The sequence below is a fragment of the Poecilia reticulata genome, chromosome 17 (genome assembly GCF_904066995.2).
Source record: "Poecilia reticulata chromosome 17, P_reticulata-male-v2, whole genome shotgun sequence".
NCBI lineage: Eukaryota > Metazoa > Chordata > Actinopteri > Cyprinodontiformes > Poeciliidae > Poecilia > Poecilia reticulata.
Genome location: NC_088846.1, coordinates 20498930 through 20984469, shown reverse-complemented (window position 1 = coordinate 20984469; position 485540 = coordinate 20498930). Strand labels below are relative to the sequence as shown.

At 37.5% G+C, this 485540-nt stretch overlaps 16 protein-coding genes and 6 long non-coding RNA genes across 36 annotated transcripts; 8 read left to right on the top strand and 14 right to left on the bottom strand.

Moving 5' to 3' along the window:
- Positions 1–33773: 33773 nt before the first annotated feature.
- On the bottom strand, positions 33774–35285 carry LOC145548159 (uncharacterized). The gene is made up of 5 exons (XR_014084451.1): positions 34772–35285; positions 34604–34678; positions 34414–34451; positions 34208–34287; positions 33774–34119 (listed from the first exon to the last, which is right to left on the bottom strand). It is a non-coding gene; the product is annotated as an uncharacterized LOC145548159 (long non-coding RNA).
- Positions 35286–39325: 4040 nt separating this feature from the next.
- Positions 39326–40420, bottom strand: LOC145548111 (uncharacterized). The gene is made up of 5 exons (XR_014084405.1): positions 40263–40420; positions 40011–40088; positions 39868–39891; positions 39645–39684; positions 39326–39561 (listed from the first exon to the last, which is right to left on the bottom strand). It is a non-coding gene; the product is annotated as an uncharacterized LOC145548111 (long non-coding RNA).
- A 5476-nt stretch (positions 40421–45896) lies between these two features.
- LOC145548115 (uncharacterized) lies at positions 45897–46606 on the bottom strand. The gene is made up of 3 exons (XR_014084407.1): positions 46456–46606; positions 46274–46363; positions 45897–46123 (listed from the first exon to the last, which is right to left on the bottom strand). It is a non-coding gene; the product is annotated as an uncharacterized LOC145548115 (long non-coding RNA).
- Positions 46607–49957: 3351 nt separating this feature from the next.
- On the bottom strand, positions 49958–50662 carry LOC103479808 (uncharacterized). Its single transcript, XR_535993.3, has 3 exons — positions 50515–50662; positions 50335–50422; positions 49958–50184 (listed from the first exon to the last, which is right to left on the bottom strand). It is a non-coding gene; the product is annotated as an uncharacterized LOC103479808 (long non-coding RNA).
- Positions 50663–58569: 7907 nt separating this feature from the next.
- LOC103479809 (uncharacterized) lies at positions 58570–63450 on the bottom strand. The gene is made up of 3 exons (XR_014084254.1): positions 62643–63450; positions 62303–62409; positions 58570–60884 (listed from the first exon to the last, which is right to left on the bottom strand). It is a non-coding gene; the product is annotated as an uncharacterized LOC103479809 (long non-coding RNA).
- A 7779-nt stretch (positions 63451–71229) lies between these two features.
- LOC103479811 (uncharacterized) lies at positions 71230–83326 on the bottom strand. Its single transcript, XM_081598298.1, has 4 exons — positions 83232–83326; positions 82969–83060; positions 73629–81713; positions 71230–72859 (listed from the first exon to the last, which is right to left on the bottom strand). Exon 3 carries the CDS (start codon positions 81655–81657, stop codon positions 73633–73635), a length of 8025 nt encoding a protein of 2674 aa, XP_081454424.1. The 5' UTR covers positions 81658–81713; positions 82969–83060; positions 83232–83326; the 3' UTR covers positions 71230–72859; positions 73629–73632.
- An 8581-nt stretch (positions 83327–91907) lies between these two features.
- myripa (myosin VIIA and Rab interacting protein a) lies at positions 91908–115012 on the top strand. 3 transcript variants are annotated; one of them, XM_081597882.1, is made up of 17 exons: positions 91908–92167; positions 93111–93286; positions 97938–98159; positions 99030–99166; positions 103271–103351; positions 104302–104399; positions 105212–105292; positions 105490–105633; positions 106326–106461; positions 107059–107606; positions 108318–110147; positions 110631–110687; positions 111543–111722; positions 112464–112625; positions 112768–112866; positions 112949–113009; positions 113693–115012. In XM_081597882.1, exons 2-17 carry the CDS (start codon positions 93177–93179, stop codon positions 113704–113706), a joined length of 3960 nt encoding a protein of 1319 aa, XP_081454008.1. In that variant the 5' UTR covers positions 91908–92167; positions 93111–93176; the 3' UTR covers positions 113707–115012. The 3 variants fall into 3 exon arrangements, with proteins under 3 accessions (XP_081454008.1, XP_081454007.1, XP_081454009.1); XM_081597881.1 differs by having other exon boundaries at positions 113690–115012; XM_081597883.1 differs by lacking the exon at positions 110631–110687 and having other exon boundaries at positions 91909–92167; positions 113690–115012.
- Positions 115013–115023: 11 nt separating this feature from the next.
- Positions 115024–122974, bottom strand: plxdc2a (plexin domain containing 2a). The gene is made up of 13 exons (XM_081597884.1): positions 121750–122974; positions 119874–120037; positions 119222–119365; positions 118730–118799; positions 118262–118378; positions 118050–118165; positions 117872–117971; positions 117470–117565; positions 117308–117389; positions 116896–116956; positions 116571–116790; positions 116000–116157; positions 115024–115679 (listed from the first exon to the last, which is right to left on the bottom strand). Exons 1-13 carry the CDS (start codon positions 121832–121834, stop codon positions 115464–115466), a joined length of 1629 nt encoding a protein of 542 aa, XP_081454010.1. The 5' UTR covers positions 121835–122974; the 3' UTR covers positions 115024–115463.
- Positions 122975–123089: 115 nt separating this feature from the next.
- LOC103479814 (peptidyl-prolyl cis-trans isomerase FKBP1A-like) lies at positions 123090–125828 on the bottom strand. Its single transcript, XM_008434473.2, has 4 exons — positions 125681–125828; positions 125543–125590; positions 124920–125032; positions 123090–124286 (listed from the first exon to the last, which is right to left on the bottom strand). Exons 1-4 carry the CDS (start codon positions 125715–125717, stop codon positions 124161–124163), a joined length of 324 nt encoding a protein of 107 aa, XP_008432695.1. The 5' UTR covers positions 125718–125828; the 3' UTR covers positions 123090–124160.
- An 824-nt stretch (positions 125829–126652) lies between these two features.
- On the bottom strand, positions 126653–151006 carry LOC103479888 (MAM and LDL-receptor class A domain-containing protein 2). Of its 2 annotated transcripts, XM_008434572.3 has the most exons (49): positions 150736–151006; positions 150526–150625; positions 150245–150416; positions 149255–149468; positions 148529–148660; positions 148285–148409; positions 147870–148107; positions 146604–146866; positions 146039–146129; positions 145793–145933; positions 145053–145181; positions 144125–144258; positions 143843–144011; positions 143581–143700; positions 143004–143158; positions 142836–142931; positions 142540–142630; positions 142335–142454; positions 141610–141712; positions 141372–141522; positions 141050–141269; positions 140265–140388; positions 139714–139843; positions 139188–139263; positions 138946–139098; positions 138327–138452; positions 138009–138224; positions 137816–137932; positions 137465–137626; positions 137241–137332; positions 136912–137079; positions 136634–136807; positions 136449–136557; positions 134814–134936; positions 134585–134684; positions 134245–134404; positions 133555–133669; positions 133286–133429; positions 132662–132849; positions 132163–132328; positions 131202–131420; positions 130933–131111; positions 129267–129504; positions 128910–129069; positions 128713–128827; positions 127295–127412; positions 127078–127174; positions 126895–126970; positions 126653–126821 (listed from the first exon to the last, which is right to left on the bottom strand). In XM_008434572.3, the coding sequence occupies exons 1-49, from the start codon at positions 150788–150790 to the stop codon at positions 126729–126731; spliced, it is 6957 nt and encodes a 2318-aa protein (XP_008432794.2). In that variant the 5' UTR covers positions 150791–151006; the 3' UTR covers positions 126653–126728. The 2 variants fall into 2 exon arrangements, with proteins under 2 accessions (XP_008432794.2, XP_081454004.1); XM_081597878.1 differs by having other exon boundaries at positions 138009–138452.
- Positions 151007–151191: 185 nt separating this feature from the next.
- LOC103479816 (macrophage mannose receptor 1-like) lies at positions 151192–172893 on the top strand. 3 transcript variants are annotated; one of them, XM_008434476.3, is made up of 33 exons: positions 151192–151331; positions 155047–155157; positions 155641–155997; positions 156201–156371; positions 156934–157089; positions 158181–158291; positions 159642–159779; positions 159888–160064; positions 160735–160889; positions 161771–161890; positions 161994–162109; positions 162337–162485; positions 162588–162787; positions 162900–163015; positions 163153–163248; positions 165120–165192; positions 165307–165460; positions 165747–165785; positions 166163–166326; positions 166414–166475; positions 167220–167320; positions 167447–167589; positions 168277–168382; positions 168488–168615; positions 168976–169020; positions 169127–169229; positions 169329–169561; positions 169716–169881; positions 170558–170722; positions 170822–170938; positions 171145–171300; positions 171617–171646; positions 171764–172893. In XM_008434476.3, the coding sequence occupies exons 2-33, from the start codon at positions 155049–155051 to the stop codon at positions 172024–172026; spliced, it is 4419 nt and encodes a 1472-aa protein (XP_008432698.2). In that variant the 5' UTR covers positions 151192–151331; positions 155047–155048; the 3' UTR covers positions 172027–172893. The 3 variants fall into 3 exon arrangements, with proteins under 3 accessions (XP_008432698.2, XP_017165729.2, XP_081454006.1); XM_017310240.2 differs by lacking the exon at positions 163153–163248 and having other exon boundaries at positions 165123–165192; XM_081597880.1 differs by lacking the exons at positions 151192–151331; positions 163153–163248 and having other exon boundaries at positions 155010–155157.
- A 1589-nt stretch (positions 172894–174482) lies between these two features.
- Positions 174483–193253, top strand: LOC103479889 (macrophage mannose receptor 1-like). The gene is made up of 33 exons (XM_008434573.3): positions 174483–174639; positions 174824–175186; positions 175284–175451; positions 175839–175994; positions 176080–176202; positions 176490–176627; positions 176729–176908; positions 177139–177293; positions 177963–178076; positions 178328–178443; positions 179037–179185; positions 179264–179463; positions 179810–179925; positions 180404–180491; positions 180582–180735; positions 180870–180908; positions 181935–182098; positions 182963–183024; positions 183189–183289; positions 183807–183949; positions 184221–184326; positions 184636–184760; positions 184851–184901; positions 185328–185345; positions 185636–185659; positions 185752–185854; positions 186522–186751; positions 187727–187892; positions 188077–188280; positions 188370–188486; positions 189460–189612; positions 191566–191595; positions 191673–193253. The coding sequence occupies exons 1-33, from the start codon at positions 174576–174578 to the stop codon at positions 191936–191938; spliced, it is 4386 nt and encodes a 1461-aa protein (XP_008432795.2). The 5' UTR covers positions 174483–174575; the 3' UTR covers positions 191939–193253.
- A 1809-nt stretch (positions 193254–195062) lies between these two features.
- On the top strand, positions 195063–197874 carry LOC145547571 (macrophage mannose receptor 1-like; the record flags this gene model as incomplete). Its single annotated transcript, XM_081598238.1, has 4 exons — positions 195063–195360; positions 195410–195414; positions 196130–196245; positions 197203–197874. Coding segments are annotated over 4 exons (537 nt in total), but the record flags the coding sequence as incomplete, so codon positions are not given.
- Positions 197453–201616, top strand: LOC103479817 (macrophage mannose receptor 1-like). 3 transcript variants are annotated; one of them, XR_014084252.1, is made up of 7 exons: positions 197453–197629; positions 198145–198263; positions 198517–198589; positions 198680–198833; positions 198956–198994; positions 199600–200153; positions 200327–201616. XR_014084252.1 is itself a non-coding variant. In XM_081598294.1 (6 exons), exons 1-6 carry the CDS (start codon positions 197453–197455, stop codon positions 199860–199862), a joined length of 825 nt encoding a protein of 274 aa, XP_081454420.1. In that variant the 3' UTR covers positions 199863–201616. The 3 variants fall into 3 exon arrangements, 2 of the variants coding, with proteins under 2 accessions (XP_081454420.1, XP_081454421.1); XM_081598294.1 differs by having other exon boundaries at positions 199600–201616; XM_081598295.1 differs by having other exon boundaries at positions 198956–201616.
- Positions 200701–230105, bottom strand: cacnb2b (calcium channel, voltage-dependent, beta 2b). 4 transcript variants are annotated; one of them, XM_081598289.1, is made up of 14 exons: positions 229067–230105; positions 211231–211296; positions 210346–210468; positions 209949–210088; positions 209162–209223; positions 209040–209065; positions 208236–208316; positions 207428–207486; positions 207228–207337; positions 206022–206030; positions 204994–205145; positions 204772–204867; positions 204229–204399; positions 200701–203413 (listed from the first exon to the last, which is right to left on the bottom strand). In XM_081598289.1, the coding sequence occupies exons 1-14, from the start codon at positions 229112–229114 to the stop codon at positions 202724–202726; spliced, it is 1833 nt and encodes a 610-aa protein (XP_081454415.1). In that variant the 5' UTR covers positions 229115–230105; the 3' UTR covers positions 200701–202723. The 4 variants fall into 4 exon arrangements, with proteins under 4 accessions (XP_081454415.1, XP_081454417.1, XP_081454416.1 ...); XM_081598291.1 differs by lacking the exon at positions 229067–230105 and adding an exon at positions 220057–220893; XM_081598290.1 differs by lacking the exon at positions 206022–206030 and having other exon boundaries at positions 229067–230102.
- On the top strand, positions 214995–229060 carry LOC108167119 (uncharacterized). Of its 2 annotated transcripts, XR_001777527.2 has the most exons (4): positions 214995–215891; positions 216610–216700; positions 224063–224218; positions 225103–229060. It is a non-coding gene; the product is annotated as an uncharacterized LOC108167119 (long non-coding RNA). The 2 variants fall into 2 exon arrangements; XR_014084253.1 differs by having other exon boundaries at positions 214995–216700.
- Positions 230106–232113: 2008 nt separating the features above from the next.
- tmem236 (transmembrane protein 236) lies at positions 232114–238405 on the bottom strand. The gene is made up of 4 exons (XM_008434480.3): positions 237511–238405; positions 235816–235888; positions 234046–234169; positions 232114–233250 (listed from the first exon to the last, which is right to left on the bottom strand). Exons 1-4 carry the CDS (start codon positions 237765–237767, stop codon positions 232625–232627), a joined length of 1080 nt encoding a protein of 359 aa, XP_008432702.2. The 5' UTR covers positions 237768–238405; the 3' UTR covers positions 232114–232624.
- A 109-nt stretch (positions 238406–238514) lies between these two features.
- Positions 238515–280265, bottom strand: LOC103479819 (signal transducing adaptor molecule (SH3 domain and ITAM motif) 1). Its single transcript, XM_081598237.1, has 24 exons — positions 279770–280265; positions 276330–276380; positions 259162–259284; positions 256072–256158; positions 253776–254819; positions 252890–253450; positions 252620–252762; positions 252425–252531; positions 252198–252340; positions 251568–251645; positions 249129–249230; positions 247537–247621; positions 247108–247183; positions 246729–246824; positions 246466–246612; positions 246247–246337; positions 245877–246072; positions 245530–245624; positions 243749–243837; positions 243499–243586; positions 243337–243391; positions 242941–243094; positions 242642–242763; positions 238515–241651 (listed from the first exon to the last, which is right to left on the bottom strand). Exons 1-24 carry the CDS (start codon positions 279774–279776, stop codon positions 241447–241449), a joined length of 3945 nt encoding a protein of 1314 aa, XP_081454363.1. The 5' UTR covers positions 279777–280265; the 3' UTR covers positions 238515–241446.
- A 2436-nt stretch (positions 280266–282701) lies between these two features.
- On the top strand, positions 282702–481418 carry clul1 (clusterin-like 1 (retinal)). 3 transcript variants are annotated; one of them, XR_014084419.1, is made up of 10 exons: positions 282703–282817; positions 284846–284983; positions 285162–285310; positions 285422–285592; positions 286373–286811; positions 286899–287021; positions 287098–287312; positions 288442–288620; positions 288740–288869; positions 481407–481418. XR_014084419.1 is itself a non-coding variant. In XM_008434484.2 (9 exons), the coding sequence occupies exons 2-9, from the start codon at positions 284881–284883 to the stop codon at positions 288753–288755; spliced, it is 1395 nt and encodes a 464-aa protein (XP_008432706.2). In that variant the 5' UTR covers positions 282703–282817; positions 284846–284880; the 3' UTR covers positions 288756–289233. The 3 variants fall into 3 exon arrangements, 2 of the variants coding, with proteins under 2 accessions (XP_081454932.1, XP_008432706.2); XM_008434484.2 differs by lacking the exon at positions 481407–481418 and having other exon boundaries at positions 288740–289233; XM_081598806.1 differs by lacking the exons at positions 288740–288869; positions 481407–481418 and having other exon boundaries at positions 282702–282817; positions 288442–288624.
- Positions 288968–316077, bottom strand: yes1 (YES proto-oncogene 1, Src family tyrosine kinase). The gene is made up of 12 exons (XM_081598804.1): positions 315661–316077; positions 304536–304817; positions 302739–302838; positions 300539–300637; positions 299710–299813; positions 299258–299407; positions 297632–297787; positions 295869–296048; positions 294291–294367; positions 293955–294108; positions 292895–293026; positions 288968–291034 (listed from the first exon to the last, which is right to left on the bottom strand). Exons 2-12 carry the CDS (start codon positions 304807–304809, stop codon positions 290826–290828), a joined length of 1635 nt encoding a protein of 544 aa, XP_081454930.1. The 5' UTR covers positions 304810–304817; positions 315661–316077; the 3' UTR covers positions 288968–290825.
- Positions 320600–322445, bottom strand: LOC145547968 (uncharacterized). The gene is made up of 5 exons (XM_081598236.1): positions 322407–322445; positions 322158–322229; positions 321777–321848; positions 321395–321466; positions 320600–320704 (listed from the first exon to the last, which is right to left on the bottom strand). Exons 1-5 carry the CDS (start codon positions 322443–322445, stop codon positions 320600–320602), a joined length of 360 nt encoding a protein of 119 aa, XP_081454362.1.
- adcyap1b (adenylate cyclase activating polypeptide 1b) lies at positions 333229–337289 on the top strand. Of its 2 annotated transcripts, XM_081598380.1 has the most exons (5): positions 333229–333539; positions 333832–333936; positions 334792–334926; positions 335308–335412; positions 336038–337289. In XM_081598380.1, the coding sequence occupies exons 2-5, from the start codon at positions 333833–333835 to the stop codon at positions 336219–336221; spliced, it is 528 nt and encodes a 175-aa protein (XP_081454506.1). In that variant the 5' UTR covers positions 333229–333539; position 333832; the 3' UTR covers positions 336222–337289. The 2 variants fall into 2 exon arrangements, with proteins under 2 accessions (XP_081454506.1, XP_081454507.1); XM_081598381.1 differs by lacking the exon at positions 335308–335412 and having other exon boundaries at positions 333231–333539.
- Positions 481419–485540: the final 4122 nt, after the last annotated feature.

Below are 485540 nucleotides of genomic sequence, written 5' to 3'. Positions count from 1 at the left end.
TTCAAGCACACCAAGACATTTGCACTAGAATCCAGACCAAAGACACTTTGTAAGATGTCATGTCTTTGCAGTGATGAAGTGGATATGGGAATAACATAAACAGACTCTCAGAATCAAGCCAAGTCTGACAGCAAACAACCAAATGAACTCGGGCCGTAACAGCAGCTCATACCGAGCAGCGCCAGAAAAAGTGCTCAGGTTCATGTTATCGGTTTGCAGAAAAAGCAGATGAACTCAACAGGTAGTCTCTCTCAAGTAGAACCCCCTCAGCAGCAGTTAAGTGCTTTGTGCACCAAACCAGCTCCCTGTGCAACAGTTAACAAGCCAAAAGGATTTATTAGTGATCAGGCAGAAAGAGCTGTTATTGGATGCAAGACGGTAGCAAACACACGTAGACTTGGGCTGGTAATTTATAGTCCCTCTGGAGTTGGTCTTCACGGCCGAAGGCACGAAATGATATTAGATTCCTACAATCAGTGGAAGCATTTAAAATGTACCTGGACCAGCTTGTATTTTCTCCGGCCTGGAGAACAGTATCGGTTTCATTAGATTGTAATAAACGCGTGTTCAGACTGTTCTCATTTTAGGTATTGACTGGAACGTATAAACACGCAGCTGAGCTGTTGACTGAGCTGTACAGTGGATCTGTGTGGACAGATGCTGGTGGTGACAGAAAGAGATCCTGTCACGGAGGCACGTAGGCCTGACGTCCAATTAACCTCAGATTATCCAATCAGACTGACTTATATTATTCATCTATTTTCTCAAATAAACCAGAAATCTCTCCAGAGGGAGATCCACAATTACTACTGCCATTAACTTTAACGTGAATTGATTTTTTTTTCTTCTCATAACCATAATTGTTTAAATTGTTTATGCACCATCAGACAACTCAAAACTAAAGCTGGCGTTCAGGGAGGATACGGAGCAGGTTTACAAATCCTACAAGGAAGAAGCAGAAAAGAGACCATTTTCACATGCTAACAACAAAACTGACATACACTTAAGAATGTTTAGTCATTTATCGTAGATTGACACAGAATTAGAATTCTGAGATTAAAATAAAAATTCTTCTGTTTTTTTTCCAGTGACCATAATCTTCTTCTGTAAAATACAACAACTGAGAAATTATTTGTTTTTTTTATGACATTAGCAGAATATCAAAAGAAAGTTTTACACACATTTGTAATAGAAACGGCACTTCTGACTGTGGAGAAGTTCTCGGTCAACAAGATTGTGCACAAACATTTCTGAGCAGATGAGCCACAACGAGGCCTGTGGTTCACCAGGAAGCTGCATCCAGGCCCCTGACTCCACCAGCTCCCTCTACAGGTTACTCAGGTCAAATCAATCTCTGCTTTTAACCCTTGTGCGTGTGAGGACTGAAGCAAACGTAGAGGACTGAGGCAAATGGTACAAGTTTTACGTGTGTGGGGTCAGTTGGACCCCATTTGTAAACACAGGGGTTAAGCACAGGATGAATGATTTCTTCTCTCTCCATCTCCTGAATGTCTTGGTTTGCTTTGCATGTTGCATTTTCATTTCTAGCTCACTTTGATGCTGCTGAACAAAGATTTGTTTTCATTGTTTGCTTTTTGTTGTAACCTTTCCAGTTTTATCAGCTCTGCAAAATGATAGTTGTTTGTGTTTTATTCAGTCCAGCTGTTGCCGCTTCACCTCAGATAAGACTTTTGGTTTGAGTAGTTTAGAGTTCTACAGGGTGAGAAATAATAATTTAGCCTCCCACGTGCGATGGTTCAAAGCGGCCTAACTAACGCGTAGTCCTTCACAGTCTCCAGAAAATTCATCCGACATCTTTGGAAGCCCATTGACCCCCTGGTGCTTCAGGTCAAAATCATCTCTTGACCTAAATATTGGTCTTGTTATAATGGAAACTAGTAACTAAAAGCTGGGTTGGAATTTTGACCTCCTTGTTTTCCTGTGAACAGTAGCTGGATAGGAACTGGAACAGTTCGATGCAGTCAGATAGGCTCCTGTCAGGTCACTTTGTTCATTTCTACATGAACTATTCTACGAAACAAAATGCATATTTTATGGGCTAAATAGAAGCACTCTTATTTCCGGGAACATTTTGAACTTTGGAGATGTTTTTGGCTTTTGAATCCAGGCTTCTGTAAATATGAAAATGATGTTTAAGCCTCCTCCTACATGACAGGGCAGACAAGATGAGCGAAATAAAATCAAAATCTGTGGAGAATTATCCCTCTTTAATCACTGTGTGGGGCTGCATAGTTAAAAAAATCCTCTTAAAAATTAACAGCAGCCTTCACAAAATAAACTTATTGCTAAAATAAATACAGCAGCAGCATAATTCCACACTGATTTTAGTTTAATCCACCTTTTACTTTCGTCCTGTTTTTGCAGTAAGGATTACATGGTGCACTTGGTACCAAAAATACCTTATAAGGTCTGAAAAAACTGTGAGCTACATTTGAGACAGACTCCTTTGATGTATGAAAGAGTGATGTCATCACTTCACTGCTGATGTCATTGTTACCATAGGAACTGAACATTCTAATGGTGCATTCACACCAAACACATTTTGAGCGTCAGGCGAGTCTGGTTTACATTCATAGTCTATGTGAAGCGTCCAACGCCACGCTAGACGCTCGAAGAGCGCCATGATGGCCCTCGACGCGCCAACACATAGACTTTGAATGTAAACCAGATGCGCCTGACGGTCAAAACGCATTTGGTGTGAACAAACAGTGTCATATTAGGTCCATCATATTGGACCAAGGCCTGGTCCTAATATGATGGATTCATTGTTTTGGGTCAGGGATAAAGTTTAGAGGAAAAATGCCAATTAAATTTCAGTTAATATTAGGGTTAGGAATTGAGTGGGGTTAGGGAAAATGTAAGGGAAAATGTCTGGGTTAGGGCCGCAGCTATTAAAATGAAGGGAAATGAATGCAAAGTTCTAATACGGGTCACAATAGTTTTGACAAACCTGTATAGAATTTTGTTTTCTAAATCATTCTATAAATAACAATTATATAATGTTAGGTTGTTTTTCTGGGAATTGCATAGCTGCAGCATACCAGTAGACTAATGGGTTGAATGTGCTGAGACACATTAGAAACCAATCAGAACCAAAGGGTTTTTGGTTCTGGATTGGTTGTTTCTGGACAGAAGCAAAGACAGAGGAATTTTCACAGATTCTCTGTTTCATATTTTATTGTGAGACACTTTTAACAAATATTCATCCATCCACTTAAGTGTGTTAGACTTAAGTGTGTCTAAGTGTGTTAGACACACTTCAGTGTTAGTGTGTTAAGTCTAACACACTTATCCTTGCACACACTCAAATAAAGCTCAAATAAAGCTTTGAATTTTCATAAAAACCCAGTGTTGGCAAAACCTGGGTTTGCTAACACTCAGTTGCTAACGCCCACATGGGTCTGGGTCGGTGTAAAGGCCGAGCTGGGCATAGCTTGGACTTCATGCCAGCATGAAGTCCCCCCATGCAACCAGTGGAGGTTGGTCGCATGGATGTCTGTCTTTCCTCAGACCTCCCTGGCTGATTGGAGGTCCATCCGTTTTCGGACCTCCCTGGTTGATTGGAGGTCCATCTTTCCTCGGACCTCCCTGGTTGATTGGAGGTCCATCCGTTTTCGGACCTCCCTGGTTGATTGATGGTCCGTCTTTCCTCGGACCTCCCTGGTTGATTGGAGGTCCATCCGTTTTCGGACCTCCCTGGTTGATTGGAGGTCCATCTTTCCTCAGACCTCCCTGGTTGATTGGAGGTCCATCTTTCTTCAGACCTCCCTGGTTGATTGGAGGTCCATCTTTCTTCAGACCTCCCGGGTTGATTGATGGTCTGCCTTTCCTTGGTCTCTTCTGTTGGTAGGGAGCCTTCTCTTTGCAGGGGGACCTCTGGTTGGGTGGAAACTCTAAGATGGTTGTTTTCTAGAGCGAGCTTCAACTTCACCTTCAGGTCCGCAACCTGACCCTGCAGAGATTTCACCATTTCCTCCTGCTCTTTGAACTTGGAAGCTTGCTCAGAGTGACATTTGAGCTGCTCCTCATATTTAAGCCTCACTCTATATTCTTCGACCATTACTTCAACCAGACCTTTATTGTGGGAGGCATATTTTTCAGCCTCCCACTTGGAGCGCTCCAGCTGTCGAAGAATGCTCTTGTCAGTTGTAACATTGGAAGAACTAGCAGCCTGTTCACGTTCAGCTCGCAAGTGACGTTCTTCTTCCAACATTTTTTGCAGCTTTTGAATCTCCTCCTGCTGTGATGTCACTTCAGCCTGGTTTGCGATCCTTCGATCTCTTTCCTCGTGGAGTTCAAAGATCTTATTCTGCAGTTCTGTTTTAAGATCGTCTACCTGCTTTCTCAGATCTCTAACGTGCTGGCTTGTCTCTTCCACTAAGGGGGTCATCTTGACGTCAGCAGATGGAGTTGTTTCCTGCTTGACCTCCAATGACCTTGGATTATTCAAGTCGTCTGAAGGACTTGATTCCCCCTGGATATCTGTCGATTCATCTTCCAACTTAAAGGAAGATGAATCAACAGATTCAACAGAATCGCTGTCATCTTCTACAGGGAAAATGATCGCGTCATAGTCAACTTGGATATTGAGATCCATTATGTCGACCCATGAAAGCTCAGCTGGAATAGCCTCATGTTGACAAACAATCTGTTGTTGCTTCATATTTAAACGGTGGTAAAATCTCGCTTCTTTAAAAGGAGTGTAGTATCTGGAATCCAATAAACGTCGTACGTGCTCTGAAGAGGGATCTGCCTCGATTGAACTGTGGAACAGGTCAGAGAAAATGCTATCTGTGAGCTGCATTCAAGAGAAAGATTCCCTTATGACATCATAGAATGATGACATCAATGCTGATGCCATAGATGTCATTGGAACATTGGAACATTCTATTGTAGCCTGAAGTAAAAACATTTTGCTAGACAATGTTAAACCATTGAGAAGTTTTAATTTTTGTTATCAAACATTATGAAGCAAAAAAAATAAAATACAACTCAGAAATATACAGGGCCAACCTCGAGAATCAACTCAAATCCAGTTTCACGCAAATACAAGGATGCTGGCATGAATGTTTAGCTTTTGAACGGCACCTTTCTAGGTTGCTATCAAGCTAATTTTCTCTTAGCTACTTTTCTTGTCTCTTCCACCAAGAGACATGCAAACATGCCTTTATCTTGATTTTTTCTGTTCTTCCTCTTTTTCTCTCTCCCTAAAGAATAAGTTCTCTTTTGCGACATTGGTTTGCTTGTTTTTTTTCCACCGGTGTTTTTCTGAGGTTTGAAATGCATTGAACAGCAGCTCAAATCACAGGGTAACATTACTGACCGTGGCCACCAGGGGAACCCAAGAGCAATTTTTTTTTTCTTTTTGCCCATATCAAAATTGGTTTCTACATGACTAAATATATATTTAGTATTTGGAAGGAGTCTGTGAAAGGAGTGTGCTGCCCTATCATTACCCTATCATTATCAAATTTATAGGACTACTGATTGCTAAATGCATATTTATGGGCTAAATAGAAGCACTCTTATTTCCGGGAACATTTTGAACTTTGGAGATGTTTTTGGCTTTTGAATCCAGGCTTCTGTAAATATGAAAATGATGTTTAAGCCTCCTCCTACATGACAGGGCAGACAAGATGAGCGAAATAAAATCAAAATCTGTGGAGAATTATCCCTCTTTAATCACTGTGGGGGGCTGCATAGTTAAAAAAAATCCTCTTCAAATTTACAGCAGCCTTCACAAAATAAACTTATTGCTAAAATAAATACAGCAGCAGCATAATTCCACACTGATTTTAGTTTAATCCACCTTTTACTTTCGTCCTGTTTTTGCAGTAAGGATTAAATGGTGCACTTGGTACCAAAAATACCTTATAAGGTCTGAAAAAACTGTGAGCTACATTTGAGACAGACTCCTTTGATGTATGAAAGAGTGATGTCATCACTTCACTGCTGATGTCATTGTTACCATAGGAACTGAACATTCTAATGGTGCATTCACACCAAACACATTTTGAGCGTCAGGCGAGTCTGGTTTACATTCATAGTCTATGTGAAGCGTCCAACGCCACGCTAGACGCTCGAAGAGCGCCATGATGGCCCTCGACGCGCCAACACATAGACTTTGAATGTAAACCAGATGCGCCTGACGGTCAAAACGCATTTGGTGTGAACAAACAGTGTCATATTAGGTCCATCATATTGGACCAAGGCCCGGTCCTAATATGATGGATTCATTGTTTTGGGTCAGGGATAACGTTTAGAGGTAAGATGCCAATTAAATTTCAGTTAATATTAGGGTTAGGAATTGAGTGGGGTTAGGGAAAATGTTAGGGAAAATGTCTGGGTTAGGGCCGCAGCTATTAAAATGAAGGGAAATGAATGCAAAGTTCTAATACGGGTCACAATAGTTTTGACAAACCTGTATAGAATTTTGTTTTCTAAATCATTCTATAAATAACAATTATATAATGTTAGGTTGTTTTTGGGATTGCATAGCTGCAGCATACCAGTAGACTAATGGGTTGAATGTGCTGAGACACATTAGAAACCAATCAGAACCAAAGGGTTTTTGGTTCTGGATTGGTTGTTTCTGGACAGAAGCAAAGACAGAGGAATTTTCACAGATTCTCTGTTTCATATTTTATTGTGAGACACTTTTAACAAATATTCATCCATCCACTTAAGTGTGTTAGACTTAAGTGTGTCTAAGTGTGTTAGACACACTTCAGTGTTAGTGTGTTAAGTCTAACACACTTATCCTTGCACACAATCAAATAAAGCTCAAATAAAGCTTTGAATTTTCATAAAAACCCAGTGTTGGCAAAACCTGGGTTTGCTAACACTCAGTTGCTAACGCCCACCTGGGTCTGGGTCGGTGTAAAGGCCGAGCTGGGCATAGCTTGGACTTCATGCCAGCATGAAGTCCCCCATGCAACCAGTGGAGGTTGGTCGCATGGATGTCTGTCTTTCCTCAGACCTCCCTGGTGATTGGAGGTCCATCCGTTTTCGGACCTCCCTGGTTGATTGGAGGTCCATCCGTTTCCGGACCTCCCTGGTTGATTGGAGGTCCATCCGTTTTCGGACCTCCCTGGTTGATTGATGGTCCATCTTTCCTCGGACCTCCCTGGTTGATTGGAGGTCCATCTTTTCGGACCTCCCTGGTTGATTGGAGGTCCATCTTTCTCAGACCTCCCTGGTTGATTGAGGTCTCTTTCCTCGACCTCCCTGGTTGATTGGAGGTCCATCTTTCTTCAGACCTCCCGGGTTGATTGATGGTCTGCCTTTCCTTGGTCTCTTCTGTTGGTAGGGAGCCTTCTTTGCAGGGGACCTCTGGTTGGGTGGAAACTCTAAGATGGTTGTTTTCTAGAGCGAGCTTCAACTTCACCTTCAGGTCCGCAACCTGACCCTGCAGAGATTTCACCATTTCCTCCTGCTCTTTGAACTTGGAAGCTTGCTCAGAGTGACATTTGAGCTGCTCCTCATATTTAAGCCTCACTCTATATTCTTCGACCATTACTTCAACCAGACCTTTATTGTGGGAGGCATATTTTTCAGCCTCCCACTTGGAGCGCTCCAGCTGTCGAAGAATGCTCTTGTCAGTTGTAACATTGGAAGAACAAGCAGCCTGTTCACGTTCAGCTCGCAAGTGACGTTCTTCTTCCAACATTTTTTGCAGCTTTTGAATCTCCTCCTGCTGTGATGTCACTTCAGCCTGGTTTGCGATCCTTCGATCTCTTTCCTCGTGGAGTTCAAAGATCTTATTCTGCAGTTCTGTTTTAAGATCGTCTACCTGCTTTCTCAGATCTCTAACGTGCTGGCTTGCTCTTCCACTAAGGGGTGATCTGGAAGTCAGCAGATGGAGTTGTTTCCTGCTTGACCTCCAATGACCTATGATTCTTCAAGTCGTCTGAAGGACTTGATTCCCCCTGGATATCTGTCGATTCATCTTCCAACTTAAAGGAAGATGAATCAACAGATTCAACAGAATCGCTGTCATCTTCTACAGGGAAAATGATGGCGTCATAGTCAACTTGGATATTGAGATCCATTATGTCGACCCATGAAAGCTCAGATGGAATAGCTTCATGTTGACAAACAATCTGTTGTTGCTTCATATTTAAACGGTGGTAAAATCTCGCTTCTTTAAAAGGAGTGTAGTATCTGTAATCCGATAAACGTCGTACGTGCTCTGAAGAGGGATCTGCCGCGATTGAACTGTGGAACAGGTCAGAGAAAATGCTATCTGTGAGCTGCATTCAAGAGAAAGATTCCCTTATGACATCATAGAATGATGACATCAATGCTGATGCCATAGATGCATTGGAACATTGGAACATTCTATTGTAGCCTGAAGTAAAAACATTTTGCTAGACAATGTTAAACCATTGAGAAGTTTTAATTTTTGTTATCAAACATTATGAAGCAAAAAAAATAAAAACAACTCAGAAATATACAGGGCCAACCTCGAGAATCAACTCAAATCCAGTTTCACGCAAATACAAGGATGCTGGCATAAATGTTTAGCTTTTGAACGGCACCTTTCTAGGTTGCTATCAAGCTAATTTTCTCTTAGCTACTTTTCTTGTCTCTTCCACCAAGAGACATGCAAACATGCCTTTATCTTGGTTTTTTCTGTTCTTCCTCTTTTCTCTCTCCCTAAAGAATAAGTTCTCTTTTGCGACATTGTTTGCTTGTTTTTCCACCGGTGTTTTTCTGAGGTTTGAAATGCATTGAACAGCAGCTCAAATCACAGGGCAACATTACTGACAGTGGCCACCAGGGGAACCCAAGAGCAATTTTTTTTTTCTTTTCGCCCATATCAAAATTGGATTCTACATGACTAAATATATAATTAGTATTTGGAAGGAGTCTGTGAATATGGAGAGCCATTTCAGCCAAAATTAAATAAATAAATAAATGGGTGAAATAAATAAAATGGAGGAGCAGGTGTGTGTAGTTTTCAACCCTAATTTCCTCCTGCCTCTTCTCAGTTACGTGGTGCATAGCTGAGGAAATCCTCAGGTTACAATTCAATAAAATCCAAACCATCTTTAAGTTTATAATAATATATATGTTCAATGGTCAATGTACACTTCATGCATTAGTTTATTTTTGTCTAGTTAGTTTTTAGAGCAAATATCACATATATAACTAAACACAACATGCAGAGTTGAACACTGTGTTTGTCAAGGAATGTAGTAATATAATATAAAATAATAATAAAATAATGATATAAAACCTGAAATAATTGAAAGAGGTGAAAAGTAAAATATAAATTAGAAGAAACTGAAATTAGTAAAAAAAAAAAAAGAAACAGATCTGAACAAAGCATAAGAAGTAGGAAAGAAAGCACAAAAAATGCTAGAAAGTGGAAGGAGCATAAAGAAATCAGAAACACAAGCAGAAATGAAATTGAGCAGGAGAAATCACATTAGCATAAATTAGCATAAATTTTTTCAAGAACACGACTTAATCAGTTGATAAATAGTTTTTTTCTCATTTCATATTGTTTCTGAACTCTTCATGCTTTGCTAGAGCAGCGACGCAAAAGGTTCGCAGAAGGTTTTGAATCGATCTCGACATTAGATCAGTGGTCCCCAACCTTTTTATTATCGCGGACCGGTCAAGACTTGGAAATGTTGCTGCGGCCCCGGGTGGGGGGAGGGGGCAGTGATATATATAATTACACAGTAATACTTTAGTATTTCATGTCAACTCAATATCTTTTAATACAAAAACACGGTAAACCATCGGTGGACCGCCTCGACGCCCCCACCACCAGGCTTAGCAAGTTTTCTGGCGGAAACCCTGGACCATGTGTTCTTTTAAAAATTAAACACGCAATGCACTCATTGCAAATAAAGCACAGTGGTTTTGAATTTGGATGTGATGTTAAAATAAATATCTGTCAGTCCAAATGGGGTTAAATCTACAGCCAATTTCACATCTCCAGGGTTTCCCCCAGAAAACTTGCTAAGCCCAGTGGTGGTGGGGGAGTAAAGACGGTCCACCGTGTTTTTGTATTAAAAGATGTTAAGTTGATAGGAAATGTAAAAGTATTACTGTGTAATTATATGTTACAGGAAAAAATCTCTAGTTAAATGCTATTTAAACCCAAAATTAGTCTAAAAACAACAAATTTCCACTTCTGTTTAATCCAAATTAAGTCAGCGGCTCCATCAGGCCCCCAAGAGCTTCAGGGGCCCCATAAATACTAGTATTTTAAAACAGACCACAGATACATAAATGTAACACTTGTTTATTGAGATTATCAATGCTGTCGAATTTGATTCAATTGTTTAGGCGTACATAAATTAAAAGATTTAAATTGTTTAACATTTAAGTGGAAAATTTTAAGGAGCTGGCAAGTTTACTTTGTAAAACTTCAAAGAAAATTCATAGTTTGTTTTGTTACCATAGCAACAATCGGATGCTGTGAGTTTAATCTTTGAATTTACAAATACAAATAACTTATTGCTTTTTAGGTTTGTCAATTAAACTACTCCCTTCTCCCACATTTCACTAAATCTAACACAGAAGATGTTAGAGGTGCTGATGATTTTAGCAGCTAGAGGGGCCCCTAAGTCAAATTCTGCTCAAGGCCTCAAACAGCCTTGGACCGGCCCTGTATGATGAGGCAATCTGCTGCATTACGCAGTGATTTACTCATCATGCAGGGCCGCAACAGGGAGATTTAATTCAATGCTGCTAATGTGGCTTTAATCAATCAATCAATCAATCAAATTTTATTTGTATAGCACATTTCAGCAGCAAGGCATTTCAAGGTTCTTTACATAATTAAAAAGCCAAATAAAAACAGCATGTGACATTGAATAAACAGTAAGAAAGAGAAAGAAAGGCTTTAGTAGCTCTTCCATTTTGTGTCTGTTTTTAAAAAGCGTCACAGAAACTATTTTGGTTGGTCGAGTTTATGGACGAGTTTCTCAGATCTCCGTGTGGTTATATAAACCTATCCTTTAGGAATAAATCTGCTCAGATAGTGAAATGCTAAGAGCAACAGAGACGCTTCTTTGCAGACCGACTTTTAATAAAAAAAGCGATTTATTTTTTTATTTTCCTAGAAACATAAACAAGCAACGCTTAGCCTGGCGGCGGGCCAGTAAAGCATGGCGGCCGCCAGGCTTATAATACACTGGGGAAACCCTGTGGTTTATTATTTACATTTAGCATAATTGGAACATTGTTTTTAAAACAATAAAAAAAGTTTTCTTTTTCTGTGCAGCAAAGGTAAGTGCACTATTTCTCCCTGCAGCTACTATTTTCTAACTGCAGGGAGAATATTTTTGCTTTACTCTCTTGTATCCTTTTCTTTCTTTTTTTTTTCCAGAAGTATATGGCAAGACAGTGCAGATCAAGTTTGACACCTCTTCGCAATTTCAATGATTTTAAACAGGATAAATTGTGCTTGATCTTTCATGTGGTGTACCTTTGAAACTTAAACATTTTCGATGTTGAAGAAGCTTAGATAACTTCAGGGACTCTTTCACTGCAGTGGTTGACAAGCATGCACCTGTTGAAAGCTATGAACATCACAAAAGATCTGGGGATCAATCCTTTCCACAGGAGGTCAATACAGGTGGAGGCCAAATCAGATCCTAAACAGATCTGTGAAGCTTTCAATAAGCATTTTAGATATAGGTCATCTGTTTAAAAGAACCAACAATGGCCACCTGCCCTAACAGACGAGCTTGATGCCAGCATAACACCAGGGCGTTGTTCAAGTTAAAAGAATTTACTTTTAACGAAGTTTGCACCGCCTTGCTAAATCTCGAAGATGGTGCCATTGATACAGACGGCCAATGGAAATGTTGCATCAGATTTTCCCTGTTGAAAGCGGTGTTCCTCAAGGCTCTGTTCTAGTCCATTTTGTTCAACATCTACATGGCAGACATCGCTTCATCCGTAACAGGCTGTAAATTTCACATGTTGCTGATGACACTGTTCTGTACTGCAGTGCTGGTGATGCTGAATCTGCCGTCACAACCCTTCAGCAACGCTTTGAGGATTTACAAAACGAGTTCAGGAAACACAAACTAGTTCTCAATGCAAAAAAAACAAGTACATGATTTCCATCAGACCGGGATGTTGATGATGGACTTGTCCTCTCCAGTTTGGACGGCACAAATATCGAAAGAGTCAAAATACAAATATCTGGCCTGTGGATTGACGAGGATCTGAGCTTCGTCGATCATGTGACAACTTTGGCCAGTGATTGACAGAAAGAATCGATTCTTTTCAAAGAAAAAAGTCACACCTTACCATGGAAAAGAAAAAAGACGTGGTTAGGAAAGAATTTTGTCCAAGTTTCATAAGGGTCACATTTGTACATGCATGCCTCACCGAAGCTCTCACACAGTTGGATGTTTATTATTCGCTTAACATTTATCCAAGGCATGGAGATGATGCTGATCATCATGCGCTGTATCGTGAAATGGGTCTGCTTTGTCCCTCCTGATGCGTGAAGAAACTGTTACTCTTTATTTACAAGCTCTGAAAGGTTTTTTACCCCATACATTCAATCAATGCTGTCGAAGATGAAGCCAGATCCGGTGATTGCATTTGTGCAGGAGCCAATGGCCTACTGAAGTGGAAACCAGATTTAGTTATTTGGACCAGAACCTGGAATAAAATGCAGGAAGAACAAACACTGATCCGAATCTGAAGTGGAAGCCAAGTCTTTAATTTTGTCCTATCGACTTCCACATGTTCTTGTTGTTGCCGAGACTTGAGGAACCTAAGTGGGGACTAGGTGTTATTTCTTAGACACTCATTTTTCTGGCCCAGATCAATACTAAGATGCATTGTTCATAATCATAGTTGACCTTCTAAACCGGAACGTGTCGCCGACGACGGCCAATTTGCAGTACCGTATTCCGCCACTTGGCGCTATCTGAAAATTCCAACGGTTCCCGAAGGGGAGACTTTCCACTTTTCAGCAATATGGGTTATTAGGAAATTTCACGCTGCAGAGAGTGAAATGAATCCAGGGGAACTCGTTTAATAGACGCTAATTACGGAAATAACTGCTGGATACGAAAGTTCCAGTTGTTATGGATAAAGGGTAAATATACTGCTAAAAAATAAAGGGAACAAAAACAACACAATAACTCCAAGTAAATCAAACTCGTGAAATCAAACTGTCCACTTAGGAAGCAACAGTGATTGACAACGGGGACCTCGCGGTCAACATATTGTGTGTTTAAGTGTTCCTTATGTTTGAGCAATATATCATCTCACAGGACATTTAAAGAACTACTTACAATTAAAATAAGGAAGAAATATATAGCAGACATTTTAAACTTTGGTTAAAGATGCTTGCAAACCCTCAACATGGATCACAGTTATTTTTTGTTATTTGTTTAAGAGCAGTATAAATGGTAATGTTGGAGCTATTTTCTTTATTCTTTCAATTTGAATTTATAGTTTACTAATTATATACTAATTTGTAGGTTAATGATTGTTGACTTCATTATAGTTTTATATTTATTTTAAGTAACACAGGACTAAAGTGGTGAGTCCAACTGCTGTGAGCGTAGGGCCTGGTGAAGGACCAGCAGGCTTTGGGTTTGGGGCTTATGGTTTATCAGAGCAAACAACAAATTTGATCAAGTGAGGAACCAGCAGCTGTGAAGAGGGAATAACCCCCTCAGTTGACATGTTGGATTTATGGATTGAAGGATTATCATCAAACAAAAGGTTTTGGACACGTCAGATTAAACGTCACCATTCACAAACTGTACGTGGCAATAAGAAAACGGTGAAGCTACTGAGTTTAAAGACATTAATTCACTGCAAAGACTGATGAGATGAGTTTGATGTGACAAATTGACGCATAATGGACAAGGCGTGTGCCGACACCCATCATGGAAATGTTGTCCACTGGGGGGGGAGCTGAGCACTGCCCCTTTTGCTCCTTTATTTATTATTATTTTCCCCTTTCATTTTATTATTATTATATTATTATTATATTAATATATATATTATATATTATTATATTATTCCTAAGCTTCTGACACATAATACATACTGAAATGTATTATTGATTTATTTATTTTATTGACCTTTTGCCCTGATGTACGGCGCAGTGGGTAAATGCCACGGGCTTCTGTTAGCACCTCTGGTTTTTTGCCACAGAATGGCTCCTGTGCCAGGCAGTACTATGCTAACAAATTTTCTCTGGTTGTCAGGACTATTAATGATCCTATATAATTATTCAGACGTCCTGAAACGCCCCAACAACAACAAAGATCAAGATGGATGTGTCAAACTTCACAATAACTTGAAGGAAGTTAATATCGTTGTTTTCACCATAACGCCTCATATCTCTGACAAAGGGCTATGTAAGTTAAGTGTTTGATTATCTGTGCAATCTACATACTACATATCTACTTTATAGAAAATCTATGTAAACATATAGATCTGATATGTGCCAACAGTCATCGAAGCTGAAAGTCTTCCGAATGTGCATCTAATTCGGAAAATAGCTAAAGGGCGATTACGCTTAATTTTACTATCTAGCTTATTAATGTGATACTTAAAAACTACAACAGCTAGACATTTCAAACCTAACAGATTTTGCACACACCAGAATAAATAAACATTTGTGAAACCTCTAATTGATTGTGAATTTGTAAAATGTCAATAAGATCCAGAAGCATTAGATCTGAATTAAATTGGCATTATTTGTTATTTAACTTCAGTTTTCTTTCTTTTTTGTCTTTATTACAGCTGGAGCTGGACAGCATTCGTTGATGGCTTCCTGAGGAGAGATCGGCTGAGCTAATGCTGTCTCAACTTTCTCCTGCTATTATCTTTTATTTATAGAAAGTATTTCTATCAGTTGCTTTTTTCATTTTGTATACAGTATTGCTCCATTTTTTTTTTTTTTTTACCTTAATGCCCTCGGTGAGGTGGAAATGTCATCCTCCTGATACTGATAAATGTCAGAACCACATGACGAGCTGGTTACATCAGATCAATCTGAATCTATTTCATTAAAACGACTTCCTGTAATTTAAGACTGTTGGGTTCTGGGTTTCTTGGGCGGCGCTGTCATTTTATTCCCCATCAGATGGAGTCCGAGAGGCGGCTGAGCGGTGGGCCCTCCTATGACGTATCCCACACTGGGGATCAATCATCTCGTTATCGGCAGCTAAGAGAGGCAGAAACGGTACTTAGACGTCAGAGTGTCAACCTTGATGGTACCTCTGAGCCCCTCAGAGTTGCTCTGAGTTATCCCTTGTGACTGTCTTTCCCCTGCTGTTAGAAAGTTACCTCATTGTATTTTGCTCTTTCAGGATTCCTAAATCTGGATCTGGTTCCAAGTTTTCTGCTCACTCTCCTCGCGACGTCACGGGAAATCACCCGTTGATGCCTGAGCCCAAGACTCGCCGTACCGTTGTTCGCCTGCCATCTGGACCGTCGTCCACGACTCACTGCCGCCTTCAAGTGTAAGCCGCCTGCCGTCCGTCCCCAACGCTGCTCACCGATCCTTGCACCGCCGCTCAGCCGCGCTGGTCAATCACCAAACCCCGACGGAGAAAGAATCCCAGAGGCTTAAGAACCCCAGGACCAACATTTCTTCTCCCACGGCATGCACACAGCTCAAGTAAGTTAGCAAACTACCGCAACAAATCACTAAATTCCGATAACCTTGAAACTCACCATCTTCTCATTGTCTCCTCAAGTGCCGTGTGCAGCCGTAATCCCAGGGCCGATCCACATCTGAATTCTTAAAATAAACTTTATATTATTGTCATTTGATCCGCTGTGCTTGCATGTGGGCGAAATTGGAAAGCCCACAATGCCGGTGTTGAATAACACCCAAAAGTGTCTATATGTCCAAGTCAGCTGGTGTTAAATTCAACAATACAAATGTCACATTAACATTACACGGTGTTAGTAAAATAATCAAAGTAACCCAGTGTAGTTGATCACAAAACATAATGTGGTGTAAAAAAAGTAAATAATTGACCCACAAGGTGTCAATATCAATCAAATCCAGTGGAAAATATTCAAAACAACACACTCGGTGATCGAAATCGGTGATCACGATTTCTTGTTGCCGATACCGATCACCTGCATCTCATTTCTCAGCCTGCCTGTGCAGCTGGTCTCCTCTTTCCTTCACTCTGCGCAAACGCACAGCAACAAATCCTAACGATGTGGAACTATAACGCACTGAGTGAATGGGAAGTTGCGTGTTGCGGCGGAAAATTGAAGCACGTCAAAATGCATCAACACAACAAATCTAATTTCTGCTTATGCTAATTTATGCTGACACATCCCACCAGGAGGAGGCCTCGGGAAGACCCAGGACACGCTGGAGGACTATGTCTCGCTGCCTGGGAACGCCTTGGGGTTCCCCGGAGGAGCAGGAAGAAGTGGCTGGGAGAGGGAAGTCTGGGCCTCCCTTTGAAGTTGCTGCCCCTGCAGCAGCTTCAGAAGACAACGTTAGCTTAGCATATTCATGAAATTAGCAAATCATGAAAAGGTTCTCTGACTGAGCAACTAACCTCATCATCTGAATCAACAAAGTAACTCTTAACACCTGCAAAAGATTCCTGAGGCTTTTAAAAACTCCCAGCTGGTTCATACTCAAAACCGTAATCACGTTTCAGACGCTGACCTGACTGCTGCCAGACGGCCATCATTGACACCCTCAAGCAAAGGGTGAGACACAGAAAGACATTTCTGAACGAATAGGCTGTTCCCAGAGTGCTGTACAAGGCACCTCAGTGGGAAGGAAAAAGTGTGGCAGAAAACGCTGCACAACGAGAGAGGACCGACCCTGAGGAAGATTGTGGAGAAGGACCGATTCCAGACCTCGTGGAAGCAGTGAACCGAGTCTGGAGTAGAAACATCCAGAGCCACCGTGCACAGGCGTGTGCAGGAAATGGCTACAGATGCCGTCAAGCCACTGTTGAAACCAGAAACAGCGGCAGAAGCGCCTGACCTGGGCTACAGAGATGCAGCACTGGACTGTTGCTCAGTGGTTCAAAGTACTTTTTTTCAGATGAAAGCAAATTTGCATGTCATTCAGAAATCAAGGTGCCAGAATCTGGAGGAACTGGGGAGAAGGAAATGCCAAAGCCAGAAGTCCAGTGTCAAGTAGCCACAGTCAGTGATTCTGGGAGCCATGTCAGCTGCTGGTGTGGTTGGTCCACTGTGTTTTCAAGGGCAGGTCAATGCAGCAGCTATCAGGAGGTTTTGGAGCACTTCATGCTTCCATTTGCTGAAAAGCTTTATGGAGATGAAGATTTCATTTTTCAACACAACCTGGCACCTGCTCACAGAGCCAAAACCTCTGGTTATTTAGAGCTCTCTGGGTTTTTTTCTGCCTCTGGAAGTCGCTGGTTTTCTTTAACTTGCCGCCATGAAGCAACCTGTCACTGCACATCCCTCCACTCTCATCCTTCATTGATGCTCTGAGCAGGAAAAACATTTGAAATTTCTCACCACACATCCTGCATGTTGAGAAGCTGCAGACCGAGATTTCAACCCCGGAAAGACAAACAGGAGTGAGTTGGTTACGATAAGATTAGTTCTCACGTCCATGTTTAAAACTGTAACAAATAATATATGGCATTTATTGCTGAGGTAACACAGAGTTTCAGCTCCCTTCAAACGTTTACTGTTTTAGAGACGTTTTAGGGCATTCACTGCAAAAACACAAAATCTACCAGTATTTTTGGTCTAGTTCTAGTGTAAATATCTTAGGACATTTAAAATAAGACAAATTTAGTTTAGAAGTAACTTTTCAGCAAGATATAAGGGCTTGCTTCAAGTCAATAATTCATTTATTAATTCAAAAGTACTAGTTCCACTTCAAACAAGATATTTTCCATGTTAAAAGTGAAATATTCTGCCCATGAAACTAGAACTTCTTCTCCATACCAATGAATTACTGAATTAAACTCCCATATCTTGCGAAAAGTTGCTTATATGCTAGTTTTTTTTTCTCATTTCAAGCACACCAAGACATTTGCACTAGAACCAGACCAAAGACACTTTGTAAGATGTCATGTCTTTGCAGATGAAGTGATAGGGAATAACATAAACAGACCTCAGAATCAAGCCAAGTCTGACAGCAAAAACCAAATGAACTCGGGCCGTAACAGCAGCTCATACGAGCAGAGAGAAAAAGCGCAAAATCAGGTCATGTTATCGGTTTGCAGAAAAAGCAGATGAACTCAACAGGTAGTCTTTCTCAAGTAGAACCCCCTCAGCAGCAGTTAAGTGCTTTGTGCACCAAACCAGCTCCCTGTGCAACAGTTAACAAGCCAAAAGGATTTATTAGTGATCAGGCAGAAAGAGCTGTTATTGGATGCAAGACGGTAGCAAACACAAGTAGACTTGGGCTGGTAATTTATAGTCCCTCTGGAGTTGGTCTTCACGGCCGAAGGCACGAAATGATATTAGATTCCTACAATCAGTGGAAGCATTAAAATGTACCTGGACCAGCTTGTATTTTCCGGCCTGGAGAACAGTATCGGTTTCATTAGATTGTAATAAACGCGTGTCAGACTTCTCATTTAGGTATTGACTGGAACGTATAAACACGCAGCTGAGCTGTTGACTGAGCTGTACATGGATCTGTGTGGACAGATGCTGGTGGTGACAGAAAGAGATCCTGTCACGGAGGCACGTAGGCCTGACGTCCAATAACCTCAGATTATCCAATCAGACTGACTTATATTATTCATCTATTTTCTCTAGACAAATAAACCAGAAATCTCTCCAGAGGAGATCCACAATTACTACTGCCATTAACTTTAACGTGAATTGATTTTTTTTCTTCTCAGAACCATAATTGTTAAATTGTTATGCACCATCAGACAACTCAAAACTAAAGCTGGCGTTCAGGAGATACGGAGCAGGTTACAAATCCTACAAGGAAGAAGCAGAAAAGAGACCATTTTCACATGTAACAACAAAACTGACATACACTTAAGAATTTAGTCATTTATCGTAGATTGACACAGAATAGAATTCTGAGATTAAATAAAATCCTTCTGTTTTTTGCCAGTGACCATAATCTTCTTCTGTAAAATACAACAACTGAGAAATTATTGTTTTTTATGACATTAGCAGAATATCAAAAGAAAGTTTTGCACACATTGTAATAGAAACTTCTGACTGTGGAGAAGTCTCGTCAACAAGATGTGCACAAACATTTCTGAGCAGATGAGCCACAACGAGCCTGTGGTTCACCAGAAGCTGCATCCAGCCCCCTGACTCCACCAGCTCCCTCTACAGGTACTCAGGTCAAATCAATCTCTGCTTTAACCCTGTGCGTGTGAGGACCAGTGGTGGAGAAAGTACTCAAAAAATTTACTTAAGTAAAAGTACAAATACACAGACAAAATGTACTTAAGTAAAAGTCAAAGTACCACATTAACATTTTACTTAAGTAAAAGTAAAAAAGTACTGGCTTTTAAAAATACTTAAGTATTAAAAGTAAAAGTACTTGCGAATGCATTGCCTAATCACTAATATCATTAAGTGTACCAATCGTATTTAATTTAATACATCAGTAATGTGCCATTTTAATGAACAATGCCACAGATAAGGCATGTTTTATTGAGTTTACTCTGTAACATAGTTTAGACTTACATAGTGATTCTATGCATCATAATTCAGGGAGGAAACATCTCGTCTCCTGTCCTAACATAACATGAACTTCACTTTTTTGCCACACATTATTTTGAAAGAAATCCAACTGGCAGAGGAGGACATGGAACCAAGGAGCATCGAGCAGAGTTTTAGTCTAGACCACTGAACCCAAGACCAAATCAAAACCAGCACCCCGTGCTACATGACAATAACATTAAGTGCACCTATCAAAATTGCTTCTCAAATTGATCTGAAAGATTCACTTCCCATAAAAACACCTAGATATTAAATACTTGGAGGTGAAATAAATTAACCAGTGACAATTCAAACTCTTCTTCATTCTGTTTGCTTTCATCTCTGTGCCACAATACACAGAGGTCTCCTGCCATCCCCAAAAACATAACACCCTGGCGGTTGACCATATTGCCAATGTCAGAAATAATAATTGTCTGCACCATAAACATAGCAATTAACAACACTCAACTATGAACACTGTCCACCGTGACTGTTCTCATCCTCCCTCCTGCTGCAACGTCTGCCACCATGACAGGTGACGAAAACAAAGAGCAATGAGCATGCTCTGCGTTCTTGTTTATTATTTGCCAATTAAATATAAAGATATTTAGTGAAATAAAATAGCTACTGCAGTGTACACAGAGCATTACAAGAACAAAGAACGGCTCTCAGTGAGGCTTCAGTACTATAGGACTAGTCAAGATCCGTCCAGAAGAATCGGATCATCCATGAATGCACTTTGGTCACAGCGTGTCCCATATATGCAACACCTCAGTCAACACCTCCACACAGTAATTCAGCGCATGAGTGCCAACTTTTTTCATCGAAGATGCAACACGTCTCAGTCATTACAGCTAGCTTTGCTAGCATCACGTCCCCGGATCTTACCTTTTTTTAAGATATCCTTCCAAGTGACGTTAAAATTGGACAAAGTCCGCCGTCTGTGAAAGCGAAGCGCTGCTGATTTTATTGTATGATTAATGCAGCGCTATTATATTACTGACGCTCAGAGGAAACCACTGCGCATGTCTTGGATCTCTGCGTGCCAGTAAAGGTGGAGCCGATGGGTGACAACAGACACTACGTCACGTTATTGCTGGGATTTTACGGCGCCACCTTAAATCCCTGAACTTCACATTTTAACGGAAAAAAAACACAACGCGACTTGGATGTAACGAGTAACGAGACACTTTGTAGAAATGTAGTGAAGTAGAAAGTACAGATACTTACTGTAAAATGTAGTGGAGTAAAAGTAGAAAGTATCCATTATTAAATCTACTTAAGTAAAGTACAGATACACGAAAATTGTACTTAAGTACAGTAACGAAGTACTTGTACTTCGTTACTTCCCACCACTGGTGAGGACTGAAACAAACGTAGAGGACTGAGACAAATGGTACAAGTTTTACGTGTGTGGGGTCAGTTGGACCCCATTTGTAAACACAGGGGTTAAGCACAGGATGAATGATTTCTTCTCTCTCCATCTCCTGAATGTCTTGGTTTGCTTTGCATGTTGCATTTTCATTTCTAGCTCACTTGATGCTGCTGAACAAAGATTGTTTTCATTGTTGCTTTTGTTGTAACCTTTCCAGTTTTATCAGCTCTGCAAAATGATAGTTGTTGTGTTTTATTCAGTCCAGCTGTTGCCGCTTCACCTCAGATAAGACTTTTGGTTTGAGTAGTTTAGAGTTCTACAGGGTGAGAAATAATAATTTAGCTCCCACGTGCGATGGTTCAAAGCGGCCTAACTAACGCGTAGTCCTTCACAGTCTCCAGAAAATTAATCCGACATCTTTGGAAGCCCATTGACCCCCTGGTGCTTCAGGTCAAAATCATCTCTTGACCTAAATATTGGTCTTGTTATAATGGAAACTAGTAACTAAAAGCTGGGTTGGAATTTGACCTCCTTGCTTTCCTGTGAACAGTAGCTGAATAGGAACTGGAACAGTTCGATGCAGTCAGATAGGCTCCTGTCAGGTCACTTTGTCATTTCTACATGAACTATTCTACGAAACAAAATGCATATTTTATGGGCTAAATAGAAGCACTCTTATTCCGGGAACATTTTGAACTTTGGAGATGTTTTGGCTTTGAATCCAGCTTCTGTAAATATGAAAATGATGTTAAGCCTCCTCCTACATGACAGGGCAGACAAGATGAGCGAAATAAAATCAAAATCTGTGGAGAATTATCCCTCTTAATCACTTGGGGGACTGCATAGTTTAAAAAAATCCTCTTCAAATTTACAGCAGCCTTCACAAAATAAACTTATTGCTAAAATAAATACAGCAGCAGCATAATTCCACACTGATTTTAGTTTAATCCACCTTTTACTTTCGTCCTGTTTTGCAGTAAGGATTAAATGGTGCACTTGGTACCAAAATACCTTATAAGGTCTGAAAAACTGTGAGATACATTTGAGACAGACTCCTTGATGTATGAAAGAGTGATGTCATCACTTCACTGCTGATGTCATTGTTACCATAGGAACTGAACATTCTAATGGTGCATTCACACCAAACACATTTGAGCGTCAGGCGAGTCTGTTTACATTCATAGTCTATGTGAAGCGTCCAACGCCATGCTAGACGCTCGAAGAGCGCCATGATGGCCCTCGACGCGCCAACACATAGACTTTGAATGTAAACCAGATGCGCCTGACGGTCAAAATGCATTTGGTGTGAACAAACAGTGTCATATTAGGTCCATCATATTGGACCAAGGCCTGGTCCTAATATGATGGATTCATTGTTTTGGGTCAGGGATAAAGTTTAGAGGAAAAATGCAAATTAAATTTCAGTTAATATTAGGGTTAGGAATGAGTGGGGTTAGGGAAAATGTTAGGGAAAATGTCTGGGTTAGGGCCGCAGCTATTAAAATGAAGGGAAATTAATGCAAAGTTCTAATACGGGTCACAATAGTTTTGACAAACCTGTATAGAATTTGTTTTCTAAATCATTCTATAAATAACAATTATATAATGTTAGGTTGTTTTTCTGGAATTGCATAGCTGCAGCATACCAGTAGACTAATGGGTTGAATGTGCTGAGACACATTAGAAACCAATCAGAACCAAAGGGTTTTGGTTCTGGATTGGTTGTTTCTGGACAGAAGCAAAGACAGAGGAATTTTCACAGATTCTCTGTTTCATATTTTATTGTGAGACACTTTTAACAAATATTCATCCATCCACTTAAGTGTGTTAGACTTAAGTGTGTCTAAGTGTGTTAGACACACTTCAGTGTTAGTGTGTTAAGTCTAACACACTTATCCTTGCACACACTCAAATAAAGCTCAAATAAAGCATTGAATTTTCATAAAAACCCATGTTGGCAAAACCTGGGTTTGCTAACACTCAGTTGCTAACGCCACATGGGTCTGGGTCGGTGTAAAGGCCGAGCTGGCATAGCTTGGACTTCATGCCAGCATGAAGTCCCCCCATGCAACCAGTGGAGGTTGGTCGCATGGATGTCTGTCTTTCCTCAGACCTCCCTGGCTGATTGGAGGTCCATCCGTTTTCGGACCTCCCTGGTTGATTGGAGGTCCATCTTTCCTCGGACCTCCCTGGTTGATTGGAGGTCCATCCGTTTTCGGACCTCCCTGGTTGATTGATGGTCCGTCTTTCCTCGGACCTCCCTGGTTGATTGGAGGTCCATCCGTTTTCGGACCTCCCTGGTTGATTGGAGGTCCATCTTTCCTCAGACCTCCCTGGTTGATTAGAGGTCCATCTTTCTTCAGACCTCCCTGGTTGATTGGAGGTCCATCTTTCTTCAGACCTCCCGGGTTGATTGATGGTCTGCCTTTCCTCGGACCTCCCTGGTTGATTGGAGGTCCATCTTTCTTCAGACCTCCCTGGTTGATTGATGGTCTGCCTTTCCTTGGTCTCTTCTGTTGGTAGGGAGCCTTCTCTTTGCAGGGGGACCTCTGGTTGGGTGGAAACTCTAAGATGGTTGTTTTCTAGAGCGAGCTTCAACTTCACCTTCAGGTCCGCAACCTGACCCTGCAGAGATTTCACCATTTCCTCCTGCTCTTTGAACTTGGAAGCTTGCTCAGAGTGACATTTGAGCTGCTCCTCATATTTAAGCCTCACTCTATATTCTTCGACCATTACTTCAACCAGACCTTTATTGTGGGAGGCATATTTTTCAGCCTCCCACTTGGAGCGCTCCAGCTGTCGAAGAATGCTCTTGTCAGTTGTAACATTGGAAGAACTAGCAGCCTGTTCACGTTCAGCTCGCAAGTGACGTTCTTCTTCCAACATTTTTGCAGCTTTTGAATCTCCTCCTGCTGTGATGTCACTTCAGCCTGGTTTGCGATCCTTCGATCTCTTTCCTCGTGGAGTTCAATATCTTACTCTGCAGTTCTATTTAAGATCGTCTACCTGCTTTCTCAGATCTCTAACGTGCTGGCTTGTCTCTTCCACTAAGGGGGTCATCTTGAAGTCAGCAGATGGAGTTGTTTCCTGCTTGACCTCCAATGACCTTGAATTCTTCAAGTCGCCTGAAGGACTTGATTCCCCCTGGATATCTGTCGATTCATCTTCCAACTTAAAGGAAGATGAATCAACAGATTCAACAGAATCGCTGTCATCTTCTACAGGGAAAATGATGCGTCATAGTCAACTTGGATATGAGATCCATTATGTCGACCATGAAAGCTCAGCTGGAAAGCCTCATGTTGACAAACAATCTGTTGTTGCTTCATATTAAACGGTGGTATATTCTCGCTTCTTAAAAGGAGTGTAGTATCTGGAATCCGATAAACGTCGTACGTGCTCTGAAGAGGATCTGCCGCGATTGAACTGTGGAACAGGTCAGAGAAAATGCTATCTGTGAGCTGCATTCAAGAGAAAGATTCCCTTATGAGATCATAGAATGATGACATCAATGCTGATGCCATAGATGTCATTGGAACATTGGAACATTCATTTTAGCCTGAAGTAAAAACATTTTGCTAGACAATGTTAAACCATTGAGAAGTTTTAATTTTGTTATCAACATTATGAAGAAAAAAAAATAAAAAATACAACTCAGAAATATACAGGGCCAACCTCGAGAATCAAGTCAAATCCAGTTTCACGCAAATACAAGGATGCTGGCATGAATGTTTAGCTTTTGAACGGCACCTTCTAGGTTGCTATCAAGCTAATTTCTCTTAGCTACTTTTCTTGTCTCTTCCACCAAGAGACATGCAAACATGCCTTATCTTGGATTTTCTGTTCTTCCTCTTTTCCTCTCCCTAAAGAATAAGTTCTCTTTTGCAACATTGGTTTGCTTGTTTTTTTCCACCGGTGTTTTCTGAGGTTGAAATGCATTGAACAGCAGCTCAAATCACAGGGTAACATTACTGACCGTGGCCACCAGGGAACCCAAGAGCAATTTTTTTTCTTTTTGTCCATATCAAAAATGGTTCTACATGACTAAATATATATTTAGTATTGGAAGGAGTCTGTGAAAGGAGTGTGCTGCCCTATCATTACCTATCATTATCAAATTTATAGGACTACTGATTGCTAAATGGAGGAGCAGGTGTGTGTAGTTTTCAACCCCTAATTTCCTCCTCGCCTCTTCTCAGTTACGTGGTGCATAGCTGAGGAAATCCTCAGGTTACAATTCAATAAAATCCAAACCATCTTTAAGTTTATAATAATATATATGTTCAATGGACAATGTACACTTCATGCATTAGTTTATTTTGTCTAGTTAGTTTTTAGAGCAAATATCACATATATAACTAAACACAACATGCAGAGTTGAACACTGTGTTTGTCAAGGAATGTAGTAATATAATATAAATAATAATAAAATAATGATATAAAACCTGAAATAATTGAAAGAGGAGAAAAGTAAAATATATAAATTAGAAGAAACTGAAATTAGTAAAAAAAAAAAAGAAAAAGAACAGAACAAAGCATAAGAAGAAGAAAGAAAGCACAAAAATGCTAGCAAGTGGAAGGAGCATAAAGAAATCAGAACACAAGCAGAAATGAAATTGAGCAGGAGAAATCACATTAAGCAAACAAATCCTACAAAGGTTAGCCTTTGTAGATTAGCATAAATAGCATAAATTTTTTCAAGAACACGACTTAATCAGTTGATAAATAGTTTTTTTCTCATTTCATATTGTTTCTGAACTCTTCATGCTTTGCTAGAGCAGCGACGCAAAAGGTTCGCAGAAGGTTTTGAATCGATCTCGACATTAGATCAGTGGTCCCCAACCTTTTTATTATCGCGGACCGGTCAAGACTTGGAAATGTTGCTGCGGCCCCGGGTGGGGGGAGGGGGCAGTGATATATATAATTACACAGTAATACTTTAGTATTTCATGTCAACTCAATATCTTTTAATACAAAAACACGGTAAACCATCGGTGGACCGCCTCGACGCCCCCACCACCAGGCTTAGCAAGTTTTCTGGCGGAAACCCTGGACCATGTGTTCTTTTAAAAATTAAACACGCAATGCACTCATTGCAAATAAAGCACAGTGGTTTTGAATTTGGATGTGATGTTAAAATAAATATCTGTCAGTCCAAATGGGGTTAAATCTACAGCCAATTTCACATCTCCAGGGTTTCCCCCAGAAAACTTGCTAAGCCCAGTGTGGTGGGGAGTAAAGACGGTCCACCGTGTTTTTGTATTAAAAGATGTTAAGTTGATAGGAAATGTAAAAGTATTACTGTGTAATTATATGTTACAGGAAAAAATCTCTAGTTAAATGCTATTTAAACCCAAAATTAGTCTAAAAACAACAAATTTCCACTTCTGTTTAATCCAAATTAAGTCAGCGGCTCCATCAGGCCCCCAAGAGCTTCAGGGGCCCCATAAATACTAGTATTTTAAAACAGACCACAGATACATAAATGTAACACTTGTTTATTGAGATTATCAATGCTGTCGAATTTGATTCAATTGTTTAGGCGTACATAAATTAAAAGATTTTAAATTGTTTAACATTTAAGTGCAAAACTTTAAGGAGCTGGCAAGTTTACTTTGTAAAGAAAATATGAGTAAATTTTCTTTACTCATATGTTTTAAGTTACAGCTCAAAACAACGTCGTATTTGCCATAAATTTGATTTCTTCTTGTTTTCAATGGAAAGTGTAAAAATGTTGACCAGATGTAAAATAAAATACTGTTTTCCTCCCATATGTCTGAACATAGATCTCCCAACACCTGATATATCTAGATCAGACTTTCTCAAACTGTGGTCCGCGGGCGCCCCCTACTGGTCCGCGAGGTACTGCATGTAAACGACAGTTTATTTGCCGTGACGTGAGCTCAAAGTGCGACGCTACAGCTAGCTTACCAAAGGATAAAAATAAAATAGGGATGGAAAGCTGGCTTAAAACCGATTGACTTAAAAAAAATTCCAGATACCGTTGAAAAGAAAACTCCAGAGGAAGTCATGTAGCTGCTGAGAATTGATCACTACCAACACTAGCGGAACAAGTCAGCGTCGGGCCGGGGGGCGGGGCCAATGACTGGGCCTCTCAGGTGTATCACCTGCGTGAGGGGCAAGGAAGCACACTGGCTAAACTGTGAGTCAAACAGTTACTGGGACTGACTGCTATATATTCCATTGATGGACAATAACTTTAACATTACTTTACCATTACATACACCTTTCTGAACAGGCGAGGGCACACTTTTTCCGTCAGACATTAAAGCGACTTGAAACCATTCCTCCCTCCCTGGCACCTCCAGACCCGGGCCCGTGACGGGGGGCAGCTGCCCCCCGAGTCTCCCCATAGCTCCGAGCCTGTATATATCCCTTCTCTCTTGATCTCTCTCTCATCCTCTGAGCTCGGTCCTCTACCAGAGGCCTGGGAGCTTCAGGGTTCTGCGCAGTATTTGGCTAACTTATTCTTACTTAAATTAGGTTTGTATGCTTTACTCAAGTCTCACAAAATTGTTTTATTCAACTCAAGTAATGTGAGTAATGTACATGTTTGGCATGAGAAAAGTAAAAGACTACGTTATTTTGAGTAAACTGGATTTGACTATTTTTGTTACTGGAGTGAATGCTTCAGCTCAGCGGTGCGCAGGAAAGTGTGGGAAGCTTCCAGAACGTTTGTGGACTTGAACATTGGAAGAAACAGAGCTTCTTTAAAGGCAAGTTATTCGTCAGTATGTTTTCAAGTGTCATGTATGCCTTTACTACTTGCATACATATGGTTACAGGTTGATTTTTCTTTAAAAAGATGACGCACAAAAGTCTTTGCAGGCTAATATGCTAATGTTAGTATGTTGCTCATGGGTCCAACATTAGCTAAAACCGCCACGCCTTTTACTTGAGAGCCTTTAATGTTTTTGTCCATTGTTGTGGAAAAAAACTATTACCAAGCACTGTTCAGGTAAAATCACTCAATCAGGTTTATTTATGAATTGTGCACAATACAGAGTAGGACAATCAATCATGAAGCAGTTCTGGATGGAAAGCTCTGCCAGGCAGAGACAACATGAGTCTTATATAAAAGGACATTTCTAAAATTTTTATAGTTAGAAGTGAAAAATCATCCCATACATTTTAAGACATTACATATTCATTCAGTTATTGAAACATTATTCTGTATGATGAAACAAAATCATATACGCCGGATATGAAAAACCCACTGGCATTCATCCATTCATTCCTTTATTGTTTCACCTCTGTTAAGTAGGAAAAGTTACCCTTCAACCTCTCCTTACCAGGGAGACGGTCATCTATATGTTTTGTCATCTTTCACAAAACTTAAAAAGGATAAATTTGAAATAATGTATTTGGAAGTAAAGTACAAGCGGGATACCAAACCGTTTTCTAAGTAATATTTCCAATTGTTTAAATGAGTAATTATTTTAATCCCAATTTCTTCTCTGCAAAATAAGAGCATGCATTTCAATCCTTAGACATCCCTAACACGATAATTATGAATAATTTCATTTTACGTTGATTATGTTAGTGAAAATGTAGGTTTTACACTAATTTTAAATCCTAAATGTGAATTTAAAGTTTAGGTGATATTAAGTCGTCCTCCTATGAAAATCTAATTAAAATTTAGTATAATCTCATCCGCTTTGATTTTAATATAACCCACGTTATAATAAACACGTAAAATTTTAATGTTGCCCCATGTGATTCTAATGCCGACACTTCAAATGAAAACAAAACAGTTTCAAAGTGATTTTCATCCTCTCTGATTCTAAATAAACCTAAGTTATAAACAACCAGGCAACATCTGATTTCATCGTCTTTGGTCAAAGTTAAACATATAAAAAAAACAAGTAATTTCTGAAGTTGATTTTCTCTTTTAAATGCATATTTAAGGATAACAGGACAGTGTAAATCTTCACTCTCCTCTTCGGTCACTCGCCAGTGGACCAGCAATAGTTCTTTGAGTGGAGAGCCTTTCAGAAACATCTAAACTAGCTGTTGATGGAGGTCTTTTCTGTCTTCTTGATCCTCCAGATCTTCTCGATCATTTTCATTGGCTGGTTTTGTAGGAGGGACATCATCTGGTCCATGGGAGGACAGGTTTGAGGAGTTGAGGTCAGAGGTCAGATGCACTGTGCGAGGCTCAGACAGAGGGAAAGAGAAAAAGCAAATAGAAAGCGATTAGGGTTTGTTTTGTCATTTTCCTTGTTGTTTTCTATACATATATATTTATATTTATGGATCTTATTTTAACCTTTTACGTGATCGTATAGTTTTACTTATTTATTATTCATCCAGTATTATGGCTCCTGTTTGTGGAACAGTTTGTCTGAGAAACCTGAGGGCTAATTGTTGGTACAGCTCTTAGAAATGCTTTTTGTATGAAAGGGTCCCTTATAAATAAAATTAATTAATTGATCCTTTTAAGAAATAAATTTTTTTTATTTATTTATTCAAACCCACAAAAGAAAAAATTAAACATATTAAGGCCTGTAATTTATCAACAAAAGATTTATGTTCAGCATTTTATTCCAAACAATTCACCCTGAGGAGGAGATTGTGTGCTGGAACCACTTAGACCCATTCTTCCTGAATTGGGTTGGATTTTCTCTTTAGCCTGCAAACGTCATCACAGAATCCAACAAATCAGCTTTGTGGTCGCTCTGCCTCTTAATTCTCTAAGAGGGGCCTTTATTTCTGATAAAAGTCTTTAGGATTCTCTAAAGGTTTGGTTCCCTCAATTTAGAAAACCAAAACTCAAGGAATCACCTGCCTTATTGACCTTTCTTGCGGCTCAAGTTTAGTCAGGGTGCTGGATTTGGGGTGGAACCCTCCATGCATGGTTAGTAGCTTCCAAGTCTTAACATCCGTGGTCTTTATCTCTTCCTTTGGCCAGCTAGTTATTCCTGCAGGGTCTCTGATTACTGGTATGGCGTAGCTGTTTATCGCACGGATCTTGTTCTTGCCATTGAGCTGGCTTCTCAGGACTTGCCTTATTTGTTGGAGGTATTTGGCTGTGGCTCCTTTCCTTGTGACCTGGTCAAGGTTCCCATTTGCTTGTGGTATTCACAGGTACTTGTAACTGTCCTCAATGTCTGCTATTGTTCCTTCTGGGAATAATTTTGGTTAATAAACAAACAAAATAATTTTAGGAAAAAGGCTGCTGTTAATGTGAGCAGTAGTTACATTAGCAATGTTTGTGATAATGTTTGTGCACTGCTTTCTGATTTTGACTTTTGCAAAAATAAAAATTAATTGTTTACTTCGTGGCACTTGGTTACCAGTAAACACACCCATCGCTTAGCAACAGGTTAGCAACAAACATTGTTATTGTTCAAAAACATAAGATTTCTTCTGCTGTTTTGAAATGCTACTTATTTTACACTAACAAGAATTGTTCAGTTGGTGAATTTTGCAGAAAAGTTTATTCTTTTTGTCATTAGTTCCACCCTGTTATGTTCCAGCCTGTTATGTTCATGAACCAAATAAGGTAGAAATTAGGGTGAAATAATAATTTTAAGTCAAATAAAAAAATTTCAGATGATGTAATAGAGTTGCAGAGTAGTCTGAGGTATTATCAGATGTCTTTGCCATTTGTCTGTTTTCATTTCACTAGTTACCCCCATTGACTCTTGTGAGGGACCATGAGTACCTGCCATGGGAAAATCCACAACAGGGACATGACCTATTTTTGCCAAATAGAGCCAGGACAAATGCTCTACCTATACTTTGACTTGAAAGAGCCAATCCTGCAACTAATAATGAAAATCATCATATTTTAGAATCAAAGACTTTGATTTTCCACCCTGTTATAGGACAATCCACCATGTTATGTTCCATTCCACACATGTTTTTATTAAATATTGTTACAGAAACATCAAGTACTGTGAATTTTTCTGTGCCATGTTGGGAGTGGAAAACCAATAAATGCAAATATTGATATACGTTTTTAAAATTACCAATATTTTCAATGCTGTCAGTAATAATGAGTAAAAAAAACCTGTTTTTTCTTTACAATACAGTCATGAATGATTCGTAACTTCATGATGTGTTACAATTTCAAGAATAAAACATTATATAGTAAAAGGGACACACTCTTTTTAAGAAAAAGTCATTATTTTTCAAAATTTAAATGTTTAACTATTTGTGGTCTATATGTATGTTCGTAACAGGGTAGAACACATTCAGAGACAATGGTGAAAAAAAACTCACATGTAATAATTAATTAATCCAATCCTGAGCTTGCCCATAATTAATTTCTTATTGTTAAACATGTCAGTGTTGTGACAAAATATTTAAAACTTAAAACATGAATACTTTTTTTATTCAAAAATCCCGAGGCCAAAATGTTGCAGCAAAAAAAGAATCACCCAGTTGCTGAATTTCGCAGAAAATTTAGTTTTTTTTGTTTGTTTTTAGTGGTAAATATATTGTAAAACATACATTCAACACAAAAGTAAAAATCTGATTTATACTTCATTGGAGTTCGTTACCAGTAGGAAACGCTAATCTTTTAACACCAAATTAATTATAGGTGTAGAGCAATAGGTGCCTTACATGCATTGCATGGAAGTATTGAAAAACCGTGTAAACATTGGTGTTTATGCTACTTTGTTTATTACAGGTTACTTCTGAAACTGCCTAATTTCACTCAATTTTATTTTGGGGTATCTGAGTAATAATGCTGTACTCAAATGCACCCCAGATTTTTAAATTAAAAAATAATTAAGTAAAATGATAAGATTATTTTGATTCCCCAATAAAATATCAGGCTGCAGTGATTTGATCTACCAATTAAACTATAATATGTAACCAATAGGTGAAACATGACAAACTATGGCTCAGTTCAAAGGGTGTAAATAACAGTATTTTGTTGACTACTCCATTACAGTGATGGAGAAAGACTTTATAACTGCAGATTACATCAATAGGCCGGACAAATCCAGGGTATTAGGGATCATCCTTACTCACTTACACTTGGTGGATAACTGAACCAACACACACACACACTCATATATATATATATATATATATATATATAAGCTTCTAATATGCTTCTGTGGTGACACTTGATTTATCAAGTGTCACCACACACATATATATATGTGTGTCATATATATGTGACACACATATATATATGACACACATATATATATGTGTGTCATATATATATATATATATATATATATATATATATATATATATATATATATATATATATATATATATATATATATATATATATATATATATATATATAATTTACAGATTATGTGTGTGTGTATAATCTGTAAATAACTCAAAATGCCCAAGTAGATCTGTTCATGGCTTTGTTGTGGGCAGGACATTTACCAAACAGCACCACTCTTGTCATTAGGATGAACAAAGTAAACAATACCTGAATTAAGAGACTAATATTTTCATTTCAGTTTGCATTATATATTAAGATGTGTTATCGTGGGACGATGTCAGGTTAGGTGGTCTGTGACTGTTAAATGGGTCAAGTGGCCCTTGCCCTGAAAGTTTGAGAAACATGCTCCGGATTTATGCACTCAGATACAAGTATTATAGTTACAAAGTACATATTTTTTATCATCACGATGTAAATAGAGTAGCAGAAGTCATTAATGATAAATCAAGTGTCACCACAGAAGCATATTAGAAGCTTCTTTGTGCAGGCAACAATGAAAACACTTAATCAGATGATGGCTCACATGGAGAGATGACTAAAGGGCAGAAGACAAAAACTGCATCATGATCTGTTTATCTGTGAGGTCTGTGACTAAACCTGTGAGGTTTGTGACTGCAGTGCAATCAACCAAGAACAAAAAATGGCATAAGTATTATGACGCAGAAGAGCATCAAGGCATGATGTCCTAATTGCTAATGTTTAAGCCTGTGATGGCTCACATGGAGAGTTGACTAAAAGACATCAGATAAAAACGGCACCAACATAAACCTTTTGTCTGTGAAGGTTTTGGTTTTGCTCTCCCTTTGAGCACAGGTCTGGCTAACACTCTGTTTATTTCTTCTTCTTCTTCTTTTTTTAAACACAAAACAATTACTTTCTGGTTTTGGTTCCATCTTACTCCCGCTTTACATTTCCCTGAATGCTGTCACTTGAAGCTTGATATTTGCTTGGAATCTATTTGTAGGTTTGAACATTCAGAGTGAGAGCAAATATTGATGAGTCGTCTTTTTTTCTGTTTTTTTATATTACTGATAATGCTAAGAACACAGAGGTTTTTATTGAAACTCTTAGTTGTTTTAACTGACCATTTAAAATGACACTTTACATGTTTAAAAAATTTTGTAACTGACAGATTGTATATTTACCTTCTAGCCATTACAATTTTAGATACCTAATTCCAGTTAATTGATTATTGGTATCTATCTTAATGTATTTTCATGAAAGCTTCTTTGTCGCATTCAGAAAAATAAATAAAAATAAATTAATTGTTTACATTTTGAGTTTAAATCAAACTTTTGCAGTAGTTACAATTATTAAGGTGTTTTAACCCTTCAAAAAAGGAAGATAAATAATTACGTTTCATAAATACAACTAGTGTGGTGTGAACAACCTTTATGAGGATTTGTAAAAATAAATACAATATTTTCAAGTGTGGCACATCTTTTTAAATTTAATACATATAGAAACATTAAGAAAATGAGGCTATATTGACACAAATTAGTTGAAATATAAGCTTTATTTGAGGTGCACAAAAGCTTAGACAAAACAGCTTATTCAAGAAGCAGAAGTCTTAACAGGAAGCTTTGAGATATTTATTCATGACTTCCTTCCTTTCCATAATGCAACACAGGAGCAGCTGTGATTTTTTTTGTTACAAAATGCTGTCTAAAATACATGTTTTAAATGCAGTTAATACATCTGACGGATTATGCAGAAAAGAAACTTGCAACATGTGCAAAAAATAATTCTTATAAATTTAGCAATTTTCAGAAAAGCTGAGAAATCTTCTCTGTCTGCCGGCTCTCCCTTTTCTTTCCATTTGACAAGCAGAAAGTGAGGGCAACTGCGAATAAGAGCAAATAGAATATTTCAATATATCAATCTACAAATGCATCATCCAGGTTTATTAGTCTTCATCGTGTTGATTTTACATTGGGTTTTATTCACGCCACTGATTCATCCGGTGTCCACTTGGCTTTAAGTTGTCATAATAGAACTGAAGGCACCAGTGCTGTAATAAAAAAACAGAAAAAAAATATTGACTAATTTTAAAACATATTTTATATATACAGTTTTTCCAGGTTCAGTTCAAATGAACTTAAAAACATTGGATGTTGGTCTCCAAAAGATTTATTACTTGTATGAAGGAGGTTTGGGTGTTGGAGCTTGAGCCTTCTGTAACACAAATAAAGAAAGAAGTTTACAGAACTGTAGAAGCTGACTGATTGCACAAAAAAAACATCATTAGATAAAATACACAAATAAATTTGTGTATCTCAGTTGCTCAGACACAATGCAAAACCATGAAGGATTAAGTTCGGCCTCACCCCACGTCTGCGTGAACATTTACTGTTACTCTGCAAACACGGGCTTCTTCCAGGAGGTTTAGCTTTTCTCGCCACCTGTAGAAATGCAGAATCAACATTTTTCAGCTTTGCATGGATTGAAAACAGAAAAATATTTTAAAAAGTGTTTTCCAAAGTGGGGCTTATTACCGGAGGGTCCTGCGGAGTCTCCGTTTCCATCTGCGTCTCCGTAGCTGTGATGAGCAGGAAAACCTGCAGGCACAACAGAGTCAACAGCAAACGTTTGTCCATAGTGGATGATCTGAGGAGTCTGACTCAGCTTCAAGACATGTAAGTCTTTATATCCTCTTCAGCTACAGATTTCATTTGCATTTTAAGTAAACCAGGAAACTATTAAGCTGGGTGTGGGCTCATAAAGAAATTTGTAGAATTTATTTTGACGTACCCTACATAACCCTAACATTTACTTTATGTATGTTTATCTTTGTCTCCTTCCTTTGCCTTCCCTCTTTAGTTATTTCCTGTCCAAAGCAACAAAAATAAACTACTGAATTATACAGGAATGTTGCTATTTGGACACATGCTGCTCTTTTATACAGATGCATTAATTTGTGTATCAGTAATTCAACAAAAAAGCTGAAAGTTATATATCAAGTATATTCATTAGATGCAGAGTGATATGCTTGAAGTGTTTGCTTGCCGTTCCCCTGCTGACCCAGGATACGTCATAAAAGGTCACTGAAAAAGAAGCAGACTATTCAAAGGGTGTTGCATTTGAGGAAATTAATGGAAAATTCATAGAAAGGACAAACTGTGTCAGAAAAAAGTTGACAGGGAAATTTGAGATGTTTGAGAAGCAAAGTTCATGGAAGACTTTGTTGGGAAAAATATGGAAATTAGTTTCTCAGAATCTGAAGGAAGAACGAAGATAAATAATTTTATTAAGTTTCCTTTGTTAATGATAATTAGGACAGAGATGCGAAATGTTGGTCAACTTTATTTTTTGCACTCATTCATGCAAGAGAGATGCAACCAAGTTCTCAATTTATAAAAAGCCAATATTTCATAATTGATAGTGTTTTTGTAAATAATTGGTGTAAATATAGATATTGGCAGGGGTGAAAGTAAGGGGGTACGGGAGGGTACTGCATACCCCTAAAAGATTTAGCGGGGGTACCTGCAAGAGAGGAGCGGCTGTAAAACATCAATGGGTTCACTGTGCAGCCGTGAGTTCACCTACTAATCAGCCGTGACTGATTAGTTTTTCAAGAACAATCTAAAACACGACTTAATCAGATAATAAATAACTTTTTTCCCATTTCATATTATTTCTGAACTCTTTGTGCTTTGCTAGAGCAGCAGGGCGATATGTTGATCGCGGAAGGTTTTGAGTCAATCTCGGCATTAGGAGACAAACTGAACGCCGCCAGGACGCTGAGACCAGCACGTCCTCCTCTGACTCGCTTGAAACGTTTGTAACTTTATTAAAGAACAACAACAACAAAGTCAACAAAACGTGTTCAAATGAATGACACAACAAAAATAATAATCTCAGTAATTATTGTTTCAACAAGATGTTGCGCAATTCTGTGCGTTTCGGTTCCATTACCAAAATAAATAGCAGAGCAGGAGTTTAAAATTAACTAATCAACCACCTCTTTGTTCATGAGATGTTTATTAATGATAGCAAAATAAGTATCAAGCTTACAAACCTAATACTGTAACGGACTAAATGTTATATTTTTAACGTAATCTGTGGTTGGTTTGTGGAGTGCAGGAGGTTGTCATGGCAACGGGTGTGCTTAAATGACGGAGAGAGATGGAGAGTAAAAAGGTTCGAGTGGTTTAGAGTTGATCACCTGTTCGGGTTGTTTTACCTTTGGTTACCTTTGACCTTGACAGCCGCTGTAGTTTCTGAACGTTCAATAAACGACAAACTTGGACTAATTACCTCGTTCCTTGTGACTATAAGTCATTTACAACAAACATCAAACACGGTATATATTTTTCATTAAGTATTTAATAAGCAAATGGCTTCTTCCGTGATAATTATGTGAAATTAAATTAATTATCTATTATAAAAAATAGTTTGGTGCGGTCAGCTCAGAGTCTGAGAGGCTTGTCCTCCATCAAACTATTGTTTTATTTTTTGCTTCTTATTTAGTGGAAATATTGATGTTGATTTTCTCTAAAATAATAACCATTATCAACCTTTATAGCTCCACTGTTGAAAATGAGGCTCTAACATTCACAAATGACATTGAAATAAAATCCAGTCCAACATCTGGTTTGAGGTGATTCCTCGGAACCTGTTGGAGGAAAAACATCCCAACTTCAGAAGATGAGCTTTAACCTAACAGAGCTCTGTGGTTCCTCCTAGCAGCATGAGAGTCAGGGTGAGGAGGCACCATGTTAGGAAGAGAAGTGGAAGCTGCAGGATCTTCAGAACAAACAGGTCATGATGCTGGGCTACTGATTATCCCTCTGTCTGGACAGAGGATCAATAGAACTAGTTTAAAAGATAAATAAATGGTTATATGCCAGACATGGAAAACTAGGATCACTCCATGCCATGATGTTCAGGATTTAGGTCTCATGGCATCTCAAGGTGTCAACATTGCAGCCATTAGGCTGAGAGAAATACAGCTTTATTTTGTAGCAATTCAAGAGCTACCAGCTTTTATTGCTTTGCAAAAAAACTTATCAGCACAGAAACTCCAAAGCACACAAAGAAGTAATATGTATGTATATCTATTTTTTGTCATAGTACCCCCAAGAATTTAAAACTACTTTCACCCCTGGATATTGGAGTGTGTAAAGTTTTTTCTCTCTCTTTGTGTTTGCTTTCAGTTTTTGTGACGCTTTCCAATCTGTTCCTCTTTTTGGACACAAGGTGGCAGTGTAGCTCAGGTCTGTAATCATTCGGTTTCCAACCTGAAAAACAATACAATACAACCAATAATCCTCATTATTGGTTGATAATGCAGGCTTTAGTAATAATTTGAACAAGAGAGTAGTATGTATAGACATTGTGATGACGTGCAACTGTCTGTGAAAAATATTTTGTGGGATAAGATGGCTGCAATTGAAGCATCCACAGCTGCAAGTTTCTCAGAGGTCATAATGCTTTTCAAAATAATAATAAAAAAAATGAACTGAAAGAAAAAGAAAGACAATTAGGCATAATCATTGGGTTCAAATGATACCTTAATCAGCTGGACTGATGGAGATGAATTAATCACTAATGTCTTACATTATTTAAGATGAAGCCATAGGTGGATTCATAAAAGTAAGCAGTAAACCTTCATTTAGATGTTGAATTGACTGGTAGAGTAACAGAGACAAAATGTTAATTGATATTAACCAGAATACATAAACTGGCAAATTAATCTTTGATAAACCAGTTGTGTGTAATTAAACATGAACACAGGAAGAACCTGCAAACTGAACAGGAAGAGCAGCACAGATCACCTGAATAACATTCAAGGTTTTAAACCGTCTTTGCTAACTATTTCCATATGGATACTGTAAAGTGAAGATTGACTAAAGAACTTAAAATTGCTTCTTTTTTTTACGCAGTATTTGGCCACAAGAGGGCAGTATTCAACTGGTTTATTTAGTTTGAGGTGATATTTTTCAGTTTTTTATTTCAATATCCCTCCCCCCTCCCTTCTATTTCTAAATGTTGCACAATTTTCTGAGCCCTGAGATGCAGACTTTTGTCCTAAGTTCCAAATTATAATTGCTAATTTTGCCTTTGGTTGCTTTTTCCTAGGTTCTAAATTTAAATAATAAAGCATTTCTTCAATATTGTTAAAAAATAACTAAGATATATTTTGTAAACCATTTCTGCTTTTGTCATATAAATCCAGATCGACTTGGGTACTTTTAATAGGGAAACCCAGATTATCTCGCCTTAGGGTGACGCCCTTCGAGTCACAATCAAGATCCTTCCACCCATGTCACACTTACATATTTATGCAATAAATTCAACTTTTCCAGCTAGTCTTGGTCTTTTGACACAATCAGTTCGGTGCCACCCAGCCCAAAACAAAAACATTTTGATCTGAATTTTCCAAATTGTAGACAAACCTTTACACATATAAAGGTTTCCAGAGTCAAGCCACATGGTCTGCCTGCAGTTTTTAAATCCTTTAATTACTAAAAAAAGCACAAAAATATATCTAGGTAGAGCATAAATAGAAAACATGTCCACTAATTTATGTATAATCCAAACCCAGTTCAGCTGCTGTCCTAATGTTGACAATAGATTTTCATTCAGTGGGCAGCAGAAACGTATTACCAAATGGTGCCATCTAAATCCTGCTTTTACTTTGCAAAGTTTCCTTCTTTGCATACCTGCATAAAGATGCAATTCTTAATTCAACTGTAAAAATATAATTGCAACAAAAAAATCGTAGTAGGGAGATTTTAAATCATATAATCCTAGAACCACTTCGGCTGAGAGGCTGTGATAAGCAGGAAATCAAGCAGAGCAAGAATTAAGTGTTTGTCCATGACTGAAGTTCTTGATACACAGATTTGTGAAGAATCTCTGAATGTGGAAGCCATGAATAACTGGAACACGGGAGGCAACAAAAAAATCTTCTTCCTCCTTACGTGAAAATAAGCACTTAATTCTAATTTGATGTGTTAACTTTCTAAATACACATAGAAGAAGAGTCTACAATAAAAAGCATCACACAAGGAAACATTTACAGTCATATTCAGTAAATGAGAAAATTATTGGAAATACTGTTTATTTCAGAAACTCAATTGAGAAAGTGAAACATGTTAATTACATTAATTACATACAAGCTAATGTTGAAATCCTTTATTTCTATTATTCTATTTCTGCTTACATTGAATTAAAACACAGCATTTAAGATAATTTGCTGATGAGAGGAAGATTTAAGTCGGACTTCATCACATTAATTTTCTGGACTGTGATCTTCTGTCCTTTGGGTTTCTTCTGTTCACTGAGACAGAAAAGAGTTTCTCGGTAAGATGAAGACAAAGATTTGGCCGTAGGAACATAATTTCAAAATCTAAAAATACTTACATTATTTTGTCACAGGTTATGAAAATTCGACTGTTTTGGGCTGTAATTTTGACAGAAACAATGAGAGGAAAATAGTTTAGTTTTGTGTTCTCCACAATGACAATGACATGAAATGTCCTTGCAGAGACCTAAACTGCTCCTTTCATCCTTTTTTTCTTTGCAGCACAAACATCGATTTCAGAAACTTTCATCCGTTCTATTGAATGATTTCACATCATTTTACCTTCATAGTTGCCAACTCAATCAACTGCAAAAGAAAGAAGTCAGAGTGTAAGAAAATATCTGTTTATATCAGTGTTCTTAATTAATAAAAACACAGCCTAGAGAATAGATTGACATGGATTCTTCTCTCTCCAAGCCACATACCGAACATCCTCCCCTAAACTGGGCGCACCAAGGTCTTTGACGTTTGGCTCTTTGTCTTCTCACATCCTTGATTGTTTCCTTTGTCAAAGGAGAAAAAAAAAGGGGGAAAAGGATGACACCAACAAGAGGAACAAAAACAAAAAAACAACTTTCTTCCCCACCAAGTTTTACTCTTACTGAGCGCTTCAACTTATGACACAGACAATCTCCACCATTAACACATCATTGCTGCAGCTGCTCCAATGTTCTTACCGCGTCCAAAGTCTGCCGCTTTTGTTCGTCACCGGTCACCAGAGCGGCTGCATCTGCAGAGCTGAAGGCAGAGATGAGCAGGAAAATCTGCAGACCGAGCAGGAGCAGCACCGATTTGTTCATGGTGAAGTGAAGAGTCTGATGAAGCCGAGGAACATTCAGGGCTTTTTATCCTCACTGGCAGCCGTAGCTCCACCCACTGTGGAGGGGGCGCCAAAACAAGTTGTTTATGGTGAAATTGTGTTTTTTTCCTCTCACTTTCTGATTATGGGTCAAAGCCATTCAGAATTTTATAAGTGGAGCTGTAATCATTACTACTTTTAGATGGAAATTAGATGGAAAGGTAGAGATTAAAAGTCGGCCTGTGAAGCTGAGCTAAAGCAGCTGCAGAGAGGCATAGCGCAGGGCATTAAAGACAAGACCTGGTTCAGGAGGGTATTCAGGTCAGGGTGTAGATTACCAGATTTAAGGAAACATTTTACGCTAATTTTCTGACAGACACTTCAGGAACTGGCTTTGCAGATCCAGCTACATTCATATTCAATAAATTAGAATATTAATGATGAATTCATGCATTTCAGTAACTCAGTTCACAAGTTAAACGCATTATATAGGTTAAATCCACACAAACTGATGTTTTAAAGCATTTGTTTCTGTTATTGATGATGATTTCATTCCTTCAACTGATAAAAAACATGACACTCAAAATCTGAATCTTACATCAGACCAACAAATAAACATCCTCAGTGCATAATACTGCTTTCTTATACCCACAGAAACAGATCAAAACAGGCAAGACAGCTGGGAAAGAACAAGCAACAAAAAGAAAGAATTACTGGGAGCGGTGAAGGAGGAGTGATTTTAGTTTAAATTTTGGCAGAGATGAAGTGACGGGGTGTGTTTCCATGAATTTGTGATTCTTGGTAAAATCCCAAGGCCAGGTACTGTTTTTTTCTTCTTCTTTTACTCAGACATGTTGAAGCAAAGACACAATTTTAGAAGAGTTTGCCAAGGTACGCTGTGGTGTTTCAACAAATAAACACCACAGCGTGTTTCAACACCACAGCAAAAACAAAAAAGAAAGAAAAAAGACACAGGCAAATTTAGTCCTTAGCTCTCAGTTTTATCAATAAATCCCACAGAACTTCTTTATTTAATGACAATTTTCAGTCAAACATCTTTTGCAGCATTTTGTTCAATGATGAACATTGTTGAGTCATTTTGTCACCAACTGGTAAATCCTGACTGGAAGGAGAGATACTGCTGTTCACAGTGCTGCACAAATACAACATTCACCAATCAGAAGAAAGTTATAATTTTTAATTACCTTTAGGAAAGTTTTAAAAATGAAAAAGAAGGAAACAACCCAATGCTTGCTTAAATTTTACCAGCCCTGACTCCAGCTGCTTCTTTCATTTAAACCTTCTTTCACAAATTAGCTAGAGGGTGTTCTTTACGTGACATTTTATCTTTGATTGTATTATTTCATGTGACCTTCCTTTTAACTTTGTAAGAGGGATATTTCAAATCCGAGAGACTCACAAAAAAGAGACACAATTAGAAAGTTTTGTTTGACATGAAAGAATAAAGATTTTGGCGCTCAGACGATGGTGGAGGCCAAAGACAGGATGGAGGCCTGAAGGAGCCGGAAGAACAAAGTGGAGAAAGGGTGGAGCTGAGTTGAAGCTCGGCTGGTGAGCAGATGGAGTCGTAGATGGAGGGTCTTATAAATGGAGGCCTGCTTGATGATTGGCGTTGATGAGGCGTGGACTGAATGTCAATAGGCTGCAGTTGAAGTTCATAAAGCAGTGAATGGATGATGCAGGTGAAGCTGAAGAAAACATTCCAGTTTGAATTAATACCCAGGTTTCAATTTATCTATGTCCATCATGCAACTCTTATTTGGGGGTTGAATTTGATATAAATCATTGATTAAATTACTCTAACTCCAAGTAACAGACTTGGTAGCAGAGACATGTGCAAGAAGGTTTTGTTTGAAAAAAACAAAACAAAAAAAAACCTAGAGTTTCTAGTTTCAGGTGAGAAGGTAACAGCTTCTCACCTAAAGCTGCTTCCTGGTAGGATTTTTAATTCTTAAACTCTGATATGAAAGCTCAAATTTTAAGTTATAGTCATTTTACCACCAAAATTCAAAGTTATTTATTTTCATATCAGATTAAATTGTGTTAGACATTCTGCTGCAGCCTCAGACTGGGATGACATATATTACTCATGTCGATACAGCACACACACAAAGTCAATAAAATCAGAGCTTGAGAAGAAATTCCATAATACATATTTTCTTTATTTCTGAAACATTCAGTGTGTACAAAGTAGAACTGAAGAATTTATTTGAGATGCATATTTTATTATTTTACTCTTTCAATCCTCTAAGAGTGATAGAAAATAAACTCTGTGTTTACTTTCTGTCACGACCTAAAGTGACACCCAAAGGCATAAAAGTAAATGTTGCTTTGATCTGAAATTTGGGGAGAGTCTCCTGTGGGTTTTTGTGCTTGGTCAGACAGATGCTTAGTTCTGGGAATGTGGGTTTAACAGCAAGCATCAGGGAGATGTACTACCAGAGGCAGACGGTGTGGAGTGAGAGTAATTAAAAATTTGGAGAAGATAAAGAGGCATTATAGATCCAGTGGTTGTTTAGTCCGTCTCCAGAAAGTAGAGCGCCTTCATGCTAGTCATCTGTTGGTCTGCTAAATTTGTCATGTTGCTCCCACCTCTCAAAATATGAAGAACTGAGTGAAATCTCATTTTTTTAAAATGATTTTGTGAAAAAAAATGTAATCAATGTGTTATGCATAACCAATATCTATCCTAAATTATTTCAAGGAAGCATAATGGGTCCCCTTCAATTGTTTTAATGTTTTTATGCATCATCCATATTTAAAAGTTTTATCCAGGTTAACAGGGTTAACAGAGCAAAACCAGTTACCAAAAGTCAAGGCCTAAAATGGTTCCAGTTTTCAGATGTGGAGTTTGAGTAATATGACAGATCCAAGATAAATTACTGGAGAAAATGAAGTCACAATTATTGTACCACAAAATTTAGAGCTGACAAAGATCAGATTGTGTTTCCTGGTTTTCTTGACATCACAAGTTGAAACAGGAGCTTGGCTGTTTTGCCTAGAGGGGCAAGACTGAGTGACAAAAATATTTCCAAGAAAAGAAAAATAGATTTCCAAGAATTTTCTCCTTGTGTAAGCCATATCTGTATCTCAGCATGTAAAAGTTAATAATGGTTGACTTGCACTCGGTGATACAAAAACCCTCTTTTGTGCAGAGACATGCAGATGTTTTTAAAGAACATACAGGTTCTTTAAAAAGGGGCTATGCTGATGAGTAGCTTAAGTTTCCAGTCAAACACTGAGATGGATGTAATAAAAACGTGAAAGATCTAACTAAAGATCTGATTTAACTGCCATAAAAATAACAAATGTAACTGAGTAAAACAAGTGTTTTTAATTATGATATTTTTTTATCAGCAATGGCACTTCATAATTGATGAAATTATGAAGTGAAATTTTGGACCAAATTAAGTAAAAAAAAAAAAAAAAACATTATTTATTACAACTTTCTTTGTAGCAACCGCTTGGAACAATACAGCCAGACGCAGGGAGCTCCAATCGGGTGAAGTTTAATCCCGTCTGTGCTTGGCAGGGCTGGACATGTTTAATCCAATAAAAACTCATTTCCAAAGCTTAGTCACTGTGAAATATAATCTTCATTGAGAGCCTTTTAAAACAATATAAAACCAAACAAATAAAATTAAACAAATCAGTTGTCACAAAAAGAAAATGTAGAGGCTAACCTATGCAGTTTTCCTTTTTTAATGAAGAGATTAAGCCATAAACAAATTACTTTTCTTATTACAAAACATATCTGCGCAAATTTATATGTTATTCTGCTTTCCAAATATTTTCAATATTTCCTTCTGGTTTTTTCAGTGGAAGTGCACCATGCTACAAAAAACAAAAAACAAAACAAAACAAAAAAAACATGAAGAAGAAATGTACCGCTCTTCGAAATAAAACCACAAATGAACACAAGGTGTCACTGTTGGACCAGCGAACAATCAGGAGCATTTCAATTATTTACATGCTTTACTTCTTCTGTAAAGGAAATGTCAAAATTGAAAGCTATTTTCTTCACAGCTGTCTTCTCTACTGCTATTGTTAAACTTCACCTGAAAAAAAATATCTTAATTTCAAGGAGGAAATGGTTGATGTGAAATTAAGGGATTAAACAAGGATGTTCTGCATCACTTCTAGATTATAGATTTGTCAAAGTAAAACATGTCTGATAAAGTTGTAACACCAGACAACAGCTTTGCCCACAGCAGAGGCATTCCCAATTACCCCACCCATCTCAGCTAACTGTCTGCTTCCATCTTTTGGATCTGATACCAAACACAGAAGCTACAAGCCACCACAAGAAAACTTAACCTAGAAATCTGGAAATTTCATACTCTTCTGATCATCTTTGAATACACAACTGTATAGCAAATAAAGAAGAAGAGCAAATGAATGAAGAGCAAATAAATAAAATGAAGAACAAATAAATCCAAAAATAACTTGGTAGCGTAGAGCAAACTATTCTGGAAAACCCAAACACACCAGCCTCCAGAACTGAGTCAGAACCAGCATTGTATGCAGTTGTCTGCAGGAATGGAGTTACTGCATTGATCACAGATCGCATGACAGAGGCTTCCTTCAGAAGTAATTTGGAGATCTAGAGCCATCTGGTGTTAAAAAACCATGTCACACATTCTGCACGTATAGGTGGAAAAGTTTAAAATTATTCCATTATGAGTGCAGCGGGATTATCAACAGACTTTTTGAGACCATCAGTTTTGCATTATGAGATAAGATGTATGGTGAATGTAAGGTTTTTAATCCTGAGAAAGACAACAGATCCCAACAGAGACATACGTACAGTCAACTCAATGTATCACAGCATCTTAATTTCTGATCACGCCCCTCTCTTAATACAGACCCACTTTAACCTTTATTCTCCGTCGTTTAATTGGATATTAATCGATTTTTCAATTCTGACAAATCATATCAGGACTATGTTTCTGATATGAAACAACACTCAAAGCAATTTAATCACCTTTATGAAGAGTAAAGTTGAGTTAAAGGTTAAGTTAATCCAATGTTTTTGTGCTGTTTGAGAACAAGTCATTTTTGAATAATTATAAACAGATGCTCAACTCAGTGCAAAATAAACTCTACGGGACTATCCTGACTATCTTTATTTTACCGCAGAGATTGAGAGATTGAACAATATTAGGGGAATAATTATATATATATATATATATATTCTTATTTTATTATTTAACCAGGTAAACCCCGTTGAGATCTAGATCTCATTTTCAAGAGGGACCTTGGCAGAAATCTGCAATACACAGCAACCTGGTTACAAAATAAAATTAATTAATACATGTGCACAAGTATAAAACAGTATAAAATAATTTAAAAACAGTGACACTGTTTAAAATAATCTTGTTGTGTGTATGTGTCTGTGACTTCTTGAGGGTGTACTCACCTGCTGGAGATGGGTACCTGCATTTAACCCCCTAAATATAATAAGCGCCCTTAACAAATAATCACCCAACAATCATTTAAAATGTGTTTTTAATATAATAAGCATGAGAAAAAACAGATTTATTTCCTTGAAGCATTTCATTAGGTTGCAAAGCAAAGATTTACTTGAGATATAGCAAATAAGGAAGTTGATAAGAAAAAAAATATTTTGGATTTTTGATGTTCACGTGTTGGCAAGTTGTTTCTGTCATCCATCATTTATTTTCTGGCTCTGGTTGGTTTTGGATTCTTTGTTGGTTCCTAAATTACAAAAGAAAGACAGTTAGATCAACAAAGGATCATCGACAAAGGTTCTGCCTCGCATTGAGGAGTACATTCAGAATTTAAAAGTTACTTTGATTTAGCTTTTTTAGTTTTTGTTGTTTTGTTGTTGATAGAAAAAAAGCTTACCACTCTGAAAGAATTACAGTCCCCAATCCTCCTTCCACAGCCTTTCCATCCTCGAAATTGAGTTCTCTTCATCCCTTTGCCTTCTTCCTTCTGTGACCAAATGGAAAAGAAACCAAAAACGTAAATAAAACTCACTGCACTTTATGTCTTAAGCACTTCAGTGAGGCTTCCTGTCATCTTACCAGATTGGCCAGCTGTTGATCATCTGTGAGGAGAGCAGCTTTCTCCGAAGACGTGAATGCTGTAGCGAGCAGAAAAACCTGCAGACACAACAGGCCCAAAAGTAGAAACTTCTCCATGGCTGAGAAACTGAAGGCTGTAAAGGTGTTTATATACACACTGGCAGCCAAACACTTGCATGTGAACAAAGAGGAAGTTTTGACAGAACCAGCCTTACTCAATCAAAAGGCGTCAGAGATTTGTCATCAATAAAACGTTTGTTACTTCTGAAGACATACAATATCTGATGTTTTTTGGTGAAACCATGCAGAATGCGGAAATAAGGAGGTTTGTGTCTGTCTATCATTACACTGATTACTGTCAAAACCGTGTTATGACCGATGACAAATTATAGTTCAAATATTACATTTGAAACAAAATTTTGCATTTCACATTTTTCATCAAGCTGCACTTTGGCTTTTAGTGCTTTTGCCCTTAGGAGGAAATTGATGAATGCCTGGTTATGTGACTCTGTGACTTCTTGAGGGTCTCACAGACATATGCAGGTGCATTTTTTAAATTGTTCAAAATCACACAGTATGTGATTGACTTAATGTGTGAATAAAAAATTAAATGGACAAACAGAAGACTTGGTAGGAGACCTAATGTATTCAAATGTAAAAGTTAAAAACAGAAATTCTACATTTGTTCATCACAGACTTTAATAATGAGAAAACCTTTTTTTTTATGGATAATCTATATGGTAAACCACTGCAGTCCTACCACAGTACCACGGTCATCCTGTTTCTAGATTTCCACTTTATTTGATCTGATTTGGCATCTGTTATTGCTCATTGTTGTTAGTTGAAGACAATGTTTTATATTTTAGTGTTCAGTGCCTCAATAATTAAGCAGGAAAGTGTTCCTTCAAAGTTTAGCACATTTTCATTTCATTGATATTTATATCTTGGAGATTTTTTATTATTGACAGTGGTCTGACGTATCAGATTCCTGGTTATCTTTTTTTGTTTTTCTACATTAATTTTGTTTTTAGAACTTTATTTTAGTGTTTGGTTTCAATGTTACTAAAAACATCATATATATTCAGACTCCCATTACGTTCCATGATCCTCTCAATCTCTGTTTTGCAAGTAAGTACGATTGTCAGTTATCAGAATTTATGCTAATATTCATTTTAATGCTAAAATTATTCATACATGTAAGCAGAATAACTTCTCCCAACTACCCAACTTCACAAACACTGCCTTATGATCACAGGCAACAATTTCAACTGGTATATTTTTCCCCAAATACAAAATCCTTTGTATGTCCCAGAGAAGCTTCCCGCTGACACCTTTAATTGATTTCAAACTAGTTCCATCAGAAAACCTGACTTTTAATTGACCATTATTTGCTTGTATCTTGGACAACTTATGGCCTTCTATGAAAACCGCCCATGGCAGCTCGCCACGGCGTTTTCAGGATGACCAGCGTTGTTGAAGGGAATAAAATTGCTGTAATTGCTGAGATGATTGTGAAAATGGTTGTCATGTAACTGAACTTGAATGTTTGTGCTGACATGGGCTGTGGGAAAGAGAGTCTCGGTATCTGACTGTCACAAAGGGGTGTAGAAATCTGAGAAATTTTCATTGAGAGCCTTTTAAACAATATAAAACCAAACAAATAAAATTAAACAAATCAGTTGTCACAAAAAGAAAATGTAGAGGCTAACCTATGCAGTTTTCCTTTTTTAATGAAGAGATTAAGCCATAAACAAATTACTTTTCTTATTACAAAACATATCTGCGCAAATGTATATGTTATTCTGCTTTCCAAATATTTTCAATATTTCCTTCTGGTTTTTTCAGTGGAAGTGCACCATGCTACAAAAAACAAAAACAAAACAAAACAAAAAAACATGAAGAAGAAATGTACCGCTCTTCGAAATAAAACCACAAATGAACACAAGATGTCACTGTTGGACCAGCGAACAATCAGGAGCATTTCAATTATTTACATGCTTTACTTCTTCTGTAAAGGAAATGTCAAAATTGAAAGCTATTTTCTTCACAGCTGTCTTCTCTACTGCTATTGTTAAACTTCACCTGAAAAAAAATATCTTAATTTCAAGGAGGAAATGGTTGATGTGAAATTAAGGGATTAAACAAGGATGTTCTGCATCACTTCTAGATTATAGATTTGTCAAAGTAAAACATGTCTGATAAAGTTGTAACACCAGACAACAGCTTTGCCCACAGCAGAGGCATTCCCAATTACCCCACCCATCTCAGCTAACTGTCTGCTTCCATCTTTTGGATCTGATACCAAACACAGAAGCTACAAGCCACCACAAGAAAACTTAACCTAGAAATCTGGAAATTTCATACTCTTCTGATCATCTTTGAATACACAACTGTATAGCAAATAAAGAAGAGCAAATGAATGAAGAGCAAATAAATAAAATGAAGAACAAATAAATCCAAAAATAACTTGGTAGCGTAGAGCAAACTATTCTGGAAAACCCAAACACACCAGCCTCCAGAACTGAGTCAGAACCAGCATTGTATGCAGTTGTCTGCAGGAATGGAGTTACTGCATTGATCACAGATCGCATGACGGAGGCTTCCTTCAGAAGTAATTTGGAGATCCATCTGGTGTTAAAAAACCATGTCACACATTCTGCACGTATAGGTGGAAAAGTTTAAAATTATTCCATTATGAGTGCAGCGGGATTATCAACAGACTTTTTGAGACCATCAGTTTGCATTATGAGATAAGATGTATGGTGAATGTAAGGTTTAATCCTGAGAAAGACAACAGATCCCAACAGAGACATACGTACAGTCAACTCAATGTATCACAGCATCTTAATTCTGATCACGCCCCTCTCTTAATACAGACCCACTTTAACCTTATTCTCCGTCGTTTAATTGGATATTAATCAATTTTTCAATTCTGACAAATCATATCAGGACTATGTTCTGATATGAAACAACACTCAAAGCAATTTAATCACCTTTATGAAGAGTAAAGTTGAGTTAAAGGTTAAGTTAATCCAATGTTTTTGTGCTGTTTGAAACAAGTCATTTTTGAATAATTATAAACAGATGCTCAACTCAGTGCAAAATAAACTCTACGGGACTATAGAGTTTATCTTTATTTTACCGCAGAGATTGAGAGATTGAACAAATTAGGGGAATAATTATATATATATATATATATATATATTCTTATTTTATTATTTAACCAGGTAAACCCCGTTGAGATCTAGATCTCATTTTCAAGAGGGACCTTGGCAGAAATCTGCAATACACAGCAACCTGGTTACAAAATAAAATTAATTAATACATGTGCACAAGTATAAAACAGTATAAAATAATTTAAAAACAGTGACACTGTTTAAAATAATCTTGTTGTGTGTATGTGTCTGTGACTTCTTGAGGGTGTACTCACCTGCTGGAGATGGGTACCTGCATTTAACCCCCTAAATATAATAAGCGCCCTTAACAAATAATCACCCAACAATCATTTAAAATGTGTTTTTAATATAATAAGCATGAGAAAAAACAGATTTATTTCCTTGAAGCATTTCATTAGGTTGCAAAGCAAAGATTTACTTGAGATATAGCAAATAAGGAAGTTGATAAGAAAAAAAATATTTTGGATTTTTGATGTTCACGTGTTGGCAAGTTGTTTCTGTCATCCATCATTTATTTTCTGGCTCTGGTTGGTTTTGGATTCTTTGTTGGTTCCTAAATTACAAAAGAAAGACAGTTAGATCCACAAAGGATCATCGACAAAGGTTCTGCCTCGCATTGAGGAGTACATTCAGAATTTAAAAGTTACTTTGATTTAGCTTTTTTAGTTTTTGTTGTTTTGTTGTTGATAGAAAAAAAGCTTACCACTCTGAAAGAATTACAGTCCCCAATCCTCCTTCCACAGCCTTCCATCCTCGAAATGAGTTCTCTTCATCCCTTTGCCTTCTTCCTTCTGTGACCAAATGGAAAAGAAACCAAAAACGTAAATAAAACTCACTGCACTTTATGTCTTAAGCACTTCAGTGAGGCTTCCTGTCATCTTACCAGATTGGCCAGCTGTTGATCATCTGTGAGGAGAGCAGCTTTCTCCGAAGACGTGAATGCTGTAGCGAGCAGAAAAACCTGCAGACACAACAGGCCCAAAAGTAGAAACTTCTCCATGGCTGAGAAACTGAAGGCTGTAAAGGTGTTTATATACACACTGGCAGCCAAACACTTGCATGTGAACAAAGAGGAAGTTTTGACAGAACCAGCCTTACTCAATCAAAAGGCGTCAGAGATTTGTCATCAATAAAACGTTTGTTACTTCTGAAGACATACAATATCTGATGTTTTTTGGTGAAACCATGCAGAATGCGGAAATAAGGAGGTTTGTGTCTGTCTATCATTACACTGATTACTGTCAAAACCGTGTTATGACCGATGACAAATTATAGTTCAAATATTACATTTGAAACAAAATTTTGCATTTCACATTTTTCATCAAGCTGCACTTTGGCTTTTAGTGCTTTTGCCCTTAGGAGGAAATTGATGAATGCCTGGTTATGTGACTCTGTGACTTCTTGAGGGTCTCACAGACATATGCAGGTGCATTTTTTAAATTGTTCAAAATCACACAGTATGTGATTGACTTAATGTGTGAATAAAAAATTAAATGGACAAACAGAAGACTTGGTAGGAGACCTAATGTATTCAAATGTAAAAGTTAAAAACAGAAATTCTACATTTGTTCATCACAGACTTTAATAATGAGAAAACCTTTTTTTTTATGGATAATCTATATGGTAAACCACTGCAGTCCTACCACAGTACCACGGTCATCCTGTTTCTAGATTTCCACTTTATTTGATCTGATTTGGCATCTGTTATGCTCATTGTTGTTAGTTGAAGACAATGTTTTATATTTTAGTGTTCAGTGCCTCAATAATTAAGCAGGAAAGTGTTCCTTCAAAGTTGAGCACATTTTCATTTCATTGATATTTATATCTTGGAGCTTTTTATTATTGACAGTGTTCTGACGTATCAGATTCCTGGTTATCTTTTTTTGTTTTTCTACATTAATTTTGTTTTTAGAACTTTATTTAGTGTTTGGTTTCAATGTTACTAAACACATCATATATATTCAGACTCCCATTACGTTCCATGATCCTCTCAATCTCTGTTTTGCAAGTAAGTACGATTGTCAGTTATCAGAATTTATGCTAATATTCATTTTAATGCTAAAATTATTCATACATGTAAGCAGAATAACTTCTCCCAACTACCCAACTTCACAAACACTGCCTTATGATCACAGGCAACAATTTCAACTGGTATATTTTTCCCCAAATACAAAATCCTTTGTATGTCCCAGAGAAGCTTCCCGCTGACACCTTTAATTGATTTCAAACTAGTTCCATCAGAAAACCTGACTTTGAATTGACCATTATTTGCTTGTATCTTGGACAACTTATGGCCTTCTATGAAAACCGCCCATGGCAGCTCGCCACGGCGTTTTCAGGATGACCAGTGTTGTTGAAGGGAATAAAATTGCTGTAATTGCTGAGATGATTGTGAAAATGGTTGTCATGTAACAGTGAACTTGAATGTTTGTGCTGACATGGGCTGTGGGAAAGAGAGTCTCGGTATCTGACTGTCACAAAGGGGTGTAGAAATCTGAGAAATTGCACCACCAACTTCCCAAAATGCAACAATAAGTGGGCAAAACAACATCTGTCTGTCTGTTGTCTGTCTGTCTAGAAATCAATTTTAGCAATCATTTTCTAGCACCACCAACTTCCCAAAATGCAACAATAAGTGGGCAAAACAACATCTGTCTGTCTGTTGTCTGTCTGTCTAGAAATCAATTTTAGCAATCATTTTCTACAGAAGTTGCATTAGTGTTGGTAAAATTCAATAGTGTGGACAAGATAGAAAAGCAAATGTTTGTTATTCTTATAATTCTGTTGTAGAAACTCTACTAATGTGACAACCCTTGTGGGAATCAATATGATGACATTAATTTCCAGCTTTTGCTTGTGACATTTCCACATTTTTCTACTTTGCATCACTACTTTGCATCACCAGATATTTTCAGACGACCAGTTACTGTTTTTCTTTTTTAAATGAAAAATATTGTTTTTCTCCTCATATTTGTTTTCCTTCTCACCTCATCAGATGTTCGGTGTTAAATCACAACATGTCTTTCAGTTTGATCACACCTGTCCATTCTGTGAGATGTTAAGGCGAGAGAGTATGAATACTGAATAACAGGAAGTCATTTTGAGGCACCAAAAACATTTTCTGTATACATCCTGTGTCCTCCAGGTCAAAATGACCCGTCTTCACTAAACCCCCAATATAAGCAGCTTAATTGAATTTTAAACACCAAATTTCATCTTGTATATTGTCATTCACCACAAAATGTGTGAATACTTGAGTTTTCCCTCTCCACTTGAATTTCTATAGCTTAAGAAAATAAAAAAATGTGCAAAAAGGAGTTTTGAATGCATTTTTATTCATCTCAGTGACTCATTTTCTTTTACTTTTCTCCAGTGAACAATTTAAGAGAATGTACAATACAAAAATATGAAAAATAACATAACCCATTCAATTAATTAGCACATGTAGGGCAGTATGCAAGTGCACAGCCTTTGCAGATATATTTCTTACACCTGCAGCACACAGTATGTGTTTTACAGTCCTTCTTTTGAGGGCAGAACTGACATCTCTTCCTCTTACTTGGCTTAGCTGGGGAAGTGGCTGTGGTAGATGGATCCTCAGGTTGATCAGGAGCTGCTGCACTCTGAATAGCTTTCACAACTGCTGCTGAGGCTTCTGTGCGGGGGACATGCTTCCTTCTTTCAATGAGTGGAGTTACAAGTGCCTTTCCTAGCTGCTCCAGGAACACCCTCCTCTTGTTGTGCTTACGAGACATCCAGGTTGGGTTGATGTCTCTCCAAATCACAAAGGCATTGTAGGAGGACACATCAATGATGTTGTGGAAGATGACCAGGGGCCAGCGGGCGGTCATTCTTCTGCAGCTATATGTTCCAATCACCTTGTCTAGGTTGTCCACACCTCCTTTGTTGCGGTTGTATTCCAGGATGATGATTGGCTTCCTGTCCTCACGATCACTAATGTCGCCGTCTTTGTGCAGTGTGCTCAGAAGAACTACATTCTTGTTTTTCTTTGGGAGGTAGGAAACTAGAGTGGTGGTGGGCGTGAAGGCAAACTTTGAGGAGAAGACCTCTCTCTCCTTTGACGCAAGCAGTGCAGGTGGGAGCTCAGGCTTGTTCTTTCGAACTGTACCAACCATGGTGATCTTCCTCTTCAGGAGCTGCTGTCCGAGTTCATAAGAGGTGAAGAAATTGTCACATGTCACATTGTGACCCCTCAGTCCCTCTGTCACATCAAGCACAACTCGCATCCCCTGGTTCTTCTCTGGGCATCCACTGGTTGACTTCCCAGTGTAGACTTGCATTTTCCAAGCATAGCTTGATTTGGCATCGCAAACCACCCATGACTTGATCCCATATTTTGCTGGCTTGGGCATATACTGCCGGAAAGGACAACGACCTTTGGACAAAAGACATTAGCATCAGTGATTAGTATCAGTGTCACAGAAAACAGTCAAAGAAATCAATAGTGAAAATCACTTTTATTACAAATATGAAAACAGATTACCTCTAAATGGAACCAGTTGCTCATCCACTGTTACATCAGGCCCTGGATTGTAGAGGTAGGGCAACCGCTCCACCCACTTGTCCCATACCTCTCTTATGGCTGCAAGTTTGTCTGTCACACGTCTTGCTGGTCTTGATTCACGGTCATCAAATCGTATCAGTCTTGAGTAGGTGTGAAAGAGTTTGAGTGGCATTGTGGCTCGGAAAATTGGCCTTCCACTCTCTGCATCCCATAGACTAGCTGCAGCCTCACCTCGGGACCTGTATACACCTCTTGATAACAGTAGGCTGCAGTCAATCTCACCACCTGATTTGCCTGTTTATTGTGCCCTGATTGATCTGAGACACAACTAAAACTTTGTTACATTTTGTGGTTTGTAAATAACTCTGTGACCTTGATTTCAACTCTATTTGCCTCACAGGTCATTTTGACCCGAAGACCATCTTTGAACCTTTTTTTGTACAGCTTACATGGAAATGTGAATAAAAACAACATTTAACTTTTTCTATTGTATGGGCCAATCTAGGAAAAGTCTTAAAATCTCAAGTTAAAAAAATAACATTTAGGGGATTTTTGGGGGGGTTTTAACACAATGGTGGGTCATTTTGACCCGAGGACAACAGGAGGGATTCAAGCCATTGATAAAATAATAACAGATACATGTTAAACATGCATTCATGACAGCATCTTAAAACTTGATTACTAAATTCAACAATTCATTTCTTGTGGAGTTGTATGTAAACAAACTGGTTACTGGTTAAATAAACCTGGAATTTAACTAACGTCACCCAACATATTACAAAACCAGGATTTAATAAAAAATAAAAATAAACTGTTACATGAGAAGGTAGTATTTTTCCATAACTGACTTAACATGTTTTGACAGAATCTGGTCTGAGTTTTGAGAATGATTTTCTCAAATAGATATTTTACTTTGCACACTTTGCATAAGGGTTGATGAATCAGTGTGAATCAGTGAAATTTGACTCCAAGACTAGACTCTTTACAAAATGCTTTTGGGAACAACAAAATTAAACCACCACCAACATGTAACCAAACAAACATCAGTATATTCAAGGAATTTTGTAGAATCAACCCAAAGTGCTACAAGTAAAATCTCATTAGTGAAGATTGTCTATTGTGAGATATTCAGAGACATTTTAATTGTTCGGGTCCAGCTGGTGGGTACTGTTACTTGTTTTCTTCTTTCGTTTACCATCTGTCTGAAATTTAAGTCGGACGTTTCACCACAGTGGTTTTGACACATTATTCTAACATTGGCAAAGAGTGGAAAATTTCTCTTGCTATTTAGTTTTATCTGCTGAAAAAACTGAATACCAGCCTCAAAACAAAATAGGGTGCATGTGCTTCAACAGTACCTCTGGACAGAAGAATGTGCTGTTTGTATTTATATATGGACCATATAAGTGTGTGTTATTGTCACAGTTTTCAAAAATCTTGAAACCTCAATCAACATGTTCCCACATGTAGGCAGAGTTCCTGTTTTTCACTCTCCCTCTCTGTTCCTGTGTGCTTCAGCAGTGCATTGACCAAAAGGCTTTTCATTAAAGGCGTCATGGGATGTGGGATACGGAAAACCATAAATGTCACATTTAAATGAATTAAAAAGTTTCAAATAAATATTCATACATGTGAGACTTTCAATAATAAATGTGATGATGGCAAAGCTTCCATCATAATAATAATTATACTTGATTAAATATGAAGATGGATCATTGGTATATTGATGCAGGGTAGGTAAGAAAATAAAATACTAACTGAGATAAGAAAACGGAATTATTGACAAGCACATAGTTTCTTTTTTGACTGCTGGGTGAACAGACAAAGCATTAGGATTAACTAAGCCTGGCTGTTAGCCTGGTCTGGAACAGGCTGAACAGGATAAATCATGGTAACTTTTGTGCTACTGTTTTTGTGAAACCAATTTAAGGCTTAATTCAGGCAAAAGGTCCAGAAGATTCCAGCTTTATACGTTATACTGGTTTTGTGAAACAAGCCTCTGCATGTTATCAAAGATTCAGCTCATATCCACCACTATCAAACCACAAACGTAACATCTGGCTACTGGTAAATCCAAGTAACATTCCAGGAAGAGTGTTAGAACAAGCTCCAGCTCTGAATCAAGACCTTTATCTCGTCCAGCCTGTTGAGGGACTTTTCGTTCTGTTCTGTATCTTTGTCCTTGTCAACAGGCTGTGGGACTCCTGCATTTTGGCTTTTTAACTTTTCTTTCTGGCAAAACACTAGCAAACACACAACCATTTTTCCCACATTATGTTTCCGTAGCATGAGACCCTATCTGACTCACAGATATGGCAGAATTATTTAATCTGCACATACCTATGCTGGCTGGTGCCTACCTCCGGTGGCTTATCGGTGAGAGGCGGGTTGTACCCTGCACATGGTGCCAGTATTATAAACATCAAAAAACGTTATTGTGGTACACTGATTATTTTAACAGCGCACATACAACTGATGGTCTCAAACCTTTTGCTAATAATCCCACAGCGCTCATAATGGAATAATTTTAAACTCTTCCATCTACTTCAACATGTAATAAACTTTTTTAACACCAGATGGCACTAGATGTCCTAATTACTTCTCAAGGAAGCATTTGTCACGTGATTTGTGACCAATGCTGTAACTCCATTAATGTATCCCACTACAAAAAGTCTCTGATTACTGATTTTAAAGCCCAGGATGAGAAAATATACACTGCCTCTGCTGATTCTGACTCAGTTCTGGAGGTTGGTGTGTTTGGACTGCCAGAATATTGTTCTACACTATCAACATTTTTGGTAGCGGTATTTTTGGATTTATTTACTCTTCATGGTAGCTTGTGTATTCAAAGATGATGAGAAGACTATGACATTTCCACATTTCTAGGTTAGGTTTTCTTGCTGTGGTTTGCAGCTTCTGTGTTTGGTCTCAGATCCAAAAGATGGAATCACGACAATTAGCTGTGATGGATGGAGTAACAGGGATGCCTCTGCTGTAGACAAAACTGTTTTGACACTAAAGTTGAAGAGCAGTAAAGTTGTAAAGTGGTGTTACAACTTTATCAGACTTTGTTTTACTTTGACAAATCTATAATCTACCACATAAGTGATGCAGAAAATTCTCGTTTAATCGATTAATTTCACGTCAACCATTTCCTAATTGAAATTAAGCCGTATTTTTTTCAGATGAAGTTTAACTATAGCAGTAAAGAAGACAGCTGTGAAGAAAATAGCTTTCAATTTTGACATTTCCTTTACAAAAGAGGTAAACAATGTAAATAATAGAAATGCTCCTGATTTGGTCCAACAGTGACACCTTGTGTTCATTTCTGGTTTTATTTTGAAGAGCAGTTTATTTCTTCTTCCGAAGAAAACGTAGTTCTTCGACACTAATTCGTGTTTTTTCTGTTATGGTGCACACTGAAAAATCCAGAAGGAAATGTTGAAAATAGCGCATTTGGAAAGCAGGAAAAAGGACAACTGCATATGCAGAAAGGTGAAAGATACCATGTATTCTTTTTGTGAACATTTACCTGTTCAATTTTATTTAAAAGAAACTTGTGATACATTGTTCAGTTTTACATTGTTTTAAAAGACTTTCAATGAACATTTGACTTATATATTTCACCGTGATTAAGCTTTGGAAATTATTTTAATTGGGTTAAACATGTCCAATCCCTGCAACCGACTGGCGACCTGTCCAGGATGGACCCCGCCTCTCGCCCGGAACGTTAGCTGGAGATAGGCACCAGCACCTCCCAACCCCAGTAGGGACAAGAGTGTAAGAAAATGGATGGATGTCCAATCCCACCAAACACAGACTAGATTAAACAGCAACCGTTTGGCTGCTGGCCCAGTCTTGTGCGAAAATCTGTTCCCCTTCGCACAAGACCGGCGGCCATGACTCCCTGGACTGGAAGCTGTTTGTTGTTTTTACCTTAAAGTGGCCAACTCCTTGTTATTTTTGTGTCATTTTGATACAGTAGGGGCTTCAGCACTTCAGATGGTCACGCGGGGTTTACGACGGAGACCTGCTGCTGCTGTGCAGAGCTGCGCAGGTGTGTGTTAGAATCATGGCAGCAAAACACAAAGAACTTTGTGGGTTTCCCCCCAAACTAACCGACTGAGTTGAGTATTGCTGTTGGATGCAGTTAATGTTAGGTAAAAGATTACTAGCTAATACAATACAGTACCTTAAGTTTGTTAACAAGTAGCCTGTAGGCTACTGATGTTATCTATGTTCAGAAGTGGGTAATACTTGTTACATTCGCCGTACCTTTTTTGGAAAAAGTGTACTTATACCAGTACCGGTAGTTTTACTGCATTATACCTTTTTTCTTTTACTTGAGTAATATTATGTCACTCTTTAACTGGGTTAAAAAAACTCAAGGAGGTAATATTATTCAAAAACAGCTGGAGAGAGTTAGCCAGTTTTAAGGATAAAACTTTTATTACACCACACACAGTCAGAAATTAACATTGAAAAGACAAAATCAGACTTGAGTACAAATTTCTTTACATCTTGTTTGTATAAGATGCAAATGACCTAGTTTATCTTTCCAAGATTCTTGTCATCAGTTTAAAGAAAAACATTAAACATCTTATCACTTAATTAACACCCCCATTTTAAAACATAAAAAAAGTGCAGAAAAATAGATTTTTAACAAAATATGTGAAATGCCCAACACAATTTAAAAATTTTGGCTTTATAAGCAATCTATGCGAGGTTCAAAGGTGACTTTATCACCCTAGGTAAGATACACAACTCTTCCAGAGACCTAAATGTGTAAATTATGGTCCACAAAGAATAACAAATATCAATCACCATACTCAGTTTATAGCTATTAAATGTATTAAATGTTTTCTTAAATTCAGTAAAAGCAAGCTTTAAAATTTCATAAAACAATGACAATAGAAATGAAAATATGTTTCCATTATAGTACCAAACTGAAATTAATCAGTAATTTAATGTTATTACCGTCACCATAAACAAAACACTCAACATATTCTGTGAACTGGTCAAAGAATAAATCTGAATATTTGAAGTAATGTTTAGACAAAAATGAAACAAAATGGATTACTAAGAGTTTTGAATCTTTAGCATATTAGACACGCAAAACAACCTGCCACCCAACTAGTTAATTTGACACCCCCAAAAAAAGATATAGCTACCCCAGATGACTAAAACCTTTACTAAAATATAATAAAACACAAAAAAACGGTACCTTTGTTTTTTCACAAAACCAACAATCCTACTTAGTACATGTATCTTTGTTTAGTTTTGCATGAAGAGTCTGAAAAAGCAGCTGTAAATATTTTGGTTTGTTTCAAATCTTCACTGCAGAATTTTTCTCAAGATGTTTTGCAGGACGTCAGTGGGACATATCAGACAATCATTTTTCTTTAGTTTTGACAGATCAAGATGATGGAATGCAGAGAGACATTTTCTCCTTAATGATAGATTCCTCTGCTTAACAGAGGATTTGAGTTTCAGTCGCATCCTGCAAATACAACAGCAGCAGACACAACTGCACCATGTGTTTGATTGTGGGCCAAAAGCCTTTTGCTTCAAAAACTGCTTTGCAGATCTGAAACGGGCAGTTTTGTGCATTTTCTATGCTGAATATGTCACTTTTTAAAGAATCATTCATGAATGTTGCTTCTTTAGGGGCGTTTTCTAAAAATTGCAAAACAGCAATGATCTTTTTATTTTCTGTCAATTGTAAACCCATCTAACTTCTCTGACATCTTTATGTGAGCCAGAGTTGCATCTAGACTGTTAATGTCTTTCTTTTGGAGAACTGTTTGAAAATCCTGATAGAAACTTTCACAATCAGTAAGGTCAAAAGCCTGTGAGAGAGCATCCTGAATCATCTGTCCATCCTGGTGATATCTCATAAATGTTTACCAATGACAGGATGTTAGCTGTAGAAACATCCTCTTGCCAGTTTAATGACAGTGCTTTGAGAACATTCAGGGCCTTAGTTGGGGTCCATTGCTCTCTCTGCTATGGACCTCAACTAAGGTTTCAGTGTAGATTATCTTGACATTGAAATATGTGAGTCTTGATAAGAGGAGTCTAAAACATTGCATTTCAACATTTGAAATTACAGCAGAGTTTCTGTCAGGAGCATCTTCAAGTGATGATGCAAGGACATTCAGAAACTGTGCAGGAAAAAAGTTGCACTAAATTGAGCTGTTGGCATCTGAAACCTCAATATTATATTTCAAAGTCAGAATTTCTAGAAACTCATCTTAGTCACTCTGAGAGTTGCTGTTGAACTGATGATCAATGTGCCTAATTAGAATATTTTGCTTTGTCTCACATTCTTCTGACAATTCATTTAGCTGTTTCTTATACTGCTTTTTAGCTTGTTGGTGGGATGCTTGGAGTTTATGAACCAACTTTTTTCTTTCCTCTTTCTCCTTTCATCTGCTCTCCTTCTCTCCTACTGTCTTCACAGCCTTATTTGAAGCAGCTTCTACACTCATAGTGATAGTTGGGGCCAACTGGTCTGTAGTATTCTCCGTTATTGAAGACGTGCACATATATCCCATTGACAGTCTCTTTTCTTAAGTCATCATTGGACGTACAGGGAGACAGTTCTTTGCCACACTTGCAGCACCTCAGGGTGTTGCCCATGTCCCTTTCCCTTGGTACCTCGTTTCCCATTTTAGAAAACTTTATAGAAGACTCAAGATAAAAATGCTATGCAGACTCAAGCTGTCCTACAAGGAAAGAAAAGAAAATCACATTTAAAAAAGGAAACAATGTTATTTCACATTTGATTAAATCAATAAATTTGGCTAAAATAAACAATGTTTTAGCCAAATAAAAAAAATTTTTCTTTGTTGTTGGAAAAACAACAAAGAAAACACAATATATGGCTGTGAACCCAGATATACGGTGCCTTCTCATACCCAATTCCATAGACTTATTTTCTCATGAGACTTTGACCTTTTATGACAAGGACCTTTGATTTTGTATGAATAGTGTTATTATTTATCCATTTAACTAAGTCTGAGATATTAAGGTAACTTAATATTTATTCTAAGATTGCTGGACAGCATTTGCAGACATGCATTTTCAGTGGCAGTTTTACACATATTCCGCATTTAGCTTTAAAATAAATTACAACAGAATCTTCTTACATCCTGTCTGAGGAAGATCACTGTTTAGACTTCAACCTGACCCGTTTTAAAAGGGACAAATTTGCACATCTATTCAGCTTCTACTTTCTACTTAACTCAACAAAGTAACCATCTTTGGACACTAAATAGTTTTCAAATTATTTTGTTTTGGTGATATGGATGTATGTGAGTTTATGTATAAATAAAATTTTTACTTTTACTCGAATTCTATTCCATTTTGAGAACTTTGGTGTTCAACAAGTTTCTGTGCAAACAGACAATCATATATATTGAAATGTGTTATTTTTGACATCGCGACAAACAGTCTTTTGAGTCCATTGTATGAAAGTGGGAAGTATTTGGGACAACCGCAAACCTACCACATGGTAATTTACCAAAACTGGCAGAGGGAAAAAAGAACAGCAGAGAATAAGAAGAAAATGTATTCAAACTATTTTCTCCCACATGAGTTTGGGATCTCTGCATCTCCTCCACAGTTAGTTAGGCAGTCTACCAGCCTGTCCTGCTTAGAGGGAAAATTCTTAAAATGTTGAGAAAAAGTCAAAGAAGGCTCCATTTCGTTCTTTTAAGAAAGGTGTGTCTTAAGGCTAGTCTCACTAAAATAAGTTTTTCCTTAGTGTCTTGATGCTGATATTAATGTAAATGTTGAAAAATATTATTATTAATAGTTAAATCATTTAAGAAAATGCAAGTTAGCAATGCTAACTTGCATTTTCTTAAATGATTTAAAGGTAGTATTGAAATTATTTGTCATTCATAATTTGCTGGTTTGCCAGGAAGAATATATCAAGCAAAAACAAGTTTCTCTACTATTGCACAAACTTTGCATTGTTTACAAATCATGACATAAACATAAAAAGTGTGTTTCTCACATCTGTCTGTACTGTGAATATGACAAACATAAAAAACCTCATCTAGCCAAACAAAGATGCAAGCAGCTTCTTATTTCTTTCACAGGAACCGTTTTTCAATTATTGCTAACAGGTTCATTTTACCTGCTTTCGTTCTGTAGTTTACAACATCAAATGCTGTAGTGGCCTCTTGGACTAATAGGGACTTCCAAACTGGTGCAGTTTAATCTGGTCTCTTCTTTTCATAGACACTGTGAAGAATGTTGCATAAAATGAAATGATATAGCATTGTTGGACATGTTTAATAAAATAATTTCCAAGGCTTAATCATTAAGTAATAGAAATAAATATCCTTGAGAGCCTTTTAAACCAAGTATACAACTAAATACTGTGTCCCCCTTATATAAAATAAAACATGTTATGGTTAAACAAATACAACAACAATGTTCTACTGCTTCTTAAATAAACAAGTAACATTTCTTACCACAAATCGCAATTGCGCAGAATTATTCCTAATTCTTCTTTTCAAGGCAGCTATTTTAAAGCTTTGCTTCTGGTTCCTTCAGGATCTTATGCTGTCTAATTGTGGTTGGTAAGAACAGGAGGTGCAATATATATATATAGCACAGCTAGAGGTGGAGACTCGAGTCACATGACTTGGACTCAGTCAGACTCGAGTCATTAATATTCATTAATATTCATTGAAAAAATGTTCAGATTTGGACTTGACTTTTGCACCAATAACTTGGGATTTGAATTGGACTTGAGCATGTTTACTTGAAAAGACTTAATATTTTATTCAAAGTTATTTGTCAAGTGGGCCCCATTAATTAATTTTACTCATTCCGTATTAACGGAATGAGTAAACAGACCATCCCTCTGTTTTTCAACACCAATAAAATTAAGAACATAAAAAAAAATGGGAAGAAAAAAACAAGACAGATAAAAAGTAGTTATAAGCGAATAATTTCCTTTGGGTGCATTGATTACGAAGTGTAACAGGTACCAGGTTTCTGGACCCGTCAGCAGCAGATGAAGCTGAAAATCAGCATGTAAATGATCACACGGGAGACGCAGTCTGCGTTACTCCAATTTCTCTCAGCTTATTTATTAAACAAACCAGCTCTTTTAACTGTGAATACAGCCCAATTTGTAGTTCAGTAACTTACTGTATATATAATCTATGTAGATTAATTCCATCATAAACATCTGCATTTGCTGTTCTTAAACCAGAAATAATCCCATCAACATCATATTTTTGTCACAATAGTGGCATAGGGGTGGTAACGCAACTAATTAATTACATTACTAAATCAGAATATCACAAAGTCTTTATTATTCATTCTTAATTCTGGCAGTACTGGAACAGTAAAGGAAAAATTCCCCCACAAAAGAACATACCTTTTCATTTTCTTAAGGAAGTAGAGCTAATTAAATCAGGTAAACAAGAACTGAAAGTGATTCCAGTTTTACTTGATGACCTACCTGTTGCAAAATTTTAATTCCTTGTGTCATTCCTGGACAGTCAGCTCAACTTTGCTGAAAACACTGACTATATCTTTAAGGACTGTTCTCAGAGACTCTACCTTTTAAGAAGACCTTTTGGTTACACAGCTTGAGGTTGTGTGCAACCTCTAGTTAGGTAGAGGTTGTTGAGTTAAAATGTTAAAACTTAACAATCTAACTTCAGTTTTAACTTATCTCAAGTTAAAGCAACATTTTAACTCAAGTTTGAACTTTTCATCTCCTCAGCTGGTTTGGTCACATGAGCTGCAGACTAACACTCAATCTTTTAAGAATACTTTGAATGTCAGGTATAACAACAGGTAAATAGCAGTGAAACCAAAAACAACTCTGTCTCAATTGTTTGCTGAGAGAACATGAAAGACGACAAGAAATATTTTAGCAGGGAGCATCCATCCTCCTTATTCATCAGTTTGAACCTTTGAGATTATGAATGTGTTACTGTGTTCCTCTGGCAACTAAGAACATCTATTAGAAGTCATTATTGACAGTGAAATAATTATTCTTAACCAAACTAAATAACATTTGCCTATAGCATGCCAAGTATTTTTGCTTCATTCACAAATTGTTGATAATGTGATTCTATGAATATGGTTTATCGTTTTAGAGTCAAAGGAAAGTTTCCACCTTGATAGATTAAATAATTTCATCTAATTTTTCCCATATAAAAGACTCTCAGAATAATATACGTGGCACAGTAAAAACAAAAATGTGAATTTTTGCTTGCATCTGTTTAACACCCCTGTAACAACCTGGGTTGTTATTCTTCTGTACCTAATTAATTTGTTTGCTATTGACTTTTGCTGAATTAAATTTCTTATGTATCCCTTCCAAATTGTATTTTTTTTATTATAGTTGATCATGTTGTTTTTCAGGTCTCATTATTTCCTTTGTTCCTCCTATAATTGGTGGATATATATAGACATTATTTATAATGTATAAAAGTATTGTGATTTAAGTAGCTCTACATCCTTAAGAAAATGAAAAAAAATTGTTTTGTAAGATAATTTATCTTTTATCTTTTACTGGCAAAAGATAAATAATCTTTTACATTTTGCCAGTATTGCCGAAATTAATAGTAAATAATAGAGACATTATGGTATTCTGATTTAGTAATGTAATTAGATTAGTCGTGTTACCAACCCCACGCCACTAGAGGCAGTAGTAGGCCCAAAAAGATGCGACTCAGAAGCAGATTGAGAAGTACACCTAAAGCTACAGAATTTGCTAAAAACTGTGAGCTGCGCTGAAGTAAATAAAAGAGAGAAGTTCAAATACATTCTGAGAGTGAAACTCGATCCTAAAGGTGAAAATATATCACAAGTTTAAAAAGAAAATAAAAACGGAAGGCCACGGATAATATAGGAAACAGCGCCCCCTTCACTTCCGGAGTGCAATGGACCCATCTCTAAATAAGGCAGAGGTTCCCAAACTGTGGGGCGCGCACCCTTGGGGGGGCGCCGTGCCATTGCAGGGGGTGTGTGGGAAGCTGTCTGGATGAAAAAAACAAAACATGAACGCTGTATGCGCTGAGTTTTTACCTTAGAATCGCCAACTCTCTGTTATTCCTATGTCAATTTGATACAGTAGAGGCTTCCACACTTCCCATATCTGTGTCCTCTGTCACTTTTACCAGCAGTTAAAACTGTTTCATCCGTTAACGTGGTAACCTGTTTTTCCAAGCCGCCTTTAAACACAACATGAGCGCTACAACATGAGCGCTGGGTATACACCTGTGTGGCAGTGAAGGAGACCTGCTGCTGTTGTGCAGAGCTACACAGGTGTGTTAGAATCATGGCAGCAAACCAGCAAAACGCAAAGAACTTTTCACAGTTTTTCCACCAAACTAACCGACTGAGTTCAGTAAAGCTGTTGGACGCAGGTAAAGTTAGCTAAAAGATGTCTAGCTAATATCAATACATCACCTTAAGCTTAACAAGTAGCCTGTAGGCCACTGATGTTGTCTATGTTCAGCTACGTACATTCATTTTGCCCACAAAAAAGTTGACATCCCCCCACCCCCACCGCGTCATTCAACCGGACAGCCATTTCTAATCCATAGGGGGGTCCAGAAAATGTTTGGAAATCACTGGGGGGGGGGCGCAGGAGGAAAAGTTTGGGAAACACTGAAATAAAGTATGAGACTGACAGTGGTCCGTCTCCGCCCTGTTTGCTGCAGTGAAGTCCTTCTTGGCGAGACAGCTAATCTATAAACTATTCTCCAAGAAATAAGAGAATCACGTCGAAAAAATAGGCTTCCGAGAGGTTAAAGAGGAAATGAAAGCTGCAGCTGAAGCGACAAAAGACATGGTGAATAGAGGCTTCCACATCACCGTCATCCAGCCATGTACGACGTGGGTAGACACGGTCAAGAGCATGATGTGGACCAAGTTGGGAAAAAATTATAAGGGTCACCCACGAAATGGAACATGGAAGGGATATAAGAAGAAACTGGATGAGTTTAGAAGAGAACAAGCACGACCATAGGAGCGGATGGACCAAACATATCCCGTTCTTCTCCCATGATGTTATTTGGAGTCGGGGACCGCACCTCCTAGAAAATCAAACGCTATAACCAGGTAAAGACACCAGAGGGCCATTCGCAACCGCACAGTTGCATTGGTTTCCCCTCAAAATCGCTCATAGTGGAAAGGGAGTCTTTAAATGGACGTGTGTTAGCTTGATTTACAAAGCTAAAATGTTTGGATTGTTCACAGTCGTTCTTTGTTTGAGTAGCTTAGGGATGACACTTATGCGATGGCGACTGGGACCTGCAGGCTGTCCACCTCTGCAGAAGTGAAAGTTAGAGTTGCTGAAACACTCCACCACCAGTGCTTTGTTATGAATGCTTACTCATTGTCTGAGGGCAGTGAGAATGAAGGAGAGGTCTGGAAGGATACCAGAGGAGGATGCCACTGATGACCAGCAACTGTGTTAGGACTGAACCGTGTGGGCTTTGGGAGACTGCCTGTGGTCTGAATATGAGGTTTGGTAATGGCCAAGGGGAATTCGCATAAACCTTGGACTTAAAAGAAATTTAAGGACCTAGAAGAGCTGGAGTCTTCATGAGTGAGGGACGTAGGTGCTGAGAGCCGAGCTTGCAAAAACCCCAGGACAAATGACCGATAAAAACAAGTTTGTTTTAATGGCACCGTGAAGGATCCTCCACTGAAGGTCACCAGTCCTTTTTTTATTGGAGGCTTGTATTAAGTCCTCCACTGAGGTTTTTGTCCTCAGAGTTTATCAATCCATCCACTGATGGGCCTTTTGTAGAGAGTTCTCTTGTTCAGGATTTTTGTAAAATTTTTGTAAAGTACTTTTGAACCCGCTTTGCATAAGTTCATCCCTGAGTCTGTACAAACTTATTTTTGATTGTGTTTTTAAATATTTTTTCACTTGCAATTTGAGGACTAAGTGCTGATTTATTATGCCTACTTATTTTTCACTCAAGGTTTTTGTTACACCTATTTTTGCTTTTGATTCTGTTTAAAGTTTTCATTCTGTTGTGTTCATTTCATTACCAAAGAAATACATAATTAAATAAATTGAGGAACTATGGTGGAGGACTTGGACAGGAGCTTTGAGCTTTCAGGTGTGACAACGTTGTACTGTGGATTCACTTTGAATGAGGAACTCTGTAGAGTTATTTTGGAAATATGTGCAAAACTATTTGCTAATTGACACGAGGAAATTAAACTTGACAGGTGTGTCATTTGTTTCTTAGACTTGTTTCTTACCGGTTCTCCGGGCGGAGGATGTATAACTGTACTGTTTAAAAGCTTCCTTGTACTTTCTAGTTTTACTATCAGTCTTAATGAGAATCTTTAAAATGCTATTATGGTCTTTTGAATAAACACAATGACAAAATGCATTTTGTTGTTCATGGTTGCTCTTGATTGACTCAGTGCCTTATCTTAAATAGGATTATTTATGTTCATAACAATGTTCACAAAAGGGAATTTGTCATGTCCTCAGCCTTTCAGCATACACAGTTTTCATTTTTATACAAATAAACCAATTCTCACACTCAGTCCCATAGACGTATTTTCTTGTGAGACTTTGATCTTTTATAACAAGGATCTTTTGTTCTGTATTGTTTTGTTACTCTAAAGACTTGGATATTAAGAAAACTTGATACGTATTCCAAGATTGCAGGACAGCATTTGCAGACTTGCTTTTTCAGTAGCAGTTTACACATATTTAGTGTCTGACTTTAAAACAATTACACATAATCTTCTCACATCCTGTCAGAGGAAGATCACTGTTTTAGACTTTAGGGACAAATTAACACTTTTATTCAGCAAAGTAACCATCTGTGGACACTAAATGGTTGTCAAATGATTTTGTTTTGGTAATATATATGGATGTGTGTGTGTTTATGTATACATTACATTTTTACATTTAATTGAATTCTATTCCATGTTGATAACTCTGGTGTTCAACAAGTTTCTGTACAAACAAAGTGCAATAATATATTATAACTGCTGTTTTTGACATTGTGACAAACAGCAGTCTTTCGAGTCCATCGTATGAAAGTGGAAAGAGTTTGGGGCAACTGCAAACCTACCACATGGTAATTTACCAAAACTGGCAGGGGGGAAATAAGAACAGCATAGAATAAGAAGAAAATGTACTCTGTTACTTGCATCTTTGCAAGGCAGAGTATATAGTCCTGCAAAATGCTAACTAACATTTTCTTAAATTATTTAAATGTAGAATTCAAATAATTATTTATACTCCGTTGGTTTGCCAGGAAGAATATATGAAGCAAAAAAAGTTAATGTTTCTCATTAGCTTCAGACTCCACCAACTGTTGGGCTTGCTCCACTTTCTCTACAAACAAAACCACAGCTCCACTCATTCGAGCTGCTGACTTAATTGACCCATGTCCGATCGCCTCACCTACAGCCAAACTTCCTCCACGTTGCACGGAGAACCAGCACCCACCTGGATGCCGTTCTTCCTTGTCGGCATGGAGAAAGCACCAGCCATCTGACGCCAGCCAGGCACGTCTGACGGGAAAAAACCCGAACCCAACAAAAAACCCTTAAAACATGACAAGCCAACACAAAATCACAACTAAACAAGTAACATAAACACCTAGTGAAAAACTAAGAAAAAAAGCCAAATATAAAAAATATTCAAACACTCTCTCACTCGCTCTTCTTCTGCTCTTCCACTCACCCTCCTCTCACACGAAGAAGACCAAGGAAAACACCAGGCAAGTCTGAGATACTGTTGTGGAAAAGTTTAGAGCCAGATTTGGATACAAAAAGATTTCCCAATCAGCAGTATTCATGTGTGTGCATTTGTTCTTTTAAGAAACTTATTTTTGTTTGTGTTTTAGGTATTTTTCACTTGCAGTTTGAAGATTAAGTGATGATTTATTTTGCCTACTTATGTTTTCCTCAAGGTTTTTGTTACACTCATTTTTGCTTTTGATTCTGTTTAAAGTTTTCCTTTCTGTTGTGTTTATTTCATTACCAAAGAAATAAATAATTAAATAAATTCAGGAAGTGGGGTGGAGGACTTGGACAGGAGCTTTGAGCTTTGAGGTGTGAGAACGTTGTACTGTGGATTCACTTTGAATGAGGAACTCTGTAGAGTTATTTTGGAAATATGTGCAAAACTATTTGCTAACTGAAATGAGGAAATTAAACTTGACAGATGTGTCATTTGTTTCTTAGACTTGTTTCTGTGAAACTTGTTTCTTAGACTTGTTTCTTACCTATTCTCCGGGCGGAGGATTTATAACTACTGTTTAAAAGCTTCCTTGTACTTTTTGGTTTCACTGTCAGCCATAGTGAGAATCTTTAAAATGCTATTATGGTCTTTTGATTAAACACAATGACAAAATGCATTTTGTTGTTCATGGTTCTTGATTGACTCAGTGCATCATCTTATATAAAGGATTATTTAGCTTAATAACAATGTTCACAAAAGGGAATTTGTCATGTCCTCAGCCTTTCAGCATACACAGTTTTCATTTTTATACAAATAAACCAATTCTCACACTCAGTCCCATAGATGTAATTTCTTGTGAGACTTTGATCTTTTATAACAAGGATCTTTGGTTCTCTATTGTTTTGTTACTCTATAAAGACTGGGATATTAAGAAAACTTAATACTTATTCCAAGATTGCAGGACAGCATTTGCAGACTCGTTTTTTCAGTAGCAGTTTTACACATATCCAGTGTTTGGCTTTAAAACAATTACACAGACTCTTCTGTCAGAGGAAGACCACTGTTTAGACTTCAGGGTGCCCTGTTGTAAACGAGACAAATTCATACATTTATTCAGGGAAGTAACCACCTTTGGAAACTAAATGGTTGTCAAATGATTTTATTTTGGTAATATGGATGTATGTGTGTTAATAAATTCAATTTTTACTTTTGATTGAATTCTATTCCATTTTGAGAACAAGTTTCAGTGCGATAAGACAATAAAGTGCAATCATATATTATTGAAATGTATTATCAAAAAAAAGTTGATGTTTCTGATTAGCTTCAGTTTGCTGTTTTACTTCGACAAATCTATAATCCACCATAGAAGTGATGCAGAGAATTCTTGTTAAATCCCATAATTTCACATCAACCATTACCTAATTTAAATTAAGGCATATTTTTTTCAGATGAAGTTTAACTATAGCAGTAGAGAAGACGGCTGTGAAGAAAATAACTTTCAATTTTGACATTTCCTTTACAAAAGAGGTAATTAACATAAATGAATACCAAATGATTGAAATGCTCCTGATTGTTCGCTGGTCCAACAGTGACACCTTGTGTTCATTTGTGGTTTTACTTCGAAGAGCGGTATATTTCTTCTTCGTGTTTATTTGTGGCATGGTGCACTTCCTGTTTTTACCAAGCACATTGAGAAGCAAGAGACACTGGAAATACCAGAAGAAAATCTTGAAAATAGCGCATTTGGAAAGAAGAATAAGGTATAAATTTGAACAGTTGTGCTTTGTAATAAGAATGGTAATTTATTTATATAAAAAGATACTTAATTTCGTTGCTTTATTTGTTTAAAAAGGACAACTACATATGCTGCATATGCATGGTTAAAGTATTCTTTTTGTGAACATTTACCCGTTTAATTTCAATTAAAATAAACTTGTGATACATTGTTCAATTTTATATATTATTTTAAAAGGCTTTCAATGAACATTTTATTTCACCGTGATTAAGCTTTTTCAACTTATTTTAATTGGGTTAAACATGTTCAATCCCAAGCAAAGATGAGATTAAACAGCAACCGTTTGGAGCAACTGCAAAGAAAGCTTTATTAAGGAAAGATTGTTGGTTTAATGTTGTCAAAAAGGCAGACATTTTAATTAATTATGAAGTAGCATTGCTAATAAAAAATATTGCCATTAAAAATGCTTGTTTTTACTCAGTTTGTTATTTTTGCTTTCAGTTAAATCAGATCATTAGTCAGGTCTTTAAATCAGGTTTTTTTATTAACTCCATCTCAGTCTTTAACTGGGTTATGAAAGAAACTCGTCAAGGAGGGATCACATTATTCAAAAACAGCTGGAGAGAGATTGCCAGTTTCAAGGATACAACCTTTATTATACCACACAAACCAGTCAGAAATTAACATTGAAAAGATAATATCAAACCTGAATACAAATTCCTTTTAGATCTTGTTTCTATCCACCAAGATGCAAACAACCTCCCTTGTTTTTCCAAGATTACTGTCATTAATTCAAGGAAAACATTGAACAGCTTTATCACTTGATTAGTACCACATTTTGAAAGACCGAAAAAAAAAATGCAGAAAGAAGAGGTTCACATGTGACTTTACTAGGTAAGATACACAACTCTTGGCTTCTTTCGTAGAGCCTTTAAAATCCTTTTATCAATGTTAATTATTTATTAAATGTGTAAATTATGGTCCACAAAGAATAATATCCGTAACTATTTTTTTGTTTATCCTAAATGTACTAAATGATTTCTTAAATTCAGTAAAAGCAAGTTTTAAAAATCTCATAATGAAACAATAATAGAAATGAAAATATATGTCCATTATAGTACCAGACTGAAATATAATCAGTGATTTAATGTTATTATACCATCATCATAAACAAAACACCCAAAACATTCTGTAAACTGGTCAAAAAATAAATCAGAATATTTGAAGCAGATGTTTAGATAAAAAAGAAAATAAATGGATATGCAATCTATTGTAAGGATACTGAAACTTTAGGATATTAGACATGCAAAATCCGCTGCCACCCATCTAGTTAATTTGACACCCCAAAAATAAGTAATAAACTTACCAATAGCCCCACATGACTAAAAACTTTACTAAAATGGAATAAAACACAAAAATGTTACACATGTTGCATAGCAATAACATATTGTATGTAGTCTCTAACATAACTTTTTCCCCCAGTAATTGTATATTTTTTATTAGAAAATATATAGAATCAAGCAAGAAATAAAAATTTTCACCATTTTCAAGATAATAATCAGTAATGGCTACTTGAATTTACCTACATTTTGTATCTGTTGTTTTAGTCAAGATTTACAACAAAGAATCTATTCATTCCTGTATTTTGAATGTGATTCTGTTTTGAACACCCCAAAACCAGAGTTTCAGCACATAAAACAAAACTATTAAAACACTTCAAGAAAGAATTACTTTATCTAAGCATCATGGCTTTTCTTTTTATTGTTGCCATTTTCACAATCAGATTTTGTTAAATTTCAATAGTTGCTAAAATTCAGTTGTATAAAGTCATAACAAAATAAAACAATAAAAGTGAGTAAAATCAAATACATTTTTACTTTTTACTCTATGGGAACAAATCTGTAGTAGGCAAAAAGGAAATTTCACAATTAACTTCAGAAAATGTCCAAAAGTAAATTATTTAGCTCGAGTAATATTACAGCCAAATTGTTTCGCTTGACTTAATCTAACATCCTAAGAAAGAAACTAAGAGAAACTTGATGAAAATCCAAAATATTTAAAAAACTATACTATTGTTTAAATCGAATAAAAGGGACATCTGCAACAGATTTGAATTAAAAATAACCCAAATTTGTGTGTAGAATTTGTTTGACAGTATAATATTGTCAATAATCGAAGTCTCTCTTTGATGACCAGGCAGATGGAAGTTATGTGTAGTTTCGATTCTTCTCGTTAACCAGCATCATCCAGAGTTTTCACTGTGCAGAAAAAAAATACACACTTAGGTCAGTAATGTGGCATATGAAATAAATTCCTATATAAACATTTAATTGTTCACCCAAATACATAATAACAACAATCATGTAATATTCTATCATGAAATGGTAGGTAACCAGATAAATAACACTAGTGAAATCACACTGTGCCACTTTGCTGAGGAGCTCTTTATTTCACATGGATATATTGGCTTACAATGCATATAATTGTTAATTAGTCTGAAAGGTATATTTCATAAAACTCAAAAGAAGCCTCTAGTTGTGTTTATTTGACATCCACTTTCACTTTAAGATGGAAATTTTAAGACTGTGGCCATCTCTCCCAGAATGAAGGTCTCGAGTTAAGAAAGATTAAATCCATTTTTTTTATGGTTATGCTCTTCCTTGTAGCTTTTGAAACAACACAACATTTACACATTTCCTCTGGTATGTTGTGTGCCTTCACATACTCTATGAAGCATTGTGGTTGATTCCAGGGCCAAAATTTAATGAGTTTCCTATAAGTTTATTTCAAATGGAGTTTCAGAAAATATCAGTGCAACATTGTAAAAGACTAAAGAGATTAACAGTAAATGTTTTACAATAAAGTTTGTTTCTTTTCCTCCCTCCAAACAAGAAAAAAAACAAATGAATTAATCAAAAATTTGATTAATTCAGAATTATAAATGTCTCTTACTCTAAATTTCTAGTTTACTCTTTTTTTGTGACCAAATGATTGAAAGAACATTAAAAAATATTTAAATATTCTTACCTCTTCATGACAGGACGCTGGACACCTGTTTCCTATGTGGATCATTTCTATCCTTGTAGCCCTGGGTCTTGATCCATTGTATGATTGTTGTTTGATGGTCATTTGTCATGACACCCTTGTCTTGAAGCACGCTGTACCATTTCTGCACCATCTGGGTGCTGTTTTCTTGAAAACTCTTCTCAAACATGGCAACCCGGGTTTTGCTCTTCTTGTTTTGAACATTCTTGGTGTCAGTCAGCTGGCATCTGAGCATTGCACTGAACGTCATCAGTTTAAAGGTTCCAACAACATCATCTTTGCTTATCATGGTAGCTAAGCATGATTTTAAAGCTTTTGGCTCTGGTGAAGATATATCATCAACTACATCTTTAAGGTTGCGATCAGTTGTCAGCTTCAGGCCTTCTTGTTTCTCCACACCAGAGGTTTTGCTGGTATCTGAGCCAGACAGATATTTTCTCGCTTGCAACATTGCCACAGCCAATTTGCTCTTCTGGTTCAGTTTGGTAGCTTCCACTATGGTACTGTTTGAAGGCTGCTGATTTGCATTGACGGTTTTTTCTACTGCTTGAATTGCTGGTTTTTTCAAGTATCCTTTGTATTGTTCAATCTTTCCAGTTATTTTCTGCAGCAGGGTTTTGTTTTCCTTTATAATTCTTTCTGGTCTACCGGCCTCTGCCATGTACCAGTCTCCTCCTCTGATTGTTTCGGTCAACTCTTTGCGCTTCATAAAAGGTTCCCATTGCCCTGGTTGTTTGAGGAGCATGTTGGCCTCCACAGATCTGAGGCGGTTTGCCTCAGAAGCAATCTCTGAATCACTGGCTTTTGGTTTCATGCCTCTTGCCATAGCATGGAACAGCGAACTCTTTTGTTTGCTGTCTATGCTCACTGCCTTATTGTCAATGAACACATCATAATGACCATCAGGGTTTTGGGTGCTCTTTGGTCTGTAGATCAAAGTCACTGTTTCACTGGCAGATTTGGTGCTTGGACTAACTTCCTGCATTTTGGTGAGTTTTCCTTGTTTGTTTTCTGAAAGAATAACCACTCTGGTACCAGTGGCTTCAGACAGGACTCTGATATCTAGAATAGTACCAGCAGCTTTGTTGTCCTTGATTTTTTCAGCATGTGATTTTGCGAGTCGACCAGCATTAGCTGAAAGTTTGGCATTTGGATTTACTGGCATATTTACTATGTAGTTGTTGAGTTGTCCAGCTTTAAGCTTTTCCTCTGTCCTCTCACTCTTTAAGCCAGATTTGACATGTCGTCTGATGGCTTCATGTGCTTCGTTCTGTGCACGAGAAACAAGGTGACTGAAAAACTTCTGGTTAAACACCTCTACTAAGGCATCAGCTAGTAAAGTGCTGAGGGTTTCGGCCAAGTCTTGCTTGAATAGTTTCAGCATGTCTGTTTCTGAGAAAGTTAGCTCATTTCGCTTCACTTTCAAAGGTTTTTCTTTGATAAAAGTATTTAGTTCTTTCTCAAAGTTTGAGAAAAACTTGCTGGAGAGGGTGAGTACTTCACCGATGGCATCTCCTGCAAGAATAACATGGTGGGTAACTTGAATACCTGTCAAAATGGCACGTGTTTTTCCTTTTGTGCCTTCTGTTGCGCTGTCAAGCACTTTGATGATTGATGAATTAAGCTTGTTCTGCCAACTAAGGTCTGCATATAATGGCTGCAGTGCAGAATCCCCCAACTGTTTGTAAATGGAAAGGAGATCTTTCTTTCTGTCTTTGTCTTCCAGGACCAGACGCAGTTGATCTTTATATAGAAGATCTAACAGTACAACATTATCCACTAAGGTAGCCAGGGGTTCTTTTTCCAGGTTGGTTTTCACATCTTTAACAATTCCCTTTGACACCTCATTTTTGATGCCTTTTAATATTTCGTCAAGTACTTTTTCTTCTGCTTTCTCAAGTCCATAGAACAATGTTTCCTCAGCAATCGTTTTTACTGTATGTTTTAAAGCATTTTTCATGTTTGTCTTTGTGACGGTGCTTAAACTCTGTTTTGCCTGTTTGGAGAGAAACTTTGGCAATGACTTCAGTTTTTTACCTATGGCTTTGAACGCAGCTTTGGCAGCCTTGAATCCCTTCGAAATTAGTTTTCCAACTCCAAATGATATGATAGAAACACCAATGGAAATGGCTTTTCCGATAGCCCATTCTTTCCAGCTGAACTCTCCTGTCACCATGGCTGTAATACCTTCTATGCAGTCAGATATTCCTTCTGTAATGAGACCCATTCCGATTTGAGCCAAGGTACCGACTGTAAATACAGTGAGCAGTGCTCCAGCAACAATCTGCAAAACTCCAAGCAAGAAAATCACCAGACCCTCCCAGCAGAAACGAGGCTTCTCCTCAACAGAAAATACATATTTTAGACCGCGTCTGTAGAGGTTATCAGCTTCTAACTGGAGAGCTTCATCGGCGTCTGACACCAAGGAGAAAACAGGGGATTTTTTGGCTATTGCATCTCTCCCCCTTTCTTTGATTTCATCAATCTTTTGGATGGCCTCAGTGATGTTTTTATCAAAGAACCTGTACATGCTGCACTTGGATGTTATCTGTTTTTCAAGGTTGGATGGTTCACCTTTGGCTGAGTCCACAGTGGCCATTTTAATGAACTGCAAACAGACAATGCATTCTTCACTCAGATACTTGAGGGACTCTTGCGCCTTTTGTAGATCTTCTTTGGCTTGAGTCAGATAGTCTCCCTTTGACAGTTTAATAGTGCAGTATGCGTGACTGTAAAAAGCGATGGCTGCCCAACTTTTATCTTGATTCATAGCTTTATCAAACAGCCTGGCACTATTTTCCCATTTTTTATCATCCAAAGAAATGTTTCCAAAATTAATGTAGTGATAAATGCTTGAACATGGAGAAGTTTGAGATGAAGACTGTTCTCTTGCTACAGACAAATCCTTCTTTAAACTTTGTTGAAGTTCACTTTTCTTCCGGTGCTCGATGTCTTCTGACTTAATTTGCAGCCAGATCCCCCAGAACTCATTCATGATGGCAACAATGACTTTTCTATCATCTCCATCTGTTTTCTTGTAAATATCGTGAAGAGTTTCACAGTACTCAGAAAACAGCTCCTCACGCAAATTCATCTCAGAAACGTCATTCATCATGGAACTTATTTTTTCTGCTGCAAGTCTGTCCCTCGTGCTCTTGGCTTCCTCAAGAGACGTTGCTGACCTGAAGTCATGCTGCAGGTGTTCAGTACATGCGATGATCTGAGCAGATCCAGGTTTCCCTTTGCGTGCTGTTCGACCAAAAGCCTGGAGTTCTACTCTGGTGTTTTCAGAGAGGAAGGAGAGGATAACAAATAATCCTCCATTATTGTTCACCTTTTTGGACACTTTAATGTCCGTGCCACGACCAGCAAGATTTGTGGCAACAATAACATCCCCAGGCTCCAGCTCCTTGTCTATTTTGCTCAAACTTTCTTTATCACTGCGACTGTAGAGGATGATTTCACCTTTAATGCTGCTTTTCAGTTCTTCATAGATCTCTTTGGCTTTGTTGATAGTTTCACAAATCACCAGGGCAGCTCTTCCCTCTCTGTATGAATTTGAGGAAATCTGAGACATTACAACTCCTTTTATTTCTGACTTCCACTCTTTAGAAGTTTTTTTCAGAGTTCCTTTAACCTCATATAGTTTCTTCCTGTTGAATGTTGGCATTCTGCATGCAGACAGGCTTGGATATAAATCCTGCAAAAACAGAATGTCCTTTTCAGTACCAAGTGTTCCTGTGGTCCCATATATTTTGCCATGGTACTTTTGGAAGAAGGCAATGTTAGAAATGTAGTTTGTCACTGCTGAAATTGTGCTCAGTTTGACTTGATGCTTAATCTCCACAAACTGTTGCAGACCATCACCCCATTTCTTATTCATTTCAATGATACCAGTGGATCTGAAGTCTACTGGACAGATATTCTCATTTTCAACGACATAGTCCCGTCCTTCCTTCAACTGCTTTGCCAGAAAGGCATTCTCCACCCACAAAGACATTTTGGTCTCAATGAGATTCCTCAAGAATCCAGGAATGCTGATTTTGTCTGTATTGTCTGTGCAGGGAGTGTACTGAATCTTGTCTGAGATTAACTCTGCAATGGGCTTGATGAGGACTTCTTCTGAGTCGTAGAGAGGACAACACAATCCTTCACCCAAGACAAGAAACTTTAGGTCTGGTATTTGATTTGTGTTGTAAGGACTGAGTTTTCTTGGACAAAGCAGTCCTTCATCATTTAATGTATAAACTGTAAAACCGTAGGGGACATACTCCTCCATTTCTTCAAAAAAATGTATCACTGCATCTTGACTCACAATTTTCAGCTTTTTAAGGATATCTTCGTTCTTGTCTCCCTTATGGATGTCCTCTGTAAATCCCTGTGGTACAGTGTTGGTTTCTTCTGCAATATGTAAAATGTCCAGCGGATCATTAATTTCACTTTCTTCTGTGTTTATTGAGTCAAAGATGGCCCGGAAGAATGAAGCAGGTGGACCTTGGACAAATGTCTGGTGTTCTGATGTCAGGAAGCCATACTGTTGGACGTGTCCCCAGATCATTGCTAGAATAGTATTCAGGTGCTCCATTGAGACCAGGGGGCTGGACAGATAGGTGAGCTGCACTCCTTGATCCAACAGCAGAGAATCCACTTCATCAATGATGATGCACTCATAGCTGCGATCAGGCCTCACATCTTTCATCTCAAATATCTGACGAAGATGATCTGCAGCGAAGGTTTCAATAGTTCCATAGATAATGTCTTTTTTGTAGCATTCCTTTCTACTGCTGTCATCAATTTTATTTGTGTTTGTGTCAACAGTAATGCCAAAGTACTTGTAGAAGTTTTCCCATTCTGCCGCATCTCTTTGACACAAAACCGAAGAACTGGACACCACATCTACTTTTTCACCCCTAAACACACGGAGTGCCGCAAACATTGCTATGACACAAGACTTTCCTTCCCCAGTTCCCATTTCCAGGAGTTTCCCAGTGTTGGACAAGGCCAAGAGGCACCAGCTTATCATCTGAGTGGCTCTGGGAAAATACTTCTTGTCAACATTAACAGCATTGCATAACACTGCCAAGACCTCCTGAAGATCAGCTATTTCTGTGCTGTGGCTGAGTTGTTTAGCCTTTTTTATGTCAATATGTTTTTTGATTTCTTCTTTTTCGATGAGTTCCATCACATGAGCAACTATCTTCTGTGATTTGTTCAGTGTTTCTTCATCAATGTCTTCCATCTGTCTTATCTCATCAATAAGGGAGCCAATGTTTTTTATTTCTTCATTTCCAAGGCTTTTCCCTAAATGCTGGATCAGATCTTCTGTTTTACATGACTCTAGTAAACTAATGGCAGCTTGTTTTTTCTCATCTGCCCACTTGGATGACACCCTATATGTTTCCATCAAATGTAAAATTTTCATGATTGAAATACATCCCTGACCATGATGGTGATTGATTAAAGCTCCAAGAAGGTTTAAGAGTTCCTGTGGTGACCAAAGATGTTTGTCTCCAAGATTTGAAACCATTTGAAAGACTTCAGTGGTTTCTTTACTTGAGGCTCTAATTTGCTCTGAAGATGCCAAAATGTTCTCAAAGCACCATGTTTCAGCAGTGGATGTCATACTTTTTCCACCTTCATTTTCACTGGTAACCACTTTGAGGAGATTCTCAAGAAATGTCAGACAGAACATGTCTTTAGGGAGAATTTCTTTTCCGCTAATCTTCTTAAGGATTTTTACAATTTTTGCTTCAGTACTTGGACTTTCTTTTAAATTTGACTGTAGAGCTTGAAAAATGGCCTTGATGAACCTCTCTCTGTCTTCCATGTTTTCTGATTGTATTCTTCCCATAAGGTTTTGCAGGGCGTTTGCGGAACAAGCAAGGGATTCACTATCCTTGAGCCTTGGCAGATCAGGAGTTTGTGATGCCAGAAGACATTCTTCTTCAATGATAAAGCCTCGTATGAGATGAGGAATCTGGGTCTCAATGACCTCTTTCCAGTACATGAAGTAGTCAGACAAAAAGTCTTGAAGTGTACCATAGATGACATCAACTTCATAGATTGTCATAAAAGATGTGTCAGTTTGTTTCCTGATATTTGTTCTGACAGATATTCCAAGGTTCTTGTAGAAATCAGACCATTCCTTAACTTGAGTTTCAGTGTCATTGTCAGAGTTTAGCATAATGTCCATTTTGTTCCCCATATAAAACTGTGCTGCAGCAAACAGGGCAATGACACATGGATCTTCAGAAGAAATCAGTTGTGGTATGTTTGTCTTCCCGGTTAGCACCAGCACACACCACTGCACCATGTGCTTCACTGTGGGCCACCAACTCTTTGCATCAAAAACTGCTTTGCAGAGCTGAGACAGACAGTTCTGTAAGTTCTTTGTATCAAAAGTTTCAAAATTTATAGGTCCCTTGGGAGCATTTTCTGAAAACTGGAAAACACCAGTGATTACTGCTTTTATCTCATTAATCCTGGAGTCATCCAACTTCTGTGACATTTTTATGTTTGCTAGAGCTGCGTCTAGACTGCTTTCATCCCTCTTTTTGAGAATCTTATGGAAATCCTGATAGAAACTTTCTGAATTAGCATTGTCAAGAGCCTGAATAAGAGAGTGTCCAGCATCATCCGTCCAGCTTGGTGATATGTCATAAACCTCGACCAACTTTAGGACTTTTGCTACTGAAACATCTTCAGTGCATTTTAATGAGAGTGCTTTGAGCAGATTCACTGCCTCCATTGGTGTCCATTGGTCTATTTCTACAAGTTCAAGGATCATCTCAGTTGATGCGGAGTGGCTCTCTTTACCATTCAGATTGACAAGAGTCGACATTAGAAGTTTCAGACATTGAATTTCCATTTTTAAGATAAATATAGAGGCTTTGCCAACTGTACCATGCATTGATGAAATAAGGATGCTCAGGAACTCAACAGGAAAAAGCTGCTCAATAGTGAGCTCTTCCTTGGCCCATTTCTTTGCTATAATGACTGCATCAGCATCAGATTTGTCCTGGTCACCGATGTAGTGCATCAGAGTAAGATACAAGGCTTGGGTCAACTCAAGACTCTCAGAAATGTTACATGCTGATTGGCTAAAGGACCCAACTAAGGACTGCACATGATTAGAGAGATTTTCTCGAGAAACCTCTTCTGGTATTTCCACAGACAGCGCACACAGCTCTGTGATGTATACCTGAGCGTGCTGCAGGGTGCTGCTGGATGGAGGATCATTTATCCATTCATCAAACAGGAGTGTGTCTAGAGCTGAGAGGATCTTACCCAGCAGATCAGCTTTTGGAGCAGTGAGAGTGAGATCAGAAGCTTCTATGTTACATTTCAGGGAGAGGATTTCTAGAAGCTCATCTTTTCCCCCATAAGACGTATAATCAGCTTCAAATTCATCCAACTGCCCAATCAGAACATTATGCTTGGACTGCTGCTCTTGTCTGCTTCTCTGTTGATTCTCATACTGCTCTTTGGCTCGTTCCTTTGATTCTGATATTCTTTGACTCAACTCCTCTTTCTTTCTCTCCTCTTCTTTTCTTTTTTGTTCTTCTTGTCTTCTTCTCTCCTCTTCTAACCTTTTTCTCTCTTCCTCAGTCTTTTTTTGCTCCTCTCTCCTCCTCTCCTCCTCTTGTCTCTTTCTCTCCTCTTCTCTCCTTCTCTCTTCCTCTTTCCTTTTCCGTTCCTCCTCCCTCCTACGTTCCTCCTCTCTTCTCCTCTCCTCCTCCCTCCTTCTCTCTTCCTCCCTTCTTCTTTTTTCTTCTTCTTCCCTCCTGCGTTCTGCATCTCTGATTGGTCTATAAAAGCAATCTGGACACTGGTATAGATTATTATAGCCAACTTGTCTGTAGTATTCCCCTCCATTGAACACGTGCACATGCTGCCCATGGATGACATCTTGTCTTAAATTATCGAAGGACCGACATGCAGGCAAGACTCTGTTGCACTTGTAGCACCTGAGCCTGTCACCCATGTTCGCTTCTGATGGTACGTTTCCCATTTTTAAAAGTTTATTTTCAACTTACGCAACAGTCAGCTTGTGCAACAGGTGTCTACCTGAAAGATGATAAGAAAAAAAAAACATCTGTTACATTACGAAGTTACATTTATTTGCTGGTTTTGTCCAAAAACTATTTGATATACTTTTTTTGTGTTCTAATGAACTTTTCTTAAACTAATTCATTAAAACTAATATGGGTTTTTACATTTTTTTGAAATTTATATTAAATTCCTTTGAATCTGAAATGAAATACATAATTTTGTCATAGACAGCTTTGAGCTATAAAAAACTACAGTTGTGTCAGTTCATACAACACCTGGTTTGTTATTGCTGGTCAAATTGGGTTCAGTGTTTTATTTTTTCAATAGAAAAAATATGTTTTCTTTCCGTGGCAGGAAGGAATAGTGCAGTTTGTGAGTCAGTGCAGAAGGTTTCTTCACATAATGAAGCAATACCAAATAAAAGAATGAATAATAGCATAAATTATTATGAGCTTAACTGTTTACATACCGAAAAAAAAAATATTTTCCATTATTACACAAGCTTCACACACACTTGGGCAAAATTGTTAGTACGACTCTGGTTATAGAAAAACCCAGAATAGATCAAGATTGGTCAAACTTTCACAAAATCATTCAAAAGTGATTTATATCAATATTTTATTGTTTTCACTTTCTGGTTGAATTCAAACTTTGAGGAGCTATCGCACTTATGTTTGTTTGGGTGTAAAATGACAGAGGAATATCCATAGCATTATTCTACTACATCAGTAACAAAATGTTGTGAAACTTTGATGCAGAGATAATAGTTTCTTTAAAGAAATGCTTTCACTTTGCTGGCTAATATTTAATAGAAAAAAAAAAAAGACGAAACACAAACAGTGTAACTTCTTCTTATTGTGAGCATGTATGAACATTTTATAGGATGTTGAAGATGCCTTTCTTACAGAGACAAACTGACGAGGCAAAATAAGTCATAAATGATTAGTAAATCAGGAGGTTACTGATTAGTAACAGAAAATATAAATGTAATATGTTCAAGTAAATATAAAAATGAAATTTTTACAGTGTTCTGTCAGTCACATGATCTGTGGTTTGTTGCCCTTTTTTGCAGATTGTAAGTCTTTTAGCATATGGTACTGTACCACCTCTAGAAAAAAATCAATCTTGAAATGTATGCATGGCAATAGAAAACATATATTCTATACACACTGGGGAAAAGCTCTGTGTGAATAACTGGTTTAAAAATGACTTGCATAGCACTTGGCTAGACCTAGAATAGGTTAGAAAGATGCAAAGTAAATGATTTTACCTGCAGATGAATTGGCTCAGAGCCCAGTAAGGGGATCCTCTGTTGTGAAAGTGCAGCTTGACAAAAGCGATGACAGAAGCCACTTCACAGCACTGAGATGAGAAAAGAGGTAAATCAGCAAAGGCAAACTTTTGGGTGTGTATTTTCAAACTTTTCTTATTGCATTTCAGACAATCTCACAACTTTGTTGATCTGGCAATGACAGTTTGACAACAACTTGCAGTCATGCATTAAATTAAAATGATTGAATCATTTTGTAATACCTTCGTCTGAAGTCTTTGAGCACAAAGCAAGTTAAGCTGAACTTGAACTGGAACTGGAACTCGAACACTCCCTCTTGTGAGGTGCATAGATCAGTTCGACGTCTGTATTTAAAGGGGAGCCAGGTCCAGCCACGCCTGTCAAGGCAGGAAAATGACTCATGTAATATCTTAAAAGTGACATATGTTTGCTCAATGCAAATACTAACATCTCGGAATAACTTTTACTGGATAGTAATCCCTGTTCTGGGTTAAAATGTTAACTTTCTCGGGACAGCCCTACCCAATTTAGAAAATTGTTGAAAAGCATAAAGAAAAAGTGCTTAATCGTTTTTTAGATCCGGACATGGACAGGTTTTAAAATTATTCTGACCAATTTTTCACCTTCAATTTTTAAGTTGAAAAATCTTTACTGAATGCACTGGTTTTTACATTGATCTATATTTAAATTGCATTCTTTACATTATATTTTCTGCATGACACGTTGATTTTACCCACCAGTACTTTTAAATCAATGGGCGAAAAAACATATTGATAACTTTTATTTATTTATCAAAACTTTAGTCAACAACCTGCATAAATTAGATTATTAAATGGGGGCAAATGAAAGGGAATAAAAGCTACGTTTCACAACTTTTTGGACTGTAGACACATTTACATTCAGGTTGAATTGGACATAAGGTCACCAGATCTGGGTATAAAGATAAAAGAAGATGACAAGTTCCGAATCAAATAGGATACACAATTCCTTATTTGGAAAATGGGATTTAGAGATTTTGTTAATAGCTGATCTATGACAGTTTGGATGTCATAAAAGCTGTAAAATTGACCTAGATAATGTTCAGAGAATTCAAATGTAAATTTAGCTATGTGTTGTTCCATTATTTGTGGAATCAACAGATGAGACTGATGTACATTTTGTACTGAAATGTTAGGGATGGCATACGGAAAAAACAACAACAAAATGCTGTCGTTAGAGAGGAAATACAATTTATGGAGTTGCTTTTTACAAAGATGCTTTTGGCATCACTTTCAGTTCAGCATGACCTGGCCCCCTCTCTTCCTTGCCAAAAAGGTCAAAAGGTCTTCTGAGTACCACCAAAAGCAGGCAGAATAGCTCTAGATTACTTGTAGCATTGTTTGGGCAGTAATGTGTCAAATTACTGGTACAGTGTGATATTCTTTATTTAAAATGTGCTGTTTTTATGCTTGATAAAGTCCTGTTCCATTCATTTTAATAACTAGTTCTAAATTCAGTTCAACTGGATTAAAATGAAATTATGCATGTTTTTGGGCAACCATTCTTTGCTGTTGCCTGAAAACAGTTTTATGGTGGCAGAATTTCCACAACTGTGCTCATTCACATATTTTAATATTTGTTTCATTAAAAAGCAAAATTACTCTGAAATTTTGATTGAGAATAGTTCATTTACACTTTGTTTACAAATTCCATCCATTTTCTTTACACCCTTGTCCATTGGTGGGGTTGGGAGGGTTGCTGGTGCCTATCTCCAGCTAGTGTTCTGGGCAAGAGGTGGGTTCACCCTGGACAGGTCGCCAGTCTGTTGCAGGGCAACACAGAGACAGACAGGACACACAACCATGCACACACACACTCACACCTAGGGACAATTAACCTGACAGTCATGTTTTTGGACTGTGGGAGGAAACCTGAGTACCTGGAGAAAACCCATGCATGCACAGGGAGAACATGCAAACTCCATGCAGAAAGACTGGGAATTGAACCCAGAACCTTCTTGCTGCAAGGCAACAGCTCTACCAGCTGTGCCACTGTGCAGCCCCGTTTACAAATTTGGTTGTGTTTATTTTTAGTTAATTTCTAAATGATAAGCAAAAGATGAGCGAATTCACCCACAACACTCCCCATATGTGAGTCTTTGCACACCTTTCAAGATCAACTGAGTATAATTAAGATAAGCTTAGGTTGTGCTTTTGTCATGAGATGTATAAATTGAACAGGTTCTCATGAAATTTTGTGTATTTTTCAATAAGAATTTGATCAATACAGGCCTATTTTAAACTGAGCAGCTGACCCTTTAAAGATTTTTGCATGTCCCTGCATAAAATCAAGTCCATGCACGAATGACTGCCAGTTGGCAATTTTACTAGCTGAAGACTTTACATAAGACAACATTTTCTCACATCTATTCAGGCTTTGTGGCGCCCAGTTATCCTCCTCCAGGCAAATATTAGTGCCCCCGTTTCAACACGTCTCAAGGGAAGAAAGACGGGAAACTTAATCTTCACCTTGTCATCTCCATGTTTTATAATAAACCCTCTGTGCCCTCAGCAATTCAGCTTGGTGTTTTTGGTTGCCTTATCTTTCTGTCCTGGAAACCCATCCTCCATGATTCTGTTTTTCTGGGTCTGGTTCAAATAAACACACATTGCCCTGACAGAGAGGATTGGCAAGCATGAATGTATTTTCCGAGAACATCAAATCCCCTTTCAGTCATATAGTCAAATTTGATGATAGCACCTCTTTAGATGTTGACTTTTATGACATCAAGTTTATCTTGATTCTATCATATTAAGCATCCAATCTAAAAACTAGAACCACGTTACACCAACTTGTCCTTGACTGTCTGCAGCTCCTTGATTTGATTTGCTAACCCTTGAAAGCAGCAGATAGTTTGCACGTTACATACCAAAACATAATCCTTATTTTAGACAATCTAAAGTTTTTAATGTTTCTACATCAAGCTTTAATTTAGAAGCATTCCTCTCGAGTAACAGCTAACATAAAAGCATAAAATGATCGTTACTTTACAATTTGAATCATAATATGTAAACCTTTTTTGACTTATGCTCGTGATTTTTGGCTGGTCGGTCTGTCTGACTACCTGAGATAAATGTAGTTAAAGGTGTTTTCCCTCTTATGGGATCAGTAAAACTACTTCTTACTGTGTGTTATAGAAACAGTTTAACAAATTACATGCATTGGCAGCAGGACCTGAATCACTGAGCTTTATTTACAATGTGTTAAGAACCAAATATTAATTCTGTGACTTTTTCTTACTGGTTTAATTTTCCCTGTTCATTTTTTAAATAACTGGAATAATAAATATGTGCAGGCAAAGTTCCTACACATTCTGGAAAATGATGGCATTCGAGAAGAGCCAGAAATACCTGCTAGAACCTTCAGCCCATTTAACAAAGTATTGTGATCCACAGTTTTATAGGTAGCACTGAGATAAGATAAACTAAAGCAATCTCAGTGTTGCTTTTGAAAGCCAAACTCAAAGGTGTCTGTAACTTACACAACCAGGATCAGGATGTCCTTGTTCACCCCCTGCCCTGGTGACTCTTTTATATTATCCAGTATTGTTTCTTCTTTCTTTGAATTATCTTTTTCCTCAATTGATGTGTTTTTCCATCCACCCTAATCAATTTTCACTCTCTTCCTGTGTGTTATTTTGTCTCAGTTATCCTGTTTCCATTTTCTTCTAATTTCTCTTACTTTCTACACTATGACTCACTTGGGGAAATGGAGCAGAAGTGAATATGAGACTTAGTAAAACAGATGCTTTACTAGATATCACAACATCTACTAAAGCATCTAGTTAATTATTGTTGATAATGTTCACACACTTTTGAGCAAAGTCTTTTTTTTTTGGTTAATTATTTATGAAAAGACGACAAGTAGACAAAATCTTTGGACAATTATTCATCTCTGTGTCGCCCAGTCTTGCCCCTCTAGACAAACATTCAAGACCCTGTTTCAACAAAATAAAAAGCTGGAAAACAAGGCACAAAAAATTGTGCCTTCTCATTCTCTAGTGGTTTATCTTGATTCTATCATATTAAGCATCCGATCTAAAAACTAGAACTTTACTGGAACTAGAACTTTACACCAACTTGGCCTCGACAGGCTCCTAGATTTGATTAGTTAACCCTTGAAAGCAGCATATAACTTTTGAATATGAAATTGTATTTACAAGGAAACAGCCTTTGTTTGATATATTCTAAGGTTTTTAATTTTTGGGGAAAAAAATGTTTCTAAGTTAAGCTTAAAATAAGAAATGTTGCTCTTTAGTAACACCTAGAATTCATTGACAAAATGATCATTGACAGCTTAAATCTTGTCACAATTCTTTTGGACTAATGCTTATGTCATTTTGGAAACATCTCGCTGACTGACTACTCTATCTGAGATAAATGCATTTCACCTATTTTTCATTTTATGGGATCAGTAAAACGTTTTTTTCTTTCTATGTGTTCTAGCAACTATTTGACAATTTTCATAAATCAGCAGCAGGATCTTTAGAATATTGCCAGTGAGTGATTTATTCACTCTGGTTTGATTTTCCCAATTCATTTTTTTAATTAGATTTTTGGGTAAAACATTCAGTTGATTATATTATTATTGATAAAGATCATGTGCTAATCTTATGTTTAACAGAAGTCGTTTTAATTCAAGCAATCTTAATGAAAATTATCTTGACATGTTAAAGTTTAAAACTTTCTCAGCATAGTCCCTTTTTAAATGTTGAACACCTGCACGTTTTTTAAAAATCTCTGCATGTCTTTGCACAAAAGAGGGTGCGTGCATCACTGACTGCAAGTCATCCATCATTAACTTTTACAGGCTGAGATACAGATAAGGTGTACACAAGAAGAAAATTCTTGGGAATCTATTTAGCTTTTTGTCACTCAGTCTTGCCCCTCTAGGCAAACAGCCAAGCCCCTGTTTCAACATGTGTGATGTCAAGAAAGCCAGGAAACACAATCTGATCTTTGTCAGCTCAAAATTTTGTGGTACAATAATTGTGACCTCACTTTCTCCAGTAATTTATCTTGGATCTGTCATATTAATCAAACTCCACATCTGAAAACTGGAACCACTTTAGGCCTTGACTTTTGGTAACTGGTTTTGCTCTGTTAACCCTGTTAACCTGGATAAAACTCTTAAATATGGATAATGCATAAAAACATTAAAATAATTATGCTTCCTTGAAACAATTTAGGATAGATTTATTGGTTATGCTTCACACATTGATTACATTTTTTTTCTTCACAAAATTATTCTTAAAAAATGAGATTTCACTCAGTTCTTCATATTTTGAGAGGTGGGAGCAACATGACAAATTTAGCAGACCAACAGATGACTAGCATGAAGGCGCTCTACTTTCTGGAGACGGACTAAACAACCACTGGATCTATAATGCCTCTTTATCTTCTCCAAATTTTTAATTACTATCACTCCACACCATCTGCCTCTGGTAGTACATCTCCCTGATGCTTGCTGTTAAACCCACTAAGCATCTGTCTGATCAAGCACAAAAACCGACAATAGACTCTCGCCAAATTTGAAATCAAAGCAATATTTACCTTTATACCTTTGGGTGTATGAGTTTAACCAGAGTGTTTACTTTATCACTTGAATAAAATATTAAAATATGCATCTTAAATAAATTATTCGGTGCTATTTCGCACCCACTAAATGTTTCAGAAAGAAAAATGTATGGAGTAATATATGTCATCCAAGGCTGAGGCTGCAGCAGAATGTCTAACACAATTTAATCTGATATGAAAATAAATAACTTTGAATTTTGGTGGTAAAATAACTATAACTTAAAATCTGAGGTTTTATATCAGAGTTTAAGAATTAAAAATCCTGCCAGGTAGCAGCTTCTGGTGAGAGGTGAACGGTAGAAGCCACAGTTTTTTTCAAACAAAACCTTCTTGCACATGTCTCTGCTACCAAGTCTGTTACTTGGAGTTAGAGTAATTTAATCAATGATTTATACCAAATTCAACCCCCAAATAAGAGTTGCATGACGGACATAGATAAATTGAAACCTGGATATTAATTCAAACTGGAAGATTTTCTTCAGCTTCACCTGCATCATCCATTCACTGCTTTATGAACTTCAACTGCAGCCTATTGACATTCAGTCCACGCCTCATCAACGCCAATCATCTAGCAGGCCTCCATTTATAAGACCCTCCATCTACGGCTCCATCTGCTCACCAGCCGAGCTTCAACTCACCTCCACCCTTTCTCCACTTAGTTCTTCCGGCTCCTTCAGGCCTCCTTCCTGTGTTTGGCCTCCACCATCAGGTCTGGGCCCAAAGAGGAAAACTTAGGAAAACAGTGAACAGCAGTATCTCTCCTTCCAGTCAGGATTTACCAGTTGGTGACAAAATGACTCAACAATGTTCATCATTGAACAAAATGCTGCAAAAGATGTTTGACTGAAAATTGCCATTAAATAAAGAAGTTCTGTGAGATTTATTGATAAAGCTGAGAGATAAGGACTAAATTTGCCTGTGTCTTTTTTCTTTCTTTTTTGTTTTTGCTGTGGTGTTGAAACACCACAGTGTACCTTGGTAAATTCTTCCACAATTGTATCTTTGCTTCAACATGTCTGAGTAAAAGAAGAAGAAGAAGTAAAGAGAATCTGGCCTTGAGGATTATATAACTCTGTCACCATCTCTGCCAAATTTTAAATTAAAGTCATTCCTTCTCTGCTCCCAGTGATTATCTTTCTTTTTATTGGTTATTCTTTCCCAGCTATCTTGTCTCTGTGGATTTGTTTCTGTTGATATGATTAAAAGAAAGCAGTGTGCATCCAGGATCGTTTAGTTTTCTAGTTTCCAGTTGGTTTTGTGGGATTCATAACCAACATCCTTAAGATGAGTGTTAATCATTGTCTTCTTTAGTTTAGATAAGGACAGTAATCGAGTTTCCTGTCTGGTGAATCAGACATGGACCAATATGTATGTTAATCATTGTCTTCTTTAGTTTAGATAAGGACAGCAATCTAGGTTCCTGTCTGGTGAAACTGAGATATTTATTGAGAATTTCTGCAAAACCCATCATCAGCAGTTAAATTTTAATGATTAACTGCTGTACTCATAAATTAATAGATTCATATTACCTCATTTTAAGTTGAAAGTGATAACAAACATGCTGACTTTAGATAGCTGTGAGTAAAGTTTATAATAAAATATATGTGTACTTGCAACCTTAGTGATCTTAATTTATCTTTTAAAATATTCCAAAGAAAAATAGAAACAAGGAACATTTTTGTAAATTATGATTTGAGATTCCTTCACATTTTTTTTATCTTTGTTACTTTGCAATGAAAAAAACAGTTCTTATATTTTTCAAATCAAAGCACACATCAAATTTCTTTAGGTTAATACAGCTTCTGGCAAGCAATAAACCACATATCATTTACCTTGATATTATGTAATAAACAGAAAGTTGATTTATAATACAGGCTGCACAGTGGTGCAGTTGGTAGAGCTGTTGCCTTGCAGCAAGAAGTTTCTGGGTTCAATTCCCAGTCTTTCTGCATGGAGTTTGCATGTTCTCCTTGTGCATGTGTGGGTTTTCTCCGGGTACTCCGGTTTCCTCCCACTGTCCAAAATCATGATTGTCAGGTTAATTGGCCTCTCCAAATTGCCCCTAGGTGTGAGTGAGTGTGTGTGTGCATGGTTGTTTGTCCTGTGTGTCTCTGTGTTGCCCTGCAACAGCCTGGTGACCTGTCCAGGGTGAACCCTGCCTCTCGCACAAAACGTTAGCTGGAGATGGGCACCAGCAGCCCTCCCGACCCCATTAAGGGACAAGGGTGCAAGAAAATGGATGGATGGATTTATAATACAAACTAAATACTCATGTTGTGGGAAGATCAAGTAATTGTGCTTCTTTTCTTGGGCGATGTCTTTACCCAACATTGCTTTATATCCTTGCAGATTTAATTGACAGAGAAGTTTTAGACCATGAAGCCTTTCATTCATCCGATTTTTATTTTTGGATTTCCCAATTTTATTGTACCAGTCTAAAGTTCTTTAATTCTCCACTAGATGTCCTCAGTTGTCCACCTGCTCCTTCTTTTTCTTTTTCTCATCTGCCGAATATTTTTAGGAAAGGAAACAAATATAATCTAATCTGACATACAAAAAACAGGGGAAAACCTAATTATCTTATAATCTTATCAAATATAACTATTGCTGTCAAAAACTCTAATTTTAAAGCCAGATTTACTGTGGCTTTGTTGTAGTACACCTTATGTAATGTGATTTTTTTGGACCTGCAGCTCTTCAACTGTCCACCAGATGTCCTCATCTAACCAACCTGCTCTTCTTTCACATCTGCTGCTTTTTGCAGGACATTTCCATTGAAGGAATTTATTCTAAGACCTGATCCTATATGACAAAAAACTAATGGAAAGAAGACGGAAACGGTATCAACTACTAATCTAATCAAACAGGTCTTTCGCTGACAAGAACGCTGTGATTTCAAAACCAGACTTTTCATTAAATAGGATCAAATATGCAGTTCTTCAATTGTCCACTAGATGTCTTTATTTCATCGCTCTGCATCCACATCCGCTGTTTTAAAGACATTTTTTTTTATTTTAATTAGCTGGTTTGGGCGAGTCTCACTTTTATCCTTGTCTTAAAATTATGTAAACATTAAAACAGAAAAGCCCAAGTTGATGTTTAAAATGCAATAGAGTGATAATAATAGTAAGAAAGAAAAAAAATATATACTCCAAAACTAACGTGTTCCTCACAGAAATGTCAATTTCTTACAAATTACTTGAAGAAGTATTTGTTCAGCTCTTCTCTTTTACGTGGTCCTCTATTTTCTCTTCTCACAAAGTGGCGTAGTAATGCCACATCAACACCCCCCTCTGCGGGCAGAGAAATACTGGAAGTAGAAACTAATCTGGATTTATCCAGATTTCCCTCTCGTAGAAAAACCGGTGGCTGCTGTAATCGGTCCCGCAGCATCTCACCGCCGACCCACACTTTGGTTCAACTATTTATTTAATACATACGAGCTAGTACTCATGACGGTCTTATTAAATGACCATTAATGTTTGGCGTTAACTCGCAGACCTGGATGACTGATCGCTTTCTTGTATCCTGTGCTGCCGTGAAGGGATTTGATAAAGAAACCGGTAAGTGTTTAGTAGATGAAAAAAAAAAAAAAAAAAAAAACTCTGATGCATGCTGCCTTCACAGTATTATCAAAAAGTGCTCAGGACTGACTAGTCTTAATTTGAACAAAATGTCTGAAAGGACTTCTGAGACAAAAAATAATATTTTCTCTACAAATTTCAGTATATTCAGTAGTAATCTAAAGAATAAGTAATTGATGTTTTTTTCTTTTCTTTTGTTAGCATGATTTCCAGCTTCAGTGTGACTTGGAGTGTCTCTGATTTTTGAGTTGCTTAAGGGATGTGACAGTTACAGCCCATATCTTGAATAGATCAACTTGTTGTGGTTCTCCAGATAAAAGTCATTGCAAATTTCCCCCAAACTCTTGAACAAGTTTTCCTACTTTCTCACATCTTGTCTTGTTGCTTCAGCAACAGTTTCTCTCACAACTCACATTTCCTTAAATATGCTGGACAAGTAGCTTCTTTACCTGTGATATTTTCTGGATTCATCATAAGATAGCTATAACATAAAATTACCTTTCTGTATAAAAAAACTTCTTCTGCAAGTCTTCTAGAATATATCTCCATCAACCTGATAAATTTAGAAATTGAACAGAGTTGTTACTCTGCTCAAAGTCCAGTCTCACCTCTTTGGGAGTATCTAACAGTTTTCCTTCCGAGATTATTTAGCTCTAGATGCTTTTCTGTCTCTTTTATTATTTTATTTCAAAAGCCTACAGGCTTAAAACACTCCTTTTACTTGCTTCTCTTTATTTTCTGTAAGCATTCGGTACAAATTTTAGGGAAGTAAATGTGTAGCTCCTCAGAACGTTTTCAGACGTAATTTAGTTGCTTACCACAGCTGGTTTATGGCATTTATAATGATGTGTTACAAAAACTTTCTCATATATTTGACTGCTTATTTATTTTGTGCTGCTGACTGAAATATTGTGTATATCAGATGAAAACAACTAGCTGGAAGGGTTGCTCGGAAAAAGTGAATCTTTAAAAGCAGCGGCTGCTGAAGATGGGTCGGAAACTGGATCTGACGGGCCTTACAGACAACGAGGCGGAGCACGTGCTGCATGTGGTGCAGAGAGATATGAGGCTGCGCAAGAAGGAGGAGGAACGACTCAGGTCAGTCCTCGCCTCACTATCGATTGTATCAGAAGGTGGAGTGGCAAGTTTATGTTTCTGCACTCCTTAGTAGGTTTTCGCTTTTGAACCATCCTGCGATCAATAAAGTTATTCATGGTATTTATGTGATGAGTTTCAGTCCAACGCAACAGATCATGTCAGTGTTATGTTAAACTTAAATATTCTCAGGGTTTTTTTTCTTACATTTTAATTAAATATTTTTAGTTTGTGGTCATGGAGAAAGAAGAGGCTCCTGTAAGTGGGGAGTTTATGCTGCATTCAGTTTGTCTTGAAAGTCAAAACTCGGATCTGGGCCAAAACATAATTTTGCATGGAAAAAACCATCAGCAACATCTAACCATCGTTCTGAGGTTTAATACCTCTAGATCTGCCAATCAGATATTAGCTTATATGGTATTATAATGACACTATTTGCAATATAAGCCAAAATAATTTATAATCTCCATTTTATGAGTTTAAATAGGACAGATTCATGTATTTTGGAGCAAGAAGGCATTTAAAAGTTTTACCACAGAACCTTTTGAGCACTGGCTTGCAGATAAATATTTTATTCCTGATCCTTGTCAATTTTTTATAGAGTTCTTACTGGTTTTTTAAGTGTGGACTTCAAAACGGACTTTGGACGTTCTAATTTTGGTGTTTAATTTGACTTTTTCAACTGAAAAGTATGTGAAAGAAAGTTCACATTCGTTCAAATACCAGTTGTTAATGTTGATTTGTGGTGTCATGAGTCTTTCATCAGCTTTTTCTTTATTACATAAACAACTCAAACATTTTCTTATATTCAGAGAAATGTTAAACTTGCAGCCACTGAATAAAGAGAAACATATTAAACATAAGTTTGAGCTGCAGATCAGTTTGCATTCAAAGGCTTTTAGACTTTGGTGGAGCTTTCCTTTCCTTTCCTTTGCTTTGTCTTTGCTCCATGCTGTGTTCTAAAAGCAGGGACAGGAAGTGAAAGACCTTCCTGTTGTATCCAGAGCCGTTTCCTCAAAGTAACATTTGAGACAAAATACTCACAAAATTCAGCTGTATTTTGTAGGAATTAAATGCCGTTTTTACCGTGGCGGAAAAAAGTTTGTTCTGTGAAACAAAGCACTTTACTTTGACAGTAATACAAACATTCTTGTTACTGTTACCTGCAGTTCATTTTGATAAGACAACATAATGTACATTGCCCAATTAAAAAAGATGGAAAAATGAGATAAGCCTAATGGTTGTTATTTCCGTCACATTTCAACAGCAAAAGGCCTTCAGTGGAAATTTTCCTTTATAGCATTAAAAAAATGATTGTTTGTTTTGGCTCAACAGAAAATATTTGGTCTTTATGCAACACGAACTCCAGTCTCACAACTTAGAAACAATTATACAAAAGATTTAGGTTTCATGCAACTGCAGCAAATGTTTAGCAAAGGCCTTCAGAGTCTGGGTGTTTTATACTGGTAGATTTTATTGCTGATTTTGTGAAGACATGCAGTAAATAAAGCTGTGCTCCTGGTTCTTGTAGATGTTTAACCTCTTCTGTGACGGGAGGTCCAGCACTTTTCAAAAGATTTGGTTCTTCTGGCTCTGCTCCCTTTGCAGTGGCGGTTCTTATAGGACCCAAATGATTCTTCATTGAGTTATCCTGAGACTTTTCTATTTTAGCCCATTTTTGTAGTAATAAATGAGTTTGCTTTTTCTAGCTTTCATAAAATAGCATTCGTAAAATTTCATTTTTATGTTCTTGTGCATTTTCTTTTTTTAAAAATGTTAATAATTTTGAATATCTGAACATAGGGTTTCAGATTTGTTGTTGACATTTCTGTAAAACACACAACACTCTTCTTTGGACTGCTTGGACTAGTTGTCTATGAAATATGTCAGATTTTGATTCCCGATCAAATCAAACTAATGTTAACTGACCTCTTAATGATACATATTATTTACAGAAGTCTCAAACCTGCATTTATTCTCGGACAGACAGTGGTTTCATTACAACCATTTGTTACGTTTTCCCAGTTATTTTTAACATGTTTATTCCAGACTTTTTGCATTGACTTCTTTTGACTGCATTGCATATATGTTATCTTTAAAAACCTCTATTTGCTCTGCTTGCAGCAGGATTTAGATACAGGCAACATGACTGCCACAGGCTGTTCTGAATCCCTTTATACAAATAATTATAATCCTTTCCATGGGTTCAGCTGACAGCTCTTAGTTTAATGTCTGCCATGTCTAACTCTTTGCTTAAATAGCTTTTTTACCATTATAACGCCATACTTGTACAGTTGTATATGACTTATATTTGAGATATTTTGTACCCAAAGACTCCACATGCTTAGACAAAGTCATTATTTGCTGAACTACTGGCAACAAAGTAGTTCAACAGCTAATCTTGTTGTTATTTAACAGCCGTGATCAGACATGCTGATCGTTGAGTTGCTGTTTTAAGAAATTGGCACAAGTTTATTTTATTGTGAAATGTGTTTGTTTGGAAATTATTTGGTTTGTAATTTTGTCACGTTTTTTTACTTTGTAAATTGTAAACAGGAGATCTATTCCTATTTTGCATTCTCACTGAGAAGTTGTGTAATCCTATAGCTTCCTCCTCAGAGTAAAGCTCATTGATAGAAAATAGGTAAACACAGATTTGATGCAACATTGTTTTTGAGTTTTGAGTTATGGAGTGAATACAGTTGCTCCACTCTGCCCCCTGCTGCTTATAAGCGGCAAAGCAGGGGCCTTTTTTCCTTACATTCCTAATATTCCTAACATTTAAAACCATAAAACTCTTGTCCTCAGTAAGCAAATCTATAACATTTTAAAACTCAGACTCACTTTTTCTCTATGTTCACTCATGAAAACAGATTTGATAAATGACTATTATGGATAGTATGTATAATGTCTCTTCTTTCCTACATCCTATACAGTTGATGTTAACGTGTGAAAACAGAGCTTTGCCGCATATTCCGTATATGATTTACCATTGGGATGAGTGACTGTTGCTGCTTTCTGTATTGCGATTTCCTTCATCGCTCCCCGTGCTTGTTGCTTCTCTGTCTCGCTGCAAACATCTCCGTCTTCCTTGCCTGAGTGTGCCTGAGAGCGTGATGTCTGAGGGTTATTTTTATCAAGTATTAGGCTTCAGTAATGGACAGGCTGCTGCGACCGTTCCTGTGAGAGCCAGGCGTCTGAGGAAACCATTAAAATTTTATAGTGTTATGGGGGGTTATAAGTTTATACTACAGGAATTTCTTTCCTTGATCATAAGAGGGTTGCATTGCTTTGTAATGATCCCTGATCATTACAGTAAATGTTGATAAGAATGATAAACACATAACAAAGAACAGAAAATCTCCATTGTAACCATCTTTGTTGCACTTTCACTGTTTCATCTGTTTCCTCTTACGCTCCAGAAAAACATTTATTTTAAAAACAACTTTAGAAGAAATACATTTTTCAAAAATCTTAAAGTTTAACGAGTTTAAATAAAAAAAAGCTAGCTATAATCGACTTGTTGTTTTTTTGTTCTCCCCTCATCTTGTCAGAGTTCATCAGTATTCAGCTGTAATCAACTGTATATGATTCAGTCATGGTCGGTGCTCCCGCTGTTCTAATTTCTTTGACACCCTTCCCTCTGGTGCGACTTGCACCAGTTTGTTGCTGTCTGCAATTATCTCTCATGCTCATCTTGTTAATTATTCCATGAGCTCAAAGTCTCGGTTGGGTACCTTTGCTGCTGTTTGAACATTTTTGTTTAAGATTCCTGCCTCTTTGCTGGAATAAATAACTGTCAAAATCATATACTGAATGCATATGTATTTTTCTTTCACATGTTGTAGTGCACATAGTTTATATACTAAAGTAAATAACATGTTAAATAATTTTAAAGTTAGCGATAGTTGAAGAGTTTCGTCTTTCATTTATTTCAGGGTATCAAAGAAAAGGGGGCTGAATATTTACATGACACACTTTCCATACTTTTATCGGTTAAAAAGAAGAAAAAAATGTGTGTCGATTCCCTTTTATTTCACAGCTCTGTGCTTCTTTTTGTTGTTTTATCCAATAAACACATGAAAGTATTTGTATTTAATACAACAACACTACTTAATTACAGAATATGTGGACATTAATAAAAACATTTTTTAAATATTCCCATTCTGCTGTTTATGTAATTGTGTTGTGAGAGTGAATGCTAAATGTTTGTAGTCTGCCATCTATGAGGCTTTTATACAGAAACAACATTTCATCTTAGCATACTCTTTAAAATTCACTCACAGCTTTTAAAAATATGAGTAGAGCTGGTGGAAAACTCAAATATGTATCCTTATTTTCTTTTTTGTTAGCATGTGACTCACACTAAAAGCTGACTTAATCGTCACTTATGTGAAAAGACAACTCGTACTGTTAAACAGAATAACAGACTGGCATTTATTTGGTCTGTTTCATTTCAGTTGTTCAAAAACCGAGGGTCAATTTGGGGTTAAGTGTATAATCACTCCATTAGCATCTTATCCACCGAAAGAAACTCATCCTGCACTCACACACGCAAACGTCTATGCACCCAACTGTACAGCTTTTTCTCTCTCTCTTTCTGCCTCCATCCATCCTCTCTCTCTACCTCTCCTCCATCCCCTCCTCCCCACAGTGAACTGAAGCAGGAGCTGGACGAGGAGGGCAGTCGCTGCCTCTTGTTGTCGCGGCAAGCTTGCTTCAACCAGCGCTGCTGCATCCGCTGCTGCTCCCCCTTCACCTTCCTGCTCAACCCCAAGCGGCAGTGCCGCGATTGCCGCTACAACGTCTGCAAGGCCTGCCGGGTCTACAGCAAGCGGGACAAAGCCTGGCTCTGCTCCGCCTGCCAAAAGAGCAGGTAAGGTCAGTGTGTGTGTGTGTTACATAAGGAGGTTGAATTAGATATGAGGTCCTGACAGCGATGTCAAAAGTCATCAGGGATGAGTTAAGTCTAAAATGAAGCATGTCAGCAACATTTCCAAAAGGGTTGCATGTGAAAACAAACTGAACGCAAACACAGGGGAAAGTTGTTACCTCATAATCACAAGAATCTACAGACTTTGCCCCTTTTTTTAAATATGGTAATGAAATGTTTAGCAAACAATGTCTGGTGATTGTTCTGTGATTGTTCTGGTAACCTATTGAGAGGCTACCAAAAGGACAGAGTAGCCATAAAATATACTCGGGTAAGAGTCGCACTCTGTCAGTATGTCTTTACTCAGATTTAAACGCAGTAGAAGTATTGGGTAAAAAGGATACTCAAGAATTGAGTAACTGTTTGATAATAACTTCTAATTTAATTTGCAAAAAAATTTGATCAAAAAGACAAGAACATAAAATTGGAAAGGTATTTTAAAGAATAAAACAAAAAAAAATCTGTAAAATGAAATAACATCACTACAAAATAAATTTAGGTAGAATAAACAAACAATTATTTTTGGTAAATCAACACTTTCAGTAAGTTATGCATATGTTACAACAATGCAAAGTATTTCCATTGACGAGATTAACTATTTACTGCATTATCACTTGATGTCCAAAAGGCTGATCAGATAGAGAAAAACATGAGAACAACGAAGCGTGTGTAGCTACATACTTCTCAAATCAAGATTTCTTCACTTTGTTTGCATATATGCGGATTGATTGTCCTTTTTTTGGATAAAAAGCCTGATAAAGAAAAGTATATGACCTGCAGCTGTTGAGCATTAAATTGTTGTTTGTCTTTAAGGTTGCTGAAGACGCAGTCACTCGAATGGTTCTACACAAATGTGAAGAAACGCTTTAAAAGGTTTGGCAGTGCGAAAGTGTTGAAGACCCTCTACAGGAAACACCTGGCCGAGCACAGCGCTCTTTCAGAGCTTACTGGTAAGTTTATTCACTGAATGGAAACCCATTCACATATTTTCTGCAGGTTCTAAACTATTTATAAGCTTTACTCTCAGGAGAAGGAGACCATGTATTGTCGTCTATGGGAGCTTACATTGCCTTTAATTTGCTTTATATACAGTTTAAAAAAAGTAGAAACTAGGATTAAAATATTTGCTTTCAGCTCGTTTAGCTCCTGCAGATCATTTTGCTTATAATCTGACTTAAAAATGGTCTGAATATAAGCATGAGTCCAAATTAAAGCACATTAACAATCACAGATGACACAAAATGGAATGAACTTTTTTCATATCCTCCAAATGTTACAAAATACAATTTCTGTTACAAGTTTCAGCTATATTTGGCTTTTACTGAATGTCAGTAATTTCATTTATTTAATTTCATCTCTAAATTTTTTTTTTACATTTCTCTGATTTATTTCTGATGCAGCGCCATCTACAGGCTGCTTGAAGAACTACAAGTCAAGTCTTGAGTTTTGTTTGCAGCTTGCAAACAAGAATTATGTACCAGTGGCATCAACCTCAATCCAAACCAGAAAGGAGGGTTCATTAAAAGCTAACTGGCTTAGATAATCACACTAACAAAAGAGTATAATAAGAAATAAAAATATGTGCGGTGGCTGCAACTTATCCAAAAATTATGTTAAAAATGTATTTTAAAAGATTTAACAAAATTGGACACATTTCAGTTTGATCTGCCCTATATTTCATTAACTAAATTAATGCTATTTCTAATAAACAAATACAATTATGTAGTGTTTAATTGCTACAGTTAGTGATCTGTGGGGTTTATTTCTTTACTGCAATATTTGCACCATACCACAGAGAAAGTAGTGCTCAGTAACTGGTGACAACATAGAGCAACAGGGACATTAACAAATGTTTCAAAAATAATGATGAGAGCGGAACTGAGCATTTTGTAAACTCAAAAATCTGATTTATTTTTCAGTCAGTGAATGCACCACTCTCAATCACCAGGTTACAGCAACAATTTCCATTGTTGACTTTGCGTGTGAGGGAAGAAGACGCAGTGTTTCAGTAACTAAGGTGTGTAAGATTAGGTTAAAGAAAGAAAACATTCTGACTTTGGAAATGTTGACAGTCTTTAAATACCAAATTTAGGTTAAGGATCTGGTGATTAGACGGTAATTACTGTTTTAGTAATCGTTATTCTCTTCTGATTTGTGCATCTCAGCAGAATGGAGTAACTTATTTGGGTTACAGATAAAATACAAATAAAATCTTGAAATGGACCTTAAAGAAATATCTAATTGTATTCAATTTAAACCAGGCTGAAAGTGATCAAATTTACGCAGCATATTTCAAACAATCAGGAACTGAATATTAGATGTTGAAAAGCTGAGTGAGTGAAGAGTCATGAAACATATTTCTTCATGAAAATGTAAAGGTCATTTAAATGTTATGTAGGAGCCGTTGGGAAAAAAAATAAAAGGAAATAAAAAATGTGACTTTCCAATTACTTCTTCTTTATTTGCTTCCAATGCATACAGATTTTTTTTCTTTTCCTCACCTTTTAATGCCATCTAAAAAAGCATTATCTTTTTACTTGCTGGGTGTTTTTGCCTACTTTGTCCCATCAGTGACGGTGATGAAAAGGGGCTTTGGTTTCTTATGTAATGAAACAAATTCAGAAAACCTCCGGGGAAATGTTTTCAGTCAAAGCCAGCCATGGCTGATTGAGGAGCTTCGCAGGAGGCAGCCATGCTGAAAAGAAATGTATTATACTGTACACTGTTTCCTCTAACAGCATCTGTTCCAGCATGTACATCTAGCCAGGGCCAAAGCCGTAGCACATCTCGGCTCCATTAGGCCCCCGGTCTCTGATCTGATTGTATTGGCAGAGGAATTTAGAGCATTATGTGTGTTTTTGTGGAGGAGAGGTCACTGGCAGCACATGATGCAGAGCTGTGGATCCTGTGGGAGGATGACCGATGTGGGCTGACATCACGCCACCCCTCCTCTGCCGTTTGCAGCTCATGCTCTGTAACACGCGGGGTCATGCATTTTCATTTGTTTATTACTGACCTGTGCTGAAAACAGTTTCCTCCCCTGTAAAATCCGAGCGGCATATTATGACTCAGAAAGACGTCGATCGCTGCTCCCGGTGCGTTGCATAAGAACAATCGGAGCCGGGTGAACGGCATCAGCAGTGGTCAAGTTGACATTCAGAAACTGAGCAATCCTGAGTCTTGTGTAACATCTGTAACAATGACATGCTTCTCCTGAAAACTAAACTCACTGAATCGGGGCTGCCTACAGACATCTCCCTCTGAAAGCTAAAGCGAAGCTGCCTCGCACATACAGCATGCACTGTAAGAAAATGCTACTTACATTTCTCTACATGTAGTACTACTTTATTGACATTTTATCAGTACTATGGATTTAATTTGACTTAAGTTAGACAGCATGTTCCCACAAAATAAAATCATGTATCATTTACATGTTTCAAAGGAAATGTAACTTTTAGGAAACTTTATATTTTTCAAAAACAATAGTCCAACGATAAGCTTTCCCAGTACACATACATTTAATTTATTAGAGAGATTATGTTACTGCAATAAAATATACATTTAGTTTAAGCCTTTATAATAAATCTTCACAATATATTTGGCTGGCATATTAAAAACAGAACCTGAAAAAAATTAGACCTTTGTTGCATAAACTGGTTTCGGGGTTGCAGTCACTTTCAGCTGCTGCTTTGCTCATAAATCTGCTCTATCTCTGTTTACTGGAATCAAATGAGGTCAGAATCTTTAAATTACACAACTTAATAAACAAAAACCTGCTTGCACAACTAAAATACAAACAAATCCTTCGTTTTACTTGATTCCACAGAAGAGAGATTATGAAGCAGGAACTGTGGCTAAGATCTTGTAATTTTCGTAAAACATTCAAACTTAACATTACTTTGTTGGATTTGGCATTTTAAAATGATTGGCAGGGACTCTGTCCGCCACACTGTACTTTCAGACAGGAGTCTGCAGCAGACAGCCCAATCTTCCTGTAATACCTCACACGAGGCCCGTCTAATGCACTTATGTCACCACAAACGGTTGCATTGTTGCAGGAATATTTGCATGACGTGAAAAAGAGCTCAGAAAAGGAAATACGAAACTGTGAATTAACTCTGCTATCAAATAATTCTCTACTACGCCCATTTACAGTTCAGTTCCAGAGGTTTTTCTTATTATATTTGTTGTTTTGTTTTTTAAAGTTTGTGTAAACATAAGAAACTTGCCTGTAATTTTAAAGTAAAACATTAAAGTAGAGAAGCCAAGGCACCTAAATGTTTTTTTTTTACCTCACTTTGTCACATTACAACTCCAAACATCATATTTTATTGAGATTGCATGTCATAGTGGTAATATAATTACATGTTTTAATTTTTTTTGTTGCTATTTTTCACTTTCTAACATGAACATTGATTGGCTTTTCGTTTGGGGTTTGTTTTTCCCAGCTTTATTGAAACATGAGACATGTTTACCCGTTTCTCTTTTCCAGCTGAATCAGATTGGGTGAACAGTAACCCAGAACATCAGTTTTCATGTCTTGCCAACAATTTTGGAACTGGTTTGTTCAGGGTGATGCATTTAGCTTCCAAACACACTGTGAGTTTGTGTGGATATGAGTTAAATTTTGGTCTCATCTGACCGAGGAGTGTTTTCCACAGGACTCCTTCTGACTTTGCTTCAATAGTGACTTTCTTCTTACATTAAAATTGTCCATAGCATAAAATCTCAAATAAAATACAATGGGGTTTGTGGTTGTTATGTGGCAAAATGTGAAAATGCAATGAACAAATCACACAGTCAGTGATAAAGAATGTAACCTGGGATACACACGTTCAGACACATGTGGACAAACATGTTATTATAACCGGTGATGTGTCATGCTATCTGAATGACATGAATGAAAACCAGGATTTATCCATTTTTATGTCCTTAATCCTTAATCTTATTTAAAGGTTTAGTGTGATGTGGTTTCAGGTTAAATCCCTGCCTGCAGTCCGTATGATGTCTGTCTTTTCACACACTTGACTGTCAGCATCTGTGTGTGTCTGCAGACGGCAGCGCCTGCGATGAGAGCATCTGCAATGAGGGCAGTGTCTGCGGGAGCGACTCAACTTTCTACAGGCAAACTGAAGGTGCCAAAATAATTTGATAAATCTCGACTCATGCTTGTTGGTAGCATAGGGCTGATTTTAGAAATAATTGGTTAAAGTTAGGCAGTTGATTTATTTTACAGAAAACGGCATGTTGGACAAGACAAAAGGCATTTCTATCATGTTTATCATGTTCTAATGAGAAAGAAGATGGACTTAAAAGTTTCTATTTGACTCGACGAGAAAGTCTCATGTATCAAGATTTTCTTTAATAGCAACAGAAAAATCAGAATGATGACATAGACTGATGTTTGATTAGCTTTCTTTCCACTTTCAGTTGTTCAATATGTTACAGTTGGTGTCAAAAATCAGAAGATTAGCTTTTATAGTTATCAGCAGTTTGTATAAATCAGTACAATCAGAATAACTAACTTTGTTAGTTAAGGTAGACTTCACCTTACACAGTAAGGAGTACAAGTTTGAACAATTACACATTTAATTAAGAAATGTTATATCAGCTGTTTAGTCTAACAGTATATAACCGAGTTATGTTTCTTTTGTTACGGCGTGGTTGTGGGGGTATTACTTAAGAGCTTCAAGTTTTGGAAAGGTTTTCTTTTTTATTACAGCAAAGAAATAACAGGAATGAAATGGTTCTGATGCTCTGTCTTAGAATCTGAGCAGCATCACAAACAGATGCGTTGCTCCGTATATTCTTCTGCTTTGTCCTCACTTTCCCCCACTCTGCCAGTTCACTGCACTAACAGAAGGAGTGCCTGCAAACATAAATGAAAGGTTGTTGTTGCCTCGATGGCCAGGCCTCTGTTTTCACAGCCGTAGGAATGAGGAAATGAATATGAAGTTGACATGCACTGGACACGCTTTACATATGTGTAACGGTTCTTCTATTTACTCTATTGAGGATATCAAAGCTGTTGACGGCTTTTGTTTCATTCATGTTTGAAGGATCACGCTTCTGTGTTTGTGTTCAGAGCACAGCCTGGCAGAGACGCTCAGTGTGGCCCTGCGGGTTGCAGAGGAGGCCATAGACGAAGCCATTTCTACGGCTGAGTTTGACACCTCGACTCAGGTTGTTCACATGTCCTCCTAAATTATCTGCTTTAGGATAGAATCTTAAAAACAGTCCTAAATATTTGATGTAAATACGTTAAATATTTTAGGACCATTTTTTACGACTTCTGTGTTTTCAAAAATATCACTGTGTAGCAATGCATGCACATTAGTGTCATCAGTGGTCTTTCCATTGTGTCATAATCTAATCTGACATTGTATCTGCTTGCTGTTGGAGTCGGTTTGGATCAGATTAACTGAAACAATCAGGATTTAGACTCTGCTACATGGCAGTCTGAAACTAAAGTACCAACAGTATGAGAATTTGTGCCAAAAGAGTTGCTTTTACTTAATTTTAGAAGACTACTCTTAACAAGGCATCCGAAATGACACAGTACCTTTCAAAAGTATCCATCCTCTGTAAAAGCTTTCAGATTTGATCAGAATTCAAACAAAAATTGTGACGTGTGTTTTTTTTTGGGATATTATGTGATAACAACAGTCAAAGAAAGTTTAGTGCAGTTTTTGAACTCATGTGTAAGACTAACCAGTCTACAACTCACTCTGGTCATTGTAGAATGTTTTGAAAATATTTCAATATTTAATCTTCTTATAAATACTTATTGTATTACATTGTTCAGACTATCTCTAGGTTTAATCGTTAAGTGCGTCTCTTGTTAAGCGCCCCTCATCTAATCTGTGCTGGAATCCCAAAGCTTCTGAGTTCAGCACAGAAAATATGTGCAGCGTATAAATTTGGGGAAGTAACCAGCTTGTTTTATGCTAATGTTGGGCTCTAAAGCTTTCTTTATGACGTCTGTGTTTTCTCAGGAGAGCCAGAATGAAGCACTTTATTTACGGGAACACAGAGGAGAGCTCGTCGAGGAACTGGCCCAAACCATTGTGCAAAAAGTAAAGGCAGCTTTATCACATCTACAAAAGTTTATTTATCCTCTGTCTCGTACGCTTATGAAAACTTAAATAAGAAGCAGTACAGAAAGGTTAAATTTTTACCCCATTAACAAGATGAAAATGCACAACTCGTTTGCTGTTCCGTCTGCCGTCAGAGCTGTTCGCTAACTGCTAATCTTGTTTTCGTTGTGTGTAAGATCATTAGCAGGAAAAATGCTTTGGCTGAGATGAGGGCAGAATATGCCCATGGCTGGGTTTCTGAACACAACACTGACCCTCATCATCGTCATTCTGCCTGCGATCAGCCCTCTGGATCTCTGACACAACAAGCAAATCTCTGGGTAAAGAACTTGTGTTGTGGAAATTAATCTAACACTATTTCTAAACCGGTTATTGTTAGTTATCTTAAGGGCCTGAAATGCAGGATGTGCATAGCAGTTATCGGTACCCTAAACAGATGCAAAAAATAATAAGGTTTTTATTATTTTCTAACTAACCCGAACTCTTTTCTCACTCTTTTCTAACTAACCAGATTAAAAAGACCCTTAAAAAAATAATAACCGTTAAACAGGTATAAACAGGTATTGAAAATAATTTTCATTAAGCTTTACTCTAAGTCGAGTATTTTTATTTGTTGCAAGGAGAAGAATCATCATAATTAACAGAAGTAAAGGATGGAGAGCATCTGTCTTTGTGTAAATAATACATACATTATGTGCTTTACTTAGTAAATTGAGTTACTGAAATAAACAATAATCTAATTTATTGAATATGATTTTAGTGTTTAAGTCACAAATATCAAAATGGACATATCTGGGTTTCTGATTATCCATATATTTTAGGTGGCTGGGTGTCGGTTTACTAACTAAAAGAAAAACAAAATGTATATTTTTCTACAATTAGCCCTTGTAGGATTGTTAACTCACACTGACCTCTGCTGGTGAAATAAGCTCCTCTAAATTAACAAGTTACAACAAAAGAGAAAGACAAATACACAGAATTGTGTTTTTCGGTGTCGTCGATCTCTTCTCAGAGATCACATTCAGCCTTCACACTGCTGGATAACAACCAACCAGCTCTGAAACCAGACGTCCCCAAGGCCTTGAAGAAAGACGGCGGTGCGTCGGCCATGACAGCATGGAAGAGTGTGGATCGCCTTGACAACTCAGGTAAGAGGCGACTTACACAAGCAAACAGCTTTGAAATGTGGCAACGGTTCTTCTATTTACTCTATTGAGGATATCAAACTTTTAAAAGATTAAAAATAATATCGTAATGTTTAATGTATATTCTTAAAGGGTCCATCCATCCATCCATCCATCCATCCATCCATCCATCCATCCATCTATCCATCCATCCATCCATCCATCCATCCATCCATCCATCCATCCATCCATCCATCCATCCATCCATCCATCCATCCATCCATCCATCCATCCATCCATCCATCCATCCATCCATCCATCCATCCATCCATCCATCCATCCTCAAACTTTTTACTCTGTAGATATATCAGTCATGAACTGTTAACTTTAACTATGCATTGTTTTGTAAAAACAAAAACATTATTTGCACCTAAAAATTTGCAAAGATTTCCCGACAGAAGAATATTTACATATTTAAAGCCTGAGATTGGCTGAAACATCTTCTTCTTGATTTGAGTCTGAATTAGTTTGGCATCTTGACATGAATAATGTGCAGGAACCCTGCTTGGTGGATGTGTCTCTATTTGTCTTGCTTGTCTGAATGGAAATGTATGTCTTCAGTGCTAAAGAGCCCGGATGGGAACTGGATCGCCCTGCAGACCACCCAGCTGTCCCGGCCTGGCCTCCTCGCTAAGAGGAAGAGTCTGGTCTACAGTGCCTTGGAGCGGGAGTCCGGAGTGATCTCTGCCTATGAAGGCCTGGGCTCTGACAGTGAAAGCAAATCAGAGCCAGGCAGCAGTCGGGGTGCTGCTCTGCAGGAGATCCACAAAAAGATGATGATCTGCGACTCCGCCCAGCTTGATTCTGGTGACAACATCGTGACTCCAACAGGCCACCAGGGGAACAAAGACGATCCGTTTTCAGACTCTGAGGGGAACTTGAAGCACAGTAAGCCTTTGATAGCCCTCCTAAAGCGGAAGATGCCTGCAGAGTTCAGGAAACCTTCATCCCGGAGAACCAGCATCATCGATGTAGACTTTAACCTTAAAGGAGCAGAGAGGGAGAAGGATGAGCTCAAGGTGTCCGACGAGCAGGAGGAGGGAAAAATCAGGAAATCACGGAAAAAGAGGAGGAGTAAAAAAGAGCCAGCAGCGTTTTCTCCACCATCGGTAAGAAGGAAAAGAGACTCAATGCTAACCAAATGAGACGACTAATCACTTAAGCTCACCACTTAATCTTAAGTGGTCATTCTGCAGAATGACCACTTAAGATTATTTAGTTTAACTTATCTCATCAAAAACAACAATAAAAAGTCACATATCTTGAGATTACACAAGAGATAAGAATTATTAAAATATGTTGGAGTGTTGTATTTTCTCTGTTAAATAAATGGGGAAACCACAATCTGCAGCGACAAACTTAAAAAGACTTAAAGGCAAGATCAGAACTTTCTAGGATCATGCATTCCTAGATCACACCTCCTTGTATTTACTGGAATTTAATGTCATCCACCAACACAAAGTATATGTGCTTTTACAAAAATAAAACAAAAAAAAAAACAGGAAATGTATGGCTTACATTTGTGTTAGTCCCCCTTTACTTTGATTCTCCTAAATAAAGTCCAGTGCAGCCAATCATCTTTTAATGTCATGCAATTATGAAAGGTTTGTTAGAGACCATTAGTGAACAAACAGCATCATGAGAACCAAGGAACACAGCAGACAGATCAGATAAAGTCATGGAGAAGCTTAAAGCACTTAGTCGGTTTCTCTACTTTGTGTTGATCTAACATTAAAATTCCAGTCAAATCTGTAGAAGTTTGTGGCTGTAACATAACAAAATCTACTGTTGTTAAACTTTTGAACTTTGCACATTTTCAGGATTTAAACAACAAGGAGCCATTTTATTCTCAACCCTCTGATGCTGTAACTCCCCACACCTCTGCAGCCACAACCCCTGAACCCTTTGACCCCAGCAGTGATGCCGTCAATCAGACAGTCGACGACTTCACTTCAAAACTGCATCCATGCCCAGGCACAGTCTATGAATTTTGCCCCCGAGAAGAAGAACGAGATGAAGAGAAATATGAAAATAATGATGGACAGCAGGGAGAAAGGAGACAAAGAAGTGGGTCTGAGACGGACGTTAACCTGGATGAAGGAGAAAGAACAGGTGAAGAGAAAGAAAGAGATGATGGGTTGCAACACAGATTACGTGGTCTTGTTTCCCAAGCCAGCCTTACGTACTTGTCCTCGTCTGAAGTTGAGTCAGACGGAGCGGGACAAAGCGAGGAGGAATGGGACATGGATGCAGACAAGGGGGATAAAGAGCAGATGCAGATAGAGAGACTAACCTACAGGCTCTGTCGGCTGGAAAAACAAGTCAGAGCAACTCAGTTCTCATCCACTGAGGACGAGCTGGACAGAATGGGCCTCGAAATGGAGCATGAGCTTGGAAAAGATGAAGAGCTGGCTGTTAGATTATGCAGATTAGCTGGCGAAGTCAACGCCAGCCAGTACTCATCCACCGAGGACGAGCTGGATAAGGCGGGAAGAGGAGAGGACGGCGAGGACGGGGCAGATGAGAAGGAGCTGTGGAGCGTGCAGCCAGAAAGAACTCGGCTGCGGGATTTGGCCAGTTTAGTCAGCGCCTCCCAGTTTTCATCTACCGAGGATGAGCTGGACAGACTGGGAGATAATGAAGGAAAACAGGAGCAGGAGGAAAACGGGGGCAGCAGGGACATGAGGGAGCTTTGGGAGGGAGAGGAATCAATTGGAGACATAGACATGGAGATGTTTAATATGACAGATGAATCTGAAGAAAGGGAGCAAGAGAGGGGTGAGAGAGGAAAGTGTCAGAGAAAGGTTGAAGATGACGCAACCGGCGTACAGAAAGACAAGCGAGGAGCAGAGGAAGGAACAGTGGGAATGAGGCAACTATATGACAAATACATGGAACTCTTTAAAGAGCCGGCTGAAAGGAAAGAGATCAATTTGAAAACAGAAATGAAGACGGAGATGCTGCAGGAAGCAAAAGCTGAGGAAGAGAAAGAGCCACCTTCAAAGGGCACAGATGAAAAGGTTGAACAAGAGTTTCTAAAAGGAAGCCAAGAGAGTGAGCGAAAGTTCGAAACAGACTCAAAGAGTGACGAAGACGAAGCAGAATTTGACAGAATAATCAGCAGCATGCTGATGATGACTCTGGAGGACATGCAGGGAGAAATGATGGACAAAGCCGGACAAACCGAACACAGAAAACCGGAGAGGGACGACATCGGGGGAGAGACCGGAGTGAGCGAGAGGAAGGATGCCACAGAGGAAACACACGAGAGGTCAGAGTCAGTGATAACAACACGTGTTAGTGAGGAAACGGACGAGGAGATATCTGATAAAAAACAGAAAGGAAACAGTACAGGTAGAGATGGAAATATTCATGAAGAAAACTGTAGGGATACGACGACCATCACAGAACTCCAAATAAGTGAAACCAAACTGATGAGTCCAAAGAGTAAAGAGAAAAGTGAGAACCAGGACGGACGAAGAAGGAACACAGCCGAGTCGGAAGCAGCAGAGATGCACAGAGATAACACAAACTGTGAGCAGAAAGACGGAGACGGACGAGTCGAGGAAGAGCAGAAAACTGAAAACATGGAGCAGTGCAGCTCCTGCACTCATCTAGGGGAGTTCCTCTCACCGGAGGAGATCCAGAGCGTGAGTACAAGAGCTGTTTCAAGCAGGCTTAACAAATAAAATAATACATTTTAGGATGCAGAATTTTTGGCAATTATCGTCTTTGTTCATAAAGGTTTTAATGTCAGATGCAGGCTCAGGATAAAATTAATTAATGAGTTGAATGTCTTGATTTTTTCTATTTTCCTTTATTGAGGAAAAATATTTCATTAACTTCCACTTGATATGTTTAATAAAATAGCTTTAATTTCCTTTGCAGCGTGCTGAATTGCGTCTCACCATCTAATCCATCCGATTTTGAACTGATGACTGAGTTACTCTTGCAGCTGTTCCTCTGCTTTGAAATAAGCCAAAAATTATTTTACAGTAATTTGAATGACGCTCAGCAGAGGTTTTATTTGCTCACTGATAACCTCACACTTTCTTTTCAATTCAGCTAACTTCTTTCTCTTCTTCCCTCTTTTTGTTCTGTCTTATCATCACTGTGCTTTATCTTAACTGTAGGATAGTGACATGGAGCTTTACAAAACTGTAGAGCTAATGTCATCTGTGCTGGAGCAGGTGAGAGTTGTTTGAATATAACTCAAACCCGTAGGATATTAAAATCTGAACGTATTATGAAACTAGAATATTCACTTTCCTCTCAAATATGTATTTCTTATTTTCAATGAAAACATTTTAGCTTGTTGTAACTTGAAGCTTTTTATTCCGCCTTGCCACCGTCTTGCACAAATCAAGGTTTATTTATTGTAATAGGTTCAAAATTTTAGTTTGTGTTTTTGTTGCAAATCAATACAGATTTGACCTTCTTACTACAGATTCATTTCCGACTCCCCGAAAACTAGCATGATGAATGCATTCGAGAGAAGTAATGTTGCACTAATCAGAATTAGCATTTTAATTACTTACAACTTTTGATGCAACTTTAATCTTTCAATGCCAATTTTGGACAATTGTAAACTGGCAGTTTACAATTGCCAGTTGTAAACTGGCTTCTTGCTGTGAGCATCCGCTGTATTATAAAGAGGGAAAGAGGGAAACTGACATTACACCATGCAGGAGAGAAATAATAAAAAAATGATGACTGAGTTATTAATATTTTATTCTGGCTATAGCCTTTTAATTCAGAAATTAGCCGTGATCTTTACTAAGATAGGGATATCTGAGAGAATTCACTATGAACGTGGACAAAGTATTGATATGTGCTATGATTAATAGAATACTGTTTTGATTTAGGTGGCATTCTACATCTCAGTGATTTCTTAGGCTTTTAGTTTTAACTATTAATTATTTGGTGCAACCCTGGAAAAAATGGAAAAAAAAAAATCTGTTGAGTATTTTATTCAGTTGTTAAATTCAGACCATTCCTCCTACATTTATGAGTTAAAATAACCTGTCTTGGTTTTGGTTCCCTAGCGATACTCTGCAGCATCTTTACGCAGCATCACCACAGAAGTGCTGAAGGTGCTGAATGCGACCGAGGAGCTGCTCCATGGAGTGGAGGGACAAGACAAAACCAGAGTCTCTACAATCTCACTGCCCCCAAACTCAGACCCCAAGAAGCTGGACCAACAGTTCTGGAAACTAGAGGAAAATGTAAAGTCCAGCTCATGGTTTTACCACATGTCATATTTTTATACTTCCCTCTTCTACAGCAGTCGGCAGCGTAATCTGGTAGTCACAAATATTGATTCAACTCACCAGTTTGAGCTAAAATGAATTATTGTGGTGAATCGGGAGCTTAAATATTTGTTTATTTAAGGCCAACAATAAAAATATAAATTGGGCAAAAATGTCAGATACTATCCACTAAAATAATAATTTAGGAGAAAATAAAATGATTTACCTGCTTTATCTTTCTTCATTACTAACCAAGTGAAAACTATGAAGTCAAACCTTCGAATGTTTTGGTAAATTAAAATATAATAATAATAATAATTACACTGAGTTGAAAGAAAAGTGATGCATCTAAAAATGATAATCACATTATAAATATGAGATTATTCAAAATATAGAACCTACTGTGAACATGTACAGTGAGGTTTTCATAGGATTCAAAAATAAAAATGTACCTCCCTGAGAGAAAAATACAGCAAAATAGTTTTTTTAATTTGTTGTACAGTTCTTTGAATTAAGTCTGAATGAAGCTCAAAACTGAAAAGTGATGTGTACTAAATATAAAATATGTGAACTAAATATAAAATATTTGTCTTTATCCATAATTACTTGAAGAACATTTTGTCAAATCAATGAAACAGTAAAGTTGTAAGGCGTTTGAGTAATTTTTAAAACATAAAAATCATAAGCTGGGATTTCTGTGGCCTGGTTCTGGTGCAGGTCTACGTGGCAGCTGGTTCTGTGTTCAGCCTGGAGGCAGAGCTGAGCGACCTGGAGGAGTGCGCCAGGGAAATCTGCAGCTCCACATCCGACCTGGAGCTGTCTTTCCTGGAGGAGCAGGTGGCAGCAGCCGCCGCCAAGGTTCAGCAGTCCGAGCTGCAGGTGAGCTTCACAAAAAGAAAGGGAGGAATGCTTGGCATGCATCCTACAGCCATGTAGATTCTGGGACATTTATGCAAATATACATTTTAAAGTGACTCAACGCATCTACATCAGCAAGTCATTTTTCTTGTTTATGATTTAGACATCCGACATTTCCGCGAGAATCGCTGCTCTGAAGAGTGCCGGCCTCAATGTGGACACCCAGAGTCGCTTCACGAAGACCAGGACGGCCACAGAAAAGGTTCTTCTTGTCTGGACACAGAACAGTGCAAATACCAGAGGCGGGCGCTAAAACAGTTTTATGCTCATGTACGTTGTTGCAGTCTGTTACTCTGGACTCTTCAAGACATCTGAGAAGAAGACTACCTGCTCCACCAGTGAAAGGTAACTTTGTATTTGCATTAATCTTAGTGAATTCATCACATTGTAATTTACATTATTTCAGTTCACTGATAATGTAGGTAGTCTTAACCAAAATGAATAATTAGGTGGTGAGCATTGAGTGAGAAATACCACTTAAACTTTTAGGATTACAGGAAAAATTCACTATTCACTAAATTTACTACAATAATGTGACATAATGTCTACGTTCAGACTCGTATGTTTTTAAGCTTCAGAGCATTGTTGGTGTGCAGAAACTACGGCAACAACTGTACAAACTCTGTGAGCTAAATAAAACCGTGGCTCGCTTTTGCAATTCGTAAATGTATTTTTTTTTAAAGTTTCGCAAGTGTTAAAATATGTCCAGTCTTTGTCATTCATCGATTTAATTTAACTTAACTTAACTGTAACACAAGTAAAATAGTAAAAAAAAAAAAAAAAATCATTTTAAATATTGTTTTGGTTCTGGATTTGGGTGTCATTAAAAATATCTGCACAAAATATAGAATGTAATCGAATCACTTTATTTTATTTGCAGGAAAAAACAGTGCTATGGTGTTTTTGGTACTTGTGCGTCATTTAAACATGAAGCCCAAGTTTTTGCTGTTTGACTGAAATTAGAGACAAACTGGTGTCTCATCGTTCCTCTGAATTCAGATGGTTTTGTCTCTTCCTCTTTTTAGAAGACAAGGAAGCCTAAAGCATCCGGTCTCTGCAGGACTTCTTTGACAGCAGTGCCTTCACCCCATCAGACAACAGACCAGTCTGACCAGCTGCCTTAAACTACGCACACTTCAAGCAATGTGGAACACTAATATGGACACATGTTCTGTCTTTACATCAAGCTTTGTACATTAAATTGTCTGACAATTTAAGATTTACACAGATGTAAATCAATGTATTGGTGATTTTGTTTGGAGCAGTGTGTGCACAAGCAGAAAGCAGCCATCGTTGCATAAAAGTCAGATGCATGAGCCCATAGCACAAGCTGATTAAACAATGACTAATGAAACTGGCCAATCAGAAGACAGATTGCTTTGTCAGCTATTAATTAGATGGCAGGAAAAGTGTTGGAGTGACCCAGGCTGTCTTCAGCTAATTGGAGCACAGAGTGCTGCCCCTCCCTTACCTGTTGCTGCACACTGATGTTTGTTTTTCCCATGTTCACAAAAAAATAACAGTTCTGCTGTGATTAAATATTTCCTGTCACAACAATCTTAGATATTTTGAGTGCAGAAAGTGAGTTCCGCCCATATTGTTTTTGTAAAAAAACCCACTATTTTTTAACAAAAGCTGGCTGTGAAATGATTTAAAATGAAAGAAATCACATTTTCAGAACGTCAATTTCCAAAACCACACAAAAAAAAGCCTTGAAAAATCGCACACGCGGTCAGTGCAACCCCGCCAGACTGCGCACAGAGTCTAAATGACTTCATCTATTAAGACAGAGACGGTTACACATTTTGGGCAAAAAATGATGGCCATCAGCAAAAATAGAGTAAATTATTGATGTTTATATTTCATACGTACACAGCAGATAAAATAATTGCAGGTCACCGATCAAATATTTTGAGAAATCTATATACACCAACCTATCTGATTAAAGGAAGAGCACAAAGACAATCAAGAAAATAAGTGCACGGATATGTAAAATATATTTGTTTCAGCACCATAAAAAGTTTATTTTAAATCTCACAGATATCCTTTTATGACGCTTAATATACATAATGTGAAATCAATAAAGGCTAACCGTAGAAGCAGCTTCTAAACAAAACTCTAATACTCAAGAAATAAACAATATGTAAATGGTTATAAATTACACAAACATAAAAGCAAGTGTAGTGTGTTATACAACCTGTAAAACTCTTACATTTTAAATTAAAACAATTATGTGTAATCTTTGAGTATTATTCCCCTGTTGTGTATGTTTTGTACAGCGTTGTAATCAGTAAATGTTTTCTGTCTTTTAAGCTCAAAATAGTAATAAAATTGAAAAGCTGCACCCACCTGCTTGCCGTCTGGGAATGCTGTACCCCGACGTAAACAGGGCTGGAAGGAACATTGCCCGTCAGAGGTGGGTGGGTGTCATGGGAAGGAATGCTGTCTGTGTTTTTGAGATCAGGAAGTGACACTCAAACATGACATTCCTCTCTGTGAAGTAGGTGTAAAAGGAAAATAAGGGGCATCTTTGAGGGAAAAGCTGTCAGCAGGATCCCCTCCTGCTCTCTGGACTGAAAGCGACAAAAGGATAAAACCAAGAGTTTCTTCCTTTTACATAAGACTCGTCAGCTCACAATGCCAATGCGCTGTTGAAATATCCTCACTGAGGTTTCGTGTTTTGTTTCTGCTCTTTGTTCCTAAAGTGAACTCATCCGTTATCCGTAAGACAAAACAGATGTTACGCAGAGAACCAGCTCTGCCCTGAAGCCTCAAAAAAAAAAAAACTTACAGCTTTGGTCAGGAGCTTTCTGAGGCAAGAAAGCATTCTCTTTGATCGGGAATTATAAACCCTTCTTTCTGCTCGCTCTCTCTTCTGTCTGAAATGACAAAAGATTGTTTGAGGTCGATGATGACAGAACCTTCTCTGTCGTGACCAGGAGTTTCCACTTCAGCGTAGGATGGCCGACCGGAGCCCCGTCTGAACTTCAGGATTGGCCAGTGGGTTGGACGTCTCTGTGGAGGATTTAAAATGATAGTAGACTGTTAAAAAAAAACTGATTTAGTTGGAGGTGATTTGATTCGTTATTTTTTAAAAAGCCTTTTTTTTGAAAGCATTAGAGGAAGTGATACCTAAAAACACTTTTGTTCAGCCTGATGTTGAACAAAAAGCATTATTAATAAAGTAATGTGGTCTGATGCTTGAGAACTAAACTAGAATATTCTCGACCTTATTAGAAGAAGTAAAAGACATTGCTGTCGAAATAAATTTTGTAATTTTTTTTTGAAGATTTTGGTGCTTAATGACAAAAACATTTTTGGGGAGCCACACTGACCTCCATGAAGAAAACACTGGCGTTGGAGGTGGGGTGGCTGTACATGTAGATCGATGTGAGAACAGCTGCCAGCAGTATTATCATCGCTATGACGACGCCTGCCAGGAGGCCTGCTGGCATCGCTTTCTCGCTCTCCTCTATCCTGTCAGCATTTCCATCTGTAGAGAAGACATTCAAATTGCTTATGAATTAAATGTGTTTTTTCTTTTTTTACAAAGTTTAATGTTATCACATAAAAATATCCTGTCAGGTACATCTAAAATTGTACCGTGTTATACAAATGTGGGAAGATGAAAAAAGTTCTGTGCAGGGCTTTCAATAAGACGTCTGAGATACGTCAAGAACGTAGCTGCAGCAACACCAAGTCAGCCGAAATATTCTGTGCTCTCTTTAAACAATTTAAATAAAAGCCATATTCACACCCTTTTGCCCATAGAGGTCAGTGTGCAGCTATCCCTGATGATAAAGGTGCAGAAAATTCCCATGTTTAGATGAAAACTGCAAAATGATTTAAACTGTTCAGTATTTTCAGAGATTTGGATGATATTTTCAAGAAATATTTGAAGTTTACCATTTGCAGATGTGTTGGCTGGTGGCTGTTCACTTGATTTGTCCCTGCTGCCAGATCTGCTGTGTGATAAAAGCTCATTGGTGGTGGATGTCTTGCTCGCGGGGGTGGGCGTCATGTTTAAGGTCCTCTGCTGCTTTGAAGCAGATGTAGAAGGAAACGACACGCGGCGTGATGTTCCAGTTTTGACGTTCGTCATCGGGAGACATCGTGGATCACGCCTCTTTAACAACACAGAGCCACTGCGATTAAACTGGGAAATAAATAATGCTAGGTCCGACTGAGATCAATTTTCTGTTACTAACTAAAAGGCAAAAATGTGAAGAACCTCCTCTATGCAGCCGAGGTCGACCCACTCCTGACGATTTCTGTCAAAGCCACTGGAGCATCTGAGGAAGGAAGCAGTGGCTCTGTTATGTGGCTGGAAACACAAAATGTCATTCACAGCAATATATTTTGTAGGATATTAAAGTTTACACTTTTTGGAGCCTGAATTAGAAGGTAGAGTGAGTCACAAGTCCAAAAAAAATGTTGGAAGTCCAGCAAATCTTTTTTTACTCTTCCTTTATGCGGGTGATTCTTGAACACGAAATATCATTCATGTTGTGAATTCCTTCAGCTAAATATGTCTCCAAGATCTACTAGTTGAAACATATGTTTTAAAAATTATATTAAAATATATCTGAAGGATGCATATTTTCCCTTTTGAATTTGCTTTAATTTTTTTTCTCCCAGGTTACCTCTGTAGGCGACTGCACCAGCTGCAGTCAAACCCAATCTGAGAGGTGACACATGGGCCGCAGCTGGAGAACTGCAGACAGGCTGAGAATAAAGATACAACAGAGACGTATAAAACGGAAGAAAAGCTTTAAACCAGAAAATACCACATGAATGTTACTTACTTGGGAGGGGGAGCAGTTCCACTGCAGTGGAGCTGCAGATTTTGGACTTTGGGATGTTTATTCTATGATACTCATAGATGGTTCTCCGACGTACATCTAAGGTGTGTTAAAAAAAACAAAAACAATATTTTTAATAAAACAACTATAGTAATAATGTCTTAAATAAACAATTAAAGGGAGTTAGTTCACTCCCTTTAATTGAACTAACTCCACAAAAGAATAAAAGGACAACAAAATTATAAAGTTTTCAGGCTAAATTATACAATAATTTTTGTCTCCTATATAAAAGTTATGTTAAGCATTAAAAGCCTTTTTTTTTGCAGTTTCAAATGTCAATATGAACAGATATTTGTAAGTTGCATTGGTTTGAGTTCCCTTTAAAGAAACAAATCACAGTCTTACTATGAATCTGTTTGATGTTATGAAGCACCACGAACGCATCCGACAAGCCCACTTTGACAGGATGGTTCTCAGAACTGATGTCATTGACGGCGATGGGAATCTAAATGCACAAGACTTTTGTAAATATACGTTCTTCATAGCAAAACGAAAGTAAAAACAAAATAGGAGAACACATCACCTCTTTGTAGGCAAAAACAATCCGTCCATCACTGTGCAAAGTGGCCTGGAAGGTGAAAGTTCCCAGACTGATGTCCCGGAGCTGGACTCGGTTCCACTGAACGACCAGCGCAGTTCCTGAAGAGTGGACATAAATACAGGGTGAGGCCAATGAGAACATTAAGTTCAATAATCCACTAATAACATTATGGTGAATGTCTAAATCTCATCTACCATTGTCATAATATAACACAGTGGAGTTTCTGCTGGGGTCAAAGTTGGCCATCAAGGGAGCAATGTACTGAGTGGCTGTGAGCATCTGATGGATTACAGCTCCAGTGTAAATGAAACCTGGAAGAAGAAGTTGCGAGAAATTCACTATAATCTACATTCAAGCCAAAAATGTATTTGGGTTTAATGTAGTTTTTTAAATGTACCGACATGTTTGTTCTGTTGATATTAACATTTTGGAAAAGCCAAGCCAGAGTCTTAACCTAAACCTGACAGAGAATCTATTAAAGAAGTAAAAAAAATTAGGGTGATGGTAGCCCTTCAATTTCAAGGACTTGGAACACCCTAACCAAATATAAATACTTAGATACTTCTGCAGATGTTGCTCTACTGCAACATGTTAAGCAACTTTAATAATAAAACATCATTTGAGATGCAGCATTTAAAAATGTCAATAATGACTTGACTCACCTCCAGTAGCAACTGTGATCTCTTTCAGTGGGTGACCATAAAAAGGAAAGATGAATGAAAGATTCACTCTCTGAAACGCAAAGTGTAAAATTATTGGTTACATTCTCATAGGACATGAAGAAACAAAGAGCAGAAACGCAGAACTCTCATTTTGGTTCAAAATCTGAACATTTATTTTAAAACAAATATCTACTGAGTACATCTTTATCTGTATCTGAAGTTGATATTTTGAGTTGGGAGTTAGTTGGATTTAAATAGTGTATTTAAATAGTGTATTTAAATAGTGTATTTAAATAGTGTGGTTGGGGAAAAAAATCAAATGTACAAGATATTCAGTGTTTGAAACAAGATTCCAAAATCCTATCAGACCGCCCTCTGCTGGTCGTTACAAAAAATACTCTGACTTCAATTTTTGGAAGTTGAAAACGTCCATTTCACATAAGTGTCTCATACTAAATATTAGAAGGTTATAAATATGTGATGATCTCATACCTCTGCTTGTCTGTGCGAGCTGGACAGAAACTGGAGGACTCTCCACTTTTCCCCGTCTGTCTGACCGACATCCGCCCAAAGGTTTTGGCTTAGCGCATCTCCGGAACCGTAGATTTTAGACGTATAGTAGACATGGTCAGCATCCTACAACATCATGCAGCTGAATGAATTTGTTTCGCCTCTCCTCCTCAGACAATCCTTTAATAGCGAATAGAAAATTCTATATTTTTATTCATTTAATCAATCTAATTAAGAGACAGACACCTAAAACACTAACATAAACAACACATATCAATACATGTCAGATTAGCAAATAAAACATTTTAGATTCTACTTTTAGGATTACCAAAATTACTTATGTTTGCTAAATAACATTGTAATATATTTTCTTTACTTACTTTAGATTCTGAAAAGTTCACAAACACTAAGATTACTTTAAGCCCATTCTGAACCCTCAGACAAGTGTTTTTTTCCACTGGCACATATGAACAAAAAAAAAAAAGTAATAATTTAAAGTGACTGGTAAACTTTTCTGTGAGTGCATTACAACTTTGCAAAAGCAAATTATAAAAATTAAGATGTGGTTCAAGAGTTTTATATACAGGTTTAAAAGGAACCATTTAAAAGGAATCCATCTGTAAAACAATCTTACAACAATCTGGGTGGAATTGTCCTCCTCCTCCTCCTCCTCCTCTGCCAGCAGTTGAGAAAGTGGCTTGTGTCGGTCGCTATAGCGCTTATCTGGAGCTAAAACAGGATCGCTAGGCGCTTGGTGTCTGCTCTGGAGATCGTGTGGGACTGCATGCAGTCGTCCCTCTGCGTGTGACAGAGAAGAGAGAAACATTCCTCAGAGATGTTGGTCCATATCTGCATAATGACACAATGCCGTTGCTTTGGATTTGATGGCGACATGATGCAAATATTATTTTCATTACATTCCAAAGATGCTCTGCGCAACTTTGATGTTTTTAGAGTGGAGTGAACTAGTTGTTATGTTCAAAATACCAGTCTGAGATGACTTGGAGCATGACGACACATTATTCTGCTGGGATTAGCCTTTAGCAAATGGATCTACTGAGCAAAGGGATAAACGTGGTCAGCTTGAATGCTCCAGTTTGACACTTGAACATTGCTCAAATCGCATAAAAAGAGACAAAAGCAAGCAAATACAATATCCCACACATTGTTGCACAGTCACCAGTCTGACTGAGACGTGACATACACATTGCAAGTCCAATCCCCTCCATCACGCTCTGGGACATAAACAGTTCCCCAGCAGGTGCCATGTGGTAAACATCCTTCACCGTTCCTCCCCACCAGTAACAAGCGTGCATCCCATCTTTTCTCTTCACAGTGGACAGTGAAGACATGCTTCACATTCTTCACACCAGCAGATCCAGTACCAGGCATGCGAGGCAAGTAAATGGTGGGTGTTGTGTCTATATATCTGTCACACTGTGGTCCAAGTTCTATAAGCACCCGTCTGCGTCCAAGTGTGGCCAGGGCAGTGCCGTCATGCCAAACGATCTGCATGAACAGCAGTGGGGATGTGGAGACGGAGTATTTGTACTGGAGGAAAAGCAAAATGAGTGCTGATGTGTTGACCTTTTTTTTTTGAGGCAACTCAAAAAAAAAAGGTAGGAGGCATTAGCACAACTTATGTAAACAGATTATTAAAGTTGATTCAAATTTGATGTACTTAACACTGTACATTTATTTTCCATTTCAACAAATAGAAAATAAGCATACAGGAAACTGACAAGTTTCTAAGATCCTCAACAACTGTACATTTCTGTAGGATATTTATTATGATTAAAATCGATAACTGATATAGGATCAAACACACTAAATATTTCAGTGAAGAATATTTGAAAATGTCCCTGCTCACAGAAAAATAATTCAGAATGTTAGGAACAATATAGTTAAATATAACTGACATAACAATTTTTTTTTTTTTTTTATTTACAAGTCCTAAAGAAACTGACATCAACCACTGACAGATGTCAAATAATGGGACCAAAATCCAAAAAGTTTATTATGGTGCCAAGAATTGTTATTATTAAGCTATAAAAAGCCCGTTGTGGATAGAGCTTCATATTTTCTGAAGATTTGAGACTTAGCTTTAGATCACAGCTGTGTTACATCTGTTGACAGTGTAACCACTGCAGTCATAAATGGATAGTTTCATAACAAGCAAACAGTCCCACAGGTAGAACGAAGTGCCATTATTGTTCAATACCATGAGAAAACAGCAAATTATAATAATATAATAAAAATACTATACGCAGAGGTGGAAAGAAAGCAACATCTTTTAATACGAGGCGGCGCGGATTATTTGATTTTGTGATTATTTTGACAGTAAATACTATGTTTATCCATAAAAGTTGAAATTAATTTTAAAAAGTTTTCTAAACCATAATAATTGACAGTGTGTTTTAAAGCAAACATTTTTTTTTGTTGTGAACATGATAAACAATGTTCACAACCAGAAAATTAAGTATTACTGAATATGTAAGCGTGAGACTTACCAAATGGCAATTCTTTGAAACGTGTTTGAATCTGTTGAACAAGGATCAGACTTGTGATTAGATGAATCGCGCTAATCCTCGCCATCCTTTCATTTAGATTCTGCCGCAATTGAAATCATAAATCCTCCAACTGTTATGCTATAAATGAGATATCTACATTTAAAAATTATCTACATAAAAAAAAAAAAGGTAAATACTTGATGAAAACACTGAGCGATGCTAATTAATTACCTCAACATTTTACAAGGGCATTTTGTCATTAAAAATAGCGCTAATTTTGAGCATTAGCTTGTCATCAGACCGAATGTGCGCCGGACTACTTTTTGATTATGTGATGCGGATGTCCAGACTCCAAAGCCGTGCAAACGTGGCGTTCAGGTGGTGTGGGAATTCTTAGAAAATGTTACTTTAGCTTTACTTCAATTTTTTGATCCCTCCAGAGTAATCGAGTTGCTGTTTCAAATATCATTCTTTAATTTTGCAAAAGGTGCTTCAAATTAGTTGTTCTGATGTATTTATTCAGAACCATTTTATTTCCATATATTTCTCAACACTGGTTCTCGTTTCAGGTACTCAGTTTTCATCCCAAACTGTTTTGTGGACAATTTGAGCAGATCTGGAGCAGCCATTTGGCATCCAAGTAGCCAGAGTTCTTATATTTATCATGACAATGATATACTTACTAACTGCTAACTAACTTCTTCAAACGATGGCTATTAAAACAAAATCTAAACTCCAAAATACCACAATACATACCCTCTCTCCTGTCCTCCCGAGGAGACGATTCTGCTGATAGACAAAAATGTTCAGAACAATTGAAGAAAAATTAACTATTGATGTCAAATACCACTTGCCTTCAACTACACTTTAATAAGCCATCAGGACTATTTAGGAGTACAATGGTAAAAATGTCTGGAATACAGTTGCAAAAACCTTTTCACTATATAATTTAATTAAAAAGTGAATCAAGATTTACAATCTAGTGTAATATATTTCAAGTATTCATTTGATGTAGCTCAGGAAACCCAAATTTTAGCTTTTCAAAAGTAAAAGAAACTGAGCCACAACCCCCTGTTCACACTAGCAGATAGTTGATCGTACAGCCAGGTTCTGCTGGAGGTTTCTTCCAGTTAAAGGGGAGTTTTTCCTCTCCACTGTCACTAAATGCATGCTCACTATGAGGGATAAGATGTAAAGTCAACGACGTGCTTGTCCAGGAGCGAATGCTGCAAGTCAATGACTCGATGGAATCTTCTGGGTATCCTTAGAAACCTTTTCAACTTTGAATAATTAAGCATTCTTCACTTTGGTTATTTGATTAAGTACATGACAAGGAAGCATTATACAGTTATCTGATTTTAATCAGACTTAATAGGTTACACTGAAAAGGAAAAGAGCATTGCAAAATAAAAAAAACAAAACAAAAAGAAAGTTTTTTCACTGTGGCTCAACACAAGGACACTTTGGGTCAAAACAGACTTGAGATGTGTAAAAACCCTCTGAATATTTGTTAAACCGGGGGAAAAAATGACACAAAAGGCAACCGCCTTGATCACAAGCTCTTAGTGAGAGTTAATCCTTATTGATTCATTGCTTTAATGTGCAAAATAAAGTCACAATCTACTGCAAAGGAAAAAGAAAGAAAACCACACTTCACTAAAGGTGTTAAGGTCAGTTTAACATCTTACTACTTTTTAAAGTACAGAAAAAAAAATCACATGTGGAAAAAAAACACTGCTTTAGTGAGAACATTGTATTTTGTGTCACTTGCATTTTCTCAACCATGTGCTTTTAGTTTATTTGATTTAATGTGAATGAATGAATTAAAAATAATATATAAATATTCAGGCTTCTGAAAACCAGTCAAATTCTGTTACATTTCTAGCACATTGATGAATAAATTTAAATAGGAGGAGCAGAATATATTTGTTAGGCTTTATGATCAAATATGAAATAATATTAAGCTGATAAAATCTCGTCTAAACTGTGCAAGTGCAACTTTCCCAGAGTGTGTTTTTAACAAGATACCCAAAAACAAATGCGAGCATGGTCCAAGTTATCAGTACTGCGCCATTTCCATTACTGTTATATTTACTTTGAAAAACAGGGAATGTCAATATCATTTGGCTTTAAGAAGAAGGAAAAAATAATAATAATGAAGCCAGATTGATCCAATGTTCACTTCAAGTTCATGGGCCTGAGAATTAGACTAGCACCAATGTAGCACAGTTGTCATTAGCATGGTGGTTATTGTGTGAGAATAGGCTTCTGATTCCATATTTCTAACAAAGCTTTATACAAGTACAATTCAGTTACCATTTCACCAAAGAACCATTTGTGAAAAATGTGGACAGAAAAGAAAAAAAAGTTCCCAAAAAACAATACTCTGGAATAGCTTTCAGTGTAAAAACTCAGCATTTCAGGAGCTCAACCTCAAAGATGAGGGTAGAGTTTGCAGGGATGATGGGTGGATAACCTCTGCTTCCATAAGCGTAATCCGGAGAGCAGGTCAGCTTGGCCAACTGGCCAACGCTCATCTGTGGAGGTAGTGGAGAGAGAGATGGTGTAAAATCTTTAGTAAAAATATCCCTCATATGTTAACCTAAATAATAAGTGAGTCGAAAAAATATTTGTTCGACCATTAAGTGCATCCTGGCTCTGACTCAAAGCTTACGTTTTCATTTTGATTTTTTTCCCCGACTTTTCAATAGGTCACAAAAACAGAGGTAAGATTACCATCTGGCTTGAAATATCAATTATATTAAAAATTAGGAGATAAAGTGATTTTGTGACACAAATATCTTCTTTGATAGCCAAAAATTTGTTTCCCCATACGCTAATAAAATCCAAGATGGAGATATTTCCTTTGACATCTTTACATTGGATTTTCAGCTGAATAGAGGCTTCATTTTTCACTAGAAATGGGTGAAAAATGAGTTTCATTACAGCAAAAAGCTCGACCATTGTTTAGGGAAACTTATTTATATAAAACATGAAAGCCTATTGAAACATCTCTCAACCTATTAATGTTGTGGTGTTTGCACAAGGTGTAATCATTACTCGCTGTTGAATTAAAAACAGAAAGACCACTAACATTCCAGGCTAATCAAGTTTTTGATACTCATTCTGATATACATCAATATCTTTTCAGCATTTCTATTTCTTCGTACCTGAGCTACACCTTCATCCCAGCCGCGGATAACTTCACCAGCTCCCAGCTTAAACGTGAAGGGCTCTCCTCGGTCCCTGGAGGAGTCAAATTTCTTCCCGTTTGTCAGCGTGCCTGTTAAAACAAAACAAAAAACTACAATATACTGTCTAATATTTATATAAGACCAAGCTAAAACGATAGAAAAATTCATTTCGACATTAACGACATCAACACGCCTGCATTAAACATGAAGGTGCTGTCAGTGAATGGTTAGCATACGTAGCACATGCAGAGGAAAAAATTAGATGATGCTCTTTCTAGGCTTCGTTTGAGTGCTCGAATTAATTACAATTGTGTAATTACCAGGAAGCTAGTTCTGAATGTCGGAGAATTTGCTAAATTTTATATAATTTTCAGACAAAGTGTCGGGCCATCCGCCCCCGTGTTTCCAGGCTATGCGCTAAGCTAAGCTAAGCTAAGCTAGCTGGACCTTTAACTTATTAGTCTCAGTTTATCTGCTTATACTCAGAGAATATTTCCGTTTGATGGTATGATTCCCACTTGATATGACTGTTTATCATATTCAAAGTGAATAGTCGTTTTTTTTTTCTTTTGACGAGCGAGAAACGAAACAAGGCTCACCAACGTAGTGCACGGCGACCGTGCTACCCTTCTTCGGAAAAGTCCTTCCTGCAAATAAAAGCCCACATTGTATTACGATGCGGCACCAACTGAAAATCACATGCTATCCTGAAAACAAATCGATATGAAAATATTTACCGTCTCCGGGTCTAATAGTCTCGACGTCAACTCCCATTGTTCTCTCGATGCAGCCTTTCCTTTTCCAGGAGAACGGTGTGTCCGTGTCTTCAATGAAGGGCGGAGTTTAACTTGTCATGTCACGTGGTTTACAGGCGCGCCTCGTGCGGCAATATTATCCCGTCAAAATGTAGTTTTTTGGCAACACTTTATTTGAAGGGGTGTGCATAAGAATGGCGTGACACCGTCATAAACATGACATAACACCTGTCATGAACATAAAGAAGTCTCTATGAATGTTTATGACTGCCGTCATGAAGTGTCATTCGGTAAATAATCACACTTTTAATGCAAAGTTGCTCTAAAAGTTGCATTAAAAGTCTATTAAAAGTGCCAACTTTGCATGATTTAGTAAATTATAATTTTATGCAAAGTTGGAATTTTAAATAGACTTTCAATGCAACTTGCCTATTGTGACTGAGACCATTGCCTTTTTTTTTTGCATCTGATCGTCCTCCAAGGATTTCTGTAATTTACCACAAGATGCAGCTCTTCTTCTGTCGTGTTAAACCAGAGTTGAGCACAACACAACACAACAGCTTAGAAGACTGTGCTGTGTATTACCCTGCAACAACGAGAAACTTGACTTCATTATATCTGATTGTTTAGTAGTTGCCATTTAGTTTATTTAGTGTTGGGGGAAAAAAACAAAAAACATACTAAAACATTATTATAAATAACATTTCAACACCCAGTTTTTTTTTTTTGCTTACACATTCAATAGTTGTTTTGACTAAAATAGGAGAAACAATTCTTTTGAATCTGTAGAGCAAAGATTCTTTAGCAATTAGAAAAAGACTAAAGCAGCTAACACATTCTCCACTTTGGGAAAAAAATTAGTCTCCAAAAGCTTTTAACAAGCACCAATTGCAGATACATAAGGAAGAATGCAATAACATTTTTTCAAACTGAAAAAAAAATAATCACACTGAATAAGAAAGTGGAACAAATTTAATACATTTATATTCTACTCTCAATGGAGTAATGGAGTCTTAAAGTAAAAGCCAGGCTAAGCGTCAGACGATGCCTCAGTAGTGTGTGCTGATGGATCATACAGTTTGTTGAAGAAGGAGAAGTCAGATGTATAATTAGGTTGTGTATCCTGAAAAGAAAAAGATAATATGGTATAATATAACATAAAATAAAGTTCGTAAAGTTCTGGGATCCTTACTTACATGCTGCGTGTGGTCGGACATGTCAAACATAGACATTTCTCTGGGAACCTCATTATTCGTTATTGTCAATGTGTTCCTGTCAAATATAGGTCCAAAATTAGGTCAATAACATGTTTGTGCATATTTTAGCATTATTATGTGTGTTATGCTCATTAGATGTCAAAATAAACAAAAAAAGCTTACATCGACTTCCATTTTCGGTTTAGCATGAGAAGGAATATAGAGATGATGGTTCCAGTCAGCAGCGTCAGACCAACTGCAAGGCCAGCGTACAGCGCATCTACAGAAACAGCAAAAGACGGAGATAAATATCTGACAAGTAAATTAACTGGTCATTTCTTTCCAGGAAGAACAACAATTGGTTCGCTTCTAATTAAGCATTGTAGGTAAAAATAGTTACTTGAATTATTTGAGGGAAAAACTGAAGGCTCAGGGTAGCAGATGCTCGGTTGGATGGTGATGTCATCAAGAGCCACGTCTCCGCCTATACCCTTTCCTCTTTCATACACAAACACAAACTGTGGGGAGTGAAAACAAATGCTCAAATAATTATCTGGTAGAAACTGTTACACATCTGATTGTCTCTTTGAGACCGAGAGGTCAACCATCACATCCAGGCTTCACAGGACCTGGCCGAGCTGGACAATAAAATGTGCGTCGTGTGACCTTCTTTTTTCACGTAGTTCATGGAGACTTTAGTTTCAAGACATGTATTGTTCCAACTCTTCTTAAATGGCAGTGGTTCCTGCTGTGGGATCCTTCAATGTTGCAAAGCTCTCACTTATAGCCCAGTCCTCGTTCAGCTGTCCCTCGCTTCAGCGCTCAGACAGGATTTTCAGCCTTTTGAATCTGCCTCATTATCCTTAACACATAATTTAAATTAAATTACAATATAAACGTCCAATATCTCGGCTTATCATAATTGTAAATTATGATAATTTAATGCAAAGTTGGCATTTTTAATGGACTTTCAATGCAACTTGCCTATTGTGACTGTGACTATTGCCTTTTTTTTTGCATCAGATAGTCCTCAAGGGATTTCTGTAATTTACCACAAGATGCCGCTCTTCTTCTGTTGTGTTAAACCAGACTTTAGCACAACACTGTGGTTGTGCTAAACCACAGTGTTGTCTGGTTGTTTTGGGCTCAACTCTGGTTGTTTTGGGCTTTTATCAGACCCAAAAAAGGAATGTTTGATCTGCGACATTCTGAATTAATGCTGATTTGAAAGAAAGAATTTCAGTCACAGTTCTAAACATGACCTTTTTCCATCTCCCTCAGTCTCTCATACATTGTTATTCTTTTATCCTACCCTCTAGATCAAATTTGAATACATATAAAATGAACAAATATGTTTTTTTGTGATGACATCATTTAGCAACTTATAACTTTTTGGACAATCTCCTTACTGATGGGTGAGAAACAGTGGTTTCATACTTACACACACAGCTCTCAATGAAGGCAACAGACCTACACATCACACATTTAAAGCAAAGTGTTTGTTCATGAAGCAAACACTTTGCTTCATGAACATTTTCTTTTTTAGTATTTTCTTTTTTAGTATTTGAGTTAAAACAAACCAAAAAAAAACCTACTGCCATAATCTTTGCAATATGCTTACAAACTGTGTTTATTTCAAGCTGTATAAAGTTAAAAAATATTGCACTAAATGAAATACATTAAAGCCCCAAATTGTTCATACTGCATGTTTATAATCTTCCAAAAGATGCGTGTAGGTGAAAGTTCTGCACTAAAACCTTACATTTCCTAACAGTTAATGCATTTATCAGAAAAAAAATAAAATAAAATGTTCATTACCCAGAACGCTTCTTCGTGTTTAATAGACACACTGTCCTGCAGCCACTGGTCTCCACTGTTTCCTGCCTTAGTCCACTTCAGATGTCCTTCCTCGTTGCCTCCATCATGCATTTTCCTATAAACCATGACGAGTTAAAATAAAACTAAACTAGGCCAGTTTATGCTAAATTTCTATTTGATATTGACTTTTCCCAGACCTGTCATTAATGTAGACATTGAGTGTCCCAATGTGGCTGCCATACATGTGGTACCAAAATGTAAGGCAGTGTCCCCTTGAGGACGGCTGGAACACATCACTGACAAGGTAGGACATGTCTCCCCACTCACCAACCGAGCTGTCCACATATATGTAGTGACCTGAGGAAAACATGCCAAGGTTTATAACATTTTCTATCACCGCCACATCAAATATGTACGATATAGATCAGACTAATTCCAAGGTTAGAAGTTCAAAGTAAAATCTGACCAAAGAAAGGCCAATTTAATGCACCTTTAATCCAGACTATGAGTAATTTTTGTATTTTCACACATTAAGATACATAGCATCAGATTACCATTAGAGGAGTTAGTTGTGTGATCAACAGTGGGTCCAGTGTTGGGGTTTGGGGAAGCTCCTGCTCCAAGGAGCCAGTCTCCCTGGTCGACTCTACCGCCCAGGTTGCTCCAGCTGCAGAAGGAGCTCTCAAAGTCACAGAAACCATGAGGAGGGCACTGCGCATCTGTGAGGTGAACGTCGTCAAAGGCCAAATCTCCCTCCAAGGTTGGGCCGGTCTTCACACCTTCCACCACAATCTAAGAGTACACAGCGAATTTCTATTTTCAGTGTAAATATTTCTTAAAATCAGATTTATTAATATTATTGCAAGAAAGGACATTTATCCAAGATTTTGGTAAAAAAGGGGTTTTCAGACTTAAAAACCAGTTGGCTTGTTAATTTTACAATATTGTACAACAATATGTACAATGTTGTACATATTGTTATGTACAATATAAACATCATATTGTACATAACTTTAAATCAATTGCAATTTTAAACAAATTGTACAAAGAACTTTTGAGAAATCAATCCATCAAAAATACGAGTGACATCTAAGATACTAATCCTGATGCCAGTTTGATATGATTAATGTCAGAGTGCAGAACTGAATTCAACCACCAATAACTGCACCAGCTGCATACATATTTAGCCTGCAAGCTGTATCTCATAGTTTCAACAGGCTCTGCATATCCAGTTGTTGATCTAACTTGTCTGGGGTTTTCACTCCTTAAGATATTCAAAGTGGAAGAGAGACTGTATCAGCTGCTGCAGCTTCCTGTCCACTTGCCCTATGTGTCATGACTAGACAGCTATGACACATTGCAGTGTCGGAACATTGTGTATAGAGTGCAAGTGAAATACTAATTGCTAAATTTTACCAGAAAATCAAAGTGTGGAGTTTATGCACCAGACAAAAATACATAGGTACACTCTTTCTATACAATTTGTTAGAATCACTTTGAAATACTTCACTAGCTGACTTATCAAGAAGCCATATCAAAACATAGAGTAAGTAGGCTTGGCTTAATCTTCAGGCTTCAGCTAGCTGTGCAGAACAACAACAGTGGGAGCCAGACATGAATGTGTAACTGTGAACATTGAAGTGTCACATTGTTATAACATTACAGGAGATTGTCCAAAAGTGCTAACCATATTAGCATATTCTAATCCAATATGAAGTGTTAGAGCTTCATATTGAAGCTGCACAGCAAAAACTACGGTTGGGACAAAATTTCTGTCAATGACAAGAAAAACAAAGCTATAAAGTCCTGAGATACATAGACGTATGCATATGCAGGACAAAACCCCACTAATGTTTATTATATAATGGTGATGAAAGTATGTGTGTTATTTTAATGCAATTTTAATTGCCTATGTTTTTAAACATAGGAGGTCAATTTTATCTTCATCATATTGCAGTTTTAGATATGGTGTCTGTATTGGTCAACTAATTTATGAAGGGAATCTGAGCTGTACTGGGATACAAAATATTTATAAGGCTTTCAGTAAAAAAGTCTTATTCTTCAGAAAAAGCAATCATGAAGAGTTGGAGCATAATGTAAAAAAAATATATATACAGCAAAGTATACGTATATAATCAAAACTTTTAATAGGTCTTTAGTAAAAGATCTAAGAAAGAACTGTAATGAAGTTCACTATGAAGCTGAATTTGAGTGACTCACTCTGTATGGCTGAATCCGTGGCAGGAGCTCAGCCTGAGCGAACCTCCACAGCTGGCCCTGGTCTCCTGTCTGTGAGAAAATCAGAACCTCCTTCCCATCCAGACTCTGCTGATAAACATTCAGTGTGCCCATTCCTTTGCCGTACATGTGGTACCACAGATGCAAACAAGATCCTTTACCTGAACACAGCAATAATGATACAGACAAAGACAAACAGTCCTCCAAATGTCCAATTCTGAATGTTTCCACAGTGTAATGTTGATTCTCACTTTCACTGTAAAGAGGCGAAGACATTAAAGCTTTTTGGCCAGCTTGGTCCTCCATAGAGGAAGGCAGGTAGTAATAGTGACCAGTGGGTGTGTTGGTGGTGTGGTCACTCTCTGGTCCTGTGTTGGGGTTGAGCGTGCTGCCCCACTTTCTGATCCAATCAAAGTCATCTGATGCTTCCTGCTGCCAGTTACAGTTGCCCTCCTCGAAGTCACACAAATCTAAAAAGCAATTTGATATCAAAGTTTTACTATTTTGTGTTTATAAAGCCACCCAAATATCATTTTCTGTTCTCGTGAATTTAAGGATAACAAGTTTTACTTAGGTTGTGCAATAACTGTACCATCAGATAAAATGGAGTTGCTGTAGTTTTAGTACATGGTCGTGCATATTTTATTAAAAAAAAGCCGCCTGTTGCTTTTCCCTTCACCCGTTTTTACCTTTGCAATTTTAGTAATTTTATACCTTACTATGTTAGAATTAAAAGTGGTCTGCTAAAACCTTTTCATACTTACCACGCATCAGTTCTAACCTATACCAGGGGGATAATATGCACACACTTTGTATCACAATTGAAATACATGTTCAATTATCTATTTAGTTTCAGGGAGGAAATAAAATATTTCCCATTTACATGATAAATACTATATCCACCTATCAGTGGAAAGTTATTTTAAGCCATTTTAGTTTAACCATGGACCTATAATTAATTAAAATGTCTACAGAGAAATAAACAGATATGCAATGTCAGTTTTAGATTTTGCACAAAACTGAAAATTAACCAATTTATTCAGGCTGATACCCACAACAGCCCACAACACTGCTTAAAATGGAAGAGGTGAGTAGTTTTGATACTGAGCTTAAAATGACAAATGTAAAATTTCTGCTGCAGTTTTGGATGATAAAAAGAAAAAAGAAAAAAAACTAGATATGCTCCATTATGGGAATTTTGTGCTTTATTACCAGAGTCAGGACAAGGTCCATGGATAAATGAAATGTCATCAATGGCTATGTCACCAGCCTCTCCCCCCACGGTGGCCTCCAGAATCACTTGGTGTACTCTTTGCAGGGTCACATGGCTCTGAACCAGCAACCACTCATCCCCTTGGCTTCCTGATTGTTGCCACACCTACAGGAAAGACAGGAGGCTGAGTCACTTAGCACAATGAGGATGTGGGGAGGTTTTTGCAACCCGGAGGTACGCACCAAAACTGAGCAGTTTGCACCCATTGTACTATACACAAATATCATTTTGCAATCATCATTTCACAACTGTGAGAAAGTTTTTTTTTTTTTACAGAGAGACAATTAAGAGGAAACAGCCTTAAGCATTGCTCAATCAGCTGCATGGTTGTTTTCCAACAGTGCAGCAGAGGGAAGCATGCAGACTGCAGAGATACAGAATCTGATTGATTGCATTTAAGATGAAGGACCAAAGCAATACAGTTATTTTGTGTTTTACCAGTATTTTGTTTGACAAGTCAGCTGATTTCAGAAGCATCTTCAATGAACCCACAGTAGCTCCAAACATGTGGTACCAAAATGTGAAACAGTATCCGTTTTCACCAGCAGGTGGCAGCAGTAGAGACTTTAACTGAGCTGTGTTTTCCTTCTCACTTGGATGAGAACTCTCAATGTACAGGTACTTCCCTGCAAGACAAATGCAAAAACTTAGTGACCTTTGGTCCCTTGCTAGAACATACAACGTTCCCTATCATGTAGTTTGCACTTATCTGAACTGAACGATTTTCACAATTGTAGAGACAACAGACGAAAAAGGGCAAATGAAAGAGACTAGGGAACATTTACTTAAAAATCTGCCACAATGGTTTAGTCATTCTGCCGTTCTTTCACTGTTGTTGAACTATCTCTGACTTAAATAAAACCAAATTATTAGCTTATTTAACTATTCTGTATGCTGCTAAAGTCAAACTTCTTTTTAAAAATGTTCACTTGTGGTCACACATGCTCTGTCTCGGCAAACCCTTATAACTGGCTGTTAGCAGATACATCCTAGCATAGCATATTTATGATTGACATAAGTTAAAACAAATCATGTTTTCAGACAGTTTGGAAGAATAATAACCAGTTCCAGTGGTGTGGTCTCCTGTAGGCCCAGTATTGGGGGTTTCAGTGGGACCTGAGCCACTGCTCCAGTCCAACTCATCTTCAGCTCCCTGGACCCAAACACATAATCCATCTTCAAAAGTACAGCCATAAGAAGACAGGGCTGAGGGGGCGGGGGAAAAGAAACGTATAAACAACGAAACTTCCTGAATCATGAGGGTCACAAAAGCCTCAAATTCTAAAATTAAACAGAACCAATTTGTTAGGAAATGTAATGGAATCAATCACCTGGTGGCTCATAGGTTGTTTCACAGTTAATAAAGGAGATGTCATCCACAGCAACAACATGGTCTTCAGGAGAGCTGATGGGTCCTGTTGTTTTGCTTATACTACTGAACCAAACCTGAGAATACAGACGGCAACACACATTTTTAAAATATCTATATAAGCTACAATTTTTCCATTTAGAAGTTTTATTTTCAGCCTTAGTTTATATAAGTTTTCAGGGGGCAGTGTTTTTAATTCATGGAAACTTCAGAAAACATTTGTCTACTCCTAAATAAGTGTGTCTTCCTCCATTCACTGCTAAAAACATAATAATAATGAAAGAATAACATAAAAACCAATGCTATATGTGGGGAACTAAAATAAAATGTGTTATCTGAATTTAGATTTAAGCTCTTTGAAACAAGAATTTCTCCCTGTTTAGAATGATCTTGTAGTACTAGTTTTGCATTGTGGTAACCAATAGCAACCTTACCTATGAAACATACAATACAGAAAACTTTATACTATGAGCTTCTTATATCTAAAAAATCCTGCATGCATTAAAGTTAAAATTTGACTGTTTTTTTTAGTCAGACCGTACATAATGCCCTGCCCATATGTCCATGTTTTTCTAACACTTTCTTGAAAACTGGAAAATAAAAAGTCCCAGATGAAATGGTAAAAGTGTTGATTTAGAACATGAGTATCCACCTTGTTGGTCTGCTGAAACAGGCCTATCGGCGTTTGCGCTAAGGTCCAGTGGGAGACAGTGTTGTGACTGCGTGACCACAGGATTGCTTCACCACCCTCAGCTTGCTGCATAAGCACTCTGAGTGACCCAGTACTCCCTGCACTGATGTGGAAGTGAAACCTGGGAATGTGGAAGAAGGAAGGAAGTGGAGAAGAATGTCGGATTAGGAGGCGGGTTGCATGGCAGAGAGAGACGGGTTAGGGAGTGTTAAGCAATTCATGCAACAGAATATTCAGCTGTAATTAGAACATCTAGATTTTGGACATTTTAGATGATGATTAGAGAGATTTTGTTACTTACAGTAGCTGACAGTAGGGGGATGAAGGTTTGAGTTGGGGGCTAAGGAGTTTGGCTTCTGTTTGTGTGGAACCCTGACTGAGATTTACTGTCATGTAGAAGCCTAAGAAAGAAAGAAGCCTAAATACACAACTCTGCTATTAACACTTGGAGATGGAGGAGTCTTATAACTGCAATTGAAATCCAAAATATGAATAAAATGTGCAATCTCATAACACATAAATAAGGTCACCAGTTTGTGTAGTGTGATCTTCAGGGGGTTCAGTGTTGCTACTGGCTTTCTGTCGCTGCCATTTAGCTGGTCCATCACTGGCATCACTCCACAGGCACTGATCATTCTCAAATGTACATGAGCCTGGAACAAGTACAGAAGTTAAGATGAATAACTAAATTATTAAACTTTTCAAAACTTCAAAACTAAGAGAGCACCTATTTGCATTTGATAAAAACAAAACAAAACAAAACAAAACAATATTTTCTAACATATTTCCCCACAATACACCATCTGTTTTTAATGCTTACATCCAAATTCAGCTGAAATAAATTTCTAGTTACAGTGCTTTGCAAAAATAAGCTTCATGTTTTCAAGTGTTACATCTATAAGCATCTGGGTATTTTATTGGAATATTATGTGACTCTGTATATCTCTGTTTACACAAAGTGGTGCACTATTAAAGCATTATTAAAATAGGTAAATGGTTTAATATTTTTTACATTCCCCTTTCACTTCAATCACAGATCCAATTCAAAGGATGTCTACACATTTCCACATCTGAAAGTAAAAAAAAAAAAATATTACTTTGCAAAATTGCTGAAGCTTGGTGGGATTGAATGGAGAGAGTTTGTTTCCAAGTCTAGATCATTCTAATGTATGAATATATTTTAATATAAACCATTCTACTGCAGCTCTGGTTGTATGTAGAGGGTTGTTGCTGAAAGGTGCATCTCCTCCACAGTCCTTTGTCTCTAGCAGCTGGTTTTCTTCCAATATAACTCCGTGTGCAGCTCCAGCTATATTCCCATGACATCTGGCCGGCATCCCGGCCGGTTCTGAAAAAACTCCTCCCCAAAACATAATTCTACTGCTGCCATGGTCTATGTAAGTTTATATTCAGAAAAACAAAACAATTGTTGCTATCGCCAATGTGAAAAATGTTATTTATTTGTTCAGAAGGCCGTCAAGTTATCCTAGCACTGAAAAGCAGGTGTGTCATGAGTTTAGAACTCTGTTTATTTCTATGCTTACTGTTTGTTTTACACTTTTCAATCGTATGTATTGGGATTTGGTTATCAGCCGTAATCTTTATAGGTTTGGTCCCTTTGTGCACTGTGTTTTATTTACTTCCTATTTTCCTTTTCATTAAGGTTAATATAAGTTTCCTTTTCAGTCTTTTGTTTTGAATTTTTCAGTCATTTTTGTGTTGCATCACAATTGTTTTACTTTCTGGATTCTCATTTCCTAAGTTGTCTCAGTGTTGTGGACTCTGCTTGGTTAGTCTCACCTGTTTCTACCAGTTTTCCTACTCCTCTCCCCTGAATATATATGTTTTTCTGCTTGCTCGGTTGTTGCAGGTTCCTGCTGGTGTCGGTTCCTCTGTCTTGTTTCTGTGTTTTTCTCCACATCTTGATTTTTGTCTTTGTTTTAGTAAGTTTCAGTTCACACGTTTATTTTCTTTCAACTCTGCCTACATTTAGGTCCTTGATTCTCTACACACATTGACAAGTTGCTCCCGTGAAGGCCTGTTGCCTCCATGTTTGCAATATTGCAGTTGTTGCAGCTTTTAAGTGAACTAATGATTATAAAAGCAACCAGGAGGAACAAATAGATGTAGAGACAGTATGGTTTAATTGTATCTTAAATGCTCACCACAGCCAGACTCATCCTCTCCTTCAGGGCAATCTGGATGATAATTACACTGTAACGTCACAGGAATACACACTTTTCCAGCAGAACGCCTGCAAAAAAACTCATTGTCCTGCAGGTACAAAGACCTTAATTAATATATTTTGCATTTTCAGAGTAACCTTTCAACTTACTAAGCTTTCACCGACCTGGCAGGGGTTCATAGGTGTGGTTGTTACTGGAGGTGTGTGTGGGGAAGAGGTAGACAATGTTTCAGGTAGTTTGCTGTTTTCAGGGTCAAAAATGCATTCCCTGGAGAAAGAGATGTCATCGAGGGCTACAAGCCCTCTTTCAGTGTCCCCAAGCTCATATCTAAAAACAATCTGAGGAGGAGACATTTTGTTTCGTTATTGATTCTTCTTCGTTATGACAGGCATTTGTAGTGCAGTCAGACTTTTAATACCATTTTGCATTAGCTCCCACAGACCTTGCTAATGACTGAGGAGGAGAAAGTGACCTTTGCCCTATGCCAACTGTAGCTGTGCGAAGATCCCCTGATCCACAGCGTTTTGTCATCAACACCAGACTTCAGGGTTCTGGACTTGGCTGTCAATTGAGCTGAATCATCACTCATGCTGAAGTAAAAGAATCTCACCTAAAAAGGTTCAAACAGTAACAAAATAAATGCAAATATTGCAACATAAAAAATATTGAGGACTTTGATCAGCCAGCAGGGAAAGTTAAGTCTTTACGTAGCAGAGATAAGTTTGCATTTTCCTTTATGTGGTCCAAGTAATCAATGAACAAGAGACTCACAGTGCAGTTAAAGCTTGGTAACAATGTCTTTGAAAGAATCTCAGGTATCTGGCCCCTTGCAGTCAGGTGACTCCCAGGTGTAATATAGTGACCTGTTCATAAATAATAAAACAAAACAAAACATTGGAATACAACTGAAACTTAAAATATTAGAAATTCTTCAGCTGAGACTGTAACTATTGATGATGAGAAGTGGTAAAAGCATCTCTGAGAGTTTATTGTACCTGTGGCCAAGTTGTGAGTGTGATCCCTGGGAGGACCATGCCTGGGCCAGCCTTCTTGTCCCGCCTTCCGTGTCCAGTCACCTTCTGGTGTGTCCACATCACTGTGCGCCCAAGAACACAGGCCTTGTTCAAAGTTGCAACGCTCCACCACACCTTGTTTTTCTGTATATATATAGAAAGTAGAGAAGGAGGTTGGGTTTGAGCGGCTTAAATTGTTAATATAAGCAACAACAGATGCATAAAATACTTTTTTATTGTAGATTTACAGATTTAAATATCGAGCTCTGGAGCGTTTTGACATTTGTGATTTGTGCGTCTTCACTGCTTTCAGCAGACGGTGTAGAAGCTCACCACAGTCGATCTCATCGGACCGGTCCCCGCAGTCATCGCTGAAGTCACACACATGGCTGGGGTCAATGCATACACTGTTGTTGCACATGAATGTATTCCCGGAACACGACTGGGGTTCTAACAAAGGAGATCCAAAACTTTGAAGTGAGTAGAAATTTGATTAAAATAAACTAAAAAAAAGCTGGTAGCCTACCAGCAGGAAGGGAGCAGTTGGTGAAGTCGATGTCATCTACAGCAACATGTCCTGGTTGGTTGAAGTTAGTGGAAGCTTCGAACAAGAGGGTAAAATCCTGGGGGACCCGGCCAATCACAACGTTGCTGTGCTGCCACAAGTCTCCATTATTTCCAGCTAGCCACCACAATGTGGTGATCCTGGGGCCTTCCTTTAAGAGCACCTTAAGCTCTGACTCTGGAACAGTTGCACACAAGCTTACACATGGGAGGAATCCAAAGACTTTATACAGTATTTCATAGATTTCTGCACCTGCAGACATGCAAGTATAAAACATACCCTCTCCATGCATGTTGAGGTAAAAGTGTAGTGTGCAAGTAGAGCTGGCCTCTTTCATGATGGGACTTTGCAGCGCAGCAGGACTCATTTCTCCTCCTCTATCAGCCTCCAGTCCCATGTACCAACCTGAAAGGATCACCCAACTCCTTTTTTTTATGTGAAAACTTATGCGGTGCACCAATTTAAACAATACAAACCAGGGCAGAACAAATATTGCAAGAAGAAATATTGATTTGTTGTAAACCAACAGATTTCAAAATATGAGGAGAAGAGGAGATTTAAATCTTAGAATTAACACTTAAAAAGCTAAAACTCTGCTTTGCAGATTTGGAAAAAACATCAAAGACGGGGCGATTTCCTGTTTAGCACAAGCACTTAAATGGCGCAATCCAAACCCAAGCAGGGATGAGGAAACTGTGGCTAACAGCACCCAGCATTCCTTGCATATGCAGCACAAAAGAGGAAGCGGAAAAAAAAGTCATATTCAGCTTCTTTGTTTCTTCTAACAAACCTAGCAAACCCCTCATTACGATGTTGGAATCAGGTTTTTATGTACTGTGGAGAACTGATTCCCATAATGGCAGTCAACATTGCTATCTTTGATTTTGAAGAACCTTACCCAGCTCATTTCCTAGTGTGTTGTCCACAGAGGGTCCACTGTCCAGTGTGCCGTTCCTTCCTCTTACCCACTGAAACGGTCCAACGCTGATGTCCTGCCAGTCACAGGTGCCATTTTCAAATGAACAGCCCACAAATCCTCTTGTTTCATTTTCTGTAAAGAAAAAAAGTTGCATTTACCACAAAGTGTGCTTATATTAGTAGAAGAAGAGGAAGACTGAAAATAAAAAAAAACATAAGTACCTGGGCAAAGACCCTCTGTGAGACTGATGTCATCAATGGCAATAAATCCCTTGTTGCTTTCTGCCTCAATCATAAGCTGTTGTTGAGAGGATGCAAACAGCTTAAACACTTCTTAGATGTAATGGATCTTCTCACATTTCTCTATTTACAAGAAAAACTACACATGATTTTCTTTTCCAGCAAGAAAAGAACATGAAACATGAGCCCAGAGCCATAATTCACTGGTTTAGATCAAAGTCCACATCTAGTTCCTAATCTGCTCTCCTTTGGTTTCTATCCAAGAACACACAAAAATAATCCCAAAATTGCAGAATACCAAATCATATTTTATTAGAAAAAGCCCCCACCCCTCTATTCCCTGCCTTCAGTTTCACATCTACACACCATTTTGACCTGATCTATCAAATAACATGCCAATACAATTCACTGAAATTTGTGGTTGTCACATGAATGTGAGTAACTCAATGAATATGAATACTTTTGCGAGGCATTGTAATTTCTAACTGTGGCGATTGTTTGGATTTACCTGAAAAGGTTGGGACATGAAAACTGACTGGGAGAATCGGGTCCAGCTGCTGCCACTGCTGTTGCTGTGAAACATTAGACTCTCCTCTGCTGGGTCTGAATGTGCAAACAACCTTAGGGTACCAGAATCACTGAGAGAAAAAAATAATAATTTTTTTTTACATTTCTGCAAAATGAAATGATTCGTTTTCCAAGATTCTCTGGCGTAATCGTTCACAGTGTTCTCATTCACTTTGCTGGAAAAGTAGCTACTTTCCTTGTTTCAGCTTGTAGGAAACCAAAGTCAAACTGTTAGATGAGATTCTTAAATCTTTTGGGCTGCTGTTAATGCGATAAAATTATTCTCTTGGTTAACTGATGAACTCTGATACACAACTTCTCTTAGTGTTGCACAAAGTAAAGCAGGTGATTCATGACTAAATGACTTTTGTTCGCACTTCCCGAGGAAGTTAGTGAGGAAACAACAGGATAATGTCCATCCTTGTACTTTACTGTCACTCAATCTAGGTTAAAAAGTCTTGATGTGATATTTTTTGGGTATTTTATGCTCACCTACTGCCCATATGGTACCAGAAGGTGAGACAAGATGGGGTGTCCTGCAGTTGGATCCATTCAGACACAACCTGTGCTACGCTGTGTTGGTCTTGGTGCAATGCTGAGCTCAGCAAAAACCAACCTGCAAGTAAACGGAAGATAAATGTAAAGTACAAAAAACTAAATGTCTGACAGCTGTAATAATTTATAAGTTAACAAGTACATTATGTAAATTGGCATAAGCTGTATTAATGGGGCAATATCAGAAAAAATTGTCTCAGTCAGTTTTTAATTCTTTTTTAAAGATTCTGACAAGCCATAGTTGCAACAGGATCAAAGTGAAGTTGAAAATATTACTTTATTTAGCTAATTCAGCACAAATTTAAGGCTAATTGGGATTTATTACAGAACGCAAAGGAGGCAAATCTCGTCTCAGTCACAAAAACAAAGTCAAACTGAAAAAGGCCCCGTGTCGGAGAGCAAGAGTGAGGCTTAACCACAATAACAGGATCTTGAAACAAATAAGAAACTGTTTCTCTTTTTAAAATGTAAAGAATTATTTTAGCAGCAGTAAGCACAAATTTTCTTTGCTAGAGCAAATTTGAGAGAAAATCCACCAAATTTAGCTTCTTTATATTTAAATAAATGTGTTTTTGTTTTACAGTTTTAAAAATGCATTTCTTCATAAAGTGAAAAAAAATAGCATGGTATGTTTCTATTTTCTGCTTTTAGCGACTAGTTAGCAATAATAAAATGCACCTTTCAGGAATAAATCATTTTACACACGGCAGCGTAAGGATTACCATCTGAGGATTGAGTGGTGTGGTCCATCGGTGGTCCATTCGAGCCTCCATGGGACATGACCCACTCATGTCCATCTTCTATGTGCACGTTGACCCATGTGCATTGTCCAGACTCAAAGTCACAGCTGGCAGGAGCAGAACAAGCTCCAGTCCTCACAGAGAAATCATCTATTTTTACTGCATCTTTGGTGCCAGGCACATGAACGGACTGAAATACCACCTGAAATGATCAGGTTTATTGGAAATTGATAAAAAATAAAAGAAATAAGGTCAAACCTGGTTACAAGCTTTAAACAATGTATTGTTATTAATGTTAATTTACATTGAAAGGTGCAGGTGAGGACATGGTGACCTCTGCCACTTCCCAGTTTTTGGATGTGAATCCAGAGCGACGCCAAAGGGCATCGCCAAGCTCCCCACTTCTCAGCACGTGAACGGAAAGATAGCTGGAGGTCTCTGCAGGCAACATGTACCTGAAATAACATGTACAATTATATCCAGACTGGAAGATAAATTAGACAGTTGTGTATAAATGAATGTGTTGGTAGCATTGGACCTACCAGAAGCGCACACACATCTCTATGTCTGAAGAGTACAGTGGGGAGAGCAGCTCAGCTGTCTCTGGCTGCTCAGAAACTGACGTCATCACAGACATGTAGAATCCTGCAAAATATACAACATGCTACTTTTTGCAGACATGGAATGTTTTCATCTTTTCACAATAATTTGTGCCCACTACTTTTCCCGTCCCTGCGCGGTGTACAAATAGTCTAAGTGTAGAATATTTAAGAATCAGTAAAAATACCAACTAAAGACATTAGGGACAATAACACTGGTTCATTGTAATATCTGATCAGTGTGTCTAAGCAACATAGTTTATGATGATGCTGTAGTTAGCAGCAACCACTGGTGTTTTGTTCTTTGTCCGAAACATTAAATCTGCTGTTGCCATGCACAATACACTCTGCAGCACGCAGCAAATGCTGTCATTTCACCTCTCTAAGGCAGACACATTTTTATTAGATTTGCATTTTTAAAAAGCTTCTTCACAATTATTTTTTTAAGCAGTTATTTTGTTTTAATCTCTATACACTTTATGATGATGTTTGCATTAGTTTTTTTCTCTCTTGCCATTTGGTCCCAGTTCCATCCTGAAAATTAAGTTTTCCTTTCAGAACAGGGTTTGATCAACGGTGAATTTTTACATCACAAGTGACATCAATAACAGTATAAGTGAATTCTTGCATCACTTTGTAGTTGCACTCTGACACAGTTCAGTACTGACCATTTTCAGTCCCATAAGTCTTATCCACATGATGCTTTTCTCCCCTTGTGCGATTCCAGTGACCCCTGTCACTAAGGCGATTCTCAAAACCACACCAGTCTGAATCAAATCCACATTCATCTGAAAACAGATTTAATTTTGAAATCCATTCAAAAAAATCAAACTATAAGAATTTGGCCTCATTTTAACTTAAATGTTTACATACTCTCATTACTGCAGCTTCCCGCTCTCACTGTAATGTCATCAATAGCGATGAATCCGTGACTATGGATGTTCCTCTTCCCACTGAACTTTATCTGTTAACAGGTTAATGAAATCAATGTGTAACATTTTGAAGCCTAACCATGTTCTGGATTCCATTTCTGTTTGTGAACTAATCAATTTAAAGATTTTTACATAACAGCATATGTTTAGAAAACAATGTTGGCTTCAAAATGTAAAGTGACAGCAGTGCTGCAACAGGTTTGAAAAAGATGAAAATATACTTTAGGAAGCAATTACCTGAAGCACGTCGGTCAAGCTTGCAGCTACTTGTGCTTTGATCCACTCTGGGTTTTGGGTTCCTTGACGAGTCCAGACCAACATTTCAGAGGAACTCTAACATGGAGTAAAAGTCTGTGAGAAGTGTATTTTATGCAAGGGTTGCATGAAGCCAATTTGGTTACATACGTTTTGAATCAGCAGATTCAGGGTGGATACTGATGGTCCCAGCATATAATACCAGAACTGAACACAGCTCTGTGGCCAAAGATGAGAGACAGAAACCGAGGTAACAGCTTTCTCACCATCCTTTAAACCAGATCCATTCACCAGTAAAAAGAAACCTTTGTAAAGACAGAAGACAAAAAAAATTTAATTTGGAAAAGCATGTTAGATTTCTCCATAGTTGTTTGCTTTAGACAGATTTTTTTGTGTACTGGAAAATACACAGAAACAGTTATGCTCATCTACAACAGTTATTTGGTGAGAGAGTAACACACGGGAAATGTTGCCTTGACATCACAGGACAAACAATTATGCAAAGGCACACACCCATAAAGCCAGCTCAGATGGAAAAATTGACCTAACATGCAAAAGTCTGGACTGTATAAACCCGGATGCTTGGAAGGAACACGCACACTCAGTGCAAAAATATCCCTGGCTAGGGTTTTTATCAAGGATATTCTTCTTCCAAAGCAACAGTGCTAACAACTGCTGCATCATTCAGCCAGGTGTGGTGATTTTTGTGATCGCCAAATAGCAATACCTTGACCACTGTCAACAGTGTGATCGTACTGAGGCCCATTCCACACGCCCTCCACTTGAAGTCCATTGCTAAGAGTCCAGTTTATATCATCAGTGTCCTCCTGGACCCAGTTACACAAACCTGTTTAACAAGAAGCACACACTGAATTAGACAAACTAAACTTCATGAAAATAATTAAAAAATCACAAATCTCATCAAAAGAACCCAAAAAGCAAAATGCAGATGTCTATGTGTTACTTGAACTTAAATGTTTGAGTTTGACCTTTTTCAAAGCTGCAGTCCATGTTAGAGGGTGGAGCACTGGTAGTTGTGGTGGGAGGGTTGGTTGTGGTGGGGATAAGATCTTCACAAGATTTGCCTCGGATGATATGGATGTCATCTAGTGCAAAACTTTCGCTGTTTCCAACTGGACGGCGGGCTTGTAAAATAATCTGCAGTCAAAAGCATAACTATCAGATTTTACAGCTTTAAAATAAACACAAGCACAAAAAGCACCAAAAAATAGAATAATGAAAATGTGATATAAATTTCAAAAATAATTAACCTTGTGAAGACTGGATGAATTGTAATTCACTCTGTCTTGAATCCATGTGGAATTCATGTAACCATTAGTACTAAATAGAGGATGCAGCAAACCAGCCTCACTTAAAAACACCGTTAGTGTAATGGCTGATGGTCCTGAAAGCACCAAAAATTATCAGTGAGAAAACAAAAGAATTTTAAAAACGATCATATTTGCAGCTGATCAAAAGAAATATTTGTTTCCTATATAAGAGTGACAAATCTAAAAACTGGATGGATGCACATATTTTGACTGAAAGCCTTCACATAAATGACACATTTAAGCAGAAACCCTTTTTTATTTGGTAACTAAAGTTCAAACTTTCCTGAAGGACAATGATTTGAATCAACTGAACAAACTCCACTGAAATGACTCACAACAAAAAGATAAGTCAAGATAAATGTTTGTTGTGCCAAAGTCAAGTCTAGCTTCAAAATTGATTCAGATTGTTTTTCATTTTGGCTGAATTAAACAATTTTGAAGAGAAGAGTGGGACAAAATTCCTTTATGGTATTCTTACAGGCTCATGTTCACTTTTATTCCTCTTCCAACAAACTTTAAAAACAATGCGACAAAGAAATACGTTAAGATTTTTATGTGAAGTTTCTGGCAAATATAGGACTGTGAACTCCTGACTCTTAGAACCCACTGACATAAAAACAGTCCAGCTGAAGGACTTTATATCTTAATAGTACGGAAAGAAAATAAGCACAACACGTTAAGAAAATTTATTTAAACATTAAGTGGGAAAAAAATCTATGCTTTCATATGAGAAATTTGTTGGAAAACAAAAGTGTATTAAAGAAAACAAAATAATCTAAATCTAAACCTGTAAACTTTGGGGATAGGATACCAAACCAAAAGGAATTACTTTTTATTAATTGCTAAAGAAAAAGTAAAATGTACTTACCATAACGCCATCCTTCAGCATGGTGCCAGATCTCTATGCAACCACTTTCTACTGCTTCCATGGACTCACTCTCCAACTGGGCAAATTCTTCTTTTTCAGGCTTAAAGGGCCATAAAAATGCAAAGTGGCCTGTGGCAACAAAATGCATTGCATAAATAAACTGAATTTATTAGTTAATATCAAACATGACTGAAAAATATAAATTTTTCTTTCGATTCAAGCACACATTAACAACTTCAACATCCTAGTGAGAATATGCTGACTTTCAGCCTTGGAAGCTAAACACTTTTAAAAACTGCTGGATCATGTTTTCAACTCAAATACTGAGTTCATGGTGTCTGAAGAGAAGTTGACTTGAAGACACCAAAATGACATTAATGAGTCTTCAAAGACTGACTTCACTTTAATAGTCTTATAAGATTAAATAAAAATGGGGAAATTCTAAAATTAGGTTTTAGTGTAATGTTAAGCTCAATAAGTTGGGCTGGAACATCAGTTCAGACCAGATGGAGCTTCAATTTACCAGTAGAAAGGCATCAACTCTAACTGGGAGTTCAAATGGATTAAACAAGGATATATAATGGACGGACTATCTGAGTTAAATTAACACAGAACTGTTTGACTTGGTTATTAGTAAAATAGCTAGCAAGTTTAAGAGTGCACCTATGATAAAGAAGATAAAACTTCTACAAAGTTAGATCATGTTCATAAGAAATTCTGCATGATGTATGATTGCTCACCTAAAGGAGAATTTGTTGAGTGATCTCTTCTAGGAAGAAGCTGTCCGTCACTCTCGCCTGAGAGCCAGTCCCACTGTACATCAGACTCTGCTGGGGGATTGTTGACCCAGCCGCAGAAGTCCATCTCAAAGTCACAAAAGCCTTCAATACATAACACAGAAAGCACATTGTCACAATCAAACTGCTTTAATGCTTCCAAACATGCCTAAATATAAAGTTACACCAAATTTAGCCGTTGCCAATAACCTGGTGGGGGACAGACGCCATTCAAGATGGTGAGGTCATCAATAGCAATATCTCTCATTGGTTCGTCTCCAGCTATTGCTTCAAAAACCACCTGTTAATTAGAGAACAAACCAAAATTTAATCAAATGTTTTAGGCATTGTCTGCACATAAATGTACATAAATGGCATAGATTACGTCTTGGATTAAAGTAAATCCATCCATGAAATTAACTCCAGAAACAGAGAACATAGATGCTACCTCCTGATTTTTACACGGTACTCATACATCCATTTTATTTAATTTACCTGACTGCAACAAGCATATTTTACCCACAATAACAAACTGATTGATAAAATAAGCCCCTTGAATATTTCCTTTTAATAAACCAATTTGATTTTGAAAATATTGTTAAAACCCATAAAGACAAAAAAAAAAATTCTGTGAAACCATCCAAATGTGAGTAATAATCTGTAATAATTTATTGCCAAAATTGATAAAACAGGAATAAAATGAGTTAATATTTAGTTGCATTTCCCCCCAGAAATCACAATCTGCAAAATGACTAATGTGAGACTGTATAGCTACCTGATAACTGCTTTGTGGATTGTAAAGTGTTACCCTCCCATGCCGCCAGTGCGATCCCTGATCGCCTACTCTTGTCCACAGCTTGGTGGCATTTTCTTGGCTATCAGTTTGAAGGTAAACGCTCAGTTCACCCACTCCTGTTCCTTCCATGTAATACCAGAACATTAGGCATTCCCCATCGAGCGGTGTCGGCTCCATCAGAGCTATCATAGCCCCCCTTGTTCCCACAGAGTGTTTCCACAACCCGGCACTCAGGTAGTAACCTACAAATAGAGGAAAATGTCTCACAGTGTTGCTTGGATGCATCAATTATCATACAGTAAACCTCTGAATTTTACTGGAACGCGATATAGAAAGTACACAGTAGTGGATAATTGTAAAGTGGAAGGCAAATTGTGCATTGTCTTCAAACTTTTTTACTAATGAAGTTTGGTCTATATACTGTGTAGCATGCATATAGTAGATGGCCCTCTTTACCCCGATAACCCTAAATCAAATTCAGTGCAACTTCAGAAGTCAAAAATACAAGTAGAGTTCATCTGTGTGTAATCTAGTCTCAAGTTTGTTAAAGAAAATTAGTGCAGAAATGTATCACATTAGACATGTCAAGAATAAAGCTGAAGATAAATTAAAGCAGGGCTAAGATATAAAACTATTTGCCAAAATCTCACAGAGCACTTGATGGTCATGCAATCATTTGAATCAGCTGTTCTGGAATAGAGGCACATCTAAAACATGCAGAGCAGGAGGGCGGTGAGGACCATGGTTGAGAAACACTGGTGTAGAACAAGAAAGTCCTAAAAGTTGCAGGACTCCAGTCCTCCAGGAATGCAGTTTGAAATGACTGATTTAATCCGTTGTCTGAAAATAGCAGGACATATAGTACAACCTAACACATTGACTAAGGAGGTCCAAAAAGATCAGCAATGCATTCTATAAAAATGTCTCATATGGGAGAATGCTAAAAAGAAAGCTTTTTGTTGACTTTGTTCATTTGGAGTTCTATTTGCAGATTGTACATCATCCTGAGCTCACCTTTCCAACGATAAAACATAATGGTTGCAGCATCAGATTGTGAGGATTAATCTCTGCACCGTTTTTTTATTTGTAAAGAAAAAATGAATAAAAACCACCCCTTATGCATTACAATAAAGTAATTAAATCAAAACACCTTCAGGTTTGTGGTTCTAACATGATGGACATAAAAAGAAAACAGAAAGGCTGGATGGATATTTTTGCAAGATGTCATGTAATGAAGCTGCAGACCTTGCTCTGTCCCCAGAGTGTGATCTTTGGTGGGACCTGAAGAGTTGGCTGGCTGGGACACGCCTGTGATCCGGTCCCAGTTGAAGTTTGCAGAAGGATGAGGCTGCATGCCACAAAGAGAACCCTGGAAAGTACACTCTCTCTCAGATGGACACGAGCCATTCAAACTAGCGGCCACCTCAACGTCATCAATGGCGATGCTCCCCTGTGTGCCGCCCACCACAGCTTCTATAATGAACTGGAGGATGAATTGAAGTGAGGATTCAGAACATCAACGCAGCTAAACGTGAATACACAACTCTAAATCTACATGAAAGTGACTTATTTATTTCTGATAATTAACCCTCCACAATTTGTACAATATTTTTAATTGTCGAAGCAAAAATATGTAAGTTATAAACCATAATGAGAATACCTGTATTGGTCTGTCGCTGTTGAAGGCAAGATCTGCAAAGCGCCATTTGTTTCCCTGTGTGCCACTTCGCATCCAGACGACTGTTTCTGGTTCCCCAGAGCGTTTAGTAATAAACCTCAGGGATCCTAATCCGGCAGAAGTTGTTGTAATTACTGATACTTTATAATATTACTGTACTTTATGATAAAATGCTAAAAAAACCTTATTTTATTTGTGGAATAGATGTGAGCAGGGAAGCACATACCAATGCTGTTCCCAAATATGAAGTAATGGAAGCTCACACAGATGGTTTGGCCGGCAGGTTTAGGGAAGCTGATGAGCCTGGCTGTTGATGATATATCCAGTTGGTTCTTAGCTTTTATAAGCATGAAGTAACCTGTAGAAAAAGGAGGAACAGAAATACAATTCACTTTAGTTTTTTTTTTTTAATTCCACAAACAATCTATTCATACATTTATGCAGAAATTACTGATCTGGGTGCAAGTATTTAGTCAAAAGTATTATTACTTCTTTACCCTTTTCAAACACAACATTCTATGGATCTAACATTTATTTTAAGTACTAGGACAACACAAGATTGTACTTATTCAGAAAAGCCACAGTCAATACTTTACAAGAATCTCTTTTCATGGCGATTGCAGCAACAAATCTTTGGGGATCGGTTTCTAACAGCTTCGGACAGAGACCTGATTTTGTGTAAAATTTTCTTTGTAAAAAAGTTTTAAGTGTGGACAGTGAGGGTCATTCTTCCTTACCGTTTGTTCAGTCCCCAGATGGATTATGGAAAGGTGCTAACTGGACTTCAGTATTCTTTCAAAAATTAATATCTTCTTGCTGATTTAGAGCAGATATTTCTGGAGCGTATGACTAACATTTCTACACGGATGTCTTTAGCACCTTCAGAGTTACAATGATCATCCTTGCCACTTCCTCTGATTAATGCTTACACCTACCTCATTACAATGCTTACCATCCCTATTTACGTCTTCATACGCCCCATAGCTTCTCTTCCACAACAGACTAGCTGTGTAGTCATGGTACCAGGAACATGTATCTTTTTCAAAATCACATGAGAGGTTGTCTGATTCTTCTGGGATGTCTCCTTCTGCACAGTTCTCAAAGCTGATATCGTCCAGCATAACATCTTTTTTTTCCCCAAACGAAGGCTTGCAAGAAAACAGCAGCTGTGCAGAGAGAAAACCTTATATTTGTTGCAGAAAATCAAAAATACCTTTTTAAACATTTCTATTGAGGATTTTTCTCCCACATCTGTCGAACCCGAGATTGAATATAAATATCCAAACAAAACAAATGCTTTTCTTAAGTAGTGCAATGAAAATATTTAGAACTGTATTACTCATGGTCCTAAAAAAAATGTAAAACAATGCCCTCATCTTCCACCTTAGTATGCAGAGTACATGTGTTTATGCTTTTAAGTGGAAATTTTTCTGAAGTAAAGACAACTCGGTATCAGAACTTAAACTTTCTGTTATGAATTGTAGTATGTAAAATTTAAGATACTCTCAATAAAATGTGTTTTAAAAAAAACCTAAAATAAATATTATGTTGCTGCATCATAATCTCACATTAATATTTCTAAAAAGGTGAATAAAGAATAGACAGTTAGGATCCTGAGTTGTTTTTGAGTTTTGATTAATTTATTTCCCCATGTGTCTCCTTGAAGTTATTGTTTTGTCTTCTGCCATGGCCCCATGTTTTTTTGCAAGTTTTTGTGTTCATTATTAAATATGTGTTTATCATCTACTTCACACCTCCACTGTTCTGCATTTTGTCTCCACCAAACATGACATAGACAAAGATCAATAAAACCTGGAAAACACTGCATGAAGCAAAATAAGATCTGTTTATTTTTAAGCCATCAAGGAAAATAAGAATTTTACTTTCTAAACAACAAATGTGTTTTTTAAAATCCACAGAATAAACAAGTTTGTTTACCAACCTTGTAGCCTCCTGGTTGATTACCAATAAAAGCCGTTGCATACTCCCAACCATCAGTTTCTCTTTTGGAAATCTCTAGTAAATTTCTCTCAACTGTGTCTCTGATCATTTTTACTTTAAGGGATAATGATGTTATTGGGGATGGATTGTCTTCATAAATATGATACCAAAAACTGAAACATATGTATGAGGAAAAGCAGATGACTTTTGGCACAAAAAGGAATAGGAAAAGATTCCACAATTTGTGCTACATAATCAATGTGAAATGTTAGTTCTTGTTACCTGATTTGGCATCCCAAAGCAGCCAGCCGGTTGACAGGAAGTTCCAATGTGGCTTCAGAAAATAAATTACTTTCTTCACCATCAATATACATGACATAACCTGAGCACACAAAAAATAAGAATATGAAGACATCTGCTTCTTAAAGTGTTTTAAATGCTCACAATGCATGTTGACAGAGAAATAATTAACAAAGGAACAGTAATTATTACCCCAAGAGGTGCCTGTGGTGTGGTCCTGTCCTGGTACTGAGGTGATGTTTACCATCTGCCGTCTCCAGCTGTAGGATGAGTCACTGGTGTCCTCCCAACCACATGAGTGATTCTCAAAGTTGCATGAACCTTGAAAATAATAATTAATGAAACACTAAAACAAAACTTGATGAAACTTCTTTGATAATTATATTTTGATGATTTATTACAATAAAGATGAGTATGCCCAAAAGACATATTAGCATCCTTCAGAATAAACTCCCAGCCTTTTGAAAAAGCATTGTTAAATGATATTTTACTATTGCACCCCGTGTTCCGGCCGGATGGCCATTTGTGTTGCGCAAAGCTCTCACTTCCGCCTGTGAGTTGTAGACGAATGCTATGTGCTAGCAGCTATAGCTAGCAGCATAATTCTCAAGTTCATCCACGGGGGATTTCATCGACAGATGAAAATGTCCGCGTTTTATCATTCTTTTGGGGACGAATATTTTTTAGCATTCCTAAAATAACTGGCGCGACGCTTGGAACATGACAGCCTTTCTCCAACCGGAGCTGCTGCCTGGTGGCTGGTTCGCGAACAGCGGGGAAAGTGCGCGGTAAGTGTTTTCATACAGGTGGAGGGAATGTCGTGCAGATAGAGTGAACACGGTGGTCTGCTGTAGCTAATTGTTAGCGTAGCTTTATAGACAAAACTGAAAATAAATTTACCATCATTCCGGCCACAGCAAATGGGTGGCCAAGCGGAGCACACCTGGCAGGTGTGTTTCTCTGTATGAGGAAGGTACCAAATCCTGTCGCTAAAGTGGTCACGAAAGCTATGACTGACTAACTGTGAGAGTTCATTTCTTAAATTGACTGAAGATAAATACACTAAAACTGGAGTATAGTTTTTTTTTCTTTTGTTTTTTTTTAGAAGTGCTTGCTGCTTTATTAGTAAATTGAATGCAAGTTCAGATCTTTGTAAAACTTTTAAGAAAAAGTGAGCTTGGTATATTATTTACAGGTTAATTTTCTAAACTCCAGAAAAGTATTTGTTAAGGATACACAAATATGAAAATTTGGGCTGACGTTGATATCCGATATTAATATTGCTGTTATGGCAGTATTTAGCAATATTTTATTTTGTACTTTTTAAAAATCCAATTACTCGATTAATCGGCAGAATAATCAATACATTACTCATTTACTACAGTAATCGTTTACAACAGCCTTAATTGAAATACATCAATTGAAGTTGAATTTTAATTTTGCAACAAAAAATAGCTTTCTGCTATTATTGTTGCATTAAGCAAATAAAAATTGTTTTCCAAATTCTAATTGATTTTCTTTTGGACCTAATATCAATAAAGTGATGTCTTTTTAAAAAAATCTGGTTTCGAGTGGTTGTCCATAACAGAAACTAGGTAGAGAATGAAGTCTGATGAATGTGTCTTACCACAGAACTCTTCATCTGAACCATCTTCACAGTTCCCTCTAAAATCACAAAGCTTTTGAGCAGGAACACATTCTCCAGATGTGCAATTAAAATTCCCACTGGAACAGCAGGACACAATAGTCCCCAGTCCTGATAACAAGTAGAAATGTAAACAAGATGGAAAGAAGTTCAACGTCCAAATGTTTTTGAATTACTGGATAAAACGGAACATTGATGTTTCCTACCTGACAGAAGCACCAATATGTTCAGTATCATCTCCAGTCAAGATGAGACAATATTCTGGAGGAGAACAACAAAAACACAGAGTCTGACGCCTAACACATCATATCTTTCTAAGCTTTCAACAAACACTGAGCTGGAATAATCCAAATGGCATCTTTACTACATTAGATTAGCCAAGGCTGTGAAACCTTATCACAGCTTAAATGACAGCTTAAAGTACAGCATGCACTCAGTAACCTGCTACTTTTGTTGCCATGCTGCTTGTCTTTATTTGAAAGTTAAGTAAGACAACCTAGGATAAGCATAAACGTTTCTGATAAAACTAATCTCGAGTTTTACAGCATCCTGTATGGAAGTGAACTTCGACCTCTATAACTTCAAGTGTCATGCAGAGCTGAGGAGCGAGTCAAGGTTTTATTTTAACATTATGTACACCTTAAATCCAAATATCTTAATATGCAAGAGAAAAATCTGTGAAAAGCTAGTTACAAAACTCGTCACAAAATGTTGTTTTTAACTTTTCTTTCAGTGCAAATAAAATGGGAGACATTTTTTGTTTAATTGAAAAAAAAGGGGTAATAACTTGATGATCAGTTTTACAAGCAAGCTTTTGTTTGGGGGTCTGGTAAAAACCTTATTGCTTAGAGTCTTATTTGCTGGGGTGTTTTAGTAAAATATGGATTTTTAGTGAAAAAATAATATCCCACCAAAGTTTATGTTTTGCAAAGCTGAGGTAAAGTGTAATTTAGCTTTACATGCATTTGTCTCTCTTCTGCTTCAGCAGACTCACACAAAAAGCCCTGCAGTTACAAAGGTTGATATTTCAGCAAAATACTCCAACTTAGAAGAAAGGAAAATAACAAAAGAGGAAGTGAAAATACTAAATGCTATGAAAAATGTAAAGGAAGAGATGGACATCTGAATTTCTCCACTCCAACACAGGATATTATGTTGCTTCACTCAGGATGAACATAATGTTGTTTATATCAGCAACATTAAATGCGGCTCTTGTCTCAAAACCTTATGAAAGACCATTGCTTTGCAAGATGCAAAGCTCACTATTGCAAATATGGGAGAAAAGGAAATGCATCATCCAGTCATTCCTGCTTGTCCTCATAAGGTCCCATGAGTGGAGGAGATTTGTTGTACAGAACTTAATTTCAAATTGAGGATTTCAGATTAGTTTGGAACTGAACATCTCTGGATGGATAGCGAGCCAAACTGCAAAAACAATCTGTAAAAAGTGCATTTGTGATTCAAGAGCCATCCAGAAACTGTTGCCAATGACTGCAGACATTGTTCCATTCAGTTTAGCTAGGTATGTTCATTAATGTACAATAGCTTAAAGATAATCCACTACTTTTTGACTACTTTTTTCCCCTGCTGTTTATTAATTTATGCATTTTTGTGTTGGAAAAGCTTTAGTTGTCATCATCTCTGATGTACAGTGAATGTCAAACTCAATTCTTGCAGCACAAGGTGACCACTTATCAGCCAACATTTAGACACGGGATCCATAGGCATAGGAAATATTTTGATAAATGAACTCCAAATGGGATTGCACATAATTACATAGTTCCATAAAGTTGGAGCTGCTTTCATTAAGTTGGAAGAGCAGCTGTGTTTCATATGGATAATTGTTGGTTCAATTCCCGGTTCCTAACATCTCAGTCTAATCTTGTGTAAGTCACTTATCTCCTAACTGATTACTAATCTACACATCAGTCTAAGAAAGTTTGAGCATGAGTGATTGTGGTTTTAGTGGAAAAGGTATTTGAGGTCATAGAAAGAGTAGGAAGCACTAAAAAAAGCTCAGTTTAATTATCATCTGAGGATTCAATCCAGAAAACTAGGTAAAAAGTGGGATCCTTGGTGGCATGTGAATTTTGCCTAGATTTTTTTCCATTCTCATAACAAAACTTCATATATGACCCACGTGTTAATGAAAGCACATGCTGTGTAAGAACATTTGCTTAAGGCTGCTGGATATTCAAAACCGATAAGCTAACTAAAAAGCAAATTGTTTTCTCACATGTTTTGCATGAATACATAACAGTTGCTAATTACTGAAAACAGAATCTTTAGTTGCACTTGTTTTGAGTAGCTGGAAAATGGATGCAGTTGCAACATAAGGTTAAGCTGTATCAACCTAATGCCTCAGTGGTTTTTTCAAAGTGGATGGTGGTCCAAAATCTCAATCATTCACATTCTACTAAGAAAGTGCTAAATGTTTTCTAATTTATTTGCGTTTACCCATAGCAATTTTTTTCCCTATAGTGAGTGGGGCCAGCTTTTTCCATTTCTGGAGTGTAACATCCGTGCGAGGAAAAAACATGTTTGTGTACTGAATGTTTTCTGCATGAATTGTGCTTACCCAAAGCAACTTTTTTTTTTGCATAATGAATGGGGCCAGCTTTTTCCATTTCTGGAGTGTAGCATCCGTGCGAGGGAAAGGCATGTTTGTGTATGTGGTGCATGCTGTCCTTACTTCCTGCTTTTTTTTTTTTTTAGCCAGTAGCAAAATGTTGAAATGTGCCAATCTGAAACATGACAGTTTCTCAATGAAAAGGGAAAAAAAGGAGAACATGTCGGTGTGCTATTAAGATTCCCTCCTTTTCATGTTTGCACTCATATGTCCTCTGCTTGCAATGCAGGGATGATGTCTGCTGCTTTGGGACTTAGAAGAATGTCACCTCTAAGGATTGCTCTTGCAACCCTTGTGCTCCTCATGCTAGCATTGCAGGGATCGACAACATTAACAAATGGTATTGTATAACCTATACATGTTTTTTGTATGTTACTTATTATTATGTCAGGTTTTGATGATGATGTTTCTTGTGCATTTTTTTATAGGTAATTATTGTTGCTGATTTGCTTATAGAATGCATGCCTGAAAATATATTTAATAGCTTCAGATTGCCTTTATTGCTATATTAGCATTATTTTAGCATTTATTTTATATGAAACATGTAACATTTTGACATAAGTTTATAAGGTTCTAGTTCTGGCAGTTTTAATTTAATTTAATGCTTTTATAAAATAATTTTCAAAGAAAGTGAGAAGTGGTATTTATATTTAAGTCACAGTTTCGTGCAAACACACAAAATTAACAAATGCATAACCACACTTTGTATTTCAATCTTGCACATGCATGGCTTTAAATTTTGCTGTGATACTACAATTATATACATATAAAAAAAACCTTCAAGGCATAAAAACTGTTTTATTTTAAATGTTTTTCTTTGCAGATTCCCCATTTATTCTTATGAACAAGGCCACTGGGTTTTGTTTGGCCAAAAGAGGTACTCGCTGCACTGAAATTCGCTGGACAACCAGTAACCGGCTTTTTGTGGTTTCGACCAAGAAATGTCTGGGTGCTCAGGGCAAAAGTGTGGGGAGCGAGGTGAGCCAGTACGACTGCGACGAAAACAGTGACCTGCAGAAGTGGGACTGCCAAAATGGAACCCTGCTTACTCTGAAAGATCAGCCGTTCTACATTGAAGTCAGAACAGATGAATCAGTCGTTCTGTCCAAAACTGTTGGACCGAACAACCACCTGACCATTGCAGGGACATCTAGTGGTGCCTGTACAAGAACACACAGAGGTACAAATCATTTGTGTTTGTGGGTATGTGGAGGTTGTAAACAATGAAACTAATGGACCTCAGTGAAACTTTCACTTCTTTTTTTCCATTTCCTCAAAGTGGAAAATTTGTGGTAAAAAAATACTGAAAAGACATGAAAATAATTTTTGTTCCTTTAAAAAACTGGGTGACTTAATATGAAGGACCTTTTATTTCCCCTGTAGAATATTACACGATTGGAGGGAATTCGTTTGGCAAAATCTGCATGTTTCCCTTCATGTACAAGGACAGATGGTATGGAGACTGCACCACTTATGACTCCAAAACGAAGCGCAACTGGTGTGCAACTGAAACCAAATATCAGCATGAACAGTGGGGATACTGCCCATCTTCTTGTAAGTTTGTCAGCTTTAGCTATCGCTAAACTCTGCTGGAAGCATCTTTATATGAAAAACAATGTCTTGTCAACAAAATATGACAGTTCTGACCAATTTAGTCTGATTGAAATTACATTTAAATGAGAGAATTACATCCTAAGCATTTTATCATAATATGCCTGGTAACGACCACTTTATGTAGTTTTGATAAAAGTAAACATCTTAAACATGCAGGACTTTTGCCGTCAAGTACTGAAATTGCCGATCACAGTTCTAATAAGACAGTGCTTCTCAATTCCAGTCCTCAGGCCCCCCTGCTGTGCATGTTTTAGATGTGCATCTATTCCAGAACAGCTGATTCAGATGATTGCATGCCCCTCAAGTGCTGCAGAAGTCTGTTAATCACCCACAGATTCAATCCAGGTGTGAAACAGAAGAGAAACACCTAAAACATGCAGGGCAGGGGGGCCTGAGGACTGGAATTACACTGTAATAAGACAACACTTAAAAGAAATGGAGTGTCTGATATATGTTTGAGCTCAAAATGAAGATAATAAAACTTTTTTATATACCTGCACAGCCACAGAACACTGGAACAGAAACATTGTTACAGGAGCTTATTACCAGGTGAACATGCAGTCAGCTCTGACCTGGGCTCAGGCTGACGCCAGCTGCAAACAGCAGGCTGCGTTTCTGGTTAGCATTGTCGATCCTGTCGAGAAGGCCTTCATCACAGGTAGGTGCAGTCTGTTGATATTTTAAATAGTTTTACAAATGGCTTTACAAATGGCTTTAAATAGTTTTACAAATGGCTTTAGTTTTGTAAAACTATTTAACTATTTATATTACCATGAAGTGTTTGTATATACACCATGAAGTGTTTGTATATATTTCCACAACATAGCATAATAATGATGCTACCTCAATGCTGGTGTTTTTAAAATAGTTGCTATAACTTAAAAAGACAGAAACTGGGGAGGCAACAACAACTACCGTAGAGAAAACTGAACTAATAAGAATAATATTCCTTCTTGATAATGATAATTTTGTTAAGAAAAAGTAACAAAAGGAAAAAAAAAACATGCCTACTACACCCCTTGCTGTAGAAGCCAGTACCTGAAAGTCTTAGCTGCTCTAAGCTCCTTTTGTGCGCATGTCATTGGGTTAACAGACCTTCCTCCATGTTTAAATATTCTCTGTGTCCTTATGTAATTGTAAGCAAGTGAGGACAGAAGGGGAAAAGTAACCTGGGAAGATTAAAACCCATACCTTTTGATCACAGAGCTCAGCAGCTATGCAGATGTATGCACTGTTTAAAAAACGGGGACAAGTTTCGCAGCGAATTTCTCGTGTATTGTAGTTTCATCCATCATTTATCCATTGTCCTCCGATCCTGGCCTCGATGGTCGATGACCTGCAAATTTTGGATCGGTCTCTGGGCCAACAAGTACATTAAATGGCTGAACTACTTCCTCAGGATGCAGTCAAGTGCTCCTGTTAATGAGCTCTTTATTTGTCTCAGGTGTTTTGAAGCAGAGACGCATCTTAAAGTTACAGGACACTGGCCCTTGAGGCCTGGGTCTGAAGACCCGTGGTCTATCTCCTCTTGTCCTAGCAAATTATCGTTTAGTGATATTATTTCAAAGTCATTAAAACTCCAACATTAAATGCTAGTCAACTGTGGCTAAATAGTCTACATAGAAAATATTGTAGTGGTGCAGTTTTGCTGTTAAGCAATGAAAAAGAGGAACTAAGTATTCACTTTTCTTTTCCGTTTTTTTTTTTTTTTTTACCCTTTCTGCCATAAAAACATTATGCAACTCTCAGGACTAACAGGAACAGGAAGAAACAAGCTTTGGATTGGATTAAGTTTGGGCACAGAACATGGCTGGCAGTGGACCGACGGAAAGCCCTTCCGGTATATTAAGTGGGATGCCGGTAAGTTATCTGATCATCGATCATCTCAGAAGTAGAGTTTTCCTGATCAATATGAAACGACTGATCATTTGTAACCAGATAAAAACTTTAATTCAGCCTGTTTTAAGAAATTCAAAGTTTTTGATGCAGAAAAATCTGGTAAATTATAGCCTGAAACAAAAATGACATTGCTTGAATCGTAAAACACCCAGATATTTGAAATTTTACTGAGTTAAAGCTTTTAATAATTTTTTCAAGTGATGTTTAGATGAACTTATCTGATCAGAAGCTGCAGGAAGTAATGTGAGAAAAAATTTCCGAGAGACATAAAATATTTGAGACTTAGCTGAAATTTAACTACAAACCTTAGAAAGTATGGAGACTGTCATTAGATGTCTTTTTATAAAATACAAATTCATACTAACAATAAGATTTCTCTAAAATTTAAGAAAACCTTTATTAACACCCTTACACTCATGTGTCCATATTATTTACTGTGTTGTTGTTTCCCTTTGGAATATTTCTCTTATTAAAAAAAGCTGTGATGCTATTTCAGGTTGAGTGTTTAATGTCCCTTCTTCAGTTGTATTATTTCAAATCACAAAGATATTATTTGGATTATTTGTCGTGAGATTACATTTAAAATGGTACCATGTTACCACGAGTTTGTTAAAAAAAAATAACAAATTTTTAGCTGGTCATGGAGACTTAATGTTCTGGCTGATTTTTGCTACAAAAATTCTGTAAAAACCAACAAATTTCTGGTTACTACTCTAAAGTTACATTAGTTGTTGCTGCAGGCTGTATTAAACAACCTGCTCAGCTGTTATTCTTTGATTTGTGTCACATCCACCAAGAGATGGGTAAAATGTTTAGCCTTTTGTGACAGACCATCACCTGAACAATGGCCTTGGAGATGGTTCTCTTCCAGGACCCATTGTTTGATTGAAAACCGATCAGGCTGATCAGTCAAAAAGGGAGATTGATACAGCTAACGCCCTCCTGCTTCAAGGTTGACTCTTGGAGCACAAGTTGTTTTTATAAGAGCATCAGCAAACGTAGTAATGTTCTCTTGTGACAGTGAAGATCTGTAAAAATGGCTCAGTGCAAACATAATATAAAACATATGTTTTCAACAGTTGATATTAAAAATTAAGCTAGATTGCATGCGTAACTAGGAGTGAATTGGAATACATTGATTAATGAGAATCTACCTTTCTGATAAAATTTCTGTGAAGTTCTGCAAGTACTCAAAAAACAACTACTCATTTCTGACTAGCTGCATGTTATGGTTGTATATGTGATGGTACTTTTTTCTGATAATTTCCCTAGCGAAGTGTAAATTTGACTTAAATTACCATATTGTTTCAGGGCACCCACTTCCTAACCCTGGACACAACTGTGCGCTTCTCGACACCGCTGGCCAGTTCTCGTGGCAAAGTTCCACTTGCACAAAGAAACTTGGCTACATCTGCTACAAAGGCGGAACTCCGCCAGCTCCGCCACGATGTACTGAAAATTACTTCACACTGAAAAATGTTACATTTGTGTTTTCTCTGCATTATTACTTCAAAGAACTTTATCATTCAGTCTTTGTATGTTTGTTCTTTTCATCAGTTGAAGACGGACTTTGCCCAGATCACTGGATCCCTTACAGTGGACACTGTTTTTACCTTCAGCGCACCCCAAAGTCATGGTCCAGTGCTCTGACAGAGTGTCGCAAACAGGGAAGTGAACTCGTGAACATACGCAACATTGAGGACCAAAGCTTCGTCATCTCTCAGCTTGGATATGGTACAAGACATTCTTATACTTAATCACAGTATTGCGTGCTGGTCTTTTGTTTCAGTGCCACTGCAAAACAATTGAAAAAGGCATTTTCCACATCAGCAAGACAGTATTTGTCCTACATAAAGAAATAGTTCATCAGACACTGCAGAAGGAGAAGACATGTCATTATCCACATGTGGTAGTCACTTCCTCTTAAAAGAACAAAAAAGAGGCAACATCAACCTCTTTGCTGTCCAGAAGTTACTTATGAATCAGATTTTTAAAATGATTTTGATTTTCAGCATTATAAAGGTTAACCTTGGTATTTTCTGTAAGCGTTTTCATTTTGAATGTCATAAAATTTTACAGCCAAGACTAGAAGATGTATAATGGCAAACAAAATGAGTCTATCTGCTTTAGTAAAAATACATGTAAATTCTCACACATTTTGCAAATTGAGCATTCTGCTTACAACACCTGTGAATCTTCCAACCTGTGACTCAAACTACATGTATGGACATAAGTTTGCCCACAAAGCAATGCTGCTTCCTGCATTTAAAATCTTGTTTCAAACTCTGCAGTTGATGAAGATGAGGAGAAAACATGCACATTCCAACACGTGCACACTCAGACATGATTATTTCCATAAATCTACAAGAACAAGATTAAAATATTTCACTTTTACTGTCTGTAGCATCTACTGATGAGCTGTGGATAGGACTGAATGACAGAACCACTGAAGGGTTGTTTGACTGGAGTGACCACACGACCGTCACCTTCACCAGCTGGGAGCCCGAAGAACCCACAGTGTCCACTGATGAAGAAGACTGCGTTCTCATGAAAGGAGAGGTATGGAGCGTCTGCATTTGTTCTTTACACATGTGCTTCTATTTATACACATATCACTATTAACACTATTACTATTATTATCTATTATCACTAAGACACTCTATTGTCACATATTCACATATTTCAGATAATATTCAAATAATTGTTTCATTTGTCTACATTTTTCTCATCTTAGAAAGAGGAGACCAGAATGCATATCACTATAAAAGGAATGTATAACTATACAAGGGACAAAAAATTGTTCTTTTACCCCTTAAAATATCAAGGTTCTGGGTAAACTCACCCAGTTTCCAATTCATATGTTTTCCTGACTGGAGTATACTACGCTTTGGTATCCATATGTACTTAGTTTCTGCATATGTGTATATATTTCCTGCTACACAGTTGTTGTGATGAATAGTTAAGCCGTTCAAATAAAATCTTATTTATTGATCAAATCTCACATAAATGAGAACAAAAGATAATATTTTCAGAGTAATTTGTATTTGCACCTCTTACTTTGCCTCTGATCACATTTTAGGCTGTTTGAATCAGGATCAGAGAACAGAAGCAACAAAACTAATGCCTAAATATAAGCACTGCTGTTATTTTTGTCTACTGTGTTATACTTTCACAATTTTCATCATGTTTTTTTTTTTTGAATGAATATGCAAAAGCTTTACCTTGCTAACTGCACCAAAAAGATGTGATAATTGATCACAACTTTTGGTTGTGATTAATTATCACTCTTTTCCTCTTTTCCTTTTGCAAGGAAAAGCTTTTCCTTTTTAAAAGAAAAATGCTTTTTTGTAGTATTACCAAACACACTTAAAATATATATATTATATTGATGTAAATGATTTTAGTACCATCCATCTTTTAAATCACTTTACTTTTTGCAGAATGGAAATTGGGCGGACCGATCCTGTGATGAAAAGCACGGATATATTTGTATGAAGCAAAGTGCCACTGATGGAACTGGAGATGTAATAGAGTTACATTTTGATGCCGGCTGCAAAATTGTTAGTGAATTTTCAATATCTGTCATTTTACATGAAAAAAGAATACACGATTACAAGTTTGGCTATTAATGATTGAGTCTAATCAATGACCTAATCTTTTTAGGGCTGGAGAAGACATGGCTCTTTTTGTTACTTTGTGGGCAGTGAGACCAAATCCTTTGATGAAGCTAAAGAAGACTGCCAGAGCTCAGCTTCCTACTTAGCTGATATCTCAAATGGGTAAAAATTCTCATAGTGTTTAATTACTAACCTCTAGATATTTCTGAGGCAGACTAGGTATTAAAATTTACCCTACAATACTTAACAATTTGACTTGCAGCACTGGTTCATAAGCATTTTAACATTCAAGCCCAAAGCTTAAAATCAGGCAGCGACCTTCATAACTGATAGATGAAGTATAAATACTCTATTAGCACAGATTTATTAACTTTTATAAATACCTACAGGGTGGATAATGCCTTCCTTGTGAGTCTGGTGGGATTGAGACCGGAGAAACACTTCTGGATCGGTCTCTCTAATCAGAATAACCTTGATATCTTTTCCTGGACCAATACAGAGTTTGTGAGATTTACTCACTGGAATTCTGGAATGCCAGGTATGGATCTCTATGAAATATCATTACTCGATTTAAGGCAAAAAAAAAAAAGCAGACACAGACAAAAATAAAAATATCACTCTTGTTTCATGAATCATTTAGGTAACCTACAAGGTTGTGTTGCTATGGCGACTGGGGTTTCGGCTGGACTCTGGGACATACTGCCCTGCACCAACAAGGAGAAATACATCTGCAAATACATGGCAGAGGGGGTAGTTTCAACGGTACCGCCCCAAACACAAACTCCTCCCCAGTGTCCAGACGGTTGGAATCGAGTGGGAGCAAGAAGTGTTTGTGCAAAGGTAAATAAAAGAAGCTTAGTGAAAGCAATTCACACGAAAAGATTATATTCTCTTAAAATTAATTTGTGAATCTGATGATTTTCCAGGTAACTTTTTTTTTTTTGTTCTTCAGTTTTTCACAGGACCACGTTCGGAGGAGAAGACCTGGTTTGAAGCCAGAGATTACTGCAGGGCTATAGGAGGAGACCTGCTAAGCATCCACAGCTCTTCTGAACTAATGGTTGCAAGGTAATTGCTGAACACGTTACTTCAAGTGATCAAATGTCCTTTTTTCCCCAGACACGGCCACTTTTCAGATTCTATTCAAAGCATCCAGGGGGCATTCTTTGATTGATGAAAATGTCAGAGTTTTCATCGTTTTTCAGGGAACCAATAGGCATACCTAATTTGCCTGGTGTGATGCTTGGATCAAGACAGTCTTACTTTCATGTGATGTCCTCCCTTTCCCGAGCTACTGCCTAGTGAGTGGTTCTTATCCGTTCATAAACAAAACATACTGTGGCACTGTGCTACAGGTACAGCGCTGCAGCTGATGTTTCTAAAGTGCATGTGCAGCTTTATGAATTAACCGGAAAATAAATGTCCTTTCTTACTGTCCCGGTTGCAACAAATGGTTGATGGAGTGCACCATGTCCGTAGCTGGGACAAGAGTTTCTTTGTACTAGGAAGGTGGCAATGATCCTGTAGGTCACATGGGCATAAAAACTATGAAAAGTTTGTGCAACGTAAACTAAGCGTTTATCTATTAAAATGACTGAGGAGGATGAAGGCTAAAACTAATGACAGGAGCTTACACATTAATTTAATAGGTTTCTTTGTGAGACTCCTTTTATTTATTTTTAATATTAAATTGTATATATCAGATTTTGTGTCTTTTTTCTCCAGACTGACTTAAATAGTGTGCTATTATTAGAAAGCTAAGTATTCTAAGTTGTAGAGTAATTACAAGGAATGCAGGATGTGAAAATATGGGCCAATATTTATATCAGATTTAAATGCTGCTGTTTTGGCAGTTTTTATATTTTCCTACACTTTCAACACCGTGCAAAAGTGATGACCACACCGTCTACTTTCCTTCTCTGCTTCAGTTAAATTTGCCATGATCCTGTACTCGATCACTATTTCATGTCTGAACAATCACAAACGATGGAGATAAACAGTGGTTGTTCATATTGGTGCAGTTCTGCTTATTGGACAGAATGTGATTCCAAATGCTGTGACCTTTGAGTTCTCCTTACAACCTTAGATTGTTTTCTGTGTGATTAAATGTGTAATGTATTATGTTAATTATATCAAGTAAATAATTAAATGTGTTTCTTTGTCTTAAAGTATGTTGGTCTTAAAGTGTCAAATGATTAGGTATTACAACTACTTCGTATTTATTTGTAGTTATCTGCAAACGTCTTGTCTTAAAAAGAGTAGTAATTAAAAATAACTACAGGATTACACGGTAACTATTTTGGAACCCCTAAACCCTCCTATATAAAATTAATAAAGTGAAAATGCAGCTTTATGTTGCCCCTCTTTGATTTATTTATTTTTTTTCATTCTGTCAATTTTGACGCAATTTAATTAAAGTATTTGTGGCTTCTAAATCTGCACAGCTGGAATTGTGAGTCTTTCAAGTTTTAAAGTGAGACATAGAAACAGATCTGCTAAAATAGCACAATACACAAGTAGCACTGCATTTACCCACAGCTAAAAATTGTTTTGCACATGCATTTTAGGAAAGCCTTATGCATATAGCTATACATTCAAAGACAAGAGCTGCCCTGTTAAGTATATTAAATAAAAAAGTACCTTATGCTAAAAGCCAGTGGCAATTATTTTAGAGGAGTTGTGCTGTTTCCACCTTAAAACAGGTCAGGGGTGAAACAAAAGGTAGAATTCATTGCCTCTTTTAGCTTAGCCCTGAAACATCTCATTCTTAAAGGAGCTCATAATAGACAGATCTGTGAATGATTTTTAAAAAAATGTAATAAGCATGTTTTGTACAGCCACATACCTCCTAATTTAATAGGCGCCCTTTCACAGGAATAAATTATATGCCTACAGGAATTTTTGAATAGAAAATAGAAATTCTTGTGATAAATGTTACTGTGAAGTTACCGTGTCCTTCATAAATCAGTCACTCCTACAGCAGACAAACCAAGCACCAGCTCAAGGTTGTGGTATCTTTCACAATTGTCACTTGGGTATTATATGTTTTACCACAGGATAGATCCAAATAATATGTTGGTACTGAGTGATTCGCTTTTTTGTAATCTCTAACAACAGCTCTATCTTATACCAAAGTTTAATCTCTGTGACTTGTGTGAAAATGTTCCTTCAGCAGAGGCGGCAAAGCTTGGATTGGACTTCACTTTGAAAATCCAAACGGTTATGTATGGACTGACGGAAGTGCGGTTAGTAGCTTTTTGTTTTCTTTCTTTAAACCCAAATATCAATCTGTTCTGTTTTAGCTAACATTTCTAAAATAAACTTAACGACACACTTTTTACCATTTATTGTTCTTATAGTTGAACTTCCAGCACTGGCAGGAAGGAGAACCAAACAACTTCAACAATGATGAAACTTGTACTGAATTTGTGATGTACAACTGGGACGAGCAAGGCTCCTGGAACGATCTGAACTGTGAAAGCTACAATGACTGGTTGTGTCAGATTCGAGCAGGTAGAGAGAAAATATAAAGAAAAAAAATTACCATTTTCTAAAAATATATTTTGATGGTTAAATCTCTCTCATATGACTTAGTGTGTTTTTTAGATCAATTTGTTTATATAACATAATTATATAAGGATAAAAAAAATTTCCTCACTTGGATCCAGTCTCACTGAATGGCTGATGTCATAATTTACAATGTGACATCATACTGATATTCAAATGCAGAAATTAAGAAAATAGCATATTTCTCTCAAATTACTTACATAACATTTAAACTGGCTTTGTGCTTTTACAGGAGCAACTCTAAAACCACCTCCCAACAATACAGCAGCAGGTAAGACTACATGGACATTGTCCTTAAACTTAAAACGCTGAAACCTTTAAACATACTAATTGAACGTCTAACTCTCAATAATAGCTCTGGGCTGTGATAAAAGAATGCAGATTCATTATTTTTTTCTACCATAGAAAACTAGCAACTACTTTCAATTTTAATCATGACTGTAAGAGGGAAATTAGCATATTTAACATACTGATGTTTAACCCATAAGAAAAATCCTTAGAAGTTTGTCATCATATAATTAGAAGCTCTCCAATATTCATTGCTAATAAGTATTGTTACAAAGAAAACACCAACCAAAATGTCTTTACTGTTTATATGCTAGATTAATAATTGAATAGTAACGTCACATTCGTTCAAAATCTTTACAGAATTTAACACCACATCTGACGGTTGGCTTATATGGAAAGGGAGACAATATTACCCGAACAGAATGTCTAAATCTATGGAAGAGGCTCGTGACTTCTGCAAAAGGAGACATGGCGACTTGGTAGTAATCAACAATAAAGAGGAAAACATTTTCTTATGGAAACAGGTGGGTAAAGTCATCTTGCCACAAAGAGCACCCATATCGCATATATGCCTGTTCATAGACAGCATTTACTTTGTTTTTCTTCTACAGATTTCAAGAGGCTATGGAGCGTGGTATATAGGTTTATCAGTGGATCTTGATGGATCATTTTGGTGAGTATTACCTAATAATGCATACTAGCTATGTATATTATTTAAATAAAAATTGTGCAATTTTATTTTCTATTTTTTTCTGTTTTTATTTGACTGACAGAACCTAATTGATTCAGTTAAGCTGACTGCAGTCATGGAGGAAAATGCATAAATAATGGACATATTTTGTCAGCTACTTAGTCTCTTCTCTGTCAAAGAAGATGCATTTTTAGAGAATATTGAGGTTTTGTTTGAACTGTTCTGTTAAGATGTTAAAATCAGTAAATGTCTCAATATTTACTGATTTGCTTTTTATATTGTCTTTTGTGTAAAAAAATGTTTTTGGAGCAACTAGTCAGAGCATGGCTAAGAGAAATGTGGACTTCTGGCCTTTTGAAACAATTCTGAAGTCAAAAATGTCAGTCGTTGATGCGAATGTCAGTTTAGAAACATTTAAATCACTGTTTGCATTAAATAAACTACTCCTATTCTGTTTATCTAAGGACCCCAGAATGGCTAACAATGTCCTAGTTCCAAATTTGAGTTCCCCCAGAACTCAAATTCTGGAGGAACTCAAAAATGCTTTACAATGAAATCAATCATTTCCATTTACACAAACTTCCATACACAAAGTTCTCCAGACTTTTCTCCTTTTTATGATCTGTGATCTGTTACCAATATAAGCCAAAAACCTGTTTAATTCTTACCATAGAAAACTTTGTTCACATAAATACGCATTACTCAACTGGACTGTCTGTGCACCAGGTGGTTGGATGATACTCCAGTGTCTTATCAAAGATGGGATGAAAATCAGCCGAATTCCAATGCCTTTGATGAGAACTGTGTTACGATGGGGTATCATATGGGTAAGTAAGGATATCACAAATGTGCATATTTAAAAAGAAATCAAACACTAACTGAAATGTCTGAAAATATGAACATAGTGCTTCAAAATGAAGATGCTGTTCAGTGAATCCATGATGTCCTTGCAGGGTATTGGCGTACTTCTAACTGCGGAAGGGAGGCTCAGTCCATCTGTGAAAGATCAAACTCGCCACCTGTCAACACCACTGCAGCCCCAACAATATCTCTCATAGGTGGATGTCCGCCTACATGGAAAAAATTTGGTTCAAAGGTAAAAAAAAAAAAAAGAAGAATCTAGATTAGATTGTGAACCTATGCCAGCAGTCTGCAACAGCAATCCATGAATGCCACTGTTCTGCAACTGTTGGATGCATCCCTGCTCTTAACACACCTGAATCAAGTGAATGATTAATTCACTGGAGTCTCATCTATAAAGGATTGCATAGACTTTGTAATAAAAATTTACATATGCCCATATGCAAGGATGGCAAACACATTAAATCCATGCACACACGACAGAAAGCAATTTTCTGTATCAAATTCTATCTGTGCTAGAGTTTGATGCAGAACTCCTGTCGAGTTTGTGTTTTATAGATCACAACCTTTGAAATGACACCAGACTTGTATACAGCTAATCCAGACCCACAAAAATGCTTTACAATGAAATCAGTCATTTCCATTCACACATACTTTCATACGCAAAGGATGGCAAACTACTGGAGCCACAGCTTTTGGCCACTAGCAGGCAGCGCAGGTGAAACTTTGTGTCCATGGGCAAAGACACAACCATGCTGATGGAGCCGGAATCATGTCTAATGATTTTTATGGACAGTGTGGTCCAATTGGCATCTTCATTTTCAAGCCAGATGCCTGGCTTTTATTTGGATATATATTGTGTAGGATTTTAACATCAAGCTTTGCTTTCTTTACATATTTCAAATGTTTTTGTTGCCAACAGTGTTACAAAATAGTGAGTGACCGCAAGGTGACTTGGGAAGATGCAAGAACTCAGTGCGCCAATGTTGAGGCCAAATTAGCTTCCATTCCTACACGACAAGTTCAAGGTTTGCTCTCATATTAATTATTTATATCTTTAAAAAACAAAAAAAACCCTGCTGTACTCAGTCTGGGAAAAAAAAACAACTAAAATTTTAACTTTGAATTTACAGCATTCTTGATCACCAAAATGCTTACTGCAACAAATACGGATCTATGGATTGGTTTAAACAGTATAAAGCAAGATGGATTTTTCTGGAGTGATGGAAAAACACGGCAATACACCAACTGGGGTTATTCTGTAAGTATATTTTCAGTTATACTACTGTGTTATGCTTATCAACAGGGTTAATATGAATTCCTAATTGTCTTATAAATAAATTAGTTTTATTAAAAACTAAAATCTCATAAAAAAAACAATGCATATTTTTGTCAACTTTTGCTTTAATGTAGTGCAAGGTGAAAAGAATATGATTCAAAAGCAAACGTTTCCATGCAGCAAATTGTGTTTTTGCTGACCTCATGTGGCTAAGGATATATATTGACTGAAAAGGACTTATTAGTCAATATATTCACTCTGATCTGCAAGATTTTTAGTATTTAGTTAGGAATAATACAAGGAAATCAGTTCTTATCAATAGCATCTGCCTTTGCCCTTTAGAAAAATCAGAGACGTCCCGGATCATTTTATCAAAGATGGAATGAGGTAATAAATAAAAAAAAATCTTACTGAAATGTTTTTCAGTTTTGCTTGTTAAGGATTTGAAGACAACTATAACCTTTATCAATATTGTTTTATTACTCATAATCAGGAGGAGTGCGTGCTGATGTCCAGCAGTTCAGCTTTCGGGATTGGTAAATGGTTGATAAAGTCATGCAATGACTCAAACGGATATATCTGTCATAAAGATCTCAGTGAGTTCAAGCTTTTGCTGGTTTGGAAAGATTCTGAGGTTTATAACATTCAGCAGCTTTTCACTGAAAATAAAATTGCCTTTACTTTGCTCCCATCAGGTCCGAATATCAAAGATAACTCTGATCCAATCAGTCCTACCACTTATGAGAGTCTGGGAAACGACAGCATCAAGGCTGTGACTCAAAATCTGACATGGGCCGAAGCCAAGAAATTGTGTGAAAATGATAAGGCCAACCTGGCTAGCCTGCGAACCGAGTGGACAAATGCCTATGTTGAATTACTGGCCTTGACTCTCAAAGCTCCTCTTTGGATTGGACTTAACAAAGATGAGGTAAAGAGCTGCAGAGATCTAAAATCCATTCATAGGTTGTTTCAAAGTTTAATCATTTGGTTTTAATGCATAATTGTGTTTGCTCATTAATTTGGGGTTTTCTAACATGCTTAAAAGAAATCCTCCTTAATAAGAAATGTGTCCTTGCTTTCAGACAAAAGGTTATTTTAGGTTTATTGATGGCTGGCACTTGAGCACCACCAACTGGGCCGAATTTGAACCAAGCAGGAATAAACCGTGTGTGTATATCGACGTGGATGGAAAATGGCGGACAGCTTTCTGCAACCAGACTATGAACAGTGTCTGCATGATGTCAACAGGTGTGACTATTATGGCAGGATTCAAAACAAAATGATGTAAAATTCATTCAGCTATTCCAACTCATCAAATATTATTGGGTTGCTTCAGTATACATTTATATGCAGTTGTGATTCAGTGCAAGTTGCAGATATACCAAGTTTTAATTGATCTGTTTTCATTCAGCTGATTGTATTGTATTATGATTGGACTGCAAGTAATTGTATATTATTTTGTATTTTAGCAATTTAGGCTGGTTTCAGTTAAATGTGGAGATGGGTTTGGCCTGTTTGGTACTGAATATTCTATTTGAAATCTATTAAAGAGAAAATATTTGAAATGTCTCTAAAGTAAAACAACATTTTTGTAAAGATTGTATGAGAAAAGGCATTATTGTAACTTTAAATAACAGCATATGTTCTTGATTTCTACAATTGTTCTCCAAGTACAATCACATAAAGAAATCCCCAAAGACTTTAAGATTGTATAGTTGTGTGTCTAATAACAAAATAATAAAAATTGAAAGAATTAAATAATCTCCCTAAAACACATTTATTTACAAAGATCTGTTTTAGCAAAAAAGTGTTGCTGTCTTCCAGGTTGTAGAAAGCAGCAAACAAACGCAAACAACTGCATGTGAAAGTAGGATAGTTTAAATTTGTTTTTTATGTTCATCACAATCAGTGATTTCTTTTCCAGACGTTCCCCCTACAGAGTCCGCTGTATTTCCTGGACGCTGCCCTGAAGATACCAATGTGGAGTACCAGGATAGTTACACCTGGTTGCCATACAAAGGCAACTGTTATCTGTTTGTCACAGATGAAATTGAATGGGCAGATGCAGCTAGCAGTTGTGTAAGACATGGTGAGAACAGTTTCTTTAAAATTATGTGGTAACATGAGTAAAAAAATGATCCAGCAGGTGCTGAGAAGTTGTTACAACCAAATTATTTCTGATGTTAAGGTGGTGTCCTGACAAGTATTGAAGATCCCTTGGAGCAAGCATTTCTCCATAGCAACATAGAAGTATTTCAAGACAGCCACACCTCTTTTTGGGTTGGTCTATTTAAGACACACAGAGGTAAGACGTTTTTTAGCCTGTTAATTTTTATATAAAGTGTTTCATTAAATTGTATTTGAAAATCACTGAGAATGTACGACTTATTGCAACACCTTTCAGCCTCTTGGGCTTTCAGTTGAGCCAACTGAAGCATGAAATATTATAATCACTTCCTTAATTTTAAAAGTGTTGTCAGCATTTTCATTTATTTATTTTTTTGTCACTAGGGTCGTGGGCTTGGCTTGATAAAACTCTCCTGGACTATGTCAACTGGGGTGAAGATGAACCGGATTCTGATTTTGGAGCCATAACAACTAAAGATGGGACATGGAGTTCAGGGCGCAGATGGCACGACAGATCGTACATCTGTAAAACACCCAAAGGTAAGCGGCTGTATGATCAAAAAAATATGGTCTCATAACACGATATGATATATATGTGTTATAGTGGAATCTATTTATTGCTGTGTAGCATAAACTTCATTATACTAGGAGCTGATTTTTGTTAGACTGTATCTTGATGTGTGGACCCAAAACTTCAAAAAGTTTCATATATTATTTTGTCTTTTGATTCTATCAAGAACATTCATTAAGAAACTCTGTAAATTCCAGTGAAGCCGTTCTAAATTACATACTTTACATGACTTAGGCTACAGCTGAACTTAAGAACAGATTCTTTTTTTTTTTTTTCCCTGAACAGTTATGTTGACAGATGGAGATCAAAAACCGAGTAAGTTAAACCTCTTAATGATTCGTGCAATTTTTTGATTACTTGTATTTTCTTCTGATATTACAGTGAAATGGCATTGAGTAAAAACTTATCCCTGTCTACTTGTTGCATGTGCAGACCCTCAACCCGGAGACGATCCACGCAGTCGTGTCCACACAAGTTTGGTGGTCGCGATGCTTATTGCCATCATCTCGATAATGACTCTTTTCGCTTTCTTGCTCTACAAGAGATCCCCTCGTCCCTTTCCCACCTTCGACAATCCATTGTACTTCAATGGCGAAAAATCTCAGCCTGATGTGGTCGACACCAATAAATTGATCGAGAATGCTGAAGTCTCCGAAATCTCCCCAGAAAATCCAGAGCCCATTTTAATTCTGTGATTTAGGAGTTTGCAGAAGTTGAAGTTGTGCAAACTAGTCTGAGATTAATTTTACTGTAAACACAACCATGCTTCAGTATTTTTGTTTTTAATGCAAACAATAAATATTCAGTAATTTAACAATAACTGTATTTGTTCTTTCTCTACCCATGATTGTAGATTGTACATATAATGGCTACATGTGAAGCTCATTTTCTAGATGCTGTTTATTGCTCTTACTGTTTGAATGTAAAATGGACACAGCCTGTCGATGTTAAAGAAAAGACATTAAACCTTTCACGATAATGCACTGTTCATTTTTTTTATTACATTTCCTCATCTGTTTAGGATTGAACAATCAGCGGTGTAGTTCTTGATTTCTTTGAACAAACTGCATAATGATAAAGAAAGGAGGGAGAATGTTTCTTTATACTGTAATCAAGTTAGGAAGTCACAAACTTTCCCTTGGCACATTTTTATATGGCAGCTCTTAATTTAGTACAACACATTTTGATCAGAAAAGACATTTCCTATCAAATTCTGTCACAAGAAATCAAATTTAGACTGAATTTAGTGGCACTGCTTCTATGTTAAAAATTTTAAATTCATATCTTTAAAGTACATTAAGTGTATTTGTACTAAATGGATCCATGATATATGTTTCATGATAACTGTACTCCAAAGTAGCAGAGTAGTGCTTGGTGCCAATGTGAAGCAAGAATGTATAAGAACACAAGAACTACTACAGGCACAAACCGAAGGAACTTTTCTGAATTTTGGTTTGAAATACGATCTCTTATTGTTAAAAGATAACACCGCATATTTGCTCCCCTGTATGTTTACAGTCAGCTTATTCCTCTGCTGAAAATAAATGTACTTGAAAGTGTAACACAGTTTTGCCTTCCTTTTTATTTAATTTTCCAAAAGATGCATTCAATGGCAGACAGTAGTCTCAGTACAAATATCAGAATAGCCCAATCCTTGAATGGAAGCAATTCAAGGCATTAAAAGAAAAAAAATTGCTGAAGTTAAGGTTGATTATCCGAATGGGGAAGTAATAGTCGGTAAGATAAGTATTTTTCATTTTACTCGTGCAATTATTTCTCTTATATTTGTTTTATATTTCACTTTATAACATATTCCTACTAGTTTTTATTTCCATGTATTACTTTTACATTTTTGCTTCATTTGCTACAGATGTGCATTAATGTTCAGAAAGGAACAGAACGTGCAATATGAATTATCAATATTGATTCTAAACCTTTTTTGCAGTGTTAAATATGTGACAACATAATCAAAGTGAATAAATTGATGGTTGGTGTGCTTGGATAATCTAGCAATGTTAGCTCAGGTAGTATTTTTCCATGTTTATCATCCATATCTTTTTGCCATTCTTTAATGAGTAATTTTAAATAACTTAGCAAATAATTAACAGCACACTTATTGAAACGCTGTGCCACTCTTAAACTTTGCCATGGCCTTGAGAAAATAATGGCCATTAATACATTGCAATGGGCAATGCACACATTTCCTTAAATGGAACATTGTGGAAAAATCAGCTTCGGTCCTTGCAGAGACTTGTGAATCTTTGTCAATGTTAAGTCCCTAAGCAACAAAACGTTGTTAGAAAGTCCACAATGTTTGGGACTAAAAGCTTATTTCCAAACATTGTGTCTGTAGAGCAATATTCCTGTGAAAAATAAAGTTTTTCTCTTTAATAAAAGTTAGGTTTTTGAATGATTACCAGTATAAAGGGTTTTTTAAACTGAACTTAATGAAATGTTTTCCAGAGAAGTAAGAAGAAAATCGCAGTCAGCATTATGAAGACTTCCCTTTTTGCAACTATTTCACAACAGTTTCCAGATAATTTCTGAAACTGACTTCTACTATGTTGGTCTAAATCTTTGTAAACCACAAAATAAATCACATCCCTAACTGTCTACCGTTCATTTTGTACAATACATAACATATTGTTGACGGTAGTTATAAAACTAAAACGTATAGCTTTCAAAGACTTGAAAATCATCAAACTTAAAAGTCGGTGCAGTTGTTGAAATGCTTGCTGTTTGAATTTTTAGTGACTTTCTATGAACTTTCTAGGAAAGTTAATGAGAAACACTTGATGTTGATGACAAATGACCAGTTGAGCAGTTGGCTTTCTGATAAAACTATGATCTTTCTCAAAAAAAACCTTTTGCAACCACAGGAAGTCAGTCTGTCTGCGGTCTCCGTTTACGCGCATATGTTCCTGTCTACTGGGATGCAAAGAACAAGTTATAGGCAGAACTTGGTGCCAGAGTGTCTTTCTTCGAACCAATTACTCATTCAGATCTCAGGAAGTACATGGTAATTACTTGCTTGTCAGAAGTAAAAGCCACTAAACAAACCAGACTAACGCTGACTAATTAGAAAGAATAAAAAAAAAAAGAGATGTGATGACGTGGCTTGACGCGATGTGTCTGCAGATAAAAACCCCCAATCTCTTCATATTGACCAACACAACTTCTAGATTTTGTGTAGACATTACATGGACTAAGCGACTTTCTCTGGGGAGAAAGTCTAAGAAGAATCATGAGGAGCACATGTATTGTCACTGTGCTCCTACTGAAAATGCTGCAGTGCCTGGCATTAGATGGTGCAGTATTCCAACTCTTGACTTCAATCTGTTTCAGGTTTTTTTTAAATAGCAGTAGATGCATGTAGAAATCTGTGTCAAATTATTGCTTTTATTTCGGTATAACGTTGACAAAACATTTTCTAGTAGCTGAATGCTGGAATATTTATGAGAGCTTTTCATTTGGAACAATTTCTCTTTTCAGATTCACCATTTCAACTTACCAACGCAGCTGGTTTCTGCTTGGTTAAAACGGACTCCGTTTGCCAGGAAATACGCTGGACAACTGCTGACCGATTGCTGGTGCCTGGGAAAAATAAATGTCTGGGAGTCCAGGGAACAACTCCGATGAGTGAAGTAAGCCTCTATGATTGTGATGAAAACAATGAGCTCCAGAAGTGGAACTGCACGAAGGACTACTTGCTCACCCTCCAAGCGAGCACCGGACAGAAGCTTTTTGTTGAGCTCCACGCAGATAACAGAGCTGTACTAGTGACAACAGCAGGACCCATCAGCAAACTCGTGATATCAGGGACATCCAGTGGAGCTTGCACAAGAACATACAGAGGTATAAAACTGCATTCTTTGCAAAATCCAACTAATTTTTAATCAGTATCAAATGGAGTGCTTAATCGTAACCATTTTTTTAAAAATTCATTTTTCAGAATTTTATACCATAGGAGGCAATGCAGCAGGAAGGCCCTGCATGTTCCCTTTCTTTTATGAAAACCAGTGGTACTCAAGTTGCACGTTGGCCGACTCCCGAAACCAACACTGGTGTTCTGTTGAAACTAAGTACGAACATCAGACATGGGGCTATTGCCCAACAAACAGTGAGTCCTGAACAATCTTTTCATCATAGTAATATAGTACAGTTAGTGTTTTAAATGCATGTTGTTATCCCATTTTAAATTAAATAAGCACTTTATCATCAGTGAATGTTGATCTATTAAAAAAAAAGTTGAGAAAAGCAAAATAACATAAATATGCCACCTCAGTAAATTGGTATTTGCTGGGTTTGAGTTCACAGAGCTTGGATTATTTCACTCTGTAGCTAATCTATAAAATGTAAAAGTTACATTTCTATGTGGAATTACTGTAAAATTACCTTTAATTACTATTTAAATAGAGAATGCGTACATGTTATCTGATGTCTTCATGACAGATACGTTTTTTTTTTTTTTATTCAGTTAGATTAACTTGTATATAATGTTTTGCAGATAAGGACAGTTGGATCAAACATCCAACAAGTGGAGCACTTTATCAACTGAACACCGAGTCTGCATTGACGTGGTCAGAGGCTGAAACAAGCTGCAAGCAACAGAGCGCCTCCTTGCTCACCATCACTGACCCCCAGGAGAAGGCTTACATCACAGGTTTACAAGAATTCAGACTGGCAAGAGGATACATGAGCTCTTCAAGGTCTTTCTTTTTAAATGTTCTTTTATTTCACTCTTATAGCGTTGCTCGAGCCAGGAGGTACCCACCAAGGATACAAACTTTGGACCGGGCTGACTCTGGATTCAGAACATGGCTGGCAATGGTCTAATGGGGACCCTTTTCGTTACCTTAATTGGGATTCAGGTAAGATTTTTCAGTCTCATATTTCAATAAAAATCACAGGGTCCACAAATGGCTCTCCTTTAACTTCTTACAAGCTTGTGTTGCTTTTGAGTTACTGTCCTTCTCATTTATATACAACAGCAATTGTCCCTCTGGAAACAACAAAAACTTACAGCGTTGTATTTACACAATCGTTTTCTGTCAAGATAGAAAACTAAACACATTACAAAATAAAATCCTCATGTGAAAAAATAGTTATGATAAGTGACGCTGCAACATACCTAACGTTGTCCATCATGTCGTTTTAGGACACCCAGTTAACAATCCAGCACATACCTGTGGAGTGGTGGATGGAAACGTAAGGTACGCATGGCAAAGTTCAACATGCAACAAGAAATTCGGCTACATCTGCTACAGTAAAGGAGTTCTGGCTGCTCCAACGGCGGGTAAGAGAATTTTTATCATAAATTCTGGGGGAAATAAAATATGCTTATGATGTTGTGAACTTGTATTTGTACATTCTCCTTTTTGTGTATCCTGCAATCAGGTCCTGACATGGGACATTGTTCAGCACCTTGGGTTCCATACAATGGCCACTGCTTCCGACTTTATCGAAACGCGCAAAGCTGGTCTGGTGCTCAGCAGACTTGTCGTAAAGAAGGAGGGGACCTTGCAAGCATTCGCAATACAGAGGACCACAGTTTTATCTCGACCGAGCTTGGTTATGGTACCCCGATTTTTATATCAATCTTTCTTCTGGTGGTTTCTTAGTTTGGAGTTTTCTTACGTGTGACAAAACCATCTAACTGCTAACTTGAACATAAATTCAAGCTAACCTTTTTGCCTTTCCTTTAAATCACAATAAGGAATCTGCAAACTAAGCACATAAATTAAAGTTTATGAAGTGCTATAAAGTAATAATAGTAATGATCCTTTATTTATTTCCTCTGTCTGCAGCTTCCACTGATGAGCTTTGGATTGGACTTAATGACAAGAAAACAGAAGGCCTGTTTGACTGGACTGACCACACCACAGTTACCTTCACAAGCTGGCAGTTTGGAAAACCACAAGGTGGAAATAACCAAAACGATTGTGTTCTCGTCAGAGGAGAGGTAAGAAGCTTTATGTTCTCTTTTAAATGTGACAAATTGAATCTGGTCTGCTATGATGAAGCTGGGCCAAAAAGCAAAGCTCTAAATTAACAAATGCAATTATAGTCGCTCGGCCTATGAGATGGGATCCATGTTGGTAGATGAGCTTCCTTTATAGAACACCCACTGTTTCTCCACATAGAAAAGAGTTAGTGGAGGTAGTTCAAGGATTTGATCAGGTTGTCACCCATTTGGAGATTTTTCAAGTAAATCCCATTGATAGGAAAACCAGAACTCATTGGAGGCATTACAGTAATTTTCAATAAATTAGAATATACAATCCAATGAGCCTTGTTTGTCAGATTAAAAGTACCTTTTGACAATAACAACTTTTAAGCAGGTATTAAACATACTTTTCATTAAGCCAACATTTGTGTTTTTAAAAATAGCTTTTCATTGCTCAGATGTAATACTTTCATTAACTGTAAGCGGAAAATCATCATAATTTACAGCAATATACACATTCAAACATCCATCTGTGTGTAATCAATCTTTTAATTTGTTTCACTTGTTCATTAAGTTCCTAAGATAAACTAACTTTTCTACATTATTTTGAATGGGTCTGCATAGGTCCAGTGTGTGTATTTTGACAATATATTGTAAAACAAACTGTGTATTTTCTTTCTGTAGAATGGAAACTGGGCTGATGATGACTGTACGAAGAGCCACGGCTTTATTTGTATGAAAGCCAGTGCTTCTGAGCCCACTGGAGATGAAGTACAGCAGGATGCAGGCTGCAAAACTGTGAGTGATTTCTTCCAAGTCTGGAAAAAAATGTTTTGGTATTTTATCTGGCAGTAAAGCGAAAGAGGGAAGATTTCAACAAAGTAAATTTGAAAAGATTCTTCAAAGTGCTGAAAACACAGAACACAGTTTTCATAAGTGATAGAACTAGTAATTCACAATTGTCAGTTCAGAGTTTTGTTATCTGTTGTATTATTTTACGTCTTTACACAGAAAGAGATAAAAATGCTCTTTTTATTTTTCCTGAAAAGGGTTGGAAAAGATATGGCTCCTACTGTTACTTCATTGGAACGGAGAGAAAGACATTTGGAGATGCAAAAGAGGACTGCAAGAGATCAAATTCTTACTTGGCAGATGTTTCAAACAGGTATATTTTTACAAGCGTGTTAAAAAAACGGGGGAGAGAGTGAGAGAGAGCGAGGCAGATTTCTAACACCAAAGAGATTTTGTGATACTAACAAGCCACATTTGTTCATATAAACATTGTTAAAATCATGAAATACAATAAATTTTCTTGAGGATAAACAAATTAGGTGACATAAGAAGAAACAACTGGTCCTCCCAGATAAAGAAATGAGAATTAAAAATCCTTAAATGGATAAAAACACATGAAATATTACACCATGTTGTTCTATATGATCTTAGTCCTGGTAGGACTAGATAGCAGCAACATCTCATTAATACAATCTAGCTATCTACTAGCTATCTAACTAATGTGAAACATATTGTAGCTCTATCTTATTTCAGAAATACCTTTACATTTTTGCATCTAAATAGCTCAGTATTTAGGACTAACACACCTAACTTAATCTTTATGTTTAGCTAAATCAACCTATTCGGTAACTCAAAATCAAATATGTAAGTTAAATAACAAAAAATATTCAATAATACAGCTTCCAAAGTAAGTGCAAGTAAAAAGACGTGGTAAATGATTTATTATTTTATTGTCCATGTTTCCAGGGTGGATAATGCCTTCCTAGTCAGCTTGGTGGGCCTCAGATCAGAGAAGCATTTCTGGTTAGGGCTTTCAAACCAGAAGAACCGAGACGTTTTTGAGTGGACCAGCACGGCCCCTGTGAGATATACTCACTGGAACAGGGAAATGCCAGGTACAAAACATCTATGTTCATATAATGCGTTTGAAAGTAACTTTTAAAATGACAGTTTTTCATTTCTTTGCCAACAAGGCCACAACCAGGGTTGTGTCGCAATGACCACTGGCAGCACTGCGGGCCTCTGGGATGTGTTGCCGTGTACAAGTAGAGAGAAGTACATCTGCAAATATCAAGCAGAGGGGACAGCTCAGACGCCTGCACCAACAACTGCTCCGTCTGCCCTTTGTGCAAAGGGATGGACCAGAGTCCAGTCGAGATATGTCTGCCACAAGGTGAAATTTGATGTTTTTAATGTTTGCACTGCTAAACTGCAATGATTTGTTAACATAAGCAAACAATGTCAGTTGGAAAAAATAGGTAATAATTGAAACACTAATAATGTAAGCCTCAGTGGCTGCTTTATAATAAGTTGAAACCATGAGTTTGCCTTTCTGAGTGCCTTTTAACTTGTTTGAGACAACCTGCACGTTTTCTCATAGTTTTGATGATGACAGTTAACTGATAAACAAAATACATCAGAGAGTGAACTACAGTCTGATGGGAGACGAATTTTGCTCAATAATAAAATGAGGGTTGAATGGACAGAGATAACAGGAGGTGAACTTCTTGTGTTTTTAGGTATTTTCAGAGTCTAAGTCATGGTTTGAGGCCAGGGACTACTGCAGAGGAATCGGAGGAGACCTTATGAGCGTCCACAGCGCTGCTGAGATTAATTTCAATATGGAAACACCTAGGTACAGAATGACTTTATTTGCCTACTGCCATAAACAGGCAATTTTTCAATGAGATGCACCAGAATGCCTTTTTATGTTGTTCTCCTTTTTTTTTTCTTTTGTTTACAAAATGATCAATATCCCTTTGCTATTTTCTCAGCAACTGCTAATAAGGCTGAAATCACATTATGGATAAAAAATACCATATAGCATGCTTTACATTATAAAATGTTGTGTATATTTGCTTTTACAGTGACATATATTTTTAGGGGTTGTCTATAGTATGCCTCAGTGGGATGCATAACACAAGACTGCAAGACAGACTTACATGAGTAAATACATTTATTAAGCAATGGAAATATATTTATAGAAGCCGTAGTCTTTATCCATACTCATCCATATATGGCAGCCTGCAGCTGAGGAATGTGTAGGTCACCCAAAGCACAAAGGTCTCATCTTGTATTTGTTACTGAGACTTAAATATATCACCTGTTTCCAGATACTACTACAGCAGGTCTTCAGCACTCTGGATTGGACTTAGTGCCAATGACCAGGGCACTGGTTATGAGTGGAGTGACGGATCCCCAGTGAGTAAACAGATGCCTTTCTTTGCAGGCCTTCTTAATCCTTGTCAAAACTATTTACGCCTGTCTCTATCGTTATGGTTCCCTTAACAGGTAAACTTTCAGCACTGGCAAGATGGAGAGCCAAACAACAAAAACAATGTTGAATCTTGTGTTGAATTCACTTCACGCAATTTTGATGACTCAGGATCTTGGAATGATAATCAGTGTGAAGCACGTAATGGCTTTGTTTGTCAGATCCGCACAGGTAAAACGTGGCTATGGCGTACAGTTATGTAAAGTTGTTCTTAGAGACATTTAAAGTTACCAAAGTTCTTGTAATATTTCTCAGTTATACCATATTTTTTCATGATTTCTGGTGTGCTTCCTATCTACATGTAGGATTGACTCCACAGTCACCGCCACCCACTCCAACTCCAGGTGAGTGTATTACGTATTAACCTGAATACAATAACTCAGTTTTTCAATTTGAGATGCAATAGTCAACAAACTTACTGGCAGTGATGCCAATCCTGCTTTGTGATACCCTTGACAAGCCCCTCATCCTGTGCACATATTTTTGCTCTCGCAAATAGAATATTACTTTTTGAAATTCACAACTCTGTTGTGATCAGTCTGGGTTTGACTGGTTCTCTTCCGGTTCAGGTAGCATGTTCTCCTTAAATCCTGAGCTTAAATCCCGAGAAACGCCTTTCTTTATATGTTTACATGTCTGCCAGCATTTCCCCGCAGAAAAACGGCTAAACCCAGTGGTAGGGGAGCCAAGATGGTCCACCAGCAGGCCACCATGTTTTTGTAGTAAAAAATGTCAAGTTGACAGGAAATGTAAAAATATTACTGGGTAACTATAGGATACTTGTTGACAATACTTATAGAGTCTTAAAAACAACAAACAAAAACACAATTAAAATAATATAATATTTTTGGATTTCTGTTAAATCCCAATTAAGTAATTAACCAGCAGCTATTCAAACTCTATGTAATGCTGGTCATGTTTAAAGTTGACTCCAGGCATAAATGAACTAAGCAGCTGCTTAGGCATGAATGCTAACATTTTATCACAGACCATAGATGTAGAATTTTAACATTTGCTTATTGAGAATGACAATGTTGTTACGTTTTATTTAATAATTTCTGCATAGATAAAAGAAAAGATTTTTAATTATTTAACATTTAAGTTTAAGATTTAAATGTGGTGTAAAAGCTCAGTGAAGAATCTTCATAGTTAGATTGTTGTGTTACCATAGCGACCATCTGACGTGATGAGTTTAATGTTGTGTTTGAGCTCGGTTTGTTCACAAATACATCTCAGCAAATTACAATCATCAGTGATTGCTTTTAAGCTCTGCCAATTAATCTAAGACTGCAACCTGCCTGTACCGTAAAGTCTGAACTTGACTCATACAGAGTATCTAATATGCATTATCTGCTGTGGCAAATGCACAGATTACAACCGTACCGATGATGGTTGGCTGGAATGGGGGGGAAATAAATACTATTTTGAAAACCGGCAAATGGCCAATGAAGATGCTCGGAAATCCTGCAGAGAGAAACATGCTGACCTTGTAACCATCAACAGTGAAGCAGAACGTATTTTCCTGTGGAAGCAGGTATGTTTATTCATTCTTCGGTAAGGCACAATTCCAATAGCTAAAAAATACAATAAAACCCAAATTTAGCTTGTCAAAGAGAAATCAATATTAACCAGATTTCATTGAAATTTTAATTTACTTTAATATTTATTACAAATTCTGTGAACAGAGAATCTCAAAATCATCCATACCCTTTGAACTTTTTATTATAAATATATAAAATGTATTTCATTGGGATTTTGTGAGTTAAATTCACACAAATGTTCATGACATTGTGAAGCTGAAAAAAAACAAACTGATTTAAACATTTGTTTTCAGCCCCCATTTTATTTGTCAGTTTTAGTTTGACCTGCAGATTCCAATTTTGGCCGATCCATATAACGAAGAATGAATATCACTCACTATATATATTTTAAGACTTCAGCAATCACTTTGGTAATAGTAGGTTCAATAGAATATTAATTCCAGGGCTAAAAACAAATGTAGTAATTTACAACAAATGTATAAATAAGTTCTAAACACAACAAAGAGGGAACTATCATTTCCCTTTCCTTTCTCAATTAGTTTGGAATATGATCAAGTTTGTAATACTGATGTCACAAAAGGAAAAAAAATGAAATTAAATAAATATAATTGTTTGTATTTGGATTACAGTTTCGCTAAGCTCCTTATTTGACTGAGCCAAATGAGTAACTTAATGAATTGGCAAAGAAATTATGTTATATGCAGCAGGATTAGAATTGCATTTGCCTTTTGCAAAGTTCACTGAAGTACACAGTGTTATGAATTTACACTAGTTATTCCTTTCTGAATTTCTTGTCACATTTCTCTGACATATTCTCTTGCACTCATAAACTAAAATAAGCCTTTGTTTGAGTATAGATATCCAGACGTTCTAGTTCTTTCTGGATTGGATTAACTGTGGATCTTGACAAGTCATTCCAGTAAGTATATCATCCAAACATATCTGAAAGAAAAAGGAATATTAATAAATTTGTTTGCAAGCTTTCTTCCAAAGCATTATAACTAACTATAATGGAAATGGGGCAGATTAATGGAGTAGTGTATTTTTCTTTGCATGCTTGACCTCATCTTTTTTTGCTTTAAGATGGATGGATGGTTCTCCAGTAATTTATCAAATGTGGGATGAAGGACAACCTAATTTTGCTAATAATGACGAAAACTGTGTTTCCATGAGATCGTTCCATGGTGAGTAGACGACTAAATGGAAATAACTAACTTGCCCTTCTGATTGTATTCTTTGGATAATGAAGCAAGAGAATAGGGTACTGTAGAAAACATTTTCACCAGCTTTTACTCATTTAAAAAGTACAGATAAAACTAAGACCAGGGGAGTGATATGAAATATAAACAAAATAGCTTATTTTTATGCCGCCATAATAATATTACTGGTACTTTTTTAACTTTAATATTTCACATTCACCACCACCCATAGATCTTCTTCTCAGTTATCGTATTTTTATTTTAAGTGCCAGAACAGAAAGGTTCAAATCAGAACAATAATGAAAAAAATCAGCAAAATGAAATAACAAGCTATCTCTTTACAGCTAAGAAAAAAATATGGGTCAATTTTAGAAAAAGATAAAAACAAAAGTACAAAAATATGTAAATATGAATACTTTGATAAATGTCACCAATCCCTATCTCACAAATAAATGTGAGGTGCACATTGTGGCTTCCTGACTTGTCATTTATGGTTTCACAGGGTTCTGGCATGATTACAACTGTGGATTTGAATTCGGCTCTATTTGTAAGCGCAGTAGCTCACCTCCTGTCAATGCCACCGTGGCTCCTACTGCCCCACCTAAAGGTAACTGCAAAGACGGCTGGCAGAAGATCAACTCCAAGGTGAGAATTAGATGAATAAATAATGAGAGAAAAACATGCTCTTGGAAACAGCTGAGATGAATAAGTGATAAAAACACGTCTGTATCTCCCATAAGAAGACAAAAAATGATCTTGAATGACGCATGAAATTGTTGAGTCGATCTAAACTGACCCTCTGGTTTCAGTTTTATATCTTGAGAGTATCTGGTCCTCTTCCCATTGAAGCCACATCGAATGCATTCAGCTGGAATATACACAAGTTGTCGATTAATTTCTTACGTCTCAATTTCAGTGTTACAAGATCATAAGTGACAAAACTTTAACATGGCTTGATGCAAGGCAACAATGTATTGACATGGAAGGAAACTTGGCCTCTATTCCCTCAAGACATGAGCAAGGTTTGTTTTCTCATAAAAGTTTTAAACATTTACATCAGTTCAGGTAATTTGCTGCAAACGTCATATTTACTTGAGTATATTGCTAAGTTTTCTAGCCATCAGCTTTGCTGTAGTTCAGTTATCATTGAGTTTTTACCCCTATTATGCTTTGTCTTTGGCTACTAACCACCCTCATTAGAAATATTGTGGGTGCAAGTCTAAACATGGTTGGGTTTAAACTGGAATGCAAAGTTATGGAAAAGCGAGAAATTGTATTATGTTGTTGATCTGGAATTGTCTGGGATTTTAACGACTGTTTTCTGTTTTCAGTGTTTTTAGTGTCTGAAATGAGTAAAACACCAAACAGAGACCTGTGGATTGGTTTTCAGAGCTCGTATGGCAATGGGTTTTACTGGACTGATGGACGGCCGAGGTCTTATGTCAATCTTGAGTCTGTAAGTAAACATTGCATGTTTGTGTTGGCAATTTGAAAATGGTATCACTCAGACAATTTATTAAGTATATGATTTTGTTTTAAATTTTAGGAACGACGAATTTACCACTTTCCACACCTTTCACACCGTTACGGTCCTATGGTAAGATAAAAACATTCAGCTTTCTTTGTGCAAAATCAGTGGTTCTAAAATTTGTCTCCTGCTACAGAAAAATGTTTGGCCAATGAGTTACAACTGCTTAAGAGTTTTAGCAATCTTTACCAAAATGTTATTTGATCATTTTATTTTAATCCCATAAATATTTTGAAAAATAAACAATCATTTTGTAGTTCGTTTGCTTAGTGAAGAAAAAAAACCTTAATTATAGGTCACTTCAAAATGATAATTAACCTAATAAAAACTAACTTTTGGTTTTCATGCATGCCAGGTAATCTATAAATTTGAATGTGCAACTGCTTGAGAGCAATTTATTTGTATATTTAATATTTTTAAATCATGGCTTTAAATTTTATATTTGAAGTGAAGATTTATAAGCTTGATTATTTTTCTTTTTGGATTCTTTTGCAGTATGACCATGACGATGACGTAAGTAATTCTTAAATTATTTGAATTTGAATAAACAGAAACCATTCCTTTTGCTAAAGAAACAAGCTTATCCCTCTGACCCACTGGCAGAAAATGATATCCTAATAGTGAGGGCTGTAGACCTCGGGTGGGTTGTAGAGCAGTGAAGAAAATATGACTGAATAAATATTCTCTCTCCCTGTAATTCTGATCACAACTCTCTCAGTTTTCCCCTGCGGGGATCAAAAACGTTTCTCTGATTCTGAGGTATACAGATTATAATAATCTTATAATGTCGGTTTATCTTGCAGATATTTGTAAGTCTTCGAAATGAGGTGAGTATTTTCTAAAATGTAATTTTTACCATTTTACACTTAACTATTAAGAGTTTTGTGAACTACGTCTGCTGGCCTGTCATTTCTAACAGAAACGGTGTGCCGTGATCAACGCTAATCCTTCATTTGGAATTGGAAAATGGATACCTAAATCCTGCAATGACACCAATGGATTTATATGTTCAATGCCCTTAAGTAAGTCATTTAACGTAGTTCCTGCCAATGGTTTTCAAAACAGTAAAATTTTCTCTTGACTTTCTTGCGTACTACACTTATCTGTCCCACTTTTAACCTTCAACCCAGGTTTAGTTTATTTCTCTCTGTGAGAAAAACAGCAAATGATTGGTAAAATTGCAAACAAAATTTACATGATTAATCCTTGTAAATAAGAATGTGTAGTTGTGAACTGATTTTTGTAACCTTGTAAAAAGGATTTTATTTTCGTTCCTTTGGCTGATTGGCCAAACACAAATGCAACATTCCAATAAGATTATGGTTGGGCTTGGCTGTTGCGGCCACATGATCTTATTATAGGCCAGTGGTTCTTAACCTGGGTTCGATCGAACCCCAGGGGTTCGGTGAGTCGGTCTCAGGGGTTCGGCGGAGCTGTAAAAGTTAGTATCTGAAGGTGGAAACTCACACGGCAGCAAGGGAGTTTTTTATTTGCATCAGTAAAAAGACATTAACAAAAAGAATTTACAAGGTTACACCACTCATGCATTCTGATTTACAAGTAGACAGTATTTAATTATGATCATTTATAATATTTAAATTCATCTTTAAGTGCACATTTTTGCAATAAACTGAATACCGTGATTTAAAACAAAAAAAATGGTTACTTATCTTTTCTATTCTAAAACAGACGACAAGCTACCTAATAAAACTCAAACAAATCCAGAGAACTACTTCAAAATCCTAAATGATTCCATCAAGCTTGTTACCCAGCAAAAGAATTGGTCTGAAGCTCAGAAGGCCTGTGAAGCTGACGGCGCCAAGCTGGTCAGCGTGCGGACTGAGTGGACACAGGCTTACATTGAGCTGCTGGCGTTGAATCTTAATCGTTCTTTGTGGATTGGACTCAATAAAAAACAGGTATGGTCTTTAAAGCCTCTTAAAGTAAACATTTATTCTAGAATCCACTCGAACTTACTAGATGTAATGCTTTCATGATAAAATGCTCACAGGGAATTGACAAAAAGCACATTTTTACAGGTGCAACACCTGTCTAATGTATTAAGTGGAAATATACTGTTACAAAAATTTCAGTTTGATCAGTTGAAAAATATTTAACAAATTTTTTTTTTCTAAAGGAAAAGTTTTACTTAAGTTTTTTACCCCGATGTTCTAACAGCACTAAATTTAATGTTGAATATTTTTGATTTCAAAGCTACTTGAAGGCTATGCACAATAAATTTAGATATTAAATAAGCCATGTTATTTTTGCTCTATACATCTGACAACTCTATTTTATTGACAAATATGCAGTCTCAATAAATTGTCTCAAAACAGCATCACCTTACAAAGAGTGCTGACCCAAGAGAAGTTATGTCTTATAAGCATCCACATTATTTCCTATTTGCCATCTAAGTTTACATATTGCAAAATATTGGTGGTGTTACAATTAAATCTTTAAAGTATGTGTCTTACTTTTGATTGATTTCCATTGAAAGAAATGCATTTGAATTATTAGCAATGGTTTGAAATTCAAAGTGTTCATCTGTCTCAGGACCAAATATGTTGTTTTTGCAATTGAAAGGATTTTCCCCCCTACTTTCTTAAATGCATCTTAGAATTTAGGTTACTTTTTAGAAAAAAGTAAAAAAAAAAAAAAGAAGAGAGTAGAAATTTCTTCTGTATTTGCCATCTGTGTAGATTTTTTGTTTTAATAACTACAACATGCATGCAGCCCTGCTAAGTCCTAGAGTAACAATTTAATTTCAAAACAAGATATTTGTCAGTTATCCATGTTACCAAAAATGTAAGAACATTAACACAAAACATTAGGTAATTGAGCCGTATGTATTATCTATTTTTTTTATTTTTTGGATGTTTTTCTTTTATTTTCAGACTAATAACTACTTCCGATACGTAGAGGGCTGGCCATTAATTTTTACTCGCTGGAGTGGTAATGAACCACGTAGAGACGGAATTTGTGTTTATGTGGATGTGGATGGAAAATGGAAAACCAACGATTGCAATCAGGAGTTCAGCAGTCTTTGCATGAAGTCCACAGGTAAAAGCAAACTAAATGGATTCTAAATAAACATATAAGCACGTACATCCCTTAAGTTGCTTAAATCCACACTTTACTGTTTAAATTTTCTTCCATTTTGCTATGTAATGCCATATGAATTTTAATAAAATGGTTTTGAATTATTAAAATAAATAACTTGTACCAATGTTTATATATTACACAGACATACCACCAGAAGTTAAGGCAGATGATTATCCTGGAGTTTGTCCAGAAGACCCACATTTGTCTATGTCTGGATATAGGCCTTCTCGGTTTTCATTTGGCCAACGTCAGTGGCAGGCCTGGAAACCTTTTAGAGGTTTTTGCTACCTGTTTTCCTCTGATGAGAAAGAGTGGCAAGATGCCACTACTAGCTGTCTGGGACATGGTAGGTGTTTTCTGTGAAAAATCTTTTCTAAAGTAGTTAAAATGTATGTTGCATTCACAAAAAAATAACTCCTGTTATGTTCTGTGAAGGTGGATCCCTTGCCAGCATCGGAGATCCCTTTGAACAGGAGTTCATACTTAATAGCATTAAATCATTTCAAGACTCTCACACATCTTATTGGATGGGCCTGTACAAAACTAATAAAGGTAATGAACATCACAAAAAAAGCAATCTTAAAGGAAAAATCTAAAAATGTGTTTTCTATGTTTTACGAAAGTATTGTTACAGTGTAAAATGTTTGAGCCACATTTAGTTGTGTCTACTATCTTCTACTCTTTGAGTAAATTACATTTGTGAGTTTTAGATTTTGAACCTAAATGTGTGAGTTTGTGTAAGATAAACTTACTGCAGTAATTTTTTTAAAAATTAATTTTGTCAAACCTCTAAGAGTTGAATAAACTGAGTGTTTAGGTTAGCACTTAAAAAAAAACTGTAAACAGAAAAAGACAGGAGTCTGGGAACTGTTTCCCAGAATGCTTAGCGGCATGTTTTTGTATCCTGAGATGGAAATGTGTTACATTAATCTGACTGTTGTGTGTTATTAAGGTAAATGTTTATTTTCAGCAATTCTCAGCTTGCAAAGCTTTAGGATAACGTCCTGTTCACACTAAATATTTAAGAGCAGAATTCATTGTGTCATTTAAAAAAATTCATCTTCAGATCAAAAATTTTGTTCATGCAATTTGAAACAAGAATTTAAATGATCCTAAAACAACTATTTAACCATTTAGTTAAATAAGTAAGCTAAAATAAGTTAACCTAAATAATCTTGTGTTATTGTGAGTGAAAATAATAGAGAAATGTGGCTCTTTAACTAGTTGGGGGGGCATTTTTTTTTTCTTTCATGTTGTGAAATAATTATTTGGTTTAAATTGCAGCATTAGGTTAAAACTCACAATTCAAGATTAATGAACTTAAAAAATCAATGTCTTTGAACTTTAATTTCAGAATTAAAACCAAAACAATTTTCTTGTTGACTGAAAATAAATTTTCAAGGCAGCAGGTGGACTTTCATTTTCAAGTTAAACCACCTTCAAATGTTTTACAGTGTATTTGTGTAATTTCATTTCATAAAATACAGCAAACATGATAATAAAATAAATATCTGTCTATCCCCAGGAGAATGGAAGTGGTTGGATAACATGGTAATGGATTTTGAAAACTGGCAAAATTATCCATCTGGCCCCTTTGGTATGATTAGTGCATCAGACGGGAAATGGCATACGGGGCAACGATGGATGGATAGACCATACATCTGTAAAGCAGCCAAAGGTAAAACTTTACCAAGAATTAAATCTCAGCTGTAAATATTTTCTTTTGTTCCATTTTCTAAAAATATTTAGGGTAGATGGCAACTATTTTGTGTTTCACTTTTTACTTATGAAAAGGGGAAAAATAGAAATAGCCTTAATGTTAAATTTACTTAAATGTTATTATTTTAATTTATTGGAATTGCGTCACATTTTCCTGGTGTTTCACCAACTCTTTGAAGTGACCTGTGGTGTCTGGAGTGAAGTTTCTGGCAATGGCATTTTGAAGTGACCTGGAACTGCTTTTCCTTCAGGTCACTTCAAAATTTTGTTGCCAGATCTTGAGATCAAGAGTCAAATGCACCGCGTATCCTACACCAGTGTTTTTCAACCACTGTTCCGCGGCACACTAGTGTGCCGTGAGTGATCGTCAGGTGTGCCGTGGAAATTATTCAATTTCACTACGGTACCGTATTTTCCGGACTAAAAGCTGCTACTTTTTTCCTTAACTTTGAACCATGCGGATTGTAGCCCGCTGTGGCTTTTCTGCGGATTTTTCTTCAACCACCAGGGGGCTCTCTAGCAGGAAGTGAATCATTAGAAGTCAAAATTGTAAATCAAAGAAGAACGGCTAATTTTCATTTAGAACAAGCACATGCTAGCAGCAGGCACGACGGAGAAATGTTTTCAAACTCATATCATGCAGCTTTTAAGTTGAGGGTTGTCGATCTGGCACTACAGGAGGGAAATAGAGCCGCTGCATTTAAGCTCGGTGTGAACGAAACCATGGTTCGGCTTTGGAGACGGAGTGCTGCGTCCAGCAGATTTATTAGGACGAGGCATTCTGCTGGGTCCTAATGGAAAACCGAGAGCAGCTTCCAGTTTTTATTTTATTTTTTATTTTTTAATTGAGGGTGCTAGTATGGTGCGCTCTATAGTCCGAAAAATACGGTAATTGGTTTTAAAAGATTTTTTGAAAATGAATTGTCTGCAAATAATGCCATCTTCGAGTATCTGCTGTAGTAGTAGCAGCGGCTTAATCATGTAATGTTCTTACCACTAGATGGCAGTAGGTACAGAGCATTTTACATTAAAACGAGAATTAGTGATGTATGAATGTTACAGGTAGCGGTGAGAGCACTGAATCTAGAAAGACTGTGATGACAGTGATGGAAAAGACAGAGAAGCTCAGCAGTAGTTGGAAAGAGCATGAGTCCATTTCCCACAACATATCTGTGTGAAGTGAGCTTCTCAAGCCTGGCTACTATAAAAACTAAAAACAGAGAGAGACTGAGATGTTGAGGAAGAGCTTTGTCTTTCTTCAATTTCTGCCAGGAAATCAGCTGTTTTCATCCAAACATGCACAGGTTTCACACCAGGTGGGTAAAATATACAGATATTGACATTTTGTACATGCAACTCTTCATATTGTAACAGTGAATATGAAGTGAAATGTTTCCCAAATATTATTGCTTCTTTCAGAATAAGAATTATTTTCTGTATTCTGGCTATAAGATGCTTGTGGATTAGTTTGTAAAACACTTTGACGTTTTCTACAACTTCTTTAAATTTAACACCACAGTGTTGTTTCACTGTTCAGGTGTATTTTTGAAGTGGACGTGTGAAGTACAATTTGAAATAAGAAATGTAAAATGTGATAATACATTTTTGTGTTTATTTGATTCCTATTCAAGAGACTTTGATAAGAATGACTATATAGGTGGCTACAGAGTATCTTTATTTCCATTTTTAGTTGGTGGTGTGCCTTGGGATTTTTTCAATTAAAACAGTGTACCTTGACTCAAAAATGGTTGAAAAACACTGTCCTACACAGCTAGCACACTAAAATCTCCTAAGATTGTTCTTATGACCTCAGGGTTTTATGAACTGATACCTATGTTGGGTCTGGTGTTAAAAACTGATGTTTCAAAGGTGGTTCTATAACTTTGTATTACTCCTTTCTTTTTCTTTCCAGTGTTGCTGTCAAAGCCATCATCCGCACCAAGTAAGTCACTCTTTCATCTCTTTCTATTTGGGAAAAATCTATTTGGTTCCTCATCATCTACTTTTTTTCCTCTGCAGGTGTTGTCTCGGGTCCTCAAGGTCGGGGTCATGCAGCTTTAACTGCTGTGTTAGTCATTGCGGGGATCGCGGCGGGAGCAGGTGTTGCTTTCTTCCTGTTCAAGAAGTCTGGTCGTCAGATGATGACCAGACCAATCCCTGGAGGGCTAACGGCCTTCGACAACCCACTTTTCAGCAGCAACCGGACACAGAAAAATTTGGTGGACACTAAAAAACTATTGGGGAACGCAGATGAAGATAACAGTCAACCTGTAATAACTATATAATTGTTAAAGTGCTTGGTGCATGGAAGTATTCTCTGTTTGGGCTGCATAGGATTTGTACAGTCATAAAGTCAATGTAAATGCAAAGAATGATTTATACAAGAAGGTGGCGTAACAACTGAAATGTGGCAAGTTGCTTGGATGTATATCGTATTCTAACTACTGCAAAAGCTTATTTGCCAGATGAGAAAGAAGACATGAACACTCGTTGACTCAACGCAGTCATTCATGTAGAAGTGATACAACACCTCTCCAAAAGGTTATTGTTAGAAAAATTTGTTTGCTAAAAAGAACAACCAAGACAGAATTCACAAAAGTTAGAGAGTCTCTATAGATCTTTAATTAAACTTCCCAGCATGGAGAAAATGCAAAGAGTTACACAGTTGGTAGGTCAGAGCATTCTCTGACTAACAAAGGAAATCATCTTGCTACACTTCCTACGTGATTTGCGCAGATGTAAGGTTGTGTTTTGCAACCCTGCAAAAACACCTAGCACCATTGGTTTCCTATCTTTGCTGACTGTCCTCATCTCCAGCAGGAAATGAACTTATGAACTTGGCTTCCTTACGTCTATAATACTGCAATGTATAAGTTTCACTTCAGCCGTCAATATGTAATGTTATTCTGAAACCAGGATATGTCTAGAAGCGTAAGGTCAAAAGGCAACAAATGAGTAAATGATAAATCAAATTAATCTGATCAATAAATGATAATTAACTAGTATTTTTTCCAACAGTTATTTTAAAAAATTATTGCAAGAGATTATACGTTTTGAAATAATAATGTTATATGTTGTGATATTTACAGTTGATAAAAAAAATGACTTATGGGAAATTATACACTTAACAATAATTAATGTAAAAGTCTTGTGCTGGCATTAAAGTCATCAGTGAATGTTCCCACTGATATTGTTAAAGAGGAATGATCTATATCTGACATGATAATCAGTGAAATTAGGGTTAGCAGAAAAAAAATCCATCAATACTTGAAAAAACAAAACAAAAAAAAATTACAAAACTTCCTGTTAACTAGTTGTTTTGGTAAAAAAAATAAAATAAAATGGAATCTGCTAATAAAGCTATTCATTTTTCGGTATTATTTTAATTGTTTTATTTTCATTTCTGGTGTTGACCATATTGTATAATAAGTGGGATTTATATAGAAGGAATGTGACCTTAAATCTGTTTGAATGATAACTTTAATTTTTTTTGTTTGACTATAATTTTATTGATGAATTAGATCTGTTTTGTAAATAGCCTTGACATGACATTTGTTTGAAATGGGAATTATATGAATAAAACAAAATGAATGAAACTGAGTTGATTTAATTTGTGAATTCAATGGCAAGAAGGGTCAATGTGCTATAATTTGGGTGGGAAATGTTTCACAAATCATCAGTAATTATTCTGTTTTGATAAAATAATATTCAATTTCTAATATCTCTATTTCAACCTGGAAAGACTCGCGCACAAAGAGCAGCAATTTGACAGTTTTGCTTGACATGGATTCCAACTCTAACTTCAAGAAGCAGGTAGCCTTGAAATGAATCACAAAGAAGTTCTTTTTACCTGCACAAATTCTTTCAGATTGTTTTGGTGACCCCGATGTACCCTCTCAAACTGTTAATAACTTTGCTTTTCTTTGAAAATAATCATTGTTTTGTTCCTTTTTTGTTTTATTCCTTTTTTGTTTTATTTTTTTGTTTTGATTTTGAAATTAAACCTCGGTAAGAGCGATTGTAATGCACAGTGTTTCTTGGACAACGCAACACACTTGAATGTGAACTTGAAGTATTAACTGAATCAAATGAGGAAATCAGAAACTGGATTTGAGAAATTAAAAAATGACGGTCAGCATTCTGAAGACTTCCTTTTTGCAAAATTTGCAAAAAGGAAGGATTTTAGGTAACTCAGGAACAGTGATTTGATTTACTATTAAATTGTGCTGTGCACATTAAACCACAGTTTGACTCACTTCCTGTTTTTTTGGATTTCTTACGTGAGATAAAAAAAAGAACTTGTGAAAAGCTTTAGACCAGGGGTGTCAAACTCCAGTCCTCGAGGGCCGGTGTCCTGCAACTTTTAGAAGTGCCTCTGCTGCACCACACCTGAATAGAATAATTAGGTCATTAGCAAGGCTCTGGAGAACTGAGGAGGTTAAGCCATTTGATTCAGGTGTTTTGTACCTGTGGCACATCTAAAAACTGCAGGACAGCGGCCCTTCAGGACTGGAGTTTGACACCCCTGCTTTAGACATTTATTTACCACTAAGGTGAATTTATAGAAATGTACCTTTCTGAATTTATTTCAGTGCTTGTCTTGTGTTGAGTCCTGCATTAAATTTAGGATGATTATTTTAGCAAATAAACACGTTCTAAAATTATTTCAAGTTATTAGATAGGTTAAAAGGATTTTTATAACCAACTGCACACTGAAATACTTGAAAATGTGTTGATATGATTTTAATCAAAAACAAATAAGTATGAAACTAGTCTGTCAGGATTCTGACTTTAAGGAAACCTTGAAAAGGAGACTTAGTGACGTGTTGCAGTGGGATAAGTCAGTGACTTTAAATCCTCCCCTTTTCTGAAATCTTTAACATCGCTTCTACATTTTCTGCAGGCAACATATGGATTGAATGCTCAGCTTTGGGGCATTTTAAAAGGCCGTAATGCATATCTTGTGTGTGATCCTGGAGCTTCTTTTTACAAGTTCCCATTCATTGGAATCAAATGGTACAGTATTCCCGCTTTTGATAGCAGAACGTTTGAGTTTCCAGTAAAATGCATGGTAGTAAGCTTTGTGTTTTCAAACAATGCAAATTTGAAACAGTTTAACAGCAGATTATTATTTTTAACCAGCTACTGTTATTGCATTGAAAACTCTTTCTTTTTTTTTTACTTTCTTTTTAGCTACTCATTGAACTGTTTTGAACAATTTCTCTTTTCAGATTCACCATTTCAGCTTACCAACACAGGCACAGATTCTTGCCTAGTTAAAACTGGTAGCACATGTGACGACATACGCTGGACAACTGGTAATCGACTGCTGGTCCCCAGCGTGAATAAATGCCTGGGAGTTCAGGGGAAAAGTGTAAAAATCTGTATTGCAACCTAGCTACAAAGTGAAACTTCATACAGTTTGTTAGTGAACTTTACTTTATTACATTGTCATTTTATAGACGTTTTATTTTATCTGCAGAATATACTGATGACCTTTGGATAGGACTAAATGATAGACAGAGAGAAGGCTCGTTTGACTGGAGTGACCTCACCACAGTTACCTTCATCCGGTGGGAGTTTTCACCAGAAGCTGCAAATAATCATGACTGTGTTCTTATGAGAGGATATGTAATGTTTATATTATATTTATATTGTTTTATGTGTTCTATTATAAAATCTATACAGAAGAAGATAATTAACTGGGGTACTTAGAGAAGTGCTATGTACATGTTTCTATGTACGCTTACTTATAGTACAAGTAAGTCCACTTACATGTAAGTTGTATTTACTTGTACAAAGTAAGTTGTACTTACTTGTACTTATAAGTAAGTAGAAATGTACCTGTGTACAAACCAAGAACACTATCAAACACTTAATTAGTACAAGAAAAAATATTCCCGTAAACAATTATTACATTTTTCTCAAATAATACAAGAACAATTAAGATGAATATCTTGACTGCTGCAATGACAACTTCTGTGGATTAAATATATGTTTCAGGATGAATCATTTTTTTCATTTTTATTTTTTGTAGGGTGGATATTGGATTGTTACTGATTGTGACGTTGAACATGGCTTCATTTGAATGAAGAGAAGTACTTCTGAACCCTCAGGAGATGAAGTAGAGCTCAATCAGGGCTGCAAGCGTGTGAGTTAAGTTCTCTTGATTTTATAAAGTTTTTGACACACAATTCAAAAATATGTTACTTTTCTCATGTCATGCAACCTGCTTAAAAGCAGCATATTTATAGAAACAGGCAAGAAAATATTCCTAATTCAGAGCAAGAAAAAAGAAAGTCAGGCAAGGCGGACATTTTTATTCTCGCTTAAGAATTTAATAAAAGTGTAATTTCCATTAAGAGGAAATCCAACTTCCAAATATAGAATCGTTTTACAATACTTACATGGCAGTAAAAATGAAGGGGGGAAATCATGTACTGACATGACCATGCAACTTTTATTTTCTATGAAAGGGTTGGAAAAGACACGGCTCCTACTGCTACTATATTGGGATGGAGTCTAAGACATATGATGAAGCAAAAGATTACTGCAAGAGAACCAATTCCTACTTGGCTGATGTTTCAGACAGGTAAAAGAATTCATTATGATTAAAAAACATTTTGAACAGAGCATCTAGATAAGTTGTCTCAAACTCCAGTCTTCAGTGGCCGATGTCCTGCAACACTTAGATGTCTCACTCCTGTATTTGCTCATTAGCAGAGCTTTATAGAGCCTGACTGTGTGCTAGTGAGGCGGTGTTGTCATTTAATTCAAGTGTGTAGGACAAGGGAATGTCTAAAGGTCGCAGGACACTGACCCTCAAGGACTGAAATTTGAGAGTACTACTACTAATCTAAGTGTTCTCTACAATATGAGGGGTGTTCTGGTCTTCATCAGATCATAAAATGATGTGACTGCAATCTCAAATTAATGGGTGATTGTTTATTTAAAAACACAGAAGTGTATAATGGTAGTTGTTTCCTTACAACTACCATTAAAATCAGGTACATTTCAGCATTTTGTAAGTACATGTATAGTAACTAATCATCAAAAATTATGACAAAATCTGGAAAAGAAAAAAAAAGATATTTTTTGCTGGCTTGATACATAAAAATGCATTTCTTCCATGTAACGCACATTGAAACATGTTGAAAGAAAGAGATAGCTAACTGCATTTTATTTTTATTTTATTTTTTACAATATGACAATTTGGTTATCTTGGTTAAAATTGTTCCTAAAAGATGCATTGGAAGCTATTAATCAATGTGGTGCACTAAAATTTGTACACATTGCTTGTGTGTCTTGTCATAGACATTAAATTTATTCAGTATTTAAATATTTAAGTGTGCCATAAATTTTAGGAAGTGAAAAACGTCACATAACTTTTTTACTACGCAAATACCAATAATAATAATAATAATAATAATAATAATAATAATAATAAACAAAATCACACATTTTTTAAAGTTGGTCATACTCTTCAGTCCTTTTGACTAAAATGAAATCACAAAATACTTTAATTTCTACAAACTGGACATTTCTTCAGGGTGGATAATGCCTTCCTAGTCAGCTTGGTGGGTCTGAGGCCAGAGAAGCATTTCTGGTTAGGGCTTTCAAACCAGAAGCACCCGGGAATTTTTGAGTGGACCAGCATGGCCCTGTGAGATATGCTCACTGGAACAGTGAAATGCCAGGTACCAGAACATTTATGTTTGTATAATGTGTTTAAAAGTAACTTTTAAAATGACAGTTTTTAATTCCTTTGCCAACAAGGCCACAACCAGGGTTGTGTTGCGATGACCACTGGTACTTCTGCCGGAGTGTGGGACGTTTTGCCGTGTACAAACAGAGAGAAGTACATCTGCAAATATCAAACAGAAGTGCCAACTCAGACGCCTGCACCAACAACTGCTCCGTCTGAGGGCTGTCCATTTGAATGGAACCAAGTCATATCAAAACCCATCTGCTTCCAGGTAAAAAGTATCTATTTCTTGGATGTAGTGCACTCATATTATGTTATAATATAAAGCATTTATATTATGATGCTTTAATATAAATGGAATTCACATGATGTGCCCCTTTCTAGTGATTACAAGACAAATATTAACATTACAAGGAAATAGAAAAGCAATATCGTAAAATGGGCACAATGAGACTTTACCCATAGTTCAAGCACATAAATTTGTGTGCAAATATTCAACAGACAAGCAGTGACCAGCATGAGATGCTTAAATGACCCATATAAAAATAAACACTATTTTATATTAAGGAAGACTTAAAACTATCTATAAAAAACGGGCATAACCTCTACTTTATAAGACAGGTGTAGGGTCTTCTACAAGCTTAATTTGGTTCCAACAAAGCCACAGTGGGAATTAATAACTAATGATATTATAGTGATTAGCTGAATGTCTTGAATATGTCAAATAGCGTGATTATGACAATTCATTACCGGCTTATAATGCAAGTTGATTTTCTTGTCTTGAAGATATTTTCGAGACCTTCAAAAAAGAGGACATGGTTTGAGGCCAGAGATTACTGCACAGCGATTGGAGGAGACCTTCTAAGCATCCATAATGCCGCTGAGCTGCACCTGCTGAAGCAATTGTACAATAAACCTTCATCTATAACATAAGCCACCATCAGCTATCAATAATCCTCTTGACTAAGTTTTCTGTTGGTTTCAGTCAACATGACGTACAGTTTCTGTGCAGTAGCATTTGAACAGCTTGTAGGGATAACAGTCTGCTAAAACACTGAAACTAAATGATAATAAAATAAAGAAAAGACAATAGAATATCTGTATAATAAATGCTACACGTTCACATCAGGTACTAATCATGACTGTGTCTTTTTACAGCTATGGAAGCGTTTGGATTGGACTGAGTGCTCCTGACTCAAGCAATGGTTTTATGTGGAGTGATGGATCCCCAGTGCATTCGCAGTTGTCTATCTTTAAGTTATTACTGCAACGCTGAAGGAAATGAACTAATCGCTAGAAGTTGTGCTGCTTTTGTTAACAGGTGAACTTTCAACACTGGAGAAATGGGGAGCCAAATAATAGAAACAATGTAGAAACTTGTGTTGAAATGTCTACAAATAATTGGGGCAACGATGGGTCTTGGACTGATATTGGTTGTGAAAAGTACAATTGCTGGGCTTGTCAGATCCGTACAGGTAAATCTTGTTTAAGTCAGTCCAAGTCAATATTACCTCGTATTTAACACAAGTGTCCATTTAGCTAAAGAAAGCCTTTCTGAAGTAAGCACTGTTAACAATCTCTTTTTACACATGTACAGGATTCACACCACCGTCACCTCCACCTGATATTACTCCATGTGAGTGGATCATTATTTAAAATATTTGTTTTGAAAAAGATGTGTAATGTAATGTTCTGATAATCATTTTTCACAGCTAATATTAATTCACATTCACATTTTCCCTGATAAAAACAAAATGTTCCATGTCACATAAACTGAAGATCTGTGTGAATAAATTTTGATCATGATTTAAAACTTTGCTGATATTTTTTCTCACTCAATATAGCTCAAATTTTATTAATTTTTCAATGGAAATTGCAATTTTTTAAAATTATTTGTCCTTTGACCTCCTTGTGTACATATTTGAACATGTATTGGACTGTCGATTACATATTAAGCTATGTGCCTTGTATTGCATCTACATGAATTTGGTGAACTTTGCATACACTGACTTTTTATTATTGTTCTTGGTAAAATAGATTAGACAGAGCATCTATGAATGCTAATTTTAAAAATGTTGCAACAGATATAGTTTAGAACTAGACTTATAAACCCAACGAAATGCTCTCACGCTTGTGGTTGTGACATGACAAAATATGAAAGAAATCCAAATGATATGAATACTTTTGGAAGTTCCTGTATGTGGAAATCTCACATTGTTTCAATTTTGCATTTCTGTACAGACTACAACGTTACGTCTGATGGGTGGCTTCAATGGAAGGGGAATCAATATTATATCAACAATGAGGAAGCAGTGATGGACGATGCAAGACAGTTCTGCAAAGACAGACATGGTGACCTGGTAACCTTTGAAAGTCAAGAAGAAAATGTATTTTTGTGGAAACATTTGCTTAATTTTGTAATTAGAAAAATAAAATGTGTTCATAAAAACAAATCTGTTGAGTTTTGGGATCATTCCACACTGGATAAAACTACAGGAATGTAGCTAAGAAAAATTAAACTGATGACATTCATTGTGTTTCTTAAAGTAGTATGAACCAACTCAGTTTTTGCTATGTGCACATGTAGCGAAGGGAAAGGAGTTTCCTGTTTGAACGTATTTGTTGTAGAGAAACTTGCTTTCTGTTTTTTTTTTTCTTACTTGTTTTTAGAAGAAAATCTCTGGTTCTCATATTTCTGCACACTCACACTGAAATGTTCCTATTTATGTTTAGATATACAAAGAAAACACACATTTCTGGATTGGTTTGACCGTGGATTTTGACAGAAGTGTTCAGTGAGTACACATTGATAACATATTTGTGAAAAACATTAGTTCCAAAATTAAAGATTTTTAATTTCATAACAAAAATACACCTAATTTAAAACACTAGTATTAATCTAATCATTGCAAAAACACATGAGTGAGGTTTGAAAAATAATTGACTTATTTGCCTTTGCTGCAATAAGATGGCTAGATGGTCTCATTCCAATGGTGGGAAGATCATCAGCCTGATTTCAGAAATTTTGATGAGAACTGTGTTGCCATGACGTCTCATAAAGGTGAGTAATGCGATTCACTTACAAAACAAAACATGTATTTTCACATGCGCCAGTTTTACATTTTCATTCCTTGCTGGTTTGGGTAAAAGTACAACAGTAACAACCAGGGTAGTTTGATAATTTAACTAACACAGCAAGCTGCCACAAAGGATGAAATTTAGCAGAAGAACGTGTTGTTAATCATGCAATTTTGCTTTTGTCCTTAAATATTAGAATAAAGCAAAACTCAATTTACACAGTAAAATGTCACACAAGGGCTCCTGTACTTAAATGAAATGTCAGACAGCATATAATATATTTTAATGATTTTTAACAATAGAATACATACCTGTCAAAATGAACTTTTGAATGCTGTACAAAATTATATAAACAAAATAAATCTACAAAGGAATAATCAGTCTTGTTTACTCGATGCAGTCATACTCATTAGGTCTACAGTACTTGGTGATGTAACAGACTCTCAAGTCCTCCCTTCATTTAAATAGCAAGGCAATTATGAAGTATGTACAAATGCATAGATTGTATTCAAGCAACATGTTTTATCACAACAAAATGCATAGATTATCCTGCATACACTGAGTGTGACCACAAGATTAGTCATGCTTCCAGACAGACCAAATGCAAGACAGCAAATAGGTTCAGACTTTTCCAAAAGTAGAGCAGAAAATGTGTTAAAATTATATGTACTATATTTAGGTTTTAGTGCTTAAAGTAAAATAAAGCAATAGCGTTCAGAGACTAATTAAAGTGCAAATGTGAAGGAAACATTTTAATAGGGAAAAACACATAAAGTGGTTTCCTGAATATGTAATTGAAATATTCAGAAAGAAATTGGGGGTTTTTTTTGTACAATGCTGAAATTTTGATTTGCAAAATTTTAAATGACTTCACTTTAAGACCAATCCAAACTAAAGATGAAATTCAAATATCTGCTACACAGAAACTAATGAGCAATTAGAACTTCGTTAGCTAAACTTTTCTATAAACGATTAGCTGTCTCCAGTTAATTCTTTAAGTTATCTTCATGATTGTGGTTTTGATTAAGGAGGAAGTTAATGATTTTTAAACATTTTTGATGACTGATAAATGTATTGCCTAGTGTTGATGATGTAAATTTGTAAAAGGTATGTGAATTGTTTATCATATTTGATCAATATGTAAAGAAGAATTGACAATAAAAATGGAATACAAAAATAATTGTTTTGTTATTTTCATTTATGTTAAAATTATACTGAAGAAAACTTTCTTTTGTCCAGATAAGCGTAAAAAATAAAAAGAACCGTAACGTAAATGAGGATAAAAGTGTCTAATTTCTGTTTTGTAAAGGCTAAAAAATAAATGCATATGGGATTATTCAGCAGGGCTGCGCTGAAATTGCTTTTAGGTACAGATTTTTGCACATTATTTGCTCCAGGTGTCAGCACCGTCTCTGCATCTAATTTATAAAGCAAACAGCACTGATTATGTCACAGTGCAAAGATGCCCGTCGACAATGGTAGGTTTGTGCCAGATCAATAATACAGAAAAAAATCTGCACAACCCAAATGTTACCTTCAGCCACAAACACAGCAGGCACATAATGTGAAAGAGAAAAAGACAGACTTTTGTATTACAGATGCCTCCTAATGCTTTAAGGATCATCTTTTTCACCTGATCAAAAGGGAAAAAAATTTAGGGATGGCAATTTTGAAATATTTATTCAATGTCAATAAACTGCACAACTGCAGAGGGACAACCTTGAGACTGAAACAAAGATGGCTAGATTTTATGTAGCGTTTTGGAAAATGTATTTGGAGATTACAGAAATCATATGAAAAGTCAGGCACTCCTGAGTCAATGAAAGGTTCCATCTATGCCCTCATTTTATAAAGGCTGCAGTGCATTGTTCTTTTTCTTTGTTTCCTCCAAATCTGATGTTCAATTCTTACCAGAATTCATGAGATGGTAAATGTTTCTCAGTAACTATTTATGGTAAAATCCAATGCTTTTAAATTGCAAAAACTGAAATAAATATTGGAAATACTTCCTACAAATGCATGCAGACTTGGAAATGTTGCAGAGACTTGTAATCTGCTTGGCAACAGATTACCAAACCCCTTTTAGGGTTTGAATTAGAATTTGTAGTTAGCTTCTATTTTCGTGGGAGATCAAGTGAATCAGGCTGTGTGGAGAGAACGAAATAGTGTTAAAGAGTAATAAACAGTATGAAAGAATAGATTACCTTCAAAAATGACTGTTTCACCTATGAGTGCATTATAAAATGGGCAGCATAAAACTGTGCATCCGCTTGGGAGTAGAAACATGTCAGTCGTCCATGTAAGAATCTTTGTGCCACCGACGTGCGTCTCTGTCTCTGATTCGATCCCAATCGCTCTCCCTGTCCTTGTATCTGTCTCTGTCCCGATCTCTGCCGTGGTGGTAGTTGTGGTGGTTGTGTGCAGGATAGAGGCCTGCATGGTGTGTCCGTGTTGGGATGTGCTGGTGATGCCTCTGATGCCGGTTGCGTTCGTTGTGCTCCTGCTCATAGCCTTCCCTGTCATGCAGCTGGCCACGATGGCGTTGGTGATGATGGTGATGATGATGGTGGTGGTTGCTACTGTGGTGGTGATGGTTATGACCCTGGTGGTTGTAGTGCATCTCCTCCTCATCGCCCTCCACCACCGCTTCCTCCACCTCGTCGTCCCTCTCCTCATGCAGGGGTCTCCTTGGAGGCCTCTGGCTGTAATCTCTGCCCGACTTTACATTCATGCCACCAGATATTTGGCTGTGCTGGGCGTGGCTGTGGTGCTCCATCCGGCGGCGGTGGTGGTGGTGGTGGTGGGTGTGCTGCGGTCTTTTTGGTTCTGTCCTCAGAAGTCGCTCCTCTTCTTCCTTTCTTTGGCCTTCTTCAACTCTGTCCTCCTGATCCGGGGCGGGTGGGGTCTCCTTGTCTGGGTGGTTCCCACGTGAGCCCTTCCTCTTGGAGGCAGCCGGCTTCTTACTCTTCTGCTCATCCTTTCAGGAAAAGGACCAGATGGATATAATTTAACTAGTCACACAATACAAATGAGTAACTTGCAAATCCAAATCACAGAGAGGATGTGGAGAGGTCAATGTGAACAATGAAAACAATGTGAGGAAGATGGGTGACACATTTTCAAAATGACAAGATGGATCATTTTCATTTTCAGCTTAAATGTAAACTTTGACCTGGATTTCTTCTGGATTTGTTTAAAAGAGGAGACATTCTTTAGAGAACATGTTTAAAACTTTAATTAAAACCTCACATGCGTAGGAAACCGAGACTTTCAGTTGCTTCCATTCACTGCTAGTAGCTTACACAACCACTGGTCAGCTCACTAAGATAATATATTCTGGTGTTGTGGTTGTCATTAAGTGGGCAGGTTTTTAAATTAAAATTATTTCTATCAAGCAGTCATCTAACTATAATAGGCTACAAATTACAGACATTATATAAAACCATGTATTTGAGGTTCTACATTTTTCCCATAACTAAAAAACAATTACAGTAATATTTCAATAACTCTCACTCACCAGTTGTTGACCTATTTCATTTCTTCTTCAACTTTGCATAGTAGTAGGATGAGAAGACATGAAATTAAAATGTTAGGTGGACTGGTGGAAACACACACAGATGAAGCAAAAATAATGCTAAAAAAAAATCTAAAGCTTCTCTAAATTCAAACAAACATCTGTACACATCACACGAATGAGATGAAGTTTGATGAGATGAGGTGATAGGAACATTTTAAGTAGTATTTTATATATTCCAGTATGTTTTCACAGTATAAATTGTGTGTTTTATGCACCGGTACTGTTGGAGAGGCAGGCAATGTGTTCTCAGCCAGCTGTGCTACAAGTGCATTTGAAGGCTCCATCTCTGGTGGATGCGTTGCTCTCCAGTAAGATTCAAGGTAATCGGCGATGTGCTCACAGGCGTCAGTAAGCTGGTTCTCGTCTAATATGACATCAAACATTTCCTACAGGCAACAGAAGGTGAGAAAGAAATATAACAAAATGTGAACACCAGGATGCATTGGACAGCGTAGTAAATGTGTGTTTAATGCAGGAGTAAGTTTATCGAAAACTATATCTGTACTGTGTGTCAACACAACTATCTATCATCCAGGAAAATTAATACTGCAATTTATGGAACTTCACTGGTGGTCAAGTAAAGTGGGATGTAAGACTAAAGCTACTCAGCATTGATTTTAACAACGTATCACACTTGGTTTTGGAGAAGATAAAAAAATGATTTGACATCAACACATGGCATTAACCAGATTTTCATTTCTTGAACAGAAAAAAAAAGCAGTTGTAGTTTTTAACAATTTCCAACAGATGGCGCTCACCGGCAGACACTGGGCCAGCTTGTCTGCTGCCACAAGTTGAACGTTAAGATGTTTGGTTTGAGATTTTCCTCTTGTCTTGATGAGTCTCGTCAGCACCTACACAACACAAAATAGAACACAAGTAAAAAAAAAAATGTAAGTATTGTATTTCTTTTGACAAATGCAGGGCAAAAAAGGTGTACAGATTTAGAGAAATTCGTACACCTGACTGATAAAACCTACTTTTGGTGAAGATATCTTCACATAAACAAGAATTGGAGCAAGTGAAGTCTTGGACACTTGCAGTGGGTGGTTAATTGTGTCTGCATCCAAAATCACTAGCTGCATGCTCCGGGCCAGCTCAAATATTCGCTCCACCTCCCCTTGGATCTGGGCTGCAGAAACACAAAATGTAAGCTTGCAACTCTAAGACAACATAAAATATACATGATGCAACAAGATCTCACTGGAAACCTCTAAATATGATAGTACACATATTTAGACTGGCAATAGTAGGAATGTTCTAGATCTTTATAACTCTGTTCTCATATTTTATCTTATTCTATACTATTATAGAAAAACTGTTACAGTAACTTTAAACAATTCGATAATAATAATACATGTAAAAAGTTGCTTTACTTTTAAATAAATACTAATTTGTTGTGAAGATAATTTATTTTAGATTTAAATCTGTTAACAGTCTGGCCACATAGGAGAAATGATTAGCAAAAAATGTTCTGCTTTACATGAACTTGTAAACAACTAATAAACAAAGCAAATGACAATTGACGTCAGAAATAAAACGCATGTAAAAAAAAAAAAAAAAAAAGCATTTTCTACACAACAAAATAAAATAAGACCTTGGCAGCTCTCACCAAAAGCCTTGCACTAAAATATTGTGTTTTTTGTTATTATAATATGTATTATTTCTTCCCACCACAAAGGTAGACGCGTCAAGATTTCTTCAACTCATGGCAGGAGTAATATTAAAACTTGTCCACTAGAGGGAGAGCGGGAAAGGACATCAAGTTTTAGTCCTAAAACATATCCGACAACCCACTCACACAAAAGCACTTCAATGCACTTTAGCTATATATTTCAAAGCTGCACAGGATGAAGTCAGTTTTTGTGTACATGTACTATAAATGAAGCACACAGAAGTGAGAGGGTAGCAGCAGCTGATACAAGCATGAGGTAAATGAGAGGAAGAACAGAAAGGAGGTGGAGCTGTCAAAAACACAAGGAGAGCCAGTGCTTTCAGTCGTACATACCGGCAGCATCTGGGATGAGACGGCAATGAGAGAGACAAGAGAAAAGCAAGTAAATCTTATCCCTGCTCTTGTTTTAACTGATTTCCTCCTCCTCTATTGAAATGGGTAGAAAGGATCACAGGGTAGACAGGGAGATGGTTGTGACTATTCTACGGTATAATGTCACAAGGTAAAAAAAAAAAAAACATCTGCTTGGTTTGAACAAGTTCAAACTTCTTAAAACTGGGGAGTTTTCTAACTGACAGACTGCTGCAGTTTAAATTTCTGACTAAGATTTTTCTGGTTCTGGTAGAAATATATAAGAATAAGCAAAGCTGATCTGATTGGCGAACACCATCCTTTTAGCGATGGGGGTTTGTTATGAACATTCACAGTAAATATATATTTTATGGCATGGTGAAAACAACTAACTATTGTTTCAAACATTATTTATTACATCCACTATGTCCAGGAGATAAAAGCGAATAACGTTTCTCTTATTAAGTCATTTGCTTCTCGAAGCAGGAACATGCAAGCTAAAAGCTGCTGAGCAAGAAACAAGAAAAAGCATCAGAGGTCTCAAAGCTCTGAGGATCACAGACAGATTAAGAACCCACTCAATCCACTCAATCCGAAGTAAGCCTGATCTGTGGAGGCTACAGGCTAGTTACTGGCTATGGTGTTAGTAGCAAAGCAGCTTTCATGAGACATTCTGTAAAAGCAAAGTCACAAAAAGTCTATCTCTATCTCAGCATCACAAAGCCGTGACTCATTTGAGGTTTGGGTTACTTGGGTTCTCTGAAACATCCTTGAGATAACCCACATCTTTGAGATAACAGTACAACTATACTCAACAGTGTAGAACACCCATCATGGTTCCAGATTTAGGATCTGCTTGATTTAACTTTGTGGCAACTCTGTATATTAAAGGCAAAAATTGAGCAGCAACAGAAGCCAAAAGACAAAAATAGCTCTGACACATTCACTTCAAACTAATTTAAATAGAATGAGAAAAAACTTAATTAGGACTTTAAAAATGTGGGGGATGCCACAAGGGAAGTCAAGTTTTCCAGAAAGCAATTATATTAACTTGTTTTGGAACTGATTTAGTTGACTTTTCCATGAGTGAAGCCATTAGAGTTGTGTTTTATACATGTATTCCTATTAAAATGAAAGAATTCCCAAGGATAATTAGTGCTCTGCACTGCTGGATGAAAAACTACAGACCTAAATTAGAGCGTGTGTTGGACCGGTCCATTAAGGCCTTCTTGCCAGGGTTGTTGAGGATGGAGCGTTTAGCCAGCGAGATGTCAGCCGTCACCCTTGTAATAGTGATTCTGAAGAGATAGCAAGCATTATTTCACAACTTTCTTGTTATGTTTTACTGTGCATAAAAACAAGTTTGACAATGACAAAGAAGTACTTACCTTCCTTCAAATCTGTGTTTTAGAAAGTCAAATAGTGCTTTTTGCATCATGTCAGTAACCTAGAATTACAAAGAAAAATAATAATTCAGCTTGATGGCTTGTTATTGTCGGTGCCATGCTGACTTGCTTGGCTGTTAGTTGCTACTATTAATTTACAAACTACTTGCAATTATCATTAACTGTGCTCTCTCTTTGTTTTCCTTTGTTTACAACGTGACCTGGGTCGCTTCCCTGAATGGAGCTATTGATAGAGCTTTGCATCTATCTTTGTATAATCGTTCTTATTCTGTCCCATAGACCCGACCTGACGTGTCCTATTGTGTTTAGCCGAATCTCCTATTTGGATGTCATCATTGACAAAGCTTTAATGAATTCTTTTGTATTTTTGTTTCTCCCCCCACACCTTCAAAACGGTGCTCCAGAGCCAGTGTTTCCTCTTTTACTTAGCCTGTTTCTGCTGTTTCTATTAGACAGGAGATGCTCCTCTGGAATACCGGCAAAAGCTTGTTCATATTGAAAGATGGCTCTCTAGGCAATTGATTGGGCTTTATTAGACAGTTAACGTTTTACTAATAGGTATGAAGAAATGTATTTATTTTTCATTTTGTCATTATTTAATAATTTTTTTTAGATTGAATTGGACTGTACATACTAGAATCTAAATCTGACTACATGATGAGATGTAATTGGAAAAATCTGGATTTATTTCATTATCTGCTATGAATTAATCCTGTTTGTATTCAGGTGACAATTGTTATGAGTTTTTGCTAAAATTGTTGAATTGAATCAAATGTCAGAAGAAACTCGCCTCTAAGCCCTTCAATGACGGTCCCATCAGAACCACTGGTCGCATTGTTGGCACAACATCATACATGGTCACCTGTTCCCCCTGCAGACACAAACACACCGTATGGTTTCCATGAAATACATCCACTTTGTTATTGTTGTAAGAAAGTTGCACTTTGGTATGTCCAGTCTCTCTCTCAAAAGCCTTAGTTTGTGTTTTAAATAAGCAGGAAAAACAATACATCCAACACTAATTTGACATTCAATTGTGCTTTCTGTAAAGAAGAAAAGGTAACTGAACATTTAAGGAGTTCAACAATCTGAAAATTTCAAGTTGTGCTTTGGGTTTGCCGTACAAAGAACATCTGTTGCATTGAACTGTTGGATTTTCTTGTTCCTCTACCAGACATGCTCTAATGTGTCCAAGAGCTGAACTCAGATGTTTAATAAGCAAATTGGTTAGTGATGCAGTTGAAACATGTCAACCCTTTGTCAACAGAACCACCAAACATTTTGTTTCTAGTCTTTTATTCATGACGTTACACTACATCTATTTTCATTGTAACTAAACATGAATCCCGTTTGGGAACTGAAAACTTTTATATTTCAAATAAAGTATTTAATATGTATGTATTAAGACAGCGAATCATCATTAACAATCCTTATTGAATGGATCCAGGCACTTCTAGAAAGAAATATGTGCTTCTTTTTGAAATACCAGGTTTATTTGAACGGTGCCTAAAGTCCTCAAATCTGATGTGTAACGAATGTGAAGCTAAACTTTTGTGGCTTCACAAAAGTTATACAATTTAGCTTTGTCACTTACCGGTTTCTTTTTCACCTGCTGGTTGGCTGCTCACACAGAAAAAAAGAAGCCGTGTTAACTTAATTACCATTAAGGATAGATTTAATAGTATGCATTTAGTCTCATTCGGTGCACAAACTGACCTTGTGAAGGAGGAGTGTATTTCTTTGAGTTCATGTCTTGAGCTGCTTGAGCTGCTGCTTTGCTGAAACAAGAAATGAGTTATGAATTATCTCACAGAGGTTTGATAAAAGTTCACAGCTTTACTTATAAGGGTCTACCGTCAGTGCTCAATGGGCACGGGACGGGTTGCACCCGAGACTGGTCACCAGTCCATCACACGGCCACACAGAGACACCCAGCACAAACAACTGTTTACACGCACACACGCAATTAACCTAACAGTCATGTCTGTGTTCACAAAAGAAATTATAAATGAAAAACGTCTATCGGAGATATAACTCTCTTTGTTGAAATTTTGCAAGGTGAGATTCACTCAGTGAGAGAGAAGACTGCTAGAAAAATGAACATAATGAGAAGTATAATGACTTAAACTTCTCTAAAGGGGACTCGGTTTAAATTTGGTTTCATCTTTCCACTGCTGTGCTGCTGGCTTGTTTTGAGGGATCGTTTTCTCCGTTAAGATGTGTTATTCTGTAACAGGCTTGTAGATTTTTATCCCCAGTGGTTCTTCTAGGTTGAGCCTGGTTATGAATTTAACCAGGAAACCGAGTCTGACTTATTGGATTAGGAATATGCACAATTTTCTTGGTGCTATCAGGTCTCAAAGACATTTCACAAATATTTTCTAACATTTCTTTTCTAGGACCCAGTTTAAATGCATTGATTTACATTCTTCTTCTTTAATACATTGGCTTCTGGTTCCTTCCTTAAAAAAATGTAAACAATCAAGCAGTATTGTGAACCTACCTGGCCAAGGCCTTGGCAGCTTTTCTGGCTTGGACTTCTCTTCTGATGAGAATGGTTTCCAGGTTAACCGGACTGGGGACGAAGCCCACCACCCCATCCTCCTTCACCGGCCGTCCGATCCACCATTCATTGTTAAATTTCTTCCAATTGCAAAGCAAATCAAACAAGACATTGAACTGTGAATAAAAAAGTTTAACACTGATGTTCCCCATAATTACTAATCAGTGTTAATTATAGAAAATGCATCATTATATGTCACACCTATCAATATGGAACAAAGCTTGATAAAAACCCAAGTTTTTCTAAAGACAACAATATTGTATGCATGTCAGTCTGTGCTGGTAATTAATTTTTTTTTAGATTTATCAGTACATGTTGACCTTTTTTCAATGCATACCTCTTTGACATGAAGGAAGTCTTTGGCCTCAAATGTGACGGCTTGGCCCGGCACAGGGACGTTGTCGTCGTCAGCTGGCGTGTAAGAGAAGTTGCAACGTACAGCAAAGGCCACAGGCTTGTACTGAGGGCATAGAACAGGTGTTATAGTTATTTAAAACAAATGTGGAACACGTACATCACTATGGGTGATGAGACGTAAAAATGAATGAAGGCTAATTCATTCATTTTTACGTACTTCAGTTTTACTCTTGTACATTAGTGAGACAGCAGAGCTAAGGCTAAAGTTGTAAGTAGCATTTGTTATAGTGAACAAAAGTCTATTGTGTCTTCATCTTTGCTGGAGGTTAGCCACTGTCACAGCATTGCTGACTGAAAAACTTGTTGCTGATGTAATCCTATAGAAGTCAAATGTCAGCGGCATAACGATCAAGCTGCTAATTACTTCACTTTGCACAAATGAGGCTTTAGGGCCAGCAGAGTTACAAGCTGGGGAGATTTTCCATGTTAATTATGCAGCACCAGTGGGAGTACATTAAATCTGTAGAGGATGATCTGCTTCAATATTCAACAGGACATATCAGCAGGGATTGCTTAGCTGGCAAAGACAGGCCCACCTTAAAGTCGTAATGATCAATCCTACAGACATTTGACTTCTATAGGATTACATCAGCAACAATTTAAAACTATAATTAAAATCTTTTTTTAAGCTCATTGCCTCGTGTTTGTCACTCTATTGCAGAATAGTTTGAAATCTGTCAGTTGAAGTACATGAATCAGGACGTTCATTATTCCTTTCTGTGACGTAATCTCCTTTTGGACAGTCTTTCTGTACATCTAGTCTGCATGGCAGAAACGAAGGAAATGATGCAACACCACCAAGTACCTTAGCCTTTTCCAGCTGCACCTGGGCGTTTCTCTCCTCAACAAAATCCGAGTCCTGACGCTCTCCCTTCAAACAGAATATTATCACAATGTTAAGTGGAACGTGTGGAGTTACATACAATTATTTAAAGAAATTAAAATATACTGCCACTAAAATACATAAGGACACTTTTGTGTAATGTCTTATTAATTCTATTATTTGTGCGTAGAGTTAACTACTTTATCTCCAACCAGTTAAACTCATCATGCTTAATTTACTTAATAAGAAGACACTGAATGCACATGTTTGTTAATGCAAGGCGACAAATAAATAATCAGATAACTTTTAACTTTGTGGCAAGAAACGAAGGTTCATCCCAGAGATGAACCTGGGATGTTTAAATTCCCAAATTAAGCAGTAAATAAAGCCAAAGTACCAAAACATAATTTGGAAAAACTGAACATTCAAATTAGTAAAAGAAGAAAAAAGTATGTCAACACTAAAACTAAAAGAATCAAGATAACTCCAAAACACACTGAAGTTACTGATGGTGTCAGCATGTGCTCTGGGCAAATCACAATGAACTCAAATTCAAAAGAAAAATATGACATTTTTTGTCATTATTTAGTACTGAACTCTGTCCTAATTGGGAGTTTAACATGTGCACAGTCTTTGCAGTAACCCCTGCATATGGTTGCCTATGTGCTGATTGTTAATGGTATTTGTAATTATCTGTCTTTTCTTTTACAACACAAAACATGAAAAACCAATCCTCTGTACTGGTTAAAGTCAGTTCATCTTTATAAAATGTCTTAGACTGATTTAATGCTTCACTAATAAACTTTTGACTTAAGAAAGTGTTCTTGAATTACTTTAACATCCTCGGATCAATTTATCTTGAAACTCCTTGTCTTTAATTTTCATCAAGTGTTGCCACAGATTCCCTGCCGGGATGCTCGAGTTGCTGTGCCATGCCTCTCAGAGATTAGATTGTCCTCTCAAAGACATGGCAATTAATGGCCTTTGTGTCATAGCCAGGGGGATGGCACAGCCTCTAGTGTGCACTCAAGATATTCACTTAAATCCTATTGTCACAAATCACCTCCTCAGTTGCAACAACAACTTAGTGTGGTGCGTTTTAACACAAAAGTGTGTCCTCTCATGTTATTTGGGGGAATTTGGCTTCTGTCACAAATTAAAGCTGTTGCCCTATTTAAGACATTAACTGTGAAAACCACGATGTATACAAAGCAAGAATAATTTCTGCCACCTCAAAAAAATGCACACTAGATAACACTGCACGGTAGTACAAGCTTAAAATCAAAAAGTAGTTGAAAAGAGACATCTAGAAGTTCAGTAGATGCACAAAAGTTAAAAATGTTAAGCAGAAAAATAAACTTTTGCTAACGCTTTATGCTTTGGAAATAAATGATATCAAAATACACTAGCGTTATCAGAAAGGACACAGAGAGGAAAAGTAAGAAAATTCCCCTGGGACAAAATTATGCCCATTCATGGCTTTTTGTTTATCCATGCCTGGTGTAGACATCTGTTCGCACAGCACTCGCCCATTCTGCAAGCCAATGTCACCCAGCCAACAGTGCAAAACAGCCCCACCGAATTAGACGCACGTCTTTTTCTTAATTTACATGTAGTCATAGTTAATGATTATTCACTTTTTATTCACAGGATATAAAACAAGCCTCATCGGAACACAAATTAAAATTTACACCCTTTAGGAGGGCATTAGCAGCAGGTGCTGTACGTTACCAAATAATCAAATAATAATATGACCATGTAATGTACATGCATTACTTTTGGCAGCTTGCTAAGTTGAAACTTCTAAAATGTGTGTCTGTTAACAAAATGATAAAGAGGAACTGACTGTCATTTAAGAGAAGCTGAATCCAAAGCAAGAGGGAGGGAAACGTGTGTCACTGTTAACCCTGGTAAAGCTTTTCAGAAAAGGGATCACCATCCCAACAGTCAAACAAGGTGATGGTATTTGTTTTGCGCTTCAGGACCTGGATTACTTTCCAAAATTGATGGTCCCTTAATTCTTATCAGAGTGTCCGGCCATCGGTTTGTAACCTTAATCTTAAGCACATTTAGATTACGCAGCAGGACATTGACCTGAAACATATGTGCTAGTCTACTTCTAATTCTCTCAAGAGAGAGAATTTAGGGTTTTGAAGTGGAGAAAAAAGATTTTGCTTAGTTTAGATTGAGCTACAATGACATTATCTTTAACAAGCTAATTGTATTCTAAGACCCTCTAAGTGAAGTAGTTAGAGCCATTCTGTGTGAAAGAGGGGACTAAATTCCTCTACACCAATAAAAACATACTTTTCCATTTATCATGCAACCATATTTAGGTTTAGAGGGAGTTTTCCACAAACGCTCGTGTTGGTTTGGGTAATGGTTTTTTTCCAATTTATAAATTAAAGTAAATTAACCTGAGTAAAATTATTTACTCAGGTTGTTTTTTTCTGATATTAAACTTCTATCTGAGACACTAAAGCCGAAAAAAAGTGAAAACAGAAAGATCCAATAGCCTTTCAGCACTTTGTAGCAAACGTTTGTATTTAACCAACTATGAAACACAGAGATTGAGGTTTGGGCCTTGGGGCTCTTTTAGTAGACTTTGGAACTCAGAAGAACTTAAGTGTTATGAAGTAAATTTGGATGACAATTCAATTCTGAGACTGAGCCAATATTGAGTAGTTTATTAAGGCAATTTTCACCAACATGAGTCAATCTGCAAAAGATGGACTGAACTAAAGAATTAATGACCCAAGAAACCTCCACCATCAATTTTGGATCTGAACCGGAGTAATGGTGTGATAAACTTCAAGAAATCATGCATAAATAAGGTTAACACACAAAATGGAGGTCATAATCTCAGCGTTGTCCATATTCTAGAGAAAGAAAACTACTTAAAATTACTTTCCCATATGTGGACTTTCAAATTATTGAACATTATAGGGTGTATTTCTTTTGTTTGTTTTGTATACCACCTTTGTATTTTGACACCTGCAAGTTCTATGTTCTTTATTGATCTCCCATCCCAGTCAGTCAAACTTTCACCACGATGAAGAACCAGATCATCATAACTATCATACTCTGTTGAGAAAAAGACGACTCTCGTGGGGCCCTGGTCTCCCAGTAGTCTATTCATTATTATGCCTCAATCTCAGGTTTAACAAACACCAGTGTTTGGAAATGGTCTTGAAAAGGCATCAAAAGAAAAATAAAAAAAAAGAGACAGCTAACTGATGCTTTAAAGTCACTTAAACTCTGTCTGCCATTCTGTCCACATCGTCTCCGACTTCCCGCTTTTTGTGTGCTGTTTGAGCGCCTCTCAGTTGCAGCTGACAGGGACAGAAACCTCCAGAATTATTTTACTGCTGTACACAAAAAACATAAGACTGCCTCATTTCATATGCAGTTGTCCACTAATGAAGTAAACTGAAACAACAGCAACAAATGCATGAGAACACAATGAAAGCATAGGCGAAGCAAAGTGAAGGACAAAGATAATGTGAGCAGGTAAAACTGGATCCCACAATGTCCAACCTGAAGGTGACTCCTTTTCCGTTCAAAAGTGTTTACACAGCTCTTTTGGTGTATGCCAGAGAAGTGCATTAGGAAGGAAGCCTCTCATTGGGAAGATGAAAGTCCCTAATAGGGAATAATCAGAGGAGCCAACTGGCTGACCTGTAGCACTGCCATTCCTTAAGAGGGCGAACTAAAATGTAGAATGGGTATTTAAGAAATGCAAATGCAAACATAAGGGGTACTGCTACATTAAAGATAATAGAAGTAGGTATGCCTTTCCTGGTCAATTTCACAGTTTTAAAAAAGAAATCAATCTAGAATCTGGTGTCATCACATCACATGAGAATAGCAGCAGGCAATGTTTTTGGTTTTCATTGACTCCTGAAGTTGTGAGACACAGCCTCTCCAGTGTGGGAAAGAAAAGTACTCAAGTGCTTATTTCACGCCTAATTTTGACAGCCTCACCAAATTTCATCTTCTGATTTACATACTTTACTGTAAACTTTTGCTGTGTTCCCGTTCAGTTTTCACGAGTGTTATTCTCATTAAGTCCAAAATCTGTTTACATTTCTATAAAAAACAGTTAGGTTTCCAAAACAAACAGCAAAACAAAAATTCTTCTGAACCTTTAGTTAAGTGAAGGTTTGAAGGCAAATTACAATTCCCAACATTTAAAAAAAAACATAAACATACGATTTGTAGAGTTCTCCACCTAAAGATGGTTTTCTTGTTGCACACTAATTCAACAGATGGGGAGATGTTTCCATAGCAACCATTCAGAGAAATTTGTCACCTAAACACAAACATCGCCCACAGGAAAAGCTAAGTCTTCCATTATAACAACTCAAAAAAATAAATAAAAATCTCTTATGAAGAAATTTTAGACCTTTAATTCATACTGAATGCTGTAAAGGGATATAAGATATTATCCCTTTACAGCTACTGTGTGTTGATACATTAAATGTGTATAAAATATGTGTTTGTGTGGCTGGGTGTTTATCTTGTGTGTCTCTCTGTGTTGCTATGGGATGGACTGGCGACCTGCCCAAGGTGTATCCTGCCGTTTGCCCAATGACCACTGGACATGGACACTAGCGCCCCCGCAATCCTGCAAGGATAAGCCGGTACAGATCATGCATGGATGGATGTTTTAAGATCGGCTCTACAGATATTTTCAAAGGACGTTGATGCATTAACATTCTCTGTTTCCAGATGTGTGTCAATGCTTTTCTGTTTTAAAGTCAGTGCAACAGTTTACTAATCTAATTGTGACTAATAAAATCCACCAGTTGGAAGTAAGCCCAGATCTCCGTATACTGTTTTTTTTCCCGCATCAAAGGAAATATTATCATTTTTTATCTGATTACATCGGTGCTCTTACTGTCCTCTTATTGTTCATTTGCCGCTCATTAACGGTTGGTTAATTATTCCAAAGACTGTGAGGATTTCTTTGCCACGCACTCATTTGGTCATTAACATTTGCTCATTTGCATAATGTGTGCTCTCCAATACACTTTTCTCCGATCCCTGTTTCATCAGCTGCCTTGCATAATTTGTCTGAAGGAAACTGGCTGTGTGCCCTCTGCCTGATGCTATTTTAGAGTAGATAAGGTAGCTTTCACATAACATTTTAGATATCCTATTACTCATTTAAACAATTAGCAAACTGGCGTGTGCAGCTTGTTTGATAGTAGTGCTTTTTAGCGTTACTGTTTATGTATGTTTCTTTCAGAAGGAAGTAATATGTAACGCATCTAACAACTAAAATATACTCATGATGTGTAACATTTGAATCAATGTCTAATTGTGTCTCTTGGTCCTTTCCTATTGTTGTCCAAACAGGCCTAAACCACCAAGACAAGACTACAGTTAACCACTGATGTGTGCTGCCTTAACTACCACCAAGATGTTAGCAGCAGATCCCTGAAACCCTGTAAGTTGTGAGGTTAGGCCTCTGTATATCTAACTTGATTTCTGACACTTTTAATTGAGGACAGGGAATTTGGAGGCCAGGTCAACACTTCAAATACCAACGCAAGGTTATAAAAATATAGCAACGTGATTGTTGAGTGCAGAATTGCTAACTTTATACATATTACTAAATCTTGTTCAAATGTGCTAAAATTATTCCAACAGCATTGTTGCATTCTGAAGTAATTGAATTAATAGTGCACACAGTACCATTGATAGGTTTTCCACCATATATATAACGAAATGTAGAAAAGGATCAGTGAAAATCATAGAAAGGGAATTGACAACATGGAATATGTGGATTGGCATTATTAAACTTCCATTAAATTAAGGTAATCTTAAATTTAAGGTATTTGGTGGCATAAAAGCAAATTGGGAAATAATGTTAGAGTGGATTTCAACGTGAATAAAAATTTCTAAGAGTGATTATAAACAACAAACTCTGCCAGAAGTCACAAACCAAATATTTAAGATAAAAATTATCTCAATCTATGACCACTCTTCATAAAAAGGGACACATAGAGTAAGAAAATGCTTGTTTCTAATATACTGTTCTCTTAAAGCACCACATGTGTTCAGATTTAGAAAAAGGAATCGATACAGATTCAATATAATAGAAAGAAAAAATTGTTAATCGCTGCACTAGGATTGCTCCAAACTGGTCAGATAATAATCAGTAGTTAATCCCATCAGTAATATTTTCAGTTTTAAGCATTCAAGGGGGAGTAAAACATCTGACTAATGTAGTATGAGATTAGGTAATGTTGTCGCTGGGTGATTGTTGGTTCTTCCTTTCTGAACAAGCAGCAAATGTTTCTGTAAGTCCACATTTCACCTCCTAAGAACTTGTTAGTCTCATGGTTGAAATATCCCTGCTTTGCTTTTACAGCCTCCTGCTTTTATCTGCAGTGACAAAAGTTCAAATTATTACACTGGCTCTTTCTTTTTGCTATTTCAAACAATTCGGCTTTGAGGACAAAATGCTTGCTTGCTGTCTGTAGTATCCCACCTACTAATAGGTGCCTGATGAAGGGATAGTCATTGTTAAACACGTTACCCGTCAGTGGTTTTATGCGTGGCCAGCACAAAATATGGCATAAAAATAAGAAGTAGATCTTGACAATAAGGGATGTGAATGCCTGAATAAATATTAAGGTGTATTCATTATACTTCTTTTAAGAAATGCAGCTAAACTCATTACGAGGATCCGTTACCACTTGTTGCTGTCCTGAGGTTAATCACCCCGATGTGCCTTGGTTTCTTATAAAACAATGACTAAGCACATTCGCTTTCCTTTGGAAACATTTTATAGTTTCCAATATTTACTGTTATCATTGCCCAGTTATTCATCGGAAGAAAAAAAGCGAAACCAAAGTCATAGCACCAGAGACAGAATAATGACTAAAAGATCTTCTAGGAGAAAGGCTGTGTGTGTCCTAAGCCTTCTCTCTCACTGTCTTTCTCTCTGTCTCTCTCACATTTTCTTTCTGTGTCTGTCTGGGTCTCTGATTGTCTCTGCGTAAGGAGATTAAGATAGCATGCGTCAATCTAGGATTTAGGTCCAAAGAGACAAATGCAAATTCCACACAGACTGCCAACTCTGCTTCCTGTGACTATGAGCCCACAAGTTCAAGCTCCCTCATCAGAGACAGACACAGACTCCATTAACTATATCAATATAATTTAATGCCTGACGTTTTTGGCTCTTTTAATAGATATAGCTCTGGATGTCCCTCATCTCTGCACATGATACAGTGTGATGTAATACGGCTGGAAAGAGGGAGGTCTGTCCCTTTGTATGGATATCACTAGGGAAAAATAAATTCTTTATTCTTCTTAGAAATAATTTCCAATTATATTTGAACTACCTGTACCTGAAACTATCTGCAACTCGACTGTACTTCATAGCCACAAAGTAATGATAGCACATCATAAAAAACACACGACTTGTGTGTGTATATTATATATATATATATATATATATATATATATATATATATATAGTGGAAAAGAACATTTAAACTGAAAACAGGTCTAACTACAGATACTGAAACGTAACAGACAGCTCTGAGTCTTATTGCTCTACTTCATGGTTGGGAGTAGAACAGATAGTGTAATACCCCAGTAACAACTACTAAGAGGCTTTTCCTATTCTAAGTAACAAGCAGTGGGCCAAACCTGCTGCAGTCCAAAACAGTAGGCCACCCAGTGACAGATTTTTTTTATTCATTCAGGGTTGTTTTACTCCTGCAAGTTAAACCTCCATACAGTGGATCTCTATAGCTCCTCCAGTGCAACCAGCTTCTTGGCTGGTGAATAAAAAGAAAATACTCTCCTTCTCAGTTTTTTCAGAACTTCAAATCAGACTTTTTTTTGGTCTTCATAATGCAATTTATTTTATAATGTAGAATCCTCTTAAGCAATTAGAGACAGTTTTTTTTTTTGGACTCACTAACCAATGATTCTGAAGCCAATTGGTTGAGCTGCATTTTATTTAGGCCTATTAGAGGAAATGTGACTAAGTAGAAAAATAAACTGCTTCTTAAATTATTTATAATAAATAAATAAACAAAAAAACCCATAAAATATTGTTCTTCCACTATATAATTATGAACTACTTTGTGTTGGTCAATTGCAGAAAAGCCAGATCAATTACTATAAAGTTTGGAGTGGTATATATATATATATATATATATATATATATATATATATATATATATATATATATATATATATATATATATATATATATTAATGTTTATTAAGTAAATTAGTTTGTCTTTATAGAGAAAGTTATCAGAATAAAAAAGAGATACTATTACAGCTTCAAGCCAGAACTGATCAAACTTTCCTTTCAGCAAAGTTTGATCAGTTTAACTCTGTATAAGTCCCTATTTCCCAGTTGTTGTTCCTGAATCCATTTGCTGCTGCTTCAATGCTGAAGCAAATGGGAATTCAGTCAGCCACTGGCAGTTCCCACAATATGAGAGAGAAAAATCAAGGAAAGAGATTTAATCCCTCTGATCCACAGACTATTAGTTATGCAACTCTCTGAAGCCTGTCATTCAGCAGGACACATGGCATGATACAAGCATGCGGAAACGCAACTCTCTGCCCCTGCAGCGCTGTGGCTGTTATAGTGAGTGCAATGATGTGGAAAGGCCTCGCAGACGGGATTAACGCCCAGTGCAACAGATGGTGTCTTTTTTTAACGCTTCCTGTTCAGCACATACTCACAGATACACACATGCAGAAACAGGTAAAAAAAAAAAAAAAAAAAAAAAGGGAAGCAAATCTAGAGAATCTTGGGAATTTTACCTTCTTTTTGGGCGGCATCGTTGGTTAAAAGTGTCCACCTGCGTTATCCTAACGAGCTGACTTCACCGTTCACCTGGCTCCAGTGAGTGATGCATAAAGCATGCCATGAGAACGCGCTCACTTCCGTTTAATGTGTCACAACGGATCGATCTCTGTGCAAAGAAAAGTCCGCTCTTTACGCGCTGTTTTTAGCGTAAAATTTCCCAAACGAATCGCGACGCGCAGGACGCCACTGGAGAAGAGTTTGGAAGCTGCACCGTGTTGAGTTGAGGGTAGTTTACCCTTTCCAGAGTCCTCTGGGTATTAAAGGCTTATTTCTCAGTGTGGCATCTGTTGCGCCGCACACCGCTCACTCTGACCTCAGGCTCCCGACCACGTCAAAGTTGTTGTCCCAACCTGCCCGTGCGCTCCATAAATCCAGAAATATTTCAAGGTGAGAAACGTCTCATTTGTGCAGCAGCAGATTTCATCCTCGGCTAGTGTGACGCTTGATGAATGTGTTTTGTGCATCCCGTGCGACTTCCTGGGGTCTGGCTGCACAAATGAGAATATTTTCGGCCCGGCTCCAGGGGGGAGAGAGATGGAATTAAAAATCGGGCAATAGATAAATGCCTTTGTGCGCCCTGTTTACAGCTCAGGACACAGACAAACCCAGCACTCCTCATCCGGAAGGAGTAATCATGAGATTTTCTCACCACTAACACTGTGTTCAGCTCCACACACACACACACACACACACACACACACACACACACACACACACACACACACACACACACACACACACACACACACACACACACACACACACACACACCACACACCCAGGATGATTGTTATATCATGAGGTTATCCCTTCACTGCGTGGACTGCATATGGCGGGACATCGCTGCAGAAGCCCGACAGAAGGACTACCGGTGGCGGTTCTCGCATGAGTGGCGCACTGGGCTAGACCCTTTCAAGAGCCAAAAGAGCCTCAAATTATAATGGAAATGAGTAATTAAGTACATGCTTAAATATGAAATAATCTAATTTACGTTATACAAGCACTAAATAAATTGTTTCTGTGTTTTAGAGATTATTAAAAAAATCTTCCTCGTGCCTTTTCTAATTTAATAAAACAAAGTGTTTTTTGCTTTAAAGAATCTGTATTCAGAGCATTCAAATTGGTTCTTAGAACTTATGCTGTCCTAATCTAAAGTTTTTTTTTTTTTAAAGATAGTAATTAAAACCCTAATAGACTGTATCTAAGCGTTGTGCTACATGTTATTCATTTGTTTCTGCATTTTCACTTTTCTAAATCAAATGTTTTGGCTGCTACATTCACCACTCTTCTAAAGTAGGTGATGCAGCAAGACCCATTGGTCACTGCAGCTGGTTCCTATCCACAACTGTGCAGGGTACATCAGCAGATGGGCGATGCAGTGGGGTACTAAAGTCCTCCGGGAGAGACACAGATGAGAGGTTACATAATTGAAAATGGAAAAGAAAGCTCCGTGTCTGTTGTCAGCTTGGCCCAAGCCTGTGACCTCCAGGTCAGACACAAATGTGTGCCTAAAGTACTAAAGTACAAAATCTCTGTAGCCACAGACACAGGCAGTATACAGTATGTGATCCGAATCCACATCTTTGCCACATTTTTTTAAATCAATTTGACAATTTCAGATCTCACTTCTCTTTAAAAAAAACAAAACAAAACTACTTCTGTTAATTTTATTAGTCAGCAGGAATCATTTACATTAACGTTAAGAAGGCCCTGAACCAGATGATCTTATGTTTCTTGGGGCCTCCTGTCTGTCCCTGGTAGTCTGGTTTCTAATCCTGTCATTATCTTCTCCTTGGCCTTCAAAACTCCTCCTCTTCTAAATATTGATACCAAAACAAACAATCACATCCATAAAACACAACTTTAAAGGAGTTCCCTCTAAGCTGTTTTACATTCTGTCATCTTACAGCCGCAGACCTAAATGTGTTTTCTGTTCATTTTATGATGGACCCAAAGTTACATTTAATTATAAAGAGAATAATCTTTAAAACCTTTGCAATGTACACTACAAGTATGGTATGCATTTGTTTTAGGGTTCCACAATGATGTTCTCAAAACATCATTTTAAAGGAATATAATTATATCTCAGAGTAAATGTGGGTATTCTGCAAAGAGTTTCAAAGATCTAGTTTAGCTCAAATCATATGTGTTTTAGTAGCAAATTCAGAATCCACACCTAAACTCTAATGCATGAAAATCAATTTATACTGTCGCTCTTAAGCCAATCTTACAGAGCTGGAGCTAATAGGTGAGTTTTGCATTTCCTTTTTTCCGAGCACTTCATATATACCACTTTATATAAATAAACACGCTGCTTTGAATTTTGCATAATTCTTTTGTCTTAAGGTTACAAATAAGGTTTTATATCCACCATGAAAAAGAAACTCTCATCAATCCTGGGTGGTTTAGAGTCAGTTAGTTGTATTTCAGCTTTGACTGGGCAAGCCAGTGCCAGAGCAGTTATAGCTGCCAAATCTAGTTGTAAAAATAGATTTTGGAGATGGTAATATTAATAAGCAGCCAAAACACACAAGACAGAGACTGTTGTATGTGGGCTGATTCTAATGCATTTTCCCACAGTGACTGCTTTGACAAGTTTGTACACATAGTTTGCTAGAATTCATTGATTTAAAAAAAAAAAACAAACATTTAATAACACATTTTTGGCCTATTTCACACCAGTTCTAATGTTGAAATATTTTAAATAAATCCCAATTTTTTCTTCATTACATTTTCATACAGTTGTCATGTTCAGGAGGCTTTCGGGGGGATTTTCTTTTGGCTTTGGCTGCTTCAGTTTCAATTCCACACATATGTACCTGACCACCACAGCATGCTGTGTAGTCTGTGCAGTAAACTATGAAGAAATGAGCAAAAGGCAAACAATGTTCAGGATTTGTGTTCAGAAGAGCATCCTGATAAAATTAGCTCAGATAAAGTTTCCAGGTTTTTACCAAGTAAATGTTGATATTTTTTTCTAGACAAATTACTTGAGAATCTTTAAAAACGCTACTCATTTATAAGGAAAACAAAAAAAAAAAAGGCAAGAGAAACTGAATGTTCTTTCCACTACCTTATCTCTGGTAACATATTAAGAAGTTCTTCCAATTCACCTTAAAGAGCTTAATACCCTCAAAAAATATGCAGCATTCATTAAATTTCTGTAGAGGCAAACTCCTACATCTCATCAGAGCCCACTACTGTCATCCCCTGGCTTATCCACTCTATCACACGTGTCCATATGCACATGTTCGTTCACACATTCGTAAACAAGCCTCCGTCACTAAGCCTCTTACAATCAGTGTGCTTGCATGCGAGTGTGTGTTGTTATTTGAGGCCAGAAATGCATGATTGGGCTGCTGGGCCAGAAATGGATGGCACGCACAATTACCGGCAAAGCTCCCAGATCCTAACCTCTCACTCAGTCCTCCACTTTGTCCACACAGCTCACTGACGTACATCTGCCTCCAGTCTGAAAACAGAACCCTGTCTCCATGAAGCCAAAATGCCGTGCTTAGTTTGCCATTTTAAACTGTGGCAGTTAAGTTACACCCATTTTCCCCGATTTGAGATGAATCATTGTCTTCCACAATCTGGCTCTCTAATGCAGCTGTAGTTTCTGTTTGCCTCGGTAGGAGGGTGTGATCCGTGGAGCAGAGGAAAGCTAATGGCTAGTTGGTTGATCACCATCTGTTTCAGCTGACTTTAGCTCATCAAAGCAACACACACTGAAAATGTTCTCATCATTGGGATACAAGATTGTGTCAGCAGATATTAGAACTCTACAATTGTTTCAGCTGAACAAGAGGAGCCACATCCACCGAATCATCTGGGCCGTGCCCATCGGCATCATTTGCTACAACTTATCAACCGTAGCTCCACCAATAACGGAGAATGCTTTTGTATCGGCTTTTGTATCTGCTGAGAGAAATGAAGATGATGTGTTTCTGTGCTTTCCAGGTTTTGTCGTCGTTCCAAAAATTCTCTTCAAACTTCAAACTCACAAACAGCTGTTCTGTCGAATCTGCTGATGAGGCAGAGTGATACAGCATCTGGCATTCTCAGTACATATGTATTTTCTGGAGAGCTGTCTATTATGAAATCTGTCCTCTTCAGGTAAAGTAACTGTCACTGATAACTTATAGAAGTTTATGCTCAAGTACTTGGATCATGCATCAGAAATATATATAAAGCAGACTAGCAAGGCCACATCTAAATGACTGAAAATGCTTTGGAGTGACCTAATCAATGTCTGGACATACATCTGATGAAGAGGCTGTGGCCACAGGTCACAGGCCATTTAGGCTTGAAAAAACTCAAATTGTGGCCAAATTAAAGAAAAATCTGCAATGAGAATTTCTTTCACTCTGATCTTAGAGACTAATTTCTTAGTTATTGCAAACACCTGCAGACAGTTTCTACCCATATTTATTATATTTTAAATACTTCGTACTTACTCAGTCAGTTTAGTTTGGTCAGTTTTTTTCCCCTTTTATTTTAATAAAAAGAAAAAAAAATATTTTTTTTATTACTCAACTAGAAAAACTAAAAACAACAGGATTTGTGTGAAGTTTGTTTGACAAAAATCTTTTGAAAATAACCTGCAAAAATATGGACGTGCAAAACTGTGTTTTTGAGACTGAATTTGTCTTAAGACAGTAAAAGTCCACTTTTGTCCGTCTCTGCTGTCATCTACTCCAGTTAAGATGTCAACAACTTGCAGTCTTTTTTCCAGACTCTAAGGTAAAAAAACAATGGAACTATCCCTTTTAATCATCTTTGGCTGCAAAACTGTTCCACACAAAACTGCTGATGCGCAAAAAAATACCTTCCAAAATGGTACATTACAAATTAATATGTGGGTAGAAAAATAATCTCGTTGTAAAAACCGTAATTAACCTCTTTTGACCAGATAACACTAACAGCAAGAAACAGTCTTTTAAACCCAGTAACGACTCTCCCCCTCTGTCCTCGTTCCACTCCTCCCCATATCCTACCAGATAAGGAGCCAATACTCACCCAGGAGACATTCTTTGCTTTCAGCAATTTGGACATGGCCCGCAGGTGGAAAGGCAGAGAACCCGACTCCCGACAGACTCAGTCACATGCAAAGACGCCCAGACTGCATTTAGCAGCTGTGGCAACATCCTCCAACCTCCACTGTCTGCCCCCTTTGCCAACAAACCTCCCCAGATTTACATCTGCCTGAAGCTTTGCCTGCCCATCAGACCCAGTGAAACATTCTGCAAGGAGGAGGAGGAAGAGGAGGAAGAGTGGGAGCCAAAGAGAAACAAAGATGAGCTCCAGAAGTAGCTGTCAGAGGCAGAAATAGAACTTGCATAAAGTTCCCTCCGTCTTCTGCCTGAATCCTCCTCTTCTTCCTCCTTGTTGATGGTTACCTGATCACCCTGAAATGACTAAAATCCATGAGAATATGAAGGTAAACTTCTATCTGAAGCACAGCTTAAAATGCTATGAGAAAAAAAAAAACAACAACCTGCAAACAGTCAACTTTGACCTCCTAACATCTGGGGGAAAGAAATGAAGGAAGAACAGTGAGGAAGAGCGATGATGGGAAACTGAGGAAGGTGAAATCAACCAGCTGGAAAAGAGCGCAGCAGGTTGGAGGGCAGGGTGCTGAGCTCCAGTTTTAGATTAAAGAAAAACATTGTTTTCTCTCTAATGTCTTGTTCCCATTTCATACTATGTCAAACAGAGAACAACAGGAGGGAGGATGAACCTATTCAGCCTGCATGCTTGCATCCCTGCCTGTGTTATCTTGTGCTGTGATTGTAATCTGGCCGATGAGCCTCTGATTGGTCAGGCAGGGAAAGAGAAGGATTGGTAGAATCAGAGATTAATGAAATTATACACGATCGCCTGTTTTTTCCAGACTTAAAATCACATTCAAATTGAGTCTTTTCAGGAGCATTAGTGACAAAGCACGATGTGAGCCACTCTGCAGTGAACTTTGCACAAAAAGGAAGAACATTTATGTTTGGGCAATATTCTTTTTTGGCAGTACATCTTCTTTTGTTATTTTATTCCCTTTAAATTGTGACACATTTGTAAGAAAATTGCATCTGCTTGTTAAGCATCATAGTTAAGGGTTTCCTCCCATTAAAAAAAAAAAAAATCTTGTCAAATTCCCTCTGCTAGCACCAAACAGATTGTAAATGTTATTTAATTATTTTGATTGGAGTGGATGACTAATGTTTAAATGTTTGAAGAAAGGAAACATATTGGCAGTTTAACAGTTTAATCATTTAACAAAAAAGGACTTGAGTGTGAAGAACCATAAGAGGAAATCGAGATGCTTTTTAGACATAAGGTTTGCCATTAAGCATTGATAAAGAGGAAATCATGTTTAATTGTAAAAAGTCAGAATAGATTTATGACCTACAAAATATGTTCTTTACATTTTTGTTGCACAGTCATTCTAAAATAATGAGATTTCACTTGCTCAGTTTTGCTTCTTTTATTTATTTTTTAACCTGTTTTAGTGTCTCTTGTCATACCACACCACCCAAATTAACATTTACACTCACGCTTTATACATGTAAAGTTTTTAAAATGTTGTGCTTTCTTTCATGCACAATAAAAGGAAGGAATTTTGATTCTGATGTAGAAATATCTGCAAACAGATGCACAACTACAGAAGAAGTGGAGCCTCAAGCACAACCATCTAGGATTCAGCAAGAGATTTCCAAAGGGATATTTAACAACAAAACATTTGTCTTTTCTAGCAGTCGTTGTACAGCATATACAGCAGTAAAACCAACTGACCAAACCTGCTCGAGCTCCACTTGGGTTGCTATGTAACAGGCTGGGCTACTTAAGGAGGCTAGGTAACGGGACAGTGTCCACTGACTTAGTTATCAGGAAGTTTTAGTGACAGCTGGTTTTTCATATACCAAAAAACATGAACTTATTACCAGAAAAAAGTTTTTTTAAGCTCTCTGACTGTTTCTATGAGCAGTAGAGACTCAAATGGAAGCATAGAGCTACATGTGACTCATAAATATTGGCACATAAGTATTTCTGAAGGATTATGAAGTGAAAAAATAGCACAAATTGGTAATAAATCTGAACTGTTTATCCTTTAATGAGCTCAACCTTTTATGTTGGGTTTCAGTAACAGTGCTCTCTGTTAGACTACACAATGCAGAGCACAATTCAATAAAATATGATTTTCTGTTTGAAACAATTGATGCTTTTATATTCAACAGCCTTTACCAAACTATGCTCACCTACGTACACATTCATCAATGAGTCTTCATCAAATGTGAGCAGCAAGTATCATTTGTTGTTGCGATGCTGCTTTTATTCGACCTGATTTTCTAAGCTCCTTTTTTTCCTGACTTGGTGCTGAGGTGGGCACTCATGCTATGCTGCGGTTACAGCGCGGTAATCTGCAAGGCTTTAAGCTGACAGTCGAGAGAGCGCCGAGGGCCAACAGTAAGCCAGCTTCACGCGGGGGAAAATATGGCGACGATAAGGTTTTCTGCAGTTGACGCCATCACAAAATGCACAGCTCTAATTAACATCATAATATCAGCATTAACAGGAATTATCAAAAGAAGTGGAGGCACATGCAAAACTCGTGCAGTAAGTAAAGATGAGTTTGAGGAGAAAGATAGAGAGGAAAAGTAGAAAAGGGAACAGGGTCAGAAAGAAAAAAGAAAAAAAGATCCTGTCATCGACAGATTGGTAAACCCACACTAGTCCATTTTCTGCCAATATAGTCTTTTGAGCCTCTTGAATCTTGACTGGTTCAAAAACTTCTGTATTGATTTTACTTGATTTCAGTGAGAAATGCTTCACCAAAACATATTGATTGATAAACTTTAAATACTTTGGCAACTATCCAAGTGAATGAAGATCACACTTGGGGCTCTTCTGGATTCTGATCTCAGGCTCCAATTTACCAATACCTATAAACTCTCCATAGCTCAGATTATGACATGCTAATAACACAAAACGTTGCAACTTCGTTTCATCACAAAATCAAAGTCATGTAGAGTCACTAAGTGTGTCCAGGATACGGACGACAGGATTTGTCAGAATTTTCACAAGCTAAATGCAAAACAAAAGTTAGATGTCATTGTTTTTGATCTGAAAAATAACTGGTTAGAAATCAGCAATCAAATAGACTCAACAAGTGTAAACTATCCATTAAAGTTTTTTGTCAAGTACACCAACAAGTGTACAAACATTGCCAGAATACTAAAAATACAAAACAAATCTGGTGCTTTATTTTTTTGTAGATTAAATGACTGTTTTTGGTGTCTTTACAGGTAAACATTAATCAGTCAACTGCAGCTTATCCAAAATAAAGCTTCTTTACTCTCTTGCAAGGTATTTTAATTCATTTGTTTGTGACTAATACAAACGGTAGGTGGCCTGAAGCTCTTTTCCAGTCATATTAACTACTCAAAGAGCTTTACACTGAAGCCACATTAACACATTCACACTCACATATATAAACCAATGCTCAGATCAGTAGGGAACTTGGGGTTGAGTGCCTTGCCAAGGGAAACACTGACGTATGACGGAAGAAAACAGGAGTCAAGCCCACAACCTTCCAGTTACAAACTCTTTACACCAGTAAAAAAAATCTTTCAATGTCTGTTACAAGAGGATTACTTTGGGAACAAAAACTATCTGAATTATTATAGTAAACATTATAACATTCTTTTTTTTTTTATCATAATAGATCAAAGCCTGGCTGAGGATAAACGAAGAGAATAAAGTGTAAGAGTCCGCAGTCTAAACTCACTGTTTGTGTAATTGAGCATGCAAACGTACTGCAGATGAAAGACGATGCACGGATGCACATCTGAATAAGTGAATTAACTGCTGTACCCCCCTGTAGTCCCTTCGCTCTACCCCGCCGCAAGACTCCACTGTTGCTATGCGATCAAAAGGGTGCATATAGATCCTGCAGGTGATGCTGCCACTTACATAGGTGGACTGCACTCTCCGCCAGTGTCCCAGCCCACAGCAATGCATCAAGACATCAAGTTTTAGGGAGAGAAGGGGACAGGCCAGATGAGCCTCCGGGGGTTTGGGGGGGTGTCACCTTAAAACCAGCTCACAAATTTCACTCTCATGGTCCATTAAGAGAAGCTCATCAGGGAGTTTGGGGATCCTGTGAGAGACGAAGACTCCAATCTACAAAGTCCACAAGTTGTCGAAGGGGTGGAGAGAGAGGGGAGGTCACCTGGGGAGTCAAGTGTCTGCGTCCTCTTTTGAGACCTGGTCCAGGTGAGGCTGACAGCATATATCTAGATATCCATCACCTATGCAGCATATGTCAGTCTGAAGAGCAGCGGGATTTCTAAATCTCTTGGTGTGAATATGCTCACCTCATCTTTAAAAGAACAGGTGGTTCATCTGTCGGTCTGCATATTTGCCCTTCCATCCCGCCTCACCTCTATCAGTGTCTCAGCATCCCCTGTTGAGAATCCTTCAGCCTGCACTTCAGTTCAAACACCGAGAACAGTCTGCTGCTGGAACTAAATATCATTTTCTTCTCTGCGAGTCTCTCAGCGCTCTTCAGTCTCTCACATTAGTCTAGTCAGAGATCCTGCATCACTCCACATCCATCTTGTCCGCATCCCTCTCTCTTAAGCTCACTGTAGGAGTCCAGAATCAGACAGTTTCAGGTTCAGCGCTCTTCAGTCTTCCTTTTCTTCCTCCTTAAAGATTCCAGCCCTGTAGCCCCTCCTCCTCCTCAACCACTATCTCTCCTTCTCGCTGCGCATGCCGTTTCCTTCACCACAGGGGTACCGTCTCTTCAGGGGCGTTCCAGCTTACCTGAGTCACTCTTTGCGATCCTGTTGCGACTGTCTGTGCACGTGTGTGTCTGTGTGTGTGCAGAGGCTGCAGCTGAAGAAGTGCTGCCCCTCTCTGTTGCCATGCTAGAGCCGGGTAACATTCGGCTAGCGCAGGAGAAACACAGCCTGAATTCAAATGCACCTCCGGTCTGTCAGATTTACAAAACCTCCTCTCCTGTTCAGCAGCCCCCCAATCTCTCTTCTGTCTCCCCCTCCTTCCATATCTCATGATCTGCCCTCTCTTTATCTCATTTCTCTATCTTATTTTCCTCATCTCTGTTCACCTTGTCCACTCTAAGTGCCTCTGCTGTTGTTCAATTTTGAGTAATTTTTAAAAAATTTTGTGCATTCTTGTATAGGGCCTAAAAACAGCTTTCCCTCCACCCAACTTATTACCAACTATATACAACTTAAACATAATGCAGATTAAATTAAAAGAAATCTGGAAGTATTTATAGCTGTAGTGAACCAGATGATTGTTATACACTACTTTGTGTTGATCTGTAATATAAAGTCTCAATAAAACACACTAGAGTTTTTGGTTGCAACATGACAAACAACACAATATTTTTTCAGCTTTCTTTGAATTCAGTTCAGAGCTACTTTTTATGACTGTACCTGTTACACATTTGCTTTGTTTCACACTGAACATTACTTATACCGGAACCTAATTAAAAAGATACAGTAGTCAATTTTTCCTCTTTGTTAAAATTCTCCTCACTGTGTGTGGTGTCAAGGTAAACTTTCTACAGCTGATCACAGTTCTTGGTGCTTCAGACTTCTTACTTATTACTCAAATTGTGCATAAGCAAAATTGGATCATTGGTTCTGATTAAGATGAGTAATTCGGTAATTAAATGGACATATGTTTTTTTTCCATTTTGAAGAGTAGCTAAAGATATATTTATTCTGCAGAGAAACAGGAATAAATAAAATAAGCAAAGATAAACATATTTAGTCAAGGGTTATTTATGCTTACAAAATAAATTGTATTGTTATATATGTTTATTATTACTGTGAAAGGAGTCATATACTTCAAAGTCACATAAAAACTATCTGATGTTGACAAATTGGCAAATTTGAACAAATTTGATGATCAGGGGATCTTCAAGTCTCTTATCAAGAGAAATGGTGTCCAGTCTGCTGTTTTCTTTGATCATTTTAAGCATTCAGTCTGTCATACTAATGAGAAAGTGTCCTCCATCACACCAGCAGGCTGCACTCCAATAGCAACCGTTATTTGTAGCGCAAGCTGTATTAATGCCTTATTGCAAATTATGGTATGAATTATTGAGAAGCAGGACGATCATGGCTGTGGGGATATCAGGGGAAGTTAATTTCAGTTTTTATGCTCATAAATGAAAGCCAGCCAGATCTGGTTCTTTACTGCGTGAGCTACAGCTGCTTGGCTGATGTTTTGTCACTCACATGGTAAATAAGGTCTTTAACAAGTTTTCTCCCAGAGCTTCATAGGAATGCATTATTTCCTCACCTTATATGATTTTATGTTTTTCTTTGTCAGCTGAAGCTAATCTATCACAGGAACAAAGACCATATGAATCATGGGTGTAATGCTGTTTAATGTGTCCTGGTAGGGGTGCAGTATAGTTACTGCATTGTGTCGGTGTAGCCACTATGGAGGTCTGCTCTGATACAAACTCAAACATCCAAAAGAAAATGAAAGCACAGCACCTGCAATCTAAAATATCTTCAAAGCACAGGCAACACAAACATTATTTTTCAATTGATTTGCTTCATGTTTCACATTGTTTTCATAAAACCTTGATTCCCGTTCTCCCAGAACTCAAGACTAATTTCTCCTCATCCTCCTTTGGTCTTAAGTTTTGGTCATGTTAACTATGAATGCGCTCGACTCGCTTCATTCCTAATTCCACTGCAATAATTTATTCAGTTAATGTTTTTAATCTATTACCTCTGTTTATGTTATTTTGGATAGGTTTTGTCCTTTAAAGATTTTGGAATCATGTTTTCGTTCAACAAAAATTCAAGCAATGTCATTACGAATCTTTTTGAATTTTAGGCTTTTTTTTTTTACAAAAATATTCTTGAGTTAAGCCTGCCAATAGATAACTTCTCTTAAAAGCACCCTCACATATTTAGTTGTATAAGTTTAAACATTTTCACGTGTGTTTTTCTCTATCAATAAATATGTAACTTTAAAACTTTTTTATTACTTTCTGTTTACAGATGTACAGATTTTAAAGAATAAATGCAGCAAGAAAACAAGTTCAGAAATAAAATAAATATGTACAGTATTTTTCAAAGTAAAAAATGGCAAAAACTCTATGAGTGAAGTTAATGGACATCTACCCCATTATGTTCTATTACTTAGCAGTTATGCACCATATTTAGGCCTGTCACATAAAATCTGAATACAATACAGTTAAGTTTGTTTTAATTTGACTGTAATGTGACCAAATGTAAAAAAAGCTCAAGAGGTATCCATACTTTCTCAAGGAAATGTATAGATTTAAGGAAAGGCAGACATGTTTTCTTTTACATGTTCTTGACATAAAAACACTCATGCCCAGTCTATATGCCTTTATATATATCATTAGGCTAATAATTACACAAATGGTGTTCCAGTAGGAGTCCATGGTGCTGCTCTTCAAAGCCAACAGTTCAAACATTCGCAGATGAGTTGGGATCTTTACGCTCCTCCTCAGAACAGGCGGTGTCTTTTAAATATCCTCAGCTTGGTCATCCATGTGAAATAGACAAAAGTTAAGCTTACCAGGACATTTTTCAGAGGATATAACACAGGTGTTACAAAACCAAACACAACAATCAGTGCAACTCGAATAATGAAGAAAGGAAGATCCTGCAGCACAGCTCCAGCAAGCGGCAGCAAGAAGCTGTGGGGAGCAATGATCATGCGAAGACAAGAAAGGAAAGCCAGGATGTAAACTGGGAACACCCACGTTGAGTAGAAAATGTCTGGCTCCCCGGAGACTCGCACCATCTCCACTGTGTCCAGCCAGAACAAGAAACACTCCACAAATACCTCTGCCCTTCCATCTTTCCTCCACAGGAAGCTTAGGGGACCTGAGTAAGGCATCAGTCGTGGGGTGGAAGAGTACAGGTACGAAGCGTTTGGTCGTGTGCTGTGAGGGGACTCGGCGACATCCTGCCTTTTGTTGACTGTGCTGCCATTTCTGGCCTCTGCCTGGCCTGGGGTCACTCTGTTCTGGCTTTCATCAGCTGGCAGCTGGCCTGAAACACTGGTCACATGTGTCAGGTGGGTCAGGACAGGTCTTGACATGTCGTAGTCAGAATCCATAACATTAGCTGCAAATGACGAGACTAGATGTTATACAAGCTTAACAATACATCGTTATGTTTAAAGTTTGGCATGTGACAATAACAACAGCAAACTGAAACTGGAAGGCAACAACAGATAATGAGGACAAAACAAATGTCTTGCCTTTCTTTCGGAAAGTGAAAATATGAGATTGTATGGCTTTGTAGACGCATATTGCTGTGGTGTTATTGGCATAGACATGTATTTTTTTCCCCCAAGCTTTTTCCTATCTTACCATGTTTACTGGAATAATGAAAACATGTTGGAGTTTAAACATGAGAAACAAAAGATGATTATGTGAACACCGAGACCATTCACCATCTTTAAAGAGTGCGAGTTACTATTAAAGCACAGTTCTGAATAGTATGTGTATGGTGGGATCAAGTGCGTAGAATTCAAAGTGTTCTGCTGCTTTAGGATTAAGTGTGTTTGTTTTTCAGAAAAGTCCCGCAATGCCCTTTTTGTTTCATACCTGAGAGTCCACTAACCGTCTGGGAATATAATGGATTGCTCTCAGTGAGCCTCGAAAGTGGACAGATGAATATTTGCGAAATATATTGAGGAAGTAAGTAATGTTGTCACTTCTGCTTTGAGTTTCAAGTATTCAACATACCACAAGATAAGGGAACTGTCAGGATTTGTGAGTTTAAGTAATGTTAGTTATGGGGAACCGCTACAATGTTTGAGTTGTATATTGTCAATTCTGGAGCAGAGGCAACACATTGCAGATAAAGAACTGAGTTGAACTCCTAAAAAAATAATCTTCTAAGTTGAAAGCTTACCTTTACCCATGAGGTTGTGAGGCCGTAACCTCTCTATGACATCCACACAAACCAGGGAGAAAAGAACCAAGGAAACAGGCAGCTCTGTGAAATGGTCGAGTCTTTGTTGCTTGTCCAGCTGGACCTACAGTTCAATAACAGCAAAATGGATGTTAATATCTTCCCCCATGGAAGTGCTCAGACAATTTTCAAAAGTGAATTTGGAAGAGAAATGTGATTTACAGTAGTTTTGCTGGATTTATTTTGTAGCAAATATAAAAAAGGTTACACTGTCACTTTGATGCCAATTTCCTTATTTAGTGGGAATATAAATCTGTGAAAATGAACTTTAAGTATGCTACTGCTTTTAAATCCAACATTGGCATCATGAATAAAATAAAGTAGTCATTTCCTGGATGACTAACACTGCATCACATGTGGAAGAAGCATGGTTGGGTGTTCTTTACAAGACTTTGTCACTCCATTAAAGTTTGCATATATTTGCTTCCTCTAGTTGTCTCATGGACTCATGATGGTATTTAAGCCAGATTATGGTGTGGACTTAGATAAAGCCACTGTAACACTGTTTTGTAGGCACTTTGTTGTAGATTTGGTGTTTGGAATCATTGTCCGGTTCAAGACCTAACTCCAGTCAATCTCTAACCAGTGGATAGAGAGCCTCACAAGTTACTCTGTAATACACATACAATGAAATGGAGAGCTAATACAATGTAAGTGTTGTTAGTTTCTTTTCCTCCGCTTAGTAATATGCTTAAATTCAGCAGGTCGTCTCGTCTGATCTGAGTCCCAGACAGTCCAAGCTCAAAATGTCAAAGAAAGTAGGTTACCACGATCCATTTATTTTGTTTATCCATCTCAGGATGTTGAGTGCCATTAAAATTTGGGTTAATGGAAAACCTGTTTTTCTTTACTATCTGTTACTGAGTATCTAATATGGACCACATAGTCTTGTGACATTTCACTGCCCTGGTTTGACTTGCAATGGTGACAAAGTCCTGCTCACTACCAGCAGAGATAAAAGTGGTCAAATGCATCTGGACTGAAGAGTGAACATTAAGTCGATTCTCACTTCTGAGTGTTTACAATTCAGGGGCGAAAAAGTGATCCGTTGTGCTTGGTGTATCCAAACTTATTAACTAGTCATTGTGTTGTTTTAATCAGTTGTCAGTTTATTCATTAAACATTATACTTTAACCAACATATGAGCAGAAAAAGTTAGCTTTCATCAGCTATTATGCTAAGACTTTTCTACAGTCTTCAGAGAAGTCTGCTGTCACTTTGACATTCACTTTAGTATTCAAAACTATATTTAAAAATATATATATAATGTGAAATTTTATGAGAAATGTTCTGAATTTTAGTGGATAAGTTTCATTTAACTCAATAAGTTGCAAAAGAAATCTACAATAACACTTCAGCACACTGTAAATCTTGCAAATGTAAATATACAAGCTAAATCTGTCATCTGTCATACATCTTAATGTGTTTTTAATGATGGACCAAGAAGAGTAGCTTAGCATCCAGCTAATGGGGGTCCTAAACAATAAACAATAAAATCGGTGCCTAAGCGTGCCATATTGACAATAACTCCTCTAAGTATTCATGATCTTGTTTTTTCATCCACAAAGGGGGTTGTAATGTGGGTCTGCACTTCAAATAGGCTGTTTAAAGAAAATATGAGCCTCTTCAAGGACTCAGCTGGCGTGTGACAGAACAACACATCAACAGGTGCATCACAGAGACAGCAGTGATCAGTCTTGAGGGAATTACCTTGGAACTGGCTATTAGAATGGCAAAACATGGCAGCGTTGTCAGCAGAAGATATGCCAGTGCTGTCGGTCTCCTGAAAAGCGAATAAGGTTTATTTTGTCATTGAAGAATGAGAAATGTTTTGTAATGCAATTTGATCACATATCACATTTATGTACTGTCGTCTGGTCATTATCAGTGTAGGAATGCTTATGTGTCCCTTCGTAATGTTGGGGGAAAATAAAACTCAAGCAATAAAATCCGTCAGTGCATATCTTAAAGAGCCTTTATGTGGACAATAAAACTGTTATACTTCACATTCACAGGCTTTTTAGGGAAACGTATAGCTGAGTGGAAGTGATTTGACTTCCAAGTATTGCTACTCCTTGGGTTTGTTTTTTAGAAAACATTTAATCACACCGCCACTATTCTCTTCAATACATATTACTGAACTTTCCTGGAATAGAAAAACACAATAATTGTAAACCAGTAATTAGTAAAATGGAAAAAATTTAAATGTATCCAAGCAATTTTTTGGCACTGTTTTGGTCAAGCTGTCTTTCTAAAATTTCTGTATTTTTCTCCGTCCATCATCTCATCAACTGACCAACAATTCCGCAGACATAAAGCATCCCCACAGCATATTGCTGCCACCACCATGTTTCACAGTATAATTGGGGTTTTCAGGATTATGTGCAGAGTTCAGTGTTCTCCATTTATGCCAAAAAGTTACATTTTGATCTCATCTGACCACAGCACCTTTAGTATATTTGCTGTTTTCCTCACTTGGTGCATATTGCTAACATTTTTATTCTTTTTTGCCATTAGAGGCACATTTGAAGGGAGCGGAGGCAAAACAATCTTGAGAACTGATTCGCCAACCTGAGCAGAGGATTTCTGCAGGTTATCCAAAGTTACTAGGGATTTCTTTGTTGCTTCTGTAGCTGATGAACATTTATTTTTATTTAACTGGCTGTTTCTCCTGTGTTGTTCCTTGGTCTTTGTGATGTTTTCTGTCCAATAATGTTCTCTAAACCTCTGGAGCCTCCACAGAACAGCTGTGTTTTTCCTAAAAATCACAACTCTATTTATAAATGAAATTACTTCTGGAGGGGATTGAATGCAAATGCATGAACTTGTATCATTATGTTTAGTTAGGGAAATGAGTGAAATTATGCTTTTCTTTTCACTTCAGTATGCAGTATGTTCTACTTTATAGAGGAATGTCCCATAAAATAACATACATTTAGATTTGTTGTTGCAGTGCAAAAAAATGTAAAAATGTTCAAGGAGTTTTCATATTTTTACGAAATATGCACCAATATGCTCTCAGCCACACTTGATGCAATTAATAAAACAGATTTCTGAATTAGTCACAATAGATTTTCATTCCTCCACTGCTTAAAGCCCCATCTTTATAACATTTTCAGGTTTATGTACACTTTTAGAAAAATAGAAATACTTGAACTGATTCTATTCAACACTTTTAAAAAATCAAGTGGCAACAATAACCTACAGGGATCGTTCTGCATCACAATTTAACTTTTGAGCTGATTATTTTTGTAATACTCAACGAAGGACTCCAATTTATTCCCCCGAGAATTCAACCTATTTTTTTTGCAGTGTTACTTTAGTTTAAGCCTCAAATGTCCCTGATAATCTCAGATTCATTTCAGTCCTCACGAAGACAACTGAAGACAAATAATTGTAACTCACCACTGCGTGATCTCCGAGACGAATCTCCGCTTCTTCAGGATCACGTATTTGAGAGGAACCCACACCAGCAAGGTCGCAGAGGTCACATAGGCAATGGAAGCCGCCACCACGAGCCAGTAAGCAGTCACATCTTGCCCTTTCACGTCTCTTATAAGCCTGGCAAATCTCTCCATGACTACGAAGACGGGGACGATGAGAGCCGCAAACTGCAGCACCTCATACACGACAAGCTTGACCGTCTTCCCTGAGGGCATCATCCCTGACCGCTGGTGGCTACTTGTAAATCGGGAGCTTCAGACTTTGACAATCATCTCCCTCAGAATGTCCCTGCGGGAACGTTGAACTCTGCTCACTGCTTACACTGCACTGGAGCTTGTATCGTTTTACTGCCTGCCTAATGAGCTGCTCACATTTATCCTTTTACAGCTACAAAAACAGAAGCAATCACCATCTCATATCTTCAAGAAGAAACGGCACAGAGCTTGACTTGTGCAAAAGTTTGATAAAAAGTACTGTTACGCTAAGATCAGGCATGCTCCAACTTTCTTTACAGATAAATGCATTAAAGCTTGGTCACATTGCTCTATTTGTTTATGTTAGAGGAGCAAAAAAGGAATGTAAAAACAAAAAGCAACATTTCCCAAAAAGCCTCTGTTTCAAAGATCACGGCAGATTCATCTTTTCCTCAATCAACAGCTAAAACTACGTCTCCATCTAGTGGCAAAGAAAAGAAGGTCTGATCAAAACACAAACCTAATATCGTTAACATTTTAATTTAAGCATGTCTGTACACATATTGTTACAGATACAAAGTTTTAATGTTCACATCAAGCTTAAATGAGCTTAAATATGCATCTTTTTGGAGCATTGCTGCAACCCCATGAGCTAGCACTGTACAAACATCAAAAGCTTTACTGAAAACTCAATTAATCATGAAATCATTACTGCAAAATGGATTCCTCTAAACTGTGAATATGAAAAAAGGGATAAAAAACATTACTCTGTACACTTGGCCTGGTTTTATTGTGAATACCAATTATTAGGTATGGTTAAAAGAATACATAGAAACAGCAGAGTACAAGTTTGGACAGAACCTTTACAATAACGTTGAGATTAAACTCAAAAACAGGCAGCATCTCAATCCTGTACAAAAAAAAATAAAAAAAAATGAAAAGTTACATCGGGGCTGCAGTCCAACGCTGCGGTGCAATGAAATGCTTCGTTCGGATGACGTACGACAACAAAGTGGCTCCTTCTCTCCTGGTCCCAGAATAGCTGCTATGGTTGAACACGGCCGATTTGACTCATTTAGTTTGCCTCGACTACATTAATATTTAAATAAAATTCTCCAAAATGGAGTCTGAGTACCAAGTCTAAATTAAAAGTTGTTTTGCATTCTTAAGGTGGCACATGGATGGCAAGACATTTACACATTTGAAACAAGATATCCAAGGAGAAAATGAAATCAGAAAAGTTTGTCCAGAGTATAGAAACTTGTCCCTACTCTAAAGTTTACTTCAGCATTCGTACTTCAAATTTCCTTCACAAAGCATAGTTAAACATAAAACGCAAAACAACTTTAGTTTTCCATTTTATTAGCTTATTGAAAATTTGTTTTTCCAACCATCATCTTTCTCAAAGACCTGCTACATGTATAAGTCATATAAATTATTCAGGACTAGAACACACTAAATGCATCATCTAATGTTGGGTGAGAGTTAGCAACTAAACATCTTCAACTAATGCCTCTTCATCAGATGAAACGTCCCTCAAGTCGGAGAAAAAAAAAAAAAATCACAGAAACACATGTGGGCTTGAGTTCAGTCAGTTCGAATGACGCCATTAAACCTACAGTACAATAAGAGAAACGCCCAGGTTCTCGTCTGAAATATACAACTAAGTTAGGCAGAATATCGCACATTCCACTCTATTCTTTGAATACATACATCCTGGAATACTTCATTAAAAATATCATCATAATAATTAAACATAAATTAGAAAGCACTACAAAATAACAATGGCAAACGAGGTGTTCACAAAAAAAAAAGAGAAGAAATCAGTGGGGCTCAGTTTTTCCCCGTTGTAGCCAAGTTGGTGGTGCACGCATGTTAGCACAGCCCTGATGGACACAGAGGACTGCAACCCTCTGAGAAAGGAGGCAACGCTGCTTGGATTGAAAAGGAAAATGGGCATGTAGGGATGGCTAATACACCTTTAATTCACCAGGTACATGCAAAAACGGCAGAATTTAGTTTTATGTCTGGGAGAGCTGTGCCAACATACAGCCAACCGCACGGGGTCCATTTTAATACAGTATATACAAATGTCATGTGCATGCTTCCGCTGTCCTTGTTTTCGTTCCCTCCAGAAATCAAAGTGGCTTCAGTTTTCAGTACTTCTTAAAGTTGAGGACAATTGTAAAAGATAGGCAGGAGAACTACAGGTACATTTTCAGCTTAGCGTTTTGATGTAAATAAAAAAGAAGAAAAAAATACTATTTTTGTGGCAAGAACGGGGCTGAAATCGGCTGTAGTGGATGAGATCACCGTGGCACCCTGAATGTGTCTCAGTGTTAGTGTTTTACAGTCTGTATAAGTAGGCCTGTTACTAGTGTTGTCAAAGACCTGCTGTGGATTTCACGCGTTATGTGGATCATCTAAATTTATACAGCAGGTGCAGTTACACTTGTTTACTCTAATCGGTAAAAACTTGTTTTCTTTCCAAAAACCTCACATTGTTGAGAAATACGGGACAAGTTCTAATAATCACAGGTGAATCTCAAAATTATGTTTTAGGTGTTTGTTTCTGCTCATTTGGATGATTATGGCTTAAAAATAAACTAAGAAAAATTATGTTACATTTTGTCCATGTTATGGGCAATATAACCATGAGGAAGACCACTACACTGACAGTTGTCCAGCACTCATCGTCAATCTTCACAAGGAGAATACAAACCAATAATTTAAAAAAGTTGACTGTTCCACTCAAATTCTCATCAAAGAGTTTGAGTGGAAAGTTTAGTGGAAGGAAAAACTGGAGCAGAAAAAGGGAAAATAGCAACAGTGAGAACACAGGACAAGTGAAGCAAAGTTCCTTCAGCATTTTGGGTGTATTCAATTTTTCTTTTTTTTGTTTTAAATTAATTTTAACTTACATATTTTGTGACATGTTGAATTTTTAAGCCACAATCATCAAAATTTACTGAAATAAATGTCTAAAATGTATCACTCTGTGAATAACAAATTTATTCAGATCCACCTATATTGATTTTACTGTTAAGCTATCATATTCTCTAAGTGTAAGATGTGTCTACATGTTCCGACAGTTGCAATTATATTTAGAAATTGAATAGATTCGAAAATTAAGAATTCTAATTATGTCTTTTTTTGTTTGCAAAATTATTTAAAAACAGCTCTATAAGACCCTTTTTAATGGGTTTTTATAGATTTTGAAAAACAAACAAAAGTAACAATGTATTTCCATAAATCTTTAAATCGAGCATTAATTAATTATTTATTGTCAGATTTTGTACATAAAAAGCGGATTTCATTCTGGCCGGGTTTAAATTAGGGGCTTAGAATTACACCATGAACAAAACATAAACCAGTCCAACTAACAGCAGCTGAGGAGGTAAAAATGTGCAAAGATGATCAAAAAAGATAATAATTACGTATACCTTCAAACTTACATACTTGTCAGCTCAAATCAAAACCTTATGAATACCTCATGACCAGCAGAAAGAAGTAACTGTATTCTCACATGTATATTTGCCAAATAAAACACAAGGTGCACCAAACGCCAGTGTTTGCCTGTTCCGATTCAAATTTTCAAACCTGCTGCTCCTCCTTAATGGGAACAACAACGAACTACTTCTTACTGTGGGTTGACAATGTGTGTTTGTTTATCCTATCTGTAAGGAGGAGAAGGATGGGGGGCCTATAGCAAGGCTTTCTCTGAGTAAGGGGCCTGTGGGACGTCTGAGGGAGGCGCTAAGCTTGTGCCAGAGGGGGCGCTGTAGTTCGCAGGAGCTGTGCACGGTGCAGCACTGGCGGGGTTTGGGTAGGACTGAATGTCTGCTGGAGCCATAGCACCAGGCGCTGCGGCGTAGACCGGTGGCTGGCCCATGTACATGTGGACGTCACTGTGTTGAGAGTAAGAAGAAGAAAATAAATAAATGATATTGAGGTGGAACGTTTGAGCCATCCTAGCTTCAATTTCAGTTTACTACGAGAGGAGGTCACAAAGTAACAACAGAACTGGTTTTGAGTTATGAAGTTATTTAGTTGGTGTCAACATTATTACATTTTATTGAGAGCTTCTGGGGCTTTCAATGACCCGACTCATCCGATTTATTGGTCTATTAGGTGCTTTCAGCCACTGGCTTCAACAGATGGAGTTCTGGTGGCTGAACCCCGATTATGATTTGTGACATGATCTGAACGTTTTAGGGACTGCCATCTTTTTTTGTCTATTCAGCTTGTTTAATGCCTGTATTTATGTTCTTGTGGAGTCTTATGAAATATTACAAAAAATAAGACTTCATAAATTAAGTTATTCTCATAAGTCGAATTGTAAATACTACATAATTTAGAAGTTGCTTCAATTCTGCAGGAAAACAGCTAAATAAGGAGAAGTATGCAAAAACAATAAGAAAAAAGTAATTATTAAAATTATAATGACTTTTGAAGAATCCCAAATTTGCTGTGAGTTTAAGTACTTAAAAGCAAAACTCGCAGGGAAATATTGAAAACAATAAGACAGACAAGCTTTCAAATACAAATGGCAAAAGTCAGTATAAAAGTGAGCATAAAAATCAGCAAATAGAACACATTTCTAAATTGAAAACAGAAAGTTGGATTCTGCCCATACTTATGTGCAACAATATTAACGTTTATTACAAAATTAAACACAGAACAGCGACAACACATTTAGAAAAAAAAAATTTGACCAAAATTTCTAATCTTCCATTTGGCTTCAAGAGTAAAAATCAAACCTCTGTTTGAAAAGTGAGGACACTATAAGAGCGGTACTAACAAAACTCTCAAAAAAGGACAAATTGAAAACTACAATCAAAAGAAGAACTTATATTCCTTAGTGTATCAAGAAAGAGATTTATGTTTCAGGAACTCACCCGGGAGCTGGATGACCCGGTATGGGAGCACCAGCAGGGAGCTGCTCCACAGGAACCGTGTAGCCCTGCACCCCGGTGCCGCTCATGGCATATGAGCCCGACGCAGGCTGACCGGGGTAGACCTGCGGAGATAGAAACGTCCACACACTTTGTACAGAAACCTTATGAACAGCACACATTGTGTAACAAAAGTTACAAAACGTGTGGTTTATAACAAATAAAGAATCCATCATATTAGTTTAATTCAAAACCTCAACAGCCACGTCCTGTCCGCGTTGCAATCCGACTCAAAACTTTACCTGCTGTGCCGCGCTGGCAGGCTGCTGCATGTAGTACTGCTGGCTCTGCAGCTTGGCATACATGGCGTACACTGGATCTTCATTCATCAGCTTTGCGTATAGAGACAACGCTTCCATCACCTTTACGTTCAGCTCTGACAGCTCAGAGTGCTTCCTGGCGAAACAAACCAAGAGGGGAAAGAGTTCGCAACCCGTCATTCATTATCAAACTCGCACCGGAACTAAATATTTATTTAGCAGGATAAAGCTGCATAGTTTGGAGATAGATTAGAAAGGACCAAAAAAAAAAAAAAAGCATTGAACTCTACAACGTGGCCATTCATATGAGGATGCAAAACAAAAACAAAAATCCATGACTATTTATATAAACGTGGCATAGAGAAGACACCGTCATACCTGTCTATGTCCTCCAACTTCTGGTCAATTAAAGGTCCCATTTGGTTACATGCACCTGAGGAAAAACAAACATAAAGCTTACGCGTTTCCTCTCTGGTAAACAATGAACAATTTTAACTTCATTCTATACCACTGATTTAATTTATAATGAGTTTTGTTTACCTTCTAGCTGGAGTAACTCCACGCTGTCCGACTGGTTGTCTGTAGGATCTGCACTTTGAATCATCTGGAGCAGCTGATCCATTTTGTCCTAAAGAAAAAAGTCACAAGCTCATGTGAAAAGTTCAGTCTACACGGTCCTTATGAAAACTCGGAAATTTAGTAACGCCACTCATGTTAGTGTTAGCGAGTAACAACTTTGAAACGTCACAATAAAGCTCTTTACTGATGTAAGTCACAGAAGGGAACCCACCTCGTCTATATACACAGGCTCCTGTTCAGGCTCTATTGTCTCCACCTGGATGTCCTCGCTGAACTGTACAGTCTTCTTCTCTGTCTTCACTGCAAATACACAAACAACAGCAAGAGCAACAGTTTGATTTAAGCACAAAACTATTCTTCCGTACTAAAAATCTGCTGTAAGCTTTCGATGCAACCATCCAATATATTTTACGTGAATACATGGCTGTTTTCATTTTTGCAGTTTGTTTTACCAGTTGCAAACAAAAGGAATAGAGTTTTTTCATTGATTTATGACTCCGACTTTTGTTTTCATTTGCTATAAAAATATATGAATATGAAGCACCACTACCAAAACACGGGCATGGTCTGGTATAGACTGGTCACTGCTATCAATGTTCTGGCTTCAAAGCAGCTAAAATTAGTCATTACCCCATTAAGGAGGATAAAGCATCAAAAAACTGTCTGCCGGGCTGCACAGTGATGCAGTTGGTAGAGCTGTTGCCTTGCAGCAAGAAGATTCTGGGTTCGATTCCTGTCTTTCTGCATGGAGTTTGCATGTTCTCCCTGTGCATGTGTGGGTTTTCTGTCAGGCTAATTGGCCTTTCCAAATTGCCCGTAGGTGTGAGTGTGTGTGTGCATGGTTGTTTGTCCTGTGTGTCTCTGTGTTGCCCTGTGACAGACTGGCGACCTGTCCAGGGTGTACCCTGCCTCTCGCCCGGAACGTTAGCTGGAGATGGGCACCAGCACCCCTCCCGACCCCACCAAGGGACAAGGGTGCAAGAAAATGGATGGATGGAAAACTGTCTGCCAGCTGCTTATTACTAAAATTACAAACAGCGACGGTGTGAAAACTGACAGCACTCAAATCAAGGCGCTGTATTTTAAAACTTGTCTGTAAGTTTCAATAGCAAGTATTTTAAGCAGCTGACTGAAACATGGTTGCATAAGAAAACAAGGATTTCTTCTTAAGTCTACATCACAGAATGAAAACAATAAATGAATGTTTTGGCTAACACTTAGAACTGTAATAGTAAGAAATGTTTCAGCCCAGCAGCAGCTACATGAGTAGTTGTTTTTCAGTTTAAAATAGCAGCATTTAGAACATATCAAATGTTTTATTTCTAATTGTTGCATAAATACCACATATGACGCAACAGCTTTTGTTCATCATACTGGTTAATGCTATATGTGATTTTTATTTTTTTTTAAAAGTAACCAAAGTCAAAAGACTAACAAGAGTAGCTGAAGCAAGTGACATTTTTCAGTTCTACTATGTTATATGATCAAACTCCTTTCTGTAGGGTTGAGTCGCACAATTTATCCTAGTGAGATTAGAGCACAGTTTACTGAAATCATTTTCAGACGACGCACAAACTAAATCTACTGACATTTTCACGGCAAATCATCAAGAATATAAACAACTCATGGAAAAGACACAGCGATGTTCTGAAGAGAACGAATGGAGAAGGAGAGAAGGCGTCAATTGTGCGAGCATACAAATGAATTGCACAATGAAGCTGTGTGTTAAGTGGGAACTGTAGCCAAACGCTCCACACACTTTGTTTGTGACTGCATGAACATATAGAGGGATGCTGTTTAATGCATGACTGGATCAACCGTCAGGCACTGGAGTCTTATTTATTTATCTTATTTTAGTTGCTTCACTTGTCGACAAGTGATAAAGTTTCTTTATTCATAAAGCCATAAAGCCGTGTCGCCATGACTGAATATGATGAATCGAAGAAGAATGAGTGATTTCTGAAGAAATGCTTTGTTGACCGTAATACTCACTCATCTCAGGTTCTGCAGTGAGATCGGCGGTGACAAAGTTCGAAGGGAACAAGCCGACTCCCTGGTATGTTTCCCCTTTCCACCAGTTGGGGTCACTAAAAACACAACAACTATTTGAGGCTCATTGCTACAAGAATCATGGTGAATGGCCAGTTTATTTAAACAAAGCAAAAATAATAAATATGACAAGCCACATAAAACACACAATCTCCTTAGTTAGAATTTACATTGGCCTTTGAAGAAAAATTTTAATTTGTCAACTGTCTATCACCACAAGACAAAAAGAAAAAAAAAACATGCAAGTCCAGAAACGTCAACTTTCAGACTATTTGTTGGATGAAGTTCACCTGTCGTCCAGGATGGTAATGATTTCTCCGGACTTAAAAGTGAGCTCATTGTCCTCCGCAGCCTCGAAGTCGTAGATGGCGCGGACTTTTCTGCCGTCGGACTTGTGTGTGGAGAGAAGGCTGGACGTGCTCGGGTAAAGGCTCGACAGGGACGTCTGCGGTTGCTGCCGCTGCTCCTTTAGCGACAGCTCGATAGCTGCAGACAAAGAGAAAATGCACTTTGTGATTTTTTTTAATTCATCAGACTGAAGCAAATTTGCAAATGTACGTATTTGATAAACGTTTTTGTGCTCCTTTCTGTTTATATAACATTTCCTGTGGTGGTTTGATTATCAGCAGAAAAAGCTGTAATTCGTTGTGGCCATTTTACCTTTGGCCAGATCTTCTTCCTCCTTTTTGTTTGTGGTGGTGGAGGGATCCTTTGCCACCAATGCTGGGCTTGCTTTTGCTTGCTCTGCAGCCTGGGAGAAGATAATCACACATCAGATGACTGAATCATTTTTTAGCATATGCACATTGGATCTACTGGCACTGAAGGCACCATGAAGAGTAAACATCACATGACTCATTGCACTGCCAGCAGACCTACCTGAGAGCCCACAGCTGGGAAGGTGACCCCTTGCTCACGTAGATTCTTGATCATCGCAGAGATCAGGCTGAGCTGTGGATCATTGCGGAAGTCCTCTGCCCACTCCACCATCAGCGCCTTCAGCTTTTCGCACACTTTTGGGTGACCCTAGGTGCAGCCCAATTAGAGAGAGAGAGAGAGAAAAAAAAACATATACAAGAAATGACCACAAGTACACTATGTTTTTGATTTGACATTATGCAAAACTAAAATTGACCACGCACCTTATTTAAGACGTTACTGACTTCACTGGCGAACTCTCTAGAGCAAACCTCCAAGTGGAAGATTTTACCACAATTTGAAACACAAGCGCCCAGGAGCTGTGTGGACAACGACAACAGGAAGCAACAATCATAGAGCTGCAAATTTGAATTCACACATGACTAAAATAAATCTTGTATTTCAGTGATTACCAAAAGCACACGGGGGTTGTGCAAAAGGATCTTAGGTGGGGTTGAGGTCACAAGACTTTTGCAGCATCTATCCATTTGCCACTATCTGTTTAGCAATATTTGTCCTTAGCAAACACTTAGATCTTCTTCTGCATTTCCTTCCAGACTTAACTGTGTGCAAAACACTGCTGTTTGTTTACAGTCTACTTACAGTCAATGCCTGCATGGCTACATGGGGATCCTTGTGGTTCACTCTTCTCATTATTGAGCGGAGACATTCTTTTGGCCTAAAAGACAAGAGCAGAACTCAGATGTCTGAAGAAATAAACAGAAAATTTACAGACGTATTTACAACCCTTCAGCTTTTCTACATTTTGTCATGTCACAACCACAATCCACACCACACTTCTGAGAATTTCTTTGTAAAACCAAACCCTTGTATTCACAGTTATGTATTGTGTTTTTGTCTTTCACATAACATTTCAACAACATACACCAAAGTTTGTAGTTTTTTGTCATTAACTGTGTACTTCAACGTAAAACACTGCACGTGGGCTGAAAAAATGGTGGAAATGAAAAAGGAAAAAAAAAAATAAAATAAAAAGGAGTTCTACTTCAAAATAAGGAAGATTCAATTTACCCAGTGCGTGACTGCCCTATCTTATCACATATGTCCAGAATGAGGCCCCAGTCTTCAGCTGTGTTCATCTCACTGGTTGCTTTCTCTGCAGGGAAGATACACAGCATGCAATATAAGCAGAAATCCAACAGATCACATTATTTATTTATTTATTTTACATTTTATAGAGGAAGGTATGAAAGAGAGGCTTTGTTAAAAAAAAAAAAAAACATAAATAAGCTAAAAAAAATTATTTGCAAGTGGTGTGTCCAGTTTCTATTTATATGATCATACATCGGTGTAAACAAATTTCTGCTTCTAACTTATCTGTGAACTAAACAAATGGGTCGATTGTACAAAACTGCAAATGAGCACAATCATGAAATGGAAGTCTAACAGCATAACAGAAAACATTTTCATCTCAGATGCAACATATCAAATTCAGATTTTAACATAAAAATATATATATCAAATAGATAAATAAAAACTTTCATTCATTTGTTTTCAAAGTTTGTTAAGCCTCTTTAGTATTCCTCTTTTTAAAACATCAGAAGAAATTTTAAAGTCTGCCACATGTCAAAGTATTTCATAATAAACTGGATCTTTTCATGCATAGCAGGAGCTCGAGGCATTAGGTATATTACGTTGACAGCAAGCCTGTATATTTTAAAAGAATGACGTTTTAACTTAAACGGAGAAATAAAAACTATTGCCATTGGTATGCGTTCGTTTTTCTTTTTGGTTTCTTTTATAAGAAGAAAATTAATTGATACAATTGGCAAGAACAGAATGGTCATAAACACATGAAGTGTAGCTTCCTTGACTAAATTAAACATTTTGAAAAAGAAAAAAATTTGTGTGAGTATCACGACGACTATATTCCAATTTACGTTTCTAATATGGCCCATATATTTAAACTGTTACATAACAAGAGAGATGATCAGTTATATGATTCACATCAACCGTTCCATCAGGCTGATCAACTAGCCTGACAAAGTTATCAACTGTTCCTTAAAACGTAATCAAAGCTAAGCATAAAACAATAAAAAAAAAACGACTATAATTTGAAATTACGTTATGACAAACAGCAGGAACTCAATAAAAAAAATAAATAAAAAATCCTAATAACAGTTTAGCCTAAACGGTAAATGCTGGGTCAGAGATTACATATTAGCCCCGTCTGCATGGTGCTGTTTTTCCTGCTCACCGTTTATGCCAATGAAGTGGTTAACCACTGCACACAGAACAAAGAGAGCTGGAGAAATACAGCGTAACTTCATGGTCTCAGATAACACCGCATCCTTTTTCACTTCCACTTTTTGGTTAATGTCGGGCTGGTTAACCCACACGATGGGATACAGATGATGAGGCAGGGAGCTCATTAGCTGCTGTAGTTAGCTGATGACTGCATCTGATCCCCACTTCTGTTTACATTTACGTTTTCACAACATGAATAAGAAACATCTATATACGCATTTCTAATACTCTTTTTTTTTTTTTTGTTAAACGAATGTAAGAAATGTTCTTTTAGAAATAGCAAATGATTTGAAAGGCTGCGAAACCCCAAACAAAGCTGTTTGATCCCAGCTACTTATGTTAGCCTGATTACTCACCAACATCTTGGTCAAAGGGGTTGGTCGTGAAGAGAGGCATCGCTAGGTGTTGACAACAAGATATTTCACCTTCCTTTAAATATTGTTTTTCCCCCCCCTCCTCTTACTTCACCCACAATAAACACATAGTAACAGCAACCACATAGATGTCAAATTGAGCTAGCTGATTCTTTTCTACACAGTCACTCCTTCTCTCCAGACGGCAACAAGCGAGGCATGCTGGGTAAATGAAGCAGACAGTCTGGTAACGAATAAAACTGTGACAGCGACAGTAAATCCAGCGCTCAACGTCAAATACTTATCGGTGTCTAAAGTCCTTTTGAACCAGAAAAAAATAAAATAATCAGAAGATACTAATTTTCTTTGCTGTGGAAAAAAAAAAAATAGCATGTCATCGTCAGGTGACATTGGTCACATGACGCTCTGTCATGTTTATGTTTAAATGAAACTGATTACAAATAATTTTACAGTACGGATAATAGGTGCATTCTAAAACAAAATAAGCATGAGTGTATGTCTATCAGTTTCAAGAAAAAAATCTAGTTATTTTACACAGCTGTTTAGAAAGGCATTTTTAAGGAGTCAATAAAGCTCACGTCTAATATAATCCTGTTTGCATTGTTGATGTCTTGTGAATAATTACTTTATCAGGATAAAACACAAGCTACGGTAAATATGCCCTTGTGTGCGCAAATGATCAAAATGACGTCTTTGTTTTCATTCATTAATCTTTTTCTTTGTATTTATTATAAACTATATGTTTACAGCAAATACATTTCTCCTTTAAATCGTGTTTATTGTTCAGCTGAAGTCATTGAGAGGCATGTGACAACACGCCATGCATTTCTGAAATAGACTTGGAAGACATTTTTGAAGATAAACAGAGAAGAGTGCAATGGCCAGATTTTATTGTCAACGATCTCTGAAGCGAAGATCATTTCAAGCCACAATGCTGAAAAAATCCATTTGGTCTGTTTGATGTATTCCAATAAGATGATGATTATTTTATTGTCTTCAGAACTGCTACCTCTCCTGCTAGTGTGCTCACAAATGAACCAGATGGAAATCTTAAAACAGGGATAAACAGATTTCAAGCTGAAACTCTAAAGACACATTAGGCCAAACTTAAAAGCGCTGCCATCTATTGTTTCTGTGCTGTTTATTGAGGTGGCAGCAAGAAGGTGGGATTTTGCAACTGAAGTGGATAAGAGGTTTGTTAAGTCTGTCAAAAGTAATTTGTCTTTGAGATGCCATGGTGATACAGGGGTCAAGCACAACCCACGTATGGAGACCTTAAGTGTTCAGGGACCTTTTAGTTTCCACAAAGAACTGTTTCATGGAGCTTCAGGCAGGAACTGTGAGTTGTACCAGATGGTATTGAGTATGCTAGCTGCCGTCCACAGTACCAATATGCCTAAGTGTCAGGTTTATTGGTCACACTAAACTGTCCTGTGATGGCCTAGTCACCTGTCGCAACAATAGTTGCGACTTATTGCCTCCCAACAGGCAATAAGGATGAGTGGTTATAGAGAATGGATGACTGGATGAATGGAGAGGTGAGTGTCTGAAAGGCCTGACAAATGAGAGTTCTGATACCTTAGATTCAAATGGTCTAGATTGAGTTTGTGAAAAATAAGACACTAGTCTAGGCAATATCATTTCATTTAAACCTAAAAGAAAAAAAAAAGCAAAACTCAGTCACTCAACACAGAGCATCTTTATTGTTTTATTGTCTTAAGTGTCTTGGTTGATCATCATTAGCTTGGTGAATTAAAAGAGGGACAATCAAGCATTAAACCAGATTACAAACCACCACTTATTAAGTAATATATGGTACAGTAAAGGCACCTTTTACATCAGCGAGTGGCAATGCAAACACTTGTTTCACCTGTCATACTGTATTTGTCACATTGGATAAATCTTTTTATATTGGTCTAAACTGAATTTACATGTTTTAAGAGCTATGAAATCACTGACAGGTAAGATTCTAAGTAATGTCAGCCCTAAAACAGCAAAACTGCTCAGTGCTCATGATAATATTTGTGATTGGAACCTACTAGTTTAAGAACAGTGACATTTACCTGCACTTTACTTATTTTCCCATACAATATTGGATTGGTTTAGTGAGTAAATGTGAGTGCTTTGCACTGCAAGATTTTATAAGGTACAACATCTTATAAAAAGCTCAGAATCTATGAAGTATTACAAAATAAAAACAGTTTTCACCTTTTCACTCTCCAAAATATAAAAAAACGTTTTTTTTTATTAAAGATTTCCAAGTATAAAATCTGCAAAAAGTGTTAAGTATAGTAATAATGCAAAAATATCAAACAGTACCAAATCTTATAGAATACTATTTACAGATATACATGAATAGAACTGGCTGCACCAAATCCTAATTTGTTACAGCTTACAGACATAACTACAATCTCATGATACTTCTGTACCAAATCTCAGTTGGTACCGTAGAGGGATATCTTTGCTCCTTCTTGGGTTCCACAGTTTGTTTTAAAGTGCCTTGAAGAAACAACAGGCACTAAAAGTAATTATTTAGAATCGTCTTCTCGTCTCCATGGTGCCTGACTGAGCCGGCTTTATCCTTCAGCCTTTAAGTTGAGCTCCTTCCTTCACATGACTCTCCTTATTGTTGCTCCCTCAGCTTCATGCGTAGAGGAAGTAGTCGATGGATGCTATAAAACTGGAACCACCACTATGAAGAGAAAAACATGACATGTAAGGCATATAATTAACATTTACTCAAAAGTATTTATACCCCTTAGATTTGATCACATTTGACACATTACAACCACAAACAAACATTTTTGATTGGCCAAAAGTCTGTGTTTAGAAAAAAACAACCAGCAAGTCACCATCAACAAGTCCCTTTGAGTGAATCATTTAACATACACTTACGTTTAGGCTTTTGCATGACAAAACATGCAAAAGTTTAAGGGGTTTGAATACATGTGCAAGTGTAAGAGGGAAGCAGAGTTTGAATGTCTTAGTTAAAATGTAAAAAGGTACAAACACTTTTGAGACACAGCATTAAGATTTTAAGTAAGTACTGACACTCAGATGAACGTTCACATATGAACCCAATGCGGTCTGTGCAGTAGAAATCGTTCCAGTTAGCATTATGGATAAGACCCGCACAATCCTCTCCATTTACATGACCGTGGGTCCAGTTATCGGGCTGACCAGGTTTCCAGTTTCTGATGATGACAATGCAAATTTGTTAAACTTATTTGTGCCAGTCTGAAGAAATTCAAAAATAAATCTATGAATTTATGACTCACGTAAAAACTGGTATGGTTCCATCCACCCACTTCCAGACATTTTCTTCTTCCTTGTCAGTAAGACCCAACCAGAAATAGCCCTTTGAAATGGCATTTCTTATGAATTGCTGGTGGAAAAAAATAAGAGAGAAATAAACATTTGATGATTATTTTAAATAATTGGTCGAATTATGTCAAATGTGATTTCATCTCTACCTGTTCTTCATTGTCATTGATTATGAGCATATGGGATGATATGTTTTTACAGAACTTGTTTGCTTCATTAAAGTTGAGTCTCTGGGTACCAGAAGAAAAGTAGTAGCAGCTGTCTCCAAACTTTCTGAACTCAGGAGGACAACCTGGAAAACATAAATATAAATATTATCAAGTGAAATGAAAGCATACGTGGATGCAAACTGTCTCTGACTGGCAAAAATCTCTGGAAGTAGCAGATAAATTTAGGTTTTCAATTGACGTGTGACTCACCAGGTGCAGGGGTGGAAGCAGCAGCTGAGGGCTGTTCCTGTGCAGAGTCTTGTGATTTCTCCGTTGGTACTGAGGGTAAAGTCGGTAGGGGAGGTTTGATGACTTGAGGGGCTCTGGTTGGCTTTATATTGACAGAAGACACAGGACCAGGCAAGCCTGGAAGTCCCGGAGGACCAGCAGGGCCAATTGGACCTACAGGCCCACGAGGCCCCTCCAAGCCTGGAGGTCCTGCTGCTCCTCTAAGTCCCTGTGGCCCTTGTGGCCCTGGCAATCCAGGATTTCCATTGGTTCCAGGGTATCCATTTGATCCAGGGTCACCTTTCTCACCAGGGCTTCCAGGTCTGCCTCCAGAGCCTCTAGACCCTTTAGGTCCTGGAAGCCCCTGAGCACCAGTGGAACCTTTTGGACCTGTCCCACCTGCTGGGCCAGTAGGACCTCGGTCTCCTTTTGGTCCCAACAGGCCTGGAATTCCTTTGTCTCCTTTATCTCCTTTATGTCCTGTCTGGCCCATCGGCCCTTGGGGACCTTTATCACCTCTGGAGCCTTTTGGGCCTGGCGGACCTAAATCAATAAAAAAAACCAACAAAAAAACGTGTTTGTATTGGGGTTCTATTGGATCTTAATGAAGAAACATTCAATTGTATCTGTACAATTTACACTTCCATGTTTAATGACTTTTAGGGAGAAACAGCTGTGATCAGGATTAGATCAGTGTCATTTAAACCATGATGCAATTTTACAATCAGTTAAACTTGCTGTCTTCTTTGTCTACAAAAGTTATACCTAAATGTCACAATATCAATGTTGGTTGCCTATATCTAACCCACCATTATTCTAAAAGCAAAATAGTTTCAATAAGCTCGTTAAAAATGTTGCTTGATCTTACCCTGCAGAATGGTGAAGTTGGTAATGAGCTGCGAGTGTTTGCTGTCTATCAGTTTCATCTCCTGCATCACATTGGACAGGTTGTTCACCTCTTGGTCCAACCTGGTTGCAAGCTCATCCTGCTGTGTGCGCAGATCTTTGCTGTTGGTCTTGGCCTCTTCCATAGTGGCATTCAAGTCTGCTAACAGGTCCGTGTGCCTCATCACTGTCTCAGCACAGGATCTCAGGCCGGTCAGGTCAGAACTGATGACACCCAAGATCTGTGTGGCAAAGCTCATGTTTCCTGTCACACGGTCCATGGCGTTCTCATGCTTGTCCAATCGTACTTCCATCTCATCAAACTTTAACGAGGTGGTATTGTCATTGTCTCTCTGGCGATCCATCAGCTCACGCAAGCCTTGGTCATGACTCTCGGTGATGGCTGAGGTGTTCTGGATTTGGATGACCAAAGCATTAAGCTGGGTTCTCAAGTCGTCCAGTGTGTCTCCATTGGAGCTGGCCAGGGCGGAATTATTTGCAGCCAAAACCTGAAGGTTCTGGACCTTTTCTTTCAGCCACTGTGAGTCTGAACGCGTATGATTGGCTGTCTGCTGCAGAATCTGATAGTCATTCTTCAGTTTCTGTACTGCCTGACTAACATCTTCGACTGTCTTCTGTAGCAAGCCGAGCAAGTTGCGCTGCTGTCCTTGGGTGATATTAAGTGAATTGACATTCACTTGAGTCTCACTCTGCACTTTGACCTGCTCCTGGAGCTCAGACTGGAGTCGTGCAGTGTCTGCCTGGAGGTGGTCAATCATTCCACTGTAGGAAGCCAAGGACTGATTGATCCCACGCAGTGAGTCTGCGTTGCCATCCAGGACGCTTTGAAGCGAGACATGGCCATTCTGCATGTTGTCTCCTGTGACTAGCAGGTCTTCTAACATGTCTCTGTTGCTTGTTGCTCTACTGCTAATGTCTTTCAGTTGGTTTTGTAACCCTTCCAGATCTGATTTGAAGGTACTGATTTCACTGGTGGCATTGAGGGACTTCTCTCCTGCTTGATCATCTGTGGAAAAAAAACAAGCAAGTAGCACTAGGTCTGAAACATTTAGAGATGCACTAATTAGGCTGTTCTATGGAATGTTATTACTGCCACTAAGAAAAATGTGTTTCTGAACACTCTCCCGTTACAATAGGATAATTATGGAAACACCTTCATAGGGCTCTAGATGCCACATGATGTTAGGTACAGGATTTACAAGATTGCAACACATTAGTTGTCTTCTACACCAATGGGGTCAAACGAGTCACACCATATCCATGTTGAGTACATTTAAGGTGGTGAAGCAGAAGCCTCTCATAACTCTCCAGCTAGTCAAAGAAAATCGCCACATCTCGAGGATTGGACTGATTTTTCCTTCTGTGTAGTCCCATTCTTGGGTAGGATCCTTCTTGGAGTCATTAATACTATCAATAGTATTAATGATTTCATCCACAATATGGAGCAGCATCAGTATCTCTACATGTCTTACATCAAGTATGATGTAAACCACGACCAATTAATGTAAATTAGCCATTGTAGTCTTCATTATGAATGCAGCATACTACCATAGCCACATAGAGGAAATTACATTTATTTAAATATATTGTGACATTTGCACAATGTAACTGTCATGATGTAATGAGATAATGTCAAAAGAATGTATTTTCTAACAGCAATATGCTTCCATTTTTTTAACCAATACAACATTTTTCCTTTAATGTCACACTTGACAGTTTCAATTTGAACTGACTATAATGTTATATTCTGAGGATTGCAATAAATAAAAGAGGAAACATTTGGTGTAAGTGCTTTGACCAAGGTTGTAGTTTGAAAATGAAGGAACAAGATTATCCCAATGCATTACACCATGGGCACCAAACCTAAAATTGTTGTTGTTGTTTTTTCATTAGAGAACAAAAAATGTGCATGAAATTATATGTCGTATGTTGATGTGATTATAGACCAAAGATTGCTTCAGTTCTTTGCATTGATGGATTAATGAATGGTAACAACAACAACAACAACAACAACAACAACAACAACAACAATAATAATAATAATAATAATAATAATAATAATAATAATAATAATAATAATAATAATAATAATAATAATAATAATAATAATAATAATAATAATAATAATAGTCCAGGGAAAAATTGGCTGATTCCGATCTCTGATCAGGTGATTGGTGCACTTCTATAAATATTATCCCAGACTCAATATGAGGTTCAATTAATGTATGATAAAGCTACCTGATTCCAAACAGTCTTACCTAGTTTCTTTAAGTCTGTTTCAACGGCATTGATCTTGCCTCCATAATTCTGCATGCCCTCAGTGACATTGTCCATCCTTTGGACAACTAGGAAAAGGGCAAAAAAGAGATTGATTGGAAGAGATCCATAGAGAGAATACCACTTTTTTTTTAAAATATGAAAGTGTTAGAAGGTAAGCATCAAAAAGTATTAGTTTAGTTTTCTTTTATAAACATGACATTAATTTAATTAAACCAGCAGAGGGAGCTCCTGTATTCTTCTTTTCACTGCAGCAAGTAACCAGGCAACTGAAACTGTTGACTTGCCAAAGCTAGAGGCTGAGATGTTCAGAAATTCCACTTCACAAGTATGAATATGAAAAACTGCTTAAATTACACATCACCACACGCTAAGTCCAACTGTAATTTATCTTCCCCTCTCCTCTGCAACTAAAGTTCATCTCTCATTTGTGTGTTTTTTTTTTTGCCAGTAGGTGGGTGTCTCAGAACTGGACAGCATCCCAAGCATTTACTGTTATCATTCCAGGAGTGACAAAAACACAAAGCAAAAACATACACTTAGGCCAAACATAACAAAGTCTCAGTTTGAAATACCTCTTGGCCCAACGCTGAGAGACTGAGTTGTATCTTTTTCTACATCTCTTCAACGTCTGTCCAAACCAAACTAATTCTTCTTTTCAATGTATTTTCAGCAGTGCTGGGTTATTGGCGGGTATGTTAAGGTTTCAAAATGTTTAAAAAACCCTAAATTATTCTGTCATATTGCTACCAAAGTTTAAATTTGATTCTTGTTTTATTTTGATGCAAAATGTATAAAACAAAGGGAGACATTGTGTCTCTGGGTTCAGTCAAAGCATGAATGATTAAAGTCATTAATGCATTAAATGAACATTTTCATGAAAAGTCAGAGAAAGGGTCAAAGCCACTGCCTGTCAGCTGGCTGAAAGAAGAATGAAAACTACAGTTGACGAGATTCACGTGACCTGTCTATGAATCAATCTATTCTATTGATTTGCTTATCCAATAACCCAACCAGCTATTATCTGTTTGAATCAGTACCAGTTTCAATATTTGTCCTATTTTAAGGTAAAATTTTTAACATTTTGGACAGCAAGCAGCTGAAGAAACAAATGTTTAAAATTTTAGATAACACATAATTTTAAATCCATCCATCCATTTTCTTGCACCCTTGGTGGGGTCGGGAGGGCTGCTGGTGCCTATCTCCAGCTAACGTTTTGGGCGAGAGGCGGGGTCACCCTGTACAGGTTGCCAGTCTGTCGCAGGGCAACACAGAGACACACAGTACATACCACCATGCACACACACTCTCACACCTAGGGACAATTTGGAGAGGCCAATTAACCTGACAGTCATGTTTTTGGACTGTGGGAGAAAACCGGAGTACCTGGAGAAAACCCACGCATGGACAGGGAGAACATGCAAACTCCATACAGAAAGACCGGGAATTGAACCCAGAACCTTCTTGCTGCAAGGCAACAGCTCTACCAACTGCGCCACTGTGCAGTTCATAATTTTAAATATTTTAGTTAAATTTTCTGTAAATGCTGTGAAAGCTGTGTATTTATTTTAAACATTATGTCAGCGTAAGAATCCTATACCAGACCTTGCCTAATTTATATCCCTCTCTTCTTCTGTGATTCAATATTACAAGAAACCTGTATTGGAAAAGCAAAGCAATTTTTTAATGTAATTTAGCAAAGACTATAACCAAAGATGATTGAAAATTGTGAAAAAATGGTGAAACTATTTTTGTATGAAGATGTCTATTGATGTCCAACTGGGCTTACAAACTTGTTAGCATTGCTCAAATTGGCAAACTAATGTTCAACATTTTCATTTCTGGACAGGATTAATCAACTAACGCAGAGTACTTTTCACCATAATTTCTTAAACAAAATAAGATGTCTATTAACTGTCAGCGTTTGAAGGACTGAGGCTGAAGTGAAGCTTACTTTGGCACTAAAGAGCCTTTGAAGAAAGTTTGCTAACCTAAGTTGCTGGAAATGGTGCAGACACTTTGTGACACAGCAGGTAGCAAAAACACATCTCCAACAGGGTAAAGTATTCAAATGTTGACATGAGGCTCAGTACACAGAGAAGACCAAAGAAAAACAGAATACAGCTTGCAACGGCTTTCTTCAAAGTACAGCTGTTTTTGACACTCGTGAGTGAACTTGTAGTTCACGAGACAACAAATTGGTCCCGGGTAATAAAATTTTTCTTTGGGTTGTTAAGCTATAGTAGTCACTGCCTGGTCATCTGGTATACATTAGAGGCAAACCATCAAAATAGCACGGGCTCCAAGCCAACCCACCCGTAAAGCTGGAAACCTACAACAATCCTGACAAAACTTAAAAGGCAGCAGTCAGCTTTAGATCTCAACTTGTAGATTTTCCAACGAAGGCATTTTGTACTGCCAAAGAGAGCTTTGCAGTGCGTTTGGACCAGACAATACTTTAGAAGATTTTGCTCAGATGTTTTGACAGGTATACAGTGATTGTTCTGGATCACTGTTCTGGATATTGGACAGTTCTCACTCTGCATTCTGACAATGGCTTTGAGGTACTTGAATATATCCCTGTTTTTATTTAATGTCTTCAAAAACATTAAATAAAACGTCTCAAAACACAAACGCTTTGCAGTGAGGCCACTGTCACACAGGGATTTCAAGTCATGACTAATCTTTAAACAAAATCATGTCAGTGAAGAAAAATGTGTCATAAAGTCCTGCTTTAATCAGTAAATGTTTTTCTGAACTTTCTTATATTGCTGACGGGACTGAAATAATAATTTGAAATTCTGCACGAACTCAAATTGCTTTGTGAAATTCCCTAATCTGCAAAACACCAATTTTACCAGCAGAATGTATTAAAGGTTTCCAGAGGAGTCTGAATTTGTCTTTGTAGTTTTGTCACAGTGTAATATAATGTGGAAATTCCAGTAAATGAATGCGGGTGGCACATTTGCTTAAGAAAAAAAAGAAAGAAAAAATAACACTTTTTATGTGTCTTTCAGAAAATGTACAAAATAGTTTACCAAGTGTAACCATTAACTTCCTTTTTAACTTACCTTTGTACCCAAGGACAGCCACTGCTATAGTGAGCAGAGCGCAGAGCACATAGAGGAGAGCGATGGCTGCCCTTAGTGCCCAATCATTTTTACACTTTGTGCACTCAGTACCCTCCTGAATTCCTGCAAAACATAACAGGATCTGTGTTACTAATCTGTCTACAGAATGCAGTAAGTCAGCTTAGTCATATTCATGGATAACAATGAGGGCCAGCTGCTACAACGTAACTAAAGATGGGAAGTAAAATAAAACTAAACAAGCCAAGAAAAAGTGAATGCACTCAGTGTTTTGTTTTCTTTTCATAACTAAGTTAAATCCAACATGTCAACACTGGGACACCCTGAACCTTTTGTCAGCCAAGACTGAACTGAAAACATTTGGTGGCATGAGGAGACAATGCAACTCACAATGAAACTGCAAACACTGTCCATGTGCTAACCATACCGCAACACTGCATTCCTTACCGCCAGCCGATCTACAGCAAGATGACAGAGAAACTTTTTTATAATTCATCTCGCAGATGTTCACTGAAACGTCTTAATAATCCTCTGAAACAATGATTCAATGATAAACATTAAGCAGGATGTTTACTTTGGTTCAATAGAACTGACCAAGTTACTTCCAGCAAGCACAGCAGGAGAGCAGCTGGCCCAGTGATGGGTTTTATGGGAATTGAAACCTATTGAAACTTAATCAACTTTAAATGAAGATATGGCAGTTTATGTGTTTCAATATGGTGGAAAAATAAAGTGTTTAAAAATATTTTATAATACATATTCAATGTGATTTATTTGTGTTCCATTAATACATTTGCAAAAACTGCAAAGCTTTTTTCCTCTTTGTCATATTGGGGCATTTACGTTTAGTGTCCCATTATGACATGGGTCCATAGACCCATTGATTTACATGTAAGCGTTTTGAGGTTGACAGTTAAGGGGTTAAAACAATATTTTATATGCATCTGTAGCAGCATAAAATGTTGAAAATGTGAAGCACTGAATACTTCCTAGATGCATTGTGCCTTAAACTTCAATGTATTTTATTGGGATTTTACACATTAGACCAACCCAAACAGTGAATAACTTTAAAGACAAAGATAAATCTCAAAGAGTTTTCAATTTTACTACAAAGTATTTGTATTCAGCCCAACTAATCAATACTTTTGGTACAGCTTCAGCTACAGGTCTTTCGTGGTATGTCTCTACAACCTTTGACCATTCAAGGAATGGACATTTTGTCCATTGTTCTTTGCTCCAGTTCAGTTAAATTCTCAATAAGATTTGGGCCATGATTTTAACTTAGCCATACAAGCAAATTAACATCCTTTAATCTAAACAATCTCACTATGGCCCTGGCTGTGCATATAGGCTTACTGTCGAACTGGAATATGAACATCCATTCCAGTCTCAAGTCTTTTGCACTGTGTAACACGTTTTTTACAGAAAGGCATCATCATTCTATGTCCACATCCATCATCATGGGGATGGTGTGTTCAGCCGATCTACAGCAAGACGACAGACTACCAGTACAGTGAGGCACTTGACCTAGCAAAAATGTAACTAAGTCATGTAGGGGACACATAACCACACAGAAGAAAGAGATCTGGTCAGAGGAGACCAAGACTGCTCTACATTTGAAATGCTATATTATATCCTCAGATAACTTTCTCCTTTCACACACAGCGACTTGCTCTGTCTCTTTAAGTCATGTCAGCCATGATGAAACTGCAACCAAGAGACTCTATCCTTCCCAGAGATGGGTTGGGCAGGACCGCAAGAGCAGTACTGGGGTTTATCCTCTCAGTTTTGGACCCTCACATCTGTCCAAACATCCCTCCTGACCACCTCAAGGGACCCCTTTATGGACCCAAACTTGAATACGTAGGTCTGTATGATTTGCACTAAGAGCTGCATGACGGGGGCGAATGCAGGGAGCTTGATCAGAGAAACCTCCCTCTGTTCCTTACCACATGCTGATGAAAGTACAACACAACACCATGTAAACAGGCGGCTAGACGGCTGCAGGTCATGGGTCAAGTACAAGGAAGGGACTAGTTTTTTTTGTCTCTCTTGATTAGACTTTGAACCACTGTTGGGGAGCTTTTTGTGTTTATCCCAATAGGAGGGTTTCTTAATTTCAAATACTACCTATCAATCAAATCAGCTATTCCTCTCATATTTCATTTTCACTTATATAACTATATTACTATAAACAACTATAGTAACATGGACATACAAACATATTCAAACTCATAAAACCAGCATGTTGCTCTAACATTTGTTATTAAAACCATCAAAATTTAACGCACATTGTGTTATCAAAGCTGGCAGAGGCAGGATAAGAAACGGACTGAGACTGACCATGTTCTCCCCTCAGCAACACGTCAAGCAAGATGAAAGCCGATGAAAATTCAGTCTGAGGAGTCTAGTTTTGACTCTTTCCAAAGGTGGAACTTTTTCCACTCCTGTGCCTGTCTAACCTTTCAGCCTGCATCCAAGGGTTTTTGCTTAAAAAACAGTTCTGTCTCATATGGTGAACAGACTAAAGATGGTGAGTAAAGGTTTCCAATGAAGGTGCAATGTTTTATTACTCTGGTTTCAGAAAACAACTTCAAGGTTCCTTGGAAGAAATCTTTCTGAGAGCCAAGGACTGTACATATTTGGGGATACTAAGGTTTTTGTCACGTGAAATCGTGTAAAATAACAACTTAGAACTAAATGAAATGTGTTATGTTAGTATAAACAAATCCCTCAACACAAAATTTTAACAAAATATTAGGCATATCCTTGAAACACATGCAAAAAATAAAAACCAAGCAGTTAATGTCATCTGTGTGTGCTGTGTTTTCAGATTTTTCCATTCCAGCCACCTGCGAGATTTAATGTGAGTCAGCAAGTTTCTTATGTTTCATAGTTCCTTCTTACTTTCTGCACATAAACTATCACAGTACATAAACACGCTGACACATGCATCCCACAGACTGCATGAGAACACATGGCCTGGTGCAGAGCACAGGAGGGCTGAGCCTGTTGAGAGTTAAGAGCCTGGACAGCAGCCAGGACGTCCCAATCAACAGGCTGGACCGGAGCCAAATCATTTCCAACAAGTGAATAAATGCCAGAAAAACTTGGAAGAATCAAAATGCTAAACTATGACTGCTGTTTCAGGCTTGAAAGGAAGACATTGTCTGTATAATCTCAACATTTTACTTAAAGTAAAGAAAAGGATGTACTTGTGCTTTAGGATCGAGCCTAATAGACCTGGACAACAGAGCTGTTTCCTGCAGCATTTTCCTGTGAAATGCCAATGAGGCTGGCACTTTTTTTTCTCAAATTTTTAACATCTACAGTTTGTACAACTGCTTTATGGGTATAAACATGAGGAAATGAAGGAGAGTAGGTCTTGTGATGTTTTGGAGTTTTTGTGTTGTTTTTGATACACTCCTGTTCATGTATGCTGATGGCATAAAGTTCAGTGTCCTGCACCATTGTGACTGGGCGTGATAACTTCCCATGATGTTACCACCTTGCTTGAATTTTTCATAATAAAGGATCCACTAGAAATCTGGAAATACATTTCTAATGTTCCATATACAGTATGTCAAAGTGTATGCTATTATGAACATTTCTGATGTATGGACACAATCTAAGATTTTTGCAAACCATGAACAGTTTCAAGAACTTAAGCAGATTTAGAGGATCGGTTTCACCACAGCTTTACGGTAAAAGTAGAGGAGCAGAGATAGACGAAGACGAAAAAGAAAAACAGTAAATGGAAACTGTACGTCAGTTTCCTTTTACTTCACTTACTAGTTTCTGTGAAACTATCTGTGAAACTTTGTACTAAAAAACAAGAAACCACACCATTTCCAAGTACCTGCCATTAGACCAGCGTGCACGCACCATCTCACTCCAGGCTGGCAGTGGAAATTTCCATAGCAACACAAAGAAAGCTTGTACAGCCAGGAGTCTTTTTTGTGTGAAGAGCCTTTGTGCAGAGTGTTAATACTGTCTCATATTCGGTGAACGGGTGGCTACCACAAAATTCCTTTGACTTCACCATCTTCGACATGGGTTTGTCAGAAAGCTAAAAATGTTAACAATTAAAATACCAGTAGTAATATAAACTGACCTCAAGTCACAAATCACAATATAGAAAACTTATATTTTTGTCTCACATTGCATGAAGGAAGAGACATATGTCTTTAAAGTAGCTAAGCTGTGTAATGTTAATTCTTCACCTAAAATCTACAATCAGAAATCCCAATAATTTATTCACACATTGTGGTTAAAGATACAAATTTACAGGCTTGGTTTAATCTAAAAATTTTAATAAAAAAACTATGATTTCAAGTTATCTGCAGTGGAAATTTGAGACAGAAATATAAGGAAAAGGATAACTGTATCATGTAGTGAAAAAGTGCCATTGGATGGTGACCAGAGCCAGGCTGTTAGCCATAGGTTGCAACATTCATTCATGCATACAGGGCTCTTTTTAGTGTTAAGAGTCTATCTCTACTGTGTGTTTAATGGCTCAGCGGGGATCAAGAATGTCTGCCAACTGGGAAGTTGTCTGTTCAAAACTGTGCTTCAACAAGCACAAGTGTCCTTGGGCAAAACATCTGCAAATTGGTGTGTCCATGAATTTGGCTTTCAGTGTGAAAGTGTTTTAGTCAGTTGTTAACACAAAGCAAGGCATATTCAAATTCAGACCATTTAGCATTTAAAAGCACAACAACATGCAATTACCTCCGTAGCCATTCAAGACGGCCGTGGGACAATTTTTATCCTATTTTTTTTCCTAACCTGCATCCATTTTGTACCCAGAAACAAATATTTTTTTCTGACTTGTACTCCACCATAGCGCATCAGTTTTTAGATTTTTAAAAGATTATCGATTAAATAAGGAAATAAATTATAACAAAGATGGTCAAACCTCTGAAATAATGGAATTACATTTAAATTTGATACATTTAAATGGAATCAATGTATTGGTAAATAATTTACTCAAGTTTTTAAATTACATTTCTGTTGATGCACAAATTACAAGATATGACCCCTGATCATAATAATCCTGCTGATAGATGTAGTTTACTGAACATACATACCAATATTTACTTTAGATGATAGCAAAGGTTTTTATTGATTGGTTATCAAAACAGGAAAAACACCAAACAAGGTTAGTAAAAACCTAACATAATGTCAATATTAAATGTCCTGTGCAAGCAGCTCTGTCTCTCAACCAGAGATTGAGAATATTATGAAGAATGAAATACACTGGAGGCTTGTAGCATGTGTCCAACATGAGGTTTTCTTGCCTCTAGCCAATAACAGACTCCAGTGATATATTCGGTCTCGGTACAATTCACCAAGACTTTGAACATCTACATTGCTCTGCAAATGTATTTTCGGCATAATTCCCACTGACTAACCTTATCTAAGTGGAGCTTTTTAGTAGTGTCACTACCTAAATTGGTGACTTAGATGTGTAACACATGCAGATCGACTTCAACCTTTGCCGCCTCTGTTCTTTCAAACAACAGCAAGAAATGTCCAGAAGGTGTTCTATGGCCGTGACTTTTCACATAGGATCTCTGTATACCAGAGACTTTCCTCCATGTTTGCACCTCCAACTCTTGCCTATGTTTAGTCTTGCAAAAAGCTATTGTTTTTAAAAATCCTTACCCAATGGAGAGACTTTCAAAAATTCTGTGTGGACTCCATATCCATGATTATATCAAAAAATTATAAAATAATAATTTCCAAATAACAGAAAAAAGTAGATTTTTTATGGGTTGCTTTTAAAGAATGTGTCTCTTTGTCCTGACTCTGTACATGAAGCATACAAGTTGAGCAAGAAATATTAATGACTGAGAGAAAACATAAGAGTAAAAATTTTACATTTGTTTGGATTGAATATTTAGGCTGCTTAGGTAATACTAACAGTCACCCTTTCAGGTATTTGGATGTAATTGTCATCAACAGTGTTTGACTTGTGTTATTTATCTCTTTTGGTTTTATTCATTTTTCATTCATTTGTTGCAACCATGTTAAACTCACAGCGAGGCTTATAAAACACATGGAGGTTTCGGTGTCCTCTGGCTATTACAGCTAGCATGAGGGAAGCTACCACTGCAACAAATTACTACAACATTGGGTTGTCTAAATTGCTGAGTCAGTCAAAGCATGTCTGGGCTCTTTCTGTTTTTTTTTCTATTCAGTCTTCACTAACAGGTTTATGATTCTTTAAAATGAGACCCAGAGCTCTCAAAACATCTGGGTCTGGTTACAGCTGAGCCAAAAGAGGACGCATGAAAACATTTGATACATCATTCCTTCATAGTAAGCATGACGAGAAAGACGGGATTAAGTCTTGAGTTTGCTATTTTCAGTGTTTATATAAGAACCACATTCACAGCTCTATTCAATTCCCTCTTACAATGATAATAAAAAGCAGTGGGCCAGGCTTACACAGGAATGTTAAAGTTATTAAAAAACATTGACACATATTGTGTCCTATGATGTGAAGGCTGAGATTGTTTAAAAAAGTGCAAAAAAATGTATATGCATGTTAAATATAATTTAATCAAATTCAAATTGATTTAACCTATTAGTAAAAAAAAATACTATTTTAGTTTGATTTAACCCTAATTTGATAAAGATGGTGATATAATGGTAATATAATTTAGGTTCAAAATTCTAATTTCTACTGAAGCTTTGTAGAGAGAAGAACAATAGCAGAAGCGAGTTCTATATTTTAATATCTGAATGTTGAAATGTAATAACTCCTGGCTGCCATACGAGGCTGCGGTATTTAAAAGCACAGACACTTTCTAACTGACCAAAAAGTCGGTCTTAAAACTGAGATTTAAAATCCAGTAAAACAGTGAACATGGAGTGGATTAGATGGCATTTTCTGATCACATCTGTGTGCGGTTACATTCAGACAGGCTATGACAAATGGGCCATGTGCCGTAATCCTCAGGGGCAGATTTTTGAGAACATACACGGGCTTCTTCAACTAAGTTGCACCACTGTTTGGAAAATTTTATGATGTTGGGTTGAATATCAAATGACTCTCTTTTTCACTCAGTAGCTGCTCCTAAATCGCATTCTCTTCTCTCCTCCCTTCGGTCGTCAAGTGCAAGATGAGATATTACAGTTTGGGTCACATCTGCTGGTTAATACCAGCTCAGTGATGCAATTTAGCTTGTCATTTTAACTCGCTGAAATAAAGTGAAATTATGGCAGACAGATTTTCTTTATTTTGCTCAGACTTCATATTTACCACAAAAGTAAAATACATTTGCTCACCAGCCCTGAATTATGCAATATGTCTCACATTTTGACACATTGCAACCACAAATATCAATTTATTTTACTGAGAATGAACATGTAGATTGTCCTAAAGCAGAAGGAAAGTGATATGTAGCAAAGTGTAGCTTGTTCATGTGCAGCCACTCTGTTATCAATGCTATAATTGGCTATAATTACTTACCAATAAGTGGCAATATGAAGAAAACGACACAAAGTGACAATTAAGTACATCAATTAAGTTCTTCCTGCTGTCTTGATATCTTACCCACAACTTTCTTCAAGAATGTTCAGGCTCTAAAAGCATCCTACCTGATTCAAGTAGTAAAGCTATTCCTTTTATCAGATGTTTTTCCCCAGGCACTAAAAACAGCAGCTATCAAGCCGCTGCTAAAAAATAACAATCTGGGCAAGTCACTACTGCAAAATTACAGACCAATCTTCAACCTTCAATTCATCAGGAAAATGATTTGAAAAGCTGTTTCAACGGTTGATTAGGTTCTTAACAATGACCAACCACTTAAATGTCTTTTAATTTGGTTTCTGCACTCGTCAAAGTGTTCAGTGACATTTACACATACGTAGACTGTGGAAAAACCACAGTGCTGGTACTGCTGGACCTCAGCGAAGCAATTCGACACTGTTGACTATGAAATATTGCTGAAAAGACTGGAGAGCTGGGTTGGACTCTTTGGTCTACCTTGACTGGTTCAAGAATAGGGAGTTCTTTGCATCATTGGATAACTTTTCACCTGAGTTGACAAAAATTGCATGCGGGGCGACCCAAGGTTTTATCTTGGTGGCCTGCTAGTTTAATATCAACATGCTTCTGCTAGCTAAGATCATCATAAGTAACAAGATAAATTACCATAACTATGCAGATGATACACAATTGTACATGTTTACATTAGCCATTTTCTTCCTCTTTTTTCCATTTTATAATTATGTGCTAATTCATGTCTGTCTACTTCATAAAATCCCAATAAGATATATGTGTAAGTTTATGGATTAAAAATACTTCTGGAGGGCTTCGTTTTGTAATCATGATAATGATTAAGATAGTCCTGTCTCTGAACCACATTTACTGGGTTTTTTTTACTGACCACAAATTGAACATTAATATATTTTAATCTATAACAATGACGTTCAGTGAATAGGTTATATAGTACAAACAGATTACCTAAAATATAGTTGCAGCCAAAACACAATGCAAGAAAACACTTCTTTCATCGCCAACCTTCCTCCATCCATCCATCCATTTTCTTACACCCTTGTCCCTCAGTGGGGTCGGGAGGGTTGCTGGTGCCCATCTCCAGCTAACGTTCCGGGCGAGAGGCGGGGTCACCCTGGACAGGTTGCCAGTCTGTCGCAGGGCAGCCAACCTTCATGCACTAATTAATTAATCAATTAATTAATTAACTGGTTGTCCTCTTCAGAACCAACACAATTCTCTTTAAAATGCAATAAAAAACCTTCTCTTTAGAAAAGACATTTTTACAAGCATGCATTTAGGGAAACATGGAAACCATAACTCAACTTTATTGGACGTAGAACAGAAAAGAAAACCTTCTCACTATTCCTACTCATGTTCCAACGACGGTATGTTGGAATGAGTTTATTTCATTAGAACCTCAGTGAAGCAAAGCAAACTGACCATTCACATACTTTGGGTGTCGTTCAACATCTGTTAAAATGTATTACATGATTTCCACAGATACATACGTTTATGTATTTTCATATATTGCTGCATATGCAGCTTAGTTAAAGGTTTTATCAATAAATGATTAGATAAGTGTGTTTGTGTAATGGCAACCTCAGGAAAATTAAAAACTGTGGCTCACTACACACAAAACTATGTGGACTTTTTTTTGTTAAACAGTCTTGATGTGAAATCCTATGAGTTCAAACCAAACAGGACCTCTTAGCCAACACACTGAAAAAGTCAAACTGAGTGCCTTCATATCTTGGGAATCATTTTATTATAAAAAACTAAACTTAAAAGCTTTGAGTCAGGAAATTTAGTTGGCAGATCGTTTTCTGTTGCCTTATGTAAGCAGATCACTTTTAAAAGTCCCTCATGGATTCTTTGTCAGCAGATTAGTCATGATTTGATCAACACACAGCAATTAATGATAGTGAAAAAGTGTTAGACGTTTGACATTTATAGAGTCAAAACAGATGTTTGCTTTAGCTGACAAATTTCTTTTGAGTAGAGGTATAGAAATCATCGCACTTTCACTTTTGCAAGGAGCTGAAGTATGACCTTAACATGGGCGAAAGTGGCAGAAAATGTGCTGTCAAAAATATTTAAATAATAATGACGATCATCTTTGAAAAAGAAAATCTGAGCTCTGTGGCTTCTGGGCACAGGAACTCAGAGAAATAGGAAACACTGAGCAGAAATGGAAAGAAAAAGTGTGAAAAAAAAGAAAAAGAAAATCCAAGAGCAGAGAATCCATGAAGGTAGGGACAGTGCAACTATTCACTGGTGTCTGTTATATGAACTCATTCAGCTGTTTACTGTTTCATGAGGTCCATTGAAAGTACAAATTACAACAACAACAACAACCAGCATCAAGCAACAAACCGTAACCACTAACATTAAAGCATCACTACGATTCATCTACGGAAAAACTGAGATTCCACATTTTACACACAAAAGATTTTAGCACTAATTAGGAATGAGTAAATGACTCATTCAAAGCACACAGCTACTGAGCAGACTGACTTTGTGGGTTCCACTATATTGTTTTTATTGGATGGTGGTAATGTGGAGAACAGTGGGAGGAAACTGGAGTACCCGGAGAAGCATGTAAACATGTAACCTCTTTGCAGGAAGAACATGTAGAGAATCGGACCCAGAACCTTTTTGCTGCAAAGCAACAGTTCTACCAACTGTGCAACTGTGAATAAATTGAATTCAACTAAACTCTATTAATTCAAGAAGACAAAGAAGAAGAGTGCCTTTCAAAAACTAAAATGAAAAAGCGTGTTATGAGTTAAGACTAGAAAAAAATGCTTGAGAAGAACACATTGGTTAAGAAGAAGTGTAAAAAATCATAGCAGTACCAAAAGAATGATATAATCAGGCAATCTAATGCATTTTATAACCCCCCCCCCAGATAATTAAAAACAAATGAAATATGAATTGATTGTTCCTCAGGCTCCAAACATGAAAATTGTAAAAGAAATTTCTTATCCTTTCATGACAAAGCAATGTTACAGTGGCTATTTAAACTTCTTCAAACACAGTCTAAAGATTTAAGGCTCCAATTATTCTCATAACAACGCTACATCCAAGTAAAGCTAACTGAACTGTGTAAAAGGTAATTAAGAGCTATGACTTGGTGTTCCAGATGTTCGTTGTTTGAAATATTTCATCAAGTTCCTATAAAACTTAGCTTATTATAGAGAGCAGTCCTAATCTCCGTCTCTGGTGTCTGTTTAACTCACTGAGAGTTAAACGGCACGCATACGGATCCAGTAAAGAAGAAACTTCAATAAAGGTTGTACTTCCTAAACTCAAAGTGTTGCTTTGTTTTACACACCATATTATTTCATTTCTAGGAATGTAATTCCTTTGTTACCGGAATGCAGCAGTTTCCATAAAAATGAGCATTGCGTAAGTGTGAATAATAATAAAAAAAAGTTATTAAATTGTAATCAAGCGGGGGAAAACAAACAAAAATCAAACAAAAAAAGAAAAAAAATCATTACAGTATATATAATGAATCCCAGGATGAACTTTCACAGATATCTATCTGTGTCCCTGGAAGAAATTTTAAATATCAGAGCCTCACTAATTTTACCCTCCCCACCACAACATGAGCATAAATAAACCGAGACATGTTTTGTTACTTCAGTTCAGAAGACTTCATTATACTCTCATGTAAGTCCAAAACCGCTGTGTCTGTGAGCCGAAGTTGAAGAACACTGGAGTTAAATCTTAGCATCCATCTGTGCAGATGGGATTTTTTGTGGTTGTGGCTGCTGGCTGTGCAGCCCACCATGGAAGCAATTCCAAAACTGAATCAGCAACAACCTTAGCTCAGCCCGATGTGCAGCACCCCGTCCCCTTCTGCAACCCTCCTGTTTATAAGCTTTATCGGCCAGCTGAGCCAGTAAAACCACAAAGCGTGGACCAAACCAGCCGTCCAGCCAAGAATGGCTTTACTTTGTGGGAAAAGACGCTGAGAACAGGGAAGATAGTATCTGAGTTCCTGTTTTACCGTGGTCCATATCACAACCAGAGGAGAAATTATGCAATGCACCAGTAAAATAAGTGTTTAGAAATTGATACCACATGCAAAGTCTCTAAGGTACAAAATAGTGAAGCAACAAGTCACCAGGTCATTACCCTGCCTTCAGACATCTGATTGTTTGTCCGACATAAATCTTTAATATTGTGCTGACATCCAAATAAGAGGGCAAGCAAAACCTCACACACTTGATCTCAGAGTTCTACCACTTCTGAAGGAGACAGAAACAGGCACAAACCAGAGAATTAAGATCAACACCAAATCAGGAGGCATCTAGAGAGTAAAGAGTTTTTATGCAAACTTCAAAGTTCCAGTAAAATCTTGGTGGTTCCAGCATTAAAGCTGAATAGTCTGTTGTAAATTGTGCCTGCGTTTCTACCATACAATGTGTATTTTCTTTGCAAGCAGCAATAAAGGACACATGAATAATTTTCACTATCAGCTTGAACTGGGTCATCCAACCTTTGGCCAGTCTTCCTTAAATGTTCCTTAGACGTTCCTTTAATTTTTCTTTGAGACTCTTTGGATAGCGATATATTTTCTTTGTTCAGCCTCCAAGGCACTGGCCACTTTTACAGTGGCATTTTCCTTACTTCCACAGATTGCATAAAGATTTCACTTAGATACAGACCATGTTATCAGGATTTTCACTCACCAGCAACTTTTTTAAATACTTGGTATGTGGTTAGACCCCCTGCTCCTGCAGAGCTGCCCCAACTGTTTATAATATAGATTCAACAAGGTGTGGGAAACATTTTAGTTCATATTGTCATGACAGCTTCCTGCAGTTCCACTACATCCAAAAGATATCGTATTAGATTCAAGTCTGATGACGCTGTAATGCAGTGAACCAATGGTCAGAAACTAGCTTGAGATGATGGAGGTGAATTGTGACTTGGTTACTACCGATTAGCTAAGAACAGAAACTCTCATTTTTATTGGCAGCAGCTTGTTGTAGTGCTGTTAAAACAGGTGAAACTCTGGTTAAATGATTAGGAGGCATACTCATGGGACATTTTTATGTTTCAGAAACAGAATTTATCTCCTGAGCGTATCAGCTTGACCTGGTTCTTCAAATGTGATCGCAACAGATAGAGGTGAAGTTAAACTGGAACGCTCTGTAGGACTGAACATTGTATAGCTGACCCCACAAAAAATAACATTTCCCATCAGTGTTCTTGTGTGAGAACGTGTGTACGTTATCAGAAGAAAACATGCCTTCGTTTGTCTTTTTAAACATTTGGGAACCTTGCAAATGGAAAAAACTCCTTACTGTTAAACCCAACCAAGCCAATCCAGTATGTTGGTAGAGGGCCAACATAAGCACAACCACAGAAACAAAAGCGCTACAGTCAGCTCAGGGAGCTGGACGGTGAGCAGCACTATAACTCACGCCAAAGCAAAACAAACCGAAAAAATTTCTTTTGAACTTTCTTTGTATTATAAATAGAGGATGCAGTGAGGTTTGAGTTGGCCTCTTTGGGACCAGCAGGCCTCCATTGGGTTACACAGCATTGCAGAAGTAGATGTGCAATTTCTTCACTGAAAATTAACTGAGACACTTCTAATATTGAGCCTGTTATTTCTGTGACGGAGCCAAGCATGGCTTTGAACAGAGATCTTGACAAACATCTATGTGAGAGAAGACACCCTATCAGATGACAGAGGGTTAAAGGCGTTCTGTTGAAATTGGCCCAGATCTCCCGTGGGGGAGTGGTGAAAAAGAAAATTTGATGAGGTCGGTTAAGATGATTCCAGTCAAAACTACAGCAGCAACATACAAAAGCCACTCACACACAGAAGCTCCTTTGCAAATCCATTTTTTAAATCATTTAACAGTTTGAGAAAAACTAACTCTAGTTTATTGCATGAAGGAGAATCCAAAAGAGAATTAAAAATCCAACAGTTCGATCGGATTTTTGTTTCACTTTTATCAAAAGTAAATCATACATCAGTGCCTCCCCATGGCTTTAGCAAATCCTGTCTAGCACAAGGTGCCAAAGAAGGGTTTGTCAAGTTCTTATTAACGTCTGCATGTCAGACGCACAAAATAAATAATAGAATCAGAACTTAATCCGGACATAATTGCTCTAAGGGTTCTGGATAGTTGACCTGAGCCCCATCCAAGTCTGTCCTCAATTTGAGCAGAAATGCTTGTTGCATACTTTGGATTTTCTCACAGCAGGATGCAGATATTCTGCCCCTGTCTGGCATGCATTATGCCTCTCTTCTATTGGTCGATTGAGTACTAACCAAAGATTTTGTGACCGATAAAGACCCGAAACAATTTGAACAAATCATCCAAGCAAATATTATACCTGTGCTGTTTTATCTGTGTACATCAGATAAAATAAGAAAGGATTGTTTCTGCTTTCTTCTTGTGAAGTTAACCTTTTTCACGATCTCTACAATGCCTGTGCTTCTTTCCTCCTTTGTCTCCCCCCCTCTCTGACTGCTTTTTATTAAAAACACAAGAGTAATCTTTCATTAGGATACCAGAGCACACACACAGCATGCATGCATGCCCTGGAGTAGGGTCGTAAGTAGAAGGCAGGCATTTTGAAGACATTCTTTTCTCATAATAAAGTCCCCGTAAATTAAAGCCACTCGCTGTTTTGCTCCCAAAAATAAGTCAGGCAAGGAATGTGACTCCTCTGCTCAAAATAAGTGTTGACAAATGTTTCCCCGGTGAAAAAAAAAAAAAAATGAAAAAAAACTAAAATCAAAAACAACCCTGACAATATTAAAAAAAAAAGTAAGTTGAAAAACTTTTTGAAGAAAAAAATAAGTTTGCCTCTTCTCTTGCACACAAACCTGGATCCTGACTCCTGTACACTCCACCTCTCCTGCTTTCTGCGTTAACAAGTTTGCGTTGCATAAACTTCCAGTACGGACACAGGAAGCAAATCGGCAGCGTCTCAGGTTTGGATTCACAGTGGAAAAATAAACCCTCTGTGGAAAGCAGATGCCAGAATGAGTTATGTACTTCATTCCTCTCCTTGCTAAAAACATATGAATGGCAGAGCAGCCAGAGTTTTCTGTCAGTGCACAAGTATGTGTGGTAGACAAGGAGTTTACATGTTTGGAAAAGGCATTTGCTTTTTTCCCCCCATAGATGAAAAGATTTAGTTCAGAGCAATAAACTGGGTGAGCAGGAGCCATGAGGTTTTTTAATCAAAGGGCAAAACAAAAGCTGAATTACTAAACCTTTTTTTTTTTTTTTTTTTTACATTTTGTCGCACTTTTGTTACAGCAAGAAACATCAGTGCATTTTACTGGGATCATATAATTAAGCAACATTAAGCAGTGCATAAGTGGAGCAGGGTGGTGTGCATTTGTATTCAAGCTTTTCTACACTTTTTACTCTCATCTGCATCATAGTTTTTAGACCAAGATCTCAAGATTAGAAAATGTCATGGAGCACTGTTCATAATCTGTAAAAGAAAAGGGACAACAAACCTAACAGGACATAGATGTCCACCTAAACTGACTGGGCAAGGAGAGCACGTATCAGAGAAGCAGCTAAAAGCACAACTGTAACAATAAGGGAGATCTGCAGTTCAGGGAAAGGAACCTGTTGACAGCATAACTATTTGTCACACACCATACAAATCAGGACTCCAGCTAATAATGGCACGAGGAAAGCAGCTGCTCGACGAAATGTACATTTAAGGTTTGTCACATGTAGAAGACAGCAGCCACGTGAAAGAAAGGCTCTAAAATGCAACAGTTTTAGCATACACACAAAGTACTATGAGTGAAAAACTAACATTGTTCTTCACCATGATCACACCATTCCCAGAGCGAAACACAGTGGTGGCAGCATCGTTATGCCGGGATGCTTTTCTTCAGCCTTGTCAGAACCGATGGCAGAATAGACGAATATAAAAAATGTACAATCCTGAAACATAACCTATTACTTCAGACTGTAAATGAGATCCACCTTCAAGCAGAAGGTGCTACAACACAATGGTTTAGCTTGATGGGTAATCACGTGTTAGAATAACTCGGTCAAAGTTCAAACCTAAATCTTATCGAGAATCTGCGACGAGACTTGAAAACCCACGTTCACTGAGACTCTCCATTAAGTCTCACTGAGCTTGAGCTATTTTGCATAGGACTGGCAAAAAAAATAAAAAATAAAAAATCAGTCACTAGATGTGGAAAGTTGATAGAGACATATCCCAAAAGATTTGTAACTGTAACTGGTGGTTCTACAAAGTATTTAAAATCTCAATGCAACACTTTGAAGTTTATGGCTGAAAAGAGTTAAACGGGTGTAAATACTTTTGCAGAATGATGTATTTCTCCATAGTATTTATACTCAGTCAAAGTAACTACCACGTAATGAAGGCTCTGTGAATGTTTTGTAGGAGTTTATTTATTATCAGATACTTAGAAGATGGATTTTATGTGGAGTGATCCTTTAACCTGGGAGCTGATTGTGTACAGCTGTTTGGTAACCAAATGTCAAGCCTATGCATAAAACACACATATGTTCAAAATAAATAACAAATGCATTAACCCCATTTTGGTGATGTTAAGTTGTCCATATCAAGACAAATGTTTAGTTTGGAACCAAGAAAATCCAAACTGTCCACTTATTAAAAGCATCAATACATGCAGATGTCAAGCAGGCAAGAAGACTGTATAAACTAAATATGGTGACATGCAGTCTGTGGATTCCTGCACCTCTTGACATATGGGAGCCTAATGCTTGAGCAACACATAAATGAGCACTAAAACACCTCTTAAACCAAATAACCTCAAGTGCAGTAACTTGATCTTTGCAAAATGCCCCAGGGTCAACCACTACATCATCCCAAGGTTGCAGCAGCACAAGCCAAAGGAGGCAATAACACAAAAGGAGATGTGCAGGAATTTTGGATCCACTTTGCTGACTAGTCAAGTTGCATTGGCTCATTGGACAAAAGACATGGCCTTTCTTGAAAGATCAGAAGTCACACTGCACTGAGCCCTCAACAATTTACAGCATATGTGGTAAGAATGAGAAAAAAATCAATTCTCTTTTATTAAAATGGTTTAATTTTACACTTAAGAATAAAAAGAAAACAAACAAAAAACGGATAAATATTTTTCAACCTACAATCACTGGTGCACACACCTTGCATTGCCAGTAAAATATATGAAACCGAAACATGCGATTCATGTCAGCGCAATCGCTGCTGTGAATGAACTAAAATACTCAAGCGGAGAAACAGTGAGTAGAAAAGTTGATTCACAAAAGATTTTGTACCGAGTGAAATGAAAGCACTCTGATATTGTGAAAACAGTGCAAAGTCAGCAGCTGGTCAGGAACACCCAGAAGTCTGTGGTTTCCATTTTTACTGTACACAGTAGTCGTATAAAAAGGAAAAGAAACAATGAAGGAAAAAGCCAAAAATGAGCTTGTTTCTGGGAAATTCTGGTTCCTGTTTGACCTCAGAGATTAGTGTAGGTGGGATCTACTCCAAGCAAAATACAACAGCCCCTAAAATGCAGTAACTTGTATTAACATGAACATTGTGTCATTGGGAGTGAAACTAATAGGAAGAGTGGTCAGGGCTGGAAACGAAGGAGGAAGCCAATGCTCACCAAACCGTTTATAGCCGAAGGACTGCACCTCCTCTTCATCAGTAAATTCGTCTGTAGAGGAAAAATAAGAAATTAAGGAAATAAAAATGTATTATATTTAAAAACATGAAACAAAACAATAAATGTTTAGCCTTCAGAAATGCAGGTCGTTTAACATGGTTGGTTAAGTATTTTATTCACATTTCTGTAAACAAGCTTCATTAAAATAACTTAATGAATACTATGTGTTGACAAAGATTATTTTATACATCTTTGATCAAAATGACCTAGAAAGATGATTAAAAAAAAGAACAGATTCCACTTCATAGGGTAAAAAGCCTCCATTGAGAAAATGCGGTTTCGTTTGTTTCTGGGAAATGAGCTTCTAATCACAGTTACCACATAGCAGATCCCACGATGAGCTAAAGAGTGATATGAATAATCCAAGCTGTTGTAAAACATCCAACGGAGGAATTTTGGCTTTCCCAACATCTCCACTAAACATTTTCCGGTTTATGTTTATGCGCGACATGATTGTGTTTGTATCACACTTGGACAACCTGCTCAAGAGTCATTGAGGGGAAATCACGCTTCACTTTTTATTCCCAAATGGCTGATTTAAAAAAATGTGAATCAGAGTGAAGGTTGTTTGGATTTAATTTGTAAAGGCTACAGCTGTGCTACTCAGGAGGACGTTGCTCAATATTAACATTTCATCAGATGGGAATTTCTTCTAAATAAAATATAGCACTTTCTTCTTTGATTTCCAATTTTGACTTCCAATGATTCACTTCCTGCTAAAGAGCCCCCTGGTGGTTGAAGAAAAATCCACAGAAAAGCCGCACCGGACTACAAGCCGCATAGTTCAAAGCTTAGGAAAAAGGTAGCGGCTTATAGTCCAAAAAATACGTTACACAACTATGGATAAAACAAACTATTTAAAAGAAAAGTAAGACCACTTTTATGTTATCATGCTTAATACACCGTATTAAAAAAACCTAATCATTGAGTTCAGATGTTCCAACCACTTCCATGGGTGCAGGTGTATAAAGTTAAAGCACACGTGGACTGTTTCTTCAAACATTTGTAAAAAGAAAAAATAAATAAATATATGGTCCTTCTCAGAAGCTCAGTAAATTTAAGGATTGTTCCATGTGTCAATGCCACCTAAACAATTCAGCAATGACATTTCTTTTCTGCTAATCCTTCTGGAGTCAACTCTTAGTGGTATAATAAGAAAGGAAGGGGATATAAATTCACTTTGAAATGTCACTCCAGGTAAAATGACTAAATGATCACTGTGCATGTTGACATTGACAGCTGGCACTCCAAACAGTTTGGGTTTTGTGTTTGCAAGGAATTGCCATTGTCTGAGTATGGTGTGCAGGGTGTAAAGTTTTATGGAGGTTGTCTTATGATGTGGGATTGTTTTTTAGGGTTTGGCCTTTGACCTTCAGTTATGGTGAAAATATGTCTTAATGCTGCTGCTTACAAATAAATTCCGGACAATTTTATGCATCCAAATTTCAAGGATGAGTTTGGGGAATTCACCAAGCAAGGTCGAGAGGAGAGATTAAAGTTGGTGTGGAGGAACTCCAACTGCCTGGCAAAAAGTCTTGATTTCAATCTTAAACTAGAGTCAAAACTCCGAACCAGGTTTCATCTCATCTAACCTCATACATCCACTTCTGGAAGAATGTTAAAAAATTCCAACAAAAAACACTCATAAACCTTGGGAAGAGCCTTCCCAGAAAAGCAGAAGTTGTTATAGCTGCTAGGGGTAAGCCAAGTCTATATCGAGATTAAGGTATCATTACAGTTTGTGTGTGAATGTGTGTATGTGCGTGTTTGTGGCAAGCATCTTGATATTTTTGGCACTATAATGTAGTATAGTGTATAAACTCTGCAATCAATTTTAACCCACTGTAAGACCAAAAAAAACAACCTGTTAATCTAAGGTAGGATTGTACCAAAACATGTTTTCTTTTAGAAAATCTCCAGCACTATTCAAGTAAATTTCAACTGGCTATCATTGCAATAATTAAAGCTGAATTTTAACTGGTCCTCTTTAACACATTAATAGAGTTTGATGTTAAGCCGTTACATCATTCCTCTGCTAGCAATCTCTAAATGGTTCTCTTCCATTTTTCCAAGTGTTGGATTCTTACACTTTGACACACTAAATTTCCCCTGTTAAGTAAAACCATCCTCCACAGCCTGACAAGCATGTTTTGAAATGGGGATGTTGTTTTCAATGTTACAGTGCTAGTTTTCCAACAAATTCTGTCTCCTAAATGTCTCCTGGCAAACTGGGAATATGACCTCTTATGGCTTTGTACAACAAATCGTGTCTCCATTTTCAGGCTACGGATTAAGCAAGAGATTTGTGCCATGAGCTACTCTAAGTTTGGCGTTTTGCTTTTAGAATCTAACCCTGCTTGAAAATTTTCCACAACTCAATGCCAACTTTATGTTTGTCTGTCTTCATCATGCTTGTTTGTTCTATAATATTCTCTAACATTTCTCTGAGACCTTCATACCAGCTTAATTTATGCGGAAATTATATGATTTGCAAACCTAAACCACATTTTTTTTTTTTAGGTATTTATCTGCAAAAAATAACAATAACAACAACTGTGTATCATTAAACCCGTCCTTGTTTGTGGTTGTAGCGTGACAAAAATGTAAAAACATTCAATGCGGTGTGAATACTTTTGCAAAGCCCTATTGTTATTGTCACAATCTACAGTTTTCCGAGAACGACCACCAGGGGGCAGAGTTGTTGGGATGTTCATTCTTTCCCACAAGTTCATAGCCTACTGACTTACCCAGAGAGGCTGGGAACGACATGCCTCAGTCTTTATTTAGCAAAGTCCAACACATCAGGGAACCACATGAGCCTCACGTCCCGGCGAGTTTATTATAAGCCTTTGTTTACATCAGCGCCAGCGTGATTCATGCTACGTACTTTAATGTTTAAAAGCAGCAGGAGTACAAGAGAGGCCACAACGAAGCTTTTAAAATGCTTCAATTAAATCTGACTCAGTAGTTCCTGCAGCAGCACTTCATTTATCTGAGCCAGGGTCAATTTTTAAAATAAGTCCCTGAATTAGAGCGACATATTCAAGAGCTATTTGTCTAAAGTCATGTGCATAATTTCTGTTTGGGACAGCTGTTTTTTATTTTTATTTTTTTAAATCTGACTTTCTGTCTGATGTTCATCGGTGGACAGATGCAAAACAATTTGAGGCAAATGCTTGGTAATTGAAACCAGATGTTAGAGTAGTAACCCACGCATTCCTCTCCTCCTGTCCCAGAGCAGGAGAAAAAATGAGCGCAGGAAAATGTGACAAAAAAAAAAGAGCGAGGAACAATTGATCAGTCATCACTGACACGTGGCGTTTATAAGCCTGCGGTCGATTTAAAACAATTTTAATAGTTATAATCGAAGTGAAGCCTACCTTTCATTGTGGTTCACTGGAATCTGTGTATCTGTTGGTTGAATAGTCACATTCACAGCATCGCATTGGAATTTGCCATAAGGCACCTTGAATCTGCAGGTATCACACGGTCCTCGTTTTATTAGCAGGAAAAACAAGTTAAGAAAAAAAAAACAAAAAAAAAGAAAAAAAATCGGAGTCAAATCCAAGTTTTCTTTCACTGTGCAGCTCTCTCTTTCTTCTCTTTCAGTGCAGGTATTGCTTATGCTGCTGCCAAAAAAATAAAAAATAAAAAAATCTAACGAATAAATAAAAAAAAAAACTTTGTTAAAAATGATGCAAAGTTCATATGATTTCCCCTGGCTTCTGTCAGTTCAGAGAGATGCTGAGATGATCTGGTCTCCCTGTCCTACTCGGATCTGAGGTGGTACTCACTCCCGCCGCTGCAGCAACAAGAGGAGCTTAAAAACTTAAGGAGTCCTAACGTGAGAGGAAGTGCTGCACGCGCTGCTCGGAGAAACCACGAGCTCCTCACATCTGTGCGCACCGTCTGCGCACAGCTGCTTTCTCTGCGTGCGCTGCTTTGTGATTTTACCATCGAGAATAATTATATCTAATGGTGACAAACAAATTCTGTTTTACAAAGTTTGAACTTGTATCACATCGAGGTTTGGATAAGGTAGAAAATAAAATAAAAAAGGTGTGAAATGAATCTAACAATTTCCTTAAAAATGCAGCACTTATAAAATATTTTTAAAAGCACAGCCTTGCTACGCTTCGAAATTTGAATTAAAAATCAGTATTCTCCAATTCTTATTTTGACTTTACTTTGACTTTTCTAAGATGGATAGAGTCCACCTGCACAATGAAATCTTAGTGTTCTGTTTTGGCCACTTGGGGGCAGTAAAGGGGATGATGTAACCGTGATGTTTGCCAACTATTTTCACACGCAGCAGACTTCTTTTGGCTTGTTGTTAAGTTTGGTCATGAACTCAGAGGGAAATTAAATAAGGGACCAAACATGAAAAGGGTTCAGTCATAGAACTGAAATGTCCTTTCTTGTGGCTCAGTGGTGAATTCGTGCATAAACAACAGGGCCCAGGTTTGAAAATGTCGTAGAAAATCTTGATTGTATTGTTCAAGATAAAATGATTATATGATATAAATCTATGGGTAAATTTTGAAAGCTTGTTTAAAGTGATTACTTGGAATTACTAAGTTAATCATGTTTTGTAGTTTGAGCAACTGCATTGATTATGTGGATTGTTTAAACCTTATTCCAGGATTGATTTCTTCTTAGGTAGTTCACTGGAATAGACAAATAAGTTTTGAATAAAACAGAATAACTTTAAAGTAAAAAAAAAAAACAAAAGCTAAAAAGCATAACACATTCATTTCCATATGAAGTCAAAAAAGTTGCAATATGACCTCATTTTAAGCAAAAACACATTTCTCATCTCAGTACTTTGAATGTGATCACATGAAGCTCCAAGGGATGCTGTGTCCTGTCGAACTGAGGTTTTCTGTTGGCTGAGCGACACTTAACGTTTCTCAGTTGTACATTGTGAAGCTGTTTATGTCCTTCATCTGTTTGCCTTCCATAAACTAAAACATACCAATGTGATCATGTTCAACAATTTAGTGCCTAAAACTCTTGATTTGCATTGGAGTTCAGCTGCTGTAATTAATTACTTGCCTGCAGTGTTTTACCACTTGGAACTTGTTTTACTATAAAGTCTTTTCTGTGGTCTACGTGGACCAGGGGATAATATCTGGTAAAATATTCTTCCTATGGTGTTATATGAACCAGGTGCTGAAAGTCCCAGCAAGGGCTAAAGTTCTGTCTGCTTCTGATTATGATCCTTTAAGGACTCAATTTTCTGGGTCACAGATTCTGCAGAGCACAATTTTTTGGGGGAGGAGGAGGAGGAATAGTTGCAGAGAAAAACCTAAGAACAATGTCCTGTGTCACACATTGGATTCAAATCTAATGAGGAGATACAAAGGAATCATTTACAGCTAAAGAGATTCTTGGTAGTTTTGGTTCGTGTCAATGCAAAGAGGTTTAGGCTTACAAAATCAGTCACACCCATTAACTTTTTATGCTATTGTCATATGACAACCACAACTTATATTGTGTGTTACTGGGATTCTATGTGATATCTTAACACGTATTAGACTCTAAACTTTCAGGAAATGACAAGTTGCTTTCGGTTATTTTTTTTTGTTATCACAATGAAAAATCTGAAAAATATGGTGGGATATGTCTCTATCAGCTTTAAACAACTGGAGATGGAGATTTCTTCTTCTTCATCATTCTGCTTTACAAAACAGTTCAGACTCAGTCAGACTTGATGACCATCTGTGAACATCCATTTTCAAGACTTGCCACAGATATTCAATTAGATTAAAGGTCTTCTGGGCTTTGATCAGGATGTTTGTCAGTCCAAAGCATTTCCACGAAAGTCTGGCTGTATGTTTTGGGTTGTTGTCCTCATATCCTTGCAGTGAAAATCAGTCGGGATCTTAAATCAAAATCATCTTGTTGATCTAATTTCTTCCTCATTTAGAAATGTTTCCTTTACCCAAACAAATTAATCATCAAACACCACAATAACTAAAACAATAGAGACGAGCTCACTGTGATGAAACAGCTTCTGAATGCGTTTGTATTGTCAGGACCAAGACCTCGACGATTCCCACTGACAGATGATTTAAGAGCCGATGCCAGAGAAGCGCTGCACATGTTTAGCAATCAACCATCTTTTATTATTTTTTGGTAACTAAAACTATTTCCAGCCACTAGATGCTCATTGCAAATGACCAGAAAACTAATTAGTTTTGTGAGCAACAAGCAGCTCCTTTGATATGACCACTTACGCAAACCCTTCCTCTGAGCATGCCCAGCGGTGGGGATTAACGGGCATCAACCTCAAGCAAAGACGGTAAGAGGATAAAGTTCACGTAGGACGAGCACAAATAGACCTGAGCAGGTCAAGATAACACAAACACTTCTGTTCGCACAAAATACTTTGTATTTGAAGGAGAAAGAGCTTCAGTCGTCTGCTGGTGAGTCGTTTTGGTTCTGATGGACCAATCTTTTTTAGTCCAAATCTTTCAGTCTGATGTAAATTTTACTTGTACTTCCTATTCCCTCAGTGAGATTTCAGTACATCCGAACTAATTTGAAAGAATTAGTTCATTTACCTTCTCCTTTACAGTGAAATATCTTCCTTACCTCTAAGATTTTTAGGCGTATTTTTTTGTCATTTGAAAATGTTAAAATATTTGGCTCCATCTTTAAATGTTATGCTTTAGCCATCTTTTCACAATACTTTATGAAGTTTATAAATAAAGGTTAAATTTGATGGGAGCAGGATTTAAACAAGCAGCTTTTATAACCGGTTTAAACCCTGGCCTCAAATGGGTACATCTCCATTTCAAGTAAATCCTCATTGGTTGCCATATTGTGTAACTCCAAATTATAACTGGGGACAAAGCAAAGCAGACATGGGAGTTCAGCTGCTGTATCAAAATTAGCAAGAAGACAATTCAAAATTTGCTTAGATATTAAATTTTTCTGCTTGTTTTCTGTATATTTTCGTGACTTGCTGGAGCTCGGTCTCCTGGAACAGCAGACCGTCGCTGACGTAAACACCGTTTTCCTGCTGAGATGAACCCAACAATGTAATTTATTCAGGGCTCACACACTTCTGTTGGCCTCTCTGTGGTATGGCTTAGACTAAAAACTACAGTCAGATGTGAAAGACAAAAGAAGAAATATGGTTATAGAACAAATGAAATGCAGTGAAAAACAGACTTTCAGTTTGTTTAAAGTGCTACAAATAGCAACAACATGTAACCTTTTAAATCTTTCAAACATATAACTTATAACTGGGACTTTAATATACAAATGTAAGAAAGTCTGGGTATTTTTCTTTCTTGCCATCAGAAGTATTAATTTATTACCAATAAATTACTTAATATTTTTGTTCTTGAAAACTATAAACAGGACTAAGAAAAGAATTTCCAAGTAACTATACTTTGTGAACAAATGTGTAGCACCACCTAGTGGTGGATTTGATAAGTGTCTCTGCCGTTAAATCACAGTCAAGTTAAAACCCTATTACCTCGATCACATTTAAAACAAGTGGCAAAAGTGTTAACACCTCTAGATTTTTTTTCTTTCCACATTTTGTAATGCTAAAACCACAAAGACCAGTCCAGGACGTCCCCCATCTCTCACCCAATGACTGCTGGAGATGGGCACCAACCTGCAACCCTGCAGTTTAAACAATGGATAGATAACCATAAAGTTCACTGTATGTTATTAGGATTTTAGGTGACACTAATTAATGGATATTTGTAAACTAAAAGGGGGACATATATTTTAACAAACAACCTGCATTTCTATTCAACCTTTATGAGTCAATTCTTCTTAAAGAGCATATTTTACTCAAGTTGCAGATGAAAGTATTTTATCTCTAAGTTTGCATGTGTTTTTTCCTCTTTCTTGTTGCAAAAGATGGAGAACATCTGTGATTATCAGTTTTCAAGTCTCGGGACATACACTCAATTGGATTTTGTCTGGAATTTTACTCAACCAGTCTAACACAAACATGTTTTCATCCAAGCCATTCTTTATAAAATGCAGTAATTAGTGTTGGTGCCCTGCTGGAGGGTCAACCTCCACCTGACTCGACTCCTTAGCAGCATCGAAAAAATTTTTTCCTCCAGGATTGCCCTGGATTTAACTCCATCTATGTTGTTTTATTACCCAACACTTATTTAAACTTCTCCAGAACATTTTTTCCTGACTTGTCTGCTCATTGTTCTTAATAATGCGTCGTGTAATGTTTTCTAACAAACCTTTTAGACCTTTGCAAAACAGCCGGATTCATACTGAGATTAAATAAGTGGATTCCATTTACTCATAAAGGTGGCATCGCACATCAGTTAGTTGCAGTGTATTTTATTAATGGGTGTCATAGTAGAGGAGTATTTCCTGGTTTGTATTTGTAAAAAAAAAAACCACTCTGACATGCAAAGTTGTTTTACAAAACAAATGAATAAAAAAACGTATTTTTTCTGTTTCAGACTGATCTGAATCACATCACAAATCGCCACTAAGAATGAAGTTCCTCCTCAGTTTGACTGCTCTCGTCGCTGCATCATGCATCCTTAGTTTTGCCGATGCTGACCAAATTGATGTCTTCTCAGAGGACATCTTAAAACGTAAGTTGGCAAGTCAGAATCTTTTCCTATTCCCGTTTCCATCCAGACAAAGAAAGACTTAATACGTTCCAAATATTCCTTCAAAATCGGTTCACATGTTTCCAATTGTTGCAAGTATGAGAAAAGGACATTTTGCAACGTGTTCATTTTATTTATTTATTTATTTATTTTGTCTCAGAGCTGTCAGAGGATGGCGAGAAGCTTGTGAATGAGGAGATGAAGAGAGCGCTGTACGGCGTGAAGCAGATGAGGGAGGTGATGTGGAGGAATGAGCAGAAGCATGAGCACCTCATGAACTCTCTGAAGCACAGCGGCGACAAGAAGAAGGCGAGAGAACTTGCCTGACATAAACCGGGAAAAAAAAAAGAAGAAAAAAAAAAAGATTCAAACACGGAAAAAAAAATAAAAAATGTTACAAGCTCTCACTTCTCCCACCAGGGGGCAGCCCAGCTAGCAAAGGATGTGAGTGAGAAGCTGGAGGAGGCAGAGGAGCAGTGCAAAGACTCCCTGCAGTCAGAGTGGGAGGAATGCAGACCCTGTCTGGAGGACGCATGTAAAACCTTCTACACCTCCACATGCCGCAGGGGCTTTTCTTCTTTCCGCAGTAAGGTATGAAAACCTTCTTCTTACAATGTGAAAAAAAAGAAGAATCAAAAAGAAGTTGGGTTGAGACCTTCTAGATTTGGCACAAAGGTGAACAGCTAGTAATCGCTTACTTAAAAACCCTGCAGCATGACAATACAAGCTCTTTTATAATCATAAGTTTCCATTTATGACTAGCCCTCCTGCCGAGCAAAATCGGAGAACTTAGTTTACCTCATAAGTTGTTTTCTTTGTTCTATAAAGGCCTGAAAGGTGCAACTACAGTGTCCTACAGTGAAGAAATAATATATACAAGCTAATCTTCCTTATGTTGAATCCAATTCATAAACAGATCATAAAACAATGCGACAGTGGAGACAGACAACCAATAATTTCATCATTTACCCCACAGACGACATGAGACATTAAACAACCACAAAACACAGTTTCAATGAATTCAGATTTTAACTGAAATTCTGTCTTTTTATGTAGCCACATTGCAACCACAAGCTTCAATGCATCTTACGATTTTTATTACATGATATATAAAATTTTGTAAACAAAGAGGCCTTGGATGCTAATACAATGCTCTCTTTGCCTGGTGTCTATGTTTAGGTGGACGATTATTTCATGTTGGGTTAGCAGCGTGCCATAATTTTTTTTTTACCACTTTCAGATAACTGCCTTCTTTCCCAGTAGATAATCTCTCCATAACCCCTGGCAATCATCTCACCGCCCCCAAGCCTAAAGCTACAAGGGAGGAAAGCAGTCAAATACTCCAACCGTCATAACGTTCATGTGTTGCAGGTGGAAACCTTTTTCCAAAGAGTCTCCAGACGCTTTGGTCCAAGAGAGCGCCCTCTGGAGGCAGGAGACATCTTGGTGAACCAAAGTGCTGACGAATCGGAACCAGATGTAGCTCAGATTGAGAATTCTTTCAAGCGAGTGATGAGCAAGGTGGGGACCCTGGTGAACTGCAGCATCGCCTTGGTCTCCAGGATGAGCAGCAGGCTTGACGGAGTCCTTCAGAAGGCTTTCCTGAACACCACCAATGAACTGTCAGAGGAAAACGCTCCCGATCCATACTACCCTGGGCGCGACTCCGGCTTCCTGCAGGGCGTTGGGCTGGAGGAGGTGCTGGAGTCGTTCTTTGACTTCGGAAAGAGCGTGGTGGAGGAGTTTGGAGCTGTGGTTACCCAGGTGTTTGATGATATCCATCAGACTGTGGGGGAGGAGACTAAGAGAGGTAACTCAGGTCTTTTCACGCTGCCAGTGGCATTGGACCAGAGTTGTGTGGATGTAATTATATACACGTTTTTCGCTTTTTTTCCAGAGATAAAAAGCTTCCCTCGCTTCCTGCAGAACAGAAAGCTGTGCAAAGACCTCCGCAGGCAAACATCAGAGTGCTGGCAGCTTCAGAACAAATGTGAGGCCTGCCAAGGAGCTCTGCTCACAGGTGAATCGCCTCTTCACTCAAAATGTTTTATTTTTGTCCTTTACACACCACAGCTTAGGCTCTCTTTTCACCACAGAGTGCCCCAGTGTTCGGGAACTGCATGTGGAGCTGGATGAAATCTCCCAGCTGCTGGATGTCTCCAAACAGCAATACGATGAGATCTTGTCCATTGTCCAGCATCACACCGATGAGACGGTCAAGTGGCTGACCAACATGGCGGCCGAGTTCAGCTGGGTGGCTCAGGCTGTGAGCAACAGCAGCACTCCTCAAAATGTTTTCCGCATCACAATGGTGAGTAGGCAGGGTTGACAGAAGCACGCAAACAGATCAGAGGAGGCAAAGGTATAATTGAATAAGCTGTGAACATGTACTGAATCAAGTTTTCTGCACATGAATCTCCATATTTCATAAATTGAATTGCTGAAATAAATTCACTTAACAGGTAAAAATCTGAAAACCATAGGGAAGACAAAACAATCACAGACATCAGCCGGAAGCTCATTGGAAAAGAAGTTAGCTGCTCCCAGAGTGCTGCATTCAAACATGACAAAACGTTTAGTGGAAGAAGAACCTGTGGTGGACAAAGGTGCACGCATATCAGGAATAACAGACATGCTAACTCTTTAACAACTCCTACAAATTTATACCCTGCATTCTTTGAAGCTTTGATTGTACCCTAAGCAATTTTAATATGTGCTGCTGAATTCATTAGATGTTTTCTACAAAGTTGTAAGAGTCATTGTATCTAAATCATTTGCTACAACTGCTGCATTTCCAGTGGCATTCCACAAGAAGCATCTCACTTGAGTTAAGAAAAAAGGAGTGCAGAATCCAAGCTGCTCTATGCTCAGTGTCCACACTTTAGGGCAGCAAGTCATCAGCTGGTGTTGGTTCACTATGCTGCAACACGTCCAAAGAAAGTGCAACCATCAATCAGGGAATCTTACATTTTATGCCGTTTCCCACAGAGAATCTATGAAGTCTTGTAAAAAGGGAAATTGAACATCAGAGCCAACAACGCAGAGCAGCAAAAGTTTTCTCAACATCTCAGCAGACCCACAATCCGACCGTCTCCCTGCTGTAGTAACATGTGCAAAAGTTAAAGTGTAAATCAATATCTCCTTTCAGATCCTCTGTTCTCATTAGTCTTATGTAATATTTAAATTCTCCGAGATGAATATTATTTTCATTAGCTATTAACCTTAATCATCAGCATTTAACAGAATGCTGATGATTCAAGGCATTGCGGGATGATTCGGCTTCATAGAGCTGAAATCACAGGCTGAGGATTACCAGCTTCATCAGAATGCGTTTCTGTTCCGAATTTATTACAGAAACATTTTTATTGATATCCTAAATTAAAAAAGGGGATGCATCTGTGTGTGCAAGAGAAAATGCAATTACCTTTTCTTTTCTCTAGGTGGCACCAGAGAGCCATGAAGAGCAGAACATGTCTGCCACTGAGACTAAGGTGGAAGTAAACGTCCTGAACTCTCCCCCACTCACACTCAACATCCCCGGGGAGCTGGAGCTGCACGATCCAGCTTTCATCCAGTACGTGGCCCAGGAGGCTCTGGACAAGTACAAGGAGATGGTCAAGTGAGTCTCGCTTAACGGCTGAGATTTAGCAATGTGGTCCACTTCTTTGACACAATATAAACCATAAACTCTTGACATTAGAGCTCTGTTGCTTACAGTACGTTTTGTTTCCCCAACAGGATTGAAGATGCGTAACACTGCTCCGTCTTCTTTATTTTCAGCACTTTATAGCAGTAAACATCTTCGTGTTGATATCCGAAGACACTACAGCTGTAGACAATATTTATCCGACTCCTTCAAGTTTTCTTCGTAACTTGATCAAATATATTCTATTCACTGACCAAGTGAAATGAGACACTTTCTGATTTTTTTAGTGGATGTTAAACACATGAAAGCTACATGTAACATTTAGTTTATCATTTTATTTTTATTCTGTACAAAATCATTAGTTAACATTCTCATAACTTTCATCATGTGTACCCACACTAGATCAGGTCTCATTCTTAAGGGACAATCTCTTACATGAATGATGCACAGACAGAAAAAAGAAAAAAAAAATTCACATCTTCAATATTGTCTAATTTCTCATACTTTCAAGGATTCTGTACCTGTGAGAACTTAAACATATTTTGACATTTTTATTATTTATTAAAGAACTAAGCCATGGCTCAGCCATAGTCTCCGTTATGTGCTTGTGTTATCTGAGTTTTATTAGATTAGGTTATGAGTGTGAAAGTGGAGGTAAATGTCACATACTCAAGTACAGAACCCCGTCACATATGTGTAAAAAAAAAAAGTTCAAACTAAGTTCATCTTTTACTTGGGAATACCACATTTTCAGTTCAACAGTTGAATTTGAAGATTTCCATTTTTTCACCTCCGTTCCCATCCTCCTCGCTGTGTGGGAGTGGAATGATAAACCTGCATCAGTTTCGGTTATTTTAAACTTTGCTTTGACTGTAGACGTTGCTAAGAGTATACATGTGACTTACTGTAACCAATTTGTGCCTTAATCAACTGGCATGTTCAGTTAATTAAACTCTCTTCCCATTTTGAAGAGAGTTTATTAATAATGTAAAGTCATATGCCGCAAAAAACCAAACAGGAATTTATGAGATGAAGCCAAAACATTCAACATTTTGATCAATTTAAAAAGTATTTCTTTTGTGACTTTTAAAATTAAATACATTTGTTAGGTATATTTAGGGGAGCCACAAAATGTAAATTCCTGAATCCGCCCCACGTAGGATGTCATAAATTGCCAATTAAAAATTCAACAGCAACTAGAAATATATATTAAATAAGACAAATAAGAGCTAAACTTATTTGAAAGGCCTTTTTTACACATTTACCAAAAGTCTTCCCTGTATGTTGCTAATTAATTAGCTTCCTGAAATTGATATTTAACTGTGAGCAACTCAAAGTCAAAAAAGAAAAAATAAGTTTATTAGTGGAGTTGTCCATCCAACAAGCAAATTTGACAAATTAAATCAGATCATTTTTCCCTAATTGCACAGTTTAAAGTTCATTCATAGAAATTGTTCTTTTTAAAAAAGATAATTAGAAAAAAAAAATCTATGTAAATTATCAAAATGTTGTTTTAGGATTCCCCAAATTAATGACAAAAAAAAGGCAAAAAAGGAAAAACTGAGTTTTCAATTCAAGTTAAAAATCATATAAAACCGATCTCTTATCCTGAATCTGATCACACCTGCTAAAAATATGTTTTTAATATAAACTGTACATCAGCTTTGATCTCTCGGTACATTCTTCCATCCATTCAGCAGACCTTTTTATTTAATTAGCCACATGCTTTACACTCATCACATACTCAAGTTAACCAGTTATTGGTCGCTTAGAAAGACGTCCTTAATCCACTTACGGATTCAAACCAAACGATAGTTCATATAAAAGGTCTGGATTCAGATTGAAAAAATCTGACTTAACAATAAAAAGAGGGAATTTTTAAGAAGGTGGGAGAAAAACCATCATTGAAAAAGTTTATAGAGAAAAAAAAAAAAAAAAACGTCCATCTGTCTGTCTGTATCACAGTGTTGTGGCCAGCTCACATGAATTTATTCTGATAGTTTCCCAGAGCTTAATATACCCATTTGCACACTTGGTCCCATTGTACATCAGGGACAATCATTTTCAGATGCCAGTGTTGTCATGGCCTACTTCTTAATTGCTTCTTTTTGTGTAAAAATCTTTTTTTTTTTTTTTATCTCCACCAATGTACCTTAGAGTTTAACCTAAATCCCAGGACTAAAGGTTGTCTCCAGGCTGGTATTGTGGCTCTGTGGCTGTGAAGTAGTCTTCCAGGAAGGACTGGATGTATTCGAACGTTGGCCTTTCATCCGGCTCCTTCTTCCAGCACTGCCTCATCATCTCATGCAGCGACTCTGGGCAGCCCTGGGGGCAGGGCATGCGGTAACCGCGATCCACCTGCTCCAGTACCTCTCTGTTCACCATGCCTGGAGAAGCACAGAAACAAAATGCGACTATATTGAAGAAAATACATTCTAGTAAATAAGACTTGCACTTCTAGTTTTGTTCTTTGAGTTGGGAAATTTGGGGTTTGATTAAGAGACTTGAATGAGATCAAAGTTGGTTAGTCCAATCACCACTGTACCTCCTAAACACAGAGTTGGTCATTTGGCCAATTTGATGGTTCTGTGCAGCCGTCTGCCCCAAAACTCAATTTCAACCATTCATCAGTTTACACACACTTGAGGGATGTTTCAGACCCACTTTGAGAACCAAACTTTTTAAGTAATTTGTCCAGTTGTTCATGTCCTAGAACAACCAGACATAAATTAAATTAAATTTGGCAATACTGAAAAATCGCTGGACGTAAACTGCTCATGTTAATCAAGAATAGACAAGATTTCCATATTGAGACATGAAAGGCCAGTAGAGACCTGCCCAAAAAGGTATGATCGCAATGAAAGAAAGTCATTTTCTTTCCCCTTCAAAGGTTATGGACTACTTTAAGTTGGTCTGTCAAATAAAATCTCAAGAAAATACTTTGAAGTTTTGTTTGCATGTAAAAACATGGAAAACTTTGTTGGTATGCTTTTATAAAACATTGTACACATAAAAGACTGACCGACTGACCATCGGTAAAGATGGTAAAGATCTCAGACGGAGAAAAAAAAAAACCCACAATGTGGAGCAGAAGCAGGAAAAAAGATTAGTTGCGGGGATGGAAAAATTTGGCCAACACATGTTTTACAAATCCACATCACCACTATCCTCAAATAGTCAGAGCAAACATGGAAAATTTTATAATGTCAAGAAGACTTATTTGATTAGATGATAAACACAGCATGTTGTATTTCTGTCAACTGCCTAGAGAAAATGTAATCCCAGAAACCAGAGTTTTAAGAAGGAGAGTTTCAGAAAACCTGAGTGACCTGACAGGAAGCTGGGCTGTTATTTCCTGAGAGACCTGCAGTAAACGTTTAAAGCTGCAGCCCTGACACACCAAAGACATTGTTAGGAGTGTTGGCATAGATGCCCCAGAGTGGTTAACACGCTGCCGTTTGTCACCACCAGCATTGGTGTCAAGCAGAATGCCAATCAGCGCTGCTTTATCCTTGAGCCGTGGATTCCGCTCTGAGACAGGAAGACAGCGATGCTGAACCCTGTGACACGGCACAGAGACCGCTCCGCTGGGAGCTGGACTGCAGCTAAAAAAGGTTATGACGAAATCAGTGGCACGGCCGCGGCCTCGTCCCCCTCCCCTCCGCTTCGCTGTGGGAGAGTGGGGATCAGATTATCTCACACTGGGGGAGAGAGCGGCAGGGCTCAGAGCAGCTGCTGATTCTGGGATACGATAGCCCGGTGGTATGCCGGATGCTACGGTGTTAGAATGATTTATAGCCTTCATCTTAAAACCTGAACTCCTAATTAAATGTTTGGTCATCCATGTTCAGATGTATTTATTACGACAAAGGTAATTTAAACAGGAAACAATGTCATGCTCCCATTCAACATCTGCATCAGAACATTGGATTAGAAAATTAACCCCCGCCCTACACACACACAAAAAATAAAAAAAATAAAATATAAGTGTACATCACACGGCTTAAATGGGCTGCGTTCAGAACGCTGATAACGGCGCATACAGACAGCCGGGGTCAGAGTGCTCCGACTGGGAGAAAGATCTCATTGGTGGAGGGGTTTTCCCCTGACTGACAAGTCACAGGACACCGGCTCTGACTCACACCAGTTAAACCCATTTCTATTCTGATCCACACAGGGGAGATAATAAACGATTTAAATGACGGAGTTAAAATATCAAGACGGGCAGCCATCTGTGTTCTGCTCACCTGGATATGGAACTCTGCCCTTTGTTACCAACTCTGTCAGTAGTATTCCAAACGACCACACGTCTGATTTGATTGTGAAGCGACCGTACAAAGCAGCTTCTGGGGCCGTCCACTTGATGGGGAATTTAGCACCTGGGAATAAAAAAAAAAAAAAAAAAAGAGTTAAACGTACAACAATAATAATAATAATAATAATAAAAAAGGGAAAAATTAAGACTGATATCATGATTGAACAACACACAGCTCTATTGGTCCCACTTTTGAATTTACTGCACGTTTTTATCTATTCCAGATTGATTCCACATTTCAATCTGTATCACGCCCTTAATAATTGGATAAAAGTTTGATACAAATATGAGTTTTCAACCAAACTTTTGCAGAAGAAGAAACAGTGAACTGCTTCTCCAAGCCGCTCACCATGTGTTCTGAAAACCTTCAGTTTGTCTCTTTTATTAGCAAGAAGGGTGTGAAAAGGAATGGGGGTGGAGAGGTGGGAGAGGGGGTGAAACCCACATCCTATCTTCACAGCAGGATGCGAAATCGGAAACAAAGAAGGGGGACATAGAAACTAAATTAACACACAGACAGGTTTACAGCTCAGGAGTATCCCAGGAAGATCTAAGTCACTATCTATAAGAACATGCTAACATAAAATTACAAATGTAAGAATGATAACATAACAATTCTAACAAGTTCTCTAGCAACTTAAAGAGAAAACAATAACATTCTTTTAGTAACCATGAGAAACTTCCTGCATGCGTTTGGTTTGAATGTTTAGCTGCTGCTGGTTCTGCTAATGGAACCGGAACCAAATCAGACAGAAGCAGGAAGAAATCTACCCCAAACACAGCTCTGCTAGGGATTGGGTCTGATTTCACTTTTTAAATCCCATCATGGATTCTGTTGAGAAGGGAGGCATCCAGAAGGATCATGTTAGCAGCTTCCCACTCTAACCCAACCCTTATGTGTAATAATCTAAAGCAGTCTTTCAAAGATAGCCTTAAAAATACATCAGCGGCCATGTTGAGTGCACCAGTGGCATGGCAGTCCAAACACGCACCTTGACGAGCCGTGTACTCGTTGTCCTCTATGAGCCGAGCCAAGCCGAAGTCTGCGATCTTACAGACCAGGTTGTCCGCCACCAAGATGTTGGCGGCTCTGAGGTCCCTGTGGATGTAGTTCATCCTCTCAATGAAGGCCATGCCGTCTGCGATCTAGGATGTGCAGCACAAAATGATGGGAGGATGTGTCAATTAGTGGAGGAAAAGCATTCCCACTCCATAATACGGCCACCACCACATTTCACTGGTTTATACAGTTGATTTATTTCTATAGCATAAAAATCCTCCCCTTCATGATGTTTGCAGCTGAGCAGGCAATGATTTATTTACTATACCTGTGAAGCCATGTCCACCAGCTGTGGAAGCTTCAGATGTTTTCCATCTCCTTCTTTCAGAAAGTCCAGCAAACTACCTGTCAGAAGAAAAAACAAAAAAACACCACAGTTAAGCAGAATCGACACACCTGTGTGCACAAAGGTAATGCAGTAGGAATCTCTGCACCAACCACAAAAGATACGGCAAACAGACTCACTGATAATGTGGGACTTTTTCCCCCACTAATCTCAATCCTCTTATGGATCTCTGCAACTAAAAAGAAATCTACTTTTCTTTTACTTTGTAACTAAACTCAAAACATGAAATCCAACTTAATGATCATAAGTTACGCTGATGGAAGGTTATACAGCACAAAACAACTATTATACGTGGGAAAATGTTTAAAATGATTTGTGACGCCTTGTTAAGAGGTTATTTTAGCAAAGAAAACCACACCTTTTATAAATACATTTTGCTTGATCTCCTAATCTCAAAGGTGTGAGAATGTTCTGCAGCAGTCATTTAGAAAAGCAAAACACATTTAAAGAAGAAGTTAATCACCAACTTCTGTTAACACTGAGGCAGAGAAACCACAACACAGTACAGGTTATTCAACTTCCAAAAGCTGCAGTATATGACTTAAAGTTTGAGAGTTTCATTGTTGGTAATGCAGATGTGGTCATGAATGTGGGAAAGATTTTTTGTATTTTTTATTTTATGTGTGTAGATACTGGTGAAAACTATTTTTATAGCTTGCAGATATTTTCCTTTTGAAACCAACAATAAATTTCGCACACTATGCATGGCAAGTGTTCCTGCTTAATCAGAGCAAAAAACGTGTGCTGGAGGGAGGAGGTGTCACCTTTCAGCAAGGACAGTCTGTCAGGACTGATTGAGATTTATCGTGTAATGAATGGTTGGCAAGGTGGGGGGGACAAAAAAAACAAAACATGTAGAAGCAATCACCAGCTGGCCAATCCGCAATCTGGAATACATCATATTCAGCCTATTTCCAGAATAAAATGATGCTGTTAAGTATAAACTGTCGCTTTGCATTAAAACAACCCCTGTTATATCTGAGTTAGCCATATGGTCAATGAGGGAGCGCATGCCGTTAGCAGTGCTCCAACTGATGAGGACACCATTTAGAAATGCTGTGCTGGCAAAATCCCTGCGGATATGAAGTCAAAGTGGCAAAAACAAACTGAGTAAAGAAATACCAGACAAACACCATTTATGCTAACCTCCAGATGTTTGTTTGAAAGGAGGGACGCCTTGCTCGTTTTCACAATGCAGCAACAACCTTCCAGTTCGCAAAGTACAAACTAGCATATTTTTTCCCACTATGATAAAGTCTAAGCTTTACGTGAGATTTATAACTTTTGTTTAAAGTCTTTTTAGTGCATATAAACTTCTGAATTTGGACAAAGCTAAAAGATGTTTTGAACAATATCTCCTCATTCTGTTTTATGAAGTATATTTCTAAAGGAGACAAAAATGTCACTTTATAAAAAAATTATGGTTCAGTAGAAAAATCTGTAAGGTGCATCAAAATCCGCTATAACATTTTCCAACTTATGCCTTTGAACTCTGCTTACCTTTACCCATGAACTCAGTGACGATGTAAATGGGCTCCTCAGACACCACGGCGTAAAGCGGCACCAGCTTATCGTGTCTGAGTTTCTTCATGATCTGAGCTTCCTCCAGGAAAGCCTCTGGAGACATGGTCCCTGGTTTGAGTGTCTTGATTGCTACTTTAGTGGTTCCATTCCATGTGCCTGGGTAAAAAAAAACAAAAAAACAAGGCATAATCAATAACATTGTCCTACAAGGCACATAAAGTGACTTAATATGATCCTTTCATATTGCTCATTTCTGGGAGTTCTCCCATGTGTACAAAAAACCCCATCAGCCACTTCCTGGTTGGGACCGACTTACTCACGCCCTGCTTACGTACAATGAGCCGAGGCTGGCCTTTACAGATGACTCATCCTGACCAAACTATACCAAGCTGAAGGACAAAGTAGGGCAAAATACACTCAGCATGCCATCTGAAATCAGAGTGACAGTACAAATGCTCCAGAAGCGTAGAGTGAGGAGGATTGACAGTAAAACGTTGCAGCAGAGCGGGAAAAATCCTGAGCAAACAGAGCAGGGAGAGGCAGAATGAAATTCCTGGGATTACCCAGCGGAGGCTCTCATGTCGAGGCTTGCTGCAGGCCAGCCTCGGTTAAAGACGAGAGTCGTGTTCGCTCAGAGGGGCCTGTCTGAAATGCAGGCTGGAGAAATGAAGCGTATGACGTGACCTGTGGTTACAGAACTCTGTGTGTCACAAAAAGAGCCAACAGCCATAAAAAAAAATCGGTTTGTGGGCTGGTGAAGCAGTGTGATGATCAGTTTCATTACTGACACACCAATTAAACAGAGTTTACACACGTCAACTGTGTTTCACATTAAAACTGCATCATCTATGAATAATGTAAAGAGGATGCTTTGTCTCTGTGTGTAAGCCCTAATGGCTCTGTTACTGTATGCCAACAAAGCTATTTGCCTTCTTTACTTATTCATAAGCCAAGTGTGGAGTATCAATACCACTAAGTAGATTTATACTCAAGTGTTGCTGACATGGGAAGTACAACATGAATAGTTAAGGGTTGTGGAAACAAATTAATCCCTTTGTGTCCTACAGAATGAAACTTAGCTTTTAATGACTGAAACATGGTCTTAGCAGATAAATGTGTGAAGCAACACTCTTAACACCCACCGGCCAGCATCATGCTGTAGGGGCGGCAGCATCATGTGCTGCTTTGCAAATGCCAGCCCTAGCATGGAAGGTCACACTGTGCCCATGTCAAGCTGCATTTCATTATCAAAACTGTAGATGCTCTCCAAGCAAAAACACGCAAATATCCTGCAAATAATTTGGAATTATGTTACACAGAAACATCCATTCTGCAAATGGACAAGTGTCCACTTGGACAGCAAAGCTGCTGTGTTTTAATCGTCGTGTGTACATCTGAGAAAAGCAATGGTACTTATGGAACTGTACAGCAAAATGAGTAAAAAGGAGAGATTGAAAAAGCTTGGGTGAAAAAGCACTCTGTAAAAGTTAGCTGAGGATATTTACAAGAATTACTTTATCTATCTACGGTAAAAAATACTCCACTGAGCTAAGAAAAGCAGTTACTGACATATTCCTCTCAAACCCGCCTCCAGAAGCCGGGAGAAAGCCTCTAGCTGAGTCACTTGCTCTAAAGTAAGTACCAAATGTATTTACAGTAAGCTCAGGCCCATCACAGTTTACCCAATTAATCTCCGACATTCAGCCTTATGCTTGAGTGCATTGTAATCTGCGCCTTACCCATCCAGACTTCACCGAAGCAGCCCTGTCCCAGTTTGACGTCCAATCGGAGGGACTCTCGGGGGATTTCCCAGGCATCTTTAGCAAGTCCCTGAGTTTGCGGCTTCACCGTCGGGCACACAGTGATCAGCTTGTAGCACAGACCGTCCACATGTTCTGGGAAAAAAATAAATAAAATAAAACAAACAGGCTGGCGTTACAAAACAAGTCATGATGGACCAATGGAACAATAATATTGGATAAAACAGAACTTAAGCACATGCATTTTTTTTTTTATTTAATTGTGAGAAAGGTGGAAAACCAACAAGTCGTATTCATTAAATCCTCAATATGACCGCTCTCTCAAAATTGGCTTCTGAGATCAAAAATGATTTAGAGCGATATGAAGGAGTACTGACCTTTGAACGCACAGTTAGTATTTATTACTTTGAAACATTTCTTTAAATGACCAGAGATCAATATGTCTTAATTTTTGAATTTTCAATAAACTCTATGTAGTACATGAGTTAACATTCTGCCATGTTGTGAAGCTTTCTTATAACAAACAAAAGGGGATTTTTTAAAGAAGCAGCTGACTGCTTATTAATTCTGTGCAGATCAAAAGATGCATTTTAGACATTTATCTTAGCATCACATGATTTGCTTTTGGGGCAATAATGTTAACGAGGTCTTCTGCTGCTTGCAAATTCGTAACATTTAAGATTTAAAGTTATTTTATTCAACCAGACGTTTTTGGGTCTTGAACAAAATGAGACTGACATCTCTTAAGAGCCAATAAAACAAAGCTGAAGGACTTTTACTTTTGAAAAAAAAAAAGAAAAGTGGTTCTTATTTGGAAAATGAAAAATATGTTCAGTCACAAAAAACAACCAAACTCTTCTTATAACTTCCGACCAATAAATATGTATTGTTTATCGTTGGTGATGAGGTCTCTTTAGCTCTTGCCACAGATTCTTCATCAGGTTTAAGTTGGGACTCTGTCAGACATATGAATAATTTTGTATAATTCCGTTTTATTAAATCCAACACTGTGTCATGAGGAATGCGATTTTACAACCCGAATCATTTTGCCATTTCGTTTTTAAGACGCACTGCAGTGGCAACTCTTAATTCTGTTTGGTTTTGCATTTTTCCAAACCCATCAACTCTTTTAACATGCTAACAAAATTCTGTCAAGCTTCACCAGTTCTTGACTTATCTTTAAGCAAGTTTGCATTTCTACATTTATTTTTTATTCTTTCCTGATAAAACGTTCAGGGTTTCATACAATTTCCACATGCGAGTAATATTTTCCTCTGCAGATGGAGGGAGTCTGAACTATTTAAATACGACCTCAATCTATGGCAGGTCAAGTGCAAAATAACACTCCCTCCCTCTCCAGGACCATTGCTCATGTCTTTTCTTCCCTTGCCAGCACTTAAACATGGTCCAGAAATGCTCAATACTTCAGCTTCAAAACCACCCCCCCATTTCACTAATTACATTCATATCCTGATTACACAACCAACAAACACAAGACATGACAGGCTGGCAGAAAAAGCAATTCAACCCAAGAGTTCTGCTCACAGCGTAAACAAATATTTGTGTAATGGCTACCTGAGAAAAAGCCTTTACAAGGCAGCATACCTGTGTAGTGTTTCACCAGCATCTGTAGGGACACAAACTGCGCTCGTGTAGTAATGTAATAACCCCCATTATCCAGCTTGCGGATCTTGTAGTGTTTGACGTTGTCTCCCTTTGATTCGTCCCAGTCGCGTAAAGACAGAGAGTAGGCTCCTTTAAAATCCAAAGACATGAAGTTAAGTGCAGATCTCAGCAAAAAATAGATAAATACTGGAGCAATGCAGGTCACCAGATGTAAACTGAGGAGGAAGTTTGCATTTCTAAATTTAACCCATACACTTACAGAAAATCCGAAGAGAAAAGAAATCAATTTTTAGTTTTATGAGAGGCACCTTGGCATTTAACCCTTTCACATGCAAACTTTCAGAAGAGTCAAAACAATCCCTTACATTTAAACCAACTAGAGATATAAAGGTCTTTCTTTACCTGGTTTCTTTTTGAATGCATTTTCTTACCTTTTGTTGTTTCGCTCTCTCGTATTAAGAAAGTTCCCCTCTCATTTCCTGGTAGCAATAAGAGACGCTCAGTGGCTTTTCGGCTCAATTTTCCAAAGTACCACCTGAGGAAGGGAGGGGAGAGTCAGAAACTTGAATAAACTGTAGACGAGTACGAGACGTTCTCATCAACAGAAGAAGAACACGTTTGTGATGCAATGTCTGAAAGCTGGACACCTGTCTAGTTCACGCAGTATTAAAAATGGATGAACATGTTTTTTGTGCTTCTCATATGCGGGTAGCAAGTAAACATTGTGAATGCTCCAGGCACTACTGCTTATCACCCAATCTAATAAATATTTAGAGATCTCAAAAATTTTTTATTTCTATAAATAAGAAATAAGCTTGCAGCTCTAGACAATCTTCCTTCTTTGAAAAACAGAGCACAGTCTATTTCCAGACACATCAATGAGCTCAGTCAGTTGTTTCGTTAGGCGGCATAGCATCCTGTCGATAACAGGTGCTCACTTGAGATTTTTTTTACACGCCTGGTGAAAGTAAATTGGCTGCTTTTCCCCACAGTGCTTAAAACATCCGGCATTAATAAAACTGTCAGAGCTAAAGAGGAATAAAAGTGTTGTTGTCACACCAGAGGAACTGAACAATAAGAATGCCACTGGGTGAAAACATAAGCAATATGTTGTTTTTCCTCTTTCCAACAGAGCCCAACATACATTTTTCCCATCTTAATCAAAAGGAAATCGGTAAAGAAGTTGGTAAACAAGAGGCTAACAAGTTGAATCTAAAGTTTCATGAAAATGCTTGAAAAAGTAGCAATTTGGCTCCTCACTCTTCAGACTGTATGGAGTCAGCTGGGGCCACATAATTGCTGGGGATGTAACCATTCTCTCCTGTGTTGATGGAGCGGGCCTCCCACCAGTCACCTTCCCTGAGGAGGCAAGAAAATCACCAATAAGGAGCGTATTAAACAAACCAAAGCATTAGAGAGAAATGCACCCACTCTCGTATTAAGACTGAACAGCAAACATGAAGATAAAAAGAAGCGAGGCCATTTCACACGTCACTCATATTGTATTGGGGGCGGAGTTTAGCCTCGAGTTGGAGCCTTGCTTTTCTCATCTAAACCTGCCGACACCTCTGCAGATAGAAGCATCCGACCAAGACTTCAAATGGAAATAAAGCAAACAGTCGAGCAATAATCTTTGTATTTATGGATATGGGTTGACCGTTGTGTTTCTGCTGGTCTTATTAATGTTAGAATTATGTTTTGTACCGTTTAGAAAAGTGTCATGTAGTGAGAATATTAAATTCTTGTTTGAACCAAAAACTAAAGACAACTTTACAACAAGGCATAAAAAGAAGGATGGGGCTGTTTCGAGACCCAGCCTACTTTTGATATACAAAGATTTTATAAAGTGAATTAGATAACGAACACAGAACTATATAGTTATATAATTTTTCTGTTTTAAATTCATCAGATGTTTTTTAATGCTCTTAAATATCTTTCTACATGTACAGGTACATGATCAAATTATCTTAAAACTCACATTTCCTCAGTATCCTGTGGATACTGAGGAATATAGTTGTGCTAAACTCATTCAACATTAATGGATTTATTTTTCAAGAGCCCATTTTCCCTCTCTATAAACAGTGACTGATACTTCCGTCTCCCCAGGGTTTCTGGAAAGCCCTTCCTGGGTCATGTCACACAGAGATGAAAAACAAAGATGACTAAAACTGGCTTTATTTTACTGTTTGTCTGTGTGCCTCAGTGTGAAGGGCACACATACATTTTAGAACCACAGAGTCTTGGATCAACTCCACAAAATTTCCTAACTGCAATATTTCACAAATTTAATAGTGAATTTCCATCTGCAGCTGCTACATTGTGGAAATCCTGATCACTGATCATAGGAAAGCCTGGTATTTTTACTCTAGGTTCCCCAGACTATGAGAATCTGGCCATTTACAGCCACTGTAAATATGTATAATGAAAACCTAAGCTTTGCTTTTCTAAAATTTAACCAATTAAATCATGCTAAATGAAATATTAAGTCAAATTTAAACATTGAACAGGGCAAAACTGTTAGGGATAAATTAATTTAATTATTTGATGAGACGTTTATACTGGCTCTAAAGAATATTAACATACAGACGTGAGGCTGTATATTTTTTTTAAAATATTAACATAAAAAAAAACACTTGTTTGGAAAATATACACTCCAGCAAATGCTTTCAAACTTTACAAATAAAAGATTACTTAGAAAAAAAACTCTGCAAAGAAATAAAGACATGAGATCCTAAATTTATCTGATCCAAATTCAGTGAGATCAACAAGCAGATCTGAGGGCTTAAAATTAAGACGGGAGGAGCAGGGACGCAGAGGCAGTGCGTCTGGTGGCATTTTGAAAGAACTTGATTTAATCTGTACTCTTCCCACCTCTGCTCTGAAAGCAGATGGCATTTTCATCGCTATAAAAGCCATGTGAGCCAGACAGCGGTGGGAAGGGAAGAGCCATGTGATGAACTGAGGAGAGCAAACTTGGAGCGCTGCCCATTTTCTCAGCTGTGCACACGTGGGAAAAGATTACAGAGCAGCAGCTGATGGGGAGATGGCAAAAATGAGTTTTCTCCGAGTAATTTATCATCTCTTTTGCGCGCATAATCCACATTGTTGAGGTATTTTGTAATGCCGATTAGGTTGACGAGCATTATATTTGATCATATTTCAATACTCCAGAGAATCTGAAATTCATGTCATTACGAAAAATATATCAGGTTTATGTTATTCAGCCGAACAGCATAACTCAAATTTTATCCACTAACTCAGAGGAAAGGTCCGTGCCGGTGTGGGTGAAAAGCAATGGGAACCCAACAGATGCTCCATTAATGAAAGCCATTAACCCAGACAGTTCTCAGCCCTGATATCAGACCTCAGTTCAATAAGGGATTAAACAAAAAGATGAAAAGAGCACAAATGCAACCACGCAGCAGCTTTAGTTATCCCCTGTAAAAATACAAGTACTCACGTGTTGTTGATAATCTGAAAGCGATCCCCTTTTCTGAACGACAGATCATCTGACGTCCTTGCTTCATAATCGTACAGGGCGACAAAAAAGGTCACTCCACCTAAAAACAAATACTGAGGCTTAAGTATCTATAAATAATATATGGTAAACACAGTTAACTTTACACCTTAACCCTCCACTTTATATAAAAAAAACTTATTTTTAAATTAGTTGGTTAAATATCAATTACAACTGATCAAATAATAAATCCCATTTATTAGATAAAATATGTCTGTCTTGAAGTATCCCACTTCCTGTGGGTCAGAGCGTGCTCTAAAAATACAACTGGACTGCTAAGCTGTGATGCATCTTGTTTATTGTTTTTAGAAACTCTTTGGGGACGCAGATTATTCCCACAGCATATCTCAAACTCGTCTCATGAGTGAATCATGCAGTCTTATTCAGTTATGATAAAAACTTGTAATATATGTTGTCGGGAACAGAAATACAATTTACAGAAACAACTGAGGACCAAAATACCCTCCAGAAAAGCACATTTGAAAGCTGGACGTTTCTCACTGACCCAATGTCTGAAAGTGACATACCTGCCAAGTCTAGAAAACTACAGAAAATATTGGCTAGCAGCTTCACCTGACCTCACAAGCGACTGGCAGTTAGAAAACATAACACACTATACCTGAGTCAACAGGTCACACTAACAATACTCCTATGTGTCAAGGCTCAAAATTAGCCATTTTCATAGCGATGCATTTTTGCTAGTACAAAAATGCTTTATTATTTTTGGAATAAAGCATGCTAGCTGTGACAGTGAGCAAAACTTCAGTTGATATTAGGAAGGCTGAACACAGTATAGAAAAGTTACACCATGTTACCCTTTTGAGCTTTTAACTTCTGCCTGTCAAGGAACGTCCACATTTAGGAAATGTTGGGAGTCTTTGAGAAATTTCAAAGTCAAGGTATGGGTCAACATTCTCCATGACAGAAGAGGTCAACTCCAGTCCTCATGAGCCAGGATGCTCCATGTTGTAGATGTGTCCCTGATCCAACATGCATGATTCAAACTACCAGATTAGCATGTCAAGGTTCTGCAGTAGCCCACTTAAGAACCGCTTAAGTTCTGAACCAGAGATACAGCTTAAACATGCAGAGCACTGGATCTTAAAAGTCCTGTTCTAAAAAGAACAGATGAAGTCTACTGTTTAATGTTGAAAAAGCTAATCACGACAACTGCTCATATGACAAACACAAGCAAAGATGCGAGTGTGACATCACTCCCTCATCAAACTTTTAACTTCCAAAGATACAGAACACTATATCAATAACCTGTTCTGTGTTGTGACATTTCCCTCTAAGCACTGCTATGATGATAAAGTCACAAAAACTCATCTCAATTTCCGACCCACTGCTAACTTTTAACATGCATGAAGGAAGTCACTGAATTTTGTGCATTATATTCTCTTTCTTCTCCGTTCAGGAGAGTCTATGCGTGCATTGCCTCCCATATCACAGACCTATTTTTGTTTTCTCTTCAGCCTTGGTGTTTTGCTTCACTCATTTCAAATGTCTAATTTGCATAACATCTGCTTTGTCTAACACCCTGTGAATAACAAATGTTCAGCTGCAGTTGTTTCAGATGGATCAACACCAGAAGGAAAAGTTGAAACAAGGCAGAGTAAAAATCTTCGGTCCCCAAATGATAGAAACCAGCAGGTGTTGGTGAATAAATAACAAATAAACTTAAGATAATTATGTTTCCCCAAAATGAAACAGATTGTGAGGCACCCTTTGAAAACGGACCTGTGATCACAGCGGGGAACGGGTTGTTCACAGTCACCGAGGTGAACGATGTCGAGGCTCCACCAAAGGGTGTCATGGCCGAAGAAACTCCACCAAAGGGTGCGAGGGCAGAGGGGTGGCTGTTGTTCTGCATCTTCATGGATGGTGATTGACCCATAATTGTTGGTTCTGGCCCATAATGGCCCAGGTGAGCACCGACTGGCACCACATTAGAGTTATCAGGTTGGTACTTCAGCGCCGGGCCCTTGGCTTCTTTACTCCTGACGCAACCCATCGTCAAGCCTGCAGGGAAGAAATAGGGAAAATTAAAGCACAGAACTAATGTCCAATTTGGGTGGTGATAAACTGACAAAATATATCCTTCAAAAATTATGTGAGAAATAGCTGGAATAGCAACTAAAGTTACTCATCCTCCTGACAAATCTAGGCTTAAAGTAATGTTTTCATTTTTCCTTTATTTAACCAGGTAAACCCCATTGAGATCCAGATCTCATTTTCAAGAGGGACCTGGGCAGAAATCTGCAGTACATAGCAACCTGGTTACAAAATAAAATTGATTAACACATATACATAAGTATAAAACAATTTAAAAACAGTTGACACTGTTTAAAAGAATCTTGTTGCCTGTTTTTAAAAATCGCTCGAAATAAGCGATTCTTAAAAATCGCTTATTTTTATCATCTCCAGTCGTCTTCTGACTGGAGATGATATGAAGGCTTTTTGGGCAGACCAGAGACCCAAACTGAGTCTGAGGAGGGAGCTAAACATTCGAGTGACAGCACAGAGGCCGTCCATCTTCAAAGTCTTGGTACTCATCACCAAAGACAAAATCATAAAACTACCAGTGGAAACATGCAAAAAACAAATTTCCTTGTAGTAATGCCAATACAGACATTTCCATTAGTTATTAAACTGGGCGTGACTGATTTTCACGTGGTTTGTTTAATAAAGTGTAAATTAACAAGTTCTTCTAAGGTTTATCAATTTTATGTCCTATTGTTCAAATGCTTTATAGATTTGAGGATTAGATACTGGGGAAAGTACTGACGTAACCCGTCCCTCCCCTCCCTAGTGCTGTGTGCTTGTAATGTATTTTAAAAAAAAAAGAAAAGAAAAACTTGCTTTTTTTTAAATGTTTACTCTTAGAGTAGTATTTTCTACAATTACATATAGTGATGGATTTATAGCCAAAAAGATGCTAATCATTTTGCTACTTTAATCCTCATTGTCATATTGATAACAAAATACTAAAATGAAATTTTACATTTACGTCGACCTCTAATTTAATCACACCATAGGTATAGGATTTAAAATTGGGGAAAAAACATTTCCTAACATAAATTCTCCTGGCTTATATTTTAGGCAACTATTTCAGATTTCTATGATTTGATGGATAAATTAATGTTCAAAACATGCAACTCGTTATCTTCAAGTTCCATTTATGTGGCCCTCTATAGTCTTGATTTGGCCTGTGGACCTTGAGTTTAACACAGCAAGTTCTACAGGAAGTGTGCTGGACCTTAATCCGCCAATGACTGACTGTATGAGTCGTGCCACGCCCAGTAGGAGAGTAAACACCGGCCTTTATAAATTAATAAATAAAATACACAGAGATTATTTCAAAATCAGTCCTGAAGACTAAACTGAAATATGAGTGTGTGTGTGGTGTAGGAGTTGGTGCATGTGTCATCAACTGCTGCTGATCTCAACACCAACGCCGTTTTCTGTCACCTTTGGCCTCTTCGTTAAAATTACTTCAGTACGGGTTACGTGCGTCGGAGCTGCAGATCAAATCAGAGAGCGTACTGCTTTCAGTGACTCACATCCTGGTATCTGACAGATGTTACGACAGTTTCGAGTACCTGAGTGCGACACCTCCCACAGGTATGCAACAGTGTGGACTGCATGTCACAACACAGGAAAAATATTGCATATGCTGCAGCTGCCTACGCCATAAAGCAAGTAAATAAAAAAAGAATAAGAATTTTAGAAAAAAATATGCATATTGTGCCCTAGTGGGGGTGCTCCTATCCTTGGTATGAAAGTAATGAGCTGATCCTCGTGTCCTCCTCTCTAAAACTGCTACAAAATTACCTCAAATACAAGAATTTGATGGATCCACCTAAGAGAAGAAAAGAGTTGAATTTGGTGCGACACTAGCCAGGCAATTGCAGTCAATATGTATATGTAACTTGCTGTATGAAGCAAACCGTAGAGTAATGAGCTGGCTTTTACCAGGTTAGTGCAGAATAAAGGTGTCAAATAGGGTTAATATTTTTACTATAAATGCATTGAGATATAAAAAGCGGTTTTATTGAAATCTATAAAGAAATTGTGATCATAAAAGTGTCCAGCCGTTATCTGGCATACCTAAAAAATATAAATGTTTAAAACAATATTTAATGCCAGTTTTCTGTTAAATGTATGTTTTATATTACAAAATAAGTTTATAGGGTCCAAAATGCATCAATACAAGATAAAAGACGCAAAACAAAAAAAATATGATTGACTTGAAAAAGTTTTGCAAAGTACCATGACATGATATTTGTTATGAAATGACACTATAAATGAGCTGAATTTAAAAGATTTTTTTGTAAAAAATTTACGGCAAAAAGTTGCAAAAAAAAAAAAAAAGCACAAAAATGTTAAAAATATATATTTTTTTTTAAATAAATTTGAGTCAAGGTAAAAGAGAAATTTGACTTCGAAGTGTAACAGAGTCAGATTTTATGATTTTAATTGCAACCATCCAACTTTTAGAATATGTAATGTGTTTTATCCGGTCATCCTCATTCTATCTGTTGGCCTTTCTGGAACAGAACACAAATGGTTACATTTACTGCATTTGGAGTAAAAAAAAAAGTGAAATTCTTTGAAGCAATTCACCAAATGGTTTCCGTAAAACAGCTTTGCATGCACAACACAAATGGCACCGTCCTCCTTCCCAGCTCAAACATTAAAAAGACACAAAGCATAAATTCTTCCAACAGAAACTATCCATTTGTAGATTACACTGCGGGCACAACTGGGAGCTGAAAAACAACAATCTAACCAAACGTTTAGTAAATATCTGTCAAAAATAAGACAGCATAATTAACAATGCGTCTCTTGTAATTAAAAAACAACACTCTTTCCAAGTCTTGATTAATTAAAGGGAACTATTTGATCAAAGAAACAAAATTTAAGGCTGCTCAAAGTTAAATTGTTGACTTGTAAAGATTTGATACAGTTGAAATCCAACATACCACAGCATACTTATCCTCTCGTTTCTGTTGGATTATTATATTTTTACATCATTATGACAACATCATATTGTGACAAATGGAGTGAAGGAAAACTCTGTTCTTTGTAGACTTTGGAATAATTAGAAACATATAGTAGAATGCATTTAAGAGGTTAGGAAAAAACTCCACAATAGCATTTAGTGCTATTTAGTTGCAAATGTGTATATGGCAACAACAGAAAAGAGGGTTATGTGGACTTCTTGTGTTGGGCAGCAGTCCAACTAAATTTCAAATCCAACCAACAATTATGCTAAATGTGTTGCACCACACCAACACTAATGTTTTTCTCCTTTAGATACAAACAAAAGGAAGGCCATGTTCTCAGACAAGCTGCACCAAAGAGAAACCTGGGGAAGTTCAAGAATCAATCCATGGATCTATTTGTAGGATATATAGTATTGACTTTGTTCTAATGAATAAACAGTATTGACAAAAAAGAAACACAAAGGGAATAGAAGCAAAGTAAATGGGAGATCAAGATTAATTACAACAAGTGACCCAGAGAAATGAACACAAACAAAAAGCACAGCAAGAGGTTTGTCTTAAAAACATTTTTGTTTTAGTTCAGCAGTTCTCACAATTTCAATTATGTGATTCTCACAACAGATCTCTCTAATGATGGCCATTTTAGTTTTATTTGTTCAACAAATTCTTGTTGTGATATCTACAAGAACAAGTGTAATTGGTAAGACGGTTTGCAGTATAACTTCAGTTTGCATTTTATGGCAAATGCCATTATCGTTCAACAAGGCAGTAATTTCTAAAATCACAGTCAAATGCATATTTCATATTGGATTTTAAATTCTCTATTTTTAGCTTTCTAACATCAGCACCAAAAAATAAATAAAATGCATGTGACCATCACCTCTGACCCCATTACTTCTTGCATGTCAGATTCAGCATTATCCCAAATGTCTGCCAGACCCTGAAGCTGATGTGACAACAAAGTGACCGCTGAGCTTACAGAAAATAGCAAAACAGAGAAGAGTCCCAAATGAGAAGAAAAAAAAAACAGCTCAGTGTTCAAAATGTCAGGCAGGCTGTGGCCAATAAATGTAGAAACAAATATAGGTAAGCATTTTCCTGTTATTCAAAAGTTTTACATGGAAGCATTAAGCGTCTGAAGCAGAAAACCAGCATTTCCTGTATCTTTTGACGACATGTTCAAATACTTTGGAGTCATATCAAAACACAGAGGTAGCATTTGCCTAGTGGTTTATTTTTTGAAAACATTATCAATAGGGGGCTGCACAGTACCGCATTTGGTAGAGCTGTTGCCTTGCAGCAAAAAGGTTCTGGGTTCGATTCCCAGCCCCGGTCTTTCTGCATGGAGTTTGCATGTTCTCCCTGTGCATGCGTGGGTTTTCTCCGGGTACTCCGGTTTCCTCCCACAATCCAAAAACATGACTGTCAGGTTAATTGGTCTGTCTAAATTGCCCCTAGGTGTGAGTGTGTGTGTGCATGGTTGTGTGTCTCTGTGTTGCCCTGCGACAGACTGGCGACCTGTCCAGGGTGACCCTGCCTCTCACCCGGAACGTTAGCTGGAGATAGGCACCAGCACCTCCTGACCCCACTAAGGGACAAGGGTGTATAGAAAATGGATGGATGGATGGATTATCAATAGGAACAATATGTGAGCTTATTGGAAACTGTTGAATCAAATCCATCCTTTTAAAAAAGCTACATTCGTACTGTACTACTTAGGAACTGTCCAAAAAATAAAACCAGGGAATCATATTATTATTCTTTCACTGCGTTTTCAAGCCTAAACATGAATTTGTTATTGCAATATTAGATGAGAGATTAGTCCTAATCAAATCCAAAGCATCTGAAAGGCTTTATAATCTTGGGAGTTTTTAAGGATTAATACAAGAGTTCCTGACAAAACTCAATGACCAATTTGTGCTGTGAGAGAGCAGCCTGTGGTTTTATGTTAGCTGCGACCATAGTTATAGGCAGAAAGTGGCCAATTTTTGGTTACCTCAGAGCTTATTTCCATGCCATTCCATTCAGAGTGAGAATCTGAATTGACAGCTGAATTTCCCAGTGTCTGTGTTAGTCTCATTTTATACAACCGGTATAAAACAGCCGATAGAAGGATGGGATACCAATTCTATACATCTCAGTTGAGCATAAAAGCCATTCGAAAATCAGAGGTGTTTTGTAACTTATGAATTTTTACAAAAATTACACATTCCCTGAAAATGTTAATTGAAAGACTAGACTTCGTCACTAATTTCACATCCCTAATATTGCTCATTGGTGATTCTGGATCACTAACGTCTGAAGTCAATGAGATATCCACCCCTTGATAAACATGAAGGGATTTAAACACGTTTGTAGAGCAGTGATTCATTCTGAGACCGTTATAAACCAATCACAAGCCTGAACAAGCCCACATTAGGTGAGTATTTGTGGTTTGCCAAACTGGTTCAACGGCCTACACTTTAAGGCAAGAAGTGAAACTTGGACAAAAACAAGTCACTGGTGAGAAAATATCATGCCCAGAATCTCGGGAGAATGTTTTGAAGATTTTCATATCAGCATATCTATTTGAACTCCCTAAATTCTCTGGATTCCTGTTATGCTAATTTTGTGCAAAACATGTTTTGTGTGAGCTTCAAAAAGTAACAATGCAAAAAGAAAACAAAAGTGGCATGATCATCCCTCATAATTTAGTCCTACAAGAAGACGGATACTGGCTTCTCCTTTCTCAGTTGCTTTTTCTTGTAGACAAAATGAAAGCACCTAGTGGAGCAACACGCAAACAAACCCAAGCCCCAGACAACATAACAAAAACACTGAGCAGAACAGATGCTTGTAAAAATCAGTGTCCTTACAATGAAAGGCAAAGCTCAAAAAATTAACCAAAAATACCACCACAAGACGCCGCAACAGTTTTAAACAGAGTCACAGAAGCAAAGATCAGTCAGTTTTAAACATTTAACAAAGTAGGATGAAACCAGTTTTAAACAAAGAAATGTTTGTGACAATTAAAGAAAATGCATAAATAAATATCACAAAAATTCCTTGTGGGACAACTCAGCTTTATGACAAATTGAATTCCTTGCACAACACTGTGTCCTCTCCGTAATGGTCTCCTAAATGGGGCTTTTATACACACACAATGACATAAACAGAAAGAAATGTGCTTCAAACTCAAATGGTGATGCAGGTCACATATTAAGTCAGCCCCGTTAACTGCGTGTTACTTTCTTGTGGATGACCCAACAAACAATTTTAAGGATAATGAACTGCGAGGTTTTTTCTTTTTGAGCTTCTCAACAAATCTTAAGAACTCTTCATAACACAACTAGAATTTTTACGAAACCTCAAATCATTTCAGACTGTAATTTGCTCTGACTTAAGTGTAGTATAACTCAGTTATGACAACAGAGTTATCCAAGTAAGCATTACATGTTTATGGATTTAAAAATGCTAAAATTTCCCATCATACCATTTTACATTCACTCAGACACCAGAGACGGTGCCAGAGTAGCTGTAGTTTGGATTCAACTTGGAACATGACTGCGTACTGAACTGTGTTTCAGTGTGTGAATGTGTCTGGCTTTAGGGTAATTGGTCTGACTGGAAGAGTATTTAGTTCAGATGGTTTCCTTTCTAAAAGCGTGCAACGCGTTCTGTCTGGATCCCTTTTTGACATAATGAAGAAACTCTCCTTGGTTGAAGGCCAGCAAACTGTTCTGTCTCTACTCGCTTTAGCGCAACCAGTCCAACATGTTTGCGGGAAGAAATCAAGTCTGATGCACTGAATGTCAACCCAGTGCGTTTCTGCTGTAAATACGCCAGCAAACAAGCCCGCTCACCTTTCACAAGTTAGCCGACATGAGGCTGCAGCTAACTCACATGGAGGCTCAGAGGTGGAATAACAGCAGATTGACTCCATCACTCCACAGTGTCATCTCCACACTTCAGAGAACACACAGATGTCTAAGAAAGGGGTCTAAATCAAAGCCCCGAGAATTCACTAAGAGACTATAACCTGTTTTAATTAATTAGAAAAAAAAAATCGGTTTGCTGCACTTTATGACTTTATACAGACAGGGAAAAAGAACTACAAATACTTCAAATAGATGTTTGTTCTGCATTTTTCCTTCAATCTTTGTATAAAAGTTCAAACGAATACACATTGTATCACTATCATTTTGTTGCTTTTCTGTTTATAACATTAATCTAACAAGTTGGTCTATACCTACAAACAAGTAAAAGAAATATCAGAAAACTTTGCAAAATAGCTGATACATGGTTTATGGGGAACTTCTGCCTCACAGGAAGACAAAAATACACAAAAGAAACCGTTATTTGGTCAACTGAATGCTGGGGCCAGACCCCATCCAAGGACATGTTGAGCTTCGTGCCAGACAGCCTGTGATGCCATGTCAGATTAAGGAGACACAGGCTGCTGCTTCCCACAGGGCCTAACAACAATACTGCAGCACTACAGGCGGGACGCTTTTCTTTAGCTGCCACACATCTACACTGAGAAAGAGAAACAAAGATTTGCTGAATGCATCCGTCGAAACTGTCATCCTGAGACTATTTTATCATGAGATTTCTACAAGCAGCCTCACGTATGCGAGTTCACTAGACCAACATGCACAGATGCAGAAGATTGTTGCACATTTATACTTTTCGTGAGATGAAGAATAATGTAGACCCAAACTAGAGTGAATAAGGAAATGATATTAAACTTTGCAGAGGCCGTTTGGCAATTGAGTTTCCACCTTATGTAACCTTTACTGTCACTTTGGATTCATCCGAGACATTGGGAACCTTTGAGGATACAGAAATCACCACACCACATGAACTGAGGCTTTTATTTCACAGAAATTAAGGATGGCATAGTTTCCCTTCCTGGAAATGTCTTGCACGGAGAAATAAGACACCCCAGCACTGTATGGCTGCTGTTTTAAACCCTCCTATAAAGATAAGGTTTTTTTCCGCACACACAGAAAGGTCCATTGAAATCCATCAGTTAATAGCTGTTCTGAAAATGCATAATAAGCCGTTTCAACACATTCACGTCTCTGACATTTTGTAATTATTTCCCTGATGGCAGCTCATGAGAAGACAAATATTCACATCAGATGAGTCTGACCTTCAGTTGCTTTGCTGTACATCTATGCACATGCTGCCCTATTGCAAAGCACAACTAGTAATGCTAATTTAAGCCAGTACATATTTTAATTTGTGTAATGCATGTTCTGCTTGTCAAGTGTTAGAATCTATTTTACAAGGAGGATTCAACCACAAAGTGATTCTCATGATTCATTTTAGAAAAACAGTGCGTTTAGAGAAGTATTCACACTCCATGAACTTTCCAAAAGGAGCTGAAAGGTTGGGATTATAGACCCCTGACTGTTAATTTGCATTCAAATGATTTTTTTATTTTAAATTGGAACAAAAACAAGGCACTATGAATTGTTAGCATACTGCATGAAGGCTGACAAAAATCCATATTAACCTTATCTGAGTAAGACATTTTGAACTTTTTTCAATCATTGCTTTGAGTTAACCCTTCATCACATAAAAACATAATACAATATTTCAGAGCATGCATCTGTAAAAAAAAATGGAAAAGCTTTAAGGATGCAATTTTGCAAAATGATGTTTAAAAAAGTTTGACAAAAAAAATGCAAAAAGGAGAGATATCCATTTCTTTTTAATCAGAAATAAACCCGTGCAAACGCTTTCTTGAGAAAGATGCTACACTGTTCACATAAAAAAACAGCTGCAAACGGAAAAAGAAAAATGCAACGATAAAACCTGTGTTCACACCTGTCATTAACATGTGTCTGTGGAGAGACGATCACAAGTAAGGGGCTCTCAGCGGGTCACACACATTCACACTTGTTATTAGAATTCATCTCAGGAGACAGATCGGCACTCACTCCAGCATTTTGCATGCAAATAAACATCACTTCCGCTTTCAATAACCAAATGGCGTTTAATCAGCAGGCGGTAGCAATGATGGCATTAAAGTCAGATTGTAATGATAAATAGGTTGTGATAAGAAACTTCCTTTTCTTTGTTCGTCTGGATGACATCTTTCTAGTAAAGAACTTCAGGCATGAGCCAGGCCGTTTTGTCAAATGTCTTGAGAGATTTACTCAATCACTGCGGCATTTCAAGAAAATCCTCGTGAGCTTCTGCAGTAAGCAGCCGAGTTATTTTTCCCACCACTTTGAAATAGCTCAGGGGTAAATACCAGCTCATGAAATCTACAACCAAAACTATTTCAGCAGAAACCAGCTCCCACTAATCGACCCGGGTTATTCTCCATGCTGCGGCTTGTTCTCATCTTCAATCTGGGCTGCCAGCGATGCCAATCACAGTGATTGGAGGGAAGCGGCCAGAGGGAGGGGAAGCGGGGAAGGCGAGGGGGGTATGGGGGGCTGGACTTCCTTCCGAATCCATTCATGCTTTTTGAGGCCACCTGCTGTGCCTGTCAAAGGCTGGAACGAGGCTGGGAGAAAAAAAAAGAAAAGAAAAAAAAGAGCGAGCCATCTTTCAGCTATAAAAATGAAGAGCAGCTCCCACTACATAGCTGGGAAATCTTGAGAATTCTCCTTTTGCAGGTGGGGACGTCCCGTGACAGCCTAGGTTCTCTCTGTTCCTGGCACAAAATCGTGGAAGTCTCTAATCAGCAAACTGTAAATGATGATGTAGAGTCTTATTTGTGTCATGAGGACACCCAAGGAGCATGAGAGGATCCTCAGCAGCTCTAGTTAAATCCAAAGTCCCTGAACCCCGGCCAACGCCACCTGTTCCTGCTCCTCACCCCTCCGCCAACAGTCCTCTCGCTTCCAGCTGTGAGCGAGTGCCTCTGTGTGAATGTGTGTGGTTGTGTGTGGAAGTGGAGGAGACACAACTGTCCGGCCAACTGGGGCTGTACTGACAGAGAGGGATTACCGTGGAGGAGGATTACTGGGCCACTGGAGTATACCAAACAGAGACATTCAGTAAGGGAGACAGTTATAACAACCACCACTGCTGCAGGATATTAGGAGCACATGAGGTTGAGATGTCCCTGCTCTATATTGCAATGATTAGTTGAGACTAACCCGCATTTTCCTATGCGTCTCCTTGTTTTTTTTCCCCAAACTTTCAGAATTTCCATCCGTAAAGTGTTGATAAGGTGTTAGCATAAAGATAAACGCATTGGTTAAACATTAAACCTATGAGAAATGCTATCCATATCTGACCAATTGGGCATCTAAGTAATAATTTGCAATATTGCACATATTTGTACGGAAATCTGCATATCTTAGGGGCACCTTCACAATAAAAGCATGTGAGAATTCAGAAAAACTTTAGCAAAACGCTTAAAGAAGATGTTTTGGAGACTCCCATGGGTATTGTTTTAAAGGCCTCCAACAGCTGAGGCCTGCAGCAGCTGATTGAGTATATTGAGTATGTGTGCGTGTGTGTGGGGGAGAAAAAAAATGGGTGAGGCAAGCAGAAAAGAGATTGTTAACTCTTAATTAGCAGGGCAAATAAACATTTCTTCAAAACTCAAAATGAAGCTCTGAGTTGTTCTGCTTTTCCCCGTGTACGGTTCATTTAACAGATACATACATTACGACAATAGTTGTTGTGGACCTCCTGAGGACATTTTAACAAACTAGCTTGGAAAACTCAAATCCCGGGAGCAGGTCGGAGTAAACATTAAACCGACTTTTGTGACACTGTACCACACCAAAGTTAACTCTCCGGCTCCTTTCACCAACTTTTCCTGACTGTAGACCGCAAGGCCCTGCTCATTCCACTTCCACGACAAAACGTGACTTTCCCGTGTCTCCAAGGCGGGCATTTCTTACCTTAAAACCAACCTTAGCAGCGTCGTACGTCGGCTACATGCGTCCTGTGATCGTTTCCCCCCTTCTGTCCTCCAACACAAGGCGTTTTGTAGCTTCTCGTGGGAGAATCCAAATAGGAGGAAACAGCCGACACAAGCGCCCTGAACGTGGAATCTCAGTCTTCCGTCTGTCCCATGCCGATTAACTACTTCACCAGCTCCCAATAAGTCCTTCACTGGGGTCCTTTCTTTGTATTCCTACACAGAGAGGACACCGAGCTACGCCAGAAAACAATGCTTAACGTAGCGGTAAACACGCGAGGTTAAGTGTAAGGAATCACCGGCGGATGGGAGGTGAGGGTCGCCCAGAAAAGACACACAACAATAGCAGGACTAGTACAGAGGAGAGGCAATGAGGCCAAAGAAGGAATCATGCTGCGTTCACGGGTAGAGATTAGACTCGGAACATACATGTTTGGTTTAGAGGCTAACTTTTTGAAGCGTGGGAGATATGTTGTCGCAGTTCTAAAATAAATATAAAAATAATAAATGCTAAGGCCCTTCAGTGGCTGCTGTCGTTCTGAACCGAGCATTTCCAGCCGAAGTAGTGAAAATTACGTATTTTACTGTAAGAAATCCAACTAAATAGAAACAATGACAGAGAATTGAACTGACTGGCGCTCCACATTTATGCTCATTTTCACAGATGGGGTTTTCTATTCTGTTCTAATTGTATCCTTTGATATTATTCTATATTTCGGATTTACACCAAAAACGAGCAACCTTTACAACATTTATTTCCATAAAGAACAAATAAAGTGCACTTCTCCTGAATAATGATTAGTTCAGTAGATGATGAGTGAGAAATATAGCTGTCAAAAAAGGCTAAATTAAATTAATATGTTCATATGTTCTCTTCTAATCTCTTCAACGTTAATTAAAAAGAAAAAATGTTTACCAACAAATTGTTATTTCTATTCTCTTCTAAGGTAAAGGAGAATATCCTAAAGGAGCTTTACACTTGCAGTGATGGGTTTACACAGGTGATTAGCAATAGATTGTAATATTTCTACCTGAAAAATGTTTTGAAGCAACTCATTTTTAACCTATTTATATAAAACATGAACAACTGGTTCTTACAAAGGTGTCAGCACGATATAAACTTTCCAAAAGGCAGATTACTTAAGCAGAATTTCTCCTGCTCAAGTAATCTGCTTTCCTGTTTTGCTTTTATCAGTTATTTCATAATATTTTTTAAATGGAACTTTTATGTATAATCTCATGTTAATTAGTGATGTAGTTAATTGTAGATGTTTAATAAGATATTAATTGATCTGCAACAAAATGAACATACTTGTTCTATTAAGCTAGTTTTATCACACCAAATGTATTGTTTTTTGACAGTATTCTCCATAATAATAGAAAATATGTTACTGTTTTGTGCGGTTATAAAACAGTTTGTCCTAAAGCTAAACTAGGTTGTAAAACAAACTTTATTTCACAAACTACATTTGGAGAATTGTGTCTTGATATTTTTTCCATTTGTTTTTTCTTTTTTGTGCTATATATATATATATATATATATATATATATATATATATATATATATATATATATATATATATATATATATATATATATATATATATATATATATATTATTTATTTATTTTTTTTTTTTTTAATTGAAATTAGTTTCCTGTTGTGTTATTTCCGACAGCACTTGAAGTTCACAGCGAATCCTGCTCAATGTGTATCCAATATGGCCGACGTCCCTGTGTATTACAATAGAGTGAAAAAAATCCGGTCAGTCTCTGAGCTGCATTAATACTACACATGACATTTATACACCCTAACAAAATATAGAGCAAATATCTCTTCATTGCCAGAATTTTTAATTAAAATGAAACTGAACTGTTGTAGATCTGTGTTTAACCTTTGAACTCAATTACAGTGTAAAGGTGTTTGGTGCCCCCTACAGCTACATCTATGATTTTAGATCTACTGCCTGAGGCTCTGACAGTGGAGCTCTGCAAAGTCTCATTATGCTTCTAGAAAATCGTATTCTCGTTTATTTTTCACACTGCTTTGAATCCATTTGATTCCGATTATCTGTGCACTATACAGAAAGTGTGATGGAGGGAAAATATTTTGAGGAAAAAATGTAATATTGAAATTGCAACTTAAAAAATTACTCAGAGGGTCACATGTTTTCAGATTAAAGACTTTCTACTGAATTTTTAAAGGTTTATAGAAAGGATTTGCTGACCTCTACTGACGCTGAGTGGACAGCATGCGAATTGTGTCTTACTAGAGATATTACAACATCACACACACAAACGCACGCACGCACACACACACACACACACACACACACACACACACACACACACACACACACACACCTATACAGGTCCCGGTGAATTGTAAGGACAATTTTTCCGAACCAGTCACAGTGGTGAATTATGGGAGCACCCCTTTCCACTTGCTCTACAGACCGGCTGAATATGTCAAAAAATCTTTAATGAGCCACTCAACAAAGATCTCAGTTAAAATTGTGTTTACACACTACACAACTCTAAATATAATGACCTGACTTTATGCAACATTAACAGGACATCGGTAATTAGATAAATAAGCCACACCCCCTGCATAACAATACATTATAAGTACCAATGAGAATTGCAAGGACATTTAAAATGAGACTTCAAAGAATGTCACTAAAACATACTAAAGTACCCAAATGAGCATCAAATGGATTAATTCACACCCTGCAATAATGGTAGTGTTCATTTGTCATGAACACAGGCACGGACTACAAAAATCTCAGTCAAAATATGAAAAAAATAATAATCAAATAGAAATATGGTCAGCAATATAGTGCTTGTTCATTACCTATAGGGTAATGTTTAGACCTATACAAATTAAAATGTATTATGGAATAAACAAACGACATTGTCTTTTGCAATTTTTATTTTTGGAGCAAACCAAAACACAGGATCCTATCAAGCTTAGTTTTTCAAAACAGTTTGACTTTAGTCAATAATGAAGTTAAACCCAAGTTCTTCTAGATACCACACAATACACATGACCCAAACAAAACAAAAATCTTACTTAAACAGATTGAGAAGCAAACAAATCTCTCTTTGAAGCAGGTTTTAAGAATACTATTCTACTCAAATATTAATCCTGAAGCCCTTTCAAATTAAGGTACAATGCTCTACAAAGCATTGTGCCTCATTTCAACTAAAGGTGAAGCCCAACTTAACAAAAGAAAACAAAAAATTAATTGTGATACCTTTAAGAAAACATATTACTAGAACAATTTTGCCTTTTTCAACAACCTGAAAATCAATTCTCTGAATTACTTTGAAAATGATTAAGAGTTCAAGTTTTGTTGAGTCTCTTCAACATCCATCTTGGACCAACTTAGAAATCAGAGCACATTATAGAAAACTACTCCAAAAATAAACAAGCAAACAAAACGAAAAAAAGGTAAAGGTTAAAAACAAAACACCTTTTCCTTTAAATGTTACTTTTAACAGTACATACTCTCTAATACAATGAGCCGTTTATACTCACCTAAGAGTTGAACTTCTGGGTTTTTATTTTCTAAAACAACAGAATGCTTGAAAGTTCTTAAGATTTTGTTTAGAACATCTTGGCTCAAGATTTATCTGACATTTTTACTTTTTCTTTTGGACACACCACAATTTCTAACAAAGTTTCTTATGTTCTGAATTGAGCGGTTTATTAAAGCAGGATGTTCTGTCTGTTGTCACTGTTGAATTTCAACAAAACTTGCCAGCTTCCCAGTGTCAATGTATTTCTGAAAATGTTTCAACACTGCTGCAATTTCTGTAGGAGACCAGGGACGTTTTAGATTTCTCTGAGGATGGTCCTTTTCAGGATAATCTACAAACAAGAGAGACAATTTTACTTTTTAAAATATAAATCATATGTAGGAGTCTGTTACTGAACACTATTGAGTAACACTGTATATAGAGCTATGGGAAAGCTAGATAAGTTGTTTGGCAATAGCATTTTAAGCAAGGTGCTAGTGATTGCCAACAATATTACTCTTCGGGTCAGCTATACACAGTCCTCATTATGCTGTCCCCTGACAGGAACAAGCATTGCTGGGACTGTGTCTACACTTTCAAAAACCCATGTCCACTAAAATACCTGTCAGACAAATTACAAAGATTTCAAAGTCAGACAGCTGTTCACCTGTGGTTCAAGAGATGAGGACAGTGATCCCATTGGATCATCACCTACAGTTTTGTCAGGGTGAGCAGAAACCTGTGGAAAAGACAGCAAACGAGTCATCAAGATTCATTTAAAATTAACACCAAGGTAGAACACTATTGAGTAACGCTGTATATAGAGCTATGGGAAAGCTAGATAAGTTGTTTGGTAATAGCATTTTAAGCAAGGTGCTATTGATTGCCAACAATATTACTCTTCGGGTCAGCTATACACAGTCCTCATTACGCTGTCCCCTGACAGGAACAAGCATTGCTGGGACTGTGTCTACACTTTCAAAAACCCATGTCCACTAAAATACCTGTCAGACAAATTACAAAGATTTCCAAGTCAGACAGCTGTTCACCTGTGGTTCAAGAGACGAGGATAGTGATCCCATTGGTTCTTCACCGACAGTTTTGTTAGGATGAGCAGAAACCTGTGGAGAAGACGGCAAACGAGTCATTAAGATTAATATAATATTGACTTCAAGTTAGAACACTATAGAGAGACACTGTATAAAGAGCTAATGTAAAGCTAGGCAAGTTGTTTGGCAATAGTATTTTAAGCAAGGTCCTAGTGATTGCCAACAATATTACTCTTCGGGTCATCTATACACAGTCCTCATAATGCTCTCCCCTGAAAGGATTAAGCATTGCTGGGACTGTGTCTACTCTCTCAGAAACACATGTCCACTAAAATGCCTGTCAGAAAATTTACAAAGATTTCCAAGTCGGACAGCTGTTCACCTGTGGTTCAAGAGATGAGGACAGTGATCCCATCGGATCATCACCTACAGTTCTGTCAGGGTGAGCAGAAACCTGTGGAAAAGACAGCAAACAAGTCATCAAGATTCATTTAAAATTAACACCAAGGTAGAACACTATTGAGTAACACTGTATATAGAGCTATGGGAAAGCTAGATAAGTTGTTTGGCAATAGCATTTTAAGCAAGGTGCTAGTGATTGCCAACAATATTACTCTTCGGGTCAGCTATACACAGTCCTCATAATGCTGTCCCCTGACAGGAACAAGCATTGCTGGGACTGTGTCTACACTTTCAAAAACCCATGTCCACTAAAATACCTGTCAGAAAATTGACAAAGATTTCCAAGTCAGACAGCTGTTCACCTGTGGTTCAAGAGGCGAGGATAGTGATCCCAACGGTTCTTCACCTACAGTTTTGTCAGGATGAGCAGAAACCTGTGGGGAAGACAGGAAACGAGTCATCAAGATTCATTTAAAATTTACACCAAGGTAGAACACTATTATAACACTGCATATAGAGCTATGGGAAAGCTAGATAAGTTGTTTGGCAATAGCATTTTAAGCAAGGTGCTAGTGATTGCCAACAATATTACTCTTCGGGTCAGCTATACACAGTCCTCATTATGCTGTCCCCTGACAGGAACAAGCATTGCTGGGACTGTGTCTACTCTCTCAAAAATCCATGTCCACTAAAATACCTGTCAGACAAATTACAAAGATTTCCAAGTCAGACAGCTGTTCACCTGTGGTTCAAGAGACGAGGATAGTGATCCCATTGGTTCTTCACCGACAGTTTTGTTAGGATGAGCAGAAACCTGTGGAGAAGACAGCAAACGAGTCATTCAGATTAATTTAATATTGACTTCAAGTTAGAACACTATAGAGAGACACTGTATGAAGAGCTAATGTAAAGCTAGGCAAGTTGTTTGGCAAAAGTATTTTAAGCAAGGTCCTATTGATTGACAACAATATTACTCTATGGGTCATCTATACACAGTCCTCATTATGCTGTCCCCTGACAGGAATAAACATTACTGGGACTGTGTCTACTCTCTCAAAAACCCATGTCCACTAAAATACCTGTCAGACAAATTACAAAGATTTCCAAGTCGGACAGCTGTTCACCTGTGGTTCATGAAACAAGGATAGTGATCCCATCGGTTGTTCATCTACAGTTTTGTCAGGGTGAGCAGAAAACTGTGGAGAAGACAGCAAACGAGTCATTAAGATTCATTTAAAATTAACACCAAGGTAGAACACTATCGAATAACACTGTCAATAGAGCTATGGAAAGCTAGGAAAGTTGTTTGGCAATAGTATTTTAAGCAAGGTCCTAGTGATTGCCAACAATATTACTCTATGGGTCATCTATACACAGTCCTCATAATGCTGTCCCTTGACAGGAAGAAGCATTGCTGGGACTATGTCTACTCTCTCAGAAACACATGTCCACTAAAATACCTGTCAGAAAATTTACAAAGATTTCCAAGTCGGACAGCTGTTCACCTGTGGTTCAAGAGATGAGGACAGTGATCCCATTGGTTCATCACCTACAGTTCTGTCAGGGTGAGCAGAAACCTGTGGAGAAGACAGCAATTGAGTCATTAAGATTAATTTAAAATTAACACCTAGGTAGAACACTATTGAGTAACACTGGCAATAAAGCTATAGAAAACTAGGAAAGTTGTTTGGCAATAGTATTTTAAGCAAGGTCCTAGTGATTGCCAACAATATTACTCTTCGGGTCATCTATACACAGTCCTCATAATGCTCTCCCCTGAAAGGAAGAAGCATTGCTGGGACTATGTCTACTCTCTCAGAAACACATGTCCACTAAAATACCTGTCAGAAAATTTACAAAGATTTCCAAGTCGGACAGCTGTTCACCTGTGGTTCAAGAGATGAGGACAGTGATCCCATTGGTTCATCACCTACAGTTCTGTCAGGGTGAGCAGAAACCTGTGGAGAAGACAGCAATTGAGTCATTAAGATTAATTTAAAATTAACACCTAGGTAGAACACTATTGAGTAACACTGGCAATAAAGCTATAGAAAACTAGGAAAGTTGTTTGGCAATAGTATTTTAAGCAAGGTCCTAGTGATTGCCAACAATATTACTCTTCGGGTCATCTATACACAGTCCTCATAATGCTCTCCCCTGAAAGGATTAAGCATTGCTGGGACTGTGTCTACTCTCTCAAAAACCCATGTGTACTAAAATACCTGTCAGACAAATTACAAAGATTTCCAAGTCGGACAGCTGTTCACCTGTGGTTCAAGAGATGAGGACAGTGATCCCATTGGTTCATCACCTACAGTTCTGTCAGGGTGAGCAGAAACATGTGGAGAAGACAGCAATTGAGTCATTAAGATTAATTTAATATTGACTTCAAGTTAGAACACTATAGAGAGACAATGTATAAAGATCTATGGTAAAGCTAGGAAAGTTGTTTGGCAATAGTATTTTAAGCAAGGTCCTATTGATTGCCAACAATATTACTCTTCGGGTCATCTATACACAGTCCTCATAATGCTGTCCCTTGACAGGAACAAGCATTGCTGGGACTGTGTCTACACTCTCAAAAACCCCATGTCTACTAAAATACCTGTCAGACAAATTACAAAGATTTCCAAGTCGGACAGCTGTTCGCCTGTGGTTCAAGAGATGAGGACAGTGATCCCATTGGTTCATCACCTACAGTTCTGTCAGGGTGAGCAGAAACCTGTGGAGAAGACAGCAATTGAGTCATTAAGATTAATTTAAAATTAACACCTAGGTAGAACACTATTGAGTAACACTGGCAATAAAGCTATGGAAAACTAGGAAAGTTGTTTGGCAATAGTATTTTAAGCAAGGTCCTAGTGATTGCCAACAATATTACTCTTCGGGTCATCTATACACAGTCCTCATAATGCTCTCCCCTGAAAGGATTAAACATTGCTGGGACTGTGTCTACACTCTCAAAAACCCATGTGTACTAAAATACCAGTCAGACAAATTACAAAGATTTCCAAGTCGGACAGCTGTTCACCTGTGGTTCAAGAGATGAGGACAGTGATCCCATTGGTTCATCACCTACAGTTCTGTCAGGGTGAGCAGAAACATGTGGAGAAGACAGCAATTGAGTCATTAAGATTAATTTAATATTGACTTCAAGTTAGAACACTATAGAGAGACAATGTATAAAGATCTATGGTAAAGCTAGGAAAGTTGTTTGGCAATAGTATTTTAAGCAAGGTCCTATTGATTGCCAACAATATTACTCTTCGGGTCATCTATACACAGTCCTCATAATGCTGTCCCTTGACAGGAACAAGCATTGCTGGGACTGTGTCTACACTCTCAAAAACCCCATGTCTACTAAAATACCTGTCAGACAAATTACAAAGATTTCCAAGTCGGACAGCTGTTCACCTGTGGTTCAAGAGATGAGGACAGTGATCCCATCGGATCATCACCTAAAGTTCTGTCAGGGTGAGCAGAAACCTGTGGAAAAGACAGCAAACGAGTTATTAAGATTCATTTAAAATTAACACCAAGGTAGAACACTATCGAATAACACTGTCAATAGAGCTATGGAAAGCTAGGAAAGTTGTTTGGCAATAATATTTTAAGCAAGGTCCTAGTGATTGCCAACAATATTACTCTATGTGTCATCTATACACAGTCCTCATAATGCTGTCCCTTGACAGGAACAAGCATTGCTGGGACTGTGTCTACTCTCTCAGAAACACATGTCCATTAAAATGCCTGTCAGAAAATTTACAAAGATTTCCAAGTCGGACAGCTGTTCACCTGTGGTTCAAGAGATGAGGATAGTGATCCCATTGGTTCATCACCTACAGTTCTGTCAGGGTGAGCCAAAACCTGTGGAGAAGACAGCAATTGAGTCATTAAGATTAATTTAATATTGTCTTTACGTTAGAACACTATAGAGAGAAACTGTATAAAGAGCTATGGTAAAGCTAGGAAAGTTGTTTGGCAATAGTATTTTAAGCATGGTCCTAGTGATTGCCAACAATATTACTCTTCGGGTCATCTATACACAGTCCTCATAATGCTGTGCCCTGACAGAAATAAGCATTGCTGGGACTGTGTCTACTCTCTCAAAAACCCATGTCCACTAAAATACCTGTCAGATAAATTACAAATATTTCCAAGTCAGACAGCTGTTCACCTGTGTTTCAAGAGAAAAGGACAGTGATCCCATCGGTTCTTCACCTGCAGTTTTGTCACAGTGAGCAGAAACCTGTGGAGAAGACACCAAACGAATCATTAAGATTCATTTAATATTAACTTCAAGATAGATTAACACTATATACAGAGCTAAGGCAATGCTAGGTAATCCAATTGGCCAAAGTATTTTTAGCAAGGCCCTCGTGATAGAAAACAATATTACTCTTCGGGTTATCTATGCACAGTCTTAGGAATTCTGTGCCTTGTCAGGAATAACCATTGCTGGGACTGTGTCAAGCACACACCTTAGGAGTAGACAGCAAACAGTTCAATGAATAAGGAAAATAAAGAATAAATAGCTCCAAAAGTGTTCTTAAAACAATCGTGGAAATTAACATAGGACTGCACTTCTCTTAACCTCAGTTGCAGCTGGTTTCATATTTTCATATTTGTTTAACTTACCCAACAAAATAGCCTACAAAATATTTTGAAAGCACTAGTTAATAAGGAAAACATCAAAAAAGGTTTAAATCACACCATGTAAAACTGTTGAATGATCTGGCTATTTAAACTTTCTTATGAAAAAACTTCTGGTAATATTTATTTATTTATTTTTACATTAACTGCACCATAAATTGCAAAAAAGAGATATGGATTATGAGCTATGCACTGTGAATTATTGTGTTCTATAATGAAATTATTCTTGAACATTTATAAAATGAATATGTAAAACAGTAAACAAGGTTAGCTGCACATGCTAACATCATAACTGAAGTGAGCAGCCATTAGCCCATGTTGCCATTTTTGTTTCTAGTTGGCATTGACTCAATTTTAAGACAAATGTAACATTCTAATTCCTGTTTTTAAATGGTCATTCCATTTAACACATGGCATGTTTAAACCTTGTTCTAAGTAGTCACCTGTTCTCAACACAAGCTAGCTTTTGCTCATTAGCGGTGCCTTAATTAGGAAGTGCTGCATGAAAATATATGTCGGTCACATTGCAAATATCAGTAAAACTTTGCCAATCTTGCTTGTGTTCAAATTACTTTAAGAAATACTTACCTACATACTTCTCCACATCCGTCCAAGTTGCAGCGCAGAATTGTTCATTCCTCACAGAGAGCGCAACATCAGTCTTGGGAGGAAAATGACAGAGGGGGAGGGGTTAAAGCTCCACCCCTTTTCCTCTCTCCAATTAGGTGTTCTTTGATGAACAAATCATTCACTAGGTTTTGTGATAGATTTATTATTTATCCACTACCGTAGACCTTTATGAAAGTGATTTCCAAAATTATTACAGGTGTCATTTCCATAGTGACCAAAGTTATATAGTATGTGCAATTGTGTATATCAGGGGTATTCAATTCATGATATCTTAGCAATATTTCATGATGCCAAGGTCTGAAGAGAAAAATAAAATATATACAACTTAAAATTTAGTAGCTGGGCAGTTTTTTCAGTGTCTGCATGCCTTAATTTGCTTTTCAAATTGAATGGATTCTGTCATATTCAAGTACTTTTTGACAATATTTATTGTCATGAAACAGGGAGCTGAATATGTATGTCTGATTTCTCATGTTTGATGTTCTCTCATTCACTGAGTAAAAGTAGGATGTCAAGTCAAAAGAAGAACCTAAGTAAAACAAGAAAACTGCATGTTCACAAGTGAATGACCTCAGAAAAAAACTAATAGAAGAAAGCTTGATTTATATTTTTGTTTACCATCTGGACTTAATTTAAAAATGAACATATTTTATAACTGAACATTTTTAGACTTAGATCACTTATTTTGCTTTCAGTGACAGAAGTGAGTGCTTGCTTGTCATGCCAGAATTTTAACCTGTGCTAGAATGATGTCAGAACCAGTCTCATGCATGTGTGGATGTGCTCATTGGTGAGCCAGGAACAATATTTGGTTTTTATAATATTCATTGTGGAGAAAGCTGGCTCACAGTTGTGTGTGGAACCAAATATAATTAAGATTTGCAGGGCTACTTACCTCAGAACTGTGAAAGCTTTGAGAATAGTAGCCCTTTGGAGCCAGAACGTGTAAGGATCAGTCCTTACAGATTGTTCCTTCAGGGATAAATCTGCTTAGATTGTAAAAGCTGTGCCAGTAAATCAGACAGTGCTCAACAAGATTTTAGGTTGCTATTTTTGTTTTGGTTCAGTTTTGGGTTTGCATAAGACATAATTTTAGTCTAGATGCAGACCAGGGTCCACCTATTAGTGACCTCTGGTGTATATCTTGATCTCATTGGGTCTTTATTCAATTAAATTTAAAATAGTTTGCTTATTCAAAAGGAAATTAAATGTTGATGTAACTAATTAAGGAGTTATGATAGATTGTGGCCAAGAAAGATCTCCTGTAGCAGTCCGTTTTACAACCAATCTGAAGAAACATCTGGCTGAAGAGATTCGGATTTGAAATAATGGGATGGTCAGCATTGTCTAAAACATTTTTTTTGATTTTATGCAAAATCCCTTTGTGGATCATCATCTTCAGTCATCCCCAGCCACAGCCTCTTGTCCATCTCTGATACATCCCCCAACTGCAGAGTCATTCGAGTAGTTTCATAGGTGACAGAAGTCAGACTTATGCTGGAAGCATGACGTGTACTGAGTGAAAAGGAATGGTGAGAGTACAGTGCCCTGTGGAGCTCCTGTGTTGCTGACCACCTGGTTAGACACACAGTCCTTCAGTCTCACAAACTGTGGTCTGTTTGTGAGGTAGTCATAGATCCAGTTGATTGTTGGGGGCTCCACCTGTGTCTTCTGGAGTTTCTCACAGAGCAGATCAGGCTGAATTGTGTTAAATGCACTTGAGAAATCAAAGAACATGATCATCAAAGTGCTGCCTGCTTTGTCCAGATGACAGTGGGTTTGATAAAGCAGGTGTATGATGGCATCATCAATTCCAACTCCATGGCAATAAGCAGGTAAGACAGACTATTTCAAGATGAACCTCTCAACCTTGCACACCTGCTCAGGCTTCTTCCCCACCAGAGAGGTGACATTCCACATCCCAAGAGCCAGCTTCTGTAGCCAGGGGTCAGATTCTTGGTTCTCCTCTATCAAAAGAGGAACATTGGTTACCTTCCTGACTAAGGCCCTTATCTCCTGATCACTCAATTTAGACAACCAACAAGCTCTATAGAGAGCCCTAGTTGTTCCAAACTGATTCCATTTATGAATGAAGGAGGCCACTTAGCTCATTGGGGACTTCAAAGCAACATAATTTTTAATATCCTTCCCCAGATGTTTGCCTCAAAACAATGCTGTCTCTGAGGTCTACAGGCAATGTATTTGATTTCATGCTTGGTGTTTGCATACAAACATTGTCCATTTTGGGACTTTATAAAGACAGGTGTGTGCCTTTCCAGATCTAATCAAATTAACAGAATTCATTACAAGTGGACTCTATTTAAGTTGTAGAACTTAATCTCTGCAATTATCAGTAAAAAATAGCTCTATTTTGAGCTTCATGATAAAGGCTGTGAATACTTATGTATTTAAATGTAATTTGTTAGTAATTCTGTTTTTAGTTAGTTTGCAAAAATCACACACTTTTTCACACATCATGTCATAATAGGACATTTGTGTTATCAATCTTGAGGAAAGGGATTAATACAATTTGGAAAAAAGTTATAACAACCAAACATGAAAAAAGTGAAACGTTGTGAATACTTTCCAGATTCACTGTATATATGGATAAAAAGGTGTTATCCAGAAATGTTCACACAACCTCTGACAAGTCTAAGTCTCTTCTTAGTAAAATTAAAATTTTCTCATCAAATCTCCAACCTCTAGTGAGTTGCATCACTGTAGATTAGGATTTAGTTGGGTAAGGTTTGTCCCTACACCTAAACTATTACATTTGCATGTGATAATTATCTTCCAATCTCCCAATATTTATTAACAGCTATCTTTTAATCATTCAACATTTAATTTACTATCCAAAAATATGCTATGGTCAGTAATACCATATTATTAGGCCACTGACATTTTTAGTCTCAATATTATTAATCCTCTTACATCCTTCAGTATACTATAAAACCATAGATTAAAGATTAACTTTGCTGAAATGAATCACCCAACAGCAAGCTACAGATTTAGTACCTCTAAAATAATCAGTGGTTTAATTTAGCCAGATTTGCATTCAATAAAGTAGCATATTTTAAGGAGAATTGTTATCTAACACACATTTTCCCCACAAAAACCTTCATTACAGGGACTCCCATGTGCTAGCCAATCAGCGTGTCTAAAAAAATACACATGTGTGAATTATTCATGAGCAAGTGCAATACCCAAAGTTACCACCCGGGGCACCATATCGATACACAGGTTATACACAAATGTCATGTAAATGTGAATTATTGGGACTTTGCCTGATTTTTGGAATTTAACCCTTTGGCATCCATTCAAACCCCCTCCAATCATTTTTACGTTGCAAGAATTATGAGGACATCGGCCCTGTCCCACTAATTCAAAATGTCCCGTTAGTGTTGCGTGTATACAGGCAAAATGTCCTGTTAATTCACCTGTGCCAACACACACACACACACACACACACACACACACACACACACACACACACACAGAGAGAGAGACACAGGGAAAGGTTAATATTAAATCAATTTTATGTTAAGGAAATTTTTTGTTATTATTTTAAACTAGTTTAACTAATAAATTAATTAATCGTTATTGATAATCTTCTGACTTTAATGTATTAATTTTAATGAAAATAAACTGTTATAAATGTACTTAAGGCACTCCCTCTGCCCTGTTCCTCTGCAGATTGTTCTTCATCAGTCTGTTCAGCAGCAAATCACCAAGTTATTTCAAAGGCAGTTTTTTTTATTGTGCTATCAGTCCTCTCTGACTTTGTCAACAATGGCTTTTATTCCTATCTTCCATTAATGCCAGATTTGTGGAGCGCATGACTATTAGTTTCCTTGTCAACAAGTTATTTTATCTGTAGATTTCTACAGCTCCTGTAGAGCTACCACAGGCTTTTCAGATGCTTTGCTTTTTTTTTTTTTTTTTTTTTAATAATCTTCTTACCTGGCCTGTCAGTTTAGGTGGGTAGTTATTGCTAAGCCATAAGTTGTGCTATCTTTTCATTTTCAGATGGTGGACTGAACAAGGTTGATGTTCAGTGCTTTGGATACAAGTTTCCCACCCTAACCATGAGTAAACATATGACATTACTTGTAACCTAAGCAAAAGGAAAAAGGCCACTAAAAACATATTTCCCTTTTTTTGCAGTTATGCACTACTGTGTGATGATAAGTCAAATAAAATTCCCCCAAAATACTTTTAGGTTTATCTCTGTAAACCGAAAAATCTTAAAATTGTATATGGCAGCTTATATGCTTTGAAGTACATTTGTTGAGTTTAAACAGACATTCCTTGTGATGTAAAATTTACTCTTTTGAGTCTTTATTTATTTATTCTGCAAATTTTGGTTTGACTTAAAGTCAACTTTCTTTCACACCTTCTTGCATCTCTCACATTCAACGTGTTTGAATGTGAAAGACGTGCACACAAAAAAGAAAAAAAACAAAAAAACATCGGTTTTTAAAAAATTATTTTTCACTTCTTTTCCTCATGATGGCGCCGTTTGCTCAGGGTACTGATCCACATCCCCACCTGCTGCACCGAGCAGGCCTCATATTAGTAGTCAGCTCCAGTTCAGCGGTATGGGCTTTAAGTTGGGCGTTTCACAGCGTCACGTCCTAAGAAAGAAGGAAGAAAAAAAAAAAAGTTGTGGATCAGGCCCCTCCTGGCGGTGACTGGGTCTCTTCGTCATAATGCGTCAGCCTAAACAAAACGCTGACGTGCGCCTCTCTGGCAAATTCTGCAGGTTATTGGTGAGCTTTAGGTGTGATTCAATCAAATCAAAAGATCAGCTAAGGCTCCCCATCGGTGACCAGGACGACCCCCTCAGAACCAAACGCGTCTGTCTGATTAGTCACGTTTTAATGGAGGAATTCATCCTTTAAACTCGGCATTCTAAAACACTTTCCTTTACATAAGCCAATAAACAGGAAGGTTTAACTCTCATAATGAAGTGGGTCATTTAACGGAAGGCATGGATGTTACTAGAAAGACTTGAAGATTGGGAGACATTTAAATATATTGGAGGAGGAGGCACACCAAAACCAGAAACCAGGAGAAATCAACAGCTTAATCTCGCTGTTGTCATATAAAAGCTATTCGAAAGAAGAATACAAGATAGGGGGTCATTTTTGGATAAAGAAATGGACTGCCAAGAGATTCCTTCAAGATAAATTTATCAACTTTAACTCAAATACATGTTAACGGTTCAAGGTCTACTAAGACATTATCTTTCATTTATCCAGTATTGGATCATAGGGCTAACAAGTCCTGAAGGAACAACCAGGCAGCCTTTTTCCCAGGGACGCTCTCCAGCTCATACTTGGTGATTCCAAGGTGTTGGTATAGGCCAGAGGAGATGTGATGAGTTTGCTTTGTTCCAGATATGTGCCCAGAAAATCTCCAAAAACAGAGGTGAAAACAGGAGGCATGCTAATCTGGTTTAGGTTATATCCAAAATCATATACCAGATATGCTCAGATTGTGTAATAAAGGGAAAATACTTTTGTTGTAATGAATTTGTCATGCCGTCACACTTTTTACCTTTACCTTGAATTTTTTTTTTCAGTATTAGTTTTTCAATTATTTACTTTGAAATAATTGAAAGCTGTTAAAAACGAGCTAGCAAAGGGTGCAAATCTGTAGGATAAGGGAACTAAGCAATTGCTTGGAGCTCCAAAACCAACAGGGGGCCCCAAACGCATGAGGACTGTAACACAAGTCATGTTTGAAAATGTGTTGTTTTTTTCCCCCTCCTCACTTTTAAAAAGTGTTACATCAGAAAAATCGTGCAAAGGAAATATGTGTTGTCCTCGATATTTAAAAAAAAAAGGTTCTATGTAAATCTGCCTAGTAAGAATGTAAATGTTTAATGTTGAGCAAAATAACCACGCTATTATTAATGTGCCACCTTTCAACACGGCGCAACCACCTAAACTGAGAGAAAAAGAGAACAATAGTGCAGTAAAGGTCATATAAGATGAATTGAGCATCTATGATACAGAGGGATTTTAGGTCAGTAGTGAAGTTACATGTTTATGGCCTGAAGTGGCCTGGGATAAGCTCTGCTTAGGATTCAGGAAATCTCTCCCCAATTTTCTGAATGGAAGATAAACATGATGTAAGCATGTCGTAGTAAGTCGGTGTTGGATCCTTTAAACCTGACATAAACTGCTACTCAATTTTGATTTTAAAGGAGGTGACAAAGTGTTGTACATTTATGACGTAACGATTTATTTGAAACGTTTAGCAAAACCCAGCAAGACACTTTTTTGAAGTGTAGCTTTTTTGTATCAGAAACGATACATTAGGCTAATCGTGCAGCAGAAGATATCTCCGTTTATCACTTTTGCAGCTTCATGGAATCTGTAAATTCATCTCCATATTTACTCCATAAAGGAGCTTTTTAGTGCAAATTCTAATTTAGAGATCTCAGAAATATGTATTCGTAAAGATACAAATGATACATTTGCAACAACAGCTCCAGATCTTTCTCAACGTTTTTCGTTGTTAATGTGAACAGTGCATTTTAACCACACTACACAATGGCATAGTGCAATTACTAAAACGTGACTTACAGAAATAGAATCATCACAAAATCTACATAGGCTGTCATATATCGGAAAACGCTATCCTGCGTCACCAGCCCCTGTTTAAATTCAGGTCCCTTATGTATTTTAGAAATCCAAGAGACCTTGTACTTCTGCTGTGTGGCCATTAAAGCCACCACACTCGTTACCGAACGAGCAATTACTGGAAACGATTAGAAAATGCGGCTCTGAAGTCTGGAAGCGTCGCAATCTGAGCCGATTCATTTCAGCACCGGACAGCTCCGGCGGTCCCCAGAGGCCACGTCTATCAAAGCCACATGGTTACATGAAACCACCAGATGTACCAGCAAAAAAAAAAAAAAAAAAAAAAATCCCCTTTCAGTGGTGGCAACTAAATATTAATTTGTGACGTGAATCAAGTAGACCTTGAAAAAGTGGTTATAACATCAGAAACTCGTGCATTTTTTTTTTTTTTTTTTACGCATACGTTCCCCGACGTTAGCAAAAAGCTGAAAGTTTTAAAGTAAACTTCAATCTGTGGATGGGGGGGGGGGGGAGGGGGGGGGTCTGATGGATGCATCGATGAGGAAGGAACTGTACCATTATATTCCGGGAGGAAGACTTGATGACGTCCATAGCATCCTTAATGTGACTTGGTGAAGGGAGGAGGAAGAGGGGGAGGAGGGAGGTGGGGGCCAAGGCTTACGATGCGCGGATAAAAATCCACGGCAATCAGCAGCGCAGGACAAAAGTTTGGAGCAGCGCTATGTAGAAGAACACCCAGCGCAGAGTCTTTTTTTGTTTGCGACCAGGCTGCGTCCCTTTCAATTTCACTGTGTCTATAAAAGTGAGACGGGCTGCACTAAAGAGTGGGGGGGAGATCAACACAAGGAGACCCAACGGAGGCGCTTGAGCCAGGAAAGAAGTGCTGTGAGGAAGAAACACCGTGTCTCAAACTCTCACACACGCACAAACAACAAAGCCGCGCCCGGATCCCAGCCTACACAGCACAGCGCTACACCTGATTTCCTGCTCTAGGTATGTGCACCTATTTATTTATTTTATTTTATTTTTTTTCCCCGCTGTCTAATTCAAATAATTTTGTGAGGAAAATCTGAATCTCAAACTTTCACCACAAAGAAAAAAACAAAACAAAAAAACAAAACCTAAATTGTTTTGTCAAGGCAGCATGCATGGCTCGCTTTTTTCTTTAGTTAAAATAAATATAAAAAACCAATAGCAGCCAGCGTCTGTTACAATGATTTAAACAAAGAGCGTTCATTTCTCAGCAGAGAGAGTAACCTGTTTCCTGTCTGCATTTCATCGACAGCATGGCCAGTTCGAGTAAAGCCACTTTAATCTTGCTCATCTACGGAATCTTAATGCACTACAGCGTCTTCTGCACACCTATAGGACTAAGTTACCCAAAGATCAGGTAGGTTTGTCCTAATCCTTCCTCACTGAAGCTATACTTCTTTAAATTATTCATTTCAAAATTGTGTTTAGAGGCATATTTTTCAACGTTCCAACCCTACGTCTTTATTTCAGACAAGTGCGCAAATATAGACGCAATTTTAGAGCGCTGAGCTGGAAAAAAAATAAAAAAATAACATGGATGTGCAATAATTTCCCCAAAGCACACAAACGCAGGTGTTGAGTGGAAAATGCCTATGGAAATTGCGTCCATGTATCAGTCCGGTGGGACGGCTCGCAGAACTCCCCCTTATTAAAAATGAGAGAGCAGTCGGTGCGCTGGATAGCCCTTGGGATGACGATGGACTGGCGTCACCAAGGAGAGGCGAGGCAAAACGAATCGGAGAGCTCTTCCCATTTAAGATTTATTTCTTTTTTTCTTTCCTGCTAAAAGCATATCCAGAATTAAATTTGGGCGTGGTTCTCTTCGATTCAGAATTTTTGCAGCTATTTTTAAGCAGTCTTTTAATTGATTTATTCCCCCACTCTCTTCTGAGGCTCCACCGCCCACACTCTTATAGCCTATAGGCGATCTTTTTCAACAGCTATTGTTTCGATTTTTTAATAATTAATGAGTGTGAAGTCTGCTCTGAAATCATCAGCAGCAGCAAGTTGGAATATAAAACAGATTTTCTACCCGAAGGAACAAGGGTTTATGTTGGTGATTTTAAGTAATTATTAAAAAAGTTATATTTTAATACTTCTCTTACTTCATCAGAAACACCCAAGGCGTGCCTGCTGGTTTGAGGCACGCATTTTTTATTTTTTTATTTTTTTTACTGCATCGGATTTCTGACGCCTGCCTTGAACGTTGCAGACTTGAAAACGATGCGTTTGATGAGGATGGCAACTCTCTGTCCGACATGGGCTTTGACAGCGACCAGCTTGCTATACGAAGCCCCCCATCTCTAAACGACGATGCGTACAGCCTGTACTACCCACCAGAAAAAAGGTAAATCCCACTTGAACGCGTACTGCAGCTGGGACTGAGCGCCCCGTGTAATTTGTCCTGTCTTACTTCCATACCGGGTAGCCTCAAGTTGTTGTTTCCATTCTGCTGAACATGAAGATCACGGAGGGAGAGCATGTTAAGGCTTTTTTTTTATTTTTTAAATGCTGTTTATTTTATTTTATTTTTTAAAAATTGGTATTATTATTACTATTATTATTTTTTGAACCTCATGCCGATGGGTGGGGACATTTTAGGCTGTCTTGAATCATTTTTGTCTGCGCCTCTTTTTATTTCATTTATCATTGTTTCTGTCATTATTATTATTTTTTTTCCTTTAAGTCTCTGATGATCTATGTGTTTTTTGGCGTTTTATCATCTCAGACCAGAAAGGCATGCTGAGGAAGAATTAGATAGAGCCTTGAGGGAGATCCTGGGTCAGTTAACAGCGAGACATTATCTGCATTCTCTGATGACTGTTCGTGCAGGGTAAGGGCATTTCTCTTCAGCGTTTTTTTATTTTAAATTTTTTTTTTTTATGTTTCTGCGCTACACAACTTCAGGCTGCTTGCGTCACTCATTTTATGTGCGTGATTTTTATTTATTTGTTTATTATTATTTTTTTGTGTTGCCTGTCCATAAAACCCTCTAGAGGTCTTCATTATGCATATAGTGTTTCTGATTTGTAAAACGAAAGTAATAAAAAACAGGAGTCTTATTCTAAAATCAATGCAAGTGAGGCGTGATTGCACCATTCATTTCTGAATTAACTGTTCTAAGCCTATAAGCGCTAATGAAAAATCATGCGTCAGAATATCCATTGGGATTCAAATGAATTATTGATACGCTTCTTTAAATGCGCAATTCGGTATTATTATATTTTCCACATATAAAAAAAAAAAATAATGAAAATAAAAAACGAAAAACAAAAGAATAAAGGCCCAATTGTTGATCAAAGCGTAATGATAATCAATTTATGTACATAGTAATAATGATAATAATAATAATTTAAAAACAACAAATTTACGCTGAACTTGCTTGATTAACGAATCTTATCGTCATTTCTTCCGTTCTGTGTCCCCCCCCGCCCCCCGCCCCCCCGATTATTTTTCAGTGACGACAACAGCATGGAGGAAGAGTCAGAGCCCCTGTCCAAAAGACACTCAGATGGGATCTTCACCGACAGCTACAGCCGCTATAGAAAGCAGATGGCCGTGCAGAAATACCTGGCAGCGGTTCTGGGTAGAAGGTACAGACAGAGAGTTAGGAACAAAGGACGCCGGCTCGCCTATTTGTAGCTCCGTTAAAAGAAAGAAAAAAGAAAGAAAAAGCGCCCAAAACTGCCCTCCTGTGTATATACATCCAGTCGTTAACTCAAAGTCATTCAGATATATCTGACCAACCAGTGGATTGCGCCTGTGTTCTTTCAACATGTATTTATGTATGAAGTAAAGCCATTAAAATGAATATTTTATTAATAATATCGTTTTTTTCTTTTCCCTTTTTGTACAAAAGCACTTGATACCGCACAGTTATAGCTACTTTGTGGACCAATATTTTTATTTTTCATGTTGAGATGTTGAAAACAACAGAAAAAAAAATACAAAAAAAGATGATGATGAAATCAGAAAAAAAAAGATAGATGTGCACCTTCAACGTTTATGCGCTTGAAATCTCCTAAGGTCATCCACATATGCAGAAAATAAATAGATTTTCAAAAGACAATCAAAGTATTGAATGTTACTACTTATTTTTGTAGTCTATTTTTTTAGTGTTGTTTTTATTTTGTTTTTTTTTGTTTCTTGTTTGTTTTTGTTTTTGTTTTCCAAAAGCAGGCCCAAAGAAGCAGTGAGCATGCTACGTGAGGCACATGTGGGCTTATCATAAATGATAGATGCTACCCTTTTTTTCTTTATTTTTTTTCCATACTCCCTTTAATGGGAGCTCTGTGGGTTTGGAGAGTTTTGCTGCCCCTCCAGGGCGCTAAAGTGAGATGGCTTCCGTTGGACAGCTTCTCATCTGATGGATATGTGGATGATTTACACATCCATCCGTTCTACTGGTAGAAAAAAAATATACCCTGCTTGTGTAGAAAGTATGGATATTCAGTCACACATGGGCTTTTGCAGGGGGATTATTGCCTTTACAGGAGATCTGGTAGCAGAAAGCACTGCCTGCTTACTTGCCTCAAAGTCATTTCACAGTAGGAGATAAATCACGCTCTACAGGACTGTGCAAAGAATGTTTGATCCTCTCAGTGTTGTAAACCAACAGGAATATCTGGAAAAAAATGTGCTTAATCTGTTCATTGTATGCAGGTAGCAGAGAAAGAGAGAGAGAGAGAGAGAGAGAGAGAGAGAGAGAGAGAGAGAGAGAGAGAGAGAGAGAGAGAGAGAGAAAGAGAGAGACAGAAAGAAAAGAAAAGCAGGAAACAAAGCACAAAGGAAACATCAGAATCCTGGATGCTGAAGGAGGATATTTACCTTTTATTTGGTGCATGTGGAAACTGACACCTTGCTAATTCTCGCGTAGAGACTGCATGCCTATGTGCTTTTATTGCTATTTTTGTAAAGTGGGCTGCGCCAAGCTCATTTCCGAACCCCTCCCCTCTGCTATATTGTGACAAAAAATGTGAACAATGAGGGCTAGAGGTGGTAGATACTGGAACTGCACTGACTTGTTGAATCTTTACCTCCCCTGCCACTGTCATGGTGGACATAACAGAACGCTGATTACTTTTTGTCTTATTGTAGCAGTTTTTTAAAATTTCATTTTAGTCTACATGGCCTTTGCTGATTTAGTGCTGTGTTTCAACTGTTAGTGAGAAGCTGGCCTGTGTTGGATGTCTACTGTGCAGTGAGGAAAAAGAACGAGGAAGAGTGTCAGGTTGAGAAATGGAGACGAGAGAGTGTAGAAGAAGTGGAGAGGGAAAGAGAGGTTGCACAAGAAACCAGCCGCAGCACCCCAAGAGTCAGGGAAGGCAGGATGTGTTAAAACCAGAGAAGAGGTGAGGGCTTCTTCTGCCTCAGTGAGATTAGGGTCAATGAGTCTGATAAAAGCAGAATATCAGATGTTGAATTCCCTTCACAGAGGTTTTCCTGCAGGATGATAGGTTTTCCCAGAACACGGCTGAATGAAGTTCACCCCTTCCAGCAGACAAGAAACCTCCCCCACCCCCCCTGACTTTTTATAAGGGAACATTCCAAGTATTTATTCCCTCGTATGCAATTGCAGCTTTGTGCGTACTCTTGCAATCGAATCAGCGGTCTGTGTTCTCCCCATAGAAAATACCAACACACTTCTCTTCTAATTCGGCTTTAAACCACAAGCTTTTTGTGTGTATGCGTGTGCGTGAGTGTGCGTGCGTGCGTGTGTGTGTGTGTGTGGCAAACACACATGTATGTGTATCATGAGTGACCGAACACAGACGTGGCGGTGGAAACAGCTTTTGGCTTTTGTGCCTTGCTTTGATGTGAGAAATCTAAAAAAAAATAATGAAAAGAACAAAAAAATAAATAAAAAATAAGAAAAATTCGCCACGAGTGACAGATGGCAATTTCAGTGGCCCTACGATGCTGCAGTCCATTAGCTTACATTGAAACTTCCTTTTACTCTGTTTAATTGCTCAGCTTAGTCTGCCCTAACAGTAGTAGAATTAGGCTTTTGTTTTCACAGCATGGCCAATGAGTTTTTTTGAGTAAAAATGAAATATATATATATTGTAGACAAGAATAGAATGTATATGTTGGTGGAGCAGGCAACATGCGAGTGTGTGCGCGCGCGTGCGTGTATGTGTGCATGAGTTTGGGTTGTTTAGTGTCTGTGAGAGTTTGTGAACAATGACCAGTGTTTGTTATTGTTGATTATGAGGTGTTGTTGATTATTTTGATATTGGTCAGTAACTTATATGATCAAAAAATAGCCCCTATATATATTCTTTACAACTCTGTGCAACACTATTTCGAATAAATTTAAAAAAAAGGGTCTAAGAGCATAATACCAGAGATGTTGTTCAGATCATAGAAAATGCCTGTTGTTGATAGTTCTGACAGCGCCCAACGCCTTACTTCAATGTGTAAACTCTTATCTATTTGAGAACATTGTGTTTTAGAACTTAACCTCAGTGCAAAGTGGCATCGTTACACACACAAGTCCTTATATGGGGTTCTTACGTTTCTCAATGTCATGAAAGTGTTGTAAGATTTGTATGAATAAATTTTTGTAAACAACAAAACCCTTCCAATCGATGTCTAATCTTTGATACTTCACCCTTCCGAGAGGATCCAACACAAACAGTTTAGTCACACACAAAATGACTCGAGACTTAATATATCTTGGGATTATACGATCAATGTGTACCTCTGAAGACAGATCAGCTTCCATTGTAAGCACAAATATAAACTCATACAAAAGAATATAGGCTTAGAAGTTCTCCAGCAAATATAGTAAAAAAGCTCTAGTGGAGTGTGTCGATTTCAAGTCCACTTGACGTGAATGCATTCTTTTCATAGCAAAATCCTTAGAAATGAAAAATAAAAAAAATTAAAACATCAGGAAATGAACTTCACACACACATAAAGCAGAAGCAGAATCCAAATGGTGTGGTTTATCGCTGATTAAATGGCAAAGTGTATGTATTCTAAGAAAAAAAATGGGTTGTGCAGTTGATATTTAACGATAATAAAACTTAATTTAACCAACAACGAACCATCAATCATCACAGCCAAGGAAAGCATCGACCCTGGACTGAGCAGCAGAACTCACAGAGAGGAGGAGACCACTTCCCTCCTGCTGTAAGAGTCACGTCTCTCTCCCCTCTCCATCCTCGGCCTTGGAGGAGCAGCTGCGTCCCGCGGGAGAGGAGGATGGGTGTGGCGACGAGTTTGTGTGTGATCTGATCCTCATCAACCGGGAGGAGTGTGTGTTGTGGTGTGTGTGCGTGTGTGTGAGTGCACATTCACTAGAGCTCAACTAACCTAATCAGAGAAATGTTGCATGGCAACGGTCCACAAAGGGACACGGTTGTGTGTGTGCGTGTGTGTCAAGTGTGTTTGCTTTTGTTTGTGTGCAGACCTTGGTCAGAGTCTGCATTGGAATGGAGTTCTGCATAAAACCTCACATATGTGACTTGAGAACAGAAGATTTTAATAAGATCCAATTATTGGAATAAACACAAGTATCTTCAGCATAGAGGAGCACAAAACATTCATGCTCTTGGACATATATCTTTGTTTTCTCCCCTCTTGAGCAAGCTGATTCATGATGTTTGCCCCACTGGTATGAAAAAGGCTGACAGATTGTCAACTGTCAGAGTCAGCGCCACCTTTGGGAAATAAAGGTAGTCTCCATTCTTTATTTACGCCCTCCTGTGCGCTTTTCAGCTGTCATAAATAAAAGCAGGGGTGGGACTCTTGACAAGAGAAGATTCACAGATATTTATTGCAGCTTTTTTCTTTTTTCTTCTAACTAATAAAACAAACTATATGAGTATGGATCAAACGAGTTGGGTAAAATGTCCAAACAAACAAGGAAAAAAAAAAAAAAAATCACATTGGATTTGAAATGCAAGCTCCCATACGCCCACAAGTGGATATCAAGGCAATTGCTTCAATTTGTTGGCACAGCACAGGACTGCGCATGAGGGGCCACCCTCGACCAATTTGTACATAATGTACATTAATGCCTGAATCAATAAAAGATGACTCCTCCCTCCTCTTAGCGCTGCTTTGCCTCTGCTCTGTGGCGTGCATCGCTCCACTTCTCATCTCCCCATCAGAGTATCTTTGCTCTGATTGATCCCATTTTCTGTGTCTTCCAGGAGAACAGTTTCTTCTTGCGGATGAAAATAAGACAAGCTCACACCTTACCCAGCTTTAAGGGATGCACTGCACCTAATAATCTTTCTTCTGGCTCTAGACACGTCTTAATCATGTTCCAAGTGTCAGAGGGGAAATGGTTGAGGGGCAGTTAGTGCTCAGGGCTTTTCCTGGGAGGATTCCCAGATTCGCCTCCGGCATTGCAGCCACACCCATCCTTTTTGTTCCAGTATTTTTGAAGAGCATGTAAAGCCAGAAGTGTGGATGCATGGTTGAAATGGAGCTATTGTTTGAGACTTTACATTCTCTGCCCTTTACTCACGCTCTCTCCCACTCTCGCTGTGAGGTTTTTGTACAAACACGCCCCTCCTCCTCCCAAAACCCTCTCGCATTTTCAGGGTTGGAATAAAGAACTCATAAGACAGGCCCAGACACAAGTGATGATGCAACCATCCTCCCACCCACTGCACTCCTCCTGAGTGTCAACTCATGAATTATTCAGTGGTTAGGTTTGTTTTATTTATTATATTTTTGGGGGTGGAGGTTATAATCCGGCCATGGCTTTAATGGGACTCGTGAGCATGGTAGCAATGATGCTACTTTTCTCCTAAACACAGACTCATGGCAGGCTCTGTCATATCTGTCATTGAGCAGGAGGTACTCTGCTGTAAACACAAGCCCTATGAGAGCAACAGAAGACAGAGAGGGAGAAGTGAGTGAAGAGAAGGAGTTGTGGGCGAAGGTTTGAAGACATGGACCACTGATCAGGAGATGTTTCCAGCTCAGAGGGTAAAACTACCTCTGCTGACTGACTAACCAAGCATGACCACAACTATCTGTCATGTATTGCAATGTTTCTTGGCCAGGAAGCAAAAAATAACCACACAGAATATTCTCAGCTACCAAATTTCAAGAGTCTTTCTTTCTATTCGCTGCGGGAATCAAAGGTTTCGATCATGCAAATGGAATATTTTGGGTTGAAATCCTGAGAATTCAGCAGGGAAAACAATCAGGTTTACTTCATCCCAGAGAGAAATGGTTTTCAGTTTTTCTCAGATAGGATTTGGTCTCAACTGACACATATTCATTACTAGTAATGGATGAATATCATCGAAATGCAGTTTATGTAAGTATTTCGAATAACAAAATGCAGCCCATACATTGTATGGGTCAAGTACACTTAGACTGATGGGATTACGAAATTTAAAACTTTTGCTTAAACACATTTAACACTTTAAAATGTTATTTGGATATTTTTTGATAATAATGGTTTACAGATAGTAATAACCAAAAAGTTAGGTTCTCAGAAACTAACACAGAACGTTAGTTTATGTTATACTACACAACCACAGTAAGATGGAGAGGAAAACAAAAATAGGAATAACTACAATTTTGAGAGGACTGTGAAGTAAAGCCAATTGAAGAGTTTGGAAGAGCTCACAAGGGACAGATTCCAACTAGAAACTGTTCTTTTAAGAACGTCCTATTTGATAAAGTCATGTACTAAATGTTAAAGTCTGCTATCTGTTTTGATTATAATTTTTGAAACCTGATCCATCCTTGCCAAATGTTACTTGACCCCTGAAAAACAAAGAGAAAAACATTCTCTTTGTTTTTCATCCTATTATGTACCCTTAACTGCAGAGTCAGCATTATTTAACAGAGACCAAGTTTTATTAGAAGTGTGTTCAGCTGACTATTCTTAAAAACCACGAGCACATAACGCTTCGTTTCCTTCTGCGTTTTTTATTTTGCTTGTGAAAGAGAGTGGTTGGGAAACAGCAGGTGCTCCACAGCAGGAGAGCCTGCTGGTTTTTGAACTTACTGGGATGCAGCATGCTAAGAAGTTTTGTGGTGCACCCTATGGGATCACAAAATGTCCATTTTGGATACATTTTATTTGTTGTGAACCACAACAATTGTTGAATTTTGAACTAAGTAAGAATTAAGTGAGCAAAGTCACCTTTTGCAGTTTCATCACTTTTGTCATTTTTGCTTTGTGCTCATTTAGTCAAACATTACTCATAGTGCTTAGGGCAAGGTTGTGCAAACACTGAATTATGTATAATTAGCTTCTGGGTGTAATCCCCCCCCCAAAAAAAAACCTTGAGATTTGTCAAAAGGGATGTGTTTATGCTCTTTGTAGTCCTGCCCCATATTTCTCACGAGGATCTACTAATATACTACTTCTACCTATAGATAAACACAGTTGTATTTCTTGAGCATCTAAATCTTGGGACATATTTGCTAAATAGAATAAGCAGTGTTTTCCCAGTTCATTCTTAAAAATAACTATTTCAGTCAGCTAAAATGATTTAATTTGTTTGAATATTTCAGCAACTAAACTTCATAAGCTAAGTTCACATGTCTGGCTTGAACCAGTTCCTGCTTTTTTTTTCAAATATATTTTAAGAAATGAAGCTTATAAATAGGTCATAACATTATTCAGAAATTAGCATATCAAGGATTGCATCGCCTAACACAAATTTTATTCTCTCTTGTTGTCATGTCCCACATGAGTCATTTCCTATAGTGGTGTATCAACTAGAATTGATACTCTCATTCCCAAAGTGTATTATTTTTGTATTAAGAAAACAAGATTTTACATTTTAATGAAATACAGCCCATTTAGACCATTTTTTGATTGCAATGACTGCCATCAAGTCATTGCAGATGAGATTGTTTTGCTCTTTCAGATGTTATTGTCAAAAACAAATAGTATTACTGATTCACTACAAGAAAGGAAAGTTATAGTTGTCCCGAATAAAACACCCAAAACACTAATGTACCTCACATTTTTTGATAATACATCCATAAAATAAAAAAATCTTCAGAATTCAAATTTTTATGTTTCTCTTCCTGCGACAGACTGGCGACCTGTCCAGGGTGAACCCCGCCTCTCGCCCGGAACGTTAGCTGGAGATAGGAACCAGCAACCCTCCCAACCCCCACTAAGGGACAAGGGTGTCAAGAAAATGGATGGATGGATGTTTCTCTTCTTGACTGTGTTTAAGAACATTAGCCAACAAAATCTTCAAGACAATGTATGTATTGTTGTTTTAGGTGCTAAAACTGTAGGATGACCTGAGAGACAAGTTAGATGGTGCAAACATGAACACCAATCCTGTTCATGTTTGCTTTACCTCCTATCCATGGATAAGAAATTTGTTGAGCCTTCTGTATGAAGGAAAATCTTAAGATAGTGTAGTTACGTTTAAAGCAAGATAAGATGTATATGTCTACATCATGTGTATATGTATATGTGTGTTTCCACAAATGTGCTAATAATAGTTTGTCTACGGGTATAAGGCTAAATTCCCCCTTGCCCCTCACACATGCACCCACACACACACAGACATGCACCCAGCAATCAGTCAGCTCACACCTTGACTGAAAATGCTAAGGATCTTTTTGCATCATATAGTCAAAGTTTCCTTCTTAAAAACTGTAAATCTCCCTTTTGCTATTAAATTACTTCAGGGTGAAATGTGTTCATTCTATGTTCATTAAAACAAGACACAGCTCAGGTCAAGCTTCTCACAAATGTGAACTCCTCTATTGAACACATTCATGTGAATGTGCTCACACACAACATTGGGGATGAGAGGTAATGATGACAGAGAGAGAGAGTGAGAGGATGAGAGACTAGTTGTCGAGTATGAGAGTAAAATTCGCACCCTAACACATAGCCTGTGCTGATGTCTCTTCTCTCTCCTTTTAATGAATGCAAGCTCAATCTGTGTCATTAAGGCAGGCAGAGCTTGTGTGGTAGGAACGTGTTTAATATGTCGGTAGAATACCGGCAAAGACAGAGGGATTAAACGGTATTATTTCAAGGGACAGCCTCTTTGGACAATGAAAAACAATATTTTCAGGAAGAAAATTCGCTGGAGACAAAGTTATTTTCTTGGCTTTCAGCCAAATCTAGCACTGAGTTACCTAATGCTTTTTATTTTCGTCAGAAATAGATTTAAATATGAAACATTCTTTTCCATGTTCTTCGTTATGGTGCTTTCAAAATGTGGAAATCCTAGAACTCTCCTTCTCCTACTCCTCACTTGCACAACAAAAAGGTAAGTGTTCACTTTAAGAGGCTGACGCACATAGCAGGTACAGGCTTTCCCATCTTTCACACGTATTCAACATTAAAGTAACTGCCAGTCAGCAAGCAACTCTTTGGGAATTGTGTGTGGCAGCTCTATAAAAAAAAAAATGAAGCTCTGTGAGAGGGAAAGACGTAGTATAAGAGGGAAACGTGGGGAGCTGAGGCAACCAACCAGGCTCTTCATTCACACCTGTGAGCGACATCCTGTACCCCCTGGGGAGGACAACAGCCGAATATCATCTAGCTCCCCCACACCCCTGTTCCCTTCTGTTGAACGACTCCCCTCCAACTCATCCCCTCCCATAATAGAGCCTTTGTTCATTGATTGACACGTGGCTGAAAACAGCCATACTCTTAAATCAGAAATCCTTGATAGTTTTTGTAATCAAAATCTGTTATTCACAGCTTATGATCACAGCAAAGATCACTACGTTTCTTACATTCATTTTTTTTAATGTAGACTAAAAGAGTTAGGCTTCATTAATCAACTAATATTTAACTTCAAACACTGGGCATCCCTCTACAAGATTCTCAAAACAGTTTGGTGGAATCCAGGCCCATCCCAATTTAGGTCAGAATAATTCTGGTCACACATCTTCATGAAGATTATCGTCTGTTGTGGTAAAGAAAAACAAAACATTCTGGTCTTTTAAGATGAGGACCAACAATAACTTTTAATAATCTTGGACCACCAGGTCCTTTTTGGATGATTTTCCTGCATGATAAATTTTCTTTGTCTGCACCTCATTTTTACCTTCTGCAAGTCTTTCTTTAAATTTTCTCTTTAGATATAAAGCAGCTTTACTGTAGAAATTCCAACTAATAGACAACATGCTTAGTGTAGCACTTTGCATGAGAATGACAATTATGCTGATTTATGGAGTTCTGTTTGTTCAATCAGTTTATTGCAGTAACACAGAACAGGAGGGTATACTGCAACAGATAATGATCCTGATGAAGACAAAGCTAGGGCACCATGAATTAGTTAGAGTATTAATTATCCTACTGTCTCTTTGAGGATATTCACTTGCTTGCACTCTTTTTTCCCTCTAGAAACTTTATGAAAGCAAGACGCCTTGTGCATCAGAATTCAGTATTAATGAAGCATCAAATAAGCACCTACAGTATGTGATACGATAAAGACTCTGCACTAGTTCCAAAGTTGTTGTTTTCAGATTACAAAGCAAATCTTTATGGAAGAAGGTGCTTGCCAGAAACACAGAACACAGTCAGAATCAATCGGTTCATTTTATAAAAGACAGTCGGCCAAGTAAAACTACAACCACTCTACGTTTTTGAATGTTCAAGTCAAGTCAATAGGAGTGATGCAATTCATGTTCCTTCAGTGCCCTAGCATTAGTTTGGTGTAATAAACTTAATTACCCAGAAGTGTCCAAACACGATATTTCTCTTCAGCTTAAAGACTCGCCCTGCAAGCAAATGACCAATAAAACATTTTGCTTTTCAGTCCTTTGGCTCAAATAACATATTAGTACGCAGTAGCACCATGCCTGAATGACTTTTAAGTCAATCTGTATTGATTAGCTGTTTCTATCCTCCTGGGAGAGCAGAACATACAACCACTTTTCCAGCATAGATAAGGTTACATTCCTACACAGTCCTTACATGGTGGAAGATATCGTGAGCTCACAGATGTCACGCAGAACATGACTAAATATAACTTTTAATCATGTTGGTTCAAATCATCTCGTTGCAATGATTTCAGTATGAGACAGACAGTCTGTTAACAAAATCTGTTTTTTGGCTGGTGCCCATGCAGTAGTTGACTATGTCTGAGTGAAAACAATCTGTCAAACCAGGAGGCATCTCTATCAGATGCTCTTTCTACAGTTTCCTAGGTTACAAGCTTGTGTGCTTATCATAACCTTAACTACAAAAAAAAAGCAGAGGGACTAGTAATGATATGCGAGTTTCATTTGTTCAACCATATATAGCGCATATTTTTCTTAATATAAAGTTAATCTAGCTGAGACAAAGGTTATTTAAGCTCCTTAAGATCTCTTTAAGATTAGCTAAAATAAGAGTAGGCAGTGATTCACGTATGAATAAACGCAAAACACATTAAGAAGCTTTTCATGCGGCCTTCCTTCATTGGTTATCTGGGACTCTTTTGTCAACATTAGTTTAGCAGTTTGAACAAAATACTTGTGAAGTTGTAGCAAAATGCCCAGTGTTGGGCTGTGACAGTTAAGTCACAGTATTTGGTATGCTTTCATCCATAAAAATAAACATGTATAACCCATTTTTTAAAACTTTGATCAACAGTAGATAAAGACTGTCAATTTTTAGAATGTGATCTAACACTTACAAAAGAGAACAACACAGAAGTGAGTGGATTTGCTTGTCTTTTTTTTTTTTTTTAATAGATAAAGTAGCATCTTAAGCAGGGATATGCCTGGACAGATAGACTATACAACAATATAGCCACTTGAAAACACTTAGTGTTGATATTTAGAAATTTTTAAATCAGCCTCAGACTAAAACATTTTTAAATTCACACATATAAAATCTCCATGGAGTTATTTCAACACTAAGTTAAGTGCAGCTACATAATACTTAATTACTGCTGCTGAAACTACGCATTTGCTATCAAAAGTTTTTGGTGCGGCCTACCTTTTTCTCCACCATAGCTGCATGAGAAACACCAATGTGTCCAAATAGCAGAACGTCATGATAACTGCGAGTTCTCTGTTTTCATTTGGTGTCACCTTTAGAAGTTGTGCTGGGGAACAATGCATTTTGAATGTTCTGCTAATAAACATCCAGTGTGAGTTAAAGCTTAAAACCAGGCTGTATTCATTTGGTAAGCATGCATTGAACCAATAAGGCTGTACCAGGTATTCTGGGAGTAAATACATACACCCTAATCATATTTCAGTCACATCTCAAGAGTACTGACTGGTACTGATTTTTTTTTATATCTTCACTCTACATGTACAATAAAGGTGTTGCGCTATTGAGCTAATTTGTGACAGAATTTTATATCCCAAAAATCCGTGGAAACTGGAGTGGGTATTACAGTGTTGGATTAGTATTATGTCCTTATGTTTAAACCCACATGACATGTTTTTTGTTTGTTTTTTTTTAAATGCCAGCATACATCACAGAACAGGAAACAATGTGACTACATCTTTACAAAAAAATTTGCCAAAAATAAAATTATACATTAAGACTACAATAAATCACAAAAATATGGTGGGAGTACTTCTAAATCAAACTTATGTTTATCTATATTTGATAAGCACACCAGCAAATATTGAGTGCTGAATGTTTGTTATTCTTGGACAAGACTCCTGCATGCCTGCCTGACCTTCTGTTGTGAGCAGTCAGTGTCTGAAGAAAACAAATACTTTTATTTTTAATGAACATTTATAGATTAAGAGTAAAAAATTCAGGCTAGTAGAATAAGCAAACATTTATGACTTTAGATGATGAAACGGTTCACCTGAGCCCATGGAAACTGTATCTTTTTGGACATGGTCAGTGAGTTTCTGGGTTCGTCTCTGTCGCTCTGTTATTTGTTGTCGCTGTAGAACAACTCATGCTTGTTTGTTTGAAGGCTTGGCAGCTGCTGCATGTCAGTGACATCATCATGCTGGCACAGTCAACACTGACAAATGCAATATAATAACATGGCATTGACAACTAAGAACCAATGATGTCTGCAAATAAAGCAAACACACTGCTGATAAGTACCCTGATTTTATTTTAATTAATATAAAGAAAGAGCATTATCTCAAAGGTTTCTTAAAAATGCTTTCCTATATTGGTAAAAAAGAAAACTAACAAGACAGAAAACACTGAATCTAATTTTATATGATAATCATTCACCTTTGTCCATGATAAAAATAGTGTCAGACTAGAATCATTATCACTTACTCTTTCTTTTCCATCTTATGCATGTGTTAAATTGACAACTGACAATTGTTGAAACACACACACACGCACACGCGTGCGCACACGCCTACACACACACATGCACACACACATTAAAGATCAGGGATTTGCATTCCTGCCTTCTAAAAACGGAAAGGTGTGGGAAGCATGACTATAAATATATGATGAAAATATGCAGAAAGTTTCCTAATGTCCCAATTCTCTTTGGTAACGTTAAGATTTGTTCACTAATCTTAACGAGATTTGACAAATGTCAAATCTCTTGGCTAAACAGATTGCAGCAGGCAGGTGAAATATGCAACAGATGTTCCTTACAACAATTTAATGCCATTACCAAGAGTTTTACTTCATCGTGTGATGGACATAAAGCGGCTTAAACTCTACATCTAGAAATAATTAACTGAACAAAAACATAGTATCTGCATGTGAATGACTGATTTCATTGTAAAGAGTCCTGAAAAGCCCTATGTAATTCTGATGTCATTTCATTTCATTATTTTTGAACTGCAGATGAAATCAAAACTTTTTGTCTTTGTAACTATGACAACAGGATTGCAGGAGCCTCTTAGTACAATGAACGAAATTTAAGAACTGAACTGAACTGGCAGGTGGGACACAAGAAGAGCAGGAGTTAGAATGATATGAGAAAAGTTTAGAGATAGTGGAGATGTGATCAGTGACATCAGTTTATAATTGGGGGAATGTTGAGCAGCTGTGAGAGAGTAATTAACAGAGAAAACACAGACAGCTGAGGTGTCCACTTAGACGAATCAAAAAAGGAAAAAGTCGAACTCTAAGACAGGGATGACCCAGAAGTTATCAAACCCAAACACAGATTCTGCTTCTGTGCACTTCTTTGAAGAAATGAAACTGTCTTAGCACATAGTAGCTGACTTTTGTTTGAAGTTACAAATCATGCAATCCTCAAAACAATTATTTGCCTAAGCTGACCCTCTCCATGTTAATACTAGTAGATAAGACACCTGAGGGTGTGTGTTAATGGCAGCATGGATGTAATTACGTTTTTAGTATCCAGCCCCCTGCCATTCCACCCTCCAGGTCATTTTCCTTATCCAAGGCTGACTGCAGCGTATCTGGACACACACTGAGAAACAGCTGTCACTCAGTCGAGCCTCATAGGTGTCCATCACAAAGGCCTGCGGATCCAGAATTCTCACCATCTGCTGCTGTTTTGCTGGACGAGCAACGCAGGCAAGCCTATTTCATTTCTCCTGCTTGGTGTGGGAGGTATCGTCACTGACTGACAGCAGCTTGTGAGCATGTTCGGAGCCATATGGGCAAAAACTGACTGTCGCATGTTGGCAAAAGACAAAACTATTACTGCTTCAGTTGGAGTGTTAAATTAACACTCTGTCAGACAGCTGCCTCTATCGGCACATTTAAGAGATTTATGTAAAATTCTAAACCACCAATCTTGAGGCAAATCATCCTTATGCTTGAAGAAGCCAATGTAAATAGCTTTTTTGATCAATGGTCAGTACAGCAGGATTTGTTTCGAGCACTCTGGTTGTATTCACACCTCACACATTTGGTCTGCTTTAACCGGACCAGAGTTCTTTCCCCCGTTGGTCTGAACCTTTTGTGCAGGTGTGAAAAGACTCAATCAACCCCTGGTGTGTACTGAACAACTGAGAACCACTTTTTGCATTTTGAGGTGGTTTTGGTCCACTTCCAAACAAAATAGTGCGGTTCATTTCTGTAATACGTGCCAGCCTCGATCCAAATCAACTAAAAGAAAAATATTTTTTTGTACATCACAAGCCATTGTTTCTTGACATCATGGTAAAAACGAACCCTTGAATGTCGCTAATTCTACTATAATGAAGGAAGATTTATATAGAAACACTAAACCCAAAATTTTACTATTGCATGAGAAGATCATTCTACAATGATCTTCTCATGCAATAGTAAAATTTGCATGAGACACTTCACACAGCACTTTTGTTGTGTGAACAAAAGTGTTGTTCACACAACAAAACACAACAAAAGTTGTGTTCTAATTGAACACAACTTTTGTTGTGTTCAATTAGACTGAACACAACAAAAGTGTTCAGTCTAATTGCATGTCTTTATTTGATATTTTATAGTTTTTTGTATACTTTTAGACCTTAGTTTTATTAGGGTTTTAACTGTTTTCACAATGTGTCATTCCTTGTCGTTTCCTGCTGGAGCAAATTGTATATATTTATGATACACAATCAAGTGTTTTATTTTTAAACTATGACCCAAATAACCATTTGGTACATTGCTTTTACCACTTGAGTGCCTGATAAGTCTACTAGTTTGTTCAGAGTCTATTCAGGTTGCTAAGATTGCCGGACACTGATTGGTTTAGGAGTTTGAATTACAAATCAATACATTTACAGAATCAGAGATGTGTCCTTTTTGCTATAAGAGAAACTGTTTGTGGGGACGTATCTGAAGGTATGCTGGAAGACCGCCACTGTTTATCAAGGAGAACCAGGTCTGAATAACAAGGTCTCAATGTAGGCTATGATGTGTAGATTTTTGAATAAAAATGTGTTTAGAAAGCTGCATACAAATGGTCGAATGTTTATGAAACACCCTAATTAAATGGGCTGTGAGATGAAGTAATAACCAACCAGTGTGGACCTGGAATAGTTGCTTCTCACTTCTGAGAGCCACAGAACTACTGGGAAAATGTCCAATTTCTGCATTTATTTTAATGTAACAATGTTTCTTTGGAGATGCACGCAATGAGATCTGGAAAGTCCTAAAGAGACAGTGCAACACTAGGAAAGTGTTGTACTGGTTTGTTCAGAAAAAGGAAGACAGAGAAACGACGACGTTCCTAAGCAACGACCCTACAACAATATAAAACTTTACCAGCTCAAAAAGGCTTTGTAACGAATCAAAGGAAAAGGATAACCCATGAAACACATTGCCAAAAAAGTTCTCACACCTCCTTACAGTATGTACTCACACAATACATGCTCACCCACACATGCTCATTAATGCTTCTCTCCCAGACTCAGTTATGTGAAAAAAAAACTCATCACAAGGACACCATCACAGAAGAGAAAGTTGACTCTAATTAGAGCAACCTTTCTGTATGTAAAACACAATGTTGAAAGATTTAACTGTGTTAATACACACAGCCCAAAAATAAAAGTAAATTATTCCCTTTAAATTCTGCTCATAGTAGCTATTGTATAAGAACAATGATCCAACAACTCCACATACCGTAAATCTATACTTCATTAAAGCTTAATCCACATGAGCTTGAGGAAAAAAATAAAATGTACACAAACAGTAAAAAGTACTTGTAGGACTTTAACAATCCAGTTATGATTTACAGGCTGAAGAAGCTCAACCCCAGATACCTGTTGCTAGACAGGTGAGATCCAGTTGTGGTATGCTGCTGATTTTCTTGACAATGTGGCTTAACTTTTGAGTAGACTGCTTGGAAAACTTTGATAAACTTAAAGACAAATCTAAATAGTTTTTTTACCCTTTGCAGTAACTTTGATAGTGAAAGCGAGACTATTTTCGCTGCTGCTGCTTCTGCATAGGACAGGTGATCTGTAGTCTCAAGTTTATGAAGCAGGAAAACAGCTCGGTCTTTTATTCCTGTCTGCATACAGGAATATGCAGTTCAATACCTTTAATGAGGTATTGAACTTGAAATCAACAAATATATATTCCTAAATCACTCATCTCAATATTACAGGGGAACAATTCTTAGTGTGACAGTCCTATTTGCTTTTATGGTACATTACTTTGAAAAGTTCTGAAATGTTTTACAGTAAAAGTTGAGTTTATATCATACAGTTTCAAAAGCTTTAAAAAAGGAGAATGTTTTAAAAACAGATTTTAATTAAATTTAAAAGTAATAAATACCAAATAAAAAATAAATATTATTTTAACAAAGTTCAACTCCAAATTGATTAAAAGTATCAAAATAAAGTGATTTAGTGCATCTCATTCTTTCCCTTTTCAAATTCAAATGCATTTTGTCTCTGCATATCTTTTTAAACAAACTAACTTTGTTGCTAGGTATTCTTTTAAAACAGAATTCTTTTACGTGAAAGCAAGGGCCGAATTGAACATGCAAAGCAAAATGCACCGCTACAAAAAGTGCCTTCAGTTTATCCTGGGCACAAATTGAGAGAGTATTGATTTTTAGGTGCAACAACTTCCTTGGTCAGCAACATTCTATTTCTGGATGCATCATATCATCAGGAAGCCAACGAGACTTGATTTGCGCTGAGGGACATTGCATTACCTCGTCTTCCCTCCAGTTCCAGTGATCTATTTCTATCAAAGCACTCCAAACTATATTGCCATTTAAGTTAAATTTAGGTTATCCGGAGAGACTGCATGAAGGCAAATCTCATTGTTGTTCTGCTGTGGAGGCGGCTCTGTATCCCCCCCATTAATTGCCTCTCCTCTTCAGTATTCCTTCTGCAAGCAGTCTCATCAGCCCGTGTGACACATTACCTAGCAAGCATGAATGAAAACCGATGGTAATGAGCAGTACTTTTTCTATGCGTCAGCAGACACTCATATGTGGTAAAGCGGAAACAGGGACTTTGCGGCTTGTGCCGGAACGCTTGAACGTATAAAACAACTGCAAAAATGTCAATTTGATCTCCAAGAACTTAGGATGCAGCAAATCCTCAGATGAAATGGGATCAGAAAGTCTTGAGTGCTCGTCAGTCGGAAAGTGACTGATACATTTTTAAAAAAGAGTGTAACTCGTAATCTTACGTATGGATTTCAGTATGTTTAAAGTGATGATAGAAAAATCAGGGCCAAAATGCGATACTCCTCCAGACAGAATTTCCCATTATTTATTATTTGTCCCTTTAATGTAATATTAATAAGGTGTGAGTGGAAAACTTGACAAAAACTTTGTGGTGGGTAGTTTTTACGATGGTAAACCACAAATGAAAACATTTTACTGGTCCTCCACACCCACTTCAGAACTTGTGGGGAATGATCTTTCCAATCTGTTGTACCTAGATTGTCGAATGTAGCCTTTTTCTGTGGAGTTTAGAATCTGTAGATACTTTTAAAGAGCCGCTACACTCTGGTGCAAACAGCAGCAAAACAGGCTACAAACAGGTGTAAACAGAAAGTGATTATGATTACAGTGCTAACTCCAAATACACAAAAAACAAATGCAATTAAAAATGCTACAATCACAAAGAATAGAAGCAAACATCTACAATCAGAAAAAATGCAAAGGAAAAATACTGCAACTAGAGGAAATAGAAGCAAGGGTGAAAATGTTGCAAATGGTAAAAACAATAGCGAATATGAAATGCTTCAAACTCGGTCCAGAAAACAGATTTGCTCAAGGCCACTAGCAAGTGTTGACCAACAATTCGAATGGGAATCTCAGAGATTCGTAGTAAAGAAATACTACAGACATAAATACATGTTTGTGGTAAAGAGGTGAACTCATGTGAGCTAATAAAGTCAAATGGTCAAAACAGGTAAACAAAAAACAGCATCGTCTGCAAGTTCCAGGTTCATCTGGTGAATTTTATTATCTAGTATTTTGTTTAGACTCACATCCATCTCCAGCATCTGAAATCTTACTGATCTTGTACCAAATTGGCAAAACAATGGCACTTCATTAGGCCATACCATAATGGAACAGGTCAAACCAAACAACAAAATCTTAACAGAGAAACAAGATCTGATTTATAGACTCACCTATATATCTAAACTTTTAGAACAGGGCAACTCAAAAAATTTGACTTTAAAGAAAAAACCAAAAACAAAAACAATACAAAAAAGAAAAGCCCTTCATTTGGTAGAAACCAGTGAGGCAATCAGTGACATCACAAGCAGGAAATGCTGGGCTGGCCCCTCCCATCCACCTGCTCAGACTGTAGAGTCTAAAAGGGACAAACAATGGTGAGTAGAAAAGAAAAACAAATAATTTGCCAGAAATATTCCATGGAACAAAAGAAACATTCATATTCTGCCGATGGTGCAGAAGTGTTAGCTTTAACTAAAACATATATATTGATGTAAACTGCAATATAATGCCACCACAAGCAAACCTGGGATAGTGTGTGAAGCAAAGTTGCAGTAGCATTGTTTAAACTCAGGCATTATGACCAAGTCTAGAAAGATTAAACAAAAAAGAAGTACGAATAAGGGACAAACAGTAAATACAAAGTGAACCACTTTGTCACAAATGTCCACAAGACATTCGGAGGAAGGATTTTGTGTTTTCCTTGATGTCTTCAAACACGAAGTCTTTCTGGCTATTTAATCTCGCCGACTCAAGACTCCCCCTAGTGGTCTGGATAACTGTTTTAGTGGAATGAATTTGATGTTTTTTCTATTTGCGCTATTTCCCCTTTAGCTTCTATCCTGTGACAGAAGCTTTTTTTTATTGTAGGTCTTTGCTTCTATTTTCTGTGATTACAACATATTTTGTTTGCAGCACTTTTCCGTTGCATTTGTTATTTTTGTGTTTTTCAGTTTGCATCATTCATGTGTTTTCAGCTTGTTTTGCTGTTTGCTGCACGCTTACACCATACATCTGAGCTATTGTTTCAGATTACACTAGGTTTGTGTCCTCTCCAAAATTAGGATGACAAATAATAATAATAATAATAATAATAATAATAATGAACTTGTGTGTTGTTGCTTAGTTTTGATAGTTCAGATATGACCTTTCAGTTTATTTCCTTAAGTTTCATGTGAAACCAAAGCCAGTGGTGTAGTCAAGCTTAAAGCTATGAGAGAGACACTCATAATATTGGATTTTCATAAAGATCACCTTGTGCAACACCTGAACCACACCTGTGGTGCTGGAATGCAAGTAAACACAGACACACAGCATCTGTGTGTCTTCAGAGAACATGTTGCCGCTCTTTTCTGTGCAGACTTTGGGAGTGAAGTCTTGCCTTCACTCCCAAATATAAAGCTGCTAAATGATTTCCCGAAGATCTATGCTCATTTTAAATTTATTGTGTAAAGAATAAGCCACTTTTTTACTTCTTTCATTCTTAAAAAAAGTAACATCCGCTCACATGGCCAGCTGAAACATTTACTCAATAAGATAAGGAAAAAAGTCCAGATAAATACTTAAATAAAAATCAATACTTTTTCTTACTTTTAAGGCTTTGTAACAGCCCTGAGACTACACAACTCCCATTTTACCACTGTGCCAGAGATTTTGTTAACTACACTTTAAGAATGTCCGCTAATGACAGTGTGAGGAACGATTTCCCTGAGCCAAGAAAAATCCTCTCCAGAGAAAAGCACTGGACAATCAATGAATTCTGATTAAATCACTTATAGCGACGGTGAGGGGCCGCTGCAGATGAGACGCCTGTCCGAGGGTGACGTGACGTGATTCATGACAACCCGGAGAGTCAGTCACTCCCTTTTGGGGGGCCATCCCTCCGAACCTCTGGGTCAGCCCCGTAATAAATATAGATGTTGACACACAGATTCTACCAGTCATAGGGGCAGACGATTCATGTAGTGGGTGGGCTGAATGTGGTCCCGTGTCCACACCTGACACCCTCCAATTATATGTGACAGATGCTTGGCGCGTGTACACGCACATTAATACTCTGCAGGGTGGATTCAAATCTCCATATATGATACCGGGTACCAAACCACCACCACCACCACCACCACCACCAGCCCCCTACTGCTTCCTTTCTTTTGTTCTCTGGATGTAAGTGACCAGATGTGACCCTACTACAAATTTAATAAGGATTCTGAGATGTCGGTGTGTGTGGCTGCCTGTTGTAAGATACACTTCAACATTTATTGAGTTTGTTAGATGGATTGCTTATGTATTACACTTATATAAAACTGAATAAGTGCATATGAGTGTGTGTGCCATTGTGGTGAGAGTGACACACACGTTCTAACCCTATATAGATTGGTTTCTCCAGATCATCTTATTAGCAGGCTCCATGTGTCAATGGTTAATCCCTCAGTCTCTCAAGGGATGCCCCCCGTCCTGCTACCCTCCTCCTGTCAGCCCCTCATCACCACCTCCACAGATGGGTCCTTTTATTTCCCCACAGAATACTAATGATGCCCATTGAAGGATTCCAAAAGGCTGGTTTCTCCCCTTAATGCCGAACGTGGAGCTGAATGGTGTAATGATGCAAGCAGTGGCCAGAGGAGGGGAAGAAGGAGGGGTTTAGGAGCAAACACACAACAGCTAATGCAAACAAAGATTTTCTCCATTGATGTTTAAGTGGCTCCTTTCAAATTCATGTTTTGTCAGCCTTGTCTAATAGAACAATATAATAACAGATCTTTAATTCATCAAACCCAATGTACAGAATTTTGGATAGATATATTTATTGAGAACGTACAATCATTAATATACAATTGTAATTTGTGTGCTTGACAACAGCATTTTCTGTTTTTAATTAAAAAAAAGACAAACAAAAGGACAGGAACTCATCCACCCCCCTACTCTAAATATTTAGTTAAATTCACTTTGACAATTGCATTTAACACAACAGCTTATGAGGCCTAAAATAAATCATTAAGTGCAGTAGCAGGGGTGGATCGAGAAAAATATTTATGGGGTGGCAGGGATATTTTCAGGGGTGGCAGCATATGCCATTATGTGTATGTGTGTGTGTATATATATATATATATATATATATACAGGGATGAAAGTAGTTCATACATATACATACATATTGCTTCTATGTGCTTTGAAGTTTATGTGTTGATTATTTTTTATTTTTTTGCAATAAAAGCTGGTAGCTCTTGAATTGCTACAAAATAAAGCTGTATTTCTCTCAGCCTACTGGCTGCATTGTTGACACCTTGAGATGCCATGAGACCTAAATCCTGAACATCATGGCATGGAGTGATCCTAGTTTTCCATGTCTGGGATGCACCATGCATTTATCTTTTAAACTGGTTATATTGATCCTGTGTCCATACAGAGGGATAATCAGTAGCCCAGCATCATGACCTGTTTGTTCTGAAGATCCTGCAGCTTCCACTTCTCTTCCTAACATGGCGCCTCCTCACCCTGACTCTCATACTGCTAGGAGGAACCACAGAGCTCTGATAGGTTAAAGCTCATCTTCTGAAGTTGGGATATTTTTCCTCCAACAGGTTCCAGAGGAATCACCTCAAACCAGATGTTGGACTGGATTTTATTTCAATGTCATTTGTGAATGTTAGAGCCTCATTTTCAACAGTGGAGCTATAAAGGTTGAAAAAGGTTATTTTGGAGAAAGTCTCATCAACATCAATATTTCCACTAAATAAGAGGCAAAAAATAAAACAATAGTTTGATAAAGGACAAGCCTCTCAGACTCTGAGCCCGACAGCACCAAACTATTCTTTTATATTAGATAATTAATTTAATTCCACAAAATTATCGCAGTAGAAGCCATTTGTTTGTTAAATACTTAATGAAACATATTTACTGTGTTTGATGTTTGTTGTAAATGACTTGTACTCACAAAGAACGAGGTAATTAGTCCAAGTTTGTCGTTAATTGAACGTTCAGAAACTACAGCGGCTGTAAAGGTCAAAGGTAACCAAAGGTAAAACAACCCGAACAGGTGATCAACTCTAAACCACTCGCACCCTTCTACTCTCTCTCTCTCTGTCATGGCAACCTCCTGCGCTCCACAAGCTGACCAGAGATTACGTTAAAAATATAACATTTAGTCCGTTACAGTATTAGGTTTGCAAACTTGATACTTATTTTGCGATCATTAATAAACCTCTCATGAACACAGAGGTGGTTGATTAGTTAATTTTAAACTCCTGCTCTGCTATTTATTTTGATAATGGCACCGAAACGCACAGAATTGCGCAACACCTTGTTGAAACAATAATTACTGAGATTATTATTTTTGTTGTGTCATTAATTTGAACAAGTTTTGTTGACTTTGTTATTGTTTTTCTTTAATAAAGTTACAAACGTTTTAAGCGAGTCAGAGGAGGACGTGCTGGTCTCAGCGTCCTGGCGGCGTTCAGTTTGTCTCCTAATGCCGAGATCGACTCAAAACCTTCCGCGATCAACAAATCGCCCTGCTGCTCTAGCAAAGCACGAACAGTTCAGAAACAATATGAAATGGGAAAAAAGTTATTTATTAACTGATTAAGTTGTGCTTTAGATTGTTCTTGAAAAACTAATCAGTCACGGCTGATTAGTGGGTGAACTCACGGCTGCACAGTGAAACCATTGATGTTTTACAGCCGCTCCTCTCTTGCAGGTACTGCGTACCCCCGCTAAATCTTTTAGGGCTACGCAGTACGCTGCCATACCCCCTTACTTTCACCCCTGTATATTTATGCCGTCGCACTCTCACGTTTAGCTTACACAGACCTAACATTTGACTTAATTTACTTGATTTACTTGTTGCAAAATGTTTAAACTTGTATTCATGTAGCACTGAGGATTAAATATAATTTCTTAATATAGTATAGTTAATTATTTTTATGTCTTTCATACTCCTGCTTATTGATATGTATTACTGGATTGGACAGTGCCTATTAGTCAACATGTGATTCATTGAGTTATGTCCAGAAAACCATTTTAACCCAATGCAGGACGAGCAGAAATCTGTCACAAAAATATTTGTAGCGCCATCATTTGTATTTTGTTTCTGTTAGTTCTGTCAAGATGCAAGAAGGATCAAATGTATCTTATATTGGTCAGTCATTTTATTTTAAATATGCTGTAGGAGCCATAGTTTGATGATTAGTTCAGTTTTTTGTCGCTTGTTTAACTTTTAGGAATTGCAGCGAGTGCAGACATTGCGCCACAATAAAGGTACAATAAAGCTGATAAACAGGTGAAGAACCAAACACCACTTCTATCCTGGCTTTTCTCGCTGTGTGTGTCGGCTTTACGCGGACCCGTTTCCATGGCAACCGGCAGACAACAGCTCACCGAGCAGATAGAGCAGAGATTACCGATCAGCGGAATCAACATAAAAAAACATAAAATTTCCCACACAAAAAAGAAGCAAAAACACCAAAACATAATATTCAGTCTGTTACATTATTCCGTCAGGTTTGATGTCTATATTGTCATTATTAAAAAGTTTTCGCCTGACTACCGCGGTGGTTTAAACAGCCGCTCTACTGATGTGACCTGATTTAGTGCTAACGTAACCAAAACACACCGAACTGCGCAGCACATGTTAAGGTTATCAAAGTCAATAGAAGGTTAGCAACAGTTAGGCTAGCATAACTGACCCACTGCTCACTTGTTCAATGTTTTCTTTAAGTTAAAACTTTTTGCTCACCTGTTAAATCTGAAGCCCTTGTTATAGGGTTGAATTAACCGCTAAATATTGCGTCCGTTTTTCAGATTCTTTGTGTGACTGTGGTATTTTCTGACCACCCATAATGTTGACTCAATGGACAGCAATGGTGCATGTGTGGCGCACAATAAGTCAGGTAATGTCCAGTCCAATAATATATCCATCAATGCTGCTGCCTCTAGCTCTGTCCTTCTCTCGCACTTCCCGCTACTCAGCAGTAGGTGTCAGGTTACGTTGTGTTGCATTGAATGTTGTCGGAAAAAAGAGATTAGTGCGCTTAATTTCCGATTTCCCAGAACTATTTGGGGTGGCAACAGGGGTGGCAAAGCTCTCATTTGGGGTGGCAACTGCCACCCCAGTAGATCCACCCCTGTGCAGTAGACAACCTAGAACAGAACAGCTTTTATAGGGATGTTGATATAATTTTCCATCAGGACTTGAAAAAAATACCTTAAAGGTTTGGTTTAACCACCATGATGTTATTATCCTTGATTGGTCAGCAGACTTGTCTTACCTAAATCCCACAGAACAGTATTATTAATTGGAATCTGAGAGAAATCAGATCCAACAATGCAGATGACCTGAAGGCCATTATTAAAGGAAACTGGAGACCGCCTCCATGTGTCAATTGATGCAGAAAGAGCTGCAACCAAGTAGTGAGTTCATAGAAATTTTGGGTTAAAATGCCCTTTTTTTATTGCTCTCATAAAATATTCTAATATTCTGACACTGATTTTTTTTTTAGGGTTTTTGTTGCCTGAAAGACATAATCATCAAAAGACTAAAAAAAAAAAAGAACATGTGACATTATTTACTCTGTAAAGTGAATTGACATAATATCTTTCTGGAATGAGTGAAAACAAAATATGGATCCTTTGCTTTGTGAAAAGGTGTGATGAAGTTTTTTTTAGCTGTACTTCTTTACAGTCATATTTAATAAATTACAATGTTTTCTGATGAACTCATTTGTCGGATGTAATTTTTTCTCTATCATGGCCAAGCATTTTTATTGAATATTAAATACGTTTTTACTAGTCTGATGTAATATTGGAATCTTAAATGGTGTTTTCCTTAGGTGTAAGTGGGGGAAAAAAAGAGTAACAGAAATACAAGCTTAAAAAAACAGTCTGAGTAATTAGTCTATATAATATTTGGAAACACTTTATTTGAAGGGGGGTGAATAAGACTGTCATGACACTGTCATAAACATGACATAACACCTGTCATGAACATGAATAAGCCTTCATGAATATTTATGACTGTCGTCATAAAGAATCATTCGGTAAATCTCTTTTAATACCAAGTTGACATTATTGAAAATGTCTTTGCTATGACAACTTGACATTAACCAAGAAATCATTACTGTTTAAACTTTACCTTTAATAACATAAAGTTGCCTAATTTTTAAAGTGCAATCAGTAATACTTTTAGAACAAATTTATATCAGTAATGATATAAATGGTGTCAAAGCACTCCAATGAGCTCCCAGCATTTCTTAATCCTAAATGTTTGATGGCAGCTAGAGGTTGAAACCTGAAAAAAATGATCCAATCCAGGCTGCAGCTGCTCCTCTGTATAGAACACCGCACAGCAGCTATACTATATCTAAGCTGTAGCTAAAGTTATATCTATTTATCCTTGATATGTGGGTGGCTTGGTGGTGTCAGCCTGTTTGTGTCTTTCCAGTTGATGTATTTGTGCCGCCTGTTTTTGTCTTTCACATTTTCTCTAGATAGGGCTAAAGCCAAAAGTTATAGTTTTATTAATGACGATTCAGACAAAATATGAAGTCAATTTTTGTGTTATTTTTTTAAATCTTAAAAACAAGAAAGAAAGCAGACAAAGATGAATAGACGAATCAAGAATCCAAAAGCTTATTGTACAGTTCAGCAGATTAAGACCTGCGTGGTCCACCTAAAATACCACGCCTGGTCAGCAGGGACTTCACTACATACATTTCCATTTTACCCATATTCTTTTTCTTTAACCTTTACCAAAATGCTTGTATTGTCTGACTTCAACTATTGACACAACTCTGGATGCAAACCTCAGACTCTGACGTGACACAACAGTCTAATGTAATCTCTTGGAGACAAAGTGGTTTATGTTCAGAGTGGACGTTGAAAGCCATCAAAGCAAGGATGATTGTAATGAAATAATACCCATAATAAAATAAAGCTGGGAAAAGTTGATCATTAACCTCCCATATTACAGCAAAAACATTCGGTTCTTACTGAGCCGCGAGTGAAATTACAGTGCTGTTAGAAATCTGAGGATATTGCGGAGATCCCTTATCTGTCAAGAAGCCACATAGAGGCACAATATAACCCAAGTCTTTAAATGAGGAGCTCATGAAATAAGCACCGAAAATTAATAAAGATGGAGAATTAGTGTCCCACCACAAATTTTAACTATGGTGGGAAATAATTGGTTTACTCAGTGACTATGTTGTCTGTGCAAAACACAAAATAAAGTCTAATGATGCTTAAGTTGGAATGATCAAGAAGAAAACTGAGAACTTATCAGTAACTTTTACAACTCACTCACATCCTAAATCAGATAGGCAAAGTTATCTCATCTATTTTTTCCAATAGAAAAAGACGGCACAGAGTTAGAGGCACATTTCTGAAGCACATAAACAGAAAAAATGAGACTGTGTGGGGGGTTCAAAAAATGCAAAGCTCCCAGAACAAACTAAACTGTTATTATAAAGCCAGGTTTGTATTTTTTGTTGTATAACTAAGATCTTTTTTATTTAATAGTGAAAAATCTCTACGTGGGTGCATGATATGTAGGGATGCACCAATGCCCGATTTATTTTTACATTTATTTATTTTTTTAAACTCAGTAAGAGTTAAAAAAAAAGTACTTGGTATTGCCAAGGTAGTTAAAGTCATGCTGCTGTTAATTGGTTTGCTCAGCCTCGCTTCTGAGCGTTATAGTCATCTTCTTCTATTTATGTGGCTCACATTCAGTTTATGGTGCATTAAAGCTGCTAACTGGGTTTCAGCATTGATGTTCAAACTGACAGGCTACTGACGTCTGTTACATTACTCTGGTACAGAGTCCTGTATTTTCTGAGCACTTTATGAATAAAAGTACGCATACGGTATCGGACAGACGCCTGATGCTGGTATCCATACCAGTGGATCCTCGATTGAAAAAGAAGCAGTTAGTAGTATGTAGACAAAGTAAGGTAGCTATAGAAACTTTAGACCCATAACATGGCAAAATTGATATAGACAGAAAAATAAACATAAAGGACATTCTTTTTTTTTTATTAAAAAATACACTCCCCTACTATTGCCTTTTTTGTGGTCGGCTGAAAATACTTTCCGTCGGAGTTCAATGTTAATGAAGCGGTTATGTGTCTACTCCTCAGAAATGTAATAAAGTGGTTAGACATATTTGCCTCAGCTTTACACCAGCAGTGTTTGTCATTTTATGAACTCTGTCGAGAAAAGTCGAGCTCATCCCACTTCCCCATGCTGGAGATTTTAGTTTAATAGTAATAATAAATAAAATTACCTTAAAATTAATGACATAGGTGACATCAAGACCCAACAGTAGAGTCAGACGGTAATAAAATGAATCTGGTTGTGTGTGTTGTTATTGTGTCCTGCAAACTTTGCTTTAATTCTACTTCTTTCTATTTAATCATAAAAAATCAAAGTCAGGCAGAAAGAGAGTCATGAAACAGGAAGCTGGTTTCCTGAAGAAAAGCGGAAGTTTCTTTCTTGCATCAGTCTAAAAATAATTCAGACCATTCCTTATTTTAAAGCATTAAAGGTTTTTAAAGAATAAAATCTAAACATTTTGAGAAATTGGATAAAACCCACAGTAAAATACTTAAAATAATGACTTATAATTATGGCAATAATTAATATTGGTTTAACCAGTGGTTGATGTTGATTTGATTATAAGAATATTTACACTTACTCTTACACTTGTGGAAGTACTTAAAGGTGAAACAAGTAACTGTAACATGATATCAGATAATTAGAATAATGGATTATTATTGGTTTCTTGTCAGAAGTGTCTGTAATAACTCACATTATGATTATAATAAGAGTAACTAATAAGTTATGGTTATTATAACATTATAAATGAATGTTGAATCAGATAAACTAAAAGGTTATAAATGTGATTTTGACATTGAACTTGAAAAGGTGTAAAATGTTGTAACTGTAATTAAAGGTCACTGATGTTGTGTAGGAGGTAGATGGTAGGTGGAAGGTCAGGGCGAAAATGGGAACTGATAGGATAGCGGAGGTGACTCAGGCCTTATTGCTAAACTTCAACTGGCCTAAGAAAAGGTTGGGCAGGAAACAGAGGTAGGAGGAACTATTGAGCAACTTGGGGACATTAGAACAGAGATCCGGTCATAAGGTCTCCAGGGTGATGGAGATGAGATCATCTGTCCAAGCAGTCAGCCAATGAGACAGGCACAGCAACAAAGCTAGCCAATGCAAACGCACCAAAAGGTGGATAAACCCTTTATAAGGTGGGTGCAAAAGAGGAATCTTTGGTTGGATCCTTCAGGCAGCTTCGAGCCAAGACGGAGATGGACAAAGAACTCTGCAGCTGAAGAAGAGCCGGGGCCACAGAACCGAAGACTGTTCTGCACATGGGGACCAACCCGTTAGCCCCGCAACATGTGGCTTCAAATCGCACTTCTCTCAACAGCTGGGTTTATACCCCCAAAGACAAAGACCAAGGCAAAGATGAAGATAAAGACAAAGAAAAAGAACAAAGGCAAAGAGGAAGAACTGGTGTGTTTCTTCCGTGGGACCAGAAAGATCGTGAGACGAGGAGAAGGGAGCTACAGAGCTGCAAGACAAGAAGCTGAGTACCGCTACGCGCATGAGGAAGTCACCCTGATGCCCGAGACCTGCTGCTCTAAGTCAGTACTCTTCCTGTACTGGGAACCTCCTGCTGCTGCAACACCTTCTTCATCATCAGGCCAGTTCTGGGGTTCAAAATGCCAAACTCTGTCCGTCTCTCTCAAAGTTTCCCTTTTTTAGTTCTCAGTGTCAGCATTAGGGAAAGATAGGCTAGATTATTGATTTTACTTATTTGATTATTTCTGCTACTGAATTAAGCTGTACTGACCCTTGCAAAATTGCCTTACTAATAAAATAATTAGCATTTAAGAAAATCTAAAAGATGTTGTGGACATTCAATTAATGAGTCACCTTAAAGTTCTTTGATGGTTGTGAAATAGCTATGAGGTTTGATTCTGGGAGGAAAAAGTAGAAATGTTTTATAGGTTGCTTTTGGCCAAAACTAAAACAACACCCTTGGGACTCGCCCGAGTCACTAAAACCAACCTGGTTCAGTAACAAGTGCAAGTTGTAAAAAAGAGAAAGAGCGACCGTTAACAGGTGTGCTCTGTGAAGCTAGTTGGTTGCAAGCTACTCAATCTGGCTAATTCACAGGGTGAAAAAGGGTGGGACATCTGGAGGGGGAGGTCGTTAGAAACCAGGCGAGTCTTTCTCGATGCCAGCTTAAACAGAGTTTACTCAGTTCTGAACAGGGTAAAATCCCATCAGATTTAGAAAACTCAAATTACCCGTTAGATGGAGAGCTGGCTGCACATCTCCCTCCTCTGAGAAGGGGAAGTAGAGTGAGAGAGAAGGGGGGGGAGGTGTTGCGCAACAACAAGTGGCGCCCAACGTGGGGCGCCACTTATTGCTAAACTTCAACTGGCCTAAGAAAAGGTTGGGCAGGAAACAGAGGTAGGAGGAACTATTGAGCAACTTGGGGACATTAGAACAGAGATCCGGTCATAAGGTCTCCAGGGTGATGGAGATGAGATCATCTGTCCAAGCAGTCAGCCAATGAGACAGGCACAGCAACAAAGCTAGCCAATGCAAACGCACCAAAAGGTGGATAAACCCTTTATAAGGTGGGTGCAAAAGAGGAATCTTTGGTTGGATCCTTCAGGCAGCTTCGAGCCAAGACGGAGATGGACAAAGAACTCTGCAGCTGAAGAAGAGCCGGGGCCACAGAACCGAAGACTGTTCTGCACATGGGGACCAACCCGTTAGCCCCGCAACATGTGGCTTCAAATCGCACTTCTCTCAACAGCTGGGTTTATACCCCCAAAGACAAAGACCAAGGCAAAGATGAAGATAAAGACAAAGAAAAAGAACAAAGGCAAAGAGGAAGAACTGGTGTGTTTCTTCCGTGGGACCAGAAAGATCGTGAGACGAGGAGAAGGGAGCTACAGAGCTGCAAGACAAGAAGCTGAGTACCGCTACGCGCATGAGGAAGTCACCCTGATGCCCGAGACCTGCTGCTCTAAGTCAGTACTCTTCCTGTACTGGGAACCTCCTGCTGCTGCAACACCTTCTTCATCATCAGGCCAGTTCTGGGGTTCAAAATGCCAAACTCTGTCCGTCTCTCTCAAAGTTTCCCTTTTTTAGTTCTCAGTGTCAGCATTAGGGAAAGATAGGCTAGATTATTGATTTTACTTATTTGATTATTTCTGCTACTGAATTAAGCTGTACTGACCCTTGCAAAATTGCCTTACTAATAAAATAATTAGCATTTAAGAAAATCTAAAAGATGTTGTGGACATTCAATTAATGAGTCACCTTAAAGTTCTTTGATGGTTGTGAAATAGCTATGAGGTTTGATTCTGGGAGGAAAAAGTAGAAATGTTTTATAGGTTGCTTTTGGCCAAAACTAAAACAACACCCTTGGGACTCGCCCGAGTCACTAAAACCAACCTGGTTCAGTAACAAGTGCAAGTTGTAAAAAAGAGAAAGAGCGACCGTTAACAGGTGTGCTCTGTGAAGCTAGTTGGTTGCAAGCTACTCAATCTGGCTAATTCACAGGGTGAAAAAGGGTGGGACATCTGGAGGGGGAGGTCGTTAGAAACCAGGCGAGTCTTTCTCGATGCCAGCTTAAACAGAGTTTACTCAGTTCTGAACAGGGTAAAATCCCATCAGATTTAGAAAACTCAAATTACCCGTTAGATGGAGAGCTGGCTGCACATCTCCCTCCTCTGAGAAGGGGAAGTAGAGTGAGAGAGAAGGGGGGGGAGGTGTTGCGCAACAACAACTCTGTTAACCTATCTTGGCACATCTCTGTGTTGGTCTCTGTCGTCGGCTGTGTCAGGGGAAGTGTGTCATCCTCTCAGGGTCTGAAAAGAAATGGAGCCGGACATTTGTCTGAATGAATATTGCATTTCTTTCCCCTGCAGTCAAAGGTTGAATTATTGAAGGGCATGCACTTTCAAAAACAGTCTGAGTGAAGTCTGTCGAAGATACAGCAGACTATAGCCTTTTGGCTCGTTCTCTTTATTGTGGCGTTAAAGAAAGACCTCTGCATGAGCTCAAGAGATGGAAAGCGTGGTGGAATTCCTCCCTGCTGGCTATAGCACAGGCCGACTCGTCTGCCTGCAGAAGCAACAGATGGCCGCGGTCTTTGGTTGCTAGGAAACTGGTAATCAAATACTTTAATTCAGATTGATTTAGGAATCTGAGGTTTATTAAAAGAAGGGTGAAGTCTTTTGTTATTCAGATGGCAGGATGTCTCATTTGGTATTGCGGTTGGTAAATATTTGCTTTCAAGGCTGGATGTAGGCTTGGCATTGTGCTCTGGACAGGCTGCAGATTTGTGCAGAAAGCCGACAATTGACTGAGAATGGGTGACAATATCTGAATGATAGAGGAATGAATGAATAACAGCAAAAGCAGAGAAAGCTAAATATTGACAGTTGAATTCAAATGCGAAATTCTTTAAGAAATCAGATTGATTTTGTTTGCAGGTTATGTCCTGCTATGTGATACCTTAAGTTTTTAGTCTTTGTCGGAAATTCTATCAAAACACTTTAGTTGTTTAAAGATGCATTAAGGATAAATGTATCAAATGAAGTTCTAATCAAAAGTCTCAACAGTGTCAGAGGTTAACAGCTTCATAGTTTAGGAGCACACATTTCAAAAGCTCAATCACTTCTAGACTTTGAGCTAGGAAACATCTAAGAGAAAATGACTGGAATGCTCTTGTAGACATTAAAAAGATCACATATAGGATAAGAGATGGAAATACAACTTCTTGAAATCAATCCTAAAACACACAGCAAGCAATGAAGAGAAGCCAGAACTGGAGACGTTTTTAGCACCTGAAAAAAACGAGCTGTTGCAGTTTGGATAGTTTGTAGGCAATGCAGAGATAATTTATTTATTTAACTTATTGTATAAGGTAATAACAGCATGAGTCACTTTTTCAAGCTCTTTGGTTGGCAACTTGTCTAAGCTGGAAAATAAAATTGATTTCACAACAGCATTTATCTAATTGCTTAGTTTAAAAGCAAAATCAAAACTAAATCTCAGATTCTTGACAGCAGAATGGCCGTGTGAAACCCAGGGGCCAATATCTAAAAATAATCAACCAACATTTTGCAAATAGCAGTGCATTTGAATGTATTCAATTGGCATAAAATAATAGAATGTGATACAAAATACTATGAAGGTTCAAATAAAGAATTTAAATAAAATGTTACACATCTATAAGCAGAGATTTTGCATATATTGATTTCTCTTCTGATGCGTCTCTTCCATAGCCACAGTTTGAAGCCAACCGATGCCTCATCCTTGATTAAAATTAAAACCATGAGGCAAAGTGAATGCAATGGTAGGGCTGCCATGTCTAGTGTTGACTGATTTGTTGATTTGGCTGCCGTTGGTGGAGGAATAGTTAAGCCCCCCGTGATGCTGCAGTGTTGCAGTCGGTTCTCTCAGTTAGAGAGACTGATCAGAGCTGGTATAACATTTCCCTGGAGAGTTCATAAATAGATCTAAACAAAAGACAGACCAACCTGCAGGAAAAACAGCCACAGCTTGTATCTGTTAGCACCAATTTTTCTACATGATAAACAAAACAAAACTACGATTTAGTGTTTAATCTAAATTTCTCCATATACTATTGCAGAGCATTATGTTTTTATTTTAAATAATGCAAGTCTGAGATAGGATTCATAGACAAAGAAAAATAGATGATATAATATGCTGAAAATGCTTATCTGCACATACCATGATGGCGATTCCTTTAAAGCAATCTTCTTCACAACTAATCAGAGGCTGCCACAGATATTACACCAACCATCTTCTTGTTGTCCTTCAGTGCTTAAATCACATAATTTACAGTGTGTAGCGCCTTCCAACAACAACTCACACTGAGGGCTTTTACAAAGACAACAAGTAAATGCAAAATACAACAGATGTAGGGCTAAGCAAAAAGCTAATAAACACTAAATTAAAAGAAAGTAAAGAAGATATAAAAAAATACTAAAAGACAAGTCTTTTTAAATAAATGACTCTTAATCCGGACTTTTACCCAAAGATGGCGTGCAGCTCACAGTGAATATTTATACGTAGTGATGGGGCAGCAACAGAAAAAGACCGGCCACCCGTTGCTCACACTTTGATGGAGGAACCTCCAGCAGACCGTAAAGCTCTGCTGGGCTGCTGGGTTTTCAAACAACCAGGCAAGTAAAGTGGTGCAAGGCCATTTAGAGCAACAGTTTAAACTGTATCCTAAACTGAACCTTCAGCCAGTGCAGAGATGAAAGTACAGGGGTGATATGTTCATGTTGACAAGCTGACAAGCTTGTCCAAGATTCCATTATGACTCTTTCAAGTTTTTCTCTTTTTCTAATGCTGGGCAGCTCCATCTCCAACATCATCTTTTATTGCATTTGCTATCTGTTCTCAGTACATGTCCAAACCACCTCAACCTTATCTGTTCCTCTGATCCGCAAAGCAGCCCCATTTACTCTATTTACAAAGTAGAAGACTTATTGTATTGTTTTAGGGGGGGACGGGGGGGGGGGGGGTATGTGACGGTAAAAGTGACTAAACACATGTCTGCAACAAACTTGTCAGATTTCTACTTGTAAAAAAATAACTTAAAATTATGAATTGTTTCCATTTCACTTCATAACTCTGTCATTTTGTGATGAAATATCACATGCAACAGAGGTTTGTGGCTGTTCTCACAACAAAATGTAGATGTTTCAGGGACATTAATGTTCTGTCAAAGCAGTTTAATATACCAAGCAACAGGAAATTTATGGTTAAATTCTACATAGTCATTGAGGATGGGTAACACTAATGAACAGGATGTTAATTCTATAGCTCTAAATTCAGTATTTGCCAATTATTTTAGACAAAACAGTAGGAAATCCTATAGTGTAAAGCAGTTTGCTGCGTATTGCAAAGTGGGATTTTACATTCAAAGATTTATTAAAGCCGTATTACTTGTACTTACTGCAAGAACTGTAATATCAACGCAATTATCGTGACTTTTTCAAATTGAAGAGAGCTATTAAAAGCATTAAATCATTTTCACACCCACATTCAACATTTTCTCTATCATGACCAAGATATAAAAAGTTTCTCTCTCATTTTCTTATTTCTAAGAATATGCATGATTTTTTTTTCTAGTGTCAGGATGATTTCCTTCTAATCACAAACCATTAGACAGATTCATAACCACTTGTCAGATTTTTGCCTCCTCAGAGACATTTTCTGGTTGCAACACGTCAACAACCTTGTGACACCTCGAGTCCCAATCCACCACCATTCACACACCAGTGAACCACGAAGCAGATGGGATAACAACTAAACATTTCAAATAAAACCTGCACCACAGATAAAACGGCACTTAACTTTTTTTTTTTTTTTTTGTGACAGCACAGGACCAAATATCCTTTTCCAAAATATTTTGCTTCAAATACATAGAGGGCAGATGCTAAACTTTAATAAGGAGATGCTAAAATGAAGAGCTGTTTTTCTGTGAAACTCACAGGGTGTCTAGTGGACCTGGGGGAATAAGGGTTACATTGCTGCAGGCTACCACTGCAAAAAGCACCAGAGATGATGGTTACTGAAAGAGATGTTTAGTTTATAGAGTCTCTGGGGCCAGAGCCTCACAGGAAACACTTTACTTTCTTATGAAGTGTAAGCTAAAGCAGGCCTACGCATTAGATATACAAAAAGCATTCATCTTAGAGAATAAGAAAAAAAAATGGAACAACACTACAAAAACCTAGAAAGGTAATGCTATTTTAATCCAAAAACAGTTCCTGGTTTTAAGTGACAGTTTCACAACAAAAAAGTCCATCTGCTCTGCTCTGTTCTTTTTTTTTTGGTTGCTTATTAAGAGCTGTGCTCATAATCATCTAAAATAATGAGTGCTATCTCGTAGAAGTGTGTGGCCACATCTTGAGTCGATAAATAGACTGCACCATCTAACCTCTTGCTCTTTCTGCGCTGTGGCACTGTCTGAGTAAGTTCCTTCGAACTAATTGTGTGCCGAGTGTAAATATAAAGTGACAGTTTTTTCTTATGTTTAGTCGGGAAGAGGACACTTTATTTTCCACTGCTTGTTTTAATAAAGAAAACTTTGTTAAATAGCTTTTTCAAGGCTGATTTTGGACTAACGGCGGCAACCTGCAGAAAACGCTTAATGAGTCCTTCTTTTTAACTTAATTTAAAGTGAAACTGTTCATATGTATACTCAACTGAATACAAAAAAAAACCCAAGCCAGACTGCTGGCAATGAAAGCAAAAACAAACTCATCTTAATACCATCTCAAACCCACACTACATTAGCAACAACTCAGTCCAAAGTAAACAGAACTGAAAGTTTTCTCCTGGAAAACCATCCCATGTGGACTCTTTCTGTCCTTCTGTTTGCTGGAAGCAGACTGCAGTAGAGAAGATCATTCAGAATGGACTGCTTGGCAAAGACCCACTTATCTAGCATGATAACCCTAGAGAGAAACTGAGACAAAGAGTTTTCAGCAGTCTTCTGAGTCTTCACGAAGTAAACAGCTGTTCCCATCTCATTTAAGTGCTGTGTATTTTAGGAAAGGCAGACCCGAACAACACCTTGCAAATGTACGTACCTTGAATGACACAGCCAGTCGTTAGGCGTAGGATGTAATTATCTTTCCAGGTCAAATTGGTTGGCATTAATAGCTAAAATTATCTTTTTAAAAACTGCATTTTGTTTTTACTCAAGTTATCGTTTTCTTACATGTGTTTGATCGTTTGAAGTACTTAACTGATATAGTAAAAAACGAATGTTTTTTGTTTTTTGTGCTGTGAAAAAAGTCGCTTTAAGCGTGTTTAAGTCAAACAGTAAAGGTCTAAAGATGGAGAAAGAGTGTTCAATGAGCTCACATACTGAGAAGTAAAGCTGCCTTTGTGGCTTCCTTATTGCACTCAAGTGTCGTACGGGGCACCAAGGCGCTTTAAGCCACTTGGGACGTTTGCTACAAAGCAAGATGAGTGGCTTAGCAAAGTAATTTTAGGTTCAACTTTAGGTTTCAAATGTCACAAAGTCGCATCAATTTCAAAAGAATCTCCGAAGGATTTGCAACACTTTGTAAGGAAAACATACAGAAACTAAGTCCAAAGGATTTCCCAGTACCTTTATCTGTCCTTCTACCCAATGAAACTTAATTCAGGTTAGAATATCTTGCTGAGAAAGAGACAATCCTATAAGAAGTTGATACATCAATTAATATGGACTTCTTTTATGTAAACTACACATTTCATACAGTTAGTTTTGCTACTTTTTTTTGCTAATAATCAGTCATACAGCATTTAATTTACCAGAAGCGGACATCGCAGTTATTTTTGTTCAATTATAGATATTCATATTTGTGAGGGAATTTGCAAGACTGTGGCCCGTCCCATCACTTCTAAGTGTACAATTGAAAAGTCATTTTTATAAGGGATAAAAAGCTTTACTCTGTAGCACTTCTCCAACACTTTAGAAACTTAGAACTAAAGCTAAGAATGAGTGGCAAGGGGTGAAATGGGATTATGCATAAGATACTTCTAGCTTGCTTTATTATACAGGCCTACAGACACAAAAAAGACTGATTATTTCCATTGTTTTGGATGCATTTTACAAACCTCTTCTGTATAACCTTTATGTAACATTGTTATAGACTCATAACAAGAAGCTCCTTGGGCTAAATAATGGCCAGAATGGAGTATTTCTCTGAGTGGAGTTTGGATGTTTTTGTTCCCCCCCCCCCCAAGACTTAAGGTTTCCTGACAAAGTCCAATAACATGCTTGTTGTGTTAGTTGTAGAATCTGATTTGTACTCAGGAGTGAGATATTGCATTAGAAGCTGTTTTGCTGACATATATCTATCTTACATTATCCAACCCAGCCTAAAAATATATATATCCTAAAAAAACAACAACATTCCTTTAGAATTATGTTGCTTCACAAAGTGAGATGTCAGATTATTGAATGAAGCCTCATATCAATATGCAAGAAGCTTAGGCAAAGTGTTGTAACTTAGCAAACTGGAACTCAGGTGCATATTTTTTGTTGCCACTTGTCTGATATCTTCTGGTATAACTGTTAGGTCACTTTTCTAGACAAAGTTAATGGCATGCGGTGAGCTTTTAGACACACGTTTTCACATTTTCATAAGCTTTGGGTTCCCAAGTGGTGGAGTCTTGATGTCTGCCTTTCAAAATCGGTCTGAATGCATGTTTAGGATTATTGTCCTGTTATAACATCCAATTTATACTCAGTTTGTCCAACTTATGTCGCACCCTTCTCCTGCAACATCTGGTGTCCTTCAGGGCTCTGTCCTTGGACAATTACTCTTTATCATACACTTTTGGTAATATTTTTGGAAGTTTGATATTTATTTTATTGCTACATTTTTCCATAAGAACAGTCACACATTTAGGCAGAAGAATACCAGAAGCTAGTTTAAAACTACAAAAAGACTGTATTTTTTCTGTAAGATTCTAAGGGATGATTGAGGAAATATTGTTGCATAATATTATTAAATGTCATATATGCTGACATTTGAGTTTATACATAACATTTCTTTCCTGTGTGAGCTTGAGAAAATCAACAATATATGAAAACTTGTTCACCTAATCCATATTTTCTTAAATCCCAAAAATATATATGCTGCTACCATTATAGAGAGAACAGTTTAAATGCATATCTGCTTTTTGTTGTTACGTTCATAAGCAGAAACTGTAAGGGACTCATCACTGCAGGATATCAAGTTGTGTCTCCCACAAACTTCACAATATATTTACCTGGTTGCGCTGTAGTGTGGTTATATTTGTAGAGTGTTATAAGAGAACTCGGGACACATCCTCGTGGGAGGCAGCATTGAGTCCTATGGTGGAATAGAGACGCAGTGGCTCTTTCCAAGTCTGTTTCCTGCCTGTCAAAAACTCTAAAATCCAGTTTCACATCAGTGGTTCCAACGCAGGCAGCTGCAGCTTATTGGCTACTGTCTAAAGAATTATGATGTTAAACATAAAACTGAAACCCAGACAGTGCAGTTTGACACATGAATCCCGAGTCTCCAGGTGAGTGAGAGCAGGATGGATGACGGCTCACACAGCATCAGTCACAAAGCAGCTTCGTCTAAACTGGTTAAGCGATGCAATAGGTGGGCAAAACAAAATGGATGAGTGGATGTTAATGCGATGGGTGTAATGAGTTACTCTGCTTATTACATTTCTCTGAGTGGATTGCTCAAACTCACACGGTGCTTGTCAATAAGTTAACATGCAATGCTTGTTGCTTCAAAGTGTAACACTGGTCCCTGAAGAGCAAGTCACAGCTTGTGACAAGCCTGCACAGCTTGCCTTATTAATTTGAAAGTAGAGCAAAGAGCTGCAAAGTTGAAGCCAAAGAGCTGGCTCTCAAAGGTGGTAATAAGTTATTATCAAACTAGGCTTTTTTTTTCAACTCTCAGATGATTCATTAGAAAAAAAAATATTCAATACCCAAATTTTACTGGGAACTGATAAACTCTACACAACCATAAATTGGGTCTTGGGCTGAAAATGTGCTATATAAATAAAATTACCTTTACCTTTTGACCTTTGACAAAAAGAGAAAAAAAATGCAAGCAACAGCTGCAGTGAACTGACGATGAGAGGTCGTATCCCACTTCCAGCCCAATGGCTGCTGGAAATGGGGATTGTCTCCCATCATCGCATGCCACGTCACACACTGAAAAAAGAGAATGAAGCTCCAACTTAAAAACATAAGATAATTTGTTAAATGTAATCAAATCAATTTTGTCAATCTTACTTTATGTGTGTTTGTTTAACAAGACAACTTAATAAACGTAATATACTTACTTGGATAAGCTTAATTTGATTACTTGTAACAAATTAAGACTTTTTTTTTATTAAGTTCCATCACCTGCATTACATATATGACCACAGCAGGGATTTTTATCAGACATAAATTTGAACACTTTCTCAAAGAAGAATATGCGACTCAAACTTTGATGCAGTGTAACTTTTTATTTTATAGCCAGGAGTGCTACACTTTACTTTTCTTCAGTCTAGAGTTTGTGTGAAGAACGTTCAAAGTCAAACTTTCTTAGTTATCTTTTAACTCGGGCGGGCTTCTCTGCTTTGTTTACATCTGTGTGCTGCAATTAGTAACTAATTGGTGAACATAAAGAGCGAACAACTACAGAGACCGATATTGAAAGGAGAAAACAAGGACGTTTTTACTGAGCCATGTGACTGGGCATTGATTAGCAGGAAAAAAAAAACAAATCAGAAGTTAGTTTAAACAATGTTGCAGATAATGTGAAACAGTAATGCAGGCAGTTGTTTATTTATTTTGTTAATCCACATTATGCATGCATGTTCACACACAACTGTCTGCACAGTTCAGGGTCATTCGCATAGCTTTTTTTTTTTCCAAATATGAGGGCAATCAAATACAAAAATGAAATGAAGTTCTGAAGAAAAGTGGTCAGATAGCTCTTATACTGATAGAGTTGGCTTTGAATATTTTCTAGGTTAAAAAAAAAGTAAAGTTAAATTTTCCACCTATTGTTGATAGATACATTTTTTGTTCTATTTTCTTTATATAAACTGCTGTACCTGTCATTTTAATGGAAGTACTTAACTGTAGTTGCTACAATATTTATCAATAGGTTTCAAAAGGCTGGGCTGCTGTGTGATGAAGAGCAAATTTGCCTTGAGACAGAAATTATATTGAGAACAACAACAATAACTCAGGAAACGTGTGTGAGTTTGTTCACGTTCAACACTGAAAAAGACGACTTTAGTGGTTTTAGAGTGCAGGAGGATGATGAAGAGCGGCATCATTAGCTTTTCCTGGTAGGCTTCTCTATATTTTCCTTAAGCAGCCATGATATAGACACTGTTCGGAAAAAGCATTTATGCTACGAATCTCTGTATGTTACTTTATGTTATTTCATAAAAAAAAGCATCTTTGTGTGAATATCTCTTGCTACAATGTGGGACACGCTTATAAAAAAATGCAACCTGTATGTACATTTATTATGTCTCAAAGTTAATGAGTGTGACTTACTTTCAGGTGCTGCCCACAGTCCAGATGTCATGGTACGTTCAGTGTGCCCACAAAAAGAAAAATGTCAAATTCATTTCCTTTCTTGTAACTTTGTGCAAATTTATGTTTGTCACCAAGTCCATTTGAAATACGTCAAATTTTGTGCTTGTAACTTTACAAAATATTGCAAATTTCAGTGGCTATGAATGTTTTTATAAAGCACTCTATAATTTTATGCGGATAGCCGTCACATAAAACTGAAAAATACAACAATAATCATGAACAGTAAGTTGACAAGAAAGTCATTGTGAATCAACCACATGCTGTTTGTTAAAAGGCGTATTGTAGACCATTCTGTTGCATCTGTCTGACATTATTTCACTATTTTTCACAAGATACATCTTCTTTATGTGTAGCCACTTTTTGACCCTTATTTAAAGGGGGCAAGAAAGACATTGTAAGCAGAAACACATCGCCGCGCCGGTGGTCCTTTTCACAGTCGGAAGGAGGAAAAATGGGGCAGACAAACTTTGTCTGGATTGTCACATTCTGGATGAATAATGCCTCCTAATGTGTTTGATTAAACCAACAAAACATCATTTATCTCTTTTAAAAAACAGTTTGTAATCTGATTACATTTTTAATCAGTGAATAACCCAATGTCCACTGAGATGAGCTGTCGCCTTGATGCTGCACACCCTATTAATTTAGACACAGCTGTTTCATCTGCCCATCTGTTTCAGCTGGCACTGTGTGCGACTAACAGTGCCGTGTTGTGCTGAATTTTGCTGGTTGTTCTCTCTATTAATCTTGGGAGTTTCCATTATTTCTCGTCTGCCAAGTCGTGATTGCCCGAATGCATCCAGGGCTGGCAAATAAACTTCAGGGATCTCTCTGTGTCCTCTGTCGCTGTGTCTTTGAAGGATACTTCAGCCGCAGAGCAGGGAGTGGAGCAGGTCGTTCAGAGTACAGATGACTGAGCACTGAGAGACAAGTTAAGCTCTAGCTTCAAGACAGCAGTCAGAGTAAGCCACACAGGGATTTACGGAAGTGAAATGACATTCTCACTACACCCAGAAGGGGGTTTGATTCAGTTTTTTTTTTTTTTTTTTTTGGAGGGTGTTTGTGTGTAGGAGGGGGGAGGTTTCATTGTTTGTTGAGTGTGATTGATGCTAAAGCAGGAGGCGTGTCACAGGAGCAAGTTTGCAATGACTCAGTACAATTCTGACATGACAACTACTTGGAATCTCATTTATATTAGGTCAAAGACACATGTTCTATTTATTGTAACTGTGTTTCACTTGACAGGACACCAACCTGTTAACGTCAATACATCTTAGGCCTTTTTAACGAGTGCAGAAAAAGTTTTTTGTGTTGAGCTAACTCTATCCCCAGCTAACCCCACTCACGATCACTCCAGTGGAAGTGGACATGTGACATGTTGTAAGCAAACCAAAGAGAGGAAGCAACTGATATTTATATATATATATATATATATATATATATATATATATATATATATATATATATATATATATATATATATACATCTTGACCTCCAGGTGAAGATGTATGTATAAAAACCCATCAAATTCATTCTGATTTTACAGCATAATCTTACACAGAAAATGTATAAATATAATTTTAACTTTGGGAAATTGTTCTATTCTCGATAAAATATCACAAATCAAATAATACAAATCAACACATAAGGATTAGTATTAATTATTGTGAATAAGGCATTGATGAATTTATAATGTTTCTTTCTAAATTAATCAAAGCATGAGTAAATAATAATCAGAAAGAATTAATAGGAATTGATAATTTCCTTTCATCTCTGGCCATATTCCCTATCCCTTCTAAAGAAAAACATCCCAACAACATAGTAACGCCACCGCCACCATTTTTAACTACAGTAACATACATTCAGGGTAATGTGTCATCAAAGCAGACCCAACTCCTCCATATTTACTATTTCCCCTTCATGGCTTGTGAAATGCTGTAAATGGGATTTCTTATGACTTCATGTTGTCCAATAAAGGCTAAATTTGTGAAGTGAACCACTAAAGGTTTTCCTAACAACTGATTTCCCTATCAGAGCTGTGGATTTCCGCAGCTCCTCCAGAGCTACTATGGGTACCTTTACTGCTTCTTTGATTAATTAAAAGGATAAATTACACTCAAGCTAACACTATTTACAAATGAAGTAACTTCTGAAGGCTCTGCATTGGATTGTATTTTACAGAAAGTGGAGGAAAGGGACTGAATGAAAATGCACATCACAGTTTTCAGTTTTTCATTTACAGAAAAAAAAATCATGTTGCTACTGTTGCACAAGCATGTAGTGCTTTGTGTTGCTCTGTCAAATAACTCAATAATTTACACTGATGTTTGTGGTAGTGATGTGACAAAAATATATTTAAAAAAAAAACTACAAATGTTTTAAATATCTTTGCAAAGTACAGACACTGACTGACTTTCTGAGTAAAAACTTTATAGCCGTCTCCCCTTTCCCATCTTTTGTTTAGCATTTCCTGGGGACAACATGAATACATTTCTTACAATGTGTCTATGAATATGAATCGGTGGGTCCTGTAATGGTGCCAGCAGGTACCCAAATAACAGATGGCAGAGATGTATATATCTTCAAAGCCGGGTGAACAGTGGGAGCAGCATGGACCTAACTGGGTTCTGCCCAACACTGATTCACTGTTACATTAGTCATACAACTGGACCGAAGGAATAGCAAAAAGGCTGGACCTTATTTTCTTTCTGTTATGAAGTAGATAATGGGAAGTTACTGGGCAGAGGTCTGGCTCTTCAAAAAAAAAACATCCAAAAAAGATCAGTTTAATGTCTGTTGAGCTAGGGCATTGGTAATGTATTGTATAAAAGTCATGTTATGTAAAATACATATTTATATAAAAGTTACCTAGTGCAGCTTTAAAGCTTTGCATAACAGAAGAAAGTTCTGTATGAAAATAAAATCCATCATCCCTGAAGTCCTGCCCACCAACCACATTTGATTTGATTATTGTTTATTTCTACGAACATCTTACCATAAACAACATACTGACATGCTCTAACTTAATCTTTCAATGCCAATGTTGACACAGAAATGTACATTTAATTGCAGAAATGCAGCCCTCTACTTTCATTTACATCGCTTATTCTTATTTTGTTGAATAAAAGATGTTTGGCTGTAGTTTTTGGGTAGAGAGTTTGTGGATCTCCTCTGATGAAGGCATTTGGCCGAGAGGACTACAAATCAAGCCAAAGTTCAAATTATTCATCAAGCAAAATCATGCACTTATCAGACCCAAATGGGGACTTTTACATGAGAACTTGTTCATATCTATCTTCTTCTTGTCGCACAAGCATTTAACTGGTTATTATTGTGCAAAAACCAAAATTAATCATTTTTAAATTATGAAATGTATCTTTTATGAGACTACAAGTAAGAACTAGTTGTATTTGCCATTTTTATATTTAGTTTCAAAAAATTAATTTTTTTCAAAAAATTAATTTTTTGAAACTCTATATAAAACCGTAATTCAAATTTTCAATTTGAATTCCGGTTTGTCATATCAGTATCCACCGTTTCTGATACTAGAGCATCACCACGATCCTCCTGGCGGAGTTACTGTAGAATTGAATCTGTTTGTGACTTGTGGTAAGATAACAGCAGCTATTTCTGCTATCCTGCAGCTGCTATCTTTAAGTGGTACATTTTGATGACTTTTTTTTCTGTTTCGAGATGCTTACACTTGTAGGCATGTCCTTCAACTTGCCTGTTCCCAAATTGTTGCTCTTTTCCAGGCTACACCTTTAAGAATACTTTTAACCTGACAAATGATCCTCATCAGAACTCATCTTCTAATTTATTGAACAAAACCTAAACCCTTCTTCTGTTGTGTATAATACATAAACTTATCTGGCAGTTATTCACAGGCATTAACTGAGCCTGAAAACTATTTAACTAATTATTTTCTGATAACCAGGTGGTGCTCCAACTTGGTAATTTTGATCTAAATGACTAATTTTCTTAATAATGGCATTTAGAATGTATTAATAGTTATTCACATGTTGTTGCACAGCAGTTGTCCAGAAATATTAGTAAAATAATGACTCGTTTTTGTGAACCCAATACCGTGTATTGTCTCATCTCGTGAACTGGATGGACCGTTATATCTTTCCACGCAATCCTGAGTTGGTAGTTAATCAACAAAATAGAAAGTTATATTCTTCAGAATTGCTATGGTAAGAAAGCAATATGAGAAGAGTAACAGCTTGGATCAGTATTTTATTTTTAACTCTTTTCCTTTGACATGTAGGAATCAAGATTCCTGTGTTCTGTAGGATTTTGTCAATGTCTATTTTTGAGTGTGATATATGTAGTTTTTCTGGCATGTTCTTTTGTTCATGTATTTCTGTCTGTGTATTCTGCCATTGTGTGGGCTTGTTAAACCCCCGTATATTAAAACAAAGCGATCCAAAGGAGCGGGTCGATACAACCCCTGCCCACCAGTGTCACCCTAAAGTCTTACACCGTTTCTCCCCAGATTTCCTTGCCTGAAGTCAGCTTTGGTAATCACAGGGATCACATCTCTGCACAACTTTAATCATAGTGGGGGCGGTTCTCAGAAGCAGAGTGTGCAGTCGTTGAACTGCTGACCTATGCAGGATCACAACTTCTTTAATCTTTGGGTGACAGTTTGTACTTGTTCTGACCCCAGAGGCTTAATTTGAGACGCACGGGTTCCAAATGCATCATATTTAGGAAAAGAGTTACATTTCAACGGTGGTGCCATGACAGGAGACCATATATGAACAAAATCCAGTTATTTTTGCTGCATTTCACCACAATGCTTATAATTTAAATGACAGTTTACAGAGTAGAAGGTAGAAAGCACACTGAATAATTGTTTTGTTTTTGTGTCCTAATTTTTATATCATGTTCTGCTACAACTCGAGAGATATCTGGGGATTTCTGGACCTGGACATCATCTCTTTTCTTCTACCTAAACCGGCTGTTTATATGTACTTTAATTTGTGTGTGCAAACATGTTTAAACACAGGCAAGCGTCAGTCAAACATACACCGGTCTTGAAGTCATTTGAAGCTTTTAAGTTAAGCCTCCAAAGCTTTTCCTCCTCACTGCAAACCTAAAAACTCCACTTACAATGGCATTTATTGATTTCAAATATTTAAAATTAGATCTCCAGCAGAGCCAGCAAAGTGGCAACAAAATTAAAAAGCTTAAATATCAACGCTAGTAATTTGCATGTGGGCCACATCAATGAGCAAGAAAGAAAAGGGCTCTGATGCAAAAAAAAAAAATGCACTGAAGGTGATTTTAACGAATAACGACTCCAAGCCCAATATATGCAAAACAGAAAGATAGAAGATAATGAAAGATTAATGAGTAAATATCTGCCTATGAATATTTGAGCATGGGAAGTCTGTTTAATACATGATCTCCTTGCAAACGACTTCCTGTACATGACGCCTCCACCGCTGCTGCGTCGTGCAGGTTCAGAGGATGCTTATTAGTTTTGCAGGTGGATAGCATTTTCATTGCTCTGCTCTACCATAATCTGCTCTCATAAATCCTTCAATATTGCTTTTTTTCTTGTTTTAGGTTCTATATTTATGGCCCTTGATATAGATAAATAAATAAAGAGATAAGGAATGATGGGATGTGATGTTTTTTTAAGGGCATTTCTTGTTGAGACGTAAAGGCGTAGCTTGATCTTTACATAGGAAAAATCATTCAAAAATGTGATGCGCCTTGAGTTTATTATTGTTTTAAATATTTAACCAGGTAAAAAAAATTGGGATTTAAAATTTAATTTACAAGTCTGTCTTAAACGGCTTCACACTTTGCAGCAAATTATGTTTTTTTTTTTTATGAGGACTGTGAATAATAGATCAGCACAGAAACTTTTTCACAAGTCAAAAATCCGCACTGTTTGGCAGACATTTGTTTAAATTCTCCCTGAATATTACTAATATTAAATATTGTTCAACCTATTGCTTTCAGTCTTCCGCTAATTATTAAATAGAGTTAATCCCCTTAATTAACTAAGCTTTTCTGTGAAGTATGCAGGGATTTGTTCAAGAATATTCAAGAAGTTGGAAACACAAAAAATACTAAACACACCATCAAACCCTATTTCATAGCATAGGAAGAGGGAGCAGGATATTCCTGAACGAAAACTTGTTAGAGCTTGAAACAAACCTGAATCTAATAGTAGATAGTAGGAAAAGTAACTATCTTACATTTGTTTTTATTTCCCATCCTCAGGCCACAATGTGACCCTTGAACTTTTGCTATAGAGGGAGTTATCCAGTGACTATGCCCTCTATAGGACAACGCTTCAAACTTAAGTTAAACATTTTTATAGGAACTTAAGGCAGAGAAATACAGAAAAACATTGGCTTCAGAATGAAGTTTACAAGTACAAAAATATTACCATTACCACACCTGATCAGACTTTGACTGCTGATTATAACTTATGTAAACTTTGGTGTAAAGACACATTCCTTGGTTATGTACTTTCTCTCTTTGGCAATTTGATGTAATTTCTTCTTAATTACACGAGTGAATGGCATTTTTTCCCCTGCATAAACACAAAGTTGTTCTGCGTTCGCCGCCATTTGCATTCCAAATGACTTTCAGTTTGTCGATTCTTGGGTGACGAGGGCCACACTTGACATAACGTGGCTCCGCAGCTCACATCTCTAAATGCTTTGGGGGCTGACACACGGCAAGGGATCAAAGGATTAGTCTCCATGAGATGGGTGTTCTTGGGAGCCGTAGACGTGCCTGCCCATGCTAAGAGCGGGATTACGGCGAGGCAGACAGGAGCTCTCTGGTCCGACGGGTGCCAGTCCGCTCATCCGGTGGCTCAAGTTGGTGACAAATGGAGGGCGCTACCAGCAAAGAGCACTCGCATCTTCCACTCAATCACATTGAGTCAACACAGGAACTCACATTGTCAATCAGGTTTGCTCATTTATGCAAACCAGAGCCAATATGCAATCTGTATAGACCTCATTTTAAATATGTTCATTTCATTGGTTTTATGTTTCCATTATGTGTGTGTGCTCCTGTGTTTCGTTTCAGCTTCTTTTGTCACATTACATCTGACAAAAAAAAGTGTTTTTTGGAAGATCAGTCATGTTGCTCTCAGAAGCCTTTTTGTCAAGCCTAATTACAGCTCTGACATATAAGGCTTAAATATAACACAGAAACATATTTTCAATTTTTGTCACAGTTCTTCCCGTAACAGAAAGCACGGATTATGTAATCACCAAAAAAGCGTGGATGGACATATTTTATTCAAGCTGCTGGTTAGATTTGTCTCTGACAGAGCCTCTGAGGATTCTTTCACTATGAAAGATATTTATAGATCAGGGGGTATTTTCACTGCCTGTGTAGGGGAAACCCTGAGCTGTGAAGATGATTTATGGCTTTAATGAATGTACGGCAAAACGGCAACACCGATGGGACAACTGAGCCAAAACAACATTAGGTAAATTAGATTTTTGGCACAAATGTAAATCAAAGCTTTATTGCAAATATACTCGCACAATTTATGTGCAGAATTCTGTTCTGTGTAGATTTAGGCACCAATTTACATCAACAAACCTCACAATCCTTTTGTTTGGTACCTCCAAGCACTGTTACAGTCTCATTTGTGATTCTTACATTCAGGCTTGATCAGAGCAGCTGGGAAAACACCGGTGACAGCGGATGTAAGCGGTGCACAGTCTTTCCCCCCTACTTTGCATGTCATCAAAGTGGTGGTCGGGACTTCCGATTCCCCTGTCTCCTTGGCAGAGTATGAATAATGCAGCAGTGCGGGGTTGCCTGCCTGCCAGAACAAGTTGATAAAAACAGCTGGGTAATGCTGCAGAAGACATCACTACACCAAAACAGGACTAAAGCGGCTAAATATAAGGGAGTTTATTTTATTCAGGGAAAAATAGATGGAGGGATTTGACCATGCCAGGGCAAGCTGTGGAAAAAAAAAAAACAAGCAGGGAGGACATTGGATGGGGCATTGGCATTCTGTCAATCATATCTACCTACATTGTTTTTATCAGTGTTTTCCAGTGGTACCCTTTCATCTGCTAGTCTCTCTGCCTCAAAGTAAAACACCGAAATGGCACAAACAACAGCGGTAACATCTGCTTTGAGATTTGCGTGACAGACATCCGATTTGTTTTTCCAAGCAAGAACTTATTCCGGAATAGGAGAGGTTTCTGATTGCCTTTAGACTGAACAATTATTTTATTTATTTTTTTCTAGTGGATTTTGTCTGTAATTTTATTGGATCTAAGTTACGATTTAAATACAGTTTATGCCCAAGAAGTAGCTCTGGTAAAAAAAAACAAAAAAAAAAAAAAAAACAGTGTGGGCTATGGATAACATTTGAAACATGGTGGTGACAGACAGCATCATAATGTGTTTTTTAACACAAAGTTTTGTAACGTTAGACACTTCATGGAAGTGTGATGTGCACCTTTGCCTTGAGGTCAGCTGGTAAGTTTTGGAAGTTCTTCTTTTGCAGAATAATTCCTTCAGCATCCCCACAGTTTAAGTAACTGGATATTAGATTGTGTTGCAACTCTAAACTAACCTGAGAGAGAAGGTTCTCATCCTGTGTTGACCCAGTAATGGAACGCCGCAGCAGCATTTGCTCTGCATCTCAGGAGAGTGGAGAAAATAGACTGATGGGTGCAGGTATTAGGAAAATACCATTCAGCATTTTTTGCTGGCAATGGAAGTCGTTGAGTATAGTGCGCTTGTGAGGCCGTACTTAATAAAACCTGTAACTCTGTAGTTTTTAAGTAAATTTAAATAACACATAGCCGTAGCATCAATGGAACGTAGCTACGGCGTAACAAGACATGTATGTACCAGCAGAGCAACATATTCAAATTAGTGTTGACAAAAAAATAGATACAACAATTTTATCTTGAAAAATAAATTGTTTAATAATGAAAACGTGAAAATTTGTTCTTCAGTTTCGTTCTTACACTCCAGTGACATTCTGAACACTGCAGTCTTGCTCTTGTATTGTTCTTGATATCAAGGTGCATTTTGGTACAAACTAAATTTCTGTATTTCAGCTTTAAAATCATTTTCCACTTTAACTCTTTTAAGGAAAACGCCAGATACCATGATGCTCTAATAAAAAGTAACCTAAAATGCTGAAAGCTTTGTCATTTCTTTGTTAAACATTGATCTGACATGACATGTGGAGATAGAAACTTTATATCCTGCTCCTGCTTTTAGGCTTCCCAGGCTTTGAAAATGTTTCATTTATCTGTTATACCTCTGGGCATACCAGGGTTGTGGATGTCGCTTTGCAGCTAGAAGTCCTAAGTTTGAATCCCAGCCTGCTTCTCTGTGATGGACTGGCCTCATCAAAGGTGTGCTGCACCTCATAACCAATGTCTGCTTGAGAAAGACACCAGTTCCCTCACAACATTTCATGGATAAGCAGGTACAGACAATGGATGGATGTTTTAATTGCTGATTTCAGAAAGAATATAGAGAAGTGATGAGAAATTGGTTTTTTAAAACATAAAATAATATGAAATATGCAGAAAGAAAAGCCAAAAAAAGTGAGACTATAATTCTAGTTAAAATAAAAGCATAGTTTACTAAATTGACATAATAGAAACGTAAAACATACTCTATTCTATACATGAAAGAAAGATAAAGAAACAGAGAGAAAGATTGACTTGTTAAAGTAAAATGAGTGTTTCTTCGAGTGATCAGAAAACTTCCTGTCCTTTATTCCACGTCATAAAACAGCCTCCACGTGGACAACAAACAAACATCTACAATTTTAATCTGTTGAAATGTTTGCTTTTAAACCTCCACCTGTGTCCTATTGTTTTCCTTTTCTTGAATCAATAATCTTCAGACCACCTGAAGTGAAGATGCATCCTGGCTGATCAGATTAGATCTCATTTCCCAGTCCGGTATGTAAATAGACACGTAGCCAGCGTCACACAATCAGCTTTTAGCTGGGCCAGTAGCAGATCATTAGCAGGATGTGATCACAAATGCATTCTGAGACCTGAAAGAAATGATGATGCATTTGGACATTAAGATGTTTCTGATGCACCTGAGTCCAAGTAAGACTGGAATAAATATTTCTAAAAGTTCAGTAAAGCTAGTAATACAATAATTTCTCATGTTTCAGAGAACAGTGTCGTTACTATCCAAAAACGTGTCCTGATTTTTTTTTGGATAAGACACAGTGATGGAAAAACACATGACTAAACAATGAACTCAATTAATTTATACCCGAGTTACAAGTTACTGCGGTTTCATACTGTACAATCGGATTTGTAGAAATGACATTGAAGCTTTAATATGAAATATGTTTTAAATATTTGCTAAAACTATCACTTTCTCATGACAGTACAGTATAAGACAGATAATCTGTTGCTCACACTCTCCTCCTTGCTCTCTGCTGTATTACAGCATTTTCCTGACAGTAGAGCCTGTCATAAAAAAAAAGTTGTATTTTATTTTTATTTTTTTACTAAAAGTTCCACACTGCAGCTTTGAGGTCATCTTTAAGACAAGGTTTCTACTCAGCAGGAGGGGATGGGGTCCTATTGTTGGAGATGTTTTTTTCCAGCTGCTGCTGAGCTGTGGACTTGAGAAGCTGTTTTCTAGTTTTTTGCTAGTTTCTCCAAGCTGCCCTGATGTCCTTGGTCAGTTTGTCATTGGGCTGCTTATGCAAGTAATGTTTTGGTTGTACAGGTCTTGACTGTATCAGGCCTAATCAAATATGAGTACTGCAAGAAACAGTATTTACAAATTGCACAGGGTTCTCCCATTGACAATTATTAGCATGCTAATCCATAAGATATTTAGGCTTTCCACTTCTGTTGGTATCAGTGACTCCATACTGTGATGTTTGTCTAATAAATTATGTACTCTGAAAACTAACAATATTTTGCTTTCAAACATGAAGGTCTGCATTCCTCATTTGGAAAAAAATCACTAATTTTCCTTCCCTAAGTTTTCATCAGCATGAAAACTTTGTCTGCATTGTGGTTTGTTGCAGCATGACCTACCTTCTGTAGACGTGTGCAGACAGATGTACTGACATTTTCCTGCAGAGCAGGGTACAAAAACGTATTACTCAAAGGCTCACATTCCATTTTTATTCATGAAGCAAAGGAGACCCAGTCGAATCTGAGAGTATTCAACAGAGTGACACAAGGTCAGCAGCATGGTCATGAAATAAAAAAATGATTTTCTACTCCAGTTTTGCTGCTATGTCTTGACTGCTAATGTGTGGTTTTCAGTAGTTCTTGGTTGTAAAAATACATATTAAACTATGCCTTAATGAAAAACAAATTGGAAAAAAATATGGAAACCCTTTTTTAACCACAACATTCCATCTGAAAACCTTATAAATGAACACATTGCTATCATAAAAATGCTGTGACATTTGAATGCAGTTCTTCATTCTATCAACAGGTTGTAATTTCAGTATTGTTTGCTTTTCATTGACAAAGTCTAAAAACCTCCCCTAATTTATCTATACACCATAAAAATAAGCTAATCAACATTTCTTTCTGTAAATATATTGCTAATGGCCCTATTGATATGAAATCGACACCATATGCTGGTTTCAACATAGGTAACCTACAAATAGAAATAAATTAAAACAAATAACGCTATAAATAAGTGTAGTAAAGTGGATAAGAAATACATATTACACCTAAAGAAAAAAGAAAGAAAAGGACATACAAAGCCAAGAAAAAATAAGGAACTCTGTATTTAGATTAAGAAAACATCCATATCTGTGCAAATTAATGCCACCTACTTATGGCCTATAAATAAATTGTCATTGCTATGGTATTGCACAAACACATCTGAAAGAAGGAGAAGGAGAAGAGCTTTTTTTAAACGCACAGATTGCAGTGATTACAGAAAGACTCCATCATTTCCAAGCTATTCCAATCGACACTTGGTTTTATGGAATTGTTTAAAAATTTCAAAGGACATTGTTTGACCAGGAACTAGCCAGGAGCAGAATGTCTGAAAGAAAAGTTGATAGAATAATCAGAACATAATTTGCAAAACTCCAGTGCTGACCATACCAATGTAATACTGAGGGAACGTAGTATGATGACCATTGAAGCCTCTGGACGTTATTGCAGAGATGGATGGAGTACAGATAGCACCAGACGTGAAGTTTAGAAGTGTGACTATTATGGTGTGGGACTTTTTATCGACATTTAGTGACAGCAGTTGTCATACAAATGAAGAAAGGATGAAGGACAAAATGTGCAAAAGCAATGAAACGAGGGTGTGAGGATGCTGTACATGCTTCAGTAAGCTAAAATATAGAACCCTCTTCCATTATATAGGTTGCATAATACTCTTAGCAAGTCTGCAAAGCAGCAGCTAAATTTCCTGACTCGATTCTTGTGGCATGCTCTTTTCATTATTCATAAATCTATGTTTTATAACATAAAAGTCTTTGATGCTGTGAAAATGTCCTCAAGGTAAATGGATTTGCTGATTTGACTTGGCTGCTGTGTAATGAATTTAGTTGTAACATGCTTACTTTGTATTTCCATAACTATCTCACTCGAACGTGCTTTATTTGTGTTATTACGACTTAATCATCCAGCTTAGTCACCTGAATCCATCTGTACACAAACATAGGTCTAAATGCTTGCAGACGTGTACGGTTTATGCGTACATATGTGTGTTTGTACATGCGTTGGCATAAAATGAGTGCCAAAGGCTCACTACGGCTGCAGTAAAAAAAAAAAAATCATTCCTTCCTTTTGCCTCCTATCTATAAAAACAGGACTGAACCTCATCTGGTTCTGGTGTGCTGAAAAGCTGTATACCATAAATTCTTGCTTCCCATTACAGCACTCTGCTTTTCACCATGCCAGTCGACAGAGAGGTGGCAATTTATAGTGACACACAGCACTTTGTGCAGCAGCTTTAAGGTTTGAAAAAAGAATATTTGACCAGCAGCACCCCAATTTGAATGTTTGAACCTGTTAGGAAAGCCTGGGTGGAAAAACCACCTGAGTCTCACTAGCAACATTTGTTGGCAGTTTAACTAAACAGAATAAATCTAAGAAAGTCTCAGAAATTGTAAGAGAGCATGGATTTATTTTGCCTTCTCTTTTGTATACAAGGTTTGTCCGTGTCAGTGTTTTATCTCCTGGCTCTCAACCTGCAAAATAGAAAAAAAGATTCCATATTAATCACAATGCTAATGACTTAGTGAAGAATTGTTGAACTCTGGACATCAATTTGTTTTTGAATGTCTTGATCATTAACAATCTAGCATCTCTTTCATGAAGTTGTCTGTTTCAGGAGTTGTCATGGGTATTTTTTGCACAAAGAGGGCATAACCCAAGTGTAAGAAATTTGCAACAGCATTATTTGCATGTCTTTTATAAGTCATAGGTTAGTTTAATGGCTAATTTCAATTATACATTAGATAAATGAATTAATCAAACCCTCTCTTTATAACCAGACTCAACTACAAGAAAAATGTGTTAGAAGTTTTATTTGGGTGGCAGCCTCAATGCAGATGTTGATGACTGAGTTCGATTCCTGGCTCTGGTCCGTCCAGCATTTTTTGAACAAAGACAATTTGTGCATTACAGAAGTGCATCATGTACTGACTGAGTTTTTTATGAGAAGTATTCTTTTCACATCTCTTTTGATTATTATAAGTTTAGGTTCAGTGAAACCCGATATCCAAAAATACCATTTTAGGTAAGATATGATCAATGAAATAAATTCCACTTGGTAAAAACTAAAAATATCGAAACATAAATTATGTTGTTGTTGTTGTTGTTGTTTTCAGAGAACAAGGATCAGAATACCAATGTATGCCACACTCAGATTTTAGTTTTTTAATTAAAACAAGGAGTTGGTACCACTTCTTCCTTGCAGCAAGAAGGTCTCAGCCCGGGGTCTTTCTGCGTGGAGTTTGCATGTTCTCTCCTTGTGTAAGTTTTACGCTGACTACTCTGGCTTCCTCCCACAGTCCAAAAACATAACTGTTGGGTCAATTGATTATTCTAAATTGCCCTCATATATGAGTACGTGCATCCCTGTGGAGATATTCACCAGGAAGAACAAGGGAGAATAGACAATGGATGGGTGAAATAAAGACAGAAAATTATCTTTAGACTTCCTCATTATTAAAAAAAACTTCAGTTTTCTAACTGCTTCAAAACAGATGGAAGAGCATTTTTAAACCATCTTCATCCCAGATTACTAAGGTGTCTTGCAGCATGTGGCAAGAATAATGCCTTGGAATAGAAGAAATATCTTTTTTTTCTTTTTTTTAAAACTTTTTTTGACTGATTTAGAAGAGCGCAAGTGAACAAATCAAACCAAGAATAGCTTTGTATAAAAAGTGCTTGCCAATAATAGTCTGTGTGTGGACAAGAGAGACCGTCTGACTCAGACATATAAGAAGCAGCGATGAGTAAGAGATCTAAAATTAGTAGGAAATCTCACAACGCCATATATGGCTGTTGAATGCATCTTACGATGATGCACACTTGCATATAACATCAGCATGCACACGAAAGCGACTGCAACATAACTCTGTAATAAATGGATGCAACCTCGTGATAAAACAAATGAAGTTGATACTTCATTTGTTTTATCAAATGAAGAAATAAACGGTTTGTTTCTGGTTGAGCTTGAGGAAATCTGTTTTGATCTTGCCTTTCGACTTTACAACTTTCACCTGTTTTTGTCGCTTCACCGTGCAGGAGGCCAAAAAGCAAGAAATTCAACATGAAGTCATGTCTTAGTAATGCACTGACACTTCAAAGCTAAGTTGGTTATGTGAAGTCTGGCATTATTTTTAAAGAAATAAATAAAAAATTCAAGAAAAGATGAAAGATTCAATAGGTTATTGCTTTATCACTGCAGTGAGATGGAATGTGTCTTGTTGAGGTCGTCACTTCCCTCCAACCAATGGACCGAGGGGGAGTTTAAGGTCTCTGATGCAAGGTACCCAGGTCTTGTATGCAAAAAAGCTGAAGTAAATCAAACATGGACCAGTATTGGTGCTTCATTCTTATCCATCCAAACGTCATGTTCAAGAAATGTCATTTCCTCTGGTAACATTTTAGAAAAGATCAACTAGTCTACACTGCTTCCTTTCAAGAGCAGAAACTTTCCCTTTGCAGTCTTACATGCCATGATTCTTCTATTGTTTCTTTAATCAGTAGTTATAGTGTGTGCATAATATTTTAATTTAAACTCTGCTTTGCAATTCTTCTAAGTCTTGTCCTACTTTGGCCATATCTTGACTGTGATCTTAACTGTACAATAATTTGACAGTTTTTCCAAATGGTTGATTTTTTTTTTAAACTAGTACTTGCATTTTGTTAACTGTTTATTGTTTTTGTTAACTGTTTATTGCTTTGTTAACTGCTTATTTTTTCACAAATGTTCTACATATATCCAAGGCTTGCAACATGAAGCAAATTTAGTGAAATGCCAACCACTTGGATAGATATAACATATTTGTAACATTTATGATGTGTCTTTCTTGTTTGTATTGTGTGTACACCAGCTGAAAGAACGGTATGTGCTGCACTGTTGTGATGTTCTTATGAAACTTTCACTGTGTATCTGAGATTTGCAGGAGTTCACACTGCATTCATTGTGATTGCTTCAGTTGTGATTTTAAATCGAATAACATCTAAAAATAGCTGACAGTATGTAAGCCACTATTTAAATACGAAAAAAAAAAATCATAAAATCTGCCAGAGGCAGAGAAGACGGGAGGACTTGCAGAAGACAGAACGAAGCCCCACATTGTGTTTGACTCCTCAAGCCTTTGGGTCATGGGGATTAAATCTCCATTAGACAAAGTGTCTGCAACGCTAAAAATGAGATTATGTAATGCTATTCTTGAATCACAGCTATGTAGCTTCTATAGAATTTTCAAACCCGCTAAATTTTCTTTGTTATAATTCTATTTTGACATGACCTATAAGTCAATAAAATTTGGGCATTTCTAAAGATCATAGCTCTTGTAGGCAAATTGCATCTGTGCTTTCATACTTCTCACTGATTGAATTGAAGCTAAATCAAAGAGAAATACACTGGTGCTGATCCCCTTTGTGTTGTATTGGGTTTTATTTATGTTTCGTGCTCCTAATACTGACGATTAGATTTGCATTTTAGACATGGGTTCTTTCCAGGTACTCCTGCTTCTTTTTCGCCAAGTATGTCTATGGTAGGTTAAGGAGTGAGTGTGTGTATGGTTATTTGTCCCATGTGTCTCTCTGTTGCCTTGGGATGAACCGGCAACCTCTCCAGGGCGTACCCCGTCGCTCACTGACAGACTGACAGAGACAATCATGCAAGCATGAGCGATTGCAGACAATGACAATAATGAATGGACATTTGCCTGGATAAAATTTCAAAGCGCTTATGAAAGAAGAGAAAAAAAATTGGAGGGTTGCTGGTGCCTATCTCCAGCCAATGTTTCGGGTGAGAGGCGGGGTACACCCAGGACAGGTTGCCAGTCTGTCGCAGGGCAACACAGAGACACACAGGACAAACAACCATGCAAACACACACTCATACCTAGGGGCAATTTGGAGAGGCCAATTAACCTGACAGTCATGTTTTTGGACTGTGGGAGGAAACTGGAGTACCCAGAGAAAACCCATGCATGCACAGGGAGAACATGCAAACTCCATGCAGAAAGACCGGGGCCGGGAATCGAACCCAGAACCTTCTTGCTGCAAGGCAACAGCTCTACCAACTGCGCCACTGTGCAGCCCTAGTATAGTTTCATTATTATGTAAACTAATTTTGACATTTTTGCATAGGGTTGGTGGATTATCCAGTTTAGCAAATAAAAAAGTAATAGACAAATTTCTGACAAACTCCAAACTTGTTGCTAAATGTCTTCCCTACACCCCCGCACGTTTTCAGAGACTGATTCAAAACATTTGATAAGGTATTTGTTTCAAGTGTGGTTCAAAGACACGACAGCAGTGGCCACTTACCACCACTTGTAATGCCAAAATCAATTTACCGTCTTCTTTATCTCAAGTCCAGTGTGAAGCTCTTCTCACCTCCTCAGCAATAATGACTCCTTGGTGTGTGAATGTAACTCACATCTGCACTCCCCACACTTAGTATGCATCAATATCTCTGCGACATGTGACATTGCTGAGGTGTTTCTTTTTTTTTTTTGTCTTTTTTAATTTACATGTTTTTCTAAATGCACTTGACTATGCAAGAACATCAGCTTTGATGCATTTTTTCTCGGAGTGAGCAGTCAATGTGAGATGTTTTCGGATTTGGTTATGAATGCTTGAATGGTAGTGCTTGAAAGCAAATTTCTTCTGCTTCTTCTTCCTTGATACTAATTTTTCATTTTCCTCTGAGGGTCACCACAGGATTATTATGGAACTGACTTAAAATTAGGGATGTGTGTGGAGCCCTTAGATGCACTCTACAAAATAATGCTACTATAAAACACAAGGTTTGCTACCAATACATACCCTCTAGTGACTGAATTTACATCCAATTACACAAAACATTTGTTGCTTCTGTTATTGTTGTCAATCAGATACTGAAGCATAAATCATAGACAAAGCAGATTTTTTTTTAATTCCATCTTAGCTTATTGTTGCTGATGACGTCTCTCCTTCCCATCTCATTTTTTGCACAGTGAATTGTCTGAGGGGGTATAAGGATCACTGAGGTTAAACACAATAATGAAGCAATAATGCGACCACAGAAGAGTAAATTTCCAACAAAAAACCACCCCCGCAGACATTTCTAGATTCACATCTCATAGTTTATGTGAAAAAAGATTGATAAAAAAAAAAAAGTTGTAAATTTGAAAGAAAAAGTTTAATAAAACTAGGAAGTTCTCTGACATTATAAAGTCAAACATTTGCAACAAAACATACCAGCAGTCCTCTAACATTGAAGTGGTAAATTTAGATCATATCCAGATATGCATGTAGGCTCTTTTCCTGTACCAGAACTACTTTCAGGTGCGGTTTTGATGAAGACGTGTTGCAGCCTCTTCCTCATTGTCTTATGTATTCTGGATCCAGTTCAAGCCATTCGTGAGGAGTCTGCTCCCAGGAGACGTGGTTCTGATACCACATCTGTACTAATTACACGTTAAAAAAATATCCAGTTTTAATACTCAAGTATTCATCCAAATGTATAACCTTTCAAGATTAGAAAAAAAAAACAACCCTTGTGTATTCTCTTGTAAATGTGTCAAATTAATCTCAAACGTTTTGGCATACCTGCACTCCTCTGTGGCTACAGTATTTCCTTTTCTATTTTGTGGGAAGACAATCAGAATACCAACAATCTGTTCAAGTTAAAAGAACCACAGTTTGTATAAGTCTGATCTTCATAACACGTCTGTCTGTCTGTTTGTTTGTGGTGTGATTGCATGAATAAAAGAAGACTTTGGGGAAGCTCTGAGAAGCAATTGTTGATGCTCATCAAGGTGAAAAAAGATAGAAAATCATTTCTAAAAAGTAGGAATGTTTCAGTTAGAAGGAGAGGTTACTGCATAAAAAAAACATTTAATATATGATATTGATATCTTATTAAATCATATTATTAGTGAGATGTTGCTATCTTACTATGAAAAGATAAATGATTTCATCAGCCATTATTTGTTACATTCATTTGTCCTTTATATTTAAATTATGTAGTAGTCCACAGACCTAAAGCAGCTTTGTTTATAAGATTGTTTTTAAGTCCACATAAATGGCAAGTGTTGTGTTTTCACTCACTAATTCCCCTTAAAGGACAATTAAATATCTATTCTTTTCTCAACTTTGAGAACCAGTGTTTTCATGCTATGACATAAACGTATAATTGGTTGTATTCTTTCCTAAAGCATTCTTTTTACATTTTTGACTTGAATGTGTTCAGTTATTTATGTAAATGTGAATACAGTTCAATTTTGAAAAAAAAAATAAAAATAAAAAAATGAATCGGATGAATGATTTTTCTAACCACAAAAAGATGTTCCGGCATGTGAGAATACAGTTTGATTAATAACCAAGATGTTAGCACAGTCATATGTCATTGTACTAAGTTGAAGGTTCTCCAGGAAGAGACTCAGAGGAAGTACTGACTTCTGTTTCCTGTTTCTGTCCATCTGTAAACATGATTTGCAAGCTGCATCTCAAAAACAAGGGTGGTTGGTTTCATGACATGAGTAGGTGTATGGCATGCTGAGGGCTCTTGAGTCATTCACAAATGCCTCGGAAATGGCTGACCATGTTTCTTCTCTTCTCATCCAGAGGCTCCATCTGTGGGCTCAGTGGCCCAGTTGCGGGTTTCTCTCACGCTCCTTCAGCCCAGGCTGATCAGGCACAGGGCTGCAGTCATAATCCTTCCCCTGCAACCTGAGTCGGCTGAGTTTCCACCTCACAGTTTGTTAGCTAGACTTACCGTCAACTTTTGAATCCCAAGCGTGGAAATCCAGCAATGGACAGATATCAGTTAAAGCTCTAGCAAGCCCACGCATCCCCGGCTCCTGCAGCTCAAACATTTCTAGGACAACACTCACATGTCTGTCTTTACACTGCAATGCATGTGAGTGACAGTGTGCAATGAGAAATGAGAAAAAAAAAAAAAAACTGAATCGGTGCTGAAAACAAAGACGTCTACAGCAAGACGGAAAAAGTTAAAATGTTCTTAAATTTTGTTTCCTGCATCCGATATTTACAGCTTAAAGTTGTTTTGTTCATAGAAGCATAGTGCCATTACTTTGAAACAAATTTGAATAATTAGCTACGGGTGATATTTCTTTCTATGTAAAGTATTTTTTAAAATAAAGTCCATACGAATTCCTTTGAAAGAATGTAACATACTTGATAATGCATAGTGTTCTGAATCCAAAACAACTGTTAATCGATACATCAATCAACAACAATCAAATATGAAAATTGTTTTGATATTGAACGCTTTAAACTGCACATTATGGATGAAATGGGCTCTGTAATCATTTATTGAATAACTGTCTCCTTGAATTGTAGAGACCTTGCATCAGTATTTCTCAGTCTCTCCTCTCATAATGATTAAAATCTTAAACTGAAATGTACAAACCACCTTTAACTCAGAAGTTAGATATGGAAAAAAAACAATACTCATAGGATCCAGTGTGAAGTGTGTTTAGCAACATACACAAACTATTCACATTGTGTTACAATAACTAAATGAATTACACAATTCTTATTTATTTTTTTACCTTTAATGTGTTAACTTTCATATGATACATCTATAATAACATCATTAATTTAAACTAATCTAAAAAAAATCTAAATTTTTCCTCCTGAATTTAATTTTGTGAGTGTCATATTTGTCGTGCAGATGGCTGCCTGCCCAGCCTGGGTGTGAAGGTTTCCTACAACCAAAGACAGAAGAGTAATCTCATAAATCAACTGTCATGCTAACTACCTCACTGTGGTAAAATGCATTTAAATCAAATGGCTTCCATTCAGAATGATCTTTGTTCATATCAGATTACTTTTTTTTTTTTTTTTTTCAAATTGGTAACTGATTAAATCTGTCATACTGAACAAGTCTGTCCTGGATTGGAGTTTTATTCATACTGACTGGATTGAACCAGTCAGTATGAAGTGGATGCACAGGGTGTCTGTGTTTCATTTCATTTCATTTCATTTCATTTCATTTCATTTCATTTATTTAACCAGGTTAAAACCCCATCAAGATCTAGATTTTATTTGCGGGGGGGATCTGTGGTGGATTTGAATTCCACAATTTTCCAATTTTTGTTTAGCAGAAAAGTACTTTTGAGCTTCGTTCAGCTCCCTTTGCACATATAGCTGCTGCAGCTGCTGTATGTGGCTGCTGCTGGGTCCCTTGTGTGTACAGATCCTATGTGTTATATATTGAGTTAGTGGAAGACCAAAATGCAGGAAAGAGGCAGAAAAAAGTAATGGTTAGAATCATGTTTTAAGAAAAAAAAAAAAATACCTGTGAGTGAAATCTTTGTTGCAAAATTAAAGGTCCACGCTTCACCTTGTGTGGTCAGTCAATTCATTGATTTTAAAGGCATCTTATCCCGCATAATACCTGGACTAGGGGGTGATTCTTGACGTCAAGACCTGAGCCATGATCAATAAGAAAAAGGTATCAAAGGGCTTGTTTAACGAGATTTGTTGGCTGTGATCCAGGCTGCATCCATATCCTACAAGTGTGAATTTCAGTGCTTTCATCTGTAAGTCATTTTTTTGTTCATCACATGAGATCTTTTTTTAGGGGAGAAGAAGGAGAATGGTTAGTCGAACCGGTATTAGATGTTTTAATAATTCATCAGTGACATATCTTTCCAGGAAATTAGTCTTTTTTAATATATTCCTAATGGCCCACTTAAAGGTTATGTCTATCAGATGGCTCTAGCTGGAGACGTGGTGGCATTTTAATCAGCAGAGGTGATGTGTTTTTTTTTTTTCAACCTTAACAAATTACCATTCCATATTGCAAATTTTGCTTCTATCTCTACAGCTGTTTATTTTAGGAATGAACACTAATCGAAACAATATGAACTTCACAAATGTTAAAGGGATGTTGTCTGAAGTGACAAAGTAAAGAAGAGACTTGCATTGCTCAGTCATTTCTGCTAGAATACAAGTGGAATTCATTTTCATTGTTTTGGCTTGGAAATTAACAGAGTTTCATTTTTCAAAGAAATAAACAAAGATGCTGAAAGGGCAACCAATCAGCAAAATCCATGTTGATATGACATTTCCAGCCAAAGACAGCTGGCAAAACAAAATAATTATAATTTTGGGGAATAAAAAAAAAAAACACACAGCTAACCTCAGGCACATTCTTATACGTACCATAAGATATAGATTTTTCCTCACACCCACATGTAATTATCAGAAAACTCCACAAATACTTTCCTGACATTTAAGGGTGCTCACAATTGGTGTCCAAGAAAAGGTCCCTATATTTTTTGCAGGTAATGAAGGTGCTTATTATAACCTTGGACTCCCCAAATGACCACTCTGACTGAGATTTCAAAATTTCTTTCTTTCTCATTATTATTTTTGTGGGCTTACTGCTCAGAGTCTGCAGGTGGTTGTTCTGGTGCAGTGACCAAAGTCAACAGGGCACATGAATTTATAATGTCCCGAGCACCCTCAGGGTTGTGATAATGTCAGGTGCCAGGGATATGGCCAGATGAATTGAAAAATGATGACAGTGATGAAAAATACATGGGGACAGTGTAAAGGGTGACCTCTGTGAGAAAGGGAATATTTCAGCTGTCATTTTTTTTTTGGACAATTTCCTGCTGTATCTACTCAAGATGTATAGTACAGCGAAAAAGTATTTTACCTTCCTATATGAGTCATATTTAAATGTTTCATCTGACTAATTTCAAATCAGACAAAGGAACTTTGAGTAAATAAAAATACAAGAATTGTGATATGTTATTACAATTGTGATAAGTACAAATTTGCTCTTGTTGGGTTGGAGCCCTTCCATCAGGCATTTGCAATATATATCACCATGTCTTTTACCTCACTGTGGGAAGATTTTGGTCTACTCCCCTTTGCAGAATTGTTTTAACTGAGCCACAGCAGATCTTGCTTCAGACTTTTGAAGTGTTCTGGATGGTCATCGTCTTACAACGTACACCAAACACTTTTGAGCTTAAAGCGTTGTTCCGGTTTTTCTGAAGTGAGTTAACAGGAAAAAGTAATGGTCGAAGCTAACAGCCAGTAAGACTTATTTCATCTGTTTGAATAAACTTTAACCATTTAAAACACCGATTTAAACTATTCATATTATGGCATAGATTAGCAGGGTGCAATTTCTTTGGTGCAGTTTTTTTTTTCCAGCCAAGCAATATCCGTGTTTCCATGTGGAGTTATCTTGGTTAAATCTGTCGGTTGTATTAATCCATCACATCAGATGATTTGGCAGTTCAGCAGAAGGTAAGAACCCTGGATAATTTTCAAACTTGAAAAGCAAAAGAACATATTGTTTTTGATACTACTGCTCAAATGATGCAAAATCCAAAAGCTTTCTTTGTAGCTCACTTTTGACAGCACCTGACTGTAGGGGGGCTGGAGAGTTACAGCTGAGCTGGCAAAAGTAATTCACCTGACATGCTCAAATAAGGTAACTCCACATAGGATGTATTCAGCGGAAAAAACAGCACTAAACATAACAAAGGTCTCTTTTAAAATCCTTTATTATGGGTGTCAAACTTCAGTACTCGAGGGGAAGTTTCCTGGCTCCAGCTGCTTTATGCATTCCTGACCCAAAACTGAGAATCAAATCATCATCTGATCATGTTTTACAATTAATTAATTGATTTCATTGTTTTCAAGCAGTGATGCAATTAAAAGTAGCAGAATGAAATATTAAGACAAATGTAAGGAGTAAAGACTTTTCCACACCACATAAACCTTTACATTTGAATTTTAAATGTAATCTTGGGTCACTCGCATTTAAAAGAATGAAGTTTGTGCATTTTATTTGAACTAGAAAAGAGAGTCTTTGTAGGGAGAGGTAAGTCGAGACAAAAGCACAACACAGACGAGGGGTTTGTTATTCAGCTCTTTAACCATCTGGATTCCATCTCAGATTAGTACGCAGCGAGATATGACAATCACTCCGTATCTGAATTGGAAGTACTGCATCTTGCTTTTACCACCCTAAATTTATCACAATATATTTGAGTCCGCTCTTTGATGATGGCCTGACAAGCCCAGCAGTGCAGCTTTGTAGCAAATAGGTGTGGGGAAAAAAAGAAGCTATTTTCGGGGAGAAATAGCTGTGGAGCGATTTAATCTAAAGGAGTAGCAGTTGCACCCGGTGACCTGCTGAAAGGTCATGTGTACTACTACTTCCCTTCCCAAGAGCAAAACTAACACGGACAAAGCACCTCATTAAAGCATCCCATCTCCTCACACAGTGACAAATCAATGGAGGCCGGCCGTTTTCCATCTGGGAAACGTTTCCATCTCTTCGCCTGCCACATATTAAAATATTTATGCACAAATCTTGTTCCACCAAGTCTATTGAAGGTGATGCACTGTGAAAAGTTGGAGAAACGTGTCATTTGTAAAAGTCCTATTTTTTCTGCAAAGGATTTGCTTTCTTATCTAAGAGGCAGAAAGACAGGTAATTAGTTCTCATAGTGATGAAGGTTTGTCTTATGTAAAGTCTATGGTCACCAGAAGACAGCATAGTCACATTTTAACGACCTTGTTAGTTTTTCCACACATATTCACCATAGGTACTATGATAATTAGCCTCCAACATGTGAATGACCACTTTCCTTTTTTTATGTTTTTTTTGTAACCCTTTAAAGGTGTCTGGACTCAACTCATTGATGACTAGTCCTGCAGTCAGAAAAACATATGGGGAAACTGGAGCTTCTGTACTTGGATTCTAAACAGGGATATAGTTACAGTGTGCTGCAAGAGTGATTACACCCCTTGAACGTTTTCATACTTTTTCACATTTACAAACTTTAATGTGTTTTATTGGAGATGTTTTTGATAGACCAGTCCCAAAGTAAAAGGAAGATGATACATACTTTTTACTTTTTTTAAGAACTCACAAGTGTGGCACGCTTTTGCATGCAATGTCTCTACTTTGGTGATCCTCAATAGAATTTAGTTATATGATTTCTGTAAGAGCTCACTTAATCAGCACACTTTATGTAAAGGCTTGACAGGCTGTTTTGAGAAATACACCAAATATCTCACGATGCTCCGTTCAATTTATTGACAGAAAATGGAAACCTAGCAAAAATTAAGGCCACCTCATCTGACTGCTCATTCATTGTAGATGTAGCCAAATAAGGCCATAACAACAGAAAAAAATCTTAGTTCTGCACGCTACAGATCTAACCCAAGTAGAAGAGCGGCTAGAACAAAGCCAGAAAGACCCACGTGTGATTGTTATGTGTGGCAGAAACCAACTTTGCATACGACCCTGAGCACACCCTCACTCTGTAGAAAGTCATGGTAGCATCATGCTATGAGGACGCTCTTCTGTTCTGCTCTTCTTCAGCAGAACAGGAAAACTGTGGGGAAAATGGGAGAAGCTAAAGACATTGCATTTCTCAAATGAAACCTATTAAAGGCTGTAAAACAGCTTAGTCTACAGTTCAGCTGTCAGCAGGACAACAACCCTGAACATACAGTCAGTGGTCAATAGTCAAGCTAATGGTTTCCATTAAAGAATGTTCATGTAACGGCTCATTCAAAGTCCAGGTGTAAATGCATAGTGTTGTCCTACAAAAACTGTATTGTCTGTTTGCCAGCTTTGTACTCCTTTCTATACATTTGAAAATTAAAATTATATATTGTCTTCCTTCCAGTAATCATTATTTCACAACTTTTTGTTGGTCTTTTAATCCCAATATAGACAAGTTGAGGTTTATCACAAAATGTGAAAACGTTTGCATTTGTGCAAGAGGCTGTAACAGTAAGAAAAGCCCAACTTCACACAATGAAAACCTCTGCTGCAGGTTGATCATGTCGGGCAAAACAATTTGGTTGAGTTTTTGTGGTATTTACATAACTTACTGTAAATCTCCTGCAAACTGAAGAACACAGCCGACTAGTTTGTGTTTTATAGCAAAGTGAAAAATGAATACTCCAACGCTCCAAGTGTACTTCGCTGAATAGAGAATTGACCAAAAGATGAGGAAAAATAAGATGGGATACCTCACAGAAGAATAAGATTTTTTTAATATATGAATATAGCAAGTAGAAAATCTTTAGTTACTGATCATTTTAAAACATAACTGCAAAAACATATGCCTGTAACCAGATGTTGTTCAAAAACTTTGAAATAGAATGTGCTAGTTTATATGTCATGTTTTTTTCTTCCATGAAGTATACTTTCCAACTATTTAAAGTACACTTCAAATACCAGAACATTCATACAAAACTCCCTAGCGAGAAAAGATTTCTTTGGCTGAGATCAGAATGTGGCACAGTCGCTGCCAGCTGTCATATTTAGATGTAAACTGAGTTTTAAATTAAGGGGAAATGGAGAAATCGAAATCCAGCTGGTTTGCAAAATTGATGACAGGCATCCTAAAATGAACAGTGACACGCTGCTCTCTCCCTCACCACTCTGTCTCTTGCTAAACTGTAACAAATTGCCCGCAGACAGGCCCGGTGTATGCTTTTTGACACTGCTAACCTGTTTTGAGAGAAGGGCAATATTGAAACGTAAGAGGGGAGGAGAGTGCAAACCAAAGGACAAACAACAGACAATTTTGTGGGTATACAGTGGGACAGCGAGGTAGATCTGTCTTCATTTGAAGGTTGTCTCTGGCAGAGATTGCGTCTAAGAGGGCAGCCCTGGGCTCATGCTGAATAAAGGTTATGGCGGCTGTCTTCTCTCCTGGCAGGAACTGATTAAAGGGAAGTCTTGTTGGAGTTTCCCAGGACTAACTGAATCTTAATGTGAGTTGTAGGCTCTCCCCAGTAACCGTGCTGTTGACACAATAAAGGGCCTACCGCGATTCTCATCTAGCTCTGTGGCTTGAATTTATGTAATTTGGTCAGATTTGGAAGTTGGTTGTGTAAAATGTTTGAATATTTCCATAACATGGCCTGTAGATGTGTTCATTTAGAAGACAGATGCACTGTATTTCTTTTGCCTCCTTTTAAAACTCAAATGATGAAACTGTGATTAGTCAAGAGTACATGAACACAAATCCCATTAAAAAGAGCTATAAAATGTGCGAGCACACTTTTTTTCTTGGCAATTTTTGACAAAGACTTGAGAACTTTGAACAATTTTTTTCACCTTTGTGTGTCATAAAACACTGGGCAACTCTTGGTGATGTGCTGAGGTAATTGACTCATTTTCAGTTTCCCCTCTTGGTTGTCTGAGAAATGCATAAATTGAGTTTGACTTCCTAACACTCCTCTAGTGGATGGAGGTTTAAATTGCAAAAAAAAAAAAAAAAAAAAAAGAGTTACAGTCTGTCAGTAGGGAGAGTGATCTTCTCTTAGGAAGGAGGCTTCTTCATTGCCTGTGCTGGGCTTGCTTGAAATCTGTCTATCAATCCAGCAAGCTTGGTTAACACCGTGATAAAATATCCCCAAGCACCAGTGAAGACATTGTGGAAGTCCTCAAATGCAAGTGAAAAATTATATTTTGGCACGAGAAAAAACTTGTTTTGAAAGACCCATTTTCTAAGTCTTGTCAAATGTTCTTTTTCTCACAAATTTAAAAGTAAAATAAATAAATAAATAAATAATTATTAAATTTTTTCAGTTTTTTTTACTTTCATCAACATTTCTTTCCTGTAAAGGGAGCAAAAAAAGTTGGAATGTACAAAATCTGATCAATTTTGATTTTAAATTAAGTCTTTCTGTTTGAAGTGTTTGTACTTGTAATATTTTTTTCCTGACACATTTTTCATCATGGAATATTTCTTCTTCCTAAGAGAAGATCACAAAACAAAATCATCCATCCATCCATCCATCCATTTTCTTGCACCCTTGTCCCTCAGTGGGGTCGGGAGAGTTGCTGGTGCCCATCTCCAGCTATCGTTTCGGGCAAGAGGCGGGGTCACCCTGGACAGGTCGCCAGTCTGTCACAGGGCAACACAGAGACACACAGGACACACAACCATGCACACACACACTCACACCTAGGGGCAATTTGGTGAGGCCAATTAACCTAACAGTCATGTAGTTGCTTGGATTTTCTTTTTCTTTTTTTCTTTTGCCCACCTTTCAGACAAAAAGAGTTCCCTGATGAAAATTATTGTAAAGGTTTTTTTAATCTACAGTAATTCAATCTGTAGAGACTCACACACAGAGAGAAACAGCAGTTAGACCATTTTATTGGACTGAGAATTTGGCGCTTGGACACCGGCGGAAGACGTGAGTGCTAAGAATTCCAACGAGCTTGAATGGTCGGCTCGAATGAAGCTCAGGTAGGTCTTCCCCCGAGCCCAGTCACCCCAGTCACTGGTGGTGGAGCGGAGCTTGGAGAGATGAGTCTTGAGGGGACCTGGAGGCGTCCGGGAGGCTGGTGGTGGAAACGGGGCGGAGGTGGGTTGAAGCACAACTGAATCAGCAACTGGATCTGAGGTTGCTTCGCCTTTTGAAGGAGCTCTTGCCAGGTGATTGGATTGAGGTGGAGCGGTGGTGCATCCTGGTTGGCTGGGGAGAAGGTGTGGTGATAGATGATGCCAGAATTTACGCCTCTGGATTCATTTTGCACTTGCTGAAAACTTCTAAAGTTGTGGGGAAAAAAAGTAACTTATTCAGATTTAGAAAATTTTCCTATCAGGGCTTCCATTAGTCATCACAAATCTTGTGAAAATGCATTAATTCAGAGAAGAGCAGAAATCACATTATACATAACACGAGCTTTGTACAGCAGAATAAAGTATTTTACTTATAATGCAGGTGATAGTTTCTTTTCCTCTGCAGACATCGGTGTGTGTTTAGTTGTGCTGTTTTGAACATGAAGGCAGTGAATGGAAGCAGCTGAAAGTCTTACTTTTCAACACAGTTTACTTGAAACAATTAATCTATTTTACAGTATTGTTGGAAAAAAATACCATTCTGCAGCAGCTAATTATCATTAGTAATATGAAAGGCTTATATTTGGAGAAAACATTTACTTAGAAAAACAAAGAAAATTGTACAGGTATTTTGTACTGGCTGAGGACACACACACACGCACGCACACCCCCCACACACATACACGCAAAATCAAATAAGGCAAAACAATGTATTTTCTAAAACAACATGCTAACCATGTAATCTAATGAGTTATTCTGGCTTGAACTGTGTTGTGTCTTCATCACAGAGTATTGTTCCTTACAATTAAGTACATATTCAATAGTGTAACTAGTGCTAAAATATTTTGGAACTGAGACACTGCTTTGGATACATTTGTTCACATACTTATTTTTAGAATAGCCTCCAGATTATAAATTATTGCTCCACTATACAGCATGCAATACAGCAAACATCAAAAATAAAAAACAAACCCTTCAGCTTGCATGGCTTGACTTATTTTGGAAGTCAAAAGTTTGCCAAGCATTTATTTGAAAGCTTAGTCCAGTAATCTCATTTGTCCTGTTTTCTTTATTTTTGTCTTGTTCATTTATGTTTGCATGTGTCCTTATTATGTGTCGCATTAATGACAAGTATTTTTAGGCTTGTCATGTATAAATCAAGTGTATTCACTTCATGTTTGGATTTTTGCAAAGATTCAAAAAGATATGTAGCCTGTTGATGAGAAGCAGCTCGTTCTGTCTTTGGAGACTTCTTTTGTTTTGTAAAAGCAGCAGTAAAAATAATGTTTCCAGCATAACCTTTTTTTTCATACTGTATGTTGAAGTTATTATCAGGAGTTTTTCTTTCTTGACAAGGTAATTGGCTTGGGAAGCTGTTATATATGTGTTTAGTTTGTATGTGAGTCAGGGCCTCGGGTTGTATATATCAGAGCACCCTTGAGACCAAGAAGAAATGAAATCCTGGCTCAAATGTAAGTGAGAGAAAAAGTAAGGAGTGTAATTCTGCAGCATGTATAATCTATCATGCCGTAGAGGAGCCACATTTCTTGTCGTGGCATTAATTTATTTTAGTCGTATCTTCATCTAATTAAATATAGATACACATATTAATGTTTCAGTCTAGTATTTTCCACCTTAAATATCTCACGCTGATGGAAAAAGGGATTGTTACATAAAAAAAAGCACATACCTGTACCACCTTGCATCTTTATTTTCACACCAACAGCTAAAGTGTTAATAGTCTTTTAGAACCTGAATGCAGAGAAATGTGTGCTGTGGTGCAAATATGTATGTGTGTGACTGTGAGACTGTTGGCTGCAGCAGAGGAGGAGTGAGTCATAGCTGCACCCGCAGCCAGCCATCAACCACACTGGCACAGCGTTCAGACTCAATCCTCAAGACAAAGGACACATGCATCTGTCCATCGTGGAATCTTTTCTTGATTTTGATATTTTGCATGCCTGCACCGTGGGCTTTAGCATAATCCTCTGAGCTCATCAGAAACACAAATCAAGTGAACGTGATAATTCTGAATTAATGTCTGAGTAAACATGGCAAAGGGCATGTTTCCATTAGCTAATGAAGAGGCTTGCTCATTACGTCCGTCATTTGCTAAATGACAAACATGGACATGTGAGCTTTCATTACTTCACAACATACCCACAATACTTTACAATTAAATCACTGTTCTTGATGGTAAGTCTTTTTTATCACATTCTTATTTGAAAACTGTTTGAACGTTTGAAATTGTTTACTTTACTTAGTTTATTTGATATTGCTGCTTAAAATAGTTGCAGTAGTTGATATTGAGAGGAGGTGTTTGGAGTTTTTTCTCCATATTAATATAATACAATAAATGTTCATGTTGTTTATAAGTTAATGAGGTAGCACTTTATTTGAAGGGCTGTGAATAAGACTGACATGACATTGTCATAAACACATGTCATGAACATGAATAAGCCTTCATGAATATTTATGACTGTTGTCATAAAGCGTCATTCGGTAAATTATGACATTTTTAATTCAAAGTTGACATTATTGAAAATGTCTTTGTTATGGCAACTTGACATTAAACAAGAAATCATTACCGATATGAATTTGTTATAAAAGTATTACTGATAGCACTTTAAAAATTGAGTAACTTTATGTTATTAAAGGTAAAGTTTAAACAGTAATGATTTCTTGGTTAATGTCAAGTTTTCATAACAAAGATATTTTGAATAATGTCAACTTTGTATTAAAAGTGTCATAACTTACCGAATGACACTTTATGACAACAGTCATAAATATTCATGAAGGCTTATTCATGTTCATGACAGGTGTTATGTCATGTTTATAAATGTGTCATGACAGTCTTATTCATCCCCCTTCAAATAAAGTGTTACCGTTAAGGACAAGTAAAATAGATTATGAATTGTCATGTGCAAATAATTAAAGCACACCAACCACAGTGTCTGTCTGCTGTGTTCAGGCATTGAAACGCCGAAAGGTTGTTGCAGAATATTTACAGTAAGCTGCCACACTTTATAAGTCAAAGCACTTCGAGATTTGAATAGCTGACAAGAATCACAAGCGTTATGACTTCAGGGGAGAAGTGTTTGGCAGAGTAAAGCATTGCCATAAGCATGCCACAGCAATTGAGTTGCACCTCATACTTATTTGGTGTGAAACCACATGCGTGCCTTTCCCAAATTCATGTGCGTGTCTGAAACGTGACAACGCAGCGTGCAGAGGAGACAGCAGTTAGACGTTATCCATGTGCAGCTAAGCTTTGTTGGTGGGATGAAATGGGAAAACGGCGAAGGGAGTGTGAGTCATACTGGTTTGGCCTTTGATGAGTTGAATGGACCACACAGAACAATAATCTCTCATGAAAATATCTGTGCATCCTGAAGGTCATTAGGTGCAACTCACTGAAAAACATGCAATCAAAGTTCGAAAAATAAAACTGACTCGCAATATAATTTAAGAGCAACATGACTTTACTGATTTTATATAATTTCATTCTTACTATTATATACATATAATAAGACAATACTCCTTACCTTTAAGGGTATTTACCCCAGAAATGTGTCTTTTTAATTAACTAAGTAAGCAAGATATGTTCCTCAAGATGTTATCAATGTGTTTTTCCCTTGTGACCGTTTCAAAAAGTTTATTAATGGCTGCTGCAAGATACTTGAAAATCGTGAACAAAAAGTATTTGTAACATCACAGCCACTCTGCTACAGTATGCTATATTTCTTCAGGGTAATCGGATACATATATTGAGTCTTTTATTTGTGTTATGAATAAAACATTAGGAAGTTTAAAACTGTTATTTCCTGTTTATTGTCTGAACAGCTTTGGGATTGTTCACACTTCAATATTTATGTAAAAGCTCCACAATAAAATTCCTTGTTTGAAATTGAGTTGGGCCCAGGGGATCTCTGTAAAAGTCAAGCTTTAGCCACAATATATTTTTCTTTTTTAATTGATCCATTTCCTGGAAAATCTATGTGTGGCAAAAAATAAAAAATAAATAAATAAATAAATGGACGGACTGCTTACTCAGGGCGCGCCTTTCCCTGGTGAAAGGGAAAAAAACACACACAAAAAACACACATTTATGGGTTTTCTGGAACTAGACCACAAATGTGAAAAGTGTTTCTCTGTTTCTATTTCTCAAATAAGTTTAAGACTTGAAGAAAATCTAGGAAGTCAAAATTATACTAAGGCTATGAATTTGTTCATGCAGGTAAGATATTCAACGCAAAAAGCATTTGTCATGTCAACAAATGGTGTGTGGACTTTTGTCTCCCAAATGTAATCATTGTTCCCAATTAATCACCACCAGTGATCAGATCAGAGCTTATTATGTACTGTCTAACCTTTAGCTTCTACTAAATATGGTTCTATAATGATGGTTAATTATGGTGATGCCATGAATTTTGGGTAAAGTTTTTGGAATGGTTTTATCATGGGCTGGCTGACCTTGTCGCTCCCTCTGGCACTGAATTGCCATCACTCTTACTTGGCACCTGAATTATAAGTTCAGTCCAGAAAACAGCAGTGACTGTAAAGACCTCAGCCAAGCAATGCAGGAGACAAAAACAGAGCTGCACAAGTTCTCAGATTGTGGTTAGAAATCTAATTTATTTTATTTGAAGGTGCTTTTCATGGCAGTCACAGGTTTTTATTCATCCACTATGGATACAAATATCATATCAGGCTTTTGTACAAAAATAAAATAATTAAGCACCATACATCTTCAGTGATTTAAAATAACTGGGTGCATAAGTTTGGCTTTAGTATGATTTTTGTGCTTCAAAAAAAAAGTCTCAACATGGTGGTAGTGTTTCGTTTCTTTTCTAAACTTAACCAAATTTGCTTGTTTATTAATTGCAACCCTTCTGTTCACATGCTCCAGTTCTCCACCAACTGTAACAAAACTTTGACTCGTTGTTTACTCAAACTTCAATTAAAATTAAGCTGCATTTAAAAAAAAAAGAGAGAGAAATAGAAAGAAAGATGAAAACAGTACAAAGAACACAGCTCTATCATCATGACTCCATCCTTGTTAGATGAACAAGTAACAGGCTGTCTGTGCTGGCTCACTGGTGTTGTTGACTGAGGCACCTAAAGCTATTGTTAATGTCACTGGCACATGTTAAATTGCTCCTGCGAGAAAAGCCTGTAGGGAACATGGAGCAATTTATCTGAAAACAGAGATGGCACTAAAGAAAAAAAAAAAAAAAATGGCTTCTGTTCGGTAGAAATATTACTGTACTATGTGGCCTCGTGGTTTTGCGAGGAAAAATATATGGCGTGAACATTCAAAAAACTAGGGGGATTTTAGCAACAATTTTTTATTTCCAACATTTTGACTCACTCGGTGTCCCTGTGACCTTCTAATTAAACGGTAACTGACTCGCAACCATAGTTTTAGTCAGGTAAATACTTATTTGGAGAAGTACATGTTTGGAAAGTGGCATTTGCTTAACTTGGGTTTTATACGGCCGAATGGATTTTAAATGTCACTGTTACAGTGCTGGTCATAAATAATGTTTTAATAAATTATAGAGTTTAAAAAAATTATTGTACCTCATTAGGTTGCTTCTGTGGTAAAATTGAGTTTCTGTAGCAATTTTCAGGTTGATGGTTTCAACAAAATTACAATAATAAAAGGCCACAGAATTAAGACAATGTGCCAATTTATGACAAATTATAAATGTTAAAAATTGTTTATTATCTTTAAATTTCATTTTAATCATTGAAAGTGCTATCAACACTTTCCCGCAACCACATGAAGAAATCTTTCCCTCCTTTTCCTCAAATGAAAAAGTGAACATTCCCCAAATTTCTATCATGACAACCAGCGACCAGATTAACTGAACAGGTTGGGACTTCAGAGATTTCTTTGATGACGTTCTATAACCATTAAGGCAAGAGTGCCTTCGCTATCTGAGAAGAAAGTAAGATTTTCATGGACATAAAGTAGGGTACATGTAGTACTCTACTTGATCTAAGACTTTCCTAAGTTCAAAACTGATCAAAGGATCCTGACACCTGTGTGTGAGAATATCCACATAAACACGTCAACCTATAAAAGTAAGTGCCACTATTAACTTTTTTTAGCCTCGGCATTTTCCATTGAGAAGTGCTGCCGACAGATTCTTTTTTTTTTTGCATCCCTTACAAATCTGGAGGTAAAGTGAGAGCACAACATGAGATATTTAGTGGGATTTCAAAGTTGAGCGACGCTTGGAAAGGTACAACGCCGGCTGAGCAGATCCACACCTTAGCACACTGTGCGCTCACTAATAGGCTTCTGCTTCCTGCTGCTTGCGCTGTGGTGTGTGGATGTCAAAGAGCATCTCCGCTCCCTTTCATATGCAGTGTAATTAGCCATCACTAGACATGCACGGTGGTTCCGAGCTGACAAATCCAAACAGAAGAGCTGAGGAGTTTTGATTTAGTAAACATCTGGTCAAATTTGCAACAAATTGCATTTGGTTTGAGCCTGTTGGTGCATATATTCACCAAATTGTGGTGTTGCCTTTGAATGAGTCAGATGATGCTTATTCTTCTTGTTTGGCTAACTGAGTGGACCAGAAACAATATTAGTGATCTATAGCAGTTAATTTCTCTTGAAATCTCTTTGTCCAGACGTTTGGCTGCAATTAGATATTCCTCCCCTTCATGTTGCTTCAATGACATGTGACCTAGAATGTCCCTAACAAGCCACAGACTTGTTCCTTAATTGGAGGCAACACGTGCAAATACAAAATACCATGTTGCCACCTTTTTGCAGATGACTCTTAACCAACACAATCGTGTTCTTTTCTTGCACACCGTGCCTTCCAAAGTTTCCATTCACCTTAAACTTTTTTCCAATGTTGTTACAATTGAAAACGTTTTTGTATTTTATTTTGATTTCATGTTATAGATCAACACAAATGAGCACTTCATTTTGAAAAAGGAAAATTATCCATTTCTTTAAAAAAGTTGTATTTTTTAATACAAACCTAAATGTCTACTCTATTAATACATTTGCATTCACTTAGCTTGATCTGTGTCTCAAAGTAAAATTTAATTCAACCACTGCTTCTGATGGCACGTTACTTTATCTCAGTATGTAAACCGCTGGCCTGTGAAAGCCTCAACGGAATAAAGACAGCACTATTAAAGCTGCAGTATGTATTTTATGAACAATATGGTTTTTTACATATTTGTTAAAACTGTCACTATGGCACTCTGCCTCCTCCCTGCAGTCCTACAGCTAGATCAGAAACACCAGGAGGACGGTGTTAACCCTGTTAATCACCCACGTGTACACGCAGCTCAAAGCCTTCCCTTTGCTCACTGCTATGCTACAGCTGGTTAACCACAACATAGCCTGACATGAATGCTCAGGCGAGTTAGCATGGCCACTGATGACGGCGGATAAACAATTTTCCTGTAACTAAGTTGTTGAGAACATTGAGCAGCGTGTGAGCACGTTCATTTGTTTTCATCTAACCAAATAATTTATTTCTACAGTAAAACTATGCAAATGGAAGATCAATTTTAAAACAAACTTTTTTGATTTACATTTTAATAAAAAAAATTATTGTCTTAAATCACATAACATTCTCAACAATCAATGAAAAATCCTTTGTTGACATGCAAACCTTTGAATTTCTGACCAGTGTTTTGTTCTCCAGTGGTATTTTTTACAATGTCTTTGTCTTTGAACTCCAAGTCTTTGAGGTTGGAAGGGCTCCTTGCCATCACACTAATTTTTAAGTGCCTCCGTTAGTTTCTCTTTTGGATTCAAGACTTGAACTGAGACACTTCAAAACCTAAATATTACTTTTATTAGATGATGCTTGCAAAGGTTAATGATTAATTTAAACCTAAACCTAAATCTGCCTGGGATATCAATATTTTGGGGGCAAAACTGTAAAGGCGAATCCCCGGCATGTGGGCACATTTATACATTGTCACCCAGTCCCTAATAAATCTCCACAGCTCAATTATCTCCCCAAATACCGACATACCTCACAGGCTAGCACTGGGATATAAATCATGCTCTTCCCTTACATCTGGTCTTAAGGATGAGCAGAACAAGCTCACAGGGTTGATGAGGATGGGGAGGTGGGCTGTTTGGGAGTTAGAGGAGATTGAAAAAGGAAGATGGAGAGGTGAAGCCAAGGCGTTTGGCCGAGCCACAGTGGCAGGCTTTCTTGCTAACAGTCATTTTTCTCTATCAGGCCTGTCACACAGAGGGATGTTCTAAGCAAGATTAATCTGTGGTACAGGATGCAGGTGACTACTGTGACATTTGTCATGCAATAGAAGAAGAAGCATTACAAAACACACACCGGCTATCTGGAAGGAGTGGAATGCAGAGGAAGGGGCAAAAATGCTTAATCTTGTCTCTTCTTCATCCGCTTAGAGAGCTAAAATGATCAACAAGTAGGTTTTACGCTGATCTACTGAATTGGTAAAGATTCTGTCTTGTTCTGATCTGATCCTAGATCAAGTGACATTTGCTGACAAAATGATAAAGGGAAAAATATCTGCTTTTATAAATATAAAGTACTGTGTATTCATGTATGAAAAGTCTGAAATTTTTTTTTAAAAGTGTTACGCTTCACAGCCAAATACTCCATTAAGAGTTCTGTTAATTAGGATTCACATTGTGGGCGAGTCCATAGGCTTGCAACAAACAATTAGGGTGCATTTCAGCGTGAGACAAGTTAACGCTCAGAAATAATGGTCACGTCAGCAATAAAGTGGCCAGCAGCCCACGGCTTGATTAGCAGGGGCAGCCGCTGACGGGAGCCTTCACACACTAAGAGAGCTATCTGGGTGCCATTAGTTGTCACCGTGCTACCAAACATTGTGGAGCAGTAAATATAGAAACCATTCAATATGAAAAAAAAAGAAGAAATGCTCTTTCATTTTTAATGTAATGTTAAATATGACTGTTCGTATTGGATTTCTTTTCCTGCAAGATTTTCAGCTGGTGTTTGCTTGTCTTTTTCTTTTATTACAGTAATGCTGTGGTCAGTTTGGACAGCTTTGAAGAACCACCAAGCATAGTGGAGTTAAATACAGGATAGGCTCAGTCAAAAAATAAAACAACATGAATGTCTGGATCTTGGGTTGTTTTTGGGTTTGTTTATTTCTGTGTTCCTTAGTTTCTATTTTTTCATTAGATCAGCTATGTTTCTGTGTTCCTTTGCTTCAGTCCTTTAGTTACTTTAGTTTTATTATGTTCCTTTTGTCTAGTTATTTGTTAGTGTTAGATTCATTTTTCCTAGTTACCCAGTTTGTACCCTCCTTCGCCCCTGTACCATTTTCTCTCTCTCTCCTCAGCCTGCCTTCTGCTCTCTCCCCTCACACCTGAAACCCATTTCTAATCAGCCATCTGTTCCTTGTTCAGTAATCAACCTCCCCAGAATATATAATATATATACTCACCCTCCGTGAGAGGGTCACATTATCATCAAAGATTTTGGCCAAATGAAATGACCTCTTTGAATCTAAATCTTACAGGGGGTATGATTAATATTAGGCTTGACTGTATAAATGGCAATGTACCTTTTGGAGAAGGTCAAGCTCCATAAACTTGAAATGGTTGTAATTAAAGCACATTCATGTTTTAGAATTGAACAGCTTGATGATTTGTGGGAAGATTTTATGTTCATAGATAATCTCCATTCAATCTAGCTTGAGCTAAGAAGCAAAAAAGAATGCATTTTTTGTTTGCTTTTAGATTTGCAAAGCTGGTAGAGACATACTCCCAAAATACTTGCAGCTGAACTTGCAGCAAAATATGCTTCTATAAAACACCTGCACATGAAGGGAGAGTAAAAATGCATGCCACACTTTTCAGATTAATATTTAGAAACACAAAGTTGAAAACCACATATTCTCGTATGACTTCAAAAATTTGCATTACTTTGAATTTTCAACTTGAAGCCTGTGATTATGACATGTCTAAATGGGGAAATGGTTTCAGAGATAGAAAACCCCATGAAAAGCTTAGTGTTATTTAATGCCAAATTTTTCAATAAATGAAGCAATTTAATCAAAGCAGTTACTCTCTCCTATTAGTTCTGGTTGCAAAGCTGTCCTCAATGCTGAAGATTATATGAGGATATTTACTTGGCTCTTATTGAATTAACAACAGTTATGATTTTGTGCTGCAGCCTTGTATTGAGTTACAACATCCAAAGGAAGGCAATGAGAAAATCATGGAGCTAAAAGTAACAGTGGACAAGAAAACAGAAATACTATATGTTGGAAAGAAAAAATAGGTATAGAATGTTTATCCGTTTGAAATGTCAACCATAGGGGTTTTCTGCTCTGGTAACAGTCTTCTGCTTGTTATTTTTGCGCTCATTCACATTTCGGGGGACATCTTCGATGCCTATTTCCAAGTTATGAGTCATCCCACACAAAATCCCCGTATTACAAAACAATTAGATCCAAAACCTCCAGTAGTACTGCAGGGATCCAGCGCTCACTAGTGCTTCTGTGAGAAAATCGAGGGGGTGAGGGCGTCTTGAAGGGAGGGACAAAGGATATGAGAAGGCGGTAAAGGGAGTGAGGAGGGCAAGAAAAACAGTATGACTCACATACAAACAGAACCACTCTGGAGCGGAAAAAAAAGGGCTGTTAAAAATTTAATTTTCCTTCCAGTTTGTTGTGTCACTTCCTGTTCATCAGATTACCTTTGATGTTGTTTGTGTTATGGCGGACAAATAACGATGAAAAATTGAGACACACCGCTTCATGGCGGGGCTCGGTCCCACACATACTGGCTATTTTCTTCGCTTTGTTTTTATAGTTCTTCAAATAATCAACAGACTAATGCATCAAAGGCCATTAGATGTGAAGCACTGGTGTCTTCTAATCTAAATTTTGCTAATTCGTTTCCCTTGTGGGTCTCCTAACAAAGCCTCTTAAAATCATTGACTGATAATGAAGCTCATTAGTGCAGCCTCGGATTCTGCTCGCTTCCCTCCTTTGCAGCTTACTTATTCTTGACAAGCAACACTAACAAGCAGCGGTGGATCTCAATGAGGAATTTTTTGTTTATTCAGGGAAATCATGCTGAGCCTTATTATTTTTAGATCAGTGGGGCATGAGGATTAACCATTGATTGTTGATCGTTTTATTGAATTAGCGGTTTGATCATTCCACGTTAATTTGGCTTCAGATTCATGCTACAAATAGACAGTTCAGGATTATTCTTCTTTTCAATAAAGCTTTTATTAATGAAGCCGTCTTATTTAGTTATTTATCCTTAAGTAATCCCACATTTGCCAGCTTTCAACTACACTCTGATGCACTGATCAGAATTACATCCATATGGATTGTAGTGCCAATGAGAAAGTATTATCTGACTCACCATGCATTAATCAATTATTGCTTCAGACGATGCCTGCTTGTACATTCAAATTACCACTTCCAACCTGTTAATCCTCTAGCGATCATGACACGCATATCTGAGTCTAACAAGTTTGTGCATGGACCAGAATCATCACAAGGCAGAAATCACATGGCTCTGACAGCAGCTACAGCTGAGCATCATGCAACTTCTGTCAGTGCTGTGAAAGCAGGGATATTGATCCAGTCAGATCTGAGCTGCACAAGAGATGCTTGCGTGATTTGTAGACGGCGACTAATGAATTTCTGCAGCGTTCCACACTAATGAATGTCAAAGTGCCACAAGTTCAGGTGGTGAGCAGCTGTAAAGACTAATGAAATCTCAAAAGCAGCCAAAGCTAAATATCAAATTATAAAAAATGGTGGCATTCTCTTGGCTGTGTTATGTCTTTGTTCACATTGTTTGTGGGGATTTTGTTAAATATAACTGCCAATTACATCTGTTTTATGTCTCCAATATCACATTTTCATTACCCAGATGCAAGATGTAATATGGATCTCCTGTCAAAGTGCCGCATTTAGCCCCCCGAGATATGCCATACCTAGACTAGCATTATTTTTCAATGGTCAATCACTCCACCGTAATTAGATTTCCCCTCGGTTTTGGCCGACATTCTCCCCCATTTCGAAACTGGACATTTGTCTGTGATAATGCTATAAAAACAGTTTTATGACAGCTGAAATTGAGTTTATGCCTTTCTCATTTTTAGTAAAAGAGAAGGCCGTTAACTGAATCCATCCTTTCATCTAACACCATTTCTTCCCAGAGCTGAGATTATGTAATTCCTTATAATACAATAATAGACATAACCAATATATTCATACAAGTGAGCACAGAGGTGCTCTCATTAGTCAAGGCTTTCTGTCTCCCTTGTTTTTTTTCTACCGTATATTAAATTACTTTTAGTAATTGTTTCCTTTGAATTAACTCTCCCTTTTTATCAGCGGTTCAAAGCACAACAACCAACTCACAAACATCTTTTGTTTGTTTTTTGTGCGTGTGACACCAATCCTGTCATGTGAAAAGTGCAAGGAAGCATAAACACAGAGGAAAAACTGATTGTAGAGCCTCTGTTGTGGATATACGTGCAACTTAGTTTGCACGTAGGAATCTAACTTAGTATGCACATCACACTGAACTAACTTGTAAATTGATCTGCGCTCTAGCTGAGGTCAAGCTATGGGTGGCATGTTCAAATTAAGCAACAGCCATGCTCTAAAGGAATGAAATATTTGTGTTGCTAGGCTGATTTCCTTTGCTAATGAGAAGTGTTGTCTGGTAAATCTTTAAAACAGTTTGGACTAACCTTTCTGCTCCTGGAGGCAAATATGAAGAGTAAAGTCTCAAAGTTAAAAAAATCAAGAAACTCTCTTTTTGCAGTAAAGTTATAATTAGGAGGCAAAGTCAAAGTCCTGAAGTCTAAGTGCTTAATCAAATATGTTTTCTGAGCTGGTCAAGTGGGACATGGTGACTAATTAAAAGCAAAGTTTTAATGACAAACTATTAGTCACAGTTTTTGTGGATGAAAAAATAATCTGGATCTATTTTTGTTGTAGTTTGTGATGTAAACAAACCCCACAGTAAAAATAAAAAGTAGCCAGTCTTGTGAAACCTTAAGTAAAAACAGGCTTTCAACATACACACACCATTCACTTAAATTGATACACACATGCATACAAAAAAGAATGACAATGGTGAAGTTCAAACTCACAACTAGAATAAGGAAGAAAGTTAACTTAAATGACTGTGAAAGAGGCGGCGTGGCTGTTGATGCAAGGACTTGTCTGCGTTTGCTCTACTAGATTTTTTATGTACAGCCATCTTAGGTTGGCGGATAGCTATACAAACAAAAATGGTAAAAACTCAGTTGTGCAGCAATTGTGGGGATTAAAATGCCTAAATGATGTAAAAGGTCAGAGGAAAATGAGCAGATTTCCTCAAGGTGACAGAAAGGCAGCAACACCTTAATTAACCACTTGTTTGGAATAGAAAATACCACCTCAGCCCTTCAGGGCAGCGAGTCCCTTCTGCGCACAGCACAGTGAAAGTACAACATGCAGATCCACTGGTCTGAGGCCTCGCAGGAGTTTGTCGTGTGAAATTTCTGTGAATGGTGCCACATGCTAGTGATTTATTGCTCTGGCTCAAATTTCAGAAATATCAAAGAGCAGCAGTTAAACTCCGGCTGCCTGCTTTGTACCTACCCAACTTTGTGACATTTTTCAGATGTGATATTTCTTTAAAGTAACTGGTTTTGTTTGAGCTCTTTAGTCTTTTGATATAAAATTATCAGAAAAAAGTGTAAAATTGTTTTTTGTATACCTGTTTTATTAATATCCTTGCAATTTATAATGTTCTTTTTGAGACACTAAAGCCAAACCAGGGAAATAATGTGCAAAATACACAATGGCTAGAAGAACTAAGCTTTCGTTTTAACCTCTTAACTGTCATGAGGACACCGGCGCCTCATAGACCCACTGACTTACATGTTGGTATTTTTAGAGGACAACATCATCTAAGTGTGTTTTCTGACCAAATAATAATCTTATTCTGGCATCACACATCTTTAACACACTGATGGACTGCATAATATTTTGGATATGGGCAAGATGTTGGAAGTGTTGCATTTGCATTATTTGACATGTACAATTATTTTACATTGTTCATTGTGTTTTTTGAAATCCACAGTCAATGCATCCATATACCCTGATATTTTAGATCATTTCAGGCTTCATTCTGCTGACAACCATTGTGAAGATGCTGAATTAATTTACCAGCAGGATTTGGCACCTGCCCACATAACCAAAGGTACCAAAAGCTGGTTCAAGTATCATGCTTTAGTGTGCTTGATTGGCCTGCAAACTCGCTTCATCTGAACCCCATAGAAAATCTCCATGTCATGTCACTTTGACGCATTAATTTATGCAAAAGGAGGCCCAGACAAGCACTGAGCGAATAGAGATGAATATTCTTCTCAGAAGCATGATATTCATGTTAAAACTAATTTAGATTGATTTCATGCAATATTCTAACTTTAAGACACTTAATTTTGGGTTTTCATTATCTTTAATCCATAATAAATTGTAGAAGTGATAAAGGCATGGAATTTTTTGCTCTATTTGTATTTAATCAATACATTAAATATACATTTTATTAATATATAAATTTAGCTTTCCAAAATGAGTAACAAAAAACATTGTACATTTTCACCATATTTTCATTTTTTGAGATGTACCTGTATGGCTTATTGAAATGACAACACATAATATATCGGTCATTTACACAAGAGTCAGTGAAACACCTGTCAAATATCTGAAGCTGGGATGAAAGTTCATATTAGTTTTTTTTATGAGGGGATAAAATTAAATCAATCAACACCTTCTGTGGCAATGCAATTTCCAACATATGCTAATGTCTTGCATCCCCACGGTTACCTCTATGTTATTACTTGCCAAAGTCAAAGAACACAATTTCTCATGTCAAACAAAGGAGGATCATCTCCATCACTCTCTTTTGTACTGGAACACTGCAGACACAATAAATGATTCTCAGCGTACCTGTGAAAGCGGGGATCACCATAGTTACTAAAGGTGTATGGAGTGAATAATGAGAACATGAGGAGAGTGAAGAGGAGCGTCATTTCTTCCAGATCTATTTTTGGCTGTGATAATTGTAATTTAGAATCAATAACAATAAGATTCCGCCTTCGTCTTGCTTCCTCCCTTTGAAGTCAGAAGTTATGCTTCCCTGGGAGATGAAAAGTTCAGCTTGCGTGGTTTTGATGCAAATGGGAATCTGACTCAGAAACCATTGAATTTTTAAATGAATTTCCGGCCTTAAATTACTATGCAATAAGCACACAATTATCTTTATGAGTAGAAGGCTGCAGTCTGTCTTGCCACACAATGCAATATTGTCTGTTTGCTTTGACAGGTGTTTCGTAAAAGGCAGTTAGCTCTTTATTTGGGTCAAAGTCATGACCCTTGTTGGACCTTCTCCTCTCTGGCAACTTACTGTGATGACTTGTGGCAGCATCATCTGCTACAGCTTATTTACCTCCCAGCTTCAAAGAGAAAACACCACGACAGCTGCGAGTCCATCTATGACAAACAACCCACCCACACTTTTTGCACACATCAGCGCTCACACACGTTCTCGCACACGATATGAAACCGATCTTTAGGCAGAAAACGGCATTCATTAGCGTGTTTCTCACTAATGCTGATTTCCATGTGTCTTTGATACATTTCCGCTGTTATTGTTTCTGACACTCCAGCCCTGTAATTGTGATCCCTCCAGGTAGAGAGAATGATATTAACCTGACAAATGCAGTACTTCTCTCTGTCAATCAGCCAGGTGAGCTAATGGAGAGTAATGTGCAACTACGTTTGTAACTTATTGACTTTTGAATTAATGCTAATAAATGAGATTAAAAGTTGAAATGAGCTGCATATAAACTCCTAAAGAAAGCGGTGTTCTTCCTTGGAGATGCTAGACATAAGCCACAAAGGAGGATGCTTGATTCAGCCCACTCAATACAAACACTTTAGAAATGCCTATAAAATTATTTGTAGGAGGCTGCACTCATGAATGATCGATAGCAGTTAAAGGCCTTGTTGCGTCTCTCACCTGTTCAGTATTGGCAGGAATATTAGATAAATTTAAGAGGTCTCAGTAACTTTGAATCTACTATTGTAGTCCTCCATTATATAAAATGAGGGAGTTATTATTATCTCTTAGGAGAGTTTGGGAAAATGGCTATATTTGTCATTCTAAGGCAACAGATCAAGGATTTGAGTTTGAGCAAACCCACAGCCTCACAGGGTCCAGTAATGGGGCTGAGAAAAATGAGTAGCTGTTTTCAAAGAGAGTATAAAAACCCTAATAGTGGTTTAAAAATATGTCAATATCCATCAATAGATTAGGCAAACAATATCAATGAGTAATATGTCTTATTCCTCTCATCATTCTTGGAAGAAGATTGGTGCAGTTAAAAATAGAATAGACCAAAAAATTGAGATATTTCATTTAATGTGCACTGTTTGGGACAAATAAATTCTAAAAGGAGAGAATGCTCCAAATTCAAATGGGCTTTCAGATGGTCCCAGGTTTAAAACATGAGTCTGGAAAATTAAATCTAGCCCCGTATGAAGCAAATATTCCGTCACTAAAATATTAAACTCCTTTGAACAATGAACATATGTAAACTATGTCAAAGTGTTAATGATAATATGATTTTGTTTTGTTTCTAATTATGTTATTTAACAAATCTGCAACTCTTCCAGCATGGGCTTTTACTAGGAAAACTAAGATGGAATAAAACTAATATCTACATATCATACCTGCAATATCACATGGTCTTAAAACATTAATAAACAGACACATGCCAAAAATATCAGGGGTAAATCTATGTCATAAAACAATATCCTAAAAGTATCTCTGAGGGCTAGATGAGTGAGCAGTGTCATGCTCTGGGAATGCTTTTATTGTTTCAGCGAAGTTAGGGAAGCAATTCATCATTGACTGTCAGCTTGATGGAGCTAAAAACAGAGAAATCTCATAAGAAAACCTTTGGGAGGTTGTAAAGCACCATAAGACTTGAAACGATGAGTTGGCTTACAACTGGAAAATGGTTTCAAGCATTTAGCCCAGAGTTAAAATGATTATTAAAGAATGCTCATGTGTTAGATTTTCCCAGAAATCTAAAACTGACTTAAAAATTGATTTTCACAAATGTGCTCTGTGACGTCTGACTGAAGTTGAGCTACTTTGCAAAGAAGAACGGTCAAAATTTAAGTAAAGAATACGACACGTTTTCCCACACATTAACTTCTGAACACAAGAAGGTTTCTATTCAGTCCGTGCCACCAGGTCCTCTGACCACCACCAGTAAGCAAGGCAGATTAAGAGCCTTTTCCAAGGGCACAACAACCGAGATGGACAGAAGTTGGTATCGGCAACAGGACGAACCCACACCTCCTGAATCAGTGTTATAAATGTGAGGTATTGTTAAAATTTCAGCCTTTTTCCCAGATAAATTACTTTGACTTTTGGCATTATCTGCATGACTATTTATTTTAAAATGTTCAAAAGCCATTTATTGTGTCAGTAGCCCACCAGGTTTTCATCTAAAAGTAAAAATAAACTAGAGATACATGAAGTAAAATACATTTTAATAAACATGAAGGAAAAGGTAAAGAGTCTGCACTAAAAGCGATTTACACATCTTACAGTTATATTTATACGAATCCCTCAGTTTCCTCTGTTGGCTTAATACATTCAGTGCAATTAAACACCTAGACATTGTATGTGTGCGTCTGGTGGGCTGCAACACTGCAGGACAGGTTCGATTTTATCAAAGCTTCAACAAATTTGCCCACACACAGACAGAAATAGGCTCTGTGAGCATCATCAAAGAACGTAGGAAACCTCCTTTCTTCTCCCGGCAGCAATACAATAATTTGTTTAAAAAAAACATGGGAAAAACAGCTTTCACATGGCACAGAATACGTTCTTTTTTCTGTTGTTTTTTTTTGCACTCCACATAAACAATTTTCTTTCTGGTGCATTTCCCAGAACAACATGTATGTAGTGCATCACAATAATTAATTAATTTGAGAAACATTTAGAAGATATTTTCTGGACACACAAGAGGTCTAGTAGACCTTCCAGTTTGAACAACTGATTCGTCCTTCGGGGGCCCAAATATATATATATTTTTTATTGAACATTTTCATTAATGAAAGAACAAATCCTAGTAGTTACTTGTTTTTGCGCTGCAGTATCACATTTGACTTGTTTCACAACTTGGTGTGAAAAATGGTGCATTATACATGGATGATTCTGAAATTTGCATAAAGTCGCAAGGATGCAATCTTATTCCTTCCAGCTACACCATTTAGGATGGATGAGTTTCTTTTCTGGGCCAACTAGAGGGTATGCAGCTATTAAAAACAAAAGTTCAGATGGCTATAAATGGAAACAACCTGAAGAAGATCACCACTGAAGGATGAGTCATACAGGCACCAGCCCGTCCCCAGAGGCCCTCGCTGGGCAGTGCTTTATTACCTATGCCCTCCAGGAGTTGGGTGGGATCTGAGGAGCTTCTGCAGACTGTGCTTGTTGGGTCTTCATTTTGCCTTATATCTTTGAAACTACTTCTCAGCTACTCAATGTTCAGTTTTCCAGTCACTTGTTTGCATAAGAGTCATTGTTATAAATAAACATGTCTGGTGGAGGTGGCTGTAACACAGTGGGTTCAGTGGGAAACACAACAGGAAGAACTCTGAGGATGATTTATTCTGCTTTTTTTTTAAATCCAAGAAAACAACAAAAGCAAAAAAAAAATAAAATAAAAGAAGCAACAACAAGAAATGAAAGATGTGGCTTCCTTTTAGGGTTTTTCCTTATGTATTGTTTTTCTAAATAAATCATGTTTAGATGACTGTTTTGTTATTGGGAACAACAGAGCTCACTTCAAGGAGAAATGCCTTTATTAAATTCATGTCACATGAAATAAAAGAAGAAATACCTCTGAGAGAAATTGGTATGAGAAGCAGGAAATTTGAAGAGAAAAGCTTGAGAAAGAGTTTGTCTGACAAAAAAACAAAACTGATGAAAAGGCTAACACATTTTCAGCTTGAGGTCAAAAATCAGACCGGCATAACTAAATAAATAAATAAGTAACATGCAAGACAGTAAAAAAACAACAACTCCCAATATATTGTCAATGTCACTTTTCTTTAAAGTACATTTACAAACAATAACAGCTGAATAGTATCTTACAATTACAGAAAAAAAAATAGCTGTGATAAAAACCAACAAAACACCAGAGTTATAATTTCTAAGTATTTAGAATGTTATACTCAGTCAGAGGTCAGAAAAAGGGATGCATTTTTAAACTGGACATGATTCTTTGAAGCTGAGAAACAGGAAGTAGCTTTAAGAAAAGTTTTACTATTGAACCTTGTCATGAGTTATCTATGTGCATATTACAGCCCTGTAGCATACCACGCAGTCTCTTTAATGGAAATGATATTCCCATTCCTGAAGCATTTTTCTTTCAGAAATAGTTCAGGATGTTCAAAAAGGAGACCTGTCCAGGGTGAACCCCGCCTATCGCCCGGAACGTTAGCTGGAGATAGGCACCAGCACCCCACCCGACCCCACTGAGGGACAAGGGTGTCAAGAAAATGGATGGATGGATGGATGGATGGATGGATGGATGGATGGATGGATGGATGGATGGATGGATGGATGGATGGATGGATGGATGGATGGATGGAGCATAAAGTGTGACATGGCAGCAGAATTCATCAGAGCAACAGTATGATATGCTGGTGAAACAACTGTGATCTATTGAGGTGAGGTGACACAGTGACAAATTACACTTATTATATTTCTGATATGATCTTAAAAGAATGTAAAAACAAAAGCATTTTCTGTTGTTTCAACTTTAATCCAGTTATGTGGCGTGCTTCCCAGTGGAGTTCTTGTGCTCCATGTGCTGGAGCAGGTTTCAACAGCTACACACAAAATGGATAGGGGTTGCTTATGTGAGCGTGTACATTTCTGGCCAGAGGCAAAAATTGCCTCCGAGATGCACCAAGCCCCATCAGCAACATATTCTTGGTGCTGTAATTCTTTTTTCACAATACTATTACATCATGATCTCCAGATTCACCTTTAAAGGCTGTGGAGGCCTCAAAGCTCTGGTCCAACTGTTCTCTCTCCTAGCACTTTATGTTATTGATCAGATCATTCGGACCTTTTGTGTTTTGATAAGGCTCGTTTTCATTTGGATCATTTTTGTGCAGCGCAATCTGGCTTCATAGTGTCAACATTACCAGTATAGTTTTTTTTTTGTGTGTTGTAAAGTAGCAGCAGAAAGAATAAGACATGTTGTTAGCAAATTATTTCTCAAGGTATATCTCAAGGTCTCAGTAACATATCTACACACCCACATTCACACAGCTGCCCTGGGGCAAACTGACAGAAGCGAGTCTGTGTATACACACGGCGCCATCAAGTGGGTGAAGCATCTTGCCCAAAGACACAATGACCGAGAGAGGGGGTTTGAACTGGCAACCCACCAGTTGCAGGACAAACTCCTAGGATCATCATCACCCTTGATGATGCATTACATATTTGTACTGGTTCACTATGAGTTCATTCCTGTTAGGAAACAGAGAGCCTGTGTCTTAAAAAGCATGCTGAGCTGCCTATATCCATCCATCCATTTTCTTACCGCCTTCACCCATTGGGGTTGGGAGAACTGCTGGTGCCTATCTCCAGCTGTCATTGGGGAGAGGCACCAATGACAGCTGGGTGTCCCTGGACAGGTCACCAGTCCATTGCAGCTTCCTATATCCCTGTCTATAAATTGTAAGGCAGCCTACAAGTAGTGCTTCTCCAAGCCAGGAATAGATATGTTTTTGAATGATAATAAGTCATCCGTTGGTGGTGTATGTTTAAACATAACCAAGCCAAATAAATGTGGGCTGCCTGCACCCTTGTAAAGAAACACTGTAACTATGCCTTTGAAGGAAACTCTCCTATCGGCTTTGATTCTCCCAGTCTTGTGCACCAGTCTATAACAAAGACTTGCTTGTCATAAATCCTCTGTTTATTCACCTAAGCCTATCAGTCTTTACCACTACATCTCACAGAGGCTTAGTTATAGACAACCAATCACACTTTATATACTTCAACATAACCTTTAGTTTTGTCACCATTCATTAACATTCATTGGTGCCACATTGCTAACACATACTAATACAGTCGCTCAACATTGTTAAAATATAATAAGTCCGTGATACAATGTTAATGGCATTCAAAACGGGGCTGTTGAAGAGTTGTGAATTGTTTTGTTGCCCAAATTTAATGATGGTTATAAAAGTATTCTTTAAATTTTGTAACAAGTCAACCGTGCAAAAAAATGTCTTGGAGTTTGTATTGTTTTTGGGAGGCTGTTACTTTATTAGCGTCAGAATCAGACCTGTAAAGGAGGCCCAGAACACTTAAAAGCAAGGCTGCATGTTTATGATTCTTTTATGATCAAGTTCACACTCAAGAAAGGAAAAGAAGAGGGGCAAAGCGAACCAGTAGCAAATAGGGAGAACTAATAAAGGAGTATTGTACAAGCAAAAAAGTTTTTCATGGAATACCACTGTTGCATATTTCACACCAAAAACAACTATTAACTAACTCTATGATTTGATAAGTTTCAGAATTTACTGTGGTACAGCTTATAAACTAGTGAAGCAATCTCTAAAACCTGCTTTCTGCAGGGATTTTATGTTAAAGTAACTGTGCTGGAACTGTAGTCAGTGGCGCAACTAGACATTATTCAGGTGGATGCAAAAACATAGATCGGCGCCCCCCGCCAGGGAAGGAACGTCAGGGTGAAGGAGCGACGCTCACTCTGATTGAATATAGCTCTCAGCACTATATCAGCATGAAATTATAATATTAGGGAAAACAAATCTACTTTGTATTGGTCTCTCATATAAAATCCCAAATAAAATCCATTGAAATTTGATGTTGTGACATCACAATAGGGACTTTAAACTATCCTCTTCACATTAGCTCTATCTTCTGTCTTTGTTTCCTTATGTAAGGAATATTCTACATAATCAAAAACAGTTTTTTTTTCAACATTTTCACTGTATTTACTGTAAACAATTCAAATGCAATCAAAGCTGGAACTAAATAAGCACAATTGTTGGAAATCTGAGTAAGCCACAGGAAACTGGCATTGTCGTGTTACTAATGAATCTCTAGGGGAAAGTTTAAAGTGGACAATGCATTCTCTCAGATTTCCTTTTTCTTAATTTTTTTTGCAAGTAAACTTCTTCCCTTTTCACTTTCTGTATTCAGCTTCCAGCCAATTTAGTACCAAATTTAATTTTGAGGCATATTCCATTTTCTTCTCCTCTAAAAGTTCCTCTCATTCACAATTTCTCCACTTTCCCCTGACAGCTCTATAAACAAATTATTTCTTTGTCACCGGATTTTTACGGTGCTGATGTCATCGGTCAGGCTGCAGCTCAGATTTATTGGTCTGTCCTGCTCTTTCTCAGTGACCGATCAGATTGCCATCAGAGATTCCTTTGCCAGTCGGTATCGCTTTCTTTTAAAGAAAAACATTCACTCTGCATGCGGATGCCGTTAGAATTGATGATGCTTTTGTTAAGCATAAATGAGTCTGTAGTTTTTAAAACCCTAAAAGATCATATAAAAAAAAAAATCTGAATTGGAAATGCTAGTTTTGACATCTGAACATGCCCTCCATTTCCCCATTATGTGTGCGAGTCGGTTTTGTTTGATGTTTGTTCCGTAGGAGGGGCATCATTTTTGCACTGACTCAGGGGGAAACAGCAGGGCGCCGCGTAACAGCAATGCATCAATAAAACATTAGGTTGAACTAATCTGGGAGCAAAGACGGAAGTTTAGAGTGCATTCTGCAGCAAACCAAGTGCAAGTGTAATTGGGTTGAGGTGAAGCTATACTTAGGGCGCAAGCTGAAAAGAAAACAAGGTGCTGTTCTAGTTATGTAATGAATGAAAACACTGGGTGTGCAGGAGTGGTGGAGGGCAAACAGGTAGCACGGAGGATGAGGAGATTTAAAGAAGATGAGCCTTGTGATTACAAGTGGTGGAGGTAATCTAAAGGTTCATCTAACTGAGGGAGATCCAAAGGAAGGCATGGATCTCAGAACCAAGAGACCAAAGGATGACCTTTAAAGCTACATTATGAAACCTTTATGAAAATACATATATTTTTTTTTACATATTTTCTAAAACTTTCTCTGTGCCTTGGCAATATAACATGAGGTAAATAATCCTTAACAAAAACTCTTCAGTCTCCTCCTTGTGGTCTTACCACCATCTGCAGAAATGCACCATTTCCAGTCAGAAGCAACCAATCAGAGCCATGGAAATGGTTATTGGGATGTACTGCCGATCTGACATTCGTGCTTTTATGTATTTATTTATGGTTATTGTCCTTTTGGATGAGATTTTATTGTTATATTGCAGTTTTGCCCCTGCTTCCAAGACCAATTTCTCCAATGGGAGACTAATAAAATTCTCTGTCAATCATCCTCATGTACATGCTGCTGCTGTACCAAAGGCAAAGAAACAACTTACTGTTACAGGTAAGCTGTCGTCCCACTGACATCGGTGGCCATGCTAACTAGCCTGCAGGCTCCGATGTGGGACAGTAGTTGTAGCACAGTAGTGAGCAAGTGGGCGGGTCTGAGCGCATACATGAGCTTAATTGACAGCATTATGATCTCCCTCCTGACTGATTGGTTGTTTCTGAGCAAGCTGTGCATTTCTGTAGATGGCAGTAGAATCACTGTCAGAGGCAGATGAGTTTGCTCTTTTAACAGATTATCTGTCTTATACTACTGTCAGGGCACAGTAGTACTACCAACAAATGTGTAAAAAAAAATTTTTTATGAAAATTACCTACAGCAGGCTTAAAGGAGGACAAGAAGAAGTTAGCAAAGGCTATAAACATGAAGGGAGCTCTCAAAAAACTCAGAGGGCACAGAGTTTACTGCAAGAATTTAAACTCAGGAGTCAAATGATTGGGAACCAACTCCTCTCATCTTCCTGATAATGAGCCTGATGAATTTCAGGTGTGCAGAAGCACACCTGCAGCAATCATCCCTCTAGTGGAGTCCTGCTGCCACATGGTGGAAACCTAAGATTAAATCTGAGAGCACAGTTAACCTGTTTAGGTTGATTTGGGGCTGGAGTTTAGCTCCAGTCTGACTGGAAGTCAGTCAAGAGGAAAGACTTCCAGTGTACCAATAAATCAATCATATGTTTTTGTTCCAGTAAACTGGGCGGAGCCTGTATGTGTTCAGGAATAACAACCTAGCTTTACGAAAGAAGGCTACTGTGCAAATTACCGACATGAGCGTCATACATTTTTAAATTTGTATGAAGAGGTTATATTATTCCATAACCCACCAGTTTTGTGCACTGAACTTGTCGAATACCTGGATGAGCACCATATTTTGAGCCAACTTTCAGTTAATCTTGATGCGACTTTATATCAGTAAAGGTGAACTCAAAAGTTTTAAATAATTTTTTTCTCTCATCTTTTGTTTTTTCTGGGGTTTTTTTCTAATACAGATAGGTATTCCGCTTAAAAAGGTTTTGCTACAAAGTGACAAATTCTTAAATAACTGAGAAAAAAGGTACTAATAGTGACAAAAAGCTCATCTTTTCATCCTTTTCAAATGAGCTAAAACACTCACAGATGGGAATGACAAGCTCAACTTTGATTACTTGATGTCAAAGTAGAGATTAAAATTTTAGTTGTTTACCCTGTAGCATCACCAAAAGATGTTGGGGATAAAACACACCCTCAAGGTGCAATTTGAATTACAAATCTGCCTGAAAGGCTTTTTGTATTATCCAAAAATCTATTTTAACATTTAATACCGTGTCTAGGAATACCCATTGCCTGTGATAGCAAGGCTTTTCTTAAGCCTGCTGCTAGAAGTAGAAAGGGAGCATGAATTCACAAACCAATGGTAAAAATCCTAAAGACCACATGTAAATTATTGCAGCAAAATAAAAAAGGAAAAAAAAAATTACACACAAGCCATTTAACCATTAAAATAGAACAAGGGGGAAGAAAGTGCGCAGCTCAAGTACGCTGAATAATTAGAGCACATGCAGTTTGGAGGCTTTGACAACTTTTTAAAACAGCAATAAAGAATGTGCAATCCCCAAATTTAAGTGTTTACAAGTAGGTTTGATGGAGCACTATGAAGATTCTCTGGCCTGAAACTGCCTCAGGGTGTCTGGGGGCTGAAACAAATCATGACTTTCATTTGCAGCTTGGTACCATCTTGCCACAATTGCATTTTGCTTTATGGCACAACAACAACTAGATTATAGGGTGCTATTATGGCATGTTTTGTTTTCTTATTCTCTATCATGAGCACTGTTTAAAAAGTATGCTACAGGTTTATTGGAAAGTCAAAAAAAAAAAAGGAAAAAGAGGAAAATGGTTTAAAAATCTAAATATTATGCTGGTGAACTTCACATTTCAGTAAAGGCAGGTCATGAATCACATTACATTAAAACATTTTACACTGAAATATTGGAATGTTGAGGTCTTTCCCATAGTCCGAGATCAATAATTAGAGCGAATGTGGAACATTAGTAAAATTGAATCCCTCTTAATATTTAATGAAAAGGCTAGACAATTGTTAGCATTTAATGTTACATTATCCACTACTGTTGCAACATTGTTTATTTTGTCAATGTAAATCTGAAGAGTATATTCCAAACTTAATGCATTATTACTAAAAAGGTTTGTTTTCAAGTTAATTTGCTTTGATTAAACAGGTAATTTTGCAGAAAAATATTATTCACTGCCATTTATTTTATGGTCATTTCAGATAAAATATGACATCAACGTATTCCTGTCAGAAACAAAAAGGCTAACGACTCTAAAGAAACATCAGGGAAATTACATTGTCGCGTATAACAAAGCACTTTCGCCTATACTGCGACCAAACATCCACTATGGCATCCACTTTCACAAATCAATAAGGTAGTGCTGAAAACAGTGGAGGCAAGTCAAATTACAGCAGTGAAGATCAGCAGAGGCAAACTCACACAGGGAAATCAAACAACCATAGAGACAAACCCACATGGGGCCATTGAGCGCCTTGTAAACAAGTCTGTGTGATGCCATAACAGATTCCAGGAGGGCTTAAAAGTTTGCAAGCTTAAAGAGTCCGATTTCTCCTGGGAGATTTTTGTCAAGATGTAATCAGAAAACATTAACAAATACAAGTATTATGACTGCACACTCTACAGAAAGTGCTGGCAGGGAAGACATTGGATTTCCAGTGTCGATGTGAATTTCAACAATGATTTAAAATATTTGTAGGTCATTGTAGGTGCAAACACAGCTGAGCTTGGTGCAGATCGAAATGTAAAAAAAAAAAAAAAAAAAATCTGAGGAAATACACCAAAAATGACTACATGCAAACGTTTAATATTCTTTAAGAAGATCTTAATGTCATTTATTTAATATTTCAGTTTTATGTAAGCAATGAATAAACTGGCAAGATTATTTAATGGATGGAAACTTGTGACCTTTTGTGACTGAACAGGATGTGTTAACATAAATTGAATCCAAAGCTGCCGGCTCATTTCTTGCTCTGAGGACTCCCACTCTCACTTTGAGAAAACTCTGGGCCAAGCAGCCCGTGGTCGTTTCTGAATGATTCAGCCCTGAGTAGGTCTCAAGTGATGCGATATGTGATATCTCGTTTAGCCTCTGCTTGAGTTTGCCGCCAAGCCTGAGAGTGGGCTAAGACTGAAAATAGCAGGGTGTTTACTGGAGGAGGTCAGGTTGCCAATAATAGGAGCAGTCTATGGAAAAAAGAAACTTCTTTGCTCTTGAAGTTATCTCACAAGTTATCATCAAATTGATTTTGTGTTTGCCAGAAGTTGGTCCTGAAACTGTAGCTGCTGAAATCAAGGTGACCTTGTTTCTTTGTCTTTGCTGGACTGGTTTATATTAAATTTGTGTTTCCGTCGTTATTTCCAGTTGTGCCCTGGTGTCTAAGGTCCTCGGAGGTCAAGAGCTTCTGTCATGGTTGTGTATTCTTTAAAACGTTTCTAATTAATTTTTAAATTAGAAATGCTTAGGGGACTGTGTTAATTACTAGGAAGAACAAGAACATTTCACTCAGCAACAAATACTGAATTGCTGTTGTTTTAAAGCAAAGTAACTTTTAACATCAGAACACATTTTTCACAGTACTTTAAGTTTTAATTGCAATGTTTCAAAACTTTACAGCAGACATTTTGTTCATTTGGACCTACATGGCTTCAAGCCTTGCAGTGATTAAGCTGGAGAAGCAGCAAATCTTTCCACAGAAATAAGAGTGGCAATTCAATCAGAACAAAAAACCTCTGGTTGTCAAGCAACACCAAGGACACAGCATTCTTCTGCACCGTGCTATTCAGCTGTGTCATGAACTGTAAAGGCATTTAAATGAAAATCGCTGCCAAGGATGATTACAACTGTTTTGAAAAGGCTGAATGAATTGTGGTTTTCACCCACGTTTCCATCTTTGTTTGCTTCGGTGAAGTGATGAGGACGGGATGTGACTTTTGGTTTAATAGCGTCACCTTAATGACAATGAATTCTAAGAAATAAATCATGAATTTCTAAGAAATAAGTGCTTTATTCTGTCACTGTGGCTGTACAGTGGGAACGATGTTGTGACAACAAAAGTTTGCAGACGTACTAATACTTCGGAGAAAAAAACTTAAAAGACCATATTCACTTGAAGTAGAAGAGGTTCTTGGCAACGTTTAAACATGGCATTTAGCGTTTAAATTACAAAGTGAAGATGACATGGAAAAATATGGTCCAAAGGGTAAAACACGGTCCAAAATCCTTTCTTTGAAATCTCTGAAATACTGCCAGACCTTTTTTTTCTTATGTGAACATCAAATATTCCACATCTTTAGTCATGGAGAACTCAATACAAACAGCATATTAAAGTTAGGTAAAGATAATTTTTCAGATTTATTCTCCATGAGTGTTATTTGTCGTCATGGGGCAACTTCTCCTACACTCTAAGACAGTGTTTTTCAACCTTTTTTGAGCCAAGGTACATTGTTTTAATTGAAAAAATCACGAGGCACACCAACCAAAAATGGAAACAAAGATACTCAGTAGCCACCTATATTACATATACAGGTCCTTATCAAAAAATTAGCATATTGTGATAAAGTTTATTACCTTCCATAATGTAATGATAAAAATTAAACTGTCATATATTTTAGATTCATTGCACACCAGCTGAAATATTTCAGGTCTTTTATTGTTTTAATACTGATAATTTTGGCATACAGTTCATGAAAACCCAAAATCCCTGTCTCAAAAAATTAGCATATTTCATTCGACCAATAAAGAAATGTGTTTTAATACCAAAAAAGTCAACCTTCAAATAATTATGTTCAGTTATGCACTCAATACTTGGTCAGGAATCCTTTTACAGCCTTCAAGGCGACATAGCATGGAGGCCATCAGCCTGTGGCACTGCTGAGGTGTTATGGAGGCCCAGGATGCTTCGATAGCCTTAAGCTCATCCAGAGTTTTGGGTCTTGGTCTCTGAACTTTCTCTTCACAATATCCCACAGATTCTCTATGAGGTTCAGGTCAGGAGAGTTGGCAGGCCAACTGAGCACAGTAATACCAGTGGTTTTGGCACTGTGAGCAGGTGCCAGGTTGTGCTGAAAAATGAAATCTTCATCTCCATAAAACTTTTCAGCAGATGGAAGCATGAAGTGCTCCAAAATCTCCTGATAGCTGCTGCATTGACCGTGCCCTTGATAAAACACAGTGGACCAACACCAGCAGCTGACATGGCTTCTTGACACTGGACTTCTGGCTCTTTGGCATTTCCTTCTCCCCAGTCTTCCTCCAGACTCTGGCACCTTGATTTCCGAATGACATGCAAAATTTGCTTTCATCCGAAAAAAGTACTTTGGACCACTGAGCAACAGTCCAGTGCTGCTTCTCTGTAGCCCAGGTCAGGTGCTTCTGCCGCGCTGTTTCTGGTTCAAAAGTGGCTTGACCTGGGGAATGCAGCACCTGTAGCCCCTTTCCTGCACACGCCTGTGCACGGTGGCTCTGGATGTTTCTACTCCAGACTCAGTCCACTGCTTCCCCCAAGGTCTGGAATCGGCCCTTCTCCACAATCTTTCTCAGGGTCCGGTCACCTCTTCTCGTTGTGCAGCGTTTTCTGCCACACTTTTTCCTTCCCACAGACTTCCCACTGAGGTGCCTTGATACAGCACTCTGCGAGCAGCCTATTCGTTCAGAAATTTCTTTCTGTGTCTTACCCTTACTGAGGGCGTCAATGATGGCCGTCTGGACAGCAGTTAGGTCGGCAGTCTTACCCAGGATTGCGGTTTTGAGTAATGAACCAGGCTGGGAGTTTTTAAAAGCCTCAGGAATCTTTTGCAGGTGTTTAGAATTACTTTGTTGATTCAGATGATGAGGTTAACTGCTCGTTCAGAGAACCTTTTCATGATATGCTAATTTTTTGAGACAGGGATTTTGGGTTTTCATGAGCTGTATGCCAAAATCATCAGTATTAAAACAATATAAGACCTGAAATATTTCAGTTGGTGTGCAATGAATCTAAAATATATGACAGTTTAATTTTTATCATTACATTATGGAAAATAATGAACTTTATCACAATATGCTATTTTTTTGAGAAGGACCTGTATAGTCATTCTTATCAAAGTCTCTTGAATAGGAATCAAATAAACACAAAAATGTATTTTTATCACATTGAAATTGCACGTCTTAAGTGCAATTTCAAATTGCACTTAAGACGTCCACTTCAAAAATACACCTGAACAGTACCACAACACTGTGGTGTTGAATTTAAAGAAGTTGTAGAAAACTGCAAAGTGTTTCACAAACTAATCCACAAGCATTCTTATAGCCGGAATACAGAAAATAATTCTTATTCTGAAAGAAGCAATAATATTTGGGAAATATTTCACTTCATATTCACTGTTACAATATGAAGAGTTGCCTGTACAAAATGTCAATATTTGTATATTTTACCCATCTAGTGTGAAACCTGTGCATGTTTGGATGAAAACAACTGATTTCTTGGCAGAAATTGAAGAAAGACAAAGCTCTTCCTCAACAGCTCTCAGTCTCTCTCTGGTTTTAGTTTTTATAGTAGCCAGGCTTGAGAAGCTCACTTCACACAGATATGTTGTGGGAAATGGACTCATGCTCTTTCCAACTACTGCTGAGCTTCACTGTCTTTTCCATCACTGTCATCACAGTCTTGCTAGATACAATGCTCTCACTGTTACCTGTAACATTCATGCATCACCAATTCTCGTTTTAATGTAAAATGCTCTGTACCTACTGTCATCTAGTGGTAAGAAAATTACATGATTACGCCGCTACTACTACAGCAGACACTCGAAGATGGCATTATTTGCAGATAATTCATTTTCAAAAAATCTTTTAAAACCAATTACCGTATTTTTCGGACTATAGAGCATACCATACTAGCACCTTCAATAAAATAAAAAAAATGAAAAAATAAAAACTGGAAGCTGCTCTCGGTTTTCCATTGGGACCCAGCAGAGGGCGGCGTCCTAATAAATCTGCTGGACGCAGCACTCCGTCTCCAAAGCCGAACCATGGTTTCGTTCACACCGAGCTTAAATGCAGCGGCTCTATTTCTCTCCTGTAATGCCAGATCGACAGCCCTCAACTTAAAAGCTGCATGATATGAATTAGAAAACATTTCTCCGTTGTGCCTGCTACTAGTATGTGATTGTTCTAAATGAAAATTAGCGCGTTCTTCTTTGATTTACAATTTCGACTTCTAATGATTCACTTCCTGCTAGAGAGCCCCGCTGTTGGTGTTCCCGCTAAATCCTGAATATATCCAATTTGGGTTGTCTTGGAGTTTTTATCGCAACCTGTGGGGTTTTTCCTGTCTGGGAACGAGAATACGACCTGCTGAATGTGACAGGTAGCCAATCAGAAAGCGCGGTGACGTGAGAACAGAGGGGAATCCCAAACAGCTGACATATCGCGCAACTGAGTCCGGTGGATATCCGAGATGATATGTGGAAATGTTTATTATTAAATCTAAAGGTCATTATTATGTTTATTCAGTTAAAAATGTTAACTATGAAAAAACACAGTCACCTCAAAATCATAGTGCAGCAAATAGAGCGGCTGCTCCGTCGTCTTTTACCCACCGCCTTTTCTTTTTGTTACGTCTTTTATCTCTAAAATGACTCCACAAACTATCACTATTGCTTCCACATCGTCATCCGTGTTTGGTTATTCTATGTTGGGGGTTTTACTGGATTATCCTCTGGAATAGGGATGTTCGTGACTGGAATCGGTTCGTGAACACGAACCGATCGAACCTGTTGGACTTTTATCAGCTCTGTGGTCACAGAGGTTTGGAGAATCGGCCGACAATTCTTAAATCTTGCTGCCTAACCAGACTTAAGACACAAGCTCTACTCATCTCCTCTCAACCGCAGCCCAAACGCTCTGAGTCTGGTCGCTATGGTAACGTTTATATATCCCTTCAAAATAAGATACAGATGTGCCACAAAAACGAACATTTTACTTTCGTGAAAATTTTAACTCACGATACTGACTAACGGGAGCCCTGAGCTTGTTTCTTTGCAACGAGACGGTCCCATCTGGGAGTGATGGGAGACAATGAAACCCGAAGTGTTGCTGATATCCACAGCCTGCTTGGTCGCTACGTGGCGAAGCAGCTTGAAGCTTCATTCCCTCATTAGCAGCCGGTCGCCGCGGCTTGCAATGTGGGACTCACCTACCGGTCCGGGATAAATCCATTCTCCTGTCTCTTCTCTGGCCCTTTCCCCTTTGCAAAGAAACTTTCCAAAGACATCTGATCTGTTTCTTACTCATTTTGCATGGCCTCAGTGTTGGCGTGCAAGTAACCGAGAGAATCCGGTTAAAGGATTTTCAAAATAAAAGATCCTCCAGACTCAAATAATACATAAAACGGAAATATTTCAGCATTTCTTGCGCGGCCCGGTACCAATTGGTCCACGGACCGGTACCGGTCCACGGACCGGGGGTTGGGGACCACTGATTTAGAGCATCCTAAAAACACCTCACAATCTTTCGGAAAGTTAAGAAACAATTGTACAATCTACAGGTGTATATATATATATATATATATATATACTCATACCTGAAGAAGGGGAGAATAGAGCCGGACACGGTGCTTCTGCTCCAGCGATTATTTATATATATATATACTCATACCTGAAGAAGGGGAGAATTTTATTTTAATAAAAGAGCCGGACACGGTGCTTCTGCTCCAGCGATTATTAATATCTAAGGAGGAAGTTCCGGTGCTCTTCACTATAGCTAGCGCAAGCGCTAGACTCCCCCTGCTGGTTGAATCTGACCACTGCTTCAGCCAAATCAAACTACTCAGCCTTTGAAATGACCAAATTTCAATCCATCACTCAGCAAGGCAGTTCATTAACATTAGCACAAACATTAGCATCTCACTGCCCTTGACTGCCCTTATTAAAAGTGTCATAATTTACCGAATGACGCTTTATGACAACAGTCATAAATATTCATGAAGGCTTAGTCATGTTCATGACAGATGTTATGTCATGTTTATGAAAGTGTCATGACAGTCTTATTCACCCCCCTTAAAATAAATTGTTACCAATCTTTCTTATTCAGACAAATAGAAATGTTTTTTTTTGTTTTTTTTTTTTAAATAGGGAGTGAATCTGCCAACACAGGTCATCCTGATCTGGCACATTGAATAGATTTCAAGGTGATAACATGCTGGTCAAAATTTGACAGGAAATGTTTGTTTTCAGTCCAGAAACCAACTTCCATCAGGTAAACATGTTTTATACTTCCTGTGGTGCCGTAGAGGACATAAGAGGACATGGAACATAATAGCCAAAAATGTAAGCTCACCCAGGAAAGCAGTCTGGTGAGCATATCTTTGGACAATCTTTGGAAATTATGTGATTTATAAGTTCTATTTCTTAGTCACTACTTATGAAGTAAAGTTAAACTAGTTTTATTGAGAATGTTGAGCATTGATGTGATTACCTTGATTTCGCTTCATATAGTTATGTCTCTCATAACAGAAAATTATTGCTTCATTTAATCCTACATTCAAGGATGGGCTTTCATGGAGCGTAGCCATTATATGATTCAAATGCCTGGTAGTCAATATGAAAAAAACACATAAAGAGAGTTATGTAAACGCTAAAGAGAAGAAAATCCATATAGAGCCCTATGTTTTGTCACTTAAATTGAATTCATTAAACAGTTCAAATAGGAGCTAATAAAGTCTCCTTGCCATTGTTTGGCATTGATTTTACTTTGTGAACCCTCTTGATGGCTGGAACATCAACCCATCAGAAGGGTGAGTAGACCCCAGTGTTTGTTCATATGTGTGTCACAGCCTCAGCAGCTTTAGCTGGTGAGTTAGTCAATGTGATGTGCAAGGCTTTTATTAAGGCACCTCTGCGTTTGGGGAGATCTCATCTTAACTGACCCGTGGTAAGTTGGAGTTATTAAAACAGTCGCTCCTCACCTTTTTCCCTCACCAACCTTGTCCCTGCATCCACCAGCCTCCCTCGGAGCTGCACACCTACTTGATCACTTTCTTTCTGCTTTGACAGCTCCCTCCCACTCGCTCTCATTCTTCATTATTACTCCTTTCTAAGTCTATCTTGCACCCCTTTTCTCTCCCGTTACCCGCTACCCACAGAGTCCCAAGGGTTTTCTCTAACTCTGTAAACTACTTTCAGTTCTTTCCCCATCCACTGGCCTGTCAATTTACCTGTCCTTTGTTGCCTGAACTTGTCATTGCCTTGTAACAAGGGATCGTTTCCCTGGGTCTTGTGACGGTAAAAGTGAACGCTTGTCATATTACAATAGTTCTGTGACAGAGTGGTTCTCTCTAGCTGAGGAGGGTTTAGATACTTGTTTTTTTTTTTGTTCCTCTGCTGGCTAAACCCCCAAAAAAGACTTGTAGCATGCTATTTATGGTGTTTTTAGAGTTAGAAGTTGCAAAACTTTTAGCCTGTTTCTTATTAATATCAGGAACACCAGCCTGAATACTAGAGCTGCAATGAGGAAAAACAGCTGGTTATTGGACTGAACTTTATCTCTGACCAGACAGGTAGGATCTCACAAATCATATCTTCCAATAGATTAAAACATTTTAAGTACCAAGAGGTCAAGGTAACACTCTTCAGTGTTGATCTTGAAGAAAGAGTTTGAGTTAGCTATTTTCTTTTTCACTGATGAGTTTGTGCACATATCTTTGGGGAATATGGACATGTTTTATTATTTTTTTTTTTTTTATAAAATGTTAATTTTGAATTTATTATAATTATTTTATTGTTCTCTTTGCATATAATCCACTTTTAAATCACAGCTACTCTCAGTATTGGGGAGGTATAGTATAAGATAGAGGAAGAACAAAGATGTAAGAAGCGATTTAATAGGAAACTTATGGCATGTAGCTGAAAAGACAATGGAGTTCAACAAAGTTGTTCCTTTTTATCCCTTTTTAGATCTCAACCTCTGTTAAAGTTTCATAAACCCTAGCTGAACTAACAACACTAATTGCTAATGTAATAAGAAAGCTCAAAATGTGCATTTTCAAATCCCCAAGCTTACTTTGAAACAATTAAAAAGCTTTGCTCTCTTACTCAAAGTCAAGGAGTTTTTCAACTATGAGACTTGTATAGTTTTTTTTAATTTTTCTGAAAATGAATGTAATTTATTCTGGCAATTTTTGTGGGTGTTATCTCCAATATGGATGGAGTTCATTGACTCCTCCCACTTTAGAGGCGTCAATCAAACTGTGGAACTTTGGAAACTAGAGATTGTAATTTACAACAGCATGATGCAGTATTATAGTCATCACACTTTGTAACTAATATTGAGTCATTAGACTTTATGTTGGCACTTTGAAGTCTATATGTTCGACATCTTTTAAGGCAAGAGGTTAGACAACCGTGATTGAGATTAAAACCCACTATTCCAGGTATAACATTGTGATCATTCACAGTATTTACAAGCTGCAGCTGCGCTATAAACACTTGAAGTAAAAGGGAATTTGTGAAATTCACAGATGTTTCATAAATAAAGCCTGAAAAATAAGAAAAATTAACAAAGAGAAGGAGAAACAGCCTCATATGAGTGCCTTAGAGCTCAATGAATTAAAAAAACTAAAGTATTACTTTGAAAGAAGAGTTTACTCCCTGCAAACAGACACTCTTCATTTTAAATATATTCAGTTAAAGTTAACAAAATATGAGCTGTGGACTTTTTAAAACTGATATGAATTAATTATAATGTTGGAAAGAACAAATGTACCAGTTCTGACCATTCTCACTTCACAACACTTCATTGTAAATAAAATTACCACATTTATCTGAGAACCTTTTATTATAACCATAATAGCTGTTACTCTGGTAAAAGAAGTGGAAACATTACAGCCCCAGAAAACTACCTTAATCGTTCCTAATATCAAAATGCAATTTCAATAGGCATTTATGACAAAAAGGCTAGAAAAACGTTTTGTAAATGCTGCTAAGAAGTGGTTCAAATACTTATTGTCTTGTAAAAGCATTACCGAAATCAGAGATTAGAAATTTTAGACATTGACCACAAACTCTTGATTGGTGCATATCTTGTTGACATTATATACTGAATTACAGAGAAAGGATTTGCACTCTTAAAAAACCCCAAAAACAATCATATATCTTTAGATCTGCTTTCCAAAGAAGATAAAACAAGAAAAGGTTTAATCTTTTTTTGGAAAGGTTGGAAAATACCCTCTAATGGATTCCACTGAGAGAGGAAGGTACTGCAGTCTTCCAGGTTCTTAAAAGACTGCAAGGCACTACACCTAATAGATACACCGAGCAGCAGGAGTGCTATTAAATGGATCCAAATATAGTAGGGAAGAATCACATTGGAAAAATTATAAACACCTTTCTACATGTAAGCAGATATGTAAAGATACCAGGGTGTATTACTGTTTTAGAGACTGTAAAGAATAGGATTCGACTTCCCTCAACTGCATTGTTCTGCTTAAGAGTGAGCTCTAGTGGCAATTTGATGAACAACAAAAAGACAATAATAATGTGCGCCTAAGTATAATTTCATCTATGGGTGGTAAAGTCAGACAAGGTATGGGTAAAAAATATATTTTGAATTTGTTTTGTCCGTCTTAATCATCAAAAAAACAGCAGCGAAGATATTACATGTTAAGAATTATATGTCAAGAGGGGAGTTAAGTGTTGCGCAATAAAAGCTGTGGCATTGAACGCAGAATTTAAATTTGCTGAGTAAAACATTGGCAGCACCATTTCCAAACAATATGTGGCTGCTCAATAAATTTTAAAGTTCCTGTAAATGTCAAGGCTGATATATTGTGTTTCAAAGAGGGTGGGAGGGGGTGGAACCTCTGATTTACCAGCACCAAAATAAAACCTCCATCTCTCTAAATGTGTAAAATATAAAAAACGTCCAGGAAGCACTGATTCAAAAGGACTTTACGGGAGATTTGATAAAGGAAGTTTAATGGTTCCTGCAAAGTACTCACCAGATCACAAAAACAAAACAATAATTGGCAATGCAGCCTGGAGATTTCGTTAATGAGAGCAGACAGAGGGATAAACTGTTGACTTATATTACACTCACAGCTAAAAGCCCTATAACTGCTTTCACTTGGCCAAACCTGTAGATTCAATAACTGAAGTTGGCGTAAGTCATCACATGGGGTTTTGATCTGTTTAACTTGGAAGCCACGAAAATCTCGTTTTCAAACGTGTTATGTGAAAAATATGTTTTGTAGTTTAGAAATTACCCAGAATAATGCTGATTTATGCACAGCAGAACAAGGAACTTTCAGTTTGGCTTTTTGTTATTGCTTGGCTTAGGCAATATAGAGCCTTCTCTCAGGTGACTGACTGAGAGCAATTCAGCAATAAATCTCCCTCCAGTACAATGCTTCGCTCACCTTGATTAAAAAGCGTAGCTATCAGACACGCAGCTCGTTCACCTTTAGAGGATAATCTTTGCCTCCATGCAAACCACCGAGGACAACCGGCTTTCTTGCTCCCTGTGTGTGTCTCGCACAACATTGCCTCTGCAAAACTCATGTTTATTATTCATGTTTATCATCACACCACGTCTGCTGTTTGCTACCAGTTTCATGGATGGGCTGGCAGCAATTTAGCTCTGCTACATGAAACCCCGCTTTACCGTCAACACTGAAACGGATCCCACTTAGTATAAGGCGGCCAAGCACATTAATGTGTGCTCACAGAGAAGCACGTGCCCGCACTTTCCTCTACTGCCAGAGGACCCACCCACACACCAAACATTCTGATACTGGCACACACACGCACACACACGCATGCATCAGCTGCAGGAAATACCTGCCAGTCCACAAATCCTCTATACCATAGGCTCTTACTCACAGCTATCACTCTGCACAGCAGAGGGAAGAGGAATGAGAGTAATTACCTCACAATGACTTCATTGCTTATTAAAAACCTATTAAGGGCCTAATCTTCTTTCCTGGGTGCTGATATCACAGACAAAGAGATCATAAAAACACAGGCAGGTGTGCACAAGTCGCCTCAGTCAACATTTTCCTAATGTACAAAACTATGGTTTGGAGAAATTTAATTTGCACATTAAAGTTGAATCTTTTCTGCTTTCGTCTGGCACCACAGAACTTGGGAATTCAGATGAAACATGTAAAACGTTGAACAGAAGTTGCTTCAAAGTCAAAGAACAGACCAGAATCTAAAACGGCTGATAATACTAAAAGAGCAATTCAGAACATGAAGATGTGTCACTTTAGTGTCTGACAAAAAAACCCCGAAAAAAAACATTTCCATTAACTTACCACTGCATGAAAAGCTCAGATACAATATGTCCAAGCAAAGAAAATACAAGGCTAAGATGCAAAGGCTCAAAAAGAGCTTTGAGTGCATTGTGAGGAAAGAAAATACACAAGAGTCCAAAAATGTGTGTCAATCAATACCACTATTGTAATACACAGCAATAATATTATTATTTACATTTGTATGGTTGATTATGCAACAAATACAACTTGAAGGGCAATTTGCTTGGTTGTGACCTGGAATATCCTGGGAAAGTCTGTTCAGTTCAATTCAGTTAAATTTTATTTAAAAACCACCAAATTAAAACAGTTTTCAACATAAGGCACTTTACAAGTCGACAGATCCAGTTCATATACAGTTTTTATGTACAAAACAATTAAAATCTGTGTATTTCATTCCACTACTCCACAATTATAGCCACATTCAGAAATACACAGCCTAAAAGATGTGGTTGTTATACTTAATGCTCTGAAAAGCCTAAGACCAAGAATGTGCTACTTACCACTCACCAAAAGTCTTGTTAGAGTTAAATCACGGTAATTATGTCGTAAGATAAAACGCTATTTCTTTTTTTAACGACAGAAAGAGGGGAAAATCTGAACCCATCAGTGGAATAAATGTGTCAACAATGGTCAGCTACTACATTATGAAGCGTACAAAGCAGAATTAGCTTTGTTGGTCAAATTCATGCAAACAACCAACAACTCAACTTTGGTTTCACACATTCACCTCATATGTAAAATTATTTTTAAAAAGAAGCAAATAGAGCAATATGTACACACACATATATATATATGTGTGTGTGTGTGTGTGTGTGTGTGTGTGTGTGTGTGTGTGTGTGTGTGTGTGTGTGTGTGTGTGTGTGTGTGTGTGTGTGAATGTATGTGCAGCCATTTAAAAAAAAGAAAAGGGGTATAAATTTTACAAAGATGCATATTTTGATGTAACATTAGTGTAGCTGACCTGACTTTAACATGTCCATTGTGTTCATCTGAAAGAGCTGACCCAAAGGTCTAAGCAGTTTGTGTCCATATTTGGGGCCTGTAGCCAGTTTCCTGACTCCATGCAAGTTCTGGATGGAGCAAAGTTCATTTACTCTTCAAACCTGAATGTCTGTTGCAATACGGCCTTTCCTGTTCTGTGGCTGAACCAATGCACACATTGGTAAAGGAACGCAGGCAAAAATTAATGATGACTGCATAGAAGATGACCAACACCTCTAGGAAGTACATTCTTTACAAGCAGCAACTGATCACCATTATGGATCAGACCAATGACAATGGTGTCATCTGCAATTACAGACAGCTTCCTGAATTGCAGTTACTGTGTCGTTTTTGACAGAATGCCCCTTTTCCTCCATCTAAACATATCCAGACAATCTGGAAGCTGAAGTTCTTTTAAACAGTCTCCTGATGCTAGGATGTTTACTCCAACTCCTTTGAGTCCTGGAGTTTGTAATGAATGTTCCTAAAATGTATTGGATGATGGTTATCGTAATTTCTTCAGGTTTAAGGCAATAAACACTCCAACCATGAACGAGTCAACACAAATGACCAACCCTGTAGAGAAACTGTCGCTGGACTTAACTACAAAAGTAGAAAAGACAAATGTGCATTCCAGGAGGTCAAATTAGCTGGTTAAAGTTAATCAGTTTGTTTCAATGGCCACAGTTAATGCAATTTATATTGTTAGATGATATTTAATTCAACTCCTGCATTTTGAATCACTCAGTAGTAGTGATTGACTGTGTTGTTTCTGAACCAATACAAATCAATGTGAAAGTTTAATTGTTTATATCACCACTATGAAGACCAGGATTCTTCACAACCATCCAAAGTGAATTCCCAGTAATAAAAAAAACAGCAATAGAGCTTCCAGAATGAACAGATCTCTTCTTAGTAATGCTAATAAGAAGAAAGATGTCCCATACTGTCTGGGGAATTTACAGTCATCTGCCTCATGAAGGAGTGAGGTAACGTCTTACCTACACACAAATATCCAGGAAAGCTGTCAATGCAAAGCATGGACACACAGTAAAAGGATGTTTAGAAGGAAAGAAGACATCCAGCTGTTCTACACTTAATATGGCTCATCCATAATGTATAAAGTCTTTCCTGGAAAATTGCAGCACCATGAGACTGCTAAAATGGTCCCCTGTTGCGAAGTGATTTCATTTTCTATAGCATATATTTATTTCATCGTGCACTGGAAGTTCAGTTTTCACCCAGGTGATAATATTGCACTCTTGTGATATTGTGGCCTGGATTACCATTCACAGCACACATTGCCGCCCAGAGTGAAGTGATACCCTTTAAATCCTGAGCAGCTCTATGTCTTAACAGCCACGCTTTGATTCTGAGGACTTATCCACCCATCATTCCTTCGTCTGTCTGTTTCTCTTCTCGTCTATCTGGTTATCAAAAAGCATTAAAGCAGCATCTAAGACCCGCTGAAAGTTCTCCCTCTACAAAGGAGTGTTTGATCCTGCCACTCCCGACCACTTCACTGACACCAAATGAACTCGAGGTATGATGATGGATGTAGTCAGTGGCCATTTTACACTGATGAACTCAAGCATGACTGTCTTTTGTTTCCCAGAATGTTGAGTAAGGCGATTTCTGAAAATCGTTTTTGTAATTCATCTTACGGGAAGAGTATGATGTTAGTAATGATAATAATGACATTACAATGTTACCAGAAACCCAATATTATCAAAGTAACACTGATATATTCTAAACAACTTTCTTGTGTATGGGGAAAATCTAACTTTGTATGAAATGTTTGTCAGAATAACAATGTCAGAACTGTACATGTGGAGTTCAGCATATAAATAAAATATACTCATCAAACACTTTTTGGAGAGTTTCTTTTATTGTTCTTTTGGAAGCAGCACAACTATGAACAGTTTCCCTTATGGTTATCGTCATGTAAAAATTAAGAGTTTTGAGTGATTTCATTAAGAGAACTAATAATTGTGACCTAACTATTGATAGATTTGATATAATTTATTCAGAATTGGTGAATTACCTTGAAGATGTTTCTTTTTTTTTTTTTGTATAATTATTTAAATAAAAAACAGAGTTAAAAAAAGTCTAAGCATAACCCTCAGTTTTTGTATTCCATAATTTCTACAGTAGTCGGACATTACACATAGCCTGGTTCTTATTCTGATAGACCATCTTTTGAATTCAAATAGAGACAGAGGCTGTGCACCGGGAGTGCTGTGGTGGTTGCGGGGGTTAAATGCAACCCACATATGGAGGCATTAGTTCTCGATGTGGCTGTCGCAGGTTTGATTCCTTGCCTGGCGACCTTTGCTGCATGTCTTCCCCCTTCTTTCATTACCCACTTTCCTGTCAATTGACTATCAAATAAAGGCCACTAGAGCCAATAAAACCTTTAAAAAAAAAAAAAAAAGACTATGCGCCAGTCCTTCTGGTCCCACATCAGTGCCTAATCTCACCAATGGGTTTGTGGAAGAAAGATCAACATTTTTCCTTGGGAACTCTCCTACACCTTGAAGACATGTTCTTCTCAGAAGAGTATTATCCTATCGAAGCATTTGTGTTAAAAATAAGATGTTAAATGTTTATGTGGGTGTAAAGGCAAGTGACCTAATACTTTTTGCAATGTAGGATGCATTTTAGATGAGTTACTCTTCACTGTGTGTATTTTAAAAGGTACGAATCCTGGTAATGGATGATGGAGATCCTACACAGACAAAGATAGAAGCTATTTCCCAGGCCTAATGATACCTTATGGGACATGCATACTGTATGTCCTGTTGGCAGCTTTGACAAACTACCAATCGTGCTCCACTCTGAATTATGCAGACAGAATTAAGCAGACTTGAGACATTATTATTATCTACTACTGGTTGCTATATGGACAAATATGGATAAATGCAACTTTTATGTCAGATAAACTTTTAACTATCATGGCAAAAAAAAGTTGACATTCACATTAAACTTTCAAAACTTCATTGAAGCTTTATTCATATAAAAATGAAAATGTAACAGTCAGAAAGTAAAGAAAGCTCAAAAGATTAATGTAGTGTTTCAACAATTCCTTACAGGAACTGATTAAATAGGAAAATATTCATACAAGCTTCTTAAAACTACTAGACCAAAGCAAAGCAGCAGACTGATATATGATTAAGGTCAAAAACTGCACAGTGAAGTAATTACTAATTTTAAAATCTAGTATCACAAATCACAAAGTTTTCTCAGGCAGTTTCATAATCTCTCTTTGTATGAACTCCTACCTCACCTGGATATTTATTCATATTAGGAGTTTCACACTATGAGCCATTCAGTTTGAATGAAATACAGCTCTGGAGAAAAAAATCCACTGCACTGAACCCCATTGAAAACCTCATAGTTATTCCACCAAATATTGATTTTTGGACTCTTCCTGAGCTAAAACATTAGTGTTGCTGATTCTAAATTAATATAAGATTGTTCTCTCTGGATTATGTGAGGTATGAAAGCTCTGAATCATTTCTGGGATTTTGACCATTTCTCATTTTCTGCAAATAAACACTAAATTTTTGCTTGGAATTTCGGAGACATGTCAGTAGATTATAAAATAAAAGAACAAGATAACCAGCGAAAAGATTTCTATAACAAACAATACACATAACATAAAAGACATTTCTTGTTTCGCATGAAGTCTTCTCTTACAAGAATGACTGAAAAGACAACACAGAGAACACATATCTAAATTAGAGAGCGAAATCCCACACAGGATGGGATCACAATTAAAATGAAATTAAATAGAACATGATAAAAAAAAATTTATATTGACAAGTTTAAGGACAGCGGTTTCACTCTTCCTGATAGACGGCGGCGTTACACTTTAGTACCTCAGGGGGATTGTTAAATATTCTTTTATCAAGTTCCGTTTCCTGCAATGCTGCTTTAGCTATAAACTCTAAATAGCAGTGATACACAAAATCTTCTGAATGTATATATTATGCTACTGAAAAAAAACTGATTGGAAAAAAAAAACAACTAAAAGGCTTCCTGATATAACAACGCCTTGAATCATTTATCCTCACAGCTTTGCACTGGAGGACAATTTGAGTTGACGGAATAAACAGATGTCCTGAGCGTATGGTGGTGTTTTGTAGACCCCCTCTTAATACATGGAAGGATAAAGTTGCACACAATGAGGAGATGTGAGCATATTTGCAGGTCTTTCACAAACCCTGAAGGAAAGGCACCTAGTACTGTAAAACTCAGAGAATTGTAATGTGTTACATGAGAAATGTGTGGAGTCATTTATTATTAATATTACTGTATATTGTTTCCAATAACCTGTCACTAGAGGAATGAATTGTGAGTGTCAAAAACCTTACACCTTAACAGCAGATAAATTCACAATTTCATTTTGCTATCCCCAATAAATTAGCAATTTCACAGAATGAACAGATGTTTACGACTGTCACGCCAGCACTGTGCATGTACATGTTTCTCTGCAGATATTACACAATGTAGCTAATGGGTCCATAAAGTCTGCATACCGGGACAATGAGTTCTTAATTTGAGTTTTACTGATTTACATTTTTTACTGGTTTCAAGTCATATGAGACCTGCTCAGGTAAATCCTTTTGTGAATTACAATCTAATTTAGAGAATTGGTATCAGTGAACTTTCTTCCCATAATGGATTTATAATGAACACAAGCATGTAGACATCTTAACCCAAAGCATCAACTTGCCTTTACTTTTGCAACTATTGACAGACTCACTGCATTAAAAATGCAGTTGCTGGATGAAAGTTTAATCAGCCATGAGCTGTTGCGCACTCCAAAAGACCAATCCACCACCAACCAGGGGTTGTGCATTATTTGGAGCTAATCGGTGCAGTCATGTCAGAGGCTCCAGCAGCATTTATCCAACCCATTATTCGTTAAACCTTCTCGTAAAGATGCATAGAAATCTTTGCACAACGTGGAAGCTGTCCAGACAGCTTCTCAGTGACCTGACAAAGTGAAGCAAAAACTTTTAAAGTGCACATCTGCCTAATAGCGTTGTTCATCGGAGGAACAACACTGTCATGTTCTTTGACTCTTACCACAGACTTAATTAACAAGAGAAGGAAGCCACCCTTTTCCTAATGTCAGCCTAAAAACCTCTCCCCAGAAACCAATTACCAGCGAGTGAGTTCGCTAATTCGCTCTGACATGTCTGCCTGCTCGAAAAACACAAGATGGCCGAGACAGAGTGGTGATGAGGGATCGGAGGTTCAGGCGGTGGAGAAATGAATCGTCCTCCTGTTTCCACTTCTGTCATTGTGTGGTGACCTTAAACTCTGATGTTGCCGCCTTTAGTATTCTGCGTCCAACCTGCTCATCCATCACCCTTTTAAGGTCAGTTTCTATTTCCAGTCACTCCATCAAAAAATAACCCGGCCCTATTTATAACACAACACAGGCGGAAGGGTTGAATGGTAAGCGCCCTCGATGAAGAACAGCATTCACACTGATTGTAATTAACATGATATTCCAATGGTTATTTTCTTCGTCACAGAAGGGATCTGCATTGATAAGGAATTATCTTATTAGGGTGATCCATCTTAAACTTTCTACTGATATTTATTTCACAGTTACAGAAGTTGCTAGTATTAAATTGAGAACTGATCTGAAATAATTGTGACTTTATGTAAACGGAACTGATCAGATTCTGCTGAATTGATCGTTTTTGGATTAACAGGGATAATTTATAATGTTGATGGCATGGCTGATAACTCAGGGTGGCCTTGTTTCATCATCCATGCACTGCTGACAGCAACTGACACTAGATTCTAATTAGAATAATATTCTTCTGCCTAAATTAAATGGTTATTTCAGTGATTTTTAGGGGATCTTTAATCTTTGAACTCTCCTGTACAAAATCTAAAATATTTAGACTGCAGACATTTGAACTATATCATTATTCACCGAAAATAAATTATTAATAAAACCTTTGTTCTCTTTTTGGAAAAATGAAAGAGCATTTTTTGTCAATTTTTAAGGCATCAGAAAAACCTTGGAATAAGACATGCATGAAAATAGCAAAAAAATACATTATATTGCCAAAAGTAGTGAATAACATGACTTTACACACACACTGCATCTAATTCTTAACACATGAACTTCTCCTTATTTCATTTTAAACACATCACATGATTACTTTGCATTTATATTAAGCATTTTATTAAGTATTTTAGTTTCTTTTGGTTTTATATGTTTGTTTTGTATGATTTTAATGTATAATTTAATCATGTTTTTATTTGAAACACCTTGTTTTCTACACCAGTGCATGGTCATGCCCCACAAAGACTGTCCAAAAATGTCTTTAAATAGTAATAAAACAACAAAAAACATAATTCTTCTTCCACCAAACTTTACACCTGGCAAAATGCGCTCAGAAAAGTAACCGTTTCATGCCAACTGACAAACCCCAATTCATCTATTGGGTAACCAGAGCAGAAAACATGATGTTTCATCACAGAGACGTCCATTAGCTGTGTGCTACACTTTAGATTGTGCATAATGTCGAAAGTTTTGGACTCAGCTGTTCAGCTATGGAATCCAGTTCCATGAAGCTCTCTATGAACTGTTCTTGAGCTAATTTGAAGTTTATATTAAGTTCAGAGGTTTGTAGCTATTAACTCAGCAGATGATCTGTGACGTCTTCTCACGCTGCATCTCGGTCTGCGCTGTTGTTGTTATGATACCACTAACAGTTGACCACAGAATGCTAATTTGCAAGAAAATGGAAATACTCAACTAATTACAATAATGTCAGCCTGTCCCAGTACCAAAGTTGCATCTACTGTTTATTCTTTCTCAAATGTATTTAGAAGCGTTCTATATGTCCAGATGCAAGAGCTTATAAAAGTGACTGAAAAAGTTGAATACAATGATATGAAAAACTGAGCAAGTGGTTTAAATTCAGTGTAGTTTAAATAGATTCTCATAACATAATAAATAATATGGTGTTATACTAGTTGTTATTGACATGAACTATTAGGACTTTTTGATTCTTCATGCATACCTCCTTCCATTTTAAAGGCCATTAACAGACTTGTTGACTATATATAGAAATTATAAATCTCTATTTTTACTTTTGCAGAATCTTGTGTCTTGCAATATTTTCGTGATAACGTGAAACCAGCACATCTTTGATATAAAACACAGCATTGCTAGCTGCAAAAGCTTAACTCAGTCTGTCACTGAGCTCTTCTTTTATCTGTCTTTCATGTTTCTTTTCTCTTATATAAGGCCAAGTCAAGCGGATAATGATCTCCTGCAATACCTACAATCTGGAGAAGTAACAATTGTTCTTTCAAGACAGACTAACAATAATTTTGTTATGTTAGACTGCAAAGAACTACAAAAACTGCTTGTGGAACGTAATGACTAAAACAATGTACAAACAACGTCACTGTTCCCGTGGGGTGTCCTGCATTTACAACCAGCTGCTGAGAAAAATGTGCAGGTTAATTTCTAAATCTTGATCAATTGAAAGAAAAAACCTTGGGCGAGTTTCAAAAGTCATTGTAATAAAGGACAATGCAGATGAATGTATGATATCAAATGCAAGATTTAGAAAATTATTCTACACCTTCATACTATATATGTGCGTGTAATTTTTATGTCCCCAAAGTTTCATTTTTATGTGCCAATCACTTTAAAGTGCTAGTGAAAATATAAAACCTTACATATTTGCTTTCAAGATGACTTCCAGTAAACCCAACTGTTTTCTGTTCTGCTTTTTTGTTCATTTTTTTTTATTTGAATTAACCAGTGTTATCCAATGGTCTATGAATCAGCTCATGTTTTTGCATCTTCCTCATCTTTAGGGATAAAAGGTTCCCTACTGAGATGATTAGCACCATCAGCTGTTTCTCAAGTTTCGCAGAACACCTGATGTTTGCATAACAGCACAAAGAACATAATTTCAGCCGTTAGCACAGGAACAAAGGGAGACAGCAACAGATGATGTGTTTATGTTTAATACAAACTGTTCAGATGGCTCCACGGTGGTCGAGTGTGACACGGCATTACTGCCTTAGAAAGTATTGTCATCTTTGTCATGTTAATGGAATATAACCAACTTCTGAGGCTGCAGGCCCAATATGTGTGAGAATGTGTGTCGGGGTGACATAACAGGCGTACTGCCATCCATCACCCACACACTGTCAGCAGGGGAGCTAAAGAATACACACATTTGAAGACAACAACACACAGCCACAATGTGGGCTCTGGGCTTGTGGAAGAGTCAAACACAAACAATTATGAAAAGTTATCATCTTTTCTCAACAAATGTTCCTCCTTCCAGTCTCAGACCTGGAGGTTTTGAACCATCTATGCAGCAGTGTCGTCTTATTTTATTGTAATGACAAATTAGTAAGAAGAAACGTTTCTCCTGTTAGTTGGTTTTTAGGAATACCAAAAGGAAAACAATAATGAGTGTAATTGTTTTGTCTTTTTCAATAAAAAAAAAGGAATCTACAGGACTTTGTCGTTTTTAACATTTTGTTAAATTTTATCGCAAAATATTTTACTAAGGCTTTATGACAAATTCAAGTGCACAACATTGAAGTGGAATGAAAAGGACAGTGTTCCCCAACCCAAATACTTATAGCTGAATGCATGAATATTATTCATAATTAATAGATTAAAAATTATTTTAAAAGTTCATTCGATTTAGTAACTAAATTCTATATTCATTACATAGATTATTTTTTTCATTTAAGATTTGAAAGAAAAAGCTTCAAGTGCCGGAATGTGCTTTTTTCTGCCTCATTGGGGCAATTATTCTAATTTATTGAATGTGAATGTAAATCCCACACTTATCAAATATTTAGGTATGTGATATATCATTTAATACTTTTTTGAATTATTTTTTGTACATTACAATTTTTTTACTTTGTGTTGGTATGCAACATAAAATCACATAAAATCACAATAAAATCCAGAGTAGTTTGTAAAATAAAAGTCAAATAAACGATTTTGCTTAAATCCTAATCATAATTAACTGTGCAAAGATGATTTTCAAACCTTTAATTGGATGCACCTTGTCACTATGTGGCCTTACTCATTGGTAGTTAAAGAATATGACATATTTTTCTTTTGGCTTGTTCCGAACCACTTCTAAACTTTGTGCAAAATGCCCTTAGAGAGGACTGATAAATAACAGACCTAAATAAACAAAGTAGTAAATCACCTGGCTGGCTGCCAAGACATCTCTTAATATCTCATAGCTCCACCGTTGGCACTTTGTGGCTCTAATTAGATTCATAAGCTGATTCTTTGCTGTTTTTGTTTTCCAGGAAGCAGACAGGCATGGAAATATCTGGTAGTTTTCCTGCAGCACAACACTTTTGATGTTTGAACCTGTCAAAAGATTTGTCACTGCAATCACATAAACATTTCTAGGGATTTTCTGATCAAGGCAATCAGCATCAGTCCTTAACTGGAGTTTAACTCCAGATAACTATTTTTGTTGAACTGCAAACTGCCAATTTTTTTTTTTTTTCTAAAAAAAGCTTCTTTTCAGATGCATAATTTGCCACAGTGAATTTCAGGAGTGGTGTGCACTTAATTTTGTTTATCTAAACCATTTCCCCCAATAATCTGAGTGTTTTTCCACATTTGCAATTATTATTACACTGAAGAGGGCACTGTATGGGCTGCTGTGACTCCTCATCTGTCTATGTACCATAATCTGTACTTTACATTCTGCTCACGAAGCTGTTGGTGTTCTTCTAAAGGCTCTGATTTTGACTCAGATCCAGGGTCTGGGACTGTGCTGCCATGAGCTGTAATTAAAGAGTCATTATAGATCATTTGGGTAAATGAGCTAATTGCTAAATGCCAATTTTGACACCTAATCGGCAAGTTGTAAGCTTCCCCGACATAAGATTACATACAGGTGTTGATAAGGCAAATATTTGCAGGTAAGAAGTGACCTTGTTGACTGACCAGGTGTTACTCCTGTTTTACCTCAACAAGTAAAAAAAGGAGCATATCAGGATAAAATCAACTTTTTGAGGTTTATATCATGTGATGATATTATTCCCTCATCAAAAACATACGTGACATGTTGCTTTGATTCTTTCCTGCACGTTTTTATAAAACCCTTGAAGTTACCTTGGCAACAATTTGGGGATGTCTTGTTCTCACAAAGTGTCTGCAGATTTTTTCAAACCAGATAAGCCAAACACTGTTTTGAGAAGAGAATACATGATATAAACCTGCAATGAGAAATCCAAGTCTCCTGAATCTCTTTGTATTCACATCAACAATGCAATCCCTATTATCACTTTATCTAAAAGTGTAACATTTGATCATCTGAGAAGCAACAATTGAAGGGATAATGCCTTAACCACATGCCCACCTAGCTGGTTTTGTGCTTTTTCCCATAATGGGTACTCTTCAGCAGCTCAATGATTGTGTCAAATATATGACATTTCTAGTGACAACTACAGTGTCAGGAAGTAAAAACAGCATTTTTGTGTATAACTCTAACTGTAATAAACACTTTTTTTGATATGTGTTCTTGCTCAAAGCAAAACAGGACAGCCTTGTCTCATTAGTGTCTACGCCCACTGGCTGGCAACACCACATCCTTGTGAAAACCCATGAAATAATAATGAAGAGACAGCCATCTGTTTCCTTCTTTCTTTTTTTACTTTTGGACTTAATATAGATCTTAAATCCCCCATTTCCTGTGCTGAAAACATAGCTTGCGGTGTAGCAGGGGAAAAGTGAAGGTGCGAAATGAGCGCAGTCCAGGGGATGCTCTTGGGCACCTTGACACCTGCCAGAGCTGGCTGTCTGACTCTTAGCCTCGTCCCGGCAACAGTCTTGTTTTAAATTAGCTCATTTGTGGCTACCTGTGTTCATGGGGGTGGACTGTCAAGAGGCCATGGCAGGTCATCAGGATGTAGTGGGTTATCTTTGCCAGCTTTTGCCTTATCCACAATCGTGGCCCTGTTTGTCTTAAGGTTTACGGTTAAGTGTTGTGCTTTTTTTTTTTATTATTTTCAAATAGTTTTTCAGAAATTTCCAGGACAGATGTTTGTAGAGAAATTACTGGTATATCATTGAAAAGATTATCTGTGGTTATGAGGTCTAGAGGTACCTAGATGTGATTGATACTGTCCTCTTAAGCTTCTCTCTCTGTGACGGTGTGTGATGTGTCAACTATGCCCAAGGCTTTTCCTCAAGCCCTAGCCTCAAGCAACTCATCTCATCGCCTGAGGTGCCAACACTAAAGTCAAGGGGAGCTGAAAATAGGAACTACCGGATGCAATTCAAGCCAATAGTCTATTGTGTTTGGCTGCTGCTTTAAATAAACCTTAAACTTGTAGGATGAGAAAATAAGGCCTGGAGCAGATCAGTGCATTGGGTTGGTCCTTGGCCATCAAAGTAGAAAAAAATTCTGACAAAAAAACATTACAATGTACCTTATTTTTAGTAGCATGAAATATGTTTGGTTAACATGTATACATTAAAAGACATATTCTCAGGCCTGTCGAAAAGTATTCATGTGCTTTGAACTTTTTCAAAAAGTGAGGTTGCAACTACAAACTTCTATGTTATTTATTGGTAATGTGTGCAATAGATCAACACAACATGCTGCACCTACGTAATACAAAAGGAACCTGAGATTTATATGAAAAAAAAAGATAAAGCTTGGATTTGAATTTAAATTCAGCCAATGGCCAAGTCAAAGTATAGAACGCAGGTTTTAAAGTGCAGTGTGCTCAGTGGCGCCAACTGTTTTAGACTGGATTAACAAAAACATGTTTAGACCATTAAATTAAAAGCTAAATCCCTGTTTACACATACAGCATATTTCCATGTTATTTCACAGACGTCAAAAAAGACCAAAGTGAGAGCAGAAAGCTGTTAATGGCATTGCGAAAAAAAAAAAATCTGGTTTGTTGAAGGTCAGGCTTTCTTGCCTCGCAGGAGAGTCTTTGTCTATTATTTCAATAGCAAAGTATTGACTTGACAACATGTGGTCGTCTATTCAGATGAAACCATGGATCATTTCTTTCCCAGGAGCTCTTAGTGGCCCTGGCCAAATGACAAGCAACAGCTTGGCTTATAAATAAACCCCAGTATGGTGCATGTGGAAAACTTCGATCGCTTCATTTGTGACTCACAACAAACACCTTCACTTGGTTTATTCTATATCTAACATTTTCCCAATTTTTTTTAAAGTAGATATATCTTTTTTTTTTTTCCAAAAGTCAACACTTGAGCCTCATATCTACATGTACATACAATCACAACACAATGAAACGCTTGACATACAAAATATTGGACTGCCACTGTTTACTTTATACAGGTGTATGCTCTGGAGGACTGTAATGGCCAAACACTTCTAAATATCACAAAAGCCATCCTGTCTTTGCTGGAGGTAATGCCTTTTGTAGGGTAGCTGATCTGATTACTATGATTTGTCATAATGCCACATCTGACATTTCATCATCCTTTAGGGACCATAAAATGGTTGGGAAGCAGCCTCCTGAAATTTAATTAAGAGAAAACAACAGCAATCCAATATTTAATAGAAGCTTTCAATATTTGCACTAGACACTGAATCCAACTCACAGAAAACTGTTTTTATGCACAGTTGGAACCAGATTGTTCCATTGACCAAATAAAAGGACACATACATTTTATTTTTTCATCACTGTCTGAAGTTAAATCCAACCAAACTTTTTTTGTTTCGTTTTGGCTTAGATAGAAATACCAAAACTGTTTATATTTGTTAAATGCCAGAATTCAATTCAAAAATACTTTATTAGTCCGAAAGGGAAATTAAATGTTGTTGTAACTCATTAATTAAGATTCTTCAAAGAGTTATTGAAGATGGTGATGGCTGTTGACAGGAAAGATTTTCTGTAGCAGTCTGTACTGCACTGACTCTGAAGACGCCTCTGACTGAAGATGTTCTGCCTTCCCAAGACAAACTGTCCTCAAATTCTTATATTATATAATATAATACTTATATTTGGTCAATATCACAGTTATCTGGCTCACAAGCTATCTGACTTGGGTTAAACCTTTTGGTTTAACCCAAAAGGTTTAACCTATCATTCTTAGTCACAAGACAGAGCTTGGTGATTTTCACTCAAAACACAATTTATTAATTCATGCAAGAATGAGAACAGGAAGCAGACATGTCACTCAGTTTATTCAAATTAAACAACATAAGTTATCACCTCTTATGCTAGAATTAACACTGGAAAGTGTCATGCAGTTCCCCACCAGAGGTCAGGGACTCAACATTTCTGGCTCAGATTAGTGGCATTGTAACTCTTCAACAGGATGTTGACAAAGATGCAATCTTGAACCTACAGGAGAGTTCCCATCCTTATCTGTACCTTGCTACATTTCTGAACCCGTCCTCAGGTCCAGCAGGGTGAAAATACAATGACCTTCATATAAATCTAACCGCAGCTGCCCAAGGTGAAGCGAATACTCATTTTTCAGTTTATACAAACAATCAAAGAGAAGCTACTTTCCAAAACTCCAATGACACAAGAACAGAACATATGCTTATCATATCATAATCGTATCTGGACATTTTAGTAGCATTTCCATACATTGGCAACTTTTACTAAACGAACTACTGTTGCTGATTCCAAGATTTTTTTTTTCTAAATTTCATAGAAATCTTTTACAGCCTGGACCAGCAGGAGGTCAAACTACATAATGTTACAGTTGACCAGAGAACTTGGCATAGTTTATTTAATTCCACAGTGGGATAGAGTGGTTCAAAACAAATACATCTTTTTTTATCTGAAGCTCAGATAAAAAAAAAAAAAAAAAACAAGCAGCACTTTTCTTTCAGACTCTTTCCCTGTTGGACCGGCCTATCTTGGAAATAGTTGAAATGGAAAAGAACTGGGTATGTAGAATACAAATTTATAATGAAATTGAGGCAAAATTATAGATTCTACATGTTAGAATCTGTAATTTAACAATATTGAGGAAAATTGACTAAATTGTGCAAAACTGGGCTTCAAATAACAATAATGGCCAGAAAATGTAAGGCCATTTTCACTGTATTGCTGTGAACAAATTGGCAGGCCTTAAGTCTATATACTCTTTTTGAATTTACAAATTAGCTGATGAATATTTGGCAAAATGAAAGTAAAACACATGCTCTGTCCTTGCCTTGAGTTTTGAGTCATGTCTTTGAAATGTAAAGGTGAAGTCACTTTGTTTGTGAGCAGAACAGCGTGTCTGCTGTTAAATCATGGATTCTTTGCTTTTGTCCTTGTTGCTGTTTGGTCTATCAGTATGCAGCGTCAAACTCTGCAAATTTCCAATACGTCTGCATTCCAATGTCACCAAGGCAAACCCCCCCCCCCCCCAACCCCCAACCCTTTCTCTCTCCTGGTGATTAATGCGCATCAACATTTTTAAAGAAATAACACTGCGTGCACTCCAATGTGTGCGTGTGCGTGATCGACACCTCCACAGCAGATTTCTCCCTTTTGTATAAGCACCCACACCTCTTTGTGTTTTGTCACTTTGTGTTTGTAGTGGGTACTTTGTCACATTGACAACGTAGACAAAATCAGTGCACAGTTTGCTAAAGAGGCAAATTTGACACTTATGACACATTTGGAAACAAAGAACAATTGAGGATCATTGTCCTGATATGAGACATCACACATGCTCTTCAGCTAAGCCTTCTGTTTGCCAGATTACGTCTCAGCACTACAGATATGAGTGTTGACCTTTGGCTCTCCACCCCATCACAGCAAGCACTCAGACAGTGAAGAAAAGTTTCATGGGAAGATCAAATAAAATCTTTTATTATTTTTTTTTGTCCAGGTCCAACAAAGAGAGTTGACTCACCTCTGTGTGAGCGCGGCTATTAAACGAGCAGATATTTTTGGTGTTTTGAACCTGGACGTTCAACGAGTCTCAGCCTCAGACAGTGAGTATAATAAGAAAAACAACACCGTGCCGCAGCCTCCGTGCCTTGTGCTCCCCTTTGGATCATGCTGACCTCTACTCACACCTAAGCGCTCAAAGGTAGCCTCACTAATCTCGCTAACCATAATGCTTTCTACCAACCTGTCTCACTGTGGTTTGCTGCTGATCAGGCCCCCCACTACCACTGCCACTTTTCTGTGATCCCCTCCTGTCGCTGTCTCTGTCTGTTCCTTTACTCTCTCCTGCCATCACTCCCACTTAAACCCAGTACGCAGGGGGCCTGACCGAAAGGATTGATTTCCAGTAAGGTGGTGTCTGGACGCATTCTGGTGTTTTCCGGACACGTTCATCCTCCTTTATTGCATTCTAATCCCACGGGTTGACCGTGTCTGCTCCTTTGGCTTTGCTATAGACGGGCACACACAAACACATACACAAAATCTATAAAACCTTGCAAACAGAAAAAAATAAAAAAATACACACTCAGGCATGTGATAATCACAGGACAGTAATTGTAGGATTTCTTTCTACCCTCCAGAGGCCCCTTCTTAATAGCTAAGCATTGTTATTGTCTTCTTTGTCTTAATAAATTTTATTGGTCTTTCAGAGGGAGGATAGACTTACTGAACAATAGAAAGCCATTTAATTTATAGCAAATATACCTGTGCTGGAGCTCCACCAGGAGGCTTTAGTTTCCCGGATTTTGCAGCAGAAGAGTGGAAGATATTTCAACCTCCAGTGACCAACGCATGGCAACCACAAATTTTGACCTCTCAGCCTCTTGGTACCCCGTCTCCTCTGTCCACCAGCTGCTGAGGGGAAGACGAATCCTCACAGCGAAAATCCAAAATCAGCTTCGGAGGCAGGCACCCCAGAGGTCGTGCCCAATTAATGCAGGGGTCAGTGTTTTAACAGAGGCGCCGGCCATAGTTGCTATTCAGCTTGCTATTCCGAGATCAGGACCGGGGATAATGAGATTTTTTCGCACCTGGTGATTACAACGAGCAGCCAGCCAGAAACAAAAACAGATCAGGAACGGGAGGATATGCCCACTGATGGGGCGAATGCTCAGATCGAACCTCAAAGCCTCTATCTTTTCGTGGCCTGGATCGTGCCTGTCGTTTCCTCAGATGCCAGAGATTTAAGGAGCATCACGTAAGTCCGTACAGGCTTATTTCAATGACGCAGCATAATTTGCTCATTACAAAGAAAGCATACAAAGAACTTCACATATCTAATGAGGTACAAACATTTTGAATCATAATTTTAACCCATAGGTCGTTCTGAGAGATTGAATTAAAGCAAACCCTTTGTTCAAGCTCAAAACATGACAAGTCAACAATGGTTTCCAGGTGTTATTTTCTTGATTAAATATGTTTATTTGAATAAGTTCTGTGTTCAGAATTTAAAACATTTTGATATTGTGTATTCCTCCTTTGTAGAAAGGAGAAGCACAGCTTGACTAACTTGGAGTGACCACTGAGTTTGCTGAACAGCTGTTGTGCAGAAACGTCGCCTTCATCAAGCGTCAACTGACCTCAAGTAAGGCACTGTGTTCCTCCTGCTGTAGTGCAGGTAACTCGAGATTTCATTTTCCTGTCTTGGAATAAAGTTTAGGATTTGAATTCAGAGCTAGACCATAGATTTTTTTTATTCCGTTTGGCCTATGCAAAATGCATTTTCTCATGACAATTAACACATGTTTTAAGCGTCTTTATTCATTTTTAATTTGTAAGTTGTTTGTAATTTAAATTTACATACTTTTTGCTTTATTTTAGTCTTTCTATAATTGCTTAATTTATTGTATTAAGTATTCTCTGCTAATAAAAAGCTGGCAAATGTGGAATCAAATGCCTCAAGATCTCAATTATTTCCAAATCAGTTACATACTAAGGACACACTTTGACAAATCATTTTGGTTCCTTTGCTTTAATGATGGTTGTTTTGATTGTTTTTTATTTTCTCATATGTTTAGGTTCTCTGATTATTCCTGCACTCATTTCATGATTTTCATTGATGCTTTGATGTTCTTTTTATCTATCACAATGTATTATTATGATAGATTACTGCTCCAGTGTTTGAGGAGCGGCAAATGTATTTAGTTTAACAGAGAATAATTGAGTGATTCCAAATGTATCAAATAAATCCAATTGTTCAGCTGTTAGTTTTTATTTTTGCACTTAACCAGTCAACTTTTTAAACAATCATTTCCAGCTCAATATCTTTGCACTGCAAACAATTAATCTTGATTGTTTTTTTGTTAAGGAAATCCAAGACAATGATTTGATTTGAGTCTAATATTTCATTATGCTTTTAAAAAAGTTTAAAATTAAATGTGTCTCTTTGCCAAACTTATCTTAAGCCCATATAAAAAAAAGAAACTATTTGACCAAGTGTGTGAGGCAAATTTCTAGCTTTCTTGTTAGGATTCCTCACACATAGAGGGGAGCCTCTCTCTAATGCCGTTGTGTCTGATCCTGCCCACATTGGCTGAGTGAAAATGCTGATAGCGTGACACGGGTTGATGGGGTGCTGGTCTCCAGCAGCTCAATAATGATGAGATAGATATATGACAGCCAGTCACAGGAGAGTGTCAGCCTATTTGTCTTTCTGTCTACACAGAAAGATGGATGACCCTTCAACCCCGCATTGGTGGAAATATTCACAGTGCCGCTATGCCATGAGAAGCTCATCATAATCCCTCATCTCAGTGCCCGTCACCTATCAACGCCGCATGGCATGTTTGGACTGAGTTAGTGAGCGGTCTCTGACATCTGGTGAAGATTTCACAAACCACTTCGTGAGCCACTGGCCTTTATGATTCATTCATTTAAAATGAGTAATGCTTAGTATTAAAATGAATCATTACTGTAACTCATGACAATATTTTAAAGGGGGGATTTTTCTTCAGTCAATACACAGCATCGCCACTTCAAACATCGTCGCTAAGTTTATAAATTAAGTCACTATCGACTTTTCCAAAGCAAATAAATCATACAAAGAGCTTTCGGAGAGTCAGGCCCTCAAAACCACATGTGTACTTTTATATAAAGACAATCATATAACATTATGTAAGCATACCATCTTCAACACTGTCACTTTCTGCGGTTGTAAACAGACACTAAAAATACCTTTTTAGTGGGTCTGAGTTGAATCATTAATTGGTTGCTTACACCTCATAGACACCAAATATGGATTTAGTGCTACAAAGATCATCTATGCAGGAAATGCTGGTGAGCACTGCGGGAATTAATGGGTTAAAGAGACCAGATTTCTCCTCACCCAACATAAACAGTCTCTCTGTTGGAAACACTTTTTGTTCCAGAACCTGTTAAAATCATAAGGAACCACTTAAAGTTGGGGGAAAAGCAGAAAATACAGTTAACATGTGCAAATCACCTTGGTGGTCTTGCAGTTAGTACCTCAAACAGGATATTAGATCAGACCACCAAGGCGACTGTAGATGTTACCATAAAGAGTTCTGACTAAGAAATGCTGCTTTTCTTTACTTTGTCTCCTCTTTCTGTATAAATTATTTCTTGATGTCCACAGGTCATTTAAAGGGGCGGTATCATGCAAAGGGAACTTTTTTTTAGCTCTATATCATGTTATAACATTATTCTCTCATCAAAAACATGAAGTATTGCTTTGATGCACGTTTGAGAATCACAGTGACTCAGGGGGCCAAAATGATTGTTCTTACAATGTCATGCCGCAGATGGAGTGTCAGAAAGAGTGGGGAATTCTTAAAGAGACAGGCTAATTTCAAGATGTCAAATTGCGAAGTCACAATTTTTGCATGTTTTTTTATATATACGTATATGAAGATTCATAATAACTGCAGGTAACTTAGTTATATGGTTGTGCTACAAAATTATACTATGTGCCAAGAAAATGCCTAATACTGCCCCTTTAACAAAAGGATCCCATAATGTAAATAGAAATCAGTGGTCAACTGCATCAAGGACCTAAAGAATGAAAATCATATTTTTTTTCCTACATTTTAGTTTCTAATTTTCCTTCAAAAATGCATCGTTAATATTCAGCAGTTCAATTTTTCCACTGACCTGGAATTTTTTCAAAATTCACTTCACTTTCTCTAAAGCTCTCCTCTAAAAAAATCTTTCAAAGGCCCAAACTTCAGAGTCAGCCAAGTGCCCGACTTCAAGGACTTGTACAGAGTTTGGTTTAGTCGAACACTGAGGTCTGCCATGGCTACCATGGTAACAGCATGTTGTGTGTTCTGGAGTTCAAAGAAAGTACAAATTGAGTTTATTAACGATGTCATGCCAGATCTGTTAATTAAGAATAAATATAGTCTTAATTCTGTAACATCTCTGGAGCCTTTACATGTTCACAGTATCCGGAACAGGCACTATTTTATCAATGCAGTAGTATTTTTGTTTTAGAATCAGTTCTTTTACACTTTATTCATTTATTAAAATCAATCAAATAGTGTTCAGCAGTAATATTGCCTTCACCTGATAAGTTCACAAAAATCTAATATTCAGCATGTTCAGTGGCTATTGATGCCTGCGGTATCCTTAATCAGTATCAGTATCAATTAAAATTTTATGTAAGAAGGTGAATGCAAATTCTACTTACTACAGTCTACCGTTACCAGCAACTATCTTGAAGTTTTGGATTTTAAACCAAACCTTTTGACGACTTTCCAGAATTTCTGAATCTCTTGATTCATGAATCTTGAATCAGTCTAGTCTCTGTAAAAGCAGCTTTTAAGTTAAACTACTGAAGACAATGGAACGTTTGGCAACATCAGTGAGGATCATTGTTACTTCAATACTATTTCATCACAGTATTGATGAAATACCACAAAGATTATTCAGATTTTCAAATCAGATTTGCTGAGGCAGAAATTATGATGACAAATTGAGAATTAAACAACCAGACTTGAGTGAGCAAACTTGTTACAACATATTTATTAACCTGTACACAGTCAACTAGTGCCTACTAAGCACAGCTCAGCATGGCCGTACTCTACTCTGTACAGTTCAGGTCATTTTCCATCACCGTTGAGTATCAGATGTGAGTGGGGCGGTTCTAGCAGGGCGACCCCAAAGTCTGGAAAGTAAGGCGACATAATCTACGACAGAAACACAACAGAACATGTGAAGTTCCACATTCTACTGTGTCAATGCTGTGAGCTTTTACAAATGATGGATCTGATTATTGTTAGGAAGTTGTTCTTGTGATGCAACCAGGGATTCCACTCCATTGCCAATCAGTGACTGGAAGTCTTTTGACATAACACTTTTAGCACAAGTAGGCATCCAGCTGGTACTACGGAAGCCTATTTCTGCCAGAAATGCAAACTTGTATCTTATAATAGTGATATACTGTCCCATAATTATGACTTAGCTGATTTATTACTATGACTTAGCTGTGTCATGATTATGAGATAGTTTCCTCCTGAATGTAAGACACTAGCTCATAATTATGAGATAACTTGAATTGGTTCCCTGGCAGTATGTATGGGCGAGATAAATTTGGCTTGACAGAAAGAAATGGATTTTGTTGACATCATAGGGGATTGCCTCCTTCCGAAGTTGTTTTACAAATATTGAAATCTTGCAGGTCTTGGGAAATAATTCCATAATTTCGAAAATACTGCAAAAGAAGCAGCTTTGGAGGAGAGAAAATAAGACAGATTGTGTTGTTGTCATGAGACGGCTAAGTCATAATTATTTCTCTGAGCTTGTCTCACATAGGCACATTCACAGTGTCGTAAAACAGTAGGGGTTTGGTTTTTGATTCTTTGTTTCTGTATTACATCTGAAACTCATCAGGATCAAGCTTTCCTCCTAAATCACAGCCTCCCTCAGGGTCAAAAGGTCAGACTCCATAGCAAGCCGTAAAACAAAACAGCAACACATACAAGTAAATCAACTACTTCAGTCCTATAGGGAAACGCTCTCAAATAACTGCTGTTTACTATGTTTTCCCATTATGTACCCCATCTAAAATATGCAGGACACATTCCTTTGGAGCCAGAAATGTGCATCTTTGTTTTTAGACATATTTTTCCCCTTTTTTTATTTTTCATGAGGTGTGTTCAACTCAAATTTGATCCTCTTTTATGATTTTCCGCCATAGAGACTTCAGACTCTTCAACATATTCAGCTCCTCCTTAATAACTATATGTCACTGTATAATGGCGACAACATCTGTAAAATAGATTGAAACGGGTGGTGCTAATGTGTCAACATGCTTAAGGGTCCAACAGGAATACTTTTGTGAAACATTCAATTCTTTAAGGGATTTCTGGATTCGCCCTTTAGGTGTCCTCCCACTCAGACATTCCTGGAAAAAAACTTTCAAAAGAAATCAGCTTCCAAATCAGGAGTCATAATCAGCTCAGCTGTCTCTTTCTGTGTCATAGGAGAAATAGCTACAATCTGTGCTCTTGTCAGTTTTATGAGCAACATAAAAATGAGATGTTGTTTAACACTAAGCATCCAGGCAATTAAAAGTGCATAGACAATAAAGTTTATTAGCCGTCATTATGATGAATAAATAATACAAACTTTAGAGATAAACATTTATAAGCTGGAGAATAAAACTTCTCCTAAATGCCACTCTAGAAGTAACAATGGGGTGATAAAACTAATAAGTCCCAGTGACCAGATTCAGTTTACAGTGAAGGTGGAGGCACCTTTGGGACCACTTGACGGTAACAGGTTTCTTGAAAAATGTCAAGAATTTGCAGTATTTAACTCTCTAAATGACAATGCCACCAGTTGAAGGCTGGTTATGATAGTTTGACGTTTACCCTGCTGAAATCAGTGACTATCTCCAGCTGATGTTGAATGTCATGTTATGAAACTAAGTTGTGAGCTGTTCACTTACAGTTGTTAGTGATGAGAACATGAACCAAAGCATTGTGATCAAACTCTATGGGATAAAAGTTAACGCTTAGCATCCTTCAGGTGATCATTTTCTCACTGAGATTCATTTTTGCCAACTCTTGTGCTTTTTGCATCTCTGTAGGAATGTCCACATGCAGATTTAAGAATGTGAGAAAGATTTCTCTATTTTCCATATGAGTCAACTTCAAAGCAGATAAAAAAAAACAAAAAAACTTTAGACTCAGTTTACAGAACATGCACGTTCTGTAACTGAAGATGACACAGATCTCTGTTTTTGGATGTTGTTGTTGTTTTAGTGGGAGACCACAGTAGAACTCGACTGTCTTACTGTGACAGGTTGATGGATTTTCTTCTGCAGCTGAGAGGTTTCTTCTCCACAGCTGATGTGCAGTGTTGAATTGCATGAAATCAGAGATAATGCTGGAACAAACTCAAAAGACAAAACAAAGTGGGCTTCAGTCTTCCAGACACACACACACAAAAAGAAAACATTCAAGAACTATTTTAAACCTTATTATCTATGCAAAAGTGAAGTATTTCTATCCCGTTAACTTTTTCACGTTCCCTCACATTATTACCATAAACTTCATTTTACTGGAATTTAAACTTTTGATTTAAATAAAACGGTGTAAAGTTGCACATGATTGTGAAGCAGAGGGGAAATTATTAATTATTTTTGGAAATGTGGATATGTCACTGATGGATGGACGAACGGACGGATGGAGAACCAGTTATGCATCTTCCTGATTGAAATTGAAAAGAATGGTTGATTGGGTCAAAACCCTAGATTTTTTTTAAAGAAAAAATTGCCTGGAATACATTAAAACGTACATCTCATCTTTACTATTTTCCAATTTTCACAGTTACCACAAAGTCTTTTGTTCAGGTTCTTCAGCAAACCAGAAGATTGGTATTAAGCTGAGATTAGCGGCTGCCTCATCCTAACATATTAACTCATTAACGACACTAATAAATGTGAGTTTAGCCTTTCTCTTTGCTCCGGTCTGAAAGGACCACTGCTGATTTCAGTCAGCATTTTTAATGAACTTTGTTGTGTTTTTTTCAAATGGTTTTCTTTGCTCTCTCCTATGGTTTATTAATCACAGGGAAGCAAAGCCCATTTGGATCATTTAAAAGCACACTTTTTCAAAAAGTAAAGCAAGTTCCTTTTATCACACTGACATTGCAACATAGGAGCTAGCTCCATTACTATTTTGTGTTCATTGCAGAAGCTTAAATCAGGTCTCCTGGGGAAATAAAAACACAAAACACTTTTCCAGGCGGTACAATGGCTCAGACTTTGCGTTGTCTTGCTGATTTAAATTGGCTCTGGGCCATAGTGTTGCTTTAACTTTGGAGACATTAAACTCCCATATAGGTTGTTCAGAGTAACACAGAAGGAAGAAGGGACTCGTTCAAACTGATATACTGCGTAATTTGCTCTCACACCTGACAATACAATACCTTGTAACTCCCCATATTAACAAGAAAGAGATTAAATGGTTTAATAGCTGTGACAATTAATCTGAGAAACAAAAGTCACATTAAGTTTGTTCGAGGGCCATGAAAGGCCTGAATGTAATAAAGTGTGTGATCAAGAGTTTCCCCGGCACGTAAATCTGCAGCAGCTTGTGATTTTGTGAGTGTGATCTTCCAGTCACCTGCTTCTCCACTTCTTTATCTTGCGAGAGAACCTGGAGCGTCTCTCAAGGCTGACTGCTGCAGTTCCCAGTAACAACATGTGACAAGTCATCTATCAGTTTGCCGCCATTCCTGTCTCATTTTTTAAAGCCTCTCTGACTGTTTTACTTCTCTTTTCTCCTTTCCTTTTTTTTCTGTTGCTGTGACGATAAATAGATAAATGTCGGCTGAGGAATGCAATCACCATCCCACATGTTTGATCACAGGCTAACTGGGCAATTCAATAAGGGACTCTGCACCAGCTGGAGTTTTGTCAGGCTTTTGTATGAAAACACAATCCCTCTTAGTTAGACGTATTGATGTGTTGCTCCAACGCTTGACTTGTTGCTCAAATCCCAACATCCTATGCCGCTGAAACAAGCCAGCTCGGAAAACGCAAAATCATTGTCAGCGGAAAGACTCCACTGGTCTCTAATACAACTCAACAGAAAATTTGTTTCATCTTAACATTTGCTAGCCTTATTGAATGGGTCGTCACTCATCAGAAGGTAGGCAAACACCAAAAATAATTGGTTAGGTTGGCTTAATAAAGTTTCTAAAAGTACAGCTTGGATGTGCTTTCTCACTCCGGGGAAATATTCTCTCATTACGCAGTGTGTGGGGGAGGACGGAGGCAGCAATAAGTTAGATTTCATCCGAGGCTCAGGAGAAAATGAAACCTTCCAATGACAGTAGAGCATGTTATGTTTTCATCTGCTTCCACCCGTGGAGGAAAATTAAATGAAAATTACCGCAGGATGCTTTCCCTCCTTTTCTTTCATTGGCTCTGCGACAAATTGTTTCCTTTACAAATTCTAATATGAATGGCAGTCTTAACTGAGCTAATTTTTTTTATAGTTGCATGATCATATGTTGAGCTAAAAATAAATGAAAGCACTTTTTGTTCAGGACATGAGAATGTTGTTGAGTTCGCTCCAATTATCACTACCCACAAACTCAATATAGTCACTTAATAAAGATGTTTATTTCTCAGAAATATTTTCAAATTCAAGAAGCATTCCATGTAAACGGTGAAGAAAAAAATGCAAAAATACCTTTTTTTAATGTAAATTACCATAATATAGCATTTTTTGTGACATTTAGAATGCAGATTCAATACTACCTAAATTATACAAGACACAATGTGTATGAGCATTTTTAAGTTATGCAACAGGGCAGTTATCCAAACCCCAACAGTACATCCACGTATGAAGAAAGAACCAAAGAAAAGTTTTTGGAGTGGCCTAGTCAAAGTCAGGATTGAAATTTAACTGAGGTTCTAAAAAAAAAAAAAAAAGAGACTCTTAACTGTGTTTTAAAACCGTCCGAGAAGATTGCTGCAGAATTCTTCCACAGCATTGTAAAATACTTATTGTTAGTAACAACAAGTGCTTAATAGCAGTTGTTAGAATAAAGGGTGTTAACACCAAATATTGAGTTTTACTTTACTTTCAGAATGGGCGATGTTGGCTTCGATACCTCTTTTTTTAATCATTTCCATCTGCTGTCTGCACCCAGGTGTCCTTGCAGAGCCACAGCTGCTCATTGGGACAGAGGTGCAGGTCACCAGTCCATCACATTGCAACACAGAGACACACAGGACAAACAACCGTGCACACGCACACACACACACACACACACACACACACCCGCACACACACACACACACACGCACACGCACACACGCACACACACACAAGCATACACACAAACCTTAGGGCAATTTAGAGCAACTAACCGCACCACCACGTTTCTATTTGTTTTTTGTAAAACTGTTGAACGATCTGAAACATTTTGGTTTGACAAAAATTATATGTTTATTATGCTCAACAAATGATGTGATTTGTCATTTCAGTCTTCCTGTACATGTGGGACAATGAATGCTTACTATGTCTACAAGCACTGCTTTTGTCAATATGAGTGGGTGATGGGCAAATTATTACACTTTTACATAATTTAGTACAATTATATTAGATACATACTATATTAGATTTTGAAGCACCCAAGAGAAGACATTTATTTCAATTGTCTTCAAGAATTCAGAATATAAGATTAATTTTATTCTTTTTTTTTTCTTTTTTTTTCAGTATTTCCTTTTTCAGTCTGTAACCATTAGCATAATTCTGCTCTGGGATATATTTAACAAACCATTCCCATGCATCATCATAAGACTTCCACTGAATTTAAGTGAATGGAAATCATCCAACTGGAAGACCTTTTTTGACACATTTTGCATATCAACATAGGCATCCAAGAATGGAAATCCTCTTTTTTTTTTTTTTAAGAGATTGCATTTTGATGGATTCTCATTACAGGACTGCTGGCTATGGGTCAAATGGAAATGTCATCACAGGCTGAGCAGAGGCTGTGCAGCAGGGGCGCTCTCCGACGGGCAAACAGTCTTTTTACAGTTTGAACACCTTCTCCTGGGAGATGAATCATGGAGTTCGATAAAGAGGGCAGATGGTGAGGAGAGGGTGAGTGAGCGATTGACGAGGTGCCAGTCAGTCTTTTTGTTATAACCTAACATAGCTGCTATGGTGTTACTAATGTGCCATGACCAGTTTTAGTCAGACGGTTATTTATTTATTTTTTGTTAAAATTCAGGGAAACTCACAAACTAGCGCAATCCTGATTAAATTAGACATTCTTTATTTAATTATTTGGTTCCTTTTTGCGTTAATGGTGCCAGTGGAGTGGGATAAATCTGTAACACCCATTTGATTCATATAATTTATGTAGATTTCCATTTGATTCACTGAGTCTTTTTCCAACAATCAACTTCCCAAACTACTTAAAGGATCTGTTGAAAAGAAAAAGAACAAAACAGAATAATATGTAAACTGATTGCGGAGGATGGGTTAACGGTTGGTGGCCTGTGCATCTTGAGGATAATTGTTTCGTCTTAATGTATGTTGTTGTTACTAACTTCTGTGTATAACCACTTTGAGCTGCCCTTGGATGAAAGGTGCTATGTAAATAAACTCGCCTTGCATTACTAAATGCAGGAATTATACTTCAGCTAATGACTGTTTTCTTACTTTTAAGTAAAAGGCTCCTGTAAAATATGTGTCCTTGCATACCATCGGATTGTAAAGCAGATAATTAGTACTGTATGTCAATGGCAACGTCAAAGTCAACTTTCTTTACATGGGACTTTACAGCAAACGCACAGCACCAAGGAGCTGCTGAGCAAGAGCACAATAGTAATTCAAGGCTCATTAGTTTGACAAAGATAATTGTTTTCTTTCCCTTGCAGGTTAAATATGTTTGATTAGCCAAGTAATTGACAATAAAAAGTTGTTTCACTCTTAATCTCTTAACATCCTGAAAGCATGAGGCTTTTTGTGTAATGTGCTTCACTTTTTAGAACGTCATCTGAATTGACTTTTTCTAATGAACTCTCTCCGCTCTCGGTGGCATTGAGCTTTGAATGGAACGGATTCACTGAAGGACGCAAACATGGTGAGCTTGACTCAGGCTTTCTCCGTAGCCCCTTCAGCACAAACATCAAGTTTGCGTCTATTCAGCTCCACATTAGTGGAATCTTAGTCGAGGTTGGGAGCCAAAACAGTTCAGAAACTTTACCTTTGTCGCCGTGGTAACGCTTCTGCCATTACTTCAACTTCCAAGGTGCTCGCCGCCTCCCATCCCACTCGGTGCCGTCCCTGTGTGCTCAGCTTTTACAGCCGAAATATTTCACAGACGGAATGCTGCGGGGGGGACAACGCGTCTGGTTTGTATATTGGTTATCACAGTTTTGCATTGTTTGTGTTTAGATGAGCAGGAGGTCACAGACAGCGGCGCCGGAGCCGATGTCCACTGATGTAGAAGTTCAAGCTGTGAGGAGAAAGGCAAGCGGTAACGAGCCACCTGTAGTGTCGCGGGCTCACGAGTCTGGAGTGTCAATCCTGTAATGAGGTTTCATTCAGACAGAGGCAGCCCCTGCATCGGCCTCATGTGTACGGAGAAATATCTGTGTTTCACCACAAAAAACATCGTGTATTTGCCTATACAGGCTAATGGTTAGCACGACTGAGAATGAGACGAGGAGATGGGGGCGTGATGAAAAGTGGAGGGATGTGGACTTGCGCTCATACTAATATCTGATTAATTACATCTCCGTTCTCTGATGCCTCTTTTGTTTGGGTGCTGGGGGGGAGAGGGGGGGAGCCTAGGTCCACCGGCTGATTTGGGGATGGTGTGCTAATGCTGGGGAGACGTTAACCCCTGATCCCTTTTGATGCGAGATCACTTGTTGAGCTTTAATCTCTCGAGCGCCGTGGCATGTCTCCATCTGCCTGCCAATCTTATTTCCTGGATGGCTCGAACGCTTATTTCATTTTAGCCTGTTTCACAGCCTCATATCGATTTTAAAACACCAGGTCAGAACGCAGATTGAGGGCCCTTCTCCGTACACTGGTGCACATAATAGGCTTGTTGTGCTTTGCTCCTTGTTGAGTTTTCTTCTCCTTTATTCCTGGATAACATATCCCATAATGATTAGATTTTTCATGTTCAGCCTTTGCCATTCAGTTAATTTTTTTTCCCCATCCCTTCAGCGCGGTACTTGTGCTGTGTGATCTTTTCCTCCAGTTTCACGCTCTTTTATCTCAGTTTGACTAACCTTTCTCTTTCCTGTCGTTTATTTCCCCTGTTGCGTTCTATACCTAGCGTGCTTGTTCTTTCTGTGGCAAAAACCAGTAGATATGAGACAGCAGCAGGGTATCTGTGGCGGCGTCGTCTGTCTCTCAGTCCCTTCGGTACATTAGCAGTCCCTCACCATGTATTATTGATTCCCTCCCTCTAATCACTGTCTCCAGTGTTGCGGATGAAGCTTTACTACTAGCAGCACCTGCACTCTGAGGAGTTTATAGTGACCAAAGGTGTAACTCTGAAAGACAAAGAAGCGCTAAAAACCACAGGTAAGCTTGTAATAAAGCTCTGTTTCAGAGGAGTTTAATTTCACTATTTTTATGGTGTGTTCATAACACTTCAACAAAAAAAAAAAAAAACATGAACTGGGGCAGATATAGAGGTACTCCTTCGGATTTAACCGTGGGATTGTTTTGTAAGGAAACAACTGAAGAGTGCGCACTATGATAGGCAAATCCCTTCATGCGTCTTTGATTTTCTCAGTTCTAAGAGTCTGAACGGCGCTTCTCTCAGAATACAGAGATACTATTCTCACTCAGATCTTTGAAACCCACAATTCAACAGAAAAAGAAGAAAGAAAAAAATTTTACAACTGATGCTATTTAGAATTTTAAAAAAGCTCCACATTTCTGCTAAAAGATGAGCAAACTCACCTGAGAGTTGCTCTCTGGCTGTCTGAGTTTGGGCACAGCTCTGTTTTTCTGCTTGTTGCTTTTTCCTGATGGCAGCAAAATGAAACATTTTTAAGAAAACCACACTTCATTCTCATGAAGATTACATAAGCCTGCCTGTAACAATTGTGCCTTAAAAGACTTTTTTTTTACTTTCTCTCCAAATTGGCTGACTAGTAAATCCACACACAGATACAAATTTGTATTTCTGAGCTTTTTAATATATTGATTTCCATTCATTATAGCAACTCTAACCCTAACCCTATAGATACAAATGGATGTCTAATACATTCAAAGCAGGCTCTGGTCCCCATAGCGCCTATCAAAAAATGTAACTGATTACACCAGAAATGTCCTACCAAGGTAAAATAAAGAAATAGACATGCATGCATAAACACACGCAGAGGAAAAGCTGCAGGTTAAATAGAGAAGATGAGACCTAATTATAAGTGATCAAATTTAAAACCTGTGAAATCTTCTGGATTACTTGATCATTTTTAACCAATAGTTAGTTAGAATTATTTTACAGATTTGTTATTTTCAAATGTATTTAAAACATCAGGAGTTACATCTGCTCTCCAAATTAAGAAAACTAAATGTGGTTTTGAATCAAAGATATTTATCTAAAGACTTTCACAAAACCAGATTTTTGCACTTTTATTTGAGGAATAAAAAAACAAGAAGTTCTTTCTGACCAGTTTGTTACATAATCTACATGAACTCAAGTCCTAACCCTTCACTACCACTGCAGCCTTTTTACCCACATTAAATTTCTGTCCAATCGCACAGAATTTGTGAGAACTACCTAACCCAAAGTTTGAAAATACAATATATTTCAAATGTATAATTTTATTCTTGCAGCCCTGGCAGATGGAATAAATTTCTCCTGGTGTAGGAGTGGCTGGGAGCGCAACCTCTGGTACCAGTGAAAAGTAAAGTTAAGCAGTTTGTGTTGTTTGCTAACCATATGTAGCGAACTATATCGTTAAGTAATGTAGCTTTAGCAACTCTGATATATATATACAGTTAGTTTTAATTGAATAAAGGTGGAGTGATGTAAAACTTTATGTCCATCTATTAATCGTCTTCTGCTTAAGATCAAGTAATAAGGTATAATGGCTCAAAGAGGAAAATTTAGTAAATTATTCTGTAGTAAATTTTTCCAGGTTGTTCAGGGGATTCTAAGATGTTCTCGGCAAAGAAGGCACATGTAGCCATTCCAACAGGTTTGGGATCAGTCCCAGAGTTTCTTCCCAAACAGATGTAAAATCAAACCAAAAACATTTGGAGGACATTATTTTATTATTTGCTTTTATGTAGGACGTCATTCTTTTTGGTCACTGTCCAGCTCTATACTCAGAGACCTGCATTCCTCTGCGCCCTTGCTTTCTATGTCCTGCGTCCATTCATGTTTCTAACCACATTCTCAACCTGCAAATGAAAAAAATGATACTTAAAAAAGTCAAACACAAAGTTAATCGGGTCCCAAGACAGTAGAAGCCACATTACTATCCATTTAAGATATATTTGACCTTTCATGATAGTGCCAGAGCATCCCACTGACTGCACTCCTCTTGAGGATGACACTAGAAACCGAACCCAGTCGTGTGTGATGCTGAGGCGAAACCGTGGCTCCAACTTTTCATGAGGTAGATAAGATTATGTTCCTACTACTGTGTATGCGCTGATACACACCAGTGCTGTCTAGATTATCCGTAGCTCCTCTGCGTGTTACAATAGAGCTGAAGTCGAAGTTAAATCTGCAACTATAATTAACCGCAGGACATTTATTCAGACCATCCTCCTAATGTTTGAAAAATGAAGGTATAATTACGTTATAAATAATAACGTGTTGGTGCTCTCACAGAATTTAGATTTGCTTGCAAGGGAGTTTTTGTTTGCATATAAGAAGTCAGGGCCAGTTGTTATTGCTCCCACGATCTGCACAACCCATGATATGATAGTCTGTAGAAATGAGGTATATAAGATGTGTCATTCGAATAAGAGGCGTGTCACCTCCAGAGAGAAGTAACTTAGGTTAAAGCTCAAGTTAAGCCACAAATAAAGAGAGTATGAATATTTATAAAGAAAACAGTCAAAAATCATGTGTATTAAGTTGGACAAATAGAAATTCTCCTTTAAGATTAACTCTATGATTCAAATGATCAAGTATTCCACTGAGACTGTCTGATTTTTGCTCTAAACATATTTCACTCTTGGCTAAGAAAAGAAAAGTCTCTGTTTTAATTTAGATTTTAGACAGTAGCAGCTGTGAAGTGCACACCGTGTGGCGGTGCTGTTCGTATGTTTGCATGAGAGAGAGAGAGAGGAGTGTGAAAGGTGAGAGGTTCGGATTGTTGCAGTGGATCAAAATATTCTGTATAATCAGTCATCTGTGTTATGAACTGAGAATGACTGATTAAAATCCAGTTCAGTTTTAAAAAGTGTTTATGATAATATTTGGTGAAGTAATTGTATGTAGGAAGTTGGAGCCCAGGAGGTTATTTTTTACTGCCAATACTCGGATTTCCTCTCTGTTTTCTCTTTGTACTGAAGGAATGCCTTTTGCAGCGATTCCGCTTTTAGGTTTGTCTCTTTATTGGAAGGAACAATTGTTTATTTACTTTTTGTTTTCTTACCCACAGAAAGTACTGCTGGCTTAGTACTTCTTTGTTTTTATCTGTAATCTCTCTAACGCTTAACCCCCAAGTGTTTGCAGCATTTGGCCTGTCATACCAATCCTGGTTCTGAGGGATGAATCTTCGTGTTTAAAGAGAATGATTTCCTCCCAGTTTTGCCATATGCTTGCTCAGGATGAGGGATTGCTGCTCAGTCAGTGATTTGATACAATCAGCTGGCTTCTTTACAAAAGTGAGATTTTACCAATTGGTAAAATAAAGGATCAGATACATTTGATGGTATTGTTATACAATTTAAGTTTGTATTTTATATGTAATATAAATATTGATATCATTAAATCGGAATCCCATTATATGATTGGATTTTAGTTGAATTGGGTTACAGATGCTTCAAATGAATTTGAATACAATTTGGACAAAAGCTGTGTTTAATTAAATTGAAAAACAGCATTACAAATTTCAAGAAAAAAAACTCAAATTATGAGGATATTCAATACATAAAAACTAGATTTGTTTTTTTATTATTATTTCTGTACCTATCCGTCCTCTCAATAATCATGCATTTTCCGTGTTTTTGGCTATGATGACCCAGCTGTCCTTGACCAAACATAATTTGCAGTTTACAGTCATCTGACAGGTATCAATCTGTACTGAAGCAACGACATCCATACAAAGGTCTGACTCTCTCCGTGCCTTTGACAGAGATTAGCTGACAGAGCTTAGAGGTAGAGCTCAGATTTTCTCTGCCCTTTTAACTGTTCTGTCAGTGTTTGTTCACCATCTGAGAGACAGATTTCTCACAGCAGGGAATCAATTACATCCAAACCAATATGGATCAGAGACCGTTGGTGATCTGCATTTTCTCCTTTTCGCCGCGTGTCTTACTGAAGAACAAAACATCCAAAGTTTTTTTTTGTCTGCAAGGGCTGAGTACGTTTGTATGAGTCTCCTGCAAGCGTATTGGCTCGTTGCGTGACACATCTCCAACGGGGGGATGGGCTTCTTGTGGGAGGAAGAGGGGTGGCCCTGAGGGGAATGTGCAAGAAAAGGCACCAACATACAAAGAGGTTTGTATAAGTCAGAGCATAATAAAGTGTCTGATGTCAGGCTGACATCACAAACAGCCTCACTGGCCACACACTCAACACAAGCATTAACATAACTCTGAGTCATGCTGCAGCTTGATAAAGTGAATCAATATAAAAATCTTTTCTTATGAGCTGAAATGACAGGCACATCAAACTCATTAAGCGCTGTTTATCACCTTGAAACTATAATTCCTCCACTAACTTTGTGTTGCCCTAAGAAGATAGTCACTCTAAAATTTGACTTTAAACCAAACTTTCACATGTTGAAAAGATTGCACTTTTTTTTTTTTCCAAGAAGTGCAGCATTCAAGCCAGACCTCAGGGTTACTTCTTTCTTCACGCTTTTACACAAAGCGCAGATGGAGAAGTGTTTGCTGCTTCTCAACAACAAAAGGCACAAAACCTAAAAGAGCCTTACGCAACCCATGTCTGATTCATAAGGGTCCTTGACTAAATTACACATGGTTGGAAAGAATGTCACTGCCTTAATAAAAGATGATATTACAGAAATCAAAAGAGATTGAAATAAAGGAGAAAATCAAAGAGTACGAACAATGAAAACTACTTTAAAAGTTGAAGGCTGACTGCAGACTTTATGTGAGAAATTGCAGAAGTCAATCTCCTATTAAAGCCAGACTTTTTTTTTACTGCTATAATTCCTTGCCAAAAAGGGACAATATTTTCTAAGTCATAAAACTTGCAATTTTTGGACTTTTCTACATGTTTGGGTATTCAAGTAACGGTACGATACAAACACATTCTTATAGGCAGACGAACAGTTGAAGATGACACAACAAACAGGAATAATAACAAACAATATGGCTTAACATTGTAGTACTGTATTATACTGAGCAAGCTAAGGTTAAACCATTGAGGCATACTGTTGACATCCATAGTTAAAATATCTTCAAAAAGCTTTAACTCTACACCAGATAAAGACGGCAATAACCATTACAGCACTGGCAGTTGGTCATTGGCTCTTGTAATCTTAATGGCTATTATTATTCAGGTAGCAACACTTTCAAAATAATAACAACACATTTTTTTGGTGCTTTTCAGACTAACAAGTCCCATGTTGACTTCAATGGTTTCTTGCTAGAACCACTCATGAAGCACACAGCTCTTCATATTTGGGCAAAAATTTATTCAACGGCACACAGCATCAACTCTTGTTGCTGTGCAAAAATCATGAAGAACCACTTTAGGAATCAAGAAGAAAAGCAAGTGTTGAGATTGATTGCACAGACCCCTCAGAGCTCTGCTCACAACGCCTTTCAGTCGGTCAATGATTTTAAGTGAGAGCGAGCAACACGGGAATCGAACACACAGAGGAACTTTCCACGGTGAGCCTGCACGTCTTCCAGTTCAGCAAGTACATCAAGAGAAAACGTAAAACCTAAATTAGTCACATTGGATCACTGCCTGAAAGTAACAAAGCAATAATATTAAAAGCATAAACAAGCTTTTTGTCTTGGGCACAGCACTTTCAGTGGGTTGAAAAAGACCATTTCCAAATCCACTGCTGTCAGCAAAACAAGAAAGTGACTTAACTGAACTCAATGCAGAAAGTCAATATCCCCGGCATTTTCCAGGTTAAGTCTGACTTATGCCTCCCACACAAGCTTATACTCCACCACTATCTCAATGGCTACAGCAAGAACTGGGGTAGGCACGGGGGGTGGGGGGGAATTTAGCAAAAGTAACTATTGTAATTCAAAGCTGACCAACATGTGAAATGCCCAACCTGAAAGCTGTTACCTCTACACCTGACGCCTCTATGATGGTAAATGCCTGCAGCTTCTCAGGTACTTCCATGGAATTTTACCAGGTACTTTCCTGTCAGACAAACAAAGGAAACTTACAAGATAATGCCATGGAACATTATATTATATAAGTTCCAGAAAAGCACCGGGTAAATTCCTTGAAAGTTTCGAAGAAATACATGACATTTCCAAGCAATGTTACAGGAAACTCCTGAAAGAGTAGATACCCAGTAGGTTCAATTAAATATTCATTAATATATAATGTAAATTCCAGGGAATGCTCCGAGTATGAACATAATAAATTCCACAAAAATTTTACAAAAACACCTGCAAAGTTAAATAAAAAATGATCCAGGGACATAAAAAAATGATCCAGGGAAGCTGTCAGGAAGAACAGCTACTATGAAATTTTCATTTGAAAAAAAATTTAAATTCTGGGGAAATGTTCCTGATAAGTACATGGTTCAGTTCAATGAAATATATGGTAGACTTGGGGAATGTTCTGTAAAAATACCTGGTAAGTTCTGGGAATGTTCTATGAAAGTACCTCCAATGTAACCTCTAAGTTGTGAGAAGCTAATCTTTCTAATCTTTAGATTTTTTATTTTTTAAGTAACCTTTGAGAGGGTTCAGGCAGTATTATAAAGTGATATTAAATACTTGGTGTCACTGAGTGGAATAAAAATAATGGCTATTTTACTAATTCCTTGAAGTCATTGAAGATGCATGTGCTTCCTTCTGCTTTTCCTGTTCTCTTGAGATCACTTTACTATAAAATAAAAGCGTCCAATCCGTGCCATCCTCAAACAAAAAAAACTTACTATTTGGCAAGGAAATTTGATTTGAATAATAAAAATGTAACCTATCCTGTAACAAACACACCAGCATGCACACAATTCCTTGATGATAAGCAGATGATTATGAATGAAGCACAGTAAAAAAAAAAAAAAGAGCTCAAGAGCTAAGATATAATGTGACACCAAGCAGCAAATACCCACATAATCCTATTTATTTTAGAGGGGATAATCCTGTGTTAGGTGGGGAAGTGTCAAGGGAGTACGGATGAAAAGAAATATTTTCAGCTTATCTTGATTGCGATGAAGGTAGTCATATTTTATAGAAAAGACAGTCATACATTTGTATTAAAAGCAAACAAAGCACAGGAATTGCTTTTTTTGGATTTTGCTTTTTAATACAAGATGAAGAGCAGCTAGTTCTTAAAATAAATCAATCTATGATTTGGTGTGGAATAATTCACTCCAGATATGTGTAAATGTAAGAGAACTACAGTTGAACAAAGTTTGTTCAGATGCATATATATCAGGGAGAATAGATCTTTGCCTCACTGGTGGATCCAAGATCCACTTAGGCATTAATGTTTCATGATTCAGGGATTCACCTGACTTTAATTTGTCAGGCTGATGATAAATGCAACATAATGACTCCTAAACTCCAAACACCACATTTTTGGTATTTATAAGGTATAAAAGTGTGAAAATGTACCTTGACAGTAAAAGGCAAGGCAGTATTTCAACGTTATACATCATTTGAAGGTGTATAAGCTTTAAAGAGGTTTTTGGTCCATCTTGACTCTTGATCTCTTTTTAATAATTTCTAAATTTTTAAAGTAACTTGCATCTTTTATGCTCTCACCATTTCACTCTCGCTGTTAAGTTTGCAACGGCAAATCTACTGGCAGTAGCAGTTTCTAGCATTGTATGTAATGCTACTGATTCATGCATACAAACGTAAGTATGAATCAAGATATCTTAAAATGTTTTATTGTTTATTTTTAAATGACCTTCATTTTGCAGCACCATAACTATCATGAGCATAAGTTAATAATGAGGCTTTTGAATAGGAAGCAGGACTATTTTTACATAATAAGAAGAAAAACAATGCTGTTGTGGGAGAAACAAAACTCTGGTTGAAAGTAAAGCTAAAAATTTGCAGGACGGTAACATCCTTGAAGATCGGACAAAGGGCAACTGAAAACCTACAACTTGATGCTTCTGTATCAATGCAGGGAGCTGAAATTTAACAAGACGCAAATGAAAACCAGCTATGAATTCAGGTTTTGTCGCCATTTCAACCCAAATTTGTACTCATGACAAAACTGATGACGTAAGAAATACATCAGAGAGGAAAAGGAAAACCTGACAAAGCCCCAGGAACCTAACAGTGGATCCTGAAAGAACAAAACGTTTTAATTTAGGAAATTAAACACTTCTGATATTTGATTAATACATTCCTGTTAAAATAGCATTTTTCTTTGTCACAGTCGCCATGTGCTTGATCAGGATTTGCTTTAATGGTTTCCATAGAGTTTTCTACAATTGGTCTGAATCCAATTTTTGGAGAACAGAATTTTAATCGGATCAAATGGACTCTAAGAATCATAATTACGATTGCAAAGAATGGTGCTAGATTTGAATTTAACCAAACTAAAGTCCCTCAAAGTGTTTTCTGATTTTTCACTGTATAAATAAGGCAATGCCACAAGTCCTAACTAAATCATCAAAATACTTATTTTTGTCTTTTGATGACAAAAAGGAAAAGACATTCATTTTGTCTGAATGTGACAAACAGTCACATTCGTATATAGTTGTACAGTTTTGATAAGGCAAAGTCTCAGTTCATCAAACCTTAAAGTTACTCATACATGACTTGGAGACTTTCATAATAGCCACACTGATGAAGCAAACATAATTTACATAATTGAGAATCAAATAATTCGAGAATCAGCTTGGCACCATAACCCAGCTGTTAATTGTTATTAAAGAGCTTTATATACTGTATATCAGTGACGTGCGGTGAGGTTCATAGCTGGCGAGGCACCGACTTAATTATTATCGGATTTACAAATCTAGACCCCCTGCATGTTATTGTTTACATAAGGAAATTTCGCGCATGCGTACAATGCTGGAGGGCAAAAAGACTATTCTTTAACATGTGATGCTTAGCTGCGCCACAGTTGGTGACAATAAAAATACAGTACATTAAATACATAAGCTAAATTATGGAAAATCAGTTCATACATTAAATGTTTTTAACCGTTTTATTGGCGACGTACAGACAGGAGGAGCATGCTCTCACAGAGTGGCAACCGGTGCAGTTAGCGAGAGGTTGCGCAATCACAGGTGAGGCTCAGCTCGCTGCTGCCTCACCTGCTTCGCTTCTAACCATTTGAATGGGAAAATGCGAAAATTCAGCGATTTTGAAGAAAAATAACATCAGATTTGGTTAAATTAAATGAAAAATAGGTACTTTATAGTACAAACCACAGGGTAAAAATATCTTTATAAATGATTTTATTATTATATATTATTTTTCCATGATGACAGGTGAGGCTCTGCCTGACCTGCCTCCCCTGACCGCACGTCACTGATATATATATATTAGCAGCAAGTCACTGCTAAAATGGATAATTGGGGTGACACTTAATTATGTTAGGATGAAAAGTACCACTCAGCCTCTTTGTAAGAAATATTGCGTTATGAAAAATAAACCACTTAACACCACAGGAGATCCCTGATGTTAGTCATGACCAAGCTGGAGGACTTAATATCTATTATTTTAAAACAACTTGTTTTCATGAATGTTAACAAGTTGTTAAATAGCAAAACTCTGAAGAGTCTATTTAGTCATGTCTTTACCAATATACTCTGTGAAATGGGGTGAAAAGGAACAATATTTATAATTCTCCCTCGCCAGGGCAGTGCTTAATTCAAGGATCACCGTTCATTAATTTAATTACTCGCCGGCCGAATGGGCCGACCCATCTGAGGTGCCCTCAGCGTTTCCTAATTTAGCGCGTGGAGGGTCGTGTGGATTCAGCTCATCTGTTGTATTTGCTCAGTGGCTCCCAGAGACCTCTCAGCCCCTGACGCAATCTCACCTCATTAACATTTTAGGTGACGAGGATGTCAAGGCCATAATTAACAATTCATGAGGCCGGCTTATAGCTATATTAACATTTTACAGCCAATAAATCACCTCCTCTAATCTGCTGTGTGTATCTCTGTGCTCAGACTTGTATCTGCATGGATGTGGGAGGCTTTGTGTGTGAGTGTGAGTTTGCGTGGGTGGGTGTGCATTATTTGTGTACATCCACAAGCAGCCAACGATATCTCGCCCTTTGTCTCCAAGCTCGTCTCCGTGTCTGCATCTGACCATGACATTTGTTTGAACTTTCCCTTAATCTTGTGTTCTGATCGTGTCATTGGAGGAAGCCATGTTGATTATTTTTCTTTATCAGATAAACTTGGAAAAACCAAACCTTTAAAACAGATCGGGTAAAGTTATTCGCCGTTCTTTCAATAAATAATATAAAGGGACTAATCGTGATAAGGGTCACAGATAAATGCTGAATGATTATGTTTTTTTTTTGTTTTGTTTCATTTGCACTAGTGAGCAATAAAAAGTGACAGTACTAGTGATTGTTTGGGTCTTTCCCAAATATTATGCAAACGATATAATGGATCTTTTTGTCTGACAGTGTCAGGTGACATTTGCATGACAACAGGGACATTGTGAGCTATTCTTCATGTTGAACAAATGACTTTACGGCATCACAGACTAATTCTGGTAAAAGTGGACAGACTACAACAGTTATAAGAAAAATATGACGAAAGGTGGAACCAACAACAATCACAACTACAACAATTAGTGATTCTGGATCAATGTATGCCTTTTACAGTTCATATCCCCATTTCAAAACTACTCTTAACCAGTCCATCCTTTGCTACTTCCATTTTGTACTTGCATGCAGTCATGTTGTAGCCCTATACTTACACCATTGTGAATCAATTACATAATGCTGTAATTACACAATTCTGTATTTTTTTTTAGCTACAAAAAAAAAACTAATTTTATTTTTGTATCTAAATATTTAACTACAAAACAAAAAGTATTTTTGTACTTTTTCAGATTTTCAGATTCTTGGGCCTACTACTGCACCCACCCCCACACCTTGGTAGGTACAAATCATGATAAATGTGAAATATAGGAGAATACGGTACTGTTTCATATCCGCTCACCACATGGGTTCAATATGAAGCAATTAACACTGCAAGGTTTTGCAAATGGGCAAATGGCCAACATTTGTGACAAAGAAGGAAGAAGATAAAAAGGTGCTTCTAATCTTTTCTTTGGTAAGTTAAAAAGTAGATAATATGAGTGGTACAACAAGACATGAGGGATAAATCTGCAATAGCACTAGAAGGCAGGGTGGTAGAAATGATTTCTTGAGGTGAAACAAATTCAGACTCCCTTACACTAAGCACATCTTGGGAAATCTTCTGAGAGTGAATGAATCAGCCAGCAGTGGCAGATGAGTTCTCAGCTACTTCATTGTATTTAAAATGTTTTTTGTGTGTCTGTAGGAAGTATAGTATAGATTCAAGCATCCGCTCCAATGAGGCTCTATAACAAATAATTAAAATTCTAGTCAGATCCAAAGAGCTTTACAGTGAGCATATAAAGTAGAATGCGTGACCAAAACATCTCAGTCGCAATGCTCAGAGTTAAAGGACAGAAAACTGAGTATATGACTTCAGTATCCTTAGGCAGCCCATTGACCGAAGGTTGAAAAGTCCCCATGTGGCCTGCGTGCACCGGCGTATGCTCTCCCACTGAGTCACCCGGTGAAAGTGAAGTACAAACAGGGCATGATGCACATGATAACCTGTGGTGACTGCCTGCCAAATCAAAGAGATCCCTTCAACAGTGTTCACTCTCACCATAGGTGTCAGGTAAGCATCGAGAAATAAATGGATATTTAGTGTTGAGAGGCCTCAGTTCCCACAAAGTCCACAGGGTTCCAGTTACATCTGCTTGAAATTTAGCATGGGTGAAAGGAATGTTTGCGTGCACAAGTGTGGTGTCAAGGATCTGACACAGAGCACAAACGTGGTCCTTAGGAATGGAAAGTCTGCTTTGTGTTGTCTCAACAACCCCAATCCCCCATATCCTCCAGGTAAGCCAGCCCGTTTAAGGTAAAAAGATCAAGGTCACAACTAGGATGAATTTAAAGGAATCAAAATGAGAACGGGGCGTGTGTAAAATACATGACTCAGTGACAAATGCCTTAGATGCTGCAAGGGATTCTCCGCAGCTTCAATTCAGACCTCTCCAATTCCAATCAGTCCTCCTGACTTCTGCAAAGTCGAAAAATAAGACATCGATCCAAGAGAGGCGGAAGGTAGAAATATCCCTAGGATTTCTGGGTGAAACCATGCTGAGATCCTTTTTCCTCTTAATGAAAGATATAGCTTGGTATTTTCCTTCAGTTGTGACTCATCTGGCTTCCTGCTCCCCATGAATGTCAGGGCAAACGTGAAGTTAATGACTATTTTTAACTCGAATAGAAGACAGGTGTTACACAGCCTGATAATGTCAAGATAAGAGATTTGGTAAATCTATCAATGATTTAGTCAGTGAAAACAAAGTTATCTCTTGTAACAACAGGTTGTGAATGCTAATGAATAACAGAAAAAAAAAAACAGAACATGGCTCTGTCTTTTTTCACTGTGATCCCAATGTGATCTTCGTGGGGATGCAGAGATATGAATCCAGAGCTCATACTGGAGATAACTGGCATTAGCATAATAAGGTATTGAAACTGGAAATATAGCCGTCATAGTGCCTCAGTAATGAAATGTTCTGTTCTCAGCAAAGCACTTTTGGTAAGAAAATGCTCAGAGTAAAAGTGTCCTCTTTACTGCTGTTATGCTGCCCTCTTCTGGTGACTAAATTCACCAATTGACTCGTGAAATAAGCATGAATACGCTTTTACAAATGAAATAAGCCTTTGAGTAGCATAATAAAACTGTGCATGCAATTAAGTTGGAAATATTAAAGATTAATTCCTCTGTTGCTCATTCTGTTAATACACCAAAGCTGAACTCTAAGCAAACGCTGTTCGCCTTCATAGTGTATTCCAGCATCCATTACTTGGCAGACCTGGTGCTGGTTGGTGATGAAACAGTGCGGCGTTATTCTGGGAATAGCTGTCTCTGCTCTGACGCCAGTTCAGTCAAAAGAACATGTTCGGTGGTAAAAGGTTGTCTGGGGTGGGAATGAGCTGCATCTATTTCTTCTGCTGCCCAGCATCCTTTCTGAATCCCAGCAAACACTCTGACTTTATTTACAGTCCCTCTCAGTGTTTCCACACCTCACATCCCCTAAATACTGTCAGTTATACTGTTTTTTATTCCCACCTGCTTGTACAGTGCTTGCCAAAATATTCATACCCTTTGAAACATTTTGTCACATTTTCTCGTGTTTCTTCAAATGCCCATGTATTTTATTGGGATTATACGTGACAGGGTGGCACAAGGTAGTGCTTACCTGTGAAGGGAAGGAAACTGATAATAACTGCAGTGCACATTTGTATTCAGACCATTGAGTCAGTACTTTGTAAAACCGTTGTTGGCTATAATTACATTTGCAAGTCATTTGGGTGTGTGTCTCTACCAGCTTTGCACATTTAAACTATGCTGTTTTTCCCCATAAAGTTATGTTTTCTAAACTGAATTTAATCCTTGAGTTTGGCTACGCCACTCTAACAGGCTTTGATCAAAATCAGGGGTGCCCACGTCTAGTTAGTGGGAGCAACTTTCAGATGCATCCCTTCTCCAACAAAGCAGGGATTCATCTAAAAGTTGCAGCTCTGGAAACCTAATGTTGGGCACCTTTAAACCATTAGCTCTGGTGGTAACTAACTGGTTTTGTTTGTAAGAA

What these genes read in the sequence shown, in the direction of transcription:
- LOC103479811 (XM_081598298.1), bottom strand. Translation starts at nt 81,657, where the DNA reads ATGGGAAACGTACCATCAGAAGCGAACATGGGTGACAGGCTCAGGTGC.
- myripa (XM_081597881.1), top strand. Translation starts at nt 93,177, where the DNA reads ATGGGTCGGAAACTGGATCTGACGGGCCTTACAGACAACGAGGCGGAG. An exon ending in CACAACAAGCAAATCTCTGG is followed by an intron (nt 105,634 to 106,325) that starts GTAAAGAACTTG and finishes ATCTCTTCTCAG; the next exon opens with AGATCACATTCAGCCTTCAC. An exon ending in GGATCGCCTTGACAACTCAG is followed by an intron (nt 106,462 to 107,058) that starts GTAAGAGGCGAC and finishes GTATGTCTTCAG; the next exon opens with TGCTAAAGAGCCCGGATGGG.
- plxdc2a (XM_081597884.1), bottom strand. Translation starts at nt 121,834, where the DNA reads ATGGCGAGGATTAGCGCGATTCATCTAATCACAAGTCTGATCCTTGTT. An exon ending in GATCACAGTTGCTACTGGAG is followed by an intron (nt 118,379 to 118,729) that starts GTGAGTCAAGTC and finishes TTCTTCTTCCAG; the next exon opens with GTTTCATTTACACTGGAGCT. An exon ending in GGAACTGCTCCCCCTCCCAA is followed by an intron (nt 117,390 to 117,469) that starts GTAAGTAACATT and finishes CTTTATTCTCAG; the next exon opens with CCTGTCTGCAGTTCTCCAGC.
- LOC103479814 (XM_008434473.2), bottom strand. Translation starts at nt 125,717, where the DNA reads ATGGGAGTTGACGTCGAGACTATTAGACCCGGAGACG. An exon ending in GGTCGCCGTGCACTACGTTG is followed by an intron (nt 125,033 to 125,542) that starts GTGAGCCTTGTT and finishes TTGTTTTAACAG; the next exon opens with GCACGCTGACAAACGGGAAG. An exon ending in GGGATGAAGGTGTAGCTCAG is followed by an intron (nt 124,287 to 124,919) that starts GTACGAAGAAAT and finishes CTACCTCCACAG; the next exon opens with ATGAGCGTTGGCCAGTTGGC.
- LOC103479888 (XM_081597878.1), bottom strand. Translation starts at nt 150,790, where the DNA reads ATGGTAAACATCACCTCAGTACCAGGACAGGACCACACCACAGGCACC. An exon ending in TGTTTCAGCAGACCAACAAG is followed by an intron (nt 133,670 to 134,244) that starts GTGGATACTCAT and finishes CTGTATTCTCAG; the next exon opens with GTTTGGTTCAGTAGTATAAG. An exon ending in AACACGAAGAAGCGTTCTGG is followed by an intron (nt 127,413 to 128,712) that starts GTAATGAACATT and finishes CACTCCCCACAG; the next exon opens with TTTGTGTTTGTGTATGAAAG.
- LOC103479816 (XM_008434476.3), top strand. Translation starts at nt 155,049, where the DNA reads ATGATGTCTGCTGCTTTGGGACTTAGAAGAATGTCACCTCTAAGGATT. An exon ending in GGAAAAAATTTGGTTCAAAG is followed by an intron (nt 167,590 to 168,276) that starts GTAAAAAAAAAA and finishes TGTTGCCAACAG; the next exon opens with TGTTACAAAATAGTGAGTGA. An exon ending in AGATGGAGATCAAAAACCGA is followed by an intron (nt 171,647 to 171,763) that starts GTAAGTTAAACC and finishes TTGCATGTGCAG; the next exon opens with ACCCTCAACCCGGAGACGAT.
- LOC103479889 (XM_008434573.3), top strand. Translation starts at nt 174,576, where the DNA reads ATGAGGAGCACATGTATTGTCACTGTGCTCCTACTGAAAATGCTGCAG. An exon ending in AGGATGCAGGCTGCAAAACT is followed by an intron (nt 178,077 to 178,327) that starts GTGAGTGATTTC and finishes TTTCCTGAAAAG; the next exon opens with GGTTGGAAAAGATATGGCTC. An exon ending in GATCTTGACAAGTCATTCCA is followed by an intron (nt 183,025 to 183,188) that starts GTAAGTATATCA and finishes TTTTGCTTTAAG; the next exon opens with ATGGATGGATGGTTCTCCAG.
- LOC103479817 (XM_081598294.1), top strand. Translation starts at nt 197,453, where the DNA reads ATGACCACTGGTACTTCTGCCGGAGTGTGGGACGTTTTGCCGTGTACA. An exon ending in CAAAACCCATCTGCTTCCAG is followed by an intron (nt 197,630 to 198,144) that starts GTAAAAAGTATC and finishes CTTGTCTTGAAG; the next exon opens with ATATTTTCGAGACCTTCAAA. An exon ending in TGTGGAGTGATGGATCCCCA is followed by an intron (nt 198,590 to 198,679) that starts GTGCATTCGCAG and finishes TTTTGTTAACAG; the next exon opens with GTGAACTTTCAACACTGGAG.
- cacnb2b (XM_081598289.1), bottom strand. Translation starts at nt 229,114, where the DNA reads ATGCATTGCTGTGGGCTGGGACACTGGCGGAGAGTGCAGTCCACCTAT. An exon ending in GCTGCCAAGGCCTTGGCCAG is followed by an intron (nt 209,224 to 209,948) that starts GTAGGTTCACAA and finishes TTCTTGTTTCAG; the next exon opens with CAAAGCAGCAGCTCAAGCAG. An exon ending in CGTCATTGAAGGGCTTAGAG is followed by an intron (nt 207,487 to 208,235) that starts GCGAGTTTCTTC and finishes TTGTAATTCTAG; the next exon opens with GTTACTGACATGATGCAAAA.
- tmem236 (XM_008434480.3), bottom strand. Translation starts at nt 237,767, where the DNA reads ATGATGCCCTCAGGGAAGACGGTCAAGCTTGTCGTGTATGAGGTGCTG. An exon ending in GTCTCGGAGATCACGCAGTG is followed by an intron (nt 235,889 to 237,510) that starts GTGAGTTACAAT and finishes TTCGCTTTTCAG; the next exon opens with GAGACCGACAGCACTGGCAT. An exon ending in TCACAACCTCATGGGTAAAG is followed by an intron (nt 233,251 to 234,045) that starts GTAAGCTTTCAA and finishes CGTCATTTGCAG; the next exon opens with CTAATGTTATGGATTCTGAC.
- LOC103479819 (XM_081598237.1), bottom strand. An exon ending in GGAACCATACCAGTTTTTAC is followed by an intron (nt 252,341 to 252,424) that starts GTGAGTCATAAA and finishes TGTCATCATCAG; the next exon opens with AAACTGGAAACCTGGTCAGC. An exon ending in GGAGTTACTCCAGCTAGAAG is followed by an intron (nt 243,392 to 243,498) that starts GTAAACAAAACT and finishes GTTTTTCCTCAG; the next exon opens with GTGCATGTAACCAAATGGGA.
- clul1 (XM_008434484.2), top strand. Translation starts at nt 284,881, where the DNA reads ATGAAGTTCCTCCTCAGTTTGACTGCTCTCGTCGCTGCATCATGCATC. An exon ending in ACAGCGGCGACAAGAAGAAG is followed by an intron (nt 285,311 to 285,421) that starts GCGAGAGAACTT and finishes TTCTCCCACCAG; the next exon opens with GGGGCAGCCCAGCTAGCAAA. An exon ending in ATGTTTTCCGCATCACAATG is followed by an intron (nt 287,313 to 288,441) that starts GTGAGTAGGCAG and finishes TCTTTTCTCTAG; the next exon opens with GTGGCACCAGAGAGCCATGA.
- yes1 (XM_081598804.1), bottom strand. Translation starts at nt 304,809, where the DNA reads ATGGGTTGCGTCAGGAGTAAAGAAGCCAAGGGCCCGGCGCTGAAGTAC. An exon ending in TTTCAGATTATCAACAACAC is followed by an intron (nt 300,638 to 302,738) that starts GTGAGTACTTGT and finishes TTGCCTCCTCAG; the next exon opens with GGAAGGTGACTGGTGGGAGG. An exon ending in AGAGAGCGAAACAACAAAAG is followed by an intron (nt 299,408 to 299,709) that starts GTAAGAAAATGC and finishes TGGATTTTAAAG; the next exon opens with GAGCCTACTCTCTGTCTTTA.
- LOC145547968 (XM_081598236.1), bottom strand. Translation starts at nt 322,445, where the DNA reads ATGCTTCTTCCTTTCAGGGGAGAGCATTATGAGGACTGT. An exon ending in CCTCATCTCTTGAACCACAG is followed by an intron (nt 321,849 to 322,157) that starts GTGAACAGCTGT and finishes TCTTCTCCACAG; the next exon opens with TTTTCTGCTCACCCTGACAA. An exon ending in CCTCGTCTCTTGAACCACAG is followed by an intron (nt 320,705 to 321,394) that starts GTGAACAGCTGT and finishes TCTTTTCCACAG; the next exon opens with GTTTCTGCTCACCCTGACAG.
- adcyap1b (XM_081598380.1), top strand. Translation starts at nt 333,833, where the DNA reads ATGGCCAGTTCGAGTAAAGCCACTTTAATCTTGCTCATCTACGGAATC. An exon ending in CTAAGTTACCCAAAGATCAG is followed by an intron (nt 333,937 to 334,791) that starts GTAGGTTTGTCC and finishes TGAACGTTGCAG; the next exon opens with ACTTGAAAACGATGCGTTTG. An exon ending in TACTACCCACCAGAAAAAAG is followed by an intron (nt 334,927 to 335,307) that starts GTAAATCCCACT and finishes TTATCATCTCAG; the next exon opens with ACCAGAAAGGCATGCTGAGG.